Source organism: Anabrus simplex, chromosome 2 (genome assembly GCF_040414725.1).
Source record: "Anabrus simplex isolate iqAnaSimp1 chromosome 2, ASM4041472v1, whole genome shotgun sequence".
Lineage (NCBI taxonomy): Eukaryota > Metazoa > Arthropoda > Insecta > Orthoptera > Tettigoniidae > Anabrus > Anabrus simplex.
The window spans coordinates 698,511,927-699,088,642 of NC_090266.1; the positions used below are offsets into that span (position 1 = coordinate 698,511,927).

Genomic DNA, 576,716 nt, shown 5'->3' on the forward strand with positions numbered 1-576,716 from the left:
TTAATGCATCGTGAATCATTTTGCTTCCACAGAGAACCGAGCTACCCCACCTGGTGTGCACTTATCTATCCTTCAACTGGGTAGGTGTGGTTTGTTGAACTCCAACAAAAATACAACCTGCCACTGTTCGACGAGTAGTTTGGTGGGGGCAATGCTACCCAGGTAGCTTTCAGCCATTTGCAATCACCTAAGTGAATGAATGAGAAATACTGCACCTTGCCTTCAGAGTTATTGTAATTTTTAGAGCAACCATGTGATGTGACCTTGCCGCGGTGGGGAGGCTTGCGCGTCCCAACTAAGCAGATAGCCGAGCTGCAGGTGCAACCATATCAGATGGGTACCTGTTGGGAGACCAGACTAACAAATCGTTCATCGGAAGGGGAGTAGCAGCCATTCGGAAGTTGCAAGGGCGGCAGTCTAGATGACCGACTGATGTCGCCTTGTAAATTATTACTCAACATGGCTTAGCTGTGTTGATACTGCTACACAGCTGAAAGCAACGGGAAACTACATTCGTAACTACCTCCCGAGGACATGCAGCTTTTTCTGTATGAATGATATACTGATGATGACTTCCTCCCGGGTAAAATATTCCGGAGGTAAAATAGTCCCCCCATTCGGACCTCTGGGTGGGGACTACACGAGAAGGGGCGATCATCAGGAAGATGGATACTGACATTCTGCGAGTCAGAGCAAGAAATGTTAGAAGTTTGAATCATCGTGGTAGGTTAGAGAATCTGAAAAGGGAGATGGATAGACTAAAGTTACATGTAGTTGCTATAAGGAAGAACAGGATTTTTAATCAGGAAACTACAGAAATATCAACACAAAATCAAACAGGGGAAATGCCGGAGTTGGTTTAGTAATTAATAAGAAAATAGGGTAGCAGGTAAGCTACTGTGACCAGCATAGTGAAAGGATTATTGTTGTCAAGATAGACACCAACCCAATGCCCACCACAATAGTGCAGGTCTATATGACTACTAGTTCAGAGGATGATGAAGAAACCGAAAGAATATATGAAGAGATACAAGATTTAATACAATATGTAAGAGGTGACAAGAATCTAATTGTGATGGGAGACTGAAATGCAGTGGTAGGCCAAGGAAGAGAAGGTAATACAGTAGGAGAATTCGGATTGGGACAAAGGAATGAAAGAGAAAGTCAGCTGGTTGAATTCTGCACTGATCATAATTTAGTCCTTGTTAATACTTGGTTCAAACACCACAAACGATGGCTGTATACGTGGATGAGACCTGGAGACACTGGAAGGTATCAAATAGCCTTTATTATGATTAGACAGAGATTCAGAAACCAGGTGATGGATTCCAAGACATTCCCAGTAGCAGATGTGGACTCTGACCACAACCTGCTAGTCATAAAATGTCATCTGAAGTTGAAGAAATTGAAGAAAGGAAAGAGTGCAAGGAGATAGGATCTAGACTAGTTGAAAGAAAAGAGTATGAGGGATTGTTTCAAGGAACATGTTGCACAAGGACTAAATGAAACGGCTGAGGGAAACACAATAGAGGAAGAATGGACGGTCTGAAAATGAGGTCAGTAGGGCTCCTGAAGAAATATTAGGGAGGAAAGAAAGATCAGCTAAGAATCAATGGATAAATCAGGAGATACCAGACCTGATTGATGAACAACGAAAATACATGAATGCAAGAAATGAAGAGGGCAGAAAAGAATACAGGCGATTGAAGAATGAAGTGGATAGAAAGAGCAAGACAGCTAAGGAAAATTGGCTGAAGTAGTAGTGCAAGCATGTTGAAGGTTGTATGGTCCTAGGAAGGGTAGATGCTGCATACAGGAAAATCAAGGAAACCTTTAGAGAAAGGAAATATGGGTGTATGAATATTAATTTATTCAAATTAAACACGATCTGTACATATGTGTTAAAGGTTACGATTTGTCATTTTCTTTTCTTTTGGTACATCACTTAGTTTTTTACCAGTCCTTGGCAAGTGTGTTGATGCGTTGTGTTTGTTCAGTACAGTTCATCAGGTGGTACCTAGGACAGGTCATTCCGCAGAGATGGCAGATACATTCTTCGCTTGGGGCGTGAAATCTGGTGGTTAGGCATTTTTTCCCATGGAATCCGTGGACATCGAAGCGTGTGTATACATGGTGTAGTTTGTAGTTTGGGCCCTTCCATTCTTTATTCTTCATTACTTCCGTTTCGTAGAGACCTTCAGCTGTCTGCTGGGCTTTCTGTCTCCTTTCTTCAAGGATGGCAGTTAACGCGGCGGTGTCTGGTAGCCCGAATGTTTGTCTGATGTCTTCTAGAAAGAATGTTTCATCTGCCATTATGTATGCCATTCAATTCTCTGTAAATTTTAATATCTGTAGGATCTGTTTCAAGTCCTTGGCCTTTATATTTTCTATTCTTTTCATGTTTGCAACAGTTAGTTTATGCCATATTAATTGTATCCCATACGTAACTACCGGGGCCACTTGAAGCTTGAATAGTGCCATTGCAGTGCTGATTGAGAGGTTCTGCAGCTTGGGGATCTCGTACATTGCTTTGGTTGCTGCTGCTGCTTTTTACTTTACATGCAGTGTGAAGGTTGAGCCTGTAGCCTGCAGTGTGATATCCAGGTATTTAAATGATGACACAATCTGGAGTTGTTAGTTTCCGTTACGGAAGACGTCATATGTTGCCAGTTTTCCTCCCCTTCTAAATTTCATAACTTTTGTCTTAGCTCTGTTGATGGTAAGCGAGTTTTTATCTGCCCATGCTCTGAGGTTATGGAATGCAGTCTGTATATCTGTGGGATCCCTGGATATTAGTGCCATGTCGTCTGCGTACATTATTAGCTTGACCTTTTCGGTCCCCAGTTTGTTTATGATATCCGATGCCATCAGGTTGAATAGTATAGGGCTCATTGGGTCTCCTTGCAGGACTCCTTTCATCTGCATTAGGATGGGCGTGGTGGAGGTTCCATCGCAGATTTCCACCTGGTTTGCGTTAAGTATGGCCTTTATTATCTCCTGTTTGTGATGCAAGTCAGGTAGTGCTTTCTCAAGTTTTTGTATGAGTATTTTTTTTTTTTTTTTTGCTAGGGGCTTTACGTCGCACCGACACTGATAGGTCTTATGGCGACGATGGGTTAGGAAAGGCCTAGGAGTTGGAAGGAAGCGGCCGTGGCCTTAATTAAGGTACAGCTCCAGCATTTGCCTGGTGTGAAAATGGGAAACCACGGAAAACCATTTTCAGGGCTGCCGATAGTGGGATTCGAACCTACTATCTCCCGGATGCAAGCTTACAGCCGCGCGCCTCAACGCGCACGGCAGTATTTTTCTGTCAATGCTGTCAAATGCTTTTGCGTAGTCAATGAAAATGGCGTACAGTGAGCAGGTTGCTTGTGTTAGTGCGCTGTCTATTTCAACTATGATTTCTTCGATGGCCTGTGAGGTCGATTTGCCTTCCATGAATCTGTACTGGCTTGGTGGTATCTCTCTTGCTATTCTTGGTCGTATGCAATGTAGTATGATCTTTGAGAAGAGCTTGAAGATATTACACTCCAGTGCTATCCCCCTGTATGAACTGGGGTCGTTCTTGCTGCCTTTTCCCTTGTATAGCGTGAATACTTACGCCTTTCTCCATATGCTGGGTATTGTTTTTCTTTTCATGCATTCGTTGAATAGTAGGGTCAGTGGATCTATGATGTCAATCAGTGTTGTCTTTAGGTATTCATTGTGAATCCCATCCGGGCCTGCGGACTTTTTGGACTTGGGAGTCAATTACACATTTCTTCACTTTGTCTGTTGTGATAGGTTGTAATGTGTGTATTGGTATGTCCTTTTATTTCACATTCATTCGATGGTATATTTCCGAATAGTTCCTGGAAGTGTTCCGTCCATTGCTGTGGATTGACCGCAGAATTTTTAGGTGCAGTTTTGTTTAAGTATCCTGTAGGGTTTTTTCTCTGCCTCTTCGATCAGCTTTCTCTCTTCCTTTTGGCTAGTCTTTTTCACTATTCCATATTAGCTCTTTGTATTTCCTTCTTATTTCTACATATTTCTGAAGGTAGTATTGGTTGTTTCTGGATCTGGTTTCATGTAGGGATTTCAGTGTCATTTGTCTTGCCTTGTAGCATTCGCTGTTGAACCATCTTTTAGCTGTTCATTGGTTGTGTGGTTTGGTTGTTGGTGACAAGAGAATGTTTTGTTGTGTAGTCATGGCTTCGTCTAGATATTTTTGTTCGATTTTTTCCTTTATTTTCGGTATTGCTTCTTTCTTCGCCTTCCAGAGCTCCTTGTCTATGTTCCTTGAGTGTCTTACTTGTGTTTCTGGGTGTTCTATATGCTTTTCCGTATTCAGTTGGAAATGGGTTTGAACTGGCATATGCTTTCTGATTGGGTTGGAGCCAACCCTTTGTTCCACTTCTTCGATTCCTTTGTTGCTGATAAATACCAGGTCATTCGTGCTCTTCCCGTTATGCGCAATGTATGTATACTCTGATTCCGAGTTGAGTAGTCTCAGACCGTAGTCTGTTAGGAAATCTATTACGCTGTCCGTCTACGTGCATCTTTTGTTGATTCGGCATTTGAAGTCACCGGTTACCATTAAAGGTTTGTTGTCATTGAATGCTTCGATGGCTTCACCCAGGCTGTCGATTATATTTTTAGCATGTGTTTGGGTTGAAGTAGGCTACTATTATATTGATGAGTTTAGTTAATATCGCCATTGTGGTCTGTGTTTTTAGGACTGTCCGCATTGGTTGTAGGTGCGGCTTCACGAAGCAGCATACCCCTCCCTCGGGTTGCCCTCTCCTTCCCTGTCTTGCTAAAATGTGCGCACCATAGAATTTGTCCAATTCCGCTCCTTCGGTGGTGAAGGTCTCTGTGAGCGTCACGATGTTGTATGTGTCCCACCTGGTGCTTGTGTCTATGGATAGTAGTGATTTCAGGCCGTCCGCATTCCAAAGCATGGCTTTCAGTTTAGTCTTTGTGTTGGTGTTGTCAGTTCCCACCATGCAGTCTGCGTAGTCTGCAGGCGGTGTGCTGGCGTAGTTTCTGTTAATGGGGTTGTTTGGTTTCTTAGTGGAACTTGTAGGGGCGAAAAGTCACCCCTTTGGGCCAAAAGTTTAGGTTGTCTATCGTTTCCTTTTTGGTGAATGGCACTGCGATTCTGAAGGCTTTGTTCTGTCCTCTTGAACTTAACCCTCAAACACACGCATATGGGGTAGAATCCACCCCAGGTCATTTTATTTCCTAGTGAAATGTACAAATAACTTTTCTGTGCTCTCCCCGCTCTTGTACCTTTCCAGCTGGATCCCCGTAGAAAGAGTCATTCTTACATAATCTATCTTAAAATCTCCAATTAATACAGTAATTCATATTTTACAATACAATGACATGTGGGGTGGAAAGCACCCCCACGCGTGTGTCTGCGTCCTAAGGTCTGGTGCATGTGCTTGAGGGTTAAGGGAGTGATCTCTCATATGTCCTCTATGCCACCTTCTATCAGATGATTCCTTATGTCTTCTTCAGTAGTATCGTTTTCAAGTCTTCCTATGTAGAACCATGCCATGTGTTCTGCGGCTCTCAGGTTACTGGTTTCCATGTCTGTTCCTTTCCCTAGATGTCGGCGTTTGAATCCAGTACGTGTGTCGTATTAGTTGCTCCCCTAACGTTGTAACGGCCTGATCGGTATAATCATGACGATGGTTGTGCAAGCTGGGTTGCTGGTGTGTTCGGGTTTGGGTCACCTCCGAATACAATGGTTGACGCTCCTCTGTGTTTTAGGTAGTTTTAACTGTTTGGTTGTTTGTACTAGGTTTCATCTGATCTGTCAGAATTGATTGTTTTACTTGTACTTCAAGCATGAGAGCTAGTTTATTTAATAGGGTTTCGCTGTGTGAGTCAATAGTAGTCATTAGTTCGGTCACCTCATTCCTTATTTCTGAGCATGTTTCCTTGTTTTCTAAGATAACAAGTCTTGTTTTGTCTTCTTCGGGTGGTGCTGTTTTAATGCCGTATGTAACAAGTGGGTGCCTACATTTTGGGCAGAACCAGAAAAAGTTGTTGTTCTTGGTTTTCATCACATTTGCAAGCTGACACAGAAATACCCATGCATTCATTGTGGTATCGTGTGTTGCAGTTCCCTTCGCATGTGATTATCTTGTCTTCTTCCCTCAGTTGTGAGTTGCATTCCTCTCATGTGTGGTTATCGGCCTTGTTTGGCATAGCGAATTCTCGTATGTTTCTCCGCGTTTGTTTGTTGAATGGCTTTGCACAGAGCTCGTAGTAGTGGTTAGCTTTTCCCTTGTGAGTATTCTGGCACCAGTTCACTCTTTCTGCATCTATACTTTGTCTTTCCGGTGTGGGTCAAACTTTCTTCCGCTTTCGACGCACTTATGCAGTGTCTTCCCCTTGTGATTCGCTACGTGCATCTACGATTTCTCTTTCCGGTGTGGATTAAAATCTTCCACCACCCTCGAAACACTTATGAGATTTTTGCCCTGGGTGATTCAGTAAGGTTTTCCCTTTAGGTGGGCGATCTGTTTGATTCTTCTCCGAACGATACACGAAGGTTTTTTCTTCAGGTGGGTGATCTGTTGCGCGTCTTACTTAACCACACTAATTTCACCTCGATCGTCCCTAGATTTTGAGCTTGTATTTAACTTTATACACTGTTATTTACTATTAATTGATTCCTTATATTTGCAATATGCTTCTTTCGTGTTCCCTTGTACTTTGCCTTACCTTGTTTAAGATAGTTTGACCGTCTATAGTTCTCGTTAATTGCTGAGCAGCAAGCCACACACGTTTCACTCACTCAGAGTCATACTGCCGTCCTGTATGAATATTAAGAGCTCAGATGGAAAACCACTTCTAGGGAAAGAAGACAAAGCAGAAAGATGGCAGAAACATATCCAAGAGTTGTATCAAGGTAAATACGTAGATGATTTGATTCTGGAACAAGAAAAGGCTGTTGATGCTGATGAAATGGGAGACCCAATTTTAAGGTCAGAGTTCGACAGAGCTGTGAGAGACCTAAACATGAACAAGGCACCTGGAATTGATCACATTTCCTCTGAATTATTGATTGCCTTAGGAGAAACCAGCATGGAAAAATTATTCCATCTAGTGTGTAAGATGTATGAGACAGGAGAAGTGCCATACAATTTTCGGCAGAACATTATTATACCTATTCCCAAGAATGCCGGTGCAGACAAGTGTGAAAACTACCGCACCATTAGTTTAGCATCTCATGCCTGCAAAATTTTAACATGTATTATTTACAGAAGAATGGAGAGACTAGTTGAAGCTCAGTTGGGAGGAGATCCGTTTGGCTTCAGAAGAAATGGACGAACACGTGAAGCAATCCTGACTTTACGTCTCATCTTAGAGGATCGAGTTAAGAAGGACAAGCCCACATACATAGCATTCGTAGATCTAGAAAACGCATTCGATAATGTTGATTGGACCAAGCTATGAGATTATGAAGGTGATTGGGATCAGATACCGAGAACGAAGAATTATCTACAATTTGTATAAAAATCAGTCTGCAGTGATAAGAATTGAGGGCTTTGAAAAAGAAGCAGCAATCCGGAAAGGGGTGAGGCAAGGCTGCAGTTTGATCCCCCTCCTGTTCAATGTTTACATAGAACAGGAAGTAAAGGAAATCAAAGAGAAATTTGGAAAGGGGATCACAATCCAAGGCGAGGAAATCAAAACCCTGAGATTTGCCGATGATATTGTTATTTTATCTAAGACTGCAGAATGTCTAGAGAAGTTGCTGAATGGTATGGACGGAGTCTTGGGTACGGAGTACAAGATGAAAATTAATAAGTTCAAAACAAAAGTAATGGAGTGCAATCGAACAAAGGCAGGTGATGCAGGTAATATTAGATTCGGAAATCAAGTCTTAAAGGAAATAGATGAATATTGCTACCTGGATAGTAAAATAACTAACTAATAATAACTAACGATGGCAGACGTAAGGAGGACATAAAGAACACTGATATAGGAATTAGAAAGATGTTTCTGAAGACCTTCATCAGAAGTGTGGCATTGTATGGAAGTGAAACACAGACGATAACTAGCTCCGAAAGAAAGAGAATAGAAGCTTTCGAAATGTGGTGTTGCAGAAGAATGCTAAAGGTGAGATGGATAGATTGAATCAGAAATCAAGATATACTGAATCAAATTGATGAGAGGAATCGATTTGGCTAAATTTGACGAGAAGAAGCGATAGAATGATAGGACACATCTTAAGACACCCAGGACTTGTTCAGTTGGTTTTTTTTTTTTGCTAGTTGCTTTACGTCGCACCGACACAGATAGGTCTTATGGCGACGATGGGACAGGAAAGGGTAGGAGTGGGAAGGAAGCGGCCGTGGCCTTAATTAAGGTACAGCCCCAGCATTTGCCTGGCGTGAAAATGGGAAACCACGGAAAACCATTTTCAGGGCTGCCGACAGTGGGGTTCGAACCTACTATCTCCCGAATACTGGATACTGGCCGCACTTAAGCGACTGCAGCTATCGAGCTCGGTCAGTTGGTTTTTGAAGGAAGTGTTGGCAGTGAGAATGGTAGGGGTAAACCAAGGTATGAATATGACAAGCAGATTAGAGCAGATGTAGGATACAGTAGTTACGCAGAAATGAAAAGTTTAGCACACGATAGGCTGGCATGGAGAGCTGCATCACACCAGTCTATGGACTGATGACTCAAACAACAACATGGTATTTTTGTATTCAAAGATTTTTTTATCGTTCAATGCTTCTTTGTATTTTATTTTTGACGTCCTTGAAAACAGCATTGAATGTATATGATCCTGGGTTCGGGGACTGGGTAAATGATACATCTTCGCTGAAGGGAGCTATTATACCAGTGAAGCACCAGGTTGCACCTAGTTTTCAAAGCAATCATAACATCAAACTAGAACAAGATATTTTCGATAGGGAGGACGAATAAGGGTAGGAATCAACAGATGCTCTGATTGTAAAACACCAACCTGTGGTACATGTTGTTTTCATATAAAGCAGTGACATTTATCTCCCAGTAAAACAGTGAATAGATCTAATTAATTCTGGAATATAAATACAATAGCAGTAAATGTTCCTAAATGTTTTGAAATATGTCACATTAATGAACAAACAGTGACTTCACTGACGTTTCTCAAATATATTTGAAATCATGTTTATGATTACAATAACTATTCTTGTGTTGTTTTTCTTTTAGTTACGAGTAATTACACAATAAATTTACTGTAAATGTCAGCGTCTAACATTGTTTCCTCACCAAGACTAGTTTCTGCTGGGTTGTAACAAACCCCACCCCACCTCATTAGATGCATAACAAAAAAATCCACCTCACCAGCCAATGGCTATTCAAGTAGCCGCTAGTAAGTGGTAGGGGCTGTCACATAGGCAAGTACAGCACTAGTGGCGAATGAGTCACGTGACCCAAACTCTCAAGCTAGAAGTTGGACACGTTCAACTTCACTAGCCACAAGTATAACGCTCGCCAATTAGCACTAACACCTGAGGTTTTGGGTGTCACACTTGGCTGGTAACCAGTGAATGTTGGTTGCTAATCACTAGCAACTAGCCTAGTGTGACATAGTGAACATCAATTCAACGAATGGTACAGTTCTGCTGCTGACAAGGAAAGTGGAAGGTGTAGATTGTTCATGAAGAATTACTTTTCCACTTCTGCCATTTTCAGAGATTTACATGGAAGGAAAGTGAGCAGTTGTGGCACCATCCAACATAACCAGAAGGTCATGTTGACAAACTTTGGACCCAAAGCAATCCTGACATCCAACTAAATTTTATTCCTATCGTCAGTGAAGTCAAGGGACCTTAATAAGAAATTTAATGTCAACATTAGTTTGTGCAACATTTTTTAATTGTGCTGTTTCCACTCATTTATATGTTAATTGTTCAAGATGCTAATTTTAAATAGAATAAAATAATATTGATATTGATATGCATAACATATGTGAATTACAAATTCATTCTGTTTTGTACCTTAGTTAATTGTATAAAAATCTCATGGCTGATGATGACTCGAGGAGCCAAAACATGTACCACAATGATGTAAAATAATCTAATTGATTTGTATGTATTGAATAGATGGACATGCAGATTGTTCTTCTCTTGATCATTGGTCAATACAGAACTGGAAAAATGAATTTCATTACTTGTAAGGCCAATGTTTGTGCAGCTGAGTGTACATTTACGTTTGGAAGTGGTAAAGTCTCACAAACATGTATACTTACTGCTATAGGCAGCTAAAATTAATACAATAAACACTCTATACAGTTTATCTGATTAAATATTACACTGTCAGGCACTTGGAAAACATTCCTTGTAGGATAAAGCTAGTTAACTTCTTTAGATTTCCCTCTCACCCAAGGCAATTTCCTCTGCAGCAGTAAATTTTCAACCAGGGGGATTTTAATAATAATATAATTATAATACAGTGAAACATAGGAATGCGAGTAACTTGGTCTACAAGTGTTTTGCAAGACGAGCAAATATTTTAAATAAATTGTAACTTGATAAGCGAGTGAGGTTCCGGAATACGAGCGTCACGTGTGCCTACGTTTTCCCCTCCACTGTTCGTTTGTTGAACGGATGAATGAGGTCTTTGGTCCTGTAGTGAAGAAATACCTTTCAGAAAATAATCTGCCGCTCAGAGTCTTGCTGGTTATGGACACTGCTCCTGCTCATCCTCCAGGCCGTGAGGGCTTGAGGACGACTTACTGGAGGAATATATTCAAGTACGTTAAGGTTAAGTTGCTTCCTCCCAACACTACTCCACTACTCCAGCCTATGAATCAGCAAGTCATTTCGAACTTCAAGAAGCTTTCACTAATGCACTATTTCAGCGATGCTTCGAAGTGATTGAAGGAACAAACCTTACCCTCCGAGAGTTTGGGAGAAATCATTTCCCCATCGTGAACTGCCTGAAGATCATCGATAAAGCCTGGGATGGAGTCACCAAGAGAACTCTTACTTCCACTTGGGGAAAGCTGTGGCCTGACTGTGATCTTGGACGTGACTTTGAGGGGATTGTTGACGACAATGAGCCGCCGATTATCGATGAAATTGTCTCCTTAGGAAGACTACAAGGCTGGAAGTGAATGACATGGACATTCAAGAGATGGTGGAAGAACATAGCCAGGAACTGATAACCAACGAGCTGATGGACCTGCATCGCGAACAACACGAGGTTATGGAGATCTCGTCCGGGGAAGAGGAGGAGGAAAAGTCAGTGGAATCTCTCACTTCAACTGAGATTCGGGAGAAGTGCAAAATCTGGCAAACGGTGCAAATTTTGCAGAAAAACACCACCCGAATAAGGCTGTAGCAGTGCGAGCGGTGAATCAGTTCAATGACAATGCAATGTCACATTTTCGTGAAATCCTCAAAAAGAGGCTAAAGAAACACTCATTGGACAGGTTCCTCGTTAAAATTGCACAAAAAGAAAACAATTCCAGTGAGCCAACAGATAGCAGTGATTCTGTTAGTGAAATTCGTGCTACACAGAAACTTTCCCCATGTCATCTCGCGTCTCCCTCACACCAATGATTCTATTGTAAGGAAAAGTGCACTTCAATTTTTTTACGCTATATTTTGTTTTAGAAATGGTATGCGAATAAATATTTTTGTGTTGTGGATGAATCATCCGCGTTTCAATTGTTTCTTATGGGAAAACTTGCTTTGATATACGAGCGCTTTGGATTACAAGCATGTTGCCGGAACGAATTATACTCGCAATCCAAGGTTCCACTGTAATGACTTTATGTCCCACTAACTATTTTTACGGTTTTCAGAGATGCCAAGGTGTCGGAATTTAGTCCTGCAGTAGTTCTTTTATGCGCCGGTAAATCTACCGACACGAGGCTGATGTATTTGAGCACCTTCAAATACCATCAGACTGAGCCAGGATCGAACCTATGGAAATTTAAATATAAATAAAGTTAATGATTGTCTTCTAACCATTCGGTAAAGAATAAACTTAAGATTTCCAAGGACAATCTCCCAGCATAATTAAAGACCCATTAAAGCAAGTCACCACTATTTTCCTCTAACCCAGTGGCAGGCAGGAGATAATATTGAATAACCATGCAGATCAGTCATATCAGATAGTAGCTATCAGTATTTCTCAGTTGTTAAATACTCTCATGGCTATAAATCAGTGTAGAACACCTACATACAATTTCATAGCTGTACTATATGCTTCGATATCACTGACTGCATTAGATCACTTGCAATTCCTAATGTAGGAACATATTATTGTGTACTATTATTATTATTATTATTATTATTATTATTATTATTATTATTATTATTATTACACCGAGCTAGTTGGCTGTGTGGTTAGGGTCGCACAGCTATTAGCTTGCATTCGCGAGATAGTGGATTCGAACCCCACTATTGGCAGCCCTGAAGATTGTTTTTCGTGCTTTCATATTTTCACACCAGGCAAATGCTGGGGCTGTACCTTGTAAGACCACAGCTGCTTTCTTCCCACTCCTCGCCCTTTCCTATCCCATCGTCAGTGTAAGATGCAAAGCAAAATTGTAGGGAAGAAAAAAAGTGCTCTTATGATAACAATGTCCCTGAAAGAATGTAGTGAAATCTAAAATGAGGTTAAAAGTTACAACAGTGCAGCACACAATTGTACAGTGTAGAATCCATTGGTTTATTCTTAACAAGTTTCCACGACGGGGTAGTCTCAAACACAGTCAATATTATTATTCAACTTCCTGATATGGTAGATTAATTTAACAAAGATATTTCAAATACATTATGGAATTTTTGATAGATGATATACACAGTCTAATCACATTATAATGATCACCTGCTAGAAGTGCCAACTGCATGTAGCCCCTGACGTGAAGTGGGTATATAATGCAACCGACAGGCTGGCTCTATACATTACACTTCCTGCTATCATGGGTAAGGGATGCGATTTAACCACATTTCAAAAAGGAATGATAATCGGCTTGGGCCAAGGGAGGCAGCATTTAAGAAATGGCAATGTCATTCGCATACCTCTGTGTTGAAGGTGTGTCGTGAGTGGACGAATGGCACCATTAGCAATAACTGTTGTGGAAACTGTAAAGCTCCACACATCATTGATGTCTGAGGTGAACGTAGATTACAACAGTATGTGAAAGCCAACTGACAGGCTACAGTGGAATAGCTCACCGTCCAAGTGAACCAAGGAGCATCAAGACATGTAAATGGGGCTCCAGAGTAGACAGAGGGTGCCTGCACCCATGCTAACACAGCTGCATTGACAAAAACTACTGGAATTTGCTCAACAGTATGGCAGCTGAACCACTGCTAATTAGTGATGGGTAGCCTCCTCCAACAACTTACATTTTCAGTTGCATAAAACTGATGGATGTCAGCGTGTCCGCCTAGAAAAAACCGAGAACCAACACCCTGCAGCCGTTGCTGGACAAACGCAAAGCGGTGTGGGCAGTATTATGGTCTGGGGAATGTTCTCATGGTATTTTCTAGGTCCTGTCATCTATGTGAAAAACACTCTTGATTGATTTGGTTATGAATCTATCCTCGGCGATCATGTCCACCTCTACAGGATGGGATATTCCAGCAAGATAATGCGCCTTGCCACACAGCTAGATGTGTCCAGACAAACTTCAAACTTCTTCCTTGGTACCCAGACAGCCCCAATCACAAATCCAACTGAACATCTGTGGGACCACTTCAATCATGATGTATGTCTACTCCACCATACACCCTTCAACTGTTGTTGGATGCATTGCAGACAGCATGGCTCCAGATATCTATGGAGACCTATTAACACCTGACTAACTCAATGCCAGCACATCTAGCTGGTTACTCTGGATTCTAACAGGTGACAATTGTAATGTGATTCAACTGTGTATTTGTCCTTGTAACAACTGCTAATATTAAAAGGTATCCGAGAGCCACACTTTAGTAATATAGAAGCAATTTCAAGAACACTAGTGAGAAATGTGGTGCACTTCTAACTCCCTTATGTTCTAGCCTCACTCCTGTAGATCCCAGTATCATTAGTGGCATCCTATCCCATCTGAGCTGTATCCAAAGAAAAGAAGTCTGTCAATTGAAAGTGAAACAGAGTTAAAATTTGTTCACTGTCATATCAGGTAGTTGAGAACTAAAGAAAAAGGAAGACTTTTGGATATAAGTGGCAGTCAAATTATTAACCCACTAAGGACCAAGCAATGCAAAAACATAGTTTTTTGTAATATTAATTTATATTTCTATTGTAATTAGATCAGAAAAACCAGAAAATGTGAGAACAGAAAGTATTTACAAATAGTTTAGGTTCAGCATAATGTTGCGTTTACACAACTTTGGGCCTAGTAGGCATCTTCATTTAGCGAGAGTGAAATTGGCGGAAACAGTTTGAATGAAGATGAACATTGCATTTTTGACACTTGTAAATTGTTGTGCATCTTCTTCTAGCTTTGTTTTCTTCTTGGATTATGAAATGTCCTATTTGATCACAACGCACTTCCTTGGGTAAAGCTGCCTTTGACGGTCGTCCACAATTAGAATTGTCTCTCCCTTCTATGTCAGTTTCTTTGTTGCCTTCCCCGTCATCGCTACATACTTCATCATCTTTAGTGTCGTCACCTTCAGATTTCATCAGGGCCAGAGCTATATATGATCTAAATTGCAGTTGAAAGATTTTTTCATCATTTGCTAGTCTATGTATTTTCCAAGAATTGCCAATGACACTGTCAACCAAATTTATAAACAGAGGCCACCACCACTGTTTACCCCTAACTCGAATCATGTAATTGGGAATGCTTGGAGCCATAACGTTTTCTCTGGTTTTTCTTTGATAAACATATTGAGTAAATTTTCTTTTCAAAATATGACACCATTTTCTTGTTGATGGAGAGATTATGTGAAAAATTCTGAACTTATGGTTCTTCTTGTTCATTACGTCAAAAACAGGCCTCAGTTTTGAAAATTTGTCATTCTGACCCAGTTGGCTGTTATCTGACAAAGGCATGTTTTGTTTGATTGTCATAAAATTGTTACGGGTCATGCTTTTTCTAACAATTGTTAAACCTTTGTCTTCGTCCTTTGACCAGTACAACTTCATAGCTGACAATGTGCGATATCCAGAAAGGATCATTATTCCCATAAATCGCTTTAGACTTACAATGCTTAGCAGGAAGGAGTGGCAGTTGTTATCGTGAGCATATTTGTTTGTATAATCAACAATCATTTGCAGAACTTGTGAATCGAAGTACAGTGAAAATACTTCATAAGGTGACTTACCACCTACATTTTTTTAATTTCTTCAATTTTAGCTGTTTCTTCTTAAATTGGTGAAGAAGTATAGACAGGAGCAACTTTTCTCCTATTTGGGAGCTGCTCCTCCTTTCTTTCTGCTTGCTTTTTAGATTTCTTTACAGCTGACCCTCCAGGTTCATACACCGGTTCTTGTTCAGTACTTACATGTATTTCAAAAGTACAAGCATTCTGGTAGGTGTGCTAGGTACCAACTGATGAACCCAACCTAGCACACAAGGGTGAAACGCTGGCAACCAGGAATGAGTTAACTGGAAAATTTATAATGTTCAATAATGGACCATTTATACTGGTATTATAAATTGACTCATTCGGGACAAATATTTCAGATTCCCTATGGGAATCAACATCTATATCATCTAATAGCCAAGCAGACATCAATTTTTGGTAAAGAGACAAAGTCTCTCATAGTGCATTGGCACTGCCGGTGGCTTCAAGTAGCCTACGCAGTGGCACCATGATATGCACTAGCCAGCGTCTTGGTAGGTGTGCTAGGTACCAACTGATGAGCCCAACCTAGCACACGAGGGTGACACGCTGGCAACCAGAAATGAGTTAGCTGCAAAATTTATACTGTTCAATAACGGACCATTTATATTCCTATTATAAATTTACTCATTCGGGACAAATATTTCAGATTCCCTACGGGAATCTTTCTTTTCTTTCTTTTTTGCTAGCGGCTTTACATTGCACCGACACAGATAGGTCTTATGGCGACGATGGGATAGGAAAGGCCTAGGAGTTGGAAGGAAGCGACCGTGGCCTTAATTAAGGTACAGCCCCAGCATTTGCCTGGTGTGAAAATGGGAAACCACGGAAAGCCATCTTCAGGGCTGCCGATAGTGGGATTCGAACCTACTATCTCCCGGATGCAAGCTCACAGCTGCGCGCCTCTACGCGCACGGCCAACTCACCCGGTTCTATGGGAATCAACATCTGTATCATGAAAATGAGAAACCATCTTTAGGGCTGCCAACCGTTTAAACCCACCCTCTCCCAAATACAGCTACACAACACATACCATGTAGCCAACACATTCTGTTTATTCTAGTGATCGGAATTCCAAGAAAAAGTCTCAAGATTTCTCGAGACTAGCACAGGCACTGTTTCTCACTAGGAATTTCGAGAGATCTCAAGTGCTGTACCAGCACTGTGTGGCGAGCAGCGTGTCGTAGGCCTACAGGTAGATGGAGCTGAATGTTGTTTGTGCTGAGTATGCGAATAGCCAACCACGGGCCTTCTCCATTCCATAAATACGTGTCAACAAGCAACTAGGGCGTTCATTTCTTTCATATCTATCGTGACGCAGTACAGTATAACATAATTATAAAGAATATGCATTTGGCATTGCATGCAGCGGTAAGTACACAAATTAGTAGGTTAAGTACAGAAATTCACGGCTACTGCAGTTGTATATTGTTATCACTCATAATTTTTCAGACCTCACATTCAATATGCATTTGACCTGTGCTTGTTTACCAACATTACGATAACTAAGTAAATAATTCCTTGCAATGTTCGAGAGTATTTGCATCATAATTAGGTACTTTGGTATGTGACAGCATATGATGGTGCAATGTGTAATTGTGTCTTCTAATAGTACGCAACAACTTTAAGACGATGTCCGAAGCGCAAAGTAAGTCTTGGACGTGGGGCTATTTTGAAGAGATGCCACATAGCACAGCCCGCTGCGTTGGTTATTCAAAATAAGTAAAATACATCAGCATAAATACTCCTGGGATGATCTGGCACTTAAAAACACATAATATCGTGGAAAAAGAGTTAAAACAGAGAACACCTCCAGCCTGGTCTGCATCATAAGAAGCTACCCTGTTGACAACAATTGTGAGGTATCCACTAGTGTTATGCAAAACACGCTCTTTACTCGATTCACATTTGTCTAACACGACCATGACCAAAGTTTACTTTTAAAAGGTGAGGCGAACTATGTTCATTCGACCTTGTCCTTTGATTTTTTTTTCTCTTTGCTTTACATCGCATCGACACAAATAGGTCTTATGGCGACGATGGGATTGGAAAGGGCTAGGACCGGGAAGGAAGCAGCCGAAGCCTTAATTGAGGTACAGCCCCAACGTTGTCCTTTTATACTCGCTCCTTCACGCACTACCTCAGTCACAGGTATGAGTGATCCCCCTCCCTCTCCAACTCTGTTTCTACTAATGGTGGAAGGATGTGGCAACACATCAACAATATCTACAATGATAAAATTAGCACCGATATTAATAAATTCTTGCCCTAGTTATTTAAAGCCTTCGTCGACAACAGTGTTCAATGGTCGGAAATCTTTGGCACACGTGAAAACACACATACTAGTTATGGTTTGCATTGTATTGCTGGGAAAACTTGGGGTGAAGTGCTAGAATTAAATTTGCAAACTTTATTTTTAAATGAGTTATGCTGGATATACACGCTAACAGTGCACAATACGTTTCATGGGAAACATAACCTGTCTTCTGACTGTCTGCAGTGACCACAAGCAGGAATTTCTTCCAAACATCAGAACTGAGCCCCTCTTTCTTGATTAGTTTATATTTACCATTTTGAATTTTAGCCATAAGGCTAAGTCAATTCACGTGGCATGGTGAACTTTGGCTCAAACCTAATGGTTAACTCAACCATTCCATCTTCCTTTTATCCCTTTCAGACCTGAAAGAAAACTGGAGGTGTGAATTTTTGTTTGTACGTCAAGAACTGACTAAAATGCTGCTCAATACACATATTAATAGTTTATTTTACAAAATAAAAACTAACATCCTAGAAACAGGACCCACACAATTGTGCGTATCAAAATTTAAAACCTCGTTGTATCACGTACGATGGTGTAGCTTCAAAATTTACGTTCACTAACCAATGTACACACTTCATTGAATATATTCCGGTATTCAGTAAAGCTTCTAGATTAATATAAACGCAGTAAATAAATACTTACTTTCGGCACTACTGCTTCCTGCCATCTCGCCGATCAACTGTGCTTTTTAAACTCTTCTTCCTTCGCCCTGGCGGTCAAGCGCATACTAAAATCAATTGAAATACATGCCATGTGTCCTGCACAATCACTGCAGTCCGGTGTAGAGCCGAAAAACATCAAATACGGTCAGGGATAACTAAAATACGAACCCGCACAATTGTGCGTACTCGGTCTGAAAGGGTTATAACTCTGAATTTCCGGCCTTTGCTCATCGTAAACAAGGGCTTATTCACCTCTGGATGAACCACATTGTTTTCAATGTCAGTAAAGCAGGCAAGGTCATCCTCCCTAGTCACCATACTTTGCGTCAAGCATGCCCTGTCGAACGAATTGGAGCAAACTCTGGCATTTTTTATTATACATTCCACTCAGATGTAATGGTGGCTGCATATGCAGCAAGGCACATCTTGCTCCGTTTTGGTAATGCATCTCAAGTTCGAATAACACACACCTCTAGTATCCAGGTAGCTGTACAGTTATTCACAAATTATGCAGGGTTATTCAGCTAAGATGTCCACTTCCAATAACCTGTGAACAGTTTAAGAAACTGACAATTTGTTTTCACTTTCGTTAATGGTATTAAGGGGCTCATAGTTATTTATGCAGTAGCTTTCCAAGCCTTTGACAAAATTTATCAGCACACACATTTCCATATGAGAACGTTATTTCATACAATAACTCCTGATAAAAATGAAATGTCATATGGCTTTTAGTGCCAGGAGAACAAACGTAAGCTACATTCATAACTTTAAAAATAAGTTCCTTTTCACTACAATTGAATAAATACATACCCCAATATGACAATGAGGTGAAAAATTCATTTCTGAACTTGAATAAAAACTGAAACTATTCGACTCCCTAATCATTTTTATCATCTGCTGTGAAATTCATATTTTGTCCCTTACGATATTTTGACTTTCCAGGGATGATATAATGACATACTCAAAGTATGAGCAGGGTATCCATGATAATGTAGGGGCATATGACAAGGCAGTAACCACAAATAAAAGATAACAAATAATAACAGAAAATGTACATAACAAAAATATTTAAATTACATTTGAAATAAAACTGAAATGGTGATGATGGAAACCAATTTTCCTCAAATACTGAAGTTGTTCCAGTATATAAAGAAGTCACATTATAAAAAACAGCTGTAACATGACAATACATGGAGATGGTATTGGAGATTTACAATATTGAGAGTGGTGGGAAATCATGACACAATAATAATTATTTAATACAGATAACATTCTTCATCTGATTATAGGGAACATAATGCTTCTAAGGTCATGAGTCAACAGCTTCTAAGAGAGGTAAATCTTCTCTTTTCTGCCGTCGCTCACATTTTGGACATGGCTTGGAGGCATCAAGACAGCCTACATGGAACACTGCACAGCACACGGAACACTGGAACATATCACAGAAGAGATTACTGAAAGTTTGATGACACAAACAGCTCGAAATAAAGGGGTAAACTATTCATCTGTCAAATTGAATATCTTAAAATATGTCATATTTCTATCATACATAACACTCCATAGCATGGTCCTTCAGTTAACAGTCACTTAATGATAACTTAAATACTTCTATCAAACTCCTATTGACACAAACATTATTTAACAAAGCAATTTTAATGTATCAAGAGAGCAAATTCACATGGTTCATCTTTAATAACATGAGCTAGAGAGAGAGATTTGGTTTTATGAATCTTTGTTTAGTAACATTAAACTTTCCATAGAAAATAATACAATTGCAAGCCCACTTTCATTGGGTACTATTTCAAATTGTGAAAAAGTCATTTTCTTCCTATATTTCCAATTTAAATTATTTTCAAAAGTCACACATGGTACTTTCAAGTGACCTAATTTTTAAAAATACAGAGTAAAAGCAGCACAGTCCCTTTTCTATATGTGTGTACGCAGGATGATTCATTTAAGATGGTCACCTTAAATATCTTATACATCATTAATCACATCAGCATTCATTTTTTTCTTTTTTTTGCCATTTGCTATTTGCTTTACGTTGCACGGACACAGATAGGTCTTATGGCGACAATGGGACAGGAAAGGCCTAGGAATGGGAAGGAAGCGGCCGTGGTACAGCCCCAGCATTTGCCTGGTGTGAAAATGGGAAACCATGGAAAACCATCTTCAGGGCTGCCGACAGTGGGATTCGAACACACTATCTCTCAGATGCAAGCTCACAGCTCCGCGCCCCTAACCGCATGGCGGCTTTCTGTTTTCATAGAGGGGCTCGTAATACATAGCACTCTGCTTTCCTGCAACATTATCGATTGCACACCAAATTTTATATTTATTTAATGAAATTACACCAATTTCTATTGTTAAAATAATACATTCCATTTATCTGTGTTTGGTGGTGTAATTAATTTAAAAATTGAATTATAGAAGAAACGAGGAATTTTAGAAATAGCAACAACTCAAATACACCCACAGTAGCAGCAGTGATCAGCCAAAAATCAATGCTGTGGTGGTATGATACGAGCCAAGATGTGCTGAACAAATCCAGAAGTCTTCCCTGTCACAAGTACGTAGCTTTTCTGAGCATTTTGTACATGCAAATAAAGACATGGAAGCCTTTACCTTCCACCCCTCCAAGGGCCTTCATGGCCTGTACAGAGACGACTTTGCTTTGCTTTTACGTAAAGACAACAATACGCACCGTACAGCACAGATTTTTAAAGACGTAGGTAGATCATGAAACTTGTTGACTTAGTTCATACCATGATCATAGGCATGACACCTCCAGTCTTACATGGAATCCTAAGCGCAGAGATATATCTTTTTAAACATTCCACATTAATTTGCCTGAATCAAACCATAGTCACCTTAGCGAGAAGTCGGTGAAAATGCCATTCAGTTAACATGCCCTCGCATTTTGGCATTCTTTATTCATTTGTTTAAAATGACCAAACCAACCGTCTACTTTCTTCACTTTATCACTCAACTTTCTCAGCCTTAATTCTTCCTGTATGTCTTCATTTTTCATGCTTTCTGTATTTCCTAATTTTTTGAAACATACTGTAATTCTCAGAAAATTTCTGCTTCTGTATCTTTCTTTCATATTTTTTGTCACTGGCTTGTTCTAAGCTGTGTACGTCAAGATGGGTATGTAATGTGCCTTGTATATTATCCCCTCAACCTACACTGATATATATGTTTGACCCATATTAAATTCAGTGGAAGAAAACGCTTACAAATTGCTCCCTCCTGCTGATTTCCATATGCAGTCTTCAATTCACCAGTAATTAACTTCTTAAGTACTTTACAGTCTTCAAAATTTCAATATCTTTGTTTCTGATTTTTATTGCTTTTTCTCTCTCTCTTCCCCTTGTCATTACCATTGTCTTCTCCCTCCCCCCTCCCCTTTTTCTACCATACTTACAAATCATCTCAATTACATCAAGCTATTCTTACATTTCTGTCTCATTCTGTCTCCAAGTCATATAATTAGCAAATAACAATATGTTCATTCTTGTAACTCTGTAGTATTTCTTTGTGCCCTCAGGATATAATCCATCACAATTACAAAAGTGACAGTACGTTACCCTGTCTTGGACCGGTTTGTTTTGAATCTTAACAAAATGCAGTGTTTAAAATATATATATATTTACAACTTTTATTGTTTATTTTCCTATATATTTCTGTACAAGACTTCCTAAAACTTTTGCTCTGGAGACATATCATAGGCGTTTTCTAAATCAGTAAATGTCATTATTGTATACAATCTTTCCATACTCCTAAACACATTTCTATACTTTAACTTGGAATAAAAACAGACTGCACTGTAATTTTCCATTTTCAAAATCAAACTGTTCTTCTTGTAGTTGCATTTTTTTTTTTTTTTTTTTTTGCTAGTTGCTTTACGTCGCACCGACACAGATAGGTCTTGTGGCGACGATGGACAGGGAAGGGCTAGGAGTGGGAAGGAAGCGGCCGTGGCCTTAATTAAGGTACAGCCCCAGCATTTGCCTGGCGAGAAAATGGGAAACCACGGAAAACCATCTTCAGGGCTGCCGACAGTGGGGTCAGAACCTATATCTCCAGAATACTGGATACTGGCTGCACTTAAGCTACTGCAGCTATCGAGCTCGGTGTAGTTGCATTTATACCTCTTCTGTAATTGTTCTTTTTTTTTTTTCTTTCCATGATTTTGGCAATATAGGATATAACTATTATCCCTATAATTTTTATGAATATTTTGTACCTTTTCTTGAAAATAAATAATTCCCTTCTTGCCAGTCTTTCTTTTACATACTCTATTTCTGTTTGCATGTCCACAGCAATTCCATAGGTTCAGTTATTTAAAAAAAATTACTGCACCTTCGTCTATTCCCATAGCTTTCTCCACTTCCATTTTTTTATGCCTGCTCCACTTTTACCACAGGTGTATCTTTTTACACTTCTGGTCTCTGATTATCTTCCTCCGTTTTACCATATATACAGTAGAAGTCCATTACAGCAAGAATTCCTAACGGTGAAAAATTTACTCTCTATAGCAAATTGTCATTATATCCGATTTTTCGTAATGTGTGTGAGGAAACCTATGCATGGCAATCATTTTGTTCAAAACTTGAGTTTTTGCAGTTGATATCCACACTACGGCTTTCTCATTTGTTATTTTACAAACTTTGATACTACCCGAAAGTATACATTTAACTTCATTCTGAAGAAATTATAGCGTCACTCTAGAGGCTTCTGGAGCTTATGTTTCAGTTTTCTTATTCAAACAGCATCACCTAACCTAACCATATATGCATCATGAAAACATATTTCAAGCAACTGTAGAGAAATGATAACCTCCTCGCTATAAATTCACATGGGAATAGCCTTCCTGAAATTTAACCAGACGGGAGGAAATATTATATATCCTCTGAAATCAGTGATGCACTCTTCTATATCTTGAGGTGTATCACATTCTTAGTTAATTTCAGTATACAACATTAAAATTAAGTGATCATTTACTTCAGTCTTTATTTCTAAAGAATTAAAAATTGCTATCGGCCACGTTATTTACGTATGTATTATGGAAATGTGCCGTCTTCTTTCATTTCAAACTTTCTTTACAGAACAGCAGTCGATGCATACTACTAATCAACTCCAACTTTGCCTTCGAATGTTGACGAGAGTGCTCACAAGTGCACATAGAGAGAAAACGATACCGAAGACGATTGATCGCATTTTGTGGTAAATGTTTCCATTTTCTTATTCAAACAGCATCCGTCATCTAAGCACACCCGTATTATATATATATATATCGTAAAAACATATTTCAAGCGCCAGTAAAGAAATTATAACCACCTCGCTATGAGCCTTTCCAAAATTTAACCAGACGTGAGAAAATATAATGTAACCTCTGGTATCAGCGATGCACTCTGCCATATCTTGAGGTGTATCGCATTCATATTTGATTTCAGTATACAGTATTAAAATTAAGCAGTTGTTTACTTTAGCCTTTATTTCTAACCAGTTAACTACTATCGACCACGTTATTTACGTATTTATTTCAAAAACATGTTGTTCTCTTTCATTTCTTGTTTTCTTTATGGAACAGCAGTCCATTGGTATTATAATCGACTCCGACATCGCCTTTGAATGTCGACGAAATAGCTCGCAAGTGAACATAACGAGAAATAGATACTGAAGATGATTGATCGCATTGGGAGGCAAACGTTTTTCTTATTTACACAGCATCACCTAAGTTAACCTTATATGTACTATGAAAACATATCAGGGGCCATTAGAGAAATATAATTGTTATAGTTCTGATGTTCCTTTCCGTTTATTTCATTCTTCTTTATCAGCCTAGCAACACATAATAGTGTAGGCTGTAAGTTATATGTTATAATTTAACAATTTTTAATCACGCAGAGTAAAATTTTCACATTAAATCGACACTACATTGCGGTTTTCTTGTTGAAATGTATCTTTCATCCCGTCTTTTCACATGCTTCACTTTCATGAGCTCATACATTTTTCTAGGAGAATTTCATTACGATAAGTACTCGACTTGTTGGATAATGATGAACTTCCCGACGTAGAAAAGGTATTCATCGAGCCTCCAGACGCTGCAGTTTTGTCAGATGAAGATAGCGGGGATGAAGATGGAGGTGGTGTCGCCAACGATTTACCTGGTAGCCAGATTCGAGTGAACGCAGAAAATAAGTGGTGGTGGGCAATATTTGCCTGGGTCATCGATGTATAAATGCACAATCCATGGCAGCTGAAACACATGTCTCGAGAAGGCATTTTTCATCTGGATTTTCGACGAACAATTGTCCAGACTTATCTCACATGCTACAAAGCTGCTCCCTGGTTTAGCAGATCTCATTGTTTTGGACATAATGCAGTGCAGGAACTTCGGTACGATGGAATGCATCACTGGCTTTCTACAAGTCTAGGAGCGAAGAGAAAATTGCCTTGCTAGGCCTAGAACCCAGTGTACCACGTGCAATGTAGGTTTATGTGTAGACTGTTTTACTGATTATCATACGCACAAAGGCAATAAGTAATGTTTACTTACTTTTCAGGACATCACCGTTAGTGCAGTCCTCACGTGAACAGGTGACACATCTGTATATACCGATGCTATAATTCCTCATACCGAATGTCTGATTGCCTCAAGATGTAATAAGTGATCTGGCTACCTTGTGAGATTTTAGCATTATTATTTAAAATATAAATTAATTTTCTCATACAATTAAAAACTCAGGTCATTTACAACCCCTATAAAATCATCCCTAGCACCAAAAATCAAACACCTAGGTATTTTTAATAGTTCTGGAACAACATTATTGTTGTAATATATGCAAATATTGAAGAAAAACGTGTATACTGTTGATTTACAAAAGAAAGTATTGTATAAAAGCATATCTGTAGGCCAAATGCGGAACGACATCCAACTTCCCGTATGTGAAACAAAAGACAGCACTACTGCCCAGCGTGCCATACATGGCACGGGCCTTTTTTTGGAAGTTACATGTCGACTGAATAAAATTAAAGCTTTTCCAGGATCTTCATATGCACATTATCCAACGCTAAAAGTTACAAGTAGATTCACAAAAAATAAAATCTTGGGTGGATCCAGGTTAATATTAGCTGGCCCCACACAGGGGTAGCATGTCAGTCCATGAATATATTCAATGGGTGTTCAGGACCCGCTGTGCGGGGGGGCCTATAAAGTAATTCTATAGTGCAGTATACCCAAATACATACATACAAATACATACATTATCATTATAGACTGTTATGCCTTTCAGCGTTCAGTCTGCAAGCCTCTGAGAATTTACTAAACGTCGCCACAATCCTTGATTTGCAACTAGTGTTGTGGCCTCACTTAGTTCTATACCTCTTATCTTTAAATCGTTAGAAACCGAGTCTAACCATCGTCGTCTTGGTCTCCCTCTACTTCTCTTACCCTCCATAACAGAGTCCATTATTCTCCTAGGTAACCTATCCTCCTCCATTCGCCTCACATGACCCCACCACCGAAGCCGGTTTATGCGTACAGCTTCATCCATCGAGTTCATTCCTAAATTAGCCTTTATCTCCTCATTCTGAGTACCCTCCTGCCATTGTTCCCACCTGTTTGTACCAGCAATCATTCTCGCTACTTTCATGTCTGTTACTTCTAACTTATTAAGATATCCTGAGTCCACCCAACTTTCGCTCCCGTAAAGCAAAGTTGGTCTGAAAACAGACCGACGTAAAGATAGTTTCATCTGGGAGCTGACTTCCTTCTTACAGAATACTGCTGATCGCAACTGCGAGCTCACTGCATTAGCTTTACTACACCTTGATTCAATCTCACTTACTATATTACCATCCTGGGAGAACACACAACCTAAATACTTGAAATTATCGACCTGTTCTAGCTTTGTATCACCAATCTGACATTCAATTCTGTTGAATTTCTTACCTACTGACATCAATTTGGTCTTCGAGAGGCTAATTTTCATACCATACTCATTGCACCTATTTTCAAGTTCCAAGATATTAGACTGCGGACTTTCGGCACAGTCTGCCATAAGACCAAGTCGTGAGCATAGGCCAAACTGCTTACTACATTTCCACCTAACTGAATGCCTCCCTGCCATTTTATACCTTTCAGCAGATGATCCATGTAAACTATGAACAGCAAAGGTGAAAGGTTACAGCCTTGTCTAACTCCTGTAAGTACCCTGAACCAAGAACTCATTCTACCATCAATTCTCACTGAAGCCCAATTGTCAACATAAATGCCTTTGATTGATTCTAATAATCTACCTTTAATTCCATAGTCCCCCAGTATGGCGAACATCTTTTCCCTCGGTACCCTGTCAAATGCTTTCTCTAGATCTACGAAACATAAACACAACTGCCTATTCTTCTCGTAGCATTTTTCAATTACCTGGCGCATACTGAAAATCTGATCCTGACAGCCTCTCTGTGGTCTGAACCACACTGGTTTTCATCCAACTTTCTCTCAACGACTGATCGCACCCTCCCTTCCAGGATGCCAGTTAGTACTTTGCCTGGTATACTAATCAATGAGATACCTCGATAGTTGTTGCAATCCTTCCTGTTCTCTTGCTTATAGATAGGTGCAATTACTGCCTTTGTCCAATCTGAAGGTACCTTACCAATACTCCACGCTAATTTTACTACTCTATGAAGACATTTCATCCCTGCCTTCCCACTATACTTCACCATTTCAGGTCTAATTTCATCTCTTCCTGCTGCCTTATGACAATGGAGTTTATTTACTATCCTTTCCACTTCCTCAAGCATAATTTCACCAACATCCTTTTCCTCCTCCCCATGAGCTTGGCTGTTCGCCACACCACCATGATGATTTCCTTTTACATTGAGAAGATGTTCAAAATATTCCCTCCACCTCTCCAGTGATTCCCTGGGATCTATTATGAGTTCACCTGAATTACTCAAAACACTGTTCATTTCCTTTTTCCCTCCCTTCCTAAGATTCTTTATTACTGTCCAGAAAGGTTTCCCTGCTGCTTGACCTAGCCTCTCCAGGTTATTACCAAAATCTTCCCATGACTTCTTTTTGGATTCAACAGCTATTTATTTCGCTCTGTTTCTTTCATCTACGTACCAATCCCTGTCTGCCTTGGCCCTTGTTTGGAGCCATTTCTGATTAGCCTTCTTTTTACGTTTACAGGCTGCTCTCACTTCACCAAGATGTTCGCCTATTCCCATCTTTACACACAGTTGTTCCTAGGCATTCCCTTGCTGTTTCTAATACAGCATTCCTGTATGCCATCCATTCACTTTCTATATCCTGAATCTGCTTACTGTCTACTGTTTGAAACTTCTCACTAATCATATCCATGTACTTCTGTCTAATTTCCTCGTCCTGGAGACTTTCTACCCTTATTCGTTTGCAGACAGATTTCACTTTCTCTACCCTAGGCCTAGTTAGTTCACTACAGATCAGATAGTGGTCTGTATCATCAAAAAATCCGCGAAAAACTTGTACATTCCTAACAGATTTCCTGAATTCAAAGTCTGTTAAGATATAGTCTATTATGGATCTGGTACCCCTAGCCTCCCATGTGTAGCGGTGAATAGCCTTATGCTTGAAGAATGTATTCGTAACAGCTAAACCCATACTAGCACAGAAGTCCAGCAAATGCTTCCCATTCCCATTAGCTTCCATATCTTCCCCACATTTACCAATCACCCTTTCGTATCCTTCAGTTCTATTCCCAACTCTCGCATTGAAATCACCCATTAGCACTATTCTATCCTTGCTGTTGACCGTGACCACGATGTCACTCAATGCTTCATAAAACTTGTCAACTTCATCCTCATCTGCACCCTCACATGGTGAATACAAGGACACAATTCTTGTCCTAATTCCTCCCACTGACAAATCTACCCACATCATTCGCTCATTTACATGCCTAACAGAAACTATGTTGCGTGCAATGGTATTCCTGATAAAGAGCCCTACCCCAGACTCTGCCCTTTCCTTTCTAACACCCGTCAAGTACACTTTATAATCCCCTCTCTCTTCCTCATTATCTCCCCTTACCCGAATATCACACTCCTAGCACATCCAGATGCATCCTCTTTGCTGACTCAGCCAGTTCTACCTTCTTTCTTCCATAAGCCCCATTAATATTGATAGCTCCCCATCGAATTCCATTTCTTTCGCCAAGTTTTTTCCAAGGAGTCCCTCGCCTGTCAAATGGGAGTGGGACTCCGTTACTCCCATAGGTCCGAGGCTTGCTTAAAGTGTTCTGAGCTCTGTAAATTCATGAAGCAGGATGCTGCCCTACTTGCACATAGTCCAAGTGAGGATCTCTCCTCTAACGGGTTATGGACCACCAGTGAATTGTATAGTCCTAGCCGCCTGAGCACAAGGAGGGCCACGACTCAGAATATGTCCGAGATGCCCACTCCCATTCCATAGCAACTGGTATCCCGACTCTCAGGACCACTTACTAGGCCACTCAGCCGTTGCCCAGGGTTCACGAACTAGGACGTGACTACAGTAACCCACAAACATGAACAATACCCAAAGACATAATTTAGTTTATATTGGAATGAAACCAGCGAGCGTATTCTGTACCAAATTAAATTATACAACGTACGAATAATGTCCTTATTTTTGTATTGATGTAACATCTAAACCATGCCAGTAAAACTCTAACAGGCTTTTGGTACCAATCTGATGCTGTTGGATTGAAATGAATCTGACTTTGACCAATCGATAAACTTTTTTCGAACTCGCTCATATAGATTTCAGACAATATATCCCATGATGCTTTTTGTGTTGTTCTCATGTTCCTATGTGCCATTCAAAATCAAAAACCTTTGTTTCATTAGCCTCTGGTCCATTTTTATTAGGAATTATTATGGATAAGGAGAAGATCTATATGGTGTCCAGGGGTCATTCACGTGCCAAGATGAATGTCAGCATTGCTGCCCAAGTCCTCGGTAACTCTGCTGTCAGAGTTAGAACAGGTTAGCTTCTATTTATTTCTCATGGAAATTGAAATATACAAGTTATAGAAAATTACTTCTGAGGATCATCATTTAGTGTATAGTTTAGTTCATTATGTTACTATTTTTTCAGGCCTCTTGCCATTGGATGTCCTTTGCACTGCAACATACTGCAAGCTTTTTAATTATTTAATGTACTCATTCTGCGATATCCTAAGGGTGTGTACAATTGTAGCATTCTTCTCATAACAGAACTGAGCAAGTATACCTAGGCAGACAAAAGTTACTAATAATTGTCACATATTACTGACTTGGTATGTTTTTGACATTCTTATAGATGGAGCTCCACTCAAAGTCTGTTTGGAAGCTTGAAGTCCACACTGGAATATGTAAGAAGAAGCTACACCAAGTCTGCAATCATTGCACTTCATAGTTCCTCCGGCAGTTATAGGTTAGTCTTCCAAAGAGAAGAAAATATCCTTCCAGCATGCTTGGGTTATGTCCATTAAGGCTATGAGGTTTTTAAGTATGAATATCAAGTCTTTCAACTGCACCTGTGAGAACCTGGTTGCTGAGGTTCACTATTTGCTGCTCTTTAAAATATGTTTGGGTTAATTCGATTACATTGTGGAGACAAGAAGCCATTTCATCCCTGCCTTCCCACTATATTCCACCATTTCAAGTCTAACTTCATGTATTCCTGCTACTTTATGTCAATGGAGTTTATTTACCATCTTTTTCATTTTCATCCAGCATAATTTCACTAACATCACTTGTGTATCAGAAATATGTCCACACAAGGGCTGGTACAAACAGGGAATTGTTCATAGACAGCTATTGAATCCAAGAAGTAGTTACGAGTTTTTTGCAACATCACCAGAAAGATTTAGTTTTACGTTGAGGATTTTTGAAATAATCCTTTCACTTGTCCAATGATTCTCTTGGATCTATTATGCGTTCACCTGATTTACCAAAAATACTATTCATTTCCTTTTTCCTTCCCTTTCTAAGATTCTTAATTACTGTCCAGAAAGGTTGCCCTGCTGCTTGACCTAGCCTTTCCGTATTATTGTAACCAAAACTTTCCCGTAACTACTTCTTGGATTCAATAGCTGTCTATGAACAATTCCCTGTTTGTACCAGCCCTTGTCTGGACATATTTCTGATACACCTTCTTTTACATTTACAAGCTGCTCTCACTTCATCATTCCACCAAGATGTTTGCTTTTTCTTACCTTTACACACAGTTGTTCCCAGGCATTCCCTTGCTGTTTCTACTACAGCATCCCTGTATGCCACAACTTTTCCCTAATCATATCCATGTACTTCTAATCTCCTCATACTGGAGATTTTCTACCCTTATTCATCTGCAGATAGATTTCACTTGCTCTATTCCAGGCTTAAAAATACTTAGTGTGTATCATCGAAAAATCCCTGGAAAACCTGCACATTGCTAATAGATTTCCCACCGGGCGAGCTGGCCGTGCGGTTAGAGGCGCACAGCTGTGAGCTTGCATCCGGGAAATAGTGGGTTCGAATCCCACTGTCGGCAGCCCTGAAGATGGTTTCCTGTGGTTTTCCATTTTCACACCTGACAAATGCTGGGAATGTACCTTAATTAAGGCCACGACCACTTCCTTCTAATTCCTTGGCCTTTCCTATCCCATCATTGCCATAAGACCTACCTGTGTTGGTGCAACGTAAAGCCACTAGCAAATAAAAAAAAAACCAGAAAAAGATTTCCTGAATATAAAATTGGTTAAGATATAGTTTATTAAGGATCTGATGCCCCTACCCACCCATGTGTACTGTAGTGGTGAATAGGCTTATCCTTGAAGAATGTACAGTGAAACCTCGTTTGTACGTTCCTCATTAACACATTTTCCCACTTAGCACGTTGTAAATTTGAAGTCCCGATGCCCATCGTATTAAATCAGTATAAAAAGTACCTCACTTAACACGTCACGATTTTTGGCCTTTATCACTTAGTACGACCATATGTTCCCCACACCTGAAAATGTTCTTTGTCATCCCTTATGTACAGAAAGTTATTTCCAACAGAGATAAGAGCCCTCGCTACGGGTCGGTTGGAGAAAGTTGCGCGATAAGAGGAAATGACCTTGAATTCTCGAACACCGATTATATTGCGCCTTCAAGGGGCAAGCTGTTAGCTTAGTTATAGTTGAGTTTTGCATCACTGATTGGCAGCAAAGACTTTACACTAGAACAAGACAGGACAGTGCCAAGTTAAAGCACAGTAATAAATTCCACTGCTGCTAGGAGCACTGAATTCAGTTTTCACGCATTTTTTTTTTTTTCTTTCTTAAGCTGTACTGTTAACATACGTGGCTTATGGCTGGGAATCATCCAAAATTATGCGTCACAGAAGTTACCGCCACAAAATGTGTAATGGAAGTGTGACTCTAGCAACCGTGCAGCCATTGGTGGATGGTCATGACCGAGAGACATATCTATGATTTTCTCAAAGGGAAAAGTGGTTTATTTTTTGTTCTGTGGAAAGGTCTTTGTTGTCAGTGAGATTGTTGAATAACTCAGTGCGTTTGATTGTGTTTGTAGCCTATTTCGCATTCCAATCAGAAATTAGAAATTTATTCAGACTCATTCTTTCCACCTTCGAAAACTTTCCTTCGCGCACTCGTTTTTTTTTCCATTTCTATTTTGCTTATACGCATTTTCAATTTTGTCTCGGTTGCCCACAATAGTGTTCCAAGTAGAAGGTGCTAGTTTTAATGTTCGCGCCAACTCAACGCGCTTAACATGTGGATTCCTATCTACTTCTTGAAGGATTTTATTTGTTCTTCATTAGTGAGTGGTTTCATGACCCTTTTCTTATCCATAGCTAGGCTATCACAAGGCAGATACCGTATGTACCGTGCTACTGAACTTGTCACGATTATCCTATTAGCCCGTCAGTAGGCTGTCATGCGAAAAATAATCACTTCACTTCTTTTTACCACCAACACAAACTGAAGGTAATGCCAGTAAGTGTTCTTGTGATAAGATGATTTAAATCAGTGTGGTACGACTGAAGTTAAAATAAATATACCGGGTGAGTTGGCCATGCGGTTAAGGTCGCACAGCTGTGAGCATGCATCCGGGAGACAGTGGGTTCGAGCCCCACTGTGAAGTTAAAATAAGTCTATAGTGCAGCAATAGCAGATCTTCGACAGATCGTTTGTGGGTGCTGTTAAGTAATAAAGCTTCCATATACTGTAGGCCTATCCCATTAAAACGTTATGTAAAGAAGCAGGCAATGGTAAAGCGGTGTACAATTCATACAAAAATACAAACTGCTAATTTAACAGTTGGCACGTTTTTATTATTCATCAGCGAGCTTGTCCGAACCAATGCTGAGTACTGCCAAACTTTTGTGTTCAAGATGGCGGCCGAAGGCGCTTAATCGCGTATGGCGAGTATAACCTCACGAGAAATTCATGCTCGAACAAAGTGACCAGAAAACAGTGTTTAATTACCCACTGGTCAGAAACCTAAGGCTTCAACTAATAATTCATTATACAATTGTTTTAGGAAGAAAGTGATCTGCTATAATATGTAGGTACCGTAGCTACTTCTATGAGCCCAAGGGCAAAAGAATGTCATATCTGTTCTTCCGTGTTTTTCACATCTTTTAACAGTCTCTTGCTATTTTAACAGGCTCCAGTAGAAAATTATTGATATTTGTTCTCTCGACTTTTTCACACATTTTAGTGGTCTCCTTTATCTCCCGAAACACTACACACACAATGTAAAATGTACTAATGTGTAAAGTGATACCATCTCCCTGTTGGATAGTTTTTAATGGGATATTCAATAGCATGTTTTCCCCGCTTAAAACGATTTATTTTGTCGTCCCCTGCAGAAACGTACTAACAAAGTTTCACTGTATTTGTTCCTGCTAATCCCATACTAGCACAGAAGTCCAGCAAACGCTTCCCAATCCTATTGGCTTCTATATCTTCCCCACATTTCCAAATCTTCTTTTCATATCCTTCAGTTCTATTTCCAACTCTTGCATTGAAATCATCCATTAGCACTATCCTATCCTTGCTGTTGACCCTGACTACAATGTCACTCAATGCTTCATAAAGGTTGTCAGTTTCATCCTCATCTGCACCCACACATGGTGAATACATTGAGACAGTTCTCGTCCTAATTGCACCATCTGCCAAATCTACTCGCATCATTTGTTCATTTACGTGCTGAACAGAAACGATGTTTCGTGCAATAGTTTTCGAGATGAAGAGTCCTACCCCACACTCTGCCGTTCCCTTTTTAACACCTGTCAAGTACACTTTATAATATGCTATCTCTTCCTCATTATCTCCTCTTACCCAAACATCCAGATGCATCATCTTTGCTGACTCAGCCAATTCTACTTTCTTTCTTCTATAAGCCGCAGTAATATTGATAACTCCCCAATCAAATTACATTTTGTTCGCCAAGTTTTTTCCAAGGATCCCCTTGCCTGTCAAATGGGAGTGGAACTTCGTTACTCCCATAGGTCCAAAACTTGCTTAAAACATTCTATCGGAGTAATTTGCATTTATTACAATCTGTTCAATGGCATCTTCTGCTAACCGGTCTATGCCCTACATTAATTTTTCTTCTGTCTCGATGACGTGTTTTACACATATTTCTCAAAATTGAGGAGTCAAGAATTTGATCCCTTCCAGCAGGTTTTCTTTCTTCTGCAAGAACAAAAGTTTTGCTGTTACGTGCCACATGGCCCTTTTTATGTGGCTCCAGACTTTTAATGAACAACGGTACAGGGGTAATCTTAAAACCTGCCTTCTGGATGGCAATAGAATATCACCTACCCAATACGCGCACGAGCCTCCAACATGCATGCTGTACAATGCCATTAGATGTTCAAACTTGGTGCTGTTCGTTTTGTCAGGGATTCCTTCCCAACCAAATACTTAATTAACTTATATTCCCCTTTCTCCATAATTGGTTCAGTAGTTTCTCAATTCTAACCAAACGGTAATGCAATTCGGGTTCATGAGAGAGAGAATATTAACAAAGCATTCTTCAAATATGTATCCATTCTTTCCTTGTGGTACGTTTTTCATGCATTTAGATTCAAAACATAGTAACTCTCCTTCCACGTAACCTTTATCATAGCCAATGAGTAATTATAACACGTTTCCTCTTGCCTGAAGGATTATTTCATATTCAATATTCTTAAATATTTCGTGTGATAAGATTGAACGAATTTAATTAAGGTTGGGTTAAATGCAAGCAGCGATCAAGATGGAAGCAATGACACTAGTTTTATAGGCTTAATTAGAATGCCAACTCGGGTAAAAATATTCTGCATTGTAACAAGATAGAATAAATAGCGAATAAAAATTGAGACTTTGTAGCATAGGCAGTGATCACAGCACAGGTTATAAAGCGACGACAATAGTTGTAAGCCTAGTTATTTCCATGTAGTCATCCCTAGTTATTTACACGTTGTCATCCACGAGGGCTGTAAATAAAGTAGTGGCAATATTGATAGAACGCAATACTTAATGAACTAAGAAGTGCAACTGCATTACATTCCTTCATTGTAATCACCCGCAAAGTCTATTACCTTCTGCCAAATGTCGTGAAGTCTTTGGGGACAGTTAGTAAGGCTTTCTCTGTTGATGACAGCGATGGAGCCCCCTACTGCGCAGAGTACAGATGCTACATTAGGAAATCAGCAGCCTTGGAGCGGTTCCTTCAACTTCGGAAATAGGTCAAAGTCACAAGGATTCACGTCTAGTCGGTACGGAGAGTGTTCCAAGACCTCCCAATGCCACCATTGCAATAAGAGCTTGACATCGTTTGCGAAATGACGTGTGTTATCATGCAATACGATAGGGTGATCGTCTCGCAATAAACACGGCCATTTGCACCGCACAGCCGGACGCAGATGTCGCTCCAGAAATCGGAAAAAGTAGTCAGTCACTGTTGAGGGTTTGTCCCTCAGGCACAGCATGTGTAAGAATAACACCCTCATAGTCGTATGCCACAATCAGCATAAGCTTCACCCGACTGGGTTCCTGTCAAAATTTCTGTCGACGTGGCGAACCTGAGTAATGCCATTCATTTGATTGACGCATTAATTCGGGCCTGAGCCCACTTCTCATCATTGGTGATAATACACCGGAGAAATGCGTCTTCTTCATTGTGGTATCTATCCAGGTGGATGCCAGCGAGTACATACTGGTGCCATTTCTGTACTGCACATTGGTCAGTTGACGTGGAACCCAACGGGATGCAATTTTCCTCATGTTAAGGCATTTCGTCAGTATGTGCCGCACTGTTTGCAGACAGTGACCAACCTCTATGGATAGTTCCTGGACAGTCCATCGATGGTCTACGGAAATGAGACCACTCACAATGTCAATCTGATCCTCAGGAATGGACAGCTGACCTGTGCGGTGCAAATCTGCAATCTCATTCCGACCCGCACAAAACACCTTGACCCATCCTCCAAATGGCCTATACCATAATGCATTCTTGCCACAGGCTTCATGTAATCCTCAATAACATTCTGATGCACTTTCACCACAGGCAATCTTCATTTTAATAGACGAACGCTGATCACCTTTTGGAAACATGCTTTAGAGTGGTGAAATCAACACTATTCACTTCAATGCCACACCGCAACAACACTCCCAACTGGATGTATGTCAAATGCACGATACACATCGACAAGAGCACAACCTGACTGCTCCCATATCCCATTTGTGAATGCCCGATCTCCTATGAATGTCTGGCATATGGTGCTTCTACTTTACTTACAGGCCTCGTAACTCATGTGGAAATAATTTATACGTATCATAAGACTGAACAAACAGTGAATGTAAGTTGACGTTTTGAAATAAAAGCCTATGAAGCGTTACATTTACAACAGTTACCTAAATCCTGAACACGAAAACAAAGACTCCAACATTAATAATGCTATACAGGTATCCCTAACTTCACATGATTAATTTGTTCCGAGTAATCATCTCGTAATACAAAAATGAATAACGTGAATATATTATGAGTTAGATAGGAGATAGGGACTATTTCAAGGAAAAAATAACAAGCCTGTGAGTTTTAAACAAGTGCAAGTTTTTTATTCATGCCATTAGTAAGTGTGAAACTCTATGCACGTACATAACTTTGAGAGTCTTCAGTCTGATGATGAAATGACTTGGTCTGACGAGTCTGGTTCTCTTGAAGGTTCTGGGACAGCAAATTGAGGATTGTTACTTTTTTTATGAAGTGGTCGAGACTCGGCTGGCGTCTATCATTCTTCTTCTTCCTTCAAGCTACAGAATTCTGAATCTCTCTGGCAACTTCCAACACTTCTGTCCTCATTAGTGTCATTCTACTCAATAATTTTGATTGCATTATGAATGTGATTTAAAAAGTTGCCATTTGCCGTGTTTAAGCTGTTTAATAGGTTCACAAACTTGAGCCTCTTCCTCTTCACCATTCACTTCTTTCTCCAATTCAAGAAGGTCTTCAGTGGTTAGTTCTGCTGAGTGGGACTGGAGGAGTTCGTCCAAGTTTTCCTCGTCTACATCCTCAAATCCAATAGATCTAGGAACGTCAACGACTGCATGTGTTAAACTGGTAAGTTCGGGTTCAGGATCAAAATTAAAAGAATTATCACTATGAGACCAAATCTTCTTCCAAACTCCCTTCATACAAGATTCTTTAACTTTTGGCCATGCATATCCAATGTTTTCAATTGCATTCTTTATGGTGAAGTTCTTCCAAAATTGTGTGACACCAGTTTTGCCTCCATCTGTTTCTTCAACTAGCTGCATGAATGTTCAGCAAAGAGCTGTTGAAGGTCACAATAACGCCCTGATCCATGGACTGAATCAGGGATATTGTGTCCGGTGGCAGAAACAAAACACTGATGTTCTCATCGGCATCCACGATACTTGTAGGGTGCCCTGGCACATTACCCAAAAGCAGCAGCATTTTGAAGGGCACATTTATTTTCTTACAGTAAGCTTGCAACTCATGACAAGAATTCATTGGAGAAGTAGGACTCAAACAAAGCTGCTGTTATCCAAGCTTTCTTGTTGAGCATCGTACAACTGGCAATTCTTGCATTGAGTAGCCCTTGAGTGCTCGTGGGTTCTCAGAGTGATAAACCAACAGGGGCTCGATTTTATGGTCTCCGGATGCATTTCCTCCTAACAACTACGCGAGACGACCTTTAGAGGTTTTAGAGCCTGGGGCATACATTTCTCAAACAAGCCTGTTTTATCCAGATTGAACACTTTTTTTGCCAAATATCTATGCTCCTCAATCACTGTTTGTAATTGTGTAGGAAAATTTTCAGCAGCAACAACATCCGCCCCTGCAGCCTCCCCTGTTAGCTTAAAGTTATGGAATCCAAGTCCCCTGAAACATCCAAACCAACCAACACTTGTTGCATAATATTGCACTTCATTGTCTGGACAGGATGCTTTCAGTTCTTTAAACAGAGCTTTTGCTTTAGCCTGAATAACCATGGTGAATATCGGGATAGAACTTTTAGTTTGATGTTCAATCAATGGGGCCAACATTTGTTCCATTTGCTCCATAACTGGTGCCCTTATTTGTGTTATATTGGATGACATCATTCTGGTTGCACTTTTGCAACTTTCTTCCATTTTTTCTGTTCGACTTCTTATGGTTCTCAGGGTTGATCCTGAGATTCTTGTAGCTCTGTCAATATCTACAGTGCACTCATTGTGTTCATAACACTTTACACCTTCCAGCTTTTCTTCAAGTGTTATTGATTTCCTTTGCTTTTTGCTTTTGAAAGCATTTTGATCACCTTTTCTTTTCTCCATAACATTTTTAGAAACAATAAAACACAGCTTGCTAACTCAATGCTCTCTCTAATACAGACCACATGCCACCAGTCAACACTGAGACAATGCAACACAGCTACTCAGCTCTCTCTTTGAGACTGACTACACACCGTCTTGCAGCATTGCACACGCGGTCATGAAATCACAACCTAACTTGTATATTTTTAAAATATTTTATATAATTATGTATATATTTTAAAATGTGTTTTAGCAAAAAATGCATAAACTAAGAACGTGTATAATGAGGGATGACTGTATAACTAAATATTAACAAGAAAGAAACTTGTAATAATAAGCAAATTCATTAGCACGCCATGAACACCATCACACAGCAGTAAACAGAAAGCTATTCCTGTACATGAGTCGGATGTTAGTTAAATGAGCGGCGACTAAATAATGGAGTGACTGTTTTGCTGTTGGTACTTCGCCCCTTTCAAAAGGTGCTTTAATACTTCGCCCCTTTCAAAAGGTGCTTTAATGCACAGACATCGATTAAGAATTGATGCTTAAGCTTTCTAAAGTGAAAAGTGAAGCTAAACAGATTTAGATGACATACATATAACATTTACATGGAAATAACATTACACATGCAAAGTAATTGTAATGCTTTACCAAAAGGCAGACTGTACCGACTCATTTCCCACTTTTTTTTGTTTACTTTATCCCCCAAGTCATATGAGATGGTGTACAGTTAATTAATACATTCTTAGAGTAAACGCTACCTGTTGTGTGTTTATTTAACAATCCGCATTGCCATATGAAGAGTTCAATGCAGGAAAGTCAATAACTAATTCAGGAATCTTTTACTGGGGTTTCAGAGAAACAGAAACAGAAAAGTCTTTTGAAAATAACGTTTTGAATAAATTGGACAACAATTAGTTCGATCTAAATAAATGTTGTGATCAGGGATATGACAGTGCGGCTAACGTAAGCAACCAATATCAGGTACTGAAAGGACAGAGTACTGACAGCTGTTTATATACACTGAGCGGCTCACAACTCAAATGTAGTTTTAAGTGATTCTGTCAGTGACATTTCAGACATTAGAGACTTTTATACATCAATGCAGGAAATGTGTGTGTTTTTCAGTGTAAGTTGATTGTGCTGGCAAAAAACTGAACAATGTACTTAATGAAACAGTCAAATGAACACTAAAAGAAAGTTTGTCCTACTGTCCTACTATATGATCTTCAAGGTTTGACAGGTGGTTCACACTGAAAAATGTTTTTGTACAAGTAATGATACGCCTTGGAAATATAATTCTGTTTTTGAAAGCATTTGAAAAGGGAAAGGCCAACGTAATTATGGAAAAAGCAAATAAACTTTGCGAATATTATCCAGCCGATTTTTTCCCTACCCTTCCTGGACAGATTTTAAGTTCCCATTCTATAATGTTGGAAAAAATTTGTGACCTTTCAACTGTACAAGAAATGGCCAAACTTCCTTCTGATAGTAGCAAACTAGTAGTGACATTGATTTGTGTACAGTGCAGCAACTTTATCTCACTTTAAGGGTCATAACAGCATCTGCCAAGAGATGATTCAGCAAACTAAAACTTATAAAAACATACTTTACCTGGACAGTACCATATGTTAAGTTCATTGGCCTTACTCTCCACTGAAAGTGATGAAATCAGCAGTGGAAAGCACTGTCAACGAATTTCTGTCAATGAAACAATTATGCCACATCTGGAGAGATTCAGTTAATTATAATGTACCTTTAGTAGTGTTTAAGCATGCAGTGATTGATGTAGGAAACATCATTCTCACACTATGTCAGAATTTCAGGAAGGGGGCCCAAACTATTATTTTCTGTTGGAGTAGGGCCTGTCCTTTCTTGTTACACCACTGTGCCTGTCTCCCACCTGGATGATCCGGGTTTGATTCCCAGCCAGTTCAGGGATTCTTACTTGGATCTGAGGTCTTGTTCGAGGTCCACTCAACCTACGTGATTACAGTTGAGGGGATATTTGACGATGATATGGCAGCCCATCTAGAAAGCCAAGAATAATGGCCGAGAGGATTAGTCGCCCTGACCACGCGTCATCTCGTAATATGCAGGATTTGGACCGAGCAGCAGTCGCTTGGTCGACCAAGCCCCGTCAGGGCTGTTGCACTATGGGGTTGATTTGTTTGCTTATTGTTAATATTACAACATTTTTTTTCTTTCATGTATACATATAGTATTAATATTTTCACTCTTGCTTATGTCTATTATTTCATGTTCATATTTAGATTATATTTACAAAGTAAACAATTCCCAATATTACTACAGTATCAAAATAAGTACATGTATGAGTGAATGAAGTGTTGGATAGGAATGACAAGTGTCAAATCAAGTCGGGGGGGGGGGGGGGCAAACAAAAAATGAACACACAAAAGGACAAACACAATGAGGAGTGAAGAGAGAGCCAATCTATTTGAAGACAGCAGTTTGAAAAGATGTGGAGATTGTGGTTGTTCTTTTGTGTAATGACAAGAACAAAAAATACATAGGGCACTAGGAAAGTTTTGCAATACGCTAAAACGGTTGGCTGGACACCCTTGTTATGGTGAGGGATGAAAAGAGGGGTGAATGCCGGTCTACAAAACAGCAAGGCGCGACCTTCACACCAGTTGTTACCAAGCAGTGGGATTGAAAGCAAGTTAAGATGTCAGTGTGGTCTAAAGGTGAATATCGCGCAATTACCCGCTACAATTTTGCTCGTGGATTAACTGTTGACCAGTGCCTGGAGGAAATGACTCCTGTGCTGGGGAAAGACGGTCCACATCGGACAACAATTTTCCGCTGGTACAAAGAGTTCCAGAGGGGAAATTTTGGGGTTGGAGACGATCCTTGTTCTGGGCGACCGTCTGAATCAGTGACTGAGGAAAACATTGAAGCTGTGATGAAAATGTTGCAGCAAGAGAGGCGGTTGACACATCGGCAGGTAGAAGAGACCCTCCACATACCTGCACCAGCTACTCATTCAATTCTACATGACCATCTCCATGTTAGAAAGGTTTGTTTCCTTTGGGTGCCCCATTCACTTTCAGAGGAACAAAGGGCACATCGAGTGAAATGGCACCGAAAAATGCTAAAACAGATTGAAAATGGGACTTCGTGTAACGTCAATAGCATCGTTACAGGTGACGAAACTTGGCTTATTATTACGATGTCCCAACAAAATCCCAGAACAAGGTGTGGCTGTTTGAAGATGAGGGTACTCCTCTGACTGTGCAAAAGTCAAGGTCAGTGAAGAAAAGGATGATTGCAGTATTCTTCACTAAATGGAGCATCCTGACTCGGGTTGTGCTAGAAACACAAAGGACAGTTACTGCGAAGTGGTACAGTGAGACTTGTCTGCCTCAGGTCATCCAGGCTCTCAAGCAGCTCTGTGCAAGATCACAACTCAACACTTGGCTCTTGCATCACGACAATACTCCAGCACATCGTGCTAATGTAACAGTGGATTTTCTTGCCAGATCAGGGTTGACTGTGCTTGATCACCCTCCATACAGTCCTGATCTCGCTCCATGTGACTTCGCACTCTTCCCAGAAGTGAAGATGAAGCTGAAAGGGCGGCGTTTTGTATCCGACGAGGAGCTTCTGGCAGCATGGGATCATGAGTGTGAAAATGTAACCGAAGAAAAGTGGCAAAGTTGATTCGGTGACTGGTTTCGACGTATGGAGAAGTGTATAGTGTGTGGTGGAAATTATTTTGAAAAAGTCTAAAGCGTTCACTCACATTGCAAAACTTTCCTAGTGGCCTATGTATACTATGAGTTTCAGATTTTCAGCACTCTCATCTGTTTTTTGCAATGGGCAAGAGAGAGAGGAGGGAGAGAGGGAGAGGTGGAACACACAATAGGACAAACACAATGACAGGTCAACATGGAAAGAGGGAGCAACAGACAAGCAATGATGAGACAGGTTTTGTTGGGCATTAGTGATGCTAAGGTAAGAGGAGTGAAGGAAGAAGCAGAGAATTATGAGCAATTCTTATCAGATATACACTGACTGAGCAAATGTCATGGGATAGTGTAGCACTGATGCGCAGGTGTGTTGTCTGCGCACCATACACCCCCTGTGCCAGCGGCGGTTGTATAGGAGACCTTGTGAGCAGTGGCTGTGCATGTGACAGGTGTAACATGAAACATCGTCGTGAGCTGACACCGTTCGAATGGGGTATAGTGGTCGGTGCCCGACAGATGGGAAGTGCGATTTCGGAAGTGGTGCGGTAATTCGGCTTCACACGATCAACTGTGTACAGGGTGTATCGTGAATGGTTGAATGCAGGTGTCACCGTCCACAACAGACGAACGACCGGCCGTCCAGCCATGCTCGATGACTGTGACCAGTGACATCTGAGACAGATTGTCAATGGCGACAGACGGGCAACTGTGCATTAGATCATGGCTCAATTCAACACAGGCCGTGCTAGACGCATATCCCAGAGGACAATCCGTAGGAACACAGGTTCTATGGGGTACAGGAGCCGGCGCTGCACACGGGTGCCACTGTTAACCCAACGTCATCGGGCACAACGACGCGCATTTGTCGCCAGTCACCAGGGATGGACACTGGAACAATGGCGTAACGTGATATGGTCAGACGAATCACGATTTCAACTGCACCATGCCAATGGGAGGCACCGTGTATGGCGCAGACCACATGAAGCGATGGATCCCGCCTGCCTCAAAGGTGTGGTCCAGGGTGCTGGTGTCTCTGTTATGGTCTGGGGTGCATTTTCCTGGTATGGAATGGGCCCCCTAGTTGTTCTGGAAGAGACTTTGAATGGTACGCGGTATGTTGAGCTGCTCGGAGACCATCTCCACCCATTTTTGGCCTTCCAGCGCCCAGACGGTTCTGCGGTGTTTCAAGATGATAACGCGCCACTACATCGCTCCCACATCGCCCGGGAATGGTTCCAGGAACATGCAGCGGAGGAACGACTGCCATGACCACCCAGGAGCCCCGATATGAACCCTATTGAGCATATCTGGGATGTCCTGCAACGCAGGCTCCACGCTATGGATCCTGCACCCATGAACGGACCAGCATTGGCGGCCGCTCTGCAAACGATTTGGTGTCAGCTGCGTCCAGAGGACTACCAGGGACTTGTTGACTCACTTCCACGGCATCTCACTGCAGCTCGCAGGGCCAGACGAGGCCCCACACGCTATTAGGCGACTATCCTATGACATATGCTAAGTCAGTGTATATGCATGAATTGGTATGAGTGAATTAATTAGCCTAGTATTGAAATAGCTTTGGCTTAATTGTCTTATTTTGGCACATATCTCAGACCGTATATATACGTTCCGGTGCAGTGTGTACTTCACTGATCTCATATATGAACGGGATATAGTGTGATGCTTTGAAATTCCATGCAAATGCTCAAAGAAGTTCTGTACAGCAGATAAACCACTCCATTTCACGTTTTGAAAGTGATCTGTAGTAGTTTCAGCTTTGTTGGAGTGGAACATCTCTCCTGCTAACGTGTAGCCATCATGGCATCTTGAAGTACACATTCGGCCCTCGTTGATGAAGAAATTAAATGTTTCCTCATAAATAGTGATTCTAGAGAGCTATATTTTGATAAGGAAGATGGAGAATATATGGACTGGGGGGGGGGGGAACTGAACTACAAGAAAGTGCGAGACAAAGTAGTAATGATGGATCTCATGCAGAATTGTCACCCCCTTCTCAGATAAATTCTTTTTTCTCCAAATATTAATGATTTTGATAAATACCAGTTCTTGTATCAAAAATATATTTTATATTACATTTTAGTAATTATATAAATGAGCGGAGTATCTGTGTGTTTTAACAGGCTATGGCTATGAAGCCAAGCTCTGCATTCGGCAGGCGAGTGGGTTTGAACCACACCGTCTGTTGTGTGTGCGCGCGCACGCTTTCCCTTTTGCATTCCCAAGCAAATGCTGGAAGAGTGCCTATTCATTAACCACAGCTGATTCCTTCCATTTCCTTACCCAGTTTCATTCACTATCATTCATTTCATATTCATTATTTTCTCAACTGAGGTTAGCATCAGGAAGGGCAACCACCCCATACTGGGGACCATATGCGTACCATTAATATTATCAGCAAAAATTTATCTGTAAAAGTGCTTCTTCCTAAAAGAAGAAAGGCCCAGAGGGTTTACCTGGTCATCAAAACTTGGCAGTGAAAAGGTTAAGCCTGGTTTAAAAATTACACAAAAATACTTAATTCTTATAATATGACTAGCTTTAGTTAAAGATAATCTTCTCTGTCACAAAAATTTATAATTACTTTCATAAACTAATCCAAAATATAGAATATATGCAGAACTGTCTTAGCAGACAGCAAAGATGACTGGTTTTGTTGGGCATTAGTGATGTTCAGGTGAGAGGAGTGCAGGAGGAAGCAGAGAATTATGAGTGGTTCTTATCAGATTTCTAAAAACGATTAGGAGCCAGGGATATTAGTTGGACTACCATTTTTTCTAGACATATTTCTACTGTATTTTACAAACCTACTAAACTTACCCGGTAAGTTGACTCTGTGTCAAATGGATAAATAACTTTAGGACTATTGCAGATTTCACAAATAAATCCTTTCTGACTGCAAAGCCAACAGCCAAGGATATGTCCACGAGCAAAGGAAACTACCCTCTGAAGTAACTGAGCCAGTCCCCCAGAAGGAATCTGAAGGAGATCCTGTAAATATAAATATGACAACATAGAGATAAATGATGACAAATACGAAAAATACACTATGATTTTCAAATTTATCAGCACTTACCTTTTTTATAATGGGATCAATTTGATGGAAGGGAACTAAGGTAAAAAAAAAAAAAAAAAAGATTATTTATTCGGACCAAAAAGGGAAGGAAGGGAATAAGGGGAAAAAAAAAAATATCTAACACTTGAAAGTAAAGAGAAACACATTTCTGCATGCACAAAAGATTATCATAAGACAAGTAACATTATTTCCTCTTAACTTGTCATCATCATCATCATCATCATTATCCATGCATGTATTCAGTTTTACAACTGGTTTGCCCCTACAATGAGTTTTCTCCAAATGAATCTATCTTCGGCTGTTCATTTAACTTCTTCATAATTCATTAGACCAGTACAACTGAAGAACGCCTTCATGAATGTTCTTTTAATTAAAATTTGCTTTACATTGTGCTGATAGAGATAGGTCTCATGGCAACAATGGGATAGGAAAGGACTAGGAGTGGGAAGGAAGCAACCATAGCCTTAATTAAGGTACAACCTGGTGTGAAAATGGGAAAACACAGAATCCATCTTCAGGGCTGCTGACAATGAGGTTCAAACTCACTATCTCCCGAATGCAAGTTGATAGCTACACAACTCAAACCATGTGGCCACTTGCTTGGTCATCATAATGTGTTTCTTGGCCTCCCATATGGGAGCTTTTCCTGTCACATTGCAATCTGTGCCTCAGCCATGATGATCTTTTGTTAACTATACTGATTAGCTGTCACTTTTGTATTATCTGAAGCTATTAATTTTTAGTTTCGACTCAGTTAATTTATAACTGTTAGGTTCTTCAGTCTATCGAAACTAATTTTGAATAATACATTTATAAACTACTTACAAAAGAAAACAAATGGTAACAGTATTATATCTGAAAAAATAAAACCCTAATTAATTAAGTTGTTTCTTATTTAAATTAATCAAGTTAATACTGTGACCATCTGTTTTCTTTTCCAGGTAGTTTATAAATTTGTTACTCAAAATTAGTTTCAGCAGACTGATGAATCTAACAGTTACAAATTAGCTGTCACTTCTCATTAACTATAGCAAAGGTTTTGGTTGCACCTAATCAAGTCCAATTTATTTTACAAATTATTGTATTATACACATGGGACTAGTTTCGACCCAACAGTTGGGTCATCATCAGCCATTTTAATAATAATAATAATAATAATAATAATAATAATAATAATAATAATAATAATAATAATAATAATAATAATAATAATAATATTTGCTTTACGTCCCACTAACTACTTTTACAGTTTTAGAACAGGCATCGTCAATTGAGAGCAAAATGCCTTCGGAGCCAGTTTGCTCCCCGCTCTCGAGGAACAAGAGCAGCTTAGTGAGCAAGTAGGGGAAGAAGTAGGGGAAGTAGTATGTAATGAAGGCCAGTGGCTCAAAGGCATAGAACATTTTTCTGGACAGGTTAGATTGCGACACGATACGGGTGAACTCATGTGAGGTGATAGGGCATTCAAATCTAGTCGTTAAATGTTGCATGTACTATGGAAGGGGATTCAGCACAGCGTAGGCCATCGAAGCCAACAACTTTCAAACCTTCCTGGGAAGATTATTTAATAGTTCAAGAAAATAACACAGCAAAATGTTTAATATGTAATAAAATATTGAATCACATTAAAAAACATTAGAAGAATATAAAGAGGTTTTATGGTCACTTATGCCGATTTTGAGAGTAGGTTTCACGATATTCAGGCATTAGAAAAGGATCTGCAGGTGTTCGCTACGCCCTTCTCAGTGGATGTGTAAACTGTTAGACCAAAACTACAGCTAGAACTGACTGACTTACAGTGCGATTCTCAAATGAAAGATAGGTTTGCAAACACAAACAGTTTGACTGAATTTTATTGTTCGTTTTTCATGGGAGAGATTTCCTAGATTGTACACATTTAATGCCCATATTGTTGGTATATTCGGATCAACTTATTTATGTGAACAGATGTTTTCATTACTCAAGTTTTGTAAATCTAGACACAGAAGTAGGCTCACCGATGAAAACTTGAAATGTGTTTTGCGATTAGCCAATACACAAACGATAGTACCAAACATAGATACAATACTATCTAAACGAGCCCAAAGGTCCCGTGAAGGAGTACACCAGTGATATGTTTCAGTTCGCGTGTTTAATTTGTTGTCATAGTCATAAATGCCATACAAATATTGAAATACATGTTAATGAGAGTGCTAAGAATGTGTACAAATCACATCAATTGTATTTTCTTTTGGTAAATGTACATGACCCAAAGTTTCAATTAATCATGAAACTGTATTTATTCAGGAAATGTTGCACACTGCTGTATATTTCCTTTGTCAATGAATAATGTTCTTGTCCTGCTTTACTCTGTAATCTGTGGCCTGTTTGTCTCACATGATCCATGCTCCAAATTATTATTATTATTACTATTATTATTATTATTATTATTACAGCTGTTGTTCATACGGTAATATTTCGAGAGGCTGCTGCTCTCTTGTCATGTGACAAACAGCCGTCCCGAGCAGAGCAAGTAACACCGGCTCCCTAGAGCAACTACGTGATGACGCCTGTTTTAGAATGTATATAACATCATATTACATGTATTTCCATATTGGATTTATTGTTATGTTAAATGGCTGATGATGACCCAACTGTTGGGTCGAAACTAGTCCCATGTGTATAATACAATAGTTTGTAAAATAAATTGGTACTGATTACGTTGAACCAAAACCTTTTCTATAGCCATCTATCATCAATACTGTACATGAAACTAATCTACTTTGACCTATCGTTATCTCGCTCGAGTACATCCACACTGGTCATCTCCACCCAGCATAATTTTTCCAAACGTCGCCAGCGCCACATCTCAGAGGCTTCTACTCTTTTATGTCACCTTTGTTTAATGTCCAGGTTTCTCCACAATATATTACAAATGGCCACACATAGGTCTTTACAAGCTTTTTCCTTAAACTGAGGGACATGTTGCTTCAACATATCAGAGCCTGTATGTCATTCAACGCCTGTTTCGCCATGGCTATGCAACTTCTAATTTAAGTTTTGCAACTAAGATCTTCAGTCAAAATCTGTCGAAGGTATTTAAACTGTTTTACTTGTACTATTTCTCCATTTATGGTAAAATGCAGTATCTATGGGTGTTTAGTTATCACCAGAATTTTTTTTCGAGGTTGATTTTCATACCAAAGTCCATAACTTTGTCATTCAAGCACTGTAACATTTTTGTTAATGTCTTGGGGTTTCCTGCTATCATTTCAGATCATCAGCAAATTTAATATTCTGAAAAAGTCTTCCACTGGACTCCTTTAAGGACCGATTCAATATACAGTAAGCTCGGCAAAAGCATTAAACAGTCCCGGAGAAAGTAAGCACCCATGTCCCACACCTTTGAAAATCTTCAAATAATCTATAACTTCATTCTTGAGCCAGATTACAACTGAGTGATGTTGATACAGATCTAAAATGATATTACTTATTCATTAGGAGAAGCCAATTAATTTGAGAAAAGGAAACAATGTTGCCAGTTTACCTTATCAAACGCCTTCTTGTAATCAACAAAACATACACAGAGGTTTCTGCTTACACTTAGCATTATTTCTCCTAGGCATCGTAAGGAACCACACCCTTACAAAAGCCGAACCGAGTGTCGTCAAACACTGCTTGATATAGAAATCCAGTAGTTTATTCAGGAATGTTGTCAATTCCTGGTGCTTCATGTGCAGAAACTAACTTCAGAGCAGTTTCAAATTATTCTCCGAGTACTGTGTCGTCTTCAATTGATCTTTCTCCTTCAACAGATGCTGACCAAATGAATCGAGTTGGTTCTGCGTGTAGATCCTCAATGTATATTTTCCAGAATTCCTTCTTGTAATTCTGATCTAATAGTGGTTTACTTTGAGTGTCTCGTATTAATCTGGTACGAAATCCTGTATATTTTCTAGTTGTTTCTCTGACTTTCCTGTAGGCTGAATCCATTCTTCCTTCAATTTCTAGTTCACTTTCGACTGCCACCATTCTTCTTTCTTTTGTTTACAGAGACTATCAATTTCATTTTATAATACTCTTATGATTTCTTTTGCCTAGTTCTGAAGGTTCGTTTTTAAATTGTCTTCTTTCATTCATATTTTGGAGAATCTCCTGAGTTATACACAGCTTTCTATTTACTCTTTCCAAAGTACCCACCATATCTCTAGCAGCATTTTCAGAGGAGAATTTAACTGACGCCCATAACCGGTCTATCGTATAAGATTTATTAGCATGGTCTGCTAGTTGTTCATCAGTAGTTGCTTTATATTGTTCCCTAGTTTGTTCATTTTTAAGAGCTTCAAGGTTCCATATCTTTGTTAGTTTTCCATGATACTTGTGCTTAAGTTTCAGTATCGTAGCAGATGTCAGCACCAGGATAAGCCATGGATTCCTTCACTTGATTTATTTATCTGTGATTTCTTATGATGGCTCAGTTAATGAAGAGGTGAAGGTGAGGAAAAATCTGACCTAGATGAATTGATGAACAACGACAGTGTCACCTGCAGATGAAAAACCGCTTAAAATCGAGTATTAATATAAAATCTCGACTTATGGCACAGTCTACAGAATAACAACTATGTAGCATGCGCTGGCTCATGCTAGGCAACTAAAAAGAAAATGGTGAGAATATGATGGATGGCAATATACTAGAGAATTTTAGTGTATAATACAAAATTAAGACAACATTTATATTTCATTTTTTTATATGTACCCACTTACCACTGTTTCCTTTGGATAGAAATATCAATTATTCCTGCTATTTACAGTGTGTAATAGTTTTAACTTGTGAGTTAATTATAATATATACATTCATTCATCTTTCACTCAGTACAACATCGTAAATTTGAATATCATATGATGAAAGTACATTACATGGTCTCAAAGAGTATGCCATGAAAAACAACGAACACTTTCATTAAAACAACAATGAATGAATATACAGAAAGTAAGTATTTTAATAGTGTCACTTATAATATTAACCTTAGGGACCTATATAAATGTTATACAAACCTCAGTAGTTAAAACTGTTCAGTCTGTAATTGCATCAAGTTTATAACTGATGAAAAATATAGGCTACTAGTGGTTTCCTCTCACCCAACCCTTTAATACCAGGAGGTATTGTAAATTATTCATAAAAAAATGTGTTTTATTCAAACATGGATGTTGGTAACCTAATCAGTGCTCTCATCTAAACTAGAGGCCACTGATCAGGCATCATGAGCCAAAGTTCACTTGCAGTAGAGTGGTCAGTTCCTTTCTGCTCCACATCTAGGCAACAGCATGTGGGCAACCCTTCCAAGTGATGGCCATGCCCAATGTAGCTTACAGAAAGGAATTGCCCTAGATTCTTTTTTATTTACGTTGAATGTAGAAAAATGGTGTACACAAGAATGTTATTGGAAACTGCAATAATGTGAACAGGACACGACCCGATTAACACTAAGAACTCATTTTCTAATCCAAAATCCAGAACTGAAGCAGTGCACACATACATTCATGCCACTATCCTCTGCGTTTGACTAGTTTTGTGGTATGGTATAGTTCTACACCTCTTATCTTTAAATCATTAGAAACTGAGTCTATACAGTGTTGTCTTGATCTCTCTCTACTTCTCTTACCCTCCATAACAGAGTCCATTATTCTCATAGGTAATCTATCCTCCTCCATTTGCATAACATGACCTCACCACCAAAGCTGGTTTATGCATACAGCTTCATCCATCGAGTTTATTCCTAAATTATTCTCTCTCTCTTCATTCCAAGTATCCTCCTGCCATTGCTCTCACCGATATGCACCAGTGACCATTCACACTAATTTCATGTCTGTTACTTCAAACTTGTGAATAAAATATCCTGAGTCCCCCCAGCTCTCACACCCACAAAGCAAAGTTGATCCGAAAACAGACCGATGTAAAGATAGTTTCATCTGGGAGCTGACTTCCTTCTTAAAAAATACTGTTGATAGCAATTGCAAGCTCACTGCATTAGCTTTGCTGCACTTTGATTCAATCTCACTCACTATACTACCATCCTCGGAGAACATACATCCTAAATACTTGAAATTATCTCCCTGTTACAGCTTTGTATCCCCAATCTGACATTCAGCTCTCTTAGATTTCTTACCTACTGGCATCAATTTAGTCATGGAAAGGCTAATTTTCATGTCTTACTCCAGTAGTGGCGCTAAGAAGCTCGCTGCCATCCCTCCCCTGCCATAATTGAAAATGGGCCCCTCGTTTCCTGATAAGGAATGTTACAAGTTTTTTTTGTATTACAAGGTTGTATATTATTACGACAAACAGCAATAATAATAATAATAATAATAATAATAATAATAATAATAATAATGTTACACAATTTAGTTTTCAAATCCGAAGGAATAAAAAAACACACACAAGGCATGCATATTCCATTTATAGTAACCAAAACATGCTGACCGTCACAATATTAAGAAATAATCTTGTTCCTAGGACCAAATAATTTACTACTGTTTACAACTCAACCGTCCATCATAAGCCTATTCAGATACACTGACTGCCAAGTGTTATAAACAGGCTCGAAACTTCAGTATTTAGAGTTTAGATAAGGAGGCTGTCTTTGTAATCACATCTTTGCTAACTACTGGGTTCTCAGAACTGGCTAATTACTTCAAAAGCTTTGTTGATTGTTGTGAGTAGTTATTATTGGAACAGGTTGAGAAAGCCACAATCTTTCAGAAATAACTACTGAACTCCTAATGATGAAAGAAAGCTCTGCACTACGACGGCCTAAGTTTGGAATAACCCTCTGTAATAAAAATAATACTGTGTTGTGTTCTGTAGCTTTATCAATATGTAAAATCACTCTTCAGCTATTAAATTAAGAAACAGTCACGGGCCCCTCACAAGCCATGGGCTCCCCGCCCCGCGGGTTCTGCCGCCGCCACGGCCTTACTCACTGCACCTAATTTCAAGTTCAAAGATATTAGATTGCAGGCTTTTAGCACAATCTGCCATTAAGACCAAATTGTTGTTACATTTCCACGTATCTGAATTCCTCCCTGCCAACTGATACCTTTCAGCAGATGATCCATGTAAACTATGAACAACAAAGGTGAAAGATCACAGCCTTGTCTAACCCCTGTAAGTACCTTGAACCAAGAACTTATTCTACCCTCTATTTTCACAGCAGCCCAATTGTCAACATAAATGCTTTGATTGATTTTAATGATCTACCCTTAATCCCATAGTCCCCTAGTACTGTGAACATCTTTTCCCTCGGTACTCTGTCATATGCCTTCTCTAGATCTACAAAACATAACTGTCTATTCCTCTCATAGCATTTTTCAATTACCTGGTGCATACTGAAAATCTGATCCTGACAGCCCCTCTGTGGCCTGAAACCACACTGGTTTTCATCCAATTTCCTCTCAATCACTGATCGCTCTCATCCTTCCAAGATGCCAGTGAAAACCTTGCCTGGTATACTGACCAATGATATAACTCGATAGGTGTTGCAATCCTTCCTGTTCCTGTAAATAATGCTTTTATTCAATCAGAAGGTACCTTACTAACATTCCTTGCTACTGTTATTACTCTATGAAGCCATTTCATCAATTTCATCTCAGCCTTCCCACTATATTTCACCACTTCAAGTCTAATTTAATCTATTCCTGCTGCTTTATGACAATGTATTTTATTCACCATCCTTTCCATTTCCTAAAGCATAATTTCACCATCATCATTTTCCTTTTCCTCATGGACTCGGTTGTTTGCGACGTCACCAGGAAGGTTTCCTCATACAATGAGATGATTTTCAAAATATTCCTTTCACTTGCCCAATGATTCCCTGGGATCTATTATTAGTTCACCTGAATTATCTAATACATTATTCATTTCCATTCTCCCTCCCAGTCTAAGATTCTTTATTATTGTCCAGAAAGGTTTCGCTGCTGGTTGACCTAGCCTTTCCAGGTTATTACCAAAATCTTCCCAAGACTTCTTCTTGGATTCAACAACTATTTGTATCGCTCTGTTTCTTTCACCTACGTACAATTCCCCGTCTGCATCAGTCTTTGTTTGGAGCCATTTCTGATACGCCTTCGTTTTACGTTTACAGCTGCTCTCACTTCATCATTCCACCAAGATGTTTGCTTTTTCCCATCTTTACACACAGTTGTTCCTAGGCATTCACTTGCTCTTTCTATTGCAGCATCCATGTATGCCACCCATTCTCCTTCTATATCATAAACCTGCTTACTGGAACTTACTGGAAGTTTGGAACTTTTCACTAATTATATCCATGTACTTCTACTTTCCTCGTCCTGATGATTTTCTACCCTTACTCGTCTGCAGACAGACTTCACTTTCTCTATCGTAGGCCTAGAGACACTTAGTTCACTGCAGATCAGATAGTGGTATGTAACATCGAAAAATCTCTGGAAAACCTACACATTCCTAACAGAATTTCTGAATTCAAAGTTTGTTAAGATAATCTATTATGCATCTGGTGCCCCTACTCTCCCACGCATAGAACGGTGAATAGCCTTATACTTGAAGAATATATTCGTAACTCTAATCCCATACCAGCACCGAAGTCCAATAAACGCTTCCCATTCCTATTTAGCTTCCATATCTTGCCCACATTTACCAATCACCCTTTCATATCCTTCAGTTCTATTTACAACTATCACATTGAAATCACCCCTTAGCACCATCCTATCCTTGCTCTTGACCCTGACTACGATGTCACTCAATGCTCCATAAAACTTGACCACTTCATCCTCATCTGCACCCTCATAGAGTGAATACACTGAGATAATTCTCATCCTAATTCTTCTAACTGCCAAACCTACCCATATTGTTCGCTCAATACGTGCCTAACGGAAACTATGTTGCATGCAATAGTATTCCTGACGAACAGTTGTACCTCATACTTTGTCCTTCCCTTTTTAACAACCGTCAGGTACATTTCATAACCTCCTTATCTCCCTTTACCCGAATATCATTACCTCCTAACACATCCAGATACATCCTCTTTGCTGACTCTGCCAGTTCTACTTTCTTTCTTCCATAAGCCCCATCAATATTGATAGCTCCCCATCAAATTCCATTTTGTTCGCTAAGTTGTTTCCAAAGATTCCCTTGCCTGACAAATGGGAGTGAGACTCCATTACTCCCATAGGTCCGATGCTTGCTTAAAATGTTCTGAGCATGCTCAGTGAAAATTCTGTGAAGCAGGATGCTATCCTTAATTACACATAGTCTCAGTGAGGATCTCTCCTCTAATGGCTTAGGGACCACCGGTGGATTGTATAGTCGTAGTAGCCACCTGAGCACAAGGAGGACCATGACTCGGAATATGTCCGAGATACCCACTCCCATTCCATAGCAACTGGTATCCCGACTCTCAGGACCATTTACTAGGCCACTCAACCATTGCCCATTCTTCATGAACTAGGATATCACAAACCACTGAAGCAGTACTTCTTTCCTAAATTTGAGCTTCAAGTTTCTGTCAGAATGTAGATAACCAATTCATTGGCCTCTTTTAATGGTAGGCATTATGTGTAACAGAAAAGTTATTGTAAATCTCATAGCATAATGCACAGTGAAGGGAGGGAAGGTCTGTTGCAGTTTAAACTGAAAGATGTTCTGAAATTAAACTTTAAGTAATATTCAAATCAGCTGTGAGATTCACGGCCTCCATTTTCAACTTTCCATTTTCCTCAGAACGCATTCAGGTTTCAGATGATAAAAGGATATTTTTCTCCTTCTTAGCCTAGTGGTTTTCAGACTCTTTGAATGTGCAAATACATTAGGTAAGTGCACTACTTTTGAACACTATACATCAAACTCTTTTCTCTGCTGAAAGGATTGGTAAAAATTCATTCTTCAGTTCATAAAATATCTTGTTTCATGAAGAGCACCAGCTTACTTTCATATGACTTACAGAAGTCTAGTTTTTCCTTTAAAAAAAATTACTTATGTAAACCACGAGTGGGTCCAATGCAGGAAAAATCTTGCTTTAACCATGGGATAAAGCTGGTGTACAATCAATGCACAATGAAGTGTAATCTTCCCAGCAGAGTTCATTTCCTTCCAATAAAGCCATCATAGAATTTTAGACAGGCAGCCAAGCGAGACATAATAGAGGATTTTCTTCTTGCTCTCCAGCTATTTAACATCGCTCTAACTCAGACAGGTTTTCAGTGACAATGGGATAGGAAAGGGCTGTGACTGGAAGGGAGGTAGCCATGGCAGATGGAAATACATATATAAATACTCTACTTTTCTTTCTCTCCAGGCAGAAATATATATATATTTTGCCTTTTTTCTTTTTTTTTTTTTTTTTTTTCTGGAAAAAAGTTAACCTGTACTCACTTGACTCATTTCAAAAACAGAATACTGGAGTCATAGGCTACAATTTCTATGCTGTCATACGAAGAAATCTACAACTGAATTTCCGGAAATAAACATCAGAAATAGGTTTTCTGCCCTAAATAATTTAATTCTGGAAGAAAGTGATCGCGCGCGTGAAACCAAATCATCGCGATCCGCTGCCGTTGCCGTGCCGAGTTTAAAATTTAGGCCTAGAATTCAGATTCAAGACCCAGTTAGGCCTAAATCAGCGAAGGTAGCTGTGTTTGGTGATAGCCAAGGAAGGGGAATAGCGGGAGTGATTAACGACGAGAATATAGCAGCAACCGGAGAAATATATCCAGGAGCTTCTATCAGCAGTGTTGTGGAAAATGTAGAAGCAGCAACTAGGAACTTCGGGAGCGGCAATGCAGTGCTTATCATCGGTGGGACGAACGACGTAGCTCACGACAACGCCAAGAATGTAAGATCACAACTTAAACATACACTAGGGAAGCTGACCCACACTAACGTTTTTGTAGTGAACAAGCCCCACAGGCATGATTTGGGTAGAGACTCGTGTGTGAACATTGAAGTGGACAAGGTCAATACAGATATTGTTAAAATTTGTAAACATTTTCAGAATACTCAGGTTATTGAATGCAGCAGTTTTGGGAGATACTGTTATACAAAACATGGCCTCCATCTAAACAATTCAGGTAAACGAAAGATAGCAAATAATGTTCTAGATTTTATTAATCTTAAGATATGTACTGTAAAACAGGCAACTCCCTCGAGTTATAATACTGACCAGGAAAACTAGTAGAAAGAGCCAGCTGTACTTTCAAGCTGGCTCAGTCAACTAGAAAAAGAAACTAAGGATAGTAAGGAATTTAAAGTTACCCAATTGCAACAGTCAAGTTTTAGGGAGGAAGGGGGTCTGAGATTGCTCTTGGTAAACTGTCAAAGTATAGTAAATAAACAATTAAAATTCGGTACATTGATGGAATCTTATGAGACTGATGTGGTGATAGGAGTGGAATCGTGGTTGAAAGAAGGGGTGGGTAATAGAGAAGTATTTCCAGAGAAGGGTACACAGTCTATCGTAGAGACCGAGGAGATAAAAAGGGAGGGGGGGTGTTTATTCTGGTGAAGGAAACTTATTGTTCACATGAATGGTTTACCGATGAAAGGGATGAAATATTAGGGATAAAATTAGTTTGTGATAATATGAAGGAGGTGGGAATTATAGGAACATACAGGCCTGGAAGAGAGGAAAGTGACATGGAAATCTTTGAGAAAATAATAGATTATACTCGTAAAAACAATAATAATGATATGGTAATAATTAGGGGAGATCTAAATTTGCCTGAAGTTGAATGGAATGGAGCTGCAAGTGAAGCCCATGAACAGAAAATGGCAAATAAGTTAATTTGGGAGGGAGGATTTACACAAGTAGTACAAGAACCGACTTGTCTCAATAACTTACTAGATGTATTCTTGGTTAAACCATGGGAAATTGTTGATAAAACTGAGGTAATTGAAGGAATAGGAGACCGTAAGGCTGTAATAATGGATGTAGGACTCGTACCAAAAAGGCTTAATAAGAGGGTTACACAAGACAAGAAATTGTACAGAAAAACTAAAGTTGATGAATTTGGGACTTACCTTAAATCACAACTCAGTTGTTGGATAAGTGAAGGGAGAAACGTGGATACACTTTGGGCTAAATTTAAAGGAATCATTTGGGAAGGAGAGAAGAGATTTGTACCTGTTAAGAAGGGTAAAATGACCTCAGACCCTGTTTATTATACAAGGGAAATAAGAAAATTAAAAAGAAAATGTAGAATAGTAAACAGGAAAATCAAAGAGGGTAGGGAGAGTAGAGAAACTAGAAAACAGCTAATGAGGGAACTGAATAGAGTGAAAAAGGAAGCAAAAGATAATTATATGAATGGCATACTTCAAGAGGGTAATGACCACAAAGGAAAATGGAAAAAGCTGTATTCATATATCAGGAATCAAAAAGGAAAAGGAATCCAAATTCCTACGATGGTGGGAGAAGGGGGTGAACACTATTTAACAGATACTGAGAAAGCAAACCTATTTAGTAGGGAATTTAGAGATTCAGTAGATGATTGTCAAGAGTTGGAAACCGAAACAGAAGATAGAGAGGGAGAGAGACAGAGGGAAACAAGAAGCTTCTCATTCACAAACGAAGATATTTTCAGAGAAATCCAACTGCTCCAGCAAGGAAAAGCAGCAGGAAGTGATCAAATTATTGGGGAGGTATTAAAGACAATGGGGTGGTACATAGTGCCTTATTTAAAATTTCTCTTTGACTATGTCATAAATAATAGTGTAATACCAAAGGAATGGAAGGAATCTATAATAATACCAATTTATAAAGGAAAGGGTGATAAAAGGAAACCAGAGAACTACAGACCAATCAGCCTGACCAGTATAGTTTGTAAAATACTGGAGAGTATAATATCGAAGTACATCAGAGGGATATGTGATGATAAAAATTGGTTCATGAGGAGCCAGTATGGATTTAGAAAGAAATTTTCTTGTGAGGCACAACTGGTGGGATTTCAGCAGGACATATCAGATCAGTTGGATTCAGGAGGTCAGTTAGATTGCATAGCCATAGATCTTTCCAAAGCCTTTGATAGAGTGGTACATGGAATATTATTAAAGAAATTGGAGGGAATAGGATTGGACGTAAGGGTTACACGTTGGATAAAAACATTTCTAAATTCAAGGGTTCAGAAAGTCAAAGTAGGAAATAATGTATCTCAGGAAGAGAAAGTTTGGAAGGGAATTGCACAGGGTAGTATAATCGGTCCGTTACTTTTCTTAATATACGCAAATGATTTAGGGAACAATATAACATCAAAAATAAGATTGTATGCAGATGACATAATTGTTTATAGGGAAATAAACAACATCGAGGATTGTTCAGAATTACAAAGGGACCTTGAAAGTATCCAACAATGGGTTGAAGAAAATAATATGAAGGTTAATGGAGGCAAATCAACTGTTACAACTTTTACAAACAGGAGCTTTAAAACTGAATTTGAATATACTTTGGATGAGGTAGTTATCCCAAAAGATGGCAAGTGCAAATACTTAGGTGTGAGATTTGAAAGTAATTTGCACTGGAAGGGTCATATTGATGACATTGTTGGGAAAGCATACAGATCGTTACATGTCATAATGAGGCTACTTAAAGGATGCAATAAAGAATTAAAAGAAAAAGTTACTTGAGTATGGTTCGTCCATTATTGGAATATGCAAACAGTGTTTGGGATCCTCACCAAGAATACCTAATAAAAGACATAGATAGTGCGCAGAGAAAAGCAGCAAGATTTGTAACAGGGGATTTCAGGAGAAAGAGTAGTGTATCAGAAATGTTAAAGGAACTTGGGTGGGAAACTTCAAGTAAGAGAAGGGAGAAAACTAGACTTACAGGATTATACAGAGCCTATACAGGAGAAGAAGCATGGGGAGATATCCATGAGAGGCTTCAGTTGGAAAATAATTATATCGGCAGGACTGACCACAAATATAAAATTAGAAGGAATTTTAGCAGAAGCGATTGGGGTAAATTTTCATTCATTTGGAAGGGTGTGAAGGAGTGGAACAGTTTACCAGGGGTAGTGTTTGATCCTTTTCCAAAATCTGTACAGATATTCAAGAAGAGAATAAACAGCAACAGAGAAAATAAATGAAGTGTTAGAGGGCATTCGACCAGTGCAGGTTATTGTAAATAAAAAAATGTGTGTGAATAAATTAATTCCATCCCCTGGTCTAAGGAGTTTGGACAGCCAAAGTAGGGGACTGCCTGTAGGGGTGAAGTACAGTGGGGACTTCGAGGGCCTTGGGACCGCTACGGTATCTGTGAAGGCCCTTCAGGAACTCTGAAAAGTGGTGGCAAAAGGGGCTCTGGTTAAGACGCAGCAGGTCGTTATGCTACTTAGGATCCAGAATGGGTAAAAAAAAAAAATAGAAAATAAATAAATGCAATGTAAATATTAATCTTATACCAGTTGTGTATTATCATTTGAAGTAATTCCACATACTGTATATCAGTTGACTATATTTGTAAGTAGTACAGGAGATATTATAAGTAGAATTTTGTAAACAATATAAATTTATTAAGGATGAGCTGTGTGTTTAATAGAAAACATTGTTAGCGTAAATTGTATAATATTGTATTATAGGAAAATTTTCCTCTCTTGTTAATTTAATATTAAGTGCTTGACAATAATGTATTTTAGTGTACCATTTGCCACCGAGGTAGACACCTCATTTGCAAATAAAGAGATTTTGATTTGATTTGATTTGATTATATTATACTACCCGGTAGCCGGTTGTAGCAAATTAGTTAAAAGTTAATTTAAAACACATAGTGTACTGTAATGTCAAAACACAATTTAATCTAATCCTTACATTAACTTTCAGACTTCCACATAGGTAATTAAATATTAGGAAAAATTAAGACATGACATTAGTACCTTTTCCATAATAGTAACTTTTCAATTGGAACTATGATGCTGGTGCTGTCATCTTCCCATGAACGTTCTTTGCTCTTTGTGTTGTTCGCAAGATGTCTTCCTTTGAGGTAACAGGAGTTGGCACATATGGAAGAGGTCACTAATCACATAGAAGAGGACCTGCCAGCTTTTATAAATATTACTGAAGTCACAGTGTTCAGGTGTAAATAATACCTTTTTTTTTTTTTTTTGCTAGGGGCTTTACGTCGCACCGACACAGATAGGTCTTATGGCGACGATGGGATAGGAAAGGCCTAGGAGTTGGAAGGAATTGGCCGTGGCCTTAATTAAGGTACAGCCCCAGCATTTGCCTGGTGTGAAAATGGGAAACCACGGAAAACCATCTTTAGGGCTGCCGATAGTGGGATTCGAACCTACTATCTCCCAGATGCAAGCTCACAGCCGCATGCCTCTATGCGCACGGCCAACTCGCCCGGTTAAATAATACCTTGTTGGTATCAATATTAAGTGCATTTGCAGGAAACCACATTCACATTCAGAGGTAGAAACAGAAAATGCTGTTGATGGTGTTTACAAGTGGTAGTAGTGACGCTGGCGTTTTCTTCTCAACAGGGAATTTATGATAACCTCTTAGAACTTGTCTGTCTTGAATCCTTAATCGAATACACAAATTTTCTACTTTAACTTCAACAAAAGCTAGAGTTAAAGGATTCTCCAACTGTTTATATTTCAGCAATTAGTATGTTAGTGGCAGCCTTATGATCAGATGTAATTTTATGATCATGGATCTTTTGTTGTAGTGAAGTAATTGAATTTTTTTATTTTCACCAAAAGAATTACTAAGAACATTTGTGCATGGCTTAGAAATATTAATACCTTGTTTGTTTCTGTCCGGGCCCAAACTGATTACTTCTTGACATATTTTACAGCCAAGCTTTATATTTTTCACGATTAATCAGTCATTTTCCCTGCCTAAATCAGCTTTTTGCTCTGGAGTCCAACACACGGGAAGATTTTCTTTCACAACCTCATGTTCGGTAGCCACAACCATGCTTTTACACATTCATTCGCAGCATTTTCCCCCAAACTTGTTTTTCAGCACATCACATTCACTTGATTCACACTCAGGAATGTTCAACTTCTTACCTCTCAGAGTGGAAGAGGTGGACTGAGTGATTTTCGAGTTCATTGCATTTGATAAAGAAACAAAACAATTCACGTGCAGAATGCTCAACAAACACAAACGCAGCACGCAAAGCAACACAGTTCAGTGAGCAGGAAGTGAAGTGAAGCTGATCACATGAAGGAAGTTCCCAATTTTAAGTGGCAAGCATGCACAGTCAAAAGTGTAGTGTTATCGAACTGGATCAATATCATATACTTTTTGATAGGATGAGAGTTAATCTATCAACACTTCCTGATGCCATAATTTGACATCAAGTGATGATGGCAGCACCTAAGTGGGGACACACTTTATAACAATAAATCCAAATCTTCATGATAATTTTTACAATCTAAAGTTTATTTTTTTATTTTTTTGCTAGTGGCTTTACATTGCACTGACACAGATAGGTCTTATGGCGACGGTGGAATAGGAAAGGCCTAGGAGTTGGAAGGAAGCGGCCGTGGCCTTAATTAAGGTACAGCCCCAGCATTCGCCTGGTGTGAACATGGGAAACCAAGGAAAACCATCTTCAGGGCTGCCGACAGTGGGATTCGAGCCCACTATCTCCCGGATGCAAGCTCACAGCCGCACGCCCCTAACCGCATGGCCAACCTAAAGTTTACTGGTATGCGTACCGGAGCGAACCGGCAGGAAAAAGCCCAGTATGTATATGTTCTGTTCAAATTTTGTAGTTTTACTAGCCAAGGAGGTACACAAATATACTCGTAGATGGAAGACGCTGTTCCTTCAGCCCTGCTGATGACGGAAATCCATTCAGTATCTTGAAATGTTTCTTCTCCTGTTAGTGAAAGATGCGAGATGTTGTTTTTCGTGAGCATGAGCGGATTTTCCCAGTTTTCGGGTAAAATGGCATCAAAAACCAGATTAGTGATACCAGTGTCAATATTGGATTATACAGACAAAAAAGTGTTGGATTTTAGTTTATGTGAGTGTGAAGGCAAAAATTCTTTCTCCAGCTCACCTGAGAGCAGCAACCACACAAGTGACACCTGCAGCGACAGAGGGGATGAGACGTACTTAATAACAGTCCTGGAAAAATAACTATTATTTCCGTTCGTAAAATTGATCAAGGGTCAATGTTGCTGTCAAACTTTGATAATTACCCTGTGGAATATTTATTATTTATGTTATTTATGCAAAGTGTGGGTTCAACTGCTGTGACTATTCTTTGACTAATTTTTTCACTTTTTGATGAATAAAGACATACAGTAAAATGAAACCAAAACATAACTGAAAGTAGCTTTTAGTACATGTATTTCGTAACAGTGGACTCATGTGTACCGAGAAGAGTAGCCACACTACGACTATGGAGCCAAACTATGCATTCAGGAGACGTGCGAGTTCGATCACAGCCGTTGGCTCTCCTGAGAATGGTTTTCTGTGATTTGCCATTTTCACTTCCAGGCAAATGCCGGAACAGTTCCTATACACAGGCCACACTGTCATTTCCTTCCACCTACCTACCCAATTTCATTCACCATCATTCATTTCATCTTCATTAGCTCATCAACTGAGGTTGAAGTCGAGAAGGGCATCCGGCTGTGCAAACATGCCATATAAATTCCTCTCACTTCATTCCCGACCGCGTATTAGGAAATGAGACTAATGGGTACATACAAAGAGGACTAATATGTACTTAAAATTAACCATTGTGACATCATATTATGGAGTATCCCTTGTGCCATTTTTCCAGTGAAAAAATTATCAGACGATATTTATTTTGTCTTCAGACCAATTAAATTTGGTTTTCCACTCTTAAACAAGATGTGTGGTTAACATGGGTATATTTTCATGGTTTTAATAAATTTTCCAAAACTCTGCATGCATTTTAAATTTTTTTGGTGCCTAAGGTCATGAATTACCACTGCCCACGAAGGTTTAAGGCACAGTTCCAGCATTTGCTTGGTATGAAAATGGGAGACCACAGGAAACCATCATCAGAGTTGCCAATGGTCGGGCGTGAACTGCCATTTCCCATATGCAGACTTTGATTTTAACCCACAAGAACATAACAACAATCCAAGTTGATGGCAAGGACCTACCATAAGTGACCAAGTTTCAATATCTTGGATATAGGATTGCTTATGATGGCTAACATACAGAAAAGGTGAAGTTAAGTATAAATGCAACCTACACGAATTGATGAACGACAGGTGTCACCTGCAGATGAAAACCACTTAAGATCAAGGATTTACCATACCATCATCTGTGCTATAGCACTCTATGGTGCTGAGTGTAAGCTGACTACAACAGAGGAAGAAGGTCAACTAAGCTGATGAACATGATGACTGTGTTCATAAATGGTTTTTTTAAAATCTTCTTCAGGTGCTCCTATTTCATTTGTGTTTAACTGTTTGTATATAGAATATACAGAATGAATGTGATGAAATGAAATGGCATATGGCTTTTAGTGCTGGGAGTGTCTGAGGACATGTTTGGCTCGCCATGTGCAGGTCTTTTGATTTTACTCCCGTAGGCGACCTGAGCGTCATGATGAAGGTGAAATGATGATAAAGACGACACATACACCGAGCCCTCGTGCCAGCAAAATTAACAAATGATGGTTAAAATTCCAGACCCTACCGGGAATCGAACCCAGGACCCCTGTGGCCAAAGGCCAGCACGTTAACCATTTAGCCATGGAGTCGGACAATGAATGTGATGATGTTTGCAGATGATTATGTGATCTGGGGAGAAGATGAGGAGGAGGTACAACAACAGCTGAATGAACTGAATAGAAGGATTGAACAATGGGGATTGAGGACCAATGTGGAGAAGATCAAGACAATGGTGATGAGTAGAGAAAGTAAAGAAGGAAACAGAGCTATCTCAAAATTGGAGACAAGGAACTGAAAATAGTAGAACACTTCAAATTCTTGAGAAGTGAACCGACTGAAAATGGAAGATTGGATACGGAAATTAGTAGACAGATACAACTGGGGAGTGCATTATACCACCAGGTACGGAGATTAGTGTTGGAATAAAGATGTACCAATGAAGTAAATGTAAGTTAAAAACTTTTCAGTCTGTCAAACACATGAGTTAAATATAAATATTACACTATAGAATACATGTAAATAGTGTATTTTTATTCCTTGTTTAATAATATTTTTTTTACAGGTATGTTATTGTGTAATATGTATATTTAACTTGTGTGTTTGACAACTGAAAAGCTTTTACATTATATTTAACCGAGTCGACACTGGAAGGTATGGCTTCTTTTTTTAACATATGAAGAGCACAGGATAAGGAAGTAATATACAAGGGATATTACTTACCTATAATGATACATACAGCAAAAACCTGGACAATGATACAGAGATGAGAGTAGAGTACAGGTAGCTGATATGAAATTCCTGAAGAGTATGGTACAAAGGATGGACAGAGTGCAAAATGAAAACATACAAAAAGAGCTAAATATGCAGAAACTAAATGGCAAACTGGAATACGACAGATTGAGGTGGTTTGGACATTGCCAGGGGATGAAGGACGAAAAGACTGCCAAGACAAGCACAGGAAAGAAAGATGACAGGGAAGAAAAGACGAGGGAGACCAAGATTACGACAGATAGATTCTGTGAAGAACAGCATAGGACAACAGAACCTGGGCTAGAGCACAGTGCTGGATGAGGAATGGTGGAATGAGAGGATGAAGTGGAGAGGAACCATATTTGTCCCCCACCTGGTGTCAGCTGGAAAAGGGGAGATGATTATGATGCTGTATATTATTTTGTGTTATTTTTAAATAATGATAGAGTGCAGGAAGGAGGAGTGAGCACCAACAAATATTTGTATGAAATGTGATATGCAGCTATTGTTCAGAGAGCACGATTTGCTGTCTGAAGATGGCACGTTAAACAAAATAGATTTAGAGGATATTATCGTATTGTAAAGGGGGAAATATAACTATAGGACTCCTGAGTTTGCTTCCGAGAAAAGACATACAGCACTTTAGTTACACCACGACCATTGTAAAGTGAACCTAACTGGTCCTGCATGGGCACAGGTAATTTTTTTTTTCCCCTAGTGGCTTTACGTCGCACTGACACAGATAGGTCTTATGGCGATGATGGGATAGGAAAGGCCTAGGAGTTGGAAGGAAGCGGCCATGGCCTTAATTAAGGTACAGCCTGGTGTGAAAATGGGAAATCACGGAAAACCATCTTCAGGGCTGCCGATAGTGGGATTCGAACCCACTATCTCCCGGATGCAACCTCACAAATGCGCGCCCCTAACCGCACAACCAACTCGTCCGGTAATCATTATCTGAAAGTAATTTTAAAGTGCTTCAGGTAGAAGGACATGGAGAGGTCAACTGAATAAAGTTTCGGGTGTGTTACATCCGAAAGTTGATCACATGATAAAAAAATAAAGCAGGACTGCTGAGGAATCCAGAACGCTGAATCCATGATTGTTCCTCAACTACTATAAGGTTGGCAATGGTTGGCTAAGGTTGTATGTGAATAGTGCTCTGGTAACTGAGAGATATTTTATTAAGAAATGTAAGTTTAGTGATTAGAACCTGGGCCCACAAATTCTGTAAGTGTTATGGAAGCAATGGAACTATAAATATTGGAGCTAATCCTTCTCAAAGAGTTAAATTTGAGATAATTTTTGTTGGGCTTTAAGCCAAGTGTATGTAAACAAAGGCATCAAGGTAGTCTAATGTGCTTTTGAGGGGTCACGACACATATATACTGTCTTTGGATTCAAATTGATATATCGAGTCAAGGTAACTTGAACGTGTGGTACCGGGGTCAGAACACACTACTCACATCACTTGCCTATCAGTTAACATTAAAGAACAGATATGAGTACCTGTGCAAAGTGTGGGAAAATAGTACCCAGGCAGGACATAGCATTTAAAATTGAGTGCAACACCTGTAGCAGTTGGTTTCACAGTAAGTGTGTGAACCTTAATGATCAAGATGTAGAATTTTCGAAACCCCATTGTTAGACATGGAGGTATGACCAGTGCAATTCACAGCGGTGTAGGAACATGCAAGAAGCAGCACAGTCACTTACGTTGGCACCATCAGTTGGGGACATTTATAATCTGCTGCTAACTTAACTGAAGACATGTCTACTCTGAAGAAAAGAACTGGCAAAATAGAAAACAGGTAAATCTATTGATTTGTGTCATGAAGGGCTGGATGAGCACAAATAAATTCTATATAATCAGCAGGCAATAACTCATGAAGCAGTACTGATAACTTATTATCTGAAAACAATCGGCTTGCAAAAGCATTCAGTGAACTTAAAATCTGGGACAACAAGCAATATTCTAGGATTAACACGCTCGAGATATACGGTGTTCTGGAAGTACCGAATGCAAGCATCAGTCAGACGGTCATCAATGTCGCCAAGGCCCTGGATGTAGAAATAAAAGATATGATAGATGCATGTCATAGGCTGGAAAAAGTTAATAATCGTCCAATTCATGGCATTACTGTAAAATTTGTTGGAAAATGTTACAAGGAAGAGATCTTAGGAAAATATATGCAACAGAATTTGTCCACAACCCCTCTTGGTCTTTCCATCCCTCGGCCTATATATATTAATCAGTCATTAGCTCCTAATAGGAGAATTCTATATGCTAAAGCTAAACAACTGCAGCGTGATAGGGAAAATAAGTATCTGAGGGTGAAAGCAAACAGGAGTGGCAAAATTTTGGTGAGGAAGACTGATGGAAGTCAAGTGAATGCCATTCATTCAGGGGCGGTTTCTCCATAAGGTTGCAGGTTTGCGCTACCCCCATTAAATTTTTATGTTTAATTTAGGTAAAGTTTTATCATTTGGATTATTCAACTACTGTACTGTATTTTCATTCAACAAGACAAACCTTTAAAGAGCTTGAAAGAGCAAATATTGACTACAGGATACTTAACAAGCCGGTACTCTTAGCTGTTCACTGCAGGAGCCGAAAAGTTCGCAGCGGGAAGTCAACCTGAGGTAGGATGAAACTTGGGCTGCTCGAGGGGTGCGCGGGTATGCTAGAAGTGTGCTTTTGGCTGCTAGAGGGGTGCGCGGGGAGAGGAAAAGATAGGCGTGGCTTCTTATACATTGCTTAAATGGAGGTTTATCAACCTGGCTCCTCCTACCACGGCCGACTGGATCCCTCGCTGCGCTAAGGAGCTGCCTAGAGAGACACAACAAATCGGCCGTGCTCCTACGTAACCAACTACTAGCGAAGTCGCTAGAGACCGTTGCTGCTCAACATGAGATTCTGATACAGAACAGGAGTGTCATCTAGTGACACCGGATGGAAGTTCATCTGCTGGATCACGGCCGGTTGGATCCCTCGCTGCACTCCGCAAGGAGCTAGCTAGAGTTATTCGTCCCGGCTAGAGCGAAGCATCAAGTCGGCCGTGGCTGGATATATAACTAATGTCTCTAAATTTGATAATAAACACCGCCATTTCTTTCAGTATAGTCGTGAGCTTTGTTATGTGCGTACAAGCTAAGTAGCTTATTGATTTCATTGTGTAAACATTCGTGTCAGCATGTGTGTCTTTATTATTGTACGTTTTTATCAGTTAGTGGTATTTTGCCAGATCATGAATTCGGTGCAGTCTTTAATGTCTAGGCCGTTTCCCCAACGGACTGCCGAGGAACAATCCCAGGTGAAACGAATGGGAAGGCCAACGCGACGTTTAATTTCGAAACCAGATACATTACAAAAGGATATTCTTTCAATACCGGAATTAGTCTACTTCAAAGTGTTTCATTTCAGTATGGTAAAAGAGTTTTTAAATGAAAAAATATTAATGCGTTATAGTAATATTCCTGAAAATAGAAATGTAAAATGTTTGTTTTATTTTTAATAATAAAAAAGTATTGTTGATGTATCTAGATTTGAAAATTAACCTGTAATCATATTATATCACTGGTAAAAATTGTGCACCACTGAACTTTTAAACCACCAGCCGCCACTGCATTCATTGTGTGGGTGATTTGGATAAATTGTAAATTTTTCATCATAATGTTGTTACTCTTTCAACTTTGATTTTTCATGATCCATGAGTCATGAGTTTTTTTTTGTTTATTATCAAAATGTAAGATGACTTAGAACTAAGGTTGAAAATATTTATCGAAAATCTCCTGTGCACTTCATATGATGTCATCGTTGTGACTGAGACTTCTCTATCAAATAGTATATATGATAGTGAATTATTTGACAGTAGATATTTAGTGTTCAGAAATGACAGAGATCCTTTAGTAAATGGTAGGGTGTGGGGCAGGGGAGTCCTTATTGCCGTCAAAAACAGTTTGTCCAAATACACTAGACAGCATTGTGAATCACTTACTATTTGTATCTCAAATAATAATAGGAAGTTATTTATAAAAATTGTATACATTTCTCCAACATCAACTTTAATAGGGTATCAGGACTACTGGTACTTCAGTTATTTAAAAAGCACTGACAATCTTATGATTCTGGACTGTGTTAACATGGGTGATTTTAGTCTTCCTGAAATAAATGGTACTGGTTATTCTTTTACAGAAAGAACTGTGACTGGTAAAAGACTGGGTCAATTGACATCATATTTAGGTTTAACATCCTACAATAATATTCTTAATTACAATTCTAGGACACCAGATCTTGTTACGATTTTTTTTTTAAATTTGCTTTACATCGTACCGACACAGATATGTCTTATGGCAACGATAGGCTAGGAAACGCTTAGAAATGGGAAGGAAGTGGATGTGGCCTTAATTAAGGTACAGCCCCAGCATTTGTCTGGTGTGAAAATGGGAAACCATAGAAAACCATCTTTAGGGCTGCTGACAGTGGGGTTCGAACCCACTATCTCCCGGATGCAAGCTAACAGCTGCGTGCCCCTAACCCCACAGCCAACTCGCCCGGTACTATGATTTCAAGAAAGCAGATTTTCTACAACTGTATTATGAGTTAAGGGATACTGACTGGAACCTGTTGTATAGGTATCAGAACATAGATCAGGCTGTGGATTTCTTTCACTCATCAGTATATAGATGCTTTGATATTTGCATTAAGAAGTCAAAACTTCTAGTTGGGTTTAATCATGATATCATTCAGATAAGTTAATCAAAAAGAGAAGGAAGTGTGGTAGGAAAAAGAGGAAGTTCACCAGGTACTATGATGATCGATTCAGGCAGCTCAGATCTGAATGGAAAGTAAAAATAAATTCTGCATATCGAGAATACATCAATGAAATAAAGGCTACTTTAAAATGTGATATAAAACATTTCTGGAGGCACATTAAAAGTAAGTTATTAATGAGATCAGGAGAAACTACGTTTGAGTGTAATGGTAAGCGCTACTAGGGCGGTAATATTGTTCATGATTTTGCTCAATAATTTTCGTTATAATTTTAATTACATATTGGATAATTTGGCTTTGGATGACATTCCCCTATTTCCCTCTGTTGAGATGTTACGTGCTAGTGAGATATCTGTTGAGGAGGTGTAAAAGGATATTAGTGGTAAACTAAAGCCTAAAATATAGACTAATCCTGATGGCATACCACCATATATAATTAGGGCTTGTGCCAATTTATTGGCTAATCAATTAACTTTCAGTTTTAATCTTTCTATTCGCACTTCATCCTTTCCTGAGAAATGGAAAATAGCTAAAGTTACACCCATTTTTAAGACAGGCAGTTTTGTATTGATATCTAATTGACATCCAGTGTGCATTATCAACACCATAGCTAAGCTACATGAACATATATTGCACAAAAAGATTTATAACCATGTTAAGATTGCATTATCTGAATTTCAACATGGATTTGTACCTAACAGATCAGTTATCACCAATCTTTTGGGCTTTACTAAAAATTTCTATGATACCATTAATACCAACGGAAGAATGGATGTTATTTATATGGATTTCGAAAAAGCATTCGATAAAGGTGACAATAGAATAGTCACAAAACTATAAATTTGGTTTTTGTAAACAGCTGTTGCAGTTAATGTGTTCATATTTAAGAAATCGACAGTATTTTGTTTCTTTAAACAAGGAAATTTCAGATAATTTTATCAGCCGTTCTGGACCTCTTTTGTTCTTAATTCCAATCAATGATTTACCAGACAATATTTGCCACTGTAACTGTTTACTTTCTGCAGATGATTTGAAACTTTACAAATATATTAACAACCACAAAGACCAGGCTGAGTTGCAAAAGGACATTGATAATGTCATTACTTGGTGTGATATAAATAATTTGTCTTTGAATGTTAGTAAATGTAAATACATGACGTTTACCAGAAGGAAGGAATTTGAAGCTTCAAACTATCATATATGGGGGCCAAAATTGGATAGGGTTTGATGATGGTGATGATGCTTGTTGTTTAAAGGGGCCCAACATCTAGGTCATTGGCTCATAATGGTACGAAGAGACAAAATGGAATTACAATTTAAAAGTTCAAAATCATCCACTGACCAGAATAAAAAAAAACGTGATGATGAAGAATGAATGGATGGATATGAATTTAAAACAATCAGTGGATCCGATCCAAAAACTATCATAAACAATATTATTACTGACCAAAGGACTGCTTCTAAAACACAATCCCGAATCGAGGATGCTTGTTGTCTAAAGGGGTCCAAAATCCAGGTCAATGGCCCCTCATAATCGTACTTATCGCTAGTAAAGTAGAACCATGGTATTTGTCATTATCAGACTACTCGCAAGTATTGTACTTCGCACAGGTAACGGAGACCTATGGTGTTCTCACATAATGGCGCCACTAATGGGCAAAGCAAACCCATGGTGTTCCTCACCTAGTTGTACTAATCACGGGCGCCGGTATTCCCGTGGTGTTCCTCATATAGAGGGTACCAATCACAGGCAACACAGACCCACGGTGTTGCTCATATAGTGGTACTCTTCACAGGCAACGCCCAGACCCGTGGTGTTTCTCACAATGGTACTAATCACGGCTATTGGAAATAGTAATGGGACATTCGATTCATTTGATTCCGTTCACGTTACTGAATCGATACAGTGATCCGATTCACCGCACATTAGTCACCGCTTCTACTGCATCTGTGCAGTATGTACTTGTAAGACAGCAGCAACAGCATTCAGTGCTCGCAGCTGCCATCTGGTCTTCATACTATGAACTCCTTTCTTAGAAAAAAAATGCTAGTCACTCTAATACATCGAAGGTTTCCGGCGACGCAGGATGGGAAAGGTCTAGAATTAGGAAGGTAGCAGCCATGGCCTTAATTAAGGTACATTCCTAGCATTTCCTGGTGTGAAAATGGGGAAACTACGGAAAACCATCTTAACGGCTGCAGACGGAGGGATTCGAACACACCATCCCCCGAATGCAAGCGCATAGCTACACGATACTAACTGCAGCGTCCAACTCGCTCAGTCATTTTTGAAAATATGTTGTTTTTTTAATTTTTTTAAATCGTCATATTTTGCATAGGCTACCCGAGATGTACAGTAGCCCGCTGGTTTTCTGATTCAACATACTGTCGGTTAAGTTATTGCATCAGTTGGCTCACTTACTGTCCACATATGATTGAAGTCTTGTGCAATGATGTGACATATGAAATGAGAGAATACTGAGCCGTTCTTCCCAATATAAAACAGGTACTTTTGAGTGGTCATGAGCATGACTCATAGTCATAGGGCAGGCTAGAGTCAAGTTTTGCCGTAAGGCCTATCTGTGTCGGTGCAACGTAAAACAACTAGCAAAAAAGAGTCAAGTTTAATTGTCAAATGTCAACTAAGTTATAATACTAAGATTCAATAAACTAATAAATAGTATAACCTAATAGCCTACCTACTTACTAGCTACTTCAGAATTATGTTTTGACTACCTTTTTAACACTGCAAATAAATTCATCTATTACACAACCCAGCATTTTCAAACTTTTTTTTTTTTTTGTGGCAAGAGGTGTGATAGGTGATCTTAACTAATTTTGAGTCGCTAAACATGAATCCGTTGTCCGTTTCTATGTATCACGTCATGTTTTCTCGCAATAGGTATATCAATATAAGAGATAGACCTAAATATTGCATATATAAAGTACTGATTAATGTTGATAATTTTGGAAATACTTATAATTTTTTGCATTATTATATATATTTTGAAATAGTTAAATATTGTCTTGAATTATTATATACAATGAATAATTATTGAGTATAAAATTACAATGAAATATTAGCATTTATTGTAATATAATACTGTTTTACACAAAAACACAAACAACTACAAGGCAATGAAAGCAATTTATATTGACAATTAAACTTGATTTACATGCAAACAATGTAACTTTTATTCAGTATCTTTGTGAATTCATAAATGTGAACAAAATAAACTTTAACAGTCCTAGATGTCCCCTTGGAATGAACGATTGGCTACCCAGCGTCTGACTGCATCAAGTTTGTCTTCTCTTTTCAAACACCAACAGTAGTCGGCCATCATTGGTTCATCCCACCTCCCCTTGTATCTTCTTTCTGCCTCCTTGATGTCCTAGTGAAACCTCTCTCCCATCTCTTCAATAACAGCCCCAAGATTTTTTGGAAAGTGATCGAGATGAGAATGAAGGAAGTGCAGTTTCAGACTCATTCTATACCCCAACTCTTTCATATTATCCAACATCGTTTTCACTATTGTTTCATATTGTTTATCCTTTACATTTCCTAGGAATTTCATTATGATGTCTCTTATTGAATTCCATGCAGCAAGTTCCAGGGCATTCGTCTGTTCAAAGTTTCTGTCTTTCAGAAGCTTTCTAATTTGTGGTCCATTAAAATGCCTTCCTTGATTTTTGCATCACATAAATGTGGAAATTTGCTTGCAATGTACTTGAAACAGGGGCTACTTTTGTCCAAGGCCTTAACGAACTGCCTCATAATTCCCAGTTTGATGTGTAGCGGTGTCAAAATAATTTTTTGTGGGTCAACTAAGGGAGCATTTGAAACATTTTTCACACCAGGGGTCAAAACTTGTCTCTTGGGCCAGGAAGGTGTAGGTCAGTGTTTATCCCTAGCTCTTCTGTCCCATTCACGTAAATAACAAGGGAATTTAGTGTAACCTGCTTGTTGTCCTAATAGAATACCACACACCTTCAAGTCACTACACACATCCCACCGGTGCTCCTGATATTTGATTTTATCTAAAACACTTTGCATTATGATATAATTTTCTTTTAGTGAAACTGAATGTGCTACAGGAATTGAAGCTAGAATGTTTCCGTTATGAAGTAGTACAGCCTTTAAGCTCCTCTTAGAGGAATCCACAAACAATCTCCATTCTTCAGGATTGTAATCCCTCCCTAGCTGTTGTATCAATCCTGGAATGTCACAGCAATAGGTCAGATCATCTTCCTTCTTGAAATACTTCCTGAACTCCTTATCTCTGTGTCTATACCAAGAAAAGGTAGTTCCAGGCGCAAGAAGGGTTGTTTCTTTCAATCGTGACCCTAGCAGTTCACTTTCTTCCTTCATGAGACCAAGGTCTTGTATCAGATCACTCAACTCCGACTGTTTAAACAATTATGGATCTATTGCATCTGCGGCAACTTGCTCATTATCAGAATTTGAGAGTCAGGTAAACTGGTAGGAGGAGAAGGTATTGGAATTTCCAGTCCATGAGGAACAGGTCTCATCGCCGACTTTAATTCGGGTACACAATACTGTTCTTGTTTCTCTTATTGAGTCCCGCTACTTTACACAGGCAAAAGTAACAGTCCATGGTATGGTCTCGAGGCTTGCGTCAAACCATTTCTATCCCAAAATGGAAGGGCCTTACGTTTCCCAATGCTCCACTGTCGTAGGTTTTCAAGGCACGTTTTACAAATTACATGGGGAGCCCACGACTTGTCCCAGTCTCCTAATTTTACCTTAAAATATGCATAATATAAATGTTTCACTGATGCAGTTATTGGCCTACTCTGTCCCTTCATAATATAACACCCACACACGTAACAGAATGAGTCTGGCTTATTCACAGATCTTCTAATTCCTAACACACTTGCCATTTTCACAACGCAACACAACACAGTATAAAAAGGTCAGACCTCCACTACACTCACGACACAACTGCCTGGCTTCACCGCATTGCCCTTACCACGAGCTAAAAATAGACTTATCTGACTAATTCTATGGAGGGGACATAGTCAGTGGAGGAGGTTTGGATTGACAAACGTACGCAACATTAACAAAGCAAACCACGGCCACTCTAACAACAGCCAATTCGCTGTTATTATTCAGCAGCACTGTGCCACAATGACACATTTTCAGACAGTGAATGCATAATAACACGAAAACTAGATGTGATACAATAGAACCAATAACATTTCTGAAATCAGGAGACCTTATTTAGTTAAAATCACGTATCATATGCTTTGCTGCAAAAATCATGCTGGCTGGTGTTATTTAAACCTCCCTGTAAGAGGACAGTGAATGCAAGTGGGTATTATTTTCAAATGAGCTGAGCTCGAGAGTCCATTATAGCATACGATTCTTTCAGTGTACTATGGCTCACTGTATGTCTTGCTGCAGTGGAAGCTCGGCTCTCCGCCAGTGTCCAGTGTGCCGATAAGGAGCCGTGTGTATCTTGTGTATAACTGAGCCGTGCTCATTCAAGATTCTTTCGGTGTGCCATGTCTCACTGTATGTCTCGCTCCAGCGAAAGCTCGGCTCTCCGCCAGTGTCCAGTGTGCCGATAAGGAGCCGTGTGTATTTTGTCTCACTGAGCCGTGCTCGTTCACGATTCTTTCGATGTGCCATGATTCACTGTCTCGCTGCAGGGGAAATTTCGCTCCCCATCAACGTCCAGTGAGTGCGCCACTCAGCACTGTCCGCTGGGAGTAAGCTGAATTGTGTGCCGTGAGCTCGCCGTTCCTGTGAATTGATTCACTCAGACACTTGAATGAATTGATACACTGCTTCGAATCATGCATTCAGTAGCCAAAACTACTTGGAAAACCCATACAGACTCACCTTCTGTTGCTACTAATCACAAACCTATTGTGTACCTAACATAGTGGTACTACTCACAAGTAACGGCAACCTATGGTGTTCCCCATGTAATGGTACAAATCACAAGTAGTTTCATGGTTCTAATACAATTATCCTTTGGTCGCCCTTTTTAGTCGCCTCTTACGTCAGGCAGGGGATACCGTGGGTGTGTTCTTCGTCTGCGTCCCCCACCCCTAGGGGGTGGACAAAGAGAAAAAAAGAAAAAAAAAGAAGGGATCCGTCACTTCGAAGAATGAAGTAATGGAAGAAGAAAGGCAAGGGTCACGAAGGGCGTGATAATGAAAGACTCCCTAGGCCTCAAATGCTCTAAAACAGTCGGGGTCAGAAAAAAACAAGAGTTGACCAAGGGAGTCGGACAGGATAGAAGACAGTGAGGAGCCTGGCACAAGTGGAAGCAATGCCAGGACGCAGCTAAGGGCCCCGTGGTCACCAACCCACCCTCCCAAGTTGAGAGCCCTGGGGCCCCTTTTAATCACCTCTTACAACAGGCAGGGGATACCGTGGGTGTATTCTTCTTCTGCGTCCTCCGCCCACAGGGGGTGGATAGGGTTTTAACGTTTAAGGATCTTGGTATAATTTCTGATGGTAAGCTAACATTCATAGGTTTAATTTCATTCATTCATTCATTTATTCACTAATTTTATTTTATTCTAATTTATTCAGGTTAACTTCATGGGCACCACAATGAATTACAAATTTTATACCAGACACAATGTATCTGTTTTAACCACATCTTCATGTGCCGTCCTGACAATGTCCAACAACATTTCAGTATGATTTAACAAGCACCTCAAGAGCATCTCATTTTATTACTCTGATTGATAATGAAACAACATCTAACAGTTCTCCATCAGCTAGTGGTTATTTACAGCAGTGTATAATGACTTGCAAATGGCTACCACCACTCAAATAGATTTGGTGATGAACTACGGGATCAACATTTACCCGTTCCCATTTACAATTGCATTATTAATGATTAGCAGTATTACAACTAAGAGTTCTGTGTATATAAATTAATAGTCTCGATGATGAGCATACTCAAGATGTTAGAACCTAGTTATTTTCAAATTTACTCATAATTTCATCCCAGTTTTTAATGTTAATTTGTATCATTTGTTTTATGTCAATTGTGTGCATGTACATTTGTTTAGTTATTAGATGTTTTACATTAAGGCTGAAGATGGCTAGCCCCAGCCGAAACTAGTCCCTATCGGCAGCCCTGAAAATGGTTTTCCGTGGTTTCCCATTTTCACACCAGGCAAATGCTGGGGCTGTACCTTAATTAAGGCCACGGTCGCTTCCTTCCAACTCCTTGTCCTTTCCTATCCCATCGTCGCCATAAGACCTATCTGTGTCGGTGCGACGTAAAGCCCCTAGCAAAAAAAAAAAAAAAAACTAGTCCCTAATTAATGTAATTTAGAATATTGCATATTACAGTATTGAAAGGTAGACCATTACTACATTAATTTAATAATTATATTGTAAGCTAACATTCAACGATCATATCAATACAAATAACGAAGAATGCTAACCGAATGCTAGGATTTTTGATAAGAAATTCGAGACCTTTTACCTAGCCCCCTGTACTGAATAAATTATATGTTACCTCAGTAAGAATCATACTGGAATATTCTGTAATAATTTGGAGCCCTTATACAAACAAGACGTCCTTAATTTCTATACAGATACTATGAAACATTGTAATAGGACGATTTGATTCTTTGGACTTGTTAAACCACATTTCTTACCAAGCTAGTTGGCCAAGCAGTTAGAGCCGCGCAGCTGTGAGCTTGCATCCGGGAGATAGTGGGTATGAACCCCACTGTCGGCAGGCCTGAAGTTGGTTTTCCATGGTTTCCCATTTTCACATCAGGCAAATGCTGGGGCTATACATTAAGGCCACGGCCACTTCCTTCCCACTTCTAGGCCTTTCCTATCCCATCATCATCGTAAGACCTATCTGTGACAGTGTGACATAGAACAAATAGTAAAAAATAAATAGACCGCATTTCATTCCACGCTCCGCAAATAAGATCACGTCAGCACCAATTATTTCACGTTCAAAGGTAAAAAGTATTGCATCAGTCAAATTCACCTTTCGTAACAATAACAACGCTTTATAACACTGTAACAAAAGAGGTCGATATATTCACCGAAACAGATAATAAATTCAAAATAAACTAAAAGCCTGCCTTTACAATTTGTAATTTTTTGATGATTCTTCTTTCTGGTATTCATCATATTTTCCTGTTTTTTTTAAGTTTGTTTTTGTTTTGTATTACCGTGTGATTTCATTGTGCATTTTTCTTTTCTTTTAAATTGTAAGTGGTATCATATATAATGCCGGCCCCGTGGTGTAGGGGTAGCGTGCCTGCCTCTTACCCGCAGGCCCCGGGTTCGATTCCCGGCCAGGTCAGGGATTTTTACCTGGACCTGAGGGCTGGTTCGAGGTCCACTCAGCCTACGTGATTAGAATTGAGGAGCTATCTGACGGTGAGATGGCGGCCCCGGTCTAGAATGCCAAGAATAACGGCCGAGAGGATTCGTCGTGCTGACCACACGACACCTCGTAATCTGCAGGTCTTCGGGCTGAGCAGCGGTCGCTTGGTAGGCCAAGGCCCTTTAAGGGCTGTAGTGCCATGGGGTTTGGTTTGGTTTGGTTATCATATACAATGTTAATATTCATTTTGTTTTTGTGTTGATTTAATGTTTTTTTTAATAAACTTCATACATACAGATTGATAATGAATGTTAAGAAGGTACTTAATTGGGTGTAAAGAAAGAAAGAAAGAAAGAAAGAAAGAAAGAAAGAAAGAAAGAAATGAATGAAATGAATGAATAAAAACAAACAAACAAACAAACAAACAAACAAACAAACAAACAAACAAACAAACAAACATTGTAAAGTCTTGAAATGACCCTTCTTCAAGTGATAATGATGATGCTTGTTGTTTAAAGGGGCCAAACATCTAGGTCATCGGCCCCTAATGGTACGAAATGAGACGAAATGCAATGACAACGTAAAAGTACAAAATTCATACCAGAATTTAAAACGTGATGATCAAGAATGAATGAATGAATGAATGAATGAATGAATATGAATTTAAAACAATCAGTGGATCCGACCAGCAATGCCTCACCACTATAGGACTGACCAAGAGACTGCATCCAAAGCACAATCCTGAATCGATGATGCTTGTTGTCTAAATGGGTTCAATATTGAGGTCAACGGTCCGTCATAATGGCACTTATCGCTAGTAAAGTAGAACCATGGTATTTCTCAAGTTGCGGTACTAATCAAAGGTAGCGTAAACTCACGGTGTCCCAAACATTATGGTACTACTCACAAGTATTGTACCTCATACATACAATGCTGACCTATGGTGTTTCTCACATAATGGCGCCACTTGTAGGCAACACAAACCCATCTTGCACCTCACATAGGTGTACTAATCACAGGGACTGGTACTATTGTTTCTCACTTAATGGTACAAATCACAGGTACTGGAAACCTACAGTGAACCACTCTCTGCTGCTACTTATCACAACCCTATTGTGTACCTAACATAGTGGTACTACTCGCAAGTAAAGGCGACCCATGGCTTTCTCCGCGTGATGGTACTAATCACAAGTCGTTTCATGGTTCTAATTCAATCATTCCTTGGTTGCCCCTTTTAGTCACCTCTTACGACAGGCACGGGATACTGTGGGTGTATTCTTCATCTTTGTCCCCATCCAGAGGGAGTAGACAGAGAAAAAAGAAGAAAAAGAAGGGATCAGTCACTTTGAAAATGAAGTAACGGATGACGAAAGACAAGGGCTTCGAAGGACGTGAAAATGAAAGACTACCTAGGCCTCGAATCCTCTAATACCGTCGGGGTCGGAAAAGAACAAGAGTTGACCAAGGTAGGTCGGGCAGGATAGATGAAAGTGAGGAGCCTGGCACAAGTAAGTGGAAGCAATGCCAGGACTCAGCTAAGGGCCCCGTGGTCACCAAACCACGCTCCCAAGTTGGGAGCACCTGGGGCCCCTTTTAGTCACCTCTTATGACAGGTGGGTGTATTCTTCATCTGCATCCCCCACCCACAGGGAGTCTTCTTCATGTAGTGAGGAAATTGAAGAGAGAGAAATTCAACCTCCCCCCTGAATGACAAGATGTTACTGATTATGACAATTGTACTATAATTTAAATTTGTTGATTTATTATTGTTTATTGGATTATTCAACATAATTCTGAGAATGAAATTTCCTCCAACAGCGAGCATATGTTTCTGCCATGACTGTACTTATACGCAACTGAAGGTGCAAAGCTATCTAACAACAGTGTCGCCATAAGAATTGTAGTCTTTTGTTAATCCTGGACACACTTTAGGCTTTTCAGATTTTTCTAGGTATTTTTTGTAGGATAGAGAAAAATCAAGAGTTACCCCAAATATTTGGGGTGTGGTTTGTGATTCAGTTGTTTGTCAAACAATGCATCATTTATCTCTTGTCTTAGAAGCCGATTGTGATGTTTAAAAGCTGTTACTTCTATTTTAAATTGAAGTACTGATTAAGTAAGTTCAGATCCTGGATCATGTTTTGTTCTCCTCCAAGTATATTTTAATCTGAATTGCTATTATCACCACCACCATTTCAATATTTGGGAGACAGTTTCTATAATATCACTTGTACATAAATTGAATAACAATGAAGCCAAGACAGATCTTAGTGAGTGTCTGTTCTTATGATGAATGACTTGCTCATCTTATCACCCATATAAACTTTTAAAAAGATATTGGTTTCTTAACACAGCAGACAACAAAATAAGTAATCCTTTACAAGGTATGTGCAATTAAATTTCAGCAATAACCCATTGAAACACACTGTATCAAAAGCAGCCTACCAGTTCAGGCAAGATTCTCCAATTCAGTATATAATACTCATCAATATTAACAGGCCAAGAATTTTGAAGAAAAGACTTCAGGTATGAGGGGCAATAATTAACTAGCAGGACCATCTACTTATTCTTAAGGCATAAGTAAAACAAGAATTTTTACTATTTTGCGGCATGTAGGGCCTCCGTGGCTCAGGCAGCAGCGCACCGGCCTCTCACCGCTAGGTTCCGTGGTTCAAATTTCAGTCATTCCATGTGAGATTTGTGCTGGACAAAGCAGAGGCAGGACAGGATTTTCTCCAGTACTCTGGTTTTCCCTGTCATCTTTTATTCCAGTAACACTCTCCAATATCATTTCATTTCATCTGTCAGTCATTAAACATTGCCCCAGAGGAGTGCCACAGGCTTCAGCAGCCAGCACAATTCCTATCCACCCCTCTAGATGGGGGCTTCATTCATTACCTTCCTGATATGGTTGAATGCCTAGAAACAGGCTGTTGATTTTCATTTTTGTGGCATGTAGGCAATACCCACAGTGCTAAACCTTGGACTACAGAATGAATGAGCAAAACGGTAGAATGTCCCCACAATGGGGGATTGAACTTGCTCCAACATCCCTCAATGTTTTTCTAACCTATAAAGTTATTTTCACTGTAAGAATGATTAATAAAACCCAGTACACAACTGAGAAACCTTATCATCGAGTGGGTTCACGATGAAGTAACCAAACATATAAAGACATCAGTGAAAATATTGTTAATAGATTCAGCAAACCTTTGAACTGGAGATAAGCTTTAAAAATTGGATAAAACTCGCCCCACCTTGTCTGTGCTGATTACTAAATTTAATGAAGGACTTTGGATATATAAGAATGAAAAAGTAAAAGAATAAATGTCAGTTTTGGCAATTTTGAAGAAAAGACCTCAGGTATGAGGAGCAATAATTAACTAGCAGGATCATTTGCTTGTTCTCAAGGCGTAAGTAAAACAAGAATTTTTACTATTTTGTGGCATGTAGGGCCTCCGTGGCTCAGGCAGCAGTGCACCGGCCTCTCACCACTAGGTTCCGTGGTTCAAATTTCAGTCACTCCATGTGAGATTTGCACTGGACAAAGCGGAGGCAGGACAAGATTTTCTCCAGTACCCCTACAAAAATAATTAATAACTAAATTGTTGATAGATACACAAGTACCAAGTCTTGTATGAGATGGCTAGTGAAAAAAGGTAGTATACTACACATTTCAACTATGTTTTGTGAAGGAGCTAGTGAATACAGCATGGGTATAATAAGCGAGACATGTGAAACACTCCAAGTTTCTTGTTGTGTAATTTGATGATCACAGAATAAGACATTTTTCCAAGCTCCTTATCAAAGAATGTTTACTTCTGGGACAAAGACCTTCCTCAATATATTCAAGAGCTCTAACAATATCTACATATTATTTTATCTGCCACATCAAAAGAAGCTGTCAATCGACCACATATCTTTATACATTCTTGAGAGAAGCATCGTACCTCAAAATGCCGTCTCTCTGGTGATTCCAGAACTTGCAAAAGTTTGTCTCCCCAACATTGTCTTTTTTCAAAAGAACTAATATCCAGAGCATTACACAACATATGTATTTTAAGTGGCTGGACAATCAATTTCCAGTGGGGGGTAGATGAGGCAGTTCTCTCCACTGGTACCCTTGATGTTCTGGCCTAACAATATCTGATAACTGGCTGTGATCCTTCATAAAAGACCAGCTTCAGTGTGAGCAGACGAACTCGGATGAACAGGTGAAAGTAGATATTAGTTGCATGTTCTGCATAATCACATCCCAACATCTCCTGAGCTGCAGGTGGACTTGGCAGGATTCCAACTGTGTGCGAAAAATAATGGCCGACACACCAATAGGTTAGACCAGTGATAGCTGCACTAATTTTATTGTAATCAATATAAATTCTTATAACTATATTGGCAAAGTATTTTATAGTTAATTTTGTATTCAATTTTCCACTATGTTAACTTCAACTTAAAGAACTAAAAAATAATCATAATTTTTGGCCCATTCTATAGTATATATTGTATTTCAACAAAGAAATCACTGCATCAGCTTTCCAATACAGCATTTTTATATCATCTAGTGAGAAGACAGGTACTTGAAATGATCCACCTGCTCCAATTTGGTATTTCTACCTAGCCTAAATTCTCTTATGTCTCATCAATTCAATACATCTGAATGCTGAAATTTATATGCTACTTCCAAAGTATCTGCTCAAGTTCTAACTAGTCAGACTTAAAGCATTTGACAGACAAAAACTACAACCAGATCACAAGTGAAAGACAAACTGCCTACACAATTTCTACCTAAATGCTTTAACAGGTAATTCAACAAACATGCATACATAAATTACATACGTACATACCAGTGGTATGCCGTGATCTTAACCAATGAGGACTATGTATCATGAATAAATAAGCGAATTCCAACAGTAATTTGTCATTTATTTAATCGTGTCAGAAACATAACGTCAAAGATATTAAAATAAAATAAATCCAAGAATTGGTACTTCAATAATGTTATTTGCTTTACGTCCCACTAACTACTTTTACGGTTTTCGGAGATGCCGTGGTGCCAGAATTTAGTCCTGCAGGAGTTCTATTACGTGCCAGTAAATCTACCGACACGAGGCTGACGTATTTGAGCACCTTCAAATACCACCGGACTGAGCCAGGATCGAACCTTCCAAGTTGAGGTTAGAAGGCCAGCGCCTTAACCATCTGAGCCACTCAGACCAGCAAATTGGTACTTCAAGCACATTATCATCACATGGGTCTACCCTACACAAATAAAATTTCAATGTAGTGTGACCAGTATCTAGCCAATTCGCACGCTTCCTTGGTGGCATCAATCAGGTTCTGAGAACAAGCAGCTGTGCACAACTTGCTGACAAGATGGTCCATGGTCTGCTCTTCACCGCATTCACACAGTGTGGAATCGCAGGCGAGCCTCCTGCACAGCCTGTTGAGTGCCTTCCATGTTGACCAACTCTCCTCATGACCTGAGTGAGGCTTTCAGAAGGTACCATCCTTTACGCAAGATAGCTGTAACTGGAAGGCCATGAGTTTACTTGAAATTTTGAAGGAGGTTCACTGAGGCTTTCTGTTGATATTCATGTAGGGTATGGACCTTCAAGTTCAATGCCTTAGATTTCTCTAGTCTGGCTGCAGAGTCATGACATATACCTGGAAGTGAGATACCTGCTAGACAGTATACTTTTTCAAGTGGTGTAGAACTAAACAATCTGTAACAAGTCTTACAAGTCTCATTTAAGGCAATATCCACTTGATCAACGTGGCTGGATCTATACCAGGTGGGACAGGCATATTTTGTAGCTGAACAGCAAAGGGATATAGCTGAAGTTCTTATGGTGCAAAGCTACGTCCCCCAGGTTGTACTCAATAGTTTCCTAAGAATACTCTTCCTTGCTGATACCTGCCTTATGGTGTTCAAGCAGTGTACTCTATAGGTGAGTGCTCGATTGACAGTTACTCCTAGATTTTTGGGAGTGAAGCAATGTTCTAGTTATGTATTTTCCCAGGTCACCTGCAGTCTCCTTAACACCTGCCTGTTTTTGAGGTGAAAGACACAGACTTGCATTTTTGATGGATTTGGTTTCAGTTGGTTCTCCTGCTAATAATCACCTAGATCTTACAGAGCATGCGAGAGCTTCTCTTCAGCATGTTCAAAACTTGCCTCTTGAACTGCTAGTGAGATCATCTGCATAAATAAATTCTTCGTCCCTTCCAGGCAGGCTGATCATTAGTACAGATGTTAAAAAGTAGAGGAGTTAGCACACTTCCTTGTGGAAGACCATTCTTCAGATTCCTCCATCTGCTCTGCTGGCCTTGAAATTCAACAAATAATTTGTGGCTTACTGTGTCGTAGGTTGATGTCAGGTCAATAAAAACTACCACAGTGAATCTGTTGTTTTCAAAGCTATCTTCCATATGCTGCATGAGATTTTATTTCGGAAGTACAATTTCTCCATGGTCTAAAGCCTGCTTGTTCTGGAATGAGTAATGGGTCTACCATTTCAGACAGTCTATCCAAAATAATTCATTCTAAGATTTGGTAAAGATGGCACAACAATGAGACTGATTGGTCTGTACTTCTTGGGATCACTTGCATTCTTGCCAGGCTTGTGTATTGCAATAACTCCAGCTTTTCTCCACAGCTTAGGTATTTTGCAGTTGTTGATGCAATTGCTGAATGAATCCAAGATTCATCGTTTACAATCAGGACCAAATTGTTTTGAGTTGTTCGATGCAGATATCGTCAAGACCTGCTGCCTTACCATTTCTGCACTTATTAAGAGCTCTATTAAGATCTTCCAGAGTGAAATGATGAGAAAACACTGCTTTCCTGGTAAGACAATTTTTCTGCTTTTCATCTGGTTTAAGTGCAGCTTTACTTGGTTTACCATTCTCGACAAGTTGACTAACAGTTTCATTTGCAGGGATGTTACTTTGTAATGAGGTCTTAGTTTTATCATTACTGAGATGTTGGAGTAGGGGCTGGCTGGCCGAGGCGGTAAAGGCGTGCTCTGTTCGCCCGGAAGGACGTGGGTTCGAATCTCCGTCAGGAAGTCGTAAAATTTAAGAAACGAGATTTCCATTTCCGGAGGTGCATATGGCCCAGAGGTTCACTCAGCCTACACCGAAAATGAGTACCAGGTTAATTCCTGGGGCAAAGGCGGCCGGGCGTAGAGCTAACCACTCTACCCCATCACGTGCCGAGGTTAACAATGGTGTAGGCCTTTACCTTCCACTCCTCGAAGGACCTCCATGGCCTGTACGGAGGTAACTTTGCTTTGCTTTTGAGATGTTGCAGTAAACTCCAGGCAGTGAACTATTTCTTCCCATATTTAGTTCCTCCGTTAACTTAATCCATTGGTTGTGTTTGGATTCAGATATGGAGCAAATGATGCGCAGCCCGCTTGAGATGGTTTTGTCACTGAAAGGCTTCCTTTGGAAAATGTCTTCGTATTTTTTTAACAGAGTGGATGCTTCAGAAGTAAGACTTTGAATATAAGTGGTCATACAGCCTCTAGGAACAGATTTTTGGGAGCAACATTTGTAATATGCAAGGGAATAAGGAAAACCATGATGCATTTTTGCAATGCCTAGGAGGCTGTTGAATGCAAACAGACAAATAGGCATATAAACACACAAGTAAAACCAAGTTAACTTCATTTGTACGAACGTGTAATCCTCCCATGGCGTTTTTGAAGAAATGTTCTCAATAAAGACGTCATAGAAACCTTTTCTACTCTACAGGTCATCAAGAAGACCCATTTCAATGGGCATCGGTGAAAGGGCAGATAGCAAGTCATGGAACTGAGTGTTTGTTTGATACACACGTTTTTTATTTACTGAAGGCTACAGGAGGTATGCTCCGTGGATGTGCTCAAGGGTATTATTGATATCAAGCAACGAAGTATGTATGGATAGAAAATGCTTCCTCTGCTAATTCAGTCTCTTTTAAAAGCTTCATCATTTCATTTACTGTTACATACGTACATACATCTTCTTTATAAACTGTTATGCCTTTCAGCGCTCATTTACTGTTTTACCTGAAAAATCTGATAGGCCGTACACGACCAGTAGTTCGCTTTCTAGTTTGACAACATCAGAAACACTGTAGTAATATTTTTTTTTGCTAGTTTCCTTACGTTGCTCCGACACAGATAGGTCTTTTTTGCTATTTGCTTTACATCGCACCGACACAGATAGGTCTTACGGCAGTGATGGGACAGGAAAGGCCTAGGAATGGGAAGGAAGCGGTCGTGGCCTTAATTAAGGTACATTTGCCTGGTATGAAAATGGGAAACCACGGAAAACCATCTTCAGGGCTGCTGACAGTGGGATTTGAACCCCTGACAGTGGGATTCTAACCCACTATCTGCCGGATATGAGCTCACAGCTGCGCGCTCCTAACAGCACAGCCAACTTGCCCGGTCCACAGATAGGTCTTATGGTGACGATGGGATAGGAAAGGCCTAGGAGTGGGAAGGAAGCGGCCGTGGCCTTAATTAAGGTACAGCCCCAGCATTTACCTAGTGTGAAAATCGGAAACCATAGCTCAGGGCTGCTGACAGTGGGGTTCAAACCTATTGTCTTCCAAATGCAAGCTCACAGCTGTGCGCCCCTAACCGTATGGCCAACTTACTCGGTTTAGATAATTCTACAGCCATTCTAAGAAAGAAAATAATGTTGATTTTGCGTCCCACAAACTATTTTTACAGTTTTCGGGGATGTGGTGGAGGCAGAATTTTGTCCCGCAGGAGTTCTTTCATCTGCCAGTAAACCTACTGACACGAGGCTGCCGTATATGAGCACCTTCAAAACCACCAGACTCAGCCAGAATCAAACCTGCCGAGCTGGGCTCACAAGGTCAAAAACCCTCCATGGCTGAGTCTTTTATTCTACTATGAAATTCGCCTCACACAACTCCACCACCTAAGCTGGTTTATTTGCACAGCTTCATCCACTGTGTTTATTCCTAACCTAGCCTTTATCTCCTCATTGCAAGACCCTCCTCTAATTGTTCCCACCTGTTTGTACCACAATAATTCTGGCAACTTTCACATGTCTGTTACTTCTAATTTATGAATAAGATATCCTGACTCCACCTAGCTTTCACTCCCGTAAAGCAAAGTCAGTCTGAAAACAGGCCAGTGTAAAGATATTTTTGTCTGGGAGCTGAATTATTTCTTGAAGAATATTGTTGATCGCTACTGCGAGCTCACTGTACTTGCTTTGCAGCACCTTGATTCAATTTCACTTACTATACTACCATCCTGGGAGAATATACATCCTAATTATTAGAAATAACCAACCTCTTTCAGTAATGTATTCCCAATCTGACATACAATCCTCGAAGGTTTCTTCCCTACCGACATCAATTTAGTCTCGGAAATGCTAATCTTCATTATGCTAGTTACTGGACCTCTCTTCAAGTTGAAGCCAACAAAGATGAAAGATTACAACCTTGTCTAACCCCTGTAACTACCTTGGAACAAGAACTCATTCTATCATCAACTTTCACTGCAGCCCAATTATCAACATTCAACATAAATGCCTTTGACTGCCTCTAATATCCTCCTCCTGATGCTATAATCCCCCAGCATACATAATATCTTTTCTCTTGGTACTCTGTCACATGCCTTCTCTAGAACTACAAAACTTAACTGTCTATTAAACTTGTAGCATTTTTAAATTGCTTAGCGCAAACTGAAAATCTGGTTCTGACCCCTCTGTGACCTGAAACCACACCGGTTTTCATCCAACTTACTTTCCCATGTTGATTGCTCTCTCCTTTCCAAAATGCCTGTTAACACCTTGCCTGGTATAATGATCAATGACATGCTTTGAAAAATTCTGCAATCCTTTCCTTTCCCTTCGTTATACAGGCTCTCTCATACACATACCAAGACTGTTAAAGCGGAGTAGTTACTCTCCAATATGTAAGCTGTAGTATGGGAGGCACGCGCACAGTTCTTGACCTTGCAAGTAGCCTGCACATGTTCGACCTGGCAAGCATTAATTACCAGTCTGAAACTCAGCTGTTAACATGGTGAAACAGTTATCATTGCAGCACCGTATTTTCTTATGTAAAAGCTCTGGTTTCATCTTAAGGGTCGTGTGAACAGTCATAACTCTCGCTATTGGTGTGCAGAAAATCCTAATGGTGTTTATGAAGTCCCTCATTATGATAGGAAGATGGGTGTTTGGTGTGCTGTTAGTCCAAGACGAAAAATTGGGCCTTTTTTTTTTTTGAGATGACAGTAAATGACATTTTGACGCTGTTCTTCCATCAGTTAACGGAAGAAGGAAAATCGCGTAGGTGGCTTCAACAAGATTCAGCCCCTGCTCATACAGCAGAAGATTTCAAATCTCGGAAGTGTTTGCAGATACAGTGATCAGTGCTGGTCTATTTCCCCCTCATTCTCCATACCTAACAGTGTATGAGTTTTTTTTTTTCAAGTTGTTTTACGTCGCACCGACAAAGATAGGTCTTACGGGGGCGATGGGACAGGAAAGGGCTAGGAGTGGGAAGGAAGCGGCCGTGGCCTTAATTAAGGTACAGCCCCAGCATCTGCCTGGTATGAAAATGGGGAAACCACGGAAAACCACCTTCAGGGCTACCGACAGTGGGGTTCGAACCTACTATCTCCCAAATACTGGGGTATGATTTTTACTTGTGGGGTAAACTGAAAGAAAAAGTATATCAAACAAATCCTCACACATTGAAGGAACTGAAAGAAAACATTACGAATGAAATCAGAAACATTACAGTGGCAGAACTCACTCGCGTCAGCCAGAATGTGGTTACCAGATACAATGCGTGTATAACACAGGAAGGATGACACTTCCAACATCTTTTATAAGGTATGATTTCATATAAGACTGTATACACCCTTAAAGCAGGGTAGACACACACGACATAAGTTCGGCAGGGGCAGCTGCCATAGCGCAGAGTACAAACACCATGCGTTCGGTCTTAGTTTATATGAGAGACCCTGTAGATAGGTGCTATTACTACTTTTACCCAATCAGAGGATAAATAACTAAATATCCATGCTAATTCTATTAATTTACGAAGCCATTTCATCCCTGCCTTCCCATTCTATTTCAACATTTCAGGTCTAATTTCATCTATTCCTCCTGTTTTCTAACAAAGTACGTAGTTTATTTACTGTCCTTTCCACTTCATCGAGCATAATTTCACTGCCATCATTGTTCTCCTCTCTATAAACCCGATTGTTAGTGACTTCAGCAGACAGATTTTTTAAGTTGAGAAGATTTTTAAAATATTCCTTCCATCTGTCCAGTGATTCCCTGGGATTTAAAAATAAGTTTACCTCATTTACACAAAACACTATTAATTTTCCTTTTTTCTACCTTTCTCACCATCATCATCATCATCATCATCATCATCGATTTTCCACTCCAGCAAGCTGGGTGCGGGTGTTTACGAGCCTCTTCCAGTTTGTCCTGTCCATCCACAGCTGATATTCCACCTTTTGCTGCCAAATTTACATCACGTTTGGCAAGGTCTTTGAAAATTTGCTTTTCCCAACTATCACGAGGCCTCCCTCTGGGCCGCTTACCAACATCATTTCTTTTATAGTATGCTTTTGGGGTCCTTATTGGAGCCATCCTTCTCATATGTCCGTACCATCATAATCTGCTTAATTCTAAGGTTTCCAACAAGCTCCTGTCCAATCCAAGTTGTTGCCGAATACTTTCATTCCTTATTTTTTCCCTCCTTGTCTTTTGGAGACATGACCGAAGGAACTTCATTTTAGTAGCCTGTAGGCGACTTTATGCAGATCTAGTCAACGTTACTGCTTCCAGTCTGTATGTTAGAATTGGTACGAGATATGTTTTGTACAGCGTGAGCTTGCAAGCTTGGGGAAATGAGTCATCCCAAAGTAACTGACGAACGGAGTGGCAGAATTTTGATGCAGCTTGTATTCCATTGCCTATTTCTTAGTTTATGGTATTGTCAGAAGAAACAAAGCTCCCTAAGTATTCAAGTTATTGATAATGTCTACTTTTTCATTTTGCACTTGCAGGTGGACTCCTTCAGGATTTCGACTCATCGCTAAACCGACGGTTTTAGTTCGGCTGATGATCATTCCCATTCTTTCAACTTCTTCTTGCCAAAAATCTAGTTTAGCCTGAACTTCTGTTTCCGTCTTACCCCATAGCAGAGGCTAACATCATCAGCAAATACAAGTGCATTTGTTGTCAGATCCTTCATTTTCACTGCTTTTATAACCTCATCCATTATAGTAATGAAGAGAAGTGGTGATAGACAACTTCCTTGTTGGACTCCGCTCTTGGTTTCAGAACAGTTTGACCTGCCTCCTTGAATTTGCACACAGCTCTTTGTCTCTCGATATAGTTGCTTTACTCGAGCTATAATCTCATCTGGCACTTCTTTATGTCTCAGACATTCCCATATATGCTTACCTGGTACATGATCATATGCCTTCTCAATATCCAAGAATACAACTATAACCATTCTATTCTTATCCCAGTATTTTTCCAAGAGCATTTCTAATACCAATATAAATGGTCCGTTATTGGACATTATAAATTTTCCAGCTATCTCATTCTTAGTTGCCAGCGTTTCGCCCCCATGTGCTAAGTTGGGCTCGTCAGTTGGTACCTAGCACCCCTACCAAGACGCATGGCTAGTGCATACCGTGGAGGCTACTGCGTAGGCTACTTGAAGCCACCGGCAGTGCCAATGCACTATGAGAGACTTTGTCTCACTAGCAAAAATTGATGCCTGCTTTGTCAGCAGATGATATAGATGTTGATTCCCATAGGGAATCTGAAATATTTGTCCTGAATGAGTAAATTTATAATACCAATATAAATGGTCCCTTGTTGGACATTATAAATTTTCCAGCTAACTCATTCTTAGTTGCCAGCATTTCGCCCCCGTATGCTAAGTAAAACCATGCTTACAATACATGCTGCGGTCATGTGATATCACTACATAAATATCAACAATATGCCATATATGGGAATGTCTGAGACATAAAGAAGTGCAGGATGAGATTATAGCTCGAGTAAAGCAACTACATTGAGAAACAAAAAGCTGGTATGGTTGGTATGCACTAGCCATGTGTTTTGGTAGGTGTGCTAGGTGCCAACTGACAAGCCCAACCTAACACACGGGGGTGAAACGCTGGACCTAAGAATGAGTTAGCTGGAAAATTTATAATGTCCAATAACAATATTGGTATTATAAATTTACTCATTTGGGACAAATATTTCAGATTCCCTATGGGAATCAACATCTATGTCACAAGAGCATTTCTATCGAAAAAATGAGGTCTAGCATTGATCTGTTTGCTCTAAATCCATGCTGTTCTTCCTCAAGTTTAGGTTCAACAAATTTTCTGATTTTTCTCTCCAGGATGGTCTCGTATATTTTTAACCCACGAGATAGAAGGGTTATGCCTCTATGGTTGTTACACTTCTTTTGGTCACCTTTCTTAAACAGTGGAATAATCACTCCTTGCCTCCAGTCACTGAGTATTTCATTTTCTTCCCAAATTTTATTTAGTACTCTGTACAACCATTGTATTCCAGGTTCTCCAAGTACTCTGATCATGTCCACATTGAACTCATCCAATCATGTAGACTTCTTGTTTTTCATTTTACATATTGCCGTCTCCACTTCCAGCCAGGTCAAACTTTCTACATTATAATTTAAAGGGTTTAGATACTTGTTACTGTCCAGAAAGGTTTCCCTGCTGCTTTACCAAGCCTTAACAAGTTTTCTTCTTGGAATCCACAACGATTTGTTTCGTTCTGTGTCTTTCATCTAAGTGCAATTCCCTACCTATATCAGTTCTTGTTTGGAGCAGTTTTTGAACAACTTCCCAGGTTTACAAGCTTTCTCAGACTACTACGTTCCACAAGGAAGTTTGTATTTTTCCACCTTTACACAAAGTTGTTTGGAAGTATTCCCTTGCCACTTCTGCTACAGCTTTCCTGCAAGTTGCCCATTCTTTTTCTACATCCTGAACTCAGGACTAGTTTTTTTAAGCATATAAAGTTTATCAAAAGGTACTACACAAATCTAAATTTCAGCCACGAAAATGCAAAGCGAACTGCAGCAGCTCTTAATACTTAGCACTTCACAAATTATTAATGTTATGAACAGTTGATTTTCTTCTGAAGACACAGAGCAAATTTCTCTACAAAACGTAAAGAATTTCACCTTGTTTTCCTGATGCAGCATAAGTCAAAAAAAGCCTATATCATGTTTATATACAATTGTTTGCAATTGGATTAGCTATGCTAAAACACCACAACCTGAAAAATTTCCAAACATAAGCCACATTGGGAAAAGTCAGTATACACCATTGCCTGGGAGGGTTAAAGGAGACACTAAGTGTGAAAGGAAACAGAACAATGACATACAGTAGGTATAAAAAAGTACGGAAGAAGGAAAGTTAAAAGGAAAGTTAACAGAATATCATGGAGAATATCTTGTCACAATGTCACAATTAAAAGAAGAAGATGCACCATGTTTAGACTAACAGCAATGTTTATTCTGACTAACATTGGTGATAATCCATAGAGACAGTTCCATATTTGAAGCACAGTTTATGGCTTTTGTAAAGGTGAGACACAATACATGTGACATACTGTTTACAGTACAGTACATATACACCAAAGTCACGTGGTCTCCCTACTTTGCAGCCCAAAAATGAGACTGCTAATCCTCCTCCACAATGCTTTAAACAGTAATACCACACAGCATAGAACCACCTCCAAGCAAGAGCAATCATAGTACACAAGAGCATTTCCTCAAGTTTCCTGGCGCAACGGTTCATGAAATGAGCAATGCAAACATGCCAGCATGGTGAGAGATGAATAGTCTGCTAGAGAAAGTATGTTACATAAGTAGGGCTGATTATCCACACAACATAAACGGAAGACCGTAGAACCAACTATGACAAATATTCATTTGTACACTGCAAAATTCAAAACTGGAATGTTTTACCTTCAGCAGTCTAAGAGTCTATTCCCAAAAATGTGTATTACTTTAAAATTGTGAAAATTTTGTATAACTGCAATTCCTTTGTAACAGTGCTTAATTATTTTGGTAAACAAGTAGCTACTGTATTGTTTAATATACCACAAATTGCACACTTTTATGACAAGAGGAAGTAACTGCAGTTACTTGAATTAGTCAGTTGTAAGGCATCATTCCAAAGCAGATTATTTTTCATTTAGAGGACAGTTGCTATTTTACTGTTCGCAAATACAGACACTAGAATATATCTCAACTGTAATGCAATACAGTAAGTTTAATGTGACTGTTGACATGTAGATCAGAGCCATAGGACCTCCAGTTTCGTGTGAAACCCAAACCACTCGGATATAAGTCTTCATTTTTAAAATCCCATTTTCAGTTGTTGGAATTCAAGCTATGGTTTTGGTGAGAAGATAGTGACAGCGACACTCCACCATCACATCACTCCAACATTAATGTATTGTTTTATATAATAATTAATAATAAATAATAATAATAATAATAATAATAATAATAATAATAATAACAACAACAACTCTGCCCGCCAGACCGAAGCCCGGGGCCTCATCTCACAAGTGATCAGGAAGGAGGAGGGGGAGGAGTAACACCTCATTAAAAAACTTGGGTCCATCTGGCTCTGGATGTTAGCACCCTGTAAGGGCCCTGCCTAGGGTTACTGTTGAAACCCGGTCAACAGTCTCAAAGGCAGAAGAGGAATCTCCGAATCCTAACAGTGGAAAGAGCGGAAGAACCTAGTGGAGTAAACCACGAAGAAAAATCAAAATTTCGGACTAACAATCCGATCTTGGAATTTATTTCCTACCCTGTACTATGTACAATTTCAACTGCAGAATGGAAAGCCTGCTGAGAGAAAGCACTACCCCAGGTGGTAGCTCGGAAGAGAAATCCACCATTGCGTTATGCAATGCATCAGGACCTAGGGTTCTAGGGAGTCCCAACATCTGCAATAAGGATGAGTTGGAGCATCCTTGGTATCCTTCCAGACTCAAGTTTAAGAAGAAGTTTTTTGCAGGTACTTTGAATGTAAGTTCTTTAATAAAAACGGGTAAACAGAAAGAACTGGAAATTCTTTTAGATAAACACGAAATACAAATTCTAGCAGTACAAAAGCAAGATTTTTGGACGAAAATGTAACAGAAACCAAGAACCATAGAATTTTTAAGGGTAAACCGGCAATCAAAATTATGAAAGGAACGCCACTACTAGGTGCTGCTTTTTATGTTCATAAAATTGTAATAGGTAATGTACCAGAATTCAAATCTAGTTCAGAAAGAATAACTCACCTCACAATTAAATGAAAAAATAAACAGTATACCTTTGTAAATTGCCATGCACCAATAAATGAAGGTAACAAGAAAAATCCCAGTAAAGTAGAATTATTCTGGGAACTTCTGGAAGAGGAAACATCCAAAATCCCAAAATTAAATGTTGTGATACTACTGGGAGATTTTAATGCACAAATAGGCAGAGAAAAAGCTTTTCGGAAAACAGTAGGGGAATATCCAGCCCATAAAAGAACACACAAAAATTGAACAAGACTAATAAATCTCTGTAAAACTTTGCAGTTGAAATTAATGTCAACTTTCTTCAGAAAACTTTTTTCTTTTCTGCTAGTTGCTTTACATCGCACAGACACAGATAGGTCTTATGGCGACGATGGGACAGAAATGGTCTAGGAATTCGAAGGAAGCGGCTGTGGCCTTAATAGGGATGTACTGAAACACTACCGATAGATGTCACACTAGTACTACTTGTACTACAGCCATAACACCGTGTGCGGTACAGTACCGGTACCCTGAATCACACAATGACCTATAATTTGACACTGGAGCACCATCAATTTCAGACTTCCTGAACACGAAATAATTCATTAATTCCAAATTTGAAATATTTATATTTGTCTTATGGTCCGAAACAAGATCCTGAAACTCGTGCGCTGCACGGAAATGAAGTTCAGTCGTACTGGATGTAGCGCCAGGCACTGCTGTCACACCAATGTCGTGCCTTATGTACGCCTCTAACCTGCAAAGAAAAGAAAAATACTGTATTAGGAATGTTTTCAATATGCTATTTGTACCTAAATAATTCAATCTTAACAAAAACGCTAAAAGAAGGAGTTGCTGCATTTAGTCCTTACCTTTCAATCAACTCTTGCTTTCTTCCAGACATTTTTCTACCCCTTTCCTTCAATTCTGCTTCCAAATCCGCAATCTTCATTGCACCGATACCATTTCCCGCCTTGTTAAAAACATTAGCAGAATATGGAACTCCATTTTATGCATTTAAAGCAAAAGTTTCATTTCGATTATCACAAATATAGGAATACTCCATATAAGTCTCATGTAAAACAATCAAGCAGCGGAAAGCGCATACCGGGCATTACCATTACGCTGCCTAGCGGACAAGTTTTGGGTGATACATCCCTACAAAGGTACAGCCCTGGCATTTGCCTGGTGTGAAAATGGGAAACCACGGAAAACCATCTTCAGGGCTGCTGACAGTAGGGCTCGAACCCACTATCTCCCAATTACTGGATACTGGCTGCACTTAAGCGACTGCAGCTATCAAGCTTGGTCTTCAGAAATCTCCCAAGAAGAGGTAAAACATAGATATCTCCGAATCCAATGTTGGAGGAATTCCAGTTGGATCATGTGACTGTTTCTCAAGGAAATATTAAAGAAAATATGAATATAAAAGTAATAAGAAATAGAGAATTTGACTCTGATCACCACCTCTCTAAAATTAAACTCAAACTTCTCCCTCATAAAAATCAAAGAAGTCAAAAGAAAATAATGAGATATAACACAGACAACATTACACAGGAAAAAGTAAAACATTTTCAAGAAGAAATTCAAGTAACTCAAGATGGTAACTGGCAAGAATTATCCAAAGAAATCAACAGTGTGGAAAAGAACGTAATCGGGTCAGCAAAAACGAAAAAGAAAGTTTGGTGGAATAAAACTTGTGAAGAAGCGCTAACAGGAAGAACAAAACTATGGGAAAAATGGAAGTGCTTTAGAAAGAAAGAACACTTTAAGCAATTTAAGCATCAAAGAAAATAAACAGCAAGAATAATAAGGAGCACTGAATGATCTTTTGAAAAATCACAACAAGGAATTTCTAACAAACGTTTAAAAACAACATGAAGGGCTATCAAGTTCCAAGTATTTGCTTCAGAGATGAAAATGGCAGAATGTGTCTAACCAACACCAAGAACTTCGATCAACTTCTGAACTGTGAAGAACCGAACCACAAGTTAGAATTTTCAAGATTCATGAAATGTTTGAAGCAGATCCACCACCTACTGTTGAAGAAATTGAAAAAGCATAACCCTAAGAAACAACAAAGCTAGAAGAGAAGACTCCATTTCAGCTGAACTTATAAAATGGTCTCAACCAAAAATCATAGATGATCTTCAAATCATATTTGAAGAACTCTGGAAAACAGAGAAGATCCTGGAAGAATGGAAAGTGGCTCTTAAACATCCTTTGCATAAGAAAGGTAACAAGCAAGATGTCAACAACTATAGAGGTATATCTAGAGGCATGATTTTTTTCGCATTAATTTTTTAAAGATTTCGCGAGAAGGATACTAATTTTCACGTTATTTCGCGTAATAGATATTGCCGTATCGCTTTAATTTCGCTTGAATAAAATTCTGAGATTATTCATTAAAGGTTTCATTACAATCACTGATCGTTGATTGTGGAGGTTTAATTGATAGACTGTACATACCTGGTACATACTTTTGAAGCCCTTTCCGGATTGCAAGGTCGTCTGCCTTCTCCAGCGGGATGCTGGCTTTGAGTAGCATCGCTGTTATTTCGTGATTATTTCGTGAATAAATTCTATTTTTTCACTCTTAGCTTTCTTTTGCGTATCTAATGAGAGTTCTATTGTTGCTTGCCGTTTCACTGTTGGAGTGCTAAATTTATGTTCTAAATGTTCCTTATTTTTAAAACAATGTTTTGAGACAGTATGTTTTTTCTCCCACTCGATACGAATACAAAATTTACACATTAAAACATTGCTTTCCGAAACGTATAAACCTTCACTCTCAAACTGTTTAGCTCTGCTGTGCACCGTAACACTTGTCGAGCGACCCATCTTCGCTTCTGTCTGTGATCATTTTCTTAATTTTATCTGACCACGAAGTCGAAATACAGTCAATTGTAATGCTTGTAGACGTCATTAGGGATTCCAGGATTGCACAATGCCGTGAGGAGACAGGCTGGGGTGGGATTACCAGCCACCACAAGAACAACATTCCAAACATTTCGTTTGGCAAGAAGCCTGGAGCCAACCCCTTTTCTTTGATGCCATGTCTTAAAGAGATTTTCCAGAGCATTAATGATAACATATTTCTCTCCTGTTGATGATCTTTGTCCGCTCTTCCTTTTCTTTTCATACATAATCTTGGAACAAAATGTCAAAATATTCGCTGTAATATCGCGCTTATCGCGAAATAATTGAATTTCGCTTTAAAATGGCCTTGTCGCTTTAATTCGCGAACATAATATCCATATTTTCTTAACCAGAAACATATGATTCCTAAAGATATCACAAAATCGCTTCAAAATATTTCTTGTCGCGTTTATCGTTAATGCGAAAAAATCATGCCTCTAGGTATATCCCTTTTGCCAGTGGCTTCAGATATTTTCAACAATACTACTGAACAGGATAGAAGCATCTCTTGACAATCATTTGGGTGAATATCAGAGTGGATTTAGGAAGGGAAGATCTTGCTCAGAACAAATACTTAACCTGAAGTCTATAATCCGTCACAGATTAATGAACTCCAAAGACATAGTAGTAACATTTATAGATTTTAAGAAGGCTTTTGACTCCACTGACATGGAAAGTCGAGATAAAATAATCCGAGAGTTCGGAGTTAAAACAAATTGGCAAACCTAATCCGTGAAACCCTCACAGACACCATATCAAAAGTAAAATTTATTCAGAATAAATACAGGTGTAAGGCAAGGTGATGGTTTATCTCCACTCCTATTCAATTGCAGCCTGGAGAAAATAGTGTTACGAATAAAACTCTGTTTCATTACTCCAATTTATTTCAGGATGACCCAATAAATGCACACACGCAAACATATGCACACAATTCTCATTAAGCATGAATGGCCACACTCACTAATTGCTGTCTATTTACAAGTCTCTCTTTTCCTTACGGTACAGCGAACGGTCCAGCCCATTGCTATACCTGCGGACGTTAAATCCAGTCACCTCATACAGCAGCTGTGTGTAGATCGCTGGATCTGAACACAGGGTTACGGGCCACTCGACACTCGTTGGTTCAACTCCATAGACAGTCCAGTAATTCAAACAGTCACATGCAGTGAACAACTAAACAGTTCAACAGTATTCAACAGCAGGACGATACTCAAAACAGCCATTAACACAGGTCCATTTACCTTCACACTCACTACGCGAGCCTCAGTCCAGAGAAATACATGAACACACAGTACAGTCTTCCGTTCCGTTGTCTCCAGCCCACCCACTTACTGGTCTCTCCAACACCACAACACTGTTCCTCGTTCAGACCTCGGTGGAACACTAGCGACAGCCAAAACCTCTGTTGCCTTCAGTCCAGCCACCGAACCCTAATACACTGATTATCTCACTGACTTCACCAAGGAGTCCAACACTGACCGCGACTCCACCACGGAGCTCAACTGTGACTGACTGTCCGCGGCTAGCCTCCCTTTTTATAGCTCAGATGATTTGAGCCAGAACTTTCGCAAGGTGACTAGAGACAGAACATTCCTGCTGAATCTCCAAGAAATTCACAGGTAAGCTGGCTGATGAGAACAATACAGGTAAATGCCGACCGGGCAAGTTTTCCGTGCAGTTAGGAGCGCGCAGCTGTGAGCTCGCATCCGGGAGATAGTGGGTTCGAACCCCACTGTTGGCAGCCCTGAAGATGGTTTTCAGTGGTTTCCCATTTTCACACCAGGCAAATGCTGGGGCTGTATCTTAATTAAGGCCACGGCCGCTTCCTTCCCATTCCTAGGCCTTTCCTGTCCCATCATCGCCATAAGACATATCTGTGACGGAGCAACGTAAAGCAACTAGCAAAAAAAAAAAAAAAAAGATAAATGCTGGCCCCACCCTACAAGCCGGCTGGGAGATCCCAGTAGTATGAGTCACCAGCCCCTTCCTGGAAGTACCGAAAGGGGTTACCACGGGGCTGGCACATAACAATAGTACGAATATGGAGTGAAAAACTGAAGGAACACAAGCTATCACCAATAACACTGGGAAGAAAAAACAGATAATTTTTCCTTACTTTCAGAAAACCTGAAAAATGCAGCAATAAAAGTCATTCTCTTGGAAGAATTAGCCAACAGAACAGGTTTAAGAATTTCTGGTGAAAAAAACAAATTTATGACAAATATAAAAAATGCTCCAGAATTTCTAGTAACAAAAATTTTTCGAATAAATAAGGTAAAGAAATTCAAACATTTTGGGGAAACAATTCAAGAAAATGGTTTGAAAAAATCTGCTGTATAAGAAAGGATACACAAGATGGAAAGAGCATATGGTATAACTAGGAATATCTACAACAAAAAGTGTTTATCTAAAAACCTCAAAATACAACACTACAACACAGTAGTCAAACCAGAATGCCTATACATGAGTGAATGTCTAGTACGTAATTATAAGCTGAGTAAATTTCAAGTACTGGAAAGAAAAATTATACGGAAAATACTCGGTCAGCTGAGAACCACAGAACTCTGGAAATCAATAAGTAATGATGAAATATACCAGAACATAGAAAACAGAACAGATACAATGTGGAAGAGGTGATTGATATTTTTTGGACATTTATACAGAATGAATGACAACAGGTTAACCAAACAGATCTTCAAATATCTTTGGAACAAGAAGTCAACAACAACCTGGATTCACGAAGTCAAGAAAGATTTGGAAAGAAACAATGTAACATACCAGGAGTGCATTGTGTACAGTACACTGCATTTCACCACAGATGGATTGGGGCAGAACAATGCTGTTAAGTATTTTTAATAACTAAATTAGAGTTATTTCTTGTCCTTAAGAACGTCGATGGAAGGGTACCCCATGCTAAGAGAAGAGTTTTAATGTATTTAAAATGACAGGTATATTGAATATTCCAGTCATCAGACTTCACCCACACATAACATTCAGAACACAATACAGAATGAAAAGCAGAGACAGTACTGTGAACTTACAGACACTGAATAAAGGTGTACGTGTTCATAGAGGTATTCTCGTGGCCATACACGTTTTTGGAGATCCTCAATGACTGGCTCCCTGCAAGTGTAGAGGTATGCACGTAGCAGATTAAGTTGTATGCGGAGATTCTGAAATAAAATTTGTAATTATATAATGAGTACATCACGGTACAGTACTGTGCATTATGTACACTATATTTAAACTGTGTATAAAATAACAATGGCTGTCAACTGATTCACTGGCTGTTTACTGATATTATGGTTGTAGCGCATTCACAATGCATAATGTCTAATACCTTATCTGTGTTCACCTATTGTTTTTGGGATATAATCAACTTACAGCGGCTATAAACCAAACTCATCAGAGTTGTGTTTAAGACTTTTTAAGAAGAATTTTTTATACAAATCCATCTCTTTAACATTTGATGATGCTGTCATGTGTATGCTCAGAGTTGCTGAATTTTAACTCTAGGGTGTTTTCAAATACCGGTTTATGAAGTTGATAAGATATTATGACGACATAATGACTAGTAAATGGAGTGACAAGAAGATATTTCTGGTTGATTGCAACAGCTCCAGCTGTTTGTACCCAACCTGGAGTATTTTAGGCTGTTTGCTTGTCTGATGTTTTATTAATATTTTCTGTTGACACATTTAAGTAGAAGTAATTGATTTTGTGTGGCAGTGGGGTTTAATACTCATTTTCAGTGTTTTCGTATTGTTATTGTAATTTACGTTTACTCGATTGCCATAGTACACTGTTAATGGGTTTTAAGGTTAGTTTATGTATAACCTCTTACATAGATACATTAACTTCTTCTGCAGGATTTCTCTGCTTCGGATTCTATATTTTGACTATTAGAAGTTTAGACAAGAATATACATAGCCTTAGTATCCAACGTAGGCAGCATTTCAGAGGCAGATTTTGCTTGCTTCATGTACACTTTGCTTTTTAAATTCAACACAACTGTTACACTATTTTTGTATAGTAACAGCAAATCTCAGCAAAGAAAAAATAAATGTTGTAATAATCCCATGTTCCCACAGTGGAAAATTAGTTGCAAACTGCCGTAAAGTTTCTATACATGTAAGAACACACCACCCTGGTGTTCACCGAGCCATACTTCTACGTCAATACCACCTCTCCCAGAACATCAGGAATAGCCTTGAATAGTCTCAGAATGATATTGAAGAAGTGGAAATACGAGAGAGTGTAAACCACTGGCCTACAGTGTACAACATAGCTACAAGTCACATACTTAATACAGTGAGTTTCATCAGTTGGCTGGCAGGCGCGCCCAGCTTATTTGCCTCCTATTGACTCATCACTTCCCGTTACAGAGTGTAATGACAGCATGGCAATGCCCACACTTCACAGTTCAGGTCCATGCTTAGAACCTGTATAAAGTGTTATTTCGGGGCATAATTCTCATAATGCCTCCACATGTGTACACGGAAGGAAAGGGTATTTATGTACGATAATTATGTGAAAACAGAGTCTTGCAGGGAAGTCGTTAGGCAACTTGGTACACAATTTCCAAGTGTACGCCCTCCACATAGAGAGACCATGCGGCAACTCATATTCAAATTGAGAGGAACTGGTTCTTTACTCGATAAGAAGCAAAGAGTTAAAAAACATGTACTTATTGAGGAAAAATTAAATGATATCGCAGAAAGATTAGAACATGCACCTATAAAATCCCTAAGACAACTTGGACAAGAAGCAAGGGGTTTCGAAGAGCTCAGCATGGCAGGCTACAAAAATGTTAAAATTGAAACCATACAGGGTGGCTATAGTACACAAACTGCATCCACACGATCATGATAAGCGGGTACGTTTTTGTAATTGGATGTTGCGAAACGTTCATGAAGAAATAACTGATCCACATTTAATATCTTTCCCTGGCGAAGCATGGTTCCATTTACAAGAGTATGTTTTGATGCAGAATAACAGATATTGGAGTACAGAAAAGCCTCATCGCATATATGAAATTCTTCTACACGATGAACGGATTGCACAGTGAATTGATACAGAATTATAGGACCTATCTTTTTTCACAGCACAATTAATGCACAAAGATATGGGGGTAATATACTCAAACCATTTTTTAACAAACTGACTGACACTCTGACTGTTGAAATGGATATTTTCAGCAAGACTCTGCCACCACAAATACTTCTAACGACACATTAAACATAATTGAGGAAATTTTTGAAGACCGTGTTGTTAGTATGGACTTATGGCCATTATGGTCCCCAGATTTAACTGTTTGTGATTTTTATTTATGGGGGAGCTTAAACAATAAACTGTATGCAAGAAACCCTCACACGCTGGAAAAACTGAAGGAACATATCCAGACAGAAATAGCCTCACTTACGGAAGACAAACTTATGCATGTGAATTGGAGTTTCGTAAGACGATGCCAGAAATGTGTGGAAGCAGGAGAAGAACATTTCCAACATTTCCTGTCATAAGGTACGGGCTCATTTTCTTAATTACTAATTTTCTTAATTTTAATTGTTATCTCATGTTATGCACGGATGAAGTGAGTGAAGTGCTGTTCTTGTTGCTATGCCGCAGAGTGAGGAGTGATGAGTCAATGGGAGGCAGATAAGCTGGGCGCGCCTGCCGGCCAACTGATGAGCGGAACTCACTGTACATTAACAGAACTGGGCGAGTTGGCCATGCGGTTAGAGGCGTGCAGCTGTGAGTTTGCATCCAGGAGATAGCGAGTCCAAACAGCACTGTCGGCGGCCCTGACGATGGTTTTCTGTAGTTTCCCATTTTCACAGCAGGCAAATGCTGGGACTGTACCTTAACTAAGTCCACGGCCGCTTCCTTCCCATTTCTAGGACTTTCCTATCCCATTGTTGCCATAAAACCTATCTGTGTCAGTGCGACGTAAAGCAAATTGTAAAATTAACAGAAGAATCAATTGCAAATTAATTTGGATATGCCCTCCTTCTAATTTAACATCAATTACATTAATTGGTTTTGTAGATTACACAGAATTGATAGCTAAGGATGAAAAGTCAGCATCAGAGCTTACTCGAATGACTGCTTTGAGATATCGAACAACTGGTTTAGAAACAAACATCGCCAAATCTTTAGGGAAAAATACCTGCAGAGGAAAACTGAAAGCTAGCCTTCTTGAAATATCAGAATGATGTTGAAGAAGGGAAATAAGAGAGATTGTCACCAATTGCCCACACTGTCATTTTACAACTTAGCTACAGATCACATACACTGTTGCTTCATGTAGATCTTCTGATGAATACGTCCATTATCTGGACAAAAACTCCTCTGACATGTCTTTTTGACCCATAATCAGCGCTAAATGATCTGAAGAACAAATATCTCCTTTCATCAAGCCCCCCCTCTGTGTCCAGACCAAAAATTCTGCAAGTAGAATATTTCCATCTGCTCATACCTCATTTATACAATTCAAGTAATGCCATTAAAAGCTATTATAATCAAATTTCTTGAGGATACTGACATAATGATCAAAGGTACTTGAAAGGAAATCATACAACTGCCAACGGATACTCCCAATGAAATGGCTTATAACCATACAAAATACAAAGATCTTGGGCCTTTCATGATGCAATGGGAGGCAGTATATCAGCAAATAAATGGTTTAAGAACTATTAGGAAAACAGAGAATAACTACATTCTTCAAAGAAGAGAGTCGGGCTGAGTGGTTCAGATGGTTGAGGAGCTGGTCTTCTGACCCCAACTTGGCAGGTTTGATCGAGACTCAGTCCAGTGGTATTTGAAGGTGTTCAAATACGTCAGCCTCATGTCGGTAGATTTAATGGCACATAAAAGAACTCCTGAGGGAATAAATTCCAGCACCTCGGTCGGTGTCTCCGAAAACCGTAAAAGTAGTTAGTGGGACGTAAAGCCAGTAACATTATTATTATTCAAATAAGAGATTTTGACAATGGGGTTAACATTTTGTTTGAAACAGCTTAGATAATTGGATTAGAAACATTTTATAGCACCTGAGTTATGTTGACCCTCATAAATTATCACATCTAGAATCAACAACTCGAGACATGGTGTTGATAAAAGAACAAAGGAAAAGGAATTATTTTCTACAAACAGTTCACACCACATAATAAATGGTCTGGCTCCACACGAGTCATTCAAGCTTAGAATGGAAAGATGGAGTAAATAATAATGTTACTGGCTTTATGATCCCCCCCCCCTTTTTTTTGCTAGTTGTTTAACATCGTACCCACATATTGAAGGCTTCTGACGATACAAGGATAGGAAAGGGCTAGGATTGGGAAGGTAGCGGCTGTGGTCTTAATTAAGGTACAGCCTCAGCATTTGCCTGGTGTTATAACAGGAAAACACAGAATACCATCTTCAGGGCTGCCAACAGTGGGATTCGAACCCACCATCTCCCGAATGCAAGCTCACAGCTACACAACCCTAACTGCATGGCCAACTCGCTTGGTGGTTTTATATCCCACTAACTACTTTCATGGATTTTGGAAATGCTGAGGTGTCGGAAATTTATCTTGCAGGATTTCTTTTATGTATCGGTAAATCTATTGACACAAGGCTGGCATGTTTGTGCACCTTCAAATACCACTGTACTGAACCAGGATCGAACCTGCCAACTTTGCGTCAGAAGGCCAGCACTGTACCGTCTGAGCTACTCAGCCCAGCTAAAGATGGATTAAAGATGCTATGTAATGTAGCTGCAGTCAGGGCTGTGCTGAGTAAAAACCAGGTCGACAGCTGTTGCCACGGTTGCAGCAATGAGACTGAAACATTCCCACATATCCTCAGTTTCTGCAAACATGGCAGAGCTCTGCAAAATACGAGATACCATACAGTGAGATCCATCCTCACAGAGAGTCAGAGATGTTGGTTTCTGTGTGCACAGAGGAGTTTCAGGACTAGTAACACATGGAAATATCAAGCGTATAAACATCACTGCTTACAAAGAAGGTTAACCATACGGTTATACAGTGCACCCTACTGTGCGTTATGAACCTCATGTGGAACAACCAGAACACGGTCAACAAGAAGAAAGAAGTTTACGAACCTATAGTTTCTTGCTATAAAAGCACGTACGACCTCAAGGACAGCAAAGTGATCGGTGTACTGATGAGAGTACTGGGTACGATACCCTCTCTTTTTGCTACAGACAGCAGAAAAGTAAAAATTCCAAACAACATTATAGAATCCACAGGTACATGAAAGTGAGATCTGTTAATATTCTTAAGGGTTCATTTATATGAATGATTTTCAGTTTCAAGGCCATAGATTCTATTTCGTATTTTTCTCTTTTATTTAAAAGAAATCCAACCAAACTCTAATAAACTTTCAACTATGCCTTACTTTATTTACATTCATACCTTCAGAAAATTTCAGGTTATAATTTTCCAATTTTTTTGTGATGTTCTACGATTTTGGGCAGCTTTGTCTGCAGCAGCCATGTAAGTCAATGAAGCAATAAAATAAATTTAAAAAACAGGATTATCAGAGCAGATGAACAATGCAAAGTAAATGGTTAAAGATGATGATTATTACTATTATTATTATTATTATTATTATTATTATTATTATTATTATTATATAAATTAAGTAAATTGCTGGTTCATTTACAGAAAAAAAGTACCCCTCAGAAAGAATCCCGATGGTGTGAATATAAAATGTACAATGAAAAAATTAGCGATAGTTGAAAAATGAAAACCTACAACCTGTTTTCCAATCATTGACCGGGTCAGGGATGTAATGAATGAAGCATTATATACAGGCTGTTAGTACAATGGGGTCGCCACTCCCAAAGTGATATATTAATGACTGATAGATGCTATGAAATGTGAATGGAGAGTGTTGCTGGAATGAAAGATGACAGGGAAAACCGGAGTACCCGGAGAAAAATCTGTCCTGCCTCCGTTTTGTCCAGCACAAATCTCACATGGAGTGACTGGGATTTGAACCACGGTATCCAGCGGTGAGAGGCCGATGCGCTGCCGTCTGAGCCATGGAGGCTCGCCTAGCATAAGTTATTGACCTATATTTAAAGAGATGCTATTTCACCAGATTCACTGTATTTCTACATCCCGAACCCCCTCCATTTGTCAATAGCTGAAGAGGAAACAAAAATATCAGTTATTCACAAGAGATAGTACTAACTACTGCCAAGGACTAGATTTGTATATACTATCATTTACACGATATAATTCTCTTAACATTTGCATCACAGTGAAGGAATTTTTTGTGGTAGCGTTGAACTCAAACACTTTTCAGCATTAATAAGCATTAATTTCTCTCAAATTCTCTATGAAATCTATTCACAATGTGTGAAAATAAAATATCACTTAAGTTTTATAGCTACTTCAGCCCACTTCAATGTCAAACTAAAACAATGGTTGGAAATATTGTGACAATGATAGTCGAGAGTGCGAAGAAGGGATATCCTGTGGAAGGCTACAACATCGGCAAGAGGTGACAATGTGGGTGGGGCTGTTGGAGAGTAAAACAATACTCTGACGAACTGTTGAGGTTTACGATAAGAAAGCTCCTTAGAAGAAGCTGCCTGACAATATGGAAGGGGTCCAGAAAGGTCTGGAAGTGGAAAGTGCAAGAATCTTCTGCTAGCCTATATACCCTGTCTGACAAAAGAAGTTAAGCACCCAGAAGGAGTGATTGAAAGTGAATGAAACTACATATGCTGAAAGACCATGTGCATTTACTGAACTGATTACCATATGGGATGAAAGAAACAGGGCTCTTGGCAGTTACAGGTGGAATGTTGGCACCAGGTCAGCAGGGTGTGTGCCCTCCCGACCGCAATGCATGCCATTATGCGGTTCAAAATGAAGTCAAACAGCCTTTGGATCCTCTCCTGAAGCAAGTTTGTCCACAGTTGTTGCAGCTGTCCCTCCAGATCTCACAGGTTGGTACCGGGATGGAGTCCCCTTCCAATGTCATCATCCCACACGTGTTCAGTGATGGAGAGATCCGGGGATCTTGCTGGCCACAGGAGGACCTCAACATGCTCTAGGCAGTCCACAGACACACATGCTGTGTGTGGACGTGCATTATCTTGTAGGAACACTGTCTCAGGGTGCTGTGCCATATGGGGTAGGACGTGCGGACGCAGAATGTATTTGACATATAGCTGTGCCGTCAAAGTCTGCTGAAGCACTATCAGAGTTGACCTAAACGCATATCCTATGATCTTCCCACACCATGATGCCAGGGATTACATCTGTGTGTCTTTCCACAATATACCCTCGACGCCGCCAAACCTGCCCACGATGGTCATCAGAGGTTATAGAGAAGCGAGACTCATCACTGAACATGTTGCGATGTCAGTCGTCCTCTGTCCATGCCTCCCAGGCAAGGCACCACACCAAACGCAGGCGATGGTGTTCTGGTGTCAATGGCAACCAATGCATGGGGCGGTGGGATCCAAATCCGGCAGATGCGAGTCATCGAGACATTGTGCAGGAACTCACAGAATGTTGTAGAGTCTCCAGAACATGTTCACAGATAGCAGGCGCTGAAGTTATGGGATCCCGCAATGCTTGGCACACCATACAACCGTCCTCCCTTGGGATGGTGTTTCTTGGTCGACCCGAACCTGCACAACGTGACTGACTGCCCTCATGTACCCACTGGGTCGAACATCGGGCCACTGTTACATCTGAATGGCCCACATGCCTGGCAATTGCACGATACGACTAACCAGCCTCATGCAGTCCCACAATGCGGCCTCTGTCAAATGCTGTCAACTGGTAGATAGGGTATCTAACATATCTGCGAGGCATCGCACGTGCTTCATACTGTACGCAGTCCTGTGTGCACGTCTTGCTTAACTGTCTGACTCATAACAGTTGACTGGTAACAAATTATCACGAACAGGACTGTGCCATCACGAATGCACTCTGGTGGGCGTTCTACACATTACGGATCCTTGTAAATCTGAAACATTTACTCACACATCGATGGTACGCATGTGTACCAAAATTGGATAATATTGGACCACTCCTTCCGGGTGCTTAACTTATTTTGTCAGGCAGTGTAAATAGCGGAGCCAGCGAGAGACAGTCAGTCATGAGTCAGCTGTGAGTTAAGAAACGGTTGTGAGTCAGTGATGAATCTTTCGGGAGTGTGTCAGTAATGAGCAAGACAGTCCTGATTACAGGAAGCAGGAAGTGCAGCGAGTTGTGGAGCGAACTGTTCTGGAAACAAAACTGTACCGTGAGAGGCTATCTTGGAGAGCAGGAGTTTGATGCGCTAGAGGGCTACGTGTTCGATTATGTTCATGAATGCAAAGTGTGTTAAGTGGAAAATTCAAACCTGAGAGAACTTGTAAATAACTGTGAACAGTAGTTTGATAAATTTAGTTGACAGAAAAACATGGTACCTCAACAAGTAGTGATTACATTTCATTCTCAAGTACACTAATAAACTGCCACAATATTTATGATTATGCTCAATCTCAAAGCAGCCTATATTAACAACTATGTTAATTACAAAAATTACTACTGCTGTGTGTGGGTCTGCATCAGCTGTTGAGAAAATCAGAATAGCAAGTGAAGTCAAAAGCCTCAACAGGAAATAAGCAATTATGAGACAGTTGTCAAAATGATGCATACAGTGCAGGAGAACTCAATCCTTATCAAAATATTCTAATAAATGTTACAATCTAAAATATCAGGAAGAAAGAGCAGGATGAATAATTCAGTGTTGATGGTTTCACATCGCACTAACCACCTTTATGGTTTTTCAGAAATGCGAGGTAATGGAATTTTGTCCTGCAGGAGTTCTTTTACATACCGGTAAATCTACCAATATGAGGCTGGTATAGTTTATCTCCTTCAAATACCTCTGGACTGAGCCAGGATTGAACCCACAAACTGGGGTTCAGAAGGCTAGTGCTCCTAGTGCCTCAGCCACTCAATCCAGCCGCGATGAATAGAAGTCAATAAAAATATTTATTTGTAATAATAATTTGTAATGTAATTTCTAATAATAAACATATAGGTGAACATACATGAGTCTTGAAACCCATATATTACCTTGTAAATGGAAAAAAAAAAGTTCCCAGTGTTAGAGTATGCCCCAGAAGAAAGATAATACCCACCTGAGCCAAAATTTTACAAGTTTCAACAAACAAGATCAAAAATTGCAATTTTATGAGACAGGGACAGAGAACATTGACATATTAGATTTATGCCACAAATTGGCTTAACCCCCTCCTGTCCATATTGAAATGCATGTTTTCCCCACAATTAAAGGAATTCTTTACAGCCTTCATTCTGAAAATGCCAACTTCGTAATATGAATGTGCTCGACATTTAAACTTCCATAAAAATACAAACAAAGCACACAATGTATTACAGCAGAAAATGATCACTTCACATCACAAAATGCATACTGATGATATAAATTCACCATATAAATCACAATGAACTACCGTAAAATCCCATTATTATGCTGCCACTTTTAATGCTATCCTGTTTATTACACTTTTTTAAGGTCCCTGGATGGCTCATATACATGGTGGATGCGGTGTAGCTCCCTAATTTTGAACGTCTATAAATTTTATAATTGTTAATATTTATTAACCCTCTCCCGACGTAACACAACGTATTTAGGCCTACAATCTATGTCATCACACATGTGTACGTAGTCATTTCCCATAATACTGTCACTTTCGTTTTCACTTTCCACTTCACTGAGTTCACTTAAGCCACTACTAACAGTTTCACAGTCAGAATTATCATTATCGTTCACCAAAAGTTCAATGTCGTTATCGCATAAAACATTTTAATGCTAAAGCGCCGACACATGGGCGCCCGCAAGGGGTGGCAAGGGGGGGCGCTTGCTCCCCCCCTGGAATTCTAAAAAGTTGATGTTCAATTGTTTAATATCATACCAGATTATTTCATAAACTGAACTTGCTGACAGTCATCTAGCATCTGTTATATTCGCAAATTTCTGTAAACAATTTAATGTTGCTGACGTTATATTGGTATTTATATTCAAGAAAATTGTTAATGTGCCCCCCCTTGGAAAAGATCCTGTGGGCGCCCATGCGCCGACATATTTGTTTACAGTATGTCACTGCCTCCCGTATTTTGTGTTCTAATACACCTGCTAAGGTTTTAAAAGAAAACTAATTTCTTTGGTCTCTAGGAAGTTCGCATGCTAGTAACAGTAAGTTATATTTGTCTATCTGCCGATAGATGGGTCATAAATGCGACTAGAAGTACACTTTACTACGCTGCCCTCAGCTTTCGCGCTACGCATTACTACACTCTGGGCAGGAGCGGGTTAAGTAAGTTTTTTTCATGCAATCTAAAATAAGCGGTAGAAGTTACAGTATAGTTGATATGGCCTAATACGCTTCATTCACACACATCATATGGTAAATATTACAGAGTAATTTAACTGGAACTCAGGCGGTATATTAAAACAAAATAACAAAACAAAATTTTAAGACAGACAAAAGGTAAATCTAATATGGAATCATGCAGACTACTCTTTCAAGAACTCAGACTTATGACCCTTTCACCTACATATATATTTTCTATGACATAGATTCACCTGATGTTAGGCTAAAGAAGACACAAAACACACCCAGGTATGCTTCAATAAAATTATTCAATAAATTACAATTGCATGTGAAGGATATGCCCATAGGTGCATCAAACTTTAAACAGTGTCTGCAAACAACTTAGTGAACATCAAGAAAACAAATACTGTTATCCATAAAGGAATATCCAAGGCCAACATCACCTCAACATGTACAAGAAATTAACTATTTGTATTTCATTTCTGCATTTAAAAATAAAGAAAAAATAAAAGCAACTAGAAAATCTAATACAAGAAATATATGAGTAAGCAAATAATTATGCATTGTGCAGTTGTAATATAAAATTTTGCATTAGTTCTTGGATTTCATTGTAGTTTAATGAATGCCTTGTACTTGTTATACAATATTTATTTTATGTAAATGACTTTGCCTATTGCAACTATAAGTTACCTAACAATAAGAAATTATTCTAATTCTACTCATAAATCAGTGTTCCTACTTAATAGCACCTAAAGTGGCCATCATAGTGTTAGTGGAAGCAGAGTTTCTGCAAATGATTAAAAGATGTAATTAGGTATTGTTCTAAGGGGTCAAACATCAAGTACATTCCAGATAATCAGACCAGAAAAAGAACTTTCATATAAATACTATTGTATGCTCCAACAATGCAATTTCTGTAGAAGTCACTGAGCTAGGTAAAGGATAACAGAGGTAAAGCGAGAGTCATTCCTTGTCATAGTAACTGTCTGGTCCTATGACAAGGACTTTTTAATAAATTCCTCTGCCTTGCATTTCAACAATGGACCACTGAATATACACCTCTGTTGATTATAATAGCAGCCATGTTTAAAGCCTCTTCCATGCTAGGATATTATTATCCCTTTTCCTCTTCCTCAAATCTTATATATTTTCTATTTTTGTAGCACATGCCATGTAACTCCTTGTCTTGCTTTTTCACTCATGGAAGAATCACTATTGGACACACTTAAATTTTCAGACAACAGATGTTGACTTCTGCTAGGTAGCTGGTATTGAACTTTGTTCAGTAATGCAATTTTCTCACCAAAACTTCAATCTCCTCTTTTCAGTGATATCCTGACTTAGGCTGATGTAGAGTCTACAGTATATGCCAGGAAGTTTGTAGTTCAAGCCACAGAAGTTCTCAACTCACTTCATTCAAACTGCCTGTGCAGGAATTACCACTTCCATCACTGCCCTGATGTTTGCCTTCACAGCTGCTACCACACTAAGAACATATGTTAGCCTCTTGCCTGCACACTCCCATTGCCCATCACTGTGCTACATCTACACTTCCACATCCTAAGAGCGCTCTGTTGTAATTTATTGAACAGTGTCTCACTAAGGAGTGACTCTCACCTTACCTCTGTTCTTTCCCTAGCTCGGGCACTTCTACAGAAATCACAATGTTGAAGCATACAATGGCATTTATATGAAAGTTCTGTTTCTAGACAGAGTTCATGATCCTTCCTTGTTTGTTTCATTATGTACTATTCAAGCAGTAGGTTCCAAATACATTTATGCAACTAGACAGCATGAAAAGGAAGGGCACAGCAACTACAACAAATCCGAGGCTAGAGCATATGGTTTGACATTTCTCACTTCATACAATACATTGCTGACAGCAAGTTCCATCAAACAAGTGGTTCCTATTGCTTGACTACGGTCAAATTAATGATTCTGTCATAAGGAAAAGAACTAGATAATAATGTTCACGAAAGAGAAGAAATTAAGAAATACAAAGCGTGTGGAGAAGACCAGGTTTTGGCAGAAATGTGGAAATATGCCAGCAGTGCAACTCGGACATCCCTCCATATGATATTACAGAAGATTTGGATATCAATGGACAACAGCTATAATTAATCCAATTCATAAGAAAGGCGAAAGAAATAATCCAGACAACTATACTCCGCACGGCCTTACTTCTAAATTGAAGTTTCGTAAAACAAATGAGCATCGCGTTCCCTCTGTTGCCAGCGCGCTACGCCTGCGAGAACAGCTGATGCAGTATGACCGCGGTAAACAGCCCTTGTAAATTGAAATACAGTACTCAGAAAAACGAATGAATATGGATTGAAAACAATTTCACAAGAACTACACTTTCTAACAATGTCTGGCACTAAAAGAGACTGTATTATTAACATTAAAAGAGAATGAGGAAATAATACATCACTAACGGCTAATGGCTGGGACAGAAAGGAGGTTATGGCCTACAAAGGGAACACTCTACTGATCTCAGAGCCACTGGAACCCTCCAACAATATGACAAACACACTAAATATTGAAGGAAAATGCAAAAGATCGCGAACCGTACCGAATACCAAACACGCTGAGCGAGATAGGTTAACCACGTGGTGAATGTATATATTAGAGTTGGCAACTAGGTTTCGAGATCGTGCTCTGCCGATATAAATCGATATGAATGGCAGCTTGGGATTGGTTGGATGTCTATGCTTCAGCGCATAACCACCAGACAGAGCCAAAATCTGCTAAAACGTCAATTTAGAAGTAGAGCCGTACGGAGCATATAGAGGTATTTCCATCCTTGACTGCACGTATAAGATTTTCTCTAAGATACTATATAATCCGATTAAAGAACAACTTGATCAAGAGTTAGGTGAATACCAGGGAGGCTTCAGACCTTGGAGAAGCTACTCTGAACAAATAATAACTTTGAAGCTAGTCATGGCATATTACAGAAAAAGAAACAAGCCCCTTTCAATAACGTTTATATATTTCAAGAAAGCTTATGACTCCATCCACAGATCATCATTATTAAAAATTTTAAGACATTTCAGACTTCACCCAAAGCTAATCAAACTGACTGAACTTACTGTAACTAATACAATTTCTAAACTTAAGTTTAGAGGAGAACTTTCTGAACCATTCTTGGTAACAACTGATTTAAGACAGGGTGACAGATTGTCACCTCTTCTTTTTAACTGTGCACTACAGTACGTTATGAGGGAATGGTACAAGAACAACTCAAAATTGAAACCCAGGAGGATAACATACATTTGAACTATCTACGATTTGCTGATGATCTAGCTCTTCTGGCCAATGATATTCAGAAAACAAAACAACAAATAAAATCTTTACAGGAAATAGCTCAAAATATTGGTTTGAAACTTGGAAAAAAACCAGAAAATATGCTAACTCAACTTCCGCTTGCAAACAAAATTAAGCTTGGAGACCAAGAAATAAAAATTGTAGAAAAATTTAAATATTTAGGTGAAATAATCACATACAACCTGAATGAGAAACCAGCCTGGCAAAATAGAATAGATAAACAGGTTACAGCACAGCATGTTACCAAGAATACATATAATAAAAAGTGTCTCTCAATAGCAACCACATTGAAACACTACAAAACAGTCACCCAGCCACAAATTACATATGCATGTGAAACATTATTCAAAACAACAGACACAGTTGCAATAGATAGAGTACTCAAGATAGAAAGGAGAGGAAGAGAACCTGTTTAAATAAAAATTATCAAGTAAATGGAGTCTGGACACTAGCTTCCAATGAGACAATTTATAAAGAAATAGAACCTGTGACTAGCACAATGAAAAACAAATATCATTCTTAGTGCATCTAATACGGTCACCAGAAAATAAAATTGTAGAAAAATTTGGAAGAGTAAGAGTAAGAATAATATTAGATGGAACACAGAACTTAAAGAAAACATGAGAGATTTGCATATTACAATAGAAGACTTAAAATACAAAACAAATACACTCAACATATTGAAAGATAAACACACTAGACTACAGACAAAAATCAATAAGCAGAGAGTAGGAAGATTGATTCCAGAAGCAGAAAGAAAATTACGTTCAGAAAGGATGAAACAGTATTGGGCTGACTAAAAGAAGAAAAACTTCCATAAACCTGACTAAGTTGTCCTATATTGGCTAAAAAATTAAAATAAATATACCTGTAGTTGTGCCATTTCCTCAACAGCTAGATATAGTCTTGGATTAAGAATTTTCAGATCTAGAAGAGGATGGTGTTGAATTTCATCTAAAAATGCAGCCGATTTCTTAGCAACAGGATAACGACGAAAATCCCAATTGTGGATCACTCTAGCAGGTATTATCCACTCATCACCAACGTGACATTCAGGGCAGAAGTAACCTCCGACAAAAGAACATACCCTGAAACAGAATGAAACACAGCCATCAAAATGTGATTTATGCCTCGGCATATCAAATGGCAGTCTACTCAGATTTGCCTACAGAAAGTCTGGAACACAGGAATATCGTCCTGCTGAAACAGACATTTATTTCAAACCCATTTTCATTAGCTGTAAGCAAATGATTTCTTTTAAACAATGCTGCTGCTGCTGCTGATGATGATGATTATGATCTTTGGGTCATTAGTTCATAGAGTGGTTTTATGCAGCCCCCATGCCACCCTATTCTGTGCTAACTTTTTCATTTCTACATCTATTCCAATCTGCTTGTCATCATACCCTGATCTACCTCTACCTTTCTTAGCACCTACTCTTCCCTTAAAACCTACTGAACAATACCTAGATGTCTTAAGATGTGTCCTACCATTTTGACTCTTCCTCTGGTCATATTTAGCCAAATCAATCTCCTCTCACCAATTCAATTCAGTATCTCTTCAATTGTGATTCAATCTACCCATCTCACCTTCAGCATTCTTCTGTAATGCCACATTTTGAAAGCTTCTACTCTCTTTCTTTCTGAGCTAGTTACCATCCATGTTTCACTTCCACTTTACAACATAACCTCAAAATTGTTGCCGAAAATTTATCAAAAGAGAAATTACAGAAAAACTAAGGAAACTCCGTGCTAAAATTTAACCAGAACACAATGATCACTGTGACAATTCACACTACAATTTACGTGGTCTAGAAGGAAAACAAGTAGAACGCGACACTCGATAACTTTATTAAGGATGTAGGGTGTGCACTTCGCAGTTGGTCAAACGCTCAGCTGTTTTCAAGACACTTCAGCTGTTTCAAGATATAAACATGAATTCAAACACGGGAGTACAGTACCAAATACACTATCGAGACAAAACTTAACACGATATTACGACGCAGTTTAAAACAACCGGAAATTACACAAATGTTACAATCGGAACACAAATGGAAGAAAAGTAGACATAATCAAACCTATTGAAATTTATCAAAGAAGACTTTCGGAAGGCGAACATTGCACACGAAAAGTGAAGATATCACTTTACTACAAAACACGTGGTCAAGCGAAATCTTGCCACACAGGAAAATTTATTAAAATTAACGAAACCAAAAAAACTTGTTACAAATAGTGACATACCATTTCCTCCAACAATTAATTACAAGAGAAACACAGTAACACAAGACTGCACATCGCAGAACGAAAAACACGTGGTGAGATTAACTCGCGCAAGACTCATGAAAAACAAGAACCGGGAATTACGAATACACACGGAACTCTTACAACCTAAGCCTATATACAAACTTAAAAGATTTAAAATTAATTTTAGAAAAGTTAGCCGAGAATGATCATTGTAAGTCTTCGCTCCTTACATAACCACGCTCTGCTACCAAATGTAACCGCTCTTTCGAGCGTACATAAATAAAAATAATAATAGAAATAGTAAATAACATGATAATAATAATAATAAGGTAGGAAAACAATACCAGTAGTAAATAATATAATAATACTTGTAGTAAATAAGATAATACTTAATAAAATGAATAAGGAGGTAGAAATATGACGCAGTGGCGGAGAATTCATATAAACCAAAACAGGGAACACTTACAGGCCTAAAAATGACAACTAAGACAGGATGTGGAAGCTGCGGGAAGCCCTTATCGAGGTACATGAAACGTATGACGTTATGGGGGAGAAAAGACTTACAAGAAACACCCTCTAGCTCAACTATATTAAAAATGACAAAGTTTTACAAAATACAGTTCCACGACACGGAAACAAGACATACTTAAGTAACTTAACATTAAACTTGATTTAACAATGAAGGTGATGCTACATTAAAGGTATAGTTTAAAGCGAAAGTATTTAATGGATGAAAGAATTGAAAGTACGGCAATTGGAACCTAGGGTAAACTCGGACTCATCAAATTAAACTTTTAAGATGACATTAAGCGAAGAAATAATGAAACACAAAAGGAATTAAACTAAATGAAACGAAACCGGAAAACAATGAGAATAACATAGCAAAAACACTGAAATAACACTTACTTCGGAAAGGCAGGAGTTCCCGAGGGTAGAACTCGAGCGCGAACGCTTGCAAGAGCGGCTGGATGGAAATTGACGCCGAGCTCACGCATCATAATTCGAAGCCGGCCACAAGGCCGGAAATGGCCCGATTACAATCAACCAATAAGATCAAACTTACCCTAGATTACTGGACCTTTTTGCCAATAGGAAATCTTGTGACCATATATGGTAATTTTAACATCGTTAGCAATTGCACAAGTTCTGGAACATTACGATTACAACACCAAAATTTCATCATAGGAAACCACATGTGTGGTATAGGTACAGGATGCTCCAAAATAAATCACCTTACAAATTTTACATCAGATTACATAAAAACTACATTTAAAAAAAATCACTTCAAAACACTTTCGCATGTTGCAATGTTCATACAGTTCCATATTTCTTGCTGTTACATGAAATTCCAGTAGAGTCCAGAGTTGCAAAAAAAATTAAATCCTTCAGACAAATAAAAAAAATTAAAATTTACATTTCCAAACACACTGTAGTTTCAGTTCTCCGTCCCACCAACCGGTGACAATACAAACATATAAACACATTAAAGTATTTAAAACATGGCAAGGTATGCTTAGATGCAAATGTCTGTTTGTAGTTTAAATTAAATTAATTTACATATTACATTAAATGAATGCTGGTACAAACAGGTGGGAACAATGACAGGAGGGTACTCTGAATGAGGAAATAAAGGCTAATTTAGGAATGAACTCAATGGATGAAGCCGTACGCATAAACCGGCTTCGGTGGTGGGCTCATGTGAAGCGAATGGAGGAGGATAGGTTACCTAGGAGAATAATGGACTCTACTATGGAGGGTAAGAGAAGTAGAGGGAGACCAAGACAAGGATGGTTAGACTCGGTTTCTAACGATTTAAAGATAAGAGGTATAGAACTAAATGAGGACACAACATTAGTTGCAAATCGAGCATTGTGGCGACGTTTAGTAAATTCACAGAGGCTTGCAGACTGAACGCTGAAAGGCATAACAGTCTATAATGATAATGTATGTATGTATGTATGTATGTATGTATGTATGTATGTATGTATGTTACCTACAAGAAGTAAACAAAACATTATCAATAGTCATCTTTTCTTGCAAGTCACTGCAAAACATTATCGACAGTCACCTTTTCTCGCAAGTCACCAAGGTCAGCCATTATAAGACTCAACATCAGTTTAAACTCAAGTTACAGTTTAACTCAATCTTCAGCTTAAACCTTCATTATAATGCCGGTATTATAATGAAGGTTTAAACTGAAGATTGAGTTAAACTGTAACTCTAACTGACTGGCAAAATTGAGTGCTATTGGACTAGAAAAAAGGGTGACTGAATGGGTGGCTATATTTCTAGAAAATAGAACTCAGAGAATTAGAGTAGGCGAAGCTTTATCTGACCCTGTAATAATTAAGAGGGGAATTCCTCAAGGCAGTATTATTGGACCTTCGTGTTTTCTTATATATATCAATGATATGTCTAAAGAAGTAGAATCAGAGATAAGGCTGTTTGCAGATGATGTTATTTTGTACAGAGTAATAAATAAGTTACAAGATTGTGAGCGGCTGCAGGGTGACCTCGATAGTGTTGTGAGATGGACGGCGGGCAATGGTTAAAAGTCAGGTTATGAGTTTCACAAATAGGAATAGTCCTCTCAGTTTTAATTACTGTGTTGATGGGGTGAAAGTTCCTTTTGGGGATAATTGTAAGTACCTAGGTGTTAATATAAGAAAAGACCTTCATTGGGGTAATCACATAAATATGATTGTTAATAAAGGGTACAGATCTCTGCACATGGTTATGAGGATATTTAGGAGTTGTAGTAAGGATGTAAAGGAGAGGGCATATAAGTCTCTGGTAAGACCCCAACTAGAGTATGGTTCCAGTGTATGGGACCCTCACCAGGATTACTTGATTCAAGAACTGGAAAAAATCCAAAGAAAAGCAGCTCGATTTGTTCTGGGTGATTTCCGACAAAAGAGTAGCGTTACAAAAATGTTGCAAAGTTTGGGCTGGGAATACTTGGGAGAAAGGAAACGAGCTGCTCGATTAAGTGGTATGTTCCGAGCTGTCCGTGAAGAGATGTCGTGGGAGGACATCAGTAGACGAATAAGTTTGAGTGGTGTCTTTAAAAGTAGGAAATATCACAATATGAAGATAAAGTTGGAATTCAAGAGGACAAATTGGGGCAAATATTCGTTTATAGGAAGGGGAATTAGGGATTGGAATAACTTACCAAGGGAAATGTTCAATAATTTTCCAATTTCTTTGCGATCATTTAAGAAAAGGCTAGGAAAACAACAAATAGGGAATCTGCCACCTGGGCGACTGCCCTAAATGCAGATCAGTAGTGATTGATTGTAAATAGAATTAAATACTGAAATTTTGAACAAACGCTTTATGTCGCACCAACACAGACAGGTCTTATTGCGATGAAGGGATAGGAGTGGGAAGAAAGCAGCCATGGCCTTAATTAAGGTACAGCCCCAGCATTTGCCTGATGTGAAAACAGGAAGCCAAGGAAAACAATCCTCGGGGCTGCTGACAACACTATCTTCCAACTGCAAGATCACAGTCTGACTGGACAAAAGCCGTAATTGCACCTATCTGTAAGCAAGGGATCAGGATAGTTTGCAACAATTATTCTGGAATTCCATAGATCAGTATACCAGGTATAACTGGCATTTTGGAAGGGAAGGTGCGATCAGTGGCTGACAGTAAGTTGGATGAAAACCAGCGTGGTTTCTGATACCAGAGGGGCTATCAGGAATCAGGATCAATTTTCAGTATGCACCAAGTTATAGAAAAATGCAACGAGGTTATTTTTTATGCTTCATAGATCTAGAGCAGGAACAGTGAACCTATGACACGTGCCATTAGGTGACATGTGAACACGACTTCAGTGGAACGTCAAACAACATACTAACATTATTTTAATGTTTTTAATATGTAATGAATAGGTCAAAAATAAAGCAACATAGTGTATTTTAACATTACGCTTTAATATAGGAAGGGCCTCTCAAACATCCACTATCTCTCGCATGCAAACCGAGGCACAAGGGTTCTGTGCACTGTGCATCAGTCCGAGTTGGTTCGGTTCGGACCAGCATTTTGTCTCGAATAAGCTCAGCTCAACTTTGCTCGGATGATGGAGCACTGCAAAGTAACTGGCGAAGGGGGGGACAGGCAGAGCGAGTGAGACAGGCGTAGCAAAAGAGAGAGTTAGCGCTACTGCTCAAAATCGAGGGGTGGGAGTCTGCACTCTGGTCAACCTAGCAAAGTTGTCTTTTGCACCTTGCGTCGCGCAATGCACCGGTGTATGCACTCCGAGAGGCCCTGATGTAGAAGAATGTCTCAATTTATTCCGTGGCCATATTTATTAAACAAATTATTAGCACGAAACAAAAATATACCTTAAAACATTTAAGCTCTTTAGGCTTTTCAATTGTGAAATTACCAGCGTTTCGCCTCAGTGTAGGAGTGGGCTGACCTTTCCAAGGCGCCGGTGGCTAGTGTGCCATTGAGACACCACTGTTAAGTCTCTTAAGTAGGACAATGCAGTGACGGTGCACTAGGGGAAGCATGTGCTTCCACTTGTATAAATGCCTGATCGTGGGCTCACTGATACACTGGGGCGAAACGCTGGTAATTTCATGACTGAAAAAGCCTAAAGATCTTAAATGTTTTTAACATTTGCAATTGATGAAATTAAGTTATGGCTTCCTTCTAGGAACCTTATTTTTGAAAAAAATACACCTTGTTCTTAAAATTTACACATTTTAAAAAATTGTAATTTTTGGTAATGTTTGCAAAATAAAATCATGAAACATTCAGTCAAATGGATTTAGATGTATTGCAGTCTAATACCTAAATGAAGTCAAATGAGGGGTTCATGATGATTTTAAAGGAAAATAACCAATGGCACACTAGACAGTAAAAAGTAATAAACAAGACTTTAATTGACATGCTAGTTGGTAAAGGTTTGCCATCCCTCATCTGAAGAATAATTATGTTATTTGCTTTTCATCCCACTAACTAATTTTACGGTTTTCGGAGACACTGAGGTGCCAGAATTTAGTCTTGAAGGATTCTTTTTATGTGGCAGTAAATCTACCGACACGAGGCTGATGTATTTGAGCACCTTCAAACTCTACCGGACTGAGCCAGGATCGAACCTGCTGAGTTGGAGTCAAGAGTACCAGTGCCTCAATTGTCTGAGCCACCCAGCCCGGCTAGATCTAGAGAAGGCATATGACAGAGTACCGAGGGAAAAGATCTTCACCATACTGAAGGACTGTGGGATTAAGAGTAGATTACACTAGCCTGCAGAAAGGATTAAGAGGTGATCTTACCTAACTTAGGTGCGCTGAGTTAAAATCTGCTTTCTGCTTTCCATATTACATAAGGATTTTTCGCATTAGCCTCATCATTTCCTTAAATATCATGATCTTGACCACAGTTCACTACATTTTGACACCCCTTAAAGATATGCAAAAAAATGATTTAACAGGTAACCATAAATGACTTGCCAGAAAGTAAATTTCTTTCTGAGGTCTGAGATTTTATAGGCGAATGTAAATAATTTTAACACACTGAACTCAGTGCCGGAGTCCCGTTTTCTTACAGTATGCAAAACTAATGTCATAAAATTTAGTTTTTTTTGTTTACAATTTGCTTTACGTTGCACTGGCACAGATAGGTCTTATAGTGACGATGGGATACAAAAGGGCTATGAGCGGGCAGGAAGCGACTCTGGCCTTAATTAAGGTACACCCCCAGCATTTACCTGTTGTGAAAATGGGAAACCATGGAAAATCAGCTGTGGCTAGGCAGCCCAAACAATGATACTATTATTAATATTATAATTAAAGCGATTACAAGAATATGTTTCTGAAACATTGTCAGAAATGGTATTTATATATAAAAATGTGTTTGTCAGTAAATTTTGCCCATTATTTCACGGTATCGTCACCATCAAAAGTGGGAGACTTCTGACAGGCTCTATTTCAATAATTATGCACTGCTTTAAGAGAATAATTGTTAACGAAATCTTTCTTGCTTTATATTGTCCACTGCACCTTAAATTGCCCTTCTGATCAATTTTAGTACACTGTCACCACCCCTACTTGGACAGCTAAAATCAACTTCAATTTTGAGTACTCTCACAAAATAATGAGGAAAGAAAATACATTACAAGACATGGTCTTTCACAGTTCAGTTTCAGGGAGGACCAAGTTTTTCACAAATAAAAATGTCTTTTATTATCCTCCTTTTCAATACAATAAAGCCATCTGTATTAGATGGGATAATTACGTGTCTCAGCCTATCTAAAGGCCATCCTCAGTAGAAGCTCAAATATTACATTTATGTAAACAAATGAAAACACTAATAAAATGTGTGGAATTAAAAGACAATGATCATGATAAACATATTACAAACATAATAAAAGCATGTTGAGGTAGAAAAACTCCTCTCATCTAAAAACTCATTTGGTTGACTTAAAACTTGCTAATCTTTCTAAAAGTGGAAATCTGTGTTGCGCAGCATAGTGAGACTGTCAATAAGGAGATATTGAGTGCGCATCATCTGCATTGAAAAAAAAAAAAAAAAGGAATGAATGGATAAAACAAAAAACAAAAAATAGCACATGAAAAATGGCTCAGTCAACTTACTCGTTAGAAGGCTGTCGTCTCGAGTGGTACGACCTTGTTGGTCTCATGTTTCTATTGACACAAAGTGTGTGTGTGTGTGTGTGTGTGTAACTGGCAGCAGCTCAGAGCTGATGTGGTTGGGTGGAGAAGCAGAAGGAGGAATGTGGAGGGGTAAGGTACGAGAGGGGGATAATGAGGGAAGTGGGGGTGGAGGGGTCTGGTTCTGAAATGTCGACGGTGAAACTCGTTTTTCTTAACAAACTGTTAACAGATGAGCAGGACAAAGATTTCCAACAAAACATTACTCTTCTCGATTTCATTGAAGTTGTGTGAGGAATTGTGTATTGGTCAATATCAATATAATTCTTCTCAAGTATATTGAGTAAGGGACCTTTCTGTTCATAATGTAAAATCTTTAAATCCTGGTCAATTGTTCGCTCATGGCTGAGTAGCAGTTATACTACAAGGCGTAAAGATGTTCGGTGTATCTTATATTGAAACTACGGCCTGTTTGTCCTACATACGTTGAAAACCAACACTGGCACTCTAATGTGTATACCTCAGAGTTCGTAAATTTGTTGTTAGCATTGACGGTATGGGAATTAAAAACTATTTTAGCATTGATGGGAGTGGTCTTGAAAACTATTTTCAACTTATGCTTTTTAAAAATATTAGAAATTGGATATATGTTATTATTATTTGAAGGTAAATGTGGTAAACTTCTCTTTAGGGGGAGGTTCGTTTTCCAAGATGGTCTTGGGTTTACTCATAAATGTATTAAGAATTTTGTTCACGAAGGCTTTATTGAAACCATTACTTTCAGCTATTGTATAAATCGTGTTGATTTCTTTTTGAAAAATTCTTACGAGATTAAGGAACAGTAAGTGCTCTGAAAATCATGCTGGTAAAAAAAGCTGCCTACTTCTGCATCCCTGGGTGTAGAGATGTCTGGTGAATTGCGTTAATTGTGTGAATGGGCTTCCTGTAAATATCGAAGGAAAGGGTTTTATTATGATTGCGAGTAACAGATCGAGATAATTAAGAGATTTATTGTTTTTGGCTCTATCATGTTCTTTATATGAGGGTCTAAACCAGGGATGGCGAACCTATGCCACACGCGAACACGATTTCGGTGGCACACCACATCCACATATTAACGTTATCCTGTACGTCTTGTAATATAGACTATACATATCTCATGCATGGTATAGTTATAGTGTTTGAGGTTTAAGAAATAAATACCGAAAATCTAAGTTCTAGTTCCATTCAGACGTGCATTATGGCAACACTTCATCACTGATAGGTCCGGAAGTCAACTGAGATAAATATCAGATGCGTCCGACGAACCATTCGCTCAACCACATCAGTCAATTAGCAAAGTTTGACTTGTGTGTGGTTGCCAGCATCGCGTAATTATTCGTAGTGTGTAACTGTTTATTGTTTCGAATTTTGTAAGAAATAGTTGCCAAGAGATTATCCCAACTTCGAGATTTGGAGAAACTATCGCCTTTTATTTCAAAACCTCATATTGCACAAATGAGTGATATTAAGGTCAATTTTTGAGTGGTTAGGTATTGACAGTTTAGAAATGGAGTTGAGTGAATTTCAAGAAAATAGTACATCGGTGAACATATTCCTACAACTTGGTGAAGTATTGGTGAAAATCCAGTGTGCCGTTGATGGTGAATGTTCTTTCCAGAAGCCAGAGAACTTAATATTTGAACAGGAGAACAGCCTCCCACAAATATAATCGTCCATGAAGAAACTTGCTACAGCTTTAGTTACTTTGTTTTTGTCATCGTACGCCTGCGAACAGCTATTTTATGCAACGAACGTTGTGAAGTCAACAGTTAGAAACCATCTTATTTCGGACCTAAGTGCTTCTTGTGCTTTATCGAAGACAGGAAATTAAGAACCTAACATAAATGACATGGCTACTAAGATTCAGCAATAAATTTCACACTAAAGTTGAGAACGAAATTTCACTTAGTCATTCGGCGATACTGGTATTTTTGATTTTGTACTCAATAATACTCAATGACGAAGTGTGCTACAATGGGCGCTTATTATATTTTTAAAAACATTAAGGTATTCTTAAAATTTACATATTAAAAAATGTATTTTTGCGGTATTGGCAAAATACGACCACGGGACATGCATTGAAATGTATTTTTTTGCGGTGTGTTTGTAATAACATATTATGAAACATAATTTGGAATTAGGGATGGAAGTCGGGGTGGTTTTGGGGGTTTGAGGGGGTGGTTGTAGACATTCCAAAGAAAAATAACAATTGGCACAGTATAAAGTTGAGAAAAATAAACCAGACTTAAAACGGCACACTAGTTGGAAAAGATTCGCCATCCCTGGTCTAAACTATTAACTAAAGTACTGTATTGCTATCTATACAGTAGTATGAGAATTTAAGATAATGAAAGTGTCATCGACGTAGCGTGTCCAGTGTTTGATATCGTTAATTTTGCCTATGATATGAGTGTGCTCAAGAAAATCAATGTAAATGTCAGCAAAGATTCCCGAGGCCAGTAATCCCATAGGAAGACCGTTCTGTTGGTATACAGTATTATTAAAAGTGAAATAATTATTATTTAATGTGAATTTAAGGATCTGAATAAACTTGTCTATCTCACCTACACTCAATTTACTAAATTTGGAAAGATTAGGGTTTACTAATTTAATGGTTCTGTTAATAGGTACTGTACCGGGAAAAAATGTCTGTGTTTGGGGCGCTGACACTAGCTTGAAGAGCATGGACTATTTCTAAAGGTGTGGCATGAAAACATTGGAGTTGGTACAGAGAGGGGTATTAGTTCATTGGACTTAGATTTTTTTGAGAATCTGATTTTATTGTTCATTAAAAACAAATTCATATCACCTTTCATACAAGTTGAGTTGAAGCGTTGTAGCAGGCTGGAATCTCCGGACTCTGGGATGGTTGCTGGGCACGGCCTGGACAGGAACGACGCCCGTCCTGGATGTCAAGTTCTCGATGATCTAGAATTTATAATACCAATATAAATGGTCCGTTATTGGACATCATCGTTCTAGAATTTCTCAAAGTTCTTGAGGATCTGGGAGTTCTCGAATTTCTAGGTGCACATGTTGCGGGGTTCGATCTCACACGACAATGTTGATGAAAGGTGAGGCGTGATTCACACACAAGTCCCCCGTATGGCATTCAACTTACTTGTAGCACTGTTAAATAAATTGACCTTTAAATATTGCGTTCACTCACTGCAAATGCGATATATCAAATGTTAATGAAATTGACACTAGAATCTTGATTCAAACACCTCGCTGAATCACAAATGTTCATAAATTATCACTTGAAAATAAGACGATTGAATTGAATATCTGACCATGTGTTAGGTGTCAGCCGAATTAATATTTGGGAAAATAATGTGTAATTTATAATGTCAAGTTCATGACATAAGTTTGCTAACGTTGGCACGGCAGACTGGAATGTTCTATTGGGTCACTAATTATTGTCATCACAGTTCCTAACTCACTGATCTCGTCAGTTTATGATTATAATACAATATTAAGCACAAGATGCACAGTTTATGCAAGTTCAGGACACATTGGTACGTTCGTAATAAATTAAGCAAATTAAATAGTACTCGGAAATGTCTTATTCCGTCGATAAACAAAATTATGTGTACCTGAAGACTGTTAAGCAATGTCATTAAGTGATCATTGAAGTAAAACTGCACTTGGAAAGAGTCTAACACTGTCCATGAAAAATGGTTACGAAGTATAAACTATTAAGTTCAATTATGACAGTGAAAAGTTCTATATTCCCTCAGAACTTCACGAGAGGAAAACACAAACTCAGATATCGCATGGATACTCTATGTTTCCACAGTCTGTTACGATGACAAGTTTAAACACAAGTCCAGATGCAGCACTCAAAAAATATTTCATGTTCCCACAAGTTGTTATGAAACATAAGTTCGAACGTAATACTCTGAAATACTCTAAGTTTCCACAGTTTGTCACGAAACACAAGTTCAATGTGGTACATGGGAAATTGCAACACTCATAAGAAAAGTTTTATGTTCCCACACCTTGTCGCAAAACGTAAGTTCAAATGAGACACTCGGAAAATTTATATGTTCCCAAAGCCTGTTTACGAAATACAAGTTCAAAATACAAGTTCAAATGTACCACTTGGAAAAGTTACGGCACTCACGAGAGAAATTCTAAGTTCCTTCAGTTAGTCACTCAAACACAAGTCCTAACATGGCACTTGAAGAAAATAAAGTTCCAACTCTGCTGGAACCGAACACTCGAAATGCAAAGACTCGTCCGACCATAGGTTCGGTCTGCACTTGTAGAGCTCCACCCGTCACCCGTGTCGCAGAGACGGTGGAGTAACACACACTGAATCTGTAGTCCAGATCGCCCTCCTTTTATACCAGATTGTGACGAAGCATCTAGAACGTGGGTATTATCCACCCCTATAACTCCCAAAGTACAAGGTGGATTTTCTAGAGAATTTGGCAGATTGCGTCTATTACGATGGCTTCCACGTTGGCGATGTCAAAACAACAACATTTTAACACTAAATAGACTTTTACACATGGGTCGGGACATTACTGTATATAGTCACGCTTGGCTGTGTGGAGCTCACTCGAAGCGGCTACGCCACGGCTGTGTATGTCAGCGAGTTCGGCGGGCTGCCTATCTTCCACCTCGCGCAAAGTTCAACACACATACTTCGAAATTCTTTCACGTAGCAACATTTCCGGTACAGTACATGTGCGTACATTCATGGTTTTCTCAAAACACATTATTTTTTCCAGGCTAATACATCAGTTAAAAATTCCTTAGAACTTTGTAATAAAATTAAAGACCTTACTTAACCAAAACATTACACCCTTCACTCTTTTGATGTTGTTAATATGTACACGAATGTACCTATTAACAAAACCATTAAATTAGTAAAAACTAATTTTTCCAAATTTACTAAATTGAGTGTAGGTGAGATAGACGAGTTTATCCAGGTCCTCAAAAACATATTAAATAATAATTTCTTCACTTTTAATAATACTGTATACCAGCAGAAGAGGGATCACAGGCCTCAGGAATCCTTGCTGACATTTACAGTGAATTTCTTGAGCACACTCATATCATAGGCAAAATTAACAATATCAAACACTGGACACGCTACGTCGATGACACTTTCATTATCCTAGATTCTCATACTACTGTACAGATATTAATACAGTACCTTAATTAATTAATTAATAACTTTGACCCTCATATTAAGTTCACGATAGAGTCCGAAAACAACAAATATCTTAATTATCTCGATCTATTACTCGCAATCATAATAAAACCCTTTCCTTCGATATTTACAGGAAGCCCACTCACACAATTAACACAATTCGCCAGACTTCCCTACACCCAGGGATGCAGAAGAAGGCAGCTTTTAACAGAATGATTTTCAGAGAACTTACTGTTCCTTTATTTCGTAAGAATTTAAAAAAAGAAATCAACACCATTTATACAATAGCTGAAAGTAATGGTTTCAATAAAGCCTTCGTGAACAAAATTCTTAATACATTTATGAGTAAACCAGAGACCACCTTGGAAAAAAGAACCTCCTCTAAAGAGAAGTTTACCACATCTACCTTCAAATAATAACAGCATATCCAATTTCTAATATTTTTAAAAAGCACAAGTTGAAAATAGCTTTCAAGACCACTCACACCTATGCTAAAATAGTTTTTAATTCCCATACCATCAAATTTACGAACTCTGGGGTATACAAATTAAAGTGCCAGTGTTGGTTTTCAACATATGTAGGCCAAACAAACCGTAGTTTCAATATAAGATACACCGAAAATCTTTACGCCTTGAAAGTATAACCGCTACTCAGCCATGAGCGAATTATGTAAGAAACTAAATCATAAATACACAACAATTGACCAGGATTTAAAGATTTCACATTATGAACAGAAAGGTCCCTTACTCAATATACTTGAGAAGATTTATATATTTATATTGACGAATATAACAATTCCTCACACAATTTAAATGAAATCAACGAGAAGAAAAATGTTTTGCTGGAAACCTTTGTCCCGCTCATCTGTCAATAATTTGTTGAGAAAAACGAGTTTCACCGTTGACATTCCAGAACCAGACCCCCCTCCCCACTTTCCCACAATATCCCCCTTCCATACCATACCCCTCCTCCTTCCACCTTCCACTTCCCCACCCAACCACATCAGCTCTGACCCGCTGCCAGTTACACACACGCTTAGTGTCAATAGAGACATGAGACAGACAAGATCGTACCACTCGAGACGACAGCCTTCTAACGAGTAAGTTGACTGAGCCTTTTCTTTTCATGCAATTTTTTTTGGTGTTTTGTTTTGTCCATTCATTCCTTTTTTTTTTTTTTTTTTTTTTTTTTTTTTTTCCCAATGCAGATGATGTGCAATCAGTATCCCCTTACTGAGGGTCTCACTTGCTCCGCAACACAGATTTCCACTTTTAAAAGTTTGAGCAAGTTTTATGTCAACCAAAGGAGTTTTTAGACGAGAGGATTTTTTCTACCTCAACATGTTTTTATCATGATTTTAATATGTTAATCATGATCATTGTCTTTTAATTCCACATATTTTATTAGTGTTTTCACTTGTTTACATAAATGTAATATTTGAGCTTCTACTGAGGATGGCATTTAGATAGGCTGAAACATGTATCGATATTATCCCATCCAATACAGATATTTTTTTATATTGAAAAGGAGGATAAGACTTTTTTATATGTAAAGTGATAACCGTCAATACGGAATTAGATTTATAACATGCAATGGAACTTCAAGTATCATGAACCATCTACTTACAAAGGGGAAATTAGCATTCTCGATGACTGAAAGTTGCATACTGAAAATGGTAAAGAGCATGCAGGCAAATATGCACAAAATTGGCTACCTCAGAAATTAACAGCAACAATAAAAAAATATACAAATGTTTGATAAATTTAACAACATTCTAATATCATTCTGATATCAAGTATTGTGAAAAGAAAAAAATAATGTCATACCGTGCCTTCCCAAAGTTCATTCCTACTGGGTGCCCGCATGATTTACAGGTATAATTCTGCATATCAAGACCAGGTTCTGTTGCTAACTTCCCCATTTGCTGGACCATACTTGCAAATTCCTGAAAAACAAACCATTCAATTTATCTTTAATAAACATATTACAGTATAGTAAAGACATAAGACTATAAATTCACAAAAGAACAGAGGTAGACTGAAACAATAAATTCAACTGCTGACTTTAACTTATTAGTCACCGAGTTTCATGCCAGTAACGCATTAAATAACAGTTTGTTTCTGAAAAATGTCCAGCATTACTGTATGTACAGCACACCATTCAAATCTTTCTCCTGATCTTAACTTGGTCTACCCTAACTGATAAGAGTTCTTAACTAGCAGAATGTCTATAAATGTTTGAATATGAAGTAAGCTGATAATGGTTTCAATCCCCCATGTTGCAGGAGTAGGGCAGGTCACTTGATGGGTTATGTCCACACATCTAGCCACAGAGCAGCAGCAGCAGCAGCAGCAGCAGCAGCAGCAGCAGCAGCAGCAGCAGCAGCAGCAACAACAACAACAACAACAACAACAACAACAACAACAACAACACTGATTTTACATCTCACTAACTGTTTTTTTCAAAGATTCGGAGCAGCTGGAAATTTCATCTAACAGGAGTTCTATTAAGTACAGGTAAACAAAGCTGGTGTATTATACCACTTTCAAATACCACCAGACTGACCCAGGATAGAAAACATCAACTTGAGTACATCAGCCCGGCAATTGCAAATGAACTCTATTATGCAGTATAATGTTTGTTTAACTGTATAAAATACTGGAAAGTAAAAGGAAATTTAAAAGAATTGTGTTGGTCATAGTAATTGTTGTTTAAGGATGCAAAACAACATTGTAATAATAGTAATAATCGTATGGCCCCAACTACCATGTGCAAGCATTATGATTTGATGCCATCTAGGTTGCCTGAGTGTCAATTTTGGTGTTCCATTTTACTCTAACATATGGCGGAAGTATGTATCTCAGTTGGCGATCTATGGTTGAGCACTTTTTTAATTACTTTTGTCAGGAAAACACAAAAATGTCACCAGATATCCTTCAGGAGCTGACATCATATGACATGGACTGCTGAACTGATTTCTATCTGCCCTTTAAAAATCCAAAAACCTCTGCTGGGTTTGTATCCTGAGGCCAACACTCTAACACTTACCCACAGAGGGAGCTCAACAGCATGGTTATGTATTATCAAGACGTACATTTATAAAGCTTTTCAGGTGATGTTCATGCACAAAAGTTAAGCACACACAGGAAAACTCGTGATTATTCGGATCTCCAGGTGGGACTGCACAAGAGGGGGCAATCACCAGGAAAATTAATACCGACATGCCAAGAGCCGGAGCGTGGAATGTTAGAAGTTTGAATCGTTGTAGTAGGTTAGAAAATCAGAAAAGGGAAATGGACAGACTAAAGTTAGATGTAGTTGATATAAGTAAAGTACGTTGCCATGAAGAGAAGGATTTTTGGTCAGGTGACTACAGAATTATCAATACAAAACAAACAGGGAAAATGCAAGAGTTGGTTTAATAAGGAATAAGAAAATAAGGCAGTGAGTGAGCTACTATGAGTAGCATAGTGAACGAATTATTGTGGTCAAGATACACACCAAGCCCAGCACAAAAATGCAGGTCTTTATGCCTACTAGTTCAGCAGATGATGATGAAACAGACAGAATACATGAAAAGAGAAAAGATTTAATACAATGCTTAAAAGGAGATGAGAATCTAATTGTGATGGAAAACTGGAATTCTGTGATAGCCCAAGTAAGAGAAGGTAATGTAGTAGGGGAATTCGAACTGGAACAAAGGAATGAAAGAGGAAGTCGAGTGGTTTAATTCTGCACTGATCATTATTTAGTCCTTTCTAATACTTGGTTTGAACACCACAAACGACGACTGTGTATGAGGTCGAGACCTGGACACACTGGAAGGTATCAAGTAGACTTCATTATGATTTGGCAGAGATTCAGACACCATGTGTTGGATTGCAAGACATTCCCAGGAGCAGACGTGGACTCTCACCACAACTTCATGTTCATGAAATGTCAACGAAACTGAAGAAATTAAAGAAAGGAAGGAATGCAAGATGGTGGGCTCTACATAAGTTGAAAGAAAAGAGTGTGAGGGATTGTTTCTAGGAACGCTGCACAAGAATTAAATGAAATGGTTGAAGGAATCACAATAGAAGAAGAGTAGACAGTTGTGAAGAACAAGATCAGTAGGGCTGCTGAAGAAAGGTTAGGAAGAAAGGGAAGATAAAGTAAGGATCAGTGGATAACTCAGGAGATACTAGATCCGACTGACGAACAAAGAAAATACAGGAATGCTAAAAAAGAGGAAGGCAGAAAAGAATACAGGTAATTAAAGAATGAAGTAGACTGAAAATGCAAGACATCTAAGGAAGAATGGCTGAAAGATGGTTGTAGGAAAAGTAGATGCTGAATACAGGATACAGGAAAAACACAGAAACCATTGGAGAAGGGAAAATTGTGCATGTGAATATTAAGAACTTGGATGGAAGACAATTTCTACGGAAAGACGACAAGGCAGAAAGATGGCAGGAACATATCCAACAACTGTATCAATGGAAAGAATTTGATGATATAATAATACAAATTTTATGTGACTATTGCTAGACTGATGCCCTTGCAAGGAAGACCTTTCAATGAGGGTGGGCTGCATCTGCTGTGTATGGGAAACTGTGTGCTATTGTATTGGTGGCTAGTGTTGTGTGTGCTATATGCGTTGCAGGGATGTTGGGGACAGCACAAATACTCAATCCCCAACCAAGGGAATTAACCATTTAAGATTAAAATATCTGACCCGACCAGGAATCAAACCCGGTCCCTCTGAACTGAAGACAACTATGCTGACTATTCAATAAAGGACGTGGACAATATGAAGATAAGATTCTGGAACAAGAAGAGGCTGTTGATGCTGATGAAATGCGACATCCAGTTTTGAGGTCAGAATGGGACAGGATACAGTAGGTGTAAAAGAGGGGTCAGAAAGGGGGAATTGTAGAATATAGGTGGTCTAATGTTCTAAGGAGAAGGGGATTGCTTGCTAAGGGCTCTATTCAGGATCAGAATTCAGGACAGGTGTCTGTGAGAAATCGGTACAAGTCACTGAAGGTAGAACAACAGAGGGAAGATGAGGAACAGGGAATTGTTGCTGAAAAGTGTGGAAGTAGGAGGAAGGGAAAAAGTAGAAAAGGGAAATGCAGAGTAGAAGATAGGAAAAGACGGGTGGAACAGGGTCATGGGAGGGAGAAAAGGGAGGAGGAAGTAGCTTCTGCTGCTGTCAGGAAAGATACAGCTGACAAGGAGGTGAGGGGATCAAATGAGGTGGGTAGGGCTGAGGTTCTGGTAATGGGGGATTCCATTGTTAGACATGTTGGGAAAGTGTGTGGAGGAAAGGGAATGAGGGTAGAGTGTTATCCAGGAATTAGGTTGAGGCAGATGTTGAGGAAAGTAGAAGAGAAGGAGGAGGGGATGGAGAAGGTGGTAGTGTTTCATGTTGGTACCAACAACGTAAGGCAAGCTGGTATAAATACCGTACTAACATAGTTGGGGTGTATAGGATCTGGTAAATGCAGCACAGGTGAAGATTAAGGAAGCGGAGATTGATATAAGTGGAATACTGTGTAGGAGGGATACTGACTGGAGGGTGATTGGGGATGTAAATAAGACTATAGAGTGGGTATGTGAGAAACTGGGAGTAAGATTTGTAGATCCTAATGGATGGGTAGGAGATAGGGATCTGCGCTCAGATGGCCTTCACTTGAACTGCAGTGGTACATATAAGTTAGGAAATTTGTTTGGAAGGGTTATAGGGAGGCACATTCAGGAAAACGGGGTGGTCTAAGGAGCAGTGATAAGGGTACAGGGGTCTGGAAATCAAGTAGGGATGACATTAAAATGTTAGTGTTGAACTGCGCAAGTATTGTAAAGAAAGGAATAGAGTAAGTAATTTAATAGATATATACTTACCAGATATTGTAATAGGAGTTGAATCATGGCTGAGAAATGATATAATGGATGCAGAAATTTTCTCACGGAACTGGAGTGTGTATTGTATAGACAGGATAGGAATGGTAGGAGGGGGAGTATTCATTCTGGTGAAAGAAGGATTTGTAAGCTCCAAAAAAGTTAAAGATGAGAAACATGAAATTCTAGGTGTAAGGCTTATTTCTAAAGATAATAGGCAACTTCATGTCTTTGGATTGTACAGACCGGGAAGGGGTAGTGCTGACGCTGATTCAGAATTATTAGATAAGATAATTAGCTATGTGGGAAACGACATGAAAAGGAATGTGACTGTAGCGGGATATTTGAATTTAACAAATGTCAATTGCGAACGTTATGCGAATGACAGGAAGCATGGCCAACAAATAGCAAACACGTTAATATGGGAAGGACAGCTGATTCAGAAAGTGATGGAACCAATTAGAGCAGGGTCATCCAGTTATTGCATTCTGAGAGTGCGCCCGCGCTCGGGGAGCACTGGGCAGTCAAATTAGCGCTTGTTCCCCAACCGCCACTACAGTGTGGCAGCGAGGAGACCTGAGACAGACGGACAATGTTTGGACCGCGCTAACCAAGACACGGAAACTGGTAATATCCCAGTGGACAAACCAGTCTCACTTAGACATTTGGAAGAGGTTAGCCATAGCAAGGCAGGCACGTAAACTTATCAAAGGGCCTAGCCAAAGTTATAAAAAGGTCCTGATAAATTTGAATAGGACCAGAATGCGAATGGTAGTTGGACTGTTGACAGGTCACAATACCTTACAGACACACCTACACATCATGAAAATCAATCAGGATCCGATGTGTAGAAGATGCGGTAGGGAGGAAGAAACCCCCGCGCATGTGTTGTGTCAGTGCGAGGCTCTTGCAAGCACTAGACGACGATATTTTGGCTCACAATTTGTGAGCCTGGAAGACATCAGGAATGCCAACATCCAGACACTGGTATCCTTTATAGGAGCACTAGGGCTGGACTAGGCAAACCTGTTTAAGGGACACAAAGGTTCTTCAGACCTACGTGTGGAGCCCTGCGGCCATGCGACTGTGCGGCCAACAGCTTTTGCGGGTTTGTTGACATCATATTGATAGGGCTGTTTTGCCATAACAAATATACTGCATGTACAAATCAAAAGGTACTCCGATGTACGGAATATACAGGAAACGAAATCAAGTGTTAAGTAAAGAATAATGTGATTTATTCAAAACCGAAATTTTAACATATCTGAGAGGAAAATTCAACAAAATTTTTACCAATATGTACAGATAGTACAGACCTGGAATGACTTTTGCTCAGTCATTTTTATGAGCTTTTAGTTTTGGAACAAACAATCTTCTCCAAATTGGGTACAATATTTCTGGACACAGCTATTCTTAACAATTGCACAAGTTTCTATTGCTCATCGTTGCACAACGATTACTTTTGGTAAGCTTAAGAACCAAAAAGAAACGCTCACAAATGTACATTGAGCCGAACACTGACAGAACTTTACATGCAAGTTTATACAAAAGGGGGTATTCTTTCCACTGTAAAATTCTTCTGAACTTCGTGACATTAGAAAGCGGTCTTTAAGACAGACACTGCACTGCAGTTCAATCAATTGAAATAGCTGTGGAGCACTAAGAGAAAATGGTCGAACAAATACATCTATCACCGCTTGGAGTTCTGATAATTCTGAAAATCTCTTTTCAAACTCTTCTTGAAATTGGTGAATTACCTGCAAGTACTCATCAAAATCGACACTTTCTTTCACTGCTTCAAGCAATGGAAAATGTTCTTTGTTCCTTGCACGCAACTGGTTTACCCATAAAATCAATTTTCTTTTGAACGCTTGAATTTTCCCACCAAATCGCAGATATTGTGCTTTTCGCCCTGAAGCGAAGTGTTCAAAGTATTCAGATGGGCAGTAATGTCACTTAAAAACGCCAACTCCGCCACCCACTTAGGATTACGCAAAAGAACTTAGGCTGCTCTTTCATGTCACAAAAGGTATCTATAGCGTTCCGCAAGCAAGAAACAAGATGAGGTACCTTCACCTTGCTCAGCCATCTTACTTCTGCATGGTATGAGATATCTGGATACTCTGCTTTGATGTCATCCAAGAACTCTTTGAATTTACGGTGCGCGAGTCCATGGGAGCGAAGAAAATTTACCACTCGCACAGATTGCCTCCTGGTGTATCAAGCAATGGATCGCCACCATTAGGGTACTACCACTCAGCCATTTTTAATTTTACATAGCTGAGGAACCCCGTGCATAGACCAAGTGAAGCAGGAGCTCCATCTGTCATTACACTCATCAACCGCTCCCATTTTAATCCCATTGACTCAAAAACACCCTCCACAGCTTGGAAAATATCAAAACCAGTAGTGGTGTCTTTGAGAGCTACCAAGTCTAGAAAATTCTCGGTGACCCGAAGATCATCATCCACCCCTCGAATGAAAATAACGATCTGAGCTGTGTCCGCAATGTCGGTTGATTCGTTGAGGGCGATGGAAAAGGATACAAAATTTACTGCCGTCTCCATTAATTGCTGTTCCATGTCAATGGCCATATCCTCTATTTTGCGAGCCACAGTTTAAGGAGAAAGAAAGAGTTCTGTCAAATTTCTCAACTAGCTCCATAGGACAAATACATGCCGCCGCGTCCATTAGCCGCTCCTTGATTTAATTCCCTTCCATGAAGCTCCCAGCTTTGGCAATTCGCAGCGAACATTTGTAGCTTGCTCATAAAATGGGTCCACCAACCTCATTCTCCTCAATCTCCTGTTAGACAAAAATGCAGCAAGTCACAATTTTAGTGTTCTTCAGATAATTCTATAATTTCTTCATTCCCGTTTTAAACAAGTATTTTAAAATTAAAACAATAATACAGAATAGTGCTGCTTGAAATTTTCTTTCAATTCTTCCAAATTTGACTGGCGACTGGCATCTGTGAAATCACCGTAATCATCCCTGTGGTTAGCACTGTAGGGCCATTCCAAATTGCGTTTTATTAAACACATTAAATCTCGGTGGCACACTAAACATTTGGCAAGCCCTTTATAAGCTGTACAGAAAAATGAAATTTCCCATTCTGCTTTAATGGCTGCTGCTTAAACACTCCTTTTTTTGTATGATGTTCAGTCATGACAACTGCAAAACTGATTTAGTTACACACTGTCAACACAGCGCATTAGACTAGACAGGCGACTGATGGATCGGTTGCTCGCTTTGGCATGGTCGGCAGACCGCTCGCTCAGCCAGCCAAGCTCCTTCCACCACTACCGAAACTACCATCCACCAAAGCGCTCGGAGCACTGGCTTATGGCACGGCCAGAGCGCTAGAACTCAGGGAGCGCTGTTTGGATAGCCCTGAACTAGAGGGAAGAATATCCTGGATGTGGTGCTGGTAAAACCAGATGAGCTCTATAGAGAAACCAAAGTAACAGATGGTATTAGTGATCATGAAGCTGTTTTTGTCATAGTTAAAAATAAATGTGATAGAAAGGGAGGTCTTAAAAGTAGGAATATTAAGCAGTACCGTATGGCTGATAAAGCAGGCGTGAGGGAGTTTTTAAGAAGTAACTATGATCAGTGGAAAACTGTGAATAAAAATGTAAACAGACTCTGGGATGGGTTTAAAGCAATTGTTGAGGAATGTGAAAACAGGTCTGTACCTTTAAAGGTGGTAAGAAATGGTAAAGACCCACCTTATTATAATAGAAAAAAATGAAATGGTGTATTGGCTTTTAGTGCCAGGAGTATCTGAGGACAAGTTCAGTCCGCCAGATGCAGGTCTTTCAATTTGAGGCCTGTAGGCGACCTGCGCGTTGTGATAAGGATGAAATGATGATGAAGATGACACATACACCCAGCCTCAAAGCCAGCAAAATTAACCAATTATGGTTAAAATGCCTGCCCTGCCGGGAACTGAACTCGGGACCCCCGTAACCAAACGCCAGTACGCTAACAATTTAGTCGTGGAGTCAGACTATTATAACAGAGAAATAAAAAGACTAAGAAGGACATGAAGACTGGAAAGAAATAGAGTTAGAAATGGCTGTGGAAGTAAGGAGAAATTGAAGGAACTTACTAGGAAATTGAATCTAGCAAAGAAGTCAGCTAAGGACAACATGATGGTAAGAATAATTGGCAGTCATACAAATTTTAGTGAAAAATGAAAGGGTATGTATAGGTACCTTAAGGCAGAAACAGGTTCCAAGAAGGACATTCCAGGAATCATTGATGAACAAGGGGAGTGTGTATGTGAGGATCTTCAAAAGGCAGAAGTATTCAGTCAACAGTATGAAAAGATTGTAGGTTACAAGGATAATGTCCAGATAGAGGAGGTGACTAATGCTAAAGAAGTATTAAAATTTATATATGATAACAATGACATTTAAAATAAGATACAAAAGTTGAAAACTAGAAAAGCAGCTAGAATTGATAAGATTTCTGGGGATATATTAAAGACAATGGGTTAGGATATAGTACCGTATCTGAAGTACTTATTTGATTATTGTTTGCATAAAGGTGCTATACCAAATGAATGAATGCTGAGAATTACATGCCACTAAGTTTGACATGCATTGCATGTAAGCTTTGGGAAGGCATTCTTTCTGATTATATTAGACATGTTCGCGAATTTAATAACTGGTTCGATAGAAGGCAGTTTTGGGTTTAGGAAAGGTTATTCCACTGAAGTTCAACTTGTAGGATTCCAGCAAGATATAGCAGATATCTTGGATTCAGGAGGTCAAATGGACTGTACCGCAATTGACCTGTCTAAAGTATTTGATAGGGTGGATCATAGGAGACTACTGATAAAAATGAGAGCAATTGGACTAGACAAAAGAGTGACTGAATGGGTTGCTCAATTTCTAGAAACCAGATCTCAGAGAATTAGAGTAGGCGAAGCTTTATCTGACTCTGCAATAATTAAGAGGAGAATTCCTCAAGGCAGTATTATTGGACCTTTATGTTTTCTTATATATATATATATATAAATGATATGAGTAAAGAAGTGGAATCATAGATGAGGCTTTTTGCAGATGATGTATTCTGTATAGAGTAATAAATAAGTTACAAGGTTGTGAGCAACTGCAAAATGACCTCGATAATGTTGTGACATGGACAGCAGGCAATGGTATGATGATAAACGGGGTTAAAAGTCAGGTTGTGAGTTTCACAAATAGGAAAAGTCCTTTCAGTTTTAATTACTGCACTGATGGGGTGAAAGCTCCTTGTGGCGATCACTTTAAGTACCTAGGTGTTAATATAGGGAAAGATCTTCATTGGGGTAATCACAAAAATGGGATTGTTAACAAAGGGTACAGATCTCTGCACATGGTTATGAGGATGTTTAGGAGTTGTAGTAAGGATGTATGAATATTATACTCTTGTCAAATTAATGAACAAGGAATGGAGAAGGCCAGGGAAACTATCGAAATTATTGACAACTGTAAAAAGCTTGTGGGAGAAAAAAATAAAAGTGGTGAATGAGGGAAGGGTAAATGCTGATGAAAGTGATGAAAGAGGGATACACAGATATGGAACATTATAGAGTTCAAGTCAGTAACAGTAAGGGCGACAATAATTATAATTTTAGTATTATGTCCCGTTTATATGTATGTTCAGTTTTGTTCCTTTGCTCCTTATGTATTGTATATTTTATAATTAGTAGTATTTTAGTTCATTGATAAGTAAGTCGTATTGCATTCCTTCTAATTGGATTGTTTGTTGTTGTTGGTAAATCATTTGTTTGCCTCTTGGCTTTTTTGGGCTTTTTTGTTAGATAGCGTTTGGCTGGTGACGTAGAAATGAAAGAGGGGGGAGATAGGCCTGACCTATCTCAACCTAAGGGACGTCTGCACATGTAAAGGAGAGTAAGGCAGTGAGTAGTATTAGGTTAGAGGAAGTAAGTTGTCATTGAGACAGTGAAAGATGAGCCGAGTCATACCACCGTCCCAGCAGAAGAATACAGACGTGACGGCCTACATGTAGAGCTGGCATCCGCACACATGTGGACTGTTACATGAAGGAGTGGTGAGGAATAACATTGACAACTTAAGGGGTCTGTGAGGTATCGATTTCCGACCCTCATGAGACATATCTGGTCGTGACATCTCAGGGAAGGGTGTTTGCAGTTCCTCACCAGGTGGGTGTCGTGGCCAGACAGATTTAGGATAGAATTAGTATAGATTTAATGTAGTATGTAGTTAGTTATAGACTTAATTTAGATGTAGGGGGTGCCCTTGCATGTGAGCTGGTCATCCGTCCATGTTAGAGGCAGCTTAGTAGATTTAGTTAGTGGTGGCGCCTTGCATGGTGCCTGGTAACCCGCCCGTGTGGGGGGCCACCAAGTTAGTTGTAAGATTAGAGGGTTGGCCATTATATGTGGAGTGGTCATCCGCCTGTGTATGGGGCCGCTTAGTAACTTAATTGGTGTATTTTTAATTATGTCTATAATTGTTCAGTTTCACTGGGTTTAAGGGTTCTAAGTTTTATGTAATTTAATTGTGAACATGTACCTGGACTAAATGCCTCCAATGTTCAATAAATTACTTACTTATTTACTTACTTACTTACTTAGTAAGGATGTACAGGAGAGGGCATATACGTGTCTGGTAAGATCCCAACTAGAGTATGGTTCCAGTGTATGGGACCCTCACCAGGATTACTTGATTCAAGAGCTGGAAAAAATCCTAAGAAAAGCAGTTCAATTTGTTCTGGGTGATTTCCGACAAAAGAGGAGAGTAACAAAAATGTTGCAAAGTTTGGGCTGGGAAGACTTGTGAGAAAGAAGATGAGCTCCTCAACTAAGTGGTATGTATTACATGTTATAAACTTCATAATTATTCCGTACTGAAAGTTGTTATAACTTGAAATCTAATAAAGGGATTTTATTAGTCCACCTATTCAATACTGTCCACTTGTAAGTGGTTACAAATACATACGATTACAGACACCTTCGGGACATGTTTTGCCCTATTCACCCTTACATCAATCTTAAAATAATAACCTTAAATATTAAAACAAGAAGCTAGATAATTAGCCTTGTGACCTTGTATGTTTAAAATTCTGGTACATTAAGTGTGACATATGGACTACACTAAATAAAAACTGTGATAAAATGTCATTGAAAAACTATCACTTAGTCATTCTAAAATCATGTCTTCTGATACTAAAACTAGATCTTCATCTTACATGAACTTGTGAAGTCCTTATAGAATGTCTCTTTGAATGGTCTCCTATTTCTCTAAATACAATGGTAAAAACATAAGTTCTAAAAAAGGAAAAGTGATATCACAAGCACAGGAACTATGTCTTGCATAAGATGTGGTCATGCAGCTACTGTTGTCATCAGATGTGAAAGCATTTTAAACCCCTCTAAGGTAGTTGTAAAATGAGGTGCGAACTGGAACCGCTGTATAAGATCATGAAGCTAAAATGTAGAATACCATGTAGTCACATAGCGTGCAGGGCTCCTTGTAGAGACATTTGATAGCCTACTGGACCATTCGTTCTGTGTTCGCCGTGAAATATTACACACGACCTTCCGCTACAGAAGTATTCACTTTTCTGTTAGCTCTGTTCCTTGTGTTGTATCTTTAAAGATATAGGAGACAATTCAAAAAGACATTCTATAAGAACTTCACAAGTTCATATAAGATGAAGATCTAGTTTTAGTCTCGGAACACATGGTTTTAGAATGACTAAGTGATAGTTTTTCAATTACATTTTATCACAGTTTTTATTAAGTGTATTTAGTGTATTTTTAGTATTGAATAGGTGAACTAATAAAATACCTTTATCATTGTGTTGTATCTTTACTGCCAAATGGTAAACAAGTTTGGTTGGGGTAAACTTTGAGATGCAGAGAGTTCTTTTAATATATCTGGCTTTGATTTTGTCTACAGCTTTAAGATTTTTGTATTTCAGATATGGCCATGTTAGCTACAGAAGGGTACTAGGAAAATTTTGCAATGAGAGTGAATGCTTTAGACTTTTTCAAAATAATTTCCACCACACTTAATACACTTCTCCATACGCCGTAACCAGTCACTGAACCAACTCTGCCACTTTCCTATGTTTACATTTTCACACTCTCGATCCCATGCTGCCAGAAGCTCCTCGTCGGATGCAAAACACCACCCTTTCAGCTTCATCTTCACTTCTGGGAAGAGTGCAAAGTCACATGGGGCAAGATCAGGACTGTATGGAGGGTGATCAAGCACAGTCAATCCTGATCTGGCAAAAAAAAATATACACTGTTACATTAACATGATGTGCTGGAACAATGCCGTGATGCAAGAGCCAAGTGTTGAGCCGTGACCTTGGACGGAGCTGCTTGAGAGCCTGGATGACCTGAGGCACACAAGTCTCACTGTACCACTTCGCAGTAACTGTCCTTTGTGTTTCTAGCACAACCCGAGTCAGAATGCACCGTTTAGTGAAGAATACTGCAATCATCCTTTTCTTCACTGACCTTGACTTTCGCACAGTCACAGGAGTACCCTCATCTTCAAACAGCCACACCTTGTTCTGGAATTTTGTTGGGACATCATAATAATAAAGCCAAGTTTTGTCACCTGTAACGATGCTATTAACGTTACGCGAAGTCTCATTTTCAATCTGTTTTAGCATTTTTCAGCTCCATTTCACTCGATGTGCCTTTTCTTTGTTCCTCTAAAAGTGAATGGGGCACCCAAAGGGAACAAACCTTTCTAACATGGGGAAGATCATGTAGAACTGAATGAATAGCTGGTGCAGGGATGTGCAGGGTCTCTTCTACCTGCCGATATGTCAACTGCCTCTCTTGCTGCAACATTTTCATCACAACTTCAATGTTTTCCTTATTCACTGATTCAGACGGACACCCAGAACGAGGATCGTCTTCAACCCCAAAACTTCCCCTCTGGAACTCTTTGTACCAGCAGAAAATTGTTGTCCGATGTGGACAGTCTTTCCCCAGCACAGGAGTCATTTCCTCCAGGCACTGGTCAACAGTTAATCCACGTGCAAAATTGTAGCGAATAATTGCGCGATATTCACCTTTAGACCAAACTGACATCTTAACTTGCTTTCAATCCCACTGCTTGGTAACAACTGGTGTGAAGGTTGCGCCTTGCTGTCTTCTAGACCGGTTTTCACCCCTTTTTTCATCCCTCACCATAACAGGAGTGTCCAGCCAACCGTTTTTGCGTATTGCAAAACTTTCCTAGTGCCTTTTGTATGATGCCACAGGGGCAGTTTTGAGCCTGAACAGAGACATTGCAGTCCTGAGTGAGAGGTTTGAGGTTGGGGATGCCTGGCGTGTATTTTATTGCAGCAATAGCCCTGTCTTCAATATGCTTCATGAAAGTGAATCCCATGACATGTAGTTTCACCCTTAAATATTTAAACGACTAAACTACTTCCAGTCCCTAATTTCTGCAGGATAGTGCGTCACTTATCGCCACTTTTCCTCCTTTACGAAGCTTCATGATCTTTGCTTTATTCTGGTTTATGTGCATGTTGTTAACATGAGACCATTCTAGTTTGTTGAGCGCTTTTGCATTGATGTCCACTTGTTACGTAGTATGACCATGTCATCAACATCCAGGTACATTTTCATATGTTTGCTTGTCACCTTTTGTATTACATCATGCTTGAAAATTATTGTGCTTAGGGGGTTACCTTTTAAGACCCGGTTTGTTTGGGTGATATCGGCTGATTCTAGTAGACTGTCCCTCATATTTAATACATTCTTTTCCATGGTGTTGATTGTGAGTGTAAGGATTTGGTCTTCTGTTTTGAACTACATTGGATATCGTCTTAAAGGCAGTGCATTCTAGAGGAAACCCCCTGTATGAGTACACTGAATTTCAAGTTTGTGTTCTAGGAGAAGAAAACTCCATTCGTACTGAAGCCATGATCATCAAGCACCAACTCTGTTGGACAGGCCACATTGTTCGTATGCCTTAATAACATCCGCCAAAATGAATTCTGTATTCCCAGCTAAAGGATGCTCAAAGATGATATGGAGGACCACAGAAGTGGTACAAAGATACACTGAAGACATACATGAAGTAATGTCAAATTAAAACTGACAACTGGGAAGCTACTGTGCTCGATTGTCCAGTATGGCGCCGCAATGTCTTGGAAGAAACTCAGCGGTTTGAGCAACAGTATAAAATAGTGTAAAATTTATTCTTCTTCCACTTATTCAATACAATAAATCATAAAATCAAGGTTTAATCCTCATTAAAATATGAAATGGTACATGTTTCGCCCCTTTCAAAGGGCATCATCAGCCATATCATCCCCTCAAAACCGAACCAGGTACCTGTTTAAAAAGTTAACCTATGACTATTTAAAGAATTGTTAGAACATTTAAGAATTGAACTTAATATGTAGGTGTTATGTAAGGAACTAGATTAGATACAAAAGGAATTAACATACTGATGGCCAAGGCCATAGTCAAACGTAAGATGTGACTTACTTAAATGAAATGGTACAAAATGACAATGATGAGTAATGCTCCAAGTTAAAAGTTAAAATACATTCCAATGCAGTGAAGTTTTGGAGTAATATTTCATCATATACTATGTTCTTGTGTTAGTTCTTAATTTGAAGGAATTAATATAAGTTCCAGTGTTTTTAGCTTGCAACATGTAGAGATAGAAATTACTTTTTTGTCGTAGTTATAGTTAAAAACTATTACTGAACTTTAAAATTAGTGACAACTTGATGAATTTGTTATGGTGTCATTGGGCCATCTACTCACGTTGTACTCTATTCCTATATTGTTGGTGTGCCTTGCAGTTGTTATGACATTCTGATGTTAGCTTGTTGCTTTACAAAGCAAAAAATTAATTGTATCCTCCTAATTCAATACAAAACATAATATTCCATTATTAGATGGAGCAATAGAATTCAAACATGTTTCATACATATGTTTCCTACATACACATGAAAGCAACTTACAATAGCATGGTACTCAGAGCATTAACTGTTCCTTTATCTCGCAAGAATTACAAAAAAGCAATTAATACTATTTACAATATTGCAGAACACAACGGTTTCAGTAGAACGTTCATCAGCAGAATCATCAATAGATATAAGAGCAGACCAAAGACTAACCTAGAAAAAAATTCTGCTCCTAAAGAAACGTTTTCCACATTCACTTTCAATAATGGTAGCATTTACCAAATTTCCAATATTTTAAAAAACACAACATCAAAATAGCGTTTAGAACCTCCCACACCAACTCCAAACTCATTTTTAATCCACACGCTGTCAACAATAACAATAACAACATTAATAATTGATATTTGAACTCCGGAGTTTACAAATTAGAATGCCAATCCTGTAATTCCAGCTATGTAGGTCAAAAAGGCCGCAATTTTGTCATAAGATACGCCAAACATCGCAACGCTCTCAAATATAATCGTTTATCAGCTATGAGTGAACATCATAAAGCATCCAGCCACAAATACACATCAATAGATAAAGATCTTAAAATCTTGCATTATGAGCAAAAAGGCACCTTACACAACATTCTCGAGAGCATCCACATCGATTTAGATCAGTTTATGAACCCCTCTCACAATGAAAACAAAAAAGAACATTCTACTTGAAACATTCATTCCACATTTTTGTTAGAACTTCTATAATAAAAGCATATCCCGCCTCCATCTCTCCAACTCACTACCACCTCCGCCTCGCCACCAGCCCTGCACGCCCTTCCCCCTCCGCTCCTACCATCCTCGCAAACACAGCTGAGCCAACAATAGACTCGATCGTACAAATGAGACCGTTAACTTTCAGAAGGCCAGGCCAGTTCGAGAGAACAATCACCTTTTAAGTACCGTAAGTTTAACGTTTTCTTCACACCCATTTTACACTTTTAACTTATCAGCCGAAGTTTCTCACACAACCTTGTTTTTTCCATTACAGATTGGAACTTCATTGACGGTTTCCACGGTGGTCACTCACAGTTTACCATGCATCTGTTACTTCTCTAATACAGCTTCTCAATTTCGTCGCTGCCCTCACAACCATTTAAAATAAGACAAACACACCTAACTAACATTGGAAATAATCTTCGAGAATGGGACCACTAGATTGAGAAGAAATTGAGAATGCTGTTATTCTAAAATTTTAAATTCATTGGTGTATTTTCCCATCACTTATCACATACATTTCACCTGGCACGTTGTCTCCTCTCAAACTTGGTTTCTCAAACTTTTTCGCTCACCTCCTAGCCACTCGTGGGATGGCGTTTCTACAAAGACAGACTGTCTGCCTGAATTTTCAACACAGTGATTTCGTCCTGTTTTTTTGAAGTGTTATGGAACTAAAAATTTTCCGTCTAAGAGGTTTGCAACCTCACTTTTAGCACTTATTGTTTCGTTTCCGTCTGTTATATTTTATTTTATTTTCTCAGGTTTAACACATTTTTTAGTTTCAATTATGTTTGATATTAACCCTTTGTTCACTGAATTTGTCTTAGTGAGTTATTTATTGCTCCATGTAGTGATGTAAATATTGTACATTGTTTTTGTTTTATTTCCATCTGTCTTTTTTGTTTTTCATTTGTAATTCATTATGTTTTTAGCGCATTTTTAGCTTATATTATGCAGATTACTTTAATTCCCCCCGTCCCTTATTTCGCTGAAGATGGCTCAAACGAGTCGAAACATGTTTGAATTTTAATGCTCCATCTAATGATGGAATTATGTTTTGTATTGAATTAGGAGGATACAATTAACTTTTGCTTTGTAAAGTGAAAACCCGCAATATGGAACGATTCTAATATCCTTTAGCTTGTTGATCGAAAAGGGGGAATCAGGCTGTGATGCAAGTTGTAAATATCACGCTGTCAGATGTACTGTATGTAAGCTTTTAACTCTGCTGGAATGTTACCTTGTAGTGTGAAGGGCTCTTAGAGTACTGACGGTCGCTGACGTTCTGCTTCTCGTATTGTAAATATGTAGTCTTAGTGGACGGGAGTGAACTTGAGAAGGCGGGGTTATGGGCTTGCGGGTTGCGGGTTGCGGGTTGCGCGCGGGGAGGAGTTGCTTCCATTTGTTTGGAAAGAGGGGTGTGATGAGTTTGTCAGCCTAGTGGGAGTGCTTACTGTTTTTGTCTTAAAAACTTTACAGAATTCATTATCTTGAAGATTTAACTTATGGAATAGGGTTAGTATCTGTTCATAAAGGGGGCTGTTATTATCTATTGGATCATTTAAGTTTTGATTTGTATTGTATTTCTGGTCCAAAAAATGTCAAGGTTTTCGAACTCTGTCATGAGTCTATCTTTATCAAATCTTTTTAAAATTTGAAGATCGCACTCAATTGTGGTGAAACTGTGTGCTGAATCCTTCATCTGGTTGCTCACTGCTGAGAATTTGTTATGTTTTTGAGCGTTGTAGTGCTCAGCATATCTAGTTAATAAAACTTCTCCCAGTTTGACTCACGTAAGAAAAATTGCATTCAACACATTTAAGTCTATAGATGCCAGAACCAGAATATTTGTTGTTGACCTAATTAACAGTGTTATGATTGAAAAACAAATTTCGATAACTTGTATTGAGCAACAATTATATGTAATTAATCTCATAATGGAACCGTATTGAACTTGATATATTAAAATTATAAAATTTTTATTTACCACCACCTATTCAATACATTAGAATATACTCACTGGATTATAGTATAATCATGAAGTATCTTAAATAATGGGACATGTTTCGTTCGGCATAGCGAACATCATCAGCCATTAGCCATTAATGCACAATGACTAGGTCAGGCCCCTGAGTTTAAAAATGATCAAAACTGTATCCTCATATCAAAAGAGTGATCGTGCGGTAATAAAAGAGTGATCATCAACGATCAACACAATATGAACAATGGACTTGAGATTGTAACAAAATATGTGCAAATTAAAAACAATCACGGGGTTGTTAAAGTATGACAATAAACGTTGTAGACATTAAAATATACATCAATGCGTGAAGAGTGGATTAAATTAAAAATTGTGAGGTTGGAATTCCTTCAAATTAATTAAAAACAAAAGTTCGTTGAATCATCGCGTGTCCAGGTTGAATCAGTCAAAAGGCACATAACAGCAATACAGACTAAGGTTTGCATATGACGTGAACACCAATAGTTGTGAATTCCATAGGAGAGCAATTCTGATACTACGAGAGTTCAAGTTAAGCTAGTCAATAAGCACGTGCTAGCAATAAGACTAGTAAACTGTATGTGATGTGGAACACTCATTATAAATTCGACAATCTTGAACATAGGGGGAGTTCTAGCAATCCTTAGGTGAAAGAGAGCAGATTATGGCGCATATTGGAGTTTGAAATGTGAAAAAGAAAAAGGGGAATGAAATTTAAGTTGATGACGGAAGATGAAAAGGAAAAATTGAAAGTTGAGCTTACCCCTGGAGCTGGTATGAGGTGTCCGCTAGTGTTGGCTGTGTGAAGCAGACTGGCGAGTAGCTTTATTACTGCTTCTGGTATTGTACGTTTGTATACGTAGAGGCGGAGAGTGAGTCACGTGAGGAGTGGGAGGCTGCCGATGCCTTGGGCACGTCAGATGTAAGTGGAGGGGATGTACCATGAAGGGATGGTGGAAGAGTATGGCTATATTCCATTGATAATTAATAAAATCATCAACAAGATAAAATTAAGAACTGCAACAAAGTTGATTTCGGACAAGCCTAAAAAGACAAAATTTGCTGCCATTACTTATACGAACCCATGCTTATTTCAAGTCACTAACTCACTAAAGAAATATGATATCAATATCGCTTATAGAACCTGGTACACAAACCATAATATATTCTTCAACTCTAACACAGTTAACATTAATTACAATAAATTCTCGAACTCTGGTATCTATAGACTTAATCGTACCCATTGCGGGTTTTCTTATATCGGACAGACTGGACGTAGCTTTCTGACCAGATACCTTGAACATTACAATGCTTCAAACATAATAAGTATTCCGCCATTAGCACCCATATGGAAGGGACTGGTCACAGTTTTACGACAATTGAAAAAGATCTTCAAACCTTAAAATACGTTAATAAAAGTAAACTGATGACAGGGTTTGAGAACATTTACATATTTTTAGACCAGCACTTTAATGGCAATAAAAATTTAAATGACACTTCAGAAACTGAAAGTCCAATAATCGAAAAAATTCCAGAACTACTCTCTCTTTTCAATATAAATAAAAATAATTTTATGAATATCTTTAATTATAAAACCACTAACGACATTTCTTCTGTATGTTCCACCATCCCTTCATGCTATATCCCCTCCGCGTACATCTGACCTGTCCAAGGCATTAACCCCCCATCCCCACCCTACTCCTCACATGACTCACTCCCTGCCTCTACGTATACATACGTATAATAATAGAAGCAGTAATAAAGCTACTCACCAGTTTGCTTCACACAGCCAACACTAGCGGACACCTCATACCAGCTCCAGGGGTAAGCCACCTTTTCACCTTCCGTCATCGACTTAACTTTCATCCCCCCCCCCCCCTTTTTTTTTTTTTAAGATTTCAAGCTCCAATACACGCCATAAATGCTCTCTTTCATCTAAGGATTGCTAGAACTCCCCCTATGTTCAAGATTGTTGTTAATTTATAACGAGTGTTCCACGTCACATATTGTGCCGTTTCCATGTGGAACATGCGCCACAGTGCGAGTAAAAAACGAGCAGAGGTCCGGAAACATGGCGCAGGAACAGTCTAGGTGAGAACTCGAATACAAATGTTGAATACGCGAAGAAGTGATCGTGAAGAGAGAGACTTTGCTTTCATCTTTGAGCGGAAAGACGTGTAAATATTTGTAAATAATGTTAGAATTAAGTTAAATGTAAAATGTAGAGTGTATAAAATAAGACGAAACCAAAGATCGTACATATAGGGGTAATGTTATATAATGTTAAACATCGATAACTTGTGTAAGGAAGGAACGGTAGAGATCGAGCATATACTCGTGGAGGTAGATAAACTGGAATTAGCAGACATGAGTTCGATAAAAGAGGTGAAGGCACTCTTCGAGATGTTGCGAGAGGAGTTAGGCAAGGACATTAGTTCTATCAGACGGGAAATCACAGAAAGTAAGAAAGAGATGATCAAGGCACAGGTAAATGCATGAAAGGAAATGGTTGAGGCGCAGGAAAACCCATGGAAAGAGAACGCAGAAGCTCAGCAGACGATGCGCAGGGAGATGATCGAGGCACAAGAAAACAGACACAAGGAAAACATGGAAGTCCAGGAAGCCATGCAGAGAGAAAACATGGAAGCTCAGGAAATGCTACGAAAGGAGCTGGCAAGCGTGCAGCAAAGGTCAGAGGAGAACCAAAAAGAAGCCGCGCAAACAATCAAAGAAGAGATCAGATCCATAAGCGAAGAGGTCAACACGACTGGACTGAATCTGTCCCAAGTACAAGAGGACATGAAGACATTGAGAGCGGATGTGAACGACTCAATAGTAGCCAACCAGCAAGAAATGCAGAACCGACTCATGATCGTCAAAACCGAAATAGTACAGAGCATGACGGAACTGCAAGGGAAGGTTAACCAAGACATTGACGGAATAAGAAGCGAAGTCACGCAGTTGAAGGAACAGCTCAAACAAGACCAGGAAGAATGGCAAAAACAAATGCAGAGCTTGACTGACGAGATAACGTCAATGGACCTAGTGACGAGACTTGAGCTCACGAACACCAAAGACCAGCTGGGAAACAAGCTAATCATCCTAACACACGAACAGCAGGAATACCGAGAGCACGTGAACAAACGTGTAGGAGACCTAACAGAAAACATAAGGCAACTGCAAGAAGCGGTTCGAAGCCTGAAATTGACGGAAGACAGAGCAAAACCCAACGTCATGGTAGAAGCGACTGGAACGCAGGACCTAGAGGCACCAATGTCCAGGGATTATCCGAACTGGCTAAGTTCAATTCCCGAAAACACAGAAACCACGGGAGACTATCACACGGTCGTGATGAACAACCAACCCATCATCCACATCGTGAGAACACACGAGGACAGGCCTAAGAAATTCAACCTGGGAAATGGTCTGACACCAAAATCATTCTTACGCGACGTAGAGGACTACTTCAAAGAGGCAAAAATAACACCCGAACGACAGCTCAGAATGGTAGAGAAGTACCTCGAGGGTCATCCCCTCATCTGGTTCAAGGCGTTCAGATACATGTTCGCAGATTACGAGGAATTCCGTAGGGCGTTCCTAGCAAAATTCTGGAGCTTAGACACGCAACAAAACCTACGCTTGGAAATGTACTCAAAGAGATACTCAGATGCAGGCCCAAGTCGATACGCGGAATACTTCACGTATCAATTTCACAAACTGCGTGAACTTGATACACCACCTCCCGAATCCAAACTGATACGTGCCATAGAGAAACAGTTTCCACCACAGATGTGACACGTATTCATCTGAATACATTAGCTAGCTGTGGCACACACAAAGACCTGCGACTCTCTGAAATAGCCCCACAACAAGAAGAACCTGTTAAGACCCTGAGTGTAGAGTGCTCCCTGTGCTAATCCATGGGGCCAGCCGCCTGTAAGGGTGTAATATAGTTTCTTAGTCTTATTGCTAGCACGTGCATATTGACTAGCTTAACTTGAACTCTCGTGGTGTCAAGATTGTCTCTCTCTCTCCTATGGAATTCACAACTATTGGTGTTCACGTCATACGTAAACCTTAGTCTGTATTGCTGTTATGTGCCTTTTGACTGGTTCAACTTGGACACGCGATGATTCAATGAACCCTATTTTATCTCTTGTTCTTAATTAATTTGCAGGAATTCCAACCTCACAATTTTTAATTTAATCCACGTTTCACACATTGATGTATATTTGAATGTCCACAACGTCTATTGTCATACTTTAACAACCCCATGAATGTTTTTAATTTACAGATTGTTTTTTGTTAATGCATTTCACGATAAATACTTGTTTTTAATTTGCACATATTTTGTTAAAATCTCAAGTCTATTGTTCATATTGTGTTGATCGTTGATGATCACTCTTTTATTACAACATGGTCACTCTTTTGATGTGAGAATACAATTTTGATCATTTTTAAACTCAGGGCCCTGACCTAGTCTTTGTGCATTAATGGCTGATGATGTTTCGCTATGCCCAACGTAACATGTCCCATTATTTAAGATACTTCATGATTATACTATAATCCAATGAGTATATTGTAATGTATTGAATAGGTGGTGGTAAATAAAATTTTAATACTGAGCAACAATGTCGGAAAATAGAAACTGACAAGCGCAATGCTAGGAAACAACAGGAACTTCTGAAGAAAAATACCACTTCACAGCCAGCCCCCACCAGACCACACATATATCAACAATGGGATAGAATCTGCAGCTCCAATTGGCCTCTAAAGCCATCTAAGGACCCACAAAAACTGAGTTTTGAAGAAGACAATTATACTCGTTGTTTTATCTGAGTCTGCAGAAGATCTGGAGAACTTGTTGAATGTTATGGACACAGTCTTGGAGGAGGGTATAAGATGAAAATAAATAAATCTAAAACAAAAGTAATGGAGTGTAGTCGAACAAAGTCAGGTGATGCAGGAAATATTAGATTAGGAAATGAAGTCTTAAATGAGATACATGAATATTGTTACTTGGGTAGTAGAATAACTAATTATGGCAGAAGTGAGGACACAAAATGCAGACTAGCACAAACAAGGAAGGTATTTTTTTAAGAAATGAAATTTACTCTCTTTGAACATTGATATAGGAATTAGAAATATATTTTTGAAGACTTTAGTCTGGACCATGGCATTGTATGGAAGTGAAACATGGACAATAGCTAGCTCACAAAGAAAGAGAATAGCAGCTTTTGAAATGTGGTGTTACAGAAGGATGCTGAAGGTGAGATGGATGGATCAAATCATGAATCAAGAGACACTGAATCAAATTGTTGAGAGGAGAATGATTTGACAAAATTTGACCAGATGAAGTGATAGAATGATAGAACACATCTTAAGATACCAGGACTTGTTCAGTTGGTTTTTGAGGGAAGCGTAAGTGGTAAGAATGGCAGGGGTGAATATGACAAACAGATTCGAGTAGATGTAGTAGTTACGTAGAAAGAAAAATTTTAGGTTAGGATAGGGTCACATGGATTGCTGCATCAAACCAGTTTATGCTCACCCAAACAACACCACCACCATAAACAACAACAACAACAACGAACATACTCATTGATTGTAAGCATGTACCTCAACGCAAACTTCTCAAGAACTTAAGTTTTTTTTCTATTTGCTTACGAGTATTTGAATGTTCATTTCTACGGCAACCCTCTGTTGACTGTAGTCAATTTTCTATAATCTATCTTCCCCTTTTAATAAAAAAATATGAATATTTAAAAGTTCAAAACATTTTCACATCAAAACTAACGTAAGCAGGTAACCTCCACTGTGCAAAATGCCTCAGAACGACTATTACGAGGGCAGATCAGAAAATAATCCCAGTTATGGCCATTTATTACACCACCTATACAATGGCAACATGACTATAATGACATACACTGTAACAACACTTTTTCACATAGTTTCCAAGAGACTCCAAACATTTCTACGAATACACAACCAATTTGTCGATGCTGGATGCATAGAAATTTCCTCCAGCGTTCTGCAACCACTAGGAGACAGCGGCCTTCACCTCCTCATCGGTCTGGAAACGTTGACCACCGAGCTCCGTTTTGAGCTTACCGAACAGATGAAATTCACATGGCGCTAGTTCGGGACTGTAGGGTGGATGTTGCCAGACCTCCCACTTGAAATGCTGCAGCAGTTTTCTCATTTGGCGGGCCTTGTGAGGTGTTGCGTTATCATGCAACAAAATCACACCAGCGCTTCTCTTTAATCCCTTTACGCAACCGGTGCAACGTTTGACAATACGACGCGGCGTTTATCGTCGTTCCTTTCGGCATGAATTCCACGTGCAGCAAACCCTCCATGTCAAAAAACACTGTCGCCATAACCTTACCGGCTGAAGGTTGAACCTTGCCTTCTTTCATTGTGGTGATGAGGGGTGCACCCATTCCATTGATGTTCGCTTCGTTTCGGGGGGTGAAGCGGTGGACCCATGTTTCGTTGCCTGAGATGATTCGCCTCAGAAACCTGTTGCCGTCTGCGGCATAACGTTGAAAGAATGCCAGGGAGGATTGGAAACGTCCCTTGTGCTCATCAGTGAGAAGAGGTGGGACCCATCTTTGACACAGCTTACAATATCCAAGGTCCTCATGAACAATGGCGAACATACTGCAATACGACATGTTCAGCTGCGTCGTGATTTCCCTCAGTTTAATGCGCCGGTTCTGTCTAATGATCACATTCACATTGTTGACCTTTGCACGGGTCTTGGACGTTGTGGGCCTGCCTTCGCGATGGTTGTCCGTGATATCCGTGCGTCCGGCTTCGAATTGCTGATACCACTTTACGATACCTTACCAGGAAATGGCCCGCTCCCCATACACAGCACTAATTTCACGATGAATGTCCGTGCAATTCTTCCTTTTGGCCCATAGGAATCAGATTGTCGCATGCACCTCATATTTGGAGTGAACGTCCAGTTGACATGCCAGTGCATTTGGCCGCTATTCATACAATACTAGACGAGACACCACAGCGACCTGCCTAACAGACGTGTGGGCATTGTCTGTCCCTTTCTCCACTGTGCCCACGTTTGCGACACACAGTGCGCTGCTGCGGTGCGTTAGTGCAACTAACCTTTTGATCCACCTACATACTTGCACATACAAATGTGGGCTGATAAATTCATATTCTTCATAAATAATCATGTTCCATTACACTTACCTTCATCTCATCAAAAGGATTTACTGCTAAGAGACAAACCATTAACAGTTAAAATTCTAAAATAGTCTTCCAGGGATTCCATAGTTGATGGCCATGGAGGATGTCCACTTTTCAATGTAGACAGCGCTGGCAAAGGAATGTTCATTATGAGCGACGATGTATCTCCAGGAAAATGTTAAAGATATTTCATGTCTGTCCACTTCACCACTTAATATTTTTCTCCTCACACAGAAGAATATTTATTTGTTTTTCGGTGAAAATTGTGTTAAGTATGACACTTTTACTAAGTATGTTTTAAGAATGACACCTGAATAATGCAAACTTAATAATGCTAGTTATTTTAAGGGGCCTAACATCTAGTTAATCGGCTGCAAACCTATTAAAACAACTGGTAAAATAACCTGAAATTTCAGACGATTGATTACACACTGAATTCAATCACAACACACGACTGTCAATGTTAACGTATGACCCGTCAGACAGATTCAAGGCTACGGCAGGTCTTGCAAATAAGTCGCCAAAGGCGGGAGCAATATGCATGCGGGTGGAACGAGACAACCTGTTCTATACTAGCCTTGATCTTTATCAGACTCTACATCTGCAAAACTGCTGTAAGACGTGTACGATATGATGAGTCATTCATATCCTAGCAGGTTGCATACATGCAAGAAAAAAGTAGGTGCAGCTGATTCATTCGGTATATCACTCAAACAACTGGATGACGATCACATACCTGCCAACTTTACAAAACCAAAAATCAGGAGATTTTGATTTGAAAATCAGGAAAAATCAGGAGAAATCAGGAGATAAAATTGGTCAAAATTGCTTATTCTTCATGTCTTGCGCAACACAGTACTACGATATATTTAAAAGACTTATTGTCTCAAAACCCAACTGTTGCTATACGAGACTACAGGGCTAAAAATTACACATCTCTATTCCCTCACAGGAAGTACGTGAGTGGGATAATCGGTCTCTGATAAGCCTACCGAAAATAGTATGAACTCATGCTCCACATGTGTGAATCAGTCATGCACTTAGATGCCATTACTTCTGTCTGTCTGTTAGGTCATCAGCCCAGAGGCTGGTTGGATCCTCAAATAGCACCACCAAAGGTTATGCAGTTATAAGGAAACTCCAAAAACCAATGGCAGCACCAAAATGAGGTGTACTAGGCAAGATGAGGAGTGAGGTAGTTTCCCATTGCTTTCCTCACTGGATCAGAAAGTACTATTGCAGCACGACTGACCCTATAAGCAGCACCTTTCATAACACTCAGATGCACCAGTCATGCTCTGAATGTCATTACTCAACACTACCCATACCCCAGCAACTTCCATATTGTCACAGTCATGGATGTTGACTGGGACTGCGGTGGAAGCTACACTTTACTCTGGCCTGTGCCAAGAGATGGATGCAAAAGTACTGTATCCATCAAGAAATGACAGCAGGCAGGGCCATTACTTAGAAATGCAAAAATTAATATATTGCATCAAGTGCCCGCGCAACTATGTGAAGCGCAATGCTATTTGGATCAAATAACTAGCTGATGTTCCCGTGTTTCGCTATGGAATTCTCAGAAAGACTGTCCTTATAGTTTTCCCAACTGAAGTCAACATGTCATTACGACGATGCCAGTATGAATGTCGTGATTAAAAGCAATGCTTTCATACGAAATATTCGATAAAATGAAAACAGCACATTTTCTCACTTTTAGCGAAAAGTACTGCAGTGTCAATCTATCAGTTCAAAGTTTCAGAGCTAGAATGACCAGGCTGCAGACAGCCGCGAACACTCCTGTGTAATTATTCTGTTTAAGTGTGCACACTGCTCATTCAAATCACTACCTCAGAGTAGGGATCGAATAGCTGGAATACTATGATGATCCAGTGTGTTACGTACCAGTAGTATCAGAAAATTTATGAACCAGAAGAATGGCATGCTAAACAAGAGAGAGATCTAACTCCCCACTCCCCAGCTTCTTCCCGCCAATATTCAAACAGGCTGTTATACTTGAAACGCAGCAGTAATCCCATCTATCGTAGATAAATGGCAGCAGAATACACAAAGCACATCACAACAAACAATAGTCAATGTAATTGTTGATCAATTTTATAAGCTTTCTATATTGGAGGCCTTCACATTTAGTTTTCTTCCGAATCTGTGATATTAGAGCATCTAATGTAAAGCGAGTCGTCCTTTCTTTCATGACTTCCTCTTGTGTTATTATTCAAGCGATCGTTCCTTCATGACTTTCCTCATTCTTATAATCTTCAAAATTTAATCACCATCACCACCAATATTATTGTAGTCGGAACGGTAAAACTGAATAAGCAAATTATCACAAAAATAATTTATTCCATTATTACCACCTATTCAATACAAGCCACGTGCTACGTGGATGAAATCTACGTAATACTATATACACTTCTCAGGGACATTTTTCGCCCCTTGTTAAGGGCATCATCAACCTTTAGGTAACCTTAAGGTCACATATCTGAAACATTATCTATTCATACATGGATTACAATGAAAAGTATGTTTCAGATTTGAACTTAAGGTTTCCTAAAGGTTGATGATGCCCTTAACAAGGGGCGAAAAATGTCCCTGAGAAGTGTATATAGTATTATGTAGATTTCATTCACGTAGCATGTGGCTTGTATTGAATAGGTGGTGATAATAGAGTATATTTTTGTGATAATTTGCTTAAGTCAGTTTCAATACGAATCAATCATGAGAATTGTCTCTCGCAAAACTGAATAAGACAAATAATCAGAAATTGCATTCTCTGTAACTTTTGTTATGTAGTACAATATGACCACTAAGATAGGTAAATAAAAATTAAATTTTTGGCACCTTCCCCTAAACTACCATTTCGAACAGAGTGAATAAAATTATTTATAGCATAGACTGTAGTTCCTTATTCCCTGACTACATAAAATTGTGTTCACCCATTTTCTTGTACCTCGGTGCTGATATGGACTTAGGAAAAAAAAATCCAAATTCATGAATATCTCCGTTATCACAGCCGGTACGGTAAAAATGCACAAGACATAAATCATAGGAAATTTAATAATATATAACTTTAGTTATGTAGTATTTATCGCTAGGGCCAATAATAACAAACATTTGCGAATTAAATTTTAGGCCTTCCCCTAAACTACCATTTCACTCAGCATGAATAAAATTATTTATGGCCTAGATTGTAGCGACTTATTCCCCGACGTTATATACCGATTTTCATTAAATTCTCTTCAGCCGTTTTCTCGTGATGAGCCTGCGTACGTACAGATATACATACATACATACAGACAGACAGACAGACAGACAGACAGACAGACAGACAGACAGACAGACAGACAGACAGACAGACAGACAGACAGACAGAAATTACGGAAAATTAAAACGTGTATTTCCCCCTTGTTACTATGGTCACGACCGATACGGAAATATCATTCTTTTTAAATTCTGAGCAATGTACAGACAAAACATTTCATTTATACTGAGATAAATTACAATTAGTCAGTATTGTCTCCAAATGGCTCCTAAAATCTCTAGAAAAGTCACTAGTCGTTATCATTGAAATTATGTCACTAAATTACTAAGAAAGCGACTAGTCTCTAGAATCAACCAAAGAGGATGGAATCGACTAGACTGACGTGAACGAACACGAACATAGCACGCGAGAACGAGAGATTGACAATCGATATACGCGTCGCGATATACAGGTTTCAATAAACATCGCACATTCGCGCACGTTTCTCCCATTAATAAACTTCGATATTTCATTTGAAAGCGGCCAATGAGCGAAGGACTTCCGGCCACTGGCGTAAAAAACCTGAAATGGCGGGATTTGAAATCAAATGTTTGAAGTTCACCAAAAAATAAGCTAAAATCGGGAGAAAAGATAAAATAATCGGGAGGCGGGAAAAACTGTCGAAAATCGGGAGTCTCCCGCCTAAATCGGGAAAGTTGGCAGGTATGCGATCATAATTAAATGCTTGGAAGCCTGAAAAGTGGATAAGGATCTTTTAACCAACATAAACCCAACACACACTTCCACTGTTTATAAAACCTTTCTGTTGGAATTCACAGCCTCAAAACTTGAAATGATCCACACGTAGCAAAGCAGTATTTTCTATGCAAAATTTGAACTTAATACACAATCTCCTTAACAACTCACTTTCATATCTAAAACTATTGTTTTTAACAATGGTTTTAACACTTTATCTTTGATCAGGTTCTAACAAGTTTTTAAATGAAACTGCTCACAAGATTTCTGTTTAATTGAACTCATACTATCAATTACAGGAAAGTTTTTGGAATCTCAAAATCAGATATCTAGTTCCAATCAATCTGTTCAGTAATAACATGTTTATTATGTGTGTTATGCATTATTTAGAAATGTACATTCTTGTTTGACAATGTGACGGCCTTTTGTAACTATCTAGTTCACCAACAGGTGGTGGGAAGTGTAGCGTTTTAAAATCATAACAAGTGTGCGGCCAAAACTTGCCACTTTGGCTTGGCTACTCCTGTTTCAATCACGGTCACGAACAGACACAATGTGATGAAGCGATGTTCACTTCAGTATTCAAAGTTCAGCATGCCATCAGCATGGCACATTACAGGAATAAATGTATGATTTGTATATTTTAGTGTTTGCAATCTGTTTCATTAAGCATGTTTGACCGTTCATTCTATATCCGTGTGATTTGAATTCAGTCCTATGAAGTCCATTAACCAGAGACATTGCAGCAATGACATTTAGAACACCAAGTTCCAAATGCTATTCAATCATAAAAAACAATAGCTTCTTAATAATGCTGAGTGGCAATGCACAATAAGGTGCATGAAGCCAGTTAGCAAAACTTTCAGCATATCACTGCAGTAGGTTATTTCCAATGAAGTAGTACAACATACTTACAGGAATTTCAAACAAGGAAGTAGGAGATGTTGGGATGACTTCAAAGCCCATTCCATATAGAGATGACAACTGGAACAAAAGTACAGTATATTACATGAAAAAATTACAACAAAGACCATTAAAAATGCCATTTTTTTACAATCTGCTTTACGTCACACCGCCACAGATAGGTCTTATGGCGACAATGGGATAGAAAAGGCCTAGGAGTGGGAACGAAGCAGCTGTGGCCTTAATTAAGGTACAGATACAGCATTTGCCTGGTGTGAAAATGGGAAACCATGGAAAACCATCTTCAGGGCTGACAACAGTCGAGTTTGAACCCACTATCTCCCGAATGCAAGTTCACAGCTGCATGACCCTAACCGCACGGCCACTTGCTCGGTCCATTAAAAATGAACATGATTCTAAACCAGAGGTGCCAACCTTTGAAATGGCTTTTCCGTAATCCCCTTCCCTACCCTCCGAAAAATTTTGGAGTCAAATCCAAAGCATACTCATCCATTCTGGATAACAACACCCTCTTTGCCCTTCCCAACAACAATCTATTCTAAATTATATCCTATTACACAATAAATTTGCACATTACCAGTTAGTTCTGTCATCAAATATTCTTTGTAACTTATTTCCCACGCAGCAGGTGCTTTTGTGTGGGATTTTTCTCGTAGCATCCTTCCCACTGTGAGGACATTTTCACCTTATGAACAAAAGCAGTTCCAGTTTAGATGTCATTTTTGTAGGCCTGAATTGCTTCTGTTTTTTTTTTTTTTTTTCTATTAACACTGAAAACACTTTCTGTGGGAGACTTACTGTCAGGTACACTTAATACTGCAATAATACAAGATTACATTTTTTTTTTGCTAGGGGCTTTACGTCGCACTGACACAGATAGGTCTTATGGCGACGATTACATTTTTTAGTGAAGAATAGCAGAGTAGAGTTCCTTCATTCACAATGAATTTCATGACGCTCATGGGTAGCAAAAGGAAGTGACGATGGAATAAGTATCATTGCCACCTCACAAGCATTGAAACGGAGAGAGTTGAGTACTAATGCTCGAAAAGATTAATGTTTCCTTATTTTTTCTGTAGAAATTATATTTTCGTTATAATGCTTTTCCGTAATAATTAACCCTTTGACCATAATGCCATAGTCGTGAGGGGAAATCCGTAATAATTACGGATAATCCGTGACAGTTGGCACCTCTGCTAAACTTATTGTTATGCATAATTGTACATGGCTTATAACTCCACCATTGTCCGGTCCCAAGTCCAGAATGAGAAAGGAGGAGGGTTAGCTGGCTTGGCAACCAGCTGTAAAAACAGCTAATACTGAGTGTCGAGCGGCGGTAAATAACTCGACCCCCCATAGGGGCCAACGGCTTCGGGCGGATGAGCCCCTTTGGGTGGGGTGATGGTCCCCTCAGTGTAGGAAATGATACTGGAACCCATCATCTGTGTCTTTGGCCCAACGGCAGAATGGATGGAGGAACCTCCTTTTTGTGGTTCTCATCGGTCGTGGAGGCGGATGAGGTCATGCCAGACGGACTGGCTGTGAAGGGGCAACTCAATGGTATTTCGACTCTGCGGCAGTCCGTTGCAGTCGTGGTACTAGAACCTGCATGTCGCATTTCACTTGTGCCGCAGGGTATAGTTCCGAGATCATAGTGTGTGGGTCACTTCCTTGCAAGCTGCGATCCACCTTAACAAAATCCCACTTGTGGTACTTTTTCCTGCCGTCACTTCCTTCAACTCAAGTCCAACGGCGATGGGATAAGGATGGTGGAGGCAGGTTTTCGGGTGAAACTGGAAGCCTCCAGTTCGGACCTGCACGTTGGCAGCAGATGTGTGACGGTAGTCTTTCTGAGACCCCGTGACTATTCAGGAATTCGGTCCTGCATCTGTGTTTGGGTAGGCCCTATTTAGGATCACCACTGCCCACCCTGAATGGGGAAAGCCCTAAAAATGTGGGCTAAACATCGGTAGTTACACTCTCAGCTGGCTGGGAGGCCGCACCCAGAGGGTACCCTTATGCGGTTGAAAAACGAAGATTACCAAAACTTTCATTATAGGAACCTGGAATGTTCGAACCCTACTTGATTTGAAAGACAATAACAGACCTGAGAGAAGAACAGCGCTTGTCACCCATGAGCTTGGACGAATGAATATTGATACTGCTGCCAAGTGAAACCAGACTGTCCAGTTCAGCTCAGGCTACACAATCTTCTGGAAGGGAAAAGATGAGAGAGAACACTGCATTCATGGTGTGGGATTTGCTGTGAAGACCACATTGGTGAATGATTATCAGCTAGCTCCAACCGCCGTCAGTGAAAGAATTATGACTCTCCGAATCCCACTCTCCGGAACCAAATCTATGACACTCATCTCTACATATGCTCCCACCTTGGATGCTGATGTAGAAGCTAAAGACCAATTCTACAACCTGCTGAGCACTATCATCACCAAAGTACCACCAAGAGACAAACTCTTATGGGGCAATGTGATGGGAAGACATGGACTTGGCAACTGTAATGCCAATGGTCTACTGCTCCTTGGTTTATGTGCTGAACATGAACTCTTCATTACTAATACTCAGTTCCGCCTGCCTACAAGACCACTTGGATGCATCCTCGCTCAAAACAGTGGCACATCCTTGATTATATCATCACGAGGCAATGTGATAAAAAAGATGTCCTTGTTACAAGGACCGCAAGAAACGTACACGACTGCTGGACAGATCATAAGCTCCTTTTTTGCCGGTTGAGTATCTCAATCTGTCACAAACCAAAAAGATCCATCCACAACCTGCCCAGAAAGAAATTCGATACTTCTAAACTTCAAATTGAATCCATTGCTACAGATTACAGAAATACAATCTCAAACAAACTGGCTAGTCATCCAGTCAGCAGTGATAGTACAAATCAGGAATGGGCCGCGCTTCAGAAGGTCATCACTGAGTCAGCTAAGGAAACAATTGGTTAAGTGAGAAAAAATAGATAGGACTGGTTTGATGAAAATAATGAAAAAATTAAATGTCTGATTAATGCCAAACGGGAAGCCCACCTATCCTATCTTCCCGCCTTCCAATGTGAAGAAATCACATTTCTTGGAACTTAAAGGAAAATGTCAGGCACAAATTAGGGAAATTAAGGATAACTGGTAGCAACAAAAAGCTGAAGAACTGCAAAGACTATCTGATGCCCCTGACCTGCAAAACTTCTATGCTGGCATAAAGGAGATATATGGTCCAGTTCGATCTTCATTGGGGTCATTGAAGACTGCTGACAACTCCATCATTTTAACTGATAATGGAGAAATTTACAGTGTTGGAAGGAAAGTTTCTCTTCACTTCTAAATAGTGTCTTCAGTGTTACTGAGGACTTTCTTCGTAATGTCCCTAAGCAGGCCCAACAACCATGGATTGCAGTTCCTCCTACATACTGAGACTTCACCAAAGCATTCAATCAACTAAAACCAAGAAAGGCTACTGGTCCTGATAACATCTCTCTGGAACTGATACAAGATGGAGGTATACGCTTGTAGACTAGACTTTTCACACTCATCCTCTTGATTTGGGAAACTTGAGAAGTACCTAACGACTTGAAGAATGCTACCATCATCACTATCTTCAAGAAAGGCAATCGTAGTGTATGTGGGAACTACAGTGGTATATTGCTTTTGTCAATTGCAAGTAAAATTCTCACAAGAATTCTATTAAACCGGCTCTGAGTTATCTCAGAGAGGATTTTGCCTGAGTCTCAATGTGGTTTCCGAACCTCCAGAGGCACAACAGATATGATCTTCTGTGCTAGACAACTCCAGAAAAAATGCAGAGCACAAAAGCAGCCTCTGTATTTCTATGATCTGGAAAAAGCCTTTGATTCACTACCAAGATCTGCTATGTGGAAAGTATTGACACATTTTGGATGTCCTGAATGTTATGTGGAATTGGTTCAAGCTCTTCATGATGGCATGTCTGGACAGGTTCTTCATGGTAACTCAGTATCAGATTCGTTCCCAATCACTCATGGATTGAAACAAGGCTGTGTGCTTGCTCCTACACTCTTTGCACAGTACATGGCTGTTATGCTGCATGAATCATCTGCAAACAACTTAGGCATGGAGATTAAATTTCGTTTTGATAGAGGCCTTTTCAATCTCACAAGACTTCACTCACAAAGACGTACTCAGGTTACCCGATTGACAGAACTGCAGTATGCCGATGACACGGCATCTCCTGCTCTAACACCTGCAGAACTACAACAGTCAATCAACTGCTTTAAAACTGCATGTGATTGCTTTGGTCTTGCCATTAATGCAAAAAAAAGGGAAGGTTCTTGCACAACCTGCCCCAGGATTAATACTTCCTGAGTTCAGTATTTCCATCTTGGACATAACACTGGAACAGGTTGATCACATTTCAAATTTGGAGCATTTGGAACAAGACGTTTATAAAATATTTTTTTTTTTTGCTAATTTCTTTATGTTGCACCGATACAGATAGGTCTTATGGTGATGATGGGATAGGAAAGGCCTAGGAGTTGGAAGGAAGCAGCCGTGGCCTTAATTAAGGTACAACCCCAGCATTGATAAAAGAATTGGGGCTGGTCTTGCAGCATTCGGACAGTTAATGTACAGAGTCTTCATGAATAACAACCTAAAACTGCGTACCAAACTCATAGTGTACAAAGCTGTTGTCATTTCCACACTGCTGTATGGCTGTGAAACTTGGACACTCTTAACACCACGATATCAAAAAACTTCAGCGATTCCACCAACAGAAAATGAGATTCATCTTGAATATTAAGTGGGAGGACTATGTGACCAACATGGCAGTTCTCAACAAAGTGCAGCTAAATAGCATTGAAACAACAATCATCGCTCATCAACTGAGATGGTTAGACCATGTTCACCGTATGGGTGATATCAGGCTTCCCCGCCAAATTCTTTATGGTGAACTTTGCTCCAGCAGTAGACCTTATGGAGCCCCTCTTAAGCGTTTTAAGGACCAGCTGAAACACATCATGGAGACAACTGGTATAGATATACAGACATGGGAAGAATGAACTGTGGACCGCTCCCTGTGGCGGAACACTACATCAACCGCTGTCAACTTGTTTGAAAGAGAACGCCACAGACATCAAGAGGCCAAGCGACAAGCAAGAAAACTCCGTAAATTACAACCCCGCCCTCCTCCATCCATTCAGTGTGATTTGTGTGGGCGTATGTTTTATGCAAGGATTGGTCTCTTTAGTCATCGTAAACACATTCATAAACTGAGTTGAACTGGCCAATATATGCAAGAAGAAGTTATATAAACTCAAATCGAGTTACAGCTGACGACGACATGGCTTATTTTTGGTAAGTATTGTTTCAGTATATTTCCGGTGCACCACTGAGGTTGCAATGTTAAGTATGCACAACGGTTTCCTTCATCTGTTGATATGCCACATGCAATGTTGGAGACAACTCCGCCATAGCCGGTCCCAAACCTGTGTTCAGAAAGGTGGAGGGTTCTGGATACACCTGAAGGTGCCATAGAATAATGCACTATCTCGGGAAGTAACTGTGAACCACAACAAAACGGGGAACTATCCAGATGGCAGGTCTGGATGCCATGAGGACGCAGCCCTTCCACCAGACTTAGGAAGCAGCAGGCCAGAACCGTGCTATCCCAAAACCCCGTTACTGAAAGTTCACAAAGAGAGACAACCGGACTGCTAAAGTCGACGATGAACTGGTGAGAATTACGGATCATGACACAAGATAGGAAAGCCTCGTGGTCTCTCTGCCAAACCTCGACACCGCAAAGTACAAGAGGAACGACTGAGTGAGTGAGTGAGTGAGTGAGTGAGTGAGTGAGTGAGTGAGTGAGTAAGCAATGTTTGAGAAACTCACATAGTGTGGCCATCTTGTAGCGAGTTTTTAAAATGTTCAATACAATAAATCAACCTGCCGACTGAGAGATACAGTCCACGATTCATTACTTGAACGTGTTGTGCAATTTAGAATAAACGGCATGGAATGCTTTCCCGTGAAATCGTCTTGCTTCGTGACAATGCTAGACAGCCAATCAAACCCAGGACCTCATCACATCATTTGGTTGGGAACAATGCCAGCATCTCCCCTATAGCCCTGACTTGGCGCAAGGTGATTTCCATCTTTTCATTCACCTGAAGAAGTTCCTTGATGTCAAGCCTGTTGACGATGATGATCTCATGGGAGGAGTACAGACATGCCTTTCATCACAAGTGGTATCGTTCTATGATGATGGCATACAAAAACTGGTGCCCCATTAAAGACAATTGCCTTAATAATGGTAGTGGCAATGTGGAAAGTAGTTTAAGGCATGCAGAATCCAATAAAAATAGAACATTTTCAAAATGATGTAGAGTTTCTTTGAAAAATTGTTGGTACTTACTTCAAAAACACGCCTCATATGCTGACAATATGATATCTTGAGTCTCACCTGTTTAGGTGACACATAATAATTAAAGATTGTGGAATTACTAAATCAATATTCTAAAATTTTGATAATACCTAATATAATGCAAATTACCAAATAGGTATATTTGTTTACATAATTCTAGTGTAGAAACAATTGAGTAAATCATTTTTACTGGCAGTCAGTCACACTAACTCTTAACAGATTTTCAGCGATGGTGGATGGGGAATGTAGCAACTGTGGTCTTAAATAAGGTATAGTCGCATTGGCCTGGTATGAAAATGGGAAATCACAGAAAAAACATCTTCAAAGCTGCCAATGATCAGGCTTGAACCCACTATCTCATACTACAAGCTTACAGCTTCACATCCCCTAGCACAGTGTTCCTAGAAGTGGGGAGACGCAGAGAGTGATAAAGGGGGCGCACCGGCTCTGGTTGGAATATTTATATTTCATATTCTGTAATAAATATTGCTACCCTTAGATTCTCACATCCATGAACCTATGCAGGAAGCTCTTCCATCACCACTCAAGACTAACAAACTCATACTTTTCCTGTCTTATTTCACAAGAACTGACCAGTAAATCCTGCCAGCACGTATTCTGAGAAAAGGTGCGAGTAACATTTCCCACGCAGCACCCTTTCACCCGCCACTCGCAACGGTATCACCTTACAAGAATATATTCTTCTATTTCTGCCCGATTTACAATAAACTGATATAAGTATCGCCAAACCCTAGCAATGGTAAAAAGAGACCCCATGGAAGTGTTTTATCAAGTGCTTATCCTCCTTCAAAAATATTCAGTCCTAATAAATATTCAGTCTCCCACACCCAAAAGCAAAGTGTGTCAATACCAAGACAAATGCTTCAATGGCATTCTTTTCAATATTCAGGAATGACCTCAATGCATTCTTTGTTTGGAGATTTTAGCTAATGACAGTATGAAGCCTGTGAAACTTAAAAGAGACACTTGCAAACAAAACATCCAGACTGTGTAAATAAACCTATAGAATTCTTTTAGCATCATGAGCAACAATTAAAAGGAAATGTCAGATTCCTTGAACAGCACAAAACTATTCCTAAAAAAAGCACTAAGAGCATCCTTCAAGGTATCCTATTTAATTGCAAAATCCAAATCACCAGACATCAGCCATGAAAATGTGCGTGATCATGGATGGAGAAGTGTTCAGCAAGTGCCTGAAGTCGATACTGCTCTCAGATGATACGGCGACTCCTCGTATTGATACAACAGCCTACGACATAAAACATCAATTGCTACCACGTCTTCGTGATAGCCCACAGTTCACCCTGTAACTTGATGACAGCACTGATATCGTAAATAGTGCCCAGCTTCTTCTTTCTGTACCCTACTGTCATGAAAATGAAACGCATGAGAATTTCCTATTTTGTAAAGCTCTGGAAGGGAGGACTACAGGCGAAGATATTTACTCTCTTTTGAATTCCTTTTTCATTGACAACAATCTGTCATGGACAAATTGTGTTGGTATATGTATTGATGGGGGGGCGGCATTTACTAGAACTGAAAAGAGGTTCAGAGCAAGAGTGAGTGCTGTTACTCATTCTGTAAAATTCACACGGAGGCACTGACTTCAAAAGTACTACAACCAAAAGTTAATAAAGTGCTGAACAATGCAGTCAGTGTTGTAAGCTTTGTGAAAGCAAGAGCTGAGACGAGATGGGATATACACATGATTCGCTTCTATGGCACATGGAGGTACGTTGGTTGTCTCGTGGTCGAGTCCTTCGGTGTGTTGTGGAGCTGAAGAATGAAATTCGTCTTTTCCTATTGGACACCAGTCCTACACTCGGAGCTGTTCTGGATGAAAAATGGTTTCTAATTCTGTGCTGCCTGGCCGATGTATTTGAGAAACTGAATGACCTTAACATGTCTCTTCAAGGACAAAATAGTAATATCTTTCTATGTGAGAAAGTGCATGGGTTTAAGAGAAGACATGAACTCTGGAAAACTCAGATGGATAAAGGTAACTGTGAGATGATTTCTTGCCTGAGTGAATTCCTGGAGGAAAATGAGTTTGATTTCGGTAAAATTAGTGGAATTGCCACAGCACACCTCGAAAACCTTTGACAGCAATTCGAAGATTGGATTCGCAGTCCGTTCGATATGAACGTAACAGCCCACTTGTCAATGGTAGAAGAGGAGGAGCTAATACAACTCTCAAGTGACAGAACAATTCAAAATGAATTTAAGTCAAAGTCTCCTGAAAATTTCTGGGTGCAGATTTGGAATGAATATCCCCATTTATCAAGAGAAGCAATGGACGTGTTATTACCTTTTGCTTCAACTTACTTGTGTGAGTCAATATTTTCCGCAATGATATCCATCAAGGCACAGAATCGGTCTCGACTACAGCCGGAAGGGGATCTGCGGGTTGCTGATTGAAATATTCAACCAATCCTGGATCTACTTTCATCACAAATTCAAGCTCACTCATCACACTAACTCATTAAGTGTCAGAGAATTAATGAATTCTAAAACATGTACCCTTTTATTCTTCTATTATACTCTTTTTCTTTGGGGTGAAGTGTTTAAACATAACATTTTCCAAATCCACAGTTAAATGTTGAAAATTGTATACATTATTTCTACTGTCAATTATAAGTCACGAGCTAACAAATATGAAAAGCATTCTAAATTAACTAAAAGCAACACAGGTGCCACAGCTAAAGAGCTAATTAGTGACGTACATACATACATACATACATACATACATACATACATACATACATACATACATACATACAATCTTCATTATAGACTGTTATGCCTTTCAGCGTTCAGTCTGCAAGCCCCTGTGAATTTATTAATTGCCGCAACAATCCTCTATTTGTTAACTAGTTCTGTGGCCTTGTTTAGTTCTGTATCTCTTCTCTTTAAATCAGTGGAAACCGAGTTAAATGTAACAGAAACTTTTCAGTACGTCAAACACACTGCAATTACGGTATAAATTATAACACTATAAACATACCTATATATAGTATAAACATATATTTGTATAATAGTGTGTATTTCTACAGGTATGTTTATAGCAGGGTCTCTCAAACACCCAAAATCTCACGCGTGAAAATTGAGGTGCAAGAGCTCCATGCACTGTGCATCGGTCCCACTCGGCTTGGATCAACGCTTTGTCTCTGGGCTACTCGGCTAAGCTCGGCTCCGTTTTGGAGCGCTATGGAGCAAGTGAGGAAGAGGGAGACAGGGGGAGCGAGCAAGAAAGGCATGGGGAAAGAGACACACAGCGCTATTGCTCCAAATCGAGGAGTGGGGTTTTGCACTCTGGTCAACCAAGCGAAGTCGTCTTTTGCACCATGCACAGTGCATGCACTGATGAGCGCATGCCGCACTGGGGTGAAATACTGGTAATTTTTGACGATCGAGTTTCCTGAACTTTATTTAGCTATCTCAATCAGAAGCCATATTTTTGGTCATGCTAGCCTGGGAGGGCATATATAGCAAGTGGAGATGCAATTCTCCCCTAGTACGTTGGCACTGCATTGTGCTTATCACATGTCTAGCTTGCAGTGGTGTCACTAAGGCGTGCTAGCCGGCCACTGTCTTGGGAATGTGCAGTATCCAACTGATGAGCCCATGCCGCACTGGGGCGAAACACTGGTAATTTTTTACGATTAAATTTCCTGAATTTTATTTAATGGCTAATCATTCACTTTATTTCTAATTCTTTTCTTAACAGCAATACTGAAATTTTAGCATGAAATAATATTCTTTACAATTAATGTGCTCCTTTAATCACTCACACATGCAGTCTGTAAAAGAATTCAACAGCAGTTTTTAGCAATTTTACATTAAAGAAACAACACATCAGGCAGTATGATCTAATACAGGGTGAAGCACTGCACCAACTGTACAGCACGACTAATATGTGCTGACAGATGTAGTTACCATAGTCAATGACAGGGTCAGGGATGGGATGAATGAAGCCCCCAACTTGCAGCGAGGATAGGAATTGTGCTGGCTATCAAGGCCTGTCGCCCTCCTCTGGGGGAAACCATAAAAGCTGGTGGTTACGTTCAAATGAATCAGAAGCTCTCTCCTGCTTTGTGCAATAAATGCCCCAGAAAGGAGATCAGCCTTCAACATGATAAGTAGCCCCCTCATTCTGTTCAATTCACCAAGGAGGAAATTGGAAATATGAGGTGGGAACTTCCGCCATACTCTGCCTACAGCCCCACCACCACCACCACTGCACCCTCTATCATCTACCATCTTTTCAGTTTTGTCTCATAGGCCATGACTACGAGACAGCAGACGACACGTAGAAAGTAGAGGATCAGTGTCTGCGGGCTACTAGAATACAGTACTACTGAAAGGGTATTTTCAAGCTAGCAGAACAGTGTGTGCAAAGAAACTAAGATAACTACGGTATATTAACCCAATGATATGCCAACATTTTTCTTTTTACTTTTCTTTTGCTCATACAGTTGCCCCTAAGCTTAAAGTTGTTATAGTTAATATGGCTGGTAAAATAGAAGTCACTTTTTTTTTTATTGATGCAACAGGAAAAGGTTCTGAAAAGTTTTGCCAGAAGCTGCCACAAGTAAGCTTTTGCCATCCTGTAGATTCAGTGTTGCCAAGTCAATGGATTTCCTTCCAATTACAGTGGATTTTAATTTGTTTTCATGATGAAAGATATGCTTATTTTATGTAATGCATGTTTAGATTTAACTGCTATTTTGAGTATTCACAGCAAGAAAAATATATATATTTTATATTTTATAAAAAGCATATTTAGATAAAAAGCATATTAATTTAGCAGAATTCATTAGCATTTAGCAACCGTGCACAAATTTCTGTTGGCTGCATTTATGATGCATGGGAGTGTGTCACAAGAGAAATCATCGATTGTGCATTTATAAAGTGTTTAATCTTGAATGCGATGCATGTTTTTAACAGGGCATCCTTGTAAATGACGTTTCACTTTTTTAAAGTGTTCATATCAATCTTGATTAGAGCTGAAGATGGCCAAATTTATAGGCTTGTACCGGCTGGTACACCTCTACACCGCACATTTGAATTTTCCGCCTTAAAGTACTGCTCTACTGGAGAAACACTGAACTTGAAACTGGACCTACTTAAATTTTTCCTCTGAAGATGTCACTGTGTGAATTTTGACTTGTTTTTGTTTACTATTTATCAAGAAGTGTGGACATTCTCTCATAGATGTCTCTACTAAAAAACTATGATCATGCACCCTGGTGCGAAGTGAAGGAACTTGCTTGAAGAAATTTCGTACTTTCTTTCATTTGTGGGTTGACAATATTAATCTTTTCTTTCCGCCAGTTTTGAAGTTAGCCAATCAATTATTTCCGTAATTAATTTTCAGCCAATCCCGTATTTCTTCTTCGATTTTGTGTGTACCTTTTGATGTTAACCAAAAAAACTCCGTGGGTGTGTCCTTATCATTCACGAAAGGTCTCGAATCTTCCCCGAGGGTATAAAAACTGCTGATTTTCTTGCCTCTCGGCCACTTCATCAACATCTTACTTAGTGTATGGACGTGTAGCAGGAGGCGGGAAGCGCCTCTTCCATCTGGCAGCAGTTCTCCAGTAAGTAATGGCCGCTTAACATCTTTATTTCTTGCTACTCAGCAGTTTAACCCGCGGGGAAGGTCCGAAAACCTTTACCATGTAACCTATCTCTATAAACATGTAAATTTCTTCCAGTTTATGTAAAAACTTCATATATCTTTAACTGTAAATCAGGGATAGAGAGTGCTTTACCCTCTCGAGCTCCCCTTCATTTTGATTTGAGGTGACTACGTTTTCGTAACCGATTTTCTACTCTTCCTTAATGTGTTAAATTTATTCAGTATACGAGTCACCTCCATAGTTTGGGAATAGCCCCTGTTTCATCGGCCTAGTGCCTCTTAGGTTTTAAGAAGTTTCGTTTAGGAGTGCAAATTCACGCCTCCATTCATTTTTGCATTTTGGGCCATTTACTTAACCTATTATTGTTCTACTAAGGCCCAGTAGGCTGGGTACAAGATACCCCCATTTCATGTTGTGTAAATTGTGCCTTGATGGCAATTTAGGGTAAAGCCTGGTATTGCCTTTAATAGGCTCGGAAAACTGAGAGCGGGTCAGCTCTTTTAAGTATTGGAAATGTGCCTCTAGGAGGCTTGACATTGCTAGGTGGAAGCAAGTGCTCCATATTATTAGGGGATTTCTGCCCTGTGGTAAATATGTGGTTGTGAGGTGAGAGCTCAGAAATTGTAAAACTTGGGGCTTGAAGCCCAGATTGTTAAACTGTCTCTAAATCTTGGCTTTTCCTGGTCTTGTACCTGATTGTCGGTTATTTGTTGACTTCTTGTTATTTGTTAACTTTGAAATTCTATGTGAAAATTGTTAAGTTTTGCTATTTTCGAAAATATAACCTTTAATGCAATTTTAATTCATATCTCGACCTTGTAGTTAGACCCATTCACCCTGGCACCTTCTTTCACCTCTGCTGTTCCACAGATACCTCGGAACAGCCCAAAACATGTTCTAATATTTTAAATGAACTGTTAATATAATTAGTACAACAAGTATTGAATAGGTGGATCTATTTAATAAATTCATTTTTAAGAATTGAATCTCTTTATGGTATATTGTCAATACGGAACCATTATGAAATTGATAAGTTGTAATGAAATTTATAAGTTACTATTGACAACGCAGAAGATGATACTCTACACGAATACAGTGACAAAGAAATAAGTGACAATGAATTTGAATCATCCAATGGCATTAACTGACTAAACAATTAAATGGCAGAAAATGTATTCCTTTTGCTTTGTATGCTTCACTGATAAATTTCAATCTTTAAATCTTCTTTTCTAATTACAGGGGAGGAGAGGAGGTTGTTGGCTAACAATGTAGGCTTAAATAAAATAAATACAGTATTGTAAAAGTCAAGAATTGTCTGCAGATTAAGATTGTGTATGTGATTTTTCAATATTAACAAACCCAGTTTCATGAAAAATTGTTGCTTATTAGTTTCAATATGACCCTCATAGATAGTCGAGAAGGAAAGTATCCTATTCCAATCTCTCATACAAAAGCTGAATATTTTGCTCTTCTGAAAAATCTCAAGCAATCTCCAACTGTCAGTAAATGCACTGGCTGAAGAAAAGAATGCTGCTATATTAAATTTTTCCAATTTTGCATCAGAACAAAATGATCTACCTAACATTTACAAATAAATTAAATTTAGTAGAGCAAGCTGACTAGGTGTTTTGTGTCATGTAACTGTGAGTCTTCATTTGGAAAAAAGTGGGTTTGGACCCAACTGTTAACAACCATGAAGATTGTTTTCCGTTGTTTCCCCATTTTCACACCAGGTAAATGCTGGGCTTTACCTCAACTGAAGGAAGTGACTGTGACTTTGCCTTGTCCCGTCACATCATCGCCATAAGACCTGTTTGCATTGGAGTGACATAAAACAAATAGTAAAAATTAAGAGCCCCAGCACAAGCCTTCATAAAATATCTCTGTGGAACTTACCAGATCATCTGCTTCCACTCCTGTGTCCATTGCAGATTCAGTAGTACTCTCGAACCGATGACAAAAGTCTCTTAAATCTGGAGTCTTCATGTAACCTCCAGACAAATTATTATAGCTTTCAACCACTGCATGATAACTTGGAACATCACTCGGACTCCTCAAACCAGTGCTTCTACTCTGAGATACCACAGATGAACTATTACCACGGAAGTTCTTGGAAGTAATTCTATCCAAATGTTCTGGTCCTTCAATACCATTACGTTCCTCAGCATCTGGAAATTCTTCAAATGAAGATGACCATCCAACACGACCAATGAGGGAATTGCCAACACTTGAATGTCCATCTTCATCATCCCCATTGCCCTTAGCAGTCATACACTGCCTTGAAGGGATATCTGTCCCAGGTGTTGGTCTCACATTACCATTTTTCTCTGAACCATCATCACCACCATTCATTTCACTACAGTTCTTTTGGATATTTTGTGGTGTCAGGGTCTCTGTAACAGGGGTTCCAAGTATTATTCTTAGAGCTTCATCTTCACTCATGGGTAAAACCTGTCCTATGCCTTCATCTTTGCGTGGACAGGACATGGAAATGGCTGGACTTGACTCTCTAGTTGGGACATTATCTTCCATCATACTAGCCACATCCACACCAGACATTACAGGACATGCCCTTAAAGGTGGTGTCCATAAGCCAGCTAGTAAAAGTGGCTGATTTGTCCATATATTTAACAAACTAGAATTACACACCAAACAATACTGACAAGTTTCAATTCCCTCTATTAGTCTCTGAGCTACGTCAAGCAATTCAACATCTCGAAGAAATGCAGAACGACGGTAATAGGGTTTCAGTGCACTACCATCACGACGCATTGCTTCCAAATAACGAGATAATAGTCCATCATTAAGAGCTAGTCTTAACCATGCTCGACAACGACCCACATCAGTAGTCACCAAAGATAAGGCATTAATCTGAAAGAAAAGGTAAAGATATAAAAAACATACAACTAAAAAGGTACAGTGAATGGACTGTAATGGCAATAGCAACATCTGGTAACACTGCGAGCTTGCACATGTGAACAGAAGGACATCTCGAGAAGTGCCATACAGCATAAAACACATGGAGCTGAAGCACATTAGCCTGTTGCGGCCACTCGAATGCAGTGTGTGTGAAGACTACAGTCAAGAGTGCAATGGAGCAATGCATTAACATCAAATTTTGTTACAAATTGGGAAAAACAGCGACAGAGAAACATACAATATTGGTGCAAGTGTGCGGAACACTTGCCACAAGCAGAATGGACGTGGCGCATCATCAAATGTTCCCAGTCCATTCCAAAAGCATCTGAACCCATTATAAAAACATTTTCTGCTTACGGCTTCTGTTCTGTATACTTGCACAAAAATGACATGCATCTCATCTCCCAATTTGTAAGAAAACTTGATGTTTATGATAATTCTTGATGATGCTTTGATGTTTATGCATTGCTCCATTGCACTATGACACCAGTCTTCGCATGCACTGCGTTCGACTGGCTGTAGCAGAATAACCTGCTTCAACTTCGTGTGTCCAACATTACGTGCTTCTCGAGATGTATCTCTATTCGACACTCTTGATACAATTATTACCTCTTCTGGCAACTGTCATCTAATAATGAAAAATTATGTCACGTACCAAACAATCTTTCAATTAATGCTGGTCTTGTGAGACATCCTAGCACCAGAATTCTGACCCAGTAAGAGACTTTTTAATATACCAATAAATGTAGCAATATGGGTCTGTCGCATTAAAGCAATTTTAAATGTAAAGTGACCATGTCAGGATTCAATCTCTCAACCTTGAGTAGCATAAGTGAGCACATGATAAAATATGCTATTCAGCCAATTAGCTGTTTCCTCACACAACGGTAAAAGAGCACCCTAGCTATGAACATTCAAGGAAACAAATGCTGGACAAGAAGTAACACAGTTAATTTTATTCAAAATAAAAGCTAACAGATCTATGAAAACTCTTGCAATTCCAAACATCACACATACAAGGAAAAGGTTCCATTTTATACACCTCATTACCCCTTTTTTTTCTTTTTTTCTCTTTTGCAAGTTGTTTTACGTTGCACCGACACAGATAGGTCTTATGGCAACGATGGGGCGGAAAGGACTAGGAATGGGGAGAAAGTAGCCGTGGCCTTAATTAAGGTACAGCCCACGCATTTCCCTGGTGTGAAAATGGAAAACCACAGAAAACCATCTTCAGGGCTGCCGACAGTGGGGTTCAAACCCACTATCTCCCGAATACTGGATACTGGCCATACTTAAGCGACTGCAGCTATCGAGCTCGGTAGTTACCTGTTTGCACAAGACTCAGATCTGTAAAATATTAATATGAACAGCTAGTTGAGGGAGAAGCGGCACATGATGCAAGTTCACACTTGCGTGAATTCTTTAATTTCACAAAGAGATCCTGACACACAGTTCTAAATACCTTCTCATTTTGACAAACTGGCGAACATGGGTTAGGAAAGTGCTAGGAGTGGGAAAGAAGAGGCTGTGGTTTTAATTAAGGTATGTGAATGCTTTGAATAGAGTCTACAATAAGAGAAATGAAGTCGAGGTGTCTCATGGATATATAAATATGTTACTCATTTCCTGGCTGTTTTCCCTCGAAAGGTGATGTGTGTGTCCTATTGTGTGGCACTCGTGATACTGACGGTTGGATTTTTGAGTTGAACAACTGTTAAGGAGGAGTGTAAGGGGAATTGATGATTTCTTTTTTTATATTTCTGTTTAGTATATCTTCTTGGTAATAGTTTATAAATGTTTATAAATTTCTTCAAATAGCATATTTGTGTTCTCTGTGATTTTATTTATATTATAATTGGGGTTTGTTCTTTGATCCAACTGCATATAAATGTCTTCTATGTTTTTCATTAGGGTGCCTTTATTCGCTTAAGTGCTAAATGATTAAACCCTGATTAATATTTTTAGAAGTATGATGAAACTATTTCATATAGGTACCGATAACTGAAAATCTATTATGTCAAGTTTTTATGTGTTCTTGATACCTAATGAGAACATTTCTCCCTGTTTGGCCGATATAGGTTGTTTCACATTTTGAACATTTCAGTTTGTTTATTCTTGAGTCAAGAAATTTGTTACTTTTAGGGATAACTGAGTTATGATTATAAAAATTATGGTTATTAGTGTTAAGCGTATGGATAGTTATATGGAAATTATGTTTTCTAATTGTGTTAGTAACTTGATATATATTTTTATTATTGAAGATGAAAGTAGCAAACTTATCTCATTAGATACCATGAACACACAAACACAGAAAGATAAGAATTTCAGCTATGGGTACATATATGAAATACAGTAGTACCTCTTTTATACGGAACACTTTTAACCGAAGTATCGTTTAACCGAAATGACTGAAAATAAATTTTTCGGCAAAAACAAATTAGAGGAACATTGTTTGTAATGTTATATTATGTTACGATAAAGGGGATAAGTAGCGGAATGTGTGGACTCTGACCATGACTGCCTCCTTCCCTTATCTATTGTGAATAAAGTTTGTATTGGCTCCTTCATTAGTTCCATTGTTTGCTGTGTTAAGTTATGACAAAGGGGATGAACAGAGGAATGCATGAACTCCAACCTGACTGCCTTCTTCCCTTCTCTGTTTGCTCAGTTTGTGATGCGACGAATAAAAGCCTTCTATTGTTCTGCTAATGAAATGGTGGTGTGACATCGCTGCTAGAAAACGATGTGAAAAGAAAAAAACAAAAGAAAGTCGAAGACTTTAAAAAAAATAGTTCATTATTTACAGTATAAGTGTATGCACAACGGAACATGGTTTGTTCTAAACATGTACAGAAGTTTGGGTTTGTTAAAATGCTTTGTTAGCATTGTATATGTATTGTCTTCCACTACTTTAATCTAAAATGTCAAAAAACATATCTTAATTATAAATTATCCAAAATTTTCATTATCTGAAACCAACTTTCCCCCCTTTGTTCTGGCTAACAGATGTTCTACTGTAGTTTCATCATCCTTTTACATATAATAACCAGAATTTAATCATTTTGCACTTAGCGAATAAAGGCAGCCTAATGAATAACTCGGAAGACATTTATATACAGTTGGATCAAAGAACAAACCCCACTTACAATATAAATGAAATCACACAGAACACAAATACACTATTTGAAGAAATTTATAAACTATTACCAAGAAAATATACTAAACAGAAATATAAAAATGACATCATCAATTCCCCGCAGACTCCTCCTAACAACAACAACAACAACAACATCAACAACAACAACAACAACAACCCCGTCAATACATCACCTCGCCCCTCCTTATCACCTGTTCAACTTGAAAAAAATCAAACATTCAGTATCACGAGTGCCACATAACAGGACACACACATCACTTTCAAGAGGAAACAGCAGGGAAATGAGTAACATATTTACATATCAATGAGACACCTCACCTTCATTTACACAATATTTATACCCCTTTTTCCCTTATTGTAGACTCTGTACACTGGAACAAAGTGGCAAATTTCAATGCGTTCCATACAAAAAAACGCAAACTGGCATCAGAAAAGAGTCTCCCTTAACATTTTATTTCATTTTAATGGAACATATTAACATCATAAACAATTTCTAAGATTTTAAATCACCAATATATTTTAACTTCATCCAACTTTAGATTACACAATAAAAATGGTTCTGTTTCTAAGTGTTTGTTTCAGATAGATCACAAGTTTTGTGCTCATGATACCATTGAGACTCAAGTCTCTAACTATTTTATAAAACTATATCTGAAAACAGAATTTCAAGTGTTATCCTTGTGATTTCATGCTCTTTTAAGGAACTGACGATGTCTCCATAGGAGACAAAACCTGTATTCCATAAAAATAATACATAATTAAATGCAGCATGATATAAAAAGTGTTGAATAGGTGGACCTTTTTACATGGCAATTGTACAATGGACATGGCAGATCACTTTCAAATGAACATTATGCAAACATTCATAATTAATAAAATTATAACCTAGATAGAGCAGCAAGGACAGCAATGTCCTCCTCTAGCACCCCCCCTCCCCCCCATCATGGCATGGACTTGATTCCTGACATTATCACAAATTTTAGGCTGTTTTGAGAGAATGGAACTAGGGGCAAAGATAACAGTATTCAGAAGAAAAGTGGGTTAAATCTATCAAACAGGGCATATGTGGGACATGATTTAGAAGATCGTGGATGCAATGCTTTCTCGAAAGAATAAAATCTAGAGAGTACATCCGAGATTGGTATAAACAATGAACGAAGATTGATTAACCAATCATCACTCATCTGCATTGAGGGCCATCATCTAGGTGGCAGATTCTTCATCAGTTGTTTACCTAGTCTATTCTTAAATGATTTCCCTCACTCCCAAGACTTCCCAGCCCACGGTTTGCAATTTTTTCCTAACAAAACTCTTTTGTCAGTAATCACCCAGAACAAATCGTGCTGCTTTCCTATGTACCTTTTCCAGATGATTTTTATTTCTTGTAAATTGGAAATTTAACAAACATTTCCGTAATAATTTTTTCCAATACCAAATTTCTCTTTATGTAAATGAATATTTGCCCCGATTTGTCCCATTGAATTCCAATTTTATCTTCATATTATGATATTCCCTACCTTGAAAAGCTCCACTCAAGCTTATTTGTATGCTAATGTCACTCCATGCCATCTCTCCACTGACAGCACAGAACATACCGCTCAGTCGGGCAACTCATCTTCTTACTCCCAAGACTTCCCAGCCCAAAGTTTGCAACATTTTGTTGGTAATCACTCATAACAAATTGTGCTGCTTTCCTTTGTACCTTTTCTAGTCCTCGTATTGAGTAATTCTGGTGTGGGTCCCAGACATTGGAACTATGCTCTAAATGGGGTCTTACCAAAGATTAATACACTCTCCCTTTTCAATCCTTACTAGAGTATCTAAATACCTTCATAACCATATGAAGGGGTCTGTAACTTTTATTTACAACCTCGTTAATGTGATTACCCCAATGAAGGTCTTTCCTTATACCGGTACTAACACCTAGATACTTAAAGTGATCATGTGAGGGACTTTCACCTCATGAATGCAGTAATTAAAACTGAGAGGACTTTTCCTCTCACTGAAACTTACAACATGACTTTTCATCCCATTTACCATCATACCCCTGTCTACTGTCCATCTCACAACTTTCCCAAGGTCTTCTTGCAGTTGCTCACAATCCTGTAACTTATTTACTGATGATGATGATGCCTGTTGTTTAAAGGGGCCTAACATCTAGGTCACTGGCCCCTAAGGTTCGAGATGAGACGAAATGTAATGGCAATTAAAATTCCCATATTCATTCACTCACCAGAATTCAAAATATGATGATGAAGAATGAATGAATGAATGAATGAATGTGAATTTAAAACAATCAGCAGGTCTAACTCACAATACTGAAAGTTAAAATGATTCCAAAATTTATCCAGAATTCAAAACGATGACGAACAATGATTATCAATTTAAAACAACCAGTGGATCTGACTGCATTGCCCCACCTTCCCAGAAAATAAATTAAAAGAATTGTATAAACTGAACAAGGGACTGCTTCCAAAGCAAAATCCTAAATCGACGATGCTTGTTGTCTACTGGGGTCCAATAATAATGTTACTGCTTTTTTTTATGTCCCACTAACTATATTTTTACGGTTTTTGGAAACGCCGAGGAGCCAGAATTTTATCCCGCAGGAGTTCTTTTATGTGTCAGTAAATCTACCGACACAAGGCTGGCGTAGTTGAGCACCTTCAAATACCACCGGAGTGAGCCAGGATCGCACCTGCCAAGTTGGGGTAAGAAGGCCAGCGCGTCTGAGCAATTCAGCCTCGCTAAAGTGATCCAAAATCCAGGTCACCAGAACCTCGTAATGGTACTAATCGCTAGTAAGGCAGAACCATGTTATTCCTCATGTAGCGGTACTAATCACGAGTAACGTAGACTCACGGTGTTCCTCACATAGTGGTATTAATCACAGGTAATGTACTACTCACAGGTAACGCAGACCTATGGTGTTCCTCAAATAGACACCATTCATAGGTAACGCAGACCCATGGTATTCCTCACATAGCGGTACTAATCACCGGAGCTGCCCAGAACCGTGGTGTCCCTCACATAGTGATACTAATCATAGGCAACGTAGATCCACAGTGTTACTCATATAGTGGTACTAATCACAGGCAACACCCAGACCTGTGATGTTTCTCACATAATGGTACTAATCACAGATAATGCAGACCTATGGTGTTCTTCACATAGTGGTACTAGTCACAGGCCTGTGGTGTTCCTCACATAGTGATATGAATCACAGGCAACGTAAACCCATTGTCTTCCACATATAGTGGTACTAATCACGGGTACTGTAAACCCATAGTGATACACCACTAATGATACTAATCACAGACCCATGCTGTTCCTCACCTAGTGGTACTAATTGCAAGTAAACTTGGCCCATGGTGTTCCTCGCATGTTGTTACCAACCACAGGTAATCTCATGGTTTAAAATCCATCATCCCTTGGGTGTCATTTTTAGTCATATCTTAGGACAGGCAGGGGATACCGTCAGTGTATTCTTCATCTGCGTACCCCACCCACAGGGGGTACTTATTTATTATTCCATACACTACACCATCATCTGCAAAAATTATGTGTGATTCCAGTTCTTTACTCACATAATTTATATATATATATGAAAACAAACGTCCATTAATACTGCCTTGCATGACCCCCATCTTAATCATTACAGAATCACCTACTCTAATTCCCTAAATTCTATTTTTTAGAAATTATGCCACCCATTCAACCACTCTTTTGTCTAGTCCAATAGCCCTCATTTTTGTCAGCAGTCTCCCATTATCTACCCTATAAAAGCCTTGGATAAGTCAATAACGATACAGTCCATTTGACCTCCTGAATTTAAATCTCTGTTATATCTTGCTGGAATCCTACAAGTTGAGCCTCACTGGTTCCGAAACTCGAACTGCCTTCCATCAAATGAGTTAGTAATTTTGTCAATCCACGTAACATAATCAGAAAGAAGCTTTTCCCAGAATTTACAAGCATTACAGTATTCAAAGCAAGCAGTTTTGTGAGAGCTGTGAGCAGCATCAAGACATGCTACGTGAGGACAAGGTGTTTGAGAAAAAGTAGTTTGGGTCAGATAAAGTACAAATTAAACTATATGGTATAATAAATTGTCATAATTGTGTTTTCTTGGGCTCCAGAAAATCTTGTAAGTTCACATGAACAAGGCTGTGGATTAACCAGGGCTCAACTTGTAAGGATTGCCACCCACGGTCTTAATTAGACCATTCCTTTATTGAGAGAAATGGCCCCATGTACCTCAACATACCATACACATACATTTTACCAGTAATGAACGTGTTTAATGTAGTTGAATTATTTTATGTATGCCACACCACCACATTACCAGAATGACATGATAGCCTATCTGGATGATATTCTACCAGGACTTGGGATAGGACAGAGAAGTGCTATTGAATTCCTTCCACATTTCCCTGATTAAACATTCTTCAAGTTCCACCTGTGGGGAACGCCAAAGGCAGATTCAGAACACATTTACGAGGAGGGGCGGGAGAGCAAGTATCATTTCAGTTTTTCCAGAAACACATCTGCTATAAATAGCATATTTTTTCTTTGAAAAATACCATTTTAACCCATTCACTGCCAAACCCGTATATATACGTTATTGAACACCGTGCCTCGTCCGCCAAACCCGTATATATACGTATTGGTGCAGTGTGTACTTCACCAATCTTACAAATGTACGCGATATAGTGTCATTCTTTGAGATTCCGTAGAAATGCTCAAGGAAGTTCTGTATGGCAGATATACTACTTACTCCATTTCGCGTGTTTTGAAAGCGATGTGTGTTATTTCAGTTTTGTTGGAGTGGAACATCTTTCCCGCTTACGTGTAGCCATCACGGCATCTTGAAGTATACATTCATCTCTTGTTGACGAAGAAATTGAATGTTTCCTCATAAATAGTGATTCTGGAGTGCTATATTTTGATAATGAAGATGGAGAATATCTAAGTGGCGATACTGAACTACAAGAAAGTGCGAGACAAAGTAGTAATAATGAATCTCATGCAGAATTGTCACCCCTTCCTCAGATAAATTATTTCCCCCCAAATGTAAATAATTTTAATAATACCAGTTCTTGGATCAACAATTTTAAACTGTATTATATTTCAGTAATAGCATCAACAAGCGGAGTAGCCACACGTATTAACATGCTACGGCTATGGAGCCAAGCTCTGCACTCGGCAGGCAGGAGGGTTCGAAAGCCACCGTCAGCTGTCCTGAGAATGCTTTATTTTTTGTGGTCTCCCTTTTTCACTCCCAAGCAAATGCCAGGGCAGTTCCTATTCATAAACCACAGCCGATTCCTTCTACTTCCTTACCTAGTTTCATTCACCATCATTCATTTCATATTCATTATCTTCTCAACTGAGATTTGCATCAAGAAGGGCATCCGGCCGTAAAAATATGGTGTAAAATATAATCTCACTTCATCCCCGACCCCGTATTAGGCTGCGGGGCTAAGGGGACGATATGCATTCCATTAATTGTATCAGTAAACCTGTATCTGTGAAACTGCTTCTACTTTTTAAAAACTCAGCAGTGAAAAGGTTAAGAATGATTTTACATATTAAGAAGTTCACAAGATGCAGTTGGTCTGTCTTTAGTAGGTATTTTCTTCCCAATGTGTACATCGAAATAGCATATCCCCTTAGACTACATGTAAAGAATCAGGCAAGTAATTTTCATACACAGATGCAGCTTCCAGAACACGTTCCATGTCAGTATCAGGTCTAAACAAATCACGTGATATAATTTTTAAATATATATATACAGTAAAAATGGATTTTCCTTGTCTGTAACATAAGTAACAAGGGATTACAAGAGCCCACCAACCACATTAAATGTGTCTGGGAAATCCTAAACGATGCGGTGTGCCAAAGAAAACTGACTACATCAGCCATCTCATATGAAAAAATAGAAATGGCATGAAGATCAATCCCTTCAGACACCGTAGTCAAGAATGATTGTGCAGTAATTCACAAAATTGGAAGTGTATTGATACTATGGACAGCCATTTTGAACAGCTAAATTAATTGCAGCCTTTGATGTCTATTTAAATCTAGTAATAAACCTTTTACATCAATACTTTACATGTTGAAATTAGAAAGTCATTCATCATCAAAGTCTGCCAAAATATTTGGGCATTAAGCTGGACAGGATCCTCTCTCCTAAGAAGTACTCCGTGAACACTGTGGAAAAATTGAGGTCATGCAATAACCTCTTGCAGAACTAGGTGGGCGTACTACAGCAATGACATTATGATGTTCTTCCCCAGAACTTGTCTACTCTGCAGCTGAATATTGTGCTCCGATAAGGCCTAATAACCTACATGTGAGGAAGATCAATGTCCAGCTGAATCCTACTGTGAGGATAATAACAGGATGCATTAAAACCACTCCCCTGCATGGTTTCTATTCCTAAGTCATACTACACCATTTGATCCATGCGGACAAAACAGTCTTCTCACGGAATATAAGAAGTTAATATGCAGTCCCAAGCTTCTTGTCCACTCTGATGTACCTATGGTAAAGAACTACCGCTTAAAATCCCAATCTATCCTTACAGCAGAATCACTGCAATTAAGTAATTTCAAAATCAACAGCACGTGGTCAGAGATGTGGAACATCGGAACTTCATCGATCCTGCCAAGAAACCAGTCGGTATCAAACTGCTATGAAGTGTATGAAGGACACTAAAATAATACAAACAGGACATGGGATCTGCACAAATAGCCTCCATAAATGGGGCAAAATTCCCTTCTCCCAATGTGATCGTATATAAAAAATAAAAAAAAAAGCAACCCATTAAATAAATACATTGTGATGGACTGCAGCTTACGAACCTATCCCAGGAACCTGAAATATTTCCATGATATGACACCAACAGCCCTCGACTGGACTGAAAAACAGAGTTCTGTAGACCCAGCAACTTTCAAATAGACTGTAAATATTTTAAATTATTTTATTGTTCTTGTGTCATTTTTAATTCAGGTTTTGTATTTCTTTTCTATTTCAATACATAGGTATTTCTGTAGGTCCACATGATAGTCTGCCTATTGCATGATGTTTTGTAGCACTTCCCATAATCAATACTCTAAAATGATCATGCTGAAATGTTGATAAAACTTATATGAGTTCCTCTGTTTATTATGTTATAGCTGCATTATGACCCATCTCAACCAATGAATACATGCACCAATATCTCTCGAGTTTATTAGACAGACTGCACACATAATTAAGACACAGGGTTGTTGATCACAACGTTGTAACCCTCTTACATGTAGCACGTTGTCTGAATAGTCTCTCGTGTCTCTCCCTGCGGTGCTGGCATCACAGTGAGTAGGGCAAGTTTATAATAACAATGTTATTGTTTTTACGTCCCACTAACAACTTTGATGGTTTACGAAGATGCCAAGGTGCTGGAATTTTTCCCGCAGGAGTTCCTTTACGTGCCAGTCAATCTATCAACATGAAGCTGACATATTTGAGCACCTTCAAATACCACTAGACAGAGCCAGGATCGAACCTGCCAAGTTGGTATCAGAAGATCAACGCCTCAACAGTCTGAGCCACTCAGCCCGGCTAGGACATGTTTAATAGAAATTTTCCATAAGATATAACAAGGTAGCTCTCACTAATACAAAGAATGGCTGAGCATATGATCTCTTGGAGAACAATCAATCAATCAATCAATCAATCAATCAATCAATCAATCAATCAATCAATCAATCAATCAATCAATCAATCACTACTGATCTGCAATTAGTGCAGTCGTCCAAGTGGCAGATTCTCCATCTGTGTTTTCCTAGACTTTTCTTAAATGATTTCAAAGTAATTTGAAATTTATTGAACATCTCCCTTCGTAAGTCATTCCAATTCCTAGCTCCCCTTCCTATAAAGGATATTTGCCCAAATTTGTTCTCTTAAATTCCAACTTTATCTTCATATTGTGATCTCTCCTACTTTTAAAGACACCACTCAAACTTATTCGTCTACTGATGTCATTCCACGCCATCTCTCCAGTGACAGCTCAGAACATACCGCTTATTTATTCAAAATATTTATTCAAAACAATCTTTGAAGATGTCCACCATTTCAATACCATTTATTTTCTTTACAAATTACATTAACATCGATTCAGTTGTTGGGACATGTTTCACCCTCATTTAGGGCACCATCAGCCACTTTCTCGACTCAAAATCTTCAATTACAACCAAAATTCTTATTATAATATTTTAAAAATTTTAAAATTTGTTTAACAATACATAAAAGTACCCATTTGACTACAATAACTACTTGTGTGGAGAAGAATGCATTGAGACAATGTTAATTATTAAATAAAAGTTCTGGGATACACAAAGTGACTATGAATTTAACACTGTTGAATCACTTGGGTAGTTTTTTAAATCCAGTCTTATTGTCTATTAATATGATGGTTCTTCCTTGGACACGCATTCTTGATGATACACTTTAATGTTTATGTTCAAAATCTTTTTTATTATGGTGTTCTAACTGCTCCACTTCTGATAACTCTTATTGAGAAAACATACGTAAAATGGATATCTCTCTATATGCTGTCAGTTTGAATTTGTAAATAGTTGACTAAATTGACCTATTTGATACTGCACTCTCTGTTTAAAAGGGCTATTCCGTAACTATTTTTTAAAAATAACTTTTGAATCATTGTTGATTTTAACTGTCATGTTGTCGATCCCGTGTCACCTCTGTAAATTCAGATTTACGCGAGTAAAATGAGTACATAAAAAACTTTTTGTCACGTTGTTTATAGATGTTTTGCTGTTAAAGTAGTGAGCCGCTTGTTGTTGGAGAGAGTCGAACAGGGGCCTACTCAATGTGTTAATATAAATGATGAATTCAGGAGCTTCAATATGAAGAACGGAGTTGAATAGAGTGTCTGTAACGATAAGAAAAAATATGTTTTATTATTGGGAATGAATGTTGTTAAATTAAAAGTGAATGGCATTGGAATCTATCACCCATTTTCTCTCTCGCGGCTTGCTTGTCTAGGTGACACTACCAGATCGACTGGCTGTACATGAGCCGGCTTGCCTCATGTTGTATCTGTGTATCGTCTGCAGGAGAGGGGAGGAAGGGGAGGGGCAGGCGGACGGTGTATTGGCTGGTCTTGGAGGAGTATTCATTGTGGGTGGGACTTTCTTTATGAGAAGACTTATTGGCGTTTATAAAAGTACTCTCCTTTATTTTCATTATCCTCAGTAATTGTGGAATTAAATCATACAGAGAGGTTTTCGTGCCTATTGTGTCATTCAAATTAAGGTTTCTACTGAAGTATTGGTCAACAAAAATGTAGATATTTTCATATTCATTCATTAGTTTTCTTTTTCTTAAGTCTTTTAGTATTGTTAAATCCTGTTCTATCGTTGTGTATGTGTGTCCTGTTTCTTTCATGTGTACACTCATAGCTGAATATTTATTATGTTTATTAGTGTTGAAATGTTCCAAATACACCGACTGACAGTGACAATGCAACACCAAGGAGGAGTGGTTCGAAAGGGATGAAAGTTGGGGAAAAAACAGAGACGGCACGGACGAATAATTGATGTTTATTTCAAACCGATATGCAGGTTACACAATGCGCACGGCATCGACTCAGTAGGATGTAGGACCACCGCGAGCGGCGATGCACGCAGAAACACGTCGAGGTACAGAGTCAATAAGAGTGCGGATGGTGTCCTGAGGGATGGTTCTCCATTCTCTGTCAACCATTTGCCACAGTTGGTCGTCCGTACGAGTCTGGGGCAGAGTTTGCAAACGGCGTCCAATGAGATCCCACACGTGTTCAATTGGTGAGAGATCCAGAGAGTACGCTGGCCACGGAAGCATCTGTACACCTCGTAGAGCCTGTTGGGAGATGCGAGCAGTGTGTGGGCGGGCATTATCCTGCTGAAACAGAGCATTGGGCAGCCCCTTATGGTACGGGAGTGACACCGGCCGCAGCACATGCTGCACGTAGCGGTGGGCATTTAACGTGCCTTGAATACGCACTAGAGGTGACGTGGAATCATACGCAATAGCGCCCCAAACCATGATGCCGCGTTGTCTAGCGGTAGGGCGCTCCACAGTTACTGCCGGATTTGACCTTTCTCCACGCCGACGCCACACTCGTCTGCGGTGACTATCACTGACAGAACAGAAGCGTGACTAATCGGAGAACACAACGTTCCGCCATTCCCTCATCCAAGTCGCTCTAGCCCGGCACCATGCCAGGCGTGCACGTCTATGCTGTGGAGTCAATGGTAGTCTTCTGAGCGGACGCCGGGAGTGCAGGCCTCCTTCAACCAATCGACGGGAAATTGTTCTGGTCGATATTGGAAAAGCCAGGGTGTCTTGCACATGCTGAAGAATGGCGGTTGACGTGACGTGGCGTGCGGGGCTGCCACCGCTTGGACGCAGATGCGCCGATCCTCGCGTGCTGACGTCACTCGGGCTGCGCCTGGACCCCTCGCACGTGCCACATGTCCCTGCGCCAACCATCTTCGCCACAGGCGCTGCACCGTGGACACATCCCTATGGGTATCGGCTGCGATTTGACGAAGCGACCAACCTGCCCTTCTCAGCCCGATCACCATACCCCTCGTAAAGTCGTCTGTCTGCTGGAAATGCCTCCGTTGACGGCGGCCTGGCATTCTTAGCTATACACGTGTCCTGTGGCACACGACAACACGTTCTACAATGACTGTCGGCTGAGAAATCACGGTACGAAGTGGGCCATTCGCCAACGCCGTGTCCCATTTATCGTTCGCTACGTGCGCAGCACAGCGGCGCATTTCACATCATGAGCATACCTCAGTGACGTCAGTCTACCCTGCAATTGGCATAAAGTTCTGACCACTCCTTCTTGGTGTTGCATTTGCTCTGTCAGTCAGTGTATATTGTTGAAAAACTACGTCCAGCCTGTCCGATGTACAAGGCAAAACAATTAGAGCATGTTAGCATATATATTCCTGAACTTGAATAATTGATCTTTATTCAAATTAACACTGATGTGGTTTAAAAACAAACTTTGATTGGTGTTTTGTGTTTTAAATGCGATCTTTATATCTCGTTTATTAAATTGGTTTCATACCTGATATATATACTAGAGTTATTGTATGTAAATGTGGCATATGTAGACTTTTTTCTTTATCGGGGTAAGATTTGACATTAGTTTATTTTTTACTTTACTGATTATACAATTAACCATTTCCAAATTAAATCCATTAAACATAGCTATGCTCTTGATATATTGTATTTCTTTATTACGTTCTTTGCGCGTGAGGGGTATTTTAAATGGTCTATAAATTAAGCTATATTAAGCTGCTTGTTTGTGTGAGTTAGGGTGTAATGAATTATTTTTAAGTGTAATAGGGGGAAAAGTTGGTTTTCTGTAGATTTGGTATTCGAATTTGTTGTTCTTACATCTAGTAGCAATGTCTAAAATGTTTACAGATTTATTGACCTCATCTTTTTTAGTAAACTTCATGTTTTGATCTAAGCTCTTCAGGTAGTGAACTTTTATGTTTTGATCTAAGCTGTTCAGGTATTCTAAAATATTGTCACTATTGTTAAGTTCTTGATCTATTATTGTAAATGTGTCATCTACGTATTGTAACCATAAAGTAGGTGCAAAATGTGGATCGTGGACCGACATCAACTTTTGACCATTCACATATAATTTTGCGTACATTTTCTCAGAATTTCATATCTTTTCCCCCCGAAATCAACCATTTTAGGGCAAAATATCAAAAATCAATATTTCTATACATTACATACATACACTATCATTATAGACTGTTATGCCTTTCAGCGTTCAGTCTGCAAGCCGCTGAGAATTTACTAAATGTCACCACAATCCTCGATTTGCAACTAGTGTTGTGGCCTCATTTAGTTCTATACCTCTTATCTTTAAATCGTTAGAAACCGAGTCTAACCATCGTCGTCTTGGTCTCCCTCTACTTCTCTCACCCTCCATAGCAAAATCCATTATTCTCCTAGGTAACCTATCCTCGTCCATTCGCCTCACATGACCCCACCACCGAAGCCAGTTTACGCGTACAGCTTCATCTATCAAGTTCATTCCTAATTTAGCCTTTATCTCCTCATTCTGAGTACCCTCCTGCAATTGTTCCCACCTGTTTGTACCAACAATCATTCTTGCTACTTTCATGTCTGTTACCTCTAACTTGTGAATAAGATAACCTGAGTCCACCCAGCTTTCGCTCCCGTAAAGCAAAGTTGGTCTGAAAAAAGACTGATGTAAAGATAGTTTCGTCTGGGAGCCGACTTCCTTCTTACAGAATACTGCTGATCGCAACTGCAAGCTCACTGCATTAGCTTTACTACACCTTGATTCAATCTCACTTACTATATTACCATCCTGGGAGAACACACAACCTAAATACTTGAAATTATCGACCTGTTCTAGTTTTGTATCACCAATCCGACGTTCAATTCTGTTGAATTTCTTATCTACTGACATCAATTTAGTCTTCAAGCGGCTAATTTTCATACCATACTCATTGCACCAATTTTCAAGTTCCAAGATATTAGACTGCAGGCTTTCGGCACAGTCTGCCATTAAGACCAAGTTGTCAGCATAGGCCAAACTGCTTACTACATTTCCACCAAACTGAATCTCTCCCTGCCATTTTATACCTTTCAGCAGATGATCCATGTAAACTACGAACAGCAAAGGTGAAAGATTACAGCCTTGTCTAACCCCTGTAAGTACCCTGAACCAAGAACTCATTCTACCATCAATTCTCACTGAGGCCCAATTGTCAACATAAATGCCTTTGATTGATTTTAATAATCTACCTTTAATTCCATAGTCCCCCAGTATAGTGAACATCTTTTCCCTTGATACCCTGTCATATGCTTTCTCTAGATCTACGAAACATAAACACAACTACCTATTCTTCTCGTAGCATTTTTCAATTTCCTGGCGCATACTGAAAATCTGATCCTGACAGCCTCTCTGTGGTCTGAAACCACACTGGTTTTCATCCAACTCCCTCTCAGCGACTGATCGCACCCTCCCTTCCAAGATGCCAGTGAATACTTTGCCTGGTATACTGATCAATGAGATACCTCGTTAGTTGTTGCAATCCTCCCTGTTCCCTTGCTTATGGATAGGTGCAATTACTTCTTTTGCCCAATCTGAAGGTACCTTACCAACACTCCATGCTAATTTTACTACTCTATGAAGCCATTTCATCCCTGCCTTCCCACTATACTTCACCATTTCAGGTCTAATTTCATCTCTTCCTGCTGCCTTATGACAATGGAGTTTATTTACCATCCTTTCCACTTCCTCAAGCATAATTACACCAACATCATTTTCCTCCTCCCCATGAGCTTGGCTGTTTGCAACACCACCAGAATGATTTCCTTTTACATTGAGAAGATGTTCAAAATATTCCCTCCACCTCTCCAGTGATTCCCTGGGATCTATTATGAGATCACCTGAATTACTCAAAACACTGTTCATTTCCTTTTTCCCTCCCTTCGTAAGATTCTTTATTACTGTCCAGAAAGGTTTCCCTGCTGCTTGACCTAGCCTTTCCAGGTTATTACCAAAATCTTCCCATGACTTCTTTTTGGATTCAACAACTATTTGTTTTGCTGTGTTTCTTTCATCTACGTACAAATCCCTGTCTGCCTCGGCCCTTGTTTGGAGCCATTTCTGATAAGCCTTCTTTTTACGTTTACAGGCTGCTCTCACTTCATCATTCCACCAAGATGTTCACCATTTCCCATCTTTACACACAGTTGTTCCTAGGCATTCCCTTGCTGTTTCTACTACAGCATCCCTGTATGCCACCCATTGACTTTCTATATCCTGAACCTGCTTACGGTCTATTGTTCAAAACCTCTCACTAATCATATCCATCTACTTCTGTCTAATTTCCTCGTCCTGGAGATTTTCTACCCTTATTCGTTTGCAGACAGATATCACTTTCTCTACTGTAGGCCTAGAGATACTTAGTTCACTACAGATCAGATAGTGGTCTGTATCATCGAAACATCCGCGTAAAACTCGTACATTCCTAACAGATTTCCTGAATTCAAAGTCTGTTAAGATATAGTCTATTATGGATCTGGTACCCCTAGCCTCCCATGTGTAGCGGTGAATAGCCTTATGCTTGAAGAATGTATTCCTAACAGCTAAACCCATACTAGCACAGAAGTCCAGCAAACGCTTCTCATTCACATTAGCTTCCATATCTTCCCCACATTTACCAATCACCCTTTCGTATCCTTCAGTTTTATTCCCAACTCTCGCATTGAAATCGCCCATTAGCACTATTCTATCCTTACTGTTGACCCTGACCACGATGTCACTCAATGCTTCATAAAACTTGTCAACTTCATCCTCATCTGCACCCTCACATGGTGAATTCACAGACAATTATTGTCCTAATTCCTCCAACTGACAAATCTACCCACATCATTCGCTCATTTACGTACCTAACAGAAACTATGTTGCGTGCAATGGTATTCCTGATAAAGAGCCCTACCCCAGACTCTGCCCTTCCCTTTCTAACACCCGTCAAGTACTCTTTATAATCTCCTATCTCTTCCTCATTATCTCCCCTTACCCGAATATCACCTACTCCTAGCACATCCAAATGCATCCTCTTTGCTGACTCAGCCAGTTCTACCTTCTTTCTTCCATAAGCCCCATTAATATTGAGAGCTCCCCATCGAATTCCATTTCATTCGTTGTTTCCAAAGAGTCCCTTGCCTGTCAAATGGGAGTGGGACTCCCTTACTCCCATAGGTCCGAGGCTTGCTTAAAATGTTCTGAGCTTGGTAAATTCATGAAGCAGGATGCTACCCTACATGCACATAATCCAAGTGAGGATCTCTCCTCTAACGGGTTAAGGACCACCAGTCAATTGTTTAGTCCTAGCTGCCTGAGTACAAGGAGGGCCATGACTCAGAATATGTCCGAGATTCCCTCTCCCATTTCATAGCAACTGGTATCCCGACTCTCAGGACCACTTACTAGGCCACTCAGCCGTTGCCCATGGTTCACGAACTAGGACGTGACTACAGTAACCCACAAACATGAACCATAATATTTCTATATATTAAAAAAGTCATCAAATATTTTAGTAAAAATAATAAAAAATTACCTATTTCATTAAAAAATCACGAAAGTTATTAATTCTATAAAATTAAGAAAATGAAATGCAAATCAGTTTTTCCCAAAGGTAGTTGAAACGTTGGTATTTGATAGCATAGTGCAGTGCTTTTCTTAACTATCTGAAAGCATAGCATGGTGCTTTTCTTACCTATACGAAAGTAAAGTAAGGTGCTTTTTGTACCTATACGAATTAGCTCATATTTTTCCACATTTTCTGTTATAAGCTGAAGAGGCGGAGCTATCCTGAAGCAGGAAATGACACTTTGATAAGAGATAAGCAGTTTTAACCACAGAAACATAATGGCTGCAGGTAACCCAATAACTACTGCCATCTGGCGAATATTTCAGAAAATAATAGTAGTTGTGCTGTGATGTATTGGCGAAAATAATGTTTAGAAGAAAGTAACTTAATAAATCTGTAATTTTAATATTTTTTCTTGTCCTCTGCAATAAGTAAATTGGTTGAGGCAGGATATGTTGGTATAGTGAAGTTCGAATCCCAACAGTTCCACAAAATTTCGGCAAAATAGAGGCAGAGTTAGAGGAAAGGGATTCATTAGCAGATAGGTTTAGGGCGAGGCTGCTTGGGAACGAACAGATTCCTTGTCGGAATAACTTGGAGAAGTGGCCATTTCGGGAAAGGTGTGAATGTGTTGGAACCTCTGGCGTAGATGTAATCATCGCGTAAGTTCAAGAATGTGAAGTAAAAAAATCCCCTAGGGTCTGACGAGGATAAATTGGAAAACTGGCGCCAGCTTCAAAAAAAGACCCTATGGGGTTTCTCCACGGAATATGAATTTTGCAAAAAAAAATTTCCTTACAGCTGCGTTATCTGTTATCTTTTCTGGTCGACCATATATATGCTGCAATCGCACATCAGCTAATTACAAACAAAGAAGTTCGTGGCTCGCAAAACTGCCACCACAAAATAGACTTTTTATTATCACTTATGTACATCCAGATATTGCAGCACACCAGTTCAATCCTAACGGCAAGTAAAAACTTATAATGCCCATAACTGAGTCATTTATGGGTTAATTTTAATGAAACAAAGTTTATTGAACTTTATATTAATAAGTGCATTATATTCATAAGATATTAAAAATTATTATTATTACTATTATTATTAGTATATCTAAAAATTATTTAAGAAATGAAAACAGTAATTAACTCAAGAAATTCTTTCAACTTTTGCTTCATATAATATTTAAAAATTTCAGTTAGTATTCCATGTTTAACATCATAGGTTAAATTATTTTCGCCCAATATAATTATGTAAGCACGTGTGTTATCAGGAATATTATCATTAAATGTTGCACAGAGTTTCACAGTGGTTTTCTGAGCCATTATCACATTTCTTCACCTAATCATATTGATAACATAAATGGGGTAATAATTAATAAACTCTCGAGGATTAACAGAAGGAACTGACTTTAAAACAATTACGCGCTTAAATTCTAAAAATTCATTATAGGCTTTGAAATAAGTATTAGGACAACTTATATTCCATATTTCTCCTGGAAATATATTGTTTCTTCCATTTTTCACGTAAATATTTTGAAGTTGAACATGGTCAAACTTAGAGGAATCTAGATCTTGATTACCTTTTCTGTTAGTTTGAAACACAACAAAAATAAATATGGCATATCAAACTGCACTGAGTTGTACTAATTTGTATTATCTATTTCAAAATTCTTTTTTCCACTAATGCCAGAAATTTCTTGAGTTGTAGGTCATAGAATGATATAGGTATTTACAGTTCACTTAGGATTTTTGCCTTTTTTTTTCTCAGTCATAAGCTAGTTCATATTTAACAATTGGTGTTCTTATTTCCATCGAATTTACAGTAAGTTTTCCTTCGTCAGGCCAAATTCCAGCAACATCAGCTCCTTCGTCATTTTTAGTGAACCATCTATACAAAGCATCTTTTGCATTTTGGCTCCAAGTAAAAGTAACAGTTAAATCACCTTCCCACATTACTTCTTTATAATCTTTAAAAAATCCACCTAAGAGTCTTAAGGGATATAAGACCTCATTTGATTTTTTCTGCAGTTTACTATTATTACTAAAATTGCCTTCATATATTATATTATAATTTTGAGTGGAAGTTAGGTGATAAAGAGCTGTTGAAGTAATATTTGGATGATGAAATAGACAAATAGTATATCCTCGCTTTTTTATAGTTACCGCTTGCCATAACTGAGTGGAAAAATTATCAATTAGTTTCACATTTGATTTTCCTTCATAATTAGTATAATCACTCCGATCAGCATGAGTTGCATCAAAAGAAAGATACAGACAAGCATTGTTATAAATCCAACCATCTAATATCTATTTCTCCATCCTTGTTAGGAAAGTTTAAATTATTTTTAGCTTTTTCATTGATAGAGAAAGACTGCCACTGGCAACTTTCTACTTTATCCATTTATGAAGAAGAAAATGGTAATAAAAGAAATAATTATTTCATTTCCAAAATCACTGTTATATTTGCGCTACTGAAATCTATTAATTCATCATGTTCATTGGTTATAGTTATTTTTAAGTTTTGAATTATATCAAAAACTGAACAAAATATTGGGTATTTTGGTTCATAAATTATTGGTGTACCAAATATTAAATCAGGCTTAAAAGAAGCAATAATATTTGTTTCACGATGAAAATGCTCGGAATCTTTTATAAACATACCATCAGCATAGTTAAAATGGATTTTAATAATTTTGAAAGTAATTATTTTTGGTAAGTTGTGTGAAAGTGTTTTGGTTTTTGGTTCTACAATTTGATTATTTAAACCTAAAACTGAACCAATACCTTCTTCCTTATCAGAATATATTTTATAATCACTACTTATTTCTAATCTGTTTAGAATTTAAAATTCTAAGTTAAAAAATGTCCAAGTGAATGAATACTCAATCTTATAGGAATATTTTTGATTTTCTCCTATCATAATATTCAATGAAAATCAAAACATGACATCGTTATTGTACCGGGAGGTACACCTCAACACCGCTCATTCAAAATAAGCACCTTAATGAACTCTATATCGACCAAAATGTGAAACTGATACTACATGAAGTGGGAACTTCAATCGGAAGATGTAACTACTGAAATATTAAGTAATTGTGTTATTGTGAAGTTTCCTAAACTGATTGAACTTCTCCTTGTTTTGTTTCGGTATACATCAAGAACTTTGGACATTTTTCCACAGATGACACTATAAAAAAACTCTGATCATGCACTCTGGTGCAAGGTGGAAGAACCTATAACTTAAAGAAGTTTCGTATTTCTAGGTTTTCATAACTGAATCTATGTTCATTTGATTTTTGGTTGGCAACACTTCTTTTTCTTTCCGCCAGTTTTGAATCTGGCCAATCATGAATTTTTGTAATTAGTTTTCAACCAATCCCGCATTTCTTGTTCACTTTGAATTAACCAATAAAAATTGAGAGGGTGTATCCGGATTAGTCCTGAATTCTTTCGAAACTTCCCTGAGGGTATATAAGTTATGGCTTTTCGAGTTTCCTTGCCTATTGATTGTCGTTTTTCTGAGTGTGCGTGTTAAGGCAGGCAGAACATCTACCAGGTAATGGCCACATAAATTCAATCTTTCTTGCTATTTACGCATACTTATCCGAGGGGAAGGGCCGAATTTCTAACTAAGTAACCGTTTTAATGTAAACTTCTTCCTTTTCATGTAAAATTTCATAAAGTCCTTTACTGTAAATCGGGGATAGAGAATGAGTTACCCTCTCGAGATCCCCTTCATCTTGTTTTGAGGTGACTACGATTTTGAAACCTTTCTTTCCTGTAATATATTCAAGTTATCTCCATGCGAGCCACCTCAGTAGTTTGGGACTAGCCCCAGTTTCATCGGCCGAGAGCCCTGTAGGTTTTTAATATTTCATTATCTGGGAGCACAGTGCACGCCTCCATTCAGTTTGTGTTCGGGCCATTTATTTAATCTGTTCTTTTCCGCAAAGGCCCAGTATGTTCGGTACTAGATACCCCTGTGTAAAACTATTTCCATTTGTAATTTGTGCCTTGTGAGGCCTGAGAGTGTAAGATTTTGATGTAATGTTGATTTGAGTGTGTAAGAAATCGAGAGCATGTAAGCTCTTTTCAAAGTTTTGTTATAGTGAGGAGTGCCTCTGGAAGGCTAAATATTGTAATTTGTGGGAGCAAAGTGCTCTTGTATTTGGGAGATGTCTTCCCTTGTCTAAATAATACCACTTTGAAATTGTAACCGTGTGTACTAGGGGCTTGAGGCCCAAAATTATTAAAGTTCTGAAACTTGGATTTTTCCAAGTCTCGTTTCAAGATTGGCATTGTACCTGATTTTTCATTGTTATTTCACCTAGTAGAAATTTGTTGAGTTTTTTTTATACTGAAAGAAATATAACCTTTGTTAAAATTTTAATTCAATTTTTGATATTGCTGTTAGACCCATTCAAGCCCGCACCTTCTTTCACCTCTCTGCATTCCACAGATACCCCGGAACAAGTGGTAGCAGAGCATGGTTGAATGGGTCTAAATTAAGCCCCATTTGACGGCTAAATATAGGATCCGCGCCAAACTCTAAGAATTTTCTTGGTCGCTGGGAATTTTTATTTCTCTAAATTTGTAGTTTTCTATCATCATGTCTGGCACTCGCGAAGTCCTCGCTCCCGGGTACTTGTGCAAGGAGGAATTGATCTATGAGTTACTCATTAGAAATGTTCAATCTGGAGGCACGGTTGCGGCAGATACTGCCAAAATTAAAGAGTCATTAGAATTACCAATTTGTATACCAATTTTGGGGGAGAAGCAAATCGATGAGGCTCTATCCACTATCACTGATAACACCACCGAATTAGCATCTGTAGTAAGTTTTTTTGAAGTAACCGATCCATCTGCTAACCAACTTAAAAGAGTACAGGCTAGATTGTTCCATTTTTATAATAGGGCTAGTGACCTATTGTCTCTAAAGTTGAAAGAAGATCATGCTAAAGAGGCTAGTAATTTAGTTGACCATCTATCAGAAATGTAAAATAGAGTCAATCAATTGTTGACTGGGGCACCTGCTCCCAAAACCGACCAAGCCCCTGTGATAAACATAGCGAGTGAGGAGGATTCTTCCAAAATAGTAGAAAGTAGAAAATCTGTGGAAATTCAACAAACACCAGCCCCATTGGACACTGCTATGTTTGAAGCCTCTCAACCCTCTAAGCCGTCAATAATTATGTCACCCTGTTTTAGTAGTTTCTTTCATATAACAACATTACATTTTCTTCATTACTCATTTCAAATCATATATCTTATTATTATTCCACACATTTCACGTATTTATCTTTCTTGTAGCACAAATAGCCTTATACTTGTATATTTATATCATTGGATCACTATCTTCTTAAATAAAGTCCACATTTCTTCTGTCTGCAGTCATTTCCATATCTAGTGCGATTCTAACTCATTATGATAACATATCACCTATATACATTTTAACATATCACTTGGTGTACTATTAAAATCTTAACCCCAAGCTCGATAGCTGCAGTCGCTTAAGTGCGGCCAGTATCCAGTAATCGGGGGATAGTGGGTTTGAACACCAATGTCAGCAGCCTTGAAGTTGGTTTTCCGTGGTTTCCCATTTTCACACCAGGCAAATGCTGGGGCTGTACCTTAATTAAGGCCACGGCCGATTCCTTCCCATTCCTAGGCTTTCCTATCCCATCATCGCCATAAGACATATCTGTGTTGGTGTGTCGTAAAGCAAAAAAAAACAAAAAACAACATATTCTCCTCATAAGAATTTAAAATATGATATGGCATAATGTGTTTGGATTCTTTGCTTTCACTGAAATACTATTATCACATTACTATATCGCACTTCCTAACTAGGGTTAGTTATGTTCCTTTAGGAGACTACCTATACTCTTCTATATCGATATAATGTATATGCAGTGAAGAAGAGGACCCTAGGATTATGAAGGTGCTCAGCATAACCAGAAGAGGATTCAAACAAGTGATCCACGCCAGCGCCATGAGGAGTTAAATGACGGCAAGGGCCTTCCCGAGGCATGAACCATGGATTTCTCGACACGACATGAGTACATCAAAGTTAAAATACTATCCGAGTAAATTGCACAGTTAGTTTCATGTAAATATGTTGATCACATAACCTAGGTTAGTTTTTTTTTTGCTAGGGTCTTTACGTCGCACCGACACAGATAGGTCTTATGGCGACGATGGGATAGGAATGGCCTAGGAGTTGGAAGGAAGCGGCCGTGGCCTTAATTAAGGTACAGCCCCAGCATTTGCCTGGCGTGAAAATGGGAAACCACGGAAAACCATCTTCAGGGCTGCCGACAGTGGGATTCGAACCCCCTATCTCCCGGATGCAAGCTCACAGCCGCGCGCCTCTACGCGCACGGCCAACTCGCCCAGTAAACTAGGTTAGTAATGTAAATTGCATGTATTTTTGAATTAGGGAGAGACTTCCAAGTGGTCTTCATATTTTATTAAATAATGTTTAACTAGTTAGTAACGGAAATTCCATAATACGGGCTAAATTTTTGGGCCTATAAAATGTAAATTTAAAGTAATACATGTGCATGATTTAGTGATGAAATATCAGAAAGATTGAGAGTGCTTTAGATTGACAAGGTAAAATTAAGATGTTTTATTGAAGATTTTAAACAATAAAATTATATCTTCCTTTATATGGAAGCCAACGGCCGTAGCCGGTGTTGAAACACCGGATCCCGTGAGATCTCCGAAGTTAAGCAACATTGGTCGTGGTCAAGATTTGGATGGGTTCCACGCGCTGTTGGTGGGGGGTAAGGGAATGGAGGAGCGGAAAGGAACTGGCCACCCTACTGTACGTAAACTCCGGCTCAGGCACACCTCTGCGCAGGTTCGGACCTGCCTTCGGGCAAAATACACCCTTACCTTACCTTTATATGGAATATTCAATCTATATTTGGTAATGCATGACGGTAGCGTCTTCAAAATGCAAGTCTTGGAATAATAATCATGGGTGTAGGAAGGCACTCTGGTTTTAGAGTAAATTTGCATGAGTAGAATATAGAGATGGCTGTATTAATTTGTGTAAGATGTGACAAGCCTGGACACGAACGGACATCCTCCCTTTCTTTATATATAAAGTGTTCCTTTTATGTCAAGAAGTATATGCTTTTCTTTAAAATGAGAATAAAATTATGGATACGCTTAAATCCATTAAATATTTTTTGTCCGAGTTCAAATTTATAGGTAAACATATGGTGATTTTTCTGTGTGATCGAATAGGTGTGAACCTGGGTATTCCAAATCTATGGATGTGACACTGAAAAGATGAATAGTGGCTTGATGCAAGTTAAAGAACTGTAAGCGGGCAGAGAATTAATAAGCCAATGAAGCTTTTGAATATGATAAGAGGATATCAGTTGAAATGATATGTATTTGCCACTACGTTTCCTCGTGGAAACTGGTCGTCTCACCTCGAGTGTGTTTAAAATGTGTGATCTTCGGCCAGCCATTACAAGGTATGGCTTTGCGTTGTATGATTTATGGGTTTAAAAGGGTGCGCTAGTCCACCCTCCAAGAGACTCTGCCAAGTGTATTGTTCAAGCCTGTGCACCAAGATGGAAAGCTAAAAGATTCACAAATATACGATCGCATTTAGAAAATTTTCTTTTTTACTCTTTCATGATTATTTCTGTAAAGAAATTTAATAACTGGAATACCAGTATTGTATTGTTTGTTGGTCTTATGAATAATTGAGATGGGGAATTTTAGAGACCCATTTTGGAAACCACCGGTTCGAAGTCCAAGGCAGATCCTGGATTTCTGTCACACATAAGTTTTGTTCCTTGAAATACAGCCAGTATATGTGTTTATTGCTTATATTTCTGTTTATAATGTGGGAACATAATTTTTTAATGTGTTCTTTGAGACTTGTTTCATGTTTTATGTATGAATTCAAGAACGGATTCTGTCTCGTCATTTTGTCATCGGTTTCATTGCGATGTGTGTTCAATTCTGGACCTGACATCTGTTTAATTTCATTGTTGGTGGTGATAGTGTCCACTAGTGTTAGCTTATTCTTTTTTTTATTAATCAGAAGTATAGTTAATTAGTTAGGTGACCACTCCAAGTTTTCTCCGATTTTTACGTAGACTGTTTTTTCTTCTAATAGTGAAGAAAGCTTGTAATGAGAATCATCGCATTTAGAAGAATATTCTTGTACTCAACAATATCTCAAATTATTAATGTTTAAATGATCAAGGTGTATTCGTAGTCATGCCATAAAGGAGATGATCGACCAACTTATTAATTATCAAATATCAAACATAATGAATTGTTCAAATTCTCAATGAACGGAGTCATATCTCCGAGTTTTTATTTAGTCCATCAGACATTGTACATTTTGTTTTATTATTGTAGTATTATTCAGGGCTGCATTCAATTAATTATGCGTTTATCAAGGTATACTAAACAGCCTTAAAAAATTTTGTTTGCTTATCATTTGCCATAGAAATGCATCCTAATTTCCAACGTTCACTTAAGCCTTCAAGTTATTTTAGTGTTGTATTTAGATCTTATGCAGCGAACGCACCGTGGCCCGGGGAGTCTGGAGATTTGATTCTATGGAACGGAGGAAGTACAGTTGATCCTTGCACAGTCAAAAGAGCTTTTGTTCACCCATCACTTTGAAGTTTACTTTTCTTCACTTTCTAGATGAGGTGGCATTTGACTCTAGAGTGAAAAGGTCCTATACCATCGAACGCCTTGGGATATGGTGCTGTATGGTGGTAGCTCAGTTTTGGGGGCAATGATGCTGTCATATAGTTCTATGGGGCAATGGCGTGGGTGGCACGGAACCAGTATGCCAAATAATTTCTTTCTGCAACTGTTTCGGTACCACAATACATCTTCTATCCCTGTTTTTGTTTATATAACTTGTCAGTACCCCATTTCTTAATACATATATCCGTGTTATTCACGTTTATCCGACATTGTCAGGCATGTTTCCTTCAAATTTTTTAATGATGCCTGCTATATTTTCATCCGACCTCTGTGATATATCTATATTTTGTAATCGATCTAGTAATTCTCCATCTCGTTGCAGCAACACCATATCGTAAGTTATGATCTTCATTTCCGTGTTGACGTTTAACCAGTAATGTAGAGTTTGAGGTATGTTCCACCATTCAACACATTATTATTATTATTATCACCACATGAAACAACATGCGCTACAGCATTGATGGGCGTTGGTCTACCAAGCAACCACTTCTCAGCCCGAACGACTGCAGATTACAAGGTAACACGTGCAATGTGTTGAATGGTGGAACATCCCTCAAACTCTACATTATTCAACTCCATATGTTGGACTGCTTCTTCTTGTTCCATTGGATTTCTACTCAATGCATCAGCCAACACGTTATCCTTTCTGCTGCAATGTTCTATCTTTATTTGGAACAGCTGCGTGAATAACATCCACCTTGCGACACTTTCACTTGTCATGGCAGCATTTATTCTGAAAAGGAACGCTTTATGATCTGTTCTTATAATCATAGGATATCCATATATAATTTTCCTCCACTGTTGCAAGGCATAAACTATTGCTAAGAGTTCTTGCTCTGTTGTATAATGTTTTTTTTTTGCGTCTTGTAGGATCGCTCTTTTCTTCCTGGTATAAACATGCTCCTATTCCGATAGTAGATGCATCTGACAGTATAATAAATTACTTTTCGTAATCTGGATAGCCTAATTTTATACTGTTAGGCATTAACTTTTTCATTTCCAGAAATGCGTTCTGTTTCTTCATTCCATTTCCATCTGTTATTTATCTTTTATAGCTCTTGTAATGGTGCTATTTTGGTATATCCATCGCAATGGTCCGCAAAAAATTGCGCCATCCGTAAAATTGCCTCACTTGCTTAATCTTCGTTGGACGAGGAAAATCACACATTGCTTTTATTTTTATAGGGTCAGGTCGTATCTATTCTCCATTAGTAGCGTGTCCTACGAACAATATCTGTGCTTGGCAGAATTTCGATTTGGCTAGGTTGTTTTTGCTAGTGGCTTTACATCGCGCCGACACAGATAGGTCTTATGGCGACGATGGGATAGGCTTAGAAGTTGAAAGGAAGCGGCCGTGGCCTTAATTAAGGCACAGCCCCAGCATTTGCCTGGTATGAAAATGGGAAACCATGGAAAACCATCTTCAGGGCTGCCGACAGTGGGATACGAACCCACCATCTCCCAGATGCAAGCTCACAGCCGCACCCCTCTAACCGCACGGCCAACTCAACCGGTTTGGATAGGTTCATCTTGAAACCTGTGTGCTTAAAGTTTTCCAGTAATTTTGCTAATTTTTCACAGTGCTTTTCGAATGTTTGCGTTGCGAATACCGGATCGTCCACTTAACATGTTATGAAATCCTCCACCTCTGACATTCAATTTCTGTCCAAAGCCCTTATCAGCACCACGCAGCTGTTCTTAAGACCGAAAGGTAGCCTGCAGTACGCATATATTTGTTTGTTAAACATGAATCCGGTGAGCAACCTTGATTTTTCTTCCAAAACAGTTTGTTGGAATGACGACGTGAAATCCATGCTAGTAAAATACCGCGTGTTTCTAAACTTTTTTATTATACCTTTTATTTTTTGTACCTGATCGTATTCTGGAAATTAATTTTTTGTTTAATTTTCTGCCATGTAAACATATTCTTGGGCTTCCATTACTTTGTCTTACCACTAGGAATGGATTAAGATACACCGTAGCTGTCTTAGTTATTATACCGTCAGATAACATTTCTTGTATGATTTCTTTAACTTCATGGAAATACTTTTCCGGTGTATCAAAGTTTTCCCCTATATGGAATTCGGTAATCTACTAGTAATTTATATTTTAAATTTGGGATCTGCCCTGGTGTATTCTTAAAAATTTCCGAATATTGCTTTAAAATTTCATATACCGGTAACTTCATCTTTTCCATGGATGAAATCTTAGTTTCTACAGTACTTCTTCATATGTCCGAACCTCCCTCTTCTTCTTCGATTACCATGATCTTTTCAATGTTATATATTATTTCTGTGTCCATACCATTAATATCACCCTTTATTTTATATTGATTATTACTTTTCCTTCAATTCTCATACGTTCGTTATTACTTGTTTTCATTTAGTCTCATTCTCTCTGCTCTCTCTTTGCCATTGTTTTTATTAATTGGAAATCTGATTTTTTGTTTTTCCATATCAATCGTCATTCCCGTAACTATCATAAAATCAATGCCCAATATGATGTTTGTTCATCACGAAAAATGGATGTTCGAAATTCATGCTTCCTATTCCAATCCTTAAGTATGTATGTATGTATGTATGTATGTATGGATCTTACATTCTAAAGTTTTATCTGGAATAATTCCTCTGATTTTTAATCCTGATACTGGTGTCGTCGGTAATTTAATTTTTCTCTCGATTTCCTCAAATAGTATTTGAGATGTGACACTGGTACTTGCTCCAGAATCTATTAAACAATGCGTCCTCATTCCATTTATCTCGACCATAATTATTGGCAAATTAAACTGCTGCTTCCTTGTATTAGCTGTGATATCATCCATCAATTCATCGGTCCTACTTCCCATGACTCGATTTGCGCATTAATTCAACTTGAAATTTTGTCATTTTCTTAGTCCTCTAAATTTTCTATCTCCTTACTTATTCTAAAATTGACGGTTTTTCTTCTTCTCAGACGCCTCTGAGTTGACATGCTTGAGCAACAGTGTTTAGTCTATGCTCTTCTCGTTCCTTTCACGTATGTCTCTTCAATTCGATACTTTCTGCGCATCTATATCCCCATTTACGTTTAAATCCTCGATTGCCTGTTCCCATCTCTCTTTATTCTGGGTAGCCTCTCGTAGATCTTGTATGTATTTCTTGTTCATATATTCTCTTTCTCTATAACTTATTTCTTGTCTACCATCATATATTGGCCTTCTTCTATAGTTAAATCTATTTCTGTTTGCCTTAAATCGGTTATTGGGTCTATAGTATGGTATGAATCTATTTGTATTATATCATTCATAAGACCGATTATCTCCTCTACACTTGTATCTATTTCCAGTTCTTCTTTCTTCTTGTTCGATCCATTCCTTCCATCCGTAGTTTCTTGAGTTACCTCTTTGTTCACCTGGTGTGTTCCTACCAGTATTCTCTCGCGTTAAGAAATATTTATCGCCTCTTCATTATTCGGGTTACGAGTTACTAAACTTGTGGGATGTACTGTTTGTCATGTCCAACTGCCTCAATATATTCTCCTTGTCAATTGCTGATTCCACATTTGCAGCTGCTAATAAACTCTGCACATCTGGTGGAAATTGTTTCTGGATTCTTCCGATCGCCTCTAACTCACTATGGGCTGCATCCAAGTCCTGAAATCAATGAAATTGGTACGCCAAATAGTTGCTAAACCTTGTCTGACAAGTAGATGCATATTTCTTAGAGTATTCCTCCAATCTTAGATTTTGTTGAACCTCAGAGTTCCAAAATCTTCTCAGAAAAGCAATTTTAAATTCGCCATAATCGTGGAAACTGTATTTGAATGCCTGATACCATAAGTTAGGCTATTTTTTTGCTAATTGCTTTACGCCGCACCGACACAGATAGGTCTTTTGGCGATGATGGGACACGAATGGGCTGGGAGTAGGAAGGAAGCGGCCGTGGCCTTAATTCTGGTACAGCCCCCGCATTTGCCTGGTGTGAAAATGGGAAAACACGGAAAACCATCTTCAGGGCTGCCGACAATGGGGTTCGAACCTACTATCTCCCGAATACTGGATACTGGACTGCAGCTATCGAGCTCGGTCCATAAGTTAGGACTCGAGTCTAATTGTTTCTCGATTACGCGTAACTTTTTATCCTCGGGAATCCTGTTTTCTCAAAAGTATTCCTCCATTCCCCTTAGGAATCATTTTGGTGACATGCTCGCTGTGTTGTTGAAATGTTTCGGCCTGTCGTCATATTGCAAGAGACAATTCTCATGGTTGGTCTGTATTGAAGCTGACTATAAGCAAATTATCACAAAATAATTTATTCTATCATACCACCTATTCTAAACATGCCACGTGCTACGCGGGTGAAATTTACATCATACTATGTACACTTCTTCTGATTGTAGCATGTTAACTAAAGATGATTTTAAAGTGTAACATATTTTTAGTGTATTCCTTGTATGATTGGTTAATGATTCGGACTTTTGACCGTAAAGCTACCTACAGGCTGATGATGCCCTTAACAAGGGGTGAAACATGTTCCTAAGAAGTGTACATAGTATGATGTAAATTTCACCTATGTAGCAGGTGGCATGTATTGAATAGGTGGTACGATAGAATAAATTGTTTTGTGATAATTTGCTTACTGTTGTCATATGTCTTAACAACGTTTGTTATTGCAGGATTTCCATTATTATTATTATTATTTCACATTATTACATCTCTGTTATTTTGGTTTGACTCGGCTGCAAACGAGGGCATTTTTCCCCTTTCAATTACTCGTACTTCGATTGTCCTTTGCCTCTCACTATAATTTGACATGACAGGTTTCTTGGCCTGTTTTTCATTTCTTACTTCATGAAATTCCTTCTGAATCTGCCTTAATCCCTCTTCTGTCTTGTCAATTCTCTCGTTAGCTTCATTTCTATTTTGTTCCATATCTTCTTTCAGGATATCTAACTTATCTCCGATCTGATCACGAGCTACAATAAAATTTACTTCCATTGACCTATTTGTTATTTCTACTCCATTTATTTTATCTAGTCTTTCTTGTCATTGTTCCCACTTTTCTTGAGAATCGATCTTCAATGTTTTTAGTTAATTTCTTTATTTATTCTTCCTTCAAATTCTGGATATAATTCCGACACTGATAATTCTTCTCTGATTTTGTTGACTTCTTCTAAAACCTCTTTATTTTTGCTCTCCATTATCTCAAGTCATTTCAATGCGCAGATTTATTATATCAGTCTTGATATCCGTGATTTCTCATCTGATTTTCCCGACTTCTATTTTTACAATTTCTTTTTGTCTTTCTTCCATGTTTTTCATCTCTTCGATCTGCTTTGGTTGAAATTCTTCTTGCTTCTGTTGTCCTTCTTTCATGTTTCCAGCTCTCTCCTTGTTTGTTTCTTCCTGCCTTTGATGTCCTCTCATGTTTCTGATTTCTTCCATTATCTTATCCTGTTTTTCATTCTGCATTCTTATCATCTCCTGCTGTTTTTCATCTTGTTTTCTCATCATTTCCTGTTGTTTTTACTTCTTGTTTTCTTATCATTTCTTGTTGGTTTTCTTATTTCTTCTTGTTTTCTTATAATTTCTTTCAGGATTTCTAATACTCCCCTTTCTTCTTCCTTCGTCTTTTCTATCTCTTCCTGGTTATTCTTTATAGCTTCATCCCTTTTTTGTAATTTCTCTTCTTGCTCTTTCTGGTATTCTTTGAATTGTACCCTCGTCTGTTTAAGGTTTGACATCTCTAATTATTCACAATACTTTAAAATCCTTATGTTTCCTCTGATATCTTATACTAGACTTACATATGTATATTAGCTATTAAAAATTCTTACTGATCTATACTTATTATACAAGTGAGTAGACTACCAGGAATCCCCCTTACTTGAACGACATTTACCATTTTGGATCTTGTGATAATCCTCGTCCTAAGTATATTACCCAATTCTAGCCCATTTCAATGTGATCAATACAAAAAAAATTTATAACATATCTCCCATAATTTTATCTTATAGATTACTAAAATTTATACTTTATTCTTCCATTTTCATTAAAATTTCCCACATTATTGTCTACTGCCAGTGTAAGAAATCTTTTTCTTCTTCTAAATAATGTCTTCTGCTTCTCTGTTGGACATCAAAATTTTTCTTTTTATTATTCACCTCTTTCTTTTTCTTGCCTGTACGCTGATGTTAAATTTTCCTCTTATTATGTTCTTAGCCTAATGTTATCTTTTGCTTGTACGTTGGAAAGCAAAATTTCTTTTTATCCTTCTTGCCCCTCATTGTCTTTTGCTCCAAAGATGGGCTCCAAATTTTCTTTTTATTTGCCTCACGTCTTTTGCTAATTTTTCTTTTTATCCTCGTTATCATTCTTGTTGCTTACATGTTGGGTGCCAGATTTTCTTTTTATGCCCTTCCTGCATCCAGGATGGGTCACGTAAAAGAAATCCCGAACAGTCTCTCAGGGTTCATAATTACATATATATTTTTATGTGGGATCAAAGATACACCGATATGCCAAGTAATATTTCATCTATCAGCTGAGTTGATGGACGTCTCCATCCGACATATCATTGGATTGCAAGAATATTCGACAACTCGATGTCTTAACTCTAAGTTATCTTACACCATAACAGAAAATTTTTAATAACACCTCATGTGAATCTTAATTACTATTATTTATTCAAAAATAAAAATGCTGGTAAAGGAAAATGAAATCTCAAAATTAAAATAAAAAAGGATTAATTAACATTTGATCTGATGGCTTGAAGTATTAGTTAATGATCATTATTAATATTTATCATCTTTTCATCACAATTAAAATGTGCTATTGTTTCATCTTTATACAATAATCAACAAGAAAACTGGTAAAATATGCAAAATCTGTATGGGAAATCAATGGTTACATTAATTTAATATTTATATATACACATCAGTTTCTGTTACTGTTAACATTCTTAGGACAATCCATTAAAATAAGACCTATTGACCTCTGGTTGGATTATCTCCAGATATCATCAGAATATCCCACTATAAGCATCCAGACAAGAGATAAGTTTCTTATTTACTACCAAAAGTTTGCTTCTGATCAATTAAACTTCTATATTATCCAAATTCATGTCTTATATTAATATCCCTTTACAACAGAAATTAATCACCGAGTATAACTAGGTATTCAGATCCTTAAGTGTGCTTGAATATCAATATGTGATCTCGCGCGAGTCTAGTAAAATATCTACGGAACATCATTTTCAAAGACATTGTGTGATATCAATTCAGTTTTACCTCTATACAAAGTAACAATAACCATCAACATTAATCTAAGTATGCCATAATTAAATTAAGAGAACGTGATTTTCAGTGAAAATTCTAAGTTAAAAAATGTCCAAGTGAACGAATACTCAATCTGATGATTTTATCCTATCATAATATTGAATTAAAATCAAAACACGATATCATTATTATAATGTCAGGCTCCATGGCTAAATGGCTAGCGTGCTGGCCTTTGGCCACAGGGGTCCTGGGTTCGATTCCCGGTAGGGTCGGGAATTTTAACCATAATTGGTTAATTTCGCTGGCACGGGGGCTGGGTGTTTGTCGTCTTCATCATCATTTCATCCTCATCACGACTCGCAGGTCACCTACGGGTGTCAAATCAAAAGACCTGCATCTGGCGAGCCGAACTTGTCCTCGGACACTCCCGGCACTAAAAGCCATACGCCATTTTTTTTTATTATAATAAATGGATTTTCGATGAAGTATAATGTGACTAAATCGTGAACACGTGTGATCCCAATTTGCGTCAATCATCTTATCTCTGTCTTCAAATATTCCATTTCCATCCATTATTTCATCGTTGCAACACATAAACCTTCAATTCATCTTTCATTTTTTTCATATAACAACATTACATTTTCTTCATTACTCATTTCAAATCATATATCATCTTATTATTCCACATATTTACCTTTCTTGACACACAAATAGCTTTATACTTGTATATTCATATCTTCTTAAATAATGTCAACATTTCTTCTGTCTACAGTCATTTCCATATCTAATGCAATTCTAACTCATGATAACATATCACCTATATACACATTAACATATCACTTGGTATATTATTAAAATCTTAACACATTCTCTTCATAAGAATTTAAAATATTATATGGCATAATATGTTTGGATTCTTTGCTTTCACTGAAATACTATTATCACATTACTATATCACACTTCCTAACTTGGGTTAATTATGTTCCTTTAGAAGACTACCTATTCCTTCTATTCCTTTTATATCAATACAATAAAAAAATCACTCGCGAGAATCCAACACAATTTAGATTATTTTGAAGATAATAATGGTAAACTATATCAAGCTTTGACTACAACCCATCAATTCATGTTAATATCTACCAATCTATATACATTTTATTTAAGAAACTTCTTTTTTCCTTCACTTCCAGAATGAAATCTTTGCTCGTTCATCCTCCGCAATCGTGAGCGACGTTCATCTTGCGTGGCTGATCATCTAGGTATCATCCGCGGTGTTGGTCCAGCTCAGGTTTATCCAGGTAGCCCGTCTCACGTCTTCTTAGAGAGCCACATGGATCCTGAATTGCTCAGTTACAAAGATAAAATCAACTATAGAATATGAATGATATCAAAGCCTTCTAACATACAATAACAATTAGATTTCATTTAAGCTTGCTTTGCGTAATTTCAATTTCTACCAGACCTCCAAGATGTCTGCAATTATCCCAATGTATGTGTCGTTTAGAATTGCTTTATGAATGGCACAATGATGTTATTGCATTATATGAACTGATTGTTTGTCTGGTCAAAGCCTTTTTCTTTCCGTCTATAGTATGGCTGATAACCAAGTCTTATCATGTATCTTAAATATACTGTATTTATAAAACACATTTTATATTAATATTCTTCTGTTTTGCTTTATTTTATCGACGATAATAACTTCTTTTTCTTAAATTATCTTTTGATATTTTAAAAGATTTAGTTTGCTTCTCAATCGCAATACGTCTGCTTCCTAAGCTTGCTTCTTCACTTGTGTCATTTGTACAGTGTTGGTTCTTTAAGAATTCAAATTCTTACTTTGTCTTTCACTGTCATTACGATCCTACATATTTTGGCATTGCGTTACTCTGAACTTCCATGACATTTTATAATGTCATTCATTATGTTTCAGGGGCTGATGACCTTCGATGTTAGGCCCCTTAAAACAACAAGCATCATTATGTTCATTTTGTTGTCAGTAATCGCGTTCCTTGCGACTACATTGATTTTTGTTTCTGAAACAGTGGAATGACACAGTATGACGCACCAGTTAAAAGATGACACGTCATCCAAATCCTGGCCCTGCATATACCAGGTGTATGCATAAGTTTTTGCTGGTTTTGTGGTAAAGAATACACACAATTTTCAAGGGAAATTCACTTTATGTTTATTCAAAATGTTGGACATCAGCTTCTACATCTTCGCCCATCTTTCGGGTAAGTTATGAATACCATACCAAAAAAAACCGCTTGTCTTTGGGGGCAAACCATTAGCTGAGCCATTTCCCAACTTCCTTAAAATTGGTGAAGTGCTGCTCTGGAATCTGTGCCTCATTGATGCAAATGGGTGATAGATGGTGCCAGGCTGGGAAAGTACGGATGGTGCGGAAGGATGTCCCATCCAAGTGATTTCAAGGCATCTTTCACTGGTTTTGCTGTGTGATACGGCGCAATGTCGTGTAACGAAATAACTTTGCCACGTCTTCTGGCCCACTGCGGTCGTCTTTCCATCAATGCACGATTTAAATGAATTATTCCTTGGCGATATTATTGTGCAATAACGGTTTCTCTGGGCTTTAAGAATTCATAATATACAATACTGGTCTGGTCCGAACAGACACAAAGCATGGTCTTCTTGCCAAAGCGATTTGGCCTTGGTGTTGAAGGACCGGCTTCGCCAGGTGACAGCATTGATTTTCTCTGATTCGGGTTTTCAAAATAAATCCATTTTTTGTCACCTGTCACAATTCGGTAGATATGATTTTCTTTCGTGGTGTTGAAGCAGCATTACACAAGTGACTTTGTGCGATTTTCCATTTGCCATTCATTCAAATCGCATGGGACCCATTTACCAAGTTTATTGATCTTCCCCACTGTCATAAATGTCTGCTGATTGTTTCATGTGACACATTTAACGCTTGTGCCAATTGCGTTTGAGCTGGGTCATCATCCAGTCTTTCACACTGAAATCGCCAAGTTTAAATTGTCAAAACCATGTCTCTTTTGTTCTAAATGATGGAGCGTGTTCACCATATGTTTCTACCAGCAAACCATAACTTTCTACAGCCTTTTTCTCTTGATTTAATAAGAAAAGCAATGCATACCACAAATGTTCTTTCTCAGGCACAAACATCGATATGATCACTGAGCGACACAACATAAACGCTAATGTTTGGCGGACTCAACTTGTGTGTGTGGTAGGTTAATGTCAGGCGAACAAACTGACGCATGTGTCAAATTCATATGCTTTGTACTGTTCGCTGGCACCATCTCTTAGTGAAACCAGAAAAGACTTACGCATATACCTGGTAAACATGCCTGGTATGAGGTGTACAGTTGCTTTGTGCAATAACAGCAGGGCGAAAACCAGTAAAGACCCCTTCATAAATCTTATCAAATACTTCTGTTTCAAAAAAAATTAGGAGCTAAGAAAGCAGCAGATCCAAAGATGTAGGTGTAATGTAATGTATTATGAATTATATATGATAACTGATATGTCATATAAAGATAAGTATACAGTAGAATAAATGGATAATTCCAAGAATATTCATCAAAAGGGGTGGAAGCATATAACTATTTTTAGGCCTTCACCAGAGGGGAGTTTGTGGATGTACAGAAGAATGAAAGAAATGTCTCAACGAGTATAATTATTTAATTAATGACAATCATTAGTGTGTATTTAACACCGAACTAGAATATTTTTTTTTATAATAGAGAAAGCAGCACAAGATTAAGAACCATTATAACTATGATATATGAAGGATTGAGAAACTAACCCCAGTGGGAGGATAAATGCCTTATAAGAAGCTATTATCAAAAACTAATACAAAAAATTATAAAATAGAAGTTTCACAAGACTAGAATAACAATGGTAGGTATCTGAAAACACAGAAGATTGATAAGTAGAGAGTAACTTTTCCTTCTTCAAATATTAGAAAGGTTTGACAATTTAAATACTGTACTCACAATATAGAGACAATGCACAATTAAGAAAAAATTTTAAGATCTGAACATGGTAAAATATTCAAATGAAGAATGACACACTGTTTACATAAATGAAGAATGGCACACTGTTTACATGAGTAGCCATGACACATAATAGTCCAGCCAACCTGAGCACAAGAAGTACAGGTGTTCCAATTGTTCCAAAAGAAAAAAAGAAGGGAGCTCACTACGTTGTCTACAATGGCACGATGGGCACAGTGCAGAGTTCTATTCTATCCTTCTTGGTCGAAGGCACAAATCGAAGATTTAGGAAAAAGAAAAGGAAAAAAAGGGGGTGGTGGTGGGGGCAGGGTATAATGACAATAAAAGAGAGCAGAATTAAATTTAGCAGTGCATCATGAATTAGGTCCCCAGGATCACATACCACTTCAGAAAAGGGCTCAATCTGGAGTAAAACTTATCAGAAAAACAGAACTGGAAAGAAACAGCTTACCCAGAAAGTGAAAGATCTGTTCCTCTACCTGAGTCATTGATGACACTTCAGCTGGGATGAAGTGAAAAGTAGTCATGCATGTGAAATCGAAATAAGTTCCAGTCTCGAACAGATCCAAAGCACACTGACGGAGAGTGAAGCGATGGCCGAGAATTTATAAGCAGAAAAGTGTGACGTAGACAGACGTAATGGTAGGGGTGAGATGGGGAAGAGACTGGAAAGTTCAAGAATATAGTAAAAGCTGAAAAGACGCGTTTAGCATATGTAGCAGTGTAGAGATCCGGAGAAGAAAGTAAGGTTAGAAACATGTGCCAAGATTTTGGTGGCGGAAGGTAAGAGAAACGTGGTTTCGTGCTGGGTGTGTTCCAAACATTTATCTGACAGAGACTCTGAATGGGACCTAAAAGGCGAACTGTCAGCATTTCCTCCCAAACGTATGCTTAACAAAGACACTGCTCTCTCAATAGATTTGAGTGTTTTGCATAGCATAGAACAAGTGTCATATGACAGAGTAAGAGGGGAGGAAAAGAGGGACAATAACATTTTTAAAAAGCTGACATGATGAGAGATTCAGAACATACCACGACTATTGCAAGTTCACCACTACCTCCAGCCACTCCAATTCCCCACATCTGCGATAATATTATGGCCCTGATTGAAGAAATCGACCGAAAAACTAATGATAAAAGAAAAATTGACTATGTCCTTAAAATAAGAGGCAGCGGAAAGCAAATGACATCAAAGGAGCTTCTGTCTGTCTGTTAGGTCATCAGCCCAGAGGCTAGTTGGATCCTTAAATAGCACCACCATAGATTATGCAGTTATAAGGAAACCGCAAAAACCAATGGCAGCACCAAAATGAGGCGTACTAGGCAAGATGAGGAGTGAGGTAGTTTGTCATTGCCTTCCTCACTGGGTCAGAAAGTGCTATTGCAGCACAAATGACACTATGAGCAACACCTTTCATAACACTCAGATGCACTAGTTGTGCTCTGAATGTCAATACTCAGCACCACCCATACCCCAGCAGCTACACTATACTCCGGCCTGTGCCAAGGGATGGATACAAAAATACTGTATCCATCAAGAAATGGCAGCAGGAAAGCAAAGGAGCTTATCTATAAGTAATTTGCATAAGGAGTTAATTATAAAACAGACTGTTCAAAGCATCTACACAAGATTGGTGAACCATAGGAAAGAAATTTTTACTTAAAATCCAGTTAAGATACTAAAAAACCAGAAAAATATTTAAATTGGACTGATGACATATCAACGGCTTTCACTGTAAGATATCTATGGAAGAAGCGTTAAATTTACATGAGAAAAAAACTGCATTACCCTCTGCTGGACTTTCAATGCTGGAATAATGGACTTCAAAAATTGACATGCAAAACGTAAGTGGAATCCTGGAAGAGAATTTGCACATGATAAAGACAGTTGCTGTCTCATATAAAAACCATGACAAAATTGAGTCCTCCAGTTAACTGAAATGCGTGTCAAAAGCGTTTTCGAATATGACCCCCTCAAGAATGAAATTAACGGGCCCAGTTCACAATTGCAAGCTATGATGGCGAGAAGAATGTTCAGGAACTGGAACCATGAAATTTACATTGTTTTCAATAAAAATATGACAGAAGACATACTAGACAATTTGGATTCACTCTGTCAGAAATAGGGTACAGAGTAATAGTGTGTCTGTGACATGGTCACAGTGAATCAAGATGATGATGATGATGATGCTTGTTGCTTAAAGGGACCTAACATCTAGGTTATCAGCCCCGAATGTCACAAGGTGAATCAAATGGAATGATAATTAAAATTTACCCACTGACTAGAATTTAAAATATTCAGTGGATATAATTTCCAATGCCGTATTTTCTTATAGAATGATTTAAAATTAGATTAAAACTAGTGGCCTGTCACAGCAATAGCTGCTAACTTATTTCTTGTCTCACTGCTTTGCCAGCAATATGATATGATGTAGCATATGGCATATTTAGCAAACTGTTGGAGAGCCTTACAACTGTCCCTAGATTAAGTGAGGAATTTACAGAATTTTCACAACGAATTATGTTCACAAGACTTGAATCTATTACATAAAGCTGACCATATAATACTCAGCAAATTTTTAGCAGGCAGTAAATCTGAAATGTATCTATATGAATCATCCCCTGAATCTTAAAACGGTAAGGACCTACTCCTAAGGTTAGCAGAGAATGCTGCAAAGGACATAATGCCTTTTATGGTTCATGAAATCATTATTATGTAATATGATACCTTTAAGTACGTTGTTTACTTGAGGTTGTGGAAAATAAACCAAACCATTGTGGCAACAGGAATTAAAATGTCCATTTACCATTTCCTCCGCGAAATGTCGTGCTTGGCAGTGCATACAGATTTCATTTAATAATGATTCCCTGCATAATTCAAAGGAGGCTTCATCGTGAATAGTATTCTGAGCCAACGGACTGCTTTCCCTATAACAGAAATTATCAACTCGATCCTTAGTTCGAGCTCTGACATCTTCAATGCTTCATAAAACAGCACACCTTCTTGGGCGTCCCTTCCTAGGAACAGAGCTCATTTCACAAAAAAAACCTCTGTGTGTGTGTGTGTGTGTGTGCGCACGCGCGCATGCATGCTCTTCAGCATCAGAATAGAATAATAATTGGCTTTCTGCTAAGTAGCAGGATATTCAGTCAAGGAATAAGTAACCATGAAAAGAAAATTGAGATCATATACAACAGAAACACAGAATATCCAATTATGGATAATATGTCCTTCTGTCACTGCTCTCCAAATTTAACGCAATGCCGCTTTTGCTATGAAGAAATAATCAAATGTGCCATAATGGCACTGCGGAATAAAACAGCTAACACTTGATGTGCTCTGCAGTAAAGTTTATCCAATAATGGCAGTTCATTTGGTTCGTAGAAGAAAATATGCAAACATATTATGTGCTCCTGACAACTAAAAGCAAAAAACAGAATCAATAAATATGTTTCTGTTAGGAGCAGACTATGAGATAAGCAAATAAAGTTAGTTGTATGTACTAAAGGAACCACAAAGAAAACCACCATCTGAGAGAATGCCCATTTACTGGTACAATGGGGCTGTGTGTGCGTGTAATGAAATGGGCAACATTGTGCATAGACAGCATACTCCCGTTGCAGTCGATGAAACATGGCACTGAAAGATCAGCGGATCACGCGGACACATATTTACAGACTCTCACGGCCATCTACCGGCAAATGCAATTAAATTAAACATCCACAGCATCATATTTTGCGAATAAATGGCTATATGAGACAAATAAAACATTTTTTAAAATACAGAATATCTTGAGATGAATTCCATTATGTCTCTCGCTTATTACATTCTGGTGATAACATGATTTCACACAGCCATCTATCAGACTAACATAGAAAGACCTGCACAGACAACTTCCACTGAACCCTCTATCAGGCTGGCATAGAAAGATCAGCGAAGAAAACTTTCATACAGAGATCTGCTGGCGCATGTAGTTAACTGCAACGACATACGCCTTGTATTATTTGAATAAATTGCCATTTTACCCAAATAACAGACTTAATGAAGTAAAGAACATTTTTTCTAGTAATCTTGAGGTGGAGACCTTTCCTCTGATGTATAACACACACGCGTTACTATTGCAGTTCTTTTTCTTTGCTATTTCTTTTACGTCGCACCGACACAGATAGGTCTTATGGCGACGATGGGATAGGAAAGGCCTAGGAATGGCCTTAATTAAGGTACAGCGCCAGCATTTGCCTGGTGTGAAAATGGGAAACCATGGAAAACCATCTTCAGGGCTGCCGACAGTGGGGTTATTGCAGTTCTCTCATAATATTGTGTTACACGTTTAAATTACCTATACAGATGTATTAAAATAGAATAAGGCATTGTTTTTGTAATGAAATCATATATGCCATCAAATTAAAAGTGAAAAATAAACCACATTAAAAATATACAAAGACTAAAACATAGTCAACAGAATACAAACATAGTTAACAATAAAATAAGAATAACAAACAATAGAGAATTCCCTTTTAAATACAATAAATCAAATAACTATCCCTCATAAAATGGATGATGATGTCTGCTGAATGCTCGTCATCTCAGAGAATGAGGAAGATGGTAGTCAGACGTTTTAGGCTATTCTGCAGGTCGGCCAGGTTCACGCACTCCGTAAGGATGAGTACTATGGTCAGATGACCGCCACACATAAAACACCAAGAGGGTTTTCCCTTCAGTAAGCAGGAGTGCGTCACTATACCATGGCTGATCCGAAGATGAGACAATACCACTGCTTCTTTCCGAGAAACCCGAAATGAAGTCTTCCATACCTTTGTGGTTCGTTTAATTGTTCTCAACTTGTTTGAAGGAGGAGTGCCCTGCCACTTCAGCTCCTAATAAGACATTACCAAATGTCTCAGTTGAGAACCAATATCACTGCCTGGAACCCTGTAAGGCAACGGGGACAGTGTGATCACCACCTTGGCAGCCCTATCAGCTAACTCATTTCCCATTATACCCATGTGGCTTGGGAGACACAAAAATGTGATTCTGGTGCTAGCACTCCAGCCAGCAGGTCCTGGATTTGCTGCACCACAGGGTGCCATGGGAAACATGCATCAATGAAACGAGTTCATAGAGTCATGACACAGCAGAAAGTGCCGGCGTTCATTGGACAGCACATACCACATAAATTCAAGTATAGCATAGAACTCTGCCGTGTACACACTACAGGTTTCCACAAGAGGAAAAAGAAACCACTCATAATCAACATCAAATGGACAGTCTACTTTTGCTTCTCCCCTCAAACCATGCATGTAAATAACTACTGAACCTGGATACCGAGCAACAACAGACAGGAGGAGCCTGTGTTCACCATAGGCCCAGTATGCAGATCCAGGATGATTTCAAGTCGTTGAATTAACCACGGAGGTAACTTACTTGGTGGTCTAACAAGACAAGGAACTGAAGGTACATCAAGCAATATGTAGCGGGGCGAGTGGCTCAGGCAGTTGAGGCGCTGGCCTTCTGACCCCAACTTGACATGTTCAATCCTGGCTCAGTCCAATGGTATTTGAAGGTGCTCAAATACATCTGCCTCGTGTCTGTAGATATATGGGAAACTAAAAAGAACTACTGCGGGACTATATTTCGGCAGTTTGGGATCTCTGAAAACTGCAAAAAAAATTAGTAAGTGGGACGTATAAACAAATAACTTTTTTTTTAAATCTGTAAATGCTATCCAAGCATATAGCAACCAGCTGTGTAGCTTGGTGATAAGCAGCATACAGCCGACAGCTTGCATTGTCGAATACTCGAGGATAGCTGGGGTGAAGTGGCAGCTGTTGAAAAATTTGCAGCATATGACAGCATAGGAGTCAGCACACAGCAGAAAGTGCCGGCGTTCATTGGACAGTGCATATCACACCAGCTTCAAGGACAGCATAGAGCTCTACTGTGTACACTCTACAGGTTTCCAGAAGAGCATAGTTGGCGACTCAAATGTAAAGGAGGCACACCAGATTTAGCAAGCAGGCTGGCAATGGGGCTTACAAGGAATGCTCCCGTTCCCAACCCAACTCCACTGTGGTGGATGCTATACAGTTTCACAAGGACGCTTTGCCTTGCTGATCCATATGCTTTACTGCCATAGTCTAACCTGGATAAAATAGGTGCCCTATAAAATTGTAGGAGCACCGTGTGATGTCCCCCCCCTCCCTCCATGTAGTGCTGCAAAAAAACTTTACAATATTCAGTTTCTTCTCACATTTCACTTTTAACTCACGCACGTGTGGCTCCCACAATAATTTACTATCAAAAAGGGACCCAAGAAAGCTGTATGTGTCAACTACAGGAAGAGCGATCCCCCCTGCCTCCTAAATAAAGTTCAGGATGGGGGTGAAGAGAGTGCTTCTGGCAGAAGTGAACAACAGAGGTCCTTGCAGTTGAAAACCAAAAGCCATTTTCTAAGGTTGACTGTTCCACTCTCCTAATAGCAAGTTGTAATTGTCGCTCTGCGACTGCCACACCTTGTAAGCTATAACGCAGAGCAAAATTGTCCACATATAGCGATGGTACTACTGCTGAACCAGCAGCAGCAACACCACCATTTATGGCAATCTCGAACAGAGTGACACTAAGTACCGATCCCTGTGGGACTCCATTTTCCTGAACATGATATTACGAATATGCCCTCCCTGCTCAGACACGGAATAGACGGGAAAAAAAATTTGCAATAAAAACCGGCAAGTTACCTCAGAATTTCCACTGATGTAGGACTGAAGGGATGCCATACTCCCATGTGGTATCATAGGCCTTCTCCAAATCAAAGAAAACAGCTACCAAATGCTGCTTTCAGAGAAACTCGTCCTGGATAGAACTCTCCAGACATGCCAAGTGTTCAGTGATGGACCGTGCAGCTCGAAAACCACACTGGTACTTGGACAAAAGTCCTCCCTTCTCCAAACTCCACACAAGTCTGCAATTAACAATCTTCTCAAATAGTTTACACACAGACAGTTAGCGAGACAAATGGGTCTGTAACTTTCTGCATACCTAGGATCTTTGACAGGCTTGAGGAGAGGAATTACTATTCCCTCTCGCCACCATGAAGAAAACTCGCCCTCTGTCCAGATTCGGTTGAATACCCCAAGAAGATATAACAGGCTAGCCTCGCTGAGGTGTTTCAACATCTGGTTATGGACATCATCTGGTCTTGGGGCCGTGTCCTTGCAAAGCACCAAGGCACTGCAGAATTCCAACTCCATAAAGGGCACATTATAGTATTCTGAAGCCAGGAAATCAGGATAGTAATTCCCAGAACCAGACACATCTGAAAAATGACTTGCTAGATGGATAGCAACCGTGGGTGGATCAGTGACAATACTGCCTGCAATGGAATTTCCTGGTACTGAGGATGATCCTTCTAAACCAGAAATGCGTCTAAGTTTTGTCCAAACAGGACATGATGGTATGCAACATCATGTACGATACACATTCTGTCCCAAGAAGCTTTTTTAATCTGTCGAATAAGAACCCGCGCCTTAGTGCAATGGTTTTTTTAATGTTACCAAGTTGGCCACAGTAGGCTGCTTACGATAGCATTTATGAGCCCGACATCATTCTTATATAGCAACTGCAATTTCTTTGTTCCACCAAAGAACAAGTTTTTGTCAAGGAGTCCCAGCAAAAGATGGAATGGATCCCTCAACAGCAGCAAGAATAACTTGTATAAGTTATATTTTCATCTACACTGCAGCTATTCACATCGTTAAAGAAAGCCAGTGATGTGAACTTTAACCAATAAGCACATTTCAGAATGCATGAGGTAGTAATCTTGATGGATTTGTTTCCACAAAGTAAGAATAATGGGGAACAGTCACTGTCACAGAGGTCATCGTGTACATCACACCAAATCAGCGGAATAAGCGCACGGCTGCATAGATTAACGTCAATGCGGGAGAAGATGCTGTTCCTGTGCGCTATGCTGAAATGTGTTGGTTCCCCTGTATTCAAAATGCATAAATCCAACTCTTCTATTAACCCGACAAGTGCTATGCCGGTACGCGGCTGGTCCAGCACTGCTACACCCGTCTATAGACTGTGCACGAGAACTCAAAATAATATTTAACATTAGTGTAGGATTTTCCATCTGTATTTAGATTTATAAAGAACCAACATTTATAAACATTTTAAGCTAATAACCCCACTGATAAGTTAAAAATTAAGGCTTCTACAAACTTATTTACATACGAATGAAAAAACTCTGCACTGAGGTACCAAACAGTCAACTGCTAACTCAGCACATAAAAGGTTAACTGTCCCAAACCCCTTCCTCTGATGCAATGCATTTCAGTGCCCCATAATGGGGGATGTGCATTAAAATCACCCAATAAAAGAAAAGGAGGTGGGAGCTGATCTATAAGATAAATTGCATCATTGATATTAAAGGGACTGACCTGGTGGAAAATAAACATTGGAAACTATAGTTATGACAGGCAATGAAACATGTACCGCTACTGCATCCAGCTGGGTTCTTAATGAAACCGCTTCGCTACAGATGTCAGAAGGAGTGAAAATACCAACCTTACCGGAAGCCCAGTTGGCACAATCCCATTCTGTCAAATCTTCTTCTTCCTCCACTTTTCCCACATCTGTGGAGTTGCAGGTGCGAATTGTGTCGCACATGTGGATTTGGCCATGTTTTCTGACCGGATGACCTTCCTGACGCCAACCCTATATGGAGGAATGTAAGTACTACTGCATGTTTCAGTGGCAGTTGGTAGTGTAGTATGTTATCTGAAAAAGTGTGTTGTCTGGGACAAACACAAATACATAGTCCCTGAGTCAGAGGAATTAATCAGACAAAATTAAAATCCCCAACCCGGCCGGGAATCAAACCCAGGATCCTCTGAACCGAAGGCCTCAACTCTGACCATTCAGCCAATCCTTTCTGTCGAATACAGTCTAAAATTTCTCAGGACCATATGAGGAGATGGTCTCAGATTAGTTTCTTGAATACAGAATATACTTGTCGCGAACTTGACAGGTTATTGGCACAACTCAGTTAGATGCTTGTCATAACCTTTATAATGTCACTGTAACAGTTTCCTAGCTGGCACAGGCTTATTTGTGGTCAAAGGTTGGGCGGCCCCCACCTTCGAGCTTTTACTCTTCTTGGCGTTGCTCACAGGAGCAACTGCACCTTGGGTGCAGCAATCTTCTCAGGTGTTGCTGAGGTAAACGGCGAACCTGGTAGACTCTGTACTATAATGCTGAAGTCTAGTGCCTTGGCAGGTGCATTCATAGAATTGAACTTAGGGTGGGCTTCCTGGTAGGAAAGACCACCTAGGGTCTTGATCACAACAACTTGCTTTACGCTGCACCGACGCAGACTGGTCTTAATAGTGACAATGGGATATGAAAGGGCTAGCAATGGGAAGGAAGCAGACATGGCCTTAATTAAGGTACAATCCAAGCCTTTGCTTGGTGTGAAAATGGGAAACCCATTTTTAAGGTAGCCAACAGTCGGGCAGGATCTTCATCTCCTGGATTTTATGTTCACCGAGATATACCGGATAGTTCCTATCACAAGGAGAATGAAGAACACGACAGTCAGTGCAGTTGTTCAGAGGTGTGCACTCTTCTGCACCATGAGTTTCTCTTTCACATGTACCACACACAGACGGATACGAACGAGATACCAGGTTTCCAAACCTTTGGCATTGATAGCATCGCATTGGAGGCGGGATGTACGGCCTGATAGGTTGTTACCTTGACTTCTTCTGGTAACATCTGACATCTTGAAAGAGACAATGAAGCCACCAGTGGCAAAGTGTTCAACACCGACTTTGTGCATAATGCGCCAGACGTGTCTCATGCCACAGTTCTTTATGTCTTCCATCAATTCATCGCCAGTGTTCAAAACGAGGTCGCAGCTGAAGATGACTTCACGAACCCGATTCAAGGATTTGTGCTCTTTCACTTTGATGGGAATTTTACCAAAGTGGTTGCACTGAACCAACTGATCTGCTTGAACTCGAGTGCACGTCTTGAAGGGCAAACTACCATTGCACATTTTCTTGAGGTCCTCAAGTATGCCGTAGACACCTTCAATGTGTCTACTAAAAATGATGGATTTAACCAGCTTGAAATCATGCCATCGGTTCTGGTAGCAACCTGGAACCAAAGGCAGCTGGATCCCATACTTTCACGCTGCGCTTGTTCCCACGGGGTTGACCCCCTGATGTAAGTTAAAGCCTTGGTTGTCGGACCACCCTGGGCAGACTGTAGACGTTTCTTTCCAGCCATACCCATAAACATCCTCTTCGATTGCCACCCACTCCAATCAGGGGCCTCTGTAGCCAAACCAAGCAGCCCAGGTTATACCCACCTGGCCGTAGAAGTTATGTCCGGGGTCCAATTGTGGACGATGCCTAATATGGGCTGAGTGAAACAATGAACACTAGGACTCCCTTCCTCAAATCACCCACATTAGCATGTGCCCCATAGCATGTACAGAGTGAAAAGTATACATTTAAAAAAATTAATAATAATACAGTGGAACCTTGGATTGCGAGCATAATTCATTCCGGCAACATGCTTGTAATCCAAAGCGCTCGTATATCAAAGCAAATTTTCCCATAAGAAACAATTGAAACGCGGACGATTCGTCCACAACACAAAAATATTTATTGGGATAACATTTCTAAAACAAAATATAACGTAAAACAAATTAAACTGCACTTTACCAAGCAATAGAATCATTGCTGGTGTGAGGAAGATGAGATTTGACATAAGAAGAGTTACTGCGTAGCACGAATTTCACTAATGGAATCACTGCTATGTTAGCTCGCTGGAATTGCTTTCTTTTTGTGCAACTTTAATGAGGAACCTGTCCAATGACTGTTGCTTTTGCCTCTTTTTGAGGATTTCACGAAAATGTGACATTGCATTGGAAGAAACTTAATCTTAATGAACTTGAATTCCTCCAGTAAGTCGTCCTCAAGGCCTGGAGGATGAGCAGGAGCATTGTCCATAACCAGCAAGACATTGAGCGGCAGATTATTTTCTGAAAGGTATTTCTTTACTACAGGACCAAAAACCTTGTCCATCCATTCCAAAGAAGAAAATACGAGTGACCCAAGTCTTAGTGTTGGACCTCCACATAACATTTAACTGGCTCTTCTACACCTGCATTTCTTGAAGGTTCCTTTGCCTGCATCTACCCCTTTTATTTCTTCTTTAATATTGTGCAAATCGTTGACGTAGACTTATAACATCTTGCGATATCAGCCACTCGCATACCTAGTTCTTGCTTTTCGATAATTTCTTTCTTAACTTCCATCGTAATCATCTCCTTCCGACCGAATTTCTTTTCAGCCTTCTTTTTGTTCACTAGGCCCATCGTTGCAGTACATTTATAATGCTAATGAAAGAAACAAAACACGTACACTCATACAGTGAGGCACGCCAACTGAAGTCCAGCACGGGAGATGATTACACGCACTCTCCCAGGAAAGAGAGAGGCAGAGGGGAGGGTAAAAATAAGGCACGCGTGACGCTCGTACTGCGGAACCACACTCGCTTATCAAATTACAATTTATAAAAAATGACTGCTCGTCTTGCAAAACACTCGTAGACCAAGTTACTCGCATTCCGAGGTTTCACTGTACGTCCTTCTGGCATTCAGTTGTGCAGGGACCTGTACTGTCAGGCAATACTACTGCTGAGTACATGGCGCTCCCACCCGACTGGACAGGGGATGCTGTGTGGGCTTTCGAGTGTAATCGCACACAAGACCACTCCCCGAGCAGCACGCGCATCAAATTTTGATTCAGTTTACAACTAACCCTCAAGAGGAAATAAAAAATAAACAGGGGACCAACAGCCACATGACCCTTTTAGTCGCTTCTTATGACTGTAGCTACTCCCATATACAGGGGGTACAACACATGATACCGAGGCACAATCCATTTCCACACCAAGGTCACCTCTTTTGGTCACCGCTTAAGACATGCAGGGGATACTGTAAGTGTATTCTTTGTCTCTGCCCCCCACCCATAGAGTGTAAAGCAAATCAAGGCTTGTTTGAACATACAGAATTGATGAACCAAAAATATGTTTCTTGAACCCACGAACGTCAGAAAAAGTATACTTCTTTGCAAACACCCCTCACCTCTTGAAACTAATTAGGAATTACTTTCTTGACACCGGCTTCAAATTTTCTTATGGTCACGTCTCAAAAGAACCTCTGGAAGCTCCGGTTAAGAATGACAGCCACAAAATTGATTTGTCATATAAACTGAAGGGGCACTAAGAGAATGAACTAAAAAAAGGTGCAGAATAAATGTCACACCGTGTAACAACAGCATTGCGTCATTTCAAATCAGGAGATGATATAACTGTTGCTGAAAGCACGAGTGAATTCACTGAAACCGTTAATAATTTGTACAATCACATGCATTCTTACAATCTGGCCATTTCTAAAGTCCCAAGCAAAAATGTCTCTTTAGTTAAAACAATAGGATGGAAAATGTGTAGCCTTATTAACAATATAACCTGCAAGGGGGAAAGGAGTTAAGTATTCCAAAAAGTTATCCTTGTGACTATCTCCTCCTCAAAATATCTGATCTCACAAGTTAAAAATCTAGGAATGAAGTATATTTTAACAAAACGACTGGACCAAGATTCATTCTAGTATTTATTTTCCCAGTTCCATTCTCGAGGTATATTAGATGATGATGATGATGGATGCTTGTTGTTTAAAGGGGCCTAACATCGAGGTCATCACCCCCTAATGGTACGAAATGAGTCGAAATGGAATGACAAATTAAAAGTCCAAAATCCTTCACTGACCTGAATTCAAAACTTGAGGACCAAGAATGAATGGATGGTTCTGAATTTAAAACATTCGGTGGATCCGACCCGCAATGTCTCGCATTCACAGAAACTGACGTGACACAATAGTATTACTGACCAAGGGACTGCGTCTATAGCATAATAGTGCATCAATAACATTTTTAGGCCAAAGGGGTCCAAAATCCAAGTCATCGGCCTCTCATAATGTTACTTATCGTTAGGAAAGTAGAGCCATGGTATTTATCATGTTGCGGTACTAATCAAAAGTAGCTTAGACTCGCGGCATTCCACACAGTATGGTACTACTCACAGATAATGAAATTCGCACAGCGAATACAGACCTATGGTGTTTCGCACACTGCGGCGCTATTTACTGGCAACACAAACCTATAAAGGTAACGTTAACCTATGACGTTCCTCACACAAGTGAACTAACCACAGGGGCCCATGCTATCCCAGGGTGTTCCTCACATAGTGGATACTAAGCATAGGCAAGGCAGAACCATGGTGTCGCTCATCCCATGGTGTTGCGCATATAAGGGTACGAATCACAGGTACTGTAGAAGCCGCCAACGTACTCTACTGTTAATAATCACAAACATATGTGGTACCTAACAGAGTGGTACTACGTGCAAGTAAAAGCGACCCATGGTGTTCCCGACGTGGTGGTACTAAGCACAAGTAGTCTCATGGTTCTAAGTTGATCATCCCTTGGTTGCCCCTTACGACAGGCAGGGGATACCGTGGGTGTATTCTTCGTCTGCGTCCCCCACCCACAGGGGGTTGTGTGTTTGGTCCGCGAGAGGTATTTTATTTCCCTCAAGCCCGCAGGCAAGCCGGTTAGGACCTCCCTATCCGCCACCTGGGACGCACCACGTGGGAGTATCACCTCTCCCCCTGCTACGCAAGCGTAGTAGGTTTATGGGAGGTATATTATATGACCGCCCTACCTCGCTAAACGCTCTTTCTCGTCTTTGGTGATTATTCTCGCAAATAATACCAGTAAGAGAGAAAAACACAAGAACACACTAACAGAAACTAGTTATAAGCATCTCTCATTACAAATGCTATGGAACTGTGGAGTAATGTGTCATGAGTTCGAGCATTCATCCGTTGAAAGCTATTTTGAAGAGGGCACGTATGATATTGTTACATCATTTGCCGGTGAAACTGACAATGAAATGGAAGTCGAATGTTTGCTGCTTGCTACTCGTTTAATGTTGAACTAATACATACAACATATCAAAGGATTTCGGCGACTGAAGGATGCAAAAGGGCTTGGAAGGTAGCGGCCATGGCATTAATTAAGGTATAGCTCCAGCATCTGCCTGGTGAGGAAATGGGAAACCACAGAAAACTACCTTCAGGGCTGCCAACAGTGGGATTCCAACCTACTATCTCCTGAAAAACAAAGGTTTGAATTACACTGCACGTTGGATTACCAAAAAACACGCATCCACACTTAGGTGTCCAAAGAGACATAGGAATAACAGATCACAGTACATATTCTTTGGGGTGCTGGGTTCAAAGTTTGTCATACGGTGGTCTAAATGAGCCGACACCTCAGTGGTCACAAACTGTAGAAGATATGAAGTACCTTTTCTGTTCTTATAACACACTTACAGTCTGAAGTGGGTCGGGAGTAATACAATATCTGCAAGTGATTCTAATTTAAGAAGTGATCTGGTAGCCACGTTTGTGAAAATGAGGACGTATGATCATATAACATTTTTAATAATAATAAAATAATAATGTTGTTGGCTTTACGTCCCACTAACTACTTTTTCGGTTTTTGAGAGGCTGAGGTGCCGGAATTTTGTCTCGCAGGTGTACTTTTACGTGCCGGTAAACCGAACGACATGAGGCTGACGTATCTGAGCACCTTCAAATACCACCGGTCTGAGCCAGGATCGAACCTGCCAATTTGGGGTCAGAAGGCCAGTGCCTCAACCGTCTGAGCCACTTTTTAAACAAACATGACGAAAAAGTAGAAGCAAACGTGTCTACATTACAGATGATAAAGCCAAGAAGATAAAGAAACTTACCAGTTAAGGTAAAATGTCTTTTATCATAATAGCATTGATTGTTTGTTTGTTCCTTTGTTCACTTGGCTTGTTCATTGGTAATAGTTAACACTCAGTTGTTTTACTCAGAATGCCTTATTGGGTTTCAATAGTAGTGTCCACTAAAATTCTATTAGCAATAACCACGGTCTGTCTGACTCATTGGCCGAATGGTCAGCATACTGGCCCTCGGTTCAGAGGGTCCCGGGTTCGATTCCCGGCTGAGTCGGGGATTTTAACCTTCCTTGGTTAATTCCAATGGCTCGGGGACTGGGTGTTTGTGCTGTCCCCAACATCCCTGCACTCACTCACTACATAACACTATCCTCCGCCACACTAACACGCAGTTACCTACACATGGCAGATGCCGCCCACCCTCATCGGAGGGTCTGCATTACAAGGGCTGCACCCGGCTAGAAATAGCCACACGAAATTATACCACGGTCCTATGACACGATTAGCAGTATTGTATTTTATCTTATTGTGTTCGTTATCCACTATTTCCATAATTGAGCAGGTATAGGAAACATACGAGCTAATAATTGTTTGGTTAACACATATCACAATCCCTGAACCCCAGTGAGAAGCTCTCCTGTGATCAGAAGTGGACAACTTGCAGAGAACAGTTCTCACTTTGATGTCACTTTCGAACAGCTAATGACCACAAGTTAGCCATTGTGGGTAACCTAAATGTAACAAGCTTGGTTAAAAAAAAAAAAAAAAAAAGAAGAAATAGGGTGAAACATAAAAGATCAAAAATTATATTTGGATAACTTTTATATTGTAAAGTTTTTTTTTAAACTTGCTTTACGTCGCACCAACACAGACAGGTCTTACTGCGACGATGGGACAGGAAAGGGCTAGGAGTAGGAAGGAAGCGGCCGTAGACTTAATTAAGGTACAACAGCATTTGCCTTGTGTGAAAATGGGAAACCACGGAAAACCATCTTCAGGGCTGCCGACAGTGGGGCTCGAACCCACTATCTCCCGAATACTGGATACTGGCCGCACTTAAGCGACTGCAGTTATCGAGCTCGGTTTGTAAAGTTTTTCAAAGCAGCAAATATTAATGGAAAAATTTAGTACTTCCTGTTTTGGTCGCCTTGATAGTGCTACCGCCACTGTATATGAAGCTCTGCTACTGAATTCTCCAGATATCTTTGAACTAATTTTCAAGAAATTATACCATTGCATTTTCCTGTGATATTTTTTACACAAACATGCAGACAGGGAGACACAAAAAACTGCACTGAATCCACTTTCAACTACTGCATACCTAATCTCAGATAAACATGAAGTAAATTAATGAAAACCTACAACCTGTTTTCCAGTCAGTGACCGGGTCAGGGGTGGAATGAATGAAGCCCCCATCTTGCAGCGAGGATAGGAATTGTGCCGGCTGCAAAGGCCTGTCGCACTCCTGTGGGGCAATGATTAATGACTGACAGATGAAATGATATTGGAGTGTGTTGCTAGAATGAAAGATGACAGGGAAAACCGGAGTACCCAGAGAAAAACCTGTCCCGCCTCCGCTTTGTCCAGCACAAATCTCAAATGGAGTGACCGGGATCTGAACCACAGAACCCCGCGGTGAGAGGCCGACGCACTGCCGCCTGAGCCACGGAGTCTCTTAAAAATTAAGTATGAGGCACAAATTTGAAGTAGACAGACAAAAGTGTAATTTACGTACTGACAGTTATGAATACTCAAACTTTAACCTTCGATTTCACAAGATATTTTTCTCATTTCCCAGGATCACTTATACAGGCTGCAACACAAATATATGTCACAAATTTTTTGTTTGCAAGTTGTTTAACGTCGCACTGACACATATAGGTCTTATGGCGACGACGGAACAGGAAAGGTCTAGGAGTGGGATGGAAGCGACCGTGGCCTTAAGTAAGGTACAGCCCCAGCATTTGCCTGGTGTGAAAATGGGAAACAATAGAAAACCACCTTCAGGGCACCCAACAATGGGATTCGAACCCACTATCTCCCGAATACTGGATACTGGCCGCACTTAAGCGACTGCAGCTATCGAGCTCGGTAAGGCACAAATTGCAGGACACATTCCTTATACACAGATGAAGAAATTATGTTATATGAACAGGGGCCCAGAAACGCTTTATTTCCATGTTACACCTCATTGTCTCCAACTCATTAATCATGGGAAACACACAAGAACAGAACGTACCAGCATACCGTGACCTTTGATACATGTTTGCCAAGGTCGTACTGATCACTGGAACAGTTGATGTTACCTGTAAACAAGCAATGATCTAAGTCGCATGGCAACAGGGACATGTACAACAAAACACAACACTGGCAGTGCACCTACGATACCGACACCGTTACCAGACGCAACAAAGAGTGCACGTCTCCCATGATTAATGAGTTGGAGAAAATGAGGTGTAACATGGAAACAAAGCATTTCCGGACCTATGTTCATCATCATCATCATCAGTTTACAGCTGTTGGCCGGGTCTGCTTGGACCCATGTTCATATAACATAATTTCTTCGACTACGTGTGAGGAATGTGTCCTGCAATTTGTGCTGTACATTTTTGTTACAGCCTGTATACTGTACTTACACAATGAGGGTAAAATACATTGTCATTACCTGATCAATTATCTCTCTATGTGAAAAAATAAGCAAGGGCCCCCAAAAGTTGGGCTCAGGGGGCTGATCAGGATCTCCACCAATTGCCTGGGATACTGTATTTAGAAAAGTATCCTTCAAGCCATGAATAAATATTGCTTCAAGAACTGTACACAAAGACTGTGTAGCATCATTATTGGCCAATTGTTCTGCTTCCTTCTCATCCAACTGTGACTGTTGAAGCTGGATTTCTTTTACACTTGATGACAACTGAGAAGTTAATGATTCCTTTATTACTACCTCCCGACCTCTCACAGACACAACACTTCGTAAAAACGAAGTCATCTTATTTAATCAGATGAACAGCAACTTGCTTTCCTTCATTCCTGAAACAGAAATAAAAAATTATCAAGCTTAATCTCAAATATTTCAAAGGTCATTCCTTAAATTTTATGTTTTATTGGGAAAATCATTATATCATCTCGAAGGACGCTCTTTTCACTCAGTGATGGATAATGTCTACGAAAGTCTCTGCCATTTGTGAATAATTAGGTAGATTTTTTATTTCTGAATATAAAAGTCTGTAACAGAATATACTTTCCAGATGGTTTCTAACAGCAGCTATAAATTAAAATATTACTAATTTTATTGGTTTTATGTCCAACTAACTACTTTTGCAAAGGCCAGCGCTCTACTGTCTAAGCCACTTAACCCAGCGATGACAGTTAATATCAATAAGGCTGTCTGTCCTCTTCATAAATCTGTCACCACATTTCATTGCAAATGATTCATATAACTTCGATCTGCTTAGGAAATCAAAGCAAGCATTAAGTTTCATGCAACTGTTGATATCATGAACATAACCTGGGATGTCTAGTTTTAAGTGGGATTGGAACCAAATAGGCATGACTTTTAATTTCAGAACTCCTCATGCAATGGATGAAATTCGAACTATGGCCACCTTCTTAAGAAACCAGTGATGATGGCACTGAGTTACTGGAGGAAATTAAAAATACCTGGTATAACATTCAGGGCAGTAGTCCATCTATCTCAAGTACAACGGAACACCAAGTGCAGCAGTTTGGATGGACCCTAAAAGAAACAATCGAAACGTGAAAGCTAGAGAAAATTATAGAGAAGATACTCACAAAAACCTTCAATGCAAAATGCTGAATAGGTGCTTGAAAGGAAATGCAGGAATTCTCCTCCAGATCTTACAACCTAAAGCTGTACAAATGAGTTTATTATTTGGTAAATACTTGGTATAATAATATGACGACAACTACTGAGTGCAAGCATTTTGATGTGACACCACTTAGTCTGCCTGTATGCCATGTTTATGTTCCATTTTACTTCAACATACCAGTATGGCAGACAAACTGGAACTCTAATGGCCAACCTATTGCTGATTTTTTCATCATTTTTCCCGAGGGCAACACAAGAATGTATCACCAGATATCTTTCAGATATCAACATTGTACAGCATGGAGGACTGAATTTTGTGCACCATCAAAAATCTGACTACCTCTTCCAGGTTTTTACTACCCATGTTAGCAAAGAGGGCAAAAAAATATTATAACTCCACCACTATAGCTGTGGCTGACAAATGTTCAATGAATATGTCTCCATTTAAGTGGAAAATTTAATACTGAATTTGTGAGAAGCATGATTAATAATGACTGGGAGAAATCATTCTTTAAGACAGTTACTAAAGTGAAAATCAATAACCCTCCATTCATATCAACCATTGCATCACCTGTATTTGATGTGGTGCATACACAAATTATGGATAGATACATTTTTCAGATTGGTATTTGACATGAAACACACAGTTCTGTGTTCCATTTCACTATTACATGTTATAAACCTCATTTTAGGTCCATATTGAAAATTTACAGTTCAACAACAATAAAGGTGTTTTAATTTGTTCCACCTATTCAATACTTTTATTTTCACTTATAGTGGTTACATAAATAGACTCTTAGTTAAATGGGACATGTTTCGCCCTCAATTAAGGGCATCTTCAGCCTAAAAACAATCATCAAGAATACAAGTAATATTAAAAGTGAAAGCTAAAAGTTTAGCCAGTTATTAAAATTCAGAACATAAAAATGTGAAAAATGATACAATATATAAAGATGCCAATGGAAAACTGTCTACGATTAAACTATAATCTTGTCGGAGACTAAAACTTCTTCCATTAAAATTCTAATTAAAAACAGTTCATTTAAAATATTAGTGGAAAACCAAAGTAGTAATAATATAAAGCTAACGACATGAGTGCGTGAACACAAGCATAAGCATGATTGTCATAAATACAATCTTTCCAAGGCCACTGATGAAATTCGTCAGCATAAAGTGAGACAGAAGCATCCGTTGAAAAATTGTAAGTGGCCCTTAGCACCGGTAGGTAATACAATTGGCTAGAACCTTGCCAGGAAATGTCAGTAGATGCAGAAATAATGTTTTCTATAAGAGAAGGAAAAGAAGAAATAAGAAGTTGAACGTAAGAAGAGAATTCGGATTACATAAATTGAAACAGATGAAGACTTACCTGTTAGTGGAAGTTGTTATTTGTTATCTACTGTTGTGTTGGTTGCTGCCCGTCTGTTGGCTCTGAGTCTGGTGTTGTAACTGTGCTGCAGAGGCGGCAGTGAACTCGGAGGGGAAGGAATAGGGGAGTGTGGAAGGGAGGAGAGGATGGGTGGAGTCAATTGTGACAAGGCTGACAAAGGGGCGGAGTCAGCCATATTGCTGGAAGTAGGCTTAATATCTGTAGGTATGGGAGGAGTATTAGAGTTTGAAGAATTAAATATATTAGGTATCCTAAATTTATTCAAACTAACTGACTTTAATAATTTCGGCATTAATTCATGTAACATACTTTTATTGTCCGTGGTTTCATTAAGATTCTGTTGCTTATTGTACGTCTGGTCTAAATAGATGTATAAACTTTCTAATTCATTCAACATTCTCCCTTTTTGTATGTTTCTAACTATCGCTAAGTCTTTCTCTATGGATTCAAATCTGTGACCAGTCTCCCTCATATGCAAACTCATCGCTGAATACTTCCTATGTTTTTCCGCGTTAACATGTTCCATGTATCTTGTCATAAAACTTCTCCCAGTCTGTCCAACATATGAAAAATTACACTGAGTACATTTGAGTCTGTATACTCCCGATCCCAAATAACGATTTTTATCATAATGAACTTTTTTATGATTAAAGAATATGGACTGGTTAGTATTAGTAGTTTTAAAAGCTATATTAAAATTATGTTTCTTGAAAACGTTAGTAATCTGGTGTATAGCTGGATTGTTAAAAGTGAATGTAGCATACTCAGTTTTTTGGTTTTGTCTGGTATCAGATTTGTAGATAACTTGTTCTTAATTTTATTGATCACTTTGTTAATCATTTCTATTTTGAAACCATTTTGTTTAGCGAGGTACCTAAAATAATTTAATTCTTTCTTCAAATTCTTGGGAGATAGAGGAATTCTAAGTGCTCTATACATCAGACTGTGAAAAGATGCTTGTTTATGTGAATTCGGGTGTAAAGAAAAATTGTTTATAGTTGTAGATGATTGTATCGGTTTTCTAAATATTTGGAAATCAAAAGTGTTAACCTTACATGTAACTGTTATATCTAGAAAATTCAATGAGTTATCGACTCTTTCGTGAATTTCAAATTAGGTTTGATTTCATTTAATTTATTTAAGATTTCTTGACTATTAGTGACATCTTTGTTTATGATTACAAATGTATCATCTACATATCTCAACCATAAATCAATTCCTTTAATTTTTGCTATTATTTCATTGTGTTCGATTGAATCCATAAATATGTCGGCAAGGATGCCCGATATTGGGTCACCCATTGCTAATCCATTCTGTTTATAAATATTATTGTTAAAAGAGAAGTAATTATTGTCTAATACAAAATTTAACAATCTAGTGAATTCTTCTACTTCCATTTTACTAAGATTACTGTGTTTACAAATATTATCATGAATGATATTAACAGTTTTATCTGTCAGAATATTCTGGAACATATTCACTACGTATTTATGACAATCATGCTTATGCTTGTGTTCACGCCCTCATGTCGTTGATTTATATTATTACCACTTGGGTTTTCCACTAATATTTTAAATGAACTGTTTTTAATTAGAATTTTAATGGAAGAAGTTTTAATCTCCGACAAGATTATAGTTTAATCATAGACAGTTTTCCATTAGCATCTTTATATATTGTATCATTTTTCACATTTTTATGTTCTGAATTTTAATAACTGGCTAAACTTTTAGCTTTCACTTTTAATATTAGTTGTATTCTTGATGATTGTTTTTAGGTTGAAGATGCCCTTAATTGAGAGCAAAACATGTCCCATTTAACTAAGAGTCTATTTATGTAACCACTATAAGTGAAAATAAAAGTATTGAATAGGTGGAACAAATTAAAACACCTTTATTGTTGTTGAACTGTTCCATTTTACTCCAACATACGGCAGACAAACAGGAACTCTATTGGCAAACCCATTGCTATGAGGAGTACAAATGAAAATAAATAACAGGCTATTGGTTACCAATAATTAATTTGTAATAATGACTGTCTACTGAGTAGAGTGGCTACACGTGTTAATGTGCTACAGCTATGGAGCCAAGCTTTGCATTCAGGAGACGAGTGGTTTCAAACCCAACTGACGGCTGTCCTGACAAGGGAACTATCGATATGATCATATCGAAGCTGACAATGAAATTTTGCAGAGAGGATGAGGGGACAATAAGAAAGCAATGTACAAAAATTAGCTGCAATTTTGAGGTGTTATGTTGTGAAATCGATACAAAAATATATAATAAGACTGCACGTGTTAGCATATAGCTAGAGGTGGACAGCCCTGGTGACCAGTTGAAGCCAGCATGTTAACCTTGAGATTTATGTGCGAGGCAGTTAACACATGTTTCTTGAGGGAGTAGTCATTAATCTGGCTAATGTTCTAGAATATGTATTACATTAATTTCGTGAAAAAGGTTTCCCTTCTTCCCATGAAGTAACTTTGGAAGAAAGGGAGTTGGGTCGACACGGACTCGAACTAATTCAATATTTGCGATGAAGACCTGCAAATGTGGGCTTTCATTTTTGCTAGTGGTTTTACATCGCACCGACACAGATAGGTCTTATGGCGACGATGATATAGGAAAGGCCTAGGAGTTGGAAGGAAACGGCCGTGGGCTTAATTAAGGTACAGCCCCAGCATTCGCCTGGTGTGAAAATGGAAAACCACGGGAAACCATCTTCAGGGCTGCCGACAGTGGAATTTGAACCCATGATCTCCCAGAAGAAAGCTCGTAGCTGCGCACCCCTAACCACACGGCCAACTCGCTCGGTGGTTTTGGAACTTTCAAGAGAGATTTTAATTGGATAAAGTAATTTCAGCACTCGAAAGGCAATGGAAGAGACATTAATCGCCCTTGAACAGGCCAGTAGGAAAATGGGACTAAACATCAACCAGCAGAAAACTAAATATATGGCTGCTGGGAAAGCACGTAAGGAGAACATGCCAACCTCAATAACCGTGGGCAATTACACCTTTGAGTGAGTTGAGCAGTTTAAATATCTGGGATCGACAGTCACCTACTCAAATGATACCTCTCATGAAATTAAACAGAGATTAATAGCAGCCAACAGAGCCTATTTTGCTCTAACAAGGCTTCTTTCCTCAAGGCTCTTGACCCGTACCACTAAATTAACCATCTATAAAACACTTATAAGACCTGTGCTTACATATGCCTCGGAAACTTGGCCATTTACAGCAAAAGATACTGGAATGCTGGATGCTTTTGAAAGAAAGATACTTCGAAGAATCATCAGCCCAGTCTGTGAAAGAGGAACATGGAGGAGGAGGTACAATCATGAATTGTATAACATTTATAAAGACCCACCTATTAGGAGAATAGTGAAATCAGTCAAATTAAGGTGGGCCGAGCATGTAGCACAGATGAGTGATACGGAAGTACCTAAAAAGATATTAAATGGAAATCCAAGGGGACAGGGAGGACGAGGTTGACCGAGAACCAGATGGATGGATGGAGTTACTGAAGATCTGCGGGAAATGGGCCATAGGAATTGGAAAGTTTTAGCGTTGGATCGAGATAAATGGCGGAAGATTGTTGAAGAGGCCAAGGTTCACAATGAATTGTAGAGCCATAGAAGAAGAAGAAGAAGAAGAAGAATTATTTCAGCGCATCTACTGGTTGGCTGAGTCGCTTCCAGAAAAAGTACAAAATCAAAAGCAGAAAAATCATCAAATTTGCTTCCCATAAGTATCTGCAAGGAGAAGAGGAAAAGGACAAAGTTCTGAAGATATTTGTGGGAGCAGCTACAGAGCGATTTTTAGACTACACCCCTCCTTCAATATACAATACAGATCAGAATGGTTTCGTGCGCAATATGATAGCAGAGAGGACTCGTATTATTTGTTGGTGAGAACATACAGAAACAGTTGTTCAACAAGTTAGTGCGCTCACCCATTCGTACACAATTATGCCTACAGTTAGTATGGCCGGTAATCTTCTGAAATGATTCATTGTACTACAAGAGGCGACAGAAAGTTTCAGTCCGGGAGTTTCCAAAGAAGTGTTTCACGACGAAAATATGATTGTAACAGCCACAAAATCAGGGAAAATGGGAAGAAAAGGAATTGATATATTGGTTAAATGAAGCCTTCTTCCTGTCTGCCGAAGACAAGTAATCACTACTGTTAGTACTTATGGTGGTAAAAGCTGTCTTGAAGATATTCCTCCAAGCAACAACACAGAAATTCTAGATTTCCCACACCACTACAGGGAAAATATAGCCCTTGGATAAGCTTTTCTTCTGGCAATGGAAGGCTTTGCATCACAGTTTAACAGACATTGTTGTCTTGTGAATACTTTCAGTTGTATGTTTATCAGAGAAACAGCGTACTGAAAATGCACTCATTCATTTAGGAGGACATTACAAAACTTTTTCCTTTGTAAAGTGAAAACCATCAATACGGAATGATTTTAATAACTTGTAACGGTTTTTGAATCAAGATTTCGACACCTTCCAGTGCTAAATTTTTGTACATTGCTATTTAATGGTCTCTTCCGTCCTCTCAGAGAAATAGCATTGCCGGTTTTGATTTGATCCTAACAATAGTTCCCTTCTGAGAATGGTTTTCTGTGGTTTCTCATTTTCACTTCCAGGCAAATGCCATGACAGTTCCTATTCATATGCCACAGCAAATTCCTACCTCCCATTTACCCAATTTCATTCACCATTATTAATTGCACCTTCATTAGCTCCTCAAACATGGTTGGCAACAGAAAGGGCATCTGGCTGTAAAAAAACATGTCATATAATTTCATCTCAACTCATCCCCAAACCCATATCAAGAACCGGGACAAGGGGTACATATACATTCAATGACTGCACCAGTAAATACACAGTTCAAAAAAATTAGGGGAAAATGTTTTGTAACGTCTGGTATGTGAACGTTAATTTGGTAGATGGGGTTCCAATGGTCGTACAGCATACCTTGAGACCTTAGCTACTCAGGGTATGTCAAATCGAAGTTATACCAAATAGCTTAATATGATAATAGTGGAAACTCCTGAGAGAAACTGGCGACACCGCTTCTGCGTGCCATCTAGCGGCTCGAGAGGCTAACTACTCTTGCTACGGCTGTCAGCTGTGTATGCCAGAAGTGTCTTATTTGTACTTCAGATAGTTTTGTGCTTGTTATGTATCACGATTTTGGAAATGGGAGGAAGAGGAGTTATTTGTGCTATGCATGGGTGTTTTCATTATGGAAGACAAAGTGATCGCAAGCCATTTTACAGATTTCCTAACAACAAAGTGCTGTGAGTATAGGCCTACCTGTTAATGTTTACGTGCCAGTATTTTTTTCTGTCCATGAGAACATACTTTATTTAAAATATTGTTATGATTAAACCTATGCATTTAATTGATTTTTAGGTGTACTCAGTGGGTGAAGAGCAGAAGGGCAGATTTTGATGAAAGGTATGAGGGTATGTTTAGCCACCAGAGTCCTCAGCCATTCTGTAGCTTCTGGAATGCTAGTTCATGTGTCATTCAATTCTTTGCAATCAAGTGCTGCAAACACTGCAGAGTTTATAGAAATGTGTGATACTTTATCTGATATTTTTAATTCTTCAAGTCTCAGTAGCCCCAAAGAGTACAGGAGACCTTTAAGCAATGACTCAGGGCATATGAAAAAGCTGGATGAAATTTGTGATTGTCTAAAACAACTCAAAGTTTTGAATAACCGCAAAGGCAACCCTCTCTATATTCAGGGTTGGATATACAATATTTCTGGTCTGAATTATATAGTGATTATGGTTTTCATTATTTGCTAACAAGGAGGCTCACATAGGACTGCATTGAAAACATTTCTTCCATCATCAGAGCAAGAGGAGGTAACAATGTAACTCCAGATGTAACAAAATTTCGCAGTGCCATAAGGAGTATTATGATAAATCAATTGTCTGTGCTTCTGGTGACAGCAATTGTGAATCTGATGTTGCAGACTTTCTACTGACTCATAATGATGTGATGAAGTGCAATTTTGATGCTAATGTCTCTCAACAGTGCGAGTTAAGTGATCAGGTAACCGATTATGACATGATATAATACCGGAAAATGCAGACAATTATGTCATGGGCTGGGCATGTAGCAAATTTCTCCATGCTGAGTGTAGGGATGTATTGTCATTTTATGATAATGATTATAGCATGGGAAACTTGCACATAGAAATGAAAAAGTATGACAATTCTAAAATTATGTTTCCGAATATTTGTGGGGGAAAGTTAGATGGTAAAATATCAAGAACATTTGAAGATAGGTTTTTTAAAAGTTTTTGTTAGAAAGCAAAGATGGAATTAGAAGAAAATTAAATGACAAGTTTTTGTCCCTGAATGAATGTAGTGTAGGCTTATGTAACAGCTGTGTAAAATTACTGACTGACAAACAAGTATTTCAAAGTCCTTATAAAGTCATATGTAAATAGAACCAATGACTCAACAGTGAAAAATATTGCCTGTAAAAATGCCAAGTTTAAAAAGATATTGCATGTGTGATTTGCTCTTGAAGACTGTAGGCCCTAGTCATAACACGACGATCTAATGTTTTAATTGGATATTACATTTGTTTTATTCTTATCACTGGTTCATTCAGATCAACATCCACCTTTCTCCTTCCCTATATTATGTTACAAGAACGACGCAAACGTCTAAAAATCTGTATTTCGTTGGGTTGGAAGTCGAAATGTGTAGTGTTTGAATAGCGCGTTATGTTAGTGTTCCCTGCGAGCCGCTAGACGGCAGCACTACGTGCTGTCGCCGCTGCTCTGCGTGCTAAGTGAGGAGAGTTTCCACTATTATCATATTAAGCTATTTGGTTATACTCCATCTGTAGGCGTAGACATGCAATAAACTGTCAGGTGACCTCTCAAAAAAAAAAGTGAACAGCGGTGCGTCCGTGTGGTGTTGTGAGGTACACACTCCACTGCGGTCATTTACCACGTACGTTAACCAGCACATCCCACGATACATCTTAACGAGGTTCAAGTCGTAAGGACCATCACTTTGGTCCAGGAAGGATGGACTTTTCATCATGTTGCTGTGAATCTCAACGTGTCTCCGTCAGTTATTCACAGCTTGTGGAATTGCTACGAGACAGGCCAGTTCACATGGAGGTTTGGACAAGGTCGTGGATGTGCTGGTTAACGTACAATGTGCTCAAATGACCGCAGTGGAGTGTGTACCTCACAACGACACACAGACGCACCGCTGTTCACTTTGTTTTGAGGGGTCACCTGACAGTTTAATGCATGGCTACGCCTACAGATGGATGACCGATATCTGACCGTCTGTGCATTGCGGCATCGTTCAGCAACTGCCAGAGAACTGCAACAAGACCTCAGGAGGGTCACTGGAGTCATGGCGTGTGACCATACAGTAAGGAACAGGTTATGAGAAGTGTTCTTATGACCCAGACGTCCTGCTTGAGTGCCCCGTTTAACGCAGCAACATCGTGCAGCTCACTTTCCGTTTCCCCATACCCATGTCAACTGGCAACTTTGCCAACGGAGACCTGTGTTGTTCACAGACGAGTCCAGATTTCCCCTGACACAGCATCATGGATGTCAATGTGCATGAAGATGCCGTGGTGAGCAGTACGTGCCAAATGCTGTCCAGGAAGGTGACCGATTCGGACAAGGCTCTGTGATGGTGTGGGGTAGCATCATTGTTGATGGCCGTACGGATCTTGCCGTCGTCCATGGTAATCTTACCGCTGTGGGGTACATCGAGCAGATACTGCTACAGCATGTGTTGGTTGCTGCATACGGTGTTGGCCCTGAATTCGTACTCATGCACGACAATGCCAGGGCTCGTGAAGCGCGCATCACCAGAGCTGTCTTGTGAGAAATGGACATTCAAGGGATGGAATGGCCAGCAGCGTGTCCCAACCTTAATCCCATAGAGCATATGTGGGATAGGCTTGACAGAAGTGTTTGTGAGCATCCTGTTCCACCACAGACTCTCCAAGACCTCGAACAGGCTCTCATTGAAGAATGGGACCTGATACTGCAATGTGACGGAGCATGCCACGTAGGTGCCAAGCTGTGATAAATGCTCGTGGAGGACATACAACATACTGAAGCTCTCCAACTGTGATAAAAATCCACCTTGGAGGACTGTTATCACTTTGTTTTCGCCTCTATTTGGACATTTCCGTTTGTATTCTGAAAATGAACGCAAATCCATTGATGTTCTTTTGTATACTTCAATGGTAAAGAATAAATGTTTAGTTGGTAATATAGTTGGGTGTGAGGTATTGTTTTGTGGAGCATGGCATACGTTCAAAAACATGTTCCCAAATTTTCTTGAACTGTGTATTTAATCTTTATACAAAGCAAAACCATCTTGCTCAAGCCCTAAGTCTACAATAAATGAATATGTGTATTATCCAAGCAAGTCAACACAGATATCACTAGAAGAAGTGTACAAGGTGGCCAACTGATCCTTGTTCTCCGATATTCCAAAAGCGACAGGGATCAAATACAGAAAAGGAATTATCTATAATCGGGACAAAAATTCAAACTGCAGTGCTAAGAATCAAGGAATATGACCGAGAAGTAACAATCCAGAAAGGAGTGGAAGAATGTGGCAGCTTGTCCTGATCACTTTCTACTGCTTAAACTGAACAAGCAATAAAGAAAATCAAAAGGAATCTGGAAAAAGGTATCACAATTCAAGCAGAGGAAATCAAAATTCAATGATATGAAGAAGGTATTATTTTATCAGAGTCTGCAGAGGATCTGGAGAAAATGGCTAGATGGACACAGTCTACCAGGAGTACAAATGAAAATAAGTCTGAAACAAACCTAGTGGAATGAAGTCTGGTGATACAGGAAATATCAGTCTAGAAAATGATAAATAAAGGGAAGCTGATGAACACTGTTACTTTGGGTAGCAGAATAACCAATGTTGACAGAAGAATGACATAAATGTAGACTAGCCCAAGCAAGCACGGCTTTTTCTATGAAGAAAAATTTGCTCACCTAAAACCATTTTTCTCTTTGGATGTGAAAGTTGGACCCTTGACTAAAATCTAGAAAAAAGAGTTGATGCTTTTGAAATGTATCTATATCGCTGCCTACTCCGAATACCTTGGGTGCTGAAAATTTCAAATGACGAAGTCCTTCATCGCATGAAGAAACAACAAGAACTACTACTTACTGCAAAAAAAAAAAAAAAAAAAAAACAATATCTAGGGCACATTATGAGAGGCAAGAAGTACCAGCTATTACAACTCATCATTGAAGGTAAAATACAGGGGAAAAGATCTGTTGGCAGGAGGAGGAGTTCATGGCTGAAGGACATCCGAAGATGGCACAACTGCACTTCAGAAGATGCTTTCCATGCTGCAACATCACGTCCGGAGCTGGCTATATATATATATATTATATTATTATTATTATCTTAGAGAAGAACTCTGACCATGCTTACTAATAGTACCAACAAATTTTCTCACACTGAACATCTAATGCCTACTCACACCCAGGTTAAACAAATCACTTTTTCTTTGCCTGACTCCTGAAACATTTATTATCCACGAAACTTTTAGTGATACTTGGTTTTACTGGGGTAAGGAGGGAGCTACCCCGGTTCCGGTAATACTGCCAACTGAATGGAAATGAAATAGAAATTGAATCAGTAGTATGAATTTTGCTAAACCTTTATCATCTTAAGTCAACAACTGTGTCTCACACACATTATATAACATATATAACATTTCTCGATGTGAATCTTGTTCCTAGTATGGATTCTATATTTTGGCTTGCTGTGTAAACAACAACAGTAGTAGTACGTAACGTGTACGCCAGATGTCTCACGGCGATTCATAGTTTGTGTGTCAAAGGTTGCCAATATGTATCTCGAAGATAACCAGGGTTTACCGATTCAGCACCAGGGAGCCGAAGTATCTCTAAAAGTTTCACGGATAATACCTCTCTCCTCTGAGGGACTTCAGGGTTGGATATTTGCTAGTGCTCAAATCCAGGGAGGGAGCTGGCCTCGCCATCTGATAGCTTCTTTCCTGTTACCAGTAGCCTTTCTGTTTCCCTCCCCATTAGCTTTTAGGAATCCAATAGCATGGGGAGTCAAACAATCAAAGGTTGTACCAAGAATTTTGGACCCTTGCAGAATTTATCTTTTTGGTGTTGGCTGTCGACAACATAATTTATTTCCCTCCAGCTGTTTGCAAACGTACATTCAGTCTACCTTTTGAACAAATCAGTCAGAAATTGCTCATGGAAAGGAAGAATGACAGGGCCCTGGAGAGGATTCATTCAGTGCAGAAGTGATTAAATATGGTGGTAGAACACTATAGAAATGTGTATGATTTCATCAAAGTTATTAGGGACAGTGAGACTATACCAAGTGACTGGAATACTGCCATATTGTGTCCTGTAGATAAGAAAGGATTTTTGAAAATTTTTTTGGTCAGAATACATCTTTATAACAGGTTTATGTTCACTTCATCAGGATCTCCATAGATCCAGGCATCTCCAAATCTTAACCAGAAGAAAGTTTAACATGTTTAAACTTCAGGATGAATCCTTTGGCACAGAATTTCAGAATATGATCAATTTTCAGCTGACAGTTAATCCAGTTAGCACAAATGACATTCAGCAAGAATGGGCCACTTTGCAGTAGATAACTACAAAATCAGCCGAGGAATCTGTTGGTTTTGTAAAACAGAAGAGGCAAGACTGATTTAACAACGTTGCATTGATGCCCAGTTTACTGATCAGTTACAATTCTAACAATAAAGCAAAAACTAAAACTAAATTTACATTTGTTACAGTTTGTAACTATGAGTAGGTTTATACACTGACTGACAGAGCAAATGCAACACCAAGAAGGAGTGGTCAGAACTTTATGCCAATTGCAGGGTAGACTGACGTCACTGAGGTATGCTCATGATGTGAAATGCGCCGCTGTGCTGCGCACGTAGCGAACGATAAATGGGACACGGCGTTGGCGAATGGCCCACTTCGTACCGTGATTTCTCAGCCGACAGTCATTGTAGAACGTGTTGTCGTGTGCCACAGGACACGTGTATAGCTAAGAATGCCAGGCCGCCGTCAACGGAGGCATTTCCAGCAGACAGACGACTTTACGAGGGGTATGGTGATCGGGCTGAGAAGGGCAGGTTGGTCGCTTCGTCAAATCGCAGCCGATACCCATAGGGATGTGTCCACGGTGCAGCGCCTGTGGCGAAGATGGTTGGCGCAGGGACATGTGGCACGTGCGAGGGGTCCAGGCGCAGCCCGAGTGACGTCAGCGCGCGAGGATCAGCGCATCCGCCGCCAAGCGGTGGCAGCCCCGCACGCCACGTCAACCGCCATTCTTCAGCATGTGCAAGACACCCTGGCTGTTCCAATATCGACCAGAACAATTTCCCGTCGATTGGTTGAAGGAGGCCTGCACTCCCGGCGTCCGCTCAGAAGACTACCATTGACTCCACAGCATAGACGTGCACGCCTGGCATGGTGCCGGGCTAGAGCGACTTGGATGAGGGAATGGCGGAACGTCGTGTTCTCCGATGAGTCACGCTTCTGTTCTGTCAGTGATAGTCACCGCAGACGAGTGTGGCGTCGGCGTGGAGAAAGGTCAAATCCGGCAGTAACTGTCGAGCGCCCTACCGCTAGACAACGCGGCATCATAGTTTGGGGCGCTATTGCGTATGATTCCACGTCACCTCTAGTACGTATTCAAGGCACGTTAAATGCCCACCGCTACGTGCAGCATGTGCTGCGGCCGGTGGCACTCCCGTACCTTCAGGGGCTGCCCAATGCTCTGTTTCAGCAGGATAATGCCCGCCCACACACTGCTCGCATCTCCCAACAGGCTCTACGAGGTGTACAGATGCTTCCGTGGCCAGCGTTCTCTCCGGATCTCTCACCAATCGAACACGTGTGGGATCTCATTGGACGCCGTTTGCAAACTCTGCCCCAGCCTCGTACGGACTATCAACTGTGGCAAATGGTTGACAGAGAATGGAGAACCATCCCTCAGGACACCATCCGCACTCTTATTGACTCTGTACCTCGACGTGTTTCTGCGTGCATCGCCGCTCGCGGTGGTCCTACGTCCTACTGAGTCGATACCATGCGCATTGTGTAACCTGCATATCGGTTTGAAATAAACATCAATTATTCGTCCGTGCCGTCTCTGTTTTTTCCCCAACTTTCATCCCTTTAGAACCACTCCTCCTGGGTGTTGCATTGTCACTGTCAGTCAGTGTATTTGGTCTCAGGTCCATATATATGGTCATCTTACACTATGCAAATCAAGAAGGTAGAATTCTCAAGAATGGCCCTGTTTAAAGATCCCCTCCCACTGAACCATAAAAGCAGGAAGGAGTCCTCGACAGATTTCCATCTACCCACACCAGCCTGTCATTTTTATCCTTGTGTGTGTTCCAATCCAATATAATAACTTGCAAATTATGATGATTTACACTTGTTTGTTCCATTTCAAATTCATATACAGGGAGTTATGTTTGACAACTGAGCACAGCCTGTACTGGCCTATGGCTTCCCAGTCATCTGTCACAACATCATAAATTTCCCTTGCTCGTGGTAATATGTGGGGACCAAATCATAGTTTGCTGTTACGAGAACTAGCATTATTTCTCTTGAGGTTACTCTAATTCCCAAAATCTTTATGCTCTTACTTACATTCAGCGTCTACTGGTGAGCAAATGTTATATACAGTGTCTTAGGGAAACAAATTTTATCATAACACATGAACGTTTTAACACTGTGAAACAAAATTTTATGCATGATTATCGTTCCATAACACGGTTATTGGCCTACAAGGAGGTGTGCAGACAGTTATTAGAGAAATTCCCAAGCTACCAACCGGTAGTTCTATGTACGTATATAGTACAAAACCACATGATAGGTGTCCCATATAGAAAGGGATAAATACAGTAAACTGGCAGTTATGGACGAGAGTAAAAACATCTTTACTTATCTCTCCTTTAAACCTTCATGACTCAGGTGGGGTGTCACACCCCAAGGGTTTTATTTTTAGTTGCTGCCATTATACTGTTGAGGCGTTACATTCGTGCAGCCCTGTACCTTTAAGTTGAGTTAGGAGGAAGCTGGTTAGACTGTAACCGTCAGCCAGTCGCCTGGCAGCATTCCTGTGAAGCGTGTCGCACTCTGTCCGGGGTGTATCACACCCCACCCGAGTCATCTCGTAACTAAATAAATATTTAAGAGGTACGTTATACAGCATCATTTATATAGATTTTAAGTTGGAGACAGTCTGTATTATTATATCAATCTTATGTTTCGTTTTATGTCTGTTAAGTTTAGCAATTATATACAGCAAACACATTTTATTTTTCAATTCTTTTAGCCTACGTCAGATATATGATGCTGAACAAGAGTGAATCCGGCGAATGATCCAGGAATTAAAAGACGATCCAGAAGCAGCTCTCAGTGGTGGTAATGAGGCTGACGTTCCGACTGATGCATCAATTGATACCAGCACAGGAGAATCAAAGATAACACAAATTAAGGCAGTTTACAACCTCACCAAGTGGGCAGTGGATGTTGTAGACTTCCTATGTTCCAAATATGATACCAGGAGAAAGAGTGGACGATGGTCACTTACAGTGTTCTTTACCCTGATGAACGTATGCGGAATTAACTCAAAGATAATTTATGAAATTAATTCCAAAGACAACATGAAGAGGCGAAAATATCTTCAAAATCTTGGGCTAGAACTTGTCAGACCCTTCATGGAAGAAAGAGCAAAGGCCATACATATATCAAGGGGTCTGAAAGAAAAACTTGAAAAATGTCTGCGGACAGCCAACCAGCAGGACTCTACCTCCACCAAAACGGGCTAAACAAGGAGGATGCCATTTATGTCCACGCTCTAGGGAGAGGAAGTCCAAGACTGAATGTGAAAAGTGCAACAGAATTATTTGTTTGGAACATCTCATCCCAGTTTGTAGAAAATGTGCTATTGAAGGTGAGTGAGATTAAGGCTGCTACTATCTGATAGACCTATTCGAAGTGACAATGAATAGTTTATGTAACGACGATGTGTTACATTCATAATGTCTTATATTTTCTTTTATTGTGTGTTATGTTGCTGATATTACCTTCGATATGAAGAAATACGAAAGAGCTTTCTTTATTTAGGCTATAAGTTTTTTCTATGTAATGAAATTTATTTATTTTTCACTATGTAACATGCAAGGAAAAATGTTTTATCCTCATAAAATGTGCCCATTGTAGTGTAGTATGTGCCTAAACAAGTATAAACATAAAATAAACTATTTTCATGAAGATAATACTAATTATGTGTGGCACACCACTGGAGTACTTACGCAACGTTCTGGGACCCGAGTACTGAAGAGTAAACAGCACTAAGCTACATTCTGACATCGTATTACACCAAATTACCCTACTACAAGAAAAAGGTGCTGTGACTTGACTAAAAAAAAAAAACTCAAATCGTCAAATTCACAAGTCAGAGTAGAAAGACCATTCAGATTAACACAATAATTATAGGCGTTTCGTAGATGGCAATGCAGGAATGTACAAACTGGATCATTCTTTTACATACCTTTGTCAGAGTTATCCCCAACAGGACTAATACGTCAAGTAACTTCCTTCATTGTAGATAAAATGTTCGCACCAACATTAACACCACAAAATCTTGTAACACGTACTGAGATCTAAAAAAATTTAGTCGTCAACATCTTCATATTTTGATTCCTGACACTTCCTCGTATTCGTAAGATAAGCAAAACAAAAATCCATAACAGAAATTCGATCCTGTCATGTCAAATAAGAACACACGCTCACTTGTCTTCGCATATTGCCAACAATTGTAAAGTAGCGCTGTTCTTGACTTGTCTTGTCTTGTCTTGCGGATATTTATTTGGGACTCAATATATTCTTTCCCACGGACCTCCTGTTGATTGAATCGGATAATACGATTACAGCGTTCCTCCGGTGATCTCCGGTACTACCGACGGAGGCAAAGCAGTTACGGAGCTCCGGAGGTTAACCGGAGGGCCGCCTCCTATTCGCAACAGTAGCTCCGAGTGTAAGGACGTAGTGGGCTGTAATTTCAAACTTACGTGCATGAATGTAGGCGCCCTATAAAAATCGTTACCTACATACACAAAAATTGATCTAAATCACCGATATTCCATACAATACCCCTTAACAAAGAACGTATAGTCATTCAGAATAATTAATGCATCCTCTCATTTGTTATCAAGAAAATGTAATTATAACGACATATAATACATATCCCATATACCTGTAGGTATAAACCCTATAGATACAACAAACAATATATCTAAGTAGGTTCAGTTGTTTCTCAGAAAAGTGCAGGCCCTACCTGTGCAGAACTTACACAGTACACTTCGTTCATTATTATTATTATTATTATTATTATTATTATTATTATTATTATTATTATGGAAATATTTCCATTACATTGGCGCTAGAATACAAGAATACAGTAGTTTCAAGTTAAATTCGAATTCGCTTTTAATTTCTGGAATATGTACAAAAAAAAAAAAAAAAAAAAAAAAAAAAAACGCGAAAGACGTGCAGAAGTATGGGGTGATTGTTTACGAGCGGACGGAGGAATTCAAGCGGTTCAAGTCTGTTGGTGCTGCGCTGTAAAACATGGCACAAATGACTCGTAAAATCCCGCACCGCGCTGTAGGTGGCAACACGACCGCCTGTCATCCGGCGGCCCCGGGTTCGACTCCCGGCCGGGTCAGGGTTTTTTATTGTAAATTATTAATATCCCTGGCCTGGGGACTGGGTGTTTGTGTCATCCTTAACGTTCCCTTCCTCACATTCAACACTTTAAACTACCGCCATTTACATAATACACGCAGGTTTCCTCATATATGGTGCAAGTAGGGACAAAGGATCTTCATACGTCGACGCCCCGAACAAATAGCATTTTAAAAATAGTTAAAGAAGGAGTGCAGTTTCGCGCAATAATAGCGACAAGTTATAAATTCCTGTGAAAATGCTCGTTCATTCCTCCCGTATGAAGTTCACACTACGCACTTGTCATTCAATGTTTGTACGTAAGAATGCTATCTGTAATATCGTCCAATAATAAGGGTATAAACTGAGGAGCCTAGTTTCTCACGATAATAGTGGCAAGTTATACATTCCTGTGAAAATGCTCGTTCATTTCTCCCGTACCAAGTTCACACTACACGCTTGATATTCAATCGGAGGTTCTGATACATAATTACGTTTGTACGTAAGAATGCTATCTGTAATATCGCCAAATAAATAAGGTATTAACTGAGGGGCCTAGTTTCGCACAATAGTAGCGACAAGTTATATGTTCCTGAGAAAATGCTAGTTCATTTCTCCCGTACCAAGTTCACACTACGCGCTTGTAATTCAATCGGAGATTCTGTTACATAATTATTATGTTTGTACGTAAGAATGCTATCTGTAATACCGCCAAATAACTAAAGTACAGTATTAACAGAGCGGCGTAGTTTCTCACATTACTAGCGACAAGTTATAAATTCCTGTACAAATGCTCCTTCACTTCTCCCGTACCAAGTTTAAACTGCGCGCTTGTAATTCAATCGGAGGTTCTCCGCAAATACAGTAGAGACAATACGCGACACTGAGCGAGATATCGAGACACAGCTACTGGAGCACACTCTAGCGGATAGACCTGAACGGTACTGATTCTGTCATAAGAGCACGTGTATTTTTGTGTGAAGTTTTTGGTGTTATTTATGCGTTTTCAGTGAGTTGACATAATTAAATAGTAGCGTGAATCATTCCTTGATATCTCCTCTCAACATGAGGGGAAAGGTATGTGCTGTGTTTGGCTGCAGTAATTACGGAGTAGAGAAAAATGCGCGGTCGTTCTTCAGGTTCCCTCGTGACAACATGTAAGTAATATGTTTGCATATATATTCTTCCAGTGACAGAGATTTTTATAGTACTTCATAATCTCCTGACCTGCTCGATCCATGTTTTAACGGGCTTAAAATATAATACGCATATTTTATTGTATAGTGCAGCAGTTAACCTTCAATACCGATGTGTTGTTGTAGGTGTGATCTGTGGGTTTTGAAATGTCACAGAAGCGATTTGGATAAAGTGTACAAGAAAGAAGGGACGTTACGCTTGTATAAGAATTATAAGATCTGTTCAGATCATTTTCAGGCCAGCGACTTTAAAAATCCTCGACTATACAGCCAAGGGTATGTTACATTTTTACTTTAATTGTACGTAAATATTCCTCAAAGCATCACTATCGACAACATTTTCAAACTTTTCTTTCTTTTATCCCTCTTCTCAGATTAAAGCCGGGATTTTATAGATTTTCTTTCTGTTAGTAGGCTTCATGTTAAGAGGTCCAGCTTTTAAATGTTAATTCATTGCATCATGTGTGTAAGGAATGTGCCGATATTTTTATTGATAAGTGTCTTAATGTGATGATCCGTTTTTAAATGAGAAAAAAGACAAATCTAACCGTAAACGTTCAGGCAGGAATGCTAAAGCAAAAAAAGTAATGCATAAATGAAAGATCAAGCCATTTCACAGCAGTCCATTTCACACCTTGTTTATATGTCTAATATCAGTCTTTGAATAATAACCTTTTAAATAATTCTTCATTCATTTACCCAGAATTGCTTTAGCAACTTCGAAGTTAATATCTCAATACCACTTTCTTTCTAGACGTAATTTATTTATCCATTTCCGTATATACATTTCCATTGATATTTGAATTTAGCGCGATTTGTTCAGGTCAAGTCACTAGGAGCGCCACCGTCGAATTGTCTCCCATTTTAGCAAGGCGAAATCCGTAAGTGTAGTGTATTGTCTCTACTGTATTTGTTCTCCGGAGGCACCGATTGAAAGCGCCCGGAGCCTCCGCTCCGTAAACAACCGCTCCGTTAACAGCGCTATTGTAAAGATCTTGCATTATTCTTCTTCTAACCCCTCGTGAGTTGTTGGGCTTTGAGTTGCACTTTACCCAGTTCAGTTTCTTATTCTTCTCCCTGTATGCTGTTGGGCTTAGTTTTAACTCCGTACCCAATAACTACACCGTTTGGTAATGCATTTGTTTGCGTTGAGTTAATATCCGTTGGTTGGTACACTTGGGAAGTGCAAATCTTGCAATTTGGTTTTCGTGAATAAGGTTGGATTATATTTCAAATCGCATTAAATTTGCCTCACAAACAGCTTCTGCCTATACTTCCTTATATCAGCATATTCAAAACTACCTAGATACACTGACTGACAGTGACAATGCAACACCAAGGAGGAGTGGTTCGAAAGGGATGAAAGTTGGAGAAAAAACAGAGACGGCACGGAGGAATAATTGATGTTTATTTCAAACCGATATGCAGGTTACACAATGCGCACGGCATCGACTCAGTAGGATGTAGGACCACCGCGAGCGGCGATGCACGCAGAAACACGTCGAGGTACAGAGTCAATAAGAGTGCGGATGGTGTCCTGAGGGATGGTTCTCCATTCTCTGTCAACCATTTGCCACAGTTGGTCGTCCGTACGAGGCGGGGGCAGAGTTTGCAAACGGCGTCCAATGAGATCCCACACGTGTTCGATTGGTGAGAGATCCGGAGAGAACGCTGGCCACGGAAGCATCTGTACACCTCGTAGAGCCTGTTGGGAGATGCGAGCAGTGTGTGGGCGGGCATTATCCTGCTGAAACAGAGCATTGGGCAGCCCCTGAAGGTACGGGAGTGCCACCGGCCGCAGCACATGCTGCACGTAGCGGTGGGCATTTAACGTGCCTTGAATACGCACTAGAGGTGACGTGGAATCATACGCAATAGCGCCCCAAACCATGATGTCGCGTTGTCTAGCGGTAGGGCGCTCCACAGTTACTGCCGGATTTGACCTTTCTCCACGCCGACGCCACACTCGTCTGCGGTGACTATCACTGACAGAACAGAAGCGTGACTCATCGGAGAACACGACGTTCCGCCATTCCCTCATCCAAGTCGCTCTAGCCCGGCACCATGCCAGGCGTGCACGTCTATGCTGTGGAGTCAATGGTAGTCTTCTGAGCGGACGCCGGGAGTGCAGGCCTCCTTCAACCAATCGACGGGAAATTGTTCTGGTCGATATTGGAAAAGCCAGGGTGTCTTGCACATGCTGAAGAATGGCGGTTGACGTGACGTGGCGTGCGGGGCTGCCACCGCTTGGCGGCGGATGCGCCGATCCTCGCGTGCTGACGTCACTCGGGCTGCGCCTGGACCCCTCGCACGTGCCACATGTCCCTGCGCCAACCATCTTCGCCACAGGCGCTGCACCGTGGACACATCCCTATGGGTATCGGCTGCGATTTGACGAAGCGACCAACCTGCCCTTCTCAGCCCGATCACCATACCCCTCGTAAAGTCGTCTGTCTGCTGGAAATGCCTCCGTTGACGGCGGCCTGGCATTCTTAGCTATACACGTGTCCTGTGGCACACGACAACACGTTCTACAATGACTGTCGGCTGAGAAATCACGGTACGAAGTGGGCCATTCGCCAACGCCGTGTCCCATTTATCGTTCGCTACGTGCGCAGCACAGCGGCGCATTTCACATCATGAGCATACCTCAGTGACGTCAGTCTACCCTGCAATTGGCATAAAGTTCTGACCACTCCTTCTTGGTGTTGCATTTGCTCTGTCAGTCAGTGTATATATCACCTTTTTCATTATCGTAAATATAACAATACTACTAGACGACTTAATATTCACTGGTGGAATAAGCAATGCGCTGCTATGGTGAAACGCAGACGCAGCCTGCTTAGAAGTTTAAATCAAAATTTCATACCAGCTAATTATTTGCAATATAAAAAGTATACTGCCCACCTGAGAAAAGTATTCAACGAAAGAAGAAGGGAATCTTGGAAATGTTTTATTAACTCCCTCCATAGAAACACCTGTATTAAGGATATTTGGGCTGCTACAAAAAAACTAGCTCATACGGGATGCAATAAACTCGACCAACCACACTTCGAAAGCATCTCCCAATTTTACGACACATTAACTCCGGATTTCGTTGTTCAAGAATTTCAACAGTATACTACAATGCCTCTTTCAGATAAATTTCTCACACAGTCCCAACCTATATCTTACCCAGAATTGTTTAACATACTCCAAAAGAAACCTACTTCTGCTCCTGGACCCGACTATATTACCTATAAAATGCTCTCCCATCTTCCTTATCATGCACATGCAATAATCGTAGCGTATTACAATAAAATACTAAACTTAGATGCTCCTCCTTCTGCATGGAATACATTTACGCTTGTGCCCACTCCGAAACCAAAACTCTCGACTACCAATCTCATCGAATATAGAGGAATCGTTTTAGGATCATGTTTAAGGAAGGTCTTCCTCAGTATTCTTTTGGAAAGGCTGTTATGGTGTCTAGCTTATCACAATTTGCTACCGGTCTATCAATATGCCTTTATAAAAGGGAGAAGCACAACAGATCCCATTAATATATTATTAACGGATTTGCTACTAGCAAAACAACGCAAACATGGAACAATTGCTGCTTTCCTTGATATCAAAGCTGCCTATGACAACGTGCCCATACACATGTTACTGTCGAAACTTCATAACTTACACCTCCCTGCTATTTTTATTAAAATACTCTAACATCTTTTATATTTTCGGCGAATGGAAATCACATGCCAAACCTCTACGTCTAATGTACGATACGCGCCTAATGGGTTGCCTCAGGGCGACAATTTAAGTGGCCTATTATTTGCTCTATACTTAAAGGATTTAGAAGGTGTCGTACTTCGCGATGCAAGAATATTACTTCATGCGGATGATATAGCCATTTATTCTTCTCATGAAAGTCTGGAAGTCTGCAGAACTCATATCACTCGAGCATTAACTGCTGCTAAAGCATGGTTAAACGAGCATGGTTTGGAACTATCCTCTACTAAAAATGTGGCCATGATTTTCACGCATAAACGCAAGTACAATACAGACTCTTTCAGAATTGCAAATATTACAATTCCGATCGTCCGGATGCACAAGTATCTTCGTATATTTTTAGATAATAAACTGTCCTGGAAACCCCATTTTGAATACCTTTCGAAAAAGACTCAAAATGTACCAATATATTGAAATTAACAATTCGACGAAACTGCGGTGCTGATCCCGTAACGGCTTTATTACTTTATCGGCATACAATACGCTCGCATTTAGATTATGGATCCTTTTATTTTGATATCGCATCCTCCACTCTTATTCACAAGATCAACGTAATTCAACATCGAGCACTCCGGTTATGTATAGGCGCTTTACCCTCTACCCCAACTAATGCGTTACTTGTTGGAACATGTGACATCGCCGTTTGTATTTAGCTTCTAAATTTTTATTAGCCCGAATGGCGCTATCTAGACATCCTATTCTACCCAAACTACAATTAATGGAAAAATATCGTCAACGTTCTCAATAGCAATCACGAACTCCAGCTTTGTTAGACGCATTCAACTTGACGCGACAATATCATACTGACATTCAACAAAATATTTCGCTTCCATGCAATACAATGCCATACAATATTATGCACTACAAACCAAATATTGTAGTGTATCAGCACATTTCCTTTAATAACAGCACAATGCAACTTTCTGAAATACCTCAACTAACACTTAAAATGGCAATAAACGATCTAAATCCTACTCTCATAATATATACAGACGGATCCAAACAAAATGTAGGCACGGGAGCCGCATATTACATTCCGCAGTTACACGTCCGTGAGCAATACACACTTCCAAACTATGCCTCAATTTTTACTGCTGAGGCTTTCGCTATACGACAAGCTTTGATATACATAAAAAATAATCATATCTCCAAAGCGATCATTTTTACCGACTCCTTAAGTGTACTTCAAGGTTTAATGCCACACAAGTCGTATACAAATTGATATATTTGCAATATTCGACTCCTTTTATTTGAATTCGATGAAAATGGTGCTGACATAACTCTAACATGGATAAAAGGTCATTCGAAGAACGAAGGTAATGATCAGGCTGATAAAGTGGCAAAACACGCTGCATACGGAACCGGAATCAATGCTTCCATAGCCCTTCCCTACACAGATTTCACGCTAACTATTAAACTTGCTGTTCAACAAAAATGGCAGCACAATTGGACACAATCGGCGAAACTCAAAGGAAAATATTACTATCAGCTGCAACCAGTATTGCTAGTCACCCATGGTTTTCAACAACAAGATATTCACGCAGACATATTACAACACTTATCAGATTACGCTTTAATCACGCTCTGACTCCGGCTTATAAATTCAAATTAAAGTTAGTGGATTCACCCATGTGTTCATGTAATAATAGTATGGCCGACATTAATCACATATTATTTCAATGTTCCCATTTCGCCCTACATAGAAAACGTTTTTTCCACACTTTACGCTCGCAAAACATACAAGTACCTACAACAGTCACTCGCCTCGTCCAACAGCCTACACCTTCACTTGTTCTTGCTATTCAAGAATTTTTGGTTAATTGTAACATTAAACTCTAACTTCTTTTGACTAGTGAGTCTTATGAGCTTCTTAACTCGCATCCTCCTCTACATAACTGTAACTCAATCTCTTTGCTGTAACCTATGAAGACGTCACGTTCTCGACCTGTAACCCTAGCGTTTCTTGAGTGTTTCTACAAGTGTTGATCAACTCTATCCGTCATAAGTAAAACTCAGTCTGTTTCTCTTGAAGATTTGTGATAAAATAAGTGTTGCGACTGGCTAATGGCTTTTTAGCAGCGCCAAAGAAAATACCAAGAAGAAGAAGAAGAATAAGGTTGGATCAGAGGATGAAGCTTGTGATGGTAATGGATGATTAAAATATTAATTTAACCTTATATGAGGTTGTAGTAAACAAGATTAGTTTCACCTATATGTGATATCAATGATAGATATGGACGTTCTTCTATTATCGGTGATCTGAGGTTTTTAACAGTTGTTTATCATGCGCAGTGTAAAGGGATAGCCAGGTTATGTATTGTAAGTGTGAGAATGTTAGTGACCCGTGTGGTAGAATAAATGAGTGGCCTATAACGCGATTTTACATTCATCAAGGAGCATATTAACTAATGGCTCCGTAGGAGTATGAATGAGACAAGCGGCACTTGTTGGTAGAGGAACTTTATGATTTATTAGTACTTGGAAAAACGTTTTTCGATGGTTAGAATAGTTGCAACATTGGAATACTATATGATGAATCGTGCCACATGCTTGCTGACAGGCGCAGGTATCTGTGTCACTGATATGAAATCTATACTTATATGCAGGTGTGAGCGCATGATTGAATCTTAAGCGGATTAAGGTAGTTATATGTCTCCTAGAATAAGTGCCCATAGTGAACCAGGGGTTCTTTGCAGTTCCGGTTGTAGTTGCTTTACCCTTCGTTTTTGCGAAATTTTTCCAGAGAGAAGACCATTTTTGAAGTACGTTCTGTTTGATAGTAGGGGCATAATCCGTGTGTGGAATAGCGATGTGATAGGGAAGACCTTGAATTTCAGCTGCTGCTTTAGCTAAACTATCAACCTGAACATTACCGGGTATGCTGCAATGACTTGGTATCCAAATTAATATTATATCATGCTGATTTAAGGAAAGGTTGTATAACAATTTACGGATGTTCCATATATACCAACTAGTAGGTTCCTGCGGGGTTTTGATACTTTGGAGGACACTTAATGAATCGGTACAGATGATGGCATTGGGAATATTATATTGCCGTAAACATAAAAGAGTTTGTCGAACAGCAAAAGTTTCAGCAGTGTATATGGAAGCGTTGGTTGGTAACGTAAATAGTTGCTGGATGTTAAGCTGGGGGATGTAATAGGCTGCTCCAGTTCCCTCTGAAGTCTTAGATCCGTCTGTAAAGCAGTTTGTGTATTGTTTATGCGGACTGAGAAATGTTTGTAAAGTTTTATTAACTAGAGTGGGATTATTCTTCAGATTACCCGGAAGGTGTTCGAAAGTAGTAGTAATGATGGAAGGGTGGTATGTAGATAAGTTGTATTCGTGAGAGTATGCCGGTAATGATCTTGTCTGCAAAACATTATTCCTTAAGGGAAAAAGTACTTCATATGCCAGTAGAAGTGCCGGTATGTTGCTGGCTTTCAATTTTTGACAGATTTGGTACTCATTTAAAAGTTGCAGTTTAGGTAATATGGGATGACGATTCAGAGCTATCTTTTTAAGTAAATATTTAGACGCTAGATATTCTCGTCCCATAGCCAATGGTAGTTCTGCTGCTTCAACCAGTAAGGCATTGATGGGTGTTGTGCGTAATGCCCCTAATATGATTCGTAAAGAGGTGAATTGTAACGCGTCTAATTTTTTTAGGGTGATCGGTGACGCTGTATCGAAGAAATGGCAGCCATAATCTATCCTTGCCCGGATTGATTTTTTTATATAAAAGTAGTAACGTGGCCGGATCCGATCCTCAGTTTCTACGAGTTAAGGACTTAAGGAGTGGAATTGTATATTCAATTTTGGACTTAAGTCGGGCAAAATGTGTCTTCCAATTTAACTTATTGTCTATGAAATTCCCTAAATATTTGGTATAGGATCGAATAGCAATATGGTGGTTGGTATGTGGTAGTGCAGATTTGTTATATGTTCGTTTTGGGGTAAATATAACCGCGGCACTTTTGGTGTGAGTGATTTCTAAACTGTGGTGTTCCATCCACTTATGTATATGGGAGAGGGCTTGGGAGATGGAGTGACGACATTGTTCGACTTTATCTTGTGTGGTATAGATCAGTATGTCTTCTGCAAATTGCAATATACGTGCATGAGACGTTACTACTCGTTCCAAATCACTTGTATATAAAGTAAAAAGTATACCACTTAATATATTCCCCTGCGGAATTCCGACATTGGCCTTTCGTGCACAAGCGTTAAGTCTATAATTTTTCAAATATAATGTTCGAGTTAGTAAAAGGTTTTAAAATATATGAATAAGGGGTAGTGGAAAGTTTAACTCGTGTAATTTTTGAAACTAAATGTGAAGATCAACATTATCGTAAGCTCCTTTGACATGGAGAAAAACCGCTATAGTATCTTGTTTTCGGCAGCGTGCTAATAAAAGGTCCGTTAGAAAAATATTTAAGACGTCTGTGGTACTTCGTCCTTTTATGAAAGCAAATTGACATTTCGGTAAATCATTATGATACTCTAATTGCCATATTAATCTGCAGAGTAGGATGCGTTGAAATGTTTTACGTAGACAGGACCCTAAGATTATACCTCGTGAATTTTGAGGTTGTAAGGGATCAGTACCTGGTTTATGTATTGGAATGATGTCAAAATTATTCCAGTCTGATGGTATTAAGGCATCTGTTAAAATTTTATTATACCGGTTAAGAATAATGGATTTAGCCTTAATTGGTAGGGAGCTGAGCATCTTGTAGGTTATAAAACCTGGTCCTGGGGATGTAGTTTTTTATGTAGGGCGACTTCTAATTCCTGATATGTAATAGGATTCATCAAAGTTTGATATTTATTAGATGTGTATGAACAACTTAAGAGATATTCAGGCTGAACAAAATCGGGTGTTAGATTGCAGTAGAATTGATATAATTGGGGCGGAGATAAAGAGATAGGTTGGGGTGTGAGCCTAGAGTTACTAAGAGAGCGAATTTTGGCCCAGATGATCTTGCTGGGTGTAGTACTGTTAATACTCTCTACAAAGGTTTTCCATGTAGTTCGACGTTTATTGTTAAATAAACATCTAATTTTTGCACAGATTCGTTTATATTGTATATAATTAGTAAAAGTAAAATGTTTTCGTAAATTTTTCAGCAGGTTTCTCCGTCGTCTAATCCAGACCTCACATTCTTGATCCCACCAACGGATGTTGAGCGTCGGATTATGGTTGGTTGAGGTTTTGTAAATGATTGGATGATAGATGTCGAGATACGTTTTTATACAGTGTAAAAGTGAATCATATTCCGCGGATATCGTTTTAAAGGTATGACTGAAATAATCCTGAATAAATTGCGAAAAGAGATCGTAATCCATATTATTCAGATTGCGTATAGGTATTCGAGGAAGCGTGTGATGTGAAAAGGGCTTGTGATTAGACCATGTAACGAGAATGGGTAAATGATCACTACCATGAAGATCTTTAATAGTTTGCCAAGATAATTTATGCGCTCTATCCGTGGTACATATAGTGAGATCCACCGCGCTCGGAGCATTTGTAGGGGCTGTTAGCCGGGTGGGTGATCCATCATTAATTATGGAAAGATTGACTTCAAGAGAAGAGGTTAAGATATGAGTTCCTTAGACGCTATTGCTCTTGCTTCCCCAGGTTATGTGATGAGCATTGAAGTCTCCAAATATAATATTTTGCTTCGCACCGGTAAATTTGTTTAAAAAAAAGGATCAATTATGGTAGGAACCGTGTATGTCGGGAGGACAGAAAAAGTTTGAAAAAATAAAATCGTTTATTTGTATGCGCTGAAAGTAAGTGCCTGCTATAGCCTGTTCCGTTTGGAGAAGATGATAGGGTATGCAATTCTTAATTAAAATTGCAATTCCACCATATCCAGGACCATCTAATCGTTCGATAGTATATCCCTTGATGCGAATGTTTATACAATTTGAAAACCATGTTTCTTGTAAGAAAGTAATATCTGGTTGGAATTCGTTAATGAGTAATATTAACTCATGTCGCTTGTTTACCACACTCCTACAGTTCCATTGCAGTATCTGCATGCTTAGTATCTAAAATGGGGAGGATTTTATCAAGTATCAACTTTAATAAGTGTCTCCATTGGACATTTGGACCCATTAGTTGCATCAGATTAACAAAGTCGTCTTGGATCTCTTTACGTATATCTTTAACAGGGGTTACTTGTGATGTGGAAGGGGTTATTCCTTGATCTTGTTTGCTAGCAAGATTAGTTGGGACCGCCGGTGTAATGCTATGGGTGGTCGGAGTTTGGGTAGCTGGTGATTGTTCCGTTGGGGGGGTTCGTATTATATTGAGAGAGGTCTCCCTATCATAACCCGGACGTGGTTCCCTGTGTACATAGGTAGTGATTTTGCGTTTACGCGGGTTGAAATTACCAGGTCTGGTTCCCTGAGTTTCAGCTAAGGACGGAAAATGATGGGGTAGTATGGTAGGATTATAGGTAACGGGCTGCAGCCTATTTTTGGCTTTTTCAAAGGAAACGTTTTCAGTACACATATGCTTCTTAATAGCCGTCTGTTGTTGGTGCACGGCACATCTAGAGGATCCTACCTGGTGATTCTGATCAGAGTGGAGGCATTTGACAAGCGTTTGTTGACAGTCTTTCGTAACATGGTTATTGCTGCATCGGCCACAACGAGGAGTTTTTGCCCTGCAATTGGGAGCTGTATGTACGTAACGTTGACAATGCTTGCAAATAATAGGATTAAAGATGAAAACCTGAACACCCAAAATGACGCTAAAAATAGAAATCTGCTGAGGGAGAACGTGAGTTTCAAAGTGATCTTCACTGTTCCTGTCGGAACATACTCGAATGAATCAGCGTTAGATTTCCTTCGTTTAAGGCGCTGGACACCTATAAACGGCACAGGTGAATCTATAAATTGCTTAATTTCATCTTCAGTTAACGACAAATCCACTCCCCTTACTAAACCGACCCTGTAGACATTTGAGGAAGGTATATAAGCTTTCAGGTTTTTCTCACTGTGAATGGGGTGTTGCATAAAATGATTAGCTGTGAAACAAGTTAATTGGATCCGATTTTTTACTTTTCTATGAATAGCTTTAATACTCGGAATTTTCGCTCATAAAAGAGCCTACCCAATGCCATTGGGTGTAAGTTGCCCACATTTTTGTTATCATTTGCTTCAACAAACACAAAATAGGGGCCCATATGATTGCCAGGGTCTCTTGTCGCTGGTGGAATTTTACTTCTGGGAATCGTATGTGAATTAGTATTCTGTTCATCCCCAATTGTAGGGGTGTCAGACTGTTGAATGGCGACGTTAGGTGTTTGTTTTGTATTGCGTTAGGCGGTCTATCCTCAAGTGAATCCATGGAGTCATCTTCCCCATTATCTGAATTAAGAATAATTGAGTCAGTCATATCAACTGGACCATCGACCAATAAATTGCCACCCTCTAGAAGGTTCGGACTACGGTTAGTTCCTCCTCCCCCACTGTCAAATGCCATAGTGAATAAATTACATGAAAAACACAATGGCACTCAGAATATAACACACGATAGTTAATACTAAGTCACTATGCTACCAAGGCAGCAACTTGCACACGCTAAGATGAATAACACTTGTCTTCGCTGTGAACAACCGCACTCAATGAGAGCTCGAACACAACTGAAGTTCAGTTTCCAAAACTTGTTGTATAGTTTCAATTGTTATATAGTCTCAGTGCATCCAACACTTGAAGTCCAAATTCCCTCCAGATCACACCTAAAACCTAAATGAGCCAATAGACCCTAAATAATAACGGAAATCCACAGACTGTTTCCAGCCATTCGACCGGGTCAGGAATTGAATAATAATAATAATAATAATAATAATAATAATAATAATAATAATAATAATAATAATAATAATAATAATAATAATAATAATAATAATAATAATAATAATAATAATAACCCTGTCAGCTTGCGTAGGGGCCTAGCCCTGAATTGAGTAGGGGTTAGGCATAACTATACGCGAGACACTGGGGCGGGGGCCATCAACCCCGACACGGCGCGTCCCAATGGCTGATAGGGAAAGTTCCTGCAGATATGCAGGACAGGTGTGAATAAGGCCTAGCCAAATAAGCACCCGATGATCAACTGAGGGAATGCGAATATGGTCAACGGCCTCGACGGCAGAAGAGGATATATCCCAATGGCGGAGAGGGCGGATGAACTTACCGAACACAAACCATCTAGCAGCGTCTGTACCTCATGTTAGAGGCGGCTGTGAAAGGCGTCTGTACCCCATGTTAGGGGCCTCATTAAAATCCTGGCAGTAGGTATAAAATGCAACCCATCATTGATAGAGGAAATGAATAATAGAAATGAGCCTCGGAAAAGGACGCTACCCGAGGGTCGTCGGGGCACGCTTGGAGCTGGTGCTGAGCGTGACAGCAGGCAAGCCACCAGTGACATGATGCTGATCAGGCGGGCACATGTCGGGTCACCCGAAAATTCTACAGCCGACAATTCAGCTAGGAGAACTCAACAGCTACCTACTCCTCCTGCCGAAGATGTTTCAGAAGTTCAGCTGACCACCAAGGCAGGTACACCGTGGCAGCGCTTGAAATGGACAGATGATATGAATAAATTCATAATGCGCTCCTACTTTATAACTACGAACTTAGAGAAAGACCTTACAACGTACAGGAAAGATATGCACAGGTTGTTTGTGGACAAATTCCCCCAGTACTCCTTTGTCAAAGAACAAAGAGTTACAGACCAAAGACGTGCAATAGTAACCAACAACAGACTTCCTGCCACAATAATTCAAAACCTTAAGGAAGAAGCTGCTAAAATTCTAGCTACGAGGCCGAGCAGTGAAGGCAACTCCATCTCAATGCCTCAAATTCGTCAGGATGATCCTGGTAGAAAGGAACCACAGGAAGACAAATCTGTGGGAAAAAGAGAAACTGGTGATTTCTCAGATGCTGATGAAGCACGTCGTGCTGAAGACATGTTTAAAGAGGCGATGGCGGAGTTCGTGGGTCTCAAAGTGAACTATAGACCAAAACTGCCCAAAATTCGAGGAACACCAATGAGCAAAAACCTTATAAGTACTGTAAATAACATCCTACAGCAGTATATAGAAGAATCCAGTAACAGAGAGGAAACAAACACCCTCGTTTATTGCGCAGCAGTAACTTTGGTTAGGATGAACAACCAAAATCTAATACCCATCTCCAGAAGCTCTTGTAAGAACTCAGATTCAGAATACATTCCACCATGGCAACGTCGATTACAAGGTGATATCCAAGAGCTAAGAAAAACCATTCGTCAACTTTCCGCATACCGGTACCTCTGTAACAAAACTAAAACGAAAACTAACAGAAACTTGAGAAATGTGTTCAGGAAAATCAACACCCACACAAATGAACCCGAGCAGAAAGAAAATGTCAAAGAATATATTGACACCCAAAAACAAAAGTTGTGTGCAACAGCAGCAAGGCTCAGGAGGTACAAAGAGTCTCGAGCTAGGAAAATGCAAAACAACCTTTTCTCCAAGAATGAGGGCCAATTCTACAGAACGCTCAAGCAAAATCGGCAAACTAAGGCAGAAGAACCTCCAAGTATGCAGGACACGGAAGACTTTTGGAAACGTATTTGGTGTACCAACACAGTCCACAATACAAACAAAACATGGATTAAGGAAGAGAAAGCAACAATGGTTATGCAGAAATGAGTTTTGATACCATAGAAGAAAGCCATGTGAGTAATGCTGTCAGGAGAACTCAAAGTTGGAAAGCACCAGGTACAGACAAAATACAAAATTTTTGGTATAAACATTTCACTTGCGTCCACAAGAAAATAGCCCAACAATTCATTTATCTCATGCATCATCCTGAAGAGTGTCCTGAATTCCTTACATCAGGAATTACATACCTCCTACCTAAGGAAGTTGGAAATGCTAAAGATCCATCAGCTTACAGACCAATAACTTGTCTACAAACGACCTACAAACTTTTTACATCCATACTCAGAGAAGAAATGTATAAACATATCAGCAACCATAACATTCTGACTGAGGAGCAGAAAGGATGCAAAAAGTCATCACTATGGTGCAAAGAACAGACAATCATAGACTCCGTTGTAACACAACAGGCAATACACTCACAAAGGAACCTGTACACAGCGTATATAGATTAGGTATCAGAAAGCATTTGACTCAGTTCCCCACTCATGGTTAAAAGAAGTACTTCATTTGTACAAGATCAGTCCTGCCATAATTCATTTTCTTGAAGTTACTATGAACAACTGGAAGATAATGCTCTGCACTAAGACAGAAAATAAATGTATCATGTCCGACACAATTAAAATTGAACGTGGTATATTTCAAGGAGATTCATTAAGTCCTCTGTGGTTTTGCCTTGCAATGAATCCCCTATCCAATCTTCTAAAAGCTACTGGTTTTGGATTTGATATTAAATATAACAATGGGAAACACAGAATATCTCATTTGTTTTGTATGGATGATCTGAAAGTGTATGCCCACAACGAAACACAAATGAACGCCCTACTGAATATAATAGACTCTTACTCATCTGATGTGGGAATGATGTAGGGAGTAAAGAAATGTAGGCTGCTAACAATTGAACGTGGTCGGTACACAAACTCCCAACCATATGAGCTCCATACCGGATCTTTAATTGAGGGAATGACACAAACAGAGACATACAAGTACCTTGGATTTGCTCAGAATACAACTCTGGAGCACAAGAAAATCAAACAGGAACTCACTGATAAATATACATCGAGGTTGCATCAGATTTTGCGCAACTACATAAATGCCAAGAACAAAATTAAAGCAATAAACACGTACGCTATGCCAACACTTGTTTATTCATTCGGAATTCTGAAATGGTCTGCTACAGAAATAGACAGCATACAAAGAAAAACGAGAACTTTGCTCACCACCTATAGATTACATAATCCCAATTCATGCATGGAAAGGGTCACTCTCCCACGAAAATCGGGAGGCCGAGGAGTACTGGATCTTCAAGTCATGCTCCTGAATCAGATAAAGAACCTACGGAGATACCTCTATAAAAAGCAAGAAAACAGCCTTCTCCATAAAGCTGTAGTACTTGCTGACATGTACACTGTTCTGTATCCATACAATGCCTCTGACCCGCATACAAATCACCAAGTATCCCTGCAGGAGCAAGAAAGGACATGGCGAGAGAAGACCCTCCACGGAAAATACTACAGCAATCTAAACCAACAGAGCTTAGACAAGAATGCGTCGTGTATGTGGTTACAAAGTGGGCGTTTATTTGGGGAGACAGAGGGATTTGCAGTTGCTATACAAGACCAAGTAATAGCTACAAACAATTACAAAAAGTACATCATCAAAGACACCAGCGTACTCTCCGACAAATTCAGACGATGCTCCGTTCATCTCGAGACCATCGACCATATCACTGCGGGCTGCCCAGTACTTGCCCCCGTAGAATACACGAGACGGCACAATCATGTCTCGGGAATCATACACCAGGCACTTACTCAGGAAAACCAATTAATTCAGGAGCGTATCCCTTATTACAAGTACCATCCAACACCATTCCTGGAGAATGAGTCGATTAAGCTTTATTGGGACACTGCTGTAGTGACAGAAAAAACAGTCAACCATAACAGGCCAGACATCATACTGGTAAACAAGAAAACTGGGACGACTTTCATTATTGACATCGCTATCCCCAATGACACCAACATTGACAGGAAGTACAGTGAAAAAATCTCCAAGTACAAAGAACTTGCAGAAGAGATAAAGAGGATCTGAAAGATGAAACTGGTACGAATAGTTCCTGTGATTCTGTCAGTCAACGGCCTCATTCCACACACACTTCACAAGAGTCTGCGAGAAGTGGGTCTTCCACCGAACATCTACAAAATTATGCAACATTCTGTCCTCCTGTCAACATGCAACATTGTGCGATCGTTCCTCTCGCAAGAATGACGATCCCGTAATCTACAGTTTTGTATATACCTGTACATAAACGTTTGTATTATAATGTGTAAATACTTTAATTATGTAAGGCACTTGGTGCATCCCGTGCCCCATTACTACCCATATTTCCTGTGGAGAAGTGTATGAATAATAATAATAAATACATTAACGATAGAGCTCGGCAACTCCAACTGAGACCCTGCAAGGAAAGCGAACTTGGAATAACTCCCTCCTTCCCTTCCGTCCCTAGTCATGCACGACCAATAGTGTACAAGGGTGTGTCTCCTCACGAGCCAATATAAGTGAAGATCGCCCAATGTTGCCGATTAGCAACAGCAATTCAGTATTCGCCTAGCTCTCAATGCAGACGTTTCCGTTAAGTCAGCATTGAAGTGCTCTAGCTCCGTGCTTTAAAAACTGCGCACGGCTTGGGAACACCGAGCGTAAACCAGGCCTAAACAGGCAGTGCTGCTGGGTTTCGTACGCTGAGTGTTGCACTGTACTTAGTGAGAGATTTTTCCATGACGTCTTTCTTAGAATGTGATATTTACCTTATCGGAAGTAAAAATAAGTTATTATATCCGTGTGTTAAACTATGGCAAGTACTAAAAACAAAGTTGTTCATAGCGAAGGAGGGGAGATAGTACACAATGTAATTGCTTTCTGTGATTTAGAAAAGTCTACACAATGCTTTAGTTTGCCTTTATGTCAAGCAACTAAAGGAGTTTCAGCGGCAACAGGAAAATCCGACACATAATGAAGAAAATCAGAAGGGAAGTGATAGCGGCAGAGCGTAATGACACGAAATTATCCACTCCAGGTAAAAACAGAAAAGTAGATAAGAAAATCATATTGGATGATATGGATAAGTGTATTATCAGGCGGAAGGTTCAAGAGTATTATGAAATGAAGAAGGAAATGCCAACAATAAGGAAATTATGATCTACGCTCCGTAATGACATGGAATACAAGGGGAGTCGCGAACATCTGAGGCAAGTTTTGCATTCAATAGTGTTTAAATTCAAGAAATGTCAAAATAAAAGGAAAATACTGAAAGAAAGGAACGATATTGTGTTTAAGAGGCCGGTGTACCTGAGAACTTTACGAGAGAATGACAAGCTGGGAGACAAGAAGAGACCAGTCATATTTTTGGATGAAACATTTATCCATCCATCATATACTGTGAAGAAGTGTTGGCAGTCATGCTGCAGTCAAACCTTGAACCTTACTCAACACATCGAGGATGGTTTTGAACAGCGTAAGGTAACTGGAGTTACCTTTGTTGACTTAACAGCTGCCTACGACACCATCAACCACAGGAAGTTACTAAGGAAAATTTACCAGCTCACTAATGATTATCAACTAACATCTCTTATTGGCATTCTCCTGCAGAATAGAAGATTCCAAGTCTCTCTCCATGGTAAGAAGAGCAGATGGCGCGTACAAAAGAACGGTTTACCTCAAGGCAGTGTGCTAGCCCCTGTGCTCTTTAACATTTACACTAATGATCAGCCCATAATGGAATATACCAGGCTTTTCATCTATGCCGACGATACTGCAGTGGCTGCCCAAGGAAAGACATTTGAAGAGGTGGAGGTAAAGTTGACTTCTGCACTAGATACTCTTGGCTCTTACTATAAAGGCAATCATCTAAAGCCAAATCCCAACAAGACTCAGGTGTGCGCATTTCACTTAAGGAATAGAGAAGCTCGGCGGAAACTGGACATTATATGGCAAGGCAAACGACTAGAACATTGTCCAACACCTGTGTATCTAGGTGTTACTCTTGACCGAACACTATCCTTCAAGAAACATCGCCACAACACCAGGCTGAAAGTTAGTTCACGGAACAATATTTTGAGAAAGCTCACAGCCACCACCTGGGGAGCAAGCCCTCACGTCCTGAGAACCTCTGCTCTTGTGTGTGTGTGTGTGTGTGTGTGTGTGTGTGTGTGTGTGTGTGTGTGTGTGTGTGTCCGTTGCAGAATACGCTTCACATGTGTGGAGTGCATCCACTCACACCAAGCAGGTTGACATTGAAATCAACGAGACCGTACGAATCTTGTCGGGATTTCTGAAGCCAACTCCAGTTTACAAACTCTACTCGATTGTTGGAATAGCTCCTCCCACTATCAGAAGAGCTGTTGGTGCTGATGCAGAGAGGACAAAGCAGACTAATGATTCTCGCCACCCACTGCATTATCACCAGGCTGTAGTCTGTCTACTGAAGTCCAGAAAGAGCTTCATCACCAGGACTCAACCCCTGGTAGGAACATCTGAGTCTAACCGCATCACCAGGTGGAAGAGCATGTTGCCGCCTGATACTCCTGCAAAGAAAGAGCTAACTCCAAGAAATGACCTGCCCTACCCTATTTGGAGATCACTTAATCGTCTTAGGGTGGGCGTACCTCTTTGCAAGACCAACATGCAAAATGGGCCATACTTCCAGCTGATGGAGATGCATCCTGCGAGTGTGGTGTAACACAAGATCCGAATCACCTGTTCATCTGTCCCTTACTAGAACATTCCTGCACTACACATGACCTGATCGAGGTGAACAACAAGGCCATCGGAGTTGCTACATTTTGGAAATGCTGACCGGACACGGAATGATGATGAGTATTGGCAGGACGATTCAACTGAAGGCGTTCTGACTTCGGACAGTGCAGGTCAGAGGTGGATCATAGTTCATGCAGGTAGCGAAAAGGGGTTTGTTCCAGGCGGGTTGTGTATGTTCAAGTCAAAATCTAAATCTGGAGATTACCATGACGAAATGAACGGCAAGAACTTCATCACTTGGCTTAAAACACAACTGATACCGAACATACCAGAGAACTGTATCATAGTGATGAACAATGCGTCGTACCACACCCATCAGATTAATAAATTACCTTCATCATCCAGCAGAAAATACGAATTAGAGACATGGCTAACGACAAACAACATACATTTTGATAAAGATCTATGCAAGTGTGAATTACTTAACTTGGTGAAATTACATAAACCAGCCCCAGTATACGCCGTGGACGAATACTTGCAATCTTTGGGTCACTCAGTTCTAAGATTACCTCCTTATCATTGTGACCTGAACCCAATAGAATTAATATGGAGTGTTGTCAAACATCAAATTGCTGACAAAAACATGAAGCAGTTACCCAAGGACATAGAGCGCACCACAAGAGACGCCTTTGCGACTGTTACGAGTGATGAGTGGAAGAAAGAGTGTGGGCACGTTGACAAGTTACGAGCTGAGTACTGGAGGAGGGATGGATTGATCGAAGACATTGAATAACTAATAATACATGTAAGTGGCAATGACAATGATACACAATGCTTTAGTTTGCCTTTATGCCAAGCAACTAAACGAGCTTCAGCGGCAACAGGAAAATCCGGGACATTTATGAAGAAAATCAGAATGGAGGTGATAGCGGCAGAGCGTAATGAGACGAAATTATCCACTCCAGGTAAAAAAAAAGTGCACTGATGTTCACAGTGGAATATCAGGAATAGAGGAATTAAGTTAAGAATATAAACCTACGTGGTACTCTGCAGGCTCCTCAACACTGAACTGTAAACAACATAGAACTACATATTCCTTAATTAGTATGGTAAGTTAAAATAAATTTATTTTATTTTATATTTTTATTTTATGCTCGGTTCGCCCGGAAGGACGTGGGTTCGAATCCCCGTCAGGAAGTCGTAGGATTTAAGAAACGAGATTTCCACTTCCGGCGGTGCACATGACCCTGAGGTTCACTCAGCCTACATAAAAAATGAGTACCAGGTTAACTCCTGGAGGAAAAAGCGGCCGGGCGTAGAGCTAACCACGCTACCCCATCAAGTGCCGAGGTTACGAATAGCGGTAGCCTTTACCTTCCACCACTCCAAGGGCCTTCATGGCCTGTACGAAGATGACTTTGCTTTTTTTATTTTCTTATAAGTGTATTTGTACAGTAAGTTGTTCTCGTCGTCGTGTTAAAAAGCTGACTACGGATGTTGTGCTTCGCTACGGCAACAGCGCGTCCACACTCTTCTCTCTCATACCCACCGTCCTCCCGCCAACGCTCCAACTGACGAAACTAGCGCTTACATTGCTCACATTCCAGCGTCATACTTCAACTTGTCGTGCTCTAATATGTAACACTTCGCGAGATATCGCAAGATATTGATTGCCAGCGCACCTAGCGGAACGATCTTAAAATTGAGTGTAGTAATAATATCGATCGGCTTATGCAGTGTGATTTTTGATCTTGGATTTGCGTTAAGAAGATTTCCGTGAAACTGTAATTCAACCGGTGAAAAAAGTTTTTGGAATTACAGTCATACAAGCACTGAACTATGTTCGATAAGGTTTGTGCTGTTTTAGGCTGCAATAACTTTGAACTTGTTCAGCTATAGAAATTTTATTCCGCTTTCCTCGAGACAAAAAAATTGTAAGTAAATTCATATATTGTAAAATATTAGTGTACACATCATATTAGGTTTAACATTTAGTTGCCAAATATTCTTATCTTAGATTAACTACATGAAGAAAATTAAAACGAAATACATAAAACAAAAATACTTCATTTTCCCATTTCCATTAACTTTGAGGAGAAAAGTTATAACCACCAAGTTTCTGCTACGGAAGTTCTCCTTAAACTCCCATCCTCTGCTACCTAAATTAGATTTACTAGTTCGCTACTTTCAAGAGAAAGGTACTCCGCTACACCGTTACCCAGCGTTAGCATGGGCTTATCATCAATGTAGTTCTCTTCGTACTTCTATTTTGCGTAGCCCGTCCTCAGTGCATTCCATTATCCGGTTCCAGGCTAACTATCACGTTCCCGATATGATATTGCCTACGTCTGGTAGTGACCCAATTGTTGGCCCGGCCCGGACACAAAGTGCTAGAAAATACCTACATCTTAGTCTGTCTCCAGACGTTCACTCATTCGCTCCAATCTTCTATACTGATGGATCCAAAATTTCCCACCCCCCCTGGAGTGGGGGCGGCTTTCTGCTCACCGGATTTAAACATTTCTAAGCAATTTGTCATTCCCCAAGGGTCTTCTATATTTATGGCGGAAGCGTTCGCTATCCGTCAAGCTCTACTGTACTTTAAATATTCCCAACTCACTACAGCAATTATTGCTTCTGACTCATTGAGTGTGCTACGCGCCATACATAATCCCCGGTCCCGATCACATTGGTACGTTCAAAATATTCGTAAAATATGTTTCGATCTTCACCTACGAGACAAAAGAGTTACCTTAATCTGGATTCCGGGTCATTCAAACATAGCGGGTAATGACTTGGCGGACCGCTTAGCTCAGGCAGCCGCGCAAGGTCAGGGAGTGGTGTATCATTTGATGTTGCCGTTCATGGAATTTTGGAGTAGCTGTCTCTCCCACATACGCCTGCTTTGGCAGACGGAATGGAGTGATCCCGCGTGTCGTACAGGTCGCCACTTGTATTCGATACTTCCGACTGTCCCGCGCTCTCCGTGGTTTCTGAAACACCTCTATACTAGACGTCAGATTACTACTATTATTTGTATGCGCCTTAACCACATGTGTACTCCGGATTACTTATTCCGCATGAAATTGGTCGAGTCTAACCTTTGCAATTGTCGTACGTCGGTGGCTACGATCATTCATATTTTATTTCAATGTCCGTTATTAGAAGTTAGCAGGCGTTTATGGCTACAACCTTGTTTTCGAAAACACTTCGCGTTACCCACGAAATTGACGTGTTGGATATTAGATCCTACTCCATCTTCGGTAGCTGCTCTATCCAATTTCCTATTTGACAACAAAATATTCCTGTAGTTTTTGTCCCTTCCCCTACTCCTTATGTGTTGACCCGGTTCTGTACGTGATATGTAGAAGTCGCCAAGTAGCAGTCGCTCTGGCGTGAAGCCTAGTACCAAATACAGTAGAGACAATACGCGACACTGAGCAAGATATCGAGGGACAGCTATTGGAGCTCACTCTAGCGGATAGACCTGAATAGTACTGATTCTCTCATAAGAGCACGTGTATTTTTGTGTGAAGTTTTTGGTGTTATTTATGCGTTTTCAGTGAGTTGACATAATTAAATGGTAGTGTGTGTCATTCCTTGATATCTCCTCTCAACATGAGGGGAAGGGTATGTGCTGTGTTTGGCTGCAGTAATTATGAAGTAGAGAAAAATGCGCGGCCGTTCTTCAGGTTCCCTCGTGACAAGAACATGTAAGTAATAATGTGTTTGCATATATATTCTTCCAGTGACAGAGATTTTTATAGTACTTCATATTCTTCTGATCTGCTCGACCCATATTTTAACTGGCATAAAATGTAATACCGGTACGCGTATTTTATTGTATAGTGCAGCAGTTAACCTTCAATACCGATGTGTTGTTGTAGGTGTGATCTGTGGGTTTTGGAATGTCACAGAAGTGATTTGGGTAAGGTGTACAAGAAATAACGGACGTTACGCTTATATAAGAATTATAAGATCTGTTCAGATCATTTCCAGGCCAGCGACTTTAAAAATACTCTACTATACAGCCAAGGGTATGTTACATTTTTACTCTAATTGTACGTAAATATTCCTCAAAGCATCACTATCGACAACGTTTTCATACTTTTCTTTTCTTTCTTTAATCCCTCTTCTCAGATTAAAACCGGAATTTTATAGATTTTCTTTCTGTTAGTAGGCTTCATGTTAAGAGGTAAATTGTCCAGCTTTTAAATGTTAATACACTGACTGACAGAGCAAATGCAACACCAAGAAGGAGTGGTCAGAACTTTATGCCAATTGCAGGGTAGACTGACGTCACTGAGGTATGCTCATGATGTGAAATGCGCCGCTGTGCTGCGCACGTAGCGAACGATAAATGGGACACGGCGTTGGCGAATGGCCCACTTCGTACCGTGATTTCTCAGCCGACAGTCATTGTAGAACGTGTTGTCGTGTGCCACAGGACACGTGTATAGCTAAGAATGCCAGGCCGCCGTCAACGGAGGCATTTCCAGCAGACAGACGACTTTACGAGGGGTATGGTGATCGGGCTGAGAAGGGCAGGTTGGTCGCTTCGTCAAATCGCAGCCGATACCCATAGGGATGTGTCCACGGTGCAGCGCCTGTGGCGAAGATGGTTGGCGCAGGGACATGTGGCACGTGCGAGGGGTCCAGGCGCAGCCCGAGTGACGTCAGCACGCGAGGATCGGCGTATCCGCCGCCAAGCGGTGGCAGCCCCGCACGCCACGTCACGTCAACCGCCATTCTTCAGCATGTGCAAGACACCCTGGCTGTTCCAATATCGACCAGAACAATTTCCCGTCGATTGGTTGAAGGAGGCCTGCACTCCCGGCGTCCGCTCAGAAGACTACCATTGACTCCACAGCATAGACGTGCACGCCTGGCATGGTGCCGGGCTAGAGCGACTTGGATGAGGGAATGGCGGAACGTCGTGTTCTCCGATGAGTCACGCTTCTGTTCTGTCAGTGATAGTCACCGCAGACGAGTGTGGCGTCGGCGTGGAGAAAGGTCAAATCCGGCAGTAACTGTGGAGCGCCCTACCGCTAGACAACGCGGCATCATGGTTTGGGGCGCTATTGCGTATGATTCCACGTCACCTCTAGTGCGTATTCAAGGCACGTTAAATGCCCACCGCTACGTGCAGCATGTGCTGCGGCCGGTGGCACTCCCGTACCTTCAGGGGCTGCCCAATGCTCTGTTTCAGCAGGATAATGCCCGCCCACACACTGCTTGCATCTCCCAACAGGCTCTACGAGGTGTACAGATGCTTACGTGGCCAGCGTACTCTCCGGATCTCTCACCAATCGAACACGTGTGGGATCTCATTGGACGCCGTTTGCAAACTCTGCCCCAGCCTCGTACGGACGACCAACTGTGGCAAATGGTTGACAGAGAATGGAGAACCATCCCTCAGGACACCATCCGCACTCTTATTGACTCTGTACCTCGACGTGTTTCTGCGTGCATCGCCGCTCGCGGTGGTCCTACATCCTACTGAGTCGATGCCGTGCGCATTGTGTAACCTGCATATCGGTTTGAAATAAACATCAATTATTCGTCTGTGCCGTCTCTGTTTTTTCCCCAACTTTCATCCCTTTCGAACCACTCCTTCTTGGTGTTGCATTTGCTCTGTCAGTCAGTGTACATTGCATCATGTGTGTAAGGAATGTGCCGATATTTTTATTGACAAGTGTCTTAATGTGATCATACAATGTTTTTTAAATGAGAAAAGACAAATCCAACCGTAAAAGTTCAGGCAGGAATGCTAAAGCTAAAAAAGTAATGCATAAATAAAAGATCATGCCATTTCACAGCAGCCCATTTCATATCTTGTTTATGTGTCTAATTTCAGTCTTTGAATAATAACATTTTAAATAATTCTTCATTCCTTTATCCAGAATTGATTTAGCAACTTCGAAGTTAATATCTCAATACCACTTTCTTTCTAGACGTAATTTATTTATCCATTTCCGTATATACATTTCCACTGATATTTGAATTTAGCGCGATTTGTTCAGGTCAAGTCACTAGGAGCGCCACCGTCGAATTGTCTCCCATTTTAGCAAGGCGAAATCCGTAAGTGTCGCGTATTGACTCTACTGCATTTGCTAGTACCTTGTGTCCCTGTGTTTTTATCCTGTGTGTAGGATTTGTAGGTTCCTTCTCTACTCAACGTAACTTTAGCATTCCAGTTTCGACATTCTCTATCTTTTGGCTTTGTTTTTAAGATACGTGGCTGGGTATACCGCTCCCAAGCGAAGCCCATCAAATAACCAAGACAAGACAAGACAAGACAAGGCAAGGCATATGTGTACTCCGGATTACTTATTTTGCATGAATTTGTCGTACGTCGGTGGCTATGATTAGTCATATTTTATTTCAGTGTCCGTTATTAGAAGTTAGCAGGCGTTTATGCCTACAACCTTGTTTTCGAAAACACTTCGCGTTACCCACGAAATTGACGTGTTGGATATTTGATCCCACTCCATCTTCGGTAGCTGCTCTATGCAATTTCCTTTTTGACAACAAAATATTCCTGCAGTTGTTGTCCCTTCCCCTACTCCTTATGTGTTGACCCGGTTCTGTACTTGTAGAAGTCACCAAGTATTGGTCGCTCTGGCGTGAAGCCTAGTACCTTGTGTCCCTGTGTTTTTTTCCTGGGTGTAGGATTTGTAGGTTCTTTCTCTACTCAACGTACCTTTAGCATTCAAGTTTCCACATTCTCTATCTTTTGGCTTTGTTTTTAAGATACGTGGCTGGGTATACCACTCCCAAGCGAAGCCCATCAAATAACCTAGACAAGACAAGACAACTCTGACTCACAAGACTGTCTCTTTATGTACGTTGCCTGGAGAGGCTTCTAGAAGAATATGACACAACATATCTCCTCGTGAATTCTAGAGTGTCGAATAGCATAGTTACAATGTAGGGAAGGTTCTATATAGTTTTCTTCATAGATTCTGTATATTACGGCGTGTTGCACAATATTCTAATGTATTACACATCATATATACAGGTTATAATAAATTATATACTATTAATTACAGATTCTTACATTAACTAAACTCATTTTAATATATATACAGCATATGTTTCATGACATAACCTAACAAATATTATGATCGTCCATACCTAACTATGTAAATGGTAATAATAAATGGATGTAAACACTTCATAACCACACTTCACAAGTAATAATAATAATAATAATAATAATAATAATAATAATAATAATAATAATAATAATAATAATAATAATAATAATAATAATCATCATCATCATCATCATCATCATTTGAGCTTGATATTGGCATTATTTACCCACGGGTTAAAGAATATGGTTTTCAAGTTACACCAGTCTTCATTTGCACCAACACCATGAAATAAGGAATGTGGAATATGGAAATTTTGGCAATATATTGGTCGAGGTAACATATTTAATTGGTTAAAGGTACAAGACTACAGGTTAATATCCGTGCAAGAAATGCCATCGCATATGTGCCATGCTGGTCCTTTAATAACCGGTGTAATCGCCTGACAGTTGAATGCAGGCATGCAAATGTGCATGCAATTTGTCGTACAGGTGCCGGATGTCAGCTTGTGGGATGGGGTAGCACTTGGTCGATCAAACAGAGACGGTTAACGCCTGTTGTGGATGACACTGGAGTTGTTGTTCAATGATGTCCCATACGTGCTTGATTTGGGACATATCGGGTGATGGAGCAGGCAAGGGCAACATGTCAACACTCTGCAGAGCACGTTGGGTTACAACAGCAGCATGGGGACGTGCATTATCCTGTTGGAAAACACACCTGGGAATGCTGTTCATGAATGTCAGCACAACAGGGCGAATCACCAGATGGATGTACACATCTGCAGTCAGGGTGCGTGGGATAACTATGAAAGTGCTCCTCCTGTCATAAGAAATTGCTCCCCAGACCAGAAGTCCCGGTGTTGTTCAGCGTGTCAACGCCGCAGACTTGTGTAATGCAGGTGCTCACCTGACTTCCTCCTAACCAATACATGGCCATCACTGGCACCAAGGCAGAACCGGCTTTCATCGTAAAATACAACGGACCTCCACTCTATCCTCCAATGAGCTCTCGCTTGACACCACTGAAATTGCAGACTGCGGTGTTTTGGGGTAAGTGGAATGCACACCGCAGGCCATGTGGCTCGGAGCTGTCCTTCAAATAACCGATTTTGAACAGTTCGTTGCATCAATGTGGTGCCAAATGCTGGAGGTGCAGTCTGCTGCACAACAGCCATACGCCGAATATGGCGGTCCTCCCTCTTGGTGGTGCCATGGGGACGTTCGGAGCCTTGTTTTCTTGTGAGCGTACCTTCTCGTGACCATTGCTGCTAGCACGCATGCACAGTGGAGACATTTCTGCCAAGTTGCTCTGCAATAGCGCGAAAGGTAAATCCACCTTCACGTAGCCCTATTATGCGGTCTTGTTCAACCACAGTGAGCTTTTGATACTGGCCTCTTCGTGGTCATAAAGACATTCTTGACCCACTCACAGTTACACCATCCAATCTCACAGGTAATTAACGCTCTTGCATAATACAGCCCGTATTTAAAGCAATCCGGATGTGCAACATCATGGGGCCACTACTAGCGCCACGCTAATGCAATTTGCGGGAAATACGAATCAGCATTATCTTTCAGATGTATAAACACGCCTACCAACGTTCGATAATCTAGCACCCCTTCTTGGTGTTTGGATATTTTTTCCTCCCAGTGCATGTTACAAATCTGAGAAGAAACGGCTGTCAAAGCATAACATATTTTGCCGCCTACCTTGACCATAATTAAATTATTATCTATTAAGGTATCTAACCTACTCTGTTTACTTCTCAATCCGCTATCTTCGAAGAGTTTTCTAGGCCTTCCAACTCTGAAGATGGATGGAACCATACTATTCATTTGAATATTAGATAGCGCAGCTTTGTGCACTTCTTCAGAAATATGTAAATCCTTTGCTAGCAAATTTGATTTTCTTCTTAGAAACCTGTCTTTCATCTTATAATTTTCTTTCCATCCCTCTTGAAATATGTATTTGAAAACACTATCAGTTTAAGGTACTGTAAGACATCTGAAGAGCAGTCCTGAATGTCCATCTTAGATACAACATAATCCTCTAGCTTGTTTGCACGTTGTTTCTTGTCCCGCAACATTTTCACAGCTCACAGTGTGTTGTTATGGGTCATTGTGGAGCATACGCCATTGCCAATAGAGTTACTTTTCTAATAAGAGTGTAAGAAAGTGCAAGTACTCAGACATAAGCTTTAATGTACATGAATTTCTCTAGATTATGGTACCATAATACAGACAGGAATGTTTGGATACATTCTTATAACTCTATATAAATGTTGTAAAGTTAGAATTTCATGTGCTATTCACATTACATAATATAAGTCTTTGCCGTGAACCAGTGATGAAAATAGTTGTTACCGAGCTCGATAGCTGCAGTCGCTTAACTGCGGCCAGTATCCAGTATTCGGGAGATAGTGGGTTTGAACCCCACTGTCGGCAGCCCTGAAGATGGTTTTCCGTGGTTTCCCATTTTCATATCAGGCGAATCCTGGGGCTGTACCTTAACTAAGGCGACAGACGCTTCCTTCCCATTCCTAGGCCTTTCCTGTTCCATCGTCGCCATAAGACATATCTGTGTCGGTGCGACGTAAAACAAATAGCAAATAAAAAGTAGTTTTTCAATTAAATTAATATGAATTTGCCTACTTGTAACCTTCTTTTCCATACTTTATTATCCACTGATACTACATTAGCGACCGGCTAAGTTTACTACTAAAACACAACTAGCAGTAAGCCAAACAGCCTCTTCCAGAAAAGGGAGATAAGGAGTGTTATTTCTAGCCATATCTGTTTATTATGTTGCCACCAGTGTTGAAATTTCTTATCCCTGGTTATTTGCTTACAGTTTGGGAAGAAAGAAATGGAGACAAGAAAATGTTGTTTTTTGTAATTTTGTTCCACTACATTAGAGATCTGGTCCACGGTGGGAGGGTGCGTTCAGTGGTTAAGAGAATGTTTGATGAAAATTAGTGTGGTTTTAGACCACAGAGGGGTGTCAGGTTCAGATTTTCAGTATGCACCAGGTAATTGAAAAATGCTACTAGAGGAATAGACAGTTATATTTATGTTTCGTAGATCTAGAGAAGGCGTATGACAGAGTACCAAGGGAAAAGATGTTCGCCATACTGGGGGACTATGGGACAAGGCTATTCTTTCGCTTTTTTCTTTCATAGTTTACGTGGATCATCTGCTGAATGGTATTAAGTGGCAGGGAGGGATTCAGTTAGGTGAAAATGTAGTAAGCAGTTTGGCCTATCCTGATGACTTGGTCTTAATGGCAGATCGTACTGAAAGCTTGCAGTCTAATATCCTGGAACCTGAAAACTGGTGCAATGAGTATTGTATGAAAATTAGCCTTTTGAAGACTAAATATAAGTCAGAGTACATAAGAAATCAGAGAGAATTGAAGATGAGATTGGGGATACAAACCTGGAACAGGTAGATAATGTCAAGTATTTAGGATGTGTGTTCTCCCAGGATGGTGGTATTCTAAGTGAGATTAAATCAAGGTGCAGTAAAGCTAATGCAGTGAGCTCACAGTTGTGCTCAACAGTATTCTGTTAGAAGGAAGTCAACTCCCGGATGATACAAACAATGGGAGGAGGGTACTTGGAATGAGGAGATAAATTGATAAGTTAGGAATGAACTCAATGTATGAAGCTGTACGCATAATCTGGCTTTGGTGGTGGGGTCATGTGAGATGAATTGAGGAGGATAGGTTACATAGAAGAATAATGGACTCCATTATGGAGGGTAAGAGATGTAGGAGGAGACCATGATGACAATGGTTAGATTCTGTTTCTAACAATTTGAAGATAAGAGGTATAATACTAAACGAGGCCTCAGAACTAGTTACAAACAGAGGATTATTGTGGCGGTTAGTAAATTCAGAGACTTGGGGACTGAATGTTGAAAGGTATAACAGTCATTAAAGATGGATGGGATGGGATGGGATGGGATGGGATGGGATGGGATGGGATGGGATGGGATGGGATGGGATGGATGTAGTGTCATCATCAGCAGTCCCTCATGGAGTCTTGCTTGAACAGCCAGCCAAACAGGTTATCTGGCAGGTCCGCTCCTTACTTGTCGAGGGCAGTAGTATAAGTGAATGTTTACTTGTGGTTTAAGTACCTACTTGAGAGAGACCAGCTAGGCAAAAAAAAAAAAAAAAAAAAAAGCTAAAGGAGGTATTCGGTCAGGAGTAACAGAGACCATTAGCCACTGAAATTCACCAGTGGATAGAAGTAGCTCTGATGGTATGTGATGATTAACTACAAACCATCCATCTAGTATGAAAACTGAATAGACCCTACCATAAATTGAATAATGAAAGAAGCTATCAAAAGTACAAAACTTCATTTATAGAGGTACAACTTCTCTTACATCAATGAAGGGTGAGTCAGTAACCATCGCCGCTGGTGAAACAGAACTTGCTACTGTATACTTAATGAATATAGTGCCAGATGTATTGAACAAGTGGGTGAAGTATGTACTCTAGAATGATGGAAAAATACAACTGATGGAAAACAAGAAGTCGAATAGATAAAATTATCAAGTCGATACAGGAATAAGGTCAGATGTCAATTGAAAAACCTATTCCTTCACCTCTATATGTAGCGAGTTATGAGGCATATATATCCATTCCTGGACAGGAGCAACATTGTTTTTTATGTAAAAGTTTCCTCCATATTCAGGCAAACTGTCCCACGAGACTCGGTAATACCAAAACAACAATGGCATCCAGAAAACGCCTGACAATGAGCGATCTATTTAAACCTCTCTCCTTTGACAGCCCACGGTCACATACAGAACCAGCTCTCATGAATTTAAACAAACTATCACCTATGGAACCGCGTAGAGAACGGTGCAGTAGACAGGAGCATAGAGGACATCAATCTTACAACAGGCAAAAATCATGATAAGAAGTTAGAACACATGGACATAGTAGAAACACCATCGTTAGTAATGACAGTTCACAGCATACAGTCAATGCACTCGGAGGGGACCAACTCACATTAGAGTTGAATGACAGCCCATGCTCGGATACCATTTCTGCAGAAGACACACTAGATACCAGGGACATACAAGTATCAGATTAAGGTAATGTAGAAGAAAATAATGTGATCACCAACAAAATGATATATTGTCCATTTGTCTCCAACTAATTGACAAGGCCAGAAGCTGCACGCCAGCAATGCCAGGAAAATAATTCTTCTTTGATCTGGATAAGTCTGTGAATAATGAACGGGATCCTCCAAATCTAGAATCATGGAACAGTTGGACAGAACTAGAAGAGGAAGAATTCAGGAGGAAAGTATCGCTTAAAATAATAAAACATCGCCCAGGTCAGGAAAAAATTAGCAAGTCAGCAAGTAACAATGCACCGAAATGTACAAGGCAGGGGTGATTAAGCAAGGATTACCTCCCCCATCTATAACTACAAAGAAATAGTCTGACAGTATCAGTATATGGTCCGAATTCTATTTTTCTATGTGTTGCAATAACTGTGGGGACAATCAACTTCAATAACAATCCTTCACTAACTAAAATGCAGGCTCTACTGAAGTTTTTACAGATATGGTATAGATGTTATAATAGTACTACAAGAGGTCTCTGTAAGTGATTTTTCCTTGGTATAGACTTACCAATACTTATGTAAACACTGGAAGTGATAACCTGGGTACTGTTATTCTTACAAAGTCAGGTACTGAACTGAAGTCAGTAGAGAAGCTTCCCTCTGGTTGTGGATTGAGTGGCAGATTTAAGAAATACCTGATTTACAACGTTCATGTGCCATCTGGAAGCTGCAACCACCAGGAAAGGAATGAATTCCTTAAGTCAGAATTAACATGTATATTTTACTGCTTGCCTGAACATTATGTGATGGAGCATGAATGACTGTGTTCTGCATGCAATAGACTGCACAGGTCCTTTTGAGCCAAGTAGGAGCCTACAAACACTAGTTACAAATCTACAAATGTGTGATTCTTGGGTACTGAAACAAAATATGCCAGGATGTACTTTCTTTTCTTCAACTTTGGCAGCAAGACTAGATCATTTTTATGTTACACAGAATTTAACTAATGAAATAAATTATGTAGAAGCAGTACCAGGCCCATTTTCTGAACATGCAGTTGTCATCCTAAGCAAAATCAAATACTGTACCTTCAGAATAATTATGGGCAGAAATACATAAAACAGAGGCTATATATCAAGATTGTGCTGACTGGTGGGATCAGTATGTGAAGCCACAAATTAAATCTTACATTAAGCAAAAATCTTACAAACATTATCAAGATGAAGAACATCTTCTAAACTTCTATTTTAGGCTTATTTATGACATACAAGAAAACTACCAGAGAAGAGGTAAAATTAGCTGCTTTAAAGCAAAAGTACTTGCTATACAGAGTGTATCAAAACTTGATGGCAAAATTATACAGGAATGGATTCCTCATATCGAGAAAAGAAAAGAAGGTTATGACAACATGTGTCCAAAAAAAGCATAAGTGAAGGGTTATCTGACCTTTTATTTGGTACATTACCAGCAGCAGTCTAGTACATGACAGACTTTGTGTCCCAAAAGGTAAAAGTTCCAGGACAGCATAGTGGCCAAGTTATTGGTTCACCTCTACCTATCCAGTGCCCAAGATAATAGGCATGAAGGTGCTGCGGGCAAAAATACTGAAATGTGCGAGAGCACCATCATGCATGAAGTACAGCTGTCGACGGGATGCTAGAGGTACGTCTTCTAAGTAATCAGGCAATGTAGTATGTATGAAATCTGTGTACTTCTGCCGAGTAAAACGCAGGGTCCCAATGAGGAATCACCAAGAACTAGAGAGGACAGAATATCATGTAGGTCAGGCCCACATAAATTTATTTGCAACATGATTACTTGTGTAACACTTGTAACTGGTGTATCACATTTTATTCCGGCAGTCGAGACAGTGCCGGCATGCCCTCAGTAAATACACGCTTTGACAGCTCTGCAATTATGCATTATTTCCGGACCAACGTTGTCATACGCTTCTTTTCTTTTCTCTATATGAGGAATTCATTCCTGAAATTTTGCTACTGAGTTTTGATACATTCTGTAAATCATTGACCGAATGCAGGGACTTCGATATGCAGCCGGGTCAATGAACCCATCAATCATTATCATTTAATGAGACTATAAATGCCACAGATCAGCTCTCATATTAGAAGTCCAAGATCCAAAAGGACACTAGTAAACGACACAATGGACTATTAGTAAGGCTTTCAATTTATTTTACAGATTCAATTAATTTTTATTTGATGCCGAGCCACCCCAAGAAAATGAAAAAAAAAAAAAAGTCAGCGACTGTAAACCTCTCAGAGAAAAGGACAACGCATGCCTTGAAGGACCCACAACTAAAGAGGTGGTTTTAACAGCAATGCATCAAGGGAAGTACTCATACACACCCGGGATTGATGGACTACCTCAGGAATTTTACTCTGTCTGCTGGCCAATCACTGGAGATTTCATTTGCATCCTGAACACTTTCCTACAGAGGAAAAAACATACACTGTCCTACAGAGGAAACAACTTTGTGAATACCATCATTGAGGGATTAGGAGGAATAACACAAGGGAGTACAAAGCTCGTATTTATGCAGAGGACGTCAGTTTGATATTAATACGGGTCCATGAGGTACACCACATGCAAAATACTCTCACACAGTTCAGTGCAGTACCTGGGTTGTCTATTCTATCTAGTGTTGGCTACTGAATGCATGATTCGAAGCAGTGTATCGATTCATTCAAGTGTCCGAGTGAATCGATTCACAGGAACGGCGAGCTCACGGCACACGATTCAGCTTACTCCCAGTGGACAGTGCTGAGTGGCGCACTCACTGGACGTTGACGGGGAGCCGAGCTTCCGCTGCAGCGAGACAGTGAATCATGGCGCATCGAAAGAATCGTGAACGAGCGCGGCTCAGTGAGACACAAGATATACACGGCTCCTTATCGGCTCACTGCAGCGAGACATACAGTGAGCCATGCTACACTGAAAGAATCGTATGCTATAATGGACTCTCGAGCTCAGCTCATTTGGAAATAATACTCATTTGCATTCACTGTCCTCTTCTTATAGGGAGGTTTAAATAATAGATGGATTTATTTGCAGTGTTAAAAAGGTAGTCACAACATAATTCTGAAGTAGGTAGTAAGTAGGTAGGCTATGAGGTTATACTATTTATTAGTTCAATGAATCTTAGTATTATAACTTAGTTGACATTTGACAATTAAACTCGACTCTAGCCTGCCCTATGACTATGATTCATGCTCATGACCACTCAAAAGTACCTGTTTTATATTGGGAAGAACGGTTCAGTATTCTCTCAGTTCATATGTCACATCGTTGCACAAGACTTCAATCATATGTGGACAGACGCAATAACAGTATGTTGAATCAGAAAACCAGCGGGCTACTGTACATCTCGGGTAGCCTATACAAAATATGACGATTAAAAAAAATCCTCAGCTGATTGAAAAATACATATTTTCAAAAATGACTGAGCGAGTTGTCGTGCGGTTAATATCGCGTGGCTATGCGCTTGCATTCGGGGGATGGTGGGTTCGAATCCCACCGTCGGCAGCCGTTAAGATGGTTTTCCGTAGTTTTCCCATTTTCACACCAGGAAATGCTGGGACTGTACCTTAATTCAGGCCATGGCTGCTACCTTCCTAATCCTAACCTTTCCCACCCTGCGTCGCCGGAAACCTTCGATGTATTAGAGTAACTAGCAATTTTCTAAGAAAGGAGTTCACAATATGAAGACCAGATGGCAGCTGCGAGCACTGAATGCTGTTGCTGCTCTCTTACCAGCACATACTACACAGATGCAGTAGGAGCGGTGACCAATGAGCCGTGAATCGGATCACTGTATCGATTCAGTAACGTGAACGGAATCAAATGAATCGATTCAGTAAAATGAATCGAATGTCCCATCACTAATTCTATCAAATATGGGAAAATCTGCTGAGTACCAATAACTACCCTGCATCTTCAGCCAAATGCTGGTGGTCTTTGTTTGGTAAGCATCATATTTAAATCTCAAGCTCTTTTTTTGTGTCATGGATGAAAAATACAAATGAAATGATGGAGCTTTTCAACTGCTTGGTTGAAACATTGTCTACTGTGACTGATTTGTGCATAATCCACCTGGTCTTCAAAATATCCTGCAAGCCCTGAAGTATCCTTGCATATATCTGCAAGAATGGAGCTAGCTGGTGGAAACTTAGTACCAGGACACATATCGGGTTTATGCTGATTTATTCCATCTATCCCTTTCACTGCATGTGCATTAATTTCAACAAGCCCCTCCAAACAATGACTTCAACAACTCCGGAAAAACATAAAACATTAATGCTCCTAATTCACCAGCTAAAGTGTGATCTATATGGTATTTGGTGGTCAATGACATTTTACCAACAAAGGAGTAGCTATATTGATTAGGAATGACATTTGGACTCTTGCTCATGTTGTGCTCAAGGCAACTCATTACTACACAGACTGACATTTTGTCTGAGAGTTGGACCAGTGTATATGCAAACAAAAACATTTCTTCAACAGATCAACTTCACAATTAATTGACAGCATCTATTTATAAGACCAGAGTACCTCAATGTCAAGAGACAATTCTACATTCTGAATAACTGGACACACTATTTTATAGTGAATATTGATTAGGCAGCTGGACAAGGAACTTGACAGCGCATACCTGAAGGGAACAAGATGTAAAACTGGCTGCTCTCCAAACCAATGAAGTATACCGATATTATTTAAGTTCTTTGTAATATCTAAGGCTTTTCAGTACAGGAGAAGAAGAAAGTCCAACAGGATATTTAGGACACTTTACAGACTCGAATGTCTCGTGCACAGACAAAACACAGTACTATTATGGTCTTGTCTAGAATACTCTCTGAAAATATTTTATATCACTTCCTAGCTATTTTTTACATTTGAATGTAAATCAACAACCAGTAAAATGTAAAGAGTGTAGAAAAGACAAGAATATCAGTACTGAAATTCAGTAGTTTCTTTTTAAAGATGTAACATACAATCTGTAATTTGTAATATTTTGGTAAATAAATCTATACGAGGGGTGTTCAAAAAAAGACCGAACTTTGTAAATTGCGTGCAAACCGCAACATTGAGCGAGTTGTGACTGTGGCGGCGCCTAGCGGCAACTTCTGACAACAGACCGCTGCTTTCCGCATTCCATTGCCTGCATTATCAGTTGAGTTAGAGCATCTGAAGTGATTGCGTGTGTCACATGTTCGTCGAATTCTATAATGAAACAGCTTGAGGAACAACGCATGTGCGTGAAGTTCTGCTTCAAAGTTGGGAAAACGTTTGTGGAAACACTGGAGATGAGACGTGGGTGTACGGTTACGATGTCGAAACCAAAAGGCAATCATCACAGTGGGTGGGGAAAGGTTCTCCTCGACCGAAAAAAGCACGAATGAGTCGTTCAAACATCAAGGTGATGCTGATTGTGTTTTTTGATTGGAAAGGCATTGTCCATCACGACATTTGAGAGATGCTGTGCGCAGGAAGAGGCCTGAACTATGGGTGAACAAATCCAGGATGTTGCACCATGACAATGCGCCAGCACATGCCTCTCTCTCGGTCCGCAGTTATCTGGCAAAACACCAAATTCCTGTTGTGCCCCATCCGCCCTATTCTCCCGACTTGTCTCCAGCAGACTTTTTCTTATTCCCCAAATTGAAAACCACCTTGAAAGGACATTGTTTCCAAGACATTGAAGAGATCAAGGAGAATGCGACGAGGCAACTTCGCGCCATCAAAGAAAGTGCATTCCAGGAAGCATTCCAAAAGTGGAAGAAACGTTGGCAACACGCTGTTGATAGTGCAGGGGACTATTTTGAAGGGGACAGTCTGTGAAATGATGTAAGCTACATAATAAAGTTTTTCTAGCCACAGTTCGGTCTTTTTTTGAAAACACCTCGTACATACATAATTATTATAGACCATTATGCCTTTCAGTGTTCAGTCTGCAAGCCTCTATGAATTTACTAAACATCGCCACAATCCTCTATTTGCAACTAGTGCTCTGGCCTCACTTAGTTCTATATCTCTTATCTTTAAATTGTTAGAAACTGAGTCTAACCATAGTCATCTTGGTCTCCTCCTATTTCCCTTACCATCCATAACAGAGTCCATTATTCTCCTAGATAACCTATCCTCCTACATTTGCCTCGCATGACCCCACCACCGAAGCCAATTTATGCGTACAGATTCATCCATTGAGTTCATTCCTAACTTAGCCTTTATCTTCTCATTCCGAATACCCTCCTGCCGTTGTTCCCACCTGTTTGTACCAGCAATCATTCTCACTACTTTCTTGATTATATATATTGTATTGTATAAATTGTGTGAAATGTTCAATAAATTTCCAATTTCTTTGAAATCATTTAGGAAAAGGCTAGGAAAGCAACAGATAGGGAATCTGCCACCTGGGCGACTGCCCTAAATGCAGATCAGTATTGATTGTATTGTTGTATTGTATTGTTGTCTGTTACTTCTAACTTATTAATAAGATATCCTGAGTCCACCCAGCTTTCGCTGCCATAAATTAAAGTTGGTCTGAAAACAGACCGATGTAAAGATAGTTTCATCCGGGAGCTGACTTCCTTCTTACAGAATACTGTTGATCGCAAATACAAGCTCATTCCATTTGCTTTACTACAGCTTGATTCAATCTCACTATATTACCATCCTGGGAGAACACACAATCCAAATACTTAAAATCATATACGTGTTCCAGCTTTGTATCACCAATATGGCAATCAATTCTGTTGAATTTCTTACCTACTGACATCAATTTAGTCTTTGAAACGCTAATTTTCATACCATATTCATTGCACCTACCTTCAAGTTGCAAGATATTAGACTGCAGGCTTTTGGCACAATCTGCCATTAAGACCAAGTCGTCAGAATATGCCAGACTGCTTACTACATTTCTGTGTGTTGGTTAGGAGGTCAGGTGAGCGCCTGCATTCCATCTGTCTGTGGCATCGGCACACTGGACCTATACCGGGAGTTCTGGTCTGGGGAGCAATTTCCTGTGACAGCAAGAGCACTCTTGTGGTTATCCCACGCACCCTGACTGCAAATGTGTACGTCTGTCTCGTGATTTGACCTGTTACGCTACCATTCATGAACAGCATTCCCGGGGTTTTTTTCTAACAGGATAATGCACGCCCCTATGTCACTGTTGTAACCCAACATGCTCTACAGAGTGTCGACATGTTGCCTTGGTCTGCTCGATCCCCCAATCTGACCCCAATCGAGGATATTTGGGATATCATTGGACGACAACTCCGTCATCCTCAACTGGTATTAACCGTCCCGACCAAGTGCAATAGCTGACATCCGGCACCTGTATGACACAACGCATGCAGATTTGCATGTCTGCATTCAACAGTCAGATGATTATATCTGTTATTAATGGACTAGCATGGCACATTTGCGATGGCTTTTCTCGTGCGGATATTAACTGGTAGTCTTGTACCTTTAATCAATTAGGTACGTTACCTATATATTGCCAAAATTTCCATAATCTATATTCCTTATTTCATGGTGTTTTGATATTTTTTTCCGCCAGTGTATATCAACGGAGGTTGGATTTATACGGAAGCGCTATCATCTTGCCACACCGTGGTTAGAAGGCCAATGGTGAAGTGTGCTTCTGCAGAGTCACTTTACGTGAGATATATCTACAAGGGAATTTGCCAGACTTTCACAAGTGGATCAAAGTGATATACTGTAGTTCAGGAATCATTACATCAATACAAACTGTGCCAAAGGATAGCTCCACACAAAGCATCTGTGAGCTACAACAGCAGCTAATGATTGTTATCTGTGATGAGTCATTGCAGAGGATACAAGGATACATCATTCAAGGCTATGCGTTAATAAGTGTCAAAGGTGAGATTAGAGTGCATGATGCAAACTGAGAAATCAATACTCTATTACTGAACAAAATTGTTGTTCACTTGTTTGTTGGTGAGCAATAAATATGGAGATACTTAAATAAAATTCATCTACAAGTACACTTCCATGTTAAATATCATGAAATTTTCAATGAAACAAAAGTTACTTGAATGTATTACATAACTGTTATAATGGTCACTTAAGCAGCTCACTCGTAAAAAAATACTTCTACAACAGTGCAAGTGATTATTTCAAGTCATTGCCCAAATTTATAGGCTTTCCAATTAAATTATAATATATTTAATTTTATAGATGTGTGTACTGTGATTAAAACTTAAGAATTCAATCAATTCTCATGTTGACTATCAAAGTTAAAATTCAGATAGATTTGTGTAATATTACAAACAATATCTTGTACATCAGAGAAATCACATCATGCATGGATCTTTCCTTGCTGTAAGGATACAAGTACAGAAATGAGAAAAATTGGAAGTTCATTGTAAGAGCGTGATAGTCGAGTGAAATCTTCACTGGTTTTTCACTTAGGTGACTGTAGTTCACGTCCTGGCCAATGCAAGTGGGATTTCAGAAATTAAAACTTGCGTCCCTATGGTTTGGATATCACGTAAAATTGGAGGTCCCATGGCTATGATCACGATATCAGCAGTCGCGTACAACTACAAGCTTGCTTGAAAGTTCATGGTTGAAACATGAAATAAACACAAGTGACTCAGGATGATCAAGATGGGATATGGTGACCACTGAACAGCTACTACTTAACCCTTGCACCAATATGATAATTCAGGAGTTTCCTTAGCTGAATGATCAACGCACTGTCATTTGATTCAGAGAGTTGCTGGTTCGATTCCTGGCTGGGTAAGGGATTTTAATCTCGTCAGCTTAATTGGACATGAGAGCGCATGTCTCGAGAAGAGAGAGAGCACGCTTGTTAAACCAGACGGTATACTGAGAGTGATAACTTTCTGTGATGTCTTGGTCAAACATACGAGTCAGGAGGCAGTTTGGTCTTCTATTAACAGCGAATAGCAGATGTACTGCAGGTGCAAACGGGAAGAGAAATGGTACGAGGCTGGCCCAGAAACTAATGCACCACAATTTTTTTCTCAGCCCCCAACAATGGTAAGAATGCAATACTTTAAATATGAATTCTTTGAAGTTTTCAGAGTGCACACGCAAAGTTTCCATTTCTTCAGACAGATAGCGTACTTACAGCAATGGTAAAACATGGCGTCTGTAAGTGATGTACATTATAAGCAGCGTCGTCATTGAATTTCTCACTGCAGAAAAAGAAATGGTTGGAAACATTCCCAAACGTTTATGTGCAGTTTATGGAGCATCAGCAGTTGACATAAGTATGATTAGTTGCTGAGCACAGGGGATGAGGCCATCTGAAAGTGGTTCAGCAGAGCTCCAAGATTTGCAGCAGTCGGGGATGCCACCCACGGCTGTCACACCTGACAAAATGCAGTGTGCTAATGTGCTCATTCGCGAGGACCAACGCAGAATGACTCGGCAGTTGGCACGGGAAGAAGTGTGGGTGCTCTTGATCATCAGTGCTCTTGATTATGCCAAAAAGTGTTCACAATGGGTTCCACGATGTCTTACGGAGGAACACAAAACTCTCAGAAAAAACATTTCTTCTGAATTGCTGCAGCGTTTTGAAGCTGAGGGGGAAGCCTTCTTGTCCCGGATTGTGACAAGTGATGAAACGTGGGTTCACCATTTTGAGCCTGAAACAAAACAGCAATCGATGGAATGGCGCCATCCTGATTCTCCACAGAAGAAAAAATTCAAAGCAATTGCTTCAGCTGGTAAGGTCATGATCATTGTGTTTTGGGACTGTGATGGTGTCATACTCATTGATGTAATGCCGAGAGGCACCACCATTAATTCTGAGACATATGTGAACACATTAACCATACTCAAGAAGTGCTTCCAGTGACTTGGACGCCATAACAACCCAGGTGATTGTTTCCTCCAACATGACAATGCACGCTCTCGCACAAGTTTGAGGAGATTGGAACACATCACAAAAGAGGGTTGGATAGTGTTACCCCATCCGTCCTATAGTCTTGACGTAGCTCCCTCAGACTTTCACTTGTTTGTACCATTGAAGAATGCGATTCGTTGGAGACATTTTGAGGATGTCTAAGAGGTGATTCAGACAGTGAAGAAATGGCTTCGTGAACAGAACAAGTAGTGGTACCACCAAGGCACACACACTTCTTGCGCCCAGGGAGGAGATTACATGGAAAAATAGGGAGTGTAATATAAACATCATTCTTTGTGTATAAGTTTCATTGTGTTCAATAAATTATTGTTGAAGAAAAAGTATATGGTGCATTAGTTCTCGGCTACCCTCGTACATTTGATTAACCTCAGTCAACCGACAAGACAGATAGCAGAATCTGTCATTTCATTCAAGCCTTTGATTTACGGTGAATGGGAAAAATTCTTCTGTTCATAATTTATTGAATGTAAAACTTCTACTACAGATTTATGGCTACCAAAACAAAGTCCTGGAAAATAACGTGCAATCTTTCTAGGTTTTTCCCCAATTCATTGGAGTCAGCACTCAACGTGGATTTGGGTCAAGTTTAAAGCAGGATGCTCTTCCAGACACCAAGTCTATGTGGAGGGATATATTGACTATTGCGTGTTTCTTAGGTGTTGGTAGTGTGGTGTGTTGTATGTAGTGCAAAAAGACCAGTGCAAACACCCAGTCCCAGAGCCAGATGAATGAACTATTTGCAGGTAAAAATCCCCACCTGACTGCAATCAAACCTGGGCCCTTCAAACTGAAGACCAATATGCTGACCATTCATCCAAGGAGTTGGACTATTCTTGTTTTCTTCTTACATTTTAAGAAGTTATAATTTTACATTTAAATACATTGTTTTTATAAAAACAATAGAAAGCATAATTCAGAGGAAAAACAACAATCAATTATATTTAATTGCCAATATTTTTTCTGCTTTTTCAAAGAGCTCCTAAACTGGGTTTTGATCTATTTAATTTCTTTTTGGAAATAAGCAGTTATGTTAATATTAACAAAGAAGATCCAATATATGGTACTCTGAAAGCAAAAAATTTTAAAAAGATGTTGTGCATGTGTTACTACAGATTACAAATACTTAGCAAGTTTTTAGAGGTTCCACCTATTCAATACAAAACAATATTGCCTGACTGTATTACAACGTATTAACTTTATTTAGCAGTACTAGTTTCGGTGTTTCTTTAGCACCATCATGACCTGCAAGAAGTCATGAAAAACTGGCAATTAATATACACTGACTGACAGAGCAAATGCAACACCAAGAAGGAGTGGTTCGAAAGGGATGAAAGTTGGGGAAAAAACAGAGACGGCACGGACGAATAATTGATGTTTATTTCAAACTGATATGCAGGTTACACAATGCGCACGGCATCGACTCAGTAGGATGTAGGACCACCGCGAGCGGCGATGCACGCAGAAACACGTCGAGGTACAGAGTCAATAAGAGGCGAAAGGTGTCCTGAGGGATGGTTCTCCATTCTCTGTCAACCATTTGCCACAGTTGGTAGTCCGTACGAGGCTGGGGCAGAGTTTGCAAACGGCGTCCAATGAGATCCCACACGTGTTCGATTGGTGAGAGATCCGGAGAGTACGCTGGCCACGGAAGCATCTGTACACCTCGTAGAGCCTGTTGGGAGATGCGAGCAGTGTGTGGGCGGGCATTATCCTGCTGAAACAGAGCATTGGGCAGCCCCTGAAGGTACGGGAGTGCCACCGGCCGCAGCACATGCTGCACGTAGCGGTGGGCATTTAACGTGCCTTGAATACGCACTAGAGGTGACGTGGAATTATACGCAATAGCGCCCCAAACCATGATGCCGCGTTGTCTAGCGGTAGGGCGCTCCACAGTTACTGCCAGATTTGACCTTACTCCACGCCGACGCCACACTCGTCTGCGGTGACTATCACTGACAGAACAGAAGCGTGACTCATCGGAGAACACGACGTTCTGCCATTCCCTCATCCAAGTCGCTCTAGCCCGGCACCATGCCAGGCGTGCACGTCTATGCTGTAGAGTCAATGGTAGTCTTCTGAGCGGACGCCGGGAGTGCAGGCCTCCTTCAACCAATCGACGGGAAATTGTTCTGGTCGATATTGGAACAGCCAGGGTGTCTTGCACATGCTGAAGAATGGCGGTTGACGTGGTGTGCGGGGCTGCCACCGCTTGGCGGCGGATGCGCCGATCCTCGCGTGCTGACGTCACTCGGGCTGCGCCTGGACCCCTCGCACGTGCCACATGTCCCTGCGCCAACCATCTTCGCCACAGGCGCTGCACCGTGGACACATCCCTATGGGTATCGGCTGCGATTTGACGAAGCGACCAACCTGCCCTTCTCAGCCCGATCACCATACCCCTCGTAAAGTCGTCTGTCTGCTGGAAATGCCTCCGTTGACGGCGGCCTGGCATTCTTAGCTATACACGTGTCCTGTGGCACATGACAACACGTTCTACAATGACTGTCGGCTGAGAAATCACGGTACGAAGTGGGCCATTCGCCAACGCCGTGTCCCATTTATTGTTCGCTACGTGCGCAGCACAGCGGCGCATTTCACATCATGAGCATACCTCAGTGACGTCAGTCTACCCTGCAATTGGCATAAAGTTCTGACCACTCCTTCTTGGTGTTGCATTTGCTCTGTCAGTCAGTGTAAAATATACATCAACATTTTTGTACAACTAACTCCTATAGACCTTATATTAAAATATATATTTAGATAAAATACAAACTTATTGTCTCATATTTCTACAAGTTCACAAACTTGTGGGTCAAATGTCACAATTAAATACAACCTGAAGAAAAAGAAATAAGGTTTGTGTGCGTTCAAAGTTTTTCATCTTGGGGTGCTGCATTTGATCTTGTTTCTTGTTTACTTGGTATTGCTTAGAATTCCTTTCATTTTTAACATCTTGTGTGTTAGTTCAATAGCACTGGCCTTCAAGGTCAAATATACTGACCGAGTTAAAACTATATATATTCAAATTTATTGGTGTTAAAACACTAAATTGTTCGGTTCGAACTTACATTACACTAATAAAACTAAATTACACCAAAACCCCATTGTGTTTCTGTTTGTTTATAATTTTATGTACTAAAATGTGCCATCCACCATATCAGGTTACACGCAACAGCACAGCCAAGCATAGTAAACATTCTGCTACAGGAATAAAATTTTTAGGGGATGGCACATTTTAGTACATAAAATTATAAACGAACGCAAGCACAATGAGGTTTTGGTGTAATTTAGTTTTATTAGTGTAATATAAGTTCGAACCAAAAAACTTTGTGTTTTAACACCCAACAAATTTGAATGTACACAATTTTAACTCTGTCAGTATATTCAACCTTGAAGGCCAGTGCTACTGAACCGACACACAAGGTGTTAGAAATAAAAGGAATAATTTATGCAATACCAAGTAAACAAGAAACAAGATCGAACACAGTACCCCAAGATGAAAAACTTTGAACGCACACAAATCTTATATCTTTTTCTTCAGATTGTTTTTAATTGTGACATTTGACCCACAAGTTTGTGAACTTATAGAAATATAAGACAATAAATGTGTATTTTATCTAAATATATATTTTAATATAAGGTCTATGGGAGTTAGTTGTACAAAAATGTTGATGTATATTTTATATTAATTGCCAGTTTTTCATGACTTTCTTGCAGCTGACGATGGCATTAAAGAAACGCCAAAACTAGTACTGCTAAATAAAGTTAATATGTTGTAATACATTCATGCAACATTGTTTTGTATTGAATAGGTGGAACCTCTAAAAACTTTATAAGTATTTGTGATCTCGGTTCAATACAGACAACATAAAAGATGAAATTTCTTATGCTAAATTATGACAGATTAAACTGAAAATGTGACCCTCTAAAACAGCTTGAGTTCCAGCTTCAAGATGGAAAAGTTTACGTGTTGCAATTCACACACATGTGCACAGAAAGTACAAGAAGATTTCCCATCCCTAATATAGAGCTCTGAAAGTGTTTTGGTGGGGATTGGTTTCTTGTTCTACAGGATTCATACCTGCAAGTTTATCAGTCAGCTCTATGTGCTGGAAATCTTCCTATTGAAGACATTTATTTAACAGTTGTTCCTCGCATTTAATATTTAATCAGACTGGTAGACATCATCTGGTTCCATCTTGTAATTAGCAACAGGAATAGTACTACTGACGAAATGTGATTCTGGGTTGACCTCCTACTGGGTTTTGGCCAGCATGTCCTATTCTTTGGATATGTTGCCCAAACCTAGGGATGATGCTTCCAACATGGGATATTCTAGAGACAGTGCATGCATGGTATTTTATACTGTGAGAACAATACATGTCCATTCACTACGAGAATACAAGGTCAGAGTTCTTCCAAGTCTGGTGCCATTCACTGTTCTATGATCACCCTGGTTAACCATACAGATTGGTTTTAAGCTAATGATACAAAAAACAACCAACTAGTACCTTAATTGAAATGTCCGTGACCTGGGTCAGTGTACCTTGTTAAACCAGAGGACTACTTGTAAGGCACAATGAAGCTTTCAGTATGGCTACGGTTAGCACGTAAGTCACAAACTTGTTAAATACCTTCAGTTCTCTGTTTTACAGATTATGCTTAAGTTTAGACACGAGTGTATATCATTACTTTTAAGGTCTAGTAGAACTGCTGATAAATCTGTTCTTTTTTTAAATTTTGCTTTTTACAATCATCAGCTTTGGCATAATTGATTTTCTCATACAGAAGGACACCAACAAATTCAAAACACAAAATATTCATTAACCAACCAAATTAATGATGCACATGGTTTGGTCAAATATTTGCAACAGAAACAGCATCCTATTAAAAAATAAGTGAAGATATTTGCACAGCAACCTATTTATTGAACGAAAATATACAAACTAAGATAAATAATACACCGTTCAAAAAAATTAGGGGAACATGTTTTGTAACGTCTGGTATGTGAACGTTAATTTGGTAGATGGGGTTCCAATGGTCGTACAACATACCTTGAGACCTTAGCTAGCTCGAAGTTTTACTCCATCTGTAGGTGTAGCCATGCATTAAACTGTCAGATGATCCCTCAAAACAAAGTGAACAGCGGTGTGTCTGTGTGTCGTCGTGAGGTATACAGACTACTGTGGTCATTTGAGCACGTTGTACGTAAACTAGCACATCCCATGAGACATCTTCAGGAGGTTCAAGTCGCAAGGGCCGTCACTTTGATCCAGGAAGGATGGACTTTTTTGTCGTGTTGCTGTGGATCTCAATGTCTCTCCGTCAGTTATTCAACGCTTTTGGAATCGCTACAATGGGACAGGCCAGTTCACACATGGAGGGATGGACAAGTTCGTGGACGCATGACAACCCCACAGGATGACTAATATCGGACAATCTGTGTGTTGCGGCGTCGTTCAGCAACTGCCAGAGAACTGCAACAAGACCTCAGGAGGGTCACTGCAATTATGGTGTCTGACCAGACAGTAAGGAACAGGTTAAGAGAAGTGTCCTTATGGCCCAGACGCCCTGTTCGAGTGCCTCGTTTAGCGCAACATTGCGCAGTTCGCCTTCTGCTTGCCCGTACCCACGTCAACTGACAACTTCGCCAATGGAGACCTGTGTTGTTCAAAGACGAGTCCAGATATCTCCTGACACAGTGTGACGGACGTCAACGTGTATGGAGACGCCGTGGTGAGCTGTATATGCCAAATGTTGTCCAGGAAGGCAACTGATTCGGACAAGGCTCTGCGATGTGTGGGGTGGCATCAATATTGATGGCCTTACAGATCTTGTCGTCACCGAGCTCGATAGCTGCAGTCGCTTAAGTGCGGCCAGTACCCAGTATTCGGGAGATAGTAGGTTCCAACCCCACTGTCAGCAGCCCTGAAAATGGTTTTCCGTGGTTTCCCATTTTCACACCAGGCAAATGCTGGGGCTGTACCTTAATTAAGGCCACAGCTGCTTCCTTCCCACTCCTAGCCCTTTCCTGTCCCATCGTCGCCATAAGACCTATCTGTGTCGGTGCGACGTAAAAAAAAAGATCTTGTCGTCGTCCGTGGTAATCTCACCGGTGCGGGGAACATCGAACAGATATTGCTACAGCATGTGTTCGTTGCTGCATACGGTGTTGGCCCTGAATTCATACTCGTGCACGACAATGCCAGGGCTCATGTAGTGTGCACCACCAGAGCTGTCTTGCGAGAACTGGACATTCAAGAGATGGAATAGCCAGCAGTGAGTCCCGACCGTAATTCCATCGAGCATGTGTGGGATAGGATTGACAGAAGTGTTTGTGAGCGTCCTGTTCCACCACAGTCTCTCCGAGACCTCGAACAGGCTCTCATTGAAGAGTGAGACCTGATACCGCAACGTGACCTCCGTCGACTTATACGAAGCATGCCACATAGGTGCCAAGCTGTAATAAATGCTCGTGGAGGACATACACCATACTGAAGCTCTCCAACTGTGATAAAAATCCACATTGGAGGACTGTTATCACTTTCTTTTCTCCCCTATTTGGACATTTCCATTTGTGTTCTGAAAATGAACGCGAATTCATCCATGTTCTTTTGTATACTTCAATGGTGAGGAATAAAGGTTTAGTTGGTAACATACCTTGGTGTGAGATATTGTTTTGTGGAGCATGGCATACGTTCAAAAACATGTTCCCTTATTTTTTTGAACTGTGTATTACACATATAATATACATACAGTACCACTAACTAAACTGACAGTCGGCAAGTAAAGTATATACAAAGAAAATCAGCTGCCACATTTCACAATCTGAAGATATTTAAAGTGCTTGTCCCAAAATTGATCACACTGAGGTCTATGAATGTGCACTTCTGATGACCACATAATTTTACTCATATTCTTAAAATTTTTAATACAGCCGAACCTCGATATCTCGAATTTTCAGTATCTCAAAGTAATTTAAATTTCCCGGCCGTTTGTTCTATTCTTCACATGTATTTATTTCTCTATTACTTGAAATTCGGTTACACAAATTTCTTGAAGCAAACATTTCCTCCCTTGAAGCAAAAAATACTCTGTAACTCGAATTTTGTGCAACGTTAACTGTGCAATACAGCATTTGTGATTTTTGAGGAACAGTGATGCTGCGAGCTAATATGACTGAAACCGAAAAACTAAAACTTCTAGTGATTGGAAAATTGGTGAAGCCTCTCTGTTTCTTGGGTGTGAATTAATTACCGGTCACGTACCAAAGCAACCCCCGATGTTGCAGATGACAAGCTCCATTTACGAATCTCGGCTGTGTGGTATTGATGAGAAGTTTCAACGTGAAGTTTCAACGTCAAGGGAGCAAAGGTTAACAGTAACAAACAGTAGAGACTAATGATTCTTTTCCAGAGGTTTTAACCAAGGTATGTTTCTTGTTTCACTACTGTATGTACTCTATCCTGGCTTCTAAAAGATTACTATAATAAGGGTTATAATTAAAGTGATGCCGTAAAATAGAGTTTGTTTGTATATTTTTAAATACTGTTAAAATAATGTAATCAGTATAAGCCCATTGATACATATGATTCAATTATGTGCTATACTTGCTCAAAAACTGTATTCTCTATATCTCGAAATTTTGATAACTCGAAATAAAACTTAGCTCCTGAGGTGATTCGAAATATTGAAGTTCCACTGTATAAGCATGAAGATTCAAGACACTTCAACTCTTTCAAACTTATAGCAGAAGTAACACAATTTGTCTTACGCCGCACTGACACACATACGTTTTATGGCGACGATGGAATAGGTGGTGATGATGATGATGATGACGATGCTTGTTGTTTAAAGGGGCCTAACATCTAGGTCATCAGCTCCTAATGGTATGGAATGAGATGAAATGTAATGACAATTCAAAAGTTCAAAATCATCCACTGACCAGAATAAAAAATGCGATGATGAAGAATGAATGGATGTATATGAATTTAAAATAGTCAGTGGATCCGACCAAGAAACTATCATAAACAATAGTATTCCAGACCGAGGGGCTGCTTCTAAAGCACAAAATTGAATCGAGGATGCTTGTTGTCTAAGGGGGTCCAAAATCCAGGTCAACGGCCCCTCATAATGGTACTTATCGCTTAGTAAAGCAGAACCATGGTATTTGTCATACTGTGATACTAATCAAAAGTAACGTAGACTCAGTGTGTTCCACACATTATAGTACTACTCACAAGTATTGTACTTCGCACAGGTAACGGAAACCTATGGTGTTTCTCACATAATGGCGCCACTCATAGGCAAAGCAAACCCATGGTGTTCCTCACCTAGGTGTACTAATCGTAGGCGCCGGTATTCCCGTGGTGTTCCTCACATAGTGGGTACTAATCACAGGCAATGCACACCCACGGTGTCGCTGATATAGTGATACTAATCACAGGCAACGCCCAGACCCTTGCCATGACAATGGTACTAATCACGGGTACTGGAAAACCCATACAGACTTCCCTTCTGTTGCTACTAATCACAAACCTGTTATGTACCTGACATAGTGGTACTGCTTGCAAGTAAAGGAGACCCATGGTGTTCCCTGCGTGATGGTACTAATCACAAGTAGTTTCATGGTTCTAATACAATCATCCTTGGTTGCCTCTTTTAGTTGCCTAATATGACAGGCCGGGGATACTGTGGGTGTATTCTTCGTCTGCGTCCCCCACCCACAGGGGGTGATGGAATAGGAAGGGGCTAGGAGTGGAAAGTGGTCGTGGCCTTAATTAAGGTACTGCCCCTGGTGTGAAAATGGGAAACCACAGAAAGCCTTCTTCAGGGCTGTTGACAGTAGGGTTCAAACTCACTATCTCCCAGATGCAAGCGCACAGCTGCACGACCCTAACCGCACGGCCAACTCATCCGGTACAGCAGAAGTGTTGGCTGGGGATGTAAAGAGTCAATGTAAATTCCACAACAAAATAATAATAATAATAAATAAAAACTGCCATGATGGAATGTGCTACAGAGAAATTCTTGGGGAGTAACATCATAAATAACACACATTCTTTAACATGTTTTCTGCAAATAACCCAACAAACATTAACTCTGATGTTATTACCAATGTCCAAACATTTTTGCAAATAACTGCCTTGTAAGATGATCTGTACAAACCAAAGTTGACACACTAGCAACACAAATTTCAGCAAAATTAATATTAAGTAAAACTTAAAACTGGGTCATATTTCTTACATAATATGTACACAAAGTTATATATTCTGGGAAAGTGCACTTTTACTAAGCTTACAAAAATTCAGAATATTAATATTCGCAACAGATGTATGTACTTGACAATTATATTTTTTAAATAAGTAGCAGACTTCAAATTAATATTGTGATGTTTGGCTTCTATTGAAGGCAGTTTACAATTAGCAATGACAAGTTGTTACTAAAAAAGACTAAATTAATTTTTAAGCAAACAAAATATCATTAGCTAGGCAAAGCTTTAACCCTAGAAATGGCAACTGTTGAATATTCAACAGTTTGATCCCTGCTGTAGTGGCACGGTCAAATGTTCGACATGTTCGTATTTCATTACATAATTCCCTCAATTCTTCAACAGATGTCATGCCGGTCTACTTTATTTTTCATTCACGATGTCCACAACAGCCGTGAGTTCAGTTTCATTCATATTTACAACCACTTTGGACGCAATTTCACGAAAATAAATGAGTGCAGTTTTCCGACCATTTGTTTGAGCACTATTGTTGTAGTGTTTGTAAAGAAACCTTCACGGGCTTTACTTTGCTATTCTATTTAATTTAATTTTGTAGCTTTCTGTTCGATGCGAGTTATTTACTTCTGTATATATCTAGTTATTTGATTGATTATATACACTTTTAGTACAGTGTGTGTCTAAATACGGCATCTTCATTATGGAAAATTAGTGATGACAATGGTTGTTGTTCAGAGGGGCCTAACATCTAAGGTCATCGACCCAAATTAGTGATGAAGTATGGCAAAATTTGTTAGAAGATGAAATTGATGGATCTGACTTTGAAGATAACGAGAATAAACCAACAGATTCTAAATCAGATTCGAACGTGTATTAGCTATTTCTTCACATCAAATATCGGAATGTGAAGGTGATTATGAGCCTCCCACACCGCAACCAACTGTAACAATGTGGTCTAAGATCACCCTTCATAAGCAGGAAATGCCAATACATTTTCCCTAATGTTTTGAAGAATATACTTCTCAGAGTGATGAAACTTTTGTAGTGTATTGCAGGTACATTATTGACAATGCGTATGTCTCTATTTGTGACATGTTTCAGTTTTGTGTACGTATGATCAAAAGTTTTATTACTATTTTAATTTTATTATTGTTTTTGTACCGGGCGGTACACCTCCACGCCGCTAATTTAAAATTTGCGCCAGTTGAAACTCCTCTGCTGGAGGAAGTCTGAACTTTATATACGCTATTAATTCGCTACCTTCTCAGAAGATGTCACCACGTGGAAAATTTTGAGTTTTTGAACTGTGTCATTTTTGATGTGTTTTTGTTTTGCTTGAAGTAAGAAGTGTGAACTTTCTCTTCTAGAGGACACTACTGAAGATCAACAATAGTGCACCCTAGTGCGGAGTCAAAGAACTATTTTGTTGGAGAAATTTTTATTTCAAATGTTCGTTCTTTGCTAAATTTCTTTCAGTCATTGGTTAAGTTGGCAATATTAACCCCTTCTTTCCCCTTGTTTTAAATCTAGCCTATCCCGAATTTCTTAAATTAATTTTCCACCAATTATGTGTTTCTTCTTAGTATTGTGTAGGGGGTTTATGGATGAACCAATAAAATCCTCGTGGGAGGGTGTTCTCATTCCCCTAACGCCTAGAAACTTCCGCGAGAGTATATAAACTGCTGATTTTAGGGTCTCCGGGCCACTTCTGTTTCATCTTTCAGTGTATAAGGTACATAGCAGGAGGCGGGAAGCGCCTCTTTCCTCGGCAGCGGTCAACAACAAGGTAATGGCCGATTAATAACTTCTTTCTTTGCTAGCTCAGCAGTTTAACTCTCGGGGCGGGTTCGAAGCGTTCCACCATGTAACCTTTTCCTAAATGTAACTACTCTTTTCATATATTCTCTTTTAAAGCTACATACTGGGATAGAGAGTGCTAACCCTCTCGAGCTCCTACTCATATTGTTTTGAGGTGAACTTATTTTTCTCAACCTATTCTTCGTTAACGTAAAACAAATTGTTCTCTTCTTAAGTCACCTCTTTAGTATGGGATTAGCCCTTGTATTAACGGCCTAGTGCCAAGTAGGTCTTAATCAAAGTGTATTAGGAGTGCAAGTTCGCCTCCTCTCAAATTGTTATTTTAGAGGTCATTTAATTAACCTCCTTTGCATTTAATAGACCTCAGTAGATTGGGTATTTTACCCCTGTGTTTATGTCCGTTGAGGACAACTTGAAGGTGGAGTTTGGTGTGGCCTGGGAGAGGCTTAAATTTGAGAGCGAGTGGCTCTTTTGAAAATTGAGTGTTGTATGCCTCGTGGAGGCTTTTCAGTGTAATTTGGAGCTAGGGCTCCTAGGCATGAATGGGGTTTTCTGCCCCTCTGTTGAAACTTGTGTTTGGAGGTAAAACTGCGCTGATTGCCCAAGCATTGTGTTTTCAGGGCTCGAAGCCCAAATCCTGTAAATATTGTAACTACCCTTTGACTTGCTACTTTGTACCTGCCATGCTTGTTATTTCTTTGTTTTTGAAAAGAAAATATAACCTGGTTAAATTTTAATTAATTTTACTTTAGTAGCTTGAGACCCGTTCACCACCCCGCACCTTCTTTCACGCATAACTACCACAAAAACACGGTAACAGTTTTAAATTTAGGAATTACACTTTTTGAACAGACTGTACATTTTTCTAGTCATAACATTTACACAATTTTGTGTCAACATGACAATCCTCAAAATATTAGCTTTATATAGATATATAAAACACACATCGTGGATATTTTGTATTTTATTCAGACATGTAACTGCTGCCTAATATGGCTGCCACCACAAGATTTAACATTGCAAGTTCTATGGTTAATATCATATTCTGGAGATCTGTTGTGAATATATTTAGTTTGTACTATTTCAAAATGTAATTCATACATTGAATACATTGAATATGACTACCTTCTGGAAAAAAGGAGTGGAAATTGTTTACTTTCCAAGTATTGATGTCAAGCAAGTATGTGCAATCAAACAGATGAACAGTTCACTTTAACATTTTGCAAATGGACGCAAATTTAACATTTAAAAAGAGTGCTGTATTTCAAGATTAGAATTTATTTCCAAAGTGTTTGAACATTCATACCGAGATATGAAAATGAATCATACAAAATGACATTTTTTTAACAGTAAATCAAGACAACAGACATAGCGTAACACTTAGCCGTGGCACTTCCCATATAAAGAGGGCTTTGTAAAGAAGTGTATCTGCAGTCCCTCATCTTAGTCCAATGGATAGCACTGTAGTTCCTAACCTGCATGGCTTGGGTGAGATATGTGACACTATCATACAGTTAACATTGGTTTGAAGGTCTAGAACAGGGTAAGCTCTGTCTCAGGTAACATAATTGAGAAGAGAAGTGGACTGAAACTGTCTGTCATACTATTTCAATTCTAGTGAATGTCACAGTGGTACTAAAACATGCTGCACTGCTTCCTTCCTAATCCAAAATCTCAATTACAAATACACACTACTTAGAATATAAGCTTTTGACTGATATTCTGGCCCCTTTGTGAGAAAGAACAGGAATTTAAAAAAAAAAAGTGTCTCATCTGTACAAATTTACAGTAATTTCATTTGTTATTTTCAGTCAATATCCTTAATAATTTGACTTCCACCATCAAGTCCACCTCGTGGCCAAAATCATTAAGGCGTCAAGTCTCTATGGTCTGACAGCGTGGTTAGCTAGTTCAATCCTGTTCATGGAAAAAAATGTTCATCATCAGAATGTTGGCTGCCAAAGTACGAGACCCCAGATTTGATTCCTGGCAACATCAGGTATTTGAAGCTGATGACTTAGATCTGTTTGACAACTTCTCATACAGTGAAATGAATAGGTCATGCTTAATGTAGAACTAAACTCTTTAATATTATGTGTTTTGGAACGGATAAGTACGATCTTTCATTCTGCTTCTAGAATTTGCATCTGATACAACCGTTGAGTACTTATGTCCTCAAATGAGGCCATGCTGTATTTCCAAAACCATGTAAAATAAATTAATGAAAATTGCCATATAGTGTTCTTTCCTCATTACCTAACTGTTGTGAAAAGAACAGCTTTTTCCGATCAGCAGAAATAAATCATGAATGAAAGGGCTAAAGCCAAACTGCAATTCTTCTAAATGTCCTTCCACCATTCTTTTCATTCTCCTTTCAAATATTTTTACTGCTTCTCATATAAGTGTGATTCCTTGATGATTATCATATACCTTCTCATCACCCTACTTAAATATTGTATAAGTAGGATACAACAGATAATTATTGGAGGAAGAAGCATATTTAAAATAATGATGACTGCTGGGCACACACCACACTAACAACCATCACAGAAACATGCAATAGTACGGTATATCCCTCCACATAGGGTTAGCATCAGGAAGGGCATCTGGCTGTAAATATAGGTCAAATCTACAGCAAGTGCCAATCCCAATAAGTTTGGGAAAAATATCAAGAAAAGAAGACTGCCCTGCGCAAACAATCCACATACTGACTGAGAGAATAGCATATTATAGATCACATGTAATAGGGTGCATATTCTTTCGTTTTTCTCCATGAATAATCTCCTACAACATTCCCTATTCTAACATATTTAGGATATTACATTCACATACTGTTCCATAAACCCGTAACAAAAAATATATCAAAATAAAATACAATCATGGGTATTGTATAATAATGTTAGTATAAATGATAACTGAGATGCGTCTTAAAAATGATGCCATTGGGAAGATAACACTGTACATTGCATATTAGTAGAAAGTGGAGTGAATTATTAAACTTGTCTCAGTCCTACTTTCTCCCACGTTCTTTTGAAATTTGACATAGAATACAAGCTTTTGACTGATATTCTGGCCGCTTTGTGAGAAAGAACAGCAATTAAAAAAAAAGCTTGTAGATTTATGCAATTGTTGATTTTGTGGTAATAAAGACAGGACATTCAGTTATAAGTGGAATAGGAACCACTGGGACAAGACTTGATTTCCAAAATCCCACGTGCATTGACTGGGAGCATATTTAAAAATATTACCAAGAAATATGAGGAAGTAATTTCTCAACATATTGTCTTGATATCTTGACCAACATTCTTTCATTTAAAGTTAACATTGAAAATGAGCCCTCTGAAATTATAGTAATGCAAAATATACAATCTTTGTTAAGACAGTCAAACGTTAACACTTCCATTTGATATTTTGCCAGTACCTAGAAGTCGTGAATATAAATGGCACAAGTTTTTTTTTTTTGCTAGGGGCTTTACGTCGAAGACCTATCTGTGTCGGTGCGACGTAAAGCAAAAAAGGGAAACCACGGAAAACCATCTTCAGGGCTGCCGATAGTGGGATTCGAACCTACTATCTCCCGGATGCAAGCTCACAGCCGCGCGCCTCTACGCGCATGGCAAACTCGCCCGGTGGCACAAGTTTTAAAACATCACTAGTTTATTAGCATATTTGAAAGAAGGTAACCAGTATAATGCATAAGCATTTCCGTAAATATGCTTCCTTCCTTCAAGGTAATATCGAATATCTTGGGTTTCGAAATTTGAAAATCAGCAAGGAAAGCACTTAGCAGTAGATGGAATTATGTGCATATTGCATATAAGTGGTAGAAAGTGAAATAAAATGTTGATGTTATTATGATCTACTGGAGTTTCTTAAAAATTAATTTTAATTTCATATACCAAAAATGTATCACCACGCCCTATTTAAAATATTTTTGCTCCAACATATGAGCTCCCTATTGCGACAAAGTGTCATTCCTTGCTGTCACTACCAAAGATTCACAGGCAAGAACAATGGCCCACGCTTGTCAAGCATGAATGCATCAAACTAATTTGTAACACCATAAATTATGCTGCAATACTAGCCATTTATTTTGTCTTCCACTAATGGGGTGACTAAAACATGAAAATCTACCCTACATTTAAGGGACTGATTATTATTATTATTATTATTATTATTATTATTATTATTATTATTATTATTATTATTATTATTATTATTGTACAAAGCCCCAAACGCCTCCTCTCTTCTTTTACATATCAAATTGGAATGGTTTTCATGCGAAATACTTATCGTACTGAATTTGGAATGTTTGCCACATGGTAAATGATCATTTAACAAGAATTGTACAAAGAATTTCCATCAAAAAATGTCAATAAATGGATCTGCTTTGGATATTTAATAATAAATGAAGCCTTGCATTTGTGGGTAAAGGGTCTTCATAATGTTACCTCATCCAAAACTTCACAAAGCGAATTATGATTTATTGCATTTTCAGACCTCTCTTCCAAACAATATCACAAATAGCCAGGTAGGAATGCAATTCTGTTACTTCTTGGGAAACAAATAATACAGCATTATGGAAAGACATTAGATAATCTTTTCACATATAAACATATTTGCATCCAATAACGGGAACGTCTATGTACTCCTATCAACAATTTTCCATATGATATAGATGTTGATTCCCATAGGGAACCTGTAACATTTGTTCTGAATGAGTAAATTTATAATACCAATATAAATGGTCCGTTCTTGGACATTATAAATGTTCCAGCTAACTCATTCCTGGTTGCCAGCGTTTCGCCCCCGTGTGCTAGGCTGGGCTCATCAGTTGGTACCTAGCACACCTACCAAGATGCATGGCTAGTGCATACCGTAGAGGCCACTGCGTAGGCTAATTGTAGCCACCGGCAGTGCCAATGCACTATGACAGACTTTGTCTCATTACCAAAGATTGATGCCTGCTTGGCCATCAGATGATATAGATGTTGATTCCCATAGGGAACCTGAAACATTTTTTCTGAATGAGTAAATTTATAATACCAATATAAATGGTCCGTTATTGGACATTATAAATGTTCCAGCTAACTCATTCCTGGTTGCCAGCGTTTCGCCCCCGTGTGCTAGGCTGTCTGTCATAGTGCATTGGCACTGCCGGTGGCTACAATTAGCCTACGCAGTGGCCTCCACGGTATGCACTAGCCATGCGTCTTGGTAGGTGTGCTAGGTACCACTGATGAGCCCAGCCTAGCACACGGGGGAGAAACGCTGGCAGCCAGGAATGAGTTAGCTGGAACATTTATAATGTCCAATAACGGACCATTTATATTGGTATTATAAATTTACTCATTCAGAACAAATGTTTCAGGTTCCCTATGGGAATCAACATCTATATCATCTGATGGCCAAGCAGGCATCAATCTTTGGTAATGAGACAAAGTCTGTCATAGTGCATTGGCACTGCCGGTGGCTACAATTAGCCTACGCAGTGGCCTCCACGGTATGCACTAGCCATGTGTCTTGGTAGGTGTGCTAGGTACCAACTGATGAGCCCAGCCTAGCACACGGGGGCGAAACGCTGGCAACCAGGAATGAGTTAGCTGGAACATTTATAATGTCCAATAACGGACCATTTATATTGGTATTACAATTTTCCATACCGATGAACATTAACTATTAATTAGGATATTCAAAGGAAGGTAACTAGTACAATGCAGAAGCGTTTCTGTAAACATGATTTCTTCCTTCAAGAAAAATACTTACATTTGTTTTTGGGATCCGATTCAGAGGAATGTCTTGATTACCTTTTTCATCGGGTGAATGTACTTATCGCAAACCCAGATCAAAATCACTACAGAAAGTTATTCCCGGAATTATTCGTCTAAATCAATGGTTCTCAAAGGACGCACCTTGAAACTGCTAGGCTGTGCCACCATACAAATAATATGTTGGGAAAATAGGAAAATACAAAAACAGGCATGTGTATTAGATATTTTAGTAATGATATTTATTGACCTTAGAGAACTACAAAGATGTAAAAGAAATTGAAAATATTCTGTCAATAATTACATTCATGTTGTTACCTAGTGGAAATATGGGATGGTTTGCTTTTGCACAGCTGTTCAACACAGGGAAAAATCGCAGGTGAACACACCTGTACTTTTCTATCTACAAAAAAAGAAATGGCCTACCAAGCGACCGCTGCTCAGCCTGAAGGCCTGCAGATTACGAGGTGTTGTGTGGTCAGCACGACAAATTCTCAGGGCCCTTATTCTTGGCTCTCTAGACCGGAGCCGCTATCTCGCCATGAGATAGCTCCTCAACTGTAATCACGTAAGCTGAGTGGACCTCGAACCAGCCCTCAGATCCAGGTAAAAATCCCTGACCTGGCCAGGAATCGAACCCGCGACCTCCGGGTAAGAGGCAGGCACACTACCCCTAAACCGCAGGGCCAGCTATTTTCATAGGTATGTAGTTGGAAAATTAAATAGTATACACAGGTATGAGTGATTGACACTTTCTCGAACATTCCAGTGATTTATACACTTTACACTAGGGTTTGTGATCAATTAGGATTGCTCCCTAGCGTTAGAAATCCTTTTAAAGCAGGCCAGATATGCTGCAATATTTACCCAGGCAAAAAGTGTGCTGCAAACCAAAACAGTTTAAGAATCCCTGGTCTAAATATTAAAGCCCTGAATAGCAAATATGACTCTTATGAAAATAACACTGTTATATCTCTACAAAAATTCTTTGGTAAATCAAATTCATAGAAAATGAATGAAACATTAAGACAACATCTTAACTTACTTAGTTACATGGCACTTTCAAAAAACACAATCTTTGGTAAAATCAAATTCACACATGTGAATTTCTTAAATGGCCAACTGACCAAATATGGCGGTTTCTAAACTAACTAAACTACATGCCATCATGATGGAAGTAAAATATAAATGATCTCTTGAAGCTAAATTAAAATAAATATACATGAAGTTAATGAATGATTGAATATTAGCCAGTACATAATATTTCATAAAGATGGTCACAGTTAGCAAACTAATATTATTGTCACAGGTAATGTACTGTAGGTCTATATATGTGAGCTTCTAAAAAAAAGCTTTTGCATACTAGTTAGTATGCATGTTTGGTGCATTATTATGCTATTTAGAATATCTTGAACTCTTGTTTCACAGCTACAAATGGAAGACATTAATACATTTTTCCATAAAATGGAAATGGAAGACTTGGATATCACATATTTTATAAATACATTTTCAGTTTCAGTTAGAACTCGCTATCTGTAACATTAAAATAGGCAACAAAAATAGGTGTATAAGTTGTATCTGAATAAACGGCAATATATAACATATGCAACGTGTATTAACACCTGGTCTATTTAAAATATTCAGCTGACAGAGCTGTGACTGGAATGCAGTATTATGCTGTGATATGAGTAATGAAAATCTCATATAACAGATAACATTCAAAGATTACCAAAACATAAATATTTTATATACACATATTCATCAATTCCATGATGAGAACCCTCTCGACCAATTCCTGATTCTTTAACACCTCCAAATGCAGCTTCAGCTGATGAAATCATCCCTTCATTGATGCCTACCATTCCAACTGAAAGCTTCTTTGCTACACGAAAAATCTGAGTAATATCGTTGCTGTAAAAGTAGCCAGCTAAACCACGCTTTGTGTCATTTGCTATGGATACTGCCTCCTCTTCAGATTTGAATCTAAAACAAGAAACAAAGCATTTGATCATAGGTAATGGAAAGGCACAGACAAGAACAAAGTCAAAGTCATATGTAGAAAGATAGGGACATCGAACAGAAACACACAATACGATAAAAATCATGACAGGTCAGTATTGTAGACATAGAGTATAATATCATGTGATTCAATTCAGCCTGTAAATCAAGAAGTTATATAATTTTACCCTGATATGGTGATGTCACAATTCATGTAACCTTATGTATACTGTATTGTTATGTGGTAATGCAGCCGTCACCTGGGCAACAGCCCTAACTGCAGATCATTGATGACTGAGCTATCTTGAGGCCCCCCTTTGGTAGTTCCTGAAAGTGATGAGTTAGTCAGTGTGAAGAGCTCTGGTTGGCCTGCAGGCATATAACAGCCTCTGCTTCTATTTTACCTTTCGTCTGGTGTCTCCATGAATTTCGTGGAAGGCAAAACTAGAACACTTGTATTCTGGCCACACCCTGACAATATTAGAACTTCATCACCAGGTATGTATAAAAGCTGGCTCGCCTCGAACAGAGTGTTGTGTTGTTGCTGTTGTTAAGTGTTGTGTGTCAAGTAGTCAAGTTACAAGTTGTGAGCTGACAGTTCAGTGTGTGAAGTTGTCATGTGTTGTGATAGCCAACAGCTATGTGTTCGAACCCAACAGCATGAAGCTGCTGTGTGAAGTGACCAGTGCATGCAAAGTGAAATGCGAGAACTGCCAGTCAAGATCACAAAGGATTGCCCATTACAGGTTAAGACTGCCAGCCAAAGACCAACTTGCAAAGACAAGAGACTTTAGTAAGTAACCAGTAATTAGTGAAGTGTTGACATTCACTGTCAAGTATAATGTTGTGTATGTTTGGGTCATCCTCAGTTCAATGAGTTCAATAAAACAGTGTTATATCCATAACAGTATAGTAGAGAAAGTGACCAGGTGTGAATTAGTGTGAATTGTTCACTGTAAAATGAAACATAGTATGCAAATTACTTGATTCAGTCATGTCTAAAAGCCTTTTCATGCTGATAATGTTGCCAAATCAGTTATCAACACTGTATTTTACTCACTTAGATAAATTTTCTGCAAGGAAAGGACACTATTCCAAACTTTTACTGTGTGTGATTCAGACTTTATTTTAGGGGATTATTTCTAAAAGGTCTTTTTTCTGGAATAAAGCCACTTCAAAGGAGAATTGATTGAAAAGAGGCCTAACATCTAGGTCATTGGCCCCTAATGGTACGAAATGAGACGAAATGAAATGACAAATAAAAAACCCAAAATCCTCCACTGACCACAATGCAAAACATGAGGACAAAGAAAAACAATAGTATTACTGACTAAGGGACTGCTTCTATAGCACGATACTGAATCGATGATGCTTGTAGTCGAAAAGAATCCAAAATCCAAGTCATTGGCCCCTCATAATGGTACTTATCGCTAGAAAAGTAGAACCATGGTATTTGTCATGTTGCGGTACTAATCAAGAGTAGCGTAGACTCTTGGTAATCCACACATTATGGTACTACTCACAGGTAATGAAATTCGCACATGTATTACAGATCTACTGTGTTTTGCACATTGCAGCACCATTGACAGGCAATGCAAACCTATGGTGTTCATCACCTAAGTGTACTAACCACAGGGACTCGTACTATCCCATGGTGTTCCTGATATAGTGGGTACTAATCATAAGCAAGGCAGAACCATGGATTCCGTCATCCCACGGTGTCGCTCATATAGTGCTACTAATCACAGGTACTGTAAAAGCCGTCGCGCTCTCGTTTGCTACTAATCATAAACCTATTTGGCACCTAACATAGTGGTACTACGCGCAAGGAAAAGCGACCCATGGTAGTCCCTGCGTGGTGGTACTAATCACAAGGAGTTTCATGGTTCTAATATAATCATCCCTTGGTCGCCCCTCTAGTCGCCTCTTACGACAGGCAGGGGATACTGTGGGTGTATTCTTTGTCTGCGTCCCCCACCCACAGGGGGTTGTGTGTTTGATCCGTGAGAGGTATTTTATTTTCCTAAAGTCCGCTGACAAACCGGTTAGGACCTCCCTATCCGCCACCTGGGACGTGCCACGTGAGAGTATCACCTCTCCCCCTGCTACGCCAGCATAGTATGTTCGTGGCAAAGGAGAATTAATATTCATGACTCCTACTTTTGCAACTACTTATTATATTTCAGATTTGTTGCCTCCACTGTATAGATGTCTTCTTTATAAAATGACATTGATTAACAAGCTTTCACCTGAGTGTGGTTTACAGAAAAGGAAGGACTAATTAACCCAGAAAATAATAATCAAAATAGCAAGCATAAAGGATACATTAACCATTAGGGGAACTTGTTGGAGAATACATCAGTGGTCAGGAATGCAGGTTATTTTAATGCTTTTTTTTATTAGTCTATGAAGACCACGTGAGGCACTGTCAACATTCTGTAACTGAAATGAAATGGCGTATGGCTTCTAGTGCCGGGAGTGTCCGAGGACAAGTTCGGCTCGCCAGATGCAGGTCTTTTGACTTGACTCCCGTAGGCGACCTGCGCGTCGTGATGAGGATGAAATGATGATGAAGACGACACATACACCCAGCCCCAGCGAAATTAACCAATTAAGGTTAAAATTCCCGACCCTGCCGGAATCGAACCCGGGACCCCTGTGACCAAAGGCCAGCACACTAACCATTTAGCCATGGAGCCATGTAACTGAAATACTGTTACAGGGGAAGATATGGTAATATTTTGTTAATTTTTGTTTGTTTTTAGCTGCTGACACAGGTGTCTCTAAAGGCTCTCAGAAGATGACTATAGAGTTATACTAAGGTGCTTTCAATAGTTTTATAAAAAAAAAAAAGCTAAACAGGATATGTATACAGGTTTCCTTGTACTAGTAGCAAAGCTGATCTGTAAGATTAGGACACCTAAAGGGGCCCATTCTACTATAGGAAAATGGAGACAAAAATATTTGTAGGAATTTTTTGCACCTGTAAGGAGTAAAAGAGTAGAAATAATTAGACAAGCTTGACAAAGCAGTATGTTCCAAGCTATCACTGGGGAGATGGTGTGGAATGACATTGGTAGACAAATAACACTGAAGTAGAAAAGATCAAAATATGTTAAAGCTGGAATTCAAGAGGACAGATTATGTCAAATATTCTTTTATATATATTTTTACAAGTTGCTTCACATCACACCAACATTGATGGGTCTTATGGCGATGCATATATATTCATTTATAGGAAGAGCAGTTAGAGATTAGAATAATTTACCAAGGGTGATATTTGATAAATTTCCAACCTCTGTGCATGTACAGGTACGTTGGCGAGCAAGTTGAAACGCGTGTGTGGTCTTTAGTCTTTAGCATCAGTTTGAACCAGTAGCTCTTACTGTGTGCACTTTGCTCATAGGACAATGTCAGACTACTATAGGAAAATGGTGACCTTAGATGCTTAAAGGGCCCCATACCGACTGATCATTGGAGAGATGTTAAGGTACAGCCCCAGCATTTGTCTCGTGTGAAAACGGGAAACCACGGAACCTCATGCATTTTTAATGAAATTCATCCAGTTCTACCATTCTATTCTGTTTGTGGAAAATAAGAAATAAAGAGTACAGGGATAAAAACAAAATGTTGCTTATGAACCGACCAACGCGCCAAGGAGTAATGCATTGGAGCAGATACGTGGATGACTTAATATGCGTGTGTGATGATGAAACAAATGCAGAATATTTACTAGACACACTAAACTCTTACACAATGCAATCAAGTTCACAACGCAACCAGAAACAAATGGGAAGATAAACTTTCTGGACATCACAATCAGTAGAAGTGAAAGGAAAATAAAATGTGATAATCTAATAGTCACAAAAGCAGATACTGGCAACACAACGGTCAAAATGAGAAAAGACAAATATGTACAATGATTTTTTTTGCTAGTTCCTTTACGTTGCACCGACACAGATAGGTCTTATGGCAACAATGGGATAGGAAGGGTCTAGGAGTGGGAAGGAAGCAGCCATGGCCTTAATTAAGGTACAGCCCCAGCATTTGCCTGGTGTGAAAATGGGAAACCACGGAAAACCATTTTCAGGGCTGCCGACAGTGGGGTTCGAACCCACTATCTCCCGGGTGCAAGCTCACAGCTGCGCGCCCTTAATCGCATGGCCAACTTGCCTGGTATGATATCTTTTGGCATAACCAACATGTACACCAACACACCCATAGAAGTGTTGGTAAAAATTAGAGAAAAACGCCAGGAAACAGCAACTTTTCTCCCCAACACCTCGCATACTACGCTAGAGTGGTGAAAACAGGGCTTCATTAAGATAAGTTCCACAATTCAAGTTCATAAGTATTTAAACAGAAATAAACATAAATGTTTATACTTTTCTATACTGTATATTTAAGTGTGCTTTAATAGAATCTGTCTTTCTATTTTAATTAAGTTGTTTCTTTTTCAAGTATAATACTGTTATCATGTGTTTCCTTTTTAAGGTAGTTTAGAAATTTATCACTCAAGATTAGTTTTGGCAGACTAAAGAAACTAACTTTACGCGTTAGCTCTTAATGAATCCCATGGGAGCTTACTCTGACTTAAAGGTCTGGAATGCAGGTTAGGATATTCCTATCTGTTGCAAATTTAATCCCAAATTCACAACAACAATAACACAAATAAAACTATGAGTATAATTCCACAAAAGGTGTTCACGTAAGCAACAATTACATAAAGGAAAATTAAAAGTAAACTAGCCACCCATTAAAAGCTCATTAGACAATGTCTAAATAGTTTTCAAAAACAATTTACATTATGATAATGATGATGATGATGATGATAATAATAATAACATACAATGGTAGCGTAATTTGAATAAACTCAAATGTGAATTAACAAACTGCAAAACCATATATGTAGGCCAATTACCACACGACATAAAAAAGAAAAACAATTACAACAACAACAACAACAACAACAACAACAACAACAACAATAATAATAATAATAATAATAATAATAATAATAATAATAATAATAATAATAATAATAACAACAACATATCTGCAAGTACAGTCCCAAAAGTGTTGATGTAAGCAGAAAATGACAAAAGATAATTACTGGTATAATAGGCAAACAATTAAATGCTTGTTAAGAACCCCTGCATATTTTACAAAACAATTTTAATAAAACAGCAACACCAATAATAATAACAATAATAATAATAATAATAACAATAATAATAATAATAATAATAATAATAATAATAATAATAATAATAATAATAATAATAATAATAATAATAATAATAATAATCGGCATAATTACTCCGATATACTCTCCTTGCAGCAATAGTGAAACTGGAGTCTCAGATGTGGTTTTAAATTTCTTAGATATCAATATAATTCTGATAACTTATTTAGTAGAATATTTTTCGATGAGCTTGACTGATGAAAGTTGCTGGCCTCACAGACGTTTTCACGGGAAAGTGACGAAGTTTCTTGGTAAAACTGAATTTAAAATATAAAGTTTTTTAACTGATGTATTTAATGCAGGCGTTTTTGTACAAATAAAATGATATATATTTAATTACTCTGAAGTACAGTCAAACTGTTGACGGTTTTAATTCGTTCCCGGATTTTCCGTTTTCCCGTATCATACTTTTTTTTCAGAGTTCCCTCCAAAAACGGAGGATCGAGGTTTCACTGTACATAATATTTTCACCTTCAGAAGAATTTAAAAAAAATATTTAATGTAATAAAACCGTATGGCACTACAACCCTTGAAGGGCCTTGGCCTACCAAGCGACCACTGCTCATCCCGAAGGCCTGCAGATTACGAGGTGTCGTGTGGTCAGCACGACGAATCCTCTCGGCTATTATTCTTGGCTTTCTAGACCGGGGCTGCTATCTCACCATCAGATAGCTCCTCAATTCTAATCACGTAGCTGAGTGGACCTCGAACCAGCCCTCAGGTCCAGGTAAAAATCCCTGACCTGGCCAGGAATCGAACCCGGGGCCTCCGGGTAAGAGGCAGGCACGTGGGGCCGGCATTTAATGTAATAACTATATGAATTTTTAAAATCATTCCTTATAATTCTTAAAATTTATATCTTTGTCTTTCTTTGATAGGCTATACTGACTAATAATCCTTAACAAGGGCTATCCATACCAGGATTTTTCACTTAAATGCCAAAGATTTCTGTAATATATGCTGATATGCAGAATTCAACTTACTTAATACATACGGCAACAGGCCCAAAAATCTCTTCTTTGTAGCATGTCATGCTATCATTAACGTTGGTCAATAAGGTTGGTTCATAGAATCTTTCCCCTACATTAACGGCCTGTTTACCTCCAAGAAGTACCTTGGCTCCCTTCTGTACAGCATCCTCCACAATTTTGTTCACCTAGGGATAGACAGACAGAGGCATTATACACGGAGTACAGCTTTTACACCACAACAACTAAGAATGTTTTCAAAACACATAAGAATAACAAATTCTTGTTAGTGTGTATAAGATGACTAAAAACATGATGCTGAAAAGGTTTCAATATACTTTGGCTTCCCAGGCCCATGCTTTGACATTACAGAATCACCCAAATACCAAGGAGGAAATACTTCACTATTGGTGTTGATATTCTATACACACAACAGTAGCAGCTTAAAAATTTAAGGAAAAAAAAAAAAAAAATGGAAAGGGATAGTTTGGGCTTACTGAATAGATGAATGAAAAGAGACAGCCTAAACTATGAAATTACAAATGATAAGAACCTCTATAATGTTGTGATAGGGATAGTAGGCAATGGTATGATGATAAATGGGGTTAAAAGTCAGGTTGCCAGTTTCACAAATAGGAAAAGTCCTCTCAGTTTTAATATTACTGCATTGATGGGGTGAATGTTCCCTTTGGGGATCATTGTAAGTACTACCTAGGTGTTAATATAAGGATAGATCTTCATTGGGGTAATCACATAAATATGATTGTAAATAAAGAGTACCTATCTCTGCACATGGATATGATGGTATTTAGGGGTTGTAGTAAGGATGTAAAAGAGAGGGCATATAAGTCTCTGGTAGGACCCCAACTAGAGTATGGTTCCAGTGTATGGGACCCTCACCAGGATTACTTGATTCAAGAACTGGAAAATATCCAAAGAAAAGCAGCTCGATTTGTTCTGGGTGATTTCCGACAAAAGAGTAGCGTTACAAAAATGTTTCAAAGTTTGGACTGGGAAGGGTTGGGAAAAAGAAGACGAGCTGTTCGACTACAATGTCCAATAACGGACCATTTATATTGGTATTAAGTGGTATGTTCCGAGTTGTCAGTGGAGAGATGGTGTGGAATGACATCAGTAGACGAATAAGCTTGAGTGGTGTCTTGAAAAGTACGAAAGATCACAATATGAAGATAAAGTTGGAATTCAAGAGGAGAAATTGGGACAAATATTCATTTATACGAAGGGGAGTTAGGGACTGGAATAACTTACTAAGGGGGATGTTCAATAAATTTCCAATTTCTTTGCAATCATTTAACAAAAGGCTAGGGAAACAACAGATAGGGAATCTACCACCTGGATGACTGCCCTAAATGCAGATCAGTAGTGATTGACCGATTGAAAGAAGAGCCAAAAAGATTCAATCAATCAATCTATCTCCAGTTATCTGCATTTAGGACTGTCATCCAGTGGCAGATTCCCTATCAATAATTTACCTAGCGTTTTCTTAAACAATTTCGAAGAACTTTGAAATTTATTGAACATTTCCCTTGATAAAGTATTCCAATCCCTAATTCCTCTTCCTATAAATGAATGTTGTTGCAAATTGCCCTCTTGAATTCCAACTTTATCTTCTCATTATGAATCTAGCCTACCTTTAAAAGCTCTACTCAAGCTTATTTGTCTACCAATGTCATTACATGACATTTTCCACTGAGAGTTTAAAACATCCTGCATAGTCGATCAGCTCGTCTCCTTACTCGTAAGTCTTCCCAGACCAAATTTTGCAGGGTTTTTTTTGTTTGTTTGTTGGAAATAACCCAGAACAAATTGGGCTACTCTCCTTTGGATCTTTTTCGGTTCTTGTATCAAGAAATCCTGACGTGGGTCCCATCCACTGGAACCATACTCTAAGTGGGGTCTTACCAGAGACTAACAGGCCCTCTCCTTCATATCCTTACTACAAACCCTACAGTAAATACCCTCATAACCATATGAACAGATCTGTAACCTTTATTTACAACCTTGTTTTCTGTGATTATCCCATTGATGATCTTTCCTTATATTAACGCCCAACTACTTATAGTGATTTCTGTGAGGTACTTTCACCCCATCAGCACAGCAATTAAAACCGAGAGGACTTTTCCTCTTGGTGAAACAACCTGACATTTCATCCCATCTGCTGTTCACCTCACAACATTTTCAAGGTTTTTTTTTTTTTTTTGCAGTCACTCACCATCCTCTAATTTATTTACTACTCTATACAGTATAACAGCATCTGCAAAAAGCCTTATCTGTGATTCCAGTTCTTTACTCAAATCATATATATACATAAAAGAATATAAAGGCCCAATAATACTGCCATGAAAGAACACCCCCTCTTAACTGTCACAGGATCAGATAATACTTCACCTACCCTAATTCTCTGAGGTCTATTTTCTAGAAATTTTGCCACCAATTCCACCACACTTTTGCCTAGTCCAGTAGCCCTCATTTTTGTCAGCAGCCTCATATGTTCTACACAACCAAAAGTCTTGCACAGGTCAATAGTGATACAGTTCACTTGACCTCCGAATCTAAAAAAAAAAAAAAATCTACTATACCTTGCTGGAGTCAAACAAGTTGAGTCTCACTGGAATAACCTTACCGAGCTCGATAGCTGTAGTCGCTTAAGTACGGCCAGTATCCAGTAATCGGGAGATAGTGGGTTCGAGCCCCACTGTCGGCAGCCCTGAAGATGGTTTTCCATGGTTTCCCATTTTCACGCCAGGCAAATGCCGGGGCTGTACCTTACTTAAGGCCACGGCCGCTTCCTTCCAATTCCTAGGCCTTTCCTATCCCATCGTCGCCGTAGGACATAACTGTGTCGGTGCAACGTAAAGCAAAAAAGAGGAATAACCTTTCCAAAACCTGAACTGCCTTCTATCAAACCAGTTAGTAATTTTGAAAATGTGTCTACTATAATCAGAAAGAATGCTTTCCCAAAGCTTACATGCAACACATGTAATTATCAGTTTTATGTTTAAATCCCATTCCCTGGTACACTTGGGCTACTATAGCAACTATCTATTCATTTGGAACAACTTCTTCAGGCAAACAGTAAGTAAATAATACGAAGGTCGATCAAATATAAACAGGATTTTTGTTCCTGAACATCAACAGTTGCTAGGACTGGGCCCGCGCTTCTGCTATGCTTAGGCGGGACCGTCAGAAGTGGGGAGAGCGTGCTGTTAGTTATTTCCCGCAGTTTCGTCAGTAACACTCACGATGTCGGAGCAAGAGGTGCACATCTCCACTGCGCAACGCATAATTATAAAATTTCTTGCTTGTGAAGGAGTTACCGCGGTGGAGATATGCCAGAGATTGACTGCACAGTTTGGTGATGAAACATTGTCAAGGATGCATGTGTTTGCCTGGCATAAAAAGTTCAAGGAAGGAGGAGAATGTGTGGAAAATCACCAACACGATCGGTGTCCTCGGACCAGCATTACAGACGAAAACATTAGTGCGGTTAAAGACATTACTGACGACGATTGACGGGCATGAGTGACGCACAATCCATGCTGCTTACTACGGCGAGCTGTTGAACAAGGTGAGGGTTGCATATCACCGTATAAGACAAGATCAACCGATTCGACAGGTCATCCTCCTCCTCGACAATGTGCGGCCCCATACTGCAGCTCTAACTGTCTCCAAGCTACAGGAAATGCACTGGACTACACTTGATCATCCTTCTTACAGCCAGGACTTATCGCCTTGCGATTTCTATTTGTTCGGACTGCTTAAAGAAGCTCTAGGAGGGCAATGATTTGAAGATGACGAGTGTGTGGAAGACTTCGTGCACAACTGGCTGGTGACATGACCTTGTTCTTTTCATGATGAGGGAATCAAAAAGCTGCCCATACGCTGGGACAAATGCATTTCCAAAGCAGGAAACTACGTGGAAAAATAAACTGTAATAGGGAACATGCGTAATTTTCAAAATATTTGTTTTTGAAATGTACACCAATGAAATAGTATGTAAACATATTACATTGTGGTAAGTTGCCTTGTTTTCTACCAGTAAAAAAATATTTAAAAGTCTCTTTCCGCAAGGAGAGTAAAACGTCCTCTGACGTACGCGGCTGGCTGTGACGTCACGATCCAGTTCTACTAGCCATTGTGCATCCACTGTTATTAAAAGCCGAATGTTTATTATTCGTAATCGCGAATAACTTCAAAATGACATAAGAAGCGTTCAAAAAAGCATATTCAGACAATCTACCATGTGTAGATGCCATCATTCTTGAAAAATAGTGACTTTTGTGGCTGCAGAAATACGCGGATCAAAAGCAAATAGGTAAGTGGCATCTTTTATATACGTGCAATGTACTGTAACTCATAGTATTAGGATAACAATGAGCATGGATAGAAATCACTTAAATCACCATTGCCATTTGCTTCTACATTGATTCCCATATTAGAGAATGACATTACATTTTCGGGCTTTCACCATTACTAAAGTAACAAATCGGACTTCAGCACTAACATAAAAATGGCCAGCGTTGACCTCCCACTTTCGAGACCCATGAAAAAAGAAACATTAAATGTCTACTTCATTTTTCTACATATATAATGAACAATACACAAGCCTATATTCATGTTAGAGTGCTGGCAGATAAAATTATGGTGACAGTGCTCTAGGCTACGTTCAAGTGAAGCGATGAAGTGGGAAATGCATTGTAAAATGCAAAATATGTCCTGAGCACAAGGTCAAAACAAAAAAAAAACGTAAAAATAAAAAATACAGTCACACTATTTGTGGATGAGGAACAGTGCTGCATTGAATGTAGAATGTCATGACTGTGCTGCATCTTTTGGTGAGTAAATAAACTTAGCCAACACTACATCTAGGCCTAAATACTTTTAAAGTCGTTTTCGAATGAGTAGATTCTTTGGAGAAAAAAGTTAAATACGATAAAGATTAACATAACTTCATCCAGATTTTCACAAGCTGGGTTGAGTGGCTCAACGGTTTAGGCGCTGGCCTTCTGACCCCAACTTGGCAAATTCGATCCTGGCTCAGTCCGGTGGTATTTGAAGGTGCTCAAATACATCAACCTCCCCTGTCAATAGTCATGCGGGACTACATTCTATCACCTCGCTATCTCCGAAAATGGTAAAAGTAGTTAGTGGGACGTAAAGCCAATAACATTAATTACATTTAGCTTTCCACAAGCTGAGCATATCAAGCAAGCACAGTGTCTTGGTGACATTTTACTCACTCATAGTATTAGGATAACAATGAGCATGGATAGAAATCACTTAAATCACCATTGCCATTTGCTTCTACATTGATTCCCGTATTAGAGAATAACATTACATTTTCGGGCTTTCACCGTTACTAAAGTAACAAATCGGACTTTGGATGTTGTGTTTTTTACCCTTTGGTTTATTGATTTGACATGTATAACCTAAAACTTAGGCTCAGTTTGGACAATATTTTATACCGTACACCAACATCACTATTATTTGCAGTACCATTAATGTATTTTTACACCAATGTGAAATTATGTTATTTAATTAATATTATAATTATTATAACTGAGCATAGTTAATTTATAAAACTGAGACCACCCCAGCCGACAAGAATTGGTTTTGTAGAGATATACATTTGTTAAATTCACGTTGTTTTCTTTCATGATGTAGGCCTACACACCTACTTTTTGTTGTATTATAGAGTATTTAGCTGTAGCCTAAATTTGTATACAAATGTAAGCTCTTCAATAAAGAAATAACTGTCGCATGCTGTTAATTTGGTTCAAAAACCCTTTTATTTATTACTTTGACATGGATCACCCAAAACTTGGGTTAGGTTTGGAGAATACTTTAATAATCAGCATTAACTTATGCACTGTTTATTACTTTCAGATTCTAAGATGTAATTGATGCATTTAATTAAAGCATCATAGATTTAATTTTAAAGTTTTTACCATTGGAATAGCACTCATGGAAAAGTGATTAAAAGTTCATACAAATTCATCTTACATTAAAATGATCTTCACAGCATTAAACTGTAAACTTTTCCGATATATCATCGGCATTTCTCCTGACTTTTACAGCCCTTTGCCAAATTAATAAATATTTTCGCCGTCGTATGCCATGTATTAGTGCACGTCCGAACTATACACCATTTATAACTTTTCTGCCTCGCTGTCTGCTCAGGATTCGTTTGAAGTCCAAATTATAACACTCAGATTACTATACAATGTATAGGCATCAGACACTGAAATAAAGTAGAAATACGTGAAGTGTATCCTGTTTCTCACAGCACACACTGTGTTATTTCGTCTGCTAATATGGCCAAGCTGTACGATGACGTCAGACCAATGAGATCGCGTACTTGCTTCACGCGACATTTTCGTACTTGAATTTGTATTTATATCATACTTAGAGTTATTATTTCTACATTATGATCACATTTTTGAATTCTGTGTGAAATTCTGAATCAGATTAGCACATTTTAAATTAAAACCCTGGATCACGCATGTTTCCTATTGTCTTGTGTTTTCGAATAAATGAATTTAAATTTAAAAAATAAAATCCAGTTTATATTTGATCCTCCCTCATATTTTAGATACAGCACTATAGCTCAACCCATTGCATTTAGCATATCTGCAGAAATCTTATCAATTCCAGCTGCTTTTATAGCTTTCAATTTTTGTATCTTTCTGTAAATATCTACATCATCATAGGTAAATTTCAGTGATTTGCCACTATTTGTAACCTCTTCTACCTGGATATTTTCCTCATATCGAACTATCTTTACATACTGCTGACTGAATACTTCCGCCCTCCGTAAGTCGTTACATATACACTCCCTTTGTGCATTAATGATCCTTAAAGTACCTATGACTGCCAATTATGTTTGTCATCATGTTATTCTTAGCTGTTTTTTTTTTTTTTGCCAAATTAAATTTCCTAGCATGTGCCTTCAATGTCTCCTTACTTCCACAACCATTCCTAACTCGATTTTTTTCTAACCTGCATCTCCTTCTTCTTCTTCTCTATTTCTCTGTTATAATACAGTGTATCTTTCCCAATCCTCACCAACTTTAGAGCTACATACCTACAGGGGCTGACACATAAGTCAAGGTAACTATTTTTTATCTCCTGAAAATGTGTCCACATTGGAAATCATAAAATTTGAAAGTGCACGATACATATTTTGTAATGGTGCCACAAGACGGAGTATGCATACAATAATCTTCCGAATGATGGACAGAAAAAACATGGCATTTAAAATCATCATTTTGTACATGTAAATCTGTTTAAACTACTACTACTACTTTTTTTTCCTATTTGCTTTATGTTGCACTGACACAGACAGGTCGTATGGCGACGATGGGATAGGAAAGCCTAGGAATGGGATGGAAGTGGCCGTGGCCTTAATTAAGGTACAGCCCCAGCATTTGGCTGGTGTGAAAATGAGAAACCACGGAAAACCATCTTCAGGGCTGCTGACGTAGGATTCGAACCCACTATCTCCCGGATGCAAGCTCACAGCTGCACGCCCCTAACCGCACGGCTAACTTGCCCGGTTTTAAACTACTTCAAAGTAGCATCTGAGATAAGGAAAGATCTTCATTGGGATAATCACATAAATGGGATTGAAATAAAGGGTACAGATCTTTGCACATTGTTATACGGGTATTTAGGGGTTGTAGTAAGGCTGTAAAGGAGAGGGCATATAAGTCTCTGGTAAGACTCCGACTAGAGTGTGTTTCCCGACAAAAGTGAAGCGTTACAAAATTGTTGCAAAGTTTGGGCTGGGAAGACTTGGAAGAAAGGAGACGAGCTGCTCGACTAAGTGGTATGATGCAAGTGATAATTATCATGTATTGAATAGGTGGTTAAATAATAAATTAATTAGTAATCTTATAAGTAAGTGGTATGTTCCGCAATGTCAGTGGAGAGATTCGGAATGACATTAGTAGACAAATAAGTTTGAGTGGTGTCTTTAAAAGTAGGAAGGATCACAATATAAGATAAAGTTGGAACTCAAGAGGACAAATTGGGACAAATATTTGTGTATAGGAAGGGGGTTTCGGGATTGGATTAACTTACTAAGGGAGATGTTCAATAAATTTCCAATTTCTTTGCAATCATTTCAGAAAAATCTCGGAAAACAACAGATAAGGAATCAGACACCTGGGCGACTGCCCTAAATGCAGATCAGTAGTGATGATTGAATCGATGGTTTGTTGTCATCGACAAGGAAGACGAAGAATACCACTGACAACATGAGATTCGTTAATGTGTGCTATATCACGCCAATCTTCTGGTTACAATGTCATGTGTGTTAGCAGTCATTTGCCACATGGGGAGTTCTTCACTTTAGGAATAGGACCAAAGTCATGCAGACTATGATCAGGGAAATAAGGAGGGTGTGGTAAGACCTTCCATTCTTAAAGCCGTAAACAATGTTCAACTAAGGTTACTTCCATATTGCACAACTATCACCAAATCACTAATATCGAGAATGTAATCACCTCCAGACAGGTCCATTCATGCCTCATCTGGTGGCAACATCACAAAATATATTTTACACACTTTCTAACGTATGTATCAGATCTTTGGTTATGGAAAATTTTCAGGAGACATAAAATAGTTGCCATGACTTATGAATCAAGCCCGGTATTTTTACACTCTGTAACAAATGCTCTGAACCCACCCCATACGCTGTTCACATTTCTATTTAATAGTTTCCACTGATCGTAATTACTATTTTAGAAACTCCCTCATGCCTCTCTTATTAACCACATATTTTTGTCTGACAGTTCTAGTTCTAAACCTTCCTTTCTACTGCATTTATTTTTAACTACAACAAAAAAAGCTATATGACCACTTATATCATCATCACTTCAGTTTCTCTCCAGAGCTCATCTGGTTTTATCAGCATCACGTCTAGAAAATTTTCCCCTCTAACTGGTCCCATCACTTTCTGAGTCAGCTGTCCTTCTCAGATTAAATTTATTACTATTCCTTGCTCATGCTTTCTGTCATTTGCAGTACCTCCCCAGTTACCATTTGGTAAATTCATGTTCCTTTTTGGTGTCATTCCCACATAACTGATTACCTTATTAAATACTTCTGCATAAGTCGCAGCGCCACCACTTAAACATCAAGTAGTCGATTATCTTTAGAGATGAGGTTTACACCTAGAAATTCATGTTTCTCATCCTGAACTTTTTCGTAGCCTACAAATTCCTCTTTCACTAGTATGATTACTCCCCCTCCAAGTTTTCCTATCCTATTTCTATGATAAACAGTCCAGTTCCATGAGCAAATTTCTGTATCCGTAATATCCATGATACAACTCCTACTACAATATCTGGTAATATATATATTACTTAATTTTATTTACAATACTTCTACAGTTTAACACCAACAAATTTTTATCATCCTTACTGATCTTCCACATCCCTCTACTCTCATCACCACTCCCTAGTCCACCCCGTCTCCCTGAATGTATCTCCCCGTAACTCTTCGAAACAAACTTCCTAACTTATGCATACCATTGCAGGTCAGGTGGAGGCCATCTGGACGTACATCCCTATCTACTACCCACCCATTGGGATCTACACGTCTTGCACCCAATTTCCCCAAAACCTACTCCATCGTCTCATTTAAATAGGCTCCTGAAGACCTAGTACTTTCCCACCCTCTCGGTTTGAATTTTCCTTCGGCCATTATCTGTGTGAAATGAACAAGAAACTTGTGTATTATCTCTGTCTCCATCTATCATACACTTCATTCCCCCTCTTGTTAGATTCTACAGGAATGTTTATTCATGGGTTTTTATCTTTCTGGAAGTGTTTACACTATGGCAATATGGGACTGCAGGAAAATCATTGTTAATGTAAGTGTATTTTGACAATTTACTATGAAGAAATAAAATTAAAGTATGCTTCAGGTTTATAAATCAGAATGAAATATTCAGTGGAAAGAGTAAAACGGGTAGTTATACTTAGGTTCCTGATATACTGGTGACCCCGACGTAATTAGACAACGCAGATAACTGGGAAGCCTCACTCTGGTCGTTTTCTATAAGTTAGTTATATGCAGTTATAAAAAACGTATACCAGTCAGATCTTCATTCACTAGTAATTATTAAGTGTTAATGCATGAGCTGTGCACTGAAAATCCAAAAGAAGAAAAAGTGAGAACCAAACTGTCAACAATACAACGCTTGTACCAATTGGGTCCTTTAACACTACAAGACGACAAAGGATTGGCAGATGACTATGTTAAAGAATACGAAACAGTAGAGATGTATAGAGAAAAGATGGATCACGTGCATGTGAAGGTTACACAACTTTTTGAAGTAAATATACGGACAGATAACGTTAACAATTACTAGTTAACCCTTTTGATGATGATGATGCTTGTTGTTTAAAGGGGCCTAACATCAAAGGTCATCGGCCCCAGTTAACCCTTTTGATGCCGGGCTGCAATGTACTGCGTGTGCTAAGAATGCCAAGACAATTTTAATGAATATGCACACACTAAGAAAAAACATTCTCCTATTTATCTTTTTGGAGGCAAATCCCTGTTCTATTTCCATAGCTCACAGGTCAATAGAGAACATGTGAGCGTGACTATAATTGCAATAGAGATTCATTTGTTGCGAGCGCCGATTCGCAACACGTCCTCCTGTGGGAAATTATGAGCAATCGCATCGAACGAGGTTCGATCGTGACCTCCACGTCAGAATCCCTAATAATCATTTGTAGTTAAGGTGTAACATATAAAGAGTAGATAAAGAAGAGACTGCGGAAGTGAGTGATTAAGTGTAAATCAAATATCAGTGCAATGAATAAGTGCAGAATTACAATTATAATTAAAAGCATTTCTTAAAGCTAGTCTCAACTTGGAACATTCAGTGAGCCAGAGAGTGAAGCAAACTTGTGCAGTAAGAATATTTGTCAGAGAAGGAAGTATACAGACCAGAAGGTCATAGTTAGAGGCTCAAATTGGGTGGACCAGGTAAAGCAAGCCTCTTGTTGGTCACGTAGGAAGGTGCCCCGTAAAATAAGAACGCACATAGTGGTGCAATCATTCCTTCTAGAAGCATTCTATGGAAGGTCACCAGTCACATGTAGGTGCAGGAGACAGGTAGGACCACACTTGTAACCAATAGGAAGCTAACAGATCAGTGATGTGAGGGAACATTGTAGTAGGGGATGACTTGTTTTAGAAGCTCAGAGAAGTGATAAAAGGGAGTGACAAAGCAGAATCTTGGTCATTCTGGCAGTCATTCTGGTGGTCATTCTGATTGGGCATTCTGGTCGGTCAGTCATTCTGATAACTTGGAAAGGAGCGGTCTCTCGGGAAGGGACAGTCACTAGGTTACTTGGCAGAGAATAGACTCTGTAGAATAAAGTCAGTGAAGATTGCAGTATATGGATCTAGTCACATCAGGCAGCAGCTGAGCTTATCGATCACTAGAACTGGTTAGCTGTGTCCCACAGGGTAAGGCACAGAGACAGTACGGAGAGAACTCACTGAGTGTTTGAAGGAGACTGTAGCTTCAGTTCGCATTCACCTTAGAAAGAGTTCTGTGTTCGAGTCCTCAAACCATCAGGGAAGACTCTGAGGAACCCTACAGCGAGGATTCAAGAAAGAAGTAAGAAGCTTCAAAACCCGAGATAAGTATCAACTAGTTAAGAGACTTTAAAGACTGAAAGGAATTTAAAAGTGTTGTATAGTGAAATGTAGAAGTGTGTGTGTTTCTAAAGAAGTCAGAGACTGATAAACTGATGATTTAAAATTAATGTTGAGAGAAGAATAATTACAGGTGTGCTGTAGTGTTAATGAAAAGAGTATACTTGACAATCTGTTTAAAATAAATTAGAGTAAGTATTTAATGGTGTCAGCAAGTGTTTTCTATCAAGGTCAATCATATTTAAACCCTAGTGCCCAGCCTGTGCATTCCCTAGGATACGACACATTTTCTTCCTTTAAAAGCATACACATTTTTCATTATTTTTTGAAAAATTCAAATTCAAAATTTGACCTAATTTTTACTTTTATAGTGTATTTTTATCATGGGTATAATACCTTTGTGAGAATTTTGAATAAAACGCAAAGTTTTATGCAATTCTTGATAGTACTTTTTGAGAATTACGAATTTTTACAAAATTATGCACACACAGGTTAAATACACAATAACCTCTTCTTTACTTCGCACACTTGTCAGTCGAAAAATTATTCTCTAATGAATAACTTAATATTAAAACATTGCATATTTTAATCAACTTTCATATACTTATCCATCTTTACACTACTGGAGGTAAAAAAACAAACGTATAAACAAGCGTGATAACAAGCAAGTGACATGAAGCAGCAGAGTGCAACGCTACCACGCACAAAACTTGCGATGTGTTGAAGAAAGCTTTTATAAAACTTCACTGATATCGCAATATTTTCAGAGAGTAAGGGTTTCAGTCTTTCTGTCGGTATTACCTATGCTGCCATCCTGCAGCGGAAATTAAAGATACAGGTGAAAGAAAAACATGGCTGACAGGTCGGCCCCCGGCAATTTTAGCAGCAGCTCACATGGCCGATAGATCGGCCGCCCGGCACTATAAGAGTTAAGTAACATCCTCTGTTAGCCATAAAAAGAAGTTAAAAGCTTCCAAAAATTGAGTTCAAGAAATTTAGTGGAGAAGTAAATGATTTTCTTAATTTCTGGAGTCAGTTTAACACATTCGCATCATTTGACAAGCTGTGGTCGTGCACGGTGTTTTGGCACATGATCCAATTTATGAGCTCAGCTCGAAATGATGCAGTGTCTCGCTTATCTTCGTATAGTACATTCCCTGTGCAATATAAGTTCTCACATTACACACTGTATGGAACTAGAGGCATGCACTCTTGGTAAACAATAGTGTTGGTATTTCTGTGTGACACTGGGATTGTTGAACAACAGTTAATTTTCATTGGTATTCAGTATTCATTACGCAGTAGAACCGGCATTGCAGTAATGACGAGTTCGAGGGTAGTCACAGCAACAGTGAAAGTTACTCGAGTGCGAAGAGCACTGATGAACGTAAGAGTGACAGTGCTGCACCAGGTCCTTCCAAACGCCTACAGCCTGTGACACAAAAAACCATAGTGATTGGAAATTGGAGTATAAAGACAGTAATCTTGATATACAGGTACATGGGTTGATTTTTTAACAGTGGCAACTATTTTTTATTTAGATACATAGTATACCTACAACGTTAGGCATTTTACAGGCCTTCAAAGTAATCACCACCGTTGTGTAGCACTCATTCCCAGCGATATGGAAGCTGTTGGATGCCGTTGGGAGCGCCTGATTTCTGGAGATTGCAGACGGAGCAGTTGGTGGCCTGGAGAATGTCATCCACTGTGCGGAAGTAGACCCCTCGAAATGGTTCTCATTTCAGGGATGAAATCGTAATCGCAGGGGCTGAGATCTTGAGAATAAGGGGGGTGGGGGGGTGGTAAAGCACTTTCCAGCCCCAGAGATTGAACAACTTAGTCACAGCTCCTGCTGCATGCAGCCTTGCATTGTCATGCAGAATTATGGGTGGGTTATTCAGGAAGTGTCCTTGTTTTGTTCTTAGAGCTGCTACCAGGTTTGTTTGCAAAAATGCACAGTAATACTCCGCATTAATGGCACATCCTCTGGCAATGATGTGCTTTATGAATAACACCATCCCATTCGTCGGCAACGATCAGCATGGCCTTCACATTCGTTCCGGTCAGCTAAACCGTTACTTTTTGCAGTGACCTGTGATGGCGCCACTCATTTGATTGGCGTTTCAGCTGCAGTTCGTAAGCTCTGGTCCACGTCTTGTCAATAGTGATTATCCACCGTAAGAAGGCCTCACCTTTTTATTCATAGCACTCCAAGCGCATATGAGCTGCATCATACCCCAGCCATTTTTGATGTGCGGTCAAATCATGTGGAACCCAATTGGAGGCAATTTCCCGCGTTCCCAACTGCTTCTTCAGGATTTGCAGCAAAGTCCAAGGCACCAGCCCTGTATAGTTGGCCAATTCACAAATTGTGGTGTTCCGATCCACCACACTAACGCGTACATATTCTGCACATTGCCATAACTTATTGCAGGATGATCAGGCAGTGCCATATCTGCCACATTTTGTTGTCTGTCTTTTAAGACCTTTACCCATCGTGCTACAGTACAGTAAAGTAATGCACTTTCACCGCAAGCATCTTGCAATCCTTTGTAACATTGACTTGCATTGCGACCTCTAGCGCATTCCACTTTCCACCAGCTCCTCCGATCTTGCTTTGAAATCATTACATCTGTACTCCACGAGCGCGCGTTCCAACCTGCGTTCTTGTAGTCGCTGCCGCCGTGCATGGCGCATGGAGGGCGATTTCATTTATGCTGAGGGAGGATGGGTATCTAAGTTACCTCAAGTATACATTATATTGCCCCACTATGTTTCACAGCATTGTTGCAGCATAGTTGCCACTGTTAAAAAATCAACCCATGTATATCCATTTCGTGGATAGAGTGGTGTTTCAGGAATTTTTTTTTTTTTTGTTAGTTGCTTTACGTCGCACCGACTCAGATAGGTCTTATCGCGACAATAGGACAGGATAGGGCTAGGAGTGGGAAGGAATCGGCCATGGCCTTAATTAAGGTACAGCCCCAACATTTGCCTGGTGTGAAAATGGGAAACCACGGAAAACCATTTTCAGGGCTCCCGATAGTGGGGTTCGAACCTACTATCTCCCGAATACTGGATACTGGCCGCAATTAAGCAACTGCAGCTATCGAGCTCGGTATTTCAGGAATACTTACAAGAAATTTAGCCACTGCCCATAGCCCAAACATGCAATGTTTTTAGAGTACACGGATCTGCTGTTTTGAAATTATTTTAAAAAGATGTGTACATCAGCCAGCAATCATTCAAGGAATGAAGTATCGGTAAGTCATAACTTTCAATGGCACGAATGCAAAATTTGAGTGAATTATCTTCATTAGTTGGCATTTTATGTATGTTTTTGTGTGACAGGTATGCTCAAACTACCGGCTGGCAAATTAAATCTGATACAAGTCAACAATGTGGCCATTTATTGTGACTTGAATGGGTTAGGCAGATTCACGATGAAGACTTAGAGGAAGAAGATAACTCCCAGTATCTTATTCAATCTAATGTTGAAGACTCCAGAGCCAGAGAAATTGTAGGAAGCTTCCCACCTACTGCCGAGAATTACGGCAAGGCAATAGACAGCTTGAAGAACAGATTTGGAAGAGAGGAGCTGTGAACTGAATATTATGTCAGAGAGCTTCTTTCCTTGGTGATAAAGAAGGCGACTATAAACAGAGGAAGACATGAGATTGCCCGTCTATATGACAGTTTAGAATTGCATTTGCATGCTTCAGAATCAATCAAGGTGACGTATGATAAATATGCACCCATGCTGTTTCCGTTGGTGGGAACCTGCGTGCCTCAGGATTTGCTCAGAGTATGGCTGAGGAACTCAGAGCCGGTTAATCACGACAATGAAAATGAAATATATGGAGATAGACTGAAAAAACTGATGCAGTTTCTTAGAAGAGAGGTTGAAGCTGAAGAATGGATTTCATTGGCGAAGGCGGGATTCAAACTTAATAACGAGATTCTTCGAAAAGAGGAAAAGGTAATACAACAAGAAGAATCAGTGCTGACGGCTACAGACTTGCTTTCCGGCGAACGGAAGAGGTACAAGTGCTTGTTCTGTGAATAATTTCACGAAAGCAAGGCTTACTTTCACATAGAGAAATCTTCTTCTGTAAAGAAACAAGACAAGCAAGGTCATCGAGTGAAGGACTGTAAGCAAAAAGTGAGTTGCATAATTTGTTCAAAGAGGCACTATACCATTATATGTACACAAATAGAAGCGAAACAAGAGAACTAAGCTGATGAAGAAAATCCCGAAGAAAATCAAAATGCTTCGTTGTCAAACCAGTGCTGTTGGGAAATACTGCTTCAAACTCTCCTTGTTAATTCGGAAATAAGCAGGAAGAAATGTACAGTAAGAGCAATATTTGATGCTGACTCACAACGATTATACATTTTAAAAAGAACAGTTAAAGAGATGGGTTATTAACCATTAAGAACAGAAGTTGCTTTATTCAGAGGGTTCGACTAAGAAGATAAAGCATCAATGTAACGACATTCACTTAGCCAGTCCGGTAGATGTTTTTCCTGTGGGATTTTGGTGCTGGATCAGCCAATGATATGTGGACCTATTTCACAGCTCAAACCAGGTGCCTTTGTGGAGGAGCTAAGAAGAGATCGTATTCAACTTTTAGATATTGGAGCTGGACAATCGCCAATTGAAATATTGTTTGGTGCAAGCTTTACTCTGGTGTTGTTAATGCTTTACACTGCTGTTGTTAAGGAAATACAGTGTAGGCTCACAGCAATAAAGACTCAATTAGGATGGACTGTGACAGGAAAAATAGGAAAAAGTTCCAATACAAATAGTCACTCCACCATGCTGATCACTCTGTTGACCCCATCAATCACCTGCCTGACCTAAGGAAACTAGATGTTTCGGGAATATCAAATCCCTGTGAAAGCCAATCAAATAATGAACTGCTTGCTGTAATAAATCACTTCAAGAGCACTGTGAAAAGAGATTTAGAAGGAAGATATAAAGTCACATTTCCATGGCAGAATGGTCGCGAACAACTGAAGCAAAACAGGATAAATTTAAAAATTGCTCTGCTATTATGATGATTAAAACTCATTTTTATGTACAATAAAATGTGATCTTTCTAAATATTCGAAAAGTTGTTATAATCATGGCTTTCTCTAGCAATGAAAAAATTTCAAACACCATTAAAAATCCTGCAATTTCTGGAGGGTACCTCATTCAAATATGGCCATCTCCAATGAGTTTACTGTTAGGTCTTTATTCCAAAAGACCCATTGGATAGCCAACCAAATGCCAATGATCAGCATGGAGTCTGTTTTCCACATCCTCTTGTGAGGCGCATCGTTTAGACAAGATGTTCCCGAAGTATGAGAAGTGTTCTAGCTCTTCCAGAATGATGTCTGAGACATTGAATCCTGTAAGGCTAGTCCCTGGAGAAGGTTGGGTAAGAATCTTTGTTCTTTGTGGATTGATGGTGAGGCCAAAACAATTATGTGCTCTTGAAACTATTCACCGACTGCTGCAGCTCCTCAGAATTAAGACCAAGTGAGGCATTATCATCAGTATACTGCAGTTCAGTTATTTTTGTCACAAGTTAAGCAACGTGAACGAAGTCTTGTCAAGTTAAAGAGACTAAAATGATACAAAGCATAGCAGCCACGTACAGAGCACACCCTTGCTTTAATCCATGTGTGACAGGAAAATCATCATAGATGTTTTCTCATGGAGATCCTGACTAGACATATCATCATGGAGGGCTCGAACCAGGCCAAGAAAGCGTTTGGGGCATCCAAAGCATCTGAACACTGCCTACATAGCAGACCTCAGAAAATAGTCAAAAGCCTTTTCCAGATCATTAAACACGAAGTAGAGAGGTTGCTGTTGTTCTCTGAATTTTTTTTGAGTTCCCATGCACAGAAAAATTATGTTAATTGTGCCTCATGGGGCACGGAAACTATACTGAGATTCTGGGAGGGTCTTTTCAGAGACAACCTGGAGACGACTACCGTATTTCACGGTATAATCGTCGCCACCGTGTAATCGTCACATCCTTTAGTTTCAATACAAAAATCAGACTTTAAACAGCAGCATCAAACGTCCCTCCAGGGTCACAGTAGAATCGGAATTCAGCTATAACAAGAAATTTGAAACGAGGCTCCCTTCACATTAATAGATCAGCAATCAGCTCCAAAAGTTTCCACATTAGACTCAGTCAAAAGCACTACAAGCAAGCACACAACATACAACAACTTACCTGGAAGGAAAGGAAGAAAAACTTTCAACAATTCGAACAATGTTATGAAGTCAAACATTTTTTAAAGAATTTTAATTGCATACAGACTTTTTATGTAACAAAGTGAAAAATTTTTTGAACAACTATTCTAATGAATAGACATAGTTTTAAGTCAATCAACCATGTAATCATCTGCTCTCATACCAGTAACACACTAACCCCACACTGTTTTTAATATCATCTATCTTAATTCGTATTTAGTTTTTAAGTGAATCAATGTATTTGTAAATCTATGTATTTTAAAATCTTAACCATTCACCTAAGCCACTATAACAGCTGAGGATGTTCCTAAACAAGGAACGAAACATGTACTGTTAACATATAAATAAAAAATTTGCCAAAAGGCAAAATAAAGTATCAAAACGGTGGAAGATTCTCAATAGTGTAAAATTTAGTGATTAAATTTTGATATGGAAAATGAAGCTGATTACTTGCAATTAAACATTTAATCGCATAATCGTCGCACGTCCAAATTTTGTTCACCAATCTGGTTAAAAGGTAAATGGAACTGCAATGTAAGTTGCACATGAATGCGCAATTTAAATACGTGTATGGTTTATGGGCAATTTGGCAACACAGTCACATCTGCGAGATGTTGCACAACGTATAAATAAATAATACCGGTATATGTGCGACGCATGGCTTACCGGTAGGCTATCGGCAGTTTGACAACGTGGTTGCGAGACAGTGTACAATTTATTCACCACCTACATATTATGAGTTCTCATTTGAAATACATAAGGCTGTAAGTTATCACTTATCGGCAACGTCGCCAGGAAATACCAGTACCAACGCACAATTGTCTTCTAGTAGACAAGAGGTCTGATAGAATTCTGCGTTATTACAACCACCCACCCCCCGGCGCAACAGTCGCGAAGGACCTTGGCCTAGTAAGCGACTGCTGCTCAGCCCAAAGGCCTGCAGGTTACGAGGTGTCATGTGGTCAGCACGACGAATCCTCACGGCCGATATTCTTGGCTCTCTAGACCGGGGCCGCCATCTCACCGTCAGACAGCTCCTCAATTGTAATCACGTAGGTTGAGTGGACCTCGGACCAGCCCTCAGATACAGGTAAAATTCCCTGACCCGGCCGTGAATTGAACCCGGGGCCTCCGTGTAAGAGGAAGGCACGCTACCCCTACACCATGGGGCCGGCTCCTGTGTTATTGCGTACGAAGTGAAATCCAAGACGACAACGGTCAGCCGAATTATTTGTTGTCATCGCTAGACACTTATCTTACTACTACGTCATAAGTGTCCGGGCATGGGATGAAAACTTTTACCCAAGCAGTCAAGATAATTATTATCCAACGGTATTAAAGTTTTATTTTATAAACTCGTCAGTAATGTAATGTAAAATCATCAATAACTGGGAAGAAATATTAACCTAATTACCGTATGTTTAAAAGAAATTGAAAAAATGAATGTTTGTTACTGACGTCTCGGAACACGGTCAACTACAGTAGATCGACACTGCGCTAGCTAGAGCGATATATGAAGACGCCCGTGCTCCGGTTTGTGAGCTTTGCGCAAGCGCACTAGTGTTTCGCAACCAACAAGCTCAACTGATAACACATTGCTGCATGCTTCCTTGCTGCCTAACAGTATTGGCTGCTCTGGAATGGACAGATGACAGATGCATTTACTTGTTTGTGACTGACGTGATTACTGTAGACATGTGTGCATGAGAATTTAAGTTTTTAATTTGTGTTTGGGGTGTTTGTAGAAATAATTTGTTTTAATAGTGAACAATTATGGAAAGTCATTTATATTGCAAAACATTAATGTGTGAAGCATTTATAAGCGATTATGGGTAAATATAGAAACTATTCTGCGGGCTTCAAGCTAAGCATAATTGCCTTCGCTGAACAGCACGGGAACAGAGCTGCAGAAAGAAAATTTTCAGGGAGTGAAAAGTTGGTGCGTGACTGGCAGAAATTAAAAAACAAGCTAAAAAGCACAAACCTTTCTAGACGTGCGTTTAGAGGTACTAAAACAGGGAAGTTTCCTATAATTGACGAAGAAGTGTTTATGTATGTCAATGAAATACGTAGCAATGGCTGCAGTGTATCATATGAAATGTTACAAATTAAGGGACGGGATGTAGCGCGCCAACACAACATAACTCAGTTTAAGGCGAGTCGTGGATGGATTAAGGAGTTCATGCGACGACACAACCTGTCAGTGCGAAGGAGAACAACACTAAGCCAAAAGTTGCCTGCTGATTTAACGGACAAGATTGTAAATTTTCACCGATTTGCCATACGTTTGCGCAAGGAAATTTCGTACTTGCTTTCTCAAATTGGTAATGCCGATCAGACTCCCAATTTTTTTTTGATATGCCTCACAACAGCACTATTGTGCTAAAAGGATCATGGACTGCATTAATGAAAACCAGCGGTAGTGAGAAGTTGCTATGCACGGCAATGCTAGCCATTACAGCTGACGGAAGAAAGTTGCCGCCTTACATCATTTTTAAGAGGAAAATGATGCCTAAGAATATACAGTTTCCCCGTGGAATTCATGTACGAGTGCAACCAAAGGGTTGGATGGACGTAGAACTCGTGCTGGATTGGGTTAAAGCTGTGTGGGATAGAAGACCCGGTGCACTACTAAAACAACCAGCTCTGCTTGTTTTAGATAGTTTCCGAGGTCACCTCGTGAACGAAGTGAAGCAGCTTCTCAGTAAAAATAAGACACGACAGATAGTCATTCCTGGTGGCCTAACATCTGCTTTGCAGCCACTAGACGTATGTATTAATAAACCCTTTAATGACCACTTACGTCGATTTTACAATGAGTGGATGATGAGCAGCGATCAGCAATTGACATCCGCTGGAAATATCAGGCGTCCACCCTTGGATTTATTATGCTCGTGGGTGATGAAGAGTTGGGATCTTATACCACCTGAACTAGTCTCCAAGAGCTTCAAAAGGACTGGGATTTCGAATGCACTAGATGGATCCGAAGATGACGCAGTGTGGCAGAGAGATGAAGAATCTGATACTGGTATTAACAGCGGCGAGGACGGCGCATCAGATACCAAAACCTGCGATAGTGACACAGAAGATTTGGAATAAATTGTGTACCGGTAAGTCCGTATTTCACAACAAGGCGATAACTTTTGCAAGTGTATTATTTTAACTTTAATACTAAAATTAATGACAATTAACTTAATACGTTCATTTTTATTTTCAGGTTGGAGAAACGTTCGCCGAATTGTTGCGAATAATTATGAATTTTGTTTTAGACTATTTTAATTATTTTGATGTATAAACGCGAGTATTACGTGCATCTTAAATTTGTATCAAATACAATTTAGTTATAAATAAAATTCTTGAGTAATACAAATACTGGTATTAAAAATTCTTCGTATAATGGTCGCACTCTACTATTTTTTCGAAAATTTTGGTATAAAAAGTGCAACAATTATGCCGGGAAATACGGTAAGTAGAATACTTGCAAGAAGTTTGCCAGCTATGGACATCAGGGACATACTGCAACAGTCTCCACATATACTGCGATCACCTGTCTTGAATATGATGATAGTAGCATTCTTCAGGTCACCAGGTACTTGTCGAGTTTCCCGGATTAAAAAGGTTAGCGTGAAGAGCCTTGTATCTAAGTATAAGCCTACCCCTTGAATCAACTCCATTGGAATATTGTCTGGCACAGGTGCCTTTCTGTGTTTCACTTTGTTAAGAGCCTCACAGTATTTCAGGTATGATGGTGGCATTGTCATCCCTGCTGACAGGGCTCCTGCGGCACATCTCGGAGGAAGTCCTGAGCTGTGGTAGAGCTGTGATTTAAAAGAGTGGAGAATGGTTAATGTTTCCAGTGGACCAAGATGCCCTTGCTATCGGTAAAAGTGGCAACATTGTAGGCTAATTTCAGTGTTCCTACAGAAGAATGAATTACAGTAGTTCATACTGAATCCCTTTAATCCGTGTTGCCACCAGTTGTTCTTTATTTCCCTGATTATAGCACTAAATGGATCGGGGAAAATGTGTGTGTGTGTGTGTGTGTGTGCACGCGTGCGCGCGTGTCACTTTGGTCAAGCTTTTTAACTATTTATGTAGTATTGCAAATTACTTTTGCTAATTTCTTGCACAAAATACAAACAAACTGGGTTTTCAAGTTTACTCTTAATTTTCTGACATTTTTATCACTAGGATATACATATCTCCGCCAGTATTATTGTAAATAAATAAAAGTAAAAAAATGATAATACTTTTTTCTGCAGTAACTTCACAAAATCCACTTGAGCATCATATATTATTTCTTATGTAGGCTCAACTCTTCATGTAATACTAAAACAAAATTCTCCAAACACACAAATAAAGAAAGAGATTTCTGAGAAACTTACTTTCATGGTTTGGGTAATATTAATTAGAGGTCCTAAGGTAGATGTAGAAGTGATGCCAGATCCCAAAACTAATTCTTGCTGCATTTTCTCCGTAAGTTTGGCAACAAACTTGTCAAAGACTTCTTCCTGGATAAGAAATCTGTTTGCACTGACACAAGCCTGAAACAAAAATAAAACCTTTTAAATTTCCTTTCTTAATGAATGTTGTCTATTATTCTGAGAACTGACAGATGCCTGAATGATAAAATAACATCTTTTAATTTCTTTTCTCAATCAAAGTTTATTATTCTGAGATGGTGATAGATGGCATTCAAGAGGTTTGGCTATCCCATCAAAGTCCCAAACATACATATACAGTTATTTTCCCCATAGTCATATCTATGTGCAGCAACATATGAAGTCTTCATTTATGAAGAATGAAACATGGCGCACGAATAGTTTCAGAATGATGAATTTTTACAGACTGTACATAGCAACAAATAACAAATGTCTTAACTGATGATCCACTGAAGTCTCTTTAATACAGTAATTTCAGCAATGACAGTATTTATGTATAATATATGAAAGAGAAATGATGTTTTAAAACATTAAAGTTTAAAAATAGGTACCTGTAATCAGATCAGGGTGTTGCATGTTAACAATCATGGATTCACCCAGTATAGGAAAGGCTGATAGTAGACAAGGTAAGTTGAGCTTTTCCATAAATGTTCAGATGAAATAAAAGCAAATACCTTACTTGAATTACTACTTACTACCAAACGCACGTGCAGCAAATCAGTGTATCAAACAGTTTTTTGTTCTCGCCAAAGACAAGGGTAAGCAGAGAGAATTCAACCTGCCTTGGTCATCTGACTGAGAGCGAGCAGGGAAAGAGCCGCCCACTGATGCATGCGACTTAACATTATCTCCGGTGCCTAGTTACAGCATTTTAAAGCTAGCTTTACCTAGTAAGTTATTGTTCTCTAGAGTGAAGAACAGTGTTCTATGGCTATTTCACAGAACACATATCAACTTAATGTTATGTAAAGCTATGTGTACGTGTAAAGGTAACCATCAGCTAAAAATAGTATAAGTAAAAGTAAACTGAATGAAAGAGGTAGAAGGGTAATAAAATAATTGTGAAAATTAATAAGAAAACTACAGTTACTATTAATGAGAATTTGGAGCTGAAGCACATCTCCCAAACAGGAGACAGGGAACTTCAGATAACTTACATACTGTAATATTTATGACAGACATGCACTTAACAAACCACTGGTATGTGCAGTATGTCCCAAAATATTGTTTTATTATCATAATTATTGTCTCCATCCCTTTTGAATATAATATATGTTTACACGTTTCTAGTTATATATAAATATAAAACCTTAATTTTTCAAATATTTCTCCAGAGTATGTAAAAATATCTATGGGTTGATTTACAAATCTCATTCTAACTTATACTATAACTGTTTAAAAAGTTTATATCCTCTACAATCGAGTTTACAATCCAGGTACTCTAAACAATGCTACATAGGTTGATATTTCTTGTTTTCCTGCTTTATTGCTGAATAGTGGAAGGAAAACACCACTTAGGATGATCTATACTAGATGTCTAGAAGTTAACCACTGGCTTCCAATATGTACTATTATCCTGTCAAGTAAGTAAGTTAGGCTGGTCCAAATTCAATCAAAATTTCGTAGTAAATTATTTGTGATATTGTGGTCTAAGTCCATAGCATATATAGCAGCATTCCTGTCAACTTTCCCAATGATCTATCAGTAAAATCCCTGCATGTCAAAAACAAAATATGCGACCTTCACTTATACTGACCCAATCATACATCAAGTAACCAACCCCATAAAAAAAGCAAGAAATCAGAATTGCTTTCAAGACTCAGAACTCAAATCGAAATTTGTTTTTCAATCATAACACAATTCTATAAACAACAATCATTCTGGTTCGGGCTTTAAATGTACGGAGTGAAATTTTTCTTATGTAGGGCAAACTGGGAGAAGCTTTTTAACTAGATACGCTGAGCATTTCAACGCTCAAAAACATAATAAATTCTCAGTTATGAGTAATCACATGAGGGACTCAAGCCATAGTTTTACTACAACTGAATGTGATCTCCAGATTTTAAAAAGAATAGATAAAAGTAGACTCATGACCGAATTTGAAAAACTTTATATATTTTTTAGATCCGAAATACAACGTAAATCAAAACTTAAACGATCCAATAGACATTAAAAGTCCTCCTTATGAACAATTACCAATCGTGTTTCATCAGTTAAATATTCAAGATAATATTTTACGTAAGGTTTTAAAAACAAAAACAATAAACACTCCCATCAGGCCAATAAACACATCACGCCCCTCTTCCCCACCAGACGCAAGCAACTCCCCCTCATGCGCAACCCGCGAGCCAATGGCCCCGCCTTCGCAAGGCCACTCCCCTCCACCAAGACGACACACATAGCAGAACATCGGTGACCAGCAGTACTCACACATCAAAGTAACACTGAAGTGGGCAAAAGGTAAGCGTCAACACAGCAATACTTATAATTTTTCTGGTAACTCTCTCCCATTTTGTTTCTTACATTTTTAAATCTGGTAATTCTAACTTCTTCCTTTACAGAGCTTATATACACCCGACATCGTGACATCACAACTGTCCCACAGCCTGTTCTCTTCTTGATCAAACAAGCTAATATTAGAATGCCACAACATCGATGCACCACGCCAACACCACAATATTAGTGTATACAAAAGAGGATAGTTAATGACACTATTACAATTTTAATGCACCACCATATATAGTACTCAATAATAAGCCTTCAATCAAGAATACAACAATAAAATAACTTCTACCTTTGAAAGTTGCAAAACCGAATTTTATCAACCTTTGAATAATAACTAATCACTAGATCTGAGCATATAGTAAAATAATATGTCAAACTTTACGTGTTGGAAAGTATTTCCTTTTTAAATCTTGTTTACAAAATGTTTTAACTCATTTCAATTTTACCAATGTCTATTGTACCAAACTGTATGTTAATAATTTTTTACTTTTGACTAAGGCATTAGACCTTTAGCATATTAATTATTCTCATGTCTAATCAAGTCCCTTTAATAACGACTATACATCATGTTAATGTGTTTAATTTGTAAGAATTTTTAGATTATATCATAGCTAAACAGGTACCTCTTTTTGGTTTTGAGGTGATGATAAGGCTGATGATGCCCTTTAAAAGGGGCAAAACATGTCCCATGTTTATAGTTTAATGAGGAAAGAACATTAATCTTATGGCTGATTGTATTGAATAGGTGGATAATAACACACTATAAAATTTTACCCCCACCCCATGGCACTACAGCCCTTGAAGGGCCTTGGCCTACTAAGCAACCGCTGCTCAGCCCGAAGGCATGCAGATTACGAGGTGTCATGTGGTCAGCACGATGAATCCTCTCGGCCGTCATTCTTGGCTTTCTAGACCGCTCCTCGATTCTAATCACATAGGCTGAGTGGACCTTGAACCAGACCTCAGGACGAGGTAAAAATCCCTGACCTGGCCAGGAATCGAACCCGGGGGTTCTGGGTAAGAGGCAGGCACGCTATCCCTACACCACGGGGCCGGCTATAAAATTTTACACATTTAAAAAAATGTATGTTTCGAGCTGTCAGTGGAGAGTTGGCATGGAATGACATAAGTAGACAAATAAACTTGGGCAGAGCTCTTAAACGTGGGAAAGATCATAATATGAAGATAAAGTTGGAATTCAAAAGGACAAATTGGGGCAAGTATTAATTTATAAGACAAGGAGTAAGGGATTGGGACAATTTCAAAGTTCTTTGAAAATATTTAAGAAAAAGCTAGGAAAACAACTGATAGGAAATCTCCCACCTGAGCCGCTATGTGTAGATCATTGATAACTGATTGATTTACTGATATTCAACTTATGTCATTCGATGTCTTGTCTCCCCTGACAGCTCAGAACATACTACTTATATATAAGCAAGTACAATTTGAGGAAACTGAATTTAACAAAAAGACAGTCAAGGATAACATGATGGTAACGCAATTAGCAGCAATATAAATTTTAGGGAACAATGGAAGGATATGTATACTGTAGATACTTTCAGACAGGAACAGGTTCCAGGAAGGAAATCCAAGGATCAGTAATGAACAAGGCTATTGTATATATGAGTACTTACAGAAGGCAGAAGTATTCGGTCACTAATATGTAAAGGTAGTTGGATATAAGGATAATGTCCATCTAGAGAAGGTGACTAATACTGGCAAATTAAGGAAATTTTAATCATAATAAAGACATTCAAAGTAAGATACAAAAGTTGAAAGCTAGAAAAGCAGCTGGGATTGATAACTTTTTGGTGATATATTGAAGACAATGGGTTGGGATATAGTGCCATATCTGAAATACTTATTTGATTACTGTTTGCATGAAGCATTGATACCAAACGAATGGAGAGCTGCAATAGTAGCCCTAGTGTACATGGAAAAAGGTGACAAACATAAAGCGGATAGTTACAGCCCAGTCAGCTTGACATGTGTTGTATGTAAAGCCTGGGAAATCATTCTTTCTGATTGTAGATGGCACATTTGTAAAATTACTACCTGGTTTGATAGAAGCCAGTGTGGGTTCCAAAAAGTTTATTCCAGTATTCGGGAGATAGTAGGTTCGAATCCCACTGTCGGCAGCCCTGAAAATGGTTTTCCGTGGTTTCCCATTTTCACACCAGGCAAATGCTGGGGCTGTACCTTAATTAAGGCCACGGCCGCTTCCTTCCCACTCCTAGCCCTTTCCTGTCCCATCGTCGCCATAAGACCTGCGACGTAAAGCAACTAAAAAAAAAAAAAGTTTATTCCACTGAGGCTTAACTTGTAGGACTCCAGCAATATTTTAATATTTTAGATTCATCAGATCAAATGGACTGTATTGCTATTGACCTATCCACGACTTTTAATAGGGTAGATGATGGGACATTACTGATGAAAATGAGGGCTGTTGGACTAGACACAGGAGTGGTTGAACGGGTGGCTAAATTTCTATAAAACTGAAATCAGAGTAGGTGAAGTATTATCTGATTCTGTGATGGTTAAGAGAGGATCCTGCAGGGAAGCATTAATGGACCTTTTAATGGACCTTTATGTTTTCTTTTATATATAAATTATATGAGTAAAGAACTGGAATCACAGATTAGGCTATTTGTGGATGATGATATACTCTATAGAGTAGTAAATACAGTAAGTTATAAGATTGTGAGTGACTACAAGAAGACCAAGACACTGTTGTGAGATGGACAGCAGACAATGGTAATATGATAAACGGGATGAAAAGGCAGGTTTAAGTTTGACCAAGAGGAAAAGTCCTCTCAATTTTCATTACCATGTTGAAGGGGTTATAGTATCTCATGTATACCAGCGTATGAACCTAGGTGTTAACATACGGAATGATCTTCATTGGGGTAATCCCCTTAACATGGTTGTGAAGAAAGGTTACAGATCTCTTCACATGGTTATGGGGGTATTAGGGATAGTAGTAAGAATGTAAAGGAGAGGGAATATAAGTCTCTAGTAAGACCCCAATTAGAGTATGGTTCCAGCGCATGGGACCCACACCAGGATACAAGAACCGGAAAAGATTGAAAGAAAAGCAGATCTATTTGTTCTAGGTGAATTCCAATAAAGGGGTAGCGTTATGAAAGTATTGCAAACATTGGGCTGAAAAGTTTTAGGAGTACGGAGACGAGCTGCTCGAGTAAGTGGTATGTTACAAGTAATAAATTTCATTGTTATGATCCATACTGAAAATTACTAAGTATGAGCAAGTACAAGTTGAGGGTCCACCTGTACAGTACACAAAATAATCCATTGATTATTATTTCATTATCCTTTTATTTGCAGAACAGGTTTCATCTGATATTTGGACATCAACAGCCTGTTGAGGCGCTGGCCTTCTGACCCCAACTTGGCAGGTTTGATACTGGCTCAGTCCGATGGTATCTGAAGATGCAAAAATATGTCATCCTCATGTCGGTAGATTTTCTGGAACGTTAAAGAACTCCTGCAGGACTAAATTCTGGCACCTTGGCGTCACCAAAAGCCGTAAAAGTAGTTAGTGGGACGTAAAAACCAATAACATGAATATTAATATTATTCTTCCAAGGAACTCTACAAGATTTATAATCTCTTCAAATCAAGATAAAGACATGACTCCTTTTTACAAGTGCTTTTCAAACACTGTACTCTATGAACTGTTACAAGTGATAAGTTTTATTTTTAATAATGTAATTTTCGTATTCTGATATATTATTGTAATTTATTCTAGCTGATGATATCCCTTAGGGGACAAAACATATACTAGATGTAATAAATTATGTATGTATTGAATACGTGGACCCCTTAAATATTTGTTCGCTACTTCATTTTATAGTCAATGCAGGTTTTTATCTAAACTGAAGCTGTTAAAGCTTGTTACATGAGATGGAAGAGTTCATGCAATATTTGAAAGGAGAGAGAACTTTGTAATGGGAGACTGGAATGAAATTACAGGAGAGGTATGGGAAGAAAATATTGTATTTGGACTGGGGATAAGAAATGATAGAGGAATGAGCCTTGCAAGATTTTTCAGTCATCATAATCTAATCTTTGCAAACACTTGGTTTAAGAAACACACATGCTGTCTGAATACATGGAAGGACATGAAAGACATTGGATCCCAGATAGATTATCATGGTCTGGTCCATCCTTACTATTCATACTGCCTACAATTCCCTCAGAAACTAACTGAACAAGTCCTGGGTGTCTCAAGATGTGTCTTGTCATTATGGCTCTTCTTCTGGTTACACTTCACCAAATTGTTCACCTCTCATCAATTCAATTCAGAACCTTTTCTTTGCGATTCATTCTACGAACCTCACCATCAACATTCTTCTGTAACACTGGATTTCAAAAGTTTCCAATCTCTTTCTTTCTGAGCTAGTTATTTTCCATATTTTACTTCCAGACAATGACAGGCTCCAGACAGAAGTCTTTAAAGAAAATTTTTCTAACTTATATATCAATGTTTGAAGTAAGTATGCCATCTTGTCTGAATGATCAGCATAGTTGCATTTGGTTCAGAGGGGGCCCTGGGTTTGATTCCTGGCTGGGCCGGGGTTTTTAACAGCATCTGATAATTCCTCTAGCTCGGGAGCTGGAAGTTTATGTTTATTAGTACCCATCTTTTATTTACATACAACATATCACACTGCAAACCACCACAGAAACATACAATAGTGAATACATCCCTCCACATAGGGCTAGCATCAGGAAAGGCATAGGACCATAAATCCAAAACAAAGTGCCCAACCCAAGTACAGTAGAAGTCCGCTATAGCAAGTATGGCATATAACGAGAACCCCGTTATAACAATTTTTGTCTGTCCTTTTAAAATTCCTATATTAAACTGCGTGTTATCTTTCGGTTACAGCGAGAGCCCTATCATTAACGCATCCGTTATTACGAGCGATTAAGCGTGCGCGATTTTTTCCATTACCGATATTTATGCACCCTAGCGATTATGTTGCATGTGATCGATCCCCTTCGGTATCGTTTCTTCGCTATGTCCTCTAGCGAGCTCTCTCGTAGACATTCAAAAGTGATGTCGGAATCGATTAGTAATCCCTGTCGACTGCTGTTCCGTAAAGAAAATTTGAAATGAAAGACAACATGTTTTCGTAATAAATGCGTAAATAACGTGTCCGATAATAGTTGTTACCTCGTTAAAATAAAGGCTGAATAAACTATCTCTTAACTTCAATGCTAAATACTGCAATTAATTAAGAATGGGATACACCTCAAGATATGGCAGAGTGTATCATTGATTTCAGAGGTTACTTTATATTTTTTTGTGTCTAGTTAAATTACGGTACGGCTATTATAATTTAAATTTATAGTGAGAAGGTTATCATTTCTCTACTAGCGCTTGAAGTATGTTTTCATCATGCGTATAGTGCGCGCACACATAACTCGTTGACAATAAACGAACGCCTCTTTATTATACATCGCAAGCCATGGCAACTGGTTGTACAGTGCCTCTGTGTAACGTCACTGGATCTTGGGAAATAGTGAAGAGAGAATGATGTTCTACTAGCCTCTACAAAAACGTTTCTCAAATCTGCATAGTAGCATCGAAACATGCGAGCCTTCAAATTCTTAGAAAGGCCACGGCTCAGTGGCAGAGTTATACTGCATCTATTGTACCTGACAATTAGTAAAATTAAGTTTTATAGGCAGCAGGAATATTTTCGTGATGGATCGTTGTATTGTAAAGATACGTGGAAGAGGTATTGCCGGCAAATATTCAATGGGTTTGCGTCAATATTATGATGCCAATTTTCAGTTAATGGGTATTAAACACTCGGAAATGTAGAATAATTGTGCAGCCGCAAGAAAATACATCATAGGCTAAAGCCAATATTCGGCATTAGCGTGAAGACAAAGATAGCTAAGAAATGTGTACTATACAAAAAATGCACTCAGTGGCCGGCAACAAGGACGCTTTAAAGAAGTCAAAAATGACATCGTGAGGTATGTGCACGAACACTGCAAGGGGAATGACCATACTACGGCGCAGTAAACTCGTTTGTTGACGTTCAATGTCCGCGATTAGGCCTATACATCGCTAGCCGCTGAAGTTGACCGAACCTGGCAAGCGAGACGTGGGTGTAGCAGCTGGTTGTAGCTGATGCTGAGTGAAAGTAACAGTTTTATACACTGCAAGAATATTTAACTGATGGATTGTCATATTGTAGAGACGCGTGGAATAGATTTTGCCGCCAAGTTTTCAACGGGCTATCGTTATATTATGATGCTAATTTTAAGTTAATGGTTATTAAACCTACGGAAATAAAGAATAATTGTACAGCTGCAAGAAAATATGGCATTACTAAAGCCAATGTTCGGCATTGGCGTGAAGACAAAGATAGTCTAAAAATGCGTACTGTACAAGAAAGGTATTCATATGATTTTACAAAGTACTTCTTAGGCCCGATTAAAATTTTTTGAAGGAAAAAGTGGGGTTCGTATTGCATTCAGGGTCATCTTGGATGAAATTAAACATACACTTTCACGTAGAATCAGATTTTGAAAAATAAGAAACAAGTAAGCCGTAGTGTGGCTATCGGCCGCGAAAACGCAAGTTTTGAACAAACTGATTGCCATTTCATACCGATTTTAATGTGTACGGGGGTTTTCCCAACTTTCACAAAAAAAATCGGATATAACGGGGTGGACTTCTACTGTAAATGCGAAAAGTTCAGGAAGAAGTATATCAATGTTTGAAGTGAGTGAATTTATTTTCTTTAGTAAGGCCTTCCTTGCTTGTACTAGTTTGCCTACATATAGAGTGAATTAAAAAGGACGGGAGACAAACTACATCGCTGCCTCACTTCGGGGTCCATTGCTGCTTCTCTTTCACATTCCTCTACTCTAATCACTGCAGTTTTTCCATACAGATTATAAATTACTCTTCGTTTGTGGCATTCCAATCTATGTTGCCATAAGCCTTTTAATAAATCAATAAATGCCACAAACAGGGGCTTGTTCTTATTTGATTTGATCTACTGTAATATTAACCATAAGATTAGAATTGCCTCAAGGGTTCCTACATTTTTTCGAAAATCAAACTGATCTTCCTGTAATTCATTGTCAATTTGTCTTTCAATCATTCCGTAAATCTCATTAAATTTTACACACATGAGAAACAAGGTTAATGGTGCAGCGGTCTCAGCATTTGCTCACTACCTTTCCAGCCGCAGCCCAACTTATCACATGGTTTACCACCACCCACCTTTCATCTATGTTGCTTCTTTCATCGTTCTGAGAAAGTTCTTGCCTTCAACTCTCTTCAAAACTTTCTCCTACTTCTGTATTTTTCAATATATCCATCTCCCATTTCTTGTCTTTTTTATTGTCTTCAACATTATGCCCAGCTAATTATGATCTGAACCTACATATGCTCCTGGGAATGTTTGACAGTCTAGTACCTGATTCCTAAATATCATACTGTTGGACTTTAAGTCTACTAAGTAAACCTTTGATAAATTCATTCAATTTTCTAACCTGAACATTACACGGAAGTTAGATTTTGTCACATTAATCAATTGTTATATTTGTAGTATGTCCTCACATTACAGCTGCACCTTATTCAAAATGAGATATTATGGAAATATCTGAACAATTTTTTCTCAAATTGAATTTTGGCTCACTTTAATATAATCATCATGATTATAACATTATGGGTGTAATTACTTACCATCCTGTTAACACAGTGGAGACTGATCCCGAGTGTGTATCAGCGTGGGGTAACAGCGCAGACTGACCGTGCCCAAGGCTAACTCGGGCCTGCATATTTATTACATTGTCAACACAGCCGGAACAAGAATCGGGCGGAAACTATTTATACCACTTTGTAGAACTTTTATAACAGCTATACCATGCGCTCATGTCCCCTGTCATTTTCTTGAACTTACAGCAGCTTATTTTTGCACATATTCGCTTCTACACTCCATGCTTCCAGCTGCTCAAGGCGTGCGCTTTCAGAGTTTTGTTTACATAGCGCAAAGTGTTTAGAGTATTATTTGTTTCTGCTATCATGAGTGGATCCTTGAATGGAAGTGGAATTGTAGAGATGTTAGAAGAGATTCTTGATGACAGTGGTTCAGAAGAAGAGGTAAATGATTCAGATCTAGACCCTGATTTCAAACTTCATATTTGTGATGAAGGTATTTATAACCTATTCTATCATATTCTATCCAGGTTTGATTTTGCACTTTGTAGTTTATTTAGCTAATGTTTCATGATCTTCATATGACTGGACATTCATTCAGAAATAAATTAGTAATGCAGTTTTCCTTATTTTAGAACGAAGTGATGCAAGCGATGATAATTTGAAGGCAGGGAATGATTCACATTCACCGGTTACTTCTGGTGATTTGGATGCGGTTTCTGACATTGCACCAGCTCCAAAAAGGCGTAAACGTTGTGCTTATGGTACTAAAACTTGTAGGAAGCCGACTGAATTAGGTTGGACTTTCACTGATTCTCCGCCTCAAGAGCCTACTTTTCAAGAACAATCGGGCGTGTCCACTCCACTGGATGACACATCGACTGTGCTAGACTGTTTTTCAATTTTTTGTTCCCAAAACAAGGGTGAAACTCTTCAAGTTCGAAACTACCAGGTATGCTGCCTCTGTCACTGAAAAACTAAGACAAACAATGAAACTGAAACCGAAAAATTTCTAAAGCTTGTGGCGGCCAGTCAAGTTATGTGAGATTTACGCATTTCTCGCAGTTGTCATTCATATGTGCCTTGTAAAGAAACTAAAACTGAGTGACTATTGGTCAAGAAGTGCATTTCTTTTGACTCCATTTCCATCATCTATTATGAGCAGAAACCGTTTCAAGGCGATTCTTTCAAGGTTTCATTTTAATGACAACATAACATACATTCCACGTGGGCAGCCAAACCATGATCCATTACATAAAATCCGTCCTTTCTTTGACAGTCTTGTTCATACATTTTGCTCTTTTTACGTTCCAAACTCTAAACTATTAGCTGATGAAGGAATGTGTGGTTTTCGTGGTCGAATTTAATTCAAAGTGAATATGAAAAGCAAGCCCGAAAAATAAGGTATAAAGTTATTTGTTGTTTGCGATGCTTTTTCAGGGTATGTTTTGAAAATTGAAGTCTATTCTGGTAAAGGTGCTGCAGACACTGGTATTATTCCACTTCTTACTAGACTGTTAGCAAATTACTTGGACAAAGGCCATACTGTTTTACATGGACAGGTGGAAGACTAAAGCTGTAGGAACTTGTATGCCCAACAGAAAAGTGTTGCCTCCAAATAACATTGTTCAGAAGAAGATACAGAGAGGCAAATTAGTATTTATGCGCAGAAATCATCTGTTTTGTTTGAAGTGGAAGGACACAAGGGACGTCTTGCTTTTGTCAACTTGTCACAAAGCAGCCTCGTCTGATGTTGTTCGCACAAGAGAGGGCTCCAATCTAAATCCGATGCTATCCTTGATTACAATGTGTATAAAACAGGGGTAGACAAGAGTGATCAGATAACAGCATATTATCCCTTTTTAAGAAAGCAACTGAAATAGTGGAAAAGGTTGTTCTTCCACTTGTTTGATATGGCAATCACAAATGCATTTGTATTGTACTGGGAAACCCGGGATGTGTGTAACAGAAAACACTTCCACCTCCAACAGTTCATGGTTGAGTTAGGTGAAGCTCTTTTAGCAAAATCTGGAATAGATGTCCACCAGCAACCAGGATCAAGTACAGCCTCCAACAGATTGCTGGGATGGCATTTTGTTGAGAGGATTCCTCCAACAGAAAAGAAAGCACAACCAACGCGCACTTGCAAAATCTGTGCAGATAAAAGAAAAGCGGAAAATGGGAAAGTAATGAGAAAAGAGACATGCTGGTGGTATTCAATGTGTTCTGTAGCACTTTGTGTCCCTGAATGCTTCAAAATATTCCACACTCAAGCTCATTAGGTGTAATACTTTGTTGTCAGACTTTTTGTTGTTGTTGTTGTTGTAAAAGGCATGCCATTGGAAAATGTGTAATGTGAAAAGTATTCAATAGATCTTAATGCAACTTTTTAATCTGCAAAATAGACACTTTAAATTTTTTGATGATATAAATGTGTTACAATTGCAACTTACCCATTATTTTCTACAGTTTTTTAAAACCTTCAAAATATGGCAGTCTGCCTGCCCATATGCCACTTTAAGACAGGGTCTTCAATGTGTTAATACATGGATTATGTAAAATTTTCCTTTTTGTAGGATAACATTTAATGTCTAGTCAGTTTTCTCAATTATATTTCTCTCTAATGAACATGGAGTGCCCCTTTTAACGTTACCAGTCTGTTTAAGTGCTAATAATCAACAATAGTAGGGGGGCTAAGTATGTTCTGAAACAATGGGTGCTATGTCAGCATTTTCCCATGCTTTTGGCGGGAAATTTCAATTTTTGCCGAGTCAAAATTTTTCGTGCAGGCAAGGTCATTGACCCCTAGTCATCCCTAGGGGTGGAGAGGGTCCTCTCGTCCCACCCCTGGGGGCCACCTCCCGGCCTCCAACCAAAAATTTTGCTGGCTTCTTTTGAAGAGGCAAGAAGCCATGCAGCGCCAACTTCCATGCAGAAACTGGCAAAGAGCACACCTTGTTGTCGAGTTTTATAGATTGCTCGTGGGGGAGCGGATGTCGGAGGTAGGAGGGAATAGCTAGTGCGCATGCATGGAGGGGGATGACCAACATGCATGCGCGAGAGACGATATAGAGTGCTCTGACAGCCGAAACGAAAAGAAAGAAAAGAACTGCATCAGACCGGTCCAAGGACTGACCATAAAACCAGCCATTATGGAAAGTATACATATTCCAGTCTATTACAGAAAAAAAAAAAAAAAAAAAGAAAAAAAAAAAAAAAAAAGAAATTATTGACCAAGTACACATTTCATCTCTTTCAGAGAATATAAGGATTCTCTTAATTATTCAAGAGATTTTAATATCTAATACTTTCATATGACAGCGATTCTTCAAAACACAAATGAAAATCCCTATATAAGACAAAATCCTCTGAAACAATTGGTCACATGATAAGTTAACACATGAAGAATTCAACGTTCATTTACCTGACCACAGTTGCGAAATTTAGATGCCATAGCTCCCACAACAGCTTTATCCACGTCTGCAGTGTTAAACACAATGAATGGCGCATTACCTCCCAGTTCTAGGCCAATGCGTTTCACTCCTTGAGAACATTGTTTATACAGCAGCTTGCCTACCTCTGTAGAACCTGTAAACAGAAATCCAGGCACCCTGTATTTTATATAATGGTGTCAGTGCAACTCACTCCTATAATCATGAAATGTAGGCAATGTTATATGTAATTAGTGTAGAGAGGGGGAAAAAATAGGACATATTAAAATAAAATGTAGGTATCTTGCTATGGGTTCATAATGCAGATTCTTCATGAACTATTTTGAGTATAGCTTTAATGAATATTTTTGCAACAAACCTGTAAAGGAGATTCCGGCTACTAATGGACTCTCGCAAAGCATCTTTCCTATAGCTGGAGCATTATCTCGATCACATGTTACAATGTTGAATACACCTTTTGGAAATCCAGCTTCCTCAGCTAGAGCTGCTAGAGCTAATGCAGTCAATGGAGTATCTTCTGCTGGTTTCACCACACAAGTACATCCCGCAGCAAGAGCAGCGCCAGCCTTCCTTGTTATCATAGCCATTGGGAAATTCCACTAAAAATACAGTTCAGGTAAGGTAAGGTGATGAACTGAAGTGAATAATCTTATTATTTAGACCTTGTAGGAACAACTGATGGATCTATCATTAAAGTACACATTTGAGGGGTGGGAGAGAGGAAGACTGATGATATCGCAAATGGCTGCACCAGCTAAAGAGACCATCTGCCCTTTTTTTTTCCCCTGCAATTAAATGTATACTCTTCCCAACAGTTTGGAAGAAAATCATATTGGTATCTTTGTTACAAACTGCGTCATGGACTGATGAAAGGAGAACTTCAAAATATACCTTAGTCTTCTACACATCATCTGGTCAACAGCTGGTCTTTTTTGGTGCACTTTGCTTAAACATGCTCAATCCTAAAAGGATTAACAGATGAACAAGAGGACTAGTACCAGAAAGCAAGAGAAATTGTTTGGCGCATACTGACTGATGTTTATTATTTATTTATTTATTTATTTATTGCTGTGTAAAGAAGCCTAACATCTAGGTCATGAATTGTTAAACGAGAGAGCAGTTTTACTTTGTATGACATTAACCTTTGCCAAAGTTGGAAAGTAATCAGGCAAAAGCAATTGAATTAGTTGAATTTTTTAAATAACTTTTACTTGTAATCATTACATTCTAGTAACTGTAAGTGTAGGAAAGGAACAAGTATCAAATCAAGTCATGTATAGAGAGAGAGAGGAACAGGACAGGAACACATAATAGGACAAACACAATGGCAGGTCAGTGTGAGAAGAGAGAGCAACAGAAATAGGAGACGAGGACAAACATGGAAACATAACAGAACAAGGACAATCTCCATTTCTTCTCAGCCTCCGACGAGCTTGTTTTCACTTTCCAGCTTCATCAGGAGGGTGGGCATCAACACTCATGGATGTAAAAGAACTGGGAGTGATGAGGCGAGAGCCTATCTATTTGAAGATGGCAGTGTATGAAGAATTGGAGATTGTCCTTGTTGTTTTATGTTCTCATGTTTGTCCTCATCTCCTATTTCTGTTGCTCCTTCTTCCCACACTGACCTGCCATTGTGTTCATCTTATTATGTGATCCTTCCCCCCCCCCCATATCTCTCTCTCTCTCTCTCTCTCTCTCTCTATATATATATATATATCTTAACATTCTAGATACTGATATACAGTACACTGGACTGAGAGTAACTCTGGAGCCCCAGCACTTGCAATGCATCATGTCAAGGGTATAAAGCCACATGTACAATGCACATTCGTTCATTTACTCGCTCCTTGTTGTGGTTACTCGTTGAGATTTAGATAACTACGACTTTATGAGTTTGCATGCTGTCAATAATGGAATAGGAATAAACACGTGACTGAAGTGATCAGGGAAATTACATTCCCATATGTCAAATAGTATTTTGAACTAGTTGGCCCTCAAAACAATGAGAACATGGGTGTAAAATGCAAACTTTGCTTGGGAGCAATCATTTCGAAAGTTCTGGTATCATTCCAGCCCCATGTAAAAAAATGTTGATTTCTTCAAGACTGATGTTCTGTAAAGACTGGTAAGTGTAATTTTACTGATTACTTGTTGAAAAAAAGCAATTGAGTACAATATTTATCAGGTAACATTAATTCAAACCAGTTACCTTTATTTTATACTTTTCCCATCACTGCCCTTTGCAAGCTGAAGCTCTGTTGTCTTTACGAGGACGTTGAAGCGGAAACAAATTCTTACTGGATATAAATGACATTTGTATCTAATTAGCAGACTAATATAACAACTGGTCTCCTCTTCGCTTTAGCTTCATGAGAGGCTTTGTGTAGAATTTGACACCTTTTTCAAGTTGTGCACAAATATCATAAATCCATAGCTTAAAATGCTTCCACAGCAGTAGTTTTTGGCAGGGAAATGTTCTGGATCTAGACTTAAATAAGTACAGTACTCGCACTTTTTCCTCTTCTTTATACACAGCCAACAAATCTGAACACACCGAGCTCAATAGCTGTAGTCGCTTAAGTGCGGCCAAGTATCCAGTATTTGGGAGATAACATAGCAAATTAAAAATCATCCAAACATAGCTAACACTAGCTATAAACATGCATATGTACATAATATAAATGATTCCCCTTGAATACTGGATGTTTTCCGTCACAGTGGAGCATAGGAAATTATTGAAATTTTTTGCAGCAGCACATTAGCACAAACGGCATAAAAGTCATTCCACAAAAAAATACATTCTAATATCAGATATAGATGGAGGTGACCAATCGTTGATTCTGCAACTTCTAGTTGGTCGTGTTGCCTGTTGATTACATTTGTCTCCCTGAATTACCATTCCCTGGTGAAATACGCACTACACTGAGTGTATCGCCTAAAACTTGCACCCCGAATAGTTCTGAAATGGAATGTGCCACTGATGTGCTGTTTTCTCAGAAATGAAGTATGACCAAGGGCTCATAATTGTAGCCCATATAGAGATTTTAATGATTATTATAATGGGAATTTATTTTAGAAAGTTATGTTTTTCAAATGGAACAATATCTATTGACACTAACAACTAGAGTAAATTAGAATGTCAATGGTATTTATTGCAGTCTGAAAATTGTCAATACCGGCAGTTGACCAGTCCATGTGTCAGCAATAACTTCAGAAAAAATGAATAAATTTCTTCAGATTCTGAAGGAGAACTACCCTTCAAAGGTTGTGTTCAAAATCATAACCACGAGCTCCAATATAAGCTTCCAGGCTGCCATGTAAAGCCTGATGCATACGTTCTAGCATTTCATAAGAAATTTCAGCACAGGCAGCAGTAATGTCATTTCATATCATCTGGTGTGTAAGTATGTCCTTGTAAATAGTATCTTAACTTTCCCCAGAGAAAAAATCTAAAGAGGCTGAATATGGTGAATGGGTCAGCCAAGGTACAGGTCCACTTCGTCCAATCCAATGATTTGGAACCGATCGGTGAAGACGGAAAGTACTGTCGGATTTTTTAAAATTATGGACACTCAAGTTTAGGCTTTAATTACTAATGAACCAATAGGCCTATTGCAAAATAAGTTACACCAATATTTTCCTGGTTTAATTTTGCATTAGAACATACAAGACACATTTTTTTGAAGTTTGTAAATTTTTTCAATTAGTGGTTGTAGTAAATATTGTCCAGGTTTTTGGCTGCTTCTCTAGGAACTGCTCACTTAAAAATATATACACGGAAAACTACTCATCTGATGGTAATGACATTGTTACAAGGTGTACAACTTTGCTTCCGCCGTTTTGTCCCAAACATTGGAGGCTTTAATAAAACAGATTACTTACACATGTATCATTCAAAGTAGTGTCCATTGCTGGCCACGACTTTCTCCCATCTTACGGGCAGTGTTCGAATCGCGTGTCGAAAAAAATTGTTCATCTTTTGAAGCGATCCACGAATCGATCCAATTTGTGACTTTTTCATGAGATCGGAAGTGTCGGTCAGCCAGGCCATGCACCATTGATCGAAACAGGTGATAATCAGAGGGAGCAATGTCTGGAGAATACAGCGGGTGGGGTAGGACGTCCCATTTTAATATTCCCAGGTATGTTTTGACCTCTTTTGCAACGTGGGGTCGAGCATTATTGTGTTGCAAAATCACTTTATCGTGCCTCTCGCTGTATTGCGGCCATTTGTCTTTCAATGCTCTGCTCAAACGCATTAATTGCGTTCGATAACTATCAACTATGATTGTTTCACCGGGTTTTAACACCTCATAGTACACGACGCCGAGCTGGTCCCACCAAATGCAGAGCATGATCTTGGAGCCTTGAATATTTGGTTTTGCCGTCGACGTTGAAGCATGGCCGGGATATCCCCATGATTTTTTGCGTTTAGGGCTATCGTAATGAACCCATTTTAAGTCACTGTTCAACGTCTCTTGGTTTCAACTCATACGGGACCCAAGTTCCTTCTTTCTGAATCATGCACATGGTCTTGAGATGTTTTGAAATGGCTTGCTGTGTCACTTCCACTGATTGTGCCAATTCGTCTTGAGTTTGACGCGAGTCTTCACTCAGCAATGTCTCCATTTCTGCATCTTCGAAAACTTTCTCTCTTCCACCACTATGCCGGTCTTCGACGTTAAAATCACCGTTCTTGAAGCGTTGAAACCACTCATGACATGTTCTTACACTAACAGCGTCCTCACCATACGTACGTGAGAGCATTCGATGAGACTCAGCCGCTGTTTTCTTTATATTAAAACAAAACGGTAACACCTCCTGCAAATGCTGAGAATTTGGCTCGTACACTGCCATGCTCAATCGAGAACAACTTTATGATGCAGACACACATCGACTAAGTTTGAATGGGGTTATGTTGACTGAGGTTCAAACTAACTGCCTGACGTCTGCGATCTGTTTCGTTCGACCGCTACGCACTGTTGTCGCCATCCATCGGCAAACGGCGTAAGCAAAGTTGTACACCTTGTATAAGTTTTGGCTACATGTATTCGTAATGTAATACTTAAGTTACACTCCTTTTCAACCACCCCGAAGAAAGTTTTTATCATTTTTCTACAGCAACATTTTCTCAGCCCAGGATAAACGTACGACAGGAAATATGGGCTTGTTTTGAAGCAATCAATCATGCTTATCAGGAACTACAACCATTGTAACCGTACAGTGTGATATTGAATTTTAAGACGAGTTTTATTGATGGGAAGTTGTGTTTGCGCTGGACCGTGTGATTAACAGCGGGAGGGATGGCGAAATCGGGTACAGCGTTGCCGCATTCAGTAGTAAACACAGCACGCAACGAACACAGCCTTTTGTTTACTTTCAACATTTTATTTAATTTTCTCGTACGAATTCTACTTCCCATCACCTTTTCTCATAAGAACTTTGAGCGTTCAATTACAGGTTTACAAATGGTCAGCTTCCTAATTTAGAATGTCACACTGTACAATTTTTACAAGGGTTATTTACATATCTTTACAATATTTAACTCTGTTGATATTCTTCCTCTGAAAAATCACTAAGTTCCGATCGGAACTGCTGCCATTAATGTTGATTATGATGGCTCAAAATGAGGGACATTTTCAGACAGTCCATCTTTCTCCTGTGGTAGCCTTCCATTTTTTTAGTGTGCAATTTTACACTGTTTCCAGAGTTTCAAAAGCGTAGAAATTCACATATCAGTAAAATCCTCATATTAGAACAATTACAGGCAGAGCTTTTAATTGTGGGGAATCCCTTATTCATGTAAAAATTGCATATGTTTCATCGTATTGTGGCCAAAGTAAAATCGTCAAGTTGGATTTTCGGACGTCCCTGCCAGTGACAGTGCCACTCGAGTATCAGACATTTATAAACATTGATCTGGCACTGTTAATCAGGATTAACAGTTGTGTATCACTTTCTTACTCTCAAATTTTCTGTCAATTTTTTGTCGCTACTAGGTTTTTATGATACAATATCGAGGATTAAAAACAGTACATTAAAATAAACAATTAACCCCTTGGCTTACCTAACCGCCAAATCAACGGGGTGTGCTACCTTGGACTCGACTTACGTAGCCGCCAAACCGATGGGGCAATGCAGTGCCCTCTGATATCAACAAAACAGTGAAGTAGTTGATTATTAATTCAACAGATGGCATTAAAATGCTTTTTTATATTACAAGGAAGTCTCTTATCACTGTATTTACATAATCTTTCACCAAGCTCGATAGCTGCAGTCGCGTAAGTGCGGCCAGTATCCAGTATTTGGGAGATAGTGGGTTCAAACCACACTGTCGGTAGCCCTGAAGATAGTTTTTCGTGGTTGCCCATTTTCACACCAGGCAAATGCTGGGGCTGTACCTTTATTAAGGCCACGGCCGCTTCCTTCCCACTCCTAGCCTCTTTCCTGTCCCATTGTCACCATAAGACCTATCTGTGTTGGAGCGAGGTAAAAAACATTCTCTTTCAGTGAATAACCGCTGTATTTGAAGACAGCTTAAAGGTGGTTGTCGTGATTATTCAGTCTGTAAAGATGAGTGCGTGCGAAGCTATAACCGAGCGGGAAGTTGTGGATATTTTACTAGATATTGAATGTGATGAAGATTATGATATATCTTAAAGTTCTTCTAGTGAATATAGTGAAGTTTGATAATGATACGAGTGATGAAGCAGAAGTAAATGTTGCGACTGTAAATGTTACCATGCACTGCAACAAAAAACAGAAAGTACAAGAATGGAAGTGGAAATCTATGTGTCAATTACAATATATTCCTACAAAAGTGCAATTTACGGTAATTCCTGGGGTAAGTCCTATTTTTCAAAACATTGAAGTTATGGCTAAAAACATTCTAGATCAATTTCTTGGTGATGACTTTTGGCAAAGCGTGTGTGATGAGACAAACAGATATGGGAACAGTTCTATCAACACTGACAAGTAACAACCAGGATTCGAAGTGGTATGATGCAACTACTGGTGAAATAAAGGCATATATTTCACAATGCATTCTACAATTGCAGGTTAGGAAAGACAATCTTCAGTCTTACTGGAGCACACAGAAATCAACTGAAACACCTTTATTTAGAACTGTTATGCCACACAAAAGGTTTGTAATACTTTGTCATTATCTGCACTTCGTAAATAACAAAGAGATGGATAACACCGATTGTTTAGGCAAAATAACGCCTGTCGTAGAGCAGCTGAACAGTATATTTTTTCACTGTAATGTAGCAAATTTCATTGAAATAGTTATTTGTACTGCGTTGGCCTTTGGAGAACAAGGCAGCTGCTGTCTGGCTCGTGACCTGAAGATGACAGGAGGACAGCGACTGCAGTTTTGGTTCTTTGTTACGTGCTACTACTCACAGCAGCTCCCTAATTGTCTTCATGACACATGGTTAATGCCATTTCAAGATTCCTTGTATTTCTAAACTATTGTTTGTGCCACGAATCGAACCCAGGTTGCCTTAACGAGACTGTAGAATTCTAGACCGGAACCGCAGTAGGGGTCTGATTAATTCTGAGTATTTATGTACTGGTTTCACATTATTTGAGCAAATAGTTGCAGGGATATTAATATTTAAATACAGCAATATATGAAACTCATTTGCATCAGAATTTAAATGGTAAATCGAAGGTTCAGAGCACATGTTTATATAGTAAGCAAAGGGGTTAATAAACTTTAACAAGCAGAGTTCATATGCCTTGTGATTTCAATCAAACAGTCATTACAAGATGGTATAGCTGATGAAAATCTTATCCCTTAAAAGTTTTGTTCCAATGGTCATTGGAGTCTGAACTTATAACACAAACATAATACAAAGTTCTTTATCTCACTCATTTTGTACTTCAGTTTCCCTTCCATTTCTGCGGTGGCAACCAATACATTATACACCAGTGTAACAATGGAAGTACTCTTTGCAAGAAAGTTGCACTTTTGTGGGTCCATGAACTTGCTGTGTTAATTCTATCTTAAGTGACAGGTATTTCCGTACTTTCTTTCTTTATGTGAAGTAATTTCTGAATGTATTCTACAAATCAGTCCAGCACTTTTCAACCTTATAAAAACAGAGAATGTAACACAATATTTAACCCCACGACTGCCACATAATAATTTCTGTGCTGCCAAGGTGAAGTTCAGTATAAACTTAAATCATTATAACATTGGTAGGGGAGTATTTTTTATATCATTGCAAACTATACAGTCAGGCTGTAAATTACCATTATTTTCCATTAGATTATTTAAAATACTAAACTATCAAAAACATAAGATATATAGAAAGTTAAAAATTATTTTTACACATTTCAAAATTGGATGTTGATTACTAAATAAAAGTTAAGTACCAAAACAAAAATTCTGAGTTGTACAAAATAATGACCATTATACTGACTTTCAGTGTACTGATTTTGAAGACAATACATTGAAAATTAGAGAAATGGTGTTTTTTTTCATCACGCAAACAAATTGATCTTTCACCACCACAGTTTGTCCAACCGAACTCGATAGCTGCAGTCGCGTAAGTGCAGCCAGTATCCAGAATTCGGAAGATAGTGGGTTCGAACTCCACTTTCGGCAGCCCTGAAGATGGTTTTCCGTGGTTTCCCATTTTCACACCAGGCAAATGCTGGGGCTGTACCTTAATTAAGACCACGGCCGCTTCCTTCACACTCCAGCCCTTTATAAGCTATGAATTTCATTTTTGTTCCATATTGAAGTGGAACAATTAATAAAAATTTCACAACTGAAAGTTGCCATGTAGGTCTTTACTAGCTGGAGTGATTATTTTCTCTTATACTGATAGTTAAATGGGAACATTCTTGCTTGTTGTTGGCTGTAGCATTAAATATAGATATAAATATAGATATAAATATATATAAATATAGATTGACTAATGACGGCAACTTTCGGTTGTGAACTTTTTATTACTTCTCCGACAAAGATATGAAGACCGTGGACCCACTTTGTAAACAACAAGATTAATGGATCCAACAACTTCATCACCTACTCAGTACCATACTATAGTTTAATATCACAAGTTTTCAATAAGAAAGTTTCTATGTCACCTTAATTAAGGTACTAAAGGTCCATTTCAACCTTTTCTTCAAATTTAAATCGGGTTGCCTTTAATCAAATTTCATTCGTACATTGATACTGCAACTCAAGGTTCAACTTTAGCCATAGACCTTCTTATTATTATGTGGATATGGACTAGTTGTCTATTTTATAAAATAATTTAAATCACCAGTGCAATATCACACCAACATTATTCATATCTTCGCAAACATTTCAAATAAGCTTTAACTGTAAATTATCAATTAAGAACTTATAACAATTTCACATTGTGTAATACTCATTCTCAATGTTATATTTTGACCAAAACAATCAGGATCCTGATTTTTGTCTTTTAGGTTTGAGTGTAAAAAGGCTGATGATGCCCTTATAACGGGTGAAACATGTCCCATGAAATTTTAATATAATAAGATGTAAATCCTAACTTTAGGAACTCAATTGTAAGAATAGGTTGATCCTAATAAAATTTTAGTAATAATTTTTAAACTGTAAAGCAACTTGTAATAAAAAACCAGTTTGCTCAGCTTCTTCTTCCATTTATTCCTGTTAAGATGGCTCCCTTCCACTTCTTAGTTCCTCCCCTTGGCCTGCACATTATTTGGGCTATCTAAGTTTCTCATATCAATCTGTGTTTGCAGTGGCAAATCAAAATCTGAAATCTGGTCACTGTTTGCACCCCAGTTCTCTTTATTGTCACTATTTACTGTCAACTTTTGCACATTAATGTTTCCTACTCGAATAAGTTCAATAACATCCCAGGTCTGTTCATTGTCAACTTTTGCACATTACTGTCTCCTCCTCTAACAAGTTCACTGTATAACTACACTCATGTTCATGAAAAACAGAACACCTTGAAAGACTAGAGATAGGAAGCTCATATTCACAGGACATGTTCATTAGTATGTTCTGCAGAAACGATTAGCATTTCAGTTGCCTATGTTCAGCATGTGTTCTGTCGCCTAGTAGGCACTGGGTCCTCCATGGGTACTGATAAATTAACCATGCATGATGACAATGACGCGTATAAGGCGCGAATGGTGTCATGGGGTATATCCGTCCATGCTGCATTCACCTAGTTCCAAAGTTCACCTTTGGTGGTTGGCATTGGGTCACAGCGCCGCACCAGTCGTTTCACCCATATCCCACACATTATCGATTGTTGACATGTCTGGTGATTGGGCAGGCCAGGGCAATAGTCTGATATCCTGTGACAACAAGAAGGCACGTGTTCGTGCAGCAACATGTGGTTGCGCATTGCCCTGCTGAAATATGGCCTCTGGGGTGTTGAGCAGAAAGGGTATGGCTACGAGTCGCAGGATGTCTTTCACGTAGGTCAAACTGGTCACAGTGCCCGGGACACGCACCAACTGTGATTTGCAGTTGTACCCAATAGCACCCCACACCATAAGGCCTTGAGTTGGCACTGTATATGTTGTGTGAATGCACTTAATGTGATGCCTCTCCCCCTGTCTCCAAATCTCCATGATACTCGCTCAGTGTCCCTCCTAGAAATACCGGTCCTCCGAACAACCACATACCATCGATTATTTACTATCACCGCTTCAGGAGGGTCGAATGCTCTTCCCAAAGACATCAAGGATGCTGCATCAAAAAGTATATTTAAAACCTCTTACCAGCAGTTCCTCGATAAGTGATTCCAGCAAGGTACCTGTATGAGTGGAATGAGTGATTGTGTGTGAAAATGATATGAGATTATTGTAAAAAAAAAAAAAAAAAAAAAATTGGGTTAATATAAACATTTAAATTAAATTAAAAACATCCGTACTGTATTTACAAAGTAGAAGTAGCCTAAACATAGCTAGTAGTAACTACAGTATTTAACTTAGATCTAGCATTGCAAGGATACGATTAGTTAAATTTCATTTAATATTTTTATTAAGTTTACTAGTATTTTTACGTTCGTATTTCTTTCGTTGTATATTGAAATGAGAATTTTTTCAAATCTGTATTATGTAGGCAGTTCCTTTTTCTTTCTTTATTCTTTTCGTGTATAATACCAATATAATGGTCCGTTATTGGACATTATAAATTTTCCAGCTAATCATTCTTGGTTGCCTGCGCTTCGCCCTCGTGTGCTAAGTTGGGCTCGTCAGTTGGGACTTAGCACCCCTCCCAAGACGCAAGTCTAGTGCATACCTGTGGAGGCCACCACATACAGTAGGCTACTTGAAGCCACCAGCAGTGCCAATGCACTATGAGAGTTATGAGGCTTCATAGCACACGAGGGCGCAACGCAGGCAACCAAGAATGATTTAGCTGGAAAATTTATAATGTCCAATAACGGACCATTATATTGGTATTATAAATTTACTCATTCAGGACAAATATTTTAAGTTCCCTATGGGAATCAACATCTATATAATTTTCGTGTATATATTAATATTTTTGTCTTAAACATTAGTGTTATTTGTAGTTCTTAGTATTTTAAGTTAATCAGTGTCATTGTATTAAAAAATAATAATACGTGTGTGGTTAAGTGTAAGAAAGGGCCAAGAGCCCTAACTTCGTCATAGAAAATGAAGGCTTTTACCTATCTATCTATCTATCTATCTACCTGTCTGCGGCGAACAAAAATGCGGCCATCATTTTCAAACAAACAGAACCTGGATTAGTCCGAAAACACTATCTGCTGCAATTCCTGTCCCCAGTGACATCGTTCCATACACCATTGCAGTCTAGCATGTTTATGCACATTAGTCAAAGGTAGGCAGACAAAGAAGTGGACGACGTGCAGGTAACCCAGACCGTAATAAACGGAGACGGACTGTCACTTCTGATAATGTACAATTGTTACATTGTTCCACTGTTGTGCCAGAGCCGAGGAGGATGCAGATCTGTCCTGCAATGCCATTTAGATGAGGTGTCGATCTTCTCGGGGGGGGTCTGGGTGGTGTGACCAGACCCATCTCGTCGTGTTCTATGGCCACCTGTGAACCATTCTGTACACACCCGTTGCACTGCCGACACAGTTCGTCCCACATGAGCAGCAATTCCTCAGATGGATGCATCACGTTCTCTCATGCCAATAATGCGTCCTCTTTCAAACTCACTCATTTGAAGGTACGGTTCTCGCGAATACATCTGTGAGGCATCCTGCACGTTTGCTAAGACACACCGATCCATTACCTTCGGTTTATAGTAACAACGAGAGCCGCAGGCACATTTTACCAGTCTGTAGTGGTGCGCCAAAATATCGATGTTGACACTGAACCTGAGGGCCAATATGGTTGAAATGCTAATCATTTCTTCAGAACATACTAATGCACATGCCATGTGTATATGAACTTCTTATCTCTAGTCTTTCAAGGTGTTCTGGTTTTTATGAACATGAGTGTACTATCACCAATATCACAATCTTGAGTACACAATAAAGCACTTCACTTTTTTAAAATAATGATTTTGTCAGAAGACAATTTTTTTTGGATCCTGGCAGTATAGAAATGGAAGATACCATACAATAACTTTGAAAGGAAATTATTCTGGTTCCACCCTATTCAATACCAATCAATCAGATACCTAAAATCAATGAATTATTATTACTATTATTATTATTATTATTATTATTATTATTATTATTGACAATTACAAATTCCACATTTTTTGGTACATGTTTCAACCTTGTTTATAGGACTTCTTCAGACATTACTAACTCACTCCGTAAGCTTCTGAGGGACGTGAAGTTCCCATGCTGATCTCACAATCCTCTTCCATCCTTTTCGATCTTGAGCCTGCTCTTCCCAGTTATCAATTTGGAGGGTCCGGCATACCTTGTTGATCTCTGTCTTCCAGGTGCTTTGTGGTCTTCCTGAAGGTCTTAACCCATTAAGAGATCCCTTGTATAGATCTACTGGTGCTCTTTTATCCTGCATCCTCAGTACGTGTCCAGTCCAGCACAGTCTGTTGGATTCTATCACAACCATTATTGTGTGTTGTTGAGAGAGGGTGTAAATCTCATAATTAGATTTTCTCTGCCAGCTTTGAGAGATAGGATCGAACCATGGGCCGAATATTTTTCCATAAACTTTATTCTCAAAGACTTGCAATTGCTGCTGCTCTTTCTTTGTTATACTCCATGTCTCGGAACCATACAGGAGTACTGGTTGAATGATTGTATTGTAGATGATCATTTTTGCACTCCTTGTTAAAAACTTGGGAGCCTAATATAGGGCTCATAGAGTAAAATGCCTTATTTGCATTCTTTATTCTAGCTTGGTGTTCTTGTTGCCTTTGGTTTTGCTCATAGATTAATACACCAAGGAATTTAAACTCCTCTACTCTTTTAAATACTGAAATGGTTATAACGTCCGCCATGCCAACTTGCTATCGGCCGTATCGCCCCCCCCCCCCTACGCTCGACCGCGCCAATCACAAGCAGTGATTACGTGCTGGGTGGGCCCTTCTCTCTTCTGTCCGTGGTCGTGCCGCATGGGACGACGAAAATTACTCGACTTTTAATCTGGAGTCTTCCATTTCGCGAGGTTCCTGGATTCATCGAGCATCCGGACTGTTCTAGAAGGGCTGGCGTAGGTATATAAGAGCAGTTACTTGCCTGCAGACAGTCAGTGAGAATTAGACTGGGTTAGTGAGTGAGAGTGAGATTGAGTTCGCTGGAACGCAGTCAGTGATGGCCTGGGAGAGTGCAGCCTGATGGAGTATCTGCCTGTTGGAGCAGAGGACTCGTTCCTGTTTCCCTGATGTCGTGTGTGCGAGTCCCTTGAGGCCGACTGCTGGAGAAGAACCTTGGGAGTTCGAAGCAGCGTGAAGGGAACACTGGGTGCCGACATGTGCAGACTGTGAACGGAGTTCGATTGATTGAATGAACAGCGGATACTATCCCGACCTGCGAGAATGACATGTAGGCTGTGGACCGTGACAGCACTAACGAGTGTGACTGAGTGGCTGAGAGATTGTAGTGTAAAAAATCGATGACTCTGTGTGTGTCATTGTAGATTGAACATGAGAAACTAAGAGAGAGGGTGCGAACCGTGTAAGTGTGTAACCGTGTACTTGTGTAAGTTGTAAGCTCGGCTATCTTGTGTGTGTGTAAATCTGTAATTGTAGTGCTTAGTTAATAAATCTTAGAAATAGGACGCTACCAGGTTCTGTACACATTTATTTACCCAGCCAACATGTTACAATATATATTTGCCAATCTTCAAAGGCAATCTGTCAACCTCCTCATGATTCTTCAGACATTACACTTGATAAACAATCGTATGGATTTGCGGTTAAGGAAAGTTTTTTTAACAACATTGGACATTGTACATAAATTTTTTTCCATATTATTTGTTCATTACGTTAGAAACAAATGTTCTTAGAAAATCATCGTAATGGTTTCTTTTTTTTGCTAGTGGCTTTACGTCGCACCAACACAGATAGGTCTTATGGCGACAATGGGATAGGAAAGGCCTAGGAGTTTGAAGGAAGCAACCGTGGCCTTAATTAAGGCACAGCCCCAGCATTTGCCTGGTGTGAAAATGGGAAACCACGGAAAACCATCTTGAGGGCTGCCGACAGTGGGATTCGAACCCACTATCTCCCGGATGCAAGCTCTCAGCTGCGCGCCCCTAAGCACATGGCCAACTCGCCCCGTAATCATCTTCTTAGACTAAACTGTCCAAATATTGACCACATGAATGAACATGTACAAAAAAAATGTGTTATATGTCAATATTAATAATGCTAATAATAATCAAAATATTTTAAGAAATTGATTGGTATTCAATAAGGAAGAACCAGAATCATTACCTACCTTTTGAGGTTATTGCATGACATCTGAGTCAATATGGAACAGCAAAATTTTTGACTCTTGGGAGTCCTAGGGTTAAACATAAAACATAATTGCAGCGAAAGGTGTGAAATGTCAGGAAATGATGAGTAACTCACCGGAGTTATTAATCCAGTTACTCCAATTGGCTGTTTTATTAGTATCATTTCTTTGCTCTTGACAGGACTGCACAAAACTTCACCCTGTAATAAGAGGTAATCCACATACCTTTAAGACCAATCAAGTACAGCAGGCACAGTATAAATGGTGAACATTCTAACATAAATATTCAAAATTACATAAATGAGTAAACGCTGTGAACATAACAAGATGTCCCATTATAATGAATCAAAAGAAAAATTTCATAATGGATCAAGCACTGACTTCAATTTCTTAACCCCAAATTTTGCTACAATCAGGCTGAATAATGAACAGAATCATTGAAATGCAATGTCGTATGGCTTTTAGTGCCGGGATATCCCAGGACGGGTTCGGCTTGCCAGGTGCAGGTCTTTCTATTTGGCGCCCGTAGGCGACCTGCGCGTCGTAATGAGGATGAAATGATGATGAAGACAACACATACACCCAGACCCCGTGCCGTAGGAATTAACCAATTAAGGTTAAAATCCCCGACCCGGCCGGGAATCGAACCCGGGACCCTCTGAACCGAAGGCCAGTACGCTGACCGTTCAGCCAACGAGTCGGACAACAGAATCATTCATACATACAAACATTGCTTTGCACTGGATTACATTTCATTTCATTATATTTTGATACTGTCACCAGCTTCCTATCAATGCAGCTGTAGTTCAAATCCCAGTCAATGTGTGTATGTGGGATTTTTGAAATGAAGTAACATCCCTATGGTTCAGATTCCCGCACGTAGCATCACGATATCAACAATCATAGTTAATAAATTTGGCCATTTTTGGTCCTATATTCGTCCATATTGACTGTGACAATCAAATAACACAATGGGTTATTAGTGGATAGGACCTGACAATATTTATTGTTTTCACTAAAACATAATTAATCCCTTAATTGTACATGTTTCGAGAAATTTCTTCATCAGCGATGTAAAAAATAGAAAAACATGCTAAACATCCTTACTTTCTCAAAAAAATGTTTTATAGCCAAACATTTACTAATTGTAATTTTGGTCTTGGATCCTAGAAAGTGAGGATGTTTTGCAGGGTTTTTTGATATCACAGATTAGGAGAATGGTATAAATTTCTCAAAACATGTACGATTAGTAGATTAACTATGTTTTAGTGAAAACAGTAAATATAGACAACCCGTTGTGTTAATTGAACAACAATCATGTTGAACTATGCACATTTTCAACCACCACAGTGCTACAGGTCTAGTGGGTCTACTGACATTCAGATTATCGTTTGTTTTCCTTAGGGCAGAACTAAGTGTTGTGCATTCAGGATGACAAATCTCACTACTACAAATGCCCGTTTTTATTCCAAGTGTTAATAACTTTTAAGATTAAATAAATATTTCCACAATTCACAATTCCTTATCATGAAATCCATGATTTGTCATTTTCTAGGTCTCCTCCTAATTCTCCTACACTCTGTAATCTACTCCATTAATCTCCTAAATAATCTTGCCTCATCTACATGCACTTCATGGACCATATACACTGATTCATATACATTGTTTCACCAAATGTCTTAGACTAACCTGGTCTTTATACCTTCATGACAAATACACTGTCATTGTTCCCTGTAGCTAATACTAGCTAAATCGATTTACTTTCATACTTATTATGGCTAGTTTATAACCCAAACACCACACTGTTTTAATTACCGAACATGAGAGTTGATTGAAATGCTGAGAGACAAAGTAATAAAATTTAGTCTAAACCAGTGCTCTTCTCTAGAAAACAAGTTGCTGGTACTCACCATGAAGATTTAAAATAACCTTCCATATACAAGCATTATCTCTAGATTGGTTCCTGATTCTGGTATCAACAGCAGCACAACAAACAGCTAGGAGCAGCTACGAGTCCACACATATTCTCAGGTTGAAATGAACGAGAGAGGAGTTCTTAATTCCAATATTAATTGGTCTGCTATTTACAGGGCTGTAAAGATGAGCGGGTCGGGGTCATCAATGTAAATGAATCTAACAAATCATTCCTATTAGACCCTTTGCAGTTTGGCTTCAGGAAAGGCCACAGTACTGTCCCTGTTTACTACCATCAAGGTAATCTGCCCCAGACTAGTTAGCTGATCCCAGGCGTGCTCAGTTCGAACAATGAAAAATAACTTTAAAATTACACCCTGGATTTGATGGGGAACATACAGGGTGTTTCTATATTCCCATTAGAGACTTTGAGGGCCTGCAGTGGGGACCAAGACGGTTAAGTTTAGTATAGGAACTTATGCCCAGAAACGTACCGTCTTCCCGCTACCCATAAAAAACCACCACAGCACACGTTCAAATCTCCTGCATTTTCAGCGCCACTGACTAGAGTATGTACATCATTGAACGATCACGTGATGCCCCAAACACCTACAGGTTTGTTGACATTCCATCCCATTTAGTTGAGTGTGTGATCCGCACGGAGACATGTTGTACCTGCTGTTATACTTGTGATTTTTGTTCATACTACAGTACAGCAGTAATTCTTTACGGTGTATACAGCAGTAACCTGCAGTGGTCCGATTGCTTGGCTTGCACATTCAACCGACCTGACACCGCTAGACTACTACCTGTGGGGTCGTATGAAAACTTGATTTATGAGACCCCTGTGGAATCTGAGGAAGATCTGGTGCGGGTTATGGTTGCGGCGGATGTTGGAGGACCAGGTATTGATGATTGTGTGTACGAGAACATGATACTAGGTACCGTCCGTGTTTGTATTGATATCGGTGGTCGTCACATCGAGCCCCGCCAGACAACAAACAGCAGAAGTCGGACAGAGCGCCAAAAATGCAGGAGCTGTGGAAGTGTGCTGTGGTGGTTTTTTTGCGGGTAGCGGGAAGACGGTATGTTTCTGGACACAAGTTCCTATGATAAACGTAACCGTCTTGGTCCCCACTGCAAGCCCTCAAAGTCTGTAATGGGAATTTAGAAACACCCTGTATATCTAATGTGGACAAGACGAGGTCATCTAATAGCTATAAATGATATAAGGCGACGCATGACGTCAGTGTAGAGGAAAACATATTTATTAAAATAAACAAGAAAATATGGAAATATATAGAAAAAATAATCAAATGTGATAAAAAAAATACATGACTCAGATTTTTCTCACTGCTTAGAGAGTTCATCTTGAGGATCAAAAATATATTACATTTTAATAAGTGTATGCCGACACACATACGTGATATTCAGCAAGAAAAATTCCTAAGTTTTAGCACTTTAACACTGTGGCCTGCGAGCTCGCACCACGCTTCTGGCTGGTTTGTTAACCCTTTCCACTTTAGATGAGTATTTCCCCTTTCCTACACACTTTACATTGCAGTGGGGGTCCCTGACCTTTAAAAAAAAAAAGATGTGTTTTAATGCATTTTGGGGTGAAAATAACTAATTTAACTGTACACAATAAAACTATGCTGAGTGGTAAAACATCCTACTAATATGTACACCTCAATAATGAATATACTCATGAACACAAAAAAACAACTGTGGGTCGGAACCATGCACCAATAAAAATCACACAAATGGCACAATATACACACATCAAAGAACAAAAACATGTTGTCATATTTTCCAGGCATCACCAAGAAAAGCATGCCACATTTAGACAACTCTAACTCACCACATTCATCATCAAACACTCTTTACACAGCGACACACTTTCTAATGAAAACAGCTTTTGGAATAAAAATATAAAACCTGCATTGATAGGACTGAACAATAATGGCAGCTTTTGAAACAGACTGGAGTGCAGTGGAGCAGACAAGTTTTGGAACTAGCACATGGTCTAAATAGGCAATTTCTGGAAATGATCTTTGATTTCATCCCTCAATTTCAACAGGACTGGACTCGTTTTGGAACATAGTCACTAATGGGTCATAAGGGCATTATGATTTAGAATGCGCTGGTGCAGTTAACTTGATTTCAATTTTTCTGGAACAGACAGGTTTTGGAACTATACGACTCATGTATGTGTTCGCCAAATGCCAAGTGTCTGTTGTATCTAATTGCGTTCTTGTGTTCTCTGTACCTGGTGTGGAAATTACATTTTGTCTGGCTAAAGTACGTGGCATTACAATTTGGTTCTTAGTGTTTGAGTTCATAAATTCCTGATTTAGAAAAATGACCCTAAGTCAGATTCCATTTAGACTATCAAAAGTAAAATATCAGGAGTTTTTTTGCAGCATATCCCAACACATTACGACACATCACTGATGACGTGACTTTGAAGAATATTTAACATCAAATATTACTATGTAATTATGCTATTATGTAATTTCTCTTACTTATTCATTTATAAATACTGAAATATTGCAAGTATTTGAGCTTTAGAAAACATGACTCTTCATTTAACAGTCTTAGGCCTATTCATAAATTTCTGAACTAGATTTATGCTCGAAGCACTGGCCAATTTTTTTCCACAATTCTTTTTAGGGAAGCTTTGGTCTAAATTGAGTTTTTGTCCTAGTAAATATGCCAAAAATAGTCTCACAGTTGGCAATGCTATGTGGAAATGATAAAATAAAAAGCATTATGTTAGATATTCTGTCATATTTAACACCACCAGTTGACTGCATCGGTCTTGCCAGTGCCCACTGAACATTAATTCTCTCCAGCTACTTAGAGGAGGAGGAACAACCACGGATTATCAAAAAATACAGGAATAAAAAATCTGTTCTCAAAATCGGGGAGATACATCTCTGCGAACAGTAAAGAGGGAGACCAAAATAGGGAGTCTCTTGCTTAAATCGGGCAAGTTAGCATGTATGCATGCACCAATTTGTTTCTGTAATGTGTCGTTTGTTCTGAATGTTATTTTTAAATCCTTCCTTTTAGAGCACATTTGCTATTTTGTATGTATTTTTATTCACAAAATTAAGAATCACGTATTTATTGTTTTTGGATAGGAACTTGTTTAGATTTCTCCATTGTGTTTTTAATAGCTGGTCTACTGTGTTGGGAAGATGGTTGTTTTCTACTGCAATTTGTTTTACTATTTGTATTTTGTTGTTAAAATTGGTTTTGCTCATTGGTATATTTATTGTTCTGTTTATCATCACATTCTGAGTTCATATAGATTGGCACAATCAGAGTGCTGGAATGCACAAAGACCCAATCTAGTACACTGCAAAATTAACAGAGTAATAACAGACGAAGTTCTACACATGCCTTCTGATCATATGATACCAAAGTACAACTTTGAAAAATCGTTTGAGACACAGATAATAAAAAAAGAAGACTGGGATATCAACAAATGGAATACTGAAAAAGAAGATATAGTGTGGTGGACTGATGGCTCAAAGACTGTGGATGGCACAGGAGGGATCAACGTGGGAAGGCCTGAGAGATCAATCCAGATGAGCCTGGGCAGACACACTACAGTCTTTCAAGCGAAAATGATAGCAATCACAACATGTCTTGAAGAAAATCTGAAAATGAACTATAGGAATAAGAACATTTTCATTTTTAAGGACAGCCAAGCGGCCATTAAGGCACTAGAGGCAGTCCGGATAGTATCCAGAATTGTCTGGTATTGCCACTCACTTTTCCTCAAGCTCTCAAAGTACAACATTGTCAAAATAATATGGGTACCAGGGCATGCAGGTATAGAAGGAAATGAAAAGGCAGATAAACTGGCCAGGAAAGGGGCAGAAACACATTTTGTAGGCCCAGAACCTGTATGCGGGATTTCTTATGGACAAGCCCGACACTACATAGGAAAATGGGTACAAAAGAAACAAATGGAAAACTGGAAAAATACTCCAGGATGCAGGCTTGCAAAGGAACTGATAAAAGGACCAAACAAGAAGCATACTAAAGGACTGTTGAAACTCAGCAGAGAAAATATAAGATGGGTAGTAGGACTGTTGACAGGACACTGCCATCTGAAAAAACACCTACAGAGAATTAGTAATAAGAGATAAGTAGGAAATGCAATGAAGCAGAGGAATCAGCTGAACACATATTTTTCGAATGTGAGGCGCTGGGTAGAATCAGACTCTCCACTCTAGGACTACCAGGTGAAGAGAGAGAAAAAATCCAAGAAGACCCAATAAGAACAACCTGCAGCTTTGTGAGGGGAGCAGGTATATCTAGGTGGGAATGAAGGAAATACACGGTAGTAAAAGATCTTAGACGTCGATGCTAATTAGGAACTAATATTTAGAGGCCCCATGAAGAAAAGAAGAACAACATCACACTCAGTCCTGCTAACTTGTGTGAGGCTGGGTGATAAGAATCGCTGTCTAGTTTGTGTGATGTTTGAGTTGGTTTCCTGTATGTCTTGTAAGATAGTTTATCTAAACTTAATCACCCAACCTCACACAAGTTAGCAGGACTACAGTGATGATAAATAGATAACAATGAGTAAAAACAGTTATTTAAAAATAATAAAAAAACCAAACTGAAAAACATAAACAAACAAACCAAGCCCTACGGTACCTGAAAAAGATAAATAAGGGGTACTTAATTTCATGAATATAAAATACGTACATATAAAGTAGCTAACATGTTCAAAAAGGAAGGATTACAAGTAGCATTCAAAACAAACAACACATTACAGAAATGAACTGATAAATGGAATCTGAATTTAAAAAACGAACATTTAAATCAGGAATTTATGAACTCAAATGCTAAGAATTCAATTGCAATGCCACATCAACCGGACAAAATGTAATTTCCACACCAGGTACAAAGAACACAAAAACACAATTAGATACAACTGACACTTTGCATACGGCGAACACATATATGACAACTAGCACCATTTCACAGAATATCAACACATATCTAAAAATTTCACACATTGATAATAAAAGCAAATCATTGAATGTTAAAGAAGGTATTGAAATTTACATAGCAAAAAAGTTAACCAAGCCAATCACAATGACCACACACATTTAAAAAATTCACCCCTTTTCACCCTACTTAACCCCTCAGGCTGGTGGAAGTTAGAATGCCTATTATAGGCATCACTGCTGTTTTCCGGGATCTTTTTTCACCTTATGAATCAAGAAGCTGTGTACTTTCCTGCCATCTTTTGTTTCATAATTAGAATTAATACAAAATTAAACAATAAAAGTTGTTGTTTCTGACTTATATCGATTAGGGATAAATCATGAAATGTGCTCTGTTGAGTTTCAAGGAAGATGCTCTAGAAGGTATCATGTCCTTTCCTGCCATCTCAAGAATGATTTGTAAACTATAACTCGAAAATTCTTGCTACTCGCAAAGGGGAAGTACCGAAAGCAAATACTTTGCAGGTATGAGGGCTGATTTTCTTTCAACCTCGGATGGGTTATTACAAAAAGACACATTGACATAACAAAATGATTTTATTAATAAAATTTAGTAGTTTCATACTTATTTTTCTACATAATCACTAAAACAATTTCAGGATTTCTCGTATCGTGACACCAGCTTTCCCATGCCCTCTGCAAAGATATCTGCTGCCAGTGAGGTAAGGTGTGTCTGGACAGCCTCCCGAAGTTCTTAGTTGGTGGTGAAGCATTGTCCGCCCAACCATGCCTTCAACTCTCGAAAGAGGTGAAAAATCACTAGGTGAGAGGTCTGGACTATACGGTCAATAGTCGAAAACTTCCCACTTGAATTGTTTGAGAAGGTCGTTCGTCATTTTGGCACAGTGCAGTCGAGCATTGTCATGGATCAAAACCACGCTGATAGAGAGCATGCTTCTGTATTTGTTTTTTGAGTTGCTCTGAGGAGGCAACGTAAAGTTTCACAATAAACTTCCTTTGTTATTGTTGTCCTCTGCTCAAAGTCCACCAACAAGACACCTTTATGGTCCCAAAAAACAGTAGCCATTGTTTGCCTGTTGTTCAGTGTCAGTTTAAACTTTTTTGGCTTGTTAGGAGAAGGATGCATCCACTGCTTAGACTGTTCTTTGGTATTTGGAGTGTCATATACGACCCAAGTTTCATTGCCAGTGATGATAGACTTTAAAAACTCTTCCCCCCTCATTATGGTAACGTGTGAGAAACATTACAGCTGATGCCATTCGCTGAGTTTTGTTATCGTTAGTCATCATTCTTGGCACCCAACGCAAACAAAATTTCCGGTATGTATCCTAAGTGTTGAGTAACAATTGTGTACAGAGAAGACCTTGAAATGTCTGGGATTGCTGTGGAAAGTTCACTGAACATAAACCTCCGTTTGTTGCGGACAAACTCATCAACACTCTCAACCATGGGTACGGTAGCAACAGACTTGCTACCTAGCCCACCTTTGTCATAGATTTCTGTTCGCCTTCTTTAAATTTCGGACACCATTCCCGTACACTACCATCACTCACACAGTTTTCACCATACACTACACTCATTCTGCGATGGATTTCAGCAGCGCTACATCCTTTCTTCATCGATCATGATCGATACTCCCGCCAAGTGTGAGTTGCGACGTTTGATACTTTTTCTGTTCATCTTTCTGTTCATTAATCTTTTGGCCAGTAAACCACATACATCGCATCATTTGACGACCCTAGCTCGTCATAGTTATTTGTGGCACATGAATCAAATGACGAGCTCTGCTCGCGGCGATGCACAGCTGTACATCAATCCATATAGTTCAGTCAGTAACCCACAGATGCCACTTGTATGCATTCTGAGCTGAAGTTTACACATGTGGCTTCGGTTTTTTCCCTTTCACCAGGTTCTCGCACACTTCCGGAACAAGAGATAAGAGAATTTTTTTTCACATAATTTCGCTCTTGTCAGTTGCCATCATGGCGTCAAGCAGATATGCTGGTGTTGATGAAGAAGGAATACGGAAGCTAATAGATAGTGTTTTAGAGAGTGATATTGAAGGCAGTGATGTTTGTGATGACGAAATAGACCCTGAAGTCCTTAGTTCGAGTACTAGCGATGCGTATAATAGTTCTGATGACACGGAAAGTGAAGCAAATAACGACGGTGTGCCGAGTCTTTCAAAACAAGCTCGTACCTCAGCACAGACTAACTTGACTGACTGGAACTGGACAAAAAGTTACAATAAACCTGTTGTACATAAGTTTAGTGAATACAGTGGGGTTAGTGAAAATTTATTGAAAAAGTCACTATCTGAACTCTTAGTTTTTTGTGAATACCTGAACCCTTTGTTTGACAAAATATCTGTCGAGACAAATTCACATGTAGCAAAACAGTTGAGCAATCCTGACAGAAAAAAGTTGAAAGACGATGACAAATGGTTTGAGACTACACCCGACGAAATTAGGGCATATTTTGCGTTAGTTATACTAATGTCACAAGTGCGAAATCAAGAATACAGTTATACTGGAGTAAAAACAGGTGTATAAACACTCCTATTTTTCATGAAACCATGAGCAGGGGAAAATTTATTATAATTTCACGATTTTTACATTTTGTTGACGATGAACAAGTCGATAGTAGTGACAAACTAAGAAGGATTAGGCCTATAATACAACATTTCTGCTCCAAATTTTCAGAATTATATTTACTTTCACAAGACATTGCTCTAGATGAAAGTCTAATGAAATTCAGAGGCCGCCTTTCATATGTCCAGTGTAATAGGTCTAAACGTTCTAGGTTTGGAATAAAAGTTTACAAAATTTGTGAATCAAGTTCTGGCTACTGTCTGTCTTTCAAAATTTATGTAGGTGATGATGTAACAGATCCAAGTCTGCCAGCAAGTACAAACGTTGTGCTCAACATATGTGAACCCTTGTTAGGCCGAGGACATACATGGTTTTTAGATAACTGGTATTCTTCCCCAGATTTATTCAAAAGGCTACATTTTTATTTTATTTTATTTTATTTTTTTTGCTAGTTGCTTTACGTCGCACCGACACAGATAGGTCTTATGGCGACGATGGGACAGGAAAGGGCTAGGAGTGGGAAGGAAGCGGCCGTGGCCTTAATTAAGGTACAGCCCCAGCATTTGCCTGGTGTGAAAATGGGAAACCACGGAAAACCATTTTCAGGGCTGCCGACAGTGGGGTTCGAACCTACTATCTCCCGAATACTGGATACTGAATGTAGGATGCTAAAAGGTTAGTTTTTTCCACCTATTCAATACATATAAATTTTATAAATTAGGAATTTATTATTGATTCCACTTGAGACATGTTTCGCCCTTCATTGAGGGCATCATCAGTCAAAATATCACCTCAAGGTAAAAAATCAGGTAACTGGTTAGTAGTTGACATGTACAAATTAATACATATTATTAATACAATTACAAAAATTAAGTATGGGAAATAGTTGTACAAAAGTGATGGTTGAACATATAGGTTTACAGATGAAAAGTCGGCACCAATGCCTAAAATTAACATAGTAGAGTTCGGCAGTGGTGCTCTGGAGAAACAGTTGACGCAATCATAGGAAAATAAAAAGTTAAAAAATATTTACATTAAAACAATTAAGAGAGAAAAGGTGTAGTGTTCGGCGTCAATGTTTGTAACCAAAAATTAATGTCAAAGGTTGGTAACTATACAGTATTTACATTGTTCAATTGAACAGTTGAGATAAAGTTTTAAAAATAATTACATTATAACATTCAGCGTAAATGTTTGTAATAAAAACTAATGTCAATAGTTGGTAACTATATAGTAATTACATTATCTAATTGAATAGTTGAGAATTTACAAATATATATACATAATTACACAAGAGCAGCTGGTGTGCAAGGATAATTTTTTTTTTAATTGTTTTTTTTTTTTTAGTACCAAGTGCGTCCTGATGTTTTAGAGGTTGGAAGAAGGAATTAGTATTGACATTTCAGAAATATGTAGAGCAGTTTATTTTAGTTAAAATCACCGGGGGTAGGGAAATATTTCATAGGCAAATGAGGTTTTATAGGCATCAAGCTGGAAGTTTTTCAGTTGCAGTGCCGAGATCGGTACGGAGACTGGTCAGTGTGGATGGAGATTCATGGGTATTCCGTGCGTTTGAAAGGCAACAATGGTGACAGTTATTAGTGGGTAATTGCTAGTTATATGGGTAATTGCTAATTAGGAAAATGTTGCGGGTTGAAACTTTTGCTTATTCTTTTAGTTGACTTCTGTAGCATCGAATGTGATGTGAAGACATCGGTGTGAAATGCCGGTGAGACAAATTGATATTGTTCCGTGGAATAAAGTATGGCGGACTTCGGGATGAAGTTATTGTTCTTTTCTGATCTGGTGAGATAGAATAGAGTTGCTTGTGTTGTGAACTGCTGTGGAGAGATTAGAATGTATACGGCAACTGCAGAGTCAGAGCTTTAAAGCTGGGGTGAGGCATCTTCTCATTCTGACTGCGAAGAGGAGCCATAGTGGTACGCCATATTTGTGCCGATGTGCGCTGGGTTCCGGCGTGTTGTTGGATACTGGCCGCACTTAAGCGACAAAAGGCTACATGACAAGCAGATGAATGTAATTGGAACTGTTAGACAGAACCGAAAAGGCATGCCTCGCGTTATCAGTAAGAAGAAACTAAAAGGTGGAGAGTATGAGACGTGGGCTGCCAACAGTATGTTGTGTGTGAAGTGGAAAGATAACAAGGATGTTTGCTTTCTCACCACTAAACACAAATCAGCTGTCATGACAGGGACAGGCAAACTCAGACGAGAGGACAAACCCCGAGGGAAGAAGTGATAAAGCCCAAGTGTGGCCTTGAATACCAGAAGGGGATGGGTGGCGTTGACCTTCAGGATCAGGTTACAGCTCTATTCCCCGTCATGCGACACACAGTGAAAGGATATAGGAAAATATTCTTTTACCTCCTAGATATGTGTATTTTCAAATCCTTTACTGTGTATCACAAGATCGCTGCTAACAGAAAGACGAGCTACACAGACTTCCGAACTAGCACTGCGCAGCAGCTACTAGAGACTGTTCAGTTGCCGGAGTACTCGGTTTGAGGTCGACCTTCAGCGAGCACCTCCCCAACCAGATTACAAGCTAAATCATGGGCCCACTTTCCCATGCATATTCTCCCTACAGAGAAGAAATCAAAAGTCACAAGAAGGTGTGTTGTGTGCTACAGCCGGGGTAAAAGAAGCGAAAGTTGCTGGCAGTGCAAAAAGTATGGCGTAGCTCTTCACTTAGAAGAATGTTTTGAGGTGTACCACACCCAGCAGACATACTGAACTAGCGGCATTTGTAAGTTTATTACTTCTTTATCATGCATTCAAATTTTCAGAAAGGAATATTTACTGGTTGGTTTTGTATGATTTTCTAAATAATAGTGTGATGACGACGGCCGTAGAGCGGTATTTAAATGTGATTTCTTAGTGAACTCCTATGGTATTTAAATGTGAGGCGAATGGGTTAATTATCTAGAAAGCATTTGTCCACTTGGCTAGAGACTGCTCAAGCCTTTACACCCTGCTTTAGGGGAATATACTGTACAACACTTGTACAAATTCCTTCTTATGTACATCCTTAAAATTAATTGTCTGTAGAATACCTTCTCTCTTATAAGTACACTCTTCGGTCACATCACAGCGGTCCCATTATTTTTACCCGTAGTCCTCTGATGAGGATGATGATGATGATGATGATGATAATAATAATAATAATAATAATAATAATAATAATAATAATAATAATACTGGTTTTAAGTACCACTAATTACTTTTAAGTTTTCCGGAGACACTAAAGTGTCATAATTTTGTCCCACAAGAGTTCTTTAACATGCAAGTAAATCTAGCGACACAAGGCTTACATATCTGAGCACCTTCAAATACCACCGGACTGAGCTGGGATTGAACCTGCTAACGTGAGCTCAGGTCAGCGCTCTACCGCCTGAGCTTCTCAGTCCATGTAGTCTTCTGCTATAAAATAGCTTGCAACCATTTTTCAGTCTCCTTTCTTGTCTTCTTTTTTCCCCCTTCATCTTGCTTAGCACTAGGAGACAATGTCCTTCTGCTTCATTAATTTGACAAGTAATAAATATCATTTTGATCCGTATTGATAATATTTGATTAGAATAATAACAGTATGCGGGATACAGGAGAGCGTATCTACACGACGCCACAGAAGATGACTACCGCAGCAGTAGTCGAAACGTCTGGGAGAAGCGAGAGGAGTGGACCACGGCATAATAGCCCGGAAGATTTTTATTATATTGACACCGGCCGTGAAAGCCTTCATACTTTAATAACAGTAAGTTATTTATTAACCCTTTATAGGTTGGTGGCTAAATATTTAGCCACACCACATAAAGGTCCATATTGTTAAAAAAAGTGTAATGAATTTGGTCTTTATAGCCATAAACCACATGCCTGAACGGATAGTGGCTAAATAGTAAGCCACAAAGAATATTTTGAAGGCTATGGAAGCAACTGGGATTGAAATACCATCGAAGTGGCTAAGAATGTTGCCACCATCCGTTGAGGCTCCATGGAAAAATGTGGTTATGCTGTATTGGAGTAAATTCAATGTTGTTTTTCTAAAAAACAAAATCTGAATTGCTAGTTGTGGCTATATTAGTGTCTTCAGTTTATATTCAGGCAGTCTATTCTGCCAAAAGTAAGCAGATCTCTTCACAAGTACATTGTTTTATGAAATTGTTTTGTTGACGTTGCGCCAAACAATACTACGCTTGCCAACTAATTATTTTACATTATAAAGGAAACACTTATAGTTGTACACTAATGTGAGGTAAAAATGCATGTAGAAATAAACATGTATGCAACCAATATGCAACTTTAGTATGGGAAATTACCCGCTCGGATAATATTATCACCTTTATCCGAGTTGGCAAGTGACAAAACATAACCTCACTTTTAACCATAGGCCTAGGCCTATGTTTATGCTATAAATAATAATTATAACAGCGTTCAGCTGCTATAAAACATCTGTCTAACCGTATTTTCTTATCTGTGTTTCAAGATATGTCATGGAGATGTACGTGGACATAAATAAAGATGTCGGCAGATGAGCTATTTGACTTACTAGATGCTGTTTCAGCAGATCAAGCATACGACCCTGAGAAACGTGGGGATAGTGATGCTGAAGATTCTGTTGCACACAGAACTCAGATGACTCATTCTAAAAGCAACAATGATTCTGTATTGTATGATAATGTGTCAGAGATTGAATCAGCTGATCCCCATGGATACTGATGACATTGACATACAAGATGATCCTGAAAATTTTCCTAGTCTCTCATCAAGGTTCATCCAAATTTGTAAAGACTATTTGTATTTGTCCTACAGTATTGTTTAAAAGTTCCTAAAAATGAAAGAAAATTGTGGCTTCATATAATGATGGTGGCTAAATAAGTAGCCACCATCCACATACAGAAAGTTGTGGGTCAGAATGGATGGTGGCTAAATATTTAGCCACCCTATTTTTATTTGTATGTAACATATTTAGGAGCAAATTGTCTTAAAAACTGTTCTAACCTATTCGTTTGCAACTCAGGATTAAGAGAAACATAAAAATATACTCATAACCAAAGAAAAAAATCCTGCCCTATAAAGGGTTAAATTGACCACCTAATCAATACTTGTTCATCACAGTCTGTTGCTTTGTCTATTTTACTTGTAATAGCAACTTTTTAATATCAATAATTTTAATACTTTCACCTTTGTAATTCTTCACAATGTAAAAAAATGTTTAAAACCAACATTGTTATTTTTAATGTTAATTTTAGTTTAAGTCTCTTCAAGACATTTTAAAATTAATTTCATCTTATTATATGTTATTCAAGTGCTTATTTTTATTCCGAGGTTAAGACAATGACTGATGATGCCTTCATACTAGGCGAAACATGTGCCAGATCAATGTAAATCATCCAAGACAATGACTTATTGTATTGATTAGGTGGCCAATTTAATAAATAACTTACTGTTATTATTCTAATTAATTTTACAAGTTCTTTCATAATATATTTCAAAGTCTAAATTTAATGGTATACATCTAGGTGAGGTTTGATACTGGCCACCTACTTTTCACACCTCCTGCAATAGCCAGGCGCTGTCCTAGAATATTCCAAGGCACCATATTTGTAGTCTTCATTAAAGCCTATCATAATCAGTATTGGAAATGAACAAAATAGGCTGTTATAATGATGAGGTTGTCACTCCCAAAGGAGTGCTGCTGTCTGTATCTACTTACCATGTAGCAAATATCGTAAGAAAACTAATATTATACAATATAATAAACAAGAAAAAAACTTACGTTGATTCTTCTTGCTTCCTCTGAAAACCATTCAACAAAAGAATGCCCATACTGCACCTCTCCCACAGACTCTTTAACCGGCTTTCCAGCTTCAAGAGTAATTATCTTTGCAAGTTCATTTTCGTTCTTGACTAAGAGGTTGTACCAATTACGAAGCAACATAGATCTTTCCTGAAAAATTAAAAAGAAAGGAACTGTAGCACATTTATTGAGCAACTTGATCACACACTGGCAGAAAATGAAATCCTACCAGCAAGGAGGAGCTGTACTAGATAAACAAATTTGGGGTGGCATGTCTGCATATCTGGAAGATGATACTTATTCACATTTGCACACTACTCAACAATGAGTGGTGCTAGTAGTGCAAATATGACCTTGCAAAGCAAGCTTGCTTTACACACAAGCAGTACACTTCGTGAGCATTAATCATCCGGTGTTGATGTGAGGCAGGTGCGAGTCAAACATGTCTTTAAGGAAACCATTATCAGCAGTTTACTGAGTTTAAATGAGGCTGTGTAATAGGACTACGAGAAGGTGCATGTTCCTTCTGTGATACTGCAGAAAGACTAGGCACGGATGTATCCATAGAACATCAGTGTTGGCAACAATGGTCACGGGAAGGCACAGTCTCAAGAAGACCTGGAATCTGGCCGTATGTGGACCACTACAGAAAGGGAAGACCACCGTATTCGCCCCATGGCTGTGGTGGATTGTACAGCATCTGCAGCAGCCAATAAGGCTTCCGTTGGCACCAGAGTGACACAGCAAATGCTAACAAATAGATTACTTGAGGGATAGCTCCGAGCTAGACATACCATGCCACTAACTCCGAATCACTGCCATCTGCAACTTCAGCAGTGTCAAGTTAGAGATTTTTTTTTTTGTTAGGGGCTTTACATCGCACCGACACAGATAGGAGAGCTTATTGGAAAGCGGAGTGGAGATTGGTAGTGTTCTCAGACGAGAGCCATTTCTGTCTTGGTGCCAGTGATGGCTGTGCCCAGGAGCCCAAATGTGTGCTTGGAACCAAGCTGTCTGTGGCGTCATCACACTGGACTTACACCAGGAGTTATGCTCTAGGGAGTGATTTCCTTTGACTGCAAGAGCACTCTCGCCATTATCCCAAGAACCTTGACAGCGGATTTGTACATCAGACTGGTAAATGAACCGGCTGTACTGTCATTCATTCAAAGTATTCAAGAGGGTGTTTTCCAACAAGATAATGCTTGTACTCATACTGCTGCTGTCATCCAATGTGCTCTAAAGTGTGTCAACCAGTTGTCTTGGCCTGTGAGATCACCATACCTTTCACCCCTTAAGCACATATGGAACATTATGGGACGACAAATCCAGCACTAACCATTGCTGATTTGACTGACCAAGTGCAAAAGGCATGGAACTCCATCCAGCAAAATGACATATGGCACCTGTATGACACAATCATGCATGCTTGCATTCAAAATCGTGGCGAGTACAGTGGTTAGACTATTAATGTACCACCATATCACATGTCTTCTCGCACATACATGAACCACTGAGCTGGAAACTTTAGTCAAATAAATATGATACCTAGGCATATCATCAGCCATATTTTTTACCATAGGAATAGATCAGGTACCTGGGCTTGTTCCCAGGGGGTTGTCCCCCTGAGGGAATCAAATGTTAAATACTTGGGTGCCGGGCCACTAATGTAACTTGGGGCTGGTGGGGCTGAAGACCCCCTTAGCCCCTCCGTGGATCCACCTCTACCTTCTGTAAGTCTGGGCATATACACTCCCTTTGCTCATTAATGATCACTGGAATGTCCTTCCTCGAACCTGTTTCTGCCTTAAAGTACCTATAACTATCCTCCCATTTTACCTAAAATTCATATGACTGCCAATTATGTTGGTAATCACTCATCATGTTAACCTAAGCTGACTTTTTTTTAAAAAATTCAATTTCTTGGCAAGCTCCTTCAATCTCTCCTTACTTCCACAACCATTCTTAACTCAATTTCTTTCTAACTTTCACCTCCTTCTTACCCATTTATTTCTCTGTTATAATATAGTGGGTTGTCATCTTCCTGATGGAAGTTAGTGTTATTGAACCACATGATCAGTGAACAGCTGCACATACCAAAAACAGCCATAGAGCAAAATTTTCAAATTGAGAGAAGAGAAACTTTTGCATGGTATTTGTTCCCCATCCTTTGATATGTGATCAACGTGAGCAGCATGTAGTTTCTTGAGAATATTTTTGGATATGATCAGCAGGGTTAACAATTTTCTGGATAAGTAATGACAAACAAGATATGGGGCTTCATCTACGACTCTGAATTGAAGCATAAAAATATAGAATGGGCAGGAGAAAATTTCCTAGGGCCCAAGTAACTTGCCTCAATCGATACTGTATGTTACAAGGAGACTATTTTAAATAATTAGAAGGTAAATACATGTACTTTGATGAGTGAGTATGCCTGTGAGATAAAACCAAATATCCAGACTAGTTAGCTACCTGAAATGCAGCCTCGTCTATGCTGAGCAATCAGTAATGACACATTCATGATTTATGTATACAATACAGAAAAACCAAAGCAAGTAGTGAATACTGTCATTAGTCCATATGAGAGAGAGAGAGAGAGAAAATCACTTCATTACCACAGTTTCAACAAACCCCGAGAATTACTCTTACCTTAGCAGTTGTGTTTTGCCATTCCTGGAATGCTGCATGGGCAGCTTCAATTGCTGCTTTGCAATCCTCTTCACCCATGTTTGGTACAACACCGAGCGATTTACCATCGTAAGGATTTAGAACCTTAAATGTCATTCCACTTGTTGCTGCTACCCATTTGCCATCCACATAGGCCTTGTCATACACGAAAGATGGAAGGTGCACTTCTCTTTGTTGAAGGATTCCACTGAACTAAAATGAGAAAGAAAAACATGAAATACAATTGGAATATAGAACACCCCAACACATTTTATTTAAGCATGCTTACTCTATACAGAAATCATGAATGTGAAAAAACCAACACAATTCTGCAATCACATGACATTATTATTATTATTATTATTGGAAATGTGCACAAATGTGCAGAGTATAACAAAAATTATTTAAATATTATTTCTACTAACATTTAGTTTTGCATATTCACTTATGGTTTTTGTTCGCTTTGTACACAGTTTGATGTGATAATGATCACAGTTTTTTTTTACACAGCTGACATATGCAAGTCTTCAACGGATCGTGGTATATGTTGTTTTTGCAGAGGTGGTGATGGAAGCCATGCATAGACAGTCTCGTTAGAACATGTCTCATCTCAAAGTTTGCTGACGTCCAGGTCCTGTCGATCATCGCACCCGTGCTGTAGAACTCTGGCCAGATTTCTAGGTGGTGGTTATTCAAACTTTGTAATTCTTGTTCTGCTGCTATGGTAGATGGGAGCACGAAGGTTGTTTTCAAGTCCTCCAGCAGAAAAGTCTCTCTAGCTAATACATATGTTAGGCGAGATCTTGTTCATTTGGATATACCCAAGGCTTTTTCTAGGAAGCATGCTTTAACTCCAAGGTAGCTAGGTTTTTCCTGGTGAGATCAGGCCATATAATTTAAATCCCATAGGTTAGGATAGGAATAACCTTTGCCTCAAATAATTTTATTGCTGTTTTCAAGCTGAGTGCTTGTACATGCTTGATATTATTTACTGCTAGGATAGCTTGCGCAGCTCTTTCTGTTATGTGTTTTGTAAAGCATTTGTCGCTAGGTTGTAGCGTGATCCATAAGGATTTGAAATCATTGACTATTTTGAGTTTGCTGTTGGAGATGGCAATTTCTGTTCTGTTTGGTATTTTACCCCCATTTCTAAAGACCGTCATTTCTGTTTCTGTCTCATTAATGTAAGTTATTGCTTTGGCACCATTTTACAAGGGTATCCATGGCACTCTGTAATTCGTGCAGATTAGTGGAACTAACTACTATGTCATTTGCATGTGCAAAAATGTCAATGTCTTAATATTTCCTTGGTTGCGGGAATGAACATTAGTGGACTCAATGGGATCTCCCTGAAACACACCATTTGTTTGCGTAACTGCATGCGAAATGGAAAGGCCGTCCGATATCCTTATCGTGTTGTATTGTAATATTTCTTTGATTACTCTTGTCCGTAAGTTTTCTCTACCTAATACATTTTCAAGTTTGGATATGATTAGTCCCCTCTCCAATTGGTCGAAAGCTTTTGTGAAGTCTGTAAAGACAGAATAGAACTTTTTTTTCTTTTTAAGTGCTTCTTTTATGTTGCCTAATAATAGTTCTACTGCCATTAGTGCCTATCTATTGTTTCTGAATCCAAATTGAGTTTCAGGGAGAATCTCATAAATAGGTCCCTTTATTCGTTCTGTTATTAATGTTGTGAGTATTTTAAAGGAGGCATTTTCTAGTGCAAAGCCCCTATATTTGTTGGGATCTTCCGGGTCTCCCTTTCCTTTGAATATAACTTTAATTATGGAGTTCCTCCACTGTTGTATTGTCTCAGTCTCTATGCTTTTATTAAATAGTTTGGTCCATACAGGGAACAATGATTCCATGGATGATTTTATATGCTCATTACAGATGTTGTTTGGAGCTGCAGTTTTCTTGTTCTTTGTTCTATTTATTGTCTTCCGGACTTCTTCTGCTGTAAAGGGTTTCCAAGTTTGTTCTGATCCCTTCTTCCGTTCTGTGGTTACGTAAATCTATGTCTTCCTTTTTGTTCAATATGCTAATGAAATGGTCTTCCCAAACTGTCATGTTTATGTACTGTATTGGTGGATGTTGACGAAGTGCAATGTATGGATCCTATTTTGCTTCTTTAGCCAATTGATGAGCTTTTTCTTCATTGTATGCTATTTTCCTTTCCTTTACCAGTGTTTTGTATTGTTTTCTTTCAGTCGCATACATTTCTAGAAGGACAGGGTCTTGGATGTTAAAATTCACTTGGTGTAACTTGTCTAGCACTTTCATTATTTTGATGAAACATTCTTTGTCAAACCACTTTTTCCCCACTTTAGCATTCATGTTGATTGGTTCTGTAAAGTTTAATATCAGATCATCTATTCGATTTGTGGCTTCTGACAGTTCCAGCTTATAAATCTCATATTTATTCCGTATTGGCTCAGTACAACTAAGGTTAAGTTATGAGTAGGTTCCCACCTTCCAATACTTATCAATTTCTATATAATAGGCATATTAATTACATAATATAAACCATACCATATAATCTCTAGTATATGTTTCGTTCCGATTATGGAACATCTTCAGCTAAAATTTGATTAAATGGCAAGACAATTAAAATACATTGATGTTATGATGATACAAAAGCTAAAAGATATGATAAAATGGCTCGAAGATTAAAACATATAATAATGATGATGAAATAAAGTTCATTCATGTTGGTTAAAAATTCAACAAGTCAGTGTTCAAATGACGAATTAAAAACGGCGATAAGATTCTTCTTCATGTTGGAGACGTGTACATTTTGTTAATCTTGAAGATAAATTGAAGAAGTACAAGATTTTCTTATATGTATTTATCGGGGAACTCTCGATAAAATAACCGTAGTTGAAGTTGAGTTGTGGTAGGATTATTGAAATGAGTCTGAAACGAGAAAAGAATGAGTAAAATAGAAAGTATTTTAAGGAGAAAACCTTGTTAAAAATGTATGTTCGCGAGAATGAAGGATAATGGAGTTGATTACCTTATAGTCAGTCTTGTCGTATTTAACGTCCTCCCTTATGCCGTGTTGTTAACTGACTGAGTCCTGTTTACGTGTGTAAGGTACTTGCGGTGGGCGGGGAGTATTGGAAGGAGAGGTAAGTGACGTGAGGAGAGCGGGTGAAATGTTGTGTAGGGTGGAGCTGACTGAGGAGTGGCGTTGTGATAGGCTAGGGGAAACAGAAGGAAAGGTAGGGGGACAATTATGTGGGGTGGAGCTAATCGGAAGGAGGTGTGTTGGTTGTTTGTTGGGATTCTTTTTGATGGTTTTTCTAGATGAATCTAATTTGGTAGCCTCTTCTAATAATATATTTATATTTTCCGTAATTTCGTTAACATTCTGGTTGGGATTTCGCTTCTGATCAATTTCAATATAGATATTTTCAAGAATATTCATTAATTTGCCTTTGTTTAGCGTTCGTAGAATGGTTAAGTCCCTTTCTATCGATGTGAAACTGTGTTTATATTCGGTCATGTGAAGACTCATGGCCGAGTACTTCCTGTGTTTTTCGGCATTAATATGTTCTTGATATCTTACTGAGAAATTACGGCCTGTTTGTCCGATATAAGAATTGGCACAACTTGAGCATTTAAGCCTATATATCCCAGAATTTAAATATTTGTTATTACTTGCAATGCTTTGATGATTGAAAATTAAACGTTGATTGTTGTTATTGGTGCGAAAAGCAATTTTGAAATTGAATTTCTTAAAAATGTTAGTAATCTGGTAAATATTCCCGTTATTATAAGTAAAGGTGGCGAAGTTTTTCTTTTTATGTTCTTTTACCAGCTGCGTTTGAGGTTTATTCTTCATTTTATTCATTAATCTATCTATGTAGTGTTTTGTGTATCCGTTGCTTATCGCTATTTTGTAAATGAGATTAATTTCTTTTTGGAGGTCGTTTTTGGACAAGGGAATGTTAAAGGCTCTATTTAACATGCTTAAAAAGGAACTCCTTTTATGTGCCTCAGGATGGTGCGAATCTTTTCGTATGGTGTTTATAGTTTGAGTCGGTTTTCTAAAGATTGTAAAGGCCAACTTTTCTTCTTTCCTTTCGATTGTTAAGTCAAGGAAATTTAGTTTTTTATTGTTCTCGGTTTCTAACGTAAATTTTATGAAAGGGTCTAAACTGTTGATCTGGTCTAATAAATTAGTGCTACTATTGATTTGTTCATCTATAATTGCGAAGATGTCATCGACAAACCTTAGCCAGATAATGATACCTCTTTCATCATTTAAAATTTTATGTTTTTCTAAGTGATCCATGTATATTTCAGCAAGGATACCTGACGCTGGAGATCCCATAGGAAGACCACTTTGTTGATATACTGTGTTATTGAAGGAAAAGTAATTATTGTTAAGTGTAAATTCTAGGAGTAACAAAAATTCTTCTATTTCATGGTTACTAAGTTTTCTGTGTGTCTTTAAGTTGTTCTTAATTATATTTAGAGTTTCTTTCGTGGGGATCGTAGAATACATATTAGTGACGTCGAAAGAGTTCAAGGTGAAAGATGGTTTTAATTTTGTGTTCTTGATAATTTTACAAAATTCTATTGAATTATTGATTGTGGTTCTGCTTTGGAAAGTATAGTACTTTTTTAGGAAGCTATTGATAAATTTAGAGGTTTTGTAGGTGGGGCTATTTCTAAAGTTAATAATTGGTCTAATGGGTGTGTCAGGTTTATGTATCTTAGGCAAAGCTCTTGCTGTTGGTAGTCTTGGATTCATATTAATTAGGTTTGATATTTCGTTCTCATTAAGGATGAAATTAATGTTTTTAAGTATTTGTTTTAGTTTTCTTTGGACAGAGTTAGTCGGGTCTTTTTTAATTTTTGTGAAAGTATTATCTGAAAAAAATGCTTCGGTTTTTTCTATATATTCTTTTTTATGCATAATAACTGACACATTGCCTTTATCCGCCTTTGTGATTATAAGGTCATTATCTTTTATTTTTTGTCTTAGGCCTTTTATATCTGTAGAAGGTAAATGGGGTGTGTTAACTTTCTGATCTTTAAATAATTCTACAAGTTTCTTTTTGACTTCGAATTTAGTTTCAAGTTGTCGATCTATTGGAAGCTGAGCTATGACTTGTTCTACTTCAGCAATGGTTGTTATGTATTGCTTATGGTTGTATGGATTAGACCAATTATGTTTGGGTCCTTTGTTGATAATCTGCAACTCTTTGTCCTCGAAAACAACGTCAGTTAGATTCTTAGTCGGGGGGTGAAAGGTTGAATTGGGTTCGATGTTAATGGAGGATTCTTTTGACTGATTTATGTTTTTTTGATTTAGAGTAAGACCGTGAAGTTTTTTGTTCAAGATTTCTAGTTTCTTATCTAAAATATTTTGAATTTTAGTATTACCATATTTCAAAAAGGAATCCCATTCAATAGGGGCCATAAGGGAGGAAGCTTCTAGGTGAGCATTATATAACTTAGAGTTTAAAAAAGACTTTTTTCTGTATAGAAATTTAATTTCATTTTTGAGCCATAAGTCGTTAGTTTTTTCCTGAGTAGCTTTGTGCCATTTTGTTGTACAAGGTTTTCTCTGTACTGCATTTAGAAATTTAGGAACGAGTTTTTGATGTAAACATTGTTTTAGAAAATTTATGTCTTTGCCAATTTTTGACAATTTAATCTTTAAGTTCAAATAGGCATTTGATTGTTTTTTTGCCTGGTTGGCTAAATTACAGCTTATAAATCTCATATTTATTCCGTATTGGCTCAGTACAACTAAGGTTAAGTTATGAGTAGGTTCCCACCTTCCAATACTTATCAATTTCTATATAATAGGCATATTAATTACATAATATAAACCATACCATATAATCTCTAGTACATGTTTCGTTCCGATTATGGAACATCTTCAGCTAAAATTTGATTAAATGGCAAGACAATTAAAATACATTGATGTTATGATGATACAAAAGCTAAAAGATATGATAAAATGGCTCGAAGATTAAAACATATAATAATGATGAAATAAAGTTCATTCATGTTGGTTAAAAATTCAACAAGTCAGTGTTCAAATGACGAATTAAAAACGGCGATAAGATTCTTCTTCATGTTGGAGACGTGTACATTTTGTTAATCTTGAAGATAAATTGAAGGAAGCTGAGCTATGACTTGTTCTACTTCAGCAATGGTTGTTATGTATTGCTTATGGTTGTATGGATTAGACCAATTATGTTTGGGTCCTTTGTTGATAATCTGCAACTCTTTGTCCTCGAAAACAACGTCAGTTAGATTCTTAGTCGGGGGGTGAACTTTATTTCATCATCATTATTATATGTTTTAATCCTCGAGCCATTTTATCATATCTTTTAGCTTTTGTATCATCATAACATCAATGTATTTTAATTGTCTTGCCATTTAATCAAATTTTAGCCTTAGTTCTGACAGTTCGTCGTTCTCTATTAGTGTTTCAATGCTTTTGATTTTCTAAGAGTTTTCTTTCCGTATATCTATGTTTAGTTTTCTAGATATCTTCAGTGTGTTGTTATCTTGATTTTTGTCCCTTGGAAGAGAAATGGTGAATTCAATTGGAGATGTTTCCGCATGGGAGTCAATACAAGATTTCTTCAATTTATCTTCAAGATTAACAAAATGTACACGTCTCCAACATGAAGAAGAATCTTATCTCCGTTTTTAATTCGTCATTTGAACACTGACTTGTTGAATTTTTAACCAACATGAATGAACTTTATTTCATCATCATTATTATATGTTTTAATCTTCGAGCCATTTTATCATATCTTTTAGCTTTTGTATCATCATAACATCAATGTATTTTAATTGTCTTGCCATTTAATCAAATTTTAGCTGAAGATGTTCCATAATCGGAACGAAACATGTACTAGAGATTATATGGTATGGTTTATATTATGTAATTAATATGCCTATTATATAGAAATTGATAAGTATTGGAAGGTGGGAACCTACTTATAACTTAACCTTAGTTCTGACAGTTCGTCGTTCTCTATTAGTGTTTCAATGCTTTTGATTTTCTAAGAGTTTTCTTTCCGTATATCTATGTTTAGTTTTCTAGATATCTTCAGTGTGTTGTTATCTTGATTTTTGTCCCTTGGAAGAGAAATGGTGAATTCAATTGGAGATGTTTCCGCATGGGAGTCAATGAGTCCATCCAGATTGGACTTATTTTCCTTTTTGTTTGGTCTTTTACAAATAATAGATCTACTGCGCTCTTGTCGTTAATGGATATATATTAAGACTAAGAAACAATGTTAGGTTTTGGTCCACCCAATCAATACACATCACTTTACAAGTGCACTATTTAATTAAGAACATATTAAACATATTTAGGGACATGTTTTGTCTCTATTTGAGACTTCATCAGCCATAAAATCACGATGTAGATTACAAAACTCAAATCAGAAACTGAAAAAATGTAAAAAAAAAAATGGAAGAACCCAATGTCTTTTCAAGGACTATTTGGGAAATGAAAAAGATACAAATATATATACATTATTTACACAAATTGACCTCACTTCTTGCAAAAGTTTTTGTCTTCAATGTTAAAAAATGAAATTAACTTGAAATTGACAAGCCTGCCAAAACGTCCCATACGGAATCAATGTCCATTGTTGCTGTCCGTATTTGAAACGGAAGTTCTTTTTTAAACTATTGAGAAAACATAGGAGAACCAATAAACATATATTTAAAGAGGTAGCTTAAAACATCTTGCAAACAGTCTTTCAGCCAAGTTAAATATGAACGACCTTACTTAAAAAATGTGCTAAAAATGCTAACAATGCTTGCAACGTTTTTCAAGTAAGTTCGTTCATATTTAACTTGGCTGAAAGACTGTTTGCAAGAAGTTCTAAGCTACCTCTTTAAATATATGTATATTTGTTCTCCTATGTTTTCTCAATAGTTTAGAAAGGAACTTCCGTTTCAAATACGGACAGCAACAATTGACATTGATTCCGTACGAGACGTTATGGCAGGCTTGTCAATTTCAAGTTAATTTCATTTTTTAACACTGAAGACAAAAGTTTTTCCAAGAAGTGAGGTCAATTTGTGTAAATCTATATATATAAAATAACATGTCCTGACTGACTGATTCATCATCGCCGAGCCAAAACTTCTGGACATAAAGAAATGAAATTTTGGGGATACATATATATTAGGGTGTAGGTGCTTACTAAGGGAGAATTTTTGGATATTCCGTCGCTAAGGGGGTGAAAAGGGGGTTGAATTTTTAAAATGAGGATATCTATATCTCAAAAACTTGAAAGTTTACAGATGTAAAAATTGGTATTTGGAATCTCCTTTAAAACTAAGGAAACACGTATTCTTTTGTCTTCAGAAAATCCCATTAAGGGGGGTGAAAAAGGGGGAAAAGGGGTTGATAATCTTTTATGAGGAGACTTGTATCATAAAAAGTTAAGATGTTACGGCCTTGAAAATTGGTATTTGGAATCTCCTTTGAAAATAAACACGTATTTTTGTGTTTTTGGATAGGAGTGACAAATGGGGTGAATTTAAAAAAGACTATATCTGCAAATTATCTCAGATACATAACATATTACAGATTTTACAACTGGTATTTGGAATTTCTTGTAAAAGTAAAGAAACAAATATTTTCTTCGAAAAATCCACTTAAGAGGAACTGAAAAAAGGGGGTGAATTTTCAAAATCAGCATATCTACAGTATATCTCAAAAACGTAACATGTTGCAGACGTGAACACTGGTATTTGGAATCTCCTTTAAAATTAAGGAAACACGTATTCTTTGGTTTTTGGAAAAAAAACCTTTACCGGGGGGGAGGGGGTAGAAAAATTGAAAAATTAGTTGAATTATTTGTATGAGAAATATATATATCCAAAAAAACTAAAGATGTTACAAACGTAAAAACTGGTATTTGGAATCTCCTTTAAAAATAAAGAAACACGCATTTTGGGAGGGAATCAACTTGGTAGGAGAGGGGGGAGGGTGAAAACTGAGAAGAAATTACTTTTACGAGGATACACATATCTCAAAAACTAAAGAAGTTACAGTCGTGATAACTGGTATTTGGAAGCTCTTTTAAAGGAACGGGTACTGTTAGTTTTTGGAAAATTCACTTGAGTGGGGAGTGTGAAAGGAAGTAAAAAAAAAATCCTTTTCTGGAGAAACTTATATCTCAAAACTGAAGGTTGCAGACGTGGAAACTGGTATTTGGAATCTCCTTTAAAAATAAAGAAACATGCAGTTTTTGGGTAGGGAGAAAACAACTTAACGGGCGAGGGTGAAGTGAAAAAGGAGTTTAATTCTTTTCATGAGGATACTTATATCTCAAAAACTAAAGATGTCACAGACGTGAAAATTGGTGTTCGGAATCTCCTTTAAAAATAAAGAAACACGCATTTTTGGGGGGAAATCAACTTGGGGCGGGGGGCAGTGAAAAAGGAGTTTAATTCCTTTTTATGAGGATACATATATCTTAAAACTGAATATGATACAGTTGTGATAATTGGCATTTGGAAGCTCCTTGGTTTTTGGAAAATTCACTTAAGGGGGGCGGTGAAAGGAAGTGAAAAAATTTAATTCTTTTTATGGAGAAACTCCTATCTCAAAAACTTAAGGCTATACATGTGAAAATTTGTATTTGGAATCTCCCTTAAAAATAAAGAAATGCATTTTGGGGAGGGGTGCGGGAATCAACTTTACGGGTTGGGGTGAAAAAGGAGTTGAATTCCTTTTATGAGGATACTTATATCTCAAAAACTGAAGATGGTAGAGGCATGAACATTTGTATTTGGAATCTTCTTTTAAAGTAAAGAAACACGTGTTCCTTTGTCTTCAGAAAATCCACTTAAGCAGGGTGAATGAATTAAAAAAATTGTTTGAATTCTTTGTATGAGGATACTTATATCTCGAAAACTAAAGACGTTAAAGACGTGAAAATTGGTTTTTGGAATCTCCTTCAAAAATAAACACGCACTTTTGGGAAGGGGGAATCAACTTAACGGATAGGAAGGGGGAGGGTGAAAAAGGAGTTGAATTACTTTCATGAGGATACTTATATCTCAAAACTGAAAATGTTACAGACGTAAAAATTAGTATCTGGAATCTCCTTTAAAAATAAAGAAACACGCATTTGTTTTTATTTCGGAAAATAGACGTAAGGGGTGTGGAGTAAATGAGTTGAAATATATTTATGAGAATACTTTATCTTAAAAACTGAAGCTGTTGCAGATGTGAAAGTTGGTATTTTGAATTTCCTTTCAAAATAAGCACGTATTTTTTGTTTTTGGAAAGTCCACATCAGGCGGGAGTGGGGTGGAAAGATGTGAAGAAGTTGAATCATTTTTATGAATATACTTTTATCTCAAAAATTGAAGGTGTTACAGACGTACAGACATGAAAACTGGTAGTGGAATCTCCTTAAAAACAATGAAACATGTATTTTTTTTGTTTTTGGAAAATCCAGTTAAGGGGCTGGAAAGATTTGGAAAAGCGGGTGAATTTCTAAAGTGAATACCGGTATATCTACATTATATGTCAAAAACTTAACATTTGGAAAGTCCTTTAAAAATACAGGAACATGTACCTTTTTGTTTTCGGAGAAGGCACTTAACCAGGGGGTGAAAAGAAGTGAAAAATAGTTGAATCATTTTTTATAAGGATACTTATATCTTAAAAACTGAAGATGTTACAGACGTGAAAATTGGTCTTTGGAATCTTCTTTAAAAATAAAGAAACATGTATTTTTGTTTTTGGAAAATACACTTAGATGGGAGTGGGGAAAGGACTGATCAAGGGGGTGAATTAACTTATTGTATATCTCAAAAACTGAAGATGTTACAGATGTGGGAATAGGTATTTGGAATCTCCTTTAAACATAAGGAAACATGTATTTATTTTTTCGACTTGAGAGAATAATGTTTCTCGCATGTACAGTTCTATGTTGCATAGTCGTCTTAGCGCCAAAAGGTTTACAAAGAATTTCTGGGGTAAATGAAACTCAATTTTTGGGTGAGATTTTATACTTTAGGAATTTTCAGATACCGATAATATCTCAGTACAATGCCGAGGAACGATTTCTTTGATCAAATTAAGAAATCCACGCGAGCAAAGCAGTGGGTAATTGCTAGTAATGTATATATATTTATATCTTTTGCATTTCCCAAATAGTCCTTAAAAAGACGTTGGGTTCTTCCCTTTTTTAAGCATTTTTTTCAGTTTCTGATTTGAGTTTTGTTATCTACCACGTGATTTTATTGCTGATGATGTCTCAAATAGAGATGAAACATGTCCCTAAATATGTTTAATATGTTTTTAATTAAATAGTTCACTTGTAAAGTGACGTGTATTGATTGGGTGGACCAAAACCTAACATTGTTTCTTAGTTTTAACTGTATCAATAAGGATCTACACAATGAAGTTGGTAAATTGTACTAACGGATATATATGTCAGAGTTTTGTTGTTGTTTGTAAGTAGGAAACCCTGTTCTCCTACCTTTTCAATGATAAGCTTTGCCTTGTAGTTGTCAGTGGCTATTCATTCTGCCATTCAGATCTCCTAATACAGTTGGCTTTACTGATTTGTATTAGATCACTAAGCTCATCTATTATGTCTAAGGCTTTGTAATATGGTTGGAAGTAAGCGGCTATGATGGTGAGGTGCTTTGTTTCCACAAGTAATGCATTGTTGGTTTGAGTTGTGAAGGTAATCGGTGTTAAGAGTTGTTTCACAAGAATGGATATTCTTCCTGAAGGTCTTCTTAGCCACTCCCCCCCCCTTTTTTGCCGTAAGATGTGTACAATAGAAGTGTGGATGTTGCCAGTTTTCCAAGAGGAAAGTTTCTGTGCATATTACTATGTCGTACTTGCTTACAGGGCCTCTGTGGCTCAGACGGCAGCGCGTTGGCCTCTCACCGCTGGGCACCGTGGTTCAAATCCCTGTCACTCCATGTGAGATTTGTGTTGGACAAAGCCGAGGCGGGACAGGTTTTACTCCAGGTACTCTGGTTTTCCCTGTCATCTTTCATTCCAGCAACACTCTCCATTCTCATTTCATAGCATCCATCAGTCATTACTAAGTCACTTTGGGAGTGGTGACCCCATCGTACTAATAGCCTATATATGATTCATTCATAAAATCCTTGACCCGGTCAATGACTGGAAAACATGTTGTAGGTTTTCATCTTCACTTGGTTATGATATTTTCTGGTACTAAGGCCATTGCCCCCTTAATTCCTTCAACGTTCCATAGTAGCCCTGTGTATTCATTATTTTTATTATTCTCATTTGTTTTGCTGGTTGAGGCAGTTTTACATGCTTTCTTGAAAGTTGTCTTTTTGTCTGTCAGTTTGTTCTGTGGTATTATCCCCTGCCAATTTGGCCTACATTGAACATTTTATTGTATGTGGAAATGGGATGTTATCATTCTTTCATTAAGGGCGATATATTACAAGTTTATTCCAACACAGTCGTGTCTTCCTATAGGGAACTTGGTTTGGACAGGCAGGGAGCACAGTATTGATTTTTCAATTGACCGACCAGCTGAGTCATGTGACCTACTGGGAAACTTTCAAGGTCGCTCTAATTAGCAGCACGTCTGGAAAATTCTAGAGACAGTAATATCTAGAATTATGAGAACCTATCAGGTGAAAGTACGATGTCCAATTATGAGACAACATAGAGACACACCCACTCGGTGTAAATGCTTAAATACCTGTGTTTTAGGAATAAATGCTCTCTTATCTTCTGGTAGTCGTCAAGTGAAGTAGATTTTCAAGAACTAAGTTAGGTACTGTTCTTTGATAAATTCCACGTGGTTGTGTGTGAGAACACAGTCCAAAGTTTTTGTGTCAGTTTCAGCTCTTATCCAGGCAAGAGAGAAGAGGACCTCTACGTTAGGGTGTCCCTTAAAAGGGCAAAAATTTTTTTTTTTCATTTCTTGAAACGCATACCCTGTTATTGTGTTTATTAGTCTATTAGTTACCCAAATACAGAATTTCAACTTCCTACATTAATTTTAACCCATGCCAACGGGGCCTAAAAGTTTTAGAAAATAGCTGCTTAAAGGGTCTCTTAAATGTAGTTGTAGATGGTCACTCAAAACAATTATTTTAGAGAAATAAAAATGAAAACAGAAACTGACATAATGCTCTTCTAGTAACTATGAAAAAAGATACAATTTTTATAGTTATTTATTTGGATATTTCCTCCTCAAAGTCTCATTTTTACACTCTGGGTAAATTTTTCTATGTTCTTGCACACAATGTAATAAGAACTGCTTCGGTTCATCTGCAGTAATCAAACCATGAAAGTCTGTCATTAGTTCAACAGCTCTTTCAGCTGTGTCATTAACTGCTTTTAAGGTAGAAACCTTCTTATTAGCTTCCACAAATGCCAAGTTGTCTTTCCATGAACATACAATCTCTTGAAGGAAACCACTGTTAAGTTTCAGTCGTGAAAATAAAATTTTACTCATGACAGAAACAAAATCACTCAAAGATTTCCCTGAAACAAGATAAAAAATACTTGTAGTGCCTATAAATAAAACAAATAAGTTCTAAATTAAATACCAGATTAAACACTACTAATCTACTACGTACCACATAGAGAGCCAGACATCTCTTCTTTCGATGGAACATATCTCTTTCTGAAATCACCAAAGCTTTATTTTTGTAAGTTTTCTACAATGTTTCCTTTAGTCTGCTCATCAACTTCATTATCAAAAATTGAAAGGATGGCTATTTCCTCTGATAACTACCACAAGTGTTGACTGAACTTGCTTAAAGCCGCATTGGAAATCAACTTGTCAACTTTCTCGTAATCTTTTAAGGTCTTCTAAGAAACAAAAATCTTGATTTGGCGCTTTTATCACCAAACTACATCCTAGCCAGGGCTTCACGTAAACTGCCACAATGAATATACAAACATCTTGTAAAGCTTGTTTGTCCTTAGCGCTCATTTTAAACTGGGACTTCAGTGAACACATTTTTAAGGAGTAAATAGCTTTTGCCATCCATCGTGCTTGATGCATTGCACCAGGAGGTCAGATTTTTATTCTATTTTTAATGTCTCCACCCAGAAAAACAATAGCGAGCTCATTGAGCTTGTGATAATCATCTCGTACAGTCGATTTTGCCAGCTCATTGTTAAAAAACATCACAAATTCAATAATATTTGCCTCACAGAGATGTTGTTGGACAAAATCATTGCATGGTTCGATGGCACTAGGATTAATATTCTTCCAGTTGTCTCTAAACTTTTTGAACAGCGAAATATCAGGACTGCTAGTGATTTGTTGGATCTTTGATTCAAACACATAACAACTCTCTTTCTAATTTTTGCAAAAACATTTTATTTTCTTCGATTTTTATTCTTTCAAGAGCATCAGCATGTGCGATATCGAATAAATGATCTAATTCAAGTTGAAAGTTCTCTTCGCGGCACCTATGTAAATCCTGAATCTTCTTGCTATTTTTTTGCAGTTCTCACCAGACCAGATAAAGATCCACTAACTTCTTAACACAATTAGGCACAGCTCTGGTAGGTATTCTAGCCTTTTCCCAGAATATATTGCACTCCCGAATGACAAGATTTGCGCTTTCACTCACAGTCAACTTAACCTCACGCATGTTGAAAAATAGAACTGCGAGAACTTGATGATTAGATGGTAATTTTGCGCCTGTTATTTGGTGATTTATTCACCAACCAAGAAAATGCTTTTTTTATTGCTCCTTAGTTCCACTGACATCTTTGAAATATAAAACAATCTGTGATAGCTACCCGATAAGCGAAAACTAAGTGACAATAACAATGAGAGCGCGCCACTCTGGTGACGCAACTTGTATGGACATGTTTGCGTGCGAGTCGACACGGGTTGCAGTGTTCCAAATAAGGAAAACAATTGTTTTCGGGTGTTTTAGGCCCAAATGAATAAAACAATAACCTACGCATTGCAAAATTAAAACTTTGAAAAATAAGGGACACCATACTCTACGTGTTCGATAATCTTCGCCAAGATGCTTCAACCATCGTCTGAAGGGGCAATCTACAGGATTATGGATATCGACTTTGCTGTCAACATGGAGAACTAAGATGTAAGCATTATCTAACATGGGGGAGATAGCGACTGGAAGCAGACTGCCATGTAAGCAGATAACAATGTGAGCAGATTCAGTCACTGACGGAGTGATCCACTTTTATCAGAAATTTAAGTACCATTTGATAATGATTTTCCTGTTCATCTTTGTAGAAATAATACTTATTCATTAATGGTAGTATTTCTATTGGATTAGAAAATTTTGACTATTTCCATTCTTCTTTCCTACGGGTAATGGTAGTGTTGTTATGTTATGAGTGTATGATTTGTTGGACTCTATTAGTGTAGTTAGACTGTCTGTGTCTTCTAATATGATTCCAAGTGTCCCTCCGACAGCTTAGAGTACTATTTAAAAATCATGGACTTCACCGATAAAAGATGATTGTTTTTGAGTATTTTCAAATGTATGAACTCGTGTGGGACAAAATTTCATCACATTTAACATGTTGAATTTCAGAGTAAATTTCATCTCACATATTTCATTGGATTTTATGCAAGTTAGTGTCATCAGATTCAGTGTCGAATTCAGATTTTTGTGAAATTGATATCCAGCACTAATAATAATAATAATAACAATTTTTTGGATCGGGTTAAACTAAAAGTTGTTGTATTGTATTGTATTGTATTGTATTGTATTTTATTTCGTCCAACTGATCATACAGTGATATGGGACACGTCAATAATCATATTTACAGTAACAAAGGATAAAACAGTAACATACATGCCATGATAAATAAAGAGAAATATACAATGTGGTAAAGAGGCACAGATTAAAAAAATAAAAAAAAAGTGATACATAAGTTAATTTTCAAGAGCTAAGTATTCTTCAATAGAATAAAAACAATGGTTAGAAACAAATTTGAATAATTCTTTCTTAAATTTTGAACATGGTTTTATCTGCTTAATGCAGTCTGGTAATTTATTAAATAAATGTACTCCTGCATAACTCAAACTTGATTCATATAGCTTAGTTTTGTGTGGTTCTATGTGCAGACTGTGTTTATTTCTAGTATTATACCTATGTACATCAGAATTTATGGTGTAGCTGTTTACATTCTCCTTCATATATACAAGTGTATGAAAGATATAAAGGCTAGGCAATGGTAAAATAAAATAAAGTTTAAAGTATTTCTTGCAGCTTGTCCTCCTGCCGACACCGGCCATTCCTCTAATTATTTTCTTTTGTAACTTAAAGATGACTTTGCTATATCGTGAATTCCCCCAGTAAATGATTCCATAGGTTAGTATGGGATGGACATATGCATGAGTTATAAATGTTACTTGTTCTAATTGTGTAATGTTTGGTGTGTGCTCTATTAAGGGAATATGAGTCTGGAATACAGCAGAATCCTGAGGGATTAATTATATAGTTTATTTGAGAAGTATGTGTCTAGTGAACCATGTCTTCTGCAAATTTTGGAGCACGTATTAAATGATGTAACATTTTAAAGTAGTAATAATTTTATCATGACTCATGAACCACAGGTTCGATGGTGTTAATGTTTCACCTATATTATGTGGGGGTTAGTTGTCGACAATTCTTCTGAATATTGAACCGCTGATGTTCTTGATGATCAATGTTGTGAGAACTCTTATTTCTGAATAAGTGATTGCCCACATTGAATCACATTTCTGTGAGGGTCATGAATGATATTTACTCGATACAGCCATCTTAGAATTCCATGAATAAGAGAATAAAAATCAGAACTTATAGTAAAATTCCAGAACCTGATTGTAATATATGTAAATAATAATCATGTATCATTTGTGCGATTTGAGGGGTGAGTATAGTAGTTAATATCATTTTAATGTTATTTATTGAAATGTGGTTCTGATCTGGCCACGTGTTCACCATGTTAGGTCCAGGTTATTTCCAGTGTTGTTTGTGATGATTTATTTTGAGATGGTTTAAATCTTCAGTAAGTTTTATTTAAAATTTACGTAAAAGTAACGTTAAGATACCAGCCAAAAATGAATAAGTGCGTAATATTTCAATTGTATGGGCAAGGTACTCAAAATTTGTAAAGATTGTTAATTTCATTTTTGAGGTGTGTGATAACGTGAATTAATTAATGTCATTTCTTGTGAATGTATTTTAATGGTGATAAAGTCTTGAATAGAGATGCTTCAGTAAATTTATATAATAAAATATTTCAAAAGCATAGTTCAGTGGAACTCATGCTAGATAAACGTAATAATGTTAATGGAATTTATTTACAAGAAGGATAATAATGTTATAATATTTCTGATAGTATTTGTGAAAGTTAATGATGTCACAATTAATTAATTTCTTCATAAAATGTAAACTTTCTTAGTGTGAATGTAGACGCTATCACGATAGCATACGATAGTATTCGATAGCTTAGGAAAATCTAGGATAACCTAGGATGGCATAGGATAATTTACGAGCCATGAGAAGCTTATTGCTATTTAATTTTCTTGTAATTTGTTAATAATCCAACCATTATTAAGAGGAGGTTCTCCCAGCATAATTTTATTTCTTAATTCAAGCCAGATGTGGGCTAATGGATATTTATTGTATATTTCAGTTGAATTCAAGCTTCAATATGAGTGGAGAATGAAGGTGTAACATATCAGACAACTTGTGGAGAAGAATTTTGAACAAAATCCATCAAGATTTTTGTGTTAATTTTGTGTTTTTTTGAGTGCTAGTTTTAATAAATGTCAAACCTTTTGCTTTAAATGTTTTTTTTTGGATTGTCGTCAGTCCTTTTATCTTACCTGCCCTTTAAAACAAGCAAGTCCCGACAGCGAACTGTCCACAGCTGGGACTTTTGCCCTCCGGCTAAGCCAACTGGGAATAACGGGGGCAGAGTAAGAATGGCTTTCCCAATTCGTGGGGCTTGACTTGATTTCCCATTTGTGGAGCTCGACAGCTCGAATTAAGGGCTAATTGCTAGCTGTTAATTCAGCATGTCAAACAAGGACTCGATTTTGTAGTGTCCAGTGTTTTGACATGAACGAGATGCGGCGACAATTTAATTTGTAAAGGTTGATTTCATGACATTTATTAGCCCAAATTTTTGTTGCTAATATAGCACATGTGTTAAGGTTAGAGTAGGGTTGTGTTGTTATTGATTAGAAATAAAATCTTGATGAGGAGTAGGGAATTTTCACATGTAGGTGATATATTGCACTTAAATTTAATTTAGATAGACAACTGATCATTGCATTAAATCTAATCTTCTCCTAAGGTTGAGAACTTTGCCCATACTTTTCTGATGAACAGGATCTCCGAAAATCTGCATTCCGCTCGTTACCTCCCTTATTGTTAGAACCACCGCTTAAGTGATAAATAGTTGAATGTGGAAGAGCTGCAGCGTTTCTTAGCAGATATGGACCGCAGGAATCAGGAGGCTATGGCGAGCCTACAAGTCAGTTTGAAGCAGGACCCTAGTGAAAATCAGGCTAGTTTAGAAAAAAAAGTGACAATTAGGTTAGTATGAAACAAGAACTTAAAAATACATCAGAAGAAGTGCAAACATGAACTGATGAAAGCATAGGGAAGCTCCTTGCTGATGTTGAACTGTTTAACAGAAAACTCGCTTCTGTTCAGAGTGAACTAGTGTTAAACAAAAGTTTTCCGATCTAAAAGGCAAAATACAGGGAAGCATTACTAAATCGATGTTGGCCATGCCAAATGAATTTAGCGAGAGATTGGCACATGACAGCAAGACATTTTGAAATGTCTCAAGAAGTACAAGGACGAGGTCGAGAAGAATTTCCAAAGCATCGAAGAGAAAGTAGATGATAATATTGCAGACCTCGCGGCTACGAAATCCACATGGGCAAGGAAACTCACTGGGATTTATGAGACAGTAAAACGGGTAGAAAAGGGAGTTATCGCAGAAATTAGAATAGCTCAAGCTACTAACACTGAGCGACTAGACTATTTCTATGAGGCATTAGAGGCTAACCAGGAAGACCTCAAGACTGTAAAGACCACTCTCACCCAAGAAATAGGGAAGACTAAAGATGCATGAATCAATAAGAGATAGCCGGAATTCTGGAATTTTTACCAGCCATGAAAATCAAGAGTGGATAATAGTACAAATAGACTCGTGGATGACTAAGTCTAAGACCTTTTGGAAGAAAATAAAAATTTAAATAAAAAATCTCTTAACACATTACCTATAATTTTGGCCCGGATCTGTAATGTGAATGTTAAATGTTTAATAGACACAGGGTCAACTATCAGTGTGATCCCTACCTCATTCTTAAATGACCTTAAGGTCAGACATGACATGCCCATAATTCCTGTGTCACATGTAAAGATTAAGGGAATCATTCCAGATAAGACTGTCTCATGTAAACAGCAGATGTTTGACGTAGAGATCGGAAATACTCAATTTTCCCATGTATTTCTAACCATGTCACATATAAAATTCAATGTAGTCCTTGGGGCTTATTTCGTGTCATCATACCAAGCGACCATTGACATGAATTCCAATCAAATTCAGTTTAAAAAGGCTGACCTATCTGAAGTAGCATTATTTAACCCTTCAGGTGCAACTGACCCATGCTCTTTCCATATGGAAGACGCCTTATCACCGTGGGAACCCGAAGACCAGGAAGCCATAGAAGAGATTCAGCAGGGCAAGGATAATATATTAGAGAGGGCAAAACAAATGCACATCCATTTGACCTCATTCACACCAAGGTCAAACAAGCTTTAGGGTCAGAACAAGAGCAGAACCAATTCCAAAATTTACTGTTAAAATATAAGAATTTTTTGATGCTAAACCAGGCAGATTCCTGACTTTAAATACTCACTGTTGGTAACAGACTGGCTACCTTTCAAGAAGCCATACCTATCCCAGAAAAATTTCATTCCAGAGTTGGGGAAGTTTTTGAAGAGATGGAACGGGATGGCATTATCATGAAAGCCAGTACTCCATTCATTAATTCATTGGTCGTGGTAACCAAGCCCGATGGTTCCCTACGGGTATGTTTGGACGTACATGCCGTCAATGAAAAGCTTATTCCAGAGAGTTACCAGGCTCCAACTATAAAGGACATAATTAGGAAGCTTAGAGGGATGAAATTCTTTTCATCGGTAGATTTCACATCTTCCTACTATCACATACTGCTTGAAGAGAAATCCAGACTGCTTACAGGATTTATGATACCAATATAATGGTCCATTATTGGACATACATTTTCCAGCTAACTCATTCGTGGTTGCCTGCGTTTTTCCCTCATGTGCTAAGTTGGGCTCATCAGTTGGTCCATAGCACACCTACCAAGACGCAAGGCTAGTGCATACCGTGGAGGCCAACTGATGAGCCCAACTTAGCACATGAGGGCGAAACGCAGGCAACCAAGAATGTGTTAGCTGGAAAATTTGTAATGTCCAATAACGGACCATTATATTGGTATTATAAATTTACTCATTCAGGACAAATATTTCATGTTCCCTATGGGAATCAACATCTATATCATCTGATGGCCAGGGAGGCATCAATTTTTGGAAGCGAGACGTAGTCCCTCATAGTGCATTGGCACTGCTGGTGGCTTCAAGTAGTCTATGCAGTGGCCCCCACGGTATGCACTAGCCTTGCGTCTTGGTAGGTGTGCTATGGACCAACTGATGAGCCCAACTTAGCACATGAGGGCAAAACGCAGGCAACCAAGAATGAGTTAGCTGGAAAATTTATAATGTCCAATAACAGACCATTATATTGGTATTATAAATTTACTCATCGAGGACAAATATTTCATGTTCCCTATGGGAATCAACATCTATATCATACAGGATTTATGTACAACCAGCAGACTTATATTTTCTGCTGATTACCATTCGGTTTGCGTAATGCTGGTGCAGCGCTTATTCGTGCACTCAAGAGATGCCTGATAGAAGCGGTAAAGAGCTTCACTACTAGGTATTTTGATGAACTGTTACTTGCAATGGAAACCCTGGATGAACACCTGATTAAGCTCGAGAAATTACTTGATAATCTTTCATGAGCCAGATTTCATGTTAACTTGGCGAAATCTCACTTCTGTGAACCTGAAATTTTATTTCTGGGACATGTCATCAACGGTACTGGAATAAAGCCTAACCTACTCAAAATTGAAGCCATCAACAAGTTTCCAAAACCTATTCGTGTAAAACAGGAAGGGCAATTTCTAGGTATGAGTCAGTTCTTTTCGAATCATTGTCCACAATACACCCAAACAGTCGTGCCACTTCAGGAATTATTGAAGAAAGGAAATCGTTGGCACTGGAATGCCTAGTGTGACCAGGCATTTTTAAAAACCAAAGAAATGCTCCTTAATAACATTAAACTAGGGTATCCTGATTTCGAGAAGCCGTTTATTCTTCAAACGGATGCATCTGGCATTGGCATCGGAGCTGTCTTATTTCAAGAGGAGGCTGAGAACCGTGAGAAGAAAACTTATTTGGCATTTGTCAGTCGTAAACTCTGTAAACATGAAAGGCACTACTCTGTCACTGAACTGGAGATGTTATCCATTGTATATGCATTGAAGTATTGGCAGAAACTAATTTATGGATTTCCTGTAATTGTTAGGACTGACCATCGAGCTCTGACATTTATGATAAAGACTACTACGGCTTCACAATGTGTATTCCGATGGACTCTGTACAGCAGTTTAATCTTCAATTAGAACACTGTTCCGGGAGAAACAACTTCTTAGCCGATTGTTTAAGCTGCAATCCCAACGCCGACTCTGGAGGTTAACCAAATTGAATTAATTCAAGATCGTCATGAATTTCTGCATAAGCTCACTTATATCAGGCAAGCTCAGAGGCGAGATCCAAAGTTGAGACCTATAATAAATAAACTTTCTTGAAGGTAAACTCAAACCTGGAGAACCTGGATACCAGAAAATTAAAAGACAAGCTCAGAAGTACGAGTATTTAGATAATATTCTGTTTAAATTTGTTGATTCCGCCAAATCTAAATTAAGAGCTGTAGCTCCAATAAAATTACAGGAACCACTTATTTGGCATGCCCACAGAATTACAGGTCATGGCGGTATGGACAAAACCATAGCCACTATTCAAGAAAAATTCACGTGGGAAGGACTTACAATTCTGGTCAGAAATGTAGTTAGAACATGTGAAATCTGCCAGAGAGTAAAACCTAGCTCTCATCTGTTACAACAGAACCCCATTCCAATAATACCTTCAGGCCCAAAACAATTATATGCTATGGATTTATGCGGCCCAATTCCAATGTTTAAAAGGGGTAACCATCACGTCATTGTTACGATTGACGTGTTCTCAAAACACGTCACCATTTACCCCATCCAAAAAGCGAATTCTAAATCGGTACTCCGGAGGATTACTCGTAATATTATTCCTCATATGGGTAAGCCTAAGGCCTTGTTAACAGACCATGGATCTCAGTTTACTTCTCTCGAATTTCAGCATGCCATGGTTCAGTTAGAGATCAAACATGTCCTCAATTCTGTACGACACCCGTCCAGTAACCCAGCTGAGAGAGTCATGCAAGAGTTGGCTAAATTTTGTCATATATTTTGTGGCGAGAGACACTGGATGTGAATAAATGTACTGCCTATTATGATGGAAACCCTAAATAATACCATTCATGAAGCCACGTCTCAAATTCCTTCTGTCTTTAACTTTGACGGATACTCTGTGAGACCATGGGACAATATTATTCAATGTCCAGGTACACTTAAACCTACCTTGAGTGAGAACATCATGCAGGCTAAGTCACTCCAGGAGCATGCTGAGAGACAGCAAAGAAGAGTAAAGGATAAGAAATTTCATCGACCATAGAGATTACACGAGTACGTCTTACTTAAGAAACAGGCTGTATCTGAACCTACCAGCAAGTTCTACGCAAAATTTGCACCACTTTTCATTGGGCCATATGAAATTATCAAAGTCTTTGGAAATAATGCATACAAAATTCAAACTTTGGATAAAACTTATGAAGACATTCATAACTACGCTAATTTGAGAAGTTATTATCTTCCAAGACAGGCAACAGCTGTTCAAGTTAATGTCATCTCCGAAGAAGAAGATTCATCGGGGGAAGAAAATGAGGATCAAACTCACCATCAGGTAGCAATACAAGTGTGGATATGTCAGAGGAAACATGCAAGGAATGGCGAGATCTACAAGCCACCTTAGTCGGAAAACTCTGTTTACTATGTGCTGCTATTGAAGTTGACAATACCAGGCTATGTGAGGGAACACGCTCGTCTGATACAGGAGAGGAATACTGTCAATCCATGTCTGTGAATGCAAACTTTTCAAGGAACATTCCAGTGCTTATGATTTAATCTGCCAACTAAATCATTTTCAACCAAGGGAGATGATGTCCCCTTCAAATTTGGGCTACATCGAACATTTTATTGTATGTGGAAATGGGATGTTATCATTCTTTCATTAAGGGTGATATATTACAAGTTTATTCCAACACAGTCGTGTCTTCTTATACTTATAGAGAACTGGTTTGGATAGGCAGGGAGCACAGTATTGATTTTTCAGTCGACAGGCCAGCTGAGTCATGTGACCTACTGGGAAACTTTCAAGGTCGCTCTAATTAGCAGCAGGTCTGGAATATTCTAGAGAGAGTAATATCTAGAATTATAAGAACGTATCAGGTGATGTCCAATTAAAAGACGACACAGAAACACACCCATCCAGTGTAAATGCTTAAATACCTGTGTTTTAGGAATAAACACTCTCTTATCTTCTAGTAGTCGTCGAGTGAAGCAGATTTTCAAGAACTAAGTTAGGTACTGTTCTTCGATAAATTCCACGCGGTTGTGTGTGAGAACACAGTCTAACGTTTTTGTGTCAGTTTCAGCTCTTATCCAGTCAAGAGAGAAGAGGACCTCTACGTGTTCGATAATCTTCGCCAAGATGTTTCAACCATTGTCCGAAGGGGCAATCTACAGGATTATGGATATCAACTTTGCTGTCAACATTGAGAACTAAGATGTAAGCATTATCTAACATGGAGGAGATAGCGACTGGAAGCAGATTGCCATGTAAGCAGATCACCATGTGAGCAGATTCAGTCACTGACGGAGAGATCCACTTTTATCAGAAATTTAAGTACCATTTTATAATGATTTTTCTCTTCATCTTTGTAGAAATAATACTTATTTATTCATTAATGGTAGTATTTCTATTAGATTAGAAATTCTGACAATATTTCAATTATTCTTTCCTACGGGTAATGGTACTGTTATGTTGTGAGTGTATGATTTGTTGGACTATTAGTGTAGTTAGACTGTGTGTGTCTTCTAATATGATTCCGAGTGTCCCTCCGACAGCTTAGAGTGCTATTTAAAAATCATGGACCTCACCGATAAAAGATGATTGTTTTTGAGTATTTTCAAATGTATGAACTTGTGTGGGACAAAATTACGTCACATTTAACATGTTGAATTTCAGAGTAAATTTCATCTCATGTATTTCATTGGATTTTACGCGAGTTAGTGTCATCAGATTCAGTGTCGAATTCAGATTTTTGTGAAATTGATATCCAGCACTAACAATAAATTTTTGGCTCGGGTTAAACTAAAAGTTTATGGTCATGAGTTATAAATGTTACTCGTTCTTATTGTGTAATGTTTGATGTGTGCTCTATTAGTGGAATATGAGCCTCGAATATGGCAGAATCCTGTGGGATTAATTATATACCTGTATTTTATTTGAGAAGTATGTCTAGTGAACCATGTCTTCTGCAAATTTTGGAGCACGTGTTAAACGTGTGATTTATTGAAATGTGGTTCTGACCTGACAACGTGTTCACCATGTTGGGTCCAGGTTATTTCCAGCATTGTTTGCAATGATTTATTTTGAGATGGTTTAAATCTTTAGTAAGTTTTATTTAAAATTTACCGAGCTTGATAGCTGCAGTCGTTTAAGTGCGGCCAGTATCCAGTATTCGGGAGATAGTAGGTTCTTACCCCACTGTCGGCAGCCCTGAAAATGGTTTTCCTTGTTTTCCCATTTTCACACCAGGCAAATGCTGGGGTTGTACCTTAATTAAGGCCACGGCCGCTTCCTTCCCACTCCTAGCCCTTTCCTGTCCCACCGTTGCCATAAGACCTATCTGTGTCGGTGCGACGTGAAACTAGCAAAAGAATATTTTAAATTTACGTAAAAGTAACGTTAAGGTACCAGCCAAGAATGAATACGGTAAGTGCGTAATATTTCAATCGTATGGGCAACGTACCGAAAATCTGTAAAGTTCAGTGGAACTCAAGCTAGATAAACGTAATAATGTTAATGGAATTTATCCACGAGAAGGACGACAATGTTATAATATTTCTGATAATATTTGTGAAAGTTAATGACGTCACAATTAATTAAGTTCTTCATAAAATGTAAACTTTCTTAGTGTGAATGTAGACGATATCACGATAGCATACGATAGTATTCGATAGCTTAGGACAGTCTAGGATAACCTAGGATGGCATAGGATAATTTACGAGCCATGGGAAGTTTATTGCTATTTAATTTTCTTGTAATTTGTTAATAATCCAACTATTATTAAGAGGAGGTTCTCCCAGCATAATTTTATTTCTTAATTCAAGCCAGATGTGGGCTAATGGATATTTATTGTATATTTCAGTTAAATTCAAGCTTCGATATAAGTGGAGAACAAAGGTGTAACATATCAAACAACTTGTGGGGAAGAATTTTGAACAAAATCCATCAAGATTTATTTGTTAAATTTGTGTTTGTTTGAGTGCTAGTTTTAATAAATGTCAAACCTGTTGTTTTAAATGTTTTTATTTTTTATTGTCATCAGTCCTTGTATCTTACCTGCCCTTTAAAATAAGCAAGGCCCGACAGCGAACTGTCCATGACTGGGACTTTCGCTCTCCAGCTTTGCCGACCAGGAATAAAGGGGGCAGTTATTCCTTTATTGCTCTATAGGGATATTTTGTTAAGAATAAAGCCGTATTTTCCAGTGTCGACTTAGTTAAATGCAATAAACACTTTCCAGTCTGTCAAACACACAGCAATTAAAATATAAATTATAACACTATAAACATACCTGTAAAATACACACTAATATACAAAGAATGACATGTGTCGTTCTACAAGAACATCCTCAGATTCTATCAAATCACTTAAAACATGCTTATATATGTGCAGTATTGTTTACGTTGTGTAAACTTGTCAATGATAGAGAGTTTAGTGAAAACATGGACCAGTAATGACAAAAATAAAATAAATATACAAGTATTAATATCATGGAAGACTTACGTACTTATTTAGACTGCTGATGCTAAGTCCGTTGTCACCAAACACTATTTCAGGACTGTCCTATCCTTCCTCTCAAAATGCTCCATAAAGAATTTAGCACCGGGCGAGTTGGCCGTGCGCGTAGAGGCGCGCGGCTGTGAGCTTGCATCCGGGAGATAGTAGGTTCGAATCCCACTATCGGCAGCCCTGAAAATGGTTTTCCGTGGTTTCCCATTTTCACACCAGGCAAATGCTGGGGCTGTACCTTAATTAAGGCCACGGCCGCTTCCTTCCAACTCCTAGGCCTTCCCTGTCCTATCGTCGCCATAAGACCTATCTGTGTCGGTGCGACGTAAAGCAACTAGCAAAAAAAAAAAAAAAAAAAAAAAAAAAATTAGCCACTACTGGCAAGAGTGGACTTCCCATACCCATCCCGTCCGTCTGTTCGTAGAACTGCCCACCCCACAGGAAATAGCTCAAAGTCATGCAGTGGTGAAATAGCTTAGTAATGTCCTCAGGGAACAGATGCGCAATGAGAGATATGACCGAGTCAATCAGCACTTTAGTGAACAAGGACTCCACACTGATACTCACCAGAAGTGCATTGGGTTGAAGGGTTATGGTTGACAACTTATTGACGAAATACAGAGAGTCCCTAGCACACGATTCAGCATTTCCTATACGTGGCTGAAGCAACTTGCTTAGGCATTTAGCCAAAGCATACGTAGGAGAACATATCGCACTAACAATTGGTCTAAGGGGAACGTCTTCTTTATGGATTTTAGGAAGTCCACATAATCTAGGTGGCACTGCGTCCCCCAGAGTCAGATATTTAGCCTCCTCTTTTGAAATTGAGAATTGTCATAAGAGCTTCGCAGTGGTGTTGGACACTCGAGTGGTAGGGTCACATGAGTTCAGTCTGTTAACAGGTTCTGACAATATATCCGAGATTTTGTTTTTATACTCATCAGTGTCCATTACCACCGACACATTACCCTTATCAGCTGAGAGAATGGTCAGTTCAGGGTCATCTTTAAGTTCCTTCGGAGCTCTCCTCTCGCCTCTAGTTAAATTAGGTGCGGGTACAGCAGCAGACCTTATAACTCTCACACATTTTTGTCGTACTTCCTCAGCCTCATCCGTAGGTAGTTTGTGGATGGCTGCCTCAATGGAAGTAATTACCTCTTCAGTTGGAACTTTAGAGGGAGCAACAGCAAAATTAAATCCCTTAACTACAACTGCCGTTTGGTTCTTGTCCAAAGATTTCTTGGAAAGACTGACAACAATTTTGCTAGCATCCGGATTTGTGCACGAGACTGCCTGTTTTTGAGCCAATCGGAGGAACTTTGATTTCTGTCTGAATGACACCTGGTTGAATTTTCATTCATCCTGTATAGCAGTAATGTGATCCAAAAACAACCACAATTCCTGCGAGAGTGTGTTGCTTAAAAACAGGTGTAAGTGAAACAACTCTCGGGAGACTGAGTCCAGTTCCTTACGATTGTGATGCACTTTCTCGATAACAAGAGCTTTGCTAGGCGTGCTGATATATTCTCCTGGCCTTAGGAGTATTTAACGTGTGCTTCAGCTTCACACAGTTAGGAATGATGTTATGGTCCCGGTATCTCAGAAGAAAACATGAAGAAGAAGAATGTATTTCCTTCTCCGTGATTTCCTGAGTTTAGAAGCCCTCCTAAAAATATCCTTGCCATAGAGGCTTCTAATGTTAATATAGATGCTTTCACGACTCATACTTGTAGACATAATACGTGCTTTTGGGCTTATGCCGTGTCAAGAAAACAAGGTGAAACTCTTTACATTTTGCAGAGATCTGCTCTGCGTCTTCAGAAGAAAATCTCTACTGTTCCTCTCAACCAGCTGCCCTGCCACAGTGTTTAAACTATACCTCAGCTTCTTTCATTGACATTTTTAAACTTCAGACCCATTTTAAAATATGAATGCATGTTTCATCACAACTTATTTAGAGTATCCAAAAAATGAATTTGATTTCAAAACATAACTATTACATGTTATGTTTTAGATGCTGGATAGGTGCAGCTCCAGGGTGTAAATCCAATTACAATAGCACAAAGAGTGAAAAGATGCGTGCAATGTTTTCTATTCCCAAAAAACTAGCAACTATGGAAATTGTGTCCTCAAGCAGCTCCCAGAGAAAACTAGGCACTGTCCGAAATGGCAGTTTTTTCATCAGGTCGATTTATAGCTCATGGAGGTATTTGTAGACAAGGATGGAAATTGAAAGGTATTTGTATGAAGGAAACCAATTTTGCTTTAAAAAAAAGGTACCAACAATGTTTCCTAATGTACCTTGTTAATTAAGTAGACCTACAGCATCCACATATAAACTTAAAAACCCAGAGGAAAAAAGATGAGATGCAGAAGAGAGAAAAGAAGCTGTGCGAATCATGCACTAGGTGGAAGAAAATTAGGTTCAAATAACAGGCTTGAAGGTGTTAACAGGCAATTGTAAGGTAAAACTGCAAGTTGTTGATTGTTTAATTCATTTATCTGAGGATACTGGTTTCGAATCATCTAGCTTATATGAAACTAATGTGCCAACAGTACAACTTTGTATGCAGACTGATATAAACCTATTAGTATGAATGCATGTCCACAATAGAGTTGTACACAGCGATAAAGTAGTGCACTGGAGTCAGTTAAAGAGCCTTACTGATTTTTGTGACAGATATACCTCCCAAAATACAGAAAGCAAGGAAGAGTTTATCTTACAAATGACACATACCTTAACAATATTAAAAGTCAACTTAGAACAAGATGAATTTTTTTCTGAGGGAAGTATGTGAAAATCACAATCCTTAACAGAACAGCTACTTTCTGTTGAAAAAGAAAAAAAAAAAACCCATGCCTACAATTCTGAATGAGTTTCTGATGCACATGCAGTTGTGCAGTTGATGAAGTGTTACACACTGCCCTTTGAATAAACTATATACTTACCCTACCACACAGAAATTATCATCACTAGGCACTAACCCAGTCTATGACTGTCAATGCGAACATTTTAAAGGCGCATTTTTAAAGATGTGAAATGGAGAGAAAAGTTAATTGAAACAGTGGGAGTAAGTAGGTCAAGCACATAATGTAAGTGCTGTAGTAAAGACAGTTGTGGCCTTTATGGTAAATTGTTCTTTTAGATACACACAAAAAAAGAAAAGTTGTGTGAAACAGTTGATGGGGTCGGAATTGGCAGAGTATAAAAAATTGTTCAAATTTCTTTGCAAAATTGTAATTTTAAAATATTGACGATAATTACTGACAATATGGTAAATAGAGTATTGTTTGATCTAATTCAAGAGAGGGAATCCTAATACTTTCTTCCATATTCCAAACTGTACAGCAAAGATATTTGTTACTTATGATATAGTGCATGTTTTAAAAAATACCCATAATAATTGGCTAAATGTCAAGAATGTTGACAAGACTTCTTTTATCCCTATCATGGAATACCCTGATGTGGTACTAGAAGCAAAGTTTTCTGATTAAGTTAATTTGTACAAGAAAGAATACAGTATGTTGATTAAATCTGCCCCAAAGCTATCTGATATAACCATCTACCCTTCAACTTTTGAAATTGAGAAAGTTTCATAAGTACCAAATATCTTCAATGAGGCAACTGCAGCTGCTATGCCGGTCTCACTAGGTACTGAATCAGGTACTGCTTGCTGGGTCGAGTAGCTCAGACGGTAGAGTGCTGGCCTTCTGAGCCCAACTTGGTAGGTTTGATCCTGACTTAGTCTGGTGGTATTTGAATGTGCTCAAATATCAGCCTCGTGTCGATAGATTTACAGGCACGTAAAAGAACTCCTGTGGAACAAAATTCTGGCACCTGGCAGCCCCAAAAACCATAAAAGTAGTAAGTGGGACATAAAACCAATAATATTACAATTAGGCACTGCCTAATTCATAAATCTTATACTGAAATGGTGGAAAATTGTGAATATAAAGAGACCCCTTTTACTTGTGCTCTGAAGAGGGGCAGTTTGTCAGCACCATTTAAAAGCACAGAAGATGAGAGATTTATATTTTTAGAAAAGTTTCTTGTTTGGCTAAAAACCTGGAATGAGGTAAATGAAAATCTTTTGGACTAAGGACACCTCATGTGCCTAATGTCACTGGAGTAAGGTTATCGTGGAAGTAATAACATATTCATTGAATTGTTTAAATGTGCAACATGCAGGTATTCCCTAAAGTTATAGACCGATAATGTAGTATCAAGTTTTGGCTGTTACTGGCAATCGGCAATTGGAAACTTCAATGTAAGTGTCACATAGCTGAACAGAATATACAATCAAAAAGTATCTTAGTGTTGCTTTCAGCTAGATATGGCAATATTACAATGTGTATCAATGTTTATGATCTGAAACATGTTGCAGAAGATCGTGAGAATTCTACTAGAAGACATGTTTTATAATTTATACTTCATCATAATTACAATTGTACTACTACTTTTATTCTTATTACTAGTGAATGACTCTTGTTGCCTTACAAATTTGTTAACTGATCTTAATTGTTTGTACTGTCATCATGCTGTTTTGTAATTAATATGTAAAACACACAACTGTAATTTAGTAGTTTACATTTCATGCTATCTATTATAAGAATATTATTATAAATTCATTTCACTGGACTGTAAGGTGCAGATATTTAGTTAAGATTATATGTACAGTATTGAGCATTTCATTTTAATTGTATTTATGTTGTATCAACAGTATTTAGCTTTTAGTCAAATTACTAGGCCTATATCTTGTATGTTTACATTTTTAAATGTTATTAATGAAAGTGGTTAAGTGTATGAGAGGGCTGTGAGACTATACTTTGAAAGAAAGAAAGAAAGAAAGAAAGAAAGAAAGAAAGAAAGAAAGAAAATGTCAACAGAGGATTTCTTACAATTGACTGCAACTGAAAAATCAAGACTGTTATATTATTGCAGTTATATTTCATTTCAAATCAGTAAAAACGTCAACTGTCTCGACTATGTAAGCCTAGCAGGAAATAGTCAGGTACAAGAATGTGGTGATATTTCCAGATAATAAATTCTGTTCCTACATTTTTTTTTTCTATTTGCTTTACATCGCACCGATACAGATAGGTCTTACTGCGACGATGGGGTAGGAAAGGCCTAGGAAATGGAAGGAAGTGGCTGTGGCCTTAATTACGGTACAGCCCCGGCATTTGCCTGGTGTGAAAATGGGAAACCACGGAAAACCATCGTCATTGCTGCCGACAGTGGGGCTCGAACCCACTATCTCCCGATTACTGGATACTGGCCGCACTTAAGCGACTGCAGCTATCGAGCTCGGTCAAATTCTGTTCCAACATACTAGTTATTCAAGTAACTAGCAGTGTAATTGCAATTATGCAGTCACTAATATCTGAGAAGTAAGAAAATATATTATTGTCAGTGAGCGACAAAGAGATGCTTTGTGCTTACTTAGTGGGCAGATAGTATCTTCTGACATGACTATAAATCACACTGTTGAAGATACTTGTATCTGTGGTAGCAGAAATACAGACACTGTGAGAATGATTATTTAAATTGCATCAAATATTCTTCTGAAGAACTACTCTAAAATGAAAACAGATTATTTGACTAGTTCCAAAGCAAATAAAAACTGTAAATTGTTAACACTGGTTTGATGTGAGCATTTGCTCTCCATAATTTTGTTATCTGTTTACTTTTATATTCATGTTTGCTGTATTATTAACCTAACTTATTTCAACTTCTGTTTCTGGCATTTATATGCACTCTGTCCTTTATATCCACACATCCCAGTCCGCTCCCTAAACTTCTTTAAAAAAAAAAAAAAAACAATTAAATAAAAGAAGAATATTAAAGAAAATACAAGCTCTTTCTTGCTCTGGCCAGGCGCGCAACAGAACCTATGATGTAGGCAAAGCGACGTTGCAATTTACATTGGCTATGCCAATAGTTAGGAGAAGGAAATGTTTCTTGGATTTATTCCCTTCTTATGTCTGATTATGAAAACTGTCAAATTGCAGCAATTTTCCACCAGTTTTGTCATTTGGTAATCACAATACTTCTTTCAGTATTACTGGTGGTGATATATGATCACTGTTTACCAACGTAAGTCATATGTCTAGTGGTGAATTTGAAACAAAAGCTGAAAAGCCAAGAAAGAGGAAAAGGGGAGTTTTGACACGTTGACCTCTAGAAATAGGCAAGTAGCTTGGTTTTTATGCAGCTGCTGACAGTGATCTAGTTTAACAAAGAATCCGAATCACAGGGATGCAACTTCTCATTTTAAAGATACCAAATGCAATGTCTGTGATTCAAACTGCGGCTTCCTTGGTCAGAAACCAATGATGACACCACTCACCACTCATACCTGCCCCCTCCACAAATATGAAGGACAGAAAGCACATTGTCTGTGCACTGAGGCTAACATTAGTAGATTATGACGCCAAGGTATCTGTCACAACCTGACTGGTGCGGCATAGTTACAGGATTAATAGAAGGGAGACATCCTGAGTTTCTTAGCACTATCAAGGTGTACCTGTCACATCATACTGTTATGATAAATCATGCTAGGAGAGTATGAGGGAGATATGATTCAGTCATCCCACTGAGTTACCATAGGGAGATGTTTGATCAATTTCAAACTTCTTTGAAATCATTTAAGAAAAGACTTTGTAAACAACTGGGCAACAGCCCTAAATGCAGATCAGGGTGACTGATTACCATAGGTTTTCACAATCATGTCCATACAGCTAACCACTGGTGCTGCAATGTCAAACACACGGGAACCAAAGACAGGGTCATGTGTTTACAGAGTGGAGACAGTACAAGAATACGAATCTTGTGCTGTGGCAAACTAATAAGTTGAAGTTATCACAACAGGTCAAACATGATGATGATGATGCTTGTTGTTTAAAGGGGCCTAACATCGAAGGTCATCGGCCCACAGGTCAAACAGCTAAACTGAAGCAGAATATTCATATACAACCATTAGGACTCAGAATTTTACTAACTAACAGGAATCAGTACTCTTGATGAACTATTTACAGTAAAACTGAGGAAAATAAATATATTTTGGGATGAATACAATATTCATAAGTAGTGAGAGGATGTATTAAAAATGTAACAATAAAACAATGAGACTACTTTTAACTTCTTTGTAACAAAATTAATGATATAGAAGTCCAGTATGTAAAGAGCCCTTCTCAGTTATGTGTACCATAAGAAAGAAAGAAAGAAAGAAAGAAAGAAAGAAAGTAAGCAAGTCACCTGAATATCTGCATGATACAAACTGTAATTATGTCATTCTTACTATTCATGAGCATGTTTGATAAATCTTGTTACAGCTCCATATTACCCAATATTTGAGTGTCGATCTTACTGTGAAAACAATGTAGGATCTCCTTTATAGTGATTATCAAAAGCTTTCTGGAACCATCAAATACGACTGTCAACTACAAGGTAAAACTGTGAGACAGCTGAGATACATACACATTTGTTTATCTTAAGAAGAGCTAGAGGAAAACATAAAATCACCATCACTGGAAGATAATGCTAAACTAACAGAAATTATGGAAAACATTAAATATTTGTGTTGTGTTCAGATTTGCTAGTTGCTTTACATCGCACCGGCACAGATAAGTCTTATGGCGACGATGGGACAGGAAAGGGCTAGGAGTGGGAAGGAAGCGGCCGTGGCCTCAATTAAGGTACAGCCCCAACATTTGCCTGGTGTGAAAATGGGAAACCACGGAAAACCATTTTCAGGGCTGCTGACAGTGGTTCGAACCTACTATCTCCCAAATACTGGATACTTGGCCGCACTTAAGCGACTACAGCTATTGAGCTCGGTGTGTTCAGATTTGTTGGCTGTGTATAAAGAAGAGGAAAAAGTGCGAGTACTGTACTTATTTAAGTCTAGATCCAGAACATTTCCCTGCCAAAAACTACTGCTGTGGAAGCATTTTAAGCTATGGATTTATGATATTTGTGCACAACTTGAAAAAGGTGTCAAATTCTACACAAAGCCTCTCATGAAGCTAAAGCGAAGAGGAGACCAGTTGTTATATTAGTCTGCTAATTAGATACAAATGTCATTTATATCCAGTAAGAATTTGTTTCCGCTTAAACGTCATTAAAGTGGTTAGTGTTTATAAGCAACTGCGAAATGATAATCACCCCTCACTTACTTCTGATTTTTCACCAAGCTGAGCAGTCTTCACGATTGATTCAATACTGAGATTCCATGTGCGCTGGAACATATTACTTAGTACTTTCCTTCGTTTTGAGATTTGGAAAAAAAAAAAAGACTTAGTGGATTTATCATCCTATCAGCCACAAGCATGATCTTCCTACATTGCATTCTCATACTATAATCTATCAGCTTCATTGTCCGTATTGATGAATTAAGAATGCAAGTACGAAGAATGAGATTTCCACCTAATCAATACTTTATTACAAAATGTTTAAAGTTATCACATTGAAACAGTACCGGTTTCGACCTGTAAAAAGGTCATCATCAGCTGTTGGTGAACCTGCTTAATAGCGATAGTACGTAAACATTACTAAAACTAATTTAACAAGAATGCCTTATTCTAATATAATATTACTACGCACACGCAACAAGGTGCAGCACACTCCCGACTACACTTGAAGACACATCCAGCCCACACATTTTGAATTCACCTGAGCACAAATGCAAGTGTGAAGAGGGGAACTCTATCAACCTATCTTTAATTTCAAACTTCATCCATAGCATGACATGCCTCAACAAGGAACCTGGAAATTAGTATTTATCAGCAACATCATACACTAAGAATGAACAAGCTACAGAACCTCAGTCGATTACGCTCCTTGCAAAATTGCGGCCCAACAAAGCACCTTGATTGTGTATTCACAACGGTTGGTCTCAGTGCCAACATGCTGCATAGACGTCTCAACTTGACACCGAAACCTCAGTGATCCTCCATTCTATAGGAACTGTATTTTCAACCTCTGTTATACTATTTTTTGGAGTGTGTGGCATTCAAGGGACTCCAGCAAGCCAAACCCGTTTATTGCACCATATGTATATATGTATATTGTTTGACATAATGTTGGCAACAGCACAAATTTTTCAATGGAACTCCAACGAGTCCAAGCCCCATATTGTACCATATGTATATATCTTAATAGTAATATTATATTAGAATAAGGCATTCTTGTTAGATTAGTTTTAGTAATGTTTACATACTATTGCTATTAAGCAGGTTCACCAACAGCTGATGATGACCTTTTTACAGGTCGAAACCGGTACTGTTTCAATGTGATAACTTTAAACATTTTGTAATAAAGTATTGATTAGGTGGAAATCTCATTCTTCATACTTGCATTGCATTCTCATGATTGTGAAAGACTAAGTGCAAATGGATGCAATGCCCGGACCTCAACGATAAAGCTCCCGGGACGAGTGTTGACACCATGATGCTGATCAACACATATCTAACAGGAGTACAATTTAATTGAATTTGGGATATTTGGACTTTCCACTTTGTCCATGTAGCAATCTCTTTAGTTTCCTGTACAGTACTGTAATCTTTATAGCTTTGGGTTGGTCATATATTCTCTTTATTTCACATTTCTGAAGTAGTTACTTGCTGTAGAATTGGGAGCCATATTTCTTATTCTGCATGACTTATGTAGTCAATAGTGATTACTACTACAATGTTGTGAAATTAGATTACTCAAGTTTTAATAATCATGAACCCAAACATTAAACTAATGTAATTAAAGGAGATTTTGAGTGATATTTCTAATTTGAATAATTAATAACGATTTTGAGCAACGTCATCAAGACAGACACGTTACCCAATGTCAAGCGCAGTTAATTAACTTACATTTCCTTTAATATTTGAGCATGGCAGGCCACTAGGATGGATGATAATAATAATAATAATAATAATAATAATAATAATAATAATAATTGAATAAATCTAGCATCATCCTTAATTATGATGATAATCATGCTTAACTAATAATTTATACCATAGTAAGGTGTGCTCATACCTTGCTCTACGTTGTTCTGTTGGACAATACAGTTGGGTCATTGAACCTGTTATATTAGAGATGTGGAAATATTTCAGAGTACCAATTAGAAAGTACTGTTAATTAGTAATAAAAATGTTATTGGCTTTACATCCCACTAACTACGTTTACGGTTTTTGGAGACGCAGAAGTCCCAGAATTTACACCTAGAGGAGTTCTTTTACATGCCAGAAAATCTACCCCCATGAAGCTGACGTATTTGAGCACCTTCAAATAACACCGGATTGAGCCAGGATCGTACTGTTAATTAATTTGGAGCATCATGATACTTAAATTATGTAGTATACTACACACTCAACTAAGCTAGGATGCTATAGTAACAATGCCTGCCCATCTTGAAACAAGAATTCTGTTGCAATTATTCAGTCCATATCAATGATTTATTCAAGTTGATCTGATTTCGCTTTGTTGTTATTCTTTCAAGCATCATGACTGAATAAGACCATAAATGAGAGACCCCTTTTTTTTCAGTCACAGACTAATTATATATTTTCGTTAACCCTTAATTAGTCGCTCACAGAGATTTCATCTGGGCCAATTACATTTTGCATGGTACTGAACTTCCCAGTTGAACTGTGGGACTCCCCATCCCTATACCTTTCTCCTTGTTCATTTGGACTCGCCCTGTCAGCATTTCGGTGCGATCGTGCATCCTGTGTGCGACTGTGGGATCATTGTTTTGACGAGTGACATCGCCTTGACGTCTTCTCCGTGAGCGAATTTTAATGCATTTTTTTTTGGAGTTCGATGACCTTGTTGTTTTGTTCTTCTAAACTTATTTTAGAAAAATATTAGTACATATTTCATATGATGTGATCATTGTAGGTAATTGCGAGTCTCAGAAATTTAATGTCATAAGATCATTCGACATAGTTAAGGTCTGCAGTATTCTGCTTTTTAGATCAAACAAACTGTGAAAAAATAACCTACAAGTACTTAAAAGGGTTTCTGTTAATTATACCGAAGAATATTGCAAATGAACATGCCAAAACAACATCTCAAAGGACGAAAATGACACGCATATTTAACCCCAGAGGTTACCTCTGTGCGCGACTAGTAACGTAATAATTTTCGTGCGACTAGACAAGGGTAAATGGAAAATTTCATTTCAGAGGATCTCCAATTTGATATGTGATTCTCTCAAAATTATTAACTTCCTTGTAATAATAATAATAATAATAATAATAATAATAATAATAATAATAATAATAAATGAGTTAGAATAATTCTTATAAATGGTTTGTAAATAGCATGTACCTAATGTGAGTACTGCATATGATTGAGTAGTATCTTGATGATATAAATGTTGATTCCGATAGGGAACCCAAAATATTTGTCCCGAATGAGTAAATTTATAATGCCAATATAAAAGGTCTGTTATTGGACATTGTACATTTTCCAGCTAACTTATTCTTAGTTGCCAGCGTCACCCCAGTGTGCTAAGTTGGGCTCATCAGTTGGTTAAAAGCACACCCACCAAGACTCATGGCTAGTGCATACTGTGGAGGCCACTGCATAGGCTACTTGGAGCCACCGGCAGTGCCAATGCATTATGAGAGACTTTGTCTCATTACCCAGGCCAGGCATCAATAATTTTTGGGTTTTGTTTGTTGTTTCATATCAAATGTGAAAACTTCAAGAGAAATCTCTGAACTCTGGATTTCTTTTTATCTGCACACAAATGTGCATACCCTGCATAACCTTCCTTTTGTGTCAATGGTTTCGATCTCTGTATTTAAATTCGGATCAAATAACTGAGCTGTCAACTTGTCACACATAGTGCATAAGTCAGTGCAAGGTGGCCTGAAACATAGATTAAAGTCATGAAAGAAAATATCCTTGTACATCTAGGCCTTCACAGGGTTTTCCACCTCATTCTCATATAGTTTATACATTCAAGTTAAGAGTAGGGGATACGCAAGCTCTATGTGGATTGTCATTTCTAAATAGTGACTTTGCAATGTAGGAAACATCTTAATGTGATTACGCACTTCATCATCTTTTCATGAGATATAGCTCTTTTCACATGCTTCCTCATTTATCCATCAGACTATTTGGGTCATCAGCTTCTACACTTTTTGGAATCTTCAACAGACGCTTCCTGCTTATCTGAAACTATGTTTTAAAGGCTTCAAAACACATTCAGTACGCCATTTTCTCTAACACAATACCTGAACCCAGTACTTGGATGCATCCTTTCAGCTTCTGAAATTTTCTGCTACTATTTGATATCATAAGACCAGAAGGATACAAATTTTGCTTATCATATTATGATCTCAGATTTTTTAATTTCTCAAACACTACCTCCCAATTGGAAACTTTCAGAAAACATGTCCTTGCAGCTCAGTTCCATATATTCTTGGCTGGAAACTGTTTTTCCCTGATGTGAATACATACTCTTCAAAACTATTTCTCCTTTCTTTTCTTATGTTTCGCTTCCAGTTCTGAGGAGTTCGCCTATTGTTTTTCCACCGGGCGAGTTTGCTGTGCAGTTAGGGGTGCACAGCGGTGAGCTAACATCCGGGAGATAGTGGGTTTGAACCCCACTGTCAGCAGCCCTGAAGATGGTTTTCTGTGGTTTCCCATTTTCACACCAGGCAAACGCTAGGGCTGTATCTTAATTAAGGCCATGACCGCTTCCTTCCCACTCCTAGGGCTTTCCTATCCCATCATCACCATAAGACGCGTGTCATACGATGTAAAGTAAATTGTATTTTAAAAAATTTTTTAAAAAGAAGAAGAAGAAAATTTCCCTTTCCTGCCACCTTCTTGAGAATCACTTTCTACAGATTCCTTAGAAGAGTAACTCTCTTGAATTGCCTTCAAACAGGTTGTACCTATAGTTCAACAGCAGTACAATCTACGTGTTAACTTGTAATTATTAATGTATCACTGTGTGCCTCATAATAAAACTTAGAAGATAATACAACAGTATTCCTAACCAATAAACCTGGATAACAGAATACACAACAGACCAAAGAGGAATAAATTAAAATGTGAAATATGCTTACATCCCCATTAAATACCAAAAAGTTACTTCCTTTTCTGCAGATTCAGTAGCACTTATATCTCCATATGAAACATAAGTCTGTATATTTTCTTCCATTGGAAAGCTCAAATACCTGCAAAATGTGCAAACTATTCACTCCTTCCTCTGAACGTCTGATGGTCACATGTGATAGTTTTTGGCTTCCTATTAGCTAAACTGTGGCCTGGCACAGAGTACCCTTATAATCGTATGGTGGCAGCCATGTTGATAGTGATTTTACAGTTAATGGCCTTCGTATCTTGTACAAGAGGCAATGTTCGAAACCAAGAATTTTAAAGGCTTAGCAGTGCGCTTAACTGTAAAACAAAATGGTGTTCCATTTTTTACTAATAAAAATACCTAAGAAAACATGTTTACCTCATCTATATACCGTATATAAAATAAGGGTTTTGTCTGTACATTGCTCAGAATTTGAAAATAATGGTATTTCTGTATTGGTCATGTCTACAGTAACAAGGAAATGCACTTTGTACATTTCCGTAATTTCTGTATGTATGTATGTACACGCATCACAAGCAAACTGCTGAAGAGAATTTAATGAAAATCGGTAAGTAAAGTCGGGGGATGAGTCACTACAATCTAGGCTATAAATAATTTTATTCATGCTAATTGAAATGGTAGTTTAGTGGTAGGCACCTAAAATTTAATTTTTATATACCTATTGGTCCTGTCGAAAAGTACTACATTAAAGTTATAGAAAAAATAATTTCCGATCATTTATATTTTATGTAGTTTTACCATACCGACTATGATAAGAGTGGTATTTCAGAGTTGGAAGAAAACTAAATGTGCAGGCCTATAATATCAAAAGCGCATAACATTAATAAACAATAACATTACATTGACCATTGTTTGTTGTGATGTTCTTTGTCTCTTATGCTGCCACTCAACTCCGATAGATCGGATTACTGTTATCTACCAAGAAAAACAGTCTGACTGAATATTGGCGGGAAATAGCTGGCGAGTTAGGAAACTTTCTTCTTTAGCATGCCATTCCTCCAGTTCATACATTTTCTGATAGCCTACTGCTGGTACATAACACAGTGGTTCATCATAGCAATCCAGCTATTTGATCCCTACTCTGATGCGCTGTTTTGAATGAGCAGTGTGCAAACTTAAGGCAGAGGCTCACTTAGTAGTAAGCAGTATTATGACCTGGTCTAGAATTACAAGTTAGGCCTATTCCAAATTATACCACCCCAATTCACTAAATTACTCAAAATTCAACCCTGAAAAGAACCGTTTCTTAAGAAAAGCTTCTTCCTCTTCAATTTTAATATATTCGACATTCATTTTATTCCAAATTAGCAGTAAAGAGGGGCTTTCTCCTCTGGCTTGGAAGAAAAATTTGATTCCAAGTCAGATAGATTCTTCCGCCGCCAGTGTAGTGAACTGAGATTTTGCGACTCATTGGATACTCCTAGGAAGCATAGTTTTTGCCCTGGGACTCTGCACTATTCGACCCCCTGCCGAAAAAGGACAGTGTGTTCATGGATCATGGCTGTCTACAGCTTGGTCATTCCAGCTCTGCAACTTTGGACTATTAGATCGGCAGTGTAGTACTGTTCGTTACAAGTGAGAAAATATGTGGTTTTTCATTTGATCGAGTATTTAATATGAAAGCATTGCTTTTAATCGTGCCATTCCTTCTGACGCCATTGCAATGACCTATGTTCATTTCAGTTGGGAAAACCACTAAGACAGTCTTTCTGAGGATGTAAAAAGGCAGGGGGAGAGTGTGTCTGCCATTATAATTGTTCCGGGGTACTGTGGAACGCAGAGAGGCGAAAGAAGGTGCAGGCTTGAATGGGTCTAACTACAACATAAAGAATTGAATTAACTTTAACAGAGGTTATATTTCTTTAGAATTTCAAGAATTAACAAATAACAACATGACAGGTACAATTAGCAATCTTGAAACAAGACTTGGAAAAATCCAAGATTCAGAACTTTAAATCAATTTTGGGCTCCAAGCCCCTAGTTTTACAGTTTCTGAGCTACCAGTTCAAGTTTACAATTCAAAATGAGAACTAATTTAGTTTAGGGCAGAAAATCCCCAAATTCAAGAGCATTTGCTCCCTAAATTACAATGTCTTAGCCTTCCAGAGGCATCCTTCACTATTACAAAACTTTGAAAAGAGCTTACAGGCTCTCAGTTTTTTCCAGCCTACTCAAGGCAACATTACATGAAAATGTGACAATCTCTGGCCTTTCAAGGCACTATTTACAAATTGAAATATTTTACACTGGGGTATCAAGTACCCAAACCACTGAGCCTTTGCGAAAAAGGACAGGTTAAATAAACGGCCCGAACACAAACTGAACGGAGGCGAACACTGCGCTCCAGATGATGAACTACAAAATCCGACATGGCTCTTGGCCGATGAAACAGGGGCAATTCCCAAACTACTGAGGTGGCTCACTTTAACACACTACAGGAAGAAAACAGTTACGAAAACGCAGTCACCTCAAACCAAGATGAAGGGGAGCTCGAGAGGGTAACTCACTCTCTATCCCCGATTTACAGTTAAAGACTTTATGGAGTTTTACATTAGCCGAAAGAAAATTTACATTTTAGAAAAGTATCGTTACATAGTTAAGAATTCAGACCCTCCCCTCGGATAAAGCTGCGGAGGTAGCAACAGAAAAGAGAATTTATGTGGCCATTACCTGGTAGATGTTCTGCCTCCTACCTTAACACACACACTTAGAAAGACGACGATCAACTGACAAGGTACCCAGAAAAGCCGCAGTTTATATACCCTCTGGGAAGGTTCGAGAGAAATCAGGATTAATCCAGACACACCCTCTCAAGTTTTATTGGTTAATTCAAAGTGAACAAGACATGCGGGATTGGTTGAAACTTAATTACATAAGTTCCTGATAAGCCAGATTCAAAACTGGCGGAAAGAAAGAGAAGTGTTGCCAACGGAAAAAAAAATGAACATAGATTCAGCTATGGAAAACCTAGGAATACGAAACTTCTATAAGTTATAAGTTCTTCCACCTTGCACCAGAGTGCATGATCAGAGTTTTTTGGTAGTGACATCTGTGGAAAAATGTCCAAACTTCTTGATGTATAGCAAAACAAAACAAGGAGAAATTCAATCAGTTTAGGAAACTTCACCATAACACAATTACTTAATATTTCAGTAGTGACATCTTCTGATTAAAGTTCTAAGTTCATGTAGTATCAGTTCACCTTTTGATCGACAGAGGAGTTTACTAAGGCACTTATTTGAATGAGCGGAGTTGAGGTGTACCTCCCGGTAGAGACCTCCCTCCCCCCCCCCAAAAAGTCCTTCCTCGGGGTGACACAGAAGAATTTTGAGAAAAAATTTCCAGTTGAAGAAATTTTTATAAGTCTTTTTTCGAAAACAGATTTGTAGGAAACTACGTAAATCAAGATTTCAAGTGTCCTTGTGGTCATAGAAAGTTAAATACATGCTGATAGTTTTGACGGCCAGACCTGCCGCCACTGCCGATACCCAGGTGAGGTCGTCCGGACCCCCCAAGTACCCTCAGATACACCTCTCCCGCTACTATGAGAGGGGTAGTTGTGGTGATGGTTGCAGCAGATTGGATGTATATGATCAGTCCCCAGATGGGTTGGCGGTAGGGTTACCACACCTCAGCCTTTTCCGGAGGGATGGAGCTTCAGCGTGCCGTCCACCAGGAGTCTTCACTAGAGTGGAGTGGGCCCTTACCCCACTCCTGTTTCTCTCCCCAGATGTTGCAGTATGGCAGTGAACGGCTGAGGGGGGTACTGAAACAGTAAGATCTAAGGGACAGAAGTGTCGTTGCTTGAGACTGGAGAGTATGATCTTTATTTGAGAGGCAGAGGAGCGGGCGGCGTTAGTGGTGATGTGTGTGTGAATAATGCGTGGATGCAGGAGACGGGGGCTTGGTAATGGCCACCAGGGAATTGACTGCAGGAAAAATAGAGGGAAAGATCGTACACAACAGGTCATACACAAAATTTAATAAAATAATTGGGGCAGAAGGCCTCGAATTAAAGAAACATAAACCTTTGACTCCTGCCAAATTGTAATGGCTAAAGTAAACGATTAAATTACACAGGTTTCACCTGAGAGAGGTGAACCCTAAAGATCCTCTCCATGGCTGGATTACTTACCAATAATGTAACCGGTGTTAAGAAATCAAGAATGGCGCACGGTCCATGGAATATGGGGGCAAGCTTGCCCGCAGAAAATTTTTTTTTTTCCATGACCTGATCGCCAACTTTTAAATTGGTGGGCCTCCGTCCACGATCATATCTTTCCCTAACCTTTTAATGGGAAGCTTTAAGATTGGCTTTAGCCTTCTTCCATAGATCTTTAATATTATTGGGATCTATTGTCTCTGGTAATATATAATTAAGTGACCAAAGGTTAGAGAGAGGCATGTTAGGAGCAAATTTAAACATAAGAGAAGCTGGAATAAACTTATGGGACTCATGAACCACCGAATTTGAAGCAAAGGCCAACCAATGCAGTGACGTATCCCACCTGGAATGATCTTCATGATGAAATGCGATTAGAGCAGATCTAAGATTACGATTAACCAGAGATGGTTGAGGATAATAAGTCGAAGTAGTTACATGAGATGCAGAGAGATCAAAACAGAATTTACGGAATAAGTTGGATGTGAATGCTTTAGCATTATCAGATACTATATACGGACAAGGGCCAAAAGAAGCAAAAATAGAATTCAAACAAGAAATAGCGGACTGAGCGGTTGCCAGCTTAGTCGGAAATACCAAGAAAATCTAGTGAAACTATCTACACACCCTAGAATGAATTTACTGGTATTCCCCTTTGATTGGGGGAAGGATCCGAAGTAGTCTATATATAGGCGTTCCATGGGGTGCGACGCTTGATGAGATGATAATAGACCTAGCTTAGTGGACAAGATGGGCTTACTAAGCAAGCAAGATTTACAAGCATTTACTAATTCTCGAATTTCGCCGTCCATACCTTTCCAAATGAACATCTTTCAGATCTTTTCCTGAGTTTTGAAGATGCCTAAATGCCCCCCTAATGGGGTCTCATGATAGTACTTGATCATAGGCACAAGAACAACTAGAAACACTACTTTCATCTTTTGGTCGTGCCTCAATGGGCAACACACAACCCCATTTCTCAATACATAAGGGACGACATGTTCCCCAGAAGAAAGGGTTTCAATAATAGGGGCCAGCACAGGATCTTCACGTTAATATTTTTCAATATCCCGAAACAAAATGGGGGCATCAGTTAGAAAGGCATTCACGCACGAAGGTATGGGTGTGGGAAGAGAAGAACAATCTTCCTGTTCGGTCGTCTCCACGTCGTGAGAAAACATGCGGCATAGTCCATCCGCAACAACATTTTCAGATCCCCTAATATATCAAACTGGAAAGCAGAAATCTTGATGGCCCAACGGGCTATATGACCAGTACGACGTGGCCTAGCTAATACCCAACTTAAGGCTTGGTTATCAGTTTCTAGGTCGAACTTGACATGTTCCAGATAGAGTCGGAACTTCTCTAGTGCAAATAAAACTGCCAACCCCTCAAGTTCGTAGATGGAATATTTAGCCTCTTGAGCCAATAACGTCCTAGAACCATAAGCTATGGGTCGCCTTCCAAGTTCAGTTTCCTGAAGAAGGACAGCAGCCACCGCTGATGATGAGGCGTCTGTTTGGGACAATGAGTTTCTTTGAGAAATCAGGCATAGCTAAAACAGGGGCATTACAGAGAGCTTTCAGATCTTGAAAAGCAGCTTGTTGAGACTGTCCCCATTCGAATTTGACGCCTTTCCTACGGAGTAAGTTCAAGGGCGCCGCTCTGTTAGCGAAGTTAGGAATAAATTTCCTGAAGAAATTCACCATGCCAATGAACCTGGCAATACCTTTGATGTCCTTAGGGGGTTTGAAATCACGGATGGCCTGTGATCTGGAATGATCAATAGAAACACCATCAGGTGATACAATATGCCCTAGGAATGCCACAGAATGTTTAGCAAAAGCTACCTTAGATAACTTGACAGTCAATCCGGCCTTGTGAAGGCGCTCGAGTACTTCCTTTAGATAATCAAGGTGTTCTTCAAAGGTCTCAGAAAATATGACGACATCATCAAGATAGTGATACATGTATTCAAATTTGATGTCGGAGAATACCCTATCTAGCAGTCTAGTGAGAACAGCTGCCCCCGTGGGGAGCCCGAAAGGCACGCGGTTGTCCTCGTAAGAGTTCCAGCCCGTGGCAAAAGCAGTTAGATGTTTCGATTCTTCAGCTAGAGGGATCCGTTTGTACGCCTGATTAAGGTCTAAGATGGTAAAGAACTTGGCTTTTCGAAACCATGAAAAACAAGAATGAAGGTCAGGGAGAGGCACAGATTGTAACACCACCTTACGATTTAAAGCCCTATAGTCAATTACAGGCCTGAATCCACCTTGGGGTTTCGGAACCAGGAAAAATGGGCGATGAATACGCCGACTTAGGAGGTCGAATAATACCATCTTTTAGCATTTGGTCGATGATCTCTTTAAGAGCCTTCATTTTAGGTGGAGACAGCCTATAAGGTGGAAACCTAACTGGGATCGAATCCGTAACCTCAATCTTGTATTCGATAAGGTCAGTAACACCAAGAGTATTGGAAAATATATCAGGAAACGACAGACACAATTTACGAATACTTTCAGCCTGCTCCTCAGGTAGATGTCTAAGGTCTAACAACATCTCATCTTGGGTAGGCGAAATAGATGAACACGACACAGAGTTACATTTGAGCAAAGGAATTTTACAATTCTTAGCAAATTTGAAGGCGCACGACTTGCTCTGAATGTTGAGCACCAGACCAGTAGAAGACATGAAATCAGCCTCCCATATTACAGGGCAAGACAAGTGTTTAGCCACAAATAATTTTATTTTCCATGTGAAATTAGAAATACGAATTTTAGCAAAGATGAAGCCCAAAATTTCGAAAGGAGAAGAGTTGGCCGAAACGCATTTGGCAGGAGACGAAAAAGGGTCAGGAAACTTACAAATGGTTTTTAATTTGGAATACCATTCAGCCGAAATCATAGAACACACGCTTCCAGAGTCTAATAGAGCTGTGATAGGTTCACTATTCAATTCAATTTTAAGAAATGGTACAAGTGCGGGGGTCTCTGCCGCAATTATGAGGCATCCTTTAGGGGCTTCAAATGATGGCAGTGTTCTCCCTAGGACCCTTTTGATGGGCGCACCGCCCTGCCGTTTTTACAGGCCGCCCGCCTAACATAACCTAGGTAATTGCTAATTACATAATATTTATACATATTTGAATCACTGGTTGTTCCAAATTAAATTGTGTTGTTGTTTGAGTCATCAGTCCATAGACTGGTTTGATGCAGCTCTCCATACTACCCTATCCTGTGCTAACCTTTTCATTTCTACGTAACTATTGCATCTTACGTCTGCTCTAATCTGCTTGTCATATTCATACCTTGGTCTACCCCTACCGTTCTTACCACCTACACTTCCTTCAAAAACCAAGTGAACAAGTCCTGGGTGTCTTAAGATGTGTCCTATCATTCTATCTCTTCTTCTCGTCAAATTTAACCAAATCGATCTCTCACCAATTCGATTCAGTATCTCTTCATTCGTGATTCGATCTATCCATCTCACCTTCAGCATTCTTCTGTAACACCACACTTCAAAAGGTTCTATTCTTTCTTTCTGAGCTAGGTATCGTCCATCTTTCACTTCCATACAATGCCACGCTCCACACGAAAGTCTACGAAAACATCTTTCTAATTCCGATATCAATGTTTGAAGTGAGCAAATTTCTTTTCTTAAGAAAGCTCTTCCTTGCTTGTGCTAGTCTGCATTTTATGTCGTCCTTACTTCTGCCATTGTTAGTTATTTTACTACCCAAGTAACAATATTCATCTACTTCCTTTAAGACTTAATTTCCTAACCTAATATTTCCTGCATCACCTGCCTTCGTTCGACTGCACTCCATTACTTTTGTTTTGGAGTTATTTATTTTCATCTTGTACTCCTTACCCAAGATTTCATCCATACCATTCAGCAACTTCAAGATGTTCTGCAGTCTCAGATAAAATAACAATACCATCGGCAAATCTCAAGGTTTTGATTTCCTCTCCTTGGACTGTGATTCCCTTTCCAAATTTCTCTTTGATTTCTTTTACTGCCTGTTCTATGTAAACATTGAAAAGGTGAGGGGACAAACTGCAGCCTTGCCTCACTCCTTTCTGGATTGCTGCTTCTTTTTCAAAGCCCTCGATTCTTATCACTGCAGACTGATTTTTATACAGATTGTAGATAATTCTTCGTTCTCGGTATCTGATCCCTATCATCTTCAGAATCATAAATAGCTTGGTCCAATCAACATTATTGAATGTCTTTTCTAGATCTACGAATGCCATGTACGTGGGCTTGTCCTTCTTGATTCGATCCTCTAAGATCAGACGTAAAGTCAGGATTGCTTCACGTGTTCCTACATTTCTTCTGAAGCCAACTTGATCTTCTCCCAACTCAGCTTCAACTTGTTTTTCCATTCTTCTGTAAATAATACGTGTTAAAATTTTGCAGGCATGAGATACTAAACTAATGGTGCGGTAGTTTTCACACCTGTCAGCACCGGCCTTTTTGGGAATAGGTATAACAACATTCTTCCGAAAATCGGATGGGATTTCTCCTGTCTCATACATCTTGCACACTAAATGAAATAACCTTGCCATGCTGGTTTCTCCTAAGGCAGTCAGTAATTCAGAAGGAATGTCATCAATTCCAGGTGCCTTGTTCCTATTTAGGTCACTCACAGCTCTGTCAAACTCTGACCCCAAAATTGGGTCTCCCATTTCATCAGCATCAACAGCTTCTTCATGTTCCAGAACCAAATTATCTACATCTTTACCTTCATACAACTGTTGGATATGCTCCTGTCATCTTTCTGCTTTGTCTTCTTTCCCTAGAAGTGGCTTTCCATCTGAGCTCTTAATATTCATACACCTAGATTTCCTTTCTCCAAAGGTTTCCTTGATTTTCCTGTATGCAGCATCTACCTATCCCAGGACCATACAGACTTCGACATCCTTGCACTTCTCCTTCAGCCATTCTTCCTTAGCTACCCTGCACTTTCTATCCACTTGATTCTTTAATCGCCTGTATTCTTTTCTGCCCTATTCATTTCTAGCATTCTTGTATTTTCGTCGTTCATCAATCAGGTCTAGTATTTCCTGAGTTATCCACTGATTCTTGGTTAATCTTTTGTTCCTTCCTAACATTTCTTCAGCAGCCCTACTGACTTCATTTTTCATGACTATCCACTCTTCCTCTATTGTGTTTCCTTCAGCCTTTTCATTTAGTCCTTGTGCAACATGTTCCTTGAAACAATCCCTCACACTCTTTTCTTTCAACTTGTCTAGATCCAATCCTTTGGCATTCTTTCCTTTCTTCAATTTCTTCAGCTTCAGATGGCATTTCATGATCAATAAGTTGTGGTCAGAGTCCACGCTTGCTCCTGGGAAAGTTTTGCAATCCAACACCTGGTTTCTGAATCTCTGCCTAATCATAATGAAGTCTATTTGATACCTTCCAGTGTCTCCAGGTCTTGTCTACGTATACAGCCGTCGTTTGTGGTGTTTGAACCAAGTATTGGCAAGGACTAAATTATGATCAGTGCAGAATTCAACCAGCCGACTTCATCTTTCGTTCCTTTGTCCCAATCCAAATTCTCCTACTGTACTACCTTCTCTTCCTTGGCCTACCACTGCATTCCACTCTCCCATCACAATTAGATTCTCGTCACCTTTTACATATTGTATTAAATCTTCTATCTCCTCATATATTCTTTCGATTTCTTCATCATCCGCTGAACTAGTAGGCATATAGACCTGCACGATTGTGGTGGGCATTGGTTTGGTGTCTATCTTGACGACAATAATTCTTTCACTATGCTGGTCGTCGTAGCTTACCCGCTGCCCTATTTTCTTATTCATTATTAAACCAACTCCTGCATTTCCCCTGTTTGATTTTGTGTTGATAATTCAGTAGTCGCCTGACCAAAAATCCTGTTCTTCCTGCCAACGTACTTCACTTATACCAACTACATCTAACTTTAGCCTATCCATCTCCCTTTTCAGATTCTCTAACCTACCACAACGATTCAAACTTCTAACATTCCACGCTCCGACTCGCAGAATGTCAGTATCCATCTTCCTGATGATCGCCCCCTCCCGTGTAGTCCTCACCCGGAGATCCGAATGGGGGACTAGTTTACCTCCGGAATATTTTACCCGGGAGGAAGCCATCATCAGTACATCATTCATACAGAGAGAGCTGCATGTCCTTGGGAGTTAGTTACGGCTGTAGTTTTCCGTTGCTTTCAGCCGTGTAGCAGTATCAACACAGCTAAGCCATGTTGAGTATTATTACAAGGCCGTATCAGTCAAAATTAAATTGTACATTCTGTAAAACTGTTTATTTACACGATATATCACTTTTATCCGCATCATTGCTTCAATTACATCGGAGGTTAAATGTTTAGCTTGATTGTCATGTAGTGTAGTACTCGAGCAGTTGCCTGGATTAACGTGGAATCGCATGCGTACATTCGATTCCGCATGACTTCACAAAACCAGTATGGCACTCCACAGCAACCAAGCCCCGGTGTTAGGCCTATAGATTATGAACGAGCAGTAGTCGAACCCCCACTTTCGGCGGCCCTGAAAATGGTTTTCCGTGGTTTCCCTTTTTCACACCAGGCAAATGTTGGGGCTGTACTTTAATTAAGGCCACAGTCACTTCCTTCCCACTCCTAGCTCCTTACTATCCCATCGTCGCCATAAGACGTATCTGAGTCGGTGTGATGTAAAGCAACTTATAAATCAAATATAAAAAGAGCGAGCAGTAGAACGCTAGAAGTTCGAAATACTCTTATATCTTGTTCGTGATTATAACACTAAAATAGTTGTGTTTTGCAGTTAATGTATACCTGTCTGATATTATTGTCAATACCTGGGAGGAATAAACTTAAATTTTAGCATGTTCATTTTTTACGTAGTATTCTCCGCCTGGCTACTCATTCCTGCCACCCAGCTGACGAAAATTTCTGGGGAGAACACTGGATGGATTAGAAGAACTTTTATCCTCACCAGAGCTTTCGGTGGATTTAACTGGGGCTGAGCCTTGTGAAGATGAACATGCCGACTCAGCCGATGACACTAGTCACTTTATATTATTGGAGTTCGCCGAGGTTGCACCAGAAGTTGAGCAGGACAGGGTGCTATTGGCATTAGGGCAATTCTTGGCTAGGTGAGTAAACGAGCCACATTTGAAACAACCTTGAGATGACCCGGCTCCATTCTTTGTCCCACTCGATTTGATCAATGGGCACTTGTTACGCAGATGTTCCGTAGACCCACAAGCATAGCACTTGCGGGTGGTGAAAGTTTGGTGAGGTGGAGGCCGAAAACTACTAGATGACGGAGGGGGCTCCTTCGCAACTCTTAAGGTGTCAGCAAACCTCACTCCTTCTGCTGACACCGCCATAGCCTCTAACTCGGCAAATGTTTGGGGACGAGACTCAAAACATAAGTAAGATCTATAAGGTGGAGAGACACCTTCAACAATAGTTTGCACTATTTGGTCCTTGGAAAAATGCAGAGCGAGCACTCTGGTATAAAATTTGATATCTTGGATGAAGTCTGGAAGATTTTCGTCCAGATGTTGTACCCTAAAATAGAACTTCTGTACTAAAGATGACATTGCTCTAGCCGGAATGAAATTTGCCAAAGGGTGAGCATGGAAGTCTTCTATGGATGAGCGATCAGCAATGGCCTTAACTATTTTGTCCGAAAGGGCGCCTACGGAATATGGATACATAATTTGAATAATTTGGGAATGAGAGAGAGAAAACACTAGAGCGTGATCTTGAAATTCAACAAGGAACCTGAGAAATGAAATGACATCATTAGTGGAGTTTACTGAAAATTTCGAAATTCCCCTAAGCAACATAGCCAATGGATGGGGCAAACTACTGAAACAGGGTGCAATAATTGGTGACGGCCTAGAGGATTGGCAGGCTTCAAACACAGCATTGTTCAAGAAGAAAGGTGGAATTTGTTTCGGATGACCAGACTCGGTTTCCACTGGGCTGGAGTTCGTTGAGATGCCCCAGATTTTCTACTTTCTACCATTTTAGAAGAATCCTCCTTCCTCACGTACTATGTTTATTACAGGGGCTTGGTCGATTTTGGGAACAGCTGCCCCAGTCAACAATTGATTAACTCTATTTGACATTCCTGATAGATGGTCAACTAAATTACAAGCCTCCTTAGCATGATCTTTCAATTTTAGAGACAATAGGTCCCTGGCCCTATTATAAAAATGGAACAATCTAGCCTGTACTCTTTTAAGTTGGTTAGCAGATGGATCACTTACTTCAAAAAAACTAACTACAGACGCTAATTTGGTGGTATTGTCAGTGATAGTGGATAGAGCCTCATCAATTTCCCTCTCCCCCAAAATTGGGACACAAATAGGGCATTTCTAATGACTAAGTTTGGCAGTATCTGCTGCAACCGTGCCTCAAGATTGAACATTTCTAATGAGTAACTCATAAATCAATTCCTCCTTGCGCAAGTACCCGGGATGAAGGACTTCGCAAAGGCCAGACATGATGAAAGAAAACTTACAAATTTACAAAAATTTCCCAGCGACCGAGAAAATTCTTAGAATTCGGCGCGGATCCTATTTTTAGCCGTCAAAAGGGGCTTAATATAGACCCATTCAACCCACACTCTGCTACCACTTGTTCCGGGGTATTGTGGAACGCAGAGAGGTGAAAGAAGGTGCGGGCTTGAATGGGTCTAACTACAACATAAAGAATTGAATTAACAAAGGTTATATTTCTTTAGAATTTCAAGAATTAACAAATAACAACATGACAGGTACAATTAGCAATCCTGAAACAAGATTTGGAAAAATCCAAGATTCAGAACTTTTAACAATTTTGGGCTTCAAGCTCCTAGTTTTACAGTTTCTGAGCTACCAGTTCAAGTTTACAATTCAAAATGAGAACTAATTTAGTTCAGGGCAGAAAATCCTCTAATTCACAATGCCTTCTTTTCTGAGATTATGCTTGTTTAAAAACGGGGTCCAAAATCCAGGTCACCAGCTCCTCATAATAGTACTAATCACTGGCAAAGCGGAACCGTGGCTTTCCTCCTATAGTGGTACTAATCACAGGTAACATAGACTCATGGTGTTCTTCACAGGGTGGAATTAATCACAGGCAATGCAGACCCAGGGTATGTCACACATAATGGCACAACTTGCAGACCCATGGTGTAGCTGACGCAATGGCACCACTCGCCAGCAACACAGATCCATAGTGTTTCTCACACAGCAGGACTAATTACAGGGCCCATATTCCCGTGGTGTTCCTCACATAGTGGAAGTAACCACGGGCCACGTATACTCTTGGTGCCACTCACCTGGTGGTACTAATCATAGGCAACGCAAACCCACGGCGCATCACACATTGCTGTTACACCCATAGGCAACAAAGACCCATAGTGTTCCTCATATAATGGTACTACTCTAACGCAACACAGACCAATGGTGTTCCTCACATAGTGGTACTACTCATAGATAACGCAGACCCATTCTGAACACAGGGGAACAGACACATTCCTGCACAGTGTATGACACCTTTTCTCACATGGACATTAGCCCGCACAGCCGAGTGCCCGCCTCGGTAGGATATACACAATTGTACTAACTACAGGCAACCCCCAGACCCGTGATGTTGCTCACGTAAGGGTACTACTCTTAGGTAACGTAGATCCATGTGTTACTGACTTGGTGGTACTAATTGCAAGTAACGTCTACCCATGGTGTTCCTCATGTAATGGTACTAATCACAAGTAGTCTCATGGTCCAAATTTCAGCATCCCCTGGTCGCCCCTTTTATTCACCTCTTACGACAGGTAGGGAATACCGTGGGTGTATTCTTCATCTGAGCCCCACAACCACAGGGAGTGCTGCATACAGGAAAATCAAGGAAACCTTTGGAGAAAGCCTTTTTTTTTTTTTTTTTGCTAGTGGCTTTACGTTGCACTGACACAGATAGGTCTCATGGCGACGATGGGATAGGAAAGGCCTAGGAGTTGGAAGGAAGCGGCCATGGCCTTAGGGTACAGCCCCAGCATTTGCCTGGTGAAAATTGGAAACCACGGAAAACCATCTTAGGGCTGCCGACAGTGGGATTCGAACCCGCTATCTCCCGGATGCAAGCTCACAGCCGCGTGCCCCTAACCGTACGGCCAACTTGCCCGGTCCTTGGAGAAAGAAAAACTAGGTTATGAATATTAAGAGATCAGATGGAAGACCACTTTCAGGAAAGGAAGACAAGGCAGAAAGATGGCAGGAAAATATTTTACAATTGTTTCAAGGGAAAGAAATAGATAAGGCTCTGGAACAAGAAGAAACTGATTATGATAAAATGAGACACCCAATTTTGAGGTCAGAATTCAACAGAGCCTTGAGAGACCTAAATAGAAACAAGACACCTGGAATTGATGACATACCCTCAGAATTACTGACTGCCTTAGGAGAATCCAGCATGGCAAGGTTATTCCATTTAGTGTGCAAGACGTAGGATACAGTAAAATTGCCATCCGATTTTAGACAGAATGTTGTTATACCTATTCCCAAGAAAGCAGGTGCTGGCAAATGTGAAACGATTTGTTTACTATCTCATGCTTGCAAAATTTTAACTCGTACAGTGTTATTTACAGAAGAATGGCAAGACACGTTGAAGCCGAGCTGGGAAAAGATCAATCTGTCTTTTAAGAAATGCAGGAACACATGAAGCAATCCTGACTTTATGTCTGATCTTGGAGGATCGAATTAAGAAATTAGATGCCCACGTACATGACATTCATAGATCTAGAAAAGCCATTTGATTACATTGATTGGACCAAGCTAGTTGAGAAGCTAAAGGTGATTACTAGAGACGGGAATTTGTCTATTTACCTAATTTATTCCTGTGTTCAGAAATGTAGGCTTTTGAGATATAAATCTGTTTTGTGGTATTTTTAGCTAGATTTTGTTGGTTTTATTGTGCCTATAAATGCCTGCTTCAGGGGTCTCATTTTTCTGAGTATAAAAAGATGTATAATTGCCTATTTGATGCCTTTTGACTGTATTTTAAAGAACCCAGTTTTCTTCCAATGCATTATATTGTAGCTGATGTGCTCGACAGAATTATCTTCTCATTTCTCAATATCTGTTTACCCCACGAACAAAAATGGGAATTCTCGGAAGTCACCAGAAATAGTTCTTGGGAAATTTCCATCAGGAGAAACCAGAACAATGTGAGCTGGAAGCCTTCAGCCCTTCCAACCTCGTCAAGACATAAACAAATTATTAAACGAAGAGAAAAGGCCGCTGGTCCTATTTGTTGAGGTCCGGTTAGTAACCGTTGTGCTGGACAGCTTGCAATACTCGTACGACATATGCGAGAACCAATCAACATCACACTATGTAGCACAACCCATATCCCCTACACCTCCACCACGATGTGAACTGTTGTACGCGTACGCTTTATCTTCAGAACGTGTTGTGATTTATTGTGAAGAAAAAGAAACGTGTCTGCGGTAATGCCCAAGGAAAAAATCGAAAGTCCTACTGGTTAAAGCAATGGATCACAGGGGATCCCAATTTCACGATGGATGAAAGGATAGTCTTCCACCAAGCTTGCTGTAAGGAGGTAAGTTCGTTTGTTCCTTTTATCTTTTTCGTGATTGAGAACTACGATCGCATTTCATTGTAGCAATTATAGTCCTATTAATTTATGTATTGTGGAAAGTTGTTTTGTTGCAATGCTATATTAGTCGTGAACATTCAATAATTTATATTGCTAAAATGTAAATAATTATTTAATTACTGAACGAAGAGTTAGAACACCAGTGGTCTCTAGTCACAAAGTGGATGAAAATTAAAATTTGGTATTTTGAACTGTGATTTATTTCCTGTGAAAATAGAGATTTACAACTGAAATGCATTTTTTTTTTAAATTGTGAATAACTTTCACCAGCATTATGCGTAGGCTCTAGTGAACTCTATTACGTTTCCGCTAAGCCTTCGCGAAACATACAGTAGGTTGCAGATCTAATGTGGTACGGCTCGGACGATATCACAGTGTGTATTAGAAGACTGCCAAGACTATCTTTCCAAGACCAGGCCAGTGAAAAGGCCGCTGGTCTGGAGTGGTGAGGTCCGGTTAGTAACCGCTGTGCTGGTGGGCAAGCAAAGAGAGTCTGAGGGGGCGTAAACTCCCGGGTTAGGACAGCGAAGCTGCCAACAAGTCTCTAGCATCCCTTAGAGTCTTGCTAAATTGCGACAAAATGTAAGGTTTTGGGCGCATACCATGACAATTTCAAATTACGCGGTTTTCTAATTCTCAATGAGTGTGGCAGCCTTGTGAGCAAACATGATGCACGATCTATTGCAGGTAATAGAAAATAGTCTTCATGACAGCTGACCCGGCTGAACAAAGCCAGCCAATAGCAGCGAATAAAATGTTCACAAATCTGAGATTTATAGGGCCTCAGTTTTAATTCTTCTATTTAAGAATAATGCTAGGGGCAGCTTGGTGGGTCCCTAGAAAGCATAAAGTATCTCTCCTCTACACTACTCAGGTATCATTTTTATTATTCTTTTCACCTGGTGAACTCGACACAATACTCCCAAATTATAACGGGAAAATCTTTGAGGACATATTTCCATGTAAATTACGAATTCCCTCGTTCCTACTTTAAAGTTTTATACTTCTGGAAACTTCATTTCTAATAGTCTTTTTTTACTAAACAAATGCATGATATATACTAAGCATTATTACCAATTAGCTCAACTGTAGAAATTTAAGATATAGGAACATTGTTACTTAAATCAATTTTACTATTTTTCAGATCAAATGTGAAAAAATTACCATATACTGTAGATCCACGTGGAAATAATGCGATGCATCTGACATGAGCACAGAAAGATGTATCAATGCAGCCTTGATACCAGTTCACTGTGAACAGCGACCAACAACAATTTACTTCAGATCTACGCACTGCAATGGTGGGAACGAATATTCCCCTGCATAAACAGGATCATCTTCAAACGTCAACAAGCTACCGGGAGCAATCACTGTGTTGGAAAAGAGTGGCATGCCCCTGGTCGAGTCATTTAGGATTGTGGAAGAATTTGGGAAGTGCTGAATCAGTCGACCTTGGTTATCTTCGAGATTCGTACTGGCAACCTTCGAAACACAAACTAAGAATCGCTTATGCATCGCTGTGCGACATCTGGCGTACACTTTACGTACTCGTACTGTTGTTGTTTACACAGCAAAGCCGAACTATTTAATTCATGCTAGGAACAAGATTCGCATCGAGAAATGTTACACTATATAATGTGTGTCCGATATATTTGTTGGCTTAAGATAATAAAGATGTAGAAAATTCATATCGATCGATCATATTATCGATTCAATTCAGATTTAATTTCCATGCAGTTGGCAGTATTACTGGAACCGGCAGTGCTCCCTCCTTACTCTTCAATCCAGAACAAAAATCTATCACTAAAAAGTGTGCGTATAATACCTACAGTAGCTGTCAGTTTCTGTACTTAGCCTATTTATTCGTCTACCTACCAGTGCATACAATGCCACAATGCATATCCTTTATAATTATGTTATATTGCATCAAAATAGACCTTGGTAGAAATGAACGCCCTAGTCGCTTGTTGACACACATTTACGGAATGAAGAAGGCGCGTGGTTTGCTATTCGCATAGTCTGCACAAATAGCATTCAGCTCCGACTACCTGTAGGCCTATGACTCACTGCTCGCCACACAATGCGGGGACATCGCTCTCGAGATCTCTCGAAATTTCTCGCAATAAATAGTGCTTGCGCTAGTCTCGAGAAATATCAAGACCTCATCTCAGACTGCCCATCACTAGTATGTACAGTGTGTATCTATTAAGGGAATGTGGAGAAGTAAACTGATGGGCGAAAAATTTGATACATTCTGGTATCAGAATTGTGCCTAAGGCAAACTACACAATATAACATTGTTAAAGTCCAGAGCAATTACATAAACAGACTACAGTTATAGCATGTAATTAATTTAATGTCATGTTTTTTGTCTGTCAATATTAATATTCATTTTAGGTGTCAGAGGTGGTCTGAATGGTCCGAGGGTGGCTATTGTGGTGATCTTCATTTTGGGGAGGGGTCATGTTCCTGGGGTATATTACAGACCTCTATAGCATGTCTGAGAAGTTTCATTTCTTACAATAATATTTACCTGGCACTTTCTTCTTTAATTGTGCTTCTACTGCATATTCTTCAACCATGTCATTTGATATAAAATTTTTGTGAACTGCACATATCAAAACAATAGAAAGGATTACAATAAACATAACCCTCCCCTAATATGTGGTTTCCAAGATTATGGGAGATGGGCATTACCTTTTCATTAATTACTTCTATTAAAAGTTTAGAACAGGATTTTCCAGGGAGGAACCCATGTTGGGTGTCATTCAACACGTTTCTCTCATCAAGAAAATCCAGCACATGTTTACCAATTAGGTGCTCCATACATTTACAGATTCCAAATGTTATACAGATTGGGCGGTAGTTGCCTGCACTTTCTCTTTTGCCCTCTGTGAACACAGGACCAATGTTTGTTTTCTTCCACTCATCAGGCACATCCCACTGTTCACTGAAATGTTAAATATCCCCACAAAGAGAAGGTTTCAATACAGCTGCCCAGTGCTGAAGAATTCTTGCCGGCAAGTCATCTGGGCCGTTCACTGCACGAGATCTGGTTCTTCGAAGACTTGCCGCAAACTCGTAAACAGTGAAGTAGAGAATAGTTGGGGGAAGGAGAGGATGGAGTGTCCTTATGGTGAACATGTCTTTGTCCTTGTCAGCTGTAGTGAGGTTATTTTAAAACTGACTGTTAAATGTGTAGTCTTGGTGAGTGGAATCCGAAAGTCTGTTGTACTTGAAGACAAATGAAGTACTGTCGCCACTTTTGTTTTCGATGAAAGTCCATAGCTCTTTACGTTTAGAACTAAGGCTGTGGATATTATATGAGCTTTAGGCATCACGGATTAATGATTGTGTTTTGTTCTTGGCCAGAGTGTAGTCTTCTCACCTACAGTCACTGGAGTTTTTTCATTTCCTGTATAAATTATTTCTCCTCAAAATTCCAGATGCTGTCTATGGGGATCTATGGCATTTTTCACTAGTAAGAGATGGAAACTTTCAGAGCAGTCTGATCAACACATTCAAAGAGCACTTCTCTCCAATTTTACCAGATCTCCTTATATTTATACTGCCGATAGAGGATGCGTGGGGAACAAGAATATCTTTGTACAGAAGTGAGGAAAAATCATTCCAGTTAATGTGGGAAAAATTACATACTCTTCTGAAGTGGAGTGGAAAGTTTTTTGCACGTCAAAGTTGTAAATATAACTCAGCGATCACAAAATTCAGGAATTAGGCACCAGATAAATTTTTTTTGCTAGGGGCTTTACGTCGCACCGACACAGATAGGTCTCATGGCGACAATGGGATAGGAAAGGCCTAGGAGTGGGAAGGAAGCGGCCGTGGCCTTAATTAAGGTACAGCCCCAGCATTTGCCTGGCGTGAAAATGGGACCAGATAAATGAGGAGGAGTTAGTAAGGAACAAGTCTACTGTAGAACAGGAATTTGGAATAATGTGAGTGTCTTCAAACACTTACTGATGGAGGAAAATGACATAGAAACTGAAGATAAACCTATTGGCAAGTGGATTATTTGTCAGTGGAACAGCATTTCTGGACAACGTAATGTTGAGATTGAAGTCACTGGCAATATAAACTGCGTCATAATTGTGTTGCATTTGTTTTTTTGCTATTTGCTTCACGTCGCACTGGCACAGATATGTCTTATGGCGACGATGGGATAGGAAAGGCCTAGGAATGAGAAGGAAACGGCCGTGGCCTTAATTAAGGTACAGACCCAGCATTTGCCTGGTGTGAAAATGGGAAACCACGGAAGACCATCTTCAGGGCTGCTGACAGTGGGGTTTGAACCCACTATCTCCCGATTACTGGATACTGGCCGCACTTAAGCGACTCCAGCTATCGAGCTTGATGTTGTTGCATTTGTAGCACAACATCCAGACAGGAGAACAAGGCATTATTCATCACCTGCAAGGACTTCTGAGCATGATACACTGAACCAATGAGGTATTTAAAGCTACCAGACGTAACTTCTACCTACACGGCTTCAGTGCTCATCTCCATCTTTGGATGTCTTCTTGGACAAAACTCTGCTTTTGCAGCAATAATAATTCCTGCACTCCCCGAGATTAGGAGCTGGATCTTATGGAACAGGGGAAAGAAATATTGTAGCGCTTCTGAGCCTTTAATTGTGTCTGACAGCCATGTTTCACTGATACAATTTCTTTCCACCCTTCCTCCTTTCTATTAATCTCTCCAATATTTTGGCTACTTGTGACAACAGTGTAATTCCTCGATAAATGTCATATAAGTAAAACTCTTTCAAGATTAAAATTATTGTGTCCACCTTTTCAATACAAATATATTTTTTAGTGATTAAATTCTACATGAATTAAAAACACCAGGGACTAATTTTAAGGTCAAGAATTAAAACTATAAACATCGGAACTTAATAGTAAACTAACTTAATACTAAATACAATGGTCTTAAGCTTTTAACATAGTTTACACTATGTACATTAACTTTGCCAGAATTTATGAACAATGAATTCATTTATTTTATAATGACTAGACATCCAAATTGTAGATTGGATTGATCACAGCGTGAATTGGGGTTTCTCAAATTGTATTGACTAGAGATTTATCACAGCGTGAGTTGGGGTTTCTTCAACTGTTATGGTCGCCTGAATCGTAAGAACTGTTACAAAACCGGAATCTTGGTTAAAGTCGTTCATGTTAGGGTTTGAATCAGTTTGAGTATTCCTTTAGAAAGAAGCATGGTTATGTTTTAAGGTTGAAGCATGTATGTTGGAAACATATTGTTGATTCATTCATTAGTGCTCATCGGATAAAAATTTGGAATATTACATCTTTCTTGTTGATTAACTTCCCATTGGTGCATTGTTCAACGTGCAGACGCAGAATATCCGTGAAGTATCGCTGTGCCGTCAAAGTCTGGCGAAGCACTATTAGAGGTGATCTAAACGCATACCCTATGGCTCCCCACACCATGATGCCAGGGATTATGCCAATGCGTCTTTCCACAATATAGGAAAGATCTGCCCTCAATGCCGCCAAACCCGCACACGATGGTTATCGGAGGTTATGGAGAAGCGGGACGTATCGCTGAACATGATGCGACGTCAGGAGTCTTCTGTCCATACTACCTGGGCAAGGCACCACTCCAAATGCAGGTGTTGGTGTTCTGGTGTCAATGGCAATGGTGGTAGGATCCCAATCCGGTGGATGCGAGTTGTCGAGACACTGTGCAGGAACTCGCAGGATGTTGTAGTCTCTAGTAAATGTTCGCGGATGGCGGGTGTCGAAGTTATGGATCCCACAATGCTTGGTGCACCATACGATGGTCCTCTCTCGGGATGGTGTTTCTTGGTCGACCCGATAATGCACAACGTGACTAGGTGCCCTCATGTACCCATCGAGTCCAACATCGGGCCAGTGTGACATCTGAATGGCCCACATGCCTGGCAATTGCAAGATACGACCAACCAGCCTCATGCAGTCCCACAATGCAGCCTCTGTCAAATGCTGTCAATTGGTGGACAGGCTGTCTAATGCATCACAAGGCATCGCGAGTGCTTTGTATTGTACATAGTCCTCTTTGCACGTCTTGCTTAACTGTCTGACTCACAGCAGTTGACTGGTAACAACTTAACAACAGGACGGTGCCATCACAATGCACTCTGGTGGATGTTTTACACATTAGAGATCCCTGTAAATCTAATCATTTACTCACACATCAATGTTATGCATGTATACCAAAATGGGATAATATTAAATCACTCCTTCTGGGTGCTTAACTTTTTCTGTCAGGCAGTGTAATATGGCTGTATACCTTAATTTAGGTGATGGCTGCTATGTTTCCCCATCGTTGCATCACCGAAAACCTTCTAGTATGTTTTAGTGCGATGTTAACACTAGAATGATGGGAACGGTCATTTTGACCACGAAGCTATTTCTAGATACGACTGTTCTTAAATGGGTAATCCCAACCCACTGAAATTTCAACCCACCGACATGGATAGGTCTTATGGCAACAAAGGGATAGGAAAGGGCCAGGAGTGCTACATAGTTATTAACCCTTAACTATTGACGTACATTTTCAGTGACATCAACATGGACGTGAGGTCACTGAGACCGCATGAAAATTAATTTGACTACGGAAGGGTCGGTTAATGAGATAAATTGCTAGCTGCTTTTATTTGAATAATTACACTTTATTGAACCCAAAACCACAAAAATATTTTCCATTTGTTAATTTGTATAACCCTCATACCTTCAGATTGCAGTCGCAGCAATTTTCGTTATTCAGAATACACTGTTCCATTTAAACACACACATATCCTTTGCACTATAAACAAAAATTGACCCTAACTTGGGTATTAAAGATGTTTGATAACCACTGCACTGAAAATTAACGACACATTAGACTGATCTCTTGTTGGAGTGGAAATTGCAAGCACTGAACTTGGCCCTCAATGTTACTCTCACTCAACACATTCGAAGCAGATCTTCCTTGTACACTCCAAGCATACTGGTTTTTCACATCTGTAGCAATTGTAATATGTTTTTCTCTTCCTTGCTGGTGGGCACAGACGACAAGTTATCCGTTTTTCAAGCTTCTCCTCGGAAATGTTGATACGCTCCGCAGGGATGCTCAAAATTCTAGAGATAGCACCTCGAATATCTCTTGGGATCCTGGGATTTGATAATCTTCTTATCATGTGTGGCCTAGTGAGTTGAGCAGCAAGTTCTTTCAGAAAATGTTGCCTGGTCATTTGGGGGTTCTCGCGATAGGACTGATGCAAGATATTCGCATTCACAGCTGCAATATCGAGGATACGGAAGAAGACTGCCATCGGCCACCTTCGTGTTCTTCTACCTGTGCGGTAGTTGGCTGACATCTGATCCGAAGTATCTACTCCAGACTTCGTAGAATTATAAAACTGAATCATCTCTTCCTTCCCCGTGTCCGCATCAGTTGCTTTCCCATGGTGCATACTGTAGAGGATACTAACAAAACAGCTTTGTTTCTTTTCGGAACGTGTGAGAGAAGAGTTATGTCTTTCGTGAAGCCATACACAGAGGAACCGACCTTTCTCTGCTTGGAAGGCAAGAAGTTAGTTGGAATTTCCTTCTTGTTCTTTCTTACTGTCCCAACATAAGTGAGTCCCCTTTTCCTCAGTTCCTGAACAAGCTCCACTGAGGTGAACCAATTGTCAGCTGTTATATTTCTATTTGTACCCTGTATTGGTTCCGATAAACGAAAAACTGCCCGAGTTGGCTTTGAAAATTTTCTGTCTTCCCTTGAAAGACCTATTCCATCAGTGTCCTTCCCTGCATAAATATATGCATTGTACAAATAACTATTTTTCGAATCTGTTAGGCACATCAATTTCACTCCATATTTCTCAGGCTTGTACGGAATATACATTCTGAACTTACACCGACCTCTGAAACCAATTAGCATCTCATCTACTGTTGCATTTGTGCCAATGGAGTAACACCTTTGAGAGTTCTGAATCAACATATTTAGAAGCTCAGATATGGGTGCAATAGGATCTGTCTCTCTCCGCTGCGTTCTGTCTTCAGGATTGTCAAAACGCAGGCTGCACAGGAGAATGGATAACCTTGTACCTGACATCACAACACGAAATATTTCACGGCCCGTACCGTCAGCTGCGAAGACTGAAGCGATGTCCTCTTTGTTAGATTTGAAAACCGCCGAATAAGTAAGAAGGCCTAGAAAAGCTTTCATTTCAACTGCGTCAACATTTTGTAATTCTGGTCGGGTAGACTTTCGGTAATTACTTCTCATTGCACTGAGTTTCACATTTGTCCATCACACTAGTAAGTTCACCATTTCTTCACTAAATATTAGTGTCCATGCCGTAACAGGATCCACACTGTTTCCAACTCGAGCTGAAGGGCGCAAACCGGGAAGGTGAATCACGATATTGTGACGAGGTGTACGCACATTCTGTGGAGGTTCCGCAGACGACCATTTGTACCTATTTCTACCATAAAAACACTTAGAACGTAATTCATCAGGCAGTAGCGCGGAACTTTCATCTTCTTCTCCCTCTCCTTCAGTCTCAGTATCGGTATTGTGATCACTCTCTGTTCACTATCACCATCGTCCACATCACTCATGTCTTCTTCAAACCACTCGGTAATTGTTCCTTCGTAATTTGCATCACATGTTCGGACACTCGCCGAAGTACCTGCACGCTGACTCATTGCTACACACAGCACTATCAACTGAAGACTGCTTCAAACCATGGACGTGCGGTCACCCAGGCCGCTACGAAACTCATCAGCTTCTTATCGCTGCTGCACGGTTATTTAAGTCCATAGTTAAGGGTTAAAGGTGTTCTAAAATGTTGTGCATGTTATAAAATGCAATTGGTAAAATTTAATACAGAAACTGAAATAACATTGAAAATATGATGAATCCTAATAAATACTCGAAACATGATATTTTGATTCTGTACCACATGTATTTTATTTTTGTATTTACAAAATGTGTGGTTGTAAAATGTTGTGTACGTTGTAAAATGCAACTGGCAAAATGCAATAAAGGTATTGAAATAACACTGAAAATTAGATGAAACCTAATAAATACCGTAAACATGATGTTTGGGCTCTGTACTACGTGTATTGTACTCTGTCTCACTATGGTCAAAATGACCACTACCATCGTTCTACGCAATTGAAAATAGCTACCGTTCTAGTGTTAAATCACTAGCAAAAAATAAACAAACGCATTCATTCATTCATTATTTATTTATTTACCATAAATCTTTACAGTATCTATGGAAGGCCAGGGGAAAAGGACAAGCCCCCCTACACATAATGCCCCCTGACCTTTGAAATAATTACCTAAATCCTAAATTAAAACAGTCATATATATACTATTTACAGGTAAAATAACAAAGTATATCCTAATATATACATATTTCTTATTTATACAATCTTTCACTCCCTCGTTCATTCTTCCACACATTCACATGCATTTTCTCACCGTATGTGCAGAGGCGAGTTTTTCTCCGGGTATTCCCGTTTTCCCCGTCATCTTTCAACCTAGCAACACTCTCCCATATCATTTCATCTCTCAATCATTAACCATTGTCCCACAGGACTGCGACAGGCTTCGGCAGCAGGCACAATTCCTATCATCGCCGCTAGGTGGGGGCTTCATTCATTACACTCCTGACCTGGTCGAATGACTGGAAACAGGCTGTGGATTTTCAATGAACAAACATGAGTACTGTATCAGAAGGTATACTAAAATTGCACAACATGGGCCCAGAGACTCCCACTCATTTATTAAACATGTGTTTCATGTACACCCCTGATAGATAGGCTGACCAAATGTTCCACATTTACCAGCACAGTTCAGGTTTGAAGGACCTATCCTGGCGTCCTGATGAGTTACTACACCAATTAATTATGTGCATATGGAAGGAACTAATAATAATAATAATAATAATAATAATAATAATAATAATAATAATAATAATAATAATAATAAATCATATTACTACTACTAATAATATAATAATATATTATGATATAATAATAATAATAAAAATAATAATAAAAATGATAATACATTTCTTCAGCTTATCCCAGTTAGGCCTATTTATGAGGTCAGTGGAGCCACCTTGGCTCATTTTGGTTTTGGGCTGGGTGTTTAATTCCGGATCCCCTTCCTAAAGTTACGCGATTTTCGAGGTGAAAATCTCTATCCAGAATTGACCAGGATTTGAACCTCAGTCTTCCGGGTGAGAAGCCAGCAGCTATGCCGCTAGGCTAATCACACTCCATTGCCAAATGGGCTAATCACTAATCAGTTTCCTGTTTTCTCTTCTGATCAGCATTACAAGAGGATTGTTACACAGAAATGTTTTCCTTTAAGATAATAATTATGACTACCCCTATCACCTTTGTATCCTAGCACTTTAAGGCTAGGATATGCTTACTGCATTGGGATGTTCAATTATCCCAGTAATAATAGTGGTTATCCCAACTGTTTTGTTTGTTTCTTTTTACAATTTGCTTCACGTTGCACATGGCAATGATGGGATAGGAAAGGGCTAGGAGGGAAAGGAAGCGACTATGGCCATAATTAACGTACAGCCTTAATTTTGCCTGGAGTGAAAGCTTTCCCATTTCACTTCAGCACAATGCTTAAACAAGTTCTAGGATAACAATTCAAAGAAACTACAGCTAAATATACTCTCACACAGGTGATATCACACAGTATCTACATTCTGATGATTCTTAGAACTGTGCTACTCACTAGAGAAGGAAAGGGAGGACAATTTCCATTTTCACCATTTGGATCTCCATGAAACACATTCTTGCCCATTTTTGGTCTGCGTAATAATAATAATATTTGAAATAATAGTATTTGTATGATTAATTTGTCTAATCTCTCTCATCTACTAGAATACATATTCCATCTTCATGGTACTTCTGCTCTGAATGAAATAATATTTTAAGTGGTGAACAATGCGTGATCAGAAGAAGAAAGTGGAGAACACGAATCATGTGTTTAAAGTTTGTTGTATCGTATAATTAATATTGATCTCGCCTACATACAGTTGTTAAAGAAGATTCACACACGTGATAAATACAAGTGGTATGCTGAAGCTAAGTGCAGCAACATATTATAAACACTGTTTAAAATAATTCTTAGGGCCTACTGTAAAAACAAAAAAATTAAAAAATATATACCATAATTTTTAAAATAGGCTACTTTAAAATTCTTAACCCTGTTTTCTTTGCTTTCCTTGGAAGAATATGCTTAAATCTACAATTACTTATTAATTTATTTATAATTTTGCCTAACGTCGCACTGATATAGATAGGTCTTATGGCGACGATGGGATAGGAAAGGGCTACGAGTGGGAAGGAAGAGAATGTGGCCTTAAGGTACAGAGAGCCCCAGCACTTGCCTGCTGTGAAATCATGGGATACATTCCTCAAGGGTGCCGACAGTGGGGTTTGAACCCATATCTCCCGAATGCAAGCTCAGAGCAACTCAAACCTGACCGCACAGCCAACTCGCTCAGTGTAGAATTATTTTGATGCCAATTAAATAGTTTGAACTGAATTGATGCTGTATTAATATAGAGCTGCAGGCTACATGCAAATCTGGACATGGAAGGATGTTTGACTGACAAAAACTATTAAAAACGTGACAATGTATTGAAAAATTGTCAGTTCAGAATTTACAAATTTTAAAAAAATCCTAAAACAGTCCCAAAATTAACATGAATTCTGGCTAGTAACTTGCTAAACTGACACAGTAAACCGGCGTTTCATAGTGCCAATCTGAAAAACTGCCATGGACCAATCCACTGCACTACTGTCTTTCAAGGTTTTCCACCAACATTTCAGGCCACGGAGTTATACAATCATGAAAAAGGGAAATACTTATTTTCTGATGGGGTTTTTATATTGAATTTAAACTATCCTGTACTCTTTACGTCAGAATTATAGTTGTACTTATCCTGTACAAGAGACAATGACGACAATACACAAATAAGCCTAAGGCTACAGTACAAAACTTTCAGTTAACAAGGTTTAAACCAGAAGCAGAGGAAGAAGACTGTCATCTAGGGAACATCATGATATATGCACGTAACTTCGGCATAAGCTTCAGAGGAAAATCCTACGTGCATTTACCAGGATTCCAACCACAATAAAAAAAACGTTATGAGGATAGAAATGTTATAGCTTCGTATCAATGTCATAGTGAAACGGAATAAGTTGCGAAAATATGATCGAAAGCCTGTAGTTGCTGTTTCTACTTAGTGCACAAATTCCTTTACATTGCCAAAACATCAGTCGATCCACGATAAAAGTTACCCACATTGACCTCGAAAAAACACGATGACTATGAGGTGAACGTAAGTAATTTTACTAAAACACGCTTGAAAACGGGAATCAAATCCATCAACTGATAAGTAATTATATTTATTACAGAGCAAAACATAAAATGAAAAATCTATTCTAAGGCTATAACTTGTCAAATAGTTACTACAATGGAATAGAGGCATACCTGTTTCACAGTTCCAGTATTTAGCTGTAAACGCCTAATAAGAGCCATTGTTAAGCCGAAAAGGCAACGTTAACACATTAATTGACCCTACTACCGTCACCCGGTAACCCTATAAGAGGCTACAACCTTGTTATATCACAACATTTGAACATTTTTTTTTATTTACTTAAGGATTAAAAAAACAAAAAACACAACACAGAAACCGCTATAGGTTTCTACCAACATTCCAAGCCAGAGTTCAACTTCCCGTTCGTAGTCTGACTGCATCATGAGCCTCTGATGACTCAAATGTTACATAAATATAGTTAAACTATTAAATACCGACAATGGCCAAATTCTTAGTCTCAAGATGAAAAAGTGGAGAGGTAAAATTCCTCAGCAAAATATTCTTCATTGAACATTCGTAATGCTATTATTATTCACTTAACAATATATATACGGCATGCTTAGAAGGGATTTTTCTGTTAATTTCTTTGTTGTGGAAGCACTTCAATGGAGCTGTTGATTATTCTTAATGTCTCTTTAGCCTGAAGAGTTTTATAGAAAATATTAACGGAATGAGTGTGCTTTTGGAAGTTAACTGCTTGTATTAGTTTACATAGTTATTCTTTCAATGTATTTTATATATAGTAAACGCTATATCGACATATGTGACGGACTCAAGGGGATACCGCACGCTATCTAGTTGCAGTTATTGTAACGTCTATGTATGTGTTTATGTAGAGTCGGAGTCTAGGGGATTGTTAATAAAAAGAGACTAGCTTGTAATAAACACGGTGTTGTTACTCCACAATTTTGGTGCCGAAACCCGGGAGAATATTGAGAGTTCAGTCGAACCACGAATACTATCGGCTTCCGAAACATATTTGGTCGTTTCTGTGAGAAGGCAGTGATGTTAAGTTCACTCCTTAAGGATTATTGAAAAGGATAAATCACTAGCCTCACGTCATGACGTTTAGCCTCAACACGACGGATAAGTACAAGCTTCACCCTCTTTTTTAGTCAAATATAATACTTACTGGCATTCAAATAGGGCTTGGCTCAATAGTTGTTTTTCCCTTTAGTACCGTAGTGATTGGTTTAGGTACGGTACGCGTTTAGTTGTATGAATGCTTGAACCCATCATTTGATTTTGAAGGCGCCATTTTGTGACAGAGAATTTATTTATTTAGCGTATGGCTAACACATTACATTATAGATACAATAATAATAAAGAATATTTACAATTTGAAGTATTTACAGGTTCAAATTATTTACATAGGGCCTATTCAACACACAAGGGTGAGAGCAGAAAAAAGTCCCTTAGGTTTCCCTGGTAGGCAGTGAGAGGACACTGCTCCACAATGTGCCGAACTGTTTGCTTCACAGCACCACAACTGCACGCTGCCGAATTAAGTATTCCCCATTTATGGAGGGAGTCGCCACATCTGTCATGGCCAATGCGAATCCTGTTGATAGTTGTCCAGGTCTTCCGTGGAAGATCAAAACCCTCTGGTTTGTTTTTCAGCCATGGTATATAGTGATATTCTGATGGAGCACTGGATATCCATACTTGCTTCCTGGCCTGAAGCAGATTAAAGTTAGCGTCTGCTAGGTTTCTGGCTGTTCTAACAGGTGGGCGTCTTCATTTTAGCCTGTTAATAAGAACATCATTCATGTCACCATGGATTGGCAACTGACTGTTGTTAGTTATTTTCTTATAATCTCGTAGGAGAGCATATTCTCGGCGGAGGTGAGGTGGTGGAATATGGGATAGAACAGGTAGCCAGAAAGTGGGAGTAGATCTAATTGTCCCTGATATCATACGCATAGTGTGATTCAGCTGAGTGTCAATTAGTTTGGTGTGACGGCTGTTCAGCCATATTGATGAGCAGTATTCTGCAGCAGAGTACACAAGACCAAGAGCTGAAGACCGTAGGGTAGATGCTAATGATCCCCAGGTGGTTCCACACAGCTTCTGTAAGACGTTGTTTCTTGATCGTAACTTAGCAGCCGTATTCTGAAGATGTTTCTTGAAGGACAGAGTTCTGTCAAGAGTAATCCTTAGATATTGTGGATATCTGTTGTGGGCAAGACAAGTGTTCTCAAACTGAACCTTCAGTTCACTATTGGCCATTTTGTTGCTAAGTTGAAAACATGTAACTTCACTTTTATTTGGATTCAGTTGTAATCTTCATTTGCGAAAGTACTGTCCCAAGGTGGTAAGATCAGCCGTCAGTGTTTCTTCAGTGTTTTCCATGAATTTATCTTGTACTGCCAGAGCCCAATCATCAGCATATCCGAATTTCCTAGAGCTAGTTTCAGGTATATCAGCTATGTACAGGTTGAAAAGCAGAGGAGCTAATACAGAACCTTGGGGAAGGCCATTGTTTAGAGTTTTCTCACTGCTAGTGCCATTTCCCAGTATTACACGAAACTTACTCTTGGTGAGCATGCTATCAATAAGTCGTGCAATCTTCTTACATGGCAAAACACGTAATAGTTTGCAGACAAGTCCTTGTTTCCACACAGTGTCATCAACTGCAGTCAAATCAATAAATGCCACAGAGGTTTTCAGTTGTTTTTGAAAGCCTGCCTCAATAAATGTTGTTAGTGACAAAACCTGATCTGTACAGCTGCGGTTTGGTTGGAACCCTGCATGTTCAACAGGCAAATTTTGAAAAATGACGGAACTAATTCTGTTATAGATTAGCCTTTCCAGAAGTTTGTATACTATGCTCAGAAGAGCAATTGGACGGTAATTTTTGGGTTGATCGTTAGATTTTCCTGGTTTTAGGATAGCAATGATCTTCGTCCGTTTCATAAGCCGAGGGATAGACCCTCTCTGCAGGATGTCAGACTTGATACCACAAATCCACGCTGGTCATCTTGCCTGGTGCTGCCATCTGTCACTTTTCTAGGAACTAAACCTAATACGAAGATTCGTCATTTCTACTCTAAATTACGTACAAACGACAATCCAGTATCAACATGACTGAAATTTCAGGGCATCTTTCAAAATTAAAACGTAAAAGGATAACTCATCGAGCAAATGCCACACGCTTCATAAATCAAATAAATACGTTCGATCATTCCACACCTGTTGACGAAATAGAGCATTTCAGTGAACGTATACGCGAAGCTTTGGACAACTTACTCGCCTAGGATGATTCCATTCAAGATCTGCTCGATGACACAGAATACAATGCAGATACGATAGCATGTGAAGAGTACACAGACAAAAGCAAACGAGCTATTAGAAGGGCAAAACATCTTCTTGAGCAGAGTCAAGTTGCAAATAACACGAATGTCGCCACCCAATCTTCTACAAATCCAACGGTTCACAACGTTGTCCCAGAAGTCAGGTTACCAACGATAAAATTACAATCTTTCACGGGAAAGATCGAGGAATGGTCCCGGTTTTGGGAACAATTTGAGGCATCCATAGACAGAAATCCATTAGTCTCTGCCATAAATAAACACGTCTATCTGCGCGGATACTTGGAAGGGGAACCAAAGCGTCTAGTTGACGGGATAGCCGTTACAAGTGACACATACGAACAAACTAAGCAGATTCTGATATCACGCTATGGGGATAAAAATAGAATTATCCAATCACATCTAAATTTCTTAGAAAATCTTGAGGTTGCAGCTTCAGAGAGCCCGGAAATACTAAATAATGTACAACGAATGTCACAGGCGAATTCAAGCCTTGCGAGCATTAGGAGAGGACGTGGACTTATACGGAAGGATACTCGCTCCTAAGCTACTGCGTGCCTTTCCGGAAGACATCTGTCGCCGTTGGCAACATTCACGCCAAAAGACACAACACGCAAGAAGGGAATCTCTCGAAACTAATGGAATTCCTTAATGAAGAGATCTAAGGAGCTATCAACGCACAAAAAATACGGGGATATTTTTTCCTGCAGCACCTCACATACCTTCCGCCTCCGCTTTTCAGGTGAACACAAAGCAAATAATGCTGCGAGGAGAACAAGCGAGAAACGGCACCGTTTTGTGTGTATTGTGAAAATGAAAGGCACCGGGGCCAAGACTGTCAACAAATTCAAGACCCCAAGGTCAGAACTGATAAACTTAAGACGGCAAAACGTTGTTTCCTGAGTCTCAGGAAAGGTCACAATAAGGATAGGTGTTTCAAACGAGGAAAGGCATCCTGCAAGCAGTGTAAGTGTCTCCATCACGAATCTATCTGCAGTAAAGCAGACACCCTGCCTTCTTCCGTTAGCAAAATAGAAGTCAATGCTTCTAACTTCACATACCTTCAGACTATTCGTACGTGGATCAAAGGACCGACAGGAAAACTGAAACTTACCCGTTGTGTCCTGGACACTGGTAGTCAGTCTAGCTTTATTCATCATTCTCTGATAGATTCATTGGAACTCAACGTTAATCATAGCCAGACATTAGAGTTAACCACGTTTGAATCACTTTCTAGGACTTTAACTTCAAGAAGGAACGTCCCATTTGAAATGATGGGATTTTCGACTAATGCTCGTATTTCAGTTGGTGCTTTCGAAAGTCACAACACCTATACACCACAACCTACGCCACCGCATAACATAACGGTCCTGCCTTCACTCAACAAACTCAAACTATCAGATCCACAAGACGAAAGAGAACTTCCGATAGAAGTTCTCATAGGCGCAGAACACTACTGGAAGATTGTGACTATGAAACAACCAATGAGAGTATCCCATTCTCTTGTTCTACTGCCTACTATATTTGGATACGTCGTAAGCGGAAACAGATCCGGCGTTACAGTCAACCAGATAATGGTCCATCGTATTCCATTTGCTGTAGATGAAATCTCCGATGACAGTGTACGTCAGTTTTGGGAGTTGGAAACCATCGGCATTAAGGAACATCAAGGGCGAGCACTGTCACCCAAGGATCACGGCATTCTCCAAGATTTCCATACCACCTACCGTGAGGAAGTTGGAAGGAAAGTTGTCTCGCTGCCTAGAAAAGAAGGCGTTCTCTTTTCCTCCAACTTCATCACAGCAGAAAGGCGATTCTCATCATTTGGAAATAGACTACAAAGGAATGATGAACTGAAGTCCATTTACCATAAACACATGTTAGATTATATACGGAGAGATCAAGTAGGGGCTGTTCCTCACAACAACTGTTCTGGGGATGTGTTTTTACCTACCCCACCACATTGTGAAGAAATCCAACGCGAGTAGCACAAAATGCAGAGTCGTCTTCGACGCATCCTCCCACGAAATAGACTCTCCATCACAGAACGACGAGCTGGAAATGGGCCCTAACCTGTTACTGGAAATTCTAGGTACATTGTTAAGATTTACAAAACACTCCAAGGCAATTGTATGCGACGGTCAACAAGCATTCCTACAATTAACACTTCACGAGGATGATAGAGATCTTACGAGATTTCTATGGTATCGTGTTGAGTGGAGGGAGGGCGGAACCTGTGACACATCAAACGATCTGATATCCTATCGCTTTAAACGCTTGCCTTTTCGACTGACATCTAGTCCATTCCTCCTGTCGGCCACTATAAGGGAAACTGCCACACTGAATCGGGACAGATATAGAGTTGCATCAGAGCTAGTTGACAAATTTATGTTTATGGATGACTTCACTGCAAGTGTTAATGATGACTCAAAGGTAATCGCTATATATCAGGAACTCACCGCGCTCTTACAGCAGATTAAACTCCCATTCTCCAAGTGGGCAACTAACTCGGAACCGTTAAAGACGTTATGGCGCAAGGAAAAGCTGGAGGAAAGAAGAGTGACGTCCGTTCTGGGAGTAGACTGGAATACTGTTGAAGATTATCTCTTCACCAACAAGGAGAAGATTGCTAGCGATCTTATGCACAAACCAGGAACCAAGAGAGACATTCTTCGTGCCACCGCCCAGTTCACGACCCTCTTGGACTTTTCGCACCAGTAGGAATTGTTGCTAAATTAATCTTTCAGGACACCTGGCTTAGAGGTTTAACTTGGGAGGAGTTACTACCTCCGGATATAGCTAAGGAATGGCATTCATGGATTAGCAAACTTCACTTCCTATCATCTATAAACATCCCCAGATGGATCGGGATGGGGCAAACAAATGACGAATCACATGTGCACGTATTCTGTGATGCCTCTGCGAGGGCATACGGAGCAGTTATTTATGTGGCATCAACACCGGACCATACTACACCCGCTCGCATAGTTTGCAGCAAAAACAGACTAACACCAGTAAAGAAAATGACGCTTCCAAGATTAGAGTTGCTCGCCGCACTTATAGGCACTCGTCTCCTGCGCTATTTTTGTGAGGAAACAGGTTTCGACCTCAACAGGGCCACTCTGTTGAGCGATTCTACAGTGACGTTGGGATGGGTAAAAAACGACCCAAACAAATGGAAGACCTTCGTTGCCAATCGTGTAACAGAGATAATTAGCCACACAACTCCCAGCCAGTGGCGACACTGTCCTGGAGACCAAAACCCTGCAGATTATCTCACGCGAGGTATAGACGCAGACCAGCTACTATCCTTAGAAATGTGGTGGTGTGGTCCCTGCTGGCTTACTCACAGGAACATTTGGCCACCTGACATTACAATGGAACACCTGCCACTTCCAGGGAACAGAAAGCTGCCAAATGTGTTCGTAATCACCACTACTAAACCCGTCCTAGATGTACTAAGGTTCAGCGCTTACTGGAAACTACTACATGTCACAGCGTGGGTATTTCGATTCATTCAAGCTCTTAAAGATAAAACAATCCGTTCTAACACATTGACAGCCGCAGAATTGTAAACCGCCCGAACATACTGGATCGAAAACGTCCAGCGAGAAAAATTTCCTGCCGAGATTAGCGCACTGCAGCGAGGTATACAGCTACCCAATACATCTAAGCTTGCACGCTTCAACCCTTCATGGACCAAGGTGTAATTCGACTAGGTGGGAGACTCCAATGTGCGGAGTTGACCAACGAGCAGAAACACCCAATTATACTGCATGGTGAACACCACTTCACAAAATTGCTAATTAGACACACCCATATACGACTGCACCACTTAGGAGTTCGCATCGTATTAGGAGATCTACGACAAGAATACTGGATTCTCCAAGCTAGACGAACAATTAAGAAAGTACTCCATTCATGCCTACCATGCAAGATAGCTCGAAACACTCGCTTTAGCGAGATAGAGGCCCCCTACCACTTGATCGTGTACTACTTGCAGATCCATTTTCTGTAACAGGTGTGGACTTCGCTGGCCTCCTGTATGTTAAATGGGGCAGAGAAGTTAAGAAATCGTACATAGTTCTGTTCACTTGTGCCTCCACTCGCGCACTCCACCTGGAACTATCAACCGATATGTCAACAGAAAAATTTCTGACGGCTTTGCAAAGATTCATTAGCCGACGGGGTATACCCCACACCATATACTCGGACAACGCACGCACTTTCTCTGCAGCGAATAAGGAACTCATGGCCCTCGAAGACGTCTTGGTAGACCCCAGTATGCATCACTACTGTGCTCACTAAGGAATCCAATGGAAGTTCATCGTGCCACGGGCGGCTTGGTGGGGAGGATTCTGAGAGAGGATGGTCGGATCTACCAAACGATGCCTGAGGAAGGTTCCAGGACGCTCACAGCAGGATGAGGAAGGCTTGTACACAACACTTGTCAACATAGAAGCCGCCCTTAACAGCAGACCGATCACCGAGGACAAAAACACTGGCGATGTTCTGACCCCATCTCACTTTCTAGTCGGAAAAAGGTTAACAGCCATCCCGTTTGGAGTAGAACCCACCATAGGGAGAAATTTGACATCGGAATTTAAAACGAGGCAGCGAGTTCTTCAAGATTTTTGGAAACGTTAGAAAGTAGAGTATCTTCTCCAGTTGCGAAGCTACCACGAGGTGAAAATACCACACAATCAACAGGGTTCACCAAGGATCGGAGACGTTGCCCTCCTCCAGGAGAAATCTAGGCCAGGCCACGTATTGAAACGAGCGAGAATAGAGGAGCTTCTCCCAGGGAGAGATGGAAAGATCCGAACAATCATCCTACGCCAGCCAGACGGCTCCAGAATCAGTCGACCGGTGCAGCTGGTCTTTCCTCTGGAAATCGACCAGGGTGGGGAGGAGATGTGACGGACTCAAGGGGATTCCGCACGCTATCTAGTTGCAGTTATTGTAACGTCTATGTATGTGTTTATGTAGAGTCTGAGTCTAGGGGATTGTTAATAAAAGGAGACTAGCTTGTAATAAACACGGTGTTGTTACTCCACAACATATATTCAGATTATAGTGCGATCTTCTGTCAAGAATGAAAAGTGTGGTTATGGGCAAGGCAGGCGTTTTATTTCCTAGAAAAATAGCATTTCCACATGTTCTTTTACAAGGAACGTTTCACTCGCAGTAGGCCATAGTAAAAAAGAAAAAGAATTAATCCCAAAAATATGTCAGTAGAATCAAAACTGAATGCGATAAAGGGCAAGAATACCAACCGAATCGTAGTGGGAAATGTGAACGTGAACAAAAACTCGGTGGCAGTGGCGTGAGAAAACTATTAAATCTTGCCCTACAGAACAGGAAATCAACTAACAAGGATATTTCCCTCAAGGTGCACGTATACTGAGAGGATATTTCGTCAAGAACAGTGCGAAGAATACTCGTTGGGGAAGGATTTCGAAGCCGAGATCACTCCTTCAATGGCTGCTAATCGTTTTAAGTGGAATAGAGGCCTCAAACATTGCAGAACGTTGGATTGACAAAAGGCAACTCCTCTCATTTACCAATAAACAGGCGTCAAATATTCATTTAAAAGGATTAATATATCGAGCGGGTCTTAATTAAAAGCTGAAAGATACAAATGGCAGTGTTTTCCTTCCAGGTGTTCTTCGCATATGATTCCATCATCCCTCTTTACCATGAATCCTCCCTAAACAACAGCAGGAAATCGAACGAGAAATTCAACATTGATTGCGTTCAACAAAATGTTAAACACCCAATCAGAGTGAAGGTTTGGGGAATAATGCCAGTGTACCCCCTGGAGATTGTTTATATTGTAGAGGGGAATATGAATCAGTATCAGTATATTAGCGGACGGAAAGAAGCACTTCTGCTGAAAGCAAACGGCTTGTTTCAGAATGGGGAATATGTCATGATGCAGGTTGGAGCTCCCTGTTAAACGGTAAAGTCGGTATTGAAGCACATGGCTGGGAAGGAGGACAGTGCACTCCCCGGGCCAGGGTACTCCGCAAATCTTAACCCCAATGAAAATCTGTGGTCTGTAAAGAAAGTGAAGCTGAAGTAGAGTAATATTACTATCAAACAAGCCTTAATGGAGCGACCAACCGATATCTGGCATCACGACCCGGAAATAAGAACCAACTGTAAATTTGTTGAACACTATGCCTCAGAGACCCCACTCTGTTATCAAAGAAATGAATGCATCCAAGAAATGAATGCATACCAAGCATTGATCACCGTATGCAATTAATTAATCATGATATTTGATTTAATAAAGCATTGTGAGTAGAAAAATTGACGTTGGGTCTGATGATTTGGTGACCCTCTTATGGAAGTGCCCTCATGAGACAACAAAATGAAAAGATATTGCGCATGGAATGAATATTGCTATAATTATATCAGCGTAATGTGGTATCTTATCTAGGAAACAAGGCTCCAGTAAGTCTAAAATGTTGATTTCCAGTTTCTTATATGATCAGGCCTCGGCAGCATGGGAAATTGAGAGGTCAACGAGTGGGAATTTGGGGACAAATTACACGTGCATCATGTTATAACAATCGTTATGCGTATCTCGATCTTGACTTTTGTGTTTAGAAAAAAAAATTGCTATTCAGAGGTAAAAGTCATGATTATTTTGCTTCTTCAACACAGCATGAGACATGGCGAATGCTTTAATGTGTTGCTAGTGGACCAGCAGACAATATTTGGTATGAATAAGAATATGAATATGAATAAGAATATGAATAACACAACTCACCTTCCTCATGGGCGAAGAGAACAACGTCACAGTTGTGAAGAAGCCCGTTCATTTCTTATTAATAACAACTGAAATGGACAGCAGAGATTGCTTGCACGTGGCCTGAGCAGGCTCTCAATTTTTCTCCAATTTTCCCTCATGCATGCCATACACCTACATTTAGGCAGCTGTTCCACTCGTCTCACCAATCAATGCTAATCATTGTGAAGTGCAAAATGAATGACGTTGGAAAAAAGTGACAAAACTTTACCAGCGTTTGTGGACATGACAAAAGATCATCCAGTAATTTTCAGTGAACGATTATTGCCATATGGAAGACAAAAGAAAGCCTTTGCATTTGCGAGCATTAGAGTGAAGTGCGAGCTGTTTAGCCTCTTTATAACGGAAATGCAATTAAATGAAAAACCTGTACAATTTGAATACCCGGCTTAGAAAGAAGAGGGACTTGAAGACAATCGGAAACAAGCTCATGAATTTGAACGACTTGAAGAAAAATTATACGAGCTAATGAAGGCCGATACCAATCCTGTTATGAGGTACAAATATATCTGCTCTTATTCGAACGTGACTTAGTGTTAACGTTTGAAGTTTAGTGCAATTTTTGATCAGTTCTACAGAGAGTGTTTTGTATATTACAATAGAAGTTAATTAATTCCGGGCGCAGCCCTTGTAAGGCAGAGCCTCCGATGAGAGTAGGCAGCATCTGCCATGTGCAGGTAATTGCGTGTTATGGTGGTGGAGGATATATTTATGTGTGGTGTGTGAGTTGTAGGGATGTTGGGGACAGCCCTCGAGCCATTGGAATTAACCAATGAAGGTTAAAATCCTCGACCCGGCCGGGAATCGAACCCGGGACCCTCTGAACCGAAGGCCAGTACGCTGACCATTCAGCCAACGAGTCGGTCTAAAATAGAAATAAGAAGTATTGAATTCACAATGAGACAGGGAGAAATAACTAAAGCTACATAATCCGGAGAACTTGTGAACCCATCTTCCACATTTTAATTGTCAGTATTTCGCGCTGATTCTTTTCTTGCTAGTACTACATTCATTCTGCAGCTTTTACACTTTATGTTAGAATGTGAATGTTGAGCACCGAGTATTTTCCAGAACTTTCGAGAATGTGGAGACGCCTGTTGGTGTATATGTGTGAGCATGAGAGTTTGTTGTTGGGAAGTTTTAAGACAGAAGTCCAAGTGTAAGCACCGAATGTACTTATATCCTCTTCTTAAATAAACTATTAGTTTAACATTGTAGCAGAGCGTGGTTAAACAAAAGGAATTTAGAGTGTCGTTGGTTTTTTATTGTAAAGATTTATTTTATGAAGTTGGACATCACTGGACATGTGTTCCATGGCGAGGGTTGTGTGAACTAAAAAATACTAATAATAATGTATCTGAAGGTGAAGAAAGGTTATACTGTACAGTGGCTTCAAGAGAATAAAACGAGAATGAACAAGGCAGAAACTCGGGACGTAGAAAATCTGAAGGCGATAAATTACATCTATGGTACAATTACGAACTAACAACTGGAATTCGTGAATGATAAGGAAACAGCGTTCGCGATAATGAACGACGAATTATATTCCAAGGAATCGAGGGCACCACAATGATTTGCAAAAGCAAATTGGACATATTGAGATTAAAGGACAATAGTAATACAGCGACATTTTTAGTGATTTTGAAAAGACAGTGAACGAGTTGAAAACAGCGTGTGCGAAAAGGACTGTAAAGGAGAAGCTAAGTTATACACAGAGAACTTTGCCAAATTCCTTGAACTACTTCGGTGATTTGGTCGACGTTTTGAAAGAGGACCAGACTGTCGAATTTGTTAGAACTAAAATTCAATTGATGGACTTGAAAGACAAAGATGGAAGTGAAGGTGTAAAATCCAAAACATTTTTACGCTGAGAAAAGATCCGGTACGAGCCGTAAGGAGCAGTAATATGATGGAGGCGGAAAACCAGAACATTTCAAAAGACTGTCATCAGGGTGGAACGAATATTAGAGGCTTATGGAAACGTGGTGGACAGAATAAACGAAGTAGCAGAAGAAATTCCCTCCATCGTGGACGTTATAACAACGGGCAGTGGAGTAGGGATAAGCAGTACGGATCAAGAGGTCAGTATTAAGGTGGCGAAGCTTACCAGAAGAGCGAATATCATTTGAGCAGTTTTGTGATGGAGGGTTTGTCCTTGGTGGCGCAAAATGAAACTCACTCATGTAATAAAGATCAAATACAGATTAATTGATTATTCGATAGTGGTTGTACAGATCATGTTGTAAATAATGAAGAGTATTTTTTCGAACGCATAACTTGAAAACAATCTGTAAATGTCAAAATTGCGGACGGTAAATTTTAGAAAGCCACTAAAGTAGGAAATATAATTAGTTGTTTTCCAGTTTATGACAAAATGATTCCAATTAATAGGAAAAACGTATTTTGTGTTCAAGACACGTGTAGGAATTTGATTAGTTGTGCTAAAATAAGTGACGAACACAAAATTGCATCTATGGGAAAAATGACAAGAGTTTTTGATAAAGATAACGGGCTAATTTCAATTGCGTTGAAAGAAGGTAGGCTGTATAAAATGGCAAGTAGAATTCTTAAGAGTGAGGTTGATGTAAAGATTGTGAGCAACAAGGATAGTATGGTGGCGAAAAGAGAGATGGCATCGCATACTGGGTCATGTAAATTACATCTATCTAAATACTTTGTGTAAAAATCAATTAGCAGACGGATTATCTGAAACTTTGGAGTCAGAATTTATGAAATGTAATGTTTGTATAGAAAATAAAATGCAGAATTTACCTTTTGAAAATAATAGATGCAAAACAAGAGAGATTACAGAAATTATTCGCACTGATTTAAATGTGCCTCATTCAACACTTGGTATGCATGTGGAAAGATACTTTTATATTTTATAGGCGGTTATAGTAAAGAGTACCTCGTGTTTGTACTATTACATCTAAAAATCAAGTTTATAATTGTTTTGTCGAGTATGTTAATGAAATTGAAAATCTGATAGGTAAAATTAAGAAACTGAGATGTGATAACGGAAAAGAGTATTTATTGTATTTTCAGATATTTATCGATATGTAAAAGAAAAATAAATTGTTTTAAATACCTGTCCTCCTTATGTATCTGAATTAAACGGTACAGCTGAGAGATACAACTGGTCAATCATGGATATGTCACGGTGCTTGCTAGCTGAAGCGATAATAGATAGCAGATTTTGGCCTGAAATAGCCTGTGAGGCTGCGGATCTTAAAAATATAACTTGGCTAATATTGTTGAAAGGAAAACTCCTACGAAATCTTATTAGGAGAAAACCAAATGTTAAACATCTAAAGTTATAGGGGTGAAGTGGGGTCGTAAAGCTGATATGGAAATGTTGTTAGGTTATAGTAAAGTAAGTTACAGAGCAATAGTGAACAATAAGATTACGGTTGCAAAGCATATCGATATTTTAGAAAGTGATGTTAGGTGTATTGGTCTAATGCTCTGTGATACAGAGAGTGAATGTTCTAGAGATTCTGACTAAGAAAGTGAATTTGTAAATGAGGAAAGGGAAGAAGGTTTTGTTATAGGGGTTCTAAACAATAAAAATATGATCAATAACACGAGTTGAGAAGGTCAAGGGGGCAGATAGATTCAATTATTATGTTTGTGGTAATTTTATTTATGTAAACTTTTCCAGTGTTGATATTCCAGAAAATTTTGAGGAGGTAATTAATTGTAACGAGTCAAAATATTGGAAACAAGGAATAGATAAGTAAATTGATTGTATATATAAAAACAAGCCATGGAAACTAGTAATTAAAGCAGAATGTCAATGTTCTTGATGTTAGGTGGGTTTATGCGAAAAATCAGAAAACACTTATAAAGCAAGATTAGTTGCAAGGAACTTTCAGCGAAAAGAAGTTGTAGATGATATTTGTCCACCAGTCGCTAAGATGTAGACATTGAAACGTTTGCTGTGTCCTACTGTTGCCAAAAGGTATAATTATAGAACAAATGGATGTAGACTGCGTTTCTTAATGGCAATGTCTTGTCCGAAGTCGACATAAAGCAGCCGAAAGGGTATGAGTTTGTAAGTAGAATAAAGCGTTGTATAGTTTACGAGAAAGTCCTCTAGCATGGTATGATTGTTTTGACGAATTTTAGCGAAATCTAGATGTCAAAAGATATGAATGTATATGAATTTGATTGACTAGTGTGTGTATAATTTTGATGAACGGAGATGATGTAATTTATTTGATCATGTTTGTTGACGACCTATTAATTTGTTGTAGTACAAAGAAGAAAGTAAAAAATAGATTCTGTTGTCAAAACAATTCAAAATGAAAGGCTTAGGTCAAGTAAAATCTTACCTTCGAATTAATATAGAGTACAATCTTAGAGAAAATATTATTAAGTGTGAGTCAAGAAAATTACACCAATTCCTTAGCTTCAAAGTATAAAATTGTTAACTCAACATTGTATAATGCACCGATGGAGGTGAATTTGAAGTTAGAGTCTGTGAGTGAAGTATATCCAACTGATGAGGTCAAATGGCACGTCTGGGCGAAACTCTGCAAATGCACATGGAACTAGACCAGATATCAGTTACAGAGTTAACTATTTCGGCAGATTTCAGAATTGTTTTAGTGCAACCCATGTACAGTATGCGTTAAGAGTATAAAAGTATTTGTATTTAAGGAAATATATGAAACTAATTTTTTTAAGAATGAGAAAGTCCAGATTTTAGATTGCTATGTAGACGCAGATTGGCAAGGTAATAGTGTAAAACGTAAGTCTACATCTAAGTATGTAATTGGATTATTATAGGGAAACCCAATGTTTTGGAAATTGAGAAAATAGGAAGTGTCACCGAATCTTCCACTTTTGCAGAATATGTATGTAGCATTATCGGAAGCTGTTACTGAACTTAAGTTAGTCTTAGATGTAGGCCTACTGAAAACTTTTAATGTGAATCTCAAGGAACCTGTTCAAGTGCATGAATAAAGCTTAGGAGCAGTAAATATTACTAAGTATGGTAACTTAAAAAAACATCAAAGAATGTTGAAGTATACTAACATTATATGAATGAGTGTTATATGAATGGTGTAATAGACATTGTTAAAGTAGATTGAAATGGAAACATTGCGGATATATATTTACGAAGTCATTATGTGAAGCCAAATTTGTAAAATTTAGAGAAATGTTGAATGTAAATTAATATCACGGCAATAGGACCAGCTTTTGGGTGGTTAGGCCATTTGAATTTGCAGAGTTTCGCCCAAACGTGCCATTTGAGCTCATCAGTTGGATTGGTACGCCCGTCCAAGACTCTGGTTAGCAGTGGAAGACAAACTGCGCGGTGTCGCCGTGTTAGCAAATAGGGATTGCTAACCTGCTAAAGGAGAAGTGAAATTTCCGTTTTCAAAAATGTGTACTCCCCATGGGGTTACAATGCCAAAAATGATTTTCACGGCCGCAGATCTTAAAGTCACGGGAATATAACCAGCTTTAAGGTGGTTAGGCCGTATGCATTTGCAGAGTTCCGCCCTGATGTGCCACTTGGGCTCATCAGTTGGTGTGGCACCCCCCTCCAAGACTCTGCTTAGCAGTGGCAGACCAACTGCCTCGTTCCGAACACGGCCTAACCACACAAAACTGATTCTATTCCCGTGATTTTAGGATTTGGGGCCGCGAAAGCTATTTTTGGAATATAAGTCTCTCGATATAAATGTAAGGAGGCGTGTTAGAATGTAGTACATTTATATCGAGAATGATCTGATGACGTGGATGTCGAGCGCCAAGTATGTTTTAGCACTTTCGAGTTTATGGTGCTGCCTGTTGGAACATATAGGAGAACACGAGGGTTTGTTGTTGGCCAGTTTTAAGAAAGAAGTCCAAGTGCATTGTATGTACTTAAATCCTCCTTTTAAATACACCTTCCTTTATAGAAAGTTCACAATAATGTAAATTTTTCATTACAAGTTACGCTTTTTCATTCTGCAAGCCTTTGATTTTTCTGCAATGTATATTGTATGTTTAGTCTTCAGCCCTAAGGCTGGTTGGATCCTCAATAGCTCTACCATCAGCTGTCACAGATGGCCTAGGCATCACTGAAGTGGCGTACTAGGAGGATGAGGAGTTAGATAGTTTCCCGTTACTTTCCTCACCGAGCGAGAAGTTGCTATTACATATCAGTCTGCCAAGACCACTGAAATGCATGCACCAACCGACCCTCTGAGCAACATTTTCACACCATTCATAGCAGGGACTGGCTGCAGAAGGAATGGCATTACTAGCATCGCTCATACCTCAGTCACTATCATAATTTCAAAACCAAGGATAAGATAGTGACAGATTAATGAAAGTAACAATATTACTCTAGGCCATATCAGAAGACATAGTGCACTGTAAACACCGGGTCCTGCCAATAGTATTTTATTTCGAATCAATGAAAATGAATGTATATACTATAATCCTAGCCTGTCTTGAATTTTAAAATCTCTATTTTATTTAGATTTATTTGGTTATAGGTGATATAAGCTCAAATAATCAGGAAGAAGAATCACAAAGTTGGTTCAGTCAAACGGAATACGCCAATGCCCCCACACCCTCTATCTAGGCAGTGAAGTGTGACGTCAATAATAATTAAGTGAAACAGATTCGACTAGAGGGCTGTCGGTAAATGGGTTGCAATTGCTTGTATTTCTACAACAATTTGCAGTCTTAAAGAAAACAAAGGGAATACGAAGGAGAAAGGAGAGAAAGGCTAGCTTATAATAATTTTAATGGAAACAATTGTAATCAGAACACAACATTGCCGTACAGACTGGTGATGTTTTTGAGTGTGGTAAAATGTATTCATTGTTGTACCATGATAGTTTTAGTATAGCAGTTTCCCATTATCTTGTAGTCTTAAACAGGCAACTCTGGCAGCTTTTCCTTATCAGGAAATTTTAATTTCCCCCCCCACAAGATACGCTTACGACCATTACCTCCTTGATATAGAAATATGCCAGTATATTATTTGCAGCCTCGCCAGTACGAACATTATTTCAGTAAATAAAGGACCATATGCATTCTATGAATAAAGACACAAACCAGAGCATTGCCATTCTCACATTACTTGTCTTCACTACGCTATACTGCAGACCAGACTTAAATGACCATCTAGCATAATCCTGGCAAGTGCATTTCTTCTATTATCTGCGCACTTTTTAGCGATAGATTTGTGTACGGGTTTGAGTAACAAGGGGGGAGCACTTCCGGTTCCGTTAGTACTGATAAGCATGTCTAAAATGTATGACATGTGTAAAGAAATTAATCCTGAGAACTTAGTGTTCTGTAAAACATACTGAACAATTTTCAATACACGGTTCAATATTGCCTTCCTGTTCCTTCCCCTTCCCTTCTCAAGCGTAGACTTGGTGGCTGGTTGTGTCCAGCTGTTGAGTCTCATTATTATTTGTCGTTGCTGGGTTGTGAGCATCGGAGTGTAAGTCGTGAGTGTATGTTGTACGTGTATATTGAGTGAAAGGTTAATGCTTGTGGCAGCGAATGGGCGTGTAATTGGGTACGAGTTGTGCTTCTGTGTGTGCATGTGCCGGGCTCGTAACCCAGGGCCTAGGGGCCAGTTAAAGGCCGTTCCATTTTCGTAATTTGTATTACTTGAATATTACCTTATATTCCTTATAAGGAATTAATTTTATATTACCTTTATATTGCTTTTATATTACCTTTTGGTAATAGACTTTCTGTTCTCTTGTGATGAATGTACGAGGCCAATAGAGATTTATTGGTTTATTATTGGAAGGATGCTTCAGTTATGATATTGTAAATATTTTGCTACCTTAGAATAAATGCCAGATGAATTTACGGATGGAAAACTCCCTAACCTCGGTCCACCTCGCTTCCCCTCTGGGTATGTTCATTTTCCTCGACCCTAATGCTAGTACCTTCTCACCTATGTTCTACCACTTTCCCTCATTTACCTAACGCTAATGAAGTGGACTCTATAGGCACTTCCGGGGGAACATTCAGTATTCAAACATTCTTTTGTACCCTGTCAGCTGGCATCACAGTAACCTTTCCTATACGACCATCACTTAACATTATTTTCTGAATCCATGAATAGTTACAAATCAAACGTTCGTAAATCACTGTTGAAATTACCATAATATATGCTGCGGTGTCCAGATTGTCCAGCTGAATCATTTCGATTTGGTCTGATGAGAGTTTCAGCAGCGACTGGATCCAATTATGTACATCCCACGCCGAAGGCTTATTCTCACGTTCAAATATGCATTTCAGAGTATTCCTCCTTGCAAATTTTGTTGACATAATATTACTTATCTTTTCACTGTTTCACTGAAAATAATAAAACGAATTTCACACAAGTAGAACTCGAAACAAACTCGCAGTTTTCTTAACAAGTATCAACACTTGTCGTGACACGAGCGACTAGCAGGAGACTACAGAGCAGACAACCGTCTCTCACCGCTAACAGCGGCCACCTGACGTTAGAGCAAAAACCTTTCATTTCTTGGAGGCCTTTGTACTTCTGATATCAGTAGATGTCCCAGGTATGTTCTTGGAGGATAACGACATTCATTAGGTTCCATATCACATATAAGACTTCTTTCTGATCTCTTCTTGCGCTCAACAATGGAAGTCCGCGCTGCATTTTATAGTTTCCGATAGAAGACTCGGCGTGGATGGTCTGATCAATTTTCAAGCCACCGAGCTCGATAGCTGCAGTCGCTTAAGTGCGGCCAGTATCCAGTATTCGGGAGATAGTAGGTTCGAACCCCACTGTCGGCAGCCCTGAAGATGGTTTTCCGTGGTTTCCCATTTTCACACCAGGCAAATGCTGGGGCTGTACCTTAATTAAGGCCACGGCCGCTTCCTTCCCACTCCTAGCCCTTCCCTGTCCCATCGTCGCCATAAGACCTATCTGTGTCGGTGCGACGTAAAAGCAACTAGCAATTTTCAAGCCCATTATTGGTCAGGTGGGAATGGGACACTTCTTAAAGTAGTAGTGGCCGGGCTGAGTAGCTCAGACGGTTGAGGCGCTGGCCTTCTGACCCCAACTTGGCAGGTTCGATCCTGGCTCAGTCCGGTGGTATTTGAAGGTGCTCAAATACGTCAGCCTCGTGTCAGTAGATTTACTGGCACGTAAAAGAACTCCCGAGGGACTAAATTCCGGCACCTCGGCTTCTCCGAAAACCGTAAAAGAGTAGTTAGTGGGACGTAAAGCAAATAGCACTATTATTATTAAAGTAATAGTTATCAACGAAGCTACTTCAACCTCTGATCATTCCATCGTCTACTTATATAACTGTGAAGGTTTCAGATTTAACTCTTGCACTTCGGAACACCTCACCCCAGTCTTGAGGAATTTCTGTCACAGTTTAAGTGTTTATTAGCCCCATATCTTTGTCACATCCCAAGTATGAATGCACTTTTACTGGGATTGTGACAAGAGCAGACTGTAGATGTTTATGCTGATGAACAATATAGTGTCAGTATCAGAAAAGGGTGTAATATTTGTTCCGCTCTGCCGCAGAGTCACAGAAGATATTTAAATGCTTGAATTCTTGGCTAAGAATGCTTGTAATGTATTCATTAATTAAAAAAATTCTCCTTTCCTGCCGTGCGTTTCATGGTAAACATAGAAAAATAACCCTGTTATCATACTATTGGTGGACGTTGAAGGAAAAGAAGCACAATTGTCTCATGTAATAAGCTGTATTTGAAGAAATATTTGGACATGGGAGATTTTTTGGAAAGCAATGGAAACTGACTCAGTACGGGAATCCTTTCTACTCTTCACCATTGCTTCTCTCTTGCGATTGTAAAAAGTCTCAGCTCTACGATTATGAACTTTATTTTGAGTTTCAAGATGCATGATCCTCCCCTCTAGTATTGTTGTTTCTCCTCTTCATTTGCTGCACTCAGCTGGGATAAAGGTGAATCCTTATTTGCAACAAATTCATCACAGATACTACACGAATCACTTCTGGGTTACCCAAAGGCAATGTTGAACCGTGTATTGAAAATATTATTCAGTATGTTTTACAGAACACCAAGTTCTGAGGATTCGTTTCTTTACACATGTTATACATTTTAGACATAATTAATTCTTCAGGGAGGTACAACTTATGTGCTCTCTTTCTATTACAATGGCTTTCACAACCCTTAAGTCACAAGATGTGATATTTCACTAGCCTTTCAATTCCTACATATAATTTGTTGTGCCTGTTAGTATGTTCGCCATGCATATCGATGGCTATTATTCGTGTATTATTTTATATCGATTTCTGGATATTTTCACGTCACTTTTTAGAAATTCCATAAAAGACCCGAAAGCCTTTTGATATACTTCAATTCCTTTTGCACAATTCCCATTTTGAAACCCATAATTTGTATCTGAAAATTTTCCCTGGAAGAATGGCATCTTCTTCATCTCTTCGAAATTTTTGCTCTACATACTACGTTGACAAGATGCACACGATTCTTGATCACCTCGGCGTTCTGCACAAGTATTTGAATCCACATTTTAACTTAAGATGATCAAATGGACTGTATCACGATTGACCTAAATATGGCATTCGATAGGGTAGATCATGGAAGACAAATGGCAAAATGAGTGCAATTGGACTAGACAAAAGAGAGACTGAATGAGTAGCTACTGTATACTTCTAGAAAAAAGAACTCAGAGAATTAGAGTAGGTGAAGTTTTATCTGATCCTGTAATCATTAAGAGCTGAATCCCTCAAGGCAGTATTATTGGACCTTTATATTTTCACATATTCAAATGACGCTATTTGCTTTACGTCGCACCGACACAGATATATCTTACGGCGACGATGGGATAGAAAAGGCCTAGGAAGTGGAAGGAAGCGGTCGTGGCCTTAATTAAGGTACAGCCCCGGCATTTGCCTGGTGTGAAAATGGGAAACCACGGAAAACCATCTTCAGGGCTGCCGACAGTGGGGCTCGAACCCACTATCTCCCGATTACTGGATACTGGCCGCACTTAAGCGACTGCAGCTATCGAGCTCGGTCATATACAAATGATATGAGCAAAGAGCAGGAATAAGAGGTCAGACATTTTGCAGATGATATTATTCTCTATAGATTAATAAATAAGTTATAAGATTGTGAGCAACTGCAACATGACCTCGATAAGGTTGTGAGATGGACACCAGGCATTGGTAAGATGAAATGTCGTATGGTTTTTAGTGCCGGGATATCCCAGGACGGGTTCGGCTCTCCAGGTGCAGGTCTTTCTATTTGACTCCCGTAGACGACCTGCGCGTCGTGATGAGGATGAAACGATGATGAAGACAACACATACACCCAGCCCCCGTCCCATTGGAATTAACCAATTAAGGTTAAAATCCGTCCGCCTCTGTGGTGTAGTGGTTAGCGTGATTAGCTGCCACCCCCGGAGGCCCGGGTTCGATTCCCGGCTCTGCCACGAAATTTGAAAAGTGGGAGGTCAACTGAGTAGAGGTGGGTTCGATTCCCACCTCATCCATCCTGGAAGTGGTTTTCCGTGGTTTCCCACTTCTCCTCCAGGCGAATGCCGGGATGGTACCTAACTAAAGGCCACGGCCGCTTCCTTCCCTCTTCCTTGCCTATCCCTTCCAATCTTCCCATCCCTCCACTAGGCCCCTGTTCAGTATAGCAGGTGAGGCCGCCTGGGTGAGGTACTGGTCATACTCCCCAGTTGTATCCCCGACCAAGAGTCTGAAGCTCCAGGACACTGCCCTTGAGGCGGTAGAGGTGGGATCCCTCGCTAAGTCCGAGGGAAAAACCGAACCTGGAGGGTAAACAGATGATGATGATGAAGGTTAAAATCCACGACCCAGCCGGGAAGCGAACCCGGGACCCTCTGAACCGAAGGCCAGTACGCTAACCGTTCAGCCAACGAGTCGGACATTGGTAAGATGATAAACGGGGTTAAACGTCAGGTTGTGAGCTTCACGAATAGGAAAAATCCTCTCAGTTTTAATTATACGTATTACGTTGATGCAGTGAAAGTTCCTTTTGGGGATCACTGTAAGTACCTAGGTGTTAATATAAGGAAAGATCTTCATTGGGATAATTACATAAATGGGATTGTAAATAATGGGTACAGATATCTGCACATGATTATGAGGGTATTCAGCGGTTGTAGTAAGGATGTAAAGGAGAGGGCATTCAAGTTTCTGGTAAGACCCCAACTAGAGTATGGTTCCATTGTATCGAACCCTTACCAGGAATACTTGATTCGAGAACTGAAAAAAAGCAGCTCGATTTGGTCTGGGCGATTACCGAAACTATAGTAGCGTTACGAAAATGTTGCGAAGTTTTGGCTGGGAAGACCTGGCAGAAAGGTGACGAGTTGCTCGATTAATAAGTGGTATGTTCCAAGCTTTCAGGGGAGAGATGGCGTGGAATGACAGTAGATGAATAAGTTTTAGTGATATTTTAAAAAGTAGGAATGATCATGTTATGAAGATAAAGTTAGAATTTAAGAGGGCAAAATGGGGCAAATATTCGTTTATAGGAAGGGTAGTTAGAGCTTGGAATAAATTACCAAAGGAGATGTTCAGTACATTTCCAAATTATTTGCAATTATTTAAGAAAATACTAGGAAGACAAGAGATAGGGAATCTGCCATCTGGGCGACTGCTCTAAGTGCAGATCCGTAGTGACTGATTGATTGATTGATTGATTGATTGATTGATTGATTGATTGATTGATTGATTGATTGATTGATTGATTGATTGATTGATTGATATCAATGGTATTCTGTAGGAAGTAAGCTATCGTACGAAATTATATTTATATCCATCTGTTTTCATACTGACTTTGCTGTCAGGGAATGAAAGGGGTAATCACATAAATTTGATTGTAAATAAATGGTACAGATCTCTGCACATGGTTATGAGGGTATTTAGGGATTGTAGTAAGGATGTAAAGGAGAGGGCATATAAGTCTCTGGTAAGACCCCACCTAGGTATGGTTTCCAGCGTATGGGACCCTCACCACGATTACTTCACTCAAGAATTGGAAAAAGCGAGCTCGAAAGCTACAGTCGCTTAAGTACGGCCAGTAACCAGTATTCGGGAGATAGTGGGTTCGAATCCCACTGTCAGCAGCCCTGAAGATTGTTTTCCGTGGTTTCCCATTTTCACACCAGGCAAACGCTGGGGATGTACCTTAATTAAGGCCACGGCCGCTTCCTTCCCGTTCCTAGCCCTTTCCTGTCCCATCGTCGCCATAGACTTATCGGTGTCGGTGCGACGTAAAGCAACTTAATTGATCTTGTTGTTGAGAACTGGAAAAAATCCAAAGAAAAGCAGCTCGATTTCTTATGGGTGATTTCCGACAAAAGGGTAGCGTTACAAAACTTTTGCAAATTTTGGGCTGCGAAGACTTGGGAGAATGGAGAAGAGCTGCTCGACTAAGTGGAGCTGTCAGTGGAGACATGGAGTAAAATGACATCAGTAGACAAATAAGTTTGAGTGGTGTCTTTAAAAATAGGAAAGATCACAATATGAAGATAAAGCTCGAATTCAAGAGGACAAATTGAGGCAAATATTCGTTTGCGGAAGGGGAATTAGGGAATGGAATACTTAAGAAGGGAGATGTTCAATAAATTTCCAATTTCTTTGAAATCATTTAAGAAAAGGCTGGGAAAACAACAGATAGGGAATCTGCTACCTGGTGACTGCCCTAAATAAGGTCAGTGGTGACTGAAAGCTGGGTAGACTCAGCAGGATATCTTATTAGGGATGTAACGAACATGAATACAGCGAGAATGACAGCTGATATATAGCCTACAGGTCGAAACGCATGACAAGAGGTTATTCAGAATGAGAGATAAAAGGCTAAGTTATAAATTCGATGGATGAAGTTATACGAACACGTAAGTCGCACTTAAGAGGTGGTTCCATGAGAGACGAATGGACGGGGATCGACTATCTAGGAGAATAATGGACTTCACTACGGAGGATAAGAGGAGCAGAATGGAACTAAGGCAACTATAGTTAGACAGATTTTCAATCATTTAAAGGTTAGAGATGCACAATTAAACGAGGCCACGGAGCTTCCTGGAGACTGAGGATTGTGTAGGCACGAAATAAATTCACAGAAGCTCGCAGTGAACACTGAAAGTCATAACAGCCAATAAGGAAGATGTAGGCTATATTGTTACGTGGCAGTCCTGTGGTAGCCCCTTTCGCGTACTTTCTGGAAGGGGCTAGTCAGATAGACTACCGGGCATCTCGGTCGGCTTTTCCCTGTAATGCTCTCGTCAGTTGTCTTCCCACTAGGTTTCTTTTGTTTACAATTTGTTTTACGTCACACCGACACAGATAGTTCTTATGGTGATGATAGGGTGGGAAAGGCACAGGAGTGTAAAGGAAGCAGCCGTGGCCTTCTTTAAGGCACAGCCCTGGCATTTGCCTAGTGTGAAAATGGGAAACCGCAGGAAACCATCTTCAGGGCTGCCGACAGTGGGGTTCGAATCCACTACCTCCCGGGTGCTAACCAGTGGGTTTCTGCGAGGTGCAAAGAGTGTTCCGTCTCTAACCACGTCGCGAATTTTCCGGTACCCATCACTCGAGCTATAGAAATGTGGCTAGCCGCGAACAGTCAGTCAGAGTGGGACTCAGAGCTGGAGTCAGTGTTGGAGTCGAGTTGAACTTGGTTATTCGGGTTCGGTGGCCGGGCTGAGGGCGACAGCGATGTTGGCTGTCGCTAGTGGCTCATCGGAGTGGGAACGAAAAGTAGTTGTTGTTACGGTGGAGTGTCGAGTAAGTAGTTGGACGGAAGACGGCGTAGAGAAAGGAATACTTTGTACTACTTTAGAGTATTGTGTGTGTATGTGTGTGTGTGTGTGAAGGAGCTTCTGTGGGCTGAGGACCGACGTAGAGTCAGCGATGAGAGCAGCTATCGTTAGTGTAATTGGAACCGTTTTAATGGTCGTTTTATGAGAAGTACTATCCTGCTGTTTAGCACTGCTGTCTGTTGAACTGTTGCTGTTTAGTTGTTCACTATATGTAACTGTGTGAATTACACGAATCGAACCAAGAGCAGTCTTCTTGTGTTGTGTAGCCGCTAGCCCTGTGTTCAAACCTAGCTGTCTGCACGCAGCTGCTATACGGTGTGACTCACTTGGTTGCGAGGGTAAGTGAAAGGCCAGTTAATTAGGATTACAGCTCTCTCAGATAGTAACAGGCCGCACCACCCGGTGTGTGAAAAGAGCAGACACTTCTAAATAGCCAGCAGTTAGTGAGTGTGGTCAGTCATGGTTGAATTTAATTGAATTGAAGACTACAGAGGAAAATGGAGGTAGATCAGTGGGTGGGTTAAAATTAGTTAAGGATATAACCACATAGCATAGCGGAGTATTTTGTTTGGGCTAAATTGCAGAGCAAATGGGAGACTAGAAACTAGTCAGTGAGAGTGAGAAACTTCATACTGAAAATTACTCCTACGGTGGTAGAGGGAGGTAAGTCATTAGTAAACAGTGGAAAAGATAGGCAAGTCATTTTATTACAGCTATTGGAATTCATCTCTACGGAGTATGAAGGGTACTATGTGTGGCATCACTGCTGGATGTTTATTTAATGCTGAATTGTTGTGTATTTTTCTGTAAGACAATTAGGCCTACAGTTGCATAGTCTTGTTTCACAGTTAATGAGTGTGGCAGTTAATCCAAGATATCTGCGCTTTATCCTGCTGGACTCCTACGAGCTGAGCTTCAGTGAAATAACCTTTCCTAAAACCGAACTGTCTTCTACTGAACCTATTCTTAATTTCGCAAACATGTCTAATATAATCACAAAAATGCTTTCCCAAAGATTACATGCAACACATGTCAAACTAACTGGCCTGTAATTTTCAGCTTTATTTCTGGCACCCTAACTTGTATGGACAGCGGCTACTATAGGTACTATCCATTGATTTGGTTTAGGCCCTTCATGCAAACAGTAATGAAATAAGTACATCAGATATGGTACTACGTTCCAACACATTGTCTTTGGTACATCTCCAGAAATCTTATCGATTCTAGCTGCTTTTCTAGTTTTGAACTTTTGTATCTTATTTTAAGTGTCTTTGTTATCATTGGTAAATATCAATACCTCGTTAGCGTAAATTCACTGCATTAGCATATTTACATCATGATACGATTTCACTTACCATTCTGATATCCTGAGAGAACACATGCCCTGAGTAATTGAAATGATCCACCTGTTGAGGCTTGCATTTATTTACCTGGCATTCAATTCTCCTAGATTTATTTCCAACTGACATCAGCACAGTCTTCATATGAATTTCATATTAAACTCGCTGCACCTCCTTTCATGTTCGAAAATGTTAGATTGCATGTATTCAGTACATGTAACAATTTAGCCAAGTCGTCGAAGTAAGCCAAGCACCATCCTACATTTCCACCCAGCTGAATCCCTTTCTGCTATTTTATAATTTTTTTTTTTTTTTTTTTGCTATTTGCTTTACGTCGCACCGACATAGATATGTCTTATGGCGACGATGGGATAGGAAAGGCCTGGGAATTGGAAGGAAGCGGCCGTGGCCTTAATTAAGGTACAGCCCCGGCATTTGCCTGGTGTGAAAATGGGAAACCACGGAAAACCATCTTCAGGGCTGCCGACAGTGGGGCTCGAACCCACGATCTCCCGATTACTGGATACTGGCCGCACTTAAGCGACTGCAGCTATCGAGCTCGGTATTTTATATTTTATAATTAATTAAAATTTCAATTTCAGTAAGTGTTTTGTCTTGCCAAACTACTGTAACGAGTTCGAACCAAGAACTCATTCTACCAACAATAATTCTCACTGTGGCGTGATTGTTAACATAAATTCCATTGATTGCCGTTAACAACCTACCTCTGATCCCATTATCACTAAGTATGGCCAACATCTTTTCCTTGGTACTCTACAACTTTAAAACTGGCCAGTCTGTCAAACACAAATAACACTTGGCTTAATGGTCAGCGTTGAGGCCTTCGGTTCAGAGGGTCCTGGGTTCTATTTGAATCTAGAGTGATTACTTCTTGTGTCTCGAAGACTGGTTGTTTGTGCTCGGTCCAACACTCTCCTTTTTCATATTCATTCAACACATCACACTACCAACCACGACAGAAATATGCAATAGTGGTTAAATCCCTCCAAGTAGGGTTGGCGTCAGAAAGTGTACCCGACTGTAAAACAGGGCCAAATCCACATGTGCTACACAGTTCGCACCCGTGAACCCACAGGTGTGGGAAAATGTGATGGAAAAAGAAGAAACACTAAATATAATACCTATAATGTACTTGTAAACAAACACTCTTAAACAAAGACATTCTTTATATGTGTTATATTTAGTGTTCTATAGACTGAAAAGCTTTCAAGTTACATTAACTGGATCGACATTGAAAAGCATGGCCTCCCTCATAACAAAACCTTGGTAGTCTGTCATATGCCTGCTCTAGACCTACGAATCATACGCATACCTGTCTGTTTCTCTCGTAGCATTTCCCTTTACATTCGTCAATACATCTCACAATAGTTCAAGGGTTTGAAAGTTATCGGTGTTCACTACTTTTTAGTTTCTACAATTTGTAAATTATTGCACTAACATAATATAAAGATCTAAGTTCGATGACCGTAAGCAGTTGTTCCGCCGAATAATGTTGATTACGCGAGTTGAAAAATAATATGATTCAAATGAAATGTCTCATTAAACGTAAGCAATACCGGCATATTGAGATGATCAAAACTTAGATGATCTAAAGAAAAAATCTTCTATGATAGAAAATTTGTATGTAATGGAATTCGAAGAAGTTCCTAAAGAGGGGACAATAAAATGTCGTCGTTTATCATATACAGCGAGGAACAAGGATGATTTTTTCAAGTTTTAATAACAAAATAGGGGCTGCCTGGCCGAGGCGGTAAAGGCGTGCTCGGTTCGCCCGGAAGGACGTGGGTTCGAATCCCCGTCAGGAAGTCGTAAAATTTAAGGAATGAGATTTCCACTTCCGGGGGTGCAGATGGCCCTGAGGTTCATTCAGCCTACACCAAAACTGAGTACCAGGTTCATTTCTGGGGACAAATGTGGCCGGGCGTAGAGCTAACCACTCTACCCAAACACGTGCCGAGGTTACGAATAGTGGAAGCCTTTACCTCCCAGCAATCCACGGGCCTTAATGGCCTGTACGGAGATGACTTCGCTTTGCTTTTTTAATAACTAAATACATTAATAATAATAATAATAATAATAATAATAATAATAATAATAATAATAGGGATACACCTTCCCCGGGTATTTAAACTGCGTGCCTTCTTTAATGCCATCTATGTCAACAGACTCGAACTTGTGAACTCCCAGAAACTTTCGTCTTCTACAGTTAGATGCCTCTACCATAGTTTTAGTGGCTACTGGATAGAGTAATTTTTTTTTTTTTTGAATTTTATAAACCTGGGTCTGAGGATAGTTTTGTTAATGTACCGAAGTTGTCGTCAACCCTTCAGCTGGTTCCTCCTCGATTGCAATCAATCTATCAGATTCTTAAAAATATCTGCTCTAGCCAATTAAAACCGGGGGTGTGTACAGGAATCCAACCTATTAGTGAAGAGTTCTGGAAACTTCCCCTTTATGGTTCTATACACGCAGGGCACTTTAGGACCGTCCGGTCTGAATTGTTCCAGTGATTGTGAGTGCTACGTGTCCGAAGGGAGACAGGGGAGACGCCTGCGTGAGGAAGGTCCAGCGACACAAGGTAATGTCAGAATTTACTTAGACATGTTATAGGTTCTGCGGATAGTTTGAGGGGAAGTTTTCAACCTCTTTTCTTTTAATATAATTTTGTAATCTGGTGGTTTTAAATGTAGAATTTTCGGCAAGTCTGAGGATTCTGGTTCTATTCCCTGCTGGGAAATATGTAATGTAAGGGAACAAAGAGTGATGACCCTCTGTCGTTTCCCATTCAACCTTGCATTGGTGACTAAAGCTTTCAACCTCTACATTTTTAAAATCTGGTCTTGGCATTAATCTTTCTTCTTTAGTCACCACGGCGTAGCATAGGATTAGCTTCTGTATCTTCGGACCGTAAGCTCACTTAGGGTTTTAACAATTTTTATGAGTGCATGTGTTTCGCCTCCTTGCATTTTGTTTATGGCTAGTTATGCACAACCTCTCCTTTTTACTATTAAGGCCATGTAGTATGGGCAATTACGCCTCTGTGTCTCCTGTATTATTCTTAGGGTAAATGTTCCTTCGATGTTGGTTCCCTTTTGGAACAGTGATCAATACTTGTGTGGATCAACTGATGTTGCATTTGCTGGCAGGACCTAGTGTTTACAGTGCACTATTGTGACGTACCCACTTTGCCCACAGATGTATGACAAATTTATAACGTGGCGGGTCACTTTAATATTAAAATAAATAAATGATATGTCATTGTTTCTCCAGAAACAGTATCCCAAGGGCGCCAGTCTTCAAGCTTATGGCTTGAAAACAAAAGTAGATAATTAATAATAATAATAAATAAAAAATACGTAATGAGACTCAAAAAACTCCCAGGGGTGAGGTGAACGGAACACAAATCATTAAGTACACTAACTTGGAATTTAAGGATCATTAATAATCATTTCATAAAATACAAATTAAAACAGCTATTTATTAAGATGAAGAACGTGACGTACGGCGTATTAACGAAATCTGAACTTACGGAAGCAAAAGAAAAAGTGAATGAAATTAACTTTAAGAAAATGAACTGTTGCGCGAAGACTTGCAGTAACCTATGCCATAAGCTCACCAAATGTAGACTCTGTTGTCTTGAAGCTGAAGATGGGTGGATCTCTCGTACAGGCTGCCTCATCTGTTGTTGGATTCCAGTCCTACATCCACATTTCCTGTCTATAACACTTCCTATTGTACTCCTTACATAAAGTCGTAATGAGTCCTAATTTTAAGTGCAAAACCACCATGGGTTATGTTCATGGAGAGAATACACTTGTATTCTTCCGAATTACGGAACAGTAGCGTAGCTAAACTCATAATAAAAGCTCTCCTGCCCTATACCAGTCAGAACCGGTCTCCCGTTGACTACCTCTCGTCATTGAGATAACAAGTCCCAATGAGAGTAACTTTTGAGTAGAATATACTCCGATGCGAAGAGAACTAAGTTAAAATCTTCTCCGATGTGTAGACGTAGAATCGTAGTAAGAGTATCTTCCAAGCGTGAGAATCAGAATCAGAATGTCCGAATCTCTGAATGTGAGTCTGAATGTGAGAATCTGACTGAGAATGTTAGTGTCCTCTCCAGCCCTTGTCGGTGGTATATATTGGTTCAAAAGTCTCCTTCCATCAGCCATATCACATGGTCCAGTAAGATCCGAGGTCTCATCCCTTCTCCCTTGTATTGCTGTGGATCCATCACGTTGCTTCGTTACGTTCATTCACATAGGCTGAACTTTCCCGCTGAAATAAAGCGTCTCGAAGCAGAGTTTGAAAAGTGGGTGTAAATAATGTATCAACTGTCTTTTCATGAGGTGGAGAGGGTAATATCTCTCGTAACCTCGATGACGTACTTTTCCTGGAACTGGGCTGAAATTAGCCTGCTGACTCTGGTCACCTCACAACGGCTATTGGAATATTTACTGCAAGTTATAAATATGCGTGATGTTGAAATACTTTACCCAATAATTTGTTCGTTCAGAATACGTTATAGCCGCGATACAAAGAAATGAAATGATGATTGAAATGGATGATAAAAGCCCTATATATATACATATTAATTTAAAATGACCTATCAGTGATTAAATATATACATATTATCAATTAAATATATAGTTCAATAATTAAAAACATTCAGTGATGTCCCAAACATCACATTCGCCCCTCTGAGCCTGAAACAAGTAGTACTTCGTTGAGGGCTCACACCCACACATTGCCACTTACGTTACACTTGTTTCCAAAACAACTGTACATTCATTCATTACTGTATACAACACAACACTATTTTACAAAATTACAACTTGATGATTCCACCTACAACTTAATAACAGATAATGTATAACACTTCAAAATTTCCATTAAAACACAATATTACAACTTAGCGAGTTTCTGATGTCTCACTTTCTCAAATGTTCGTCATCTCTTGCTGATTTCATGAATCCAGTGTATGCAACACTTGACAATTCAATTTAGATCTGTACAAAATTTACACAAACAAAATGCATCGTATTACTCTTTCAAGTGTTTATACGTTCTTGCTGTATGACTATCACTTCACACACGCTAACACATTCACGTGGTTTTAGCCTAGGGTAAAATTATTGCAAGTCTTTATGAAGACATAATATAGTCTACGGGGAATTTACAAATTTTAAACTGCAATATTAATGATCCTCGTTATATAAAATCAAATACTAGATTACCCATACATGGCGTTACGTAAAGAGAACAGACGTAATCTTGGTAATGAACTCGTGTCAATCGTATACACACACATCGTGTAGCAAGCAAAACAAAACTTGGGAAACTCCACCTACCAGAGAGCAGTCGCTCCACGCTGCGACAGGTGTATATTATATAAGTGATAAGCGTGGCCTGGCTCACTGACCTATATTCCAGCACTATGGAAAATCCATCGGACTCGTAATATATTTACGTAAACTTCTAATGTTGTACGTACCCATTAAAATGCAATCACCGTCAGATAATTTATAAGCACAAGGTCCTAGTTTCTTATGTATACGATAAGGTCCTTGATATAAAACTCCAGCCATATCATCAATAAAAATCGTGACGAAATCACCTGTATCATCACCTAATGCAATATTTAATGCTCTAATTAAGGCTGCAGAACTAGTCTTCGTCCCGTAGGGAACGCGCTGAAACTGATACAAGCTGTACTTATGACTAAATGCTGTCAGAGGCCTGTCCTCTACTCTCAAAGGAATCTGCCAAAAACTACTTCTTAAATCAACAGATGAAAACCATTTTTTACCCTCAAAGCCCTGAATTAACTCTTCAATAGTCTGTGATTTTAACTGGTCAGTACAAATACGTCTATTCATATCCCTCCCATCAATGCAAATTCTAACGCTCCCATCACTCTTAGGCACAACGATTAAAGAATTTACATACTGGCTATTAGACACTTCAATTATCCCATCAGCTAACATAGCTTGTATCTGATCGTCAACTGCCTTGGCATATTTGTGTGGGATAGCATACCGTGGCCCGCTGAAAGGACTGTCATCCAGCACTGAAAAAGAATGTTCATAAACATGTGTTTTACCAGGTTTCTTAGAAAAAATCTCAGCGTGTTCACATAACACTGCCAACAATTCGTCCCTCTGGACTTCCTCTAATTTACTGTTACTCGCAGCTTCAAATAAGGCATCCTTCTGATCCTCTTTCAACCACAACTGGCATGAATTAAACCCCTCACTGGGTTTCTCCTCATATCTAGAAACCTCAATAACACTCCACATAGAACAAACATTCGTTTTCCTCTGAATTTCATTTTTCAGTTCGAGTTTGACATACTTATTATCCCACTTCAGATTTACCGTTGCATCATCGTAATCTAGCTGAGCCGATTTTAAAGTCAGCCAGTCACATCCCAAGATGAGATCAAATACAAGGTGAGGAATAACCAAACATACCTGTACTGAAATAAAACCCTCTATACAAATCGGCACCGCAACCTGCTTGCATATTTGTTTCGACTTCTTACCAACAGCTGTAATAATGAATGTAGACTTAACAGGCATCTCTTCCATCATAATACCCTGTTTAACTAAAGAGTCATACCATTCTGAACTAATACATGATTTCTGACTTCCAGTATCAATTAACGCGTGAACATACGCCCCCCAAACTTCTAATTGAACCACAGGATTAATCACTTCATCACCCGAATCTAAATAATTATTATCTGGTTCACACATAAGGTCTTCCTTAACATCTAGGTCATATGGCAATAGTTTCATAACACAATTCCTAACTACTTCCTGGTAAGGCTGGAATTCTGACCCATCATTACAGCCTGCATTTAGTTTAAAGGTTGCGATCGTGTACCTAAACTTGGCTCGTTAGTAACTTGTCCTCTGACTTGTTGGGCATTTCCCGTTCTATTTTCAGGTGCGCCACCCCTACCGTTATGCCTTGGCTGAAACTGATTACGATTCTCGTAGTTTGGCTGTCTCCTATTGTCCCTTGGTTCACTATGAGGAACAAAATTATGTGCGTTTCCTGTTCTGTGCCCAATATTTCCTAGTGCATCGAAACTCCCTAATAATTGCTCCATTTCCTGCATAGTTTTAATACTTTGCATACACGCTGCTTCGCGTACCCTGTCTGGAAAATGTCATAACAGTAATCTGACTACATCTGAATCAGCCGTGATTCCGTCTAAATTCTGGCAAATCATAATATGTGACAAAAAATACTCAGTCATAGAGACACATTCATTATGTTTGAATTTCCCAAATACTACCCTTTATCTTTCACGGCTTTGAACGTTTTCGTTCCAGTATTTGTCTGTGAACTTCGTCTTAAATTCCTCCAGACTTTTCATGTTACTTTTATAGACTGAAAACCAGGAACGCGTCTCTCCCACAAAAGCATGATCAATAATGTCGATCGCCTCTTCCCAGTATATAAACCCTTCCTCAATCCGTTTCCCAAACCGTTTTTCTACTATTTTAAGAAATTCTAATGGGTTAGTTTGTTTCCCATTGAACTTCGGTAATTCGATTTCCTTACTGTAAATCCCTCCATGACTTTGTCTCTTAGTGTTACCTTGCCTTTCTCTTACTTCTCGTCGTATGCGTGCTTCTGCCATCGCTATGCGGTTATCTACATCTTTATCTCTTCTTTCAATTTCATTCACTACAGTGTTCTGTTTTTCTTTCAATGTCTTAATTTCCACTGTATTGCCTTCTACTATCGCAAACTTTTCTCTTTGTTCCCTAGTGTTGTCTTCTATTATACACTTAACGGTATCGATCTTGTTTTGTACCTGATCTTTAAATTCTTTTATTTCTTCCTTTTGGATCTCAACTTTATTTTTAATACTTGTCACCTGTGTCTCTAACTCCTGTCTAGTGTTGTTGCTTTCTTTTTCCATTAATCCCAACAACTCACTCCTCTGCTCTACAAATTTCTTTTCTACCTCTTGTTTGTTTTGCTTAGTTGTCTCTTTCTGTTCCTCTATCTGCTTGTTAAATCTTTCATTTTGCTTAAATAATTCTTTTAACTGTTTGCTATGTTCGTCCATCCTTTTATTTGCTTCGACCTTGTGTTCATTCAATGCCTTACTTAATTCTCGTTTAGTTTGTTTTACTTCATTTTTAATTTCTGATTTAGTTTGTTCTACTTCATTTTTTATCTCTGATTTAGTTTGTTCTACATCTGTTTTAATATGTTTCAATTCCTTTTTTATTTCGGATTTATTTTGTTCCATTTCATTTTTTATTTCAGATTTACTATCCTCTATCTTACTTAACATTAACTGCATCATTTCAAGTAACTGATTATTATTACTCTCACTGTTAGGACTAACCTCCGTCTCGCCCCCCATCGTACTATCGTCTGAATCTAACGTAACTTCGTGATTCCTACTCTTATTCCCTTCGCTATCTTCGCTCCTAATGTCAGTTTCTTCCTCCACACATTTATCTAACTCTTCCTTAGAATTACCTAAAGTACTACCCTTCAGCACGTGTCCACTACGCAGCGTCATGTCTTTCTCCTCTTGCTCGGCCATGTTACCCCCAAAATCAAACACACTAGAAAAATATACTGTGGATACACAACAGTTACCCCCAAACTACTGATTTTATCCTTCTATACCAGTACTTAATGATTTACGAGCCCCTCAGTTGTGGCGACAATTTGTGACGTACCCACTTTGCCCACAGATGTATGACAAATTTATAACGTGGCGGGTCACTTTAATATTAAAATAAATAAATTATATGTCATTGTTTCTCCAGAAACAGTATCCCAAGGGCGCCAGTCTTCAAGCTTATGGCTTGAAAACAAAAGTAGATAATTAATAATAATAATAATAAATAAAAAATACGTAATGAGACTCAAAAAACTCCCAGGGGTGAGGTGAACGGAACACAAATCATTAAGTACACTAACTTGGAATTTAAGGATCATTAATAATCATTTCATAAAATACAAATTAAAACAGCTATTTATTAAGATGAAAAACGTGACGTACGGCGTATTAACGAAATCTGAACTTACGGAAGCAAAAGAAAAAGTGAATGAAATTAACTTTAAGAAAATGAACTGTTGCGCGAAGACTTGCAGTAACCTATGCCATAAGCTCACCAAATGTAGACTCTGTTGTCTTGAAGCTGAAGATGGGTGGATCTCTCGTACAGGCTGCCTCATCTGTTGTTGGAGTCCAGTCCTACATCCACATTTCCTGTCTATAACACTTCCTATTGTACTCCTTACATAAAGTCGTAATGAGTCCTAATTTTAAGTGCAAAACCACCATGGGTTATGTTCATGGAGAGAATACACTTGTATTCTTCCGAATTACGGAACAGTAGCGTAGCTAAACTCATAATAAAAGCTCTCCTGCCCTATACCAGTCAGAACCGGTCTCCCGTTGACTACCTCTCGTCATTGAGATAACAAGTCCCAATGAGAGTAACTTTTGAGTAGAATATACTCCGATGCGAAGAGAACTAAGTTAAAATCTTCTCCGATGTGTAGACGTAGAATCGTAGTAAGAGTATCTTCCAAGCGTGAGAATCAGAATCAGAATGTCCGAATCTCTGAATGTGAGTCTGAATGTGAGAATCTGACTGAGAATGTTAGTGTCCTCTCCAGCCCTTGTCGGTGGTATATATTGGTTCAAAAGTCTCCTTCCATCAGCCATATCACATGGTCCAGTAAGATCCGAGGTCTCATCCCTTCTCCCTTGTATTGCTGTGGATCCATCACGTTGCTTCGTTACGTTCATTCACATAGGCTGAACTTTCCCGCTGAAATAAAGCGTCTCGAAGCAGAGTTTGAAAAGTGGGTGTAAATAATGTATCAACTGTCTTTTCATGAGGTGGAGAGGGTAATATCTCTCGTAACCTCGATGACGTACTTTTCCTGGAACTGGGCTGAAATTAGCCTGCTGACTCTGGTCACCTCACAACGGCTATTGGAAAATTTACTGCAAGTTATAAATATGCGTGATGTTGAAATACTTTACCCAATAATTTGTTCGTTCAGAATACGTTATAGCCGCGATACAAAGAAATGAAATGATGATTGAAATGGATGATAAAAGCCCTATATATATACATATTAATTTAAAATGACCTATCAGTGATTAAATATATACATATTATCAATTAAATATATAGTTCAATAATTAAAAACATTCAGTGATGTCCCAAACATCACACTATGTCTTCTGGTATAGGCTAGAGCAATTTTGTTACTTTCATAGATCTGTCTCTGTCTTATCCTTGGCTTTGACAATATGAAAGTGACTGAGGTATGAGCGATGCTAGGAATGCCAATCCTTATGCAGCCACTCCCTGCTATGAATGGTGTCAAAATGTTGCTTATAGGGTCGGTTGGTGTATGCATTTCAGTGGGCTTGGCAGACTGATACGTAATAGCAACACTGGCTCGGTGAGGAAAGCAACGGGAACTAACCTCACTCCTCATTTCCCTAGTACGCTTCTTCAGTGATGCTTAGGCCATCTATGACAGCTGATGGCATAGCTGACGAGGATCCCACCATCGGCATCGCTGACGGACTGAACAGACATCAACTGATGAAAACTTTAAAGTAAGGTCACCGATGTGGCCTACTGTAATTTTTAATCTATCAAAGGAAACTGATTGCCTCCTGCGAGGCTAGACTTTTTTTGGGAGTTCAGATTTCTAATTAATGTACCTTCGTGTAGAAAATCCTGCTCTTATTAAATACCCTTTGTACCTGTCAAGAGGAATAATGCTCTTTTCTATGTAAATCAACACATTGATAATTATCTCAAGTTTTGTACCTGAATTTCGAACTTCTAAGCTCCTGTTATTGTTAGATCTGACGAGCTCATAAATCACCTGTCATATTTGTCTGTTATTTATTCAGATTTCTATCTATTTTTCTATTTTAAACAAGGAAAAATAAAAGGAAAGAAATAACATTTCAAAATTTGTTGTGTTAAGTTCTGCTCTAGTTAATTCCTTGTCCATCCATTCAACCCAGACGCTTCCTATCCCTCTGTGAACCACGGAAACCCCGTAATAATAATAATAATAATAATAATAATAATAATAGTGGGTTTAGGACACACAGAATCAGACCGGTCTTATAGCTGCGATGGGATAGGACAGGGCAAGGACTGGAAAGAAAGCGACCGTGTTCTTAATTAACAGCATTTGCCTGGTGTGAATAGTGTAAACTACGGAAAACCATCTTCGGGGCTGTCGACAGTAGGATTCGAACCCACTATCTCGCGAATTGAAGCGCACAGTTACGCTACCCTCACAGCACGGCAAATTCGCTTGGTATAATAATAATAATAATAATAATAATAATAATAATAATAATAATAATAATAATAATAATAATATTCGTCGTCCTCGTCTTCATCATCATCATCATCATCATCATCATCATAATTGTATAGCCTCAGATACTGGGTGTAAATCTTTGGAAGTAACTCTATTCTAAGTAAAGCTATGTAAATGTTTCGTTTCTGCAGTTACATAATAGTAAAAGCAAATGTCTTAAGTGTACGCTGAGTTTACTCCTTCCGCGCGTTCACCGACAAGTGAGGACTACTTTGGCCGGGAACAAACCTACGATCATCCGGTACAAGTATGAAAATGGCTTATGGAAGCATAAGTAATCATTACCGTATACCCAAGTCCCTTAAATCTCTGTAACTTAACCTAGGGTACCTCCAAGACTTGTCAATATTTAATGGCCGACCACTATCGGAATAACCGTTGGCGGGTTGATATCCTTCAGTTGAGACTTAAATTTATAAATATATAATACTTAAGGAAAGTATGGAATAATAATAATAATAATAATAATAATAATAATAATAATAATAATAATAATAATAATAATAATAAAACCTTTATGTTTTAAATTATATGAGTAAAGAACTGGAATCAGAGATAAGGCTTTTTTTCGGATGATATTGTACTATATAGAAGAGTAAATAAGTTACAACATTGTGAGCTACTACAAAAAGACCTCGACAGTGTTGTGATATGGACCGCGGATAATGGTATGATGGTAAACGGGATGAATAGTCAGGTTGTAAGTTTCACCAAGAGGTAAAGTCCTCTAACTTTTAATTACTTCAATGATGGAGTAAAAGTTCCTCACGAGGATCACTGTACGTACCTAGTGTTAACTTACAAGGAAAGATCTTCACTGGAGCCGGGCTGAGTGGCTCAGACGGTTGAAGCACTGGCCTTCCGACCTCAACTACGCAGGTTCCATGTTAGCTCAGTCCAGTGGTATTTGAGGGGGTTCAAATACGTCGGCTTCGTGTCGGTAGATTTACTGGCATGTAAAAGAACTACTGCGGGACCTCGGCGTCTCCGAAAACCGTCAAAATGCAGTTAGTGGGGCGTAAAAAACAATAACATTATTATTATTATTATTATTATTATTATTATTATTATTATTATTATTATTATTATTATTAGATTTGGGATAATCACATAAACGGGATTGTAAATAAAAGTTACAGATCTCTTCATACGGTCATAAGGGTACAGGGGTTGTTGTTGTTAGGATGTAAAGGAGAGGGTATAAAGGTCTCATGATTATGATGATGATTTTTGTTGTTTAAAGGGGCCTAACAGCTAGGTCATCGGCTCCTAACGGCATGACGTGCAACGAAATGAAAATTAAAACTTCGGAACATATCCACAGACTATAATTTAAAACGAATGATAATGAAAAATGATCGTGAAACATAAACAATCAGTGAAATTAAATGAAATAGCGTATGGCTTTTAGTGCCGGGAGTGTCCGACGACTTCGGCTCGCCATGTGCAGGTCTTTTGATTTGACCCCTGTAGGTGACCTGAGCGTCGTGATGAGGATAAAATGATGATGAAGTCGACACAACACCCAGCCCCCGTGCCAGCGGAATTATCCAATGACGGTTAAAATTCCCGACCCTGCCTGGAATCGAACCCGGGACTCCTGTGACCAAAGGCTAGCACGCTAACCATTTAGCCATGGAGCCGGACAAAACACTCAATGGATACAATTCACGACGATGATGATGATGATGCTTGTTGTTTAAAGGGTTCCTAACATCTAGGTCATCGGCCCCTAATTGCACGAAATAAGACGAAATGTAAGGACAATTAAAAATCCGTAATCCTCCACTGACCAGAATTCCAAACGTGAGGACGAAGAATGAATGGATGGATATGAAGTTAAAACAATCAGTGGATCCGATCCGCAATGCCCCACATTTCCAGAAACTAGCGTTAAACAATAGTCTTACTGACCAAAGGACTGCTTCTAAAGCACAATACTGACTCAATGATGCTTGTAGACTAAACGGGTCCAAAATCCATGTCATCGGCCCCTCATAATGGTACTTATCGCTAGGAAAGTAGAACCATGCTATTTGTCATGTTGCGGTACTAACCAAAAGTAGCGTAGACTCGCGGTATTCCACACATGATGGTTCTACTCACAGGTAATGTAACGCGCACATGTAACACAGACCTATGGTGTTTCGGACATTGTGTCGCTATTTACAGGCAACTCAAACCTATGGTGTTCTTCACGTAAGTGGACTTACCACAGGGACTTGCACTATCCCGTGGTGTTCCTCACATAGTGGGTACTAATCATAGGCAAGGCAGAATCATGGTGTCGATCACCCATGGTGTCGCTCATATAGGGGTACGAGTCACAGGAACTGTAAAATGCATCCTGAGCACACACTGTCACTACTGATCTTAAACCTATTGTGTACCTAACATAGTGGTACTACGCGCAAGTAAAAGCGAACCATTGTGTTCCCTGCGTGGTGGTAATAATTACAAGTAGTATCATGGTTCTAATTTGATCATCCTTTGGTCGCCCCTCTTAGTCGCCTCTTACGACAGGCAGGAGATACCATGGGTGTATTCTTCATCTTCGTTCCCCACCCACAGGGTTGTGTGTTTGGTCCGTGAGAGGTATTTTATTTCTCTCAAGTCCGCCGGCAAGCCGGTTAGGATCCCCCTATCCGCCACTATATAGGTCTCTGGTAAGATCTCAATTACAATATGGTTCCAGCATATGGGACCTTAACCAGGAATACTTAATTAGAGAAGTGGGAAAAGATTTAATTGTAAATCTGTAAAATCAAATATCTGGTTAATCAACGGATTATTTTCTTAAAATGTTCCTCTACTTCCTCTTCTCACTCCTTCAGTTATGATGTTGATGCGAAAGGAGTGATGAGTCCAATAGGCTGAATGTCCTGTTTATGTCGAGTTGGGTTAATGCCCTTTTAAAAACAGTCGTTAGTATCGATCGTTTCAGTCAATATGTTTCTCAGCGTGGCTTACTTCCGTCTGCTAAGGCCAAAAGAGATTCGAGTACGATTATTGCCATGCGACCGCGGGTCGATAGAAGAATGGCGTGCAGCTATCCAGTGGTCAGTACACATCCATCCTTCAGCCACTCCACACTTGTTGAATTTGCAGGTACGTACCATTAATATAAGGCCAGTGTATAGTGGATCTGAAAAACACACAGGAATGATTTTGTACACTGTTCAAAGATTCATAACCGTATAACTGTTACGGTTCTATAGATGCGGCATACAAGTAAATGATTTTATACTCGTACTTTATTTACACATGCAATGGTCAAGAATATCAGGCTCTGTCCGTCTTCTTTTACATTCAAGTTCACTGTAATATTGAGCGATGCGTCGGTGTTGTACGGTACAAGACAACCATTAATGTACTTGCGTACTTTACCACACTACACATGGTTGTGAGTAAAGTGCAAAATGATATTGACCCACATATTATTAAGACTTCAAAGTTATAATTTCGTATGTTCACTCCTATCTCCTTCCATTGATATACTACAGCATTATTGAAAAATCAACAAATATTTGGTGCACTTAGGAAAATATAGAATTGTGTTGTTGGACTTTCGTTAATTATTTCCTGATAGTTGCCATATAAATAAGGCGTGCCAATCACTATTTGGCATTAAATACCCTTTGTTCGCCAACGGCCGTAGCCATGTTGAAACACCGGATCCCGTGAGATCTCCGAAGTTCAGCAACATTGGGCGTGGTCAGGAGTTGGATGGGTTGCCACGCACTGTTGGTGGGGGGTAAGGGAATGGAGGAGCGGAAAGGAACTGGCCACCCTATCGCACGTAAACTCCGGCTCAGGAACACCTCTGCGGAGGTTCGGACCTGCCTTCGGGCAGAATAACCCTTACCTACCCTTTGATCGTAAGGTTGTTTGATTCTCTCGTGGGTTCACGGCTGCTGCAAACACGGTGTCTCGATATGAGTCGGGCATTAGATCTATTTACCTTTACCATAAATCACCAATTCTAGACCTCGCTAGGTTCACCCTTGTTCTCCTACTGTACTGATGGAGTATACAAGAGCTAGAATCTCACATATTTATTCATTATTTAAGGCTTTTCTCTTGTAATTGACAGTTTGCACTCCTCATGTACAGTAGTGGTTGCGTGTTAAAAGTACTACTCACATTTTGTAAGAGATGTCCTAAATTAAATACTCTACCACTTATTATATTCCTTCCGTTCAGTTTTAAGAGGAAGTTGGTTTTCTATAGGATTGGGTATATCATGTCCCACTATGCGTGATTGCACTTATTTGTAAGGATGCGATTCTGTTAAATGAAAACAGAGTTCGAATTTCTATCTACAGTGACGCATATACATTGTTGCATTTTAATTACTATCTAGTTATCATCTTTACTATTATTATTTGGACTGAGAACGTAAACTTTCTTAATCTAAACCAGGCAGCCCTCGCCGGTATATTTCTCTGCCTACAAAGCATTAGATTAAAAAAATAAAGTCTCTCTCTCTCATTTTATATATAGGGGCCTCCGTGGCTCAGGCGGCAGCGCGTCGGCCTCTCACCGCTGGATACCGTGGTTCAGATCCCGGTCACTCCATGTGAGATTTGTGCTAGACAAAACGGGAGCGGGACAAGTTTTTCTTCGGGTACTCCGGTTTTCCCTGTCATTTTTCATTCCAGCAACACTCTCCACTATCATTTCATTTCATCTGTCAGTCATTAATCATTGGTCCAGAGGAGTGCGACAGGCCTCGGCAGCCGGCACAATTCATATCCTCGCTGCAAGTTGGGGGCTTCATTCATCCCATCCCTGACCCGGTCATTGACTGGAAAATAGGTTGTAGGTTTTTCATATATATACTAGCAATTACCCGCGCCTTCGCTCGCGTGGATTTCGTAATTTGATCAAAGTAATCGTTCCTCGGCATTGTCATCATCATCATCTGTTTACTCTCCAGGGTCGGCTTTTCCCTCGGACACAGCGAGGGATCCCACCTCTACCGCCTCAAGGGCAGTGTCCTGGAGCTTCAGACTCTTGGTCGGGGATACAACTGGGGAGAATGACCAGTACCTCGCCCAGGCGGCCTCACCTGCTATGCTGAACAGGGGCCTTGTGGAGGGATGGGAAGATTGGAAGGGATAGGCAAGGAAGAGGGAAGGAAACGGCCGTGGCCTTATGTTAGGTACCATCCCGGCATTCGCCTGGAGGAGAACTGGGAAACCACGGAAAACCACTTCGAGGATGGCTGAGGTGGGAATCGAACCCACCTCTACTCAGTTGACCTCCCAAGGCTGAGTGGACCCCGTTCCAGCCCTCATACCACTTTTCAAATTTCGTGGCAGAGCCGGGAATCGAACCCGGGCCTCCGGGGGTGGCAGCTAATCACACTAACCACTACACCACAGAGGCGGCCTCGGCATTGTACGAAGACATTATCTGAAAATTCCTAAAGTATAAAAGCTCACCCAAAAATTGAGTTTCATTTACCCCAGAAACTCTTTGTAAACCATGTTTGTGGTATTACTTTTTTTGATCTAAGACGACCATGCGACATAGAACTGTGCATGTGAGAAACGTCTTCTCTCAAGTCGGAAAAATAAATACATGTTTCTTTTTTTAAAGGAGATTCCAAATACCTATTCCCACATCTGTAACATCTTCAGTTTTTGAGATATACATAAGTATCCCCATACAAAGCATTCAACTCCTTGATCAGTCCTTCCCCCACCCGCAGCCCCATTTAAGTGTATTTTCTGAAAACAAAAATACATGCTCCTTTATTTTTAAAGGAGATTCCAAATACCAATTTTCACATCTGTAACATTTTCAGTTTTTAAGATATAAGTATCCTCATAAAAATAATTCAACTCTTTTTTCACTTCTTTTCACCCCCGGTTAAGTGCCTCCTCCGAAAACAAAAAGGTACATGTTCCTGTATTTTTAAAGGACTTTCCAAATTCCAAGTTTCTTGTCTCTAACATGTTAAGTTTTTGACATATAATGTAGATATACCGGTACTTATTTTAAAAATTCACCTGCTTTTCCAATTCTTTTCAGCACCATTACTGAATTTTCCGAAAACAAGAAAATACGTGTTTCATTATTTTTAAAGGAGATTACAAATACCAGTTTTCATGTCTGTACATCTGTAACACCTTCAGTTTTTGAGATAAATGTATACTCATAAAAATAATTCAACTTCCTCACTTCTTTTCACCCCTCTTCCGCCTTAAGTAGACTTCCAAAAAACAAAAAAATACGTGTTTCTTTATTTTGAAAAGAAATTCAAAATACCAACTTATAACGTCTGTTACAGATTCAGTTTTTAAGATAAAGTATCCTCATAAACATATTTCAACTCCTTATATACTTATTTTCAACCCCCACCCTTTACGTCGATTTTCCGAAAAAAAAATGCGTGTTTCCTTTTTTTTTAAGGAGATTCCAAATACTAATGTTCACGTCTGCAACATCTTCATTTTTTGAGATATAAGTATCCTCACAAAAGTAATTCAAATCCTTTTTCAAACCCCCGCCTTCTTACCCGTTACCGGGCGGTTAGGAACGCGCAGCTGTGAGCTCGCATCCAGGAGATAGTGGGTTCGATCCCCACTGTCGGCAGCCCTGAAGATGGTTTTCCGTGGTTTCCCATTTTCACACCAGGCAAATGCTGGGGCTGTACCTTAATTAAGGCCAGGGCCGCTTCCATCCAAGTCACTTCCTATCCCATCTTCGCCATAAGACCTATCTGTGTCGGGGCGACGTAAAGCCACTAGCAGAAAAGAAAGGGCCCAGGAACTCTTAACTTGGGAGCGTGGTTTGCGACTACGGGGCCCTTAGTTGAGTCCTGGCATTGCTTCCAATTACTTGCCTGGCCCCTCACTTTTCTATCCTATCCGACCTCCCTTCGTCAATTCTTGTTCTTTTCTGACCCTGACGGTATTAGAGCAGTAGAAGCCTAGGGAGTTTTTTATTTTTACGAAATTCGTGGCATCCGTATTTTTTAACCGATACTTTCACTTTTCGAAGTGCCGTATCCCTTTATTTTTTTCCCTCTAGTGTTAATAGCGGATGGTTGTCCAGTTGTACTTCCTCTTAAAACAAACCACCACCAGTCCTTTGTACTATTTAGCTGCATGGATTATACATAAACTAGTTAGAGTAGCTAAGAACATCACTCTTGTTGTATATATGAAAATGTAGTTTTGTATCAGAACCCAACGAATTTACCAAGTGAATGAATAACAACAGTTAGCAAACATAATTTAACGTACTTAACTCAAGAGGCATTCATTGTTTGTCAACATGCTGAAGTAACCTTTTAGAAACGCAGTACCGGCAACTACTTTCTTAACAAAGGAAATGTCGATGGTAATTTACTACGTCTTTAAGTACTTTATGTTCAATATTTCATGTATTCATAATATAACCAGGGTACCGTACAGATTTCTATGTTTCTGTCAATAAGGTTACATATTTTGACAGATGATATTAATAAGAACCGCAGTAAGACCAAGTTGTGTAGAAGTAAAAGAGTATACTTGAGCACTTCTGATGATTCTTATTTCTCAAAAAATGAAATTTTGTTTCTATTAATTATCTTCCTACTCAGATAGCTGTGAATGTATTCATGTCATGTACGTGCAATACATTTATATGTATGGACAATAGATGTCCAGTTAAATTCTACATGAAAAATAGTTGTTCGTTTCTTTTTATTTCAATGTTTCGTGCTTAAATCCTTTAAATTCGAATACACTTGCATTTGGTTACGCTCACTTAAAGACTCAATATGGCGGCTCGATAAGTAACATTCGTGTCTTGACCTCTCTAGACTGATCTTGTTCAGAATGAACCAACAACACTTGATCCGAGGGGATCTTACGTTACATCCTTCTGAAGGAACAAAACAAAACAAAAATGCAGGAAAACATTAATTCATTATGCGTTTAAAGAAAACTCCTAACACTGAAGTTAAATAAAAGTGATAGATCACTCGAAAAGTTCTCTTACTAAACCAACTTTCAGGTTAGGAAACAGTTACGTCGTTAAGATTCATTAAATGTGCTAGAGCAGAAAAATGTGCTCCGCGAGAGAAGCGCTGTCACCAGATTCTACGTCATAACGATATCAGCCGACGTCAAAAGCCGTGAAGTGAGTGCAGTGTGATCGCTCTACGTTTCGTACAGTGTGGAAAAGGCCTGTCACATCTTTCTGGACATGTTCGACTGCGTCAGCGTAAGCGCGAACTTACGTGAAGTGACAGTATTAATACGCACACTTTTTAGTGATTGATTTTTGTACAGGGGTGAGGAGTAAGGAGGGAGCTCTCCCGGTTCCGGCAATACTGCCAACTGAATGGAAATGAAATCTGAATTGAATCGATAATATGATCGATCGATATGAATTTTCTAAACCTCTATTGTCTTAAGCCAACAACTGTGTCACACACACATTATATAACATTTCTCGATGCGAATCTTATTCCTAGCATGAGTTCTACGGTTTGGCTTTGCTGTGGAAACAACAGTACTAGCACGTAAAGTGTACGCCAGATGTCGCACAGCGATGCATAAGCGATTCATAGTTTGTGTTTCAAAGGTTGCCAATACAAATCTCGAAGATAACCGAGGTCGACCGATTCAGCACTAGGGTGTCCATGTATCACTAAAAGGTGCGCCTACTATAGTTTGTTTCCACCTTTAGCCTCTCAACATTCAGGCACATGATGTGCTGGACGCTATTGACGGTATGTTGATTTGTCGGTTGCATCTGTTTCAAAGCTTGAGTTTAACTTCTTACGAACTGATATTTACAGATGTCATCAGAAGTTGCCTTGAAAATGATAACGGTTACGTGGACAGCATGCCTTGTCTCACTTTCGCCTCAAATGACATGTCACATGATTCAGAAGCAAACTATTCCGATGACGAATATTTGGTAGAAGGTATTAGCCAAGCAGTGAATGAACGCTAACGATGAACTTATTGATATTCACTATAAAATGAAGGCTGTTCATTATTGGAGAAGTGGTAAGCGGAACCCGCTTTCGCTTTCGTCGGTGAAAGAAAACTTCCATCGTGTCAAAAACAAAAACGATTTATATTTGTAGGAAAACCAAATAAAGAACAGGGGGACGTGAATTGAGAGCAAGAGCACGTACTATCAGAAAAATGATTTTGCCCATCAAGATAATTAAATATTTCACAATGTGACCATCTAGCAGTGGGCTACACAAGTTACTCATGAAGAGCAATCCGTGGGGTTGAAAACATGTGACACGTGGGCACAAGAAGCGCAATGGTATTGTGTCGCTGAAAATAACGTCTGTAAATACGAAAAAGAAGACCAACAGAGAAATAGAAACCACGCCAACAGCAGAAATATTCGTAAAAGAAGTTAAATATGTTATAGAGTCCTACGGCCCCAAGAACGTGTGTAACAGTGATCAGATTGGGAAGAAAGGGAAAAAGATCTATCTGTAGTGTCCGCCATACACAGTTGCACCATATGTTACTGCAAGTGGTGATGTAATTTTCCCTTAACACGTCGTCACTGCATTTGTGCTTATCACATGATAGCTTTCAGTGGACTCTCTAGCCGGCCAGTGTCTTGGACAGGTGTGCTATCCTACTGATGAGCCCATGGCGCACTGGGGCGAAACGCTGGTATTTTTGACGATTGAGTTTCCTGAATTTTATTTAGCTACCTCAATCGGAAGCCATATTTTTGGTCATAACGTACAGCTGATGATGATCTTCTTGGTGCCACCTTTCTGTCAACCAATAAACGTATAAGGGCTTAGAATATGGAAGGGCATTGTACGTAAATTATCTGGCAATTTGGATATTGTTTTGGCGCAGAGAAGCACCATTTTGAAAATTAAAGTCTTTGACATGCCACCGAATGTCGTCACCTAATTTTCGTCACATGTACACGTCCAAAACACCGTGAGCCATTGGTCATCCTGTGCAATATTGTTTTGACAGCGGTAACTTAAAATATCGCACTTGCCCTTATCCTGGCTTCGGTAAGTGTGGTTGGTGTAGAATGACTTTGTGCTTTCACAATTTCTACCATGAGCATCATCGTTGCAGAAACTACAAGCAATAACATGCTTTCATGAATAACGTCCCTTATTGTGCTGATGAACATTTATTTTCACCATAACAGCTTTATTCTGTTGCCTTTACTGACCCACAATCAAAGAAAGAATTAAATTATTTCTCTTATTGTCGCTACATCATTTTCGCGACGTGCTACGCAACTTTTAACGGAATAAAAGGGAATATCAGTGGAGCAGGCTCTCGATGAGTGAACCCAGCACGCGCCACAGTCGTGCGTAGCCAAGCACGCTAAATAACGCTTTCTGTAGGTCGCATGAGTTGGCCGTTGTGTTATACTTGGCTCAATCCATTAGCGCCGGAATTAATCTTTTTCTGAGATTATTATATTTATTATGTTTTATCGCATGTTTGAGACTAAAATAAACTAATGAAACAAGTTTCAGTATTTTGGGACCGCTAGGTCATAAGATATGTGATGTTACCATATGGCAACGCTCGGTGTTTGCACTACCTGTTTTTTAACAATGAGTTTGTAAGGATAATTTAGGTTACAAAATAGTTTTTTGTTTGTCGTACAGTAAAGAAAAAGCAAAGCAAAGTCACCTCCGTACAGGCTATTAAGGCCCTTGGAGGGATGGAAGGTAAAGTCTTCCACTATCCGTAACCTCGGCACTTGAAGGGGTAGAGTGGTTAGCTCTGCGCCTGGCCGCCTTTACCCCAGGAATTAACCTGGTACTCATTTTTGGTGTAGGCTGAGTGAACCTCAGGGCCATGTGCACCTCCGGAAGTGGAAATCTCGTTTCTTAAATTTTATGACTTCCTGACGGGGATTCGAACCCACGTCCTTCCGGGCGAGCCGAGCACGCCTTTACCGCCTTGGCCAGGCAGCCCTTGTCGTACAGTAACAATGTTGAAAAATCTTAGTATTATTTGTTGTAAGAATATGAAATATCACTTTTTATTCATATCACAGCAAAAAAGGGGAATTACCGAGATCGATAGCTACAGTCGCTTATGTGCGGCCAGTATCCAGTAATCGGGAGATAGTGAGTTCGAACCCCACTGTCGGCAGCCCTGAAGATGGTTTTCCGTGGTTTCCCATTTTCACACCTGGTTGTACCTTGATTAAGGCCACGGCCGCTTCCTTCCCATTCCTAGACCTTTCCTATCCCATCGTCGCCAAAGACCTATCTGTGTCGGTGCGACGTAAAGCAAATAGCAAAAAAAGGGGAATTACTGAACAAAGCAAAATATGCATTTGCGTACAGAGAGACATATGTATCGTTTGTTGCCTGTCAAAACAAAACACTTACTGGAATATAATAAAATCAAACATAAGAAAACGAAGAACCAAAGAACTTTAGATGTAGTTACACACTATAGAATAACTACAGTAGTCAATATTTTCTGGGCGTTAGCACAGGGATAAGGAATGCCAGTCTTTTACTGTCTTCTATGGATGGCATTGAAGCAGTAAATACAGAGCCCAAAATCACACTTGGAGCACATTGTTCTGACAATAGAATAACAAGAATGGTTCGCACACATCTTTTTTTCTTTTCTTTTCTGGAGTGTGCTGGACAAGACGATCAGTCCCATCATACGTTAGTCCACCTGATACACGGCAGTGTGACGAAGATTCTACACAACGATATGGCCTTCTAGGACCACTAGGCAACACTTTATACCTTCTCAGGTACACGCTGACTACTTCCCTCCTGAATTCTAATTGCGGTACGTTCTGATTCTTAGGTTTCTTATACAGTAGCCAGCTATTTTGCATAGCTACATCCACATAAAAAGGGACCAGTACCATTTTTTTGTCTCGAGTACCGACCCGATAATAGCCAACATTTTGGTCCACTGTATCGGTTACGCCCATGACAGGATTGTATTTGGAAATCAGTTTACGTCTTCCAACCTTTACCGTTCATTTCAGATGCTTAGAAAATCTCTTCACTGGAACCAATTCTTGGGTGCCACATGATGTAGACAGCATTGTGACGATGGCATTATCCACCCACCTTACGTAGAGGTGGCCATCAATAATTTCTATAGCTGTCTCAAATGAATCCCTTTCTCTTTGGAAAACGAGCTTTGCTTGTCATTTGGCATTTCTTAGGAATTCTGTTTTATCTGATAGTCCCAACAGCAGAATATCCAAGAAAGCTCAGATACGAGAACAACGCTGCGCCACTGAATAGATTGTCCACGTATAAATTGACTGTAGATTCCTTTTCTACTCTGGCATCTCATCTAGTAGCACTAGCTCTTTTGCAGTTTCGGGTATTAAAAGAGATCTTGCATTAGTAGTCACGAAAGGCACTTCGTCCTCTGGTAACACACCTTCATCATCGTAACTAATCTCAATTCTTTCATTATTTACAAGCTTTATTTCAGCACCGACACATAACTGTCGAGAGCTGAGATTGTCAATAAGCCCCATCGTCTTAACAGAGTCCTCATCTGTAAATACACTTCCATCGGGGGAAGGGGGGTTCCACAAAAATATCACCATCGAGATCTTTAGTCAGTAATATATCCAGTGATTTTGAAAGGGAAAATCCGTTCCTGAAAATAAGATGTATGAATTACGATAAAGTAACATGATCTGACAGCTGCAGCAATTTTATTGAATATAAACGCGTTGCCATGTGGTAAAGCTAAGGAATCAACAAGCATTAATGCAGCATTGTGCGCAGGTACTATTCCACATGCTTACAACATATCTAATGAGGTATGCACAACACTATTGTAAACATAATCTAATGAAACAACTGAATTTATAAATTTGATATCCTAATTACGCGAAGCAGCCATTTCGAGGGAATCTGGAAATAGCCAACAGTCCACCACTCCTTGTGTCACAACAATAGATGAAATGAAAGTGATTACTCGATTCTACAAACATTTTTCTAACTGTCGGATGACACCACAGCCTTGCAGATTCCTTCCTCTTGCAAACAATACTAAAAGAAGAAGGTGAAAAAATCGTTGCCATATGTGCAAAATTTATACAAGATCCGTGATTCTTCAGTACTCGAAATTCCCTTGTAATTTGTTAAATAGGACGATCTCGGTGGCCTCAAACATGGACCTCCACTATTTTTGTATCATCATCTACCTCCTCGACGATGCAGTACAGGCTTGTCCAGTTTACTCGGAAAGACAAAAGTTCATTTCCTCGTCTGAAACTGGAGGAAATGAAATCCATTTCTGGAGAGGCACACTGGGTTTCACTCACAACGTAATTAACTGCCTCTCTGGGGAAGCGTTGTCATTTCATTGCTCATATGTGGAAACGAATACATACGTAGCACTGCATTTCGGAGCGTTTCGCGACGCGAATTGAGGAGCTTCAAAGTTGGCGAAATATACTTCGGAATGCCTGTAGTATGGGCAACTCTTCAGCCACACCTACTTCCACCAGTGCGGAATTCTCGTTTAATTGGACAGGTTAGTGCCTGCTGAATATACAATGATGAAACTCTGGTCATTATAAATTAGATGAAGGTGTAAACATTTTATTAAATATAACAATACAGTTAAATAAATTTAAATTATTAAGCTGTGATGATAAGTAATTTTGACAATGTACTAAGATGTATAGGAGATCCAAACTGACGTACAAAATACACAGTATTGTCTGCACGGCGTTAGATTTAGGTAGTACCCTCATACCTGAAATTCAAACAAAGAAATATTCCATGAACTGTGAACAGTCGCTTCTTGGGAACAGTGATCATGCAATCCTCCACACACTAATGTACTCCGGACCACAACTGAACGCTTGTGTAATATTGGGACCACCTACTACAAAGGCCTAATTTATTGATCGAAGGAGTAAGATGATGCATCATGTGCTCCTCCTATGCGTGAACCGCATGATGTCAGATTCATTTAGTGCATATATTTTTGGCGATACATTATATTCAAAATCACGGATCCAGTCTGATATACCTCAAAGGTTTTATGCTAGACAGTTGGAATACGAATTTTTCTCCCCGAAATTAGCCTTTTGTAATTATATAAATCAGAAGCGTGTCCGAGCCTGATTCCACCATAATTGTATTATATGTGAGCTAAGCATATCACCCAGCCTCTTTGTTTAGCACCCATGGGCGTATGAAGTAGAGTGTACGATATAATTTCCCTCTTCTATCAATACTTAAGGAACTTAAACCATAGAAATATATAAGAAAAAGGAAGGAATGAAGGAAGGAAGGAAGGAAGGAAGGAAGGAAGGAAGGAAGGAAGGAAGGAAAAAAGAAATTAAGAAAGAAAGAGCACGTTCACATGTGTATATTTCTTCTTCTGCAAGCGGGTGTAATACATCTTAGGTAAACTATCAAGAACTTTTCCCAGCTGTGATTGATAGAAACACACCCCAGGATTCCCTGCTCAGGTAAATACATTTATCAAATATTTTGGATTGACGCAAATGTTACAAACACGAAAGAAGAGTATATTGGTATTCTGATATCACGCTACCATTTGAGTCTATATTGAAGTCCTTAGGTCCGTATGACTACGGGCTAGGATCTCCCGGGAGGAAGTTATATGATGCACAGTCTCGGTTTCCTTTCCACACGAAGGGAGTCTATTTTGTACTTGAAGATTGATATCTTGTTTAAGTGCTTCTTCAGAGGGACATGTGCAGTGAGGAAAGGTACCATAGATCTCGTCTGATTTCTTTCACAATTCTAGCTTCTTTCTTACTCGGTCCTTTGCCGAACACTTATTCATGTTTTATATCGGTGGTTGTTTTCCAGCCTATATAGTATTTGTCCTTAGGACAATATGCTTCTCTGAGGGAGGAATTCGGTATTCCAAGATCTTCTGAGAGTCTAATGCTGGTCTATTACCACCAAGTTTCTTAACTTTTCTCAATAACTCATGCCTCTGTGATCCGGAATCCCATAATAAATTTGTATTGTTGTGTTCTCCAATGTTTTTCAGAGAGTTGAGACACACTTTTACCAGCATCTGATTTCGTAATTTGTGTAATGTCCATTATTATACATACAGGATTATACATTTATGTTCCAGTAGAAAGTATGAAATATTTCAAAGAATTATTTAAGTTAATAAACAAGAGGAATATTCGTCGAGAAAATAAACCAAATTCTTCTTCTTCAAGTGCCATATCCAGTCCCATAGACATTGGCGATCACCTCAGACAAAGTCCCCCTTTCTTTAGCTAACCTGAAGAGTTGTTCGGTGTTAGTGAAGTCAGTCCAGTCTTTGATGTTTTGGAGCAATGCCATGGTTGGTCTACCAGCTCTTCGCTTTGTAATATCAGGTACTGTACTTGCTACCTCGTAGAACATGGCCTAAATAAGCTGTTTTCCTGGCTTTGATGATGTTTGCTTGCTCTCGCTCTGATCTAGCTCTTCTTGACACTTCAATATCTGTTAAAAAATCTGTCCAGGGTGTTCTGAGCATTCTTCAACCTAACCACATTTTAAAGGCCTCTAATCTGCTCAAAAAGAAAGCTTTGACAGATCGGGCATCTACTCCATAGAGCAGTGTTAATCACATGTAACATTTCAAAAGATTGCGATAATGTTTTGGGGTGGAACAGGGTCATGGGAGGGAGAAAAGGGAGGAGGAAGTAGCTTCTGCAGCAGCGAGAGAAGATAGGGCTGATCAGGAGGGGAGGGGATCAAATGAGGTGGGTAGGGTTGAGGCTCTGGTCATGGGGGATTCCATCGTTAGACATGTGGGGAAAGTGTGTGGAGGAAAGGGAACCAGCATAGAGTGTTATCCAGGAATTATGTTGAGGCAGATGTTGAGGAAAGTAGAAGAGAAGGAAGAGGGAAAGGAGAAGGTGGTAGTGTTTCACGTTGGTACTAACAACGTAAGATAAAGCAGGTATAAGTACCAACATAGTTGGGGATGTGTGGGATCTGGTAAATGAAACACGGGTGAAGTTTAAGGAAGCGGAGATTGTTATCAATGGAATACTGTGTAGGAGGGATACCAACTGGAAGGTGATTAGGGATTTAAATGAGACTATGGAGTGGGTATGTGGGAAGTGGGAGTGAGATTTCTAGGTCCTAATGGGTGGGTAGGAGACAAGGATCTGCGCTCAGATGGCCTTCACTTAAACCGCAGTGGTACATACAAGTTAAGGAATTTGTTTAGAAGGGTAATAGGGAGGTACATTCAGGGAAACGGGGTGGCCTAGGGAGCGGTGTCAAGGGAACAGGGAGCTGGAAATCAAGTAGAGATGACATAAAAAGGTTAGTGCTCAACTGTAGAAGTATTGAAAGCAAAGGAATGGATTTAAGTAATTTAATAGATATATACTTACCAGATATTGTAATAGGAGTTGAATCATGGCTGAGAAATAATGTAATGTATGCAGAAATATCCTCACGGAACTGGAGTGTGTATCGTAGAGATAGGAATGGTAGGAGAGGGAGTATTCATTCTGGTGAAAGAAGCATTTGTAAGCTACGAAAAAGTTAATGATGAAAAACATGAAATTCTGGATGTAAGGATCATCTCTAAAGATAATAGGCAACTTGATATATTTGGAGTGCACAGACCGGGAAAGGGTAGTGCTGACGCTGATTCAGAATTATTTGATAAGATAATCAGCTATGTTGGAAATGATATGGAAAGGAATGTGATTAGTAGCAGGTGATCTCAATATACCAAATGTCAATTGGGAATGTAATGCGAACGACAGGAAGCATGAACAACAAATGGCAAATAAGTTAATGTGGGAAGGGCAGCTTATTGAGAAAGTGATGGAACCAACTAGAGGGAAGAATATAATGGATGTGGTGCTGGTAAAACTATATGAGCTGTATGGAGAAACTGAAGTAATAGACTGTATTAGTGATCACGAAGCTGTTTCTGTCGTAGTTAAAAATAAATGTGATAGAAAGGAAGGTCTTAAAAGTAGGACTATTAGGCAGTAACATATGGCTGATAAAGAAGGCATGAGGCAGTTTCTAAAAAGTAACTATGATCGGTGGAAAACGGTAAATAAAAATGTAAACAGACTCTGGGATGTGTTTAAAGAAATTGTTGAGGAATGCGAAAACAGGTTTGTACCCTTAAGGGTGGTAAGGAATGGTAAAGACCCACCTTATTATAATAGAGAAATAAAGAGACTAAGAAGGAGGTGCAAACTGGAAAGAAATGGAGATAGAAATGGCTGTGGAAGTAAGGAGAAAATGAAGGAACTTACTAGAGAATTGAATCTAGCAAAGAAGGCAGCTAAGGATAACATGATGGCAAGCATAATTGGCGGTCATACAAATTTTAGTGAAAAGTGGAAGGGTATGTATAGGTATTTTAAGCCAGAAACAGGTTCCAAGACATTCCAGGAATAATTAATTAACAAGGGGAGTGTGTATGTGAGGATCTTCAAAAGGCAGAAGTATTCAGTCAGCAGTATGTAAAGATTGTTGGTTACAAGGATAATGTCCAGACAGAGGAGGAGACTAAGGCTAAAGAAGTATTAAAATTTACATACGATAACAATGACATTTATAATAAGATACAACAGTTGAAAACTAGGAAAGCGGCTGGAATTGATAAGGCAATTAGTTGGGATATAGTACCATATCTGAAGTACTTATTTGATTATTGTTTGGGCGGCGGAGCTGTACCAGATGAATGGAGAGTTGCTATAGTAGCCCCTGTGTATGAAGGAAAGGGTGATAGACATAAAGCTGAAAATTACAGGCCAGTCACTTTAACATGCATTGTATGTAAGCTTTGGGAAAGCATTAATAACTGGTTTGACAGAAGGCAGTTTGGGTTTAGGAAAGGGTACTCCACTGAAGCTCAGCTTGTAGGATTTCAGCAAGATATAGCAGATATCCTGGATTCAGGAGGCCAAATGGACTGTATTGCGATCGACCTATCTAAGGCATTTGATAGGGCAGATCATGGAAGACTACTGGCAAAAATGAGTGCTATTGGACTAGAAAAAAAGAGTGACTGAATGGGTGGCTATATTTCTAGAAAATAGAACTCAGAGAATTAGAGTAGGCAAAGCTTTATCTGACCCTGTAATAATTAAGAGGGGAATTCCTCAAGGCAGTATTATTGGACCTTTATGTATTCTTATATATCAATGATATGTGTAAAGAAGTGGAATCAGAGATAAGGCTGTTTGCAGATGATGTTATTCTGTACAGAGTAATAAATAAGTTACAAGATTGTGAGCGACTGCAGGGTGACCTCGATAGTGTTGTGAGATGGACGGTGGGCAATGGTATGATGATAAACGGGGTTAAATGTCAGGTTGTGAGTTTCACAAATAGGAAAAGTCCTCTCAGTTTTAATTACTGCGTTGATGGGAGTGAAAGTTCCTTTTTGGGATCATTGTAAGTACGTAGGTGTCAATATAAGAAAAGGAGTAATCACATAAATATGATTGTAAATAAAGGGTACAGATCTCTGCACATGGTTATGAGGGTATTTAGGGGTTGTAGTAAGGATGTAAAGAGAGGGCATATAAGTCTCTGGTAAGACCCCAACTAGAGTATGGTTCCAGTGTATGGGACCCTCACCAGGATTACTTGATTCAAGAACTGGAAAAAATCCAAAGAAAAGCAGCTCGATTTGTTCTGGGTGATTTCCGACAAAAGAGTAGCGTTACAAACATGTTGCCAAATTTAGGCTGGGAAGAGTTGGGAGAAAGGAGACGAGCTGCTCGCATAAGTGGTATATTTCGAGCTGTCAGCGGAGAGATGGCGTGGGAGGACATCAGTAGACGGATAAGTTTGAGTGGTGTCTTTAAAAGTAGGAAAGATCACAATATGAAGCTAAAGTTGGAATTCAAGAGGACAGATTGGGGCAAATATTCGTTTATAGGAAGGGTAGTTAGGGATTGGAATAACTTACCAAGGGAAATGTTCAATAATTTTCCATTTTCTCTGCTATCATTTCAGAAAAGGCTAGGAAAACAACAGATAGGGAATCTGCCACCTGGGCGACTGCCCTAAATGCAGATCGGTAGTGATTGTTTGATTGACTGTTTTGATTAACATAGCAAAAGGATGACGTCATCTTTTGGAAAGAGGAGTTAGAAATCTCAATAGGGCTTCTGATCTTTTGTTCAGGGTCCACGTATTCTGTTATGGTACTCCCAAGGTATGTTTATTGACTTACTGTTTCTCTTTTTATTAATTAATGAAATGGAGGCTGATGGCTGATTCTCCTACATACCATGAACTTGGTTTTCGTGGTATTGATGTTCAGATCCTATCTTAATCCACTGACATGAATTCTACTAAGCAGCTCATGAAGACCTTCAATTGTGTCACATATAATTAATGTGTCATCTGCATGTCTAATATTGTTTATGACGACTCCATTTACTTTCACACCTACCTCAAAATAATAAAATTTTACAAAACACATGTTATTAGAGTGTTACCTTGGCATATCCACCAACCAGATTATACCAAGAAATTCTATTTTAAAATTATTCTTCTTTAAGGGAAACCATCTAAAGCAAAGGCATTGTGCGAATAAAATATACCAATAGCAAACATGCTACGACAACATTCTGGAGAGCAATGTTGAAAATGTTATTCATTTTTATTACTCTTTGCCCATCTTTCCGTAATTTTCTCTGATATTGATAATAGTGACCGGTGTCTCACATCCCTTCAAATACTGTAGATATTAAGTAACGTCAAAGTGGCCGAACTTTGCTCCGAAAAGGGCTTCTTTAATGTGACAGTATATCTACATACAAGTGTCTTTGGCATTTAAGCACCTTTAAATTTTAACCGACTTTGCCAGGTTTCGTTCCTACAAGTGTGAGCATGGGAGTGCTACGCAGTCGATCATTCTCTAGTGGGAACTACACCGCTTGTCGGTTGCTTCTTACAAATTATTGAGTAAGACAGTACAGGCTTGTTGTCGACCGACTTTTCAGAGCGCTCAGTTCGTCGGGCTCAATATTTAATTTATAGCATTTTCAACTCGTCCCATAAGAGATTCATGAAAGGTCATTCTGAAGCTTCGACGATATTGTGACATGCAACGCCGAAGACAAAGCTCCATGCTAGAAACACGGACAGGAAAATATCCAAACTTGATCACGGATATGACGTGTAAAGAAATTAATCATCAACATATAAGTGTAAAATATTCTTCTTTTCTTTTAGACATTGTAAGTATAAATTGCAGTACGCCAACTGTGTGGTATAGGGTTAGGGATCTGGGTTCGATTTCCTGCTCATCCAAGGTATTTAATCCTGAGCGGAGGGCTAGAATTGGGTTTACTCAGCCCAGTGAATTCAACTAAGAGACTGTCTAATGTGAGAGGCAGTGGGATCAGTCAAGAAAGCCAACAATACGACTAAAGAAGTTGTTACGCTGACCACGTAACACTCCAGTATTTACAGGCCATCTTGCTGGGAAGCAATCATCCGGACAGGCCAGGACACTTAATGGGCGTATACCATTGAGATGTTTGAATAAAATGTAGCAAAGTGCGCGCTGTGTAAATATGTAATGATTAAACTGAAGATGAAATAACATTTTTATCCTCCATATACCCCTCCTGTAATTTGGTGTGTTATAATATATTCACCATATCTCCTGTCTGACTTAAGAGGTGAAACCCGAGGGATTCTTATCTTTCGAGAGTGGTTTGGAGACCATGGGGCTCCTATCTGGGCCTCACAATGCTCCCAATTTCTTGTACCACGCCTCTTACTCTCATATTTTCTATCCGAACTCCCTTGAACTTACTTCCGAGGCCAACGGTAGTAGGGTTATGAGGCCTAGAACGTTATTAATTTTCACGCCCATTGTGCCCTTTCCTTTGCCGGTACCCTCATTCCAAGAGAGTAGGACCTCTTGCATTAGTGATAAGAGAGGATAGTTACCAAGTTGTGCCTCTTCTTAAAACAATAATCACCGCCACCACATCCTCGCAACTGTCAAGAAGATATGTCTTCTCTAACTGACGGATTACATCACAGCCTTCCAGATTCCTTCCTCTTGCCAATAATACTAAAAGAAAAAGGCGCAAAAATCGTTGCCATATGTGCAACATTTATATAAGATCCGTGATTCCCCAGTACTCGAAATTCCCTTGTAATTGTTGCCTGAGATGCAACGTTGAAGCTGGGCTAAGTGTCTCAGACGGTTGAATTTTGTCTTTCTGATCTCAACGTGGTGGGTTCGATCACGAGTCGGTCCGATAGTATTTGAAGGTTCTGAAATACTCCTGCCTCGTGTCGATAGATATATCGACACTTGAAAGAACTTCTGCGAGACATAATTTCGGGTACCTTCGCGTCTCCGAAAACCGTAAAAATAATTAGTGAGACGTAAAACCTCCCGAGACAAACTAGCGAATCTGCAGTTCTGAATTTAAGGTCTAGATTTTACTATTTATGTAAGTCCTACGCTCTGGCAAAGTTTCGAATCCAGCCAAAGAAGTATAATCCCGAATTTTACATGAGAAATTACGACTTGTTTCAGCTCTCCTAATTTAGTGACAATTTTCATGTTTGTTTGTATGCCAGAGAGGGGCAATCATGTGTTTAGAAGTTACGTAAAGTTTATACCATGAGAGATTTTGCTACATTCCTTATTGCATAGCCTTCGTATTATATAATAAGAATCGAGTAGGCAGCTATATTCTACTACTTAACTATGTTTCCACATTTATTAAGAGGAATTTGATCTTTTACTTTTACGGAAGTGTTGTTGGTATTTTTACACGTTAGAACAGCAGGTCACAATTTTACATTTACTGAAACAATCGCGGGATGGACGAGCGTGAAGGACATTAAAGAACATAGCGAGAGGAAGATACCATGGATTCCTATTATACTAACTCTAACAAGTTTCTGGCGATGCCAGTATAGCAATGTGCTGGGACTAGGAAAGTGGCGGCCGTGGCCTTATTTAAGGTACAACCCGGCATTTGCCTAGTGTGAAGATGGGAAACCATAGAAAGCCATCTTCAGGGCTGTCAACGTTGGGGTTCGACCCCATCATCTCCTAAATGAAGGCTTACAGCTACACTAGAAATTCCACGTCGGCAAGTCGCTTACAGTCATAGGTTCACATGTTGTTTCGCTCCTAATATAACAGTTCTCACGAAGGGTTACCTGTTTGTGCTTTCAGATACCTCATGTACACGCAGGTTCCAACATCCCACCTCCGTCGTGTCCAGTGGTGTAAGAATAGCATGTCTGCCACATACCCGGAGGCCCCAGGTTCGACTTGCAGCCTGTCCTAGGATTTCAATTCTGGACTGAGGGCTGGAACAGGGTTTACTAAGCTCGTGGCTCGGGGGACGAGTGATACGACTGAGGATGTCGTCACACACTGAGAACTGGCTGGCTAACAGTAATCTGGAAAGCCAGTGTTTTCAATGAGGTGTATCAGCCACTTATCTACACATGACCCACGCGCAGGGTAATGGTGTGACATGTGTGAAATGTCCATCTACTTTCACTTCCTTTGTGATGTGTCACCTTTGAAGGTCACTACGTCGCTAGAACAGTGACTCGCATAATTATTCGGACAGACATGATTTATTATAGTTTCCTTTGTATTAGTGATTTCAGTAATAATAAAGCACTCATATAAATTAGATACAAGTTTCTGTATGGAATAATAAAGCTAAAAATCCATCATTCTTCTAATGAACACGTTCAATGAAAATATAATCATTAAAAACAAAATCAAAATCAAAACCAATATTGCACAAAATTATTCGGACACTTGCCGTTTTACTTATGGTCCTAAGGGTTCAGTATCTGGTGGGCTTTCCTTTCATTATAATTACTTCCGTGAGTCGACTTGGCATGCTCTCCACTAATTTCCGGATGTAATCGGGAGATACTTCTGCCACTCTTCTTCAAGTCCATCCTTCAATTATTCTCTAGATGTGATTGTTGTTTTCCTTATTTCTTTATCCAGTTTGTCCCAAAGATTCTCAATCTCATTCAAGTCTGGTGATTGAGGGGGAGGATGAAGCACCTTTGCGCAATTAAACAATAACCACATCCTTACATTCCAGGCCATATGCTTTGGGTGGTTATCTTGATAAAACTTAAAATGTTCACCAATCCCCATATTTTCGGCACTCTTTTTCATATTGTCCCTCAGTATTTTAAGGTATTGGAAGTGGTCCATTTTACCCTCAATAAAAACCAATTCACCAACTCCATTCGCCGACATGCACCCCCACACCATTACATGTCCACCACCATGCTCCACAATTGCTTTCAGATTTTTGTCTTGAAGCTCAATATTAGGACACCGCCAAACTGTTAACCTCCCATCAGATTTAAATATGTTAAATTTACTCTCGTCAGAAAATATAACGTCATTCCACCACTCATAGTCTTCTTTAACGTGCTCCTTGGCAAACAGCATTCTCTTTCTTCGATTTACTTGATTTATGAAGGGCTTTCTTCTTGCAACATGGCCGTGAAAATTACCTCTTCTGAGCACTCTCCGTATTGTTTCGGGATGCACTTTCTATCCGGTGTCTGTGGCAATCTCCGTAGCGAGTTTTGGAGCACTTAACTTGGGTGCCTTTTTCATTTTTCTGATGATATAACACTCTTACCTCACAGAAAAAAGTTCTTGGACATCCCGTATGCGGTAGATGTCAATCCTATCTCCCTCCCGGAATCTTGTGACAATATCAGAGACTGTACTTTCCTTCATTTGTAACATTTCAGCAATTTTACGACGACTTTTACCTTTAGCATTGTGAAAAATTACTAGCTGCCGCTGTTCGATTGTGCTCACTCTTCCTCTGCGGCCCATTATCCCTTACGTTGTACACAGCACTCTAACACACTGAATGTTTACGTTCGCACTGTCCGTGGCTCTTTTACATACGACCTCTGCACGGCAACTGACTTTTGTCCGAATAATTTTGTTGAAGCACGTTAACTGCGTTCTGAGGTTCCGTGGTCCCTGGTTCTCTCCTGTTTTCTAAAAGTACACATTTGAACGTCGTGTTGAATATGTCAAACTGGGTTCTATCAGAAACTAGTTTGCGTGTACGATATTTTCTCTGAAATATAGGGCCAGTGTGTAGCAAAGACTATAATTACTAACGTGTCCGAATAATTATATGAGTCACTGTATTAACTTTGCAGTGACCTTTCTTTTTAAGTATACTCATTGTATCACACACTTATTAGATCCCTTGAATCTACAAATTGTTGCCCTCTGGTAGATGTGTTCTATAATTGGAACTCGAATAATTCACGTATCTCTCGCCAGTGTAGCGTTTATACCACGATGGAGTCATAGGTAAAGTTTCATTTTCTCCCACTTCTGGCAGGGACTTAATAACCCAGTAGTAGTGTCAAATAGCTTCTCGCCAAGGTGATCGTGGTTCAAATCCCGTCCAATAAATGTAGGATTTTTCACGTCCCTATGGTTCATATTCCACGTAAATGGGAGGTCCCTTAGATATGATCGTGATATCAACAGTCACGTAAAACTACTCCTCACGAGTAACCATGGTCAAATTTTGTATTTACTGGCTCTCTGAAGATCTCATCGAATACAAATATGTGCTGTAGGTTGGTACACACCACTCACGTGTATAATAACACTACCACGCATAAGGCCCCCAACGCTGAAACTATTTGACCCCATCTTACCACTTTATAGTCGCACAGCGCCTATCTCAAATCGCTGTAGTGTACTTGTAAAATGTTGCGTGTTAAATTTAGTAGTGCGATGTCTAATGTAATAATTTCCCCTGTTGATAAGTAAATTGTAGAAATAGGCTTTAAAATCAGAAATTTCGTGGAGGCCTCCTTCTCTCTTCCACTGAACATTGTTTCTTTAAGTTCTACCGTGGGCCATGTGCCTCGTAATTCATTAGTAATACCAAGTTTAGTAACCACACTGTTCGAAGTTCCTGAAATTACAACTGGAGTGGAGGACCAGTACCTCTCCCAGGCAGCATCACTTGCTATGCTGAATAGGAATATTTCTCTCGTCTTTCTTTTCAATCAATAAATCACTACTGATCTGCATTTAGTGAAGTCGCCCAGGTGGCAGATTCCCTATCTGTTTTGCTCCTAGACTTTCCTTAAATGATTGCAATGAAATTGGAAATTCATTGAACATCTCCCTTGGTAAGTTATTCGAATCCCTAACTCCCCTTCCTACAAATTAATATTTGCCCCAATTTGTACTTTTAAATTCCAACTTTATCTACATATTCTGTTCTTTCGTACTTTTAAAGACACCACTCAAACGTATTCGTCTGCTAATGTCATTCCACGCCATCTCTCCACTGACAGCTCGGAACGTACCACTTAGTAGAGCTGCACGTTTCCTTTCTCTCAAGTCTTCTCAGTCCAAACTTTACAACATTCTTTTAACGCTACTGTTTTGTCGAAAATCACACAGAACAAATCGAGCTGCTTTTCTTTTGATTTTTACCAGTTCTTGAATCAAGTAATCCTGGTAAGGGTCCCATACACGCGAAGCATACTCTATTTAGGGTCTTACCAGAGACTTATATGCCCTCTCCTTTACATCCTTTTCTTTCTTTCTTTCTTAATCCGTTTACCGTCCAGGGTTCGTTTCTCCCTTGGACTCAGCGAGGGATCCCACCTCTAACACCTCAAGGACAGTGTCCTGCAGCGTGAGACTTTGGGTTGGAGATACAACTGGAGTGGAGGACCAGTACCTCTCCCAGGCAGCCTCACTTGCTATGCCGGATAGGTGCCTTGTTGGGGGATGGGAAGATTGGAAGGGATAGACCCGGAAGAAGAAGGAAGTGGCTGTGGCCTTGAGTTAGGTAGCATCCCGGCATTTGCCTGGAAGAGAAGTGGGAAACACGGAAAGCCACTTCGAGGTTGGCTGAGGTGGGAATTGAACACCTCTCTACTCAGATAACCTGTCGAGTCTGAGTGGACGTGTTGCGCGCGCGCAAACTTTGAATTGTGTTGCTGCGATATTTGTACATAGAGCTCAATCGCGAACTGCCTTATGGTCAAAGTGACAGTAGCAGAAGCGTGTGTAGTGTAATTGTTTTAGCTTGTAAGTGTCAGAGTGAAAAACTGGTGTGACTGAACAGTGAGAGCAGAGAGGGAGAGATTGAGAGAGAGCTAGCGTAATTTTGTGCCCTTTTAGTCGTAAAAGCGATAATTTAGTTGATAATTTCTAGAGTACACGCTACTAGTTGTGTTTTTATTTGCCTAACCGCCTACAAGTTACAACTCATATCTAGTGAATAAAAAACTGATGCAGACAACCTCCAGGCTCTTCTCAAAAAGTGCTGCACCGGGCTCGATAGCTGCGGTCGCTTAAGTGCGGCCAGTATCCAGTATTCGGGAGATAGTGGGTTCGAACCCCACTGTCGGCAGCCCTGAAGATGGTTTTCCGTGGTTTCCCATATTCACACCAGGCAAATGCTAGGGCTGTATCTTAATTAAGGCCACGGCCGCTTCTTTCCCATTCCTAGGCCTTTCCTATCCCATCGTCGCCATAAGACCTGTCTGTGTCGGTGCGACGTAAAACAAATAGCAAAAAAAAAGTGCTGCAAACTTGAAGGTGAGATCACAAGCGACTGAAAAGCGAACCTACGAGTGAACTCAAATGTAACAAAGACCAACTAAAAAGCGAACTGAAGAGTGAATTTAGATCTAGCCAGTACCAGACAAAATTGAACTTTCATCCAACCAGGACCAACGCTATAGCGAACTAAAATTATGGCAGGATGAAATTAAGTGTGACGGAATTAAATGAACTGAAGGGTGGACAATTCACATTCGAACAGGAAGTGAGTTCTCTCGGAACAAAATTAAAGACTGACGTTATGCAAGACACTAATAAATTAGTTGAAAAGCAGTTAGTAATGCCCCAGGTTGTGGAATCCGGAGTTCGAGACCTGAGGGGTGCACTACGTGGAAGAGAGACGGCCATAGAGACTCGTATTAAGCCCACCAGCAGTGGCGATGGTTCCAGTTGAGCGAAGGTGAAACCAAACACTCTCAAGGGACCATTTCCTGTAAGACGTTCCGGACCAAGTTCGAGGCTGTCTGCAAACACAACGGCTGGACAGCGGACGAGCAGCGGAGATACTACACAGCCTTCACCCGGGTGTCACCTATGAGGAGATCGTGAGAGCGTTCGACAGGTACTACGGTGACCACCAGCTAGCAGCCACTTACTGATTCCAACTAAGGAGGAGGGCACTGCGCGCCAACTAGACAGTACAGGAATTCGCGGCTCAGGTCGACCAGCTAGCCCACGAGGCTCTGAACGAGCTACTTAAGGATCACATCCAGCGCGAGTCAGTCTATACTTTCGTCGATGAGCTCCCCGATGCCGAGATCCGTCAAAGACAGCTGCTTAGTGGGAAGCATAACATCAGGGCCCCTGACGATAGGCCTGAGTTTGGAGCCAGTGAAAGTAACCACGGTAATGTCATCGAAGATGAGAGCCATGAAGAGCGAGGAGATACAGGAGGCTCACTCGGTAACAGGAAAGTGACGCATGCCACAGATGAGTTGCCAAGGCTCCCGCAAGATCACCTGCTGGCGAACGCGGCCATAGGCTGAGGAACTACAGTGTGCGGCGTCGGCCCCTGATCAGGAAAACGAGAAAGGGGAGACAAGGAGAGAGGCTCGTTGGCGTCGCCACTTCCATCCCCTCGTTTCACATGAAAAGTGGACACTGGACGGAGTGACGACAACTTGATCGACGACGGGTGGCTCGGGGACTGGTCGTACTGAGTCACGATAGACAAGGAGACGTCATTAACAATCATCAGACTAGATATCGCAGGGGAACATTAGGAGAGGGAGTCAAACTTCCCTTTCGTATTGTGAAGAGCATCGGGAGACCCCCGATGCTACTCAACCTGATGCTAGGACAACGACGCCTACGAGTCTATGCCTTCGTTGCTGCCATCAACGACGAGATCATCTTGGGCCTAGATGTGCTACGGCGGTATGAGGCGACTGTCGACGTGGGACGACATGTGCTCGGGCTAGGTAGACAAGACACAATGCTCTGACGCCATGGAATGCAACCCCGAGTAGCAAGACTAACGCTTCCCTGTGCAGAGGTAGTCCCCGCAAACAGTGGGATGTTGGTGACGGCACGGCTTGAGGGCATGCACGAGACAGCGTGCTCGTGGAGTTCGGACCAACGACCACCGAACAAAGACCACGACTCTCGTCCCGGCACGAATCTGCTTGCCAGCCACGTGTGCCAGATAGTATACAACAAAGACACATAGGCCTCGAAAGCAGACGGATGTTCAGAGAAGCTCCGTAAGATTATATCTGACACCCGGAAGCACTAAGGGGAGGGGCAGCTCAGGGAGCTAAAGGAACTAATCTACGAGTTCTAAGACATCTTCACTGCTACAGGAGGTAACTACGGTAGGAAGGAGAAGGTGTAGCTTCGCATCGACACGGCGAATGTACAGAATGTGTACCACGTTCAGCATGAACTGTGTGGCTGCGATACTTATACAGTGAGTTTAATCATGAACTGCCCAAGTGTCCAACTGACAGTTGCAGAAGTATAAGTGTTTTAGCTTGTAAATATCTGAGTGAATAACTATTGTGACTGAAGAGTGAAAACAGAGAATAGAGAGCGCAAACTTGCGTAATTGTGTGTCTTTTTTAGTTGTATAAGCATTCATTAGTTAGTTCATAAATCCTAAAGGAAAGCTACCAGCGGTGTGTTTATTTGCCTACCCACCTACACGTTACAATATTTTATAATCCTAAATACGTACACTAGTTTTTGAATTCGCCGGGATATTGTAATCTCTTCGCAGCAACAGTGGAACTAAATCGACTGTACGAGTACGGTGAGCTGTTCTCGGCAAGCAGTAGGGACTGGTATGAAGGCGGCCATTGTTTTCAAGTGCTGCTCTGTGACATTAGTTCGATAAGCTATCCATTTACTGTACCAACAGGTGTATGCATACGTTTTTTCCGGTTTTTGTGGTAAAGAAAACGTAATTTTTCAAGGGAACATCTTTTGTTTATTCAAAATGTTGGCCATAGGCTTATACACACTTCGCCCATCTTTCAGGAAAGTCATGGATACCATGCCATTAAAACTGCTTGTCTTTTGCGGAAAACCATTCGTCGAGCCATTTTCCAATTTCCTCGAAATTGCTGAAGTGCTGCTCTGCGAGCGCGTGCCCCATTGATGCAAAGAGGTGATAGTCAGATGGCGTCAGGTCGGGAAAGTACGGCGGGTGCGGAGGATGTCTCATCCAAGCGATTTCAAGGTGCCTTTCACTGGTTTTTCTATGTGAGACGGCGCATTATCGTGTAAAAAATCACTTTGCTATGTCTTCTGCCCGTTCCGGTCGTCTTTCTATCAATGCGTGATTTAAATTAATCATTTGTTGGCGATAGCGTTGTGCATTAACGGTTTCGCCGAGCTTCAGGAGTTCATAATACACAATACAGCTCTGGTCCTACCAGACATAAAGCATGGTCTTCTTGTCACGTTTAAATTGTCGAAAACATGTCTCACATGTTCTAATTGATGGAGGGTGTTCACCATATGTTTCTACCAGCAAACGATGACTTTCCACAGCTTTTTTCTTTTGATTAAATAAGAAAAGCAATGAGTGCCACAAATGTTCTTTTTCAGGCACAAACGGCGACACGATCACTGAACGATACAACACAGACGCTAGTGTTTGGCGGACTCAACTTGGTGTGTGTTGGTAGATTAATGTCAGACGAACAAACTGACGTATATATCAAATTCATACGCTGCGTACTGTTCGCTGGCGCCATCTCTTAGTGAAACCAGAAAATACTTATGCATACACCTGGTAGTTTTTAAAATGATATTTATTCGTGGCGTCGACCACTGTATATCTTTTGCCGCTACATGTGGAACTTTCAACCCATCAATGCAGTAATTAAAATTGAGAGGACTTTTTCTCTTTGTGAAACTCCCAACTTGAGATTCCATCTCGCTTAGCATTAAATCATTGTTTGGTGATCATCTCACAACATTGTCGAGGTCTATTTGCAGTCACTCACAATCCTGTATCTTATTTATTACTCTATACAGGATGTTTCAAAAATTGGGGGGGGGGGGCATAATTTCTGGTATGTATTTGTTATATGTAGACAATCAAAATAGTTCAATACAACATGTGTCCGGAAATGCTTCGTTTCCGAGCCATGGTCTTCACAACACTGAACTTAACCGGAACGTTTTTCTTCCGCAGGTCATTGTCATTACAGAAGATGTTCAAAATGACCACCTCCTGCTTGAATACAGACCTCACATCGATGTCTCATTGACATGGATCGAATGTTTCCTGATCGATGGATATGTAGAGGTGGCCCGATTGGTTGGTCTCCAGGCTCACCTGATCTGAACCCTCTCGTTTTCTACTTGTGGGGCCATTTAAATCGGTGTATTCGTCTCCGGTGCCTACTGTGTAAACCTATCGGAATCGAATTGTGGCATCGTGTGAGGACACACGCAATACTCCTGGAGTTTGGGATCGTGTTCGCAGGTCAATGAGACATCGATGTGAGGTCTGTATTCAAGCAGAAGGTGGACATTTTGAACTTCTTCTGTAATGACAATGACTTGCGGAAGAAAAAGGGGCTCATAACGTAACACATACAGTACACAGATGTTAACAGTTGTTAGAATGTGATTTATATTAGAAAGTTACATTTTTGCCAATGGAACAATGCCTATTAATATTCATTGTTGTGAACTCCATAACTCGGAAATGAAACATTTCCGGACACATGTTGTAATGCACTATTTTGATTGTCTACATGTAACAAATACATACCTGAAATTATGCCCCCTATTTTTGAAAAACCCTGTATAATATAACATCATCCACAAAAAGTAATTCCAGTTCTTTACTCATATCATTCATACACAAGGTGAATCACCTAACGTTTGCACCCCAAATATTTCTGAAACGGAAGGTGCTATTGATGTGTTGTTTTCACAAAAATGAATTATAACCAAAGGGGCTCATAACGTAACACATACACTACACAGATGTTAACAGTTGTTAGAATGTGCTTTATGTTAGAAAGTTACATTTTTGCCAATGGAACAATGCCTATTGATATTAACAAAATAAAGCTAGTGTAAATAAGAATGCCAATGGTGGGGTTTTGTTTAGGATTCTACTACAAGACTTTTGTGAGCTATCATAGTTTAAAAAATTGTAAATAACGACAGTTGTCTACTCCATTCAACTGCTTAGTTATGAGTCTACGATGTTCTTATGTTGGTTTCCTTTACAGCACACCCTTTCCATGGGAACTTCCTTGTCAGTTACTTTGTGATAGTTCAAGAAGTAGGACGTCGTGGATTATGGTCTCTATCAATGCTGAAAAATCCAACATGTTAATAGTGTATGTAGAATATAGGGGCCGGGCTGAGTGGCTCAGACGGTTGAGTCATTGGCCTTCTGATCCCAACATGGCAGGTTCGATCCTTGCTCAGTCCGGGGGTATTTGAAGGTGCTCAAATACGTCAGACTCGTGTCGGTAGATTTTCTGGCACGTAAAATAACACCTGCGGGACTAAATTTCGGGACCTCGGCGTCTCCGGAAACCAAGAAAGTACTTAGTGGGACGTAAAGCCAATAACATTATTATTATTAGAATGTAGGGAGAATGGTGTTATGTCTTGTGCTCTGTACGCGAAACGATATCCCAATAGACGTCACACATCTCGACAATTGTTTGTGAACCTCTTTTACCAATTACATGAAACTAGAAGTGTAACACCTAGAAGAAGTAACAGAGACATACGAGTGACTGGAGAAGAGGGTAAAATTAATGATTGCTGTTGCTGTAGATCTGCATGTTAAATCCTGTGCAATCGCACGAGGAAGTAGCATGAGTCAGGCAAGCATACTACGCGTTCTCCTATGTTCCATCGGTATAATGTATTTCTTCACCAAGAGCTGCATGGAAACGATTTTGACAATCGTGTTAACTTTTGTACATGGGCATTAAGGCTACATACACCAGATTTTAGGTCTATATTGTTTTGTAATGAGGCAGCATTTACAAATCATGGCTAATATACTTCCGAAACGAGCACTATTGGTTTGTAATCAATATCCATTAGCTTCATCAGGTGGAACGTCAGCGTCCATGGTGTTCAAATGTGTGGTGTGGAATATTGAACCGTCAGTTCATAGGCCCTTTTTCCATAGGTGGAACACTAGATTCTCAAAAGTATCACTACCTCCTAGCACACCAAATTCCACAGATGTTAGAAGACGTTCCTCTGTAGACTAGAAGGAACACATAGTATCAGCATGATGGCTGTCCAGCGCATAGAGCACGAAGTACTACAGTTTGTCTTCAACGATTGTTTTCAAATCGTTGGATTGAACGAAGGGGACCTGTACCTTGACCAGCACGCTCACCAGATTTGACCCATTTAAATATTTCTCTGGGGAAAGCTAAAAGATACTGTTTACAAGGACATACCAACCATATCACATGAAACGACGTATTACTGCTGCCTGCGCTGAATTTTATGATGAAATTCTAGAACGTGTACATCAGTCTTCACATGACAGACTGTTAGCTTGTATTGAAGATGGTGGTCATTATTTCGAGCATAACCTTTGAAGGCCAATTCTCTACCCCCTTCAGAATCAAAAGAAGTTGTTTATTCACTTTTTTTCGTAAGTTAGTGCTGGCACATGGAGGAGACAACTGCCAGTATTTACAATTTTTAAACATCGATAGCTTAAAACTACTATTACTAGAATCCTAAAAGATCACCATTGACAATCTAATTTACTCTAGTTTTATTTCGTTAATGCCAATAAGAGTTGTTCCATTTCAAAAATGTAACTTTCTAAAATAAATACACATTCTAATAATGATTAAAATCTGCATATGGGCTACTATTCTGATCCCTGCTTACACATCACTTCTGAGAAAACAGCACATCAATAGCACCTTCCATTTAATAAATATTTGGGATGCAACTTTCAGGTGATTCATTCTGTATATGAGAAAATATAAAGGTCCAACAATACTGCATTGAGGAATTCCCCTCTAAATGATTACAGGATCACATATTGCCTTACCTACTCTACAGTCGTTCTCTGAGATTTACTTTCTAGAATTATAGCCACCCATTCAGTCACTCTTCTATCTACTCCGACTGCATTCAATTATGTTATTCCTCTCCGATGATCTACCCTATCAAGAATATTAGATGCAGATCGCGATACAGTCCACTTGACACCTCCTGAATCTAAAATATCTGCTATACCTTGCAGTAAACCTACAAGTTGAGTTTCAGTGGAATAACTCTTCTTAAAACCGAACTGCGGACTGTCAAAGTAGTTACTAATTTTGCAGACATTTATAATAGAATCAGAAAGAATGCTTTTCCAGAGCGTACATGCAACACTTCTCAAGCTGACTGGCCTGTAATTATCGGCTTTATGTTTATCACCCTTTCCTTTATACACAGGGGCTACTATAGCAACTCTCCATTCATTTTGTGTAGCTTTTTCATACAAACAGTTTTCAAATTTCTTCAGATATGATACTATACCGTGTGATTCAGCTGCCCCTTCCAATGTGGTTTTATGCAACCCAACTAACGTGCGACATGGTTATAAGGAGGCTATTCCCCTTCAGGCGCATTGTATGGTACTAATGTCCAGCGAGCACATTTTTCAATCGATTCTGAACTCTACCTACTGGTTATACTCTCCGCTTGCAAAACATGACTTCTTGAAGTCATGCAGTGACGTCCTTTGACCATATAACTATGTTAATGTGTCGTGCCTCGTGACCGGGTGTAACGAAGAGGGGAATCAATGCATAAAACTAGCTAACAGTGCAGTAATTAATGTCTTAAATACCGAACCGGATGGCGTATGTACTCTGCTCTCGTCGTACTACAAGCATGTGTCCAGCCGTGTAGCCTACAAAATGTGGTTAAGCGTTAGCCTAGCAATCGACGGAATGTGCTGTTGGCTGTTCGAATCCTGCATTACTCAAATATTTTTGCATCGGTATGTTGTTTGAATAAGTAAACACAGGCCCACGTTTGCCACATTCAAACAGTAGAATGACGCTGTTATTCATCTTGTGCCCTGCGCATACTCCGCTGGTCAGGGCCTGAATGCAATATCTGCTGTCATTCGGCAGGTTTTCCACAGAGGAATACGTTGACATGCTCCTCACTTATGGCGAAGCAAGATTAACGCGTGCGAGGCACTACGTCTGTACCAGGAACGGCATCCCGACAGGCAACACCAGACTGCTATGACATTCCACCGTTTTGAAGGACGCCGAAGGGAAACAGGCGTAATTTTCAAGCAGCCGCCAGTCCGCGATAGACCCGTTACATCGGGTGAAATGTTGCTCGTAATAACGCACACATCACTACAAGGGTGATTGCACAACAGGTGAACTCCAACCAGCCGTCCGTCTGGCGAATACTGCATGAACATAAATTTCACCCATACCATCTCGAGCTACACCAAGAGCTCCATGGACGGGATTTCGAAGCTCGTGGAGTTCTGTCAGTGGCTATTAGGCAGGCTGAACAATGATGCAGCATTCGTATAGCACATCTTGCTATCGGACGAATCGCGCTTCCAGAATAAAGGGAACGTCAATCTCCACAACATGCACTGTTGGAGCCCGGACAATCCTCAATGGATGCGACAAGCGGCCCATCAAGTACGAAGGGAAGTGAATGTGTTGTCGTGGAATCTTGGGGGATTGCTTGATTGGACCTTATTTCTTTGAGGGCCATTGGACGGGCCCACGATACCTGCACTTTCTGCGTCAGGAACTCCCACTGCTGCTGGAGGATGTGCCCTTACACGATCGTTTCACGATGTGGCTGCAACAGGATGGAGCTCCGCCACATTCAACTTTACCCGCTCGTAAGCATCTGAACGAGGAACTGCCATGTGAATGGATTGTACGAGGATGCCCTGTTTCTTTGCCCGCCAGAACACCGGATTTAACGCCGTTAGACTTCTTCTTGTGGGGACATTTGAGGAACGTCGTTTACACTCAAGCACCGGAAAATCCCGACAGTATCCGGCAATTAATCAGGGACGCATGGCGAACAATTACACCTGGGATGCTTCAGCGCACAAGACGATCTATTTTACACCAGGCCCGAATGTGCATAAACCAAAACGGTCGTTATATCGGGCATTTGCTGCGACAAAACCTTGTCAGGGCTGTTGTGTTCCTATTATTTCCGGCCCGTATGTGTCCGGCCTGCAAACACATTCATTAACAAAATTTGCATGAAAACGGGTAATGCAGTTAAATTACGTGCGGTACGTATTAAACAAATATTTTTTAAAATATAGAATTTTCGCTCCTGACTCGAGCCTCACACCTCACACGTAAGCACTCTCCGCCGTGCCTTTACTAAGTAGGCTACGGTTCCGTACAGCACGCAGCGTAGCTTATAGCATGTATTCGGTTTACTGCGGTCACAATATCAATTTAGTGTTTCGCCGGCGTGTCAAGTTCGTATGATCTAGAACAGAGGTGCACAGTTGGGCGACCGTTGAGGCTATAGTGACTCTATATGAACAGTGTGGCGAAGTCCAGTCCAGCCGCCATGTTTTAGCCAAGTACTTAGTCAGCTGATAGATGTAGGAGAGTGATATTATTATTGTTTCAATAAAGAATAGGTCCGCCTCTGTGGTGTAGTGGTTAGCGTGATTAGCTGCCACCCCCGGAGGTCCGGGTTCGATTCCCGGCTCTGCCACGAAATTTGAAAAGTGGTACGAGGGCTGGAACGGGGTCCACTCAGCCTCGGGAGGTCAACTGAGTAGAGGTGGGTTCGATTCCCACCTCAGCCATCCTCGCAGTGGTTTTCCGTGGTTTCCCCTTCACCTCCAGGCGAATGCCGGCATGGTACCTAACTTAAGGCCACGGCCGCTTCCTTCCCTCATCCTTGCCTATCCCTTCCAATCTTCCCATCCCCCTACAAGGCCCCTGTTCACCATAGCAGGTGAGGCCGCCTGGGCGAGGTACTGGTCATACTCCCCAGTTGTATCCCCCGACCAAGAGTCTGAAGCTCCAGGACACTACCCTTGAAGGCGGTAGAGGTGGGATCCCTCGCTGAGTCCGAGGGAAAAGCCGACCCTGGAGGGTAAACAGATGATGATGTTTTAAGATGTTATTTATTTTGCTTTGCTGTGTGTACTGTATATAGGCCTATAGTATTTGTTAAATTAAGAGTCTGACTACCTGACGTAAGATCTCAAAATTTAGATTTATACGTGTTATAGGCCTTCACGTCCGCCTCTGTGGTGTAGTGGTTAGTGTGATTAGCTGCCACCCTCGGAGGCCCGGGTTCGATTCTCGGCTCTGCCAGGAAATTTGAAAAAGTGGTACGAGGGATGGAACGGGGTCAACTCAGCCTCGGGAGGTCAAATGAGTAGACGGGGTTCGGTTCCTACCTCAGCCACCCTGGAAGTGGTTTTCCCTGGTTTCGCACTTCTCCTCAAGGCAAATGCCGGGATGGTACCTAACTTAAGGCCACGGCCGCTTCCTTCCCTCTTCCTTGTATATCCCTTCCAATCTTCCCATCCCCCCACAAGACCACTGTTCAGCGCAGCAGGTGAGGCCACCTGGGCAAGGTGCTGGTCATTCTCCCCAGTTGTATACCCGACCCAACGTCTCACACTCCAGGACACTGCCCTTGGGGCGGTAGAGGTGGGGTCCCTCGCTGAGTTAAGTTAAGTTGGTAAACTGTCAACCTTCACTTCTCTGTCGCAATTCGCTCAGAGAGCATCAAAAACTTTTTTGTAGATATTTTCAATTTTGTTGTCTATCCACCACTATATCCCCCAGCCCTTCGGTGCTTTTTGTTGTCTATAAATATCTGTACCCCCCCCCTCTCCACACTTCTAATTCTCAAACGCCGCTACTGATCCGAGTTACACTTCCACGCAGTGCTGAGCTCCAGATGAAAGTCTTCAAACACATCTTTCTAATTTGTATGTCAATGTTCGTCCGCCTCTGTGGTCTAGTGGTTAGTGTGATTAGCTACCACCCCCGGAGACCCGGGTTCGATTCCCGGCTCTGCCACGAAATTTGAAAAGTGGTACGAGGGCTGGAACTGGGTTCACTCAGCCTCGGGAGGTCAACTGAGTAGAGGTGGGTTCGATTCCCACCTCAGCCATCTCCTCCAGGCAAATGCTGGGATGGTACCTAACTTAAGGCCACGGCCGCTTCCTTCCCTCTTCCTTGTCTATCCCTTCCAATCCTCCCATCCCCGCCAAGGCCCCTGTTCAGCATAGTAGGTGAGGCCGCCTGGGCGAGGTACTGGTCATCCTCCCCAGTTGTATCCCCGACCCAAAGTCTGAAGCTCCAGGACACTGGCCTTGAGGCGGTAGAGGTGGGGTCCCTCGCGGAGTCTGAGGGAAAGAAACAACCCTGGAGGGTAAGCAGATTAAGAAAGGAAAAATGTCAATGTTCGAACTGAGCAAATTTCCTTTCTTAAGAAAGGCCTGCTTTGCTTGAGCTACTCTGCCTTTTATGTCTTCCTTAGTTCTGCCATCACTAGTTATTCTACTACCCAAGTAACAACATCCATTTACTTCCTTTAAGATTTAATTTCCTAACCTAATATTTCCTGCATCATCTGACTTTGTTTGACTGCACTCCATTACATATATTTTTGATTTCTACTCCTTCTGCAAGACTCTGTTCATACCATTCAGCAATTTCTTCAGAACTTCTGTAGACTCAGTTAAAATATCAATATTATAGGTAAGTCTCAGAGTTTTGATTTCCTCACCTTGGATTTTGATTCAATTTCCAAATTCCTCCTTGATTTCGTTTACCCCATGTTCTATATAAATATTGAAAAAGAGACGGGAAAAGTGCAGCCTTACCTCACTCTTTATTTATATTTTTGTAGCCCTCGATTCTTATCACTACAGTCTGATTTTGGTGCAGATTGCAGATAATCCTTCTTTATCGGTATCTGATCCCGACCACCATCAGAATTTCAAATAGCTTTGTCCAATTAACATTTCGAATGCCTTTTCTGATCTACGAATGCCACGTTGATGGGCTTGTCCTTAACTCTATCCTACCAGTCAGGATTGATTCACGTGTTCTCACAATTCTGAAGCAAAACGGATCTTCTGCCAACTCAGCTTCAACTTGTCTTTCCATTCTTCCTTAAATAATACGTGTAAAATTGTTTGCAAGCGTGGGATACTATGTTCACATTTGTCTGCACCTGACTTCCTGGAAAGAAGTATAACAAAATTTGTTTTCAAATCGGATGGCACTTCTCCTGTATCATACATCTTACACATTAAATGGATTAACCTTTCCTTTTTTTTTTTTTTTTTTTTTTGCTATTTGCTTTACGTCGCACTGACACAGATAGATCTTATGGCGACGATGGGATAGGAAAGGCCTAGGAGTTGGAAGAAAGTGGCCGTGGCCTTAATTATGGTACAGCCCCGGCATTTGCCTGGTGTGAAAATGGGAAACCACGGAAAACCATCTTCAAGGCTGCCGACAGTGGGACTCGAAACCCACTATCTCCCGATTACTGGATACTGGCCGCACTTAAGTGACTGCAGCTATCGAGCTCGGTTAACCTCTCCTAAAGCAGTCGGTAATTGTGAATGTAAGTCATTAACTCCAAGTGCTTTGTTCCTATTTACTTTGCAGGTCTCTCAAACCTTTGTCAAATTCTGACCTCAAAATTGGGTCTCATATTTCATCAGCATATCCTCACTCCCTTCTTGTTGCAGACCCTTATCACATACATCTTTCCCTTGATACAATTGTTGAACATGTTCCTGCCATTGTTTTGCTTTGTCTTCTTTCCGTATCAGTGGCTTTCTACCTGAGGTCTTAATACTCATACCGAGCTCGATAGCTGCAGTCGCTTAAGTGCGGCCAGTATCCAGTAATCGGGAGATAGTGGGTTCGAGTCCCACTGTCGGCAGCCTTGAAGATGGTTTTCCGTGGTTTCCCATTTTCACACCAGGCAAATGCCGAGGCTGTACCATAATTAAGGCCACGGCCGCTTCCTTCCAACTCCTAGGCCTTTCCCATCCCATCGTCGCCATAAGACCTATCTGTGTCAGCGCGACGTAAAGCAAATAGCAAAAAAAAAAATTAATACTCATACGCCTAGTTTTCCTTCTTCCAAAGTATTCATTGATGCAACATCTACGTTTCCTACAGCCATACAACCCTTCAATATTCCTGCACTTTTCTCTCACAGTCCAGTATCGCCTGAATCTTCCTAGCCTTCCTTCAGCAGCACTAATGATCTCATTCTTTACGACTGTCCACGCTTCGTCTATTGTGTTTTCGTTATCCTTTTCATGTGGTCTTTGTACAATATGTTCCTTGAAACAATACCTCACTCTCTTTACTTCAACTTGTCTAGCTCCCATCTCCTTGCATTCCTCCCTTTGTACTTCATACGGCATTTCATGACCACCACCGATTTGTGGTCAGAGTCCGCGTCTGCTCCTCAGAAGGCCTTGCAAACCAACACGTGGTAACTGAATCTCTGCCTAATCATAATGAAGTCTATTTGATACCCTCTAGTGTCTCCAGGTCTCGTCCTTCATACAGTTGTCGTCTGTGGTGTTTAAACCAAGTATTAGCACGGACTAAATTCTGATCGATGCTGAATTCTCCCAGCCGACTTCCTCTTTGTTTCCTTTGTCCCAGTCCGTAAACTCCTACTATATTACATTCTCTTCTTTGGCCTACCACTGCATTCCAGTCACCCATCACAAGTAGATTCTCATCTCCTTATACATACTGTATTAAACCTTTCATCTCTTCATACCTTCTTTTAATTTCTACACCATGCACTGAACCAGTAATCATATAGACCTGCTCTATTATAGTGGGCATTGGCTTGGTGCCTGTCTTGGCAACAATAATCCTTTCACTATGCTGGTCATAATAGCGTATCTGCTGGCTTATTGTCTTATTCATTACTAAACCAACTCCTGCATTTCCCATGTGTGACTTTGCGTTGAGAATTATGTAGCTACCAGACCAAAATTCATCCTCTTCCTGCCAACGTACATCACTTATACCAAGTAGGCCTACATCAGTCTTAAGTCTATCCATTCAGATCCTTCATCCTTTTCAGATTCTCTAACTTACCACAACGATTCAAATTTCTGACGTTCCTCGCTCCGGTTCGCAGAATGTTGGCATTCATCTTCCTGATCCTCTCTTGTGCTGTCTGTATCCGGGGGAATACATATTGAGGACTGTTTTACCTCCAGAATATTTTACCCGGGAGTAAGCCATCATCAGTACATAATTATTTCATTCATACAGTGAGAGATGCATGTTCCCGGGATTAATTAACTGATGTAGTTCCCCTTGCTTTCAGCCGTCTAGCAGTATCAACACAGCTAAATACACTTAATGAGCAAATGTCATGGGATAGCGGAGCACTGATGCGTAGGTGTGTTGTCTGCGCACCACACGCCCCCCGTGCCAGCGGCAGTTGTATAGGAGACCTTGTGAGCAGTGGCTGTGCATATGACAGGTGTAACATGGAACGTCGTCGTGAGCTGACACCGTTCAAACGGGGTATGGTGGTCGGTGCCCGACGGATGGGAAGTGCGATTTCGGAAGTGGTGCAGGAATTCGGCTTCACACGATCAACCGTGTCCAGGGTGTATCGTGAATGGTTGAATGCGGGTGTCATCGTCCACAACAGACGAACGGCCGGCCGTCCAGCCACCGTCGATGACCGTGACCGGCGACATCTGAGACGGATTGTCAATAGTGACAGACGGGCAACCGTGCAACAAATCACGACTCAATTCAACACAGGCCGTGCTAGACACGTCTCCCTGTGGACAATCCGTAGGAACATGGGTTCTATGGGGTATGGGAGCCGCACACGGGTGCCACTGTTAACCCAACGTCATTGGGCACAACGACGCACATTTTTTCGCCAGTCACCAGGGATGGACACTGGAACAATGGCGTAACGTGATATGGTCGGACGAATCACGATTTCAACTGCACCATGCCGATGGGAGGCACCGTGTATGGCGCAGACCACATGAAGCGATGGATACCGCCTGCCTCGAGGGTGTGATGCAGGGCGCTATTGTCTGGTGTCAGCTGCGTTCAGAGGACTACCAGGGACTTGTCGACTCACTTCCACTGCGTCTCACTGCAGTTCGCAGGGCCAGAGGAGGCCCCACACGCTAGTAGGTGACTATCCCATGACATTCGCTAAGTCAGTGTATTATCACATGGCTATACCAGTCAATCATCGAGACCACCATTCTTACTACTTCCAAAATGCTAATATCTCATTTTCTTTGAACAATCCGTTAGTCTGGTCTCTCAAAAGATATCCAGGAAATATGGTTGCACCTACGACTCGGCTACCTGCTTCATTGGGACGCAAGATCCTCCCCACTGACTTCAAATCATGGTTTACAGGGGATTATTATTATTATTATTATTATTATTATTATTATTATTATTATTATTATTATTACTATTATTATTATTATTTATGCGTAAGACTTTGGAGATTATGAAATATAAATCTACCCCCTTATCGTTCGTCCACTCTTTCAACCAAGTTTCACAGCCTCTTCCATTTTCCATTTTAATTTCTGTATATTTTCGTGAGTTACATGCGTCCCCTCTTCGATGACGCCTTCTGCCATGATCTAGCTGGTTTACTGGGAAATACCTTCCTGGCCATATTTAAGATTCAGCCCCAGCATTTGTTTGGTGTGAAAATGGAAAGCCGTGAGAAACCATCTTCAGGTCTGCGGACAGTGGAGCTAGAATCCCCTTATCTTCCGAAAGCACGTTCACTGTACGTGACTGTAACCGTGTAGCCAACTCGCTCGGTACAGCCTCATTCCTCCCATAAATTTTGATTAGTTGAACGATACAATTGTTAACTGTTTGTTTATTACACTTATCGTAGTTTTAAATTATAGGTGTTTCAGTTATTGTTCTCTAACTTAGCTTATTACATCATCACCTTTCAATTATTAGGTATATTTTGGTTCAGAGCGCCAATGGAGGGGGGGCCTTGAACTGAAAATCTTAGAGAGCCACTATCCTAAATTCTTGCTCGCAGTGAACCACAACCATGGGCTGTGTTTCAGTAAGGCTGGGGGCTGAGACGGTAGAAGCGCTAGCCTTCCGAGCGCAAGTTAACGGTTTCGATTTCGGCTCAGTCCCCTGATATTGGATTGTGTTCAAATACGTCAGCCTCATGTCGGTAGATTTACTGACACATGAAAGAACTCCGTTGGAACAAAGTTCTGGTAACTCGGTGTCTCCGAAAAGCGTAAAAGTGTAGTTAATTGGAGTAAAACCAATAATATTGATATTAAAATAATGCCCACTTGCACACTACCCAAGAGAGAATGGTGCCTCTCACTTGGTCTATAGGCTCTTTGGACTCTTCCAGTAAGAGAACATGTGGGGCCAGTTGAGACGTCAGCTGTGGCCATTCATGAGCATCACTTAAAACAGCTTTGGGTGAACCTGCATAAGAGAGAACACAACACACGAACTTCTCAGTACATATCGAACCACGGCATGCATTTAGGTCAGAGAGGTTATTACACCATTCTAAGGCCACAAGAAATGTTACCACCGCTCTCTTCTTCGTGTGCGGCCAGTATCCAGTATTCGGGAGACAGTGGGTTCGAACCCCATTGTCGGCAGCCCTGAAGATGGTTTTCCGTGGTTTCCCATTTTCACACCAGGCAAATGCTGGGGCTGTACCTTAATTAAGGCCGCGGCCGATTCCTTCCCAGTCCTAGCCCTTTCCTGTGCCATCGTCGCCATAACACCTATCTGTGTCGGTGCGACGTAAAGCCAATAGCAAACAAAATCTTCTTCGTGTACCCCTGCATTATAATAAATTACTTACTTACGCATTATCCTTTGGTAGGTCCATGTCACCAGGACCAGACAAAGAAATGTTTGCTTTTGGCTTAACACTGGTAAAGAAATCCCAGAAACAAGACTAAGAATATTATTAACGCTGACAACGTGACATTGGGCTGGGCAGCAGTCGTCTTGGCAGGCCAAGGCTCTAACTGAGCTGTAGGGTTTTCTATGTGTTTAACGTCGCATACTCATATATGTTTTGGCGACGACGTAATGGCTGGGTCTAGGGAGGCAGTGGCCGTGGCCTCAGTTGAGTTACAGCCTCGACAGTTATGTGCTGGGAGTACGGGAAACCACGGTAGACCATCTTCATGGCATCCGACGGTAGAGTCGAATCCGTCATCTCTTCAATAACTTGTACTGCGTTGCCATCTCGCTCGGTGTCAAATGATTTTGGTCGGTGGCTGTTAGTTATTTCAACAGAATCGCATCACAATGTGGATGTTTTTGCGGACAATGGTCATTTTCGGTATTTTTCGTTTATCACCAGAATGTATGAACAAGTAGCATATGGATATTACAGAACGAATTCAAACAGAAATCTTTCTTCCATATGGGTACTTCGCCATAATAATTAATCTAATTAAAGGAGACACAACTACTTCAACTGATTTCATAAGTACTGTATATATCTGTATGATTAAGGCAATGTTATTTGTCCTCTTTACAGTATTATCTGCGCACCTTTTCTGGATAGATTTACGCCCTAGTGCTGAATTGGTCGACCTCGGCAATCTTCGAGATTCGTACTGGCAACCTTTGAAACACAAACTATGAATCGCTTATGCATCGCTGTGCGACATCTGGCGTACACTTTACGTACTAGTACTGTTGTTATTTACACAGCAAAGCCAAACTATAGAATTCACTCTAGGAATAAAATTCGCATCGTGAAATGTTATATAATATTATATAATGTGTGTGTGACACAGTTGTTGGCTTAAGATAACAAAGGTTCAGCAAAATTAATATCGATCGATCATATTATCGATTCAATTCAGATTTCATTTCCATTCAGTTGGCAGTACTTACGGAACCGGAATTGCTCCCTCCTTATTCCTCAAACCCGTACACAAATCTATTGATAAAATGTGCGCAGATAATACTTGCTGTTCTAAAATACGGTATGGATTACCCCTGTGTTTACCGATAACGCCCTGATGGCTAATTTATATGTGTTTCCTGGAGGCTTATGACTTTGTCCAGGTTCACTCTCAGTGAGATATAGTGTTACAGCATGGGGCTAGTAGAAGTTTGTTACATTCATCTATGTTTCAGTCTGATCTTTAATTTGATTTCACATTAAAGCGATTCAGATTCCCCTTATGCAGTCAATTTCTGTAATGAATACGTGAAAGTAGGCTTGTGGAGGCGGTTGGTGTATATATATACAAGTAGGATTGACAAGCTGTTACGTATTAACAATTGCTCTGCAGAATAGAACAAACAATAGGAAACCACACCACTCCCCGTCGCCTTGCGCGTCTCTTCAGTGATACCTGGGCTTTCTCTGGCAGCTGATGGTGAAGCTGTTGAGGACTCAACACAACACAAATGTCAACGTCTTGCTCCGTTTCATTGACACATGCAAGGTACTATTTAAGACAATATCAGTCACTCTGTAAGGTCATACCTTTCATATTCTTGCTCTTTCCTTTTTCATTTCTGCTTTTTTTAGTGTGCGTGATTAAAAATCACTGAACTGTAGCATTACGTCACGCCAGGTTACTGCAACGTCCTTGACCTTTCACATGCTGTTTGATGTACAGAATGTGCACGTTCTGATGAAATTTGCTACTAAAGTCTAGACCACAACTCGGATAGCAGAGAGCGAGATTTCAAGTCACTTCTCTGCACCTTGCGCTTCCTGAGGTTGGCTGTATTTTAGTTCAGTTCTCAAACTAGTTCCAAGTTCGTCCAACTCCTTGGCTGAATGGTCAACCTACTAACCTTTGGTTCAGAGGGCCCTGGATTCGATTCCCAGCCGGCTCGAGAATTTTAACCTAGTCTAGTTAATTCCTCTAGCTTGGGGGCTGGATGTCTGTGTTCATGTCAATACACATCTTAATTTACACACAACACACTATAAACCAACACAATAAAGAACCACGCAGTAATAAACACATCCCTCCATATAGCGTTAGCGTCAGAAAGGGCATCCCGCCGTAAAACTGGGCTAAATCCTTACAATGTGTAGACGCTAGGTAATTGGGAAAAGTCATGGAGAATAATAATAATAATAATAATAATAATAATAATAATAATAATAATAATAATAATAATAATAATAATAATAATAATAATAATAAAGCAACTAGTCCCAAGAGTGTGACATACTCGAGAATAAAACCCAGGTAAATCGTGTGGGGTCCGCCTCTGTGGTGTAGTGGTTAGTGTGATTAACTGCCACCCCCGGAGGCCCGGGTTCGATTCCCGGCTCTGCCACGAAATTTGAAAAGTGGTACGAGGGCTGGAACGGGGTCCACTCAACCTCAGGGGGTCAACTGAGTAGAGGTGGGTTCGATTCCCACCTTAGCCATCTTGGAAGTGGTTTTCCGTGGTTTCCCACTTCTCCTCCAGGCAAATGTCGGGATGGTACCTAACTTAAGGCCACGGCCGCTTCCTTCCCTCTTCCTTTTATATCCCAATCTTCCCATCCACCCACAAGGCCCCTGTTCAGCAGAGCAGGTGAGGCCGCCTGGGCGAGGTACTGGTCATTCTCCCCAGTTGTATCCCCGATCCAGAGTCTGAAGCTGCAGGATACTGCCCTTGAGGCGGTAGAGGTGGGATCCCTCGCTGAGTCCGAAGGAAAAAAAACGATCCTGGATGGTAAACAGATAAAGAAGAAGAAGAAACCGTGTGGAAAGCTAACACGCTAACCCTTAGACCACGGTGACGAACGACCAAAATATTAAAGCAAAGCAAAGTGTACTGCCTATGAAGATCCCTGGAGGAGCCAAGGGTAAACTCAGTTCTGCGATTGCCCGGCCCTTAAGATGGTACTCATTTCTGGTGTAGGCTCAGAGAATTTCAGGGACATGTGACTCTCCAAAAAAGGGAAGTTTTGTTTCCCTGATGGGGAATCAAACCCACATTCTTCTACGAGAACTGAGCACGCCTTTACTACCTGGTATAGCCAGTCCCCCTTCCACCCTGAATAAAATGCTCCAGCCCCTAAATTGGACAAATAACAACAGCGTCTGTAGATAAAGTCATTTTCATAAAGAGCATGTGTTTAAAGAGCTAAACTTTAAATCCTGCTCTCATATACTTAATGGTACCACGCAAGTTGGCCGTGCGGTTAGGGGCGTGCGGCTGTGAGCTTGTATCCGGGAGATAGTTGGTTCGAATCCCACTGCCGGCAGCCCTGAAGGTGGTTTTCCGTGGTTTCCCATTTTCACACCAGGCAAATGCTGGGGCTGTACCTTAATTAAGGCCACGACCACTTCCTTCCCACTCCAAGGCCTTTCCTATCCCATCGTCGCCGTAAGACCTATCCGTGCCGGTGCGACGTAAAAGCCACTAGCGAAAAAATAAATAAATTAATGGTGACCGTACCAAGAAAACGGCGGGCTTCGTTTTAAAACCGAACGTGCACACATTGTGATCACACAGTGTGCGTTCTTTCTTCGATGTAGAAATTCATGGAGCAGATGTAGAAGAATTGTAGTACCGTGTGTATGAATTAATAAATACAATACTCTTCTCTCCCTGTCACGGATGACCGCCAGCTGGGGAGAGAATATTATTTTATTGTAATCATAACAATTACATGGAGTTAGTTTTGTTAGTATTAGAAAATGCCAAACATATTCCGATTAACAAAATGTCACAGTAAATAATTAAAATATAATTTATTAATACAGTACATATCACACACATATATACTGACTGACAGAGCAAATGCAACACCAAGAAGGAGTGGTTCGAAAGGGATGAAAGTTGGGGAAAAAACAGAGACGGCACGGACGAATAATTGATATTTATTTCAAACCGATATGCAGGTTACACAATGCGCACGGCATCGACTCAGTAGGATGTAGGACCACCGCGAGCGGCGATGCACGCAGAAACACGTCGAGGTTCAGAGTCAATAAGAGTGCGGATGGTGTCCTGAGGGATGGTTCTCCATTCTCTGTCAACCATTTGCCACAGTTGGTCGTCCGTACGAGGCTGGGGCAGAGTTTGCAAACGGCGTCCAATGAGATCCCACACGTGTTCGATTGGTGAGAGATCCGGAGAGTACGCTGGCCACGGAAGCATCTGTACACCTCGTAGAGCCTGTTGGGAGATTCGAGCAGTGTGTGGGCGGGCATTATCCTGCTGAAACAGAGCATTGGGCAGCCCCTGAAGGTACGGGAGTGCCACCGGCCGCAGCACATGCTGCACGTAGCGGTGGGCATTTAACGTGCCTTGAATACGCACTAGAGGTGACGTGGAATCATACGCAATAGCGCCCCAAACCATGGTGCCGCGTTGTCTAGCGGTAGGGCGCTCCACAGTTACTGCCTGATTTGACATTTCTCCACGCCGACGCCACACTCGTCTGCGGTGACTATCACTGACAGAACAGAAGCGTGACTCATCGGAGAACACGACGTTCCGCCATTCCCTCACCCAAGTCGCTCTAGCCCGGCACCATGCCAGGCGTGCACGTCTATGCTGTGGAGTCAATGGTAGTCTTCTGAGCGGACGCCGGGAGTGCAGGCCTCCTTCAACCAATCGACGGGAAATTGTTCTGGTCGATATTGGAACAGCCAGGGTGTCTTGCACATGCTGAAGAATGGCGGTTGACGTGGCGTGCGGGGCTGCCACCGCTTGGCGGCGGATGCGCCAATCCTCGCGTGCTGACGTCACTCGGGCTGCGCCTGGACCCCTCGCACGTGCCACATGTCCCTGCGCCAATCATCTTCGCCACAGGCGCTGCACCGTGGACACATCCCTATGGGTATCGGCTGCGATTTGACGAAGCGACCAACCTGCCCTTCTCAGCCAGATCACCATACCCCTCGTAAAGTCGTCTGTCTGCTGGAAATGCCTCCGTTGACGACGGCCTGGCATTCTTAGCTATACACGTGTCCTATGGCACACGACAACACGTTCTACAATGACTGTCGACACATCATGAGCATACCTCAGTGACGTCAGTCTACCCTGCAATTGGCATAAAGTTCTGACCACTCCTTCTTGGTGTTGCATTTGCTCTGTCAGTCAGTGTATACAATCATCTTACAGTAAGTGTAAAGAACAAATTAGACGAGCAAAAAGGAAAGAGATGGCAGCTTTATATAGCAGGAGATATTTGGAGAGGAAGAAGCCAAATACGTAATATAAGCTGCATAAAAATATTTTAAATTCACTTGCAAACTCCAGAACATTTTATGGGTTAGAAATATGGGCATTGAAGAAAGCAAAATGTTTTGAAAAATAATAATGGGTCTACCAGGATTTACAAGTAATAGTGGAAATAGAATATATCTAAGTATACAAGTATACAAGCAGATATAGCTAGAAAGATAATAAATTAATGGTTAAGATTAAGAAGGGGAAATGGGGAAAAGTATTGAATTTAGCTTACCAACAGCAGATGAAGCAATGTAAAATGTATGCAAGATAGAACAGGAATAGGAGACCGTTGGGATAGAAAGATTTAGAGCGATGGTAAGAAGATGGGTAAACAATTATCTATTAGTGCGAAAGATATTAAGAAGCAGGTGATCATGGTAGAACGTAGGACCAAATGAACATTATTAGAATTCTGCGAAATTATCCAAAATTTGTCTATAAAGAAAGAAAGAAAGAAAGAAAGAAAGAAATAAAAGCTTACGAATGGAGAAGTAGGTGGTGCGATACGGTGGTTAATGGGTATATAGAAGAATAAGGGTTTAAGAGATAAACATGATGAAAATCATTGTTTCCTCTGTGGAGAATCAATGCAAGAGGTTCATCTATTGAGAGCATGTAGGGAGACTGATTCACTTTGGTTATATATCTGGGTAGTGGGTATAAAACAAAAATAGTAAGAGAGAAAAAGTCCATAAAACTGTAAAATTATTAAATAATGAGTGAATTGCAATATTTTTCTGTAAAAGAAAATTAGAGAAAACAAAACAAACACTAACTTAATCAATGAAGGATACGATACTTGCTAGTCCTAGAAAATATATCATTGTATAACATCTAGGACAAAGGAGAAAAGTAATAATTCGTAGAAGATGTAATAGCTAATAGAAAGAATTATCATGCTCTATCAATATTCGAGGAATCCATTCTGGCGAAATCTGGCGCTCATACTACGGATATTTCGATTAATTATTTTTATTAATGTATTTCACTTTAGTATTTCATTCAGTTATTTATTCTTATATTTTGAATTAAATGACAATTGTTGCCCAATCGTGAGGCGATTAAGTATTTTATTCATATTTGATTATTTTGATCCTATTTCTATGGTTATGAATTATTATTTTATTAATTATTTACGTAGATTACAACATATTACATAATTATTTACAATAAATTAATACAATGAAAGCTGTTCTTCCTCCTGGCCTCTTCCCAATTAAGGTAATACATGTTAATTCTGCCCAGTTTTAATGGCCAGATGCCCTTCCTGACGTCAAACCTATGTTGAGGGATTTATTCATTATTACATGTTTCTCTGGTGGTTTGTAGTGTGGTGAGTATACATACGAGCCTGAGGAATTAACCAGACGTGGCTAAAATCCTCCACTCGACCAGGAGTCGAACCCTGGTGAATTGCGGGCTACATTATAGCGGTAAAGCGAGACCCCTTCGCTGATCATTCAGCGAAGAAGCCGAATAAATTACTAGAACGAATATTTTTATTATATTTAACAACGGTCTTATAACCTAATGAACCTCGAGGTGGTATAAATAAACGTAGCACGTAAGTAGATACTGTATTTCAAGTAGAAAACTGGGACTGTTACTCATTAACAGGGTTAGGATTTTTAGGTGCGCACCTTTTGTGTTAGGGTAAATTAAAGCTGGTCGGAAAGATATCACACTGTGAAATTTTGTTTCTAGTTGCAAAAAGAGGCATTTTCACGCACCTTTCCCCTTTTTTGGGACCTTTATCCCTTTTCTTCCAACCATGCCCATAATCCCCTTTTCCCCCCTTTCTTCATTTAAGTCCAATTTATTCAATAAAATTTCTAATCAATATAAAATATTTAACTTTCAATTAACGTCTCCTCAGCTTGCTGTGTACGTGCGAATAGTAAGCCTACCTCTTTCAGTAAACACTGCGCGGGAGTTGAAAGCACACCTGCAACAATGGAAAATAATTGTGTGTTCGACAAAACCTCTTTCTCTCGCTTTACCCCTATAATGTAGCCCGTAACAATGCAATTAACATTGAGTGATCTTATCCCACACAAATCAGTAGCCTACTGTTCGTGAATGTGAGTTTGTTACTGTGAGAGATGTCATCTGTTCGCATGGAGGCGGAGAGGCTGGTGACGCACAGATGTCAGCAACCGCACCCGCGTAGTTCCGAGAATTGAGACAGGGTTCTACTCGAAGCTACTAGAAATCGCTGGCACTGCAGTTCCAGCGTGAATGAGAACATTCTACTAACTGTCGCGGTGTTATTAGAGAGTGTGGACAGCAAGTGAGCGAGTGAGCGCAAGAATGAGTTGTGTGATAGTCGCATTTAGTTAGCAAGTGAACTGGTGTTACCACTTTGTTACATTACTAAAAGTGTTTACTACTAAATTTTACCATGCCAAAGGTGTCCAGTGCCTGATTTATTGCTCTGGATCTGGAATTCAAACAAAATTTGATAGACACTGATGGAACTGTTATGCGATGTACTATTTGTGATTCAAGAATTTCATTAGATGAAAAACGCCAACGAGATCGCATCAACAACACATATCTAGCTCTAATCATCAAATGAATAAGACTCTTAGAGCAAACAAATCGCGGCAACCTCTATTAAGAAATGCGTTTCAACAGAGTTCTTCAAAAAGCCAAAATTTGAAGGAATTAAACGTTGATTTGTGTGCAGCTCTTACACAATCAGGAATTCCACTCCTTCAAGGAATTTCTTGAAAAATACACAAATATGTCAATGCGCGATGAGGGTACCCCAGGAAAAAACTACATGGAGCCTGTTTACCAAGAAATGTGTATATCTGATTCATTTAGTGCTGTTTATATAGTGGTGTTTAGTGCTTGTTGGTAGGAATTGGGAGTAGTAATAATTATTTAAATTTTGTAACAAGTAATTCAGTTGGTCTTCAGTAAATTACGTTTTCTAGGTTAAGTAGGCTAGCTAGGTGCACCTTGTTTCGAATTTAGGTTTAGGTAATACTTTAGGTAACAATATTAACTTTAAAAATATTTGTAAATATCTGTAGATTCGTTGGTTGTACTTACAAAGGCAGATTATCATAAGGAATAGTACCGTAACTTCTGCAGCAACTTCTCCGGTATTTCGTATAGATATACGTTCAAACTATCGCGAAGGTAATAATTTACTACATTAAAAAACACGTTACGCCTGTAAACTTCCATTTAAAAAGAAGTTAAAGAGATTACACGGTAATAGTTAACAGTCGTATTGTTATTGATTATTGTCGCTCCTCATATTCAAATATTGCATTGTTGGCTACAGTCGTGAACAAAGGGTGTAGTGTAGTCAAGTAAATATAAATAAAAATCAGCTGACCTTGTATTCCATTCATTTGTACTTCTGAGTAAGTAGTTAGTATCCGTAATTTATATTTCGCTCCCTCGATCTTCCAGTATTTATGAGCGGTTAGCTAATAATAATAAAGTTCATATATCCCAGTAATTGCAGTTCAAGTCCCTGAAGTAGTAGTAGTAGTAGTAGTTTTGATAGAAATATTTGAGAAATTATTGTAGACAACTTCGTATTTTTCAGTAGGCCTAATTAAGGACACTTTTTTTTTCTCCGTCCCGTGGAGTAGGGAAAATAATAGTAATCCACCAGCTGTAATAATCACATAACCACATTTCAGTAGAATTGTAGTGAAGATAAGGTATAATATATTAGATAGTATCTTGCCAGTTATATTCGTGTTTTTCTTCGTGTACGGCAATCCTTTTGATACTTAAGCATTTAACCAAAGGCAGTGTAGTGTAGTGTAGATACATTGTAGTATAGATACAGTACATTTAGATAGTGCCGTATCTTGCGTGCTATATTCGTGTGTTATCTTTCGTGTATATCTATTAGACCGTAATACTAATAATAATTTGTCTAAGCATTTAGCTTCGTTGGTAATCTTTGAGTACAGTAGTTCTTGCAAATTTCATTTCTGTTGTGCTTAGTAGTGACATACGGTACGGTACCGGTATCGTAATTAGGATACGTCTGAAAGTAGTTTAAAAATTACTGTAGTGTACTGTACAGTAGTATACGAGTAATATCCTATTAGAATTTAGTATGCTTATTTTATTATTGTAAAATATTTGTGTAGTACTGGTGTGGTAGAGGTATCCGTAGAAACTCTTACAAAAATATTGTTGAAATTAGGATAGGCTTAATTGCAGTTTGGAATTGTGTAGTTCTTGTGTATTACTTTCGATATTCAGTAATTAACAGCAGCTTTTATCCTGTTAGGGGTTGTAGGATAAAAAGAATTTAAAAAAATAATAATAGAGCACGACTAAGTAGTATTGTAGTGTAGTCGTATATTAATTACCTTATTGTTGTGCACTATCCCAGACAATATATCCCTCCGTTCATTTATTTTTTTGCAAATAAGTTATTTTATTTTTTTAATTTAAAATTTTCCCCCCGTAAAGAATGGCTAAGGAGCGCGAGTGTACTTATTGTGGGTGTGGTGAGGCATTGAGGGGTATGAGGGAGGAGTTGGAAAGTTTGAGGGAGATAATTAGGATTCTCACAGAAGACGGGAAGGAAGATAGGACTCCCTCAAACAATGTACAGGTTACAGTAGGTGTACAAGAGGGAGGGGAAGGAAAGGGAGGAGTTGTAGAAGACAGGTGGTCTAATGTTCTAAGGGGAAGGAGATTGCAGGCCAAGGGCTCTATTCAGGATCAGAATTCAGGACAGGTGTCTGTGCGAAATCGGTACGAGTCACTCCAGGTAGAACAACAGAGGGAAGATGAGGGACAGGGAACTGTTGCTGAGATGCGTGGAAGTAGGAGGAAAGGAAAAGGTTGGAAAGGGAAATGTAGAGTAGAGGATAGGAAAAGACAGGTGGAACGGGGTCATGGGAAGGAGAAAAGGGAGGAGGAAGTAGCTTCTGCAGCTATCAGGAAAGATAGGGCTGACCAGGAGGGGAGGGGATCAAATGAGGTGGGTAGGGTTGAGGCTCTGGTCATGGGGGATTCCATCGTTAGACACGTGGGGAAAGTGTGTGGAGGAAAGGGAACCAGGGTAGAATGTTATCCAGGAATTAGGTTGAGGCAGATGTTGAGGAAAGTAGAAGAGAGGGAGGAGGGGAAGGAGAAGGTGGTAGTGTTTCACGTTGGTACCAACAACGTAAGGCAAGCTGATATAAGTACCAACATAGTTGGAGATGTGTGGGATCTGGTAAATGCAGCACGGGTGGAGTTTAAGAAAGCGGAGATTGTTATTAGTGGAATACTGTGTAGGAGGGATACTGACTGGAGGGTGATTGGGGATTTAAATGAGACTATGGAGTGGGTATGTGGGAAACTGGGAGTGAAATTTCTAGATCCTAATGGGTGGGTAGGAGAAAGGGATCTGCGCTCGGATGGCCTTCATTTAAACCGCAGTGGTACGTATAAGTTAGGAAATTTGTTTGGAAGGGTAATAGGGAGGTACATTTAGGGAAACGGGATGGCCTAGGGAGCGGTGATAAGGGAACAGGGAACTGGAAACCAAGTAGGGATGACATAAAATTGTTAGTGTTGAACTGTAGAAGTATTGTAAAGAAAGGAATAGAATTAAGTAATTTAATAGATATATATTTACCAGATATTGTAATAGGAGTTGAATCATGGCTGAGAAATGATATAATGGATGCAGAAATTTTCTCGCGGCACTGGAGTGTGTATCGTAGAGATAGGATAGGAAAGGTGGGAGGGGGAGTTTTCATTCTGGTGAAAGAAGAATTTGTAAGCTACGAAAAAGTTAAAGATGAGACACATGAAATTCTAGGTGTAAGGCTCATTTCTGAAGATAATATGCAACTTGATATATTTGGAGTGTACAGATCGGGAAAGGGTAGCACTGATGCGGATTCGGAATTATTTGATAGGATAGTCAGCTATGTGGGAAACGACATGGAAAGAAATGTGATTGTAGCGGGAGATCTGAATTTGCCAGATGTCAATTGGGAAGGAAATGCGAACGACAGGAAGCATGACCAACAAATGGCAAATAAGTTAATATGGGAAGGACAGCTGATTCAGAAAGTGATGGAACCAACCAGAGGGAAAATATTTTGGATGTGGTGCTGATAAAACCAGATGAGCTCTATAGGGAAACTGAAGTAATAGATGGTATTAGTGATCATGAAGCTGTTTTTGTGGTAGTTAAAAATAAATGTGATAGAAAGGAAGGTCTTAAAGGTAGGACTGTTAGGCTGTACCATATGGCTGATAAAGCAGGTATGAGGCAGTTTCTAAAAGTAACTATGATCGGTGGAAAACGGTAAATAAAAATGTAAACAGACTCTGGGATGGGTTTAAAGAAATTGTTGAGGAATGCGAAAACAGGTTTGTACCTTTAAGGGTGGTAAGGAATGGTAAAGACCCACCTTATTATAATAGAGAAATAAAGAGACTAAGAAGGAGGTGCAGACTGGAAAGAAATAGAGTTAGAAATGGCTGTGGAAGTAAGGAGAAATTGAAGGAACTTACTAGAAAATTGAATCTAGCAAAGAAGGCAGCTAAGGATAACATGATGGGAAGCATAATTGGCAGTCATACAAATTTTAGTGAAAAATGGAAGGGTATGTACAGGTATTTTAAGGCAGAAACAGGTTCCAAGAAGGACATTCCAGGAATAATTAATGAACAAGGGGAGTGTGTATGTGAGGATCTTCAAGAGGCAGAAGTATTCAGTCAGCAGTATGTAAAGATTGTTGGTTACAAGGATAATGTCGAGATAGAGGAAGAGACTAAGGCCAAAGAAGTAATAAAATTTACGTATGATAACAATGACATTTACAATAAGATACAAAAGTTGAAAACTAGAAAAACGGCTGGAATTGATCAGATTTCTGGGGATATACTAAAGACAATGGGTTGGGATATAGTACCATATCTGAAGTACTTATTTGATTATTCTTTGGCCGAAGGAGCTATACCAGATGAATGGAGAGTTGCTATAGTAGCCCCTATGTATAAAGGAAAGGGTGATAGACATAAAGCTGAAAATTACAGGCCAGTAAGTTTGACATGCATTGTATGTAAGCTTTGGGAAGGCATTCTTTCTGATTATATTAGACATGTTTGTGAAATTAATAACTGGTTCGATAGAAGGCAATTCGGTTTTAGGAAAGGTTATTCCACTGAAGCTCAACTTGTAGGATTCCAGCAATATATAGCAGATATCTTGGATTCTGGAGGTCAAATGGACTGTATCGCGATTGACATGTCTAAAGCATTTGATAGGGTGGATCATGGGAGACTACTGGCAAAAATGAGTGCAATTGGACTAGACAAAAGAGTGACTGAATGGGTTGCTATATTTCTAGAAAATAGATCTCAGAGAGTTAGAGTAGGTGAAGCTTTGTCTGACCCTGTAATAGTTGAGAGGGGAGTTCCTCAGGGCAGTGTTATCGGACCTTTATGTTTTCTTATATATATAAATGATATGAGTAAAGGAGTGGAATCGGAGGTAAGGCTTTTTGCGGATGATGTTATTCTCTATAGAGTGATAAATAAGTTACAAGTTTGTGAGCAACTGCAACGTGACCTCGAAAATATTGTGAGATGGACAGCAGGCAATGGTATGTTGATAAACGGGGCTAAAAGTCAGGTTGTGAGTTTTACAAATAGGAAAAGTCCTCTCAGTTTTAATTACTGCGTTGATGGGGTGAACGTTCCTTTTGGGGATCATTGTAAGTATCTAGGTGTTAATATAAGGAAAGATCTTCACTGGGGTAATCACATAAATGGGATTGTAAATAAAGGGTACCGATCTCTGCACATGGTTATGAGGGTGTTTAAGGGTTGTAGTAAGGATGTAAAGGAGAGTGCATATAAGTCTCTGGTAAGACCCCAACTAGAGTATGGTTCCAGTGTATGGGACCCTCACCAGGATTACCTGATTCAAGAACTGGAAAAAATCCAAAGAAAAGCAGCTCGATTTGTTCTGGGTGATTTCCGACAAAAGAGTAGCGTTACAAAAATGTTGCAATGTTTGGGTTGGGAAGAATTGAGAGAAAGAAGAAGAGCTGCTCGACTAAGTGGTATGTTCCGAGCTGTCAGCGGAGAGATGTCGTGGAATGACATTAGTAGACGAATAGGTTTGAATGGCGTCTATAAAAGTAGGAAAGATCACAATATGAAGATAAAGTTGGAATTCAAGAGGACAAACTGGGGCAAATATTCATTTATAGGAAGGGGAGTTAGGGATTGGAATAACTTACCAAGGGAGATGTTCAATAAATTTCCAATTTCTTTGAAATCATTTCGGAAAAGGCTAGGAAAGCAACAGATAGGGAATCTGCCACCTGGGCGACTGCCCTAAATGCAGATCAGTATTGATTGATTGATTGATTGAAACCATACAAAAATCAAGGAGAAAGTGTCTGATTGCGATGTGGGAATCATTGTGGATGAAACCATATACTCAATGGAACGATATGTTTTGAACATTTTAGTTTTTCCCTTAGCAGGGGAGAACGTTAATCCCATGCTGTTACGTATGAGCTGCAGAAATCCAATGCCAGTACATTAATGCAATCAATTATGGACTTCTGCCAAAATTCTGGCCTACTTGTATAGAGTTTAAAAAACTACTTCTTCTGGTTACGGACCAAGCTCCATACATTGTTTCAGCTGTTAACCAATTGAAACCTTTATTTCCTAAGATGAAGCATGTGACATGCTTGATTCATGCCCTTCACAGGGTTTGTGAATCCATAAGAAACGAATACGACATGGCAAATCAATTCATATCTGCCCTGAAGAAGATTCTACTGAAAGCTCCGAGTCGTGTTGTTGCTTACAGGGAAACCACTGGCCTTCCCCTTCCCAATTTCCCGGTCATTTCTCGCTGGGGATCGTAGATTGAGTGAGCTGCTATGTTGTGCTAGAATTTTGACAAAATTGGGGACTTTTTGCTTTCTTTAGATCCAGTCGACGCAGGTACAATGTCCAAGGCACAGCAACTTCTGTTACCGGAGAAAATGCATAATTTGCAGACAGAACTATATTATGTCCATAGTTACAAGTACCTGACTGCAGTTATTAAACGATTGGAAGAACATGGTCTGGAAAGAGAAAAACAATGGGATTTTTTATTTCGGTGAGGGAGCAGTTAGATGGCTTTGCCAAAGACAAACTTGATTCTAGTCTCTAGAAAAATGCAGACATTGAGGAAATTACCACATCTCATCCTCAGGTACCCGCAGGTCGCCAATAGGAGTTATTATTATTATTATTATTATTATTATTATTATTATTATTATTATTATTATTATTATTATTATTATTATTTATACTTTCTAACAAACACTCCAAAAATTTTGATATGAATCAGATTTTGTTTGCAGTAACCACATTGGAAAAAATATATGGAAACAAATTTGCGAATCTTGCGAAGATTGAAGACAGTGGAAATTATTGCTGTGCTATAAATTGTACCAGGAAAAAATAAGGATATGGGCATGAGAATCTTGCAAAAGGGTGTACGGTCCTTATGGATGAGGTACAGAGAAAGGTAGATGCAGAGCGAAATAATGGACAGATTTTAAAACGTAATTTATTCAGGTTGAGAATTTGATGAATAAGTTCCCTGTTACTTCTGACTCGTAGCATTAAATCACATTAAAATAGTCTCTGAACAATTTAATGTCGCGTGGCTAATTGAAATAAAATCAATTTTTATGATTGTCTATCTTTTAACATGAAACGGTTATCTTTTCGTTGAAAATCATTGAGTTCTTTCGTGATAAAGTTCATAAAGTTCTTCGAGTATTTGTTTAAATGACAAAAAATGAAATTCAAAATAACATCATTTCACTTGAAAAATGAATTTCTCTAGAGTCGTTTTAATATTTTAACACTTCAAAATGTCGTAAATTTTATCTTCTTCTAAAGTTCTGTGCTATAGTCTATTTTAGAATTGTCATTCAACACTTATAAAATATAATGTGAATTCCTATGAGCGAAACAGTTCGTTGAATTATGAATGAAATTAGTGATTCTTAAGTTCAACTTGTAATAAAGTTAGTCTGTTTAAATCTCAAGTTTGTTTAGAGAGGCATTCATATCACCTGAATTATCTGAATATCCGGATTGGAAATGCAGAGAAATGCGGTTCAACGAACAGCACATGAATTCCTTGGCAGCTGGTGTTATGATACCATCCCCATGGTACCACCTTTGATTCCCGCGTAGTAACCACGTTTAAATTCCATGAAGTCACCACGTTCCAACACCCACGTAGTCGAAATGACAGCAAGTTGATACGACAAAGTAGGCACTCGGTCAGGGTTTCAACGTGTCACTGATAAACGTTATAAACAAGAAAAAGTTCAACTGACGAGATTAACCTGTGAGTGTCCTGTACTTGTAAATCGTAAAATTGGCACTGCATTTTACAAGGTGCATTTCCTCTAATGTTCAATCACTGGTAGAAAATTGTTATTGCTCATTAGATTGGATTTACTGTTCATGTTGATGCACAGTTATAACATATTTACACACGAAAATCAAAGTCTTATTCGCCATAACGAAATACTTAATTCACGGATATTTACAAGTTCCTATGACGGCAATGTCATACAGTGTCAAATACTGTTCACTTGTAATGAAGGCTTAGCCTCATTAAAACTTCAACCAATAGCTATTACACACGTATTTAAGGTAATATTATGAAATAGATTAGTTTGACAGTTTAAATGTTCAATTATTTCACTTGAAAATCTTTTTAATATTCACACGCTTATTTCTCATGAATGTTTAAAGACAGTTCATTCGAATATGAATACAAGTTTGTAATCAATTAAATTTGTTCGATTTGCAGTTGAAATACAAAGTCTAAAAAGTGATTAAATATCATAAGTCTTTGACAACACTTTGAAATTACTAAGTTAGTATCATATCACTCGAAAAGTTTCTAAGTTCAAACACGAGTTATTGTTTTATTAGTCTTGTCGAAAACTTTACCGTAGAGTTCGTACGATGTGATGTCTTGAGTTCGAATCTCGCGGACCCGTTCACGTGAGACAGCATGACTACACGACCGCAACGAGTTGAGAATTGAACTGACTTGGCCTAGCAGAACCCTGCTCTTTTATACCAATCTGTCGAGGCCAGCTTCCTCCCCTCGTGGAAAAATCAACTTTCTTTATACCTGAATTACTCTTAATTCCATAAGAAGGTAAGGATGTATTCTGCCCGAAGCCAGGTCCGAACCTCCTCAGAGGTGTGCCTGAGCCGGAGTTTACGCGCGGTAGGGTGGCCAGTTCCTTTCCGCTCCTCCATTCCCTTATATTTGCAGCACCCTCCTGCGTGACGTAACTTGCTTGCCGTATGGATGCCCGAGCTACTTCGCATGCTAGGGTCGTCCCGTTGCGCTGACTTCCATGAAATGAAATTATGCCCCAGGCCTTACATGGTTCCTGGTAAAATATTAATGTTCAAGGATACTGTCAACCTACCTGCAATAAATTTAACAATCTTGTTAAATAAAAGAGTGAAACATCAGCAGGTTCCACAGCTTCTATACATTTTACACAACGAAATATCTGGAGCTCGGACCAGGCGACGTGGTATTAGTTATCCGTGGTCCGATGTCGGGGTTCATTTCGTTCTATTTTAACTCTGAATTCTTACATATCCTGTTGTCAAAGTCCATAGCAGGTAATCTTTCTACTGTGTACTCTTTGTTTATCCCTACCGAATGCTCAACATATATGAGTCTAATTTGCGTGATTACATAGTGCGCCCCAACTTTTTCAATGATTCGTACCAAATGAACCCCGACATCAGGCCACGGATAACTAATACAGTGTCAATAAGACATTGATAAAGTTAACGCTTTCAGATTCCATACCATAGTAAAATGTCCGTCATGACGTTTTTATCACCGAGACAACTACCACGATTTTTTTTATGGTGTGCCTGACTCCATGCTGAGATATTAGCGACTTTTTTCCATGTTAATCTATGAGTACTCTACAGCACTCCATAGAATTTCATGTACTTATAACTGTGCGTACCCAGGAAATCTGCCACCTGAGCGACTGCCCTAAATGCAGATCAGTAGTAGACTATTACGTACCTATAGCATGGGATCTTTGTGGAGTCAGGATTCGTTTTGACACAATTTTCTCCTTCGTTGGGTAGTTAGGAACTGGTTACAATCATGCTGAGGCGCGGTGGCCCAGTTCATACATAAAAATCGGTGGCGCCTACAGAGTTCTCACGCCGCTGATGTAGGCCTATGCCCCAAAACGAATAATCCTAATGTATTATTGCTAGTATCACCAAAAGAAAGCCTTAGTTGACACCTCAAGGCACTGTCAGTCGTGATCTTCGACTTTGTCAATCAATCAATCAATCAATCAATCAATCAATCAATCAATCAATCAATCAATCAATCAATCAATCAATCAATCAATCAATCAATCAATCAATCAATCAATCAATCAATCAATCAATCAATCAATCAATCAATCAATCAATCAATCAATCAATCAATCAATCAATCAATCAATCAATCAATCAATCCATCAATCAATCAATCAATCACTACTGATCTGCATTTAGGGCAGTCGCTCAGGTGGCAGATTCCCTGTCTGCTGCTTTCCTAGACTGTTCTTAAATTGTTTCAAGGAAATTGGAAATTTATTGAACAACTCCCTTGATAAGTTATTCCAATCCCTAACTCTCCTTCCTATAAACGAATATTTGCCCAAATTTGTCCTCATGAAATCCAACTTTATCTTCATATTGCGATCTTTCCTACTTTTAAAGTCACCACTTAAAGTTATTCGTCCACTAATGTCATTCCACGTCATCTCTACACTGACAGCTCGAACCATAACACTTAGTCGAGCAGTTCGTCTCCTTTCTCCCAAGTCTTCCCAGCCCAAAATTTTCAACATTTTTGTAACGCTACCCTTTTGTCGGAAACCAGCCAGAACAAATCGAGCTGCTTTTCTTTGGATTTTTTCTATTTCTTGAATCAAGTAATCCTGGTGAGGGTCCCATACACTGGAACCATACTCTAGTTGGGGTCTTACCAGAGACTTATACGCCCGGTCCTTTACATCCTTACTACAACCCTTAAATACCCTCATAACCATGTGCAGAGATCTGTACCCTTTATTTACAATCATATTTATGTGATTACCCCCAATGGAGACCTTTCCTCATATTAACACCTACAGGTAGAGGTACTTACAATGATCCCCAAAAGGATATTTCACCCCATCAACGCAGTAATTAAAACTGAGAGGATTTTTCCTATTTGTGAAACTCACAACCTGACTTTTAACCCCGTTTATCATCCTACCATTGCCTACTGTCTATCTCACAACATTATCGAGGTAATTTTGCAGTTGCTCACAGTCTTGTAACTTGTTTATTATTCTGTATACAATAAGATCATCTGCAAGAAGCCTCATCTCTGATTTCACTTCTCTACACGCATGATCTATATATATATATATATATATATATATACATACATAAAAGAACATGTCCTCACTGACTGACTGACTCATCATCGCCGAGTCAAAACTACTAGAGATAAAGAAATGAAATTTTGAGGATACATTTATATTGCAATGTAGGTGCTCGGTAAGGGAGGATTTTTAGATACCCCGTCGTTAAGGGGGCGAAAAGGGAGTGAATTGTTTTTGCTAGCTGCTTTACGTCGCACCGACACAGATAGGTCTTATGGCGACGATGGGACAGGGAAGGGCTAGGAGTGGGAAGGAAGCGGCTGTGGCCTTAATTAAGGTACAGCCCCAGCATTTGCCTGGTGTGAAAATGGGAAACCACGGAAAAACATTTTCAGGGCTGCCGCCAGTGGGGTTCGAACCTACTATCTCCCGAATACTGGATACTGGCCGCACTTAAGCGACTGCAGCTTTCGAGCTCGGTTGGGTGAATTTTTAAAATGAGTGTATCTATAACTCAAAACGTTAAAATTTACAGATGTAAAAATTGGTATTTAGAATCTCATTTAAAGAAACACGTATTTTTGTTTTCGGAAAATCGCATTAGGAGGGGTGAAAAAGGGTGAAAAGGGGGCTGAATGAATATAATGGGGATACTTACATCTCAAAACTGAAGGTAACGGACGTGAACATTGGTATTTGGAATTTCCTTTAATCAGAAAGAAACACGCCTTCTTTTTTTTGGGGGGGGGTAAATCAACTTAACGGCAGTGGGGTGAAAAAGGAGTTGAGACCAATTGATTTTACTGTTCATAATATACTTGATTCTGATCATAAACCGATAATTTTTAATCTTTCCTGGGTTCGTTTTCAACAGCCATCTTTTCCTTCGGAGAACGTTCTTAGATTACAGTAGATTCTTCTGGCATATAAATAAATATTTAAACATATTTGAAATAAACGATAGGAATGAAATTGGCCGTGCAATTGTTCATCTCTGTAATAATGACAATAATGCATGGAAGTATATCATTCGCATCGCCAGAAATTCCGCGCAATTGCCTACGTGCGAAAATGGTGCTGGTCACATTGTTAGCAATGACAATGGCAGAGGATGTAATTTACCGCCTAGTAGCGGTCTTGCATCTTGCTGCGGGGTCCATAACATCAATAATAATAATAATAATAATAATAATAATAATAATAATAATAATAATAATAATAATAATAATAATAATGTTCTCGACCGTCGTCAAAATGTGCGGACCGCGCTGGAAACAGGTCCTGGCCGGGTAATGAATACGAATGCAGTCCGGCCGCGACTCCAGTACCGCCAACGCACCCAAGACGACACCACGCCGGATCTCCACAAGGATTTGATCCATATTAAAAATGCTTAAAGGAAAAGATGGCAAAGATTTAGGGACCCAACTGACCGGGCGGAATACCTGGAACTAGCCCGGGAAGTACGAAATCGATTGTTGGAAAGAAAAATTGAAAAATTGGAGGAATTTTGCTGTAATCTCTCAGAAAACGAGTCAGATCGCGAAATTCGGCGGATTATATATAAGATGTTAGGCATTCAATTATAAATTTCAGTATAATACCGTAGCGAAGCACGGGTATCTTGCCAGTTGATATATAAAAGGAAACATAAAGGTCCAATAATACGGCTTTAGATAGGTCAATCGCGATACAGTCCATTTAACCTCCTGAATCCAGGATGTCTGCTATATCTTGCTGGAATCCTACAAGTTGAGTTTCTGTGGAATAACCTTTCCTAAACTCAAACTGCCTTCTATCAAACCAGTTATTAATTTCGCACACTGGCGTAGCCAAGGGGGGCCCAGGGGGGGGCCTCCCCAAAAATGTTTCCTGGAAGTAGAGCGAGGATCGCCCGTTGTTTTACGTACAGTACGAATAACTTAAAATCTTCCGCCGAAATGTTAAATTAACGTAGCGACAAAGAATCCACTAGCAGGGTTCGATAGGGCCATACACTTTTTTCCATATTTGTACTGCTTGAATGAAAGGAAAACACTTAGGATTGTGATGCGCGGGGATACATCCCTGTAGAAAACTCAGAATTGGGAATGTAACCGTGTGTAGACAAATGTCAAGAGATGAGGAAAGGGAAATTAGCAAGGGATTACTCAGTAGGGGGCCGGAACGTGACCACTGAGATAACGGGGGCCACGGCCAGAAACAGTTGCAAGCTTATAACATAGTGATTAGCTTTTGCTCATCGGTTCCAGAAAACAACAATGTCCTAGGGATCTCGGGTTGTACCGTGGTTGAGAGATGTGCTGTATTTAAGTTGCAGCGTTTGGAAGACTGTGACAGGATTTTGAGCTGCACGATAGTTACTCATTTAGTGCCATATAAGAAACTTCTTTTGAAAATGGACCATTTCGTCACTAAGAAGCCAAAACTATGTGCATCCTCGGTAAGTTATGAAAAGGTTTCTTTATTCTGACGGTAGCAAGACAGATTGCGGATGCGTGTCTTAGTTGTATAGGTAGGCCTATATATTTTGTCAAATGCCCGGGGACTGATTGGAACGTCAAATGGCACCATCAAAAGTGCGGGTAACTATTTTGTAATTAGCGGGCGTGATAACTCAGTTCCAATGGTTCTATCTTCTCATCAAGACGGCCGAGGCTTGAATTGCAGTCGATGCATGAAACATTTTTAAAATGGGAAATCACGTTCTATTGATTCGGATTCAACTTAAAACACTAGATCCCTTACCTTACCTTTCTTTAGTATGTACTTTTGAGCCATAACCGCATCATTTATGGTGGTGTATTTTGAGTATCCAACCATTCTTCGGGCTTACATTGTACCTTAAATGGTGAGTGAATGCAGTGGCGTACCGACAAAATAATTTCAGTGAGTGGGTTATAAGTCCAGGCCAGTATCGTGGATACAAGTTCTCCTTGGAGGGGGTTGTGAAAGGATTTTGTATTTCGAATTTGCTTTATTCGCACCGTAGGTATTGAGGCGACGATAGGAGAAGAAAGGGCTAGGAGTGGGAAGGAAGTGGCCGTGGCATTAATTAAGGTACAACCCCAGCATTTGCCTGTTTTGAAAATGGGAAACCACGGAAAACGAACTTTAGGGCTGCCGACAGTGTGGTTCGAACCCACTATCTCCCGGATGCAAGCGCACAGCTGTGCGCCCCTAACTGCAAGGCCAACTCGCCCGGTGGATATGAAAAGAAAACCGATCCTACCGAGTGCGGTGACGGATCTTCAGTATATACTGATGGTTTTGATTGTTACCATATACAATCATAGCGTCTGTACTCTTAACATAAACTGGCTGCATTATTGAAATTGTTCGTAAAATTGATAATATCGTTCTTCGTTTGTGAGGAAGTAGAATCTTCATTTAATTTGTCTTCTTGAAAAAAGGAACCACTTCGGTACTACGCCCCGTGAAGGTGACTGCCTTCCAGGTCGTAGTTATTTCGATTGCGGGAGACTCAAGGCCAACTGTACTGCACCCACAAACAAGGCTGTATCTTCCCCATCCTATGTCTTTCTTAACTCTGTCAGTGCCGGGAATCGAATGCAGGATGCCTTCAGTCAAATTCTAATATAAGGAGACCTAAATGTAACCAGCCAGCCCCGCGGTGTAGGGGTAGCATGCCTGCCTCTTACCAGAGGACCTGGGTTCGATTCCCGGCCAGGTCAGGGATTTTACCTGGATGTGACGGCTGGTTCGAGGTACACTCAGCCCACGTGCTTATAACTGAGGAGCTATCTGACGGTGAGATGGTGCCCCGGTCTAGAAAGCCAAGAATAACGGCGGAGAGGATTCGTTGTGCTGACCACACGACATCTCGTAATCTGCAGGTTTTCGGGCTGAACAGCGGTCGCTTGGGAGGCGATGGCCCTTCGGGACTGTTACGCTATGGAGTTTGGTTTGGAAAAGTGAACAGAGAAGGAAGCGACACCCCTGCAAGGCTCGTTAGCTTCCAGTTAGTTCTTCCGTCCGGTGTCGCGCATTTAGGACAATTGGAAAAGGTACGCCTTAATAAATGTTCCTCATAAAAACGTTGTAACAATACTAACTGTATCTATTTATAATAATAATAATCACAAACGGCTCCTTTTCATGTGGCTCAGTTGGTTGAGTCGCTGTCGTTCTGAGTCCGAGTTCGCAGGCTCAAATCACGGCTTGGGTCGGTGGTCCTTAAAACAGTGTTGAAATGGCAACGGTTCCACGTCATTGGTTTCTGGCACGTTAATAAAAATATACGTACCAATATTTGCGTCAAAAAACTGTAACTTTATACTACTATATTCTGCATCCCAGGCTTGCGAGGAAAACTAATTAACAATTTGCTTTACGTCGCAACGACACAGATAGGTCTTATAGCTACGGTGGGAACGAAGAGGCCGTGGCCTTAATTAAGGTACAGCCCCAGCATTTGCTTGATGTGAAAATGGGCAACCAAGAGAAACCATTTTCAGGGCTGCCGACAGTGGGGTTCGAATCCACTATCTGCGGGATGCAAGCTCACAGTCGAGCGGACCTAACCGCGAAGGAAACTAATAGGACAAGGTAAACCCTACCTAGCATATGTTGTGACGTGTATTTTTCTTTACCAACTATCAAAATATCTATACCCATACCCCCTTACATTTGATATTTATTTATTTATTTATTTATTTATTTATTTTTTATTTATTTATTTATTTTTATTTATTACTGCCTTTTTACAGTGGCGAAGTTAGGGCTCGAAGTCCTCTCGTTCACTTAACCACATATTAGTCTAAATCTTAAATAAAATACTGAGATACTTAAAATTGTTAAAACTACATAACTTAATAGAATTGAAAATGCATTTAAATAATTTATTAAATTAATACTAAAAATAAATTAATATTAAAGACTCTTAAAAATGACTAATCCTCAGGCACGCACACATTCATACTTCACCCATTCAGGTCAGCTGTCCTCAGCAGGTAGTCTTGGCAAGTGACCTTAAATCTCGATAAAGAGGTTGTGTCCCTGACCTGATCTGGCAGAGAATTCTATAATCTGGCGCCGGTCACCACAAATGATCTATTAATTTTATTTGTGCGGTGCAGTGGAATGGAAAGAAAGGATCTGCAACGTGTATTTAAGTTGTGAAATGATGATAAAGAGGTAAATTTAGAAGAAATATGCAGTGGCTGACTTTCAGCAAACACTCTAAACGCCATCGTTAAAGTGTGTAGCTTCCGACGTTTATTAGGCTTCACCCATGAGACAGCCTGATAATATGGGGTGATATGAACATCGCACTCGATATTGTAAATAAATCGCAGGCAGGAATTCAGTGCTCATTGAAGTTTAAGTGTTTCTTCTCTCGTCATGTCAACTAAAACAACGTCACAATAATCAGGAATAGGAAAAATCAGCATCTGTATTAGTTTGGCCTTTAGCTCAAACGGAAGTACATCCCTCTGCCGTTTAAGAGGGTGAAGCACACCAAAAATCTTTTTACGTATTTCTTTCGTGTGACCAGACCAACCAAGTGTTTCATTCAAAAATAGGCCGAGATTTTTAACCGCTTTACTGTAGGGAATAATGTTACCAGTCAGTAAGATAGGCGGGATTGCGACATTGTTTGAACAACTCCGTAATTTCCGTGGTCCAATTATGATTGCCTGAGATTTTGTGGAGCTTAGTATAAGATAATTTCGTTGTGCATATATACTGAGTCGTCGAAGGTCATTGTTAATATCTTGTCTTGCAGTGTCTATATATTTAAAGATCGTCAGCATAGAGGTGGTGTGTGTTATTTTCTGTCACAGATGGTATGTCATTGATATAAATACAGAAAAGTAAGGGCCCTAGAATACTGTCCTGTTGGATACCACTAAGTTTAATTTCCATTTAGAGGCCTTGCCGTTTACTGTAACTCCCTCAAAATCTCCAACTCCTCCCGCATTCTCCTTAATGCTTGGCCACACTCACAGTTCCTACACTTGCACTCCTTAACCATTCTTTACTGAATAATAAAAAGAAAAGGAAAATTAAGATAACTTATGCTGTGCAAAATATAAATGAAAGGAAATAAATATTTTCTAGGATAGTTCACAAAGATCACACGACAATAAGTTACCGTAATTAATATAGGCTACTTCTACACTACAATACTACTTAGTTGTACGATTTGTTTCCCTATAACACCCTAACAGGATGTAACTGAATGCGTCAGTTATCCTACCAAACAGCATTTCATTTGCCATCGAGAGTCTTTCTAGTCCATCAACAGATTTTAAATCTTGACGAGAGATAGAAATCAAATTCGGAATCATCGCACCGCGATAGCAGATACTAGATACAGTACAGTGATAACCAATAAAATAGTACGCTTATTGTAGGCATGTTAATAAGCTTTTGGGCTTTTTCCATCTCAATAAAACAATGTGAAATTCTTTACGATTCGCAGATAATTCTTCCTCGTGATCAGGCGAGATTTTCTTCTGAAGACGAGGTGCAGAATTCTCTGCGAAACTTAAAGAATTTCCCTTTGTTCAAACTTCAATGTAAACAATTCACTTATTAACAAAATACATACATACATACATACATACATACATACATACATACATACATACATACATACATACATACATACATACATACATACATACATACATCATCATTATAGACCCTTATGTCTTTGAGCGTTCAGTCTGCAAGCTTCTCTTATTTAACTAAATGTCACCACAATCCTCGATTTGTAACTAGTGCTGTGGCCTCATTTAGTTCTATACCTGTTATCTTTAAATCGTTAAAAAGCGAGTCCAACCATCGTCGTCTTGGTATCCCTCTAGTTCTCTTACCCTCCATAACAGAGTCCATTATTCTCCTAGGTAGCCTATCCTCCTCCATTCGCATCGCAGAATACTGTTGATCGCAACTGCGAGCTCACTGAATTTGCTTTAATGCACCTTGATCCAATCTTACTTACTATATTACCAACCTGGGAGAACACACATCCTAAATACTTGAAATTATCTACCTGTTCCAGCTTTTACCAACAATCTGACATTCATTTCTCTTGAACTTCTTACCTACTGACATCAATTTAGTCTTTGAAAGGCTAATTTTCTAATTTTCATACCATACCCATTGCACCTATTTTCAAGTTCCAAGACTGCAAGCTTTCGGTACAATATGCCATTAGGGCCGAGTCGTCAGTATAGGCCAGAGTGCTTATGTAACTTAAACTCTAACATACATTCCTATAACATAATACGTAGAAAATGCCAGGGAAATATGGAAAGTTTATCTACTTCACAAGAAGTACGCAATATTGAATATATTTCATCCCAAGGACTTCGAAGTAGCGTTCAATTTCATCAACACTCTACACGAAAACTTCCAAGAACAGCAATTTAACAAAACAAGATTGACATTCACGATAGATGTGTATTGATCAAATGAACAGCAACTGCGCAGCAACGTCATGTGTATCAGACAACCCTAAAGACACTATCATGCGAGATTCACAAACATGAAACGCAACAAACACACTAATCGTGGTTTCGGGGTCGTCTAAATGTATGATATAATCCTATAATATGAGAATAGGAGTTTATGAAAATAAATTAAACAAAAAACGCAATTTGTTTAACTTTTGCGATGACATAACCTTTGGTCTGTAGAATTAAAAAGGTAATACTTTTTTCCAATGGAGAATTGAATCGATGAATGTTGAAACAGTAGGCCTATACGTCAAATTCGGCCATTTTGTTTTAATGATGTTTCTAACATTTTATTCCATGACCCTTCATTTGACGGTGAAACAGAAAATGTCACGCGTCTCTTTATATGATTTCCAGCGATGTAGGGGCAAGCGATGAATCGTAACACCGAATAAGCGAGGAACATTTTTCATTTCAACGTTCGTTCATATTTCCTTGCATAGCAAGCCTACTTCCATGCTATTTTTACCATGGTGGTAGTGCAAGGAAAGGTCTGGATGAGGTTATTACCTTCTTTTTGGGTTATGTAGAAAGTGATTTTATCTAAAAATTTGACACATCTACAACTGTTCTCAGATGGTTGTGTCGGACAAAATAATATCGCAGTCATTCGTCTGTGTATGGATCTAGCTCAGGAAGGTATTCTATCTACCATCATCCATAGATTTCCAGAAAGCATTCGTTCCTCCTCCGTGACAGAGATTTTGGTATTTTTAAACGGAAGATAAATTTGACCGAAAATACACACCCTTGGAGTACTTAACAGCCATTACAAACAGCAAGAAAAACGTTTAAATAAACATGATTGAAAGGTATGAAATTTTTAATATTGAGGGCTGGTGATCAAAGTATTTCTGCAAAACATGCTGTTCCGTGTGTTACTGAGCGAGAGTGGCCGCGCTACGGCTATGGAACAAAAGCTCTGCATTCGGGAGACGCGTGGGTTCGAACCCCACCGTCAACTAACCTCAAAATGGTTTTCTGTGGTTTCCCATTTTCACCTCCAGGCAAATGCCGGGACAGTTCCTTTCCATAGGCCACAGCCTGTTTCTTCCACCTCCTTCTGTAATTTCATTCACCATCATTAATTTCATCTTCATTAGTTCCTTGCCTGAAGTTAGCATCATGAAGGGCACCCGGCCGTAAAAACGTGCCATATGAATTCATCTCGCCCAGTGGCGTATTCTCCTTGAATGCAAGGCATTCACTGCAAGCGTTATGATAACGTAAAGAACTGTCTGAAGTATGATTTTAGGTTTTTCAAGTCAAATATTAACGATTTCATCTCTCAGAAGTTCAAAAGTTCCGCGCAACTGTATTGGTTCCTTTGCTTGACTACGTGTGGTGCTGGTGTAGTCTCGCCATCTATTCCACTCTTGAAAGAAAGAGACAGCAAATGGATGAGTTAAGGATGTAAGGCATTCAATCTTAAAATTGCATTCGGTGGCAGACATAGTTCTGAAACCCTCCGAATGATGTCGCTGCAATTGAAACTTGGTCACACTTTGTCACCCCATACGAGTGCTACTCTCTGCCATCTGTTAGCCATTTGGAGAAAGTCGGAATGTCCAAATTTACTGCGAACGGGACCCACGGATTACCCCCTAGCGAGAACCCAACCGGACGAAACTGACAAATGCCACTGGGGTGACTTACCTCCAGTGCTTGAGTTGTGGCTGACTAGTGAGTTCATTCATTGTGTTTTGCTGATTAGTGAGTTCATTCTATGTGTGCTGTCCCTATGCTATTCGTCGTTTATGTGTTTTTTTTAATATTCTCTGCATGTATGGTATTAACGATGTTCGGCTCGCCAGATGCAGGTCGTTTGATTTGACACCCTTAGGCGACCTGCGCGTCGTGATGAGGATGAAATGATGATGAAGACGATACATACACCCAGCCCCCGTTACAGCGAAATTAACCAATCATGGTTCCCCGCCGGGAATTGAACCCGGGATTCCTGTGACCAAAGGCCAGCACGCTAACTATTTAGCCATAGAGGGGGACATGGGGGACAGTGGCCTGGCTGTATTTAAATGACCGTGTTGAGTTATTTCCAAATTTTGGTGAAATAGGGCGATATCATCGGCCTATACTATTACGGCGGGCGTGCCTCAAGCAGTGTTGCCAAGTTATATTTTCAAGATCGGCTAAATACTACTAAAAATTCGCTAAAATTCCGCCAAGAAATCCAATCTCAAATAATGAGCAATAAAAATGACTACTACTACTACTACTACTACTACTACTACTACTACTAATAATAATAATAATAAATAATGAAAGTAAATATACGCACTCATCTGATCTGTGAGTTTCACTGGGATTAACCCCTGCCTGCGAGCCGGCGAGCTAAAACTTGTAGGCGTTTTAGTGCCGGGTGCAAACTAGGTGAATCCCCTACCTCAAGGGCCACACATAGAACAGGCCAGTTCATTAAACGATCTTCCTTCATAGCATAAACACAAATGCTACTCTCTCACAGTTTCATTATCTGTCGTCATTCGTCAACTAAGAGATAAGCACCCATTACCCACGCAGTACAAATTTATGATATACCATGATTTCATAACATCAAATCCAAATAACAGGTTTTCCTCATGTGACTGCTAGCTCCTGACAAAAAATACGGAATAGCTCAGAGACAGACTGGAGTACAAATTTTACAAAAACGTAAAATGGATAAAATACTAAATTCCGCTATAATAAATCTAGAATTCCGCCAAAAAATCCGTTGTCTGCTAAATGATATATTTCTCCGCCGACAGTCTTCTAATTCCGCCAAACTGAGCGGAAAATCCGCTCATTTGGCAACACTGGCCTCAAGGCAGCACGATTTTCCCCTGCCTGTTCAAGCTATTTATCTCCAACATGGCTAAACCTCCGAAGCTAAAATCTACTTATAAGCTGTCGACACGGCAATCTCAGCGGTCCCATGGCAGGCCCCCAGAGTAGAAACCTACCTTCAGGACAGCCTCTCCACTCTAGAACCTTGGTTTGAAAAGTGGAGAATCAAAATCAACGTTACTAACATTCACGCTACTTCTCTTCACCAAGCGGACTTCGAGAATTGAGGGCTGTCTGGACCTCTCTGGCGAAGTCATCATATGGCCCCAACCTCGAGGTACGTTGGGGTAACCCTAGACCGAAGACTGACGTTTCGCCAGCGTATATCTCAAACTTCGGCCTTTGCCCACAGAAGGGTATCGCAATTATTCCTTTTACATAATGCTAATAATAGCCTCTGCACAGAAAACAAGCTCCTGCTGTTTGACACTATGATTAGGCCGCACCTCGAGTATGCCTGACCTATGTGGTGAAATGCTGCCAACAACAACCTGTATACGGTGCAAGTCGCCCAAAAGCTGGCACTTCGCCTTATTACGGGCGTTGACTGGTACACTAGAAATACAGACATTCATGACGAATGTCATATCGTCACTCTGGACAAAAGACGGAAGCTCATGGCTAGCAAGCCCTACAAGCGGCTGCCTAACGTAGGCAACCCGCTTGTCAGCCAGCTAGGTAACTGCCAGGCCGATGGCCTCTAACATAAGAGGCACAGCGCCTACGCATAGCGCCAGGCCACACAATGGCCAACCATGACCTCACGTCAGCATTGAACCCATACTCCATACATAATTGAAGCAAGCAGGGGAATTAACTTATTAAGATGGGGCTCTCAAAAGCGGTATCTGTTGATAGGCCACAAAATTCGCGACTTTGCGACTTAGGTCACACAGTCGACGAAAGAACTGGGTGGGTGAATTAGTCGTTCTGCTCGGCGTTGAACTCCCTCTATTTTCGTCATGTTCTCCACTCTCGTGGAGTGCCAGGAAGGAAGCCCGTACAACAGTATTGGCCGTACTAATGCCAAATAGGCCCGTCTGAACTGCTTTCTTTCTGGCTCCTAGGAGAGATCTGCGGATGAATCCCAATAATCTGTATGCCTTGCACCTTATTTTCTCAACATGCTTGTTCCATTTTAAATTACTGCAAATATGCATGCCAAGTAATTTTACTGAGGTGCAAGGCATCAGGTTCATATCACACAGTGAAATTTGGTGTTGTAACGGTGATCTTGCTCTAGTTAAGCGGATATATTTACATTTCTGTACATTTATAGACATTCTATTTATTTTGTACCACAGAGCCACATTATCAAGGTCTGACTGTAACCTATTTACGTCGTTCTCATTGCAAATGGCTCTGTCAACAATGGTGTCATCAGCGTACTGTTGCCATAGTAGACGAAACACAACCTGGCAGATCCAGCGTAAAAATCATGTACAGAAGCGGCCCTATCACACTAGCTTGAATCACGCCCGAGGTGAATGAAGTTTGATCTGACCTGGCCACACTGAACACAACCTGCTGCGTTCGACCTACCAGGAATGATCGAAACCATGCCGACAGTTTGCCCTGAATCCCATACTTGTTAAGTTTTAACAACAGTCGTTGATGAGGTACCTGATTAAAGGCCTTACTCCAGTCGAGAGTTACGCAGTCCACTTGGGAATGTTGCCACTCATCAATTACTGTTGTTAAAAGTGTACTCATTAACTTGTCATTTAATACTCCGATCGAAATTGTCTGAATTCTTTGTGTCTAGACTCCTAGATAGCTTTAGACAATTCTCCGATTGGTAGGAAAAAATGTTTAACCACAGATGGCCCATGTATCAAAACTTTGTGAACAGTTACTGGCACTGGGTACCAGTTATGGAAAGATACGTATAACTCAGCACATTGTCTGTCTGTTAGGTAATCAGCCCAGAGGCTGGTTGGATCCTCAAATAGCATCACCAAAGGCTACGCAGTTATAGGGAAACCACAAAAACCAATGGCAGTACCAAAATGAGGCGTACTAGGCAATATGAGGAGTGAGGTAGTTTGCTATTGCTTTCCTCACTGGGCCAAACAGTGCTATTGTAGCACAACTAAACCACATGAGCAACACCTTTCATTACACTCAGACACACTGGTTGTGCTCTGAATGTCATTAATCATGCCCCAGCAGCTTCCATATTGTCACAGCCATGGATGAGACTTCAGTGGAAGCTACACTTTGCTCTGGCCTGTGCCAAGAGACGGATGCAAAAGTACTGTATCCATCAAGAAATGACAGCAGGTATCTCAGCACATTATTTGCAGTAATTCTCCAGTACAAGTTCTTGATTGTCATAACCACAGTGACAGAAAACCTTTTTATTAACTCTTCCAAAAACGATTAGTTGCCCTTCTAGAGAAAAATAAGCATATACAATACATGAGGCCTGCAGGTTTTATCATACAAAACCCTATCAAATATATTTTACGGATTACATACTTTTTGGTAAACTTGAAAATATTTCATAGAAGCACATAGAAAATCTTTGGCAGCCATGTATGTATATTACAAGTGATTATTTTCATGTATATGTCACATATAATTATTCTGAATCGCGCACGTTTATCTGCCTCCCGTTGACTCATCACTCCCCGCTCCGCGGCATAGCAACGAGACAGCTCAGTTTATCCGTGCATGACATGGGATTACAATTCAAATTAAGAAAATAAGAATTAAGAAAATTACTAACTATGAATTAAGAAAATAAGCTCGCATCTTATGATAGATGTTGGAAATGTTCTCCTCCTACATCCACACATTTCTAGCATCGGCTTAGGGAACTCCGATTCACACGCATCAGTTCGTCTTCCGTAATTGACGCTGTTTCAATTTTAACGTTTTCGTAGCCTGCCATGCTGAGCTCTTCGAAACCCCAGCTTCTTGTCCTGTAGCGGCTCGTAGATCAAATGGCGGGTGGGACTAATGTGGGTATTATTATTATTATTATTATTATTATTATTATTATTATTATTATTATTATTATTATTATTATTATTATTATTAATGTAGATTTTGTTGCTTCTTCCATGGTATATACACGCATATTAAACGTTGTAATTACATTTTTATTTGCAGTGTCAGTACAGTTATGCATGCTTAATTCTCATTCATGCTAATGAAAAAATGCTTTAAAAGTTACTTCATTTATAAAGGAACTGCGCTCGTCGATTCTTCTGCGATGCAAACAAATCAATCACTTTTCGGTTGACTTCCGGAATCTCTGCAAAGACGTCCTTATGATTACTAAGCACAGCTAATGTGTTTAAACCTTCTTGTTCCGTTGAGTTCCTTAGATAAGTTTTAACTCGTTTTAGAGCGGTGAAATAACGTTCTGATTCCGGAAATTGAGGTTGTAAGTACCATTTCTGCCAATTTGTGTACTTCTGATAAGGCTTTTTCCAGATTGCTTTCCTTCATTATGGCCCAAAGAGAAAGTACACTCGTTACACTCGCGAATTCATCATTCCTATTAACACTTTCTAACTTTCTAAACGTGTGGTAATATTTTACTGCACTGGTTACAAGTACCCTAGGAAAAGGAACTTTAGGTTCTACAAAATATTGTGGATCAATTAAAGAAAAGCATTATGTGTGCTGCGCTTCTTCGAAACGGCGTTTCATCTGATTCAGAATTATGTCACACAGTCCTTTAACATCCGCACTTATGTTCACTTCTTTCCGCGCAAGCTTGTTGGGAGTTCAGAATTTCGTGCCAACTAAGGTAAATACCTTCCGATGTCATTTATTGCAGTTTCGAAATGCTGAATTGCTGTACGAGTATTTAGGGCACTGGTTGATGATATCTGTAGTGTGTTGTACAGAATGTCCACGTGTATCAGAACGGAAGCGCACAGCTGTGAGGTTGCATCCGGAAGATACTGGGTTCGAACCCCACTGTAGGTAGCCCTGAAGATGGTTTTCCGTGGGATCCCATTTTCACACCAGGCAAATGCTTGGGCTGTACCTTAATTAAGGCCACGGGCGCTTCCTTCCAACTCCAAGCCCTTTCCTCTCCCATCGTCGCCAAAAGACCTATCAATGTCGGTGCGACGTAAAGCCACTAGCAAAAATAACCACTACATACTAATCACTCCTAAACAAAAACTATCCAGAACTTATGCTCTCCACTCCGCAAATGATAAACTGTAAACAAAAATTTGAAACGTGTCCAAAGCTTCACTCTGTGAATGGTCACAAGAATATGTTACATAAGTTTAGAAGAATACAGCTGAGTTTGTAATAACATCGGCATAACACCCGCCGCTACAGCTTCGTCTATAATGTTCATTTTTATTGCGGGCATGTCGAAGCTAGCCCCTAGCTTGACATTTTAAAATGCATTGAAACTTTCACTCCCTCAAAGATTCACTAACCTTCAAAACAGTTACCAGTACTCACTGTGAGGACTGAGATCGAATTAGCCCCCGTGTCAGGATAAACGTACGAAACATGTAATACAATCATACTTTCGTTTTCTCATATCATGAATTACTTCAGGACAGTTGTACTCAGATATAAATTTGGTCTCATTAAATTAATTATCTAAAAAATAAATAATATAACATTTCCACACCCTTATGTCCAAAAATCTGGTGGGGTTAAACCTCTTGAGCTGTTAATTATCCACCGCCCCCGTTCTTGTCCAAGTCGTCTTAGGGATTTTGTAGGTGTATGTTCTAATCTTTCTGCGATTTCATTTACGTTTTCCTCGTTAAGTACACGTCTTTTTAACACATCGCTTCTTATCGGGTAAAGAACCACTTCCTCTCAATTTGTTTCCGAGCTTCCTCACGGTCTCTCCGTGCGGAGGTCGTACACATAGAAATTTTGTTACAAATCCCCTAACGACTTCCCTGGAAGACTCTGTTTTCACATAATCGTACATAAATACCATTTCCTATACGTGTACACTTGTGGAAGCATTATGAGAATTATACCCCGAAGTAATACTTCACAACTCGAGCGACATATCGACACTTAATCCACGTTCTAAGCACGGACTTGAACTGCGAAGTGCAGGCATTCCCGTGCTGTCGCTGCACTGTGTAACGGGAAGTGGTGAGTTAATGGCAAGCAGATAAGCTGGGCGCGTCTGCCGGCCAATCGGTGACAGAAACTCACTGTACATAACCGTCTTTAAAGAACTCATTATAAGAAAACCACACTTGAATCTGTTTGCGTTGAAAGACAACCACTCACTTCAACAACACTCAGTTGGCTGATAAGCACTTACATTAGAGGCGGTGGAAAAACACGAAATTTTGGCAGCTATCCAACGTCAACCACGTTGTAGTTTATGTGTCATACGTCTTTTAAAGTAGTTATTTGTAACATTGGTTGTATGTTGGCATATAATAATTAAATCATTCAGATACTATCAATACAAATGTGATTGTGTAGTATGTTAACGGCTCCTAAGGTAAAGACTGCGTAAATGTATAGTTCCTAATAATTTCTTTGACTCATAATTGTGTTTCAATGCATAAAATATTGTCATGCTAGATTGTACGACTGGGCCATATATTATTATTATTATTATTATTATTATTATTATTATTATTATTATTATTATTATTATTATTATTATTATTATTATTATTATTATTAAGCTAACGAGATATAGGCCAAAGCACAGAGTCGCAAACGTATTCCGGGGAAGTATATTTGTTCGTATGTCATCAGATCACTGCCTAGAAGTATCACAACTGTGTAAACAGTTACTGGCATTGAGTACCTGTTATACAAAGATACGTATAACTCAACAGTTACTTTGCAGTAATTCTCTAGTGCAAGTTCTTGATTGTCATGACCACAGGAACAAGTGCGTAATATGACAGAAAACGCCAGATCATTTCGTAGAAGCATCAAAACTTTCTGAACAATTACCGGCATTGGGTACCAGTTACATGTACGTATAAGTCAGCGTACTATGACAGAGAACCTCTTGAACCTGTTTATTAACTCTTCGAGACACAGTCACTCGCTTCCCCAGAGAGTGCTGTGAGCAGACATGAAAATAGTGCTAGTTCTTAGATTCAGCGGTTTCAGAGAGAATGAGAAGTTGGCTTAAAAAAATCAAATGAAATCTAGAGACTGGTTACGTCAATTTTAGGGACAAATTGTCGTTACCTCCTTTTTCTTGGCACGGTTATTGGTATAGAGATACACCCGAATACCTCTTTCGAGACGATCTGAAGACGTCTCAGTTTTTCTGGAATCAATATCGCAAGTAAGAGTATAAATAACCAACAGTTACCCGCGGCTTCGCTCGCGTGGATTTCGTAATTTGATGAAAGTAATCGTTCCTCAGTACTGCACTAAGACATTATCTGAAAGTTTCTAACGTATAAAAACTCACCGAAAAATTGAGTTTCATTAACCCCAGAATTTATCTTGTATACGTTTGTGGTATTGCGTATTGGGCTAAGATGACCAGGCTACTGGCAGAGCTAACTCTGGAACATGCGACATGGAACTCTACATATGAGAAAAGAGTCCTCTCTCAAGTCAAAAAACAAAAAATACGCGTTCCTTTAATTTCAAAGGAGGTTTGAAATACCTGTTTGCACGTCTTCAGTTTTTGAGATATTCTGTAGGTATACTAATTTAAAAAAATCGCCAGCTTATTCAATTACTTTACCCCCATAAGTGGATTTTCTGAAAAAAAAAGCACGTTTCTTTATTTTGGAAGAAAATTCCAAATACCAATTTTAATATCTTCAGTTTTTAAAATATATGCATCCTCATATAAATAATTCAACTCCTTCATTTCTCTTCAACCACTCCCAAATTAAGTTGACTTTCCGAAATAAACACGTGTTTCTTTATTTTTAAAGGAGATTCCAGATACCAGTTTTCAAGACTGTAACATGTTAAGTTTATGCAATATAATGTAGATATAATTTTTAAAATTCACACGCTTTTCAATTATTTTCACCTCCTTAGAGTGGATTTTCCGAAAACAAAATATACATGTTACTATATTTTAAAAGGAGATTCCAAATACCAATTTTCACGTCTGTAACATCTTCAGTTTTTGAGATATATGTATCCTCATAAAAAGAATTCAACTCCTTCACTTCTTTTCACCCCTAGCCCGTTAAGTGGACTTTCCAAAAAACAAATATCGTGTTTCTTTATGCTTAAAGGAGATATCAAATACCAATTATCACGACTGTAACATCTTCAGTTTTTGAGAGATATATATCCTCTTAAAAACAATTCAACTACTTGACTTCTTTTCATCCCTCCCCCATTAAGTGGACTTCCTGAAAAGCAAAAGTAGTGTTTCTTTGCTTTTAAAGGAGTTTCCAGGTACCAATTTTCACGTCTGTAACATTTTCCGTTTTTGGGATATAAGTATCCTCATAAATGGAATTCAACTCCTTCCACAATTTTTTCACCACACCCCTTAAGTGGATTTTCCGAAAACAAAAAGTACGTGTTTCTTTATTTTTATAGGAGATTACAAATCTATTTTTTACTTCTGTAGCATGCTAAGTTTATGAGATAACTTACTGTATACTCATTTTAAAAACTCATCCCATTTCACTTCTTTTTACCCCCTTTAAGCGGATTTTCCGAAAGCAAACAAATGCGTTATTCTTTATTTTTAAAAGAGATCCCAAATACCAGTTTCTAAGTCTGTAAAATGTTATGTTTATGAGATATACTCATTTTAAAAATTCAACCTTCTTTCTTATTTCTTTTCACCCCCACTTCCTCCCCTTAATTAGATTTTCCAAAAAGAAAAAATATGCGTTTTTTTGAGGAGATTGCAAGTACCATTTTTCACGTCTGTAACACTATCAGTTTTTGAGATATAAGTATCCTCAGAAAAACGAATCAACCCACATTTCACTTATTTTTACCCATCTTAAGTGAATTTTCAAGATCACAAAGTACATGCTTCTTTAATTTTAAAGGATATTCCAAATACCAATTTTCACGACTTCAAACTGTTCAGTTTTTGAGATACAGATATGCTCATATTAAAAATCACGGCCCTTCTCACCCTCTTAGAGAAGGAATGTCCAACAATCCTACCTTTGTGAGCACCTACACTGAAACAAAAATGTGTCCGCAAAATTTTTTTTTTGTTTATATCGAGTAGTTTAAGCTCGGCGATGATGAATCTGACAGTCAGTCAATTATTTTATATACAGGGTGGTTCACCAGCCCCTTATTTTTCGGAGACAGGCAACCCAAATAACGCGTATAACCTAAAGAACCTTATAATTTAGTTTTATGAACACCAAATAACGTCCGCCTCTGTGCTGTAGCGGTTAGTGTAGTTAGCTGCCACCCCCGGAGGCCCGGGTTCGATTCCCGGCTCTGCCACGAAATTTGAAAAGTGGTACGAGGGCTGGAACGGGCTGGTCAACTGAGTAGAGGTGGGTTCGATTTCTAGACTTAGATAATGGAACGTTGAAATATTATATCGACAGAACACAAGTTCAGTAGTCTTTAACGATAGGAAAACATACGTACTTGTTCAGTACGTAGTATATAATTATACAGTAGCAGAAACGACCACATTCGCTGATCATGAAATAAAGAAAATGAAGTGAAATAGCGCGACTGTTGAGTTACAACAATAGGGATCGACTTTCCCAGTTATCGTCGACTTCACCTGCCCAACAGTTTCCCAAACGTCTGCGTTTCATTCCACACCTGAAGGTAGACTGGTTGTTATCATGAGACTGTTAGAGACCGCTGCCGTATACTTGAGTTACGAATGCTTATTTCACCTTTTCTTCTCAACCTGTCTTATTTCTCTCTAAGGATGTCCTCAATTACTATAATTCACCTCCCATGGTCTTTAATTTTTCATCATTCTCACCACCGTTTTTCGAGGGCCGTGCACTATCTGCAGTAGGGTAAATGGCCTTAATGTAAAGACACTTAAACCAGGACATTTACAGTCAAACATGTGTTTCTGTACTTACAGGTCCCACGTCTTAAAGAGTGGCCCATCAGCAGTAATGGGCGGTAATTCTACGGATTTAGAGGACCGGGACCCTAGCAACCTTAACAGACATTTACAGGTAAACTATATTTTATCCCGCGAAAGGCTGATTATGCTTCGAAATATGAGACTTATGGTATTTACTGCTTTTCATGATACTGGATGTTAGTTCTGCCATGTATCGAATTCAGTCCATAAAAATTATTTCCGGAATTGTTAATACTAGCGGCCTTTCGATTCTCTATACACAAAGCAGATATTTCAGAGGAAAAAAATATGCCGTATATTTATGTTATGATATATTGTTCAAGGGATAACACGCTAAGTAGTTTTCATTAACCATTTGTCCAGACTCCATTGCCGAGTGATCAGCGTCTTGACTTTCGACCTTCGGGGCTTCGGGTTCGATTTTGGGCGAGGCCAAGCGATTTTAATCTTAAATGATTAATTCCCTTGGTTCGGTATTTGTGCTGTTCCCAACATTCCTACAACTCACATGCCATACACAACACTGTCATCCACCATACTAAAACGCGGTTTCCCATACACGGCAGAAGACGACCACTCTCGTCGGAGGGTCTGACTTTCAAGGGCTGTACCAGACTGGTAATAGCAGTACGAAATTATTATTATTATTATTATTATTATTATTATTATTATTATTATTATTATTATTATTATTAACCAGTTAATTTGGGAATATTAAGTATTAAACAGCGTTAAATGACTTAATGTGTTAGTAGTTAATGAAACAGGCCTTGGATATCGTAGTTAAGAGCAATGGATATTTAATGCTTGTGAAGCCTCTCTGACCATTGACTTTCTTTTGAACCGAGTTTACGGTTTAACTTGCTGCCAAATTAATATATAAATACCTCATTTATCACACTTACTTTCGGTAGGGGCAGTTGGGGTATCATTCAGGCAACAATTCAAACATTATGATATAAATTATTTTAAGGAATTCTCCTTTATCTTTTCCTGTACATTGCAGACTCCTCCTCATAATGCGGCTGAACAATGGCAATTTTACATTATTAAAAGTCGTTTTTATTGTAAACAAGTTACCCACCAACACTGTGTTGAAAGCTTCTTCAGAACGATCGGTGGTGAAAATGCTATAGTCTACAAGGAAGGAAATATTTACTTTGTTACTATTAATAACTTCATCAGTAGACTATAATTATCAAATATTGGATCCTCTTGACATGCTCGATGGTTGGCTATTAGAACTAACAGTCACGAGCGAGACATCGAGAAGTGCAGACGTGTGAGTGAGCTGAGGAGTGCAAGATGGGAGTAACATTACAGCAATACAAGCTAAGAATTGGAAGATGGCATGGTGCAAGGTGGTGTTGGAAGAAAGGTGGAGCAGAGAGAGGAAGAGAAAATAGTGGTTATAAAGGACTGCTGGATATTATGTTGTGTGCGACGGTTATTGCGATGTTGCTGGTGGTAGGAGGTATAGAAAAGAACCCGGGTCCAAATCAGGGACCGTTCGGTTGGGAGGAACTTGAAGAGATCAAGAGAGTGGTGAAGGAAGCGAGCAAAGGAGAAGAAATAAAGGAGATGATGCAGAAACACCGGGCAACCCAAATGAAGGAGATGAAGGACTTAACAATTTTTATAAAAGAAGAAATTGGAGGGATAAATGACAAGTTATCGGAGATAGAAGATGAGGTAGGGAGCTTGAAAAAGGAGGTGTTGGTACTTGAAGACGAGTTGACAGCAATGAAGTGGGAAGTAAGGCTAGCGAGGAACGAATCAGCAAGAAAAAATGTGTTTGTGTATGGTGTATCAAAGGAAGGAACAGAATCTTATGTGGAGTTAGTATTGAAAGTGGTGGACATAGTTTTGAACAAAATGAAGATAAACTTTTCTGAAGTGGATATAGATGATATATATAGAGTAGGAAGAAACAAGGGACATAGGCCGGTGAAGTTAAGATTAATTTCAACCCTGATGGCAGATATAATTCTGAGGAATGCTGGAAATTTGAAAGGATCGAACATTTTTTTGAAGGCTGAGACTGAGAAAGAAGACAGATGCGGCTGGATATCCTTAAGCGGCACATGTGGCGGGCTAGAGCGCAGGGATTGCGAGGCAAGATAGTGGGGAGGTGTCTGGTGACTTCAGGCAGAAATTGGTCCCGATCGTGGTCACAGGAGGAACTGCTGAGGATGGAAAAATGTGAGGAGGAAATGAGTTGCAGAAATCGAGAGCAGGGAGACATCAGTGGGGAGAAGAAAGAGAGAAGACGGGACTGCGGTGTCAGCGGTCAGGTGGCGAGGATAGCAGAGACCTTGGAGAGTCAAAACAACCCAAGAATGAGTGGATCAACAAACATGGCACTAGACCGAAGTAAAGTGAGTACAGGTAGTGAAGAGGTGATGGGAGGGAAAATGAGTCGGTAGTGACTTAACCTCTCCGAATAAGAGAAATGCAGAAAGAAACTTGGAGAAAAATCAGGCGCTGAATAAGGGGAGAGCGTTAAGTTTAAAAGATCTATGGGGAGGAAAAAAAAGGCTCTGGCACGGAAAAGGAGAAGGATGGGGGGGGGGGGAGAAGAAAGGGAGAGAAGGGGAAAGGGATGGGGAGGAACCACAAGGAAGAATTACGAGAAGTAAGGGGGAAGTGGTGAAACGCAGAAGTATAGTGAGGGAGGGGGAAGAAATAAATAACTAGAGATGGTGATAGGGGTGTTGAATATTGAAGGGTTGATGGGGAATTTAGGGAATAGGGAAATTATGGATTTAGTGAACGATTTTGAGATAATTGCTCTAGTGGAGACGTGGTTAGGGAAAGGGGTTGAAATTACATGGGACGTGTTAAGAAAAAAATAGGAAAGAGGGGCCGAAACCCAGGGGGCAAGTAGTTCTAATAAGAAATGAGATAGCTGAATGTTACAGCGTAGGGTAGAGGGGGTAGTGTGGCTGAGAGTAAAAAATAGGGAAGGGGCAGAGGAATCTATTTGTCTGGCCCTGATTTATAATCATCCGAGTGATTCAGTTTATGCAAATAAACATTTTTGATGAACTGATTGAAGAAATAAACATAATTAAAGGGCTGTATGTAGAAGATGGGACGATTTTATTGGGGGATTGGAATGCGAGAGTGAGCAATAGGGTACCAGTGTACGGAAAAGAAGTAAAAGTAGGCGGGGGCTACAAAGAAGGAGTAAGGATAATGTTGTGAACAGTTATGGAGAAAGGTTGTTGGAGTTAGGTGCTATAGAACATTTATTTATTTTAAATGGGTGGATGAAGTGGGATAGTCCGGGAGATTTGACGTATAGGCTATTACAACAAATGGAGGGAGTGTAGTGGATATAGGAATAAGGTCAGAGAGAGCGTTAAGGAGAATAATAAGTTTTGAGGTCTTAGAATGCGGGTTAACGGATCATATGCTAATCAAAATAAAATTGAGAACCTTGGTTGCTGATGTGAAGCGAAAGATGGAGGAAAGTAGGGAGAGATATAGGAATGGAGGATGGAAGTATGTATGGGATGATAATGCGACAGAGAAATTGAGACGAGATTTGAAAGAGGAGGGAGATATATTAAGGGTAGGAATTGAAAGAGCGGCAGAAGGAAATGATATGGACAGCGTGTTAAAATTAATAGAACTCCCTGTATGGAGGGTGGGGAAGAAAGTGAGAAGGGTAGAGGGAAAAAGAACAAAATGAATGAATGGGTTAATGAAGACTGCAGGAGAAAACGTGAGTTTGTAATGAGAGCCCTAGCGGAGTTTAGGAAGGAGGGGAGCAAGAAAAAAGGAAGGAATATTGTAAATTGAGAAGGGAATATAAGGAGGTATTGAATGCGAAGTAAAGAGGATGGAAGGAGGCGGAAGCTGAAAAAATAAATATATATTGTAGAGAGAAGAAATTTGAGAGGATATTGGAATCAATAAACACGATTAGAAGAATGAAACCGGTGGGGAAGGGGAATAAGGTAGGAGAAAACGAGTGGCTTAGGCATTTTAAAAGGCTTTTAGAAGGGGAGGGAAAATTGGGTAGAGAAATAGACAAGTCATATGTAAGAAGGGAATTGGAAGCTGTTATTCCAATATTGGATGAGGAGATAATAGGGCAGGAGGTAATGAGAGTATTAAAAATGCTAGTCACAAGGCTGCAGGAGGTGTGAACGGTATTTCCAATATTGTGTGGAAGGAGGTTGGGGCAAATGAACCGAAGTTGAGAGGGATTGTGAAATTGTTTAATAGGTTGCTGGATACGGAGAAATTTCCGAGGGAATGGAGGAAGGGGGTATTATGCCCCATTTATAAAAATAAAGGGGCTAGTAGCGATCCTAACAACTATAGAGGAATTACAATCCTAGACTCGTTGTCGAAGGTGTACACAGGGGTTTTTGGCGAATAGGATAACAAATTGGGCGGAACAGTATGGTAGGATATCTGAGTTTCAAAATGGATTTAGGAAAGGAAGAAACACAGTTGATAATGTTTGGATTCTGGACACTTTTATTACAAAGTATGTGAGGATAGCAGGGCGCAAATTATATGTAACAGCGATCGACTTAGAAAAAACTTAGAAAACTTAGAAAAAACGGTCAGTAGGGTGGCGCTATTTTTGAGATTAAGGGAGGTTGGCATGTCGAAGAAAACGAGGTTGGCAATAGAAACAATATATGAGGAAGTGTTTGTGATGATTAAATTGCAGGATGGAAGGATGAGTAAGTGTTTTGAATCGAAGAGCGGGATGAGACAGGGGTGTAAGCTATCCCCAAGAGTGTTTATATTATTTATAAATAATATTTTAGAGGGCCATGGAGGAGAGGCATGGCAATGTCCTTGGATAGGGAAAAGGAGGTTCCGGGGTTGCTATTCGCGGATGACCTATTGATTTTGGCTTTGACGGTAAGTGGGTTGCAAAAAGGGTTGGGCAAGGTAGTTGAGTATACTAGGAAGTTGTCTCTCAGAGTAAATGTAAGAAAGACTCAGATAATGGTGTGTAGGAAAAGGGGTGGGAGAAAGAATAAGGGAGTCTGGAGGCTTGATCAGGAAGAAATTGGACCAGGGGGTAAAATTGAGTATCTAGGTGTAATAATTAGTAAGAATGGTTCTGGGAAAGAACAGTGTAGGATGGCCAAATTTAAAGGAAGAGGTGCGCTTGCGGCAGAGGGGGTATTAGAAAAAGAATTTTCCAGATGTTAATTACAAAATTCAGAAAACGGTATTTAAATCACTGGTAATGGGCAAAATACTATTTGGGGTGGAAGTATGGGGAGCGGAGGAGGGCAGGGGTGAACTAAACCAGGTGGTGGCGAAATTAATAAGATCATGATGGACCTCCCGAACTGTACAGCCAATGCCGGTGCCAGATTAGTTTGTGAAGAATCGATGGAGGTTGAAATAGCTAAGAGGGTGTTCAAGTATTGGATTAGATTGGAGGAAGGGAAGGGTGGGGTATTAGTATAAGAAAAGCGTAGTTTTCAGAAAGGTATGACGAATGAAGGTTACTGGGTGAATAAGTGCAAAAAATGGTTGCAACAGATTGGATTGGGGATATATGGAGATGTTTGGGGGGGAGGTAGGAATAAATGGGTATGGGAAAGGATAAAGGGAAGACTACTTGATATTGAAAGACAGAGTTTAATAAGGGAATGTAGAGAGAGAGAGTCTCCTTATCAGTATTAAATAAATTGGTGGAAGTAATAAACCCTAAAACTGAGTTTGAGGGTAGAAGGGATAAGAGAGGTTTGTATTGGTGGGCACTGAGAGCTCCGAGGAACAGGGGATGGGTAGGTAGCGAGAATAAGGATAGATGTGTGTTATGTGGAGAGAGGAGGGAGGACCTGCATATTTTCAATCAATGCCGAGCTTTGGAGGAGATAAAGATTAAACTACTAAGTAAGAAGGAGCTAGATAAGGTAGGAGAAAGCTATAAGATGACATCTTGGTAATGTAGAGTGTGGGAGAAAAGAACGAATATAGCGAAATTCTTAAATGTGGATGGAGCTAGATTTATAAAGAAGCTTAGGGAATAACAGGGGTTGTGTAGATAATGTGGTTCATTCCGAGGGATTAAGGGGGAGGAAATTCTGCTCAGAGGAATGGATTTCCGCCCTGAGCAGATTGCGGGAAGGGTATCATGGTGACCATGATATCAGAAGAGGG

General features: G+C 39.4%; 2 protein-coding genes across 6 annotated transcripts; both read right to left on the minus strand.

The window, feature by feature from the left end:
- Positions 1-17,790: 17,790 nt before the first annotated feature.
- Positions 17,791-247,598, minus strand: Plekhm1 (Pleckstrin homology and RUN domain containing M1). 5 transcript variants are annotated; one of them, XM_067141300.2, is made up of 10 exons: positions 247,264-247,589; positions 231,078-231,153; positions 230,083-230,447; positions 173,141-174,115; positions 159,156-159,224; positions 129,265-129,383; positions 114,232-114,451; positions 99,700-99,831; positions 44,653-44,823; positions 17,791-19,716 (listed from the first exon to the last, which is right to left on the minus strand). In XM_067141300.2, the coding sequence occupies exons 3-10, from the start codon at positions 230,404-230,406 to the stop codon at positions 19,597-19,599; spliced, it is 2,130 nt and encodes a 709-aa protein (XP_066997401.2). In that variant the 5' UTR covers positions 230,407-230,447; positions 231,078-231,153; positions 247,264-247,589; the 3' UTR covers positions 17,791-19,596. The 5 variants fall into 5 exon arrangements, with proteins under 5 accessions (XP_066997401.2, XP_066997403.2, XP_066997402.2 ...); XM_067141302.2 differs by lacking the exon at positions 99,700-99,831 and having other exon boundaries at positions 247,264-247,593; XM_067141301.2 differs by lacking the exon at positions 231,078-231,153 and having other exon boundaries at positions 247,264-247,590.
- Positions 247,599-307,040: 59,442 nt separating this feature from the next.
- Ssadh (succinic semialdehyde dehydrogenase) lies at positions 307,041-452,017 on the minus strand. Its single transcript, XM_067141311.2, has 9 exons — positions 451,847-452,017; positions 383,977-384,207; positions 381,304-381,474; positions 366,125-366,208; positions 351,464-351,704; positions 351,078-351,241; positions 337,381-337,539; positions 315,049-315,221; positions 307,041-308,805 (listed from the first exon to the last, which is right to left on the minus strand). Exons 1-9 carry the CDS (start codon positions 451,892-451,894, stop codon positions 308,541-308,543), a joined length of 1,536 nt encoding a protein of 511 aa, XP_066997412.2. The 5' UTR covers positions 451,895-452,017; the 3' UTR covers positions 307,041-308,540.
- Between the last annotated feature and the right edge of the window lie 124,699 nt (positions 452,018-576,716).

Coding starts and splice junctions, on each gene's coding strand:
- Plekhm1 (XM_067141301.2), bottom strand. CDS start 230,406: ATGACTTCGTTTTTACGAAGTGTTGTGTCTGTGAGAGGTCGGGAGGTA. Junction 174,116..230,082: donor ATAGAGAGATAATTGATCAG/GTAATGACAATG, acceptor CTTTTCTTTCAG/ATTAATGCCTTATCTTTGGT. Junction 19,717..44,652: donor ACACAGAGTCAACTTACCGG/GTAAGTTTAGTA, acceptor GATATGTTCCAG/TGTTCCGTGTGCTGTGCAGT.
- Ssadh (XM_067141311.2), bottom strand. CDS start 451,894: ATGGCTCTTATTAGGCGTTTACAGCTAAATACTGGAACTGTGAAACAG. Junction 384,208..451,846: donor ATACTGGAACTGTGAAACAG/GTATGCCTCTAT, acceptor TTCTCATTTTAG/TTCAGTGGAATCCTTCAACA. Junction 315,222..337,380: donor ATATTACCCAAACCATGAAA/GTAAGTTTCTCA, acceptor GTCTATCCCTAG/GTGAACAAAATTGTGGAGGA.